This window comes from Mytilus trossulus, chromosome 8 (genome assembly GCF_036588685.1).
Source record: "Mytilus trossulus isolate FHL-02 chromosome 8, PNRI_Mtr1.1.1.hap1, whole genome shotgun sequence".
Classification (NCBI taxonomy): Eukaryota; Metazoa; Mollusca; class Bivalvia; order Mytilida; family Mytilidae; genus Mytilus; species Mytilus trossulus.
This window is the reverse complement of record NC_086380.1, coordinates 49,327,636-49,838,920: the sequence shown is the minus strand read 5'-3', so window position 1 is coordinate 49,838,920 and position 511,285 is coordinate 49,327,636. Positions and strand designations below refer to the sequence as shown.

At 32.3% G+C, this 511,285-nt stretch overlaps 14 protein-coding genes across 24 annotated transcripts; 6 read left to right on the top strand and 8 right to left on the bottom strand.

Moving 5' to 3' along the window:
* Positions 1–10,383: 10,383 nt before the first annotated feature.
* On the bottom strand, positions 10,384–21,189 carry LOC134681097 (uncharacterized). The gene is made up of 5 exons (XM_063540524.1): positions 21,061–21,189; positions 15,744–15,930; positions 13,451–13,593; positions 12,905–13,061; positions 10,384–11,789 (listed from the first exon to the last, which is right to left on the bottom strand). The coding sequence occupies exons 1-5, from the start codon at positions 21,065–21,067 to the stop codon at positions 10,457–10,459; spliced, it is 1,827 nt and encodes a 608-aa protein (XP_063396594.1). The 5' UTR covers positions 21,068–21,189; the 3' UTR covers positions 10,384–10,456.
* Positions 21,190–25,417: 4,228 nt separating this feature from the next.
* Positions 25,418–38,900, bottom strand: LOC134681095 (uncharacterized). 4 transcript variants are annotated; one of them, XM_063540522.1, is made up of 5 exons: positions 38,601–38,665; positions 33,225–33,321; positions 31,414–31,762; positions 26,010–28,383; positions 25,418–25,973 (listed from the first exon to the last, which is right to left on the bottom strand). In XM_063540522.1, the coding sequence occupies exons 2-5, from the start codon at positions 33,318–33,320 to the stop codon at positions 25,463–25,465; spliced, it is 3,330 nt and encodes a 1,109-aa protein (XP_063396592.1). In that variant the 5' UTR covers position 33,321; positions 38,601–38,665; the 3' UTR covers positions 25,418–25,462. The 4 variants fall into 4 exon arrangements, with proteins under 4 accessions (XP_063396592.1, XP_063396591.1, XP_063396590.1 ...); XM_063540521.1 differs by having other exon boundaries at positions 25,418–25,985; positions 26,022–28,383; XM_063540520.1 differs by lacking the exon at positions 38,601–38,665 and adding an exon at positions 38,797–38,900 and having other exon boundaries at positions 25,418–28,383.
* A 54-nt stretch (positions 38,901–38,954) lies between these two features.
* LOC134681096 (PRKR-interacting protein 1 homolog) lies at positions 38,955–50,394 on the top strand. Its single transcript, XM_063540523.1, has 6 exons — positions 38,955–39,133; positions 44,291–44,369; positions 46,473–46,573; positions 47,148–47,233; positions 48,493–48,560; positions 50,011–50,394. The coding sequence occupies exons 1-6, from the start codon at positions 39,038–39,040 to the stop codon at positions 50,253–50,255; spliced, it is 675 nt and encodes a 224-aa protein (XP_063396593.1). The 5' UTR covers positions 38,955–39,037; the 3' UTR covers positions 50,256–50,394.
* A 2,076-nt stretch (positions 50,395–52,470) lies between these two features.
* Positions 52,471–332,928, bottom strand: LOC134681093 (uncharacterized). Of its 3 annotated transcripts, none has more exons than XM_063540513.1 (10): positions 332,756–332,928; positions 320,292–320,476; positions 316,185–316,368; positions 313,717–313,808; positions 311,713–311,836; positions 78,568–78,752; positions 75,442–75,625; positions 70,006–70,097; positions 67,764–67,884; positions 52,471–54,531 (listed from the first exon to the last, which is right to left on the bottom strand). In XM_063540513.1, exons 1-10 carry the CDS (start codon positions 332,811–332,813, stop codon positions 54,326–54,328), a joined length of 1,431 nt encoding a protein of 476 aa, XP_063396583.1. In that variant the 5' UTR covers positions 332,814–332,928; the 3' UTR covers positions 52,471–54,325. The 3 variants fall into 3 exon arrangements, with proteins under 3 accessions (XP_063396583.1, XP_063396584.1, XP_063396586.1); XM_063540514.1 differs by lacking the exons at positions 311,713–311,836; positions 313,717–313,808; positions 316,185–316,368; positions 320,292–320,476; positions 332,756–332,928 and adding exons at positions 91,841–91,961; positions 94,174–94,265; positions 95,758–95,941; positions 98,037–98,221; positions 139,312–139,529; XM_063540516.1 differs by lacking the exons at positions 52,471–54,531; positions 67,764–67,884; positions 70,006–70,097; positions 75,442–75,625; positions 78,568–78,752 and adding exons at positions 261,307–264,078; positions 273,788–273,913; positions 289,261–289,329; positions 306,354–306,395.
* LOC134681094 (RNA polymerase-associated protein LEO1-like) lies at positions 83,131–99,941 on the top strand. 2 transcript variants are annotated; one of them, XM_063540517.1, is made up of 3 exons: positions 83,131–83,193; positions 85,615–85,708; positions 99,646–99,941. In XM_063540517.1, exons 2-3 carry the CDS (start codon positions 85,642–85,644, stop codon positions 99,876–99,878), a joined length of 300 nt encoding a protein of 99 aa, XP_063396587.1. In that variant the 5' UTR covers positions 83,131–83,193; positions 85,615–85,641; the 3' UTR covers positions 99,879–99,941. The 2 variants fall into 2 exon arrangements, with proteins under 2 accessions (XP_063396587.1, XP_063396588.1); XM_063540518.1 differs by having other exon boundaries at positions 83,166–83,193; positions 85,632–85,708.
* Positions 131,190–139,184, top strand: LOC134681092 (uncharacterized). Of its 2 annotated transcripts, none has more exons than XR_010100567.1 (2): positions 131,190–138,556; positions 139,107–139,184. XR_010100567.1 is itself a non-coding variant. In XM_063540512.1 (2 exons), exon 2 carries the CDS (start codon positions 131,998–132,000, stop codon positions 138,250–138,252), a length of 6,255 nt encoding a protein of 2,084 aa, XP_063396582.1. In that variant the 5' UTR covers positions 131,190–131,334; positions 131,885–131,997; the 3' UTR covers positions 138,253–139,171. The 2 variants fall into 2 exon arrangements, 1 of the variants encoding a protein (XP_063396582.1); XM_063540512.1 differs by having other exon boundaries at positions 131,190–131,334; positions 131,885–139,171.
* On the bottom strand, positions 147,301–150,164 carry LOC134681477 (uncharacterized). The gene is made up of 3 exons (XM_063541113.1): positions 149,969–150,164; positions 148,194–148,946; positions 147,301–147,902 (listed from the first exon to the last, which is right to left on the bottom strand). The coding sequence occupies exons 1-3, from the start codon at positions 150,120–150,122 to the stop codon at positions 147,301–147,303; spliced, it is 1,509 nt and encodes a 502-aa protein (XP_063397183.1). The 5' UTR covers positions 150,123–150,164.
* Positions 150,166–151,004, bottom strand: LOC134681476 (uncharacterized; the record flags this gene model as incomplete). The annotated part of the gene is made up of 1 exon (XM_063541112.1): positions 150,166–151,004. A coding segment is annotated over exon 1 (792 nt), but the record flags the coding sequence as incomplete, so codon positions are not given.
* LOC134681090 (uncharacterized) lies at positions 170,258–186,319 on the bottom strand. Its single transcript, XM_063540511.1, has 5 exons — positions 186,172–186,319; positions 179,878–180,065; positions 178,966–179,149; positions 175,774–175,902; positions 170,258–171,340 (listed from the first exon to the last, which is right to left on the bottom strand). Exons 1-5 carry the CDS (start codon positions 186,233–186,235, stop codon positions 171,306–171,308), a joined length of 600 nt encoding a protein of 199 aa, XP_063396581.1. The 5' UTR covers positions 186,236–186,319; the 3' UTR covers positions 170,258–171,305.
* On the top strand, positions 188,006–217,324 carry LOC134681962 (uncharacterized). 2 transcript variants are annotated; one of them, XM_063541591.1, is made up of 2 exons: positions 188,006–188,160; positions 216,958–217,324. In XM_063541591.1, exons 1-2 carry the CDS (start codon positions 188,137–188,139, stop codon positions 217,234–217,236), a joined length of 303 nt encoding a protein of 100 aa, XP_063397661.1. In that variant the 5' UTR covers positions 188,006–188,136; the 3' UTR covers positions 217,237–217,324. The 2 variants fall into 2 exon arrangements, 1 of the variants encoding a protein (XP_063397661.1); XR_010100730.1 differs by lacking the exon at positions 188,006–188,160 and adding an exon at positions 188,537–188,889.
* LOC134681089 (uncharacterized) lies at positions 225,282–243,074 on the bottom strand. 2 transcript variants are annotated; one of them, XM_063540510.1, is made up of 5 exons: positions 242,946–243,074; positions 235,631–235,815; positions 234,277–234,460; positions 225,953–226,081; positions 225,282–225,641 (listed from the first exon to the last, which is right to left on the bottom strand). In XM_063540510.1, the coding sequence occupies exons 1-4, from the start codon at positions 243,007–243,009 to the stop codon at positions 225,987–225,989; spliced, it is 528 nt and encodes a 175-aa protein (XP_063396580.1). In that variant the 5' UTR covers positions 243,010–243,074; the 3' UTR covers positions 225,282–225,641; positions 225,953–225,986. The 2 variants fall into 2 exon arrangements, with proteins under 2 accessions (XP_063396580.1, XP_063396579.1); XM_063540509.1 differs by having other exon boundaries at positions 225,282–226,081.
* A 33,719-nt stretch (positions 332,929–366,647) lies between the features above and the next one.
* On the top strand, positions 366,648–383,415 carry LOC134681961 (fibrinogen-like protein 1). The gene is made up of 4 exons (XM_063541590.1): positions 366,648–366,760; positions 375,710–375,806; positions 379,261–379,425; positions 382,935–383,415. Exons 1-4 carry the CDS (start codon positions 366,734–366,736, stop codon positions 383,198–383,200), a joined length of 555 nt encoding a protein of 184 aa, XP_063397660.1. The 5' UTR covers positions 366,648–366,733; the 3' UTR covers positions 383,201–383,415.
* Positions 383,416–393,708: 10,293 nt separating this feature from the next.
* LOC134727735 (uncharacterized) lies at positions 393,709–397,164 on the bottom strand. Its single transcript, XM_063592121.1, has one exon. The coding sequence runs from the start codon at positions 397,162–397,164 to the stop codon at positions 393,709–393,711; it is 3,456 nt and encodes a 1,151-aa protein (XP_063448191.1).
* Positions 397,165–413,256: 16,092 nt separating this feature from the next.
* LOC134681088 (glutamic acid-rich protein-like) lies at positions 413,257–443,831 on the top strand. Of its 2 annotated transcripts, XM_063540507.1 has the most exons (12): positions 413,257–413,376; positions 419,550–419,670; positions 421,356–423,038; positions 423,465–423,563; positions 423,967–424,029; positions 426,612–426,701; positions 428,379–428,462; positions 429,093–429,176; positions 429,767–429,850; positions 437,534–437,702; positions 439,778–439,867; positions 443,356–443,831. In XM_063540507.1, the coding sequence occupies exons 1-12, from the start codon at positions 413,321–413,323 to the stop codon at positions 443,484–443,486; spliced, it is 2,754 nt and encodes a 917-aa protein (XP_063396577.1). In that variant the 5' UTR covers positions 413,257–413,320; the 3' UTR covers positions 443,487–443,831. The 2 variants fall into 2 exon arrangements, with proteins under 2 accessions (XP_063396577.1, XP_063396578.1); XM_063540508.1 differs by lacking the exon at positions 426,612–426,701.
* The last annotated feature ends 67,454 nt before the right edge of the window (positions 443,832–511,285 follow it).

The window sequence follows — 511,285 nt, the reverse complement described above, 5'->3', positions numbered from 1 at the left end:
TAAATGTCAAATCGGATCTAACATGTTCTTTGTGTTTGTCTGTGCTACGACTAAATCTTGTGCCCTTTGAATTTGAACTTCTTTAACTCATTAAATAAGTGCAGATATTGATGTTATACATACTTTTCCAAAATGAATCACTTTTATCCCTCTCAGCTTAGAAACTTTGAGCATACAACAAATAGATCATTTTGGTGTAATCTTGTCGTGCATGCAACTTGAATATTTTATTTGATTTAAATAAAACATAATATGCTTTTTTTACATAAAGGTTTATTCAAATTATTTCTATTCTGAAATTTATAGAATTTTTGGCATAAAGCAAAGTCATAAAATGGCAATAGTAAGTGTCATTTTAGAGAAATATTTACAAAATAATTTTTTGAAGAAATTTAGTACACTGAAGTGTATGTTTGTGATAAACTGTTTGAATGGAATTAAATATTGATTTCGCACATAAGGCTTATGTGTGTTTTAACTAGTATACATTTTAAATACAGAAAATGATTTCAGAATCCAAATAAGATTTGATAGATCTCGACTTATGAAACATACCACGCATTCTTATTTTATCTAAATATATATAACACGGTGAATATAACAGACACGTCTTTCGTGATAAGAAAAGATAACACTACCCCAGTGAAACTTCTTCTTTAGATGGTTGGATCTAGTGTAGTGTTAGATTTTCTGTCTTTACATGTCAGGTAAAATTAAGAATGGAATGTGTCAAAGAAACAACAACCCGATCATAGAGCAGACAACAACAGAAGGTCACCAACAGGTTTTCAATGCAGCGAGAAATTCCCGCACCAGGAGGCATCCATCAGCTGGCCCCTAAACAAATAGATATACTAGTTCAGTTATATAGAACGCCAAACTAAACTTCGAATTGTACCCAAAAAATAAAAATGTAAATAAAACAAGACTAACAAAGGCTAGAGTCTCCTGACTTGGGACAGGCGCAAAAATGCGGCGGGGGTAAACATGTTTATGAGATTTAAACTATCCCCTATACCTCTAGCCAATGCAAAAAAGTGAACGCATAACAATACGCACATTAAAATTCAGCTCATGAGAAGTCCGAGTCTGATGTCAGAAGATGTAACCAAAGAAAATAAACAAAATGACAATAATAAATGAATAACATCAGATTACTAGCAGTTAACTGACATGTCAGCTCCAGACTTCAATTAAACTGATTGAAAGATTATGTCTTCATCATAAGAGTGGCGAGAGGTTTTGTATCATACCATCATAACATGTATGAGAAGAACATAACCCGTGTCATGCCAACAACTGGTTTTTAAATAGATATGTTTAGTTCCGATGCAAAGATCCTATAAGTGAATCAATGTTAACGCCAACATATGCAATCTTTAATGACCCGACAACAGTATCGTAACTATATACCTTCTTAATAAGTATATTTAAAGGTTTTGTTAGCTTTTGAGGTAAATACTGACATTTTTGTGCTTTATAAAGAATATTTCCATAAAACATTGCATGTGAAATACCTGAATGTATAAGATGTCTGCATGATGGGCTATATGTACGAATTAAATGTTTTGACTAGTTTGTGATATCGAAAACCCTGGTGTACTAATTTTTCAGTAATACATAAATTTCTCTCGTAAAAATCTAAATCATTGTCACATACACGAACGAATCGTACAAGTTGATATATATAAACACCGTCGTCGAAGGATGTATATGATATATTTTTGAATTTTGGTAATGGAGGCTCTTCAGCTTTATACTTGTTTGGCTTCCTAATTATTTTGTTCTGTACGTGATTGATGTGTTATACTGGCGTCACACATCAGGGTGTAGAACTGACGTACGCCGGGAGTGTCCAAAACAATGAACGCTGCCTATTTGCTAGTTTTTTGGACGCTTCAACTTGTCAATCATATCTGTATCTTGTGCACAACGAGCTTGAAGCATGTTTAGGGCCTTCAAGTAACGTATTTTGGCGTTTCTAACGTAGACGAAATGTTCGCTACGAAAAACACGTCCCTTGAACGTATCTGAAACGCGTTTCGGTCGTACTTGGGACGATTATCCGTGCTTTCGGCGTGCCTAGGACATGTATTTATGAGTTGTTTCACTGAACTAGTACATATCTTTACTAATGGGCCAGCTGAAGCCCAGATCCGGTTGCAGGATTTTTTTTGCTACATTGAAGACCGATAGGTCTTGGTCGGGTTGTTGCCTCTTTGACATTTCCCCATTTCCATTCTAAATTGCATTCTGTGTACTACTTCTGGATACAATGGTCTTTTAAATTCAATGACATATGTCACTATGTTAATGTCATTGTTAAAGCAAGTTTCGATGAATGTCAGAATACGATCTTGATGCGTATACAACGTGTCATAAACGTGTCTCAAACTTATATGTCGTGTTTTCTAACGGGCTTGTAACGTGCGTTAGGTATTACGTGCTTGCAGCGAACACGTAAAGGCTCAAAAACGCTAGAGCTAGATGAAAATGTGTATGCTGCATTCAAATTTCCTGAGTTACAGCTTTCGCCAAGCGTTAACATTTTCATTTTGACTTACTGCAAACTTTTACAAAACGCGGCATCTAACGATTGCAAAGCGTTTCTCTTACTCAATTTTCTCTGTGCGTCAAGTGCATGTCGGTCTGTACGCCAATGTGTGACGGTGGCAATATTTAAACGAACCGAGCGTCTGGCGTATCAAATCATAAACACGGTACATTTGATAACTATTAAGTTATTATCTCGAGAGATCATTTAAAAAATCAAATTTGTGTAAACAGTTGGTTTTTAGGGTTGGAATTACATTGTGTTCATAGTAGCATCCACTCGTAAAAGTCTGATTTATAATGAATATTGGTACACAACTTTGAAATGATGTATCAAAGTCATAATATTCCCATATGTTTCATATAAATGATCGTTTTGTTGTAACAATAGCTTTTTTAAACTTGGCAAAAAAATATTACTAGTAACCGAAACTGGTATCGTCCTTTAATTCACTTTGCAGACAAAGTTGAAACATATGGTTCTGCGGTATAACAATTTTTGAACGATACGCATGTTGAATCTTCACCGGTCTGATACTGATCCGGTTTGTTCCATACAATTCTATACTAAAAATACATTACAACTCCTAAATGAATGGACAAAAGTTGTTAGAATGAGCAAACTGCCAAAATTATTTATAATAGCTAATATTACTATATTTTTGTAGATGCCAAAAATGCATTCCGAAATTAGACACATCAATGTATGTGCCTTCTATAAAAAATATAATTAAAATTAAAAATGATAGAATTTAACTAAATGTACACAGCTTCTATCTATAGACTGTGTTGCTTGCTTTGAAATAAACGAAAAAACATACCAATTCTGAATTAAATCCTCTTTACATTTATACTAATGATTCAATTAACTTTCTTTGAATACGATGTCAATTAGAATTCTAAGGTAATAAATCTGACTTACAGCATGTACCTCGTGCTTTTGAGATGTGAACTGAATTTTAATGAAAAGGCTAATTATTTCATGACTGTGTTGATCTTAAAACACGAAATTTTAATTACTTTGTTTACTAAATAATGTTTTCTTGTAATCATTTATAGTCTCAAAAATATGCATATTATCATTTTTTAGTATAATATTCATTGAATTAATCATTCAACAGGGACAGCTATTACTTTCATACAAATATCTGTATATAAATTAAAGTAAAAGATGACATCTTTAACGACTGTTTAAAACATAAAACTGCCATTTTTAATATTTTACTTGTATTAAATAGTTATCAAAGGTACCAGGATTAAACTGTTCGTTTATTTTCGGTTGCGGACTTCGAAAATGAAAACTATTTCCAAAACACGTTACTTTTCGGTCGCGGCCGTAGAAGATGAAATTTAATTCAGAAATCTGTTTATGTCAGGCGCAGGCACACAAGATGAAAACACTTTGATCTTTGGTCACAGACGTAGGATATATAATTAATTTCTTGAAATACGTGGGTCTTTTTCATTTGCGTAACCTTCAATGACCTGGTTTTTCATCTACCTATCCCTGTTGACATAACATATTTGCCAGTTTTGTTGGAAGATATTAGCACTACGATCATAATGTATTAACAAGTTTTATTGATATTTTGAAATAATGTCATCTATATAATATATCACAAAAACTCATTAATGGTTGTAAATAATCACATATAGAAGGTCATGTGTAAAACAAGATAGATAATTTATAGGTGTTTCTAGAGAAAATTCAAATATGAATGACATTTCCAGTCAACACTATAACTTAGAGGTTAAAAACGACACTTTCAGCAGTTTTATCTTTTATTTTATTTTATTCTATTATGAAGCGTACAGAGAGTTTTGAAATGTGTGAGTGTTATGGTTGAAGAGAGAACATGACACATGAGAGTTACTTCCAGTGCCTTGAAACAAGTACTGCATATGACCATCTCTCGCTGCTTAGACTGCCCCGCATCTCCTCGACACGCATGCAATCAATGTTCTAATGTTGTCGAGTTGAATTGTAAGCCATCTCTGTTACAAAATTTGTCGGAGCTGACCAAGTATTCGAGGCAGCAATTGATGATAGTGCACACGTTTATTCATCTAGTCACTTGCATGTTCAATAGGATACAAGTCCGCTGATTTTGAAGGATAAAGTAGCACATTGATGAAAATCTGCAAAAAGTATTAAGGTGGCTCGTGGGTACAAAAATTTCAGCAAAAAAATAAACCTTTATTTTTTTATTACAAATCTTATTTAATACACTATTAGTTATTACTTTATGATATGGTACAAAAATCAACCAAAAAAATAACGATTCGGTTTGGCCACAGATGATTCATATCATTGAAAAAGCTAAAAATTATCTCCTTTTAGTGCAAAAATGCCATTTTTGGCATTAAATTTAAAATATTTTTTTTAACTCATCAGTATTTTTTACTATTGTTTTCAAATAAGCTGTACATAAACTGAATAATTGTAAAATTAAAGCGATGTCTGTAATTAGGTTATGTTTTTATTTCGATATTACCTCTATTTCTCCTATTAGCTCAACAGAAAAAAGGACATTAACAAAAATGTATGCTTCTTCCGGTGGCAGATTGTGAGCTTAAATGAACGGTGATCCCATTTTTTTATTTAAATTTTCTTTTAAGTATATGATAAAGTTCATTTATAAAAAAATATAGCGAAATCCTATATTAGAAAAAAAAATAATTCATACCCAGGATCCCCTTAAGCGCGATGTATGAGGCATAGAGTTATCCTGTGGGTTAATAACATGAATATGGTGAGGTTTGAGAGTTTCGTCTCTATGTCATTGAGTTTTTGAATTACCCAGAACATGTTCCAATTCCGTTTTACAGTCATTAGAGATAGCAGCCCGCACTATGACACTTCCTCCACAAAAGCTGTTCACTTCTTGGACATACATACGAGTAAGCAAAATGTTCATGCACACGCCAGTGGACTCATAAAACTGTAACAGTTGAGGTGACACCTACATTTTCGTGAAAAACGTTTGCTAAATATCGCAGCGAAAAATGTCATGTGCATTTGTAGTGAAAAATTACAAAATTCTATATTCTTTATTCATATGATTCGCACCACTTTGACCCTAATAGAAATAATAGGACTTTTTTTTACCTGTAAAACACTCTTGTACTGAGGTCATTTAACCTTGTTAAGATGTCTAATGTATGTCATTGGTTCAATTTTAATCAAATTTAAATACTCAACCTAAAGGTTTTGGCAATTTTAATTTTGGAACCCAATTCCTTACTTAAAAGGTTATCAAGGATGGCTTTGGAATTTCTCTAATATAAAATTCTTTGATTTACAAAAACAAGGTGATTTTTAAAATCAATTATTAAGGTTGCTTCATATAAAAATGTTCTCTGCGTTATCAACTAAACTGGGTAGTCACCATACTTGTATACCAGGTTTTAAAACTTTCGAAAATTTCCCAGAAATAATTAATGTATTCGAAACAATCCTAAAATTTGGAAAACCATTTATGATATTAACGGTCGAATGTTCTAGAATTTTTAATGAACATGGTAATGCACGTAATATTTCGATTATTAAACTAAAAAATCAATTTATTACATATGTTTTTAATCTGTGTAAATCGCTTTATTTGGTCAGGTAATCTACATTGTATGCATATGTGTATATATCTAAATTAGTGTTGATGAATATGGTATTGATTACTATATCATTGTAAATCGTGTATATTTAAAATTATTGGTTTCAATGCTATTTGTAAAAAAGTAAAATCATTAAAATACCGAAGCCGAGGAAAATTCAAAACGGAAAGACTATAATGGCCATTAATGGCAAAACCAAAAGCTCAAACACATCAAACGAATGGAATCGGGATTTCAAGTTTTTTGGGCAAATTTTAAGCAAAGGGAAACAACTGTTATTTAAATAAGTTCTTATTGATAAACTACAACGAATAGAAATAGATATACTAGTGTGTCGAGTATGATTCAGACCTGGTTGGTTATGGTTCAAACAAGGTCGAGCCTGCTTCAGATATTGGGAGAATGAATATGACTTTGTCGAGTATGATTCAAAACATCTTCGCTAGCCAAGGGTTACGATCCACTCCTGCTCTCTTCAACCTTGCCGGATTGAGACAACATTTGTTGCGCTATCTATCGGAAGACTAAACGGTCACGCCCTTTCCGTATACATTATTCTTGACCAATGGTACCACTTGAACTCTTCAATTTGGAGGTAAACACATGGTAGCGTCTAGATTGTACACACTTGGTAAATCCGGAAATGAAATATATGTCAACATTCATACATTTGTGAATGAAACATACACAGGAACTCCAATTAGTTGATTAAAAACATTCAAGTTGTCACTAATAAAATTGAGAATGGAAATGGGGAATGTGCCAAAGAGACAACAACCCGACCAAAGAAAAAACAACAACAGAAGGTCACCAACAGGTCTTCAATGTAGCGAGAAATTCCCGCACCCGGAGGCGTCCTTCAGATGGCCCCTAAACAAATATTTATTAGCTCAGTGATAATGAACGCCATACTAATTTCCAAATTGTACACAAGAAACCAAAATTAAAGTAACACAAGACTAACAAAGGCCAGAGGCTCCTGACTTGGGACATGCGCATAAATGCGGCGGGGTTAAACATGTTTGTGAGATCTCAACCCTCCCCTTACACCTCTAGCCAATGTAGAAAAATAAACGCATAACAATACGCATATTAAAATTCATTTCAAGAGAAGTCTGAGTCTGATGTCAGAAGATGTAACTAAAGAAAATAAACAAAATGACAGTTATACATAAATAACAACAGACTACTAGCAGTTAACTGACATGTAGCTCCAGATTTCAATAAAACTGACTGAAAGATTATGATTTCATCATATGAACATCAGGCACAATCCTTCCCGTTAGGGGTTTAGTAGCATACCATCATAACATATATGAGAAGAACATAACCCGTGTCATACCAATAACTGGTTTTTGAATAAATATGTTTAGTTCCAATGCAAAGACCCTATAAGTGAATCAATATTAACGCCAAAATATGCAATCTTTAATGACCTGACAACAGTATCGTAACTATATACCTTCTTAATAAGTCTATTCAAAGGTTTTGCTAGTTTCCGAGGTGAATACTGACACCTTTGTGCTTTATAAAGAATATTTCCATAAAAAATTGAATGTGAAATACCTGAACGGATAAGAAGTCTGCATGTTGAGCTATATCTACGAATGATGTCCTTATATCGATGATAAAATTTAGTAAATGTTTTGACTAGTTTGTGATATCGAAAACCCTGGTGTAATAATTTTTCATTAATTACACATAAATTTCTCTCGTTAAAATCTAAAACATTGTTACATACACGAGCGAATCGTTCAAGTTTAGATATATAAACACCGTAAGATGGTGACAAGGGAACGTCAACATCTAAAAATATAACGACTAAAATAAACATAGTCGTATGTTCAGGGATGTTAAGACTTGTTACACAATAAACACGTGGCAATTGTTTACAAACACTTTCTACATTTACACGTGATCATGTTATAGGCACTTTTTGATTGGATACAGCGAGTTTCAACTCCAACCAATAAAAATCCTTACCTTGTGTCTCCGAAATTGTCTCAATCCGCCAAGGGTGAAGAGAGCGGGAGTGGATTGTAACCCTTGGCTAGCGAAGATGGTTCAAAATATTATTAAATGGTTACGTAGTGGTCAAGTAAAGGTTCAGTACTAGTTCAGAATATTAAGTATTGTTCAGACTACAGTCGAGTAATATTGAGAAAATGTGCAACCAATTCATAACGGTCGAATACAAATCAGTACAGACGAGTTCGGATATAGGGCATTTCAGACTTTTACTTGTATGTAGTGGCTCTTCGAACTCTTTGAAACTATTTTTCGGCATAAATTCTGACAAAGTTGACCCAACAGACATCTTTACATATATACTGACATATTACTGTATTGAATTTGCTTTTAAACAAACAAAAGCTCAATCATTGATTGATTGATTAGTTTTTAACTCCACTTATATCACAGTAATGGTTTTTTCGTGGCTTGCAGTTTTTACTTGTACAGGAAACTGGAGAACCCGGAATCAACCACCGTATCAATGATCATGTCTATAAATAATGTACAGGAAACTGGAGAACCCGGAATCAACCACCGTATCAATGATCATGTCTATAAATTATGTCCAGGATAATTCAACAATAACATGACTTGCAACTAGAAAGATATCAATTGTTGAAATGCGCATCTGATGGGATATGAAAAGTACCGTGAATGTAATTCTACAACTGGGTATATATCTCTGATGTAATCTGCTAGTCCCAGAGTGTATCACCAACCCAGCAGCCAGTACTGCGGTACTGTCATTAAAGTCCATTGTTTAATTGATATCGGCTGATATAATTTTTTTCAAGATATTTAAGATTAAAAAATATATCACCCTCGTGCAAAAGCTCTGATTCTTTGTTGGGATTTTGCTATACTTTTGGTTCATTTTGATTTGATCTCTAAAACTTATATACTAAAAAAAAATTGTCATTTTGCCCTTTATAAGGACGAAATATATATATATTTCGTCCTTATAAAGGGCAAAATGACAATTTTTTTTTTAACTCAGTGAAATCCAGTGAATCAATGAAATATAATTAAGGGAAGCATTTTTGACATCATTCTCAAAGTGTTCAAACTCCCCTTTCGGCATTCCGATGACACCCAACTGCGCACCTCTCTTCCTCGATATATTCTTATTTTTAAATGAGTTTCTCCAATCGCTTGTGCATGTTGTTAAAAATAAGAACAAAGGATATGAGTCGTTTAATTCCTCATACAGGTAAATTTGTGATGTTCTTTCCATTAACAATCTTAATTTTTCTGATCAAGTCCCGTTGATAAATCCTATAAGGGAACTAGACATTAGGAAATCACGGATGCAGCACCCTTCGGCTCATTTCTTAAACATTCATTTCGATAACAGCAGTTATTTTAATATCACAAAAGAAATGATTTCAGTTTTGAGTATATATCATGAATGCTTTAGTTGTGTCACATGTAATATAATGCTTTGAATAACTGCCATTCAAATAGGAGGTTTATAGCTTGCTATGTAAACAGATTTATCTATCATTCTTTTCTCAATAATATGTCTGTACCAAGTCAGGATTATGACAGTTGTATTTTTCACTCGTTCTGTTGGATGATAACGTTTGAATTTGTTAGTTTTTATGGTTTTTTTAACTTTTTGTTTGGTTCACCTTGGAATTCTGTATTAATTTTTTGGAATACCTTTTTCGTTTATTCAAAGTAGTTTGGATAGGAAGTTGATAATATATGTTTAGGTAACCTGATTTTGATAACACAACCACTCAATTTATGACCCATAAATTCGACGCTAACAGGAGGCAGATACCAAGAGATTAATTGCAAAATATATTATGATACTTTATGATCCGGAACCATAGATCAAGAAATCAACTATTGTGGTACAATACATTTCTGAAAGTTTGCCGAAGGAATTATATAATTTAGTCGACATTATATTTAATCTTGAACCAACAGTTATCATCTTTGTATTTCCTTTTTTATTTCTAAAACTTACTTGTGAAAAAAAATACTCAGAAATGATTAACAGGAAAAATATGAATATCTCATTGAGATAGGAACCAATCCAACGACACAAATAAACAAAAGAGGTCTTAAGATCAACATACAGAGTTCAATAATATATACAAATGTCGGGCACTAAATTGTCCAGAGCAGAAATGTATAAAATTAGAAGTCCCCAGATAAATTACACAAAACATAAGATATAAAACATAAGACAACCACTGACGAGGCGGTAAACATGTAATTACAAAGAACAATTTGTTTAAAAAAAAATACAAAAAGAAAAACAATCAAGTTACAGTGTTTTGATTGAAACAGATATAATCGTCAGTGTAACTAAAACAATAAAACTATATCCAAGTGTTGGTCCTCCTGATCCGCCTTTCTGTGAACCCTTTTGAGATTTAAATGTCTCTGTAGTAGTTCTTATCTTTACTTGATTTGATGAATCCATCTTGAGAGTAGAAGAAACAATAGACTGAAATTTAGTCCTTCTTTCAGATTCACTGATCGCACTGTCATTTTCACTGATTACACTGTCATTTTCACTTATCTCACTGTCATCTTCACTATCACTTCTTTCAGGTTCATCGATCACACTATCATCTTCACTTGAACTGCTGCTTTCAGTAAAGTTATCAAAAGTTGTCAGAATACTCTGTACTTCTTTTGCTTCATCTGGACGATCTATTTCTTTCTCGGACAGTGGTTTCATTGCCGATAAAATTTTACTATCTTCTATGTAAATGTCTTCAGTCACTTTTTCTAATGTAACAGTGGTCGTTTCCAACTGCTTGCCAGGTTTCTGTTGAGAGGAACTGTCATCTCCTATGTCAGGTGTTAATGTTCGTTGTGTTGTATGAACAATTTCCTGGAACGTTTTATTATCTTCCAACTGATTATTAGAATTAGTAGAAGGCTCATCTTCGTCGACTTCTGACACATCAGTATTTTCGTCCGTAGAAGGATGTTTATTAACTATTTCCTTTGGAGGTTTTGTCGTCTGTCCATGCCCTTCAAATCTGTGCTTAGTTACAACAAAAGGTTCATGTACGTGAATTGCATGTTGAACTGGAACGACATTAAAACGATTTGAATTTTGATTTGGTTCAGTTTCGACATCTGAATGAATAACTCTTTCTATTATTCTCATTTTAACTACGTTTTCGAAAGGAGGTCTTATTTGTGGTACAGCCTTGTTTCTTGTCGACATAGACTTTATATGTTTTAGATTTATTGTTGAAGTTGATAGTATTTTATCAGATATTGAATCCGGAGTTTGTCTATGTATATGTTTGGATCGTAACTTGGTATTATCATTGTCGTCAGACTGAGCAGTTGCTGGCAATCTTGTGTTGTGTTGTTGTAAATTAACTGATGTTTCTGTTCTGTCTTTTCCTGAAGTCTTATGTGAAGTGTCTTCTGTATCTTCCTCCTCTTCCGATGGTTTCGCAGATGTGGCTTCACCTTTTTGGTTCGGTTTAGGGGTTGTAACATTTTGGTATTTTCTAGCAATGTGTAGACATTTACCACTCAGTATCATAAAATATTTTGAAAGAAGTTTTCGTATTCCTCTTCGACACGTTTTAAAAAACGGTTCAAAACATCTGGAAGCTGTTACTGGAATTCTGAAATTAAAGAATAGGTAACAATATTGAAAATAAGCCAAAATATGTTACACGACTTCTCAACCCATGTGAGTAAAACACGACGGTTGTTTATACTTTCAAAACAAATAAGTTCAACCCAACTTTATTCAGTACTCGGAATAGAAAAATCGTGCTGGAAATTGTAGGAGCGCAAGTTGTGGGTTTATTTTTAAAATAAGATTTGTTTCAGATTCTTTCAATTTACTTGTCTTTTTTATGTTGATTGGTCGCTGTCTGCTTTTTGTATTGGTTCTATTTTAATGTGTAAGTTTATCAGTCTCATATTACACATCAAAAACTTGCAGAAAAAAATAATTTAAATCTTATTAAATGAATCTCAATCAGTTTTCATTCTTTAAATCAATCTTAACCTCCAGATATTCTGATCATGAGTGTTGCGCATGTGAAACGGGATTTGCCTCCCTTGTTCAGTAGATACTTCACAAGCCGTATGCGGATTTACCTAAGGAATATATTCTTATGTAGTTAGAACATGTGTTGTGGGAGTCATAATGGTATGAGGACTCTGGTGGGTGCAAAGTTTGATGGCATTGCTTCCCTTGAGTAGTAGATACTTAGCGGCTATTGGTTAGTGGTTGAGTTGGGGGAAATGCTTATCATGCAAACTCTGTTGGTTAGAGCTTTGACTTGTAGCACAGTAGTCATATGAGAGACGATATGATTTCTGATAGGAATCGTGCTTTCTAGTTGCACATGAATATATCACAGTGAAAAAGATATGGTGTGGACTATAATTAAAAGAGTGAAATACTATCGTTCAAATTACAAGCCATGTTTTGTCAATATTCAAATCATATAAGAATTATTCAAGTTTCATTAAAAAGAACATCGCAGAGCTTGCACATTTCACTGAAAGCACAACATTCCTATTCATTTTGAAATTTCGCCGGTGAGGAGATTAAATAGTCTTGTAGAAAATAATATCAAAGCAGTAAGCCATTTAATGATAGGGAATTACTAATACCAAATTCGACTTGTAGAAAACAATTGACAATTTTTTGGAAATGAATCATTTCCTATCTTGTTCATTATCTTCATCTTAATTCAAAGTAAACCTTTAAAACTTAACATACAAGCAAGCTCGGAGTGAATTTTCATCTCCAACATTGGATGTAGAGTTAAGCTGGAACGTCTTGTGTATGTGCGATGCTATTGGTGATGTGAGCAAGCTGACACACATTTCTGCATGATTCATGTCTGTTGTCAGGCATCCCATTCTGTTTCCATATTCTGTCAAAATGAATGATAAATTGTTTTTATTTGGTCGTATATTCAGGCTTTCATGTCTTATTTCATTAAAAAATTCATTTAAATTGTTTCGTAAATTTATGCCGTCTTTTATTTTTTTTCCTGAATTTGTATGTATTACAGATTCATTCTTTATCTATTAACTGTTAATTTCCTAAGATTTAATTTTTCGATTTTGTTTGCAATTTACTAGCGACTGAGACAACAATACAGCTTTTGAATGTCTTCATTTTATATGATACTCTATGTTATCCCTCTAATTTCACAGTGGATATTTGACTTTTGGATTGTTCCTGTAGATCTCATACTCAGACTTTTTGGTTCTCAATGTGTCACAGCAAATGAAATTAAGTTGTGTAAAAAAAACTTACTTTTAAGTCTAGAACAAACACCATTACTGGTTTTGTTTGCGTATTCTTGGTCATATACTAGACTTAGGTACCAGTCGTTGGGATTGGAAGCACTAGCAGATGGTAAATACTTTGTTACACATGGCAGAGTGGTCTGGTAGATTCTGTTATAAAGATAAAATAATACAATTGTCTGTTCAAAGTAAGTACGACTCCAGAATACAATAAAAGATTAAAGGTGTTTCGGGGAATCAGATGTTTGATCGATTTTCATTTTAGTATTAGAATAAAATTACCAGGTTGAAATTTTCACTAATCATAAGCTTAAGGAGACTCGCGGGTACAAAATTTTCAGCAAAAAAATAAAATTTGTTTTTTCTTAACAAATTTTATCTATAACACTATTAGCTATTACTTTATGATAAAATACAAAAATTAACCTAAAAAAGTCGATTCGGTTTGACCCCAGATGACTTTTAAAATGTTTATATCATTGAAAAAGCTCCAAATTATCTCCCTTTGGTGCAAAAATGCTATATTTCGGCATCAAAATTAAACTATCTTTTTTTACTCATCGGTCCTATATTTTTTATTATTGTTTTCAAATAAGCTGTATTAACTAAATAATTGTAAAATTAAAGCGATTACTGTAAAAAATTTCAGAGCAGATATATCTTCACCTAATAAACAATGTAACCCAATGTCAGATTTGCTCTATATGCTTTAGTTTTTGAGTTTCAAGCCAAAAACTGCATTTTACCCCTATGTTCTATTTTTAGCCATGGCAGCCATCTTGGTTGGTTGGCAGGGTCGCCGGACACAATTTTTAAACTAGATACTCCAATGATGATTGTGACCAAGTTTAATTTAATTTGGCCCAGCGGTTTCAGAGGAGAAGATTTTAGTAAAAGTTAACAGCGACGGACGACGACGACGACAGACGCCGGACGCAAAGTGATGGGAAAAGCTCGCTTGGCCCTTCGGGCCAGGTGAGCTAAAAATTATAATCAATATGTTTTTTGAGTTAGTCGACCAACTAATTCTTCCGCTAGCAGTACTGTAAAAAGTAAAATACCGAACTCTAAGTAAAATTCAAATCGGAAAGTCCCTTTTCAAATAGTAAATCAAAAGCTCAAACTCATCAAACAAATGGAAAAAAACTGGTATATGGAAAATTGTTGATAAATCCTATTTTTAAAACTAGCAAAACGTCTCACTTGTATGACAGTCGTATATAATTCCTTTAAATTGACGACAATGTGTGAGCAAAACAAACAGATATAGTATGAAAAAAAATGCTGACAAGTGAATCTTAACTTAATATTGAATACAATGAAACCTTTTATGAATTCGTCCAATAATTGGTATTAGAATGCCGTGGACAATGTAGAAATCAAACGAATAAAATTAGAAACTGAAGGAAGGAAATAAACGAGTACAGAAACATAAATAACAAAATGTCAACACTGAAAGATCACTGTCTTTGAGGGTATTGAACTGTGGAGTATTTTATTGACAATTTGCTAATAAACTCTATATATGTATGCAATAAAAAAAAATCAGTATTGTACTGTACATAACTTGTCATTTTTTAATGAATTATTCATTGTGTTTCATTTCAAGAGTTCATAGTGCAGAATTTGTTGTTTAATACTATTAAGGTTTCCCTAACTTAATGCATGTTATGTGCATATTCAAAACATGACTCTGTCGTCTTTATTAATTATACTTATTATATATGTATAATAGTATTAATGTTCCCGCAAGTTGACGCATTTTTCTGTTTATAATCTCAACATTTTATAGTGTTTTTGTCTATTAGCGCTCATATTGTTTTAACAACATTTTATGTGATTGCATTCTTTTTTTTTTGAAAATCTCTATTTGCGTACAGCTGCTCTTTGGTAAAGTAAATACATTTTTCAAAATTTGACTTTTTCTCAATTAAGACAATCAGTCAGAATATTCAAAAGTTAGTCTGAGTTGGATTCACTGTAAATCCTGGAAGTGTTCAATAATTCAAATTGCATAAAAAATCATCTTTCTCCAAGTAAAATTATTTGCCTTTTAAACACAACAATTATCAAATGTTGGAGAAACGTGAATACACCTCCTCCCCGGCAGTAGATTTCGATCTGAACAGCAAGTGCGTTTTCCATAGAACACTTATTAACGAACTTATTATACATCTTTGCTCCTAAAATGCCTAACTTTTCAACTGTTTTACATTATTCATTTGAATTTTCATTGTCTTGCATTATATAGAATTTTATAATCTGTGTTTTAAATTATATTTGTGCAATTTGATACTCACTGGCACCACTGATTTATAGAGTTAGCTGGTTGATTGTTGTAAGCTGGTTCACTGCTAGCAACTGGTCCCGTTCTGGTCATACATGCCTGTAACATTCGGTTTGGTTTTGATGGTGACAGGCCGGGTATAACTTGACACAAGGCAACATTTGTGCTGATAATCAGATAGATACCGACTAGTATTATACCTGTAATTATATTATGGATATTAGTAATTTTTTTAACTTGGTTATTAATTTCTTATTTTTTTTTAAAGCGTTTATTTAACTTCAGCATGTTAATGTTAGATAGTTTCTTTATGAACAATATACCTAGATACTTTCCAAATTTATAACCTGATATCTCCAATACCAGGTATCCTTAGAAAATTAGGCTTTCAAGTGTTTGTCCATTTTCTATTTTGTGTGTTTGTTATTTTTAACGGAATCAGTGTAGTCACCATAACCATGCTGTCTGAGGAAAGCATGGACTATGTACTGTATCGACATGGAAGTAGACAATAAAACTTCATAACTTTATAGCATATTTAATAATGGTTTAATTTATCACAAATAAAGTATCTTTTAGTAATTCTCACATAGTTAAACACAACTTTGCAACGACGGCAAAAAGGCTTTCTACAGAATTGTTTTATGGGTCGATTTCCTCCACATATACTTTATTGTGGGAGTTGATGAAAGGAATCTCCCTTTTCAAATAAAAAATTGCCTGGTTTGTTGCTTCAGAGTAATGTTACTTTGACTGTCAGATCTGATTTTTCACATATAGTACCATAACTCGAATTTGCTTTGATTGCTATAGTAGAAACTTGTTTTAAAAAATTTGTGATTTTATGATTGAATGCCTTCAAAATATCCTATTTTAATCTTGCAACTATTCAAATATGCACAATAAAGGCGCAAGCATTGGTGCAGCTGTTTATCATAGTAGTATATGATACTGACTCCTAATAATTAAGTTCGTTCAAGAGTATGGTTCATTTTAAAAGGTTATGATTGAGGAAATAAATTAGGTCGATACCAATAGTTCTATAACTGGTTAAACGAAAGTTCTCGTAGGTATCAATGTCTTGGTACTCATATGAATTGATGTGTTTTGTTACAATCATCATGATGAGTTTTAGGTGAAGTATATGCGAAACCAAAGTTGCATCAGTCTTTAACATGTAAGAACCTTGCACAATGCATAGTAGTGATAATGTACTTTTTGGTTGTAATCTAATTATTTCTGTATATATATGAAATGTAACAAAACTACAGAAATACTATTTTTACTGCAAACGGCAATTCAAAAGATCAAACACATTAAACGAATGGAAGAACAACTCTCATATTGAACATGAACCTCCATCCTGTGTAATGGACAGAGGTAATTTGATACGGATTTGGGAAGCACAGAAAAAACTATGGATATAGGCTCCTGTCTAGACTTTACTCGGAGATTCAGGGCTTGAAATATTACAAACTATGTTATCTATTAACAAGGACCAAATTTTTTACCTCTAAATATATTTTCGTTTTTCCTTTGTCTATGTGTCACAGACACTGGTGGTAAGCGGATGGTCGTAACTAAAAATTACGACCATCCCGAGATTGGAGACAACTTTAGGGATAAGTTTTTCTTATCCGATTTTCACGCAGTAAAAGGTTTACTTGAGCCAAACCGCTTGTCCCATACATACTATTCGGCAGTTTGGTGATAGTGAAACCAAATTTGATGCATTAAAACATTCCAATATATAAATAAATAAAATAGTCATTCAAAAATTCGAGCATGATGGTCGTAACTAAAAAAACAAAAATGTTAAGGATGGTCGTAACGTAAATTTGTGATGGTCGTAACTCTGTTTTAAATAAGACCGAATAAGGCAGGTCAAGAGTTTTAAACGTGTCTTTTCTTACATGCACTATATTATACGATGCATTTCTGAATATTGTTTTTATTTTTACATACAACGTATAATAAAGCAAATTCAATCCAGGTCACAATTTTATTAAGTTTTCAAATATTAGTTTTGGGTGAATTTGATTTAAAATTCTAAATTTTTTAAATGTTTTGGACCGAACAAGGCAAGTCAAGAGTTTTAAACATTTCTTTTGTAATATGAATATATTATATTATATATTTTTGAAGTTGTTTTCACCAAATAATAAAAACTAAAAGGGGCGAAGAGAGGGGTATATGTAAAGTGCAAAACGGAAGAAAATTGGAACGAATGGAACGAAACAATACAAAATGAAATGAAATGAACAGTCATATATACTGAAAATATAAAGTATATTATTAAATTTAACCAAGAGGCAAATAGTTAAATTAATGTAAACGGTTGAATTCATTAACAATGTAAATTTCTCAAAAGTGGAGAATTCATTTTAAAACAAGAAACACAGCTCTGGTTGTGATAATTCTTAGTTTGAAATAAAAAGCACGAAATGTATCAAATCAGTTTTTAAATACAAAATAAATGATTTTAAGAAAAGGCATTTTTTTCAATTAAAATTGGACATCACATAAATAACGGTATCCTATTTTTCTGTTTTCTTCATTATAAAATTTATTGCATTTATTGAAAAGATAAACGTTTTTAAAACTTTTTGAGGATGTACCTACAAGGTGTTTGTTTTTAAATCTACAATTCTAAATTGATACATTGAGTCGAAAATTTATTAGTAAGGGGTCAAAATAAGCTAAAAATATTGATAGGTTATGACGGTCGTTATCGAGACTAGACCATACCCGCGAATTCGAATGTCTGTACCTGATTTAAAGAACATACACTTTATCTTTAGCCTAGAGTTTTAGAAGACTTATTGTTGTTTGGTGAAATCAAGCTGATAATAAGGTGCACATTTATGTCCAATGATTAATTACATGAGTAGCTTGTAGCCATTCATACAATATAAACATATAACATACATATAATTTTCAACCTGCATACCGAGGTATGTATGTGATAGTTGCCGCAGTACAATTAGTTCTACCTAAGTCCTTGTAATATTATCCTTGCTACAAGCTTAAGCCTTACTACAAACAAGTATTTTGTTTTACTCTAAAATTCTAAGCGTGTAACAGTGTAAAAAATATATACATCAACAATATTCCTACGTTCGAGGTTGATACAATGTTCATTGCGACACCATGGATTCAGTTTTTATTCCGAACCAATATCAATGATATACCGCTATATATAATCGTCATGTGATCAATGAAAAATAAAGACAACACTTTAAAAAATCCAGGACTCCGAAGTGCATTTGTGGATTCAATTTCCTCATGAATGACCAAAAACCGAATGTTTGAAGGCCAATAGTATATATAAGAACTGCAATAGCTGATTAAAAGCTGAAGATGATTGCTCAAAATTGTACGTTTCATTATTTCATCTGCCGACATGATTGCAGATAATGAAAAAAAATATATAAAAACAAATATGAAGGAATACATGTGCATTTAATCATTTTACGCCTTAACGTACAGAAAAAAAATATATTGAAACTCAACCCTAACATACTTTTTTGCTTTATTTGAGTTGATTAGTTTTCACTGTTGCTTCTAAATGATGAGCGTTTGGAATACACCAGAACTGTGTATGTTTGATAATTCTTTAGCTTAATTCTGCTTACCATTATCAGAGTAACAAATGATATTGTGTGTAGCAAATCACATATGACATCTGAGTTGATAACTTTTACTTTTAAAATGCATTAATAAAAATTTGTCTAAATACTAGAGTTACGGTCATATTTCAAAGTTACGACTATCTTGTGTCGGTTACGACCATCATCAAAAATACTATACGGTTGAATTTACGACCATCACACATTTTAAGTTACGACCATCATGCTCGAATTTCTGTTTACGAAAATCAGAATGATTTTATCTAACAAATTTGATTTCAATATAAACGCAATCACGATAAGTGTATAAGAGACAAGCAGTGTAGCGCAAATGTACCTTTTACTGCACGAAAATCGGAAAAGAAAAACTTATCCCTAGATTTGTCTCCCATCTCCGGTTACGACCATCCACTTACCACCAGTGACAGAGAGTTAATACCGAATACCTCCTAGTATACACGTACTTCGCTGAACTGGTATACATTATCGCACCGCGGGTAAATTATCACGTTGTGATTGGTTTAACGACGTCACGTGTTGACCCCTTATGAGACCGTAGAGGGGGGGGGGGGGGGTAGTAAATTTCATAGGGGGTTCATGACGCGTTAATGGTGGCGTCATTAATGTTGTTCTGTTTCATCGTTTACTTTCAACAAAATGCAGCAGAAAAAGTCCAGCTTGCGATAAATTCGTTATACAGTTAACTACTAACACCTACGGATCCATCGAGGGTGAATAAAATCCATAGGGGATTCGGCCTCTGGCTTCACCCCCTATGGATTTAACTCACCCTCTATGGATCCGTAGGGGTCGGTGCGAACCATTTAACTTATATTATTGTTATTTGGCACAAATTTTTGGAATTTTGGGTCCTTAATGCTCAACTTTTTACATTTTTCGGGCTTTATAACTACAAAAAATGTATTTTGATCTGAGCGTCACTAATAAGTCCTTTATGTGTAGACGAAACGCGCGTCTGGCGTATTAAATTATAATAACCCTGGTACCTTTAATTACTATTATGGACAAACTGAAGCCCGCCTCTAGGTCCGGGATTTTCTACCTGCATTAAAAACCACTTGGTGGCTTTGTTTTCTGCTCTTTGCAAAGATTGGGATGTTTTTTCTTTGACACATCCCCTGTTCCTATTCTCAAAATCGGTTACACGTAATATCCTTTATATTGGATACTTTAAATATTAATTGTTAGATATGATTATCTGTTACATGTCTAAGTTAAATGATTAGTTGATTGACAAAGCTTCAATCAAACTATTGTGATAGCTATTTATATATATAAATATATAAATTCAATAAGTAATAATAGTTATCAAAAGTACCAGGATTATAATTTTATACGCCAGACGCGCATTTCGTCTACATAAGACTCATCAGTGACGCTCAAATCAAAATGACAAAATTACCGAACACTCAGTTATCCAATCTCTGAGAGGAAATGCGTTTTTGATCATTTTTTGTTGTTGTTGGGGTTTTTTTTTTGGGAGGTCTCGGTTAGTATGTGTGATGTGCATGGATGTTATTTAGCAGTTTACCCTCGTATGGGTGTAATTTGTGATTAATAAAAAATTAATTATTGAATACTACAAATACTATTCAACTGAATAGTCAGCGAGAGAGTAATCAAGAATGTGATCTTAGTCGTATTATTTCACGATAATGATATCAAATAATTGTTTCTTACCTTTCATAATGATCTAATCATAATTTCTCGTTAATTAATTTAGTAAATCGTGTCGGTTTCGTACATTGTTGTCCGCACACATGTGTTGTGAATATTAAGTATAACCTTTGTTCAGAAAAGAACATGAATCAACGTCAAAATGTTGTTTGCGTCTATTAATTTCTTTAATTTTTTAATTACGTGTTTGTGATGATTTTTCTGGGAGAAATATTGGTGTATTGATGTCCAGGTGAAAACAGGGGTGTCGAATAATTGTTATCTATATTTTTTATACACATTATTTAAAATTAATTATTGAATTGTCAAACAATACAATTTTGACATTTATAATGATTTATAACTTGTTTTAATTGTTTTATGTTTATCAATTACATACTGTGTAACACATGGTACTTTTTTATATTCAAAATTACGTATGCATGGACTTATTTATTGTATCTTAACTTATTATATCTACAGAGAATTTTCAGTTATCCTGATATGTTTGCGTTTATAATAAATTATTTTTAATATACTGCTGAAATGTATCATATAGAATTGAAAATAAATGAATCAAATATAAACAGTAATAGCTGTTTTTCCTGGAATTACATATTTCTTTTTTACATGGAAAACTTTTTTTCTAAAATATATTAAGAAAGGGACAGTATTTCATTCCCTATTGTTAATTTTCCATTTTTTTGGACGGTGTCTGTTGTGACGTTTTGGATTTCAATGAACGTTATCTATGTAGAAATAGGGATTCCATTACAATAAATTAATTAAATTAAAATCCTATACATATTTTCTGAGGAAAACTAAATCACAATATCTTGTCTTTACATCTAGCAACCGAAAATGAGGGTCGGTTGAAAACAATCTCTACGATAATAGCGTTGAGTTCAGCATCCCAATTGTGAACTTTCCATTTCTATGTAGTAAACTCCCAGCAGCACCTGTATCTCTCAATTGATACGATAATCCCAGGCTTGTATTTCCTATCATGATTTCCTTGCTAGAGTATTGCTACTCACATTGAAGGACTCTATTTAACAAAAAGTTCCTAATGGTGAAATTGGAATCATCCTTTCATAAATATAACAGACGCCATCTGTTACAGATTTCAAATATGTTCCTGGTGTTGTAACTTCAATCCTGTACCCTTTGCACAATTGTGACCTACCAATTAGACTATGTACCTGGTTTGTAAAAGCATGAGCAACACGACAGGACCAACATGTGTATCAGGATCTGCTTATCCATCCTGACCACCTGAGATCTTCCCCGTTTTTGGTGGGGTTTGTATTGCCTAGTCTCTTGTTTTCTATGTTGTGTCTTGTGTACTATTGTTTTTTTAAGCAGTGGAATTGTAAGTTTATTTTTGATTTATAAGTTTGAATGTCCTTCTGGTATCTTTAGCCCCTCTTTCATCTTTTAAAAGTAGGGAGGGATAAGATTGTGCTGATCAGTGCTACATTGTATTCATTAATTGTTAGCCATTTTTATAGTCATAGCTATGTCTTGCTTATTGTGACTTTCTTAGCACTGTCAGACAATTGAACACTGTAAAAAACTTTGTCTAATTATTTGTCATTATTTCAATTTTCCCAATACAATACAACACAATCTCTAAAACAATATATTTGTCTATTATTTAATATCTAGCTAATAATACTGTATTCATTCTATGAATATTTACAATTTTTATGCATTTTTTATATTTACATAAACATTTTCTAAGACTTAGATGTATACATATTTCAAAGATCGATACAATTGTTTGTTGGGGACAATATATTTAAATTACTCGTGTTATTTTGCATTTTGTTGTATTTTGAATAAAACCACTGTATCAGATCATTACGACAAGGTAATAGTGCAGGATAAAATCAGGGGATATGTTTTTTATGGTACAAAAAAGTTATTTTGGTTCCCCAGAACCCATGGTCTTGCCTGCAATTGATGCAAACAAAAAAAACATCATCATTATACATCAAATATATTGTTCATGTTTTCAGTAGTATACATGAGTGTTCATACTGAAAGGTCTAGCCTGCTTTTCTTATCATTATTGATTTAATGATGCAAGTCTTTGAGAAAAAGGTTTAAAAAAAACCAAAAAAAACATAAAATTAATAATATCAATAATCCATTTCCCTGTGCAATCATTCTATTCAACTTATTTAGTCAACCTATTGATCATATTATTATGTATATAAAAAGTAGACTTTATGAACCATGAAAGAGGTCAAGGTCAGATGAACATGCCCGACAGAAAAGTACACCATAAAATCAATTCATACACTAAATATAGTTGAAGTTGTTTAAAGTATCATAAAATCAGACTTAAACACAAAATTAACAATTAACAGTGAAAATTCTGATGAAAACTGCCTGACTTATATCTGTAATAAAAAGGAGTAGGTCCGGTAAGACCCCTTTTTGGCCCCAAAATATGGCAGTTTAACAAAATTGTGAAATTGTAAACTTTTAGTTATTTATTGGACACTTGAATGCTTCTGCTACATAAACATGGGCTGTTTTTGACAATACAATGCACATATATCGGGTTGTAGCTCCATTAAGTGATGCTAAATTACTGAAATCTTCAAAATTCTATCATTTTAGTTAAATTTTAGGCGGTTTCCATGCAAAACGAAAGTGGCCGCATTCGTGTTCATCCTTAATATTGAAATGTAAGTTGTATTTTATAATAATACATAACATATATAAAGGTTGTGGATGAACACGGATGCGGCCACTTTCATTTTTGACAAAAACCATCTGAAAAGTGATGTTTTTTGGCATATTTGAGAGATGTTTCATATTTGAGCTTGAATCGGATCGTTTTTAATGACTAAATTTATTTAAAATCTTTCACAAAAACTAATTGAATTAAGTGAAATAGACACTTAAGTGTTTAAAAAGTAGTCAAAATCTTTCGTCAGATGAAACTGAAATTTGAGGCCAAAATGAGGCCTTACCGGACCTACTCCTTTGACTATGAAAAATAAGGTCAAGATCAGGTGAACTCCATCTCTTTGGTGTTTTAGAACATACGAGAGTGTGTTTAACGGACTGACATGTGGACCTTGCAAGTTTTCCATATATACTAATAATAGTCATCTTATTTTTCATTATTATACAGAAATTCACATGTCAAAAATCTACTGTTAAATGTTTTAAGCAGTCACTGATTAATGAATTGGGGTCAAGAATAATGAATATGTGAAGGTCTTTAAAGGATGGAAACTTTGTAACATAAAGCAGCTGTATGATAAGGTATGAATCATTCAGGTCTTCTACTCCTTGAAAACGTTCGATTTAAAATTTAACCATCTCATTGAAATATTCTTCTGGCATTTTGTCACTTTCGTTGCAGGAAAGAACTGTTTTAACTGCTTTGTATCAAAGCGGCATATTGACAGTTATATTTCTATTGTTCAAGACTATACTTTGACTTCTATGATTTATTTGGTTTCATTGGGTTGCTTTTTTACCAACATATCTTAATATTTATAGTAGTAAATCATGATGCTTATCTTTGTAAATCCTAAGTATATACTGAAAGCAAAAACAAACACCACATCAAATTCAAACTGTCCAAATTAAAGATATAATTTTCCTAAAGAAAGTCAAAATCAAAACTATCAAATGTCAGTTAACATGTAACCACATAAACCAAAACAAAGTAAAGTTGCTAATCTAATTAACTTTTTGGTAACCTTTACTGTGGCTGTAGCTAGGAATTTGAATGTAGAATATTTCTAACTTAAAAAAAAATAAAATAAAATAAGCTTTGAAAACTGCTGCAATAATCGGTCTGTAAACATGGTAAATTTCCTTATATGTTAACAAATTCTTCAAATGATTTGTCATGTGTGTGTCAAAAGAATATTTGCTTGCTTGAATTTTTATTAAATGGAAAATGCATGACATGCATATGTTATGAAATGAAAATGTGAAAAGCAAAAATAATACGCTTTACAATAACCTAGATGATTACAGGAATAAATACTACCATGATTACCTGCTATAAATATATCAAATATTGTTTGATATTTGACCTTTAATCAACATACAGGTCAAACGAAACACTAAATTGAAAAGTTGTATGTACATTTGTACATGTATGTAATTTGAAATTAGCTATGCATATATTTAATGTTAAAATTTTGTTGTAGTTTAAAATTATTACAAAAAATAAAATCTATGCTGAATTGTTTTCTGTTTTCTTAATTACACTAAGTATAAAAAATCCCCCTCCCTTAAAATAGAAGTAAAAATAAGATTACTAATTGCTTAACTATGTTAACACATATAAAGATAGGAACCTATAAATTAAGTTAAATGGAGAACTTTTTGACCTTTATATCTATTTGAACTTTCAAAGTTGCATTTCTTAAACATGTAAGTATTTAAATCAACTATTAAATATAGTATCTAATTCTGCCAGTTTTTCTATGACAAATTCATCTGGGAGCTGTTGTTTTTTCCTTCTCTTTGCATCCCAGCCATTATCTACAGCTTTTTTTGTTCGTTTCTTTATTTTTGTTGGCATTAAAGACTCAAAAGCAATTGACCTCTTAAATCTTTTCTTACTTAGGAGTTGGTCAGGGTTTTTCAGCTCGTCAGGACATTCAAATATAGTTTCCCAAACCCTATCATCTGGTCTTTTATAATTTTTGTTTCTATAAATATCTTCAACATTCTCCTCTTTCATCTTGCGTTTTCGCGCTGGTTTTGCTTTTACACCTGATGAACTTGTTCCTGGAGAGTTATTGTCGTCTTGTGAATGAGGACTGTCTGAGAAACTCTCTAATTCATTATTCTGGTAATGATCACCAGCTTGATATATTTCAATTGATCTTCTTTTAATTCTGGTTGTTCTCCTTAATGGAATGTCAGAACTTCCATCCTGCTGAGGATGTGAGGCACTGTCAGAACTTCCATCCTGCTGAGAATGTGAGACACTGTCAGACAATGTAAGAGTATCAGCAGATCTACGTCGAGATTTAGAACTTTTAACAATAGGTTTTTCCTCATCCATGGAAAGGAATTCTTGAATTTTGTCAAAGTCAGCACTATTTACATGGTTTAGCAAAATTTCCCTTTCTGTAATGTTTTTGTCAGGATCTTTAGTTTCACTGACTGCCAACTGCTTAGTTTCTATCCCCTTTTTGTCGACATCATTTATACCATGACTCGAAACATCGTCATTGATGATATTTTCAAAATCTTTAATAATATCAACACTACAATGACTGCTATAAGCACTGTCAGTTTTATCATCATTAGCTTCCTCAACAATCTGAGACAGTTTAACAGATGTATTTGATTTCCTTCCTGCAGCACGACTTTTCCTCTGGCTAACTTTTATCACCTCACTACTTATGTTTGCTTTGTTTATATCAGTGTTTTGAGAACCTATTTTATGAGTATCTTCAATGTTTTCTGACCTCTGTAAGCAAATGCCATCATCATTACAAACTATGTCTTTGCTTATGTGAGACAACATTATTGGATCAGCAGATTTCCTCCTAGCAGGTCGAACAATTTTCTTTTTGGGTACATCACCTTTTAATGCATTATCATTATTCTTATCATCTCCTATTTTACTTTTGTCACTTATTAAATTGATTTCACAAGTACTCTCTTTATTGTCTATAGATTCCTGGTCTTGTTTTCTAAGTTTAGAAAGTCCAATATCTGAATTTCTTTTAGTAGGTCTCCCCCTTTTCTTCATAGGTTTTTCCTCTTCAAGGGAAGGAACACTATTGTCTTTTATCTGTGCATTTACTTCTTCCACAACAGCACTCTGTTTAGCACATGTCCAGCTTGGCCCAGCTTTGTCCCCAAATTTTTCACTCATACGAGCTAACAGAACTGGATCAGCTGATCTTCTACGAGCTGTTGATGACTTTTTCTTCTTTAATTTTTCATCTTTTGCAGCATCATGTGACAACTTTTCTGAAGAAATATCAGGCATTATATGTGAATCAATGGATAGCCTTTTTGCTTTATTCTGCTTTTTCATGGCAGCTTTCTTTGGTGCCTTATTTCTTTCTTGATCTGTATCATTGGAACAGATTTTGTCAGTGATTTGTAGATGATCAGTTTCCACACCTCTCACAGATTTTGCATCATTTGATAATAAATGAGTATGTTTCTGCACATTAGACTTGTGTATTTTTTCTGACACTGCTCTACGTTCAGAATTTGAATTAAAATCTTTGATATGACATTCTCCCTCTTTTTCTTTACCAACAGACTTTAACAATGTAAATGATTTGGCATTATTATCAGACAATGATTCAGTATGACCATGACTAGATATTGTATCTGATGTATCTTTCAACTGAGCATCTTTATTTACAGTTGTTTCTTTACCCAAACTTTCTTGTGGATTTTTAAGTTTTACATTCTTATTGCATTTGTTAATGATTTCATTGTTTGATTTTTCAGGTTTATTGCTAACTGTCAATAACAACTCATGATTTGCAGAATCCTCAATCTTTTTCGTAATTGTTGTTTTATTCAAAGGCAGCATATTGGATACACATGTTTCCTTTTCACACTCAAAGACTAACTTTGTCTCACAATTTACATCAAAATGTGTTTTATCCTCTATGTTATCAATAACTTCAGTAGCTGGAAAGAAATCTTGAATTGTATTTTCTAAATTTTCTGTCTGTTTATCAGTATCATTTTCAGGAGATTTACGCACTACGTTTACAATTTTACTAGCAAGAGATTTACATATTGACAAAAATGTAGATGTTTCTTTTCTTTCTCGCTCAAGTTTTTCTCCAGAAGATTCTAAATTTTTTGTCTTGTTTACTTTCTTATTTGACAGTTTTCTTGAAGACAGTTCTTGTTTTGGTGCTGTCTGATTGGCTGTTTCTTTCTTTTCAGAAGTCTCTGAGCAAATGTCTAAACAAGATTCTGTCATCTCTGATTCTGACGGTGAACAAGGTGAAGATACACAACTATTATCAACTCGATCAAAAATAGAGTGTGATGAGAATGGTGTCTCTGAATTGGATTTAGGTAAATTGAGTGACGGTGTTGAGAAAACTGGCTGTGATGGGGAATATGGTAGAGAATCGTTTAATCTTAGAATTGCACATGGAGTTCTGAACTCATTGTCAACTGTCTTGTACTTAGGTGTGACTGGAATTCCCTTCTGTGAATATCTTTCTGACATTATGGGACTCTGATGCAGATCAATACCTTCATTTTGTCCAATCAAAATACCTTCAGGGTAATCAGGACTTTCAAACTCTGTTTCAAATGGCATTTCAACATTATCTGGAGTAATGCTAAAATCCTTTACAGGTTTACCTTAAAAACAAAAACAAATGAAAAATATTAAGAGGTAAATATAATAGTTTTCATATTCACGTTCCAATTCAAGTTTATTTCAATTATCAGAAGAGATAAGAAATACTTTTAAACTATTCAATAAAACAACAGCACTAGGAGATCCTGCTGAGCTATGCTTATGCATTTTGTAGTTCAAAGATAAACTAAAAATAAAAAAATTGTCCAAGCATATTCTTTTTAGTATGTGGCATGTTAAAAATTGCTTTATATCTGACAGTTGAAAGTCCCATAATTTATGTCTGACAAAGCAGACAATTTTCTGAATCAAAAGGGAACTTTCTAACAACATCAGAAAGATTGCTTTTAATTGTCCAGTTCAATATCTACCCCTTACTCATCATGCTCATGTAATACAAAAAACATAGAAGAAAATAAATATTTGAAGCATCATATTCATTGTATCCTCAACCAATATTTATACTATAATCCAAGGGTTTTATATTTTACAGTCTTATTGTATCGTAATTGTGTATGAACATGTAATTAATTCTATGTATCTATGCTAATCAATGTTCATTTTCCTTATATACTTGTATTCTCTAAATGTCCCTTGTGGGCCCTTTATTAGAAATAAAATATCTCTTATCTTATACAAGTTCCAGAAAGTTTGAGCATTTGTTTTCTGTTTTGTTTAAAAATATTATATGGTACCAAGCAGGGAAGCATCTAGTTCAATTTTTATTATGTAATCCTGATTTTCTTAAAACACTGTTAGATCTTGTTTAAATTATACCCATGAGAGCATGTTTAATGCAATTTTCTATATAAATAATATTTCCAAGGGACAAAACTCTTAAAATAATTAAATCGCATATATTTGAATTGTCCAAGACATTGCAGGTATCGTATGCTATAAATTTTATTCAAATCTGAATAAAAAAAAAAGTTCAAGTGAGGAAACTAACAAGACAAGATGGACAGACAACTCATAGTATTTCTATGTTCCTCAGCAACACATTGCATGGGGCACAAAAAGGTAAATGAACAACACTTTTTTTTACAAAATAATCTGATAATGTCAATTAAGTTATCTCCCCTTATTCATGTTATTTGGCAAACTTGAAAAATAAATTGTACTAAATGCATTTTTCACATATAAATATAACAGTTTCAAACAAAAGATATTCTTGTCAAAACTGTTTTAATAATAAGACATAACACATATAATTAAAGAGTACAAAAGTTTTATGATGAATTACAGAAGAACTAATACAAGAACTCAAATATAGAAAAATGTCCAACAAGTGACCAAACACATTAATCCATGAAACTGTATAGCACTTTAGTTTGTTATCTTTGATGATACCTCACGGGTTTAAATATTCAATATCTTAAATCTTGGATTAGTTATTCATTTTATTACATTGACCATAGAATTTTTAAATAATTAATGGAAATAAAGTAATAAATGAATTGAACGTCTATCATACCACATCTTCTTATTCTAAAATTAAATATCTTTATAAACTGCAGCTGTCATGGCTGTACATGTGCTATTTGTAGTCAAATGTTATTGGCCTTATAATAATTTGTGATAGTGTATAAACAGTCACTGACCGTATTTCACAAAGTATATGACATTGACAATGTTTTTCTGTAGTTTTAGGCCGGCATCATTAAAAGGTAAAGGTTGCAGAATTTCTGTGTTGTTTGCTCTAACTTAAAAATGATGTACTACATGTAATAATTGCATTTATCTCTCAAAATTTGAACATTTATTCAGCATCAACACATTAGACCGACAGTTATTGCTATTTTATATTCAAAGATTTTTACAGAAAAAATGGGGAATATCATATAAAGTTATAAAGGGGCATAACTGAAGAACGACAAGAGTGATGCTACCCAAATTTGTATTTGATGTGAGTTTTGTGGTATTTAGTATTGTATATAAGTTTCATTGCCTTTGGTAGAGGCAAACTAAAGTTAGAAAACAGAAACCAAAAACTCTGCAATTGTTATGCGTTTAAAGGGAAATAACTCAAGAACAGTCAAAGTGATGCCATCCAATTTCGAAACATGATCTGTGTTGTGTGGTAATAAGCATTGTGTAGAAGTTTCATATCATTTTGTTGAGGCAATACAAAAGATAGAGAACAGAATCTGACTTTGGGAAAAACAGATGGACAAGGTTAAAATTTATTGCCAACTTTGCTATGGCAGTTATTGTTGGAATTCTGGCAGAGTTATCTCCTCATTTTCAAGTGATTACTTATTTATTTTGTAATTTTTACCAAAAAATCTGAGAAAAAATCATTTTGTAAGATATTTAAAAAACATGAAGTGGTGTTTTTCACATACATATATACAGTAAGGGAAATTATCTAATTGGCTCTTCATGCAATCAATATAATTGGATCCCAAAAATCAAATGAAATGCTTAATATTTTCTGTCGTGTTGAAACCCTTAAATTATTTTTTGTGTCATTTTTGTTAATCATAATAACTTTGAGTCCCTATGTTTTATGAAATTCCTATTTTTAATTTTATCAATTAGTTTGTATAAGTCAATCTAAGGAACAAATAAACATTTATATCTTCCTTGAAAAGTTAGCCCTTTTATAATATCACACCTACAGTCATTGACAGTCAGAGGTACTACTTGTACAAGTGATTATTATTAACTTGAAGTATAAAAAGTATACATATATAAGTAAATTTGTAGGATACTTAAACAAGTGAATTTTATATTTACAAGTATGTAGGGGAAAAAAAATGATTTAGGCATGTCTCTTAGACGGAAAAATCATTAAAGGCATGATTTAACATCTCAAAACTTAAGAATTTTGGTGGGATTGTAAAAAAAATATACTTGTATCAGTAAATTTTTTAGAAAATTAAGGGGAGATTATTGAAACATTATAACTTACTTATAAACGTATATTTTTTTTTACTTCTTCAAGTAAATTAAAATTACTTGTACAGGTAGTACCCCTGACTGACCTATTCCTTCCTTAAAAATACAAAATACAAATCATATGTTTTCACCTGCATATGATTTTGGAGTTTTCATCTTCAGAATTTCTTCTGGTGTTTTAGAAGATGATTGGTCATTTTCAGGTACCATCAAATTAGGTGTTTCTGCACTTGTGTTCTCCTTTCCATTAAGGGAGTTGTCTGCTGATAAGTTGTCAGGAGCTCTCAACAATTCAGGGGAGTCAAATCTGTTATGTACTGATAATTCATCTGTTTCTAAATCATCATCATTTATTACAGGCATAGGAAGTGTCTTATGGATACCAGATCTCCTTCCTGTCATGGATTTTCTCCTAGATGAAACATAATCTGGGGAAAAATCCTTCCATACACTGCCATATTTTGCTTCAAAGTTATCTATCTGTAAAAGTATAAAAGTATGTGACATGTATGAATCATTATAAGTATATTTCAAATCTAAGTTTAAAAAATCCGTGAAATCAGTATAATGTACTAACATGACTAATACTACTATTCATTTAAAATAAAATGAGCTACTTTTTATTGATATTTTTTCACATGATTTTGCATTTAATTTTTGTTGTTGTAAACTTTTGTAGAGAGCTATATGCAATGACAAGTTACCACCTGATTTTTATCAATTATGGTCTTTTGACGAGGTCAGTACAATATATACATGTTAGGACCTATTCAGATTATATTGACAAGGACAAAGTCTGAGGTTCAATATAATTGAACGGTCAATATATAACGAATTGACTGAGTGAAAATCCCTAATGTTTACCAGGTATATATATGTTACATAGATATAGGAAGATGTGGTATGAGTGCCAATGAGACAACTCTCCATCCAAATATTAATTTATAAAAGTAAACCATTATAAGTCAAAGTATGGCCTTCAACACAAAGCCTTGGCTCACACTGAACAACAAGCTATAAAGGGCCCCAAAATTACCAGACATGTAAAACCATTCAAACGGGAAAACCAACGGTCTAATCTTTCTAAAAAAAACGGGAAATGAGAAACACTGTACATCAGATATCACATACATGTATGTACATGTAGATATTAGTGTAAATTTGAAAACGATATTGACTCAATGTTACTTCTTTTAGTAACATGGCATCAATCATTTCTAAATATAGTAAAGCTGAGTCAATATATCAAAATGGTAAAAAATACAAAATGTATATTGGAAAACATGTGACCAAATAAACCAATGAGAAATAAGAAGAAATCAAACCATATCTAATATTATGAATATCAGCTTATAATGACTCCCTGGAAAACTTGAGTGCATCTCTGAAGTGCAGTTTATTAGTTCACAATGAGCAATGATCATTGAAGTTTAAAAAGTGATAAACAAATACATAAGTGAAAGGTTAGTGTCAAATGGTTGCTGAAAATTCAAGATAATAGCTATAGCCAGCAAACCTTTCAAAACAATCTTATATTCCAATGACTCACAAGTCAAGGTTATAATGCATATCCTTATAAGTAATTGAACTCTCAAGACTTGTTGTAAAATGCAGGGTGTGGTTCCTTCTAAAATGAAATTATACAGAGCAAAAGTTTTTGCATATCTGTACACAAAGTACTAGGAAAGCACATATTTTAATTTGAACCAAATTAAAGTACAAAACCTGAACAAAGTTCTATGAAATCTAATTATTCAAAAAAAAGGGCCAGAAAAAAATGCTAAACAGGGAAAATTTCACATACAGTCTAATCAAAGAAAAGTTGTCACCTTTACACAAGTTAAACTGATTTGACCAATTTCGAATGATTTTTTAAAAAGGTCACATTACATGTATATGCATTACTTGGCTCTTGTCTGATAAAATTGTTTTAAAATTTTACCAAAGCTTTTTCTATCTCTTCTGTTTGAGATAAAAGTCTGACTGATCTTCTTCTTTTTTTGTCACGTTTATCCATTTCTAACTTCAATTCATTCATTCTACAAAAGAAAAGTGTGTAAATTAATACCAAAATACCAATGAAATATAACAGGCAGGGCTCACGCTTCCAGGCGACTTTAGCGAAGAAGTTGCTTTCCCGGCCGTCACTTCCCTTTCCCCAACCCCCAAAAGCGCCCTGTTGCTTACAATACTCGCTTTCAGTCGCTTCCGTCATCGGACATTTTCAATTTTTACTAACAGAGCTCCAGATAAGAATTCACAAATTGGGGTTTTTACCCACCATTTTCTTATGTAAGTGCAATTGGGTGATACAGATTTTTAATTGCATTATCAATTCCAATTCACCCCTCAAGTTAATATCAGATTGGGTCTTTCACCACCAAGCTCCTTAATGAATTGGGTTTTTTCATCAACACACTATTGAATATTTAGGCAATATCAACCCCGGATGTTTTTCCATTTTAAATATGTTTCTTTCTTTGAATAATATGTGCTATAGCTGTTTTATTTTCTTAATTCACTGACGAGCAATTGTAAGTTAATTTGTGTCCCGTTTCAAACCTTCTGCCAGTTTTGTATTTTCTAACAACTTGTGTAAACTGTAAATAACGGACATGTGTATTCCAAGGCACTCGTCTCGGATCTTTTTTTCTCTTATATACCTTTATATAAAAATTCTGAGAGGAATGTTTGTGTGTGTATTCACTCATTAACTGTAAAACGACAAAAAAATAGTATATAAACTCTAATTATACTTGAATGTTTTGTTTTATTCAATTTACATAAATCTGGGTTAAGTTATCCCTTATTTAAACTTTTGGTTTCCAATTACATATCATTTCATAGTTGATATCATTTGGCCTTTCACATTTTCTAACGGCAACTGATTCAGTTTTTGACGAAGTGTTTATTAGCAATGTTCTTGTTTAGGTACGCAAACACGCCCATGCGTTCGAAGGACGCTTCCTAAAAACACTTGCTGACTGTTGTTATCATCATATCTTTCCCTCACTGTTATTCAAAAGAAGCTGAAAACATGTTTCTAATCAATATTTTATCCGACATTCACTTTCGTTTTAATTCAATGTATGTTATGATAAATCTCGAACAATTCGAAAAAAAATATGACAACATGACAAACGCTTATTGGATAAACGCCGAGAAGATCGAAATGATTTCAAAAACACATGTACCTTTTGAGCAAGGGAAAATTCCAACAGGGACCCATTTCAGCTACTTGATGCAGGGAACTATTTTTAGAACGAAAGGACATTTCCAATTATAAATATAATAAAAATAGATTTACCAAACAAGTGAAAACAGATAAGGGTAAATAACGCAAACGGGAGCCAACAAAAGGGTTGAGAACTCATGGTTTTGACATATATTTGGGTTTTCCTGTGAATTAATTGGGTTATTGAACCCTGCAATGGACAATTGCATTGGGTTTTCTATTATTTGTATTGCATGATCCACAATTACGCAGCTTATCTGGAGCTCTGTACTAAGTTGATGAAACATCAATTTTTTTATTGATAATTAAAGAAATTCAGACATAAACAATTCATTTACTTAAGAAAAGAGGTTGAAGCATTGTCTTTGCAGTTTGTAGCGGGTTATTTTATATTTGGACGAAGTCCCCACTTACAGTGGAAAAATCAATAAAAAAAACCCCCAAAAAACGGGAAAATTCCCTAATTTTTCATTTAAATATACTACATGTAATGAACTCAAAATAGTTAATTCTTTTTCCAGATCTACTTCCTGTTCCGGTCTTGTTTGCATGAGACTTTGAATAAAATGTATATTTATCAACATATCAACAAATATAGGATGGAATTCAACACCCAATCATTTTTAATAATTGTTTGAAATTGTTCCGAGCATTCTTTATTTTGAATTGTTAATTTGTTACTTGGATAAAGAATGCTTTTATATTTTTGTGTCTAGGAATTTGCAGTACATTTGAAATTTATTATTTCCTTATATATACATGATATATGGTTATTGCTTTCTCTGGTATTCTTCCTCGACCTGTACTGTAGATTTGAGGAAACGGGTTTGAAGATTAAGGAAATGGTTGAATTTCATGTTTCTGCCATACTTCCTTTAGTTTTTTAGTCTATGGTTGATATTATTCTTCTTATTTTTCATTTGCTTATCTTGGGCCTAATAAGAAATAATCTGTGTTTCGGGTAGCATCGTTTTGAAAAATGGGTTCGGTAGGTCGGAATTCTTTTTTTAAATTTTTTTACATTTTTTTTTTTACATTGTAAACGTAATCCAGAAAATTATCATGGTTTTCCAAGTCCAGGTCTGTAATTAGTTTCAAAAACCAGAAGTGTGCCATTTGCAATGTTTTTGAACCACTTGCTGTGCAAATTTCTTGGATTTTAACCTATTTGGAATACCTTTTGACATTAATAAAACGTTTTACTGGCTTACTGTGCCAGTAGAAGCAAGTTAGATCATTTATTATGTCGATAAACAGAAGCCTGTGTCATAAACACATGAAACAGGCTGAGTTGACAATTTTTTTTGTTTGAAGATCCAATAAAAAAATTAGGGTCGGGGCTAAAAAGCAGGGTTGGTCGGGTTACCAGAAACTCAAAATTTTTTTTCAGGCCTTGTCCTTAATCATGTTAATATGTAGTGGTATTACTTTTTATTTTTTTGTATGATGTTGTGATCATGGTGATGATTTTATTTATTTTATGTACTAATACTTTTAATTTCATATTGCAGGTAAGGAACTTTTTTAAGTGAGTATTTTTCACACTGTAGGGTGCTGTTTCTTTTCATATGAGGCAGTGCTCTAGCTAGAAATCAAAAGGGGCAGGGTGCCAGTGGAGGGCAGGGCACTTTTTATGATAAGAAAAGGCACTGCTCATTTTTTTGTCTACGTTTCTGTGTGTATCACGAGTTAACAAATCTTTTTTTTTTACTGTATATGTTGGTTTTTTTTAAAATAAAGATGGATTACAACTATAGTCTTTATTTCATTGTTTGTGTAGTTATGTATGATATAGTACATCTTCATCAACATACAATTTATTATTATGTTTTTTATAGTTTAACTTCACTCTACTCATTATCAAAGGTTATGGTTTGATTACAACTCTTAATACAACAAATAGAAGTTTTTAACTACATTGACTGGCTATACAGCCATTGCAAGGTCAGAACTTTCAAAGCTGAGTGCAATACTAATTTAACAATGTTTAGAACATGGATTACTAATAAAAAGTATAATTATCAAGTAGAAATTGCAATATATTTTTTTCAATATGTTCAAAGACAGTTAATATCTTTCAGATAACATTATTATGTTATTATATATTCAATTGGTGATTTATTCCTTTTTTTGATACTAGATAATATTTTTAGAGCACAAATTTGTAACAAGCTAAAACAGGGGAAGTAACTCCAAAATGAATTTCCACCACGTTTGCGTTAATTAAAAACTGTGTTTGTCGTTAACAAGTTGAGATCAGTCATGTCAGTTGAGATGGAAGGCATTTCAGTAAAGGCATAGTTTTATTTTGATGACTTAAATTCAATTTTTAAGTCATGAAAGTCTTCATGTATACACTTCTCCATTGTGACTTGGAGATCGAAAATGCCGACATACACTCGCTGACACATTCATCAAAAGTATGACAAAAAGATACATTGTCCTAATTAATTTACCTAGTTATTAACACCTTTGAAGTCTTTACCATTGTAATTGATTGTAATGACATGATTAACCTGGGGGCAATCACACAGGTCATGCAGGTGTCATATATGTAATTAATTTGGAAATCAGAAATCGATAAAACAAAATTTCACCAAAACGGCACAAGAGAATTTCGGAAAAAGACGTCAGGGCAGAAGGGCTCTGATGAAGGCACCCAGGGCGCGGCGCCCTTCTATTTTGGGCTAGCGAGACCACTGTGAGGTATGGCTTAAGCTTCTTGTATGGAGAAAAAAATGTGTTAAGGTTCGATATTGTTTCTTCCTTGCTTGCTTTAATTTAGTTTTTGCTTGATATTATTTCTTCAATGCTAGATTAACAAGCTTAAATTGTGTATTGTTTAGATGTTATTTAAACTAATTTGTGTAAATCTTTGTTCAACACATGTACATTTGTTTGTTTTTTGGCGGCCGTTGGTTTGGCTTGTTTAAACGATCTGTTTGGCTTATTGTATTTAATTATTTCTAATGGATTGGCACTATGTTTGCTCATTAACATTAACACTAATTTGGGACTATCAGTGATATAGTCTTGGCGCTACATTTGCTCATTAACATTATCTCTATTTGTGACTATCAGTGATATTATAGTCAAGTGTTTATCCTGTGCTGTGAAATATATTTGTCTGTCTTGTTTATATATAACGTGACAGTACCCAAATTGCACCTATTTTGACAGTTTTTTCAACTACATGTACGTCTTTTTATGATCAAGACAATCATTTCCATTTTGTGTTTATTTTGTAGCCGTATCCTTCTTTATTATAGAGGTACACCAATTTGATTTTCAATTCATATGGACTCATTTGAACTAACCTCCAAACCATCAATGATTCTGTAATGAGGAGTACCCAAATTGCATCCATGCTTAAATTTGCATCGTCAAAAGTCGAATAACAAAGCTTCTGTTTATTTTTTTCAAATATTTTGAACAATTGGATATTTGTCCATGCTTACTCTTCTTTTTTAAAGAAATGGATACTTGAAACATATTGTATTTGCTAATTTTAAAAAGATGACAGTTTGATGACGTCGCATGGCGACGTTTCAGTACATTTTCCTTTTTCAGTAAACACTTCATCTATTGATAAATACTGTAAACGTTTTGTGTTTATTTAAATATATTTACCTATGTTGAAAGATGTGCATACTTCCTGATCATAAAAATACAACTTGTTTAGTCTCTAGGAAATCATGTAAGATTTCTACTGCAATTTTTGCTAAATAGGTGCAATTTGGGTACCGTTATGATATTGAGCCGTAATAAAATTGAGTAACTGTGATTTTTTTTGAGAGAAGACTGGTTATTATTTGCCAATATTTTGAGTTGCCCTATATCAAACAGTTTAGAAACATGAGGAAGGTTTATCAGCAGACATGATCATCGTTATGAGAAAAACATGCATGGTTTTAGCCTTTTAATATGGGACTCATCAAACTGGTCCACTCTAAACTACTTCGTGTATATTTTGTTTGCTATGTCAAATTTGAAAAGTACATATTTAAAAGTATGTTTAACTGGGTAATGGATTAAATGACTTAGTTGCAAGCAGCAAAGACATAAATTGTCAGCTTTGTTTACCATTTTCATGACCATTTGAATTTTGTATATGGCACAATTTATAACCAATGAAAATTGAAAGATTTTTTTTCGGAAGTCCTCGGGATTGAAAAAGATGTTGAAAATCCGGATTTTATGTTTTTGATTATTTTAGATTTTTATATCATACAGCATATAAGGGATACATTGACAGCACAGTAGAAATACGATAACTTACAAATTATCATACAATTTTCAATTCCAACTGCTCATGAGTAAAATAAATTCATAATCAGGTTCACCAAGGTTTTGTTTTGCAAGCATACCCGACATTTGTTTCCGAATTTAGTGAAAAAACTAGATATCCGGTGTGAAAATGTGAAAATAAACGCTTCGAAATAAACTGGAATCCGCTTGTATTCGCTTCACTCAAACTGAACAAAGTATAGTAGTCAGCTGAGATCCAGCTTAGTGTGAAAATGGACGGAAAAGATAAAAGTGAGAAAAATGTTGTTGTTGCAAAAACTCCTGCAGAATTACAGAAAATGAGACTTGACAAATTAATGAAAAATCCAGTAAGTAAACAAAGGTTCAATCACATTAAACATCTTATCATTGTGTTTAATAGGTTCTTCTTCGACAAAGTTCGTCCTTTGGCTTTGACAGGTTGGGAAATTTATATCCCTTCAAATGAGGGATAACACCTTTAAAGTAAATGTAATGACTATCCATTTTCTGAGGGCTTGAAATCAAGTGATAAACAAAAATTCTGATGTGATTTTCCATGGATGGTACCAGCGGGATCCGAACCCTCAATCTCGGGATCTAAAGGCAGCGCTCTAACCAATTGAGCTAAAGAAGATCTCCCCTAACTCAACTAGTTAGACTACCTTTATATCCCCAGGTCTACAACACTCTTCCCCTTTTTCTTTTTTCGGGCTGCGTACCATCCATCCGAGCAACTCACAGGTCCACTACCTGTACAACCCCGAGACATCTACTCGGAAATCCTCTGGCCAGTTCCACCTAGATATATGTCATGGTCATCCTATGACCACTGGTCAATCACCATATCAACCTGCCAGGCATCTATATACACTTGTTTGTACAAGTAGTAATTGCTCGCAGCGCCAATGATGTGATTTTCCATGGATGGTACCAGCGGGATTCGAGCCCTCAATCTCGGTATCTAAAGGCAGCGCTCTAACCAATTGAGCTAAAGAAGATCTCCCCTATCTCAACTAGTTAGACTACAATGTACCTTTATATCCCCAGGTCTACAACACTTCTATTAAATCTACATCTGCCAGTAGCGTAGCTGGGACATTTTTACGTGTACGCCCTAACATTGGCATGGGGTCTGAGGGGTTGCCAACTGCTCAATGTAAAAGCACCTGCTGGTTGTGGGTTTGAGGGGATGAAGTCCACGAAAGCTATCTAGTTGTCGAGAATGTGATACCATTCCTGTCACTAAAAAATTAATAGCAGCATTCTTATGAATCTAATTGTTTTTTTAACTGGATTTTTGGGACAAAAACGTCGGTTATTGATTTGGGGATGTACAGCGGTCGGTCGGGCGGGCGGCAATCAAATGTTGTCCGTGCATGAACTCATGAACCGTTCAACCTAAGCTTTTAAAATTTTAATATGTTGTTACTGACAACTAAATGAAGGTCAAGTTCAATAATGACGATTTTGACCTTTACCGTTCAGGAGTTATGGTTCATGAAAGATTGAAAAATGGAGTTTCCAGTCGTGTCCGTGCATTAACTCATAAACCGTTCAACTTCTACCGTTCAGGAGTTATGGTTCTTAAAAGATGGAAAATCAAGTTTCCAGTCGTGTCCGTGCATTTACTCATGAACCGTTCAAACATAGCTTTTTAAATTTTATTATGTTGTTACTAAATGAAGGTCAAGTTCAATAATGGCGATTTTGACTTCTACCGTTCAGGAGTTATGGTTCTTGAAAGATGGAAAAATGGTGTTTCCAGTCTTGTCCGTGCATTTTCTCATGAACCATTCAACCAAAGCTTTTGAAATTTTTATATGTTGTGACTGATGACAAAATAGAGTTCAAGTTCAATAATGACGATTTTGACTTTTACCGTTCAGGAGTTATGGTTCTTGAAAGGTCGTAAAATGGCATTTCCATTCAAGTTGTTGCATTTACTCATGAACCATTCAAACTAAGCTTTTCAAATTTTAATATGTTGACACTGATGACAAAGTTAAGGTCAAATTTGGTATTGACGATTTTTATGCCCCATCTACGATAGTCATGATAGTAGAGGGGCATTATGTTTTCTGGTCTGTGCCTCCGTTCGTTCGTTCGTCCGTTCATTCGTCCCACTTCAGGTTAAAGTTTTTGGTCGAGGTAGTTTTCGATAAAGTTGAAGTCCAATCCAATTGAAACTTAGTACACATGTTCCCCATGATATGATCTTTCTAATTTTAATGCCAAATTATAGTTTTGACCCCAATTTTATGGTCAACTGAACATAGAAAATGAAAGTGCGAAGTTCAGGTTAAAGTTTTTGGTCAAGGTAGTTTTTGAGGAAGTTAAAAGCACATCTACTTGAAACTTAGTACACATGTTCCCTATGATATGATTTTTCTAATTTTAATTCCAAATTAAAGACCCAAATTTCACGGTCCACTGAACATGGAAAATTATAGTGCGAGTGGGGCATCCGTGTACTATGGACACATTCTTGTTACTTTCACCGTTCATCAGTTATGGTTCTTTTGATTTTTGCAGGATACAAATAAATGTTAATAAATCCGGTTTGCTGTCGTTGTGACAGCCTCTTGTTTCATGTTTAACTTTGAAATATGTTTAACCTATTCATCATGTTCATAGTGTTATAATAATTCTAGCGGTCATTGGTTTTAGAGAAAACGTCCAATAGTTATCAAAATTACCAGGATTATAATTCTGTACGCCAAACACGCGTTTTGTCTACATAAGACTCATCAGTGACGCTCATATCGAAATATTTATTTTGCCAAATAAGTACAAAGCGGAAGAGAAATCCAATTTTACTTTCAATTATGTTTAAAAGGAGCCTGAGTGGGCATACAATCGACAAAAGCACCTTTTAATGAACATGAAACTTTATTTCTAACAGGTGCAATATACAAATTCCCTGAAACACCTATGATTTCTTTCCACAAAAAGTTAATCAATTTATCCATGTTATCAGTCCCTTAAAAGGTTTGAAAAAATTAAAAAAAATCTTTTTATATTTTTTCTTGATCTATAATATTAAAGTGTGCCACTATTTCATGACAATCTATGAAGGTTTATAAATTGATCTTTAAAAAAAACTGCGTACAAGTAATTAAAAGATCAGAAAAATGAACGAAAACAAATGCTTCAGAGTCAACATTTTGCTTCAGACATTAATCCTAAAAAAAACTACTCCAAATTTTCATAACATTTGATAAAGGTTTGACAAAGTAGTTAATATTGGCTAATTTAATTGAGAATTAACAAACTTTAAGCCCAAACTGTGACCCCTTATTAATTGCAGAAAGAATACCTTTTATCCGTTAAATGAGGGAAAATTAAAACATCATTGCATTATTATATTGCTCTGGATACTCTTTTGATCATAAAAAATTTAATATTTTCCAACTTTCGTAAAATTTCATGGACAGTCATTCACAACACTTTATCTATTTGGAACCTTAATTTGTCTCGCCTTTGAGACGTAAATCCCAGACTCGACAAAAACATTCAAACCGCATATCGAGTCTCAGTAGATAATAAATTGCTTTAAATATAAGAAAAGTACGCAGAACTAAAGTAGATTCAGACATTTACAGAAAATTGGAAAAAAATGTATAAGAGAATCTAATTGATTAAAGTAAATTCAGTCCCTTTTTATTCACAATTACAATCCACTGCAGACAGATTCACACGGCTGATGTGCTGTTAACCAGATTTTCTTATTCTATTTTTTTTTTTTTTTACTTTCGAAATTCAAGTGTAGGCCTGGGCATTTTGACGTAAACGTAGCTACGCGCATGTTTGCGTGGTCAGTCAGATCACAAATTGTCACTAAACCTTATTTGTTTTATATACATGTATCATGTATATATATATAGTTATACATGTATCATGTATATATATAGTTTGATCTCTACTGTTTATCATTTGTCATGTTGTAAATATGTTTTCGTTGTTATGTAACAAAAAATTTGTTCCTGCGTGACATTTGTTCTTATGTCACAGAAAATATGTTCCAGCACTATAGAATTTGTTCGGAAACTAATTTTTAAACCGCCATTTGTGAAAAATGGTTCCGGAACAAAAGTCACAGCACCATGAGTTTTAAAAAAAGTGAAATAAGTCCCTATGATATTAGTTTGAAGGAAGGTATTTTATGGTTCGTCAATGAAAATGTTCTGTTCGAACCTATTTCACAGAAAATAAGTTCTGTGCTTGCATGGGGTACATTTGCAATTGAAGGCATGACTAGGATGAAGATAAGAAATAAAAGCAATTATAATGTATCATAATTTGTATCTGTGTTTTATCATTTATGTGGTATTCGACCTCCTTGCTTCCTGTTAATCTGTCATGGGTGTTCTAATCACACATGTACTTAGCTATGGTCATTGCACAGTTTTAAAAGAGTGCGTCTCCTTTGTCTCTTTATGTCTTTTTAACATAATTAATCAGTCACTTTGTCCTTTTCCAAAAAGTACAAATGTTCATCTTTAACCGTTATAAAACTTTTTTTCGGAAAGACGTTTATTATTATTTCTTATTCTACTCTCTCCTGGATCATAAGTGTCATTTTTAGTATTATTAATTGAGTATTATATTAAACTTTTGCTTTACTCCTCATGATCCAAATTGGATGTTTACACTTTCTATTTTAATATTGCATTATCAATAAAATACATGTTTTTATAATGACTTTAAACTTGCTGATGACAAGTGCTCAGTATATAAGATTACTTGTTTAACAAGTGGAACATATTTCACAGACAAGGAACTAATTTCACCAGGTGAGGAACAAATTTCACAAATCCAGAACTTATTTCACCAGGTAAGGAACAAATCTCACAAACATGGACCTCCAACCTACAATTATTTCACTAGGTATGGAACAAATTTCACCAACCCAGAACTTATTTCACCAGGTAAAGTGTGGAACAAATTATATATAGAAATTGTCTGTGAAAAAAGTTCTCCCAGAACATATTTCCTGTGAAATTAGTTCCACTGGAACTTTTTTCACAGGAACAAATTTTTGCTCACAATTACACCTTATGAGAATCTTCCCCCATGTAATTTCCTCCAGGAACATACTTTAATTTTTTTTTTGCTGTTATGATTGAGGTTGCAGATATTCTGGTAATTCAAGAAAGACTGAAATTATTTCTAACTTCCGTTTGTATTCTTCTGTGTTTTCTTGTTCTAATCTAGCTACAATGTATGGTGTTATATCTAAAAGGTATCTTCCAGTGTTGCTTATCTCCCACTGTCTTTGTCACTTCAGCATGACACTCTTGCTGATTTTAACCACATAATCATGCTAATTGTCAGGTGCATTTTCTCCTCACAGCTCCTTAAAAATTTAGTTGATGAAATCATGAAAATTTGTATGACTCTTTTTAAAACATGTTTAAATTTTGTATAATATTTCATTAAGCCTTTTTAAGGAATATTTCTTTTACAATTTATAATAATGAATTTGAATTATTTTCTGTTTTCAGTCAAAAGAAGTTTTTATTCCTGAGTCATCACAAGAAAGAAAGCCTCGTGATCCACTGGAATTTATAAGAAATGTTTGGGGTAAAAGGAAAGATTTATCTAGAATATTTGAACAAATCAAGTTGACCTAAATTTATTTCTAGAAGGAATAAAAAAGACCATACACAAACACAGTGAAAATAACCCAACTATTTAACAGAAACACAATGAAGATAACACAAGTTTACATTCCAGAAGGGGTTACAAATATGCTCAAACACACAATGGAGACACCTAAAACATACTTTTCAGAAGGAATAAAAGAACATACCAAAATGCACAATGAAAAAAACAACCTAAAATCAATCTTCCAGAAGGGCTTGAAGGGTAAAAAAGAACATACACAAGAAAAATATCTTCCAGAAGAGCATGAAGGGTAAAAAAGAACATATACAAATAAAGGATATATATAGCACACAACAAAGACAATCCAACTTTACTTCCTAGTAGGGATAATGGAACATTCAAACACACAAAATGGTGAGGAAAAACATATTTAAATGAAATACAATGATTTATTTGTTACAGACCTGGCATAAAGTTTTGAATTTTATAAAATCTATCATTACTTTTTTTAAGAATGTCACATTTAAATTATTTTCACTACCTCTATGGAGCAGCACCAACTATAATAGTAGTGGTGATTTAACATGCATAATATTCTGAATTGACACTACATGTTATGTACAATGTATTAAGTTTTTTTATTACTAATATGTGACCAGCCACGACATATCCAGGCTTATGGAGGTAGAACGTCATTGTAATAAAAACGCCGTAAATTATATGTGACTAGCCACTTCCAGGCTTAGAAGGGAAAATTGTCTAAAAATTGCTTTTTTGTATATGTATGTAGAATATTCAGAAACAAAACAAACTCTCTGTCATGTTATTCCATGTATGACATATTTGTTGTAATAGCAATGAAACGAGTCATTTCGAATAACGGTATGAAAATGAGACTGTTCTATGACGACTTTTATTTGTTTAGTTTAGTTTAAACATATTAATTTATAGTGGATTGGGAATCAAGTTTTGCAACTTATATTAATCCCTTTCCACTTTGCGGGTGCGAGTGCTGCCTTGTAGCGGCATTAGCCTACTCTTTTTCGAAATCTATTTTATTTGTTGAAGGCACATATATATAAAATACACAATTATTGTATTTATTGGCTCTTAGTGGTGTTCAATAGCGTATTTGAATAAAATTTCAAAAAAATAAATTTACTACAATACAAACAATTCTTAGCTCTATTTTAGAACATGTAATTTTAACTTGTTGAAATGAAGTTAATTTGAAATTTGTCAAAGAAAGCTTTAAGAATTCCCCCTTTTAATTTAGATTTATCATGCATGTCTCTAAACATAGTATGCGACGCGTAACAGTTTATAAGTAGATGTTCTCATATATGTATTTGATACGGTGCATTTATTATGGATATTTTTCAGACTTCATTTATGAAAGAAAATCTTTAGAGCATTTTTGTTTTGTTTGTAGCTCAATTTAAAACATGTTATTTAAACTTGTTGAGATGAAGTTGGTTTAAAAGTTGTCCAACTAAGCTTTAAGAATTCCTTTTTTAATTTAGATTTATTATGCATGTCTCTAAACATAGTATGCGACGCGTAACAGTTTATAAGTAGGTGTTCTCTTATAAGCATTCGATGCGGTGCATTTATCATGGATATATTTCAGACTTCATTTATGAAAGGAAATCTATAGAGCAGAAATTTGATTTTTTGTATATTAATTTAAAATGTAGATTTAAATATTTTTCACTTAAAACGATAAAGTCAAACTTCAAAACGTATATATGATGTATAGTTCGGCGTCCGCAAAAAAGAAGCCAAGGAATGTGTTTATCTTTTCTTCACAAATACGTTTTCATTGAATCTCGATATTTATCATGTTTATAATTTTCTAACAATGACAAGCAATATTTGATGAATAAAATTATTATGTAGTTAAAAAAAATCAACAATGACGTTCTACCTCCATAAGCCTGCAAATGTCATGGCGGGTCACATATTACAACATACTTTTCATACAGGATAATATCTACCTGTATTTAAGATAATTGCACCTGTTTTTTCTAGCATTTTTGCTTTAAACAAATGACTTTTCAGACTATCATTTGTTGACAGGTTCTAGTGCAGGAGCAGGAAGTGGAGATTTCCATGTCTACAGAGGAGTAAGGCGGAGAGAATATGCTAGACAGAAATATGTGGATGAAAAATTTGAACGAGTAAGATTAATAAACACCTGTTATGCATAATACTTATTCATAATCATTATTAATGTAAGATGTATGTAAACAGTAAAACCAGTCAATAGAATTATAAATATATCTCAGATATCTTTTTTTCTGATATAAAAAAACCAGATCACTTTCAAGAAAAACTGTCTCAGTCTAAACATTCATGGAATTTAAGCATGTGTATATGTATTTGTCAATTAATAAATTATGCAATCATACACAAAAAAAAGTTGCAACTCCTACAGTCTATATGGGTCAGTTGAAAGGTATGTACAGGTGAAGTTGACATGTAGTAGGAATTGGTCATACTTAGTATTAGTTGACCTTGGTAATAACAAAAGTTTAATGCATTTAATTTTGAAATTTTGTAATCTAAGGAAAGTTATGAACATTATTCCAGAAATTTGTTATGCACACTGGAATATTTACCTCAATAAAAAAATCCGCACACATATACAGTCTATAAGCTTTAATTTATTTTGTGCAGCATTACCTACATTCTTGGAAAATAATAAGAAATTTCAATACAGTATATATGCTAAATATATATATTTTGATTTAGGATAATGCTGATGCAGAATATCAGAAGAAACTGGAGAAGAACCAAACAGAAGCAGAAATCAGGACAGCAAAGAAAAGAGCTAAAAGGTTGTAAGAATATACATTTTAATTGGAATCAAGGAAAAGATATGAATAATAGCAATAAGGGACGGTGAAGAGTGATATTTTGAATAGTCACTTTTGGCATGCAAATGAAGGCATTTTACTCTCTAAAACACGTTGTGGAGAAATATATTAGTGTTATTACTTATTTTTTAGGGCTTAAGGGAAATAGTTAATGCTAGTAAAATCTGTAAATGAATGAAATTTACAAAAGTTACCATTAGAAACCCTATTTTAAAGAGTCTTGTATTTATCTTATAGATAATTTTGATATTTAGTTGTTAAGTTATGCCCCTGACTGTCTGTTTGATCTAGGAATTCAAAAAAATTAAATTGTATATATATTTTTATTTAATAACTGTATCACAATTTTCCAAACGTTTCAGCTATTATGTATGGCCTTCTTCAATTGAATAAATTAAAATATTGGAAACAAAAGTTACATCGCTTGGATACATTACGTTATAATTACAACTATGATTTTCATTTGCTGTGATTTTTTCTCTTTTTATGAATATTTTCAGTATTGTTCTTATATGGTGTTGAGTCCAAATGCTGAAAAATGAACTTCATGGCCAAAATATTTTTGAAGGTTTAACTAAACACAGTTGGAATAAAAGTTTAACATAACATATATATGTTTGAACACAGATATGTCCTTACAAAACAACTCTCTTTAAACATTGATCCCAGGTTTACTAAAATAACTACAAACATATTTTATAAGAAATTTCTTCTGTTTAAAATTATGAATATAAAAATTGTAATTTAAAAGAAATTATAATGCAAACTTGAGGACCCACTGAAATTAACTCATTAAGCTATTTTTTCCACTGAAAATTTGCTTATCTTTCTTAAAATGTTTAGTACTTTACCTAGCAAATTTACAAAAGTGCTTTTGCAAGTTGTTCTAGTACACCATCACTGCATTGAAGAAGTAAAATATGGTTGAAATTATATACACAATTTCTATGATCTAAGACTTTATCTGTTTAGGTTTTTTGTTAGAAGACAGTCTGTATTGCTTTGCAGTAAAAAAACTAAGTTAGCATATATAATTTGAAGATGTGGTATTGCCAATAAGATAACAATCTTTTTATCTTGGAAAACATGTATTTACTATACTATGTCTAGTTTTAAATGTTTATTATAATAGGTATAGAATACTTTTTGGTTAATTGCAAAATCAGTATTTGTTTTTAAATCTTGACAAATAAGTAACAAATTATTAAATTTTTTACCAGATTGAAGAAAAAACAGAAGCAAAAAGGCAAGAAACCAAAAAAGGAACAAGAAGACAAAGAAGAATCAGGTATGGCATATACTGTTTTGTTTAATTGTAATCCTGTCACATTCTAACAAGCTATATTAAGCAAAAAAAAAAAGATGCAGAATAGGGGAAAATCAATCATACATTTGTAATTCGAAGAAAAATAGACAATACTAAGGGGAAAAAAATAAACACAGTGATGTGTCTAGCCTTTATAGGGTAGTGTGATAAAATTAAAATAGTCAATGAGCCATGACTGAAGAAGCTAGGCCGTAAAAACTCACTGGAAATGAGAAATGTAAATGCTACAATATAAAACAACTGCATATCAAATACCTTAGAATTGTCATAAGAAGTTCTCCTTTAGACTGTCCTAAAAACAAACATTAGCATGTAAATGATGCAATTTCAAAAGTCAATGAACAAAGATGAGGGCATGAGGCCACTTCATCTCCATACCAAATATCATTGAGCTTCCATTAATTAGTTCCCCTTGAAGTGGCCTAATCAAAAATTAAAACATAATTGAAGCTGCTGCCATTGAAAGAAATGCCTTCACTTCAATTAGGCAAGACAGAAATGACAAAAAGACAAACTACAGTTAATTCAAAACAGAAAAAATAAATCCTATCATTGCGATCCACCTTCAAACAGAATTCTGTGTAAGGGTAATCATGTTTCTCTAATATTAAAGTTAAAAGATCAATTAGGTAAAAAGGAGGGATGAAACATTTTTGTGGCCGTATGTTACACATATAATAAATAACAGTTAGTAGATTCATGATAGTGTCTATACAATTTAAAGGGACAACTGCAACTTTTACATTAAAAATCCTTTTATTGAAAGCAGTTAGAATTTATCAAATATATCATTCAAGGAAATGCAAGCCCCTGAGTATGATGTTCATTTTAAGATGTATACTGTAACTCCATATACAGACCCTTATAGAATAGTTATACACAGAAATTGAAAGTTCACAATTTTAAGCCTATTTTATATTATCTTTAATTTTAGTGCTTTCATCTGTTTTTAAAATATCAAATACATTTTACCTAGCATATTTACATGTTGATCTTGATACAATATTATACCCTCACTCTAAGGAGCTATAGTGCATTAACCTTGTCTTTCTGTGCATCTGACCATTTGCTCTTCTATGACCTACAAATATTTCTGTCACAATTTTCTTCTAGAACAGTATGGCTTCATACTTAGTCCGCAACTTATAAATGAGTTACAATATGTGAGTATTGTTCGTATATGCCAGACACCTTCTTCTTAATTGCAGATTCTATGTTAATGAACTAAAAATGTTTCGTTACTCTTTACTTTATAAGTACTATGCAACAAAATTATTTAATTTGTAGGCAACGCGAAAGACAACTCTTGAATTTCAGCTAAACACTATAGATGACTATTTAAAAAGATGAGACATTTAATTGAGTCTATTTGGATACAAAGAAATATTCATGTAAAAACATTTCATTTTAGATGAAGAATCAGAAGATGAAGAACCTAAAGAATCTCTGGAACAAGATTGTGACAAGGGAAATAACTCAAATCCAAATGGTGACATGGGACATAACTCTAATCAGAATGGTGACATGGGACATAACTCTGAGGAAAATTGTGATACTGAAGTCAAGTCAGAAAAAAGTGAAAATCATAATGATAATAAGAGAAAAGGTTATAGAAGTAATAAACAGTATGCTCTTGTTGATGAAAAACAGTTTTAAATATCAGCAAATACAAATGGAAGCTAGTCATTAATTTATATACATGTAGTTGGTGTTTTAACTTTTTTAATGTATTTTATCATTTTTCATTCAGACAAATAAATTTTAATGTGTCAGTAATAAATGATCATTTGTTTTACTCTGAACTATTGATTTGATGGCAGCTTTGAAATAGACTAATGTATTGTTAATGGTAGTTTATAATGAGTGTTTTTTTCAATGGGGATATTTAGATTGTGTTCTTGGATGGTTTTTGTCAAGCCTGCAACTTTTGTCAATAGGTCTAGTATATTCGGTGTATAGAAGCACTGTAAGATGTACATGTCCAACTGGCAGGTGTCATCTGACCTTGACCTCATTTTCATGGCTCAGTGGTTATAGTTAAGTTTTTGTGTTTTGGTCTATTTTTCGTATACTGTATTTAATAGGTCTACTATATTTGGTGTATGGAATGATTGTAAGGTGTACATGTCTAGCTGGCAGGTGTCATCTGTCCTTGACCTCCTTTTCATGGCTCAGTGATTATAGTTAAGTTTTTGTGTTTTGGTCTTTTTTTCTAATTATATATGCAATAGGTCAACTATATTTGGTGTGTGGAAATATTTTTTGACCTATATGTCAGTCACGCAGGTTTTATTTGACCTTGACCTCATTTTCACGGTTCATTGCTCATCCATGTTATGTTTTTGTGTTTTTGTGTTTTTCTTAAAACTAGAAGCATTAGGTCAACTATATTTGTTGTATGAAAGAATTGTTAGCTGTTCATGCCTGCCTGGCATGATTCATCTGACCTTGACCTCATTTTCATGGTTCATTGGTCAATGTTTAGTTTTCTTGGTTAATGTTAAGTTTATGTGACAGTTGTAAAGCTTTATATTTAGGACTATCAACATGATATCAATGATTAGTAAAGAAGGCGAGACATTTCAGTGTGTTCACTCTTGTATCTATGCATATGGTTTCCCATGTCATACATATTTCGCCATAAGTGTTAGAATATGGTCATGTTCAGGTATTTTTATGGGCAAATTACAGCATATATTACTGTTTATGGTTCCAAACCAATAGGGTTATGATGATCTTGCCAGACAGCCCTGTTATTATGAATTGTAACAATACCATATATCGTTACACCAACTATTCCCTAACCTGGCATAGTAGTGTAACAGTACTACATAAAAATAGAGTATGAAAATTAGTTGAAAAAGGCCTAACTCAACAGACCGACAAATAGCAGAAAAACAGGTAAACAGCTAACAAAAACACAGACAGGATGTTGCAGGAAATTAATATATACCTCATAACAAAAAAAACCCAAAGTACTGAGATTTGATACTTGAAGTATCTGACATCTAGTTCAAAGAAAATGACAACTAATAAAAAAAGCTTTTTAATATCAATCGGTTCACATCTAACATCCAATGGATTTAGGATAAAGATGTAATTAACAGTGGTAGAATTTCAGATATCCATACACTTAATATATTAAGTGTATGGATCTCTTGCTTTTTCATGTGAGCCTAGGCTATGTGTTGAAGACCATACCTTGACCTATATTGGTTTTATTTTTATAAATTTTGACTTGGATGGAGAGTTGTCTCATTGGCACTCATACCACATCTTCCTATAATTACTTAATATAGATTATAGTACTCCAGTTCATGTCTGGAAACCAAATGTCTTTGGGCGAAAACTCACCATTGCAAACTATGATATGGTTGCAAATTTTTGAAGTTGTATCTACACAACACATTTAAAGTTAGTTAAAACCCTAGCTATATATGTCAACAATATGTTTCAATTAACGAATCATTACTTAAAAACACAGATTATTAAGATGTTCCGATGTAAGTGATATTATTTACACCTATATTTCATTGTAAAAGGTCTACATAAATTAACTCCTCTTTTTATACCATATATTTTACTACAATGACAAATTACTCTGATATTGCAAAAATGTTGTTCTTAATATATTCCATAACTGTCAAACAACTCATGATGGTGTCTGCAACATTTTCAAAGGGTCAGCTTCATCAACTTCACTGCTTGGAAACCTTGGTAAGCAGGAAAACAAGATCTGGAATATCGTTTTAAATAGGAGATATATGCGCAATATGCAGGTGCTGTTTGAAAATTGCTTTTGTTGATAATGTCTTGATAAAGGTAAGTGTATACATCACATACTGTGCAACTCAATTGTTAACAACATAACTAGGTAGTATGTGATTTTATTCTTAAAGCAGATATAAAACAAGCATAAAGTGAAAATGAAATATAACTAATACAGCATCTAAAAAAACTGTACCTGTTCTCTTAGTTAAAAAGTGAATTTACACATTATACTCCACTGTTTCAAAGTTTATCCAATTAAATATTCTCCTTATCAATATAAATAAACATATGTTCATTTCTAGCAAAATGCAATTCGTAGTTTTATATTACTTTTCTTTGTTTAATATCAATTCAAATACATGTATTTTGAAATAATTTTATAATTGAGGAACATTTCTTAATAAAAAGAGTGCACCCACTAATATATCTTGCCTGCTTTACACATTATTCAATTTATGTTGATCGTCTGTAATATAAAGGTTTTACTACAAGTATTATATAGAATTATCATTATCAATTCTCTATGAAAATAAAGGCACTGTCAGATGAATCATGCCAGACAGACGTGTACACCTTACAATCATTTCATACACCAAATATATTGGTCCTATAGCTAATTGTTCCAGAGAAACAGATTAAACCACAAATTATTAAAATTGACCAATGAACAATGAACATGAGGTCAAGGAAATATGAACCATGACAGAAACAGATGTACTAACAATCATTTGACAAAAAAACTCATTTTTGCTCAAGTAGTCACTTAACAATGAAATTGGGGTAATGGACAATAGACATATGAGTGACAGAAGGAAATTTGTTACATAAAGGTATCTGCATACAAGGAATGAATTAAGCATTCCAGATCTTCTACTTTATGAAAAAAAAGCTTTGTGAGTCATTTAAATTTCACACACAAGCTAATAAACATATCTACATATTTGGTCATTCGGTGTTGATATGCTAATTACAATTTCTTTCTTATAAGCACAATAGATCATTTGCATTCCTTCAACATAACGTTGAAGGAATGCAAATGATCTATTGTGCTTATACTCAAATGCATAAATAGTGGGGAGATAATTGTGTAGTTACTTCCTTTTATTGAAGGTATATTATTTGATTTTTACTACAACTAACTAGGAAGCTGTAGTTTCTGTAATTGTTTATGTTACAACCTTTTTAAATGCTTTAAATTGAATTTTGATTTATTTGAATAATTTGAAATACAATCTGTGAATATTTCATCAAAAAATTACTTTGTAACAGTAATTCACCAAGGATTGTTACTAGGTGACACTGGTTATCCATGTACCAAATACTTGATGACCCCTTATCTAAGTCCAGCTAACAACTGCCAGGGAATTTCTAACAGAGCTGTTTGCAGAACACTGGTTCTAATTGAACAAACATTTGGTTTACTAAAAAGGAGGTTCAACTGTTTACATGATGGCTTCAGAACAACACCAGAACAGTCTATAAAATATGTTACATACTGTGTTATTTTACATGATATCGGCATTAACCATAATGACATAATAATAAATAACAATATTGAGGAAATTGCTATTGCAGATTGTAGGTGTTATATTAATATGAATTCAACCTTTGATGGTACCGCAAAAAGGAATGACATTGCGAGACAATTTTTTTAAGTAAACTTTGTATTTGTAAACATCTGACTAGATTTCCAAATTCACATTCTCTTCAATATTAATTTATAACTTTTGATCACACTTGATAATAATAACATAGAATTTTCCTAATTCATGTCCGACAGGTAAAAATACATTTTTGGAAAAAATAAGGGATGTGTCTAAGGTTTTGACTTAAATCTTGAAAATCAATATTTTGCCACGTATGATACATGTGTTATAGTGAAAAATAGTAATAATTTTAAGTTATTTAAATTGAACACAAAAATATTCAGATTTACCGTAATAAACATGTTGTAATTATGGTTCATGAACACAATCAGGAAACTCAGACTGAAGTTTACAGATTGAACTTTGTTTTTTCAAAATAAAAACTTCATTAGCTAATTTCCAATTTTCTTGTTCTAGTTTTATTCTCTTGGTTTCTTCACGTAACCTTTTGTTGTCCAAAATTAAGTTCTCCTCTTCCAACTCTGCCAAAGTTCTTCTTCCCCTTTTTATGTTTCCTAGTAACAAGAAATATAAATTTTACATATAAAGGTTGTTATCAAGTTATTTAAATGTACATTCTTTTTGTATTTCATGCTGAATCTGCTGTTGAGCTGTGTCATAGAATTAGTAAATATTAAACCTGCTAATAATAAATCGCTTAATCCATTTCTAGACATCAAGAAAAATAATTTGTATTTATTATTAAGTTATGCCATATATGCAAATTACAATTGTACAACGTGGTTGTTAAAATTTTTGAAAGAGTTAATAGTTCCCCTCTATTTGGTGACATACCAATTTTACTCAAATAATGCATGCAAGTAAATGCGCGTCTGGCGTAAATATAAAATTCAATCCTGGTATCTAATACTATCTATGATGAGTTTATTTTCATATGTAGAAAAATGGTGGATTAAACCTGGTTTTAAAGCTAGCTAAATCTCTAACTTGTATGACAGTCTCATAAAATTCCATTATATTGACAACAATATGTAAACAAAACAAACAGACATATTTGGTAAAAGCTTTCTTTACTATTTTTAGCTCACCTGGCCCAAAGGGCCAAGTGAGCTTTTCCCATCACTTGGCGTCCGGCGTCCGGCTTCGTCGTCCGTCGTCCGTCGTCGTTAGCTTCTACAAAAATCTTCTCCTCTGAAACTACTGGGCCGAATTAAATCAAACTTGGCCACAATCATCATTGGGGTATCTAGTTTAAAAAATGTGTGGCGTGACCCGGTCAACCAACCAAGATGGCCGCCACGGCTAAAAATAGAACATAGGGGTAAAATGCAGTTTTTGGCTTATAACTCAAAAACCAAAGCATTTAGAGCAAATCTGACATGGGGGTATAATTGTTTATCAGGTCAAGATCTATCTGCCCAGAAATTTTCAGATGAATCGGACAACCCGTTGTTGGGTTGCTGCCCCTGAATTGGTAATTTTAATGAAATTTTGCTGTTTTTGGTTATTATTTTGAATATTATTATAGATAGAGATAAACAGTAAACAGCAATAATGTTCAGCAAAGTTAGATTTACAAATAAGTCAACATGACCGAAATGGTCAGTTGACCCCTTTAGGAGTTATTGCCCTTTATAGTCAATTTTTAACAATTTTTCGTAAATCTTAGTTATCTTTTACAAAAATCTTCTCCTCTGAAACTACTGGGACAAATTCATCCAAACTTGGCAACAATCATCTTTGGGGTATCTAGTTTAAAAAATGTGTGGTGTGACCCGTTCAACCAACCAAGATGGGCCATGGGCTAAAAATAGAACATAGGGGTAAAATGCAGTTGTTGGCTTATAACTCAAAAACCAAAGCATTTAGAGCAAATCTGACATGGGGTTAAATTGTTTAGCAGATCAATATCTATCTTCCCTACAATTTTCAGATGAATCTGACAACCCGTTGTTGGGTTGCTGCCCGTGAATAGGTAATTTTAAGGAAATTTTGCTGTTTTTGGTTATTATCTTGAATATTATTATAGATAAAGATAACCTGTAAACAGCAATAATGTTCAGCAAAGTAAGATTTACAAATAAGTCAACATGACCGAAATGGTCAATTGACCCCCTAAGGAGTTATTTTCCTTTATAGTAAATTTTTAACAATTTTCATAAAATTTGTAAATTTTTATTAACATTTCCACTGATACTACTGGGCCAATTCATTATAGATAGAGATAATTGTACAAATGTAAGCAGCAAGACTGTTTAGTAAAGTAAGATTTACAAACACATCACCATCATCAAAACACAATTTTGTCATGAATCCATCTGCTTCCTTTGTTTAATATTCACATATACCAAGGTGAGCGACACAGGCTCTTTAGAGCCTCTAGTTTTATATTATTTGTAGTTTGTAATAGACAGTAATCAAAAAGTAATGTAATGACTTTTGATAAAGCAAACTAGAGGCTCTAAGGAGCCTGTGTCGCTCACCTTGGTGTATGTGAATTAAACAAAAGGGCAGACAGTTCATGACAAAATTGTCTTTAGGTGATTGTGATGTGTTTGTGCATCTTATGTTACTGAACATTATTGCTGCTTACAGTTATCTCTATCTATAATGAACATGTCCGTGTAGTTTCAGTGGAAAATGTTAGTAAAAATTTACAAATTTTATGAAAATTGTTAAAAATTGATTATAAAGGACAATAACTTCTTAAGGGGTCAACTGACCATTTTGGTCATGTGACTTATTTGTAAATCTTACTTTGCTGAACATTATTGTTGTTTACAGTTTATCTCCATCTATAATAATATTCAAGATAATAACCAAAAACAGTAAAATTTCCTTAAAATTACAAATTTAGGGGCAGCAACCCATCAATGGGTTGTCCGATTCATCTGAAAATTTCAGGGCAGACAGATATTGACCTGATTAACAAATTTACCCCATGTCAGATTTGCTCTTAATGCTTTGTTTTTTGAGTTATAAGCCAAAAACTGCATTTTACCCCTATGTTCTATTTTTAGCCATGGCGGCCATCTTGCTTGGTTGGCCGGGTAAAAAAACACAAATTTTAAACTAGATACATCAATGATGATTGTGGCCAAGTTTGGTTTAATTTGGCCCAGTAGTTTCAGAGGAGAAGATTTTTGTAAAAGTTAACGACGACGGACGACAGACGACGACGGACGACGGATGCCGGACGCCAAGTGATGAGAAAAGCTCACTTGGCCTTTTAGGCCAGGTGAGCTAAAAAATCATAATAATCAATTATAATCTTGTGGTACAATTTTATAGAATTCCATACACTTATTCTCAAATTATAGTCAGGAAACCAAATGTCATTGAACGACAACGACGACGACAACAATGATGATTACGTCATAAAAAAATATACCAGCAACATTTTACAGTCTTATAAAAAGTTGTCTGCCATTAACATAATTTCAGGATATATATGTTTAGACATGCTTGTAGGATTATTTTTATCTGTCAAGTTTGCTCTTACTGTTTTTGGTTTGAGATATCAGCCAATAAAATGCTCCAATAGATATAGGAAGATGTGGTGTGAGTGCCAATGAGACAACTCTCCATCCAAATAACAATTTAAAAATTAAACCATTATAGGTTAAAGTTCGGCCTTCAACACGGAGCCTTGGCTCACACCGAACAACAAGCTATAAAGGGCCCCAAAATTACTAGTGTAAAACCATTCAAACGGGAAAACCAACGGTCTAATCTATATAAACAAAACGAGAAACGAGAAACACGTATATATTACATAAACAAACGACAACTACTGTACATCAGATTCCTGACTTAGGACAGGTGCAAACATTTGCAGCGGGATTAAACGTTTTAATGGGCCCAAACCTTCTCCCTTTTTCTGAAACAATAGCATAACATCACAACATATAAAAACATACGATAAAATATCAATTAGCAGACTTAACTCAATCAAAAAACGTATGATTACACAAAGAACGAATAAATTTGATCTGCGATATCTGAATACAAATGCACAGTTAATTAAATATTAGAGACAAACAGTCATGACCAAAAGGCTATCAAACAAATTCAAACACACTGAGAAATATTTAACCAATCAATGTTCACTTTAGAAAAAAACCGGTTTTTTATAATCTTGAAGTTTATACAAATGTTGTAAGAATAAGTGAAAAATTGAAGATATTACAAATAATCAAAGCTGGTATACAGCCAAGGTCCATATAAATAAAAAATGACAAAAAAGCATTATAAACAGTATCAACAGGTCGAATTAACAAGAAAATACGATTTGAGAGTACTCGCAGTTACTGACAGCTAGTTAAAAGCCAAAACCAATTAATAGTAAAAAATCATGCATCAAAGACTAAAATCGACTAAAACACATCACAGGGATTTAGTATTTTAACGTCATTAATAGTCAAAGAAGACATGACTTGTGCAATGCCAAAAATAAATGTATCGACAGGTAGTAGTATAGTGAAGAGCGACTTCTATAGAAATAAAAGTTAACGTGGCTGTGTCCCCTATACATCTCGCCTCAAAAGATAATGAAATTTAGTTATGTTTTAATTTGCTAATGACAAAATCAATATTAGTGCCAATGTGAACTATATTCAGAGATCTAATTACAATATTGGTACGATAACCCTTACTTATAAGTTTGTTTAAAGGTTCGATGAGTTTACAAGGATCACATAGTGATTTCCTCGCTTTAAGTACAATATTACCATAAAATTTAGGATGAGAAATACCATTTTTAATAAGCTTTCTACAGGTATAGCCAAATTTACTAATCAAATCTTTGTATCTATGAAAGAATTTAGTAAAAGTTTTAAGTAATTTATGGTATCGAAATCCCTGACACAACAATTTACCAGTGATGCATTGATTACGTTCGTTAAAATCTATGACATCAGAACACACACGGGCAAACCGAACGAGTTGCGATATATAAACACCGTATGATGGAGCCAAAGGCACATCGCCGTCTAAAAAAGGAAAATTAACAATAGGAAATGAAAAATCGTCTCTTTTGTCGTAAATTTTAGTGTGAAGTTTCCCGTTTGAAATTGAAATGTCTAAATCTAGAAAAGGACAACTGCTGCTGTTTATGTTAGATTTAGTTAAAGTAAGTTCGTTTGGGTAAATTTCTGAAGTATATTTAGAGAACTCTGGATTATTCAACGAAAAAATATCATCCAGATAACGGTAGGTATTTTTGAATGTATCAACCAAATGTAACAATGATGGGTCTTTACTGAGTTTGGTTATAAACTGAGATTCATAGCAATATAGAAATAAATCTGCTATTAAAGGGGCACAGTTGGTGCCCATAGGAATACCTACTACCTGACGATACACTTTATCGCCGAAACGTACATAAATGTTATCAAGCAGAAAGTTTAAAGCTTCAATCATATCCTCACATTTCCAGTAAGTGTATCTAGCATACTTTCCTTTTTCGTTACAGAAAAAGGCCTTAAACGAGTTACAGCAAATAAAATTACAATGAGATTTTTCGAAAGACCATTTTATCAAATACAAAAACTTTTTCTTTATAAGATTGTGTGGAAGTGTAGTGTACAGAGTAGAAAAATCATAACTGTCAACAGAATTGTAAGGACCATTGAAAGCATGTATTTTATCTAAAACCTCTAAAGAATTTTTAACACTCCAAAAATAATTAATACCATTATTTTCATAAGCTTTATTACAAAAGTTAATAACCAGTTCTTTGATAGTAGTTAGGGAGGTGGTTAGAAGCACTGATAGATTAGTAGTAGAACACTTACTCGAAGCGGAGATGAAACGGAATTTAAATGGTTTTTTGTGTAATTTCGGTAACCAGTACATGGTAGGGACTTTCAAATGTTCGGAAGATGCTTTAAGCTGGGCAGTGGCAGTGGTATGCTTGTTAACGATTTGACTCTCTGTGGTGCGCACTGACCTGAATGTAGAGGAATTTATTATTTCGTTTTGAAGAACTTTCGTGTAGTATATGCGTCACACCACCACTACATTATTTGCTGCCTTGTCTGCCGGTACGAACACAAACCGCTCTGCGAGTACCTTGAGTTTGTTTTTTATTCTAGAAATGGGTATATCATGGTTCCTATTATTAATTTCAGAATTGTTTTCTAAATGAGATATTCGAATATCAACAGTATTCATAATTTTATTCAAATAACTGTCTAAAGATTTTTTATCGGATTTTTCACGTTTGCACCAATTTTTACAATAGGCAGACAGAGCGTCTTTAATGACCTGACGACACTGTTTCCAATCTATTGTAGTCCAAAGCTAGATACGACCGCATAGGCCGAACCCTGAACAGTTAGGGCAAATATGGACTAAATAGTTAAGCTTAAATGCAGCTCCGAATTTGGATTGTGATTGAATATTTGACACCACATAAGTTTCTGAATTGATGTGGTCTAGGAACTAAACCTTTGAAATTGGACATTGACCTATCATTTTCAACCAAGATCCCTAAACATCCCAAGCAGATTGCTCTTATGTTGAAGTTATGACTTGCTATATAATTGTTTATCACACATCTAAATACATGGTTAGATTAAGCATTTCAAAGAACCTCAAGACTTCAATTTTGATGAAATTAAACACAGTTAAATTTTGGACTTTTGGCCCTAATTGTTGACAATTTGATAAACAGAGGCGGATCCAGGATTTCAGATTAGGGGGGTGGGGGGGGGGCGCAAATTTTTTTTTAGGTTATTTTAAAAAATATATTCTTCTTAAGGGGTGCAATGTAGGTATTTTGAACTATTGTGAGGTACAGGAAGCAAGAAATTAAAGTTTCAAGTTGTAACCGCCTAAATCCAACCTTACAACAATCACTAATGACTGACTGAAAGATCATGGACGGACAGATGTAAAACAATATGATGACCAGGTCTCCTACTAACTTGAAAAATCTTCAAAAATCTCCCAACACCAATAACTACATGTAAAGATTCATATCGCATATCTATGTTCGATTTTATAAAGCTACAGCCAAAAACAGAAGCTGAAAAATTATGCGAACATTTTATTTTGATTCTGTGTTCCTATGCAAACCAATCTACAATCAAGCACCAGCACTTCTAAAATATTCTATATATCAATATCAGGTAATAAATATCTCAATCAACAAATCCTTGAAAGACATTGGTGCTGGTAGTTGTGATACACAGAAAAACAGAAACATTACTAAAATAAGAAGGCCTTGTTTGCAGATCGTCAATGTGTCTTAGCCATTCAACATGGTTTCAATTATGTAAAATGAAACCGGTTGACTTAAGAATTACATAACACCATCCTCGACAAACTTGGTTAGGACGATGGAAATGTAAAGAGTTGACAGATAGTCGGGCGGATCGACGGAAGCAAAGTGAGACAAGACGGATCACATCAGCTCACATGACCAATACTAGATACTAGTATTAGATTTTGCAAACGAATATTTCTACTTTTCGCCGTGATTTGCAATAAAATTAACGGTACTAATTTTCTTGCACCAGATGCGCATTTCGACAATACATGTCTCTTCAGTGATGCTCGTGGTCAAAATATTTGAAATCCAAAGCTTATATAAAAGATGAAGAGCTATAACCCAAAAGGTCCAAAAAATATAGCCAAATCCGTGAAAGGAATCAGAGCTTTGCATGAGGGAGATACATTCCTTAATTTATCATAACTATTTACATTTTGTATCAGCAAATTTTCATAACACAAAAAATCATTGTCCTTTCATAATACTTTTTGCATTTTCGGAGGTCGTGCCAGACCTATATATACTGTGTTCGCCACAAACCACTTAAATCAGAATGAGATGCATTTACGAAGTTATTTTTATTTTATGGGGATCCCGGCCATGCATGTAATACGGTATACATAAATCGGCACTTCGATGATCAAAGAAATTGATTATAAAAACGGCAAATACAATGTAACAATTTTTTGTACTTTAACTGCTAAAAACATTTTTTTTAATTTTTCAGTCTTCCTTTGAAGTATACAATATTTATAGAACTTAAATAAATCGTAGATAAGTTGATTAGTAAACACGTACGTTGATACTGTTACTAAGTTGCTTAGTATAGAAAGTCCCCGGTTAAATTGACTGTTTTATATATTTTGAATGTTAAGAAGTAATGGCCTCTTCTGATACTGAAACAAGTTGAAGACAACCAATGCTTTGCAAATTTTAGGGGGGCGCACGCCCGCCACGCCCCCACCTAAATCAGCCCCTGATAAAGGGGCCAAAATCTAAAATCTAAATACACAGTAAGATTTAGCATGTCAAAGCACTCCATAAATTAATGTTTTGTTGAAATAAAAACAATAATATTATCCTTTGTAGGATATTAACTGCACTGGCAATTATCCTATGTGATATCACAGTCAATATTATTATAGTGAATTTTGCTGGGCACTGTTTGTTGGACATTAAAGATTCAAACACGAAGTCTGAAGCATGACTCTTTTTTTCTAAGACAAGAAACAATTTGTTAAAAGTCAGACACAATTTCTTAAGAAACATAACTGAAGGATTTAGTAAAAGTTTCGTTTAATTTCAATAGAATTGTTTTAATACAACAAAAGCAGCACTTTATAAATGTGGTCTGTCAAAAGTTTTCTTCTGGATTTACCTTGTCTGGCTGCAATTCCAACAAATAATAATATAGTAATAAAATGTTTTAAAATGCCTAGTTTGTACTTACAAATGTTGGACAGAATCTGATTACGCTTATGTGATCACTCCCTGGTTTGTTTTTTATTTTTTTTTTTTGGGGGGGAAGGGAGGGGGTCGTGTTCCTAAGTCTTACGTTTTCTTAGTTGTATTTTGAATGTCTATTGGTGGTTTTTTGTATTTAGATATGAAGCTGTCCCTTTGTTATCAGCCTATGACTTTGAATACCACTTTGGTATCTCCTACCTCTCTTCATCAATACATCATTCCATTTAATAATAGGTAAAAATTGATCAGGGGATTTCAGAAAAAAAATGTAAATTGTCTGATGACTATGGCTCTTGCCAAAATCTCATAATTCATAGTGACAACATGGAGGCAAGACTACAAACAATTATTCCAAGAGTGTACAAGATGCCAATAAAAGCAATGCCTTCAACATGTTTAAAATCTAATTCTTTGCATAACAGCAAATTCAAAGATGTGTTCAATTACTTTCAATGTAATTGATTAAATTACAATTACTTTGTCAATTGTACGATTAAATTTATGATTACATTGGCACATGCAGTAATCATGATTACATCTGATTACCATGACTTTTAAATTAACCCATTTGAAATATGTAAATGAATAAAGGTTATTACTGTAGCATGTTTTGAGAAAGGATTTTATTTGATAACATTTTCTACACTAGGAAATATGACAGTTGTTATCCATTCATTTGATGTGTTTGAGCTTTTGACTTTCCATTTTGAATTTTCCATGGAGTACGGTATTTTGTTTTATCTTTTGAAATGTTATTAAATGATAACTTCTAAATTCAGCGATTTAGTATACCACAAAGATTCACAACACATATACATGAACTGGTTATGGCCCTTTACACTTTACCATTATATAGTTTTTAATCTTTGAACTATTTTTACTTCGATTGCATAAAGGTTTGGTTATTTTGATTCTGACATCTGACAGATTTTATATGTATTTCAGTTATCAGTCAAAAACATATCTAAAATTGTAAAAGTATTGTTTAATAATCATTGCATTTTACATGATATGATATATACCAACATTTAAATTGTCCAAAGAACACAACTCTGCACACAAATATCAGACTTGAACAAAATTGAACCACTAAATACCAAAGAAATGAAAAAAAAAATCCAAAATGTCATTTTGTCTTTAAAAAAATGAGTTATTTCCGTTTGAACAGAAATCTTCTAATGGATAAGTTTTTCATCAAAAATTTAATTCTAGAGAAAGACCGTTAACTGAACAAAAAGAAAAGCTTAAAACGTGAAAAATGAATTTTACCTGTAACTTGTCATGGTAAATCAATAAACCAAATATCAAATCAAAATCTACAAGCACAAAAAAAGTCTGATTTGCCGAACTGACAGATAGACAAACTGACAGACAGACAGACAGACACAGTGCAAACCTAAGTCCACTTCGACGTAAGCCGTTAGGGGACTAAAAATCAAAATCTCAAAGTATCAACAAACAGGAAAGAGATGCTTTTTAGAGAGGGGACATTCAAGATAATTTTGGAAAAGCTTTCGATTTTTTAAGAAGTAGGGTCACCTCAACTGTTTTTCTTTTATCTGGATTTAATCTGAGATATAAATCAAAAACTTTTATATGGCACATTATATATGCACATATAAACTTTTTTCGTAGATAAATAAAAATGGCCACATTTTTTTTACATACATGTACACTCTAATAGACACAACTTTCTAATCGAGACACCCAATGAGTGAATGCCCCTATTATTGGTTATCATTCCAATCAAAAGTTTCAAACAGGAAGACATTTTGAAGTACAAGTATGTTCACAACTCTGTTTCATATAACAAGCTTTTTAAAAGACTGTCATCAATTGAAAGTATGTGAAAACCAGGTGCTCCGCAGGGCGCAGCTTTATACAACCACAGTGGTTGGACCCTGAACAGTTGGGGCAAATTAAATTTGGTCACAATGTTAAAGCTTGATGCTGTCTGAATTTGGATTGTGATTATATTTTTGACAAAATAAAGGTTTTTGTTATAGAATAAATGTGGTCAAAGATCAAACAAATCTTTTCTTCTTGAAACTTTTCAAAAATTTAAATTAAAAAAAAAATTGAAGAAAAAAAGAAATCCCTTAAAAATATTGAAAACAAATCTCCCCCAACTTATTGAAACCCCCCTTTAAGCAATAACCCTTAAACTCAATCCCATTCTGTCCTTTGTAGTATAGACCCTTGTAGTACAATTACAGAGAGATCCATACACTTTAACCCAAGTTATTGTTTGGAAACTAGAAACATTCTTCTTTTTGCCCTTTTTGACCCCTTATTCCTACATATTTTGGGCAATTACTTCAAAACTAATTCCAAGCCTCCCCTTTGTTATATGGAGTTCTGTGGTACAATTTTAGAGATACCCATACAATTACACACAAGTTATTGTCTTGAAACTAGAAAATATGCTTGTTTTTGGCCCCTTTTTGGCCCTTTATTCCTAACTTTGAACCCATGACCTATTAGATGGATCCAAAACTTCTACTTGCGATTTAAAACATTGTGGTACAATATCAGAGCAATTGAAATACTTATACACAAGTTATTATCATTAAACTATAAAATGCTTGTTTTGGGACCTCAATTTCTAAACGGTTTTGACCACCATCATCTCCAAAATAGATTCCAACCTTCCTTTTGTGGTATTGAACCTTCTGAAAAAAGATCATAAAGATCTATACACTTTAACTAAAGTTATTGTCTGAAATATAAGTCTACTTTGATCAGTTTTAGTTAAAATATTAAGGGACAAAAACTATTGCAATAAGTACATTTTATAGATATTTTGGAAGCATTTTTACTAACTTCCCATTATTTGCCAGGCTAAATTTTTTTTTCTCGTCTTAGAACTGATATGCACCTTCAAAAAAAATCTAAAAGTTAAAAAAAAAATAATATGATCTTGAGAGAGGACACCTACTGAGTTCATGTACTACATGCAAGTTATCTAATACATCTGTTGCACGAACCTCTCTGGCAACCTACCAAAAGGTACAAAAAATTCAAAATACATTTTTTTTATTGTCTTTATGATTTTCTTTGCAAAATATAACAAGATAATGTTATATTTAAAAGATATTTCAATTGTCCAGACCTTTAAAAAGTACCTAAATATGGTTTGATTTTTTTGCATTTTTTTTAAAAATAATTCACAAATATGCAAATAAGGCTGTTAAATAGAAAATAGTGTGAATTAACAATTTTTTTTTTTATTTTAACTCCTAAATATCCAAAGATTTTGGAAATATATATAATGTTGCCAAGTTGTAACTACCAATTTGGACGAAATTTGAAATTTTGCATGGTTTTATGGCAGACTGGCTCTTAAACAACATATTTGTCACAATTTTTATTTGTGCTAATAAGATAAAATTTCTTTTATCTTTTATCATATTGCCCTAAGTACAAAATAGGTAATTGAAATAAAAACACACTTTAGAGTTAATCGGTCTCCTATCTGTTAATTCAAAGGTGACAATAATCACAATATTAACAAAAGGATCATAATTCAGTGTTAAAGAAAAGTTAAACATAAATAACGCAGTCATTATCAAATAAGCATGATTTAATCGGCGTTTTGCATTTGCGCCGATCTGCATTTCATTTGCGCCGAATTTTTCTTTCATTTGCGCCAATTATTTTTTTCATTTGCGCCGATTTTTTCACAGGTAATTGACAGGTAAATTACAGGTGAATAGATATAAGAAGGTGTGGTATGAGTGCCAATGAGACAACTCTTATTTTTATTATCATTAAAGACTTTTTTTAGTTAGCCAGTTGTACAAATCTTATGAATTATCAATATTTACATGGATATAACTGTTTTGAACTCTGAAAAGTATTGAAAAAAGTTCAATTCCATGTGATGAATGATGAATTTTTATAATGATAGAGCATTGATCTGAGTTATTCTCTGTTGATGTTATTTATCACACAAATCTCTAGAAATTGTTTCAATCACATTTAAGAAATTACTGTGTAGAACCCACTAGTTTTCTTTATTCAACAATTAATTGGTTAAATGTTTCCCTAGTTTGAAAATTAGTTTTCCGCTGAATTAATTGGGCATAGAAATGGACATTTAGTGAGAAAATGTTGTAGGTTTTCTTCAAGTTTGCATAGCGGGCAAATTGGGTCTGTACCTCCTATATTAAATATAGCTTTAGTTGCTTGTAAAAAGTAGGTTCACGTTAGTATTCTATCTTTTGTTGTGGCTTTCTTTGATTTCCTGGAATTTACATGTAAGAGTATCACCTGTTACTTACCTGTAAATCCAATTAGGAGAAATATAAATCGGCGCAAATGAACAAATGAAATCGGCGCAAATGAAAGAATGAAAATTTTCAAAATCGGCGCAAATGTCATACGCCCGTTTTAATTGTGAATATATGTATTATACTTTATAATTAGTCTAACAAAAACTTTCAGTACTGTAACAGTTTATTTCTAAAGAAGTAAATGAATCAATTAAGCCTAAACTAATACTACAGTGAATTATTAACAATAAAAACCTATGTTCAATAAAAAGGTTATTCCAAAAAAAAAAAGGTTTTTTACAACAACAAAAATCCAGAATGGTAAGCCTTTCACCAAGTTCACTTCAAATCTAAATCATATCAGAAATTAAACTTTGTTATAAATATTACATGTATTCATATTTCTTTTGATTTATTTAATAATCATTAAACTGAGGGTCTTAATTGTCCTCATTAACCTCTAATAAATCTAATAAATTAAACATATAATAATAATAATCCTTATCTTGAGATGTGTCAAAAAGTTTGAAGATGTCTTTGTATATCTTTGTATACACCTGTACAACTTAAATAGAAATGTTCACACAATTTTATATTTTTTTTCATTGTAATCAGAATGCATTCAAAAAGTCATTAGGATTACAAGGTAATTTGAATTGCAATTGATTAAATCAAGTTACATGTAATCGATTACAGCTGATTAATGATTACAATTAGAATTACCCAAGTCAGCAATAAATCAAGATACATTGTGACAGAAAGGAGTTACCTGCTTGTGCTGTGAATGATGAACATTTGGTCTTCATGGCATCAACACAACATGTATAGTTTGTTTCCTCCTTTGGACAAACTCTAAGGCTACTGACTGTCATTCCTTCAGCATCTTTACCCTAAAATATCTTTGGCATATAAATAAACATACAAAATTGTATTAGGACTGCTTGATTATTTCTGGTGTGTTCCCACGAAAAATGAAGAATATTTGTACTAGTGGGGATTCTTTGAATATACCATTTGTTTGATAAATATATGGCTGAGAACTTCAAGCCTCATGAAGCCAGAATCACCGACCTTTAAAATACCTGTAGCTATAAATACTTATATATAAAGGTTTTTCAGAGTCTGAATATGTTTAAAAGTAAGAAATCGAATCACATTCATGTTTATGTATATGTTGTGTACAAGTTATCATTTTGTACAAATTATAATTTGTATTTTGACAAAAAGTGCCTGTACAAATTACAATTTGTACACAATTCAACTTAAATTCACCTATAACTTGTACAATAATTTATAGTATGGATTGTGTTATAAAAAAAAAGATACACACTATATAGCCTACTTAACCTTATTTACAAAATGCAAAATACATGGATTCAACTGACAGACTGCCATTTCTAAAATTCATAAATATTAAATATTTAACTGCATAGTTAAGATACAATATCACCCAAAAAAAAATGTTTGGTGACGTTTAATCGAATTTTACTTTTTTCTGGAATAAAGGTCACCGATTGTTTTGAAGACTCAATCGAAACTAAAGGTCGACAGCTTTGACCATCAGGGATTTTTTTTTACTCTGACTGACCTAAGATATGTTCAGAAGTATTATATTCTCGTTTGAATTGTTTTACATTTGTCTATTCGGGCTTTTTATAGCTGACTATGCGGTATGGGCTTTAGTCATTGTTGAAGGCCGTCCGGTGATAGTAGCATGGAAATGTTCAAATTAAGATAGCAATAATTTATGTAGATATAAGAAGATGTGGTATGGGTGCTAATGAGACAACTCTCCATCCAAGTCAGAATTTGTAAAAGTAAACCAACATGTATGAAAATACGTTTAAAGCCAATGAACCATTACTGAATTTACAGAGCCGAACAATCTCCATGGTAATGAGATTTGCCAATACCACAGCTAATACATATGCATACCAAATATCAGTGACCTATCACTAGTGTTTACCCATAAACTAACATAATCACAAACTTATACATGTATATGTAAATACAGCAAAAGCTTCAAAGTCAAAAGACTATGAATGAGGGGTGGGCCTATTATTCTGCCAGTGCTAAATACCAAATATCATTGACCTACCACTAATTTTCCTAATAAACTGAGCCAATGCTGCCGCCACCCAAAACAGCTTATCTATGTCTCACTTTTTGACTCGGTCAAGGGGAGATTTTTTTTTAATCATTGTCCACCCCAGGATCTTTTGATAGCACATGGGTGAACAAGACTGACCCCGGTCCTTAGGTTTGTGCATATACAGTTGTCCTCCTTTATCTCAGCATGCATTGCATCTGTCACTATTTGCTCCTAGATTGGAATGCCCCTTTAAGATTTTTTTAGGCCTATAATAGCCATTAGCCCATAAAACTCCCATGGGGATTTTAAAATGTTCACAGGTATGATACTGGCACTTGGTAACACTTCCATTAGTCACTGGATGCATGGTTATCAGTAAAGACTTGTTATCTTTAAACATATATACGTTTTTACTGTTGATGTTTTCGTTGTCATTTCAATGATATTTAATCGGAATATATTTTTCATACTGCTACTGATTTATTGATTTTGAAACAGCAATCAACTATGCTTTAAGCTATTATTCTAGCATTTTTAATTGTTATTATTTATATTTTCACATATATTCATTTGCTTCAAGGTTTATTTTCTTTAATTCATGTAGATCATTGAAACAGAAAGTATTCATCCAATATTGCTGACATGGTTCAGAAAATAATTTTCAAGTATTTTAAAAATTTAGACAGGATAAATGCTAAGTGTTAGCAACCCTAATCCTATCATTTTTGACAATGTTTGTCAGGCAATTGAGATACAATTTGAAGATAATAAGACAAATGATTCTAGTTGAACAATGATGAAAATTCATAGAACTCTATGAACTCTATGAACTTATCCTGTTTATAAATGTAAGCTTTGTTTGTCTGCTGTCCTGTATATATGAAAATTGACAAGATAATACTGAAATAACAAAACTTACAGTCCATGAATACTCTGGGTTGTCCTCAATTGATAAACAATTCAACATCGTACAGCCACCCTCATCTACCACATTGGCAATTAAACATGGATCTATAAATAAAACTCTGATCTAAATGACTTGACCATTTGAGGAAAAAATCACGGAAAAAATTTATTTAAAGAATCACTATTCACTCAGGAATAAATAAAGGCCATGCTAAAAAACAAAAAAGTGTCCTGATTTGAGGTTAAGGTACCAAATATAACAACATCAATGACATCAGGAAGTAAGAATCCTCTTTAAATTTTTTCACAGCCTTTAATAGCTTACTATGGGTTTTGCGCATCATTGAATATAATTTTGATCTAAACAACTTCACGATTTGACGGAAAAATCATGGAACAAACCTGTGAATATGAAATAGCCTGATTGTTACTTTCAAGAATCAATATAGGCTCAGGAATAAGTAAAGGCCACGCTGACAAAAATATTACTGAAATAATAATTTATACAGATTGTCGTAAGTATCCCGATTTGGGGTAAAGGTACCAAATATTACAACATCAGGAACGAAGAAGTCTCTTCAAAATTGTTTCACAGCCTTTAATAGCTTACTACGGGTTTTACTCATCATTGAAGGCCATACTATTGTTGTTTTTAAATCCTTGATCTTTATTTTATAGAGGCCTCGGTGTCCAAGTGGTCGAAGTAGTTCTACTGTAATCACTAGCCAGTCAACACTGAGGTTGTGAGTTCGAACCCCGCTCGTGCGGGTGCACTCGACTCTAAACTTAATTGACTAGGATTGTCAGTTTTCCTAAAGCGGCACCTAAAAGTGGCGTTAAAACACCAACACTCATTCAATCAATCTTTGTTTTACGGTTATAATTGTCTCATTGGTAACCATTCTACATCTCCTTCTTATTACATTTTCTATAAAATTGAGAATGGAAACGGGTAGTGTGTCAAAGAGACAACAACTCGAACAAAAAGCATAAACAGCCGAAGATCACCAATGGGTCTTCAACACTGCGAAAACATCGCACGCCTATAGGCGAGCTTCAACTGGCCCCTAAACAGAATTGTGATCATTTCATATTTACTTATTTTCTGAACAGATATCGATGGTAATGATATTACATAATAACAAAAATTGTATACCTTGAATGCTCTTTTTCGCTTTATTTTGCTATATTTAGAGGGAAATAATAACGTATAGCATTTTTGGATAATTCTGCTTTTTCTTATTTTTTTACAATATTAGTAGCTATCTAAAGTTTTTCTGTGAACTCAATATCCTCCTTTCAGGGAAAATACCAAAGTCTGAAGACATTCTAGTTATTGTTTTAATAAACAGCTGCACTATGATATGCCCTTATTGTGCATACTGAAATTGTTGAAAGAATAACATCATGAACATATGATATTTATATTAGACGAAATTTTATCAGAAGCAAATAAAATGTCTCTGTAGAAAATAATGCATGTGGAAAAATAATGCGTCAAATATGACTGTTAAATGTCTCATTCTCAGAAAATTTTCAAAATTAAAAGCAGCTCTTGCCAATCCTGACATCAGTGTTCAGTTTTTAGTAGTTTGATCCATTCATGGTATTTAAAAAGGTTTATTTTTTAAATTGTTATTTGGATGGAGAGTTGTCTCATTGGCACTCACACCACATCTTCCTATATCTTTTATCAATATGATGGTCAGATTCCAATAACAATGCTTCACTCTTGAATGACATATCAGAACTTTTTTTTTAAAATGGTACAGTTTGTTGTGTTCAACAATTCCAATAACTATGTAAAGTTTCCAGGAAACAATCTAAGCAAACTCATGTTATGTTATGCACTAAGTGAAATCAAATTGCCTTTTTGAAATTTGATTGATTTCTATTAACTTATACTAAAGTTTTTATCCGGAAACCATCCGTCCGTGGACGACGCTGACGACGGCGTGATACCAATATACATCCTTAAAAAATTTTGCGGTCGTATAAAAATTGAATTTTTTCCCCTATGTTCTATCTTAAGACATGTCGGCTTATTTCCCCCTTTAGTGAATTAGTTAATTGGTTACTTTAATTTTCCCAATTGACTTCAAACAAACTATCAAAAATAAGGTGCCACAAATATGTATTTGTTTGGATCTAACCCATGACCAATGTAATCAAAACCATGACGAATTTCAATACACCTAACTGAATCATGTCAATCGCTTAACCAATCCAAACCAATTTCAATATTTTGGTTATCCTGCGTTGATTTCTTAAAAACAACAATTCCAATTTAGATTGTTTGACTTACAATATAAATTCAAACATGTAATTTGCTTTTTATTTGCTCATTTGAAAAGAACTGAGGCAATAGTTTTGACAAGTAACTAAACTTATCCATGAACCAACTTAACCAAAGTATGACAAAATCACTGTTCTAAACGCTCCGCGATATGACGACCTTGCTACCCGTGTAATATGATTTTTTTTATGACAATCTGCATTCACTGTGCAAACAAGTCAATGTTTTAGATCCAATAAATCATGGAGTGCATATATACATTATGTCAAAATTAAAATTGCAGGGTCATTTGTAATTTTAAAATGTGTTTCCCAAAGGGAAATAAAAGTTAAAGCGTGATAGTGCTGGAAAAGGATTTGCCCTTTACCATGTTTACATGCTATATCTTAAAAAAAATGTCAAAATCTAGGTACCAGTCTTGTATTACAACTCCAGTTTCTGGTGCATGTCAAAACATGGAGTGACATAAAATAGTCCATTTTTTTCTGAATATTTTTCAGGACTTATTTTTTTCTATTTGATAAAAACTTAATGCTTGACTTGAAACATCTATTAAGAAAATATCGCATCTTTTTGAATATCAAACCAGGAAAGTGGAAGGATATAATTTTTACTGGAAGTGGTGTGGCCTAGTAAAAACAGCCAAAAGAAAGAGGGAAAAAAAGTAGTTCGAAATTCAGTGTCTTAACTTTTTATTCTTCAAGGCATGAACAACTGTTATTTAATTAAATAAAATCAACCATGTTGGTTAGTTTCAAACTGGTAATAAGACGGATCAAGATTAGTCCATATAGGGCACTGTATTTCTTGAATCACTGCGTTCGAAAAAAGAAGCCTGTTATGTAACCTTTAGTGGATTATAATTTCTAAGTAAAAGTGTAATCTATTAAACTTCTACTGGAATATTCCGTTTGAGGAATGCTTTTAAAATTTTATCTTAATTTTCAGTACAAAAATAAAGCGAACACATACTTTTCATGCTTTTACACGATCTTGAAAGAACTGTAAAATGAAAAATGTGTGCACTCTATTGCACGCAAACTAAATGGCATTTACATAATGCCAATAAAAGTATATGCCTTGCAAAAAGCATGCAGACAAATTAAGACAAAACAAGCTGCAGTGCTCATTTAGCAAAACACATTTTCAAATATGAATATTTCAGACAAATATGGAACTCTTTGAGTGATAGAAATACAGTTCACAGCTTCTAACATAAATATGCACTTGACATACTCAAATATCGCAAGAATTGAGAAAAATGGTGATGACTGCTGCTTTTTAATGTATTGATGGCTCAAATCATTTATTGGAAAAGAGAAAAAAAAAACAGTTGTCATGATAACTATAAAAAGTCTCTAAGTTGTATTTTGTTTGCATGTAATGAATGAACAATATTGTTGGTCAAATAAATCAAAGGGCACAATTGTATTTACAACTTATCTAAGCACTTCAAAATCTAAAAGCTCTTATTTGTAGTTTCCTAGACAAAATCAAAGAAAATTTCATACATGGCCACTGTGTTTAGAATATATACATGATATATGCCATTTGATATTTCATGAAGCTCTGTTTTGCAGTTACTGAGAAATATGCAACAGAACATTCATTGGAAGGACTGAAAGAATGAATTTTTCAAACAGTATACCATTCTCCTAAGGAAAAGGAGTGGACATGGTTTTAAGATAAAAGAATAAATAATGCATTTAAGGGAAATCTCTAAAATTCCAATTCCCCTCATATATTACATGCAAGCAAAGTGTATTCATATTTACACAGCCTAATAGTTCCCTATAGTTCCAGTTAAGACAAGGCAACTGATTGATACCTATTCACCTACTTTTGTTATCCATATTTTGATTATTGACAAAAAATAAAAAAATAAATTAATGTCCCTTGTAAATGTATCATAACTTTAACTAGAGGCACCTTGTTTGTCGCTCAAATGATTGTTTATAATCGATGCATGAAATGAGGCAAGCATTATACTTTTGCTTTAGTTTCAGAGAATCATAAGTCAAAAATTGAATTCCCCACCTATATTCTATCTTAAGCCATGTTGGCCATGTTGGTTGACAGGTGGGGTCATTGTACACATTCTCTAATGATAATTTCAGCCAAGTTTTGTTTAATTTGTCGCAGTAATTTCATCAAAGAAGATTTTTGCAAAAGATTACAAAAATATCGATAAAGTGTTAAATATTTTCTTTAAAGGGCAATATGTTTTTATATGTTGTGATGTTATGCTATTGTTTCAGAAAAAGGGAGAAGGTTTGGGCCCATTAAAACGTTTAATCCCGCTGCAAATGTTTGCACCTGTCCTGAGTCAGGAATCTGATGTACAGTAGTTGTCGTTTGTTTATGTAATATATACGTGTTTCTCGTTTCTCGTTTTGTTTATATAGATTAGACCGTTGGTTTTCCCGTTTGAATGGTTTTACACTAGTAATTTTGGGGCCCTTTATAGCTTGTTGTTCGGTGTGAGCCAAGGCTCCGTGTTGAAGGCCGTACTTTAACCTATAATGGTTTAATTTTTAAATTGTTATTTGGATGGAGAGTTGTCTCATTGGCACTCACACCACATCTTCCTATATCTAATAACTCCTTAAAAGGTTAATTGACAATTTTGATCATGTCGACTTATGAGAAGATCTTACTTTGCTGAACATTATTGCTGTTTACAGTTTATCTCTTTCTATATTAATATTCAAGATAATAACCAAAATTTTATTGTTATTTGTTCTTTGACTGGTGGTGGAATACCGTCATTGTTTTCTTCTATTAGTCTTTTGTATAATTGGCTTCTTTTTTAATTGATCAAACTTGTTTTTTTTAAATAAGGAAATCTGTGGCATGAATAGAGTTTTATCCTGTCAAGTACTAGAGTGAAAATATAACTGAACATTTCATTGCTTATCAGATAGTTAACGTCACCAGAAGTTAACATATCAAATTCACTGTAATAATAAAATTTGATCTAAATAGTGATAATTTTTTCTTCAACATTTGAGTAAAAGTTTTAATAAACATTTGCACCAAGAGCTCATGTCAGATAATGTCCTGATTGTGCATAGAATAGAAAAGAGTTCTAGGATAGGATAGGATAGCATATAAGTAGATTTTAAAATATATCCATAATGATCAGGAACAAACCTTTGACAGTCAGCTGGAAAGTTGCATTTGTATCTTTAGTTTCTTCCTTCTCTGCTCCAAAAATAGTTATGGAAACATCATAAAAGCCTGTATCATCTGCTGTTAGATTACTAAACTTCAGGTTTATAGTATTGGGAACCCATGTTACTCTGTCTTTGAACCTGATTCCTTGACCATCACGGATCTAAAATAAGAAACATTAAATTGTTGCAATTATACAAATATGACACTGTTTTAATCTGAATAACCATGCAGTTTAACATTTGTGTAATCAGCTGTCAAGTCTGCAATGGAATATTGTCTGCACCCCTGGAAAGTTGCATTTGTATCTTTAGTTTCTTCCTTCTCTGCTCCAAAAATAGTTATAGCAACATCATAAAAGCCTGTTTCATTTGAGGTTAGATCACCAAACTTCAGATTTATTGTATTGGGAACCCATGTTACTTTGTTTATGAACCTGTCTCCTATTCCAGCACGGATCTAAAATAAAGCATCAAATAGTTGCGACTATACAAATATAGCAGACACTGTTTTTATCTGAAGGAGTGTGCCTGATATTCATATGATGAGGACATAATTTTTCATGCATGCAATCAGTTTGGTTAAGGTCTGGGGCTGGCATGTCAGTTAACTGCTAGTAGTCTGATGTTATTTATGTGTTATTGTCATTTTGTTTGTTTTCTTTGGTTGCATCTTCTGGCATCGGACTCGGACTTCTCTTGAGCTGATTTTTGATGTGCGTATTGTTATGCGTTTACTTTTCTGCATTGGCTACAGGTATAGGGGGAGGGTTAAGATCTCAGAAACATGTTTAACCCTGCCGCATTTTTGCGCCTGTCTCAAGTCAGGAACCTCTGGCCTTTGTTAGTCTTGTATTATTTTAACTTTTAGTTTCTTGTGTACAATTTGGAGTTTAGTATGGCGTTCATTATCACTGAACTAGTATATGTTTGTTTAGGGGCCAGCTGAAGGACGCCTCTGGGTGCGGGAATTTCTCGTTGCATTGAAGACCTGTTGGTGACCTTCTGCTGTTCTCTGCTCTATGGTCGGGTTGTTTTCTCTTTGGCACATTCCCATTTCCATTCTCAATTTTATTATGCACTGTAATCAGCCTTGTCAAATCTGCAACCCTTTAGACACAAGTAAGGAGTAGGGCCATAAAAATTTGAAAACAGCTGTCTCAGAAATTGATGAAATTACTGCAGCTAGAATTATCACTTACAAGTGTAGTTAACATAATGAAAACCCTCAAACTTGTGACTTGGTTTGTATTTGTATAATTTTCAAGCGTGTCAGAAAAAAGTAAAATAACAAAAATACTGCACTCTGAGGAAAATTCAAAATAGAAAGTCTGTAATCAAATGACAAAATCAAAAGATCAAACAAATTGATAACAACTGTCATATTCCTGATTTGGTACAAAGAAAAACTGTGTTTTAGCCATGTGCGTGTAACATCAAAATTGTTTTCCGTAATCATGATAATGTTCTTGTAAGTTAATAATCATTCATTTTACAAAATATTTCTTCAATCTGGTCCATATCTCTTGGTTTATTTTTTAAAACTCTATTAACAGAAACTTTCTAATATTCAGTTTAAGTTGCAAACAAACATTTCAATTACCATGATTATATTCATAAAAGTGCACCAGAAACTTATTTTCTGCATTGATCTTAACAAAATATAAATTGCAAAGACAATTACAAATCTTTAGCAAAAATTAAAATCAAAGTCATTAATGATTTTCAAACAAAGGCAATGAATGTCTTCTGCTGGAAAAAGAGGAGTTTTGATTGAAAGCTCTTAAATATTATTGCAAGCAAAGTAAATTCAATGAAAGTTATAACAAAAGGCTTCGCAGATCACAGCCTGATAGGACTGCAGAAGTCTAACCCTGAACAGTAGGGGCAAACTTGGACACAATATTCAAATTGATACAGATACTGTCTGGATTGTGGATTCATTTTTGACATTTATAGAGGTTTCTGAAACTAAATAAATGTGGTCAAAGATCTTAAAAATCTATTGCGAACTACTTTGCATTTGAAGATTTCTTCTTGAAACTTTTTTATTTTTAATTTTGAAAAAAATATTAATCTCTTGGAATATTTGGGAAAAGAATCCCCCTCCCAAAAAAATATTTGACCCCCCCTCGAGCAATTACCCACAAACTCCATCCCAGCCTTCCCTTTGTAGTATGAAACCTTGTAGTACAATTTTAGAAAGATCAATACACATAAACGCAAGTTAATGTCAGGAAACTACAAAAATGCTTGTTTTTGGCCCCTTTTTTGCCCCTGATTCCTCAATGTCTGGAGCAATTACCCCCAAACTCAATCCCAGCATCTTTCACTTTGTGATATGGAACCTTGTGGTACAATGTCAGAGAGCTCCATACACTTTTACACCACTTATTGCCCGGAAACCCAAAAATGCTTGCCTTTTGCCCCTTATTCATGGTATTCCTGAACTGTTGGTACCATAACCCCCAGAATCTATCTCAACCTTCATGACCTTCCTTTAGTGGGACTGAACCATCTAGTAAAATTTCATAGAAATACATTCACTTAAACTAAAGTTATTGTCTGGAATCTGAAACCAAATGTGTCTTTGGATGATGGAGACGATGACGCAAATGACGAAATCATAGCATTATCCGCAACCCTTCAAAAATTTTGCGTTGGTATGAAAAATATACGATAATTATAAGTTTCATTTAACACCTTTGCTCCAAATCCCTCCTGTAAAATATCATAAAACATTACAGAAACATCAAAAGTTAAATACCAAAACAGTTAAATTAATAATCCATAGTTGTATCTTAATACGTTTTAATCAATTCAAACTTAAAATAAACATTTATTTAATAAATAATTGATCTCTGTACAGATTTCGGGGAATCAACAAAGTAGTGACATCCATTCCACGATACTCACCCAGTCACATTTTTCACATTAATAAACACCTCTATAATTTCTGAATTGACAGTATTTTATCATTGTTTATAGTGATTTTGCCATCTCATTGATATACCTCATATCTTCTTTTATTCATAATAGTTTAAGTTGATATAACAAGAATTTCTCCTTTAGATATATCTTGGGAGATAAGTCTAATATAAATCACCTTGAATCCAAAATTATTATTATAGTAGCAGAAGATTTCTGCCCAATCTTGTTTGGTCTTTTTAACTGTCCAATTTATTACTGTCAAGTTGATAAATTTCACTGCAGAATCACCATATACAAAGTTGGTTGTAACCTCTTTACCTGCACAAAGACTCACTGGCGCTTGGTTATGATAAGATGCACCTGTTAGGTAAAGACAATAACAATTAAAGAACCTTAGTGAGCAGCTCACACACCCCAAATCCCCACATTGTCATTGGAGAAATTAAATAAGTGTAAGAAAAAGATTGTATAAAGAGAGGGAGGCCAGAGATGTGCCAATACTAATATATATGTATACCAAATATCATGGAGCTACCACTATTGGTTCCCCTTGAAGTGACCTAATCACAAATTAAGACATAATTGAAAAGCTGCTGCCATTGAAAGAAATGCCTTGCCCTGTTAACTTCATTTAGGCAAGACAGAAATGTCAAAAAGACCAACTACAGTTCACACACGAAACAGAAAAATAAATCATATCATTGCAATCCATCTTAAAACAGGAGTTAATCCTGACACTCTCTAAGGGGAATTAGTTTCTGCTTCACTACTTACACTCTTCATGTTTCTCTAATATTAAAGCTGAAAAGATTAATTAAGGAAAAAGGAGAGAATTGTGGTTACTACAAATGGAACATTTTTATGGTCATGTAACATAGTTAATAAAGTTATGATAGTGTCTATAAAATTTAAAGGGAAAATTGCAACTTTTACATTAAAAATCCTTTTATTGAAAGCAGTTAGGATTTATCAAGTATATCATTAAAGGAAATGCAAGCCCCTGAATAGGATGTCCATTTTAAGATTTATACTCCATATGTACACAGTAATTGAAAGTTCACAGTATTACAGAAATAACTAAATATCTGAAACAAATGCAAAGTTCCAGAAATTGACAGAATAAGAAACAAGTTTCATTTAAGTACCGGCAAATTTGTAAGTCACATGACTTTGACCTCATCTTTATGTTTCTATTATCCTCATTCAGTTTTTATGTACCCGACCAATAAACAGAGATCATCTTGATTTTAGCTCATTTCATGGATCAAGGATTATCTTTGAATTTTAATGCTTACATCTGTTTTTAAAATATCAAATACAATTTGTGCTAGAAAATTTACATGTTGATCTGACTTCAGAGGTTTGTCATGTATAAATATGGAGTCTTCTATATTTAAGACCTTGATACAATACCCTCACTCTAAGAGTGGAGCTATAGTGCATTAACCTCGTCTTTCTGTGCATCTGACCATCTGCTCTCCTTTGACCTATAAATATTACTATCACAATTTTCTCTTTTAACACTATGGCTGCATACTTGGTCACCTGCTTATAAATGAGTTGCAATATGTGAGTATTGTTCATATTTGCCAGACACCTACTTCTTAATTGCAGATAATATGTTAATCAACTTCAAATGTTTCGTTTCTCTTTACTCAAGTACTACGCAACAAAATAATTCAATTTGTAGATATCATGATAGACAACTCTTGCATTTCAGCTAAACACTCTAGATGACTATTTAAGAAGATGAGACATTTTATTGAGTCTATTTAAAGATTACATTTGGATACAAATAAATATTCATGTAAAAATGTTTTATTTTAGATGAAGAATCAGAAGATGAAGAAACTGAGGAATCTTGGGAACAAGATTGTGACAAGGGACATCAGAATGGGGATATGTTATATAACTCTGAGGAAAATTGTGATACTGAAGTAAAGTCAGAAAAAAGTGAAAATCATAATGATGATAAGAGAAAAGGTTATAGAAGTAATAAACAGCACGCTCTTGTTGATGAAAAACAGTTTCAGACATCACAAAATACAAATGGAAGCTTGTCGTTAATTTAAAAACATGTAGTTGGTGTTTTAACTTTTTCAATGTACTTTATCATTTTTCATTCATACAAATAATTTTTAATGTGTCAGTAATAATAAATTATTATTTTACTCAGTACCTTAAATTTGATGGCAGCTTTGAAATTGATAAGTGTAAAGTAATGCGTTTATAATGAGGTCTTTTTCAATGGGGATATTTAAATTGTGTTGTTGGCTGTTTTTTTCTATGCATATATATGCATAGTTTCCCATATCATACATATTTCGACACAAGCTTAGAAAATGTTCATGCTCAGGTAATTTTTTTGACAAATCACAGCATATATTACAGTTTATGGTTCCAAACCAACAGTATTATGATGACCTTGACAGACAGCCCTATTATTATGTAATGTTTCAGATATCACAAAATACAAATCGAAGCTAGTCGTTAATTTAAAAACATGTAGTTGGTGTTTTAACTTTTTCAATGTATTTTATCATTTTGCATTCATACAAATAAATTTTAATGTGTCAGTAATAATAAATTATTATTTTACTCAGTACCTTAAATTTGATGGCAGCTTTGAAATGGATAATTCTAATGCAACAACGTTTGTAACGTTCATTTTGATTGGATAACGTCACTTTCTTACATGGCATCAATTGACAATTGATGCCATGGGACGTACGCGCAAGCGCAGACGGCATATGACAGATTTTAAATACATGTTTTAACGTTGTTTTCCGTCAGTTTCATTAGAATGGAGATAACAATATGGTTTTTTAAGCTCCGACGGCATCAATTTTGGATTTGATGGTCGCAAATACCCATTTACTATCTCCGCTAACGCGTCGCCAGTAAACTTAATTTGCGACCATCAAATCCCCAATTGATGCCGTCGGAGCTTAAAATACAATATAGTTATCTCCTAAATGTAAAGTAATGCGTTTATAATGAGGTCTTTTTCAATGGGGATATTTAAATTGTGTTGTTGGCTGTATTTTTTCTATGCATATGCATGGTTTCCCATATCATAAATATTTCGACACAAACTTAGAAAATGTTCATGTTCAGGTATTTTTTTTGGACAAATCACAGCATATATTACAGTTTATGGTTCCAAACCAACAGTATGATGACCTTGACAGACAGCCCTATTATTATGTAATGTTACAAAACCTTGTGAAAGCAGCATAGCCCATACTATTTCTCAGCAAGTTCTCTTAGAAGGCAGTATAAAAATAAGGAGATGTGGTATGATTGCAAATGAGACAACTATCCACCAATGTTCAAATGAAGTGGATGTAAGCAATTATAGGCAACCGCATGGCCTACAAAAATGAGAAAAAAACTCGTACCACATACTCTTCTATATAGGCCTTTACTTGAAAAATATGAAAATAATTGAGAAAACTAATAGCCTAATTTATAAAACAACAATTTTACCAAAAACAAATAAATGTATGACAGACATGAACCAATAATAATCACTTAACTAGACCCTCCCAACATCGGACATGTACATCAAGAATGTGGCCGGTTGAACATGGTTGGAGGAGCCAACTATTCCCTACCCTGACACAGTCGTGAAACAGTACTACATAAAAATGGACTATGAAAATTAGTTGAAAAAAGTTTAACTCATCAGACCGGTCTGACAAATAGCAGAAAAACAGCTAAAAAGCTAACAAAAACACAGACAGGATGTTGCAGGAAATTAATATATCCCTCATAACAAAAAAATTACAAATAAAATTAAGAAAGGAAATGGGGAATGTGTCAAAGCGACAACAACCCGACCATAGAGCAGACAACAGCCGAAGGCCACCAATGGGTCTTCAATGTAGCGAGAAACTCCCGTACCCGTAGGCGTCCTTCAGCTGGCCCCTTAAAAATATGTATACTAGTACAGTGATAATGGACGTCATACTAAACTCCGAAATATACACAAGAAACTAAAATTAAAAATCATACAAGACAAACAAAGGCCAGAGGCTCCTGACTTGGGACAGGCGCAAAATTGCGGCGGGGTTAAACATGTTTATGAGATCTCAACCCTCCCCCTATACCTCTAGCCAATGTAGAAAAGTATAGATCTGAGATTACTTGAGGTATCTGATGTCTAGTTCAAAGCAAATGACAACTAATAAAAAAAGCATTTAAATGCATTTAAATATCAATCACTACACATCTAACATCCAATGAATTTAGGGTAAATATGTAATTAACAGTGCTAGAATTTCAGAGATCCATACACTTAATATATTAAGTGTATGGATCTTTTTCGTGTGAGCCTAGGCTCCGTGTTGAAGACCGTACCTTGGCCATTAATGGTTTATTTTTATAAATTTCGACTTGGATGGAGAGTTTTTTCATTGGCACTCATACCACATCTTCTTAATATAAGTTATACTCCAGTTCATGTCTGGAAACCAAATGTCTTTAGGCGACAACTCGCCATTAGCAAACTATGATATGGCTGCAAATTTTTGAAGTTCAATGTATCATCACAACACGTTTAAAGTTAGTAAGACCCTAGCTATATATGTCAACAATATGTTTCAATTAACCAATCATTACTTAAAAACTCAGATTATTAAGATGTTCCGATGTAAGTGATATTGAATGAATCTTTATTGCATTAGCAACAAATGTGACAAATGACTTTGGGACGACTTTGCATTAAAAAGGGCGAATTCAGTAGTTACTGTCCCCTTTCATATTTGAACCCTAAACATCGAAACATTGGAATTAAAAGGTACAGCTACAGTTTCTTTATCTGACTTAATACTTACCTTAAACTTCATCGTAATAATAAGTTACATTTATTAAAGTTACAGTGCAATATTTCAGACTATATTCTACTTTCCAATGCGAGTAGTTATGCTTATCTCTGACTATTTTATAAACTGGCAAATGAGTGAACTTGTATGAAGAATCCTCGGCGTGAGATGCAATTACAATATAATTGGTATTTTTATGGTCATCGGGTACCATAATATCTTCCTTGAAATAAGACGTTATCGTTTGATTACTTGCCATCCCTTGTAACTATGATTTGCTCTATATGGCACAGTCCTATTAAGGTGAACTCGTCCAGGGCTGAAACACACTCGTTACTAGGCAATAGAGGGTAATGGCATTGTCCTATAGTGGTCTATCCCAATCATCAGGGGTATATAAACAGCCGTCAGCAGTCAGTCAAGGTCGGGATTACGATCAGATCACACGTATAAGTGATAAGATAAATACCTGCTTATTGTTCCAAACATCGGATTCACTGCTCAAGTCTTTCCAATAACTGAAACTTAGTAGAAGAATTATCTTAAGCTATAAGTGAGATGCATCGAGAGAAACGGAAGAGCTAGAGAGCTAAGAGAGCTTCGTTGATTAAGATAGACATAGCGGAAAGAGCAACATTATTGCGAGCCGGTTGAGCTATCTATTTGAGATAGAAATATTGTGAGCCAGTGGAGATACAGCGCTAGTGAGTATGTTGAGCTAGGCGCTACAGAGCTAGCGAGCAAGTAGATCTAGCTATTTATTTGAGCTATAGAGTCAGTAAGCCAGTTGGGCTGAATAATAACTGAGCATGAAGAGCTTGAATGAGCCGCGAGAGTAAAGAGGAATTATAAACAAAAGAAAATATACACACAAGGTTCAGATCTCGAGAATTAACTCAGGTACGGACCAAAGACACGTTACATAAATTGGTGGCAGCCGTGGGATCTGAGAAAACTTAGTACATCTGAGTTAATCAATACGATTCGGAAAAGTTAGTAAGGAGCTAAAAGAGCTTTCTGAGTCAATTATACGCTCAATTGTATTTAAGATAATAAAATATTTAAAATACTGTTGTTGTTTTTTCTCGAAAAGTCATAATGGCAAAACTATTTCCAGATGAAATGGATGAATTCATGAGCAAAATGAACGGATTAGAAAATCCTAGTCAGTCTACACCTAGACTACCTTCGCATCGCTTATCTTATGATTTCATGGAAGAGTCCGGGTATGCTTCTGGTCGACCATCGACAGAATCTGAATTAATAGATTTTGATATAAGGAAATTGAAAGAGCAATTGGAGCAATTAGAATCCTTTAAGGAACCAACTGAGGACAGATTGTATCCAAATTTACTTGATGATAATAAAGATTATGTACCATCAGGGGTAACTGTAAGATCAAAATATCGCTCTACAGTTACTAAGAGAAATAATGAACCCATTATGAAGGGAGATGATAAAAACTTGAGACAAAACAACTCTTCATCAGTGCGAGTTAAACCTGCAACATATGAAGGTACTTCGTCATGGTTAGATTTTTAGTCCCATTTTGAGGCTTGCTCAAGTATTAATTTTGGTCTGAACAGAATAAAGGACTGTATTTAGCAGTCGTATTAAGAGGGCTCAAGGCATTTTGGGTGATTTATTGATTGATAAACAACAAAATTATAAAGCGTTGGTAAATGCTCTGGAGCAGAGGTTTGCTCCACCAAATCAAACAGAGCTTTATCGAGTACAGCTTACAGAGAGGAGACAAAAAGCATCAGAGAGCCTGCCAGAGTTAGGACAATCAATAAGACGATTAATTAATCAAGCTTATCCAATGGTACCAGAGGATGTACGAGATACCCTTGCAAATTAAAGGAAGACCAAACAAACTGCAGTGCTTATTTAGAAAGCAAAAGGCATTTTTAATGTGTATATTTCAGACATATTGGAACTCTTTGAGTGATTAAAATATAGTTTACACTTTCTAACATAAATATGCACTTGACATAGTCCAATATCACAAGAATGGAGGAATAGGGTGATGACTGCTGTTTTTAGTTTACACATCAATGATGGCTCAAACCATTTATTGGAAAAGAAAAAAATGGTTGTCTTGATAATTATAAAAAGTCTTTGAGTTGTATTTTGTTTGCATGTGTGTTATAAATGAACTATATTGTTGGTCAAATAAATTACAGGCCAACGTTGTCTTTACAACTTATTTTATCACTTCATATTCTAAAACAAATTTCTGAAAGCTCTTATTTGTAGTTCCCTAGAAAAATGCAAAGAAAATTTCACACATGACCACTATGTTTAGAATATATTAGCATTTATAAACCGGAAGTTGATGAGGAATAAATCTTACGGTTTAGCATGCTGATAATTGAAATCATTTAATATTTCAGTAAGCTCTGTATTGTAGTTTCTGAGAAATGTGCAACAGAAGGACTGAAAGAATGAATTGGTCAAACAGTATACCATCCTCCTCAGGAAAAGGGGGTACGTGGTTTTAAGATTAATTAGAATAAAATAATGCATTTAAGGGAAATCTTTAAAATTCCAATTCCCTTCAAATATTGCATGCAAGTTAAGTTTGATTATATTTACAAAGCCTTACAGTTCCTGATAAGACAAGCGATTGATTGGACTTATTCACCTACTTTTGTGATCCCTAGTTTGATTTTTGTTATCCATAGTTTGATTTTTGTTATCCATTTTTTGATTATTGACTTCAGTAGTTTGAAACTCTCCTGTATGAAAATAGTTATTGATTTTCACAGAGTTTGAAATCTTTTTCCCCTTGTGGTTCTTGAAGGAATATATGCTGGTATTCCCTATAATTTCTATTGCAAAATACTGAAATTGTGCCAGTCCTTTGCAAATTTTGGTTGTCAAAACCACTTTTCGAGTACTCTGTTTTTAGCAAGTTGATGGAGGATTGGTGATTTCAACATATGCTCACATGTGTCAGTAAGCCCTTATCACATTTTTCTTACCTAATCCATAATTGGAAGGAATTTATTTTATTTTTTATTTTTTGCTGTTCTCAAATGTAATGATATAGCTTACTAACTACCATGCTAACTGATCTTGATATGAAACGACTGAGTTTTTTACCAACTTGTTATCAGTCCTCAAAATATAAAAATCCATGGTGTAAATTTGGGAAGCAACTCTTGATATTTATCTCATTTGTATAGACATAGGACACAATATTGTTTTTAAAGAATACAAATGTTGCACAAAGAAAAGTTTAGGAAAATTATCTTGTTTTCCCATCATTTCCTTAATCATTTAAGTATTTTTTAGGGGGTTTCCATGTGTGTAAAAAAAATTTGTAAATGTATTCTAACTTGAACATGTTGAACTAGAGTCTCCTTGTGTGTTGCTTACATGGTATTTTTGTTTACAATTGATGCATGAAATAAGGCAAGCTTTATACTTTTGCTTTAAAAATAGTTTCAGAGATTTATAAGCCAACCAGAGCAGGGCCCAGCTTTATACGACCGCAGAGGTTGAACCCTGAACAGTTGGGGGCAAGTATGGAGCTTTTGAGCAATACACTACGCTGTTAAATATAAACCCCCTCAAAAAAAATATTTGAAGAAAAATTCATTTTAATTTCTGAAATCTAAAATGAGAAAAATTTTACCCCCCACTCCTCCCCGTTTTTTTTCACCTCCCCCAATCCCTTATTCCAAAAATAATCTCAATTCAAATTTCTAATTTAATTGGCAACAATAACTATTAATTTAAATTCATCATAAAGTATTAAAATATAAAATAACTTACAGTCATGGTAAAAATTAATCATGTTAACTTCTAAAAATAAATTTATAGCTGCATGTACATCTCAAGACAATTATCACTTCCTTTAACATAGTTTTCAAGCAGTGTAAGGGAGGTTATCAAGTAATTGAACATATGTATAACAGTTTTCTTTAAAATTTAATTGGAATTGGATTACCGCCCTTACAATGCTTTTAAATTGTCTAAATTGTCCGTTAACCAGAAAAACCCTTGTTTACCCTTTTCCCCCTAATTGCTTAATGATTTGATCCGTTACCACCTATTACCATCCCTTTGTAGTATGGAAACTTGTGGTATAATTTCAGAGAGATTTATATACTAAGTTATTGACTGAAAACTACAAAAATGCTTCTTTGCGCCCCTTTTTTGGCCCCTCACTTATTGAAACCCCCCTTCGAGAAAGAACCTCGCAACTCAATCTCAGCCTTTCATTTGTAGTAAGAAACCCTGTAGTATAATTTCAGAGAGATCCATACACTTTAACACAAGTCATTGTCTGTAAACAAGAACAATGCTTCTTTTTGGCCATTTTTTTTGCCCCTTATTCCGAAATGTTCATGAATATTAACCCCAAACCCCCAAAATCAATACCAACCTTTCTTTTGTGGTTATAAACATTGTGTTAAAATTTTATTGATTTCCATTAACTTATACTAAAGTTTTTATCCGGAAACCATCCGTCCGTGGACGACGCTGACGACGGCGTGATACCAATATACGACCTTAAAAAATTTTGCGGTCGTATAAAAATTGAATTTTTTCCCCTATGTTCTATCTTAAGACATGTCGGCTTATTTTCCCCTTTAGTGAATTAGTTTATTGGTTACTTTAATTTTTCGCAATTGACTTCAAACAAACTATCAATAATAAGGTGCCACAAATATGTATTTGTTTGGATCTAACCCATGACCAATGTAATCAAAACCATGACGAATTTCAATACACCTAACTGAATCATGTCAATCGCTTAACCAATCCAAACCAATTTCAATATTTTGGTTATCCTGCGTTGATTGCTTAAAAACAACAATTCCAATTTAGATTGTTTGACTTACAATATAAATTCAAACATGTAATTTGCTTTTTATTTGCTCATTTGAAAAGAACTGAGGCAATAGTTTTGACAAGTAACTAAACTTATCCATGAACCAACTTAACCAAACTATGACAAAATCACTGTTCTAAACGCTCCGCGATATGAAAACCTTGCTACCCGTGTAATATGATATTTTTATGACAATCTGCATTCACTGTGCAAACAAGTCAATGTTCTAGATCCAATAAAACATGGAGTGCATATATACATTATGTCAAAATTAAAATTGCAGGGTCATTTGTAATTTTAAAATGTGGTTCCCAAAGGGAAATAAAAGTTAAAGCGTGATAGTGCTGGAAAAGTATTTGCCCTTTACCATGTTTACATGCTATATCTTTCAAAAAAATGTCAAAATCTAGGTACCAGTCTTGTATTACAACTCCAGTTTCTGGTGCATGTCAAAACATGGAGTGACATAAAATAGTCCATTTTTTTCTGAAAATTTTTCAGGACTTAATTTTTTCTATTTGATAAAAACTTTATGCTTGACTTGAAACATCTATTAAGAAAATATCGCATCTTTTTGAATATCAAACCAGGAAAGTGGAAGGATACAATTTTTACTGGAAGTGGTGTGGCCTAGTAAAAACAGCCAAAAGAAAGAGGGAAAAAAAGTAGTTCGAAATTCAGTGTCTTAACTTTTTATTCTTCAAGGCATGAACAACTGTTATTTAATTAAATAAAATCAACCATGTTGTTTAGTTTCAAACTGGTAATAAGACGGATCAAGATTAGTCCATATAGCATGTATAGGGCACTGAATTTCTTGAATCACTGCGTTCGAAAAAAGAAGCCTGTTATGTAACCTTTAGTGGATTATAATTTCTAAGTAAAAGTGTAATCTATTAAACTTCTACTGGAATATTCCGTTTGAGGAATGCTTTTAAAATTTTATCTTAATTTTCAGTACAAAAATAAAGCGAACACATACTTTTCATGCTTTTACACGATCTTGAAAGAACTGTAAAATGAAAAATGTGTGCACTCTATTGCAAGCAAACTAAATGGCATTTACATAATGCCAATAAAAGTATATGCCTTGCAAAAAGCATGCAGACAAATTAAGACCAAACAAGCTGCAGTGCTCATTTAGCAAAACACATTTTCAAATATGTATATTTCAGACAAATATGGAACTCTTTGAGTGATAGAAATACAGTTCACAGCTTCTAACATAAATATGCACTTGACATATTCAAATATCGCAAAAATTGAGAAAAATGGTGATGACTGCTGCTTTTTAATGTATTGATGGCTCAAATCATTTATTGGAAAAGAGAAAAAAAAACAACAGTTGTCATGATAACTATAAAAAGTCTCTAAGTTGTATTTTGTTTGCATGTAATGAACGAACAATATTGTTGGTTAAATAAATCAAAGGGCAGAATTGTATTTACAACTTATCTAAGCACTTCAAAATCTAAAAGCTCTTATTTGTAGTTTCCTAGACAAAATCAAAGAAAATTTCATTCATGGCCACTGTGTTTAGAATATATACATGATATATGCCATTTGATATTTCATGAAGCTCTGTTTTGTAGTTCCTGAGAAATATGCAACAGAACATTCATTGGAAGGACTGAAAGAATGAATTTGTCAAACAGTATATCATCCTCCTAAGGAAAAGGAGTGGACATGGTTTTAAGATAAAAGAATAAATAATGCATTTAAGGGAAATCTCTAAAATTCCAATTCCCCTCATATATTACATGCAAGCAAAGTGTTTTCATATTTACACAGCCTAATAGTTCCCTATAGTTCCAGTTAAGACAAGGCAACTGATTGATACCTATTCACCTACTTTTGTTATCCATATTTTGATTATTGACAAAAAATTAAAAAAAATATTAATGTCCCTTGTAAATGTATCCTAACTTTAACTAGAGGCTCCTTGTTTGTCGCTCAAATGATATTTTTGTTTACAATTGATGCATGAAATGAGGCAAGCATTATACTTTTGCTTTAGTTTCAGAGAATCATAAGTCAAAAATTGAATTCCCCACCTATATTCTATCTTAAGCCATGTTGGCCATGTTGGTTGACAGGTGGGGTCATTGTACACATTCTCTAATGATAATTTCAGCCAAGTTTTGTTTAATTTGTCGCAGTAATTTCATCAAAGAAGATTTTTGCAAAAGATTTCAAAAATATCGATAAATTGTTAAATATTTTCTTTAAAGGGCAATAACTCCTTAAAAGGTTAATTGACAATTTTGATCATGTCGACTTATGAGAAGATCTTACTCTGCTGAACATTATTGCTGTTTACAGTTTATCTCTTTCTATATTAATATTCAAGATAATAACCAAAATTTTATTGTTATTTGTTATTTGACTGGTGGTGGAATACCGTCATTGTTTTCTTCTATTAGTCTTTTGTATAATTGGCTTCTTTTTTAATTGATCAAACTTGTTTTTTTTAAATAAGGAAATCTGTGGCATGATTAGAGTTTTATCCTGTCAAGTACTAGAGTGAAAATATAACTGAACATTTCATTGCTTATCAGATAGTTAACGTCACCAGAAGTTAACATATCAAATTCCCCAGCCCTCTACCAATTTTTCCTGTTTACATGCTTTTTCACGCTATTAAATAAAAACTAACCAAAAACAAAGTATTTTAGGCAGAAACATATTCATTAGTATAGGACATTGTTGCAGTTGTTTGGAGTTAAAACGAACAGTTTTTGCTTGCATTTCGCATGATTTAATATTCAATCTACACACATAATAGAAAAGGTCTCACAATTTTAAAAGGAAACAAGAATTTGTCCAAACAGTACACAGATGCCCCACTCACACTACTATTTTCCATGTTCCAGTGGACCGTGAAATTAAGGTAAAAACTCTAATTGGCATTAAAGAGTTCGCGAAAATAGTCGGTCCTGTCTGTCAAAATAAGGCTTGGACTAGTATTTTGAAAGCTAGTGCCGGTCCCGATGACCGATGTAAAAAGGGCCGTTGCAGTGGTTTTTTTTTTATCGGTAATTAGTTGAACCGCAACAAATTACAGTACGTGTTTACATCGGTCATCAGATGAACCTGCTCTTAATTTCCGGTACTGGTTTCCTGATATAAACAAACTGAAACCAAAGTGGCTATCTACACGTGGCTTGCTAAATTTGTTCATGTAGCCGTCCCAGGCAAACAATCGGCGATTGAACCCTTCAATGGAGATAACAAATTCTGAGAAAGTGATTCAGATGATGAAATGAATAGCGAATATGACTTTAAATAGGAACAATCAAAAGAACAGAACTGATCCTTTATTGTTAATTTGTCCGTGGCTGTGAAAAATAAAACCGTAATATTAATAAAGTTATTGTTCGATAAAATTTGTTATTATTTTTATTTCAGTATCATACTGACAGAATTTTTAGGACTGACAAATAATCTGGCTTATTCGGTCCATGACCGACGGGTAAAAAAAAAATGTTTTCGTAAACTCTGGCATTAAAATTAGAAAGATCATATCAAAGGGAACATCTGTACTAAGATTCAAGTTGATTGAACATAATCTAAATAAAAAACTACCTTGACCAAAAACTTGAACCTGAAGTGGGCACTATCATTGTTTATGTTCAGTGGACCGTAACATTTGACATCAAACAATTAACCCCAGAGTGTAAATGATGCCAATAAAAGCAATGCCTTCAACATGTATAAAATCTAATCCTTTGTCTAACAGCAATAAATCAAGATACATTGTGACAGAAAGGAGTTACCTGCTTGTGCTGTGAATGATGAACATTTGGTCTTCATGGCATCAACACAACATGTAAAGTTTGTTTTCTTTTTTGGACACACTTTAATTCTCTTGACTGTCTGTCCTTTAGCATCTTGACCCTAAAATATGTGTGATATAGAAATTAAAAACATGTTACAGTACTGCTTGATCATATCTTGCATATTTTCAAGAATAATGTAAATTTAGTGCAATAATGGGGATTCTTGGAATTCATCGTTACATAGTAGTGGTTAATATTTCCCCTTTAAAGATTTTGACAGGACTGTGAGAGCCACCATGCACTAAAAAACTCGTTGGGATTTTGAAATAATTGCAGATATGGCACTGGCCCTTGTTGACATTCCATATATGCACCGGTCACATAGTTATTTAAGGAATGACTGTAATATTTTTTTTCTGTCTATGAAGAAATAACATAAAAAGCTGCAAAATTTTCTTAAAATTACCAATTCAGGGGCATTTAGGCCATCTGGGTTCACAGGCGGGGTCACTGGACACATTTTGAAACTAGATACCATAATGATGATTGTGGACAAGTTTGGTTAAATTTCTCTTAGAAGGATAAGATTTTTTTGTAAAAGATAGAGGTTTAAGAAAAATTGTTAAAAATTGACTATAAAGGACAATAACTCCTTAAGGGGTCAACTGACCATTTTGTTCATGTTGTCTTTTTTGTAGATCTTACTTTGTTAACATTATTGCATTTTACAGTTTATCTCTATCTATAATAATATTCAAAATAATAACCCAAAACTGCAAAATTTCCTTAAAATTGATTCATTTGAAATTTCAGGATAGATAGATCTTGACCTAATAAACAATTTTACTTTGTCAGATTTGCTCCAAATGCTTTGGGTTCAGAGATATAAGCCAAAAATCTACATTTTACCCCTATGTTCTATTTTTAGCCATGGTGGCCATCTTGGTTGGTTGGCCTTGTTACCGGACACATTTGTTAAACAAGATACCTCAATGATGATTGTGGCCAAGTTTGGTTAAATTTGGCACAGTAATTTCAGAGGAGAAGATTTTTGTAAAAGTTAAGGACGAAGACGGACGACAAGCGATGAGAGAAGCTCACTTGGCCCGGCCCTTTGGGTAAGGTGGGCTAAAAATGTGGTACACACTTGTTGTAACCTTTAGAATTATACTTTTTTACTTTTGTTATTTTTGTTGTCATTTCACTGACATTCAGCATATTTCTCTCATACTGTAACTGATTGATTGATTTTTAAAACAGTAAGCATCTATGCTTTAAGCCATTATTCTGGAATATTTTTAATTGATATATAACCACATATATCATGTATATTTATTAGTTTCAAGGTTTATTTTATTTAATTCATGTAGATCAATTATACATGCAACTGAATATTCATCCAATATGGCTGACATGATTCAGAAGATAATTTTTAGATATTTTAACAATTTAGACAAGATAATACTAAGTATTATCAACCCCAATCCTGTCACCTTATGATACTTTTAGATTACTGTTGATCATCGCAACGAGATTGGTTTTCTTGCTTGAGCCAGTACGGTGCAAGCGAGAAAAGCAATCGAGTTAAGATGACCAATGATAATCTGTTTATCGCTATTTCACCTATGACATGTCAATTTCATTAGCAATGCCATGTGCCCCCTTAGTTTCTAGTAATAATTTTCATAGCACTCGACTCCAGTGAGAAAGAAAATTATCAGACAGCAAAATCAAAGGAAAATTTTGTAAAATAGCAATAATGTTTGAAATTATAATCCTGGTATTTTTGATAACTATTTACACCACTGGGTCGATGCCACTGCTGGTGGACGTTTCGTCCCCGAGGGTATCACCAGCCCAGTAGTCAGCACTTCGGTGTTGACATGAATATCAATTTTGTGGTCATTTTTATAAATTTTCTGTATACAAAACTTTGAATTTTTCGAAAAACTAAGGATTTTCTTACCCCAGGAGTAGATTACCTTAGCCGTATTTGGCACAACTTTTTGGAATTTTGGGTCCTCAATGCTCTTCAACTTTGTATTTGTTTGGCTTTTTTTTTAACTATTTTGATCTGAGCGTCACTGATGAGTCTTATGTAGACGAAACGCGCGTCGGCGTATAAAATTATAATCCTGGTATTTTTGATAACTATTTGACATCCAGTTGAGATGACAGTTGAAGATAATAAAATAGATGCTTCCTGGTTCAATATTCATAGAATTTACTACTGACATTTATCAGTTTATAATTGTAAGCTTTATTCGTCTGCTGTTCTGTATATAAATGATATATATGAAAAGATAGTACTGTTTAGTAACAAAACTTACAGTCCATGAATACACTAGGTTTTTCTCCATTGATGAACAATCCAACATTGTGCAGCTTTTTTCATTTTTCCCTTCGGCAATTAAGCATGGATCTATAAATATAATGCTTGACCATTTAAGGGAAAAATGATCAAAAATGTAAGAGCCAGATTAGTAAATCTCAAGAAATTTTAGGAATCACTATGGACTCAGAAATAAAAGCCATGCTGACAAAATGTTAATGAGACAATAGAAATCTTATGAACTCAGAAATTAGTAGTAATAAAGTGTTCTGATTTGGAGTACTGAGGTACTAAATGTAACAAACTCCATCATCAGGAAGTAAGAAGCCTCTTTTACCATAGATTACCATGAGTTTGTTCATCATTAAATATAGTTCTGATCTTAACGACTTGAGGATCTGAGGTTAAAGTCACAAAATAAAACTATGAAATATGCAATAGCATGATTTGCTACCCTCAAGACTCACTATCATCATGATCATGGCTATAGGCTCAGGAATAAAAAAAAATGCCATGCTGATATTTATACAGACTGACAGAGTGGAGTAAGTGTCCTGATTTGGGTACCAAATATGACAGCCTTAGGAAGGATGAAGTCTCTTTTTAACTGTTTCACAAACTTTAATAGCTTGTTCTGGGTTTTGCTCATTATTGAAGGCATTGTTGTTTACATCCTGGTTCTTTGTTTTATGGTTATAATTGTCTTATTGGCAATCTTTTTACATCTCCTTCTTTTTTCTATATTTTCTATGATCATTTCATTCACATATTTTCTGTAGAGATGGTAAGGATATTTCATGCAAAAAAGTATTTATCTTCCATAGCTCTTTAGCGTTTGCTACATATTGAAAGGGAAACTAAATTTAATAGATTTTTTTTTTCTTATTTTTAAATTCAATATTGCTTTCTATCAGATTTTCGGTGAATTCAATATCCTCCTTTCAGAGAATATACCGGTCAGAAGAGTTTCCTTTTTATGATCTTTTATATTACAGTGACTTGACTGTTAGCGTTGCTCTCCACCAATTGCTACTTATTCAAAATTCTGACCAAATTGCAATTTGTTTTATAAAATCAAATTGCTCAACTGGTCAGAATATTGATCTAACGGCTGCAGAAAACCACAGCCCAGTCATGAAAGTGCAAGGTGATAAAATAAAACATACTTCAGTCCTATAAGAAACTATTATTATTTTGAATTGCTATAAAAATTTCCAAACTAAGCTTTCATATAGTTTCTCTTTCTGAAAGTATTCTATATTCATAAGAATCAGATATCATTATAAATAAAACATCATATATTCAGTAAAATATGTGTGAAATGACAATATGCTGTTGATAAGTTTCCATGGGGAGATAACCTAAAATATTATTCTTTTGAATAAAGACTTTTTGAAAGAAAAAATGATTATCTCCCCATGGAAACTCCCTACAAACATATTGCAAATAAACAATTGCACCAGGAGCTCATGTCAGATAATGTCCTGATTGTGCATAGAATAGAACAGAGTTCTAGGATATGATAGGATACGGTAGCATATAAGTAGATTTTAAAATATATCCATAATGATCAGGAACAAACCTTTGACAGTCAGCTGGAAAGTTGCATTTGTATCTTTAGTTTCTTCCTTCTCTGCTCCAAAAATAGTTATAGCAACATCATAAAAGCCTGTTTCATTTGCGGTTAGATCACCAAACTTCAGATTTATTGTATTGGGAACCCATGTTACTTTGTTTTGGAACCTGTCTCCTATTCCAGCACGGATCTAATATAAAGCATCAAATAGTTGCAACTATACAAATATAAAAGACACTGTTTTTATCTGAATAAACATGCACTTTAATCTGCCACCCTTTAGACACAAGTAAGGAGTAGGGCCATAAAAATTTAAAAACAGCTGTCTCAGAAATTGATGAAATTACTGCAGCTAGAATTATCACTTACAAGTGTAGTTAACATAATGAAAACCCTCAAACTTGTGACTTGGTTTGTATTTGTATAATTTTCAAGAGTGTCAGAAAAAAGTAAAATAACAAAAATACCGCACTCTGAGGAAAATTTAAAATAGAAAGTCTGTAATCAAATGACTAAATCAAAAGATCAAACAAATTGATAACAACTGTCATATTTCTGATTTGGTACAAAGAAAAACTGTGTTTTAGCCATGTGCGTGTAACATCAAAATTGTTTTCCGTAATCATGGTAATGTTCTTGTAAATTAATAATCATTCATTTTACAAAATATTTCTTCAATCTGGACAATATCTCTTGGTTTATTTTTCAAAACTATATTAACAGAAACTTCCTTATATTCAGTTTAAGTTGCAAACAAGCATTTCAATTACCATGATTATATTCATAAAAATGCACCAGAAACTTATTTTCTGCATTGATCTTAACAAAATATAAATTGCAAAGACAATTACAAATCTTTAGCAAAAATTAAAATCAAAGTCATTAATGATTTTCAAACAAAGGCAATGAATGTCTTCTGCTGGAAAAAGAGGAGTTTTGATTGATAGCTCTAAAATATTATTGCAAGCAAAGTAAATTCAATGAAAGTTATAACAAAATGCTTCGCAGATCACAGCCTGATAGGACTGCAGAAGTCGAACCCTGAACAGTAGGGGCAAACTTGGACACAATATTCAAATTGATACAGACACTGTCTGAATTGTGGATTCATTTTTGACATTTATAGAGGTTTCTGAAACTAAATAAATGTGGTCAAAGATCTTAAAAATCTATTGCGAACTACTTTGCATTTGAAGATTTCTTCTTGAAACTTTTTTTTATTTAATTTTGAAAAAAATATATAAATCTCTTGAAATATTTGGGAAAAGAATCCCCCCCCCCCAAAAAAAAATATAAATCTCTTGGACCCCTCTCGAGCAATTATCCTCAAACTCCATCCCAGCCTTCGCTTTGTAGTATGGAACCTTGTAATACAATTTTAGAGAGATCAATACACATAAACGCAAGTTAATGTCAGGAAACTATAAAAATGCTTGTTTTTGGCCCCTTTTTTGCCCCTGATTACTCAATGTCTGGGGCTATTACCCCCAAACTCAATCCCAGCATCTTTCACTTTGTGATATGGAACCTTGTGGTACAATGTCAGAGAGCTCCATACACTTACACACCACTTATTGCCCGGAAACTAAAAAATGCTTGTTTTTTGCCCCTTATTCATGGTATTCCTGAACTGTTGGTACCATAACCCCCAGAAACTATCTCAACCTTCATGACCTTCCTTTAGTAGTAGTGAACCATCTAGTAAAATTTCAGAGAAATACATTCACTTAAACTAAAGTTATTGTCTGGAATCTGAAACCAAATGTGTCTTTGGATGATGGAGACGATGACGCAAATGACGAAATCATAGCATTATCCGCAACCCTTCAAAAATTTTGCGTTGGTATGAAAAATATACGATAATTATAAGTTTCATTTAACACCTTTGCTCCAAATCCCTCCTGTAAAATATCATAAAACATTACAGAAACATCAAAAGTTAAATACCAAAACAGTTAAATTAATAATCCATAGTTGTATCTTAATATGTTTAAATAAATTCAAACTTAAAATAAACATTTTTTAATAAATAATTGATCTCTGTACAGATTTAGGGGAATCAACAAAGTAGTCACATCTATTCCACGATACTCACCCAGTCACATTTTTCACATTAATAAACACCTCTATAATTTCTGAATTGACAGTATTTTATCATTGTTTATAGTGATTTTGCCATCTCATTGATATACCTCATATCTTATTTTATTCATAATAGTTTAAGTTGATATAACAAGAATTTCTCCTTTAGATATATCTTGGGAGATAAGTCTAATATAAATCACCTTGAATCCATTATTATTATTATAGTAGCAGAAGATTTCTGCCGTATCTTGTTTGGTCTTTCTAACTGTCCAAGCTATTACTGTCAAGTTGATAAATTTCACTGCAGAATCACCATATACAAAGTTGGTTGTAACCTCTTTACCTGCACATAGACTCACTGGCGCTTGGTTATGATAAGATGCACCTGTTAGGTAAAGACAATAATAATTTAAGAACCTTAGTGAGCAGCTCACACACCCCAAATCCCCACATTGTCATTGGAGAAATTAAATAAGTGTAAGAAAAAGATTGTATAAAGAGAGGGAGGCCAGAGATGTGCCAATACTAATATATATGTATACCAAATATCATGGAGCTACCACTATTGGTTCCCCTTGAAGTGACCTAATCACAAATTAAGACATATTTGAAAAGCTGCTGCCATTGAAAGGAATGCCTTGCCCTGTTAACTTCATTTAGGCAAGACAGAAATGTCAAAAAGACTCAAAACAGAAAAATAAATCATATCATTGCAATCCATCTAAAAACAGGAGTTAATCCCGACACTCTCTAAGGGGAATTAATTTCTGCTTCACTACTTACACTCGTCATGTTTCTCTAATATTAAAGCTGAAAAGAGTAATTAAGGAAAAGGGAGAGGATTGTGGTTACTACAAATGGAACATTTTTATGGTCATGTTACACAGTTAATAAAGTTATGATAGTGTCTATAAAATTTAAAGGGAAAATTGCAACTTTTACATTAAAAATACTTTTATTGAAAGCAGTTAGGATTTATCAAGTATATCATTAAAGGAAATGCAAGCCCCTGAATAGGATGTCCATTTTAAGATGTATACTCCATATGTTCACCCTTATTGAATAGTTATACACAGAAATTGAAAGTTCACAGTATTACAGAAATAACTAAATATCTAAAACAAATGCAAAGTTCCAGAAATTGACAGACATGACTTTGACCTCATCTTTATGTTTCTATTATCCTCATTCAGTTTTTATGTACCCGACCAATAAACAGAGATCATCTTGATTTTAGCTCATTTCATGGATCAAGGATTATCTTTGAATTTTAATGCTTACATCTGTTTTTAAAATATCAAATACAATTTGTGCTAGAAAATTTACATGTTGATCTGACTTCAGAGGTTTGTCATGTATAAATATGCAGTCTTCTATATTTAAGACCTTGATACAATACCCTCACTCTAAGAGTGGAGCTATAGTGCATTAACCTCGTCTTTCTGTGCATCTGACCATCTGCTCTCCTTTGACCTATACATATTACTATCACAATTTTCTCCTTTAACAATATGGCTTCATACTTGGTCACCTGCTTATAAATGAGTTGCAATATGTGAGTATTGTTCATAATTGCCAGACACCTACTTCTTAATTGCAGATAATATGTTAATCTACTTCAAATGTTTCGTTTCTCTTTACTCAAGTACTACGCAACAAAATAATTCAATTTGTAGATATCATGATAGACAACTCTTGCATTTCAGCTAAACACTCTTGATGACTATGAAGATGAGACATTTTATTGAGTCTATTTGAAGATTACATTTGGATACAAATAAATATTCATGTAAAAATGTGTTATTTTAGATGAAGAATCAGAAGATGAAGAAACTGAGGAATCTTGGGAACAAGATTGTGACAAGGGACATCAGAATGGGAATATGGGATATAACTCTGAGGAAAATTGTGATACTGAAGTAAAGTCAGAAAAAAGTGAAAATCATAATGACAATAAGAGAAAAGGTAATAGAAGTAATAAACAGCACGCTCTAGTTGATGAAAAACAGTTTCATACATCACAAAATACAAATGAAAGCTAGTCGTTAATTTAAAAACATGTAGTTGGTGTTTTGACTTTTTCAATGTATTTTATCATTTTTCATTCATACAAATAAATTTTAATGTGTCAGTAATAATAAATTATTATTTTACTCAGTACCTTTAATTTGATGGCAGCTTTGAAATTGATAAATGTAAAGTAATGCGTTTATAATGTGGTCTTTTTCAATGGGGATATTTAAATTGTGTTGTTGGCTGTTTTTTTCTTTGCATATGCATAGTTTCCCATATTATACATATTTCGACACAAGCTTAGACAATGTTCATGTTCAGGTAAATTTTTTTACAAATCACAGCATATATTACAGTTTATGGTTCCAAACCAACAGTATTATGATGACCTTGACAGACAGCCCTATTATTATGTAATGTTACAAAACCTTGTGAATGCAGCATAGCCCATACTATTTCTCAGCAAGTTCTCTTAGAAGGCAGTATAACAATAAGGAGATGTGGTATGATTGCAAATGAGACAACTGTCCACAAATGTTCAAATGAAGTGGATGTAAACAATTAACGGCAACCGCATGGCCTACAAAAATGAGAAAACACACGTACCACATAGTCTTCCATATATGCCTTTACTTGAAAAATATGAAACTAATTGAGAAAACTAATAGCCTAATTTATAAAACAACAATTTACATAAATGTATGACAGACATGAACCAATAACAATCTCTTAACTAGACCCTCCCAACATCGGACATGCACATAAAGAATGTGGCTGGTTGAACATGGTTGGAGGAGCCAACTATTCCCTACCCTGACACAGTGGTGTAACAGTACTACATAAAAATACACCATGAAAATTAGTTGAAAAAGGTTTAACTCATCAGACCGACAAATAGCAGAAAAACAGCTAAAAAGCTAACAAAAACACAGACAGGATGTTGCAGGAAATTAATATATCCCTCATAACAAAACAATTACAAATAAAATTGAGAAAGGGAATGGGTAATGTGTCAAAGCGACAACAACCCGACCATAGAGCAGACAACAGCTGAAGGCCACCAATAAGTCTTCAATGTAGCGAGAAACTCCCGTACCCGTAGGCGTCCTTCAGCTGGCCCCTTAAAAAATATGTATACTAGTACAGTGATAATGGACGTCATACTAAACTCCAAAATATACACAAGAAACTAAAATTAAAAATCATACAAGACTAACAAAGACCAGAGGCTCCTGACTTGGGACAGACGCAAAATTGCGGCGGGGTTAAACATGTTTATGAGATCTCAACCCTCCCCCTATACCTCTAGCCAATGTAGAAATGTATAGATCTGAGATTACTTGAGGTATCTGACGTCTAGTTCAAAGCAAATGACAACTAATAAAAAAAGCATTTAAATGCATTTAAATATCAATCAGTACACATCTAACATCCAATGGATTTAGGGTAAATATGTAATTAACAGTGGTAGAATTTTAGAGATCCATACACTTAATATATTAAGTGTATGGATCTTTTGCTTTTTCGTGTGAGCCTAGGCTCCGTGTTGAAGACCGTACCTTGGCCATTATAATGGTTTATTTTTATAAATTGCGACTTGGATTGAGAGTTTTCTCATTGGCACTCATACCACATCTTCTTAATATAAGTTATACTCCAGTTCATGTCTGGAAACCAAATGTCTTTAGGCGACAACTCGCCATTAGCAAACTATGATATGGCTGCAAATTTTTGGAGTTCAATGTATCATCACAACACGTTTAAAGTTAGTAAGACCCTAGCTATATATGTCAACAATATGTTTCAATTATCCAATCATTACTTAAAAACTCAGATTATTAAGATGTTCCGATGTAAGTGATATTGAATGAATCTTTATTGCATTAGCAACAAATGTGACAAATGACTTAGCGACGACTATGCATTAAAAAGGGCGAAGTCAGTAGTTACTGTCCTGTTATTTTGAACCCTAAACATCGAAACCTTGGAATTAAAAGGTTACAATTTCTTTATCTGACTTCATACTTACCTTAAACTTCATCGTAATAATAAGTTACATTTATTAAAGTTACAGTGAGGTTAATCATTTGATAACTTGCAATATTTCATACTATATTCTACTTTCCAATGCGAGAAGTTATGCTTATCTCTGACTATTTTATTAACTGGCAAATGAGTGAACTTGTATGAAGAATCCTCGGCGTGAGATGCAATTACAATATAATTGGTATTTTTATGGTCATCGGGTACCATAATATCTTCCTTGAGATAAGATATTATCGTTTAATTACTTGCCATCCCTTGTAACTATAATTTGCTCTATATGGCACAGTCATATTAAGGTGAACTCGTCCAGGGCTGAAACACCCTCGTTACTAGGCAATAGAGGATAATGGTATTATCCCAATCATCAGAGATATATAAACAGCCGTCAGCAGTCAGTCAAGGTCGGGATTACGATCAGATCACACGTATAAGTGATAAGAAAAATACCTGCTTATTGTTCCAAACATTGGATTCACTGCTCAAGTCTTTCCAATAACTGAAACTTAGTAGAAGAATTATCTTAAGTTATAAGTGAGGTGCATCGAGAGAAACGGAAGAGCTAGATAGCTAAGAGAGCTTCGTTGATTAATATAGACATAGCGGAAAGAGCAACAATATTACGAGCCGGTTGAGCTATCTATTTGAGATAGAAATATTGTGAGCCAGTGGAGATACAGCGCTAGTGAGTCTGTTGAGCTAGGCGCTACAGAGCTAGCGAGCAAGTAGATCTAGCTATTTATTTGAGCTAAAGAGTCAGTAAGCCAGTTGGGCTGAATAATAATTGAACATGAAGAGCTTCAATGAGCCGAGAGAGTAAAGAGGAATTATAAACAAAAGAAAATATATACACAAGTCTCAGATCTCGAGAATTAACTCGGGTACGGACCAAATACACGTTACATAAATTGGTGGCAGCCGTGGGATCTGAGAAAATTTAGTACATCTGAGTTAAAAGTTCGGAAAAGTTAGTAAGGAGCTAAAAGAGCTTTCTGAGTCAAATATACGCTCAATTATATTTAAGATAATAAAATATTTAAAATACTGTTGTTGTTATTTCTCGAAAAGTCATAACGGCAAAACTATTTCCAGATGAAATGGATGAATTCATGAGCAAAATGAAAATCCTAGTCAGTCTACACCTAGACTACCATCGCATCGCTTATCTTATGATTTCATGGAAGAGTCCGGGTATGCTTCTGGTCGACCATCGACAGAATCTGAACTAATAGATTGTGATATAAGGAAATTGAAAGAGCAATTGGAGCAATTAGAATCCTTTAAGGAACCAACTGAGGACAGATTGTATCCAAATTTACTTGATGATAATAAAGATTATGTACCATCAGGGGGTAACTGTAAGATCAAAATATCGATCTACAGTTACTAAGAGAAATAACGAACCCATTATGAAGACAGATGATAAAAAAGTGAGACAAAACAACTCTTCATCAGTGCGAGTTAAACCTGCAACATATGAAGGTACTTCGTAATGGTTAGATTTTAAGTCCCATTTTGAGGCTTGCTCAAGTATTAATAATTGGTCTGAACAGGATAAAGGACTGTATTTAGCAGTCGTATTAAGAGGACTCAAGGCATTTTGGGTGATTTACCGATTGATAAACAACAAAATTATAAAGCGTTGGTAAATGCTCTTGAGCAGAGGTTTGCCCCACAAAATCAAACAGAGCTTTATCGATTACAGCTTACAGAGAGGAAACAAAAAACATCAGAGAGCCTGCCAGAGTTAGGACAACCAATAAGACGATTAATTAATCAAGCTTATCCAATGGTACCAGAGGATGTACGAGATACCCTTGCAAAACAAACTCCCAACAATGTTAGATCTGTAAATTTGCTTTCGCAAATTGATGTTTAGACGAGTTGTATATAATGTATAAGTACGTCTGAGCTAGTGACAACTCTACAACAGATTTATCCATCGGATCACCAGCAATGATGGTGATACATGGCTGTGAACATTATGTGTATTCAACTTGTCTAAACATTAACCCAACAATGTTAGATCTGTAAATTTGCTTTCGCAAATTTTTTGTCCTTCCCTGGCCGGGATTCGAACCCATGCTACTGAGATATCGTGACACCAAATCGCCTGCATTGTAGCCGTCCCGCTAGACCACACGATAACCTGGGCTTCACTATAATAAAGCTTACGGTGGCCGTGTGTTACCTTTCCTCGTCAGTTTATATATCATGTACTGTAGTACGACGCTAGATTAAAACTGACGGGGAAAGGTAACACACGACCACCGAAAGCTTTATAATAGTGAAGCCCAGGTGGTCGTGTGATCTAGCGGGACGGCTACAGTGTAGGCGATTTGGTGTCACGATATCTCAGTAGCATGGGTTCATATCCCGGCGAGGGAAGAACAAAAAATTTGCGAAAGCAAATTTACAGATCTAACATTGTTGGGTTGATGTTTAGACGAGTTGCATATATATACAACTCGTCTAAACAAAAACCCAACAATGTTAGACCTGTAAATTTGCTTTCGCAAATTTGTTGTTCTTCCCTCGCCGGGATTCGAACCCATTGTACTGAGATATCGTGACACCAAATCGCCTGGACTGTAACCGGTGCGCTAGACCACACGACCACCTGCTTTTTTTTTGCTGAAAAAAGACTATGTTCTCAAGTCTGGAAAAATGAGAAAAATTTTCTTAATCAATTCATAGTAGCAGGTGCGCAACTTCAATAAATGTGAAAAATTCATGTGAAGGTTTAACAAACTTTACTAAAATTTGTCCGTTTATAAATTTATAAATTATTAAGAAACTAAGGTTTCAACTCCCTCAGGCAAAGTTGGCTTTAGATGAATTTGGCTATTTATTTTAGGTATTTTTGACATACAGCTCTTCAACGGTTTCGGTACTTATACATCTTTGGATTTCAAATGTTTGGCTTTGAGCGTTCCTGATGAAGGTAAATCCAGAAAAGCGCTTCGGACGCAAGAAATTAATAACGTGTTGTTTTCAATATTGAAAACTGTATGAGGAGTTAATTACAAAAATTAGGTACCGACATTGTAAAAATTGCCGAGAAAGCCTGTACAGAGCCAAATGACTATTTAATTTTGAAAGAATATTCAACAAAAAGGTTTCAAATCGACAATGGCGTTTTATTTTACCTATATTATTATTTATCACCAAGCAGAATATTGAGAACTATTTTCATGTGATTCTTACATCTATCAATCGACATCGTGAATACAAAAAAACATGTTTTTTTATCACTTTGAATACAACAAGTGGACAAGAATTTCAATGAAATAGACAAATAAAAAATCAAATTGCTTTGAAAATCGAAGGAATTTATAATCTTATGGTATATTTAAGGATCATTTGATAGTTATTTCAACCTTCATGATGAAACTAAAAAAAACACTGTTTCAAACTTCACTTTTATTTCTGTATGCATTTCATAATGTATTTATTATATTAAAGCCTACCTTTTTTTAGAGCTTTAAACATAGAAATTATGGCTATTTTTACATTACTTTTAAATTATCTAATGGAAGCAACATGCAATATACATATTTTGCTGGTGTATTTTTGTGACTAATTTATGTGCAGATTTTATAGAAATAATTACCTGGTAGGCATTGAAAATTAAATAGAAGTATAAGTTTTTTGGTTTTTTTTTCATCTTAGAAAAAAAGTCCAACTAACAGTGCCCAGCATTTCTCACTACATTGCTATTTACTGTGATATATACAAGCTCATTTTGATTGTAATCGTGGTCAAACAATGTTTGAATTTGTTTATTGCTTTAGTAAAAGCAATAATCAAAATTAGACGGACATGTGTATTATACACTAATTAATGCATCTGTTATCATTATCATTGTCTTTAACAACTAGGTAATCCAAATTATGTTTACCAAGAACCAGTGAGTCATTGTGCAGGTACAGAAGTTACAACAAATTTTGTATATGGTGATTTAGCAGTAAATTTGTTTAATTTGACAAATATAAATTGGACATTTAAAAACACCAAACAAGAAACCGAAATCTTCAGCTACTATCATACAAATACAGGATTCAGGGTAAGTTAACATTTAAATTAGACCGATCTCCTAAGATATATCAATATTATTTGTTTTTGTTATATCAAAGCAAAATTAATATGAATAAATGAAGATATGGGATATATGTCAATGAACTGGCAAATTAAAAAAAAAAGACATCCAGGGGCCAACATACCGTCTTCTGCAATGAAAAGGTGACAGATACGAAACAGAAAGTCAAGCTGTGAATCATACATAGTGAGGGGCAAACATACAGTCTTCTACAAAGGAAAGGTGACGTACATGTAACAGAATGTTAAGCTGTTAATTGTATATAGTGAGGGCCAACATATAGTCTCCTATTAATGGAAAGGTGACTTACATGTAACACAATGTTAAGCTGTAAATCATACATTGTGAGGGGCCAACATACAGTCTTCTTCTATGGAAAGGTGACTTACATTGAACAGAATGTCAAGCAGTAAATTGTGCATAAGGATGAGCCAACATACAGTCTTCTATAATGGAAAGGTGACTTACATGTAACAGAATGTCAAGCTGTAAATGGTATAACAGAATACTCAAATTAGCTCCTTAATCTATACACTCTAAAGTATAGTTCTCACTAATTCTCATTTATCTACACACATGTAATAGGATTAAAGACAAATCCCTTTATTGTTTATGCGCATATACAAGCGCAACAGTACAATGCCGTCAGCGTTTTATGACGTCGTATTTTCCGCGAACTCAAAACGTTAATGAGAGTTATTCCTCTTTGAGCCGATGGAGAGAGTGACAAACATTCGTGTTGATAAGTAGATTTTCCGAGAAGGAAATGAAAATTGTTTTATATAATAGACATGTTCCAGAATTGGAGATAAAAATTAATTATGTGACTTAAGTGTATATGAAACATTTAACCAATAAAACAGCAAATGATAAAATATATGAATAAAAAGAGAGTCAACTAAACAGCAAACTAACAACTGTCAAGAAACAAAACAAAAATCTGGATACTCGACAACAAGATGGAGGGAGAAAGATAGGACTTTTATCGGGACTCCAGGATCGGGTGTTTTTAAGCTCGGGATTTCGGGATCCGAGAATCTTTTTTAACTTTACTTTTTTTAAATTTGGGACCTCCGGGATTTCGAAATGGGTCAATCATATTATAATATAAAACTAAAATCCATAATTTGCTTCGTGTATGGACTTATCTGTTCTATAGAGACAATCTCTTTGGTAGCCTAGGTTGTAAATTGTATTTATATTTCCACAAATCATAAAGAAAGTACGAAAATCATCAATCAAAATTCAATGTATCTATAGAATTAGAACCTTACGTACCTACAGTGGCGGATCCAGAAATTTTCATAAGTGGGGGCCCACTGACTGACCTAAGAGGGGGCCCGCTCCAGTCACGCATCAGTGATTCCCTATATGAGCAACCAAATTTTTTCCCAAAAAAAGGGGGGGCGGGATCTCTGCCCCCCCCTAAATAATAAATGAAAAATTCTGAACTTATGTCATTTCATTTTTCAATTCTTTTACAAACGCTAAGCTGGTCATGAAAAGAATGGAATGCTTGTCTCGGAACGTTAAACATCAAACATTCAATTAAATCAAATGCAAACCAGACACGCCGATTGTTGTCAGCAACATTATAAACTGATAATATTCTTTTTGAATGGCTAAGGGAGATAAATCGAACGCATATATTCGACATATATGCAAAATAAAGGCAACAGTAGTATACCGCTGTTCAAAACTCATAAATCCATGGACAAAAAACAAAATCGGGGCAACAAACCAAAACCGAGGGAAACGCATTAAATATAAGAGGAGAACATCGACACAACACCGAAACGCAACAGCACACAGAAACGGACCAAACAACAGACAATACACCACGAGAATAACAAATATAACATCAAAACCAAATACATGAATATGGGATAGACAAGTACCGTGCCACGTCTTATCTAAAAATTAAGAGAAAACAGAAACGACTCAACGTTAAAATGCAACACACACACAGAAACGAACAATATTATAACAATGGCCATCTTCCTGACTTGGTACAGGACACTTTTAAAGGGGAATAAAAGTGGTGGGTTGAACCTGGTTTTAAGGCATGCCAAACCTCGCACTTTAATGGCACAGTTAAATATAACATTGAAATGAAAACAAAATATTACAGGACTACAATACAAATAAAAAGCAGAACATATTAAACAAAGAAAAGCATGATTAATAGATAACAAAAAGCATCAGGTTTAAAATTCAATACGCCAAAAACGCGTCTAGTCCACACGAGACTCACCAGTGACGAAAAAAATACAAAATTGTACAGCACTGAAGACGAAACTCAACGTAAGAATACGTATCATTCAACAACCGAAAATAAATTGGAACACCGATGTTTTACCACAAAAATCAAATGCAACATTGCAAAAAGACTATGTAATTGTTAACTGTTGCCTTTCAACACACTGCAATATCGGTGGACATGTGTCATGGATTTTATTATACAACATTACTGCTCCTTAATGATACGTTCGTCCAGTTTCGTCCTTTCGTTAGATGTTGAGAAACCTCTAATATTAAGCGAATACGGAATGAATAAGAACGGTATCAGTCGACCATTGAAACGGGTAAGGAGCTTGTGAATAAGTAGTTGTCGTTAAAGTGTTACATATTTGTCTTTTATTTATTTATTTTTTGTTCATAAATTAAGCCGTTATTTTCTCGTTTGAATTGTTTTTCATTTGTCATTTCTGGACCTTTTATAGCTTTATATGCATTATGAGATTTGCTCTTTGTTGAAGGCCGTACGATGACCTATTATAAATAGTTCCTGTGTCAATTGGTCTCTTGTGGAAATATGTATTATTTGCTATCATAAATTTATCTTTCAGAAAAATGATGCAAATAAACGTCGTATACATTTTTTTTTATCTTCATGTTCTGTCAAATCATTTGAGTATACGGATGAAACTCTGAAATCAGTTACTTATAAGAATACATTAAACTGACCATGCGCAGATTTATTTTCATATCTACATCAAACATTTTGAATTGTAGATCGATTTATCTAAGCGTTTAAACTTAAACAAAGATCAGGGTTGCGTTCAATATCGTAGTGGCTACATAGGGCTTCGTTGATTTATGACTATTGAACATGTAGCTAGCCTAATTACTCGTTCGTAAGATCAAAATCTATGTAGCATTACGTAACCCGGTTCATAAAACTACATTTGGAAGTGGTATTTTTAAGTCCGATCTTTCTCATATTTGCAATATCGGCTCGTCGATCTTTATTGTTAGGAGTCTATTGATTTTAAGTTATTATCATCAAAATAAAAAGGAACACCATTCTTAACCGCGAAATTAGAATTCATGATATTGAAAGCAAAGGTCTGTCTTGTCTTTCAGATATACTTTGACTGAACTATAAAATGATATAACAAATGTATTCACTAATCTAAGAAGAAGAATTTCTGTTCAACACATAAGCACTATAAATAACCTGAATAGAAATGTTGTTCATAGAAGCATAATCAATTCGCGTGTACATTTGTTCAACGCATTGTTTTCCAACCACCCACCACATTTATATTACGTGTAGACCTGTGAAACTGACTGAAAACTAAGTACGTCTATCACGTGCAAATTAATATGCATTAATAGTAGTTGAAAACAAACAAACAGCATAACAGCAAATAACGAGAACTGTGTTGTCCGGAATTGGTATAGGAAAAGTATAACGCCCAAAACTGGCGGAACGGCTTTCGACGTTATTTAAGAATTGGCGCAATGTATTCCCGCCATTTCAAATTGTTAACCCTTTTGTAGAAATATCTTTTTTTCCATGCCGGTGACCCCATCTTTTTATTTCATGATTTTATCTAGAAATAAACAACGCATATTCTGTTGAATACTCATCGAGAAATTATTGGTCAATTTTTTTTAAACATCATTTTTTCATAGTTATTTCACAATAAATAAAGGCGGGAAAATTATTATAGCAACTTATCGCTATTATTTTGCCCTCAGAAATTGGTAATATTATTAAAATAGTTTGTATTAACAACTTGGTTAACAGAACAAACAAGTTTTATGGGAAACCAACTTAAATTTTTTTTTACACTGCTATTGACTAGAGGTCCCGATTTCCAAATTCCATGAAAAAGACGGCGTTCTAAATCGAAAACGAGGTCGGTGACCCCATTATTTTATTTGCTTATTTTGAAGCTTTTACCTAACCTAAAGTAAATATAAAATATAAAGAAGATATTATTGGTAGATCTGAATAGAAGGATTCGTCTTTAAGGTTACAGTTTTGATTATAAAGTGCAAATTTTCTCTGCTTTCAAAATCTTTCGGTTTGAATCCGTCTACAACCGGAAACTATATATCATAAATACTATCGGTATCAGTATCGGATTTGACCCAGAACTTAATGGATTAGTCTCCTACCGACGAAGGTTTTCAATCCGTCCGTCCGTCCGTCCGTCTGTCTTGTCTGTCTTGTCTGTCTTGTCTGTCTGTCTATCGTGTCTGTCTGTCTATCATGTCTGTCGTGTCTGTCTGTCTGTCTGTCTGTCTGTCTGTCTGTCTGTATGAATGTATGTATGTATGTATGTATGTATGTATGTATGTATGTATGTATGTATGTATGTATGTATGTATGTATGTATGTATGTATGTATGTATGTATGTATGTATGTATGTATGTATGTATGTATGTATGTATGTATGTATGTATGTATGTATGTATGTATGTATGTATGTATGTATGTATGTATGTATGTATGTATGTATGTATGTATGTATGTATGTATGTATGTATGTATGTATGTATGTATGTATGTATGTATGTATGTATGTATGTATGTATGTATGTATGGACAAAGACTGATTCTTCAACTTTATTCTAATTTTTCATTTTAACGTCATGCCGCCTAACAAATTGAATCTGGTTATCTTTATAGTATAGATATATATAGTGTATAGAAATCAACCTATTAACATTGCTATATGTGGTGTTATTGCCAATGAGACAACTCTTCACAAGAGACCAAATGATACAGAAATTAACAACTATAGGTCGCCGTACAGCCTTCAACAATGAGCAAAGCCCATACCGCATAGTCAGCTATAAAAGGCCCCGAAATGATAAATGTAAAACAATTTAAACAAGAAGACCAACGACCTAATTTATGTACAGAATAATGAACGAAAAACAAATATGTAACACAGCAAGAAACGATAACCACTGAATTACAGGCTTCTGACTTGTGATCGATACATACATATAGAATATGGTGGGGTTAAACATGCATGTTAGCGGGACCCCAACCCTCCCCATAACCATAATAACCTAGGACAGTGGTGTAACAGAACAACATAAGAACGAACTATAAACATCGGTTGAAAAAGGCTTAACTCATCAGATGGATGCAAACAGAAATGCATCTAACAAAAACAGAGTGGACGTGATCGGATACCTGTACATCCCAACAACAAAAGACACTAAGTACAGATCTATGAGTACTCGCAGTTACCAAAAGCTAGTTCAAGACCACTAACAACTAAAAACCATGCATCTAAAACTGAATTATCAATCAGTACACATCCAACATGCAATAGATTTAGTGTAAAGACGTCATAAACAGTCAGAGAAAAACATAACCATGTGCAATGCCAAGATACAGGTATCGACAGATTGTAGATCCATGAACGTGCATTGGTATATAACAATAATATTAGGTTTGCTTTTAATTTACTGATAAAAAATCAATATTAATACATTTGTACAAATATAAACCATATTCAAAGATCTAACTACACTATTTAGTTGGTAACCTTTTAGAATAAGTTTATTCAAAGGACTATGCGATAAATTTACATGGATCGTTTATACATTTCCGGGCACGGTAAACAACATCTCCTTAAAAATGAGGATGTGCTATCCCGTTCGAAATAAGTTCTCTACAGGTACAACCAAACTACAAAACCAAATCTTTATATCTTTGGAAGAATTTAGTTAAAGTTTTATTAATAAGTTATTTGTGGAAACGAAATCCCTGACATAATAATTTACCAGTAATACATAGATTACGTTATCTCAGATGGTGCCATTAAAACAAAATACATATATGATTTGGCGATATCTGGCCACAGCTTTTATTCATAATATGATAGATTCATAAGATATACAATAAATATATATATATATATATAAACGAGTCTAAATTGAAAACTACGTTCAAACCTATGATTGCGTTGGATAAAAACCGCAATTTTTATACGTGTGCATGTCAAACAAATTTCGTTGTAGAAGGGTCTAAAAACAGCACAAACAACATTTTCCAAAAGACCAACAAAGTGAAAAAAAAGTATATTTAAACAAAACGCATTTGACTAACAGGTCGAAAAACTGATGTTCTTTAACCCTGCTGACTGCCATTCGCGACTGCCAAATAAAATTGATCACAAGATGTAACAAACTGGATCTTAATATAAATTTAATACGTCATAGAAAAAAAAATTGTTAACTTGTGGCCACGATGTTGCGCCACAAACATTCGGTGTCAATATTTATTTAGTACACCAGATCTAGATTTCGACAAAATATGTCTCTTCAGTGATGTTAGGGATCGAAACGGTATTTGGAAGGCCATAAAATTTACTCTCAATTTAAGATTGACTATTGAATTTAAGAGTCAATATAGGAAGAACGGATCATATAAACCGGAGGGAAAATATGATACATGCCCAAACAAAATATATACATAAACGAGTCTAAATTGAAAACTACGTTCAAACCTATGATTGCGTTGGATAAAAACCGTAATTTTTATACGTGTGAATGTCAAACAAATTTCGTTGTAGAAGGGTCTAAAAACAGCACAAACAACATTTTCCAAAAGACCAACAAAGTGAAAAAAGTATATATATTTAAACAAAACGCATTTGACTAACAGGTCGAACAACTGATGTTCTTTAACCCTGCTGACTGCCATTCGCGACTGCCAAATAAAATTGATCACAAGATGTAACAAACTGGATCTTAATATAAATTTAATACGTCATAGAAAAAAAAAATTGTTAACTTGTGGCCACGATGTTGCGCCACAAACATTCGGTGTCAATATTTATTTAGTACACCAGATCTAGATTTCGACAATATATGTCTCTTCAGTGATGTTAGGGATCGAAACGGTATTTGGAAGGCCATAAAATTTACTCTCAATTTAAGATTGACTATTGAATTTAAGAGTCAATATAGGATGAACGGATCATATAAACCGGAGTGAAAATTTGATACATGCCCAAACAAAAAATATATATAAACGAGTCAAAATTGAAAACTACGTTCAAACCTATGATTGCGTTGGATAAAAACCGCAATTTTTATACGTGTGCATGTCAAACAAATTTCGTTGTAGAAGGGTCTAAAAACAGCACAAACAACATTTTCCAAAAGACCAACAAAGTGAAAAAAGTATATATATTTAAACAAAACGCATTTGACTAACAGGTCGAATAACTGATGTTCTTTAACCCTGCTGACTGCCATTCGCGACTGCCAAATAAAATTGATCACAAGATGTAACAAACTGGATCTTAATATAAATTTAATACGTCATAGAAAAAAAATAATTGTTAACTTATTAATATATATATATATAGATAGATAGACCATAGATGTTACATGTACGTCACCTTTCCTTTGTAGAAGACTGTATGTTTGCCCCTCAATATGTATGATTTACAGCTTGACTTTCTGTTTCATATATGTCACCTTTTCATTGCAGAAGACGGTGTGTTGGCCCCTGGATGTCTTTTTTTTTTAATTTGCCAGCTCATTGACATATATCCCATATCTTCATTTATTCATATTAATTTTGCTTTGATATAACAAAAACAAATAATATTGATATATCTGAGGAGATCGGTCTGATTTAAATGTTAACTTACCCTGAATCCTGTATTTTTATGATCATGATGATAGTAGCTGAACATTTCGGTTTCTTGTTTGGTCTTTTTAAATGTCCAATTTATATATGTCAAATCATTTATACATGTCAAATTAAACAAATTTACTGCTGAATCGCCATATACAAAATTGGTTGTAACTTCTGTACCTGCACAAAGACTCACTGGTTCTTGGTAAACATAATTTGGATTACCTGGTTTTTAGGGACAATGATAAAGATAACAGATACATTAATGAGTGTATAATATACATGTCCGTCTAATTTTGATTTGTGCTTTTCCTAAAGCAATTAACAAATTCAAACATTGTTTGACCACGATTACAATCAAAATGAGCTTGTATATATATATCACAGTAAATAGCAATGTAGTGAGAAATGCTGGGCACTGTTAGTCGGACTTTAAAGAGTCAAACACAAAGTCTGAAGCATGACTCTTGTTTTTAAGATAAAATCAAAACAAAACTTATACAATTGTTATACTTAATTTTCAATGCCTACTGGGTAATTATTTCTACAAAATTTGCACATAAATTAGTCACAGAAATACACCAGCAAAATATGTATATATAGCGTGTTTCTTACATTAGATTATTTACAAGTAATGTAAACATAGCCATAGTTTCTATGTTCATAACTCCAACAAAAGTAGGCTTTGATATAATAAACGTAAAATTAAATCCATACAGAGATGAAAGTGAAGTTTGAAACAGTATTTTTTAGTTTCATCAAATACTATTCATTCTGAAATTATTACTTGCATTTTTGATTGCGATTTTTGAACTATGGAAAAAAATGCTTGATTAATTATTGCGATTTAATGAAGTAGGCATACAGTTATGTGTATCTAATATCAGAATGCTAGTTATTATTATTGCAATAACAACCCAGTCCCATTATTTGCATCAATAAAAACTTCGCAGCATTTTTTTTTTAACAGTACATCGATCGACTACAATTCAATAATTAAAGTTTTTGGTTGCTATAATTATTACTCCGTGTTATCCACTTTAATTTATAACAAAATAACTAACGAAGATCTTCATAAGAAAACAAAAAGCCAAGACATTGAAACCACTCTGCTACAGAGAAGATGGAGATGGTTGGTCATGTTCTAAGAAAACCACAAGGAGATATGACCAAAGTTTCATTAAGATGGACACCAGAGGGAAAAAGGAAGAGAGGACGACCAAAAACAACATGGCGTAGAACAATAGAAACAGAGCTGAAAGAGAGAGGTTACACCTGGGGAACTATTGAGAAAAAAGCAGAAAACAGAGAGGAGTGGCGGCAACTTGTCCTTGCCCTATGTGCCATAAGGCATAACAAGGACTAAGTAAGTAAGTAAGTAAGTAAGTTATCCACTTTAAATGAAGGTTGAAATTACTACCAAATGATCCAATGCTTCCTTAAATATACTGTACGATTATTTATTCCTACAATTTTGAAGGCAATTTGAGCTTGTGTATATGTTTGTTTGGGGGCCAGCTGAAGGACGCATCCGGTTCGGGAATTTCTCGCTCCATTGAAGACCTGTTGGTGACCTTCTGCTGTTGTCTGTTCTATGGTCGGGTTGTTGTCTCTTTGACACATTCCCAATTTCCATTCCCAATTTTATTTCTCGGATATTTTTACAGACCTTTTCACTTAATTGTCATTTTTGGTTAGGTGGGCCTGGTGATGTCAGGCGGATTGGCTGGTGAGTTGGGAAAAGTCGGTACCTATTTTTTTTAAATTAACTCCTCATACAGTTTTCAACCTTCACATGAATATTTCACATTTGTTGAAGTTCTGCACCTGCTGTTATGAATTGTTTAAGAACATTTTTATCATTTTTCCAGACTTGGGAACATAGTCTTTTTTCAGCAAAAACTTAGGAAAGAGGGTATAAGTTTTGTATGATAAACTCCTGCTAAAATTTTCAACCAAGATCACTGAAACTTCACAAGAAGATTACGCACATGTTGAAGTTGTGACTTGCCATATAATTGTTAAGGGAATATTTTTCTCATCCTCCCAAACTTAAAAAAATTGTCATTTTTTCTGAAAAATTTATGAAAAAGTGTACACTTATTCATATTATTGCAACCTTGCCATTTGAGACTTTGACCTATTTTCAATTATTATTGTCATTTATGATAACAATTTGGACAATTTTATACATGAAGTATGGAAGGAACTAATCCATTTATATCTTATTTTTTTCTTTTTAATCAAAAATCAAATTAATTGATTGCTGGTATTGCTTTCAACTCAAATTTAACCAAGGGGATCATTAATCTATTTTCTCGTCAGTTTTCATTTAGCGTCGTAACACAGTACATGATATATAACATGCATAAGGCATGAACATGGAATATTTACAGATCAGCTCAATTTTTTATCGTAGAGGATCTTACAAAGTGATGGAGGATGCAGTCACTGATATAATTATGTTATCTGGTTATAAGTACGTCTGAACCAGTGACAGAATTATGAAAGATTTCATCCATCGGATCACCATTGATGGTGATAAAAGGCTGAAAAAACACGTTCTGTAATGTGTTTTCAGCCTTGTAACATCCGGCCACCAAAAGCTTGATTTTATCAAGCCGAGTTGGTCGAGTGGTCTAGCGCAACAGGCATAGTGCAAGGCGATTTGGTGTCACGATATCTCAGTATCATGAGTTCGAATCCCGGCCAAGGAAGAACAAAAATTTGCTTCCGCTAATGTACAGATCTAACAATGTTGGGTTGTTATTTAGACGAATTATATATACAGAATATGTTTTCAGCCTTGTATAACCATCACTGGTCATCTTATAGATAGAAATTGTCGTAGAGTTATCATTGGTTCAGACGTACTTATAATATATTTATTTCTGTGACTGTATCCTACATTAACTTGTAAGATCTCTACGATAGTGAATTTAGCTGATCTGTAATATTCCATATACATGCCTTATATATCATGTACGACGCTAGATAAAAACTGACGAGTAACACCCAGCCACCGAAAGCTTAAGTTTAACCGAGACCGAGGTGGTCGAGTGGTCTAGCTAGACGGGCATAGTACAAGGCGATTTGGTGCCACGATATCTCAGTAGCACGAGTTCGAATCCCTGCCAGGGAATAACAAAACGTTTCCTTACGCAAATTTACAGATCTAACAATGTTGGGCTGTTGTTTAGACGAACTTTATATTCAGAATGTGTTTTCAGCCTTGTATCACCATCGCTGGTGATCCGATGGATAGAATCTTTCGTAGAGTTGTCATTGGTTCCGACGTACTTATAATATAATTATTTCTGTGACTATATCCTTCATAAATTTGTGAGATCCTCTATGATAGATAATTAGCTGATCTGTAATATTCCATCTACATGCCTTATATATCATGTACTGTGTTACGACGCTAGATAAAAACTGACGAAGAAAAGTAACACCCAGCCACAGAAAGCTTTTACTTTATCGAGGTGATCAAGTGGTCTAGCTAGACGGGCATAGTGCAAGGCAGTTTGGTGCCACGATATATCAGTAGCATGAGTTCAACTCATGTTTGCGATATACCATCTTTCCCGCAAGTTTTGTTGTTTTCTGTTTGGTAATAAATTAATAATGAGGTCCATTTTTTTACATCTGGTGATCCGTTTATTTAGCAATCGCTAATGGCAGTCAGCCGGTTTTAAGAGCATCAGTTGTTCGACCTGCTAGTCAAATGCGTTTTGTTAAAATATACTTTTTCACTTTTTTGGACTTTTGGAAAATGTTGTTTGTGCTGTATTTAAACCCCTCTAACAAGAAATTTGTTTTGCATGCACACGTATAAACGCAGTTTTTGTCCAACGCAATCATAGGTTTGAACGTTGTTCTTTTTCAAATTAGACTTGTTTATATATATCTTAAAAAGTGACAACTATACGACAAATCCATCCATTTGATCGCCAGTAGCTTATCAGCAAGTAGGCAGGTTACTGGTCAATGTAGATGAATTTCTTGCACCACTCTCCTCAGAGACCCTTTATGACAGTAGCCATGGCGTTGTCAGTTTGTTTTAGATTTACGAGTTTGACTGTCCCTTTGGTGTCTTTTGTCCCTCTTTTATCATGGTTTACAGTATTAAAACATGTTGAACATTCCAATCTGTTTATTTATTTCAAAAATCCATAAATGTGTTTATCTTTTTCTATCTTTTACATTGATTTATTGAAAAGAAATTTGATTTCATAAAAAAAATATACTAAATGTCATTTAGTAAAAACATGTTACAAATAGAACAAATTAGGATGTTAACTACAAAAACTTCCTCCCTCATTAACTTATATCTTTTCGTTTCAAGTGAATTTCACTTCACCTTTTTCAAGGGTCATATCCTTTAAACATGTGAAAAACTATGATCTTTGAAAATTGTATTTTTGTCAGTGTCAATGTACATGTACATTATATAGCCTTGCTTATCATGCTTACTATCCAATGATTCCTTTTGACAGGTCTTTACCAGTGTTATTTGGTACACAATTGTATCAATCTAGGAACTCTAGTATAAACATCATACATAAAGTAACAGTTACACCGAGTGCTCCAATACTATTTTTCTAAATTTTAAAAATATTTAACAAGCTGTATTTAGCTTTTAAGTTGTAATCTTATATATACCCTTCTTTCAGTACACTTCCTTATTCGTGATATTCAAATTTACTTGATGCTTTCTTTATAATATTTATAAAAATAAACGAAATTTCCTTGTACACTTAAATGTTCATAAAAACGTATACTGTATAATGTTTCTTATACAACATGTACAAAAGTAAAACTATTTTACCAAAAATGGACCATTGACTCCAACTGACTGGTTGCACAGAATATTTCTTAAACAATGTAGAATGTTTTACACTTAACATGAACATTCTATTATGCTAATAAATAACTTAACTGTCCTGAAAAGGATGATTTTTTTTCAGCCATGTTTGTGTTTTTGACAACAAGTAGTCATGATAGTAGAGAGAAACTGTAAACAACAAAAATAATCAGCAAACGGGAGAATTTCAGTCATGAATTATATTCTAGTCTATAATGTTGGAGAATGGCCATTGTTGAAGATGGATATAGATTCAAGTGAGAGAGCCTCCAAACATTGGAAGCTGAATTTTCAATGAGACAGTTGTAATTGTCTCTTAATGCAGTAATTAACCCACAAAACTATATTAGCATATTGCTGAGAAATAAGACGTTGTTAATCAGAAAAGTCATTACACTGCTGCATTTCATTTGTTTTTAAAGGATTTTTTTAAAATTGGAATGAAATTTCATGTTAAGTATAAACGATGAAACAATACTAGTTCGTATAATGCCAAGAAGTTATCTGTGGGTGATTTCAACAGTCTGAAATAAAATGCTTCACTGACCGTAGCTTGATAATACCGCAGCGGTCGAACCCTGAACAGTTGAAACAAGTATGGACACTTCATTAAAGTTTCATACAGATCTAGTGATTAGGATTGAGATTAACAATTGGTCTTTAATGTTGGAGAATGGCCATTGTTGAAGATGCATATAGATTCAAGTGAGAGAGCTTCCAAACATTGGAAGCTGAATTTTCAATGAGACAGTTGTAATTGTCTCTTAATGCAGTAATTAACCCACATCCTTTAGGCTTAAGAAACAGTTGTAATTGTCTCTTAATACAATTAATCTCAGCAGTAATTAACCCACATCCTTTAGGCTTCACAGAAAGATTGTTCACTATTTTGACTTGTGAGCTTGCAATGTAGGGGATTTTTTTTGTCCAATCAGTCCATACTTGGGTACTCGGTAACTAATTCAGCAAAATGTTTTGATAAGACCATCCATACCAAAATCTTTGTTTTATGTTGATTTCCCATGCCTTATAGGGTTGGGTAGGTAAGCAGGGATTTTATTAGTCCCTACCGACGGAGTCAAAGGGGAATACAGGTTTGCATTTCGTCTCTGCTCCGGGTGTCTGTCAATCCGTCAGTCAGGGAAATTTGTGCTTGAAGATATTGATTTGAATATGTGGTATTTATAGTTTTACCATGACAATTTACAGATCAAGTTCGAAGTTTGTTCCGGTCCGATGATTTTGTTCAGAGTTATTTTCCTTGGACTTAAACATTTCAGGCAAGTATTCAGTTTTCCACATATTTTTTTCATCATGCTTAACTTGAAGATATTAATTGGATGTTTGGTGAACTTTTTAATATTGGTGCAAATATTTAGTATCTCAATTGAAGACACTGTCAGATTGTTTTACTTTTTTTTTAGAAACATTTGAAATTCAATGATTTTGACAAGAATGTTAAGGTAAATATTCAAATTTGTAGCATATTTTGTTTATGCGATTAATAATAATTGGTTTGATATTTTCTAGAAAGAGGCTTTAAAAATGCACTTTCACAACAACAACAAAAAAATAACTCACTTTTATCTAAATTGGTGTTCATTTTTCTTAAAGGAAAAAAATGCCTTTCCTGTATTCAAATATACATATACAAATGCCTTATGCTGAGATATTCCAATTACTGTAAAATAGCAATATAATGGGGAATATACAAATGAATTCATTGCAGAAAATGATCAGGTTAGAGTAATGCAATTGTGTTAATTACTTTAACCATATTACTGATAATTGTAACTTAAATATACCTTAATTATTACCATATGGCATATGATTATGACACTGATTTTACAATTATTGAGGTCAGGATTTTGTGTATTCAGTTAGATGTATAATAAATTGAGTACACAAATTATTGACCTAAATGCTAGTATCAACTGTCATGGAATATATAATATAACTGTGGTCAATTAAAACTGCATTTGAGTGGAGTTTAATCCAATTAATACTTACACCTTTGAGTGTAATAGTATGAAAATCGTGGCAGCTGTCCATCATACTGGTATTGTATCAATAATATCATTCATTGAAAAAGGAACTATATGCAAGTGTATATATAAAATTAAGAAGTTGTTCTCTCAAGTTTTTCCTTATTTAAGGACAAATAACATATCAAAAGTTGGCAGTTGGTGATTAAAATAGTGTATAGAAACACATAATTATTTACATGACATGTCTTTAACTTGGAATTTTGCAAATCCGAAGTGATCACATAGATCCAGCATCGCTGAATCAAAAATATGATTATTTACTGTCATTTGATGAACACATCCCGTAAATGAATCCAGAATCACAAGTGTATAAGTATTTATTTGAGAAACTTCTGGTTTTTATTTCCTCGTCAAATTCAAAACTATATTAGCATATTGCTGAGAAATTAGACGTTGTTAATCAGAAAAGTCATTACACTGCCTCATTTCATTTGTTTTTAAAGGATCTTTTTTAAATTGGAATGAAATTTCATGTTAAGTATAAACGATGAAACAATACTAGTTCGTTTAATGCCAAGAAGTTATCTGTGGGTGATTTCAACAGTCTGAAATAAAATGCTTCACTGGCCGTAGCTTGATACTACCGCAGCGATCGAAACCTGAACAGTTGAAACAAGTATGGACACTTCATTAAAGTTTCATACATATCTAGTGATTAGGATTGAGATTAACAATTGGTAACTGCATAGATTGCTGACACAGAATGAATTTGGTTAAAGAACTGAAAAAAATGTGATCGGACTTTTACCTTAGTCTTATTATGGTTCATTATTCAAATTTTAAAAAGTGAGATTCAGCATATACAATTTAATCAAGTACACCAAGAATTCCATTCATTTATTTAGTAATGGACAATATTATTAACTAAGTTTTTAAAGGAGTTCGCTACATAAAAAAAAGTATATAACATGCTAAAAATAAATTTAAACAGAATAACAAACAACCCTACCATTAAGTTCTTCATATTACTTTTATCAAAAGTAAATTCTATACTTAGGCAGTATTTTAAGGTATTCTTTGATTTTTCAATGAAATATCGCCAAGATAACTCTAGGTCATGTACATGTAGGTGTTATCAATGAATATGAATATGTATGGCATAAAACAGATTTGTTACCCGTTATTTAGACTGGGTTGCCAATATTTGTCTACCATATAGCATGATTGCCAAATTAGTCTGACTGAACAACTCATTCCAGGAAGTGATTATCCTAATAAGAAAATCCTAACAGCTACTTCAAAGCTAATTACACTGGGGCTTGTTAAATATGAAAACAACACGTAATAAAATGCATGCGCTTTTCTGGAATTACCTTCATCAGGTATCGCTCAAAACCGAGTACTCGAAGGCCAAGAATGTATAATAACCTAAATAGTTTTAGAACTATATGTCATTGACAAAAATGACCTAAAATAGCAAAATTTATATAGGATCAACTTTGCCTGAGGTTATAATTCAGGGGTTGGCGTTTGTTGCTGAATATCATGTGAGTTTCGTTAATTGAATTATTTTGAATACATAAAGTAGGACGGTCCGTGTAACACTTATCAATTCAAAGTTTTAAAAAGTTTTGAAATTTTAGATTTTTGAAATTTTGATAAAAGTTTTAAAATATCAAATTTTCAAATCGTGTAAATGTTTTGAAATTTTGAAATTTTAAACAAATTATTAAAATATTAAAATTCTTAATATCGTTTTAAATTTGATATTTTAGGAATTTGATCAAACTTTTAAAATACTAAACCTTACGTGCAATTTTGATTATTTCACTTTTTGAAAGTTTGATTTTTTAAATTCTTGATTAAAATATCAAGAGTAGAAAAGGGGCGAAAAGAGGGGTACCTGCAAAAAGCGAAACCAAATAAAAGCGGAACGAAACGAAACAATATGAATTAAAAACATACTGATACTCATGTATGAAATAAAATCACAGACAGTCAGTTGAAAGCGGTGAAAAATTGGATGACAAAATTAATATTTCTCAAAAGAAGAGAATGCATTTCAAAACAAGACGTACGGCTCTGATATTGGCCATTTTACTTGCTGGGTTTTCTAGCACCCATATTTTAGGAGAAACAGGAGTAACAGTAAAAACTGAACAACTCGCAGTGAGTCAAATAGTATGGTTAGGTTGAGCATATAAAAAAAGAAGATGTGGCATGATTGCCAATGAGACAAATATCCACAAAATACCAAAATGACAAAAACATTATCAAATATAGGTCACCGTACGGCCTTCAACAATGAGCAAAGCCCTTACCGCATAGTCAGCTATAAAAGGTCTTGATAAGACAATGTAAAACAATTCAAACGAGAAAACTAACGGTGTACATTTGTATATATATATTTTCAACTAAACTCTATGCAATAAAAATGCTCAATACACGGTGATTTATCTCTTTTGATTTGTAAGTTGTTTGCCATAATTATTCAGCTTTCGGCGTTCCCTAAGAAGGTTGATCCAGAAAAGCGCGTTGGTCGAAACTTTTAACGTTAGATTCTCATTTTTATCGGTTGTATGAAGATCATAACTATACTGAACGACTTTAGAAACGCAACACTAGATTATGTTTGTGTTATTTTTGAATGAATGTGTAAACGTCAAAAGCGATGACTGCCTCTTACTAACGACAAAATGATTGTCAGAAAGGTCAACAAATTCTGTCTGACATTTTTGGGGTTCTGTTTTACACCTCCTGATTTTGCATTTGTTCAACCCATTAACTGGTTTTGGCAATTATTTAGTATGCGGTTGGAACTCGAGGGCTTTACAGGTTTATCTTCTGTCAATTATTTGGCAATGCAGTTCATGGGAAACATTTATAGCATGAATCTGTACTCAATGTCACTCGGCAATTTAGTTAGCAGTTGACGTTGCGGCCGTAAACACGATTGGCAAATGACGTTGCATAATCAAATTCTGTTGTTGTTTCATTGCCACTAAACGTTGATCTGTTCATTGATGGCCAGCAACAAATCTTGTCTTCTTGTATCGTTGTCGGAAGGAGAGTAGATCGAGTTTCTGAAGTCATACGGTATGGTTGCAGCACATTTATGTTTTAATGTTTGCAGTATTCTTAAGGGCTAATTCAGTTCTTTGTTTATTTTTATTTCTCAGACTTGTCAAAATGGAGATGCAACATTTAAAAAAAAGTAAGTAAGGCAAAGGATTGAAAGAAATGTTTCATAAAGCAAAAAAACTGAAACAATCTTTCATGGGACCAATATTTTTTGTAAGATGAAAGAAGCATGATAAGCATGAAAAGTAGTTGTAAGCGAATCAAAAAAGATTTTGTAAAAAAAATCAACAAAATGAATGTTGAGTTTCTAAAGTCGTTCAGTATATATTGACTTGTATCAATGATTTTAGTTAATATTTTCTTTTGGTACGGTAGGAATACTGAATGCATTGTGTCCCAATTATAAGGCTGTGCTATTCTACAATGTGGGAGGTTTTTGATATATATATATATCTTATTTACGCTGAAAATAAGAGTACTAAGATCAAATATTAGTAGACTGTAGACAAAATACTGTTACAAAAATATCTACATTAACTCATCATAGATGAATACAAGGATATAATTTTTGCCGGTTTTTGAGCCAGATGCGCGTTTCGTCTACAAAAGACTTATCTGTTACGCTCGAATCAAATTAAGTTAAAAAGGCAAATAAAGTCGGCATTTTAAAAAATTGAAAATTCATTTCATAAGTTTGTATAAGCGATAAATGGTAATCTTTTGGGAAATCCAATATATTATATAGTCACCTTTTCTTTACTTTGATACTTCCACGAGGGGCTTCGATTATGGTACATTAAAATATTCTGATCCCCAATTTGATGAAAAAATAATAGTCTGTGCAAGCAGAGGACAGAAGAAAAAATCTTAATCTAAATTTTCTCAATGCCTTATAGTGTTAAATTTTGATTCAGATAAACTGACTAATAGCGATGAAAAACTTAGCGCTTCCACAAAACAACCACACCCCACTTTTAAAGTTAAATGGTTGCTCCCTTATAGACAACGTTTTGGCTGGTTATCATATACGTAGCTCCATTATGGGTCCTAAATCAACCACTGTTTTTGAATAGTAAATAAAAGAAAAGAGATTTTTTTTTGTATTAAGGAATATTATTGTTCCGTATTTGCATTTTGTTATTTGAGCATTTTTAAGTTATCGTACGACAATTGACTTTGAGCAAACTAAAAGAACACATGTACATCCAGTCAGAAGAGAAGCCACACTCTCAGCTGCATGATGGATTTTTCCGTTTTTTGCAATACACCGATGTTGCTCTCGAAAAACCAATACATTGTAAAACGCTGAATTTTAAGTATATTCACCTTCGGAACGCTGAAACTAAAAGTTGAAAGTCAAGAAAAATAAGAACAGAAACAATTGAAGAGGTTTTGGCCAAAGTGAAGTTAAAACATATCAAAATCTATCTATAAGGGCTATTTTGCCCTAGGCAGTTGAATCCTACGTTTCTTCGTAATTTGTATGTAAACCACCTATTGTAAAGTATCGATTTTTTGTTGCCAGTGACAAATATTTCATGAATGTTCCGGAACAAATTACCAATAAATGCAACAGGGAGAAAGTGTGCATAATGAAGACATATAAAACCGTTCAATTAGTTTGATTGAGGTCTTCAGCTGGCGTATGGCAGTAACTGCTAGCCTTATATATAGTAGTCATTTTTTTTTATTTATTATGATCATTGTCATTTTGATTATATTCTTTTGTTTCCTATTCTGACATAGGAGATGTATTTCCTTTTCAAGTGTGTTTTACGGTTCGTATTACTATGTGTTTTTCATTATTTATTGGCTAGAGGTATAGGGGAGAGTTGTATTCTCACGAAACATGTTTAACCCCGCTGCATGTGTGCACCTGTCTGAATTCAGGAGCCTCTGTCCTTTTAAGTCTTGTATGATTTTAATTTAGTTCATTGTTATATTTCGGAGCCTAGTATGACGTCTATAATCACTGAACCAGTACACTTTTTTGTCTAGGGGTCAGCTGAAGCACGCTTAGCACAATGCTGTGCATTAATAAAATTGAGAATGGAAATGGGGAATGTGTTAAAGAGGCAACAACCCGACCAAAGAAAAAAAAACCAACAGCAGAAGATCACCAAAAGGTCTTAAATGTAGCGAGAAATTCCCGCACCCGGAGGCGTCATTCAGTTGGCCCCTTAACAAATATATACTAGTTCAGTGATAATGAACGCCATATTAATTTTCACATTGTACACAAGAAACAAAAATTTAAATAATACAAAACTAACAAAGGTCAGATGCCCTTGACTTGGGACAGGCGCAAAAATGCGTCGGGTTTAAACATGTTTGTGAGATCTCACCCCCCCCCCCCCCCCCCTAATACCTCTAGCCAATGTAGAAAAGTAAATATTCCTTCCGTATCATTTCTTGATACTGGAACTTGGAAATAAATCATCAAAGGCAATATATTATCGCCATGCAATCGATAAAAAAGAGAGAAAAGAAAACGTTTAAAGTTGCATGCGAGTGAAGCGCTTTTTCTGGATCTACCTTCATCAGACGAATAATACTATTTGGTTTACTGCGAGTTGGGCATTTTTCACTGATACTTTTAAATGTTGAGCACTGGGAACACCAAAAAGCTCTGAATTATTTATGTCAAACGCTAGCCTTATATAAGAGATTTAAATCAACTTTTTTGATTCCGGTTTAGATAGGTTTAATTATTTATTTTTTTGATAAATGCACAACCTTAAAATTTCAGGATACTGTTATCCCATGTGATGTCTAATATGTTTCATAAAAGAAACCCGGCTTCTTCTTTTCATTATTTTTTTTGTAATTAAAATTATTTGATATATTTCGTGCTATTTATTTATAACTAAGACTGATTGTTATCAGAGCCGTGTTTACATCAGTGTTTACAGGTACCCCTCTTTTCGCCCCTTTTCTATTTTTGATATTTTTATCAAATATCTAAAAAATCAAACTTTCAAAAAGTGAAATAATCAAAATTGCACGTTAAGTTTAGTATTTTAAAAGTTTGATCAAATTCCTAAACTTTCAAATTTATAAACGATATTTAGAATTTTAATATTTTAATGATTTGGTCAAAATTTCAAAACTTCAAAACTTTTACACAATTTGAAATTTTGATATTTTAAAACTTTGATCAAAATTTCAAAAATCTTAAATTTCAAAACTTTTTAAAACTTTGAATTGATAAGTGTTACACGGACCTAGGACCTTAGATTTCTCGTTTGAATTGTTTTACATAGTAATTTCAGGGCCTTTTATAGTTCACAGTGCGAATGGGTTTTGCTCATTGTTGAAGGCCCTAAGGTGTTCTAAATTTGTTAACTTTTTCTACATCATTTGGTCTATTGTGGAGATTTGTCTCGTTTGGAATCAGGCCACATCTTCCTAAGCAGTTTTAAAATTAAATGAAAGTTCGACAAAGTTATTCTTTGTTCATGTTATAATGTCTAAAATCCTTCAACCTTATTAGACTATCTGAATATGTAATTCAAAACAAAACTTTGTTTTTTAACATAAAATGTTTATCAATAAAACAGTTTAATACTAAAAATGAAAGAAAATAAATATTTTAAAAATTTTACTTTTTATGACCGTTAATACATAATGACACAAACTCTCAACAATGAAATGTCTCTTCCAATTTATTTTTTCTCTTCTACTTGACGAAACAAATAAATGTCTCCTTCTTTTGATAAACAAATGTAAAACCATGGCTACAACGACCATGGCCAAGCTTGAGATGTTGCAGAACTTGGGACATGTGCATTAGAAGGAATCGATCTAACAAGTTGGACTTTTGAAGAAGATCCTCAAAAAAGGTATTAACCCCGATTAATGAATAACAAACCCCAAAACGTGTAACAATTAACTGTGATAAAAAAATAGAACATAAAAATGCTGTCATGGCACAAATATTTTGCTCACAGACACCGCAACTGAACTGACATCTGGATAAAAGTAAATCGCTTTCAAAGGTCAAACTTTTAGATGCCATTAACTATTATTTGGTTTTAAATATATTAAAAGTCTAAAAGTAAAAAAAATGATGACATTTTAATACATGAATGTGTGTCATGACAGCATGTGACATCTTCCCTTTTCACATGTGTTCAAAGTGCACCAATAACTACGTGTACCTTACAAAATGTTTGTTGACCTATTTTCTACTAGCTTTTTGGCAAATCGAAAGAAAAACAAAAACAAAGTTATTTTTATTTACAAAAAGAAAACGAATTCCCATTCTAACTGTCTAATAATGGGCAATTAAACAAATACAAAATGTGGTTCCAAAGCCATTTTTTGACAGACATGTGGACAGATTTGATGACACTAATGGCTTACCACACATATGAATTTAAACAGATTTATGCGAAAAAATTCACAAAAGAAACAAATGGATTTTTGTATTTTGCTAATTTCATTGATGGACACTTTTCCTTCATTTGTCAGAGTTTGACAGATATTTTTTGCTTTTGTTATAATTTGACACCCAGTCATTTCTTTTAACATACAGATAGAAATAATATTCACTTTTAACAAATTTGTTGGGACTAAAACACCCTTAAAAGAATTGAATTTACATTGTCAATTTCTGACAAATGAATGAAAAATGTTCTTCAAATGTGCTTTCTAGTCGTTTTCCGAGTCTTCTGTTGTCGTTCATTTTTATAACATGATTCAGCAGGGATTAAAATTGATAAATAACCAACTTTTCAATGTTAAGTAAATAAGATATCTCTATTATTAACTATATAAAAGATACCTTTTTTGGTTAATAAGATATCTTATTTGGTTAATAAGATATCTTATATCTTAAATAAGATATCTTATATCTTAAATAAGATATCTTATACATTTAATAAGATATCTTATATATTTAATAAGATATCTTATATATTTAATAAGATATCTTATATATTTAATAAGATATCTTTATAAACATTTTAATAAGATATCTTTATACTGGTACTTTTGATAACTATTTACACCACTGGGTCGATGCCACTGCTGGTGGACGTTTCGTCCCCGAGGGTATCACCAGCCCAGTAGTCAGCACTTCGGTGTTGACATGAATATCAATTATATGGTCATTTTTATAAATTTTCTGTTTACAAAACTTACAAAACTTTGAATTTTTCGAAAAACTAAGGATTTTCTTACCCCAGCCGTATTTGGCACAACTTTTTTGGAATTTTGGGTCCCCAATGCTCTTTAACTTTGTATTTGTTTGGCTTTTAAACGATTTTGATCTGAGTGTCACTGATGAGTCTTATGTAGACGAAACGCGCGTCTGGCGTATAAAATTATAATCCTGGTACTTTTGATAACTATTTATAAACATTTTAATAAGATATCTTATTTAATATATAAGATATCTTATTTAATAAATCAGATATCTCAATTAATATATAAGATATCTCATTTTGTTATTAAGATATCTCAATTAGTTTATTAGATATCTTATTTAACTAAATAAGATATCGCGAAATTGAATAAATATAATAACGGCGTGCCATAGAATGCAGTCTTCCCGATAAACTTTTGAATCCGAAGCTCAATTTTACGAAAATTTTAGTTGGATTCTGTTGGCTTGTAGAGACGAATTTAACAAGTCCGGGCTGGTGGTCTTGTGGTTAAGGGTGAAGCTTGTGAATGCAGCTTAAGTTTTCAAATAGTAATATTACTAGTAATAATAACTGTTATCACTGGCCTAGTATATTTCTTTAGTTTTTATTGGCTTACGCATGTCGTTAACATACCCATATCCCGGGGTGGTGCAAACCCATATACCGGGAGTTGCTATCCATTACACCTGGCATTTTGCTGCAACGTTGTCAATGAACGGGACTACTGACCTTGCTATGCAAATGAACAACGTTGACGTCACGCCGTCTATGACAAAACACTCGAAATATTGACTGCCAAATTTGATTAATTACAGGTTCTCTGTCACCCGAATTAAAACCTCTTACAATTGACTACCTGTAGGGTTATATTAAACGTAGTAAGAACCTTACACCCCGTACAAAATATGTCAACAATTAATGAAAGAAAAAAAACGGGGCTTTCACATTACGCATTGTGCTAGAATTTTTAAAAAGTCGGCATATTCGGATTAAGACCGGGAATAAATTGTCATCTATGTTCATATCCGTAATTAGGGGTATTTTCTCACACTTCAGTAGTACCCTGTACACCTTTCGGCTTCGCCTAAGGGTGTCTACTTGGATACTTCAGTGTGTTAAAATATCCATATCTACGGATATAAACGTAAACAGTAATCATAGAAAACTTGTATTATTCCCCTGCATGTTGAATTTGATAGCGAAATTAACATTTGATTGGTTGAAACTATCCCACGTGACGTCAAACTAAATTTCATATTCCCATCTGAGTATCATATTCCACTCTGGCCGTCGGGATTGCCTTGTGCGACGTTACCCGCGGTTAATGTTTTTTAAAAGATAGTACTGTAATTTGGTTTTTTGCAAATTATCTCTGATCTAAATACAAACAGAAAAGAATAAATAATTTACTTTTTTTCGCTACTGATTATCATTGCTTATGTTGAGTTTAGTTATAAAAAACAAACGGATAAGAAAACAATTATGTGAGTAAATATCTTATGTTCATAAGTACAGGCAGTGAAATAAAACATTCCTTTCCCTTGGCTAAGGGAGATATGAAGATCTGTTCACTTTCGAAAAATCTACATATCTCCCTCAGGCACGGGAAATAAATGTATAATATACTTTTAAAAGGAGTAGGTTCAGTAAGACCCCTTTTTGGCCCCAAATATATAGCAGTTTTACAAAATTGTTAAAATGTAAAATTTTAGTAATTTATTGGAAAGAAGAATGCTTCTGCTACATAAATATGGGCAGTTTTTGACAGTACAATGCACATATATTGGATTCTCACATCATTAAGTCATGCTATAATGAAATGTAAGTTGTATTGAATGATAATACATAACATATATAAAGGTTGAGAATGAACACGGATGCGGCCTCTTTCATTTTTGACAAAAAACATCTGAAAAGTGCCGTTTTTTTGCATATTTGATAGATTTTTCATATTTAAGCTTGAATCGGAACGTTTTTAATGACTAAATCAGTTAAAATCTTTCACTTCAACTAATTGAATCAAATTAAATAGACAATTAAGTGTTTAAAAAGTATCAAAAAACTATCGTTCGATGAACCTGAAATTTGAGGCCAAAATTGACCCTTACCGGACCTACTCCTTTATTTTTTTATTGTTAACAGGTTAAATATTTCACAAACAGATCCCCAAACATGCAGGAGAGGTTTTAGAACATTATTTCTGTGCTGACTCCCGGATTGTTTTACGTATCGGCACTGTTTGGTTTTTTATTAGTCAATATGTATTGATTTTTTATTTCCGCCAAATGTGCTTTGAAAGTTTCACGACAGAAAATTCATTGTATTTCGTGTATAATGGTGCTGATACCACAGAGTAAGTTTTTATTACTTGTATTATGAACTTTGCTGATCACCGGATAAGTGATCTTTCTGTAATTTTTGTATTTTTTGTGTGAAGTGGTGAATTGTGTGCATTTTGACCGGTATTTGTTTACATCCTTGTAACGCCCGTTAACTGCTTATTTTGAGTTTTCATGTATAAGTTAAGATAATTAACCTATCTGGTCTGACTTTGCCCGATTAAATTTTTTATTTTAAATCTGCGTTACTCAGTTGGTTTGAAGAAAATATTTCTATGGAACGCCATTTGTGTCATTTAATGAACGTACAGTTTTTACATTTTTTACTTCACATTGATTAGAATTGCTTTATATCATAATTGTTTGTGTGTATGAAGATATATTTTGCTTGTAAGGTTGTATAAATGTTTATCTACATGTAGGTAACTGTTATATCATTCACATGCAGTTTTCTATGGTTTACAAGTTATGGCTATCAGTTAGTGACATAATTGTAATTTTTTAGGTAACACTTTGCCATTGTTTTGCAAACATGGTAATTTGTTTTATTTTGTATCTTTTCAGTTTTGTACCCTCCCCGGAGGTTCTGTGTATGAATAAAGAATTTACGATATTGGATTTGTCTTCCTTAAGACTGCACAGTACAAAATCTGCAACAATCAGCTAGACAACCAGTCATGAGTTCAGATCCAGGATCTTTAATGGCTTTTCAACGAGAAAGGAAATTGAACCCAAAAGGCCAAGAACAATACAAATTACAGACAGAAAAATATTTAGACAAACTACGGAAACTTAAACGGGTCATCGATTCATATATATTCAGTATAGATGTTAACAACTTGCCTGATCAACAACAAGTGAAGCAAATTCGTCAGGATGTTATAGACAGATTTAATGCCTTCACACAGGAGTCTACTCACTTCATACTGTTTCTTCAAGGTACACGCACTAAAGAGAGCAGTCAGGAAGAGTCTGGTCACCATGTTATAGTGCAATCATTGAAAAGTAAAGTTGACAATTTCATTGCTATTATTGACAAACATTTACATAATCCAAATGTCAGCAAAAAGGAAAAGAAAAATAGTGTTAAATCGAATCCTCAATTAGCATCAACTATGAAGTTAGTGAAGCAAGACAGTGTAAAATCTAGTCCAACAGTCAAAATAGAAAGAAAAAGTAGTGTCAAGTCTCATCGTGTTTCGAAGAAGTCTGATTTAGATTATCATAGTACTAAAACAAAGCGAAGTTCACTAGAATCGTTCACTTCACATGCATCAGAAATGCTCGTAAAGGAACAAGTAAAGTTGGAAGCTGCAAAGGTGCGGTTAAAATATACTGAACAAGAGCAAGAGCTAACACGTCAAAAAGCTGCTCTCGATGCAAACTTGGAAAAGCTTGTGAGGGAACGTGAGGTTGACGAGGCAGAGTCAAAGGTTCGAACTATTCAGGAGGCATTGCAAGGCAGTAGCGAGGACAGTTCAACAGAGAATTCTGATGTCAATGATGATTTTGTGTTTGATAGAACTGAACAATTTGTAATTCAAGATTCTTATGAACGTTTAAGTGGAAAAGATAAAATACTCCATACTGACAGCAAACTCAATGACGTGACAATTATTCAAACAGTTGCTGACGTGCATGCAACTCACGATGATTGTAACAACAACAAAGTCAACAAAATTATTCAAGATATCAAACCTGTTCAAACTACCAATGTTGTCAAGTCAGGTCAAATGATAAAAACCGGACCAGATCTAACTAAGAAGAACGTTCAAAATGTGCATTATGGTAAATTTATCGACACTGTACAAGAAACAAATCACGATAAGACTTTGAATGCAGAAGCGCCTGTCTTCATTCCATCTACAAAAGAAGTAAACATGTGTGATGAATTTTCACGATTCATGGTTAGAAAGGAACTCGTGTTTTCACGTCTGACAAAGTATGATGATCAACCTGATATGTACATTGCATGGAAATCAATGTTCGAAAACATAGCCCATGAGTTAAGGCTTACAGCAGCAGAGGAAGTGGACCTCTTAGTGAAATGGCTTGGACCGACATCGTCCAAACAAGCTCTTAGAATTCGCTCTGCTAATGCTGACAATCCAGAGAAATGTCGCGATCGTATATGGGAAAGACTCGAGGATCGATTTGGTCGACCAGAATTGGTGGAGGATACCATCAAACGTAAAATTGCATCGTTTACTAAAATAACAACTAAGGACTACCGACCACTTTTCGACCTGTCAGATATTGTAGAGGAGATAAGTTCTATCATGAATAGTGTACGTTATCATTCAGTATTTTCACACTTCAACTCATCATCAGGAGTCAATCAAATTGTGTTAAAACTTCCTTATAACTTACAAGAAAAATGGACTCAGGAAGCTAACAGATATAAAACAAGGAATAACGTCATGTATCCTCCATTCAGTGTTTTCGCCAATTTCATCTCCAACATGGCAAAACTTAGGAACGATCCTAGTTTTCAATATGAGCCTTTTATAGAACCAAACAGTCAACAGAGGCCCCGTAAAACTGGACCAGTTCATGTGTCTGCCAGGATAACGCAATCAGAGGACCTTCATAATGGTCCAAAAATTAACTCGTCATCTCGTCAAAATCTGGATAGTCACCCAGTTGAATCATTATCTTGTCCAATTCATGGAACAAACCATACCCTAAATATGTGTCGTGGATTCCGTTTGAAACCCATTTCTGAGAGAAAAGACTTTCTAAAGAAAAATGGACTTTGCTACCGGTGTTGTGGACCAAAAAAGCATTTGAGCAAAAATTGTACAGAAACCGTAAAATGTATCGTATGCAAAAGCAATCGACATCCATCAGCATTACACATTGACGTGTCAAAGTCTCATGATTCTTCAGATACCGGTAATTCCCACGGAGGGGAGGAAACTGTGGAAAATAAGTGTACTCAGGTATGCGGAACGAACATTGGAACAAGTAAATCTTGTGCTAAAATCATACTTGTTAATGTCTTCCCAAAAGACAACCCGACCAATGTACGACAGGTTTACTGTTTAATAGATGATCAGAGTAATAGGTCACTTGCCACTGCAAAATTCTTCGATGAGTTTGAAGAAAACGGTAAAGACTCAGAATATGTGTTAACGACTTGCTCTGGTCAATTTACTTCCTCAGGTCGTCGAGCTAAGAACTATATCGTTGAGAGTGTCAACCATGAAAATCAACTGTTACTCCCTGAAATCATAGAATGTCAAGAGATACCGAACAACAGGCACGAAATACCGTCACAAGAGTTAGCTAGAAAATTTGATCATTTGAAAGATATTGCTCAGTTTATACAGCCAATTCAGTCCGATGTTAGCATAGAACTTTTGATCGGCAGAGATTTAATATCTTCGCATTATGTGTTAGATCATCGCATTGGGAAAGATGGACTTCCGTATGCGCAAAAACTCCCACTAGGATGGGTGATACTTGGAGAAACATGCCTTGGTAAAGTGCATTACCCTGACATCGTCCATGTCAACAAGACACACGTATTAGAAGATGGAAGAGCTACATTTTTTAAGCCTTGTGAGTATGAATTGAAATTGAAATCAGACGGCATATTTACGAAGACGCCGTATGATGAAAACGTTGGCTTAGCAGTTGAGGACAAGGATTTTCTTGACATTATGGATGCTAATTTTGAACAAGATAAAAGCGGTCAATGGACAGTTCCGCTGCCCTTTAAGGTTAACAGACAACCTTTACAGAGCAATCATGGTCTCGCACTCAAACGAGCCAAATCATTTGACTATTCTCTCTCAAAAGATGAAAGAAAAGCAAAGCATGTGACCGATTTCATGCAAAGGATGATAGATAACAATCATGCTGAGGAAGTACCTACTCTTAAAAGTGGAGAAGAACACTGGTATTTACCAATTTTTGGGGTTTACCACCCACGTAAGCCTGATAGCATCCGCCTTGTATTTGACAGTAGTGCGAAATTTGAGAACCAGTCGCTCAATGATGTGTTATTGAAAGGTCCTGATCTTACCAATAAATTATTAGGAATCCTACTCAACTTCAGGAAGGAAAAGATTGCAATTACATGTGATGTCGAACAGATGTTTTACAATTTTAAAGTACGTGAAGACCATAGAGACTTTTTACGATTCTTGTGGCATAAACAGAATGATTTATCAAAACCACTTACTGATTTTAGAATGAATGTGCATGTATTTGGGAACCGCCCATCTCCTGCCATTGCAACCTACGGCTTCCGTAAGACTGTCGAAAATGAAAATCAGGATGTGAGAGATTTTGTAAACGATCATTTCTATGTAGATGATGGACTAATATCATGTCAAAATATTAGTGAAGCTGTTAGTCTTATCAAGCGAACACAGTCAGCTTTATGGGATCGTGGAAAGATGCGTCTCCACAAAATCACGTCAAATAGCACAGAACTTCTCGAACAATTTGACTCAGGCGACCTAGCGAAAGGTTTGAAGGATTTAGATTTAAGTTCAGATGAACTTCCCACTCAGCGCAGCTTAGGTGTGTCATGGGATATAGGAACTGACGAGATAACATTTCAAATATCCCCAGATGTGAAACCATTTACTCGACGTGGAGCACTCTCCACTATTAACAGCATTTACGACCCGGTTGGTTTTGCAGCCCCTGTGATAATTCGTGGAAAGTTGTTACTACGAGAGATGATAGGATCTAGTGTAGTTAACTGGGACGACATTCTGTCAGATTCGTATCTGGAACAGTGGGAAGCATGGGTAACTTCACTCAAAGGTCTTGAAACTTTGCGAATACCTCGTATGTATACCACAGTGTCATTTGCCATAGCAACTTTACGCGAGATACATATCTTTTCTGATGCCTCGAAAGAAGCAATTGGTGCAGTAGCATACCTAAAACTTAGTGATGGGAATTCTACAGAGATAAGTTTTGTAATGGGCAAGGCAAAGGTTGCGCCATCCACAGGGCACACTATACCCCGTTTAGAATTGTGCGGCGCTGTACTTGCGGTAGAAATGGCTGACATCATCAAAGAACACCTGAAAATAGAAACTAAAAACATGTATTTTTATACGGATAGTCAAGTTGTCCTTGGATATATCAACAACACAAGTCGTCGGTTTTACGTCTATGTCTGTAATAGGATAAGTAGAATCCGTGCTTCAAGCGACCCAGGACAGTGGTGTTATGTGTCTAGTGAAATGAATCCTGCCGATATCGCAACAAGAAGCGTACAGGCAGCAACCCTTCAAAATACTACATGGTTTCGCGGACCATCATTTCTTCTACATGAAATTGACTCTACTTCGAAAACAGATCATAATTTAGTTGATCCTGAATTGGATCGAGAGGTCAGACCTGAAATACAAACATTCAAAACTACGTCTGTAGATAGTAAGCCATTAGCATCAGTCTCCTCTCGATTTGGCAGATACTCTGAGTGGAGAAAACTCGTGTCAGCGATCAATTGTCTTAGAAGTAAAATTAAACACCACAAATTAGTAAAAACATTAAAGTCTAATACCATGAACGTTGTAGAACAACTACTGGAAACCGAACGTTTCATTGTCAAGGAAGTTCAAAAAGAAGAATTTCAAGAGGATATAGATTCTTTGATGGGATGCAACAAACGTCTCCCAAGAAATAGTTCACTTCTACCCTTAAACCCGTTTCTCGATTCAAATGGACTTCTAAGAGTAGGAGGACGTATCAAACATAGCGAGCTAAGTGACTCATGTAAACAACCTATTATTATTCCAAAAGGACATCATATTGCAATTCTACTCATATGCCACTATCATGTAAGGGTTGCACATCAAGGTAGATCGTTTACAGAAGCAGCGATAAGAAATGCAGGCTATTGGATTGTTGGTGTTAAACGTCTTATAAATTCAGTCATACGGAAGTGTGTGCAGTGTAAGAAATTACGAGGAAAACTTTGTACTCAGCAGATGGCTGATTTGCCGAAAGACAGGTTAACTCCAAGTCCGCCCTTTTCGTATGTAGGGGTTGATGCATTTGGCCCATGGCCAGTTACGTTTCGTCGTACACGAGGTGGTGTATCCCAATCAAAACGTTGGGCTCTGTTATTTGCTTGTCTGGTTACTAGAGCTATTCATCTGGAAGTTATTGAGGAACTGAGCAGCTCTTCGTTCATAAATGCTTGGCGTCGATTCATCGCACTTAGAGGACCAGTTCGACAAGTGAGATCCGATAGAGGTACAAACTTTGTGGGGGCAACCCAGGATCTTTCGATGATTGCTCAATTTGTTGAAGACCGTAATGTTCAGAACTTTTTAAACGACAATCGAATTACATGGCAGTTTAACCCGCCCCATGCCTCCCATTTCGGTGGGGCATGGGAACGACTTATCGGAGTGTCTAGGAGAATATTGGACTCATTGCTGTTAGAAAACCGTTTCAAAGACTTGACTCATGAGATGTTGACCACCTTTTTAGCAGAAGTAACTGCAATTGTCAACAACCGACCATTGACATGTGTATCGTATGACTCTGAGTCACCAAGTGTGCTTACTCCGTCTCTTCTGCTCACTCAAAAAACAGCAGACGACATTTGTCCATTTCCAGATTTTGAGAAAAAAGACTCTATAAGACATCATTGGAAGTATGTGCAATTTCTCGCTCAACAATTCTGGACAAAGTGGCGACAGGAATATTTACATTCATTGCAAGTACGACCTAAATGGCAAACGGAAGAACATAATGTTAAAGTTGGAACAGTAGTACTCATGAAAGACAATAATTGTGCAAGAAATTACTGGCCAACTGGTATCGTTCAAAGAGTTTTCCCCAGTGAGGATGGAAAAATTCGTAAAGTTGAACTTCGAATCATTCGCGATGGTCAACCAGTGACTTATGTGAGACCAATATCTCAAATCGTTTTGCTTGTTGAGCCTGAATAAACACTGTAATCTTGATAATAACATTATTGATAATGTATGTGGGTTTATCAAAAGATAATACTGTGTGGACTTTAGAATTTTTCATTTATTGTGTATTTATGAATTGAACTTGATTATGTATGTAGTGATTTCTTATGAAATCAGGAGGGGAGTGTGCTGACTCCCGGATTGTTTTACGTATCGGCACTGTTTGGTTTTTTATTAGTCAATATGTATTGATTTTTTATTTCCGCCAAATGTGCTTTGAAAGTTTCACGACAGAAAATTCATTGTATTTCGTGTATAATGGTGCTGATACCACAGAGTAAGTTTTTATTACTTGTATTATGAACTTTGCTGATCACCGGATAAGTGATCTTTCTGTAATTTTTGTATTTTTTGTGTGAAGTGGTGAATTGTGTGCATTTTGACCGGTATTTGTTTACATCCTTGTAACGCCCGTTAACTGCTTATTTTGAGTTTTCATGTATAAGTTAAGATAATTAACCTATCTGGTCTGACTTTGCCCGATTAAATTTTTTATTTTAAATCTGCGTTACTCAGTTGGTTTGAAGAAAATATTTCTATGGAACGCCATTTGTGTCATTTAATGAACGTACAGTTTTTACATTTTTTACTTCACATTGATTAGAATTGCTTTATATCATAATTGTTTGTGTGTATGAAGATATATTTTGCTTGTAAGGTTGTATAAATGTTTATCTACATGTAGGTAACTGTTATATCATTCACATGCAGTTTTCTATGGTTTACAAGTTATGGCTATCAGTTAGTGACATAATTGTAATTTTTTAGGTAACACTTTGCCATTGTTTTGCAAACATGGTAATTTGTTTTATTTTGTATCTTTTCAGTTTTGTACCCTCCCCGGAGGTTCTGTGTATGAATAAAGAATTTACGATATTGGATTTGTCTTCCTTAAGACTGCACAATTTCATTTTAGCACATTTTGATATTTGACGGATACTAGTGCACTATTCAATGCAAGAATTCATACTACTCATAATTTTATCGAGCGCTAAAAAATCAAAAAGTTAATTTAAATTGTATGTTTCATACCTGTGGTTGAACACGCTAAACATAAGGACTGCACAACAAAAACGATAGCTTTCCACATACTGTAAAATCCAGCACAACTGATTCACTGCTTTAGGTAGCTATGTCAGGAAAAAAATCCAAGTCCAATACCTATGTATTTTCTCTAAATAATGAATATCTGATGACCTTCACCTGTCTAAAAACATTCACCAATTTCATTGGTTGGCTATTGTAAATAAAGTATGAACCTTTTTAAATTGTGAAAAGATAAGCATTTTCCATTAGAAGTGTTTTATCAAAGAGAGATAACTCAGTTTATTTTTGTTGCTCACATGGAAGGAAATGGCACTTTCCTTGTATAGACTGTTTCCTGAAATGAGTTTCTGAAACATATGAATATATAAAATCAACTATGAATGGAAGGTTACAATAGTGAATTATTTTGTATATTATAAATAAAAAATTAGAAATGTTTTATTATTTCACAATTACAAGAACTGAATTTCTATTGTTTAATTTGGTTTGTTAGATCTAATCAACCCTTATTTTGTGCAATTGTGTTATTCATTGTAAATAAAATTTTAATATAGGAGTAAAGTTTGGTAAAACAAGTTTACTTAAAGTAAAATATGTCTATTTTCTAAGGAAAAGCATAAATGTAGAGAGTGAACACTATTTTTGAATTCATCTGTCTTATAACCAGATGCTCCCCCAGGGCGCAGCTTTATACGACCGCAGTGGTCGAACCCTGAACAGTTGGGGCAAGTATGTAAAGTTCAAACAACATTCAAGCTTGATACAGCGCTGAAGTTGGATTATGATCAAGTAGTTGACACATCATAGGTTTCTGACACAGAATGAATGTGGTCTAATGAACTTAAATTATTTTTTTTGCTATTGAGTAACACACTATGCTGTTCAATATTAATCCCCTAAAAAAAAATATTTGTAAAAAAAAAAATTTAAGGTGGTACCCAACACCTTAACTAAAATTTATTTGGCTCGTTTAATTTCCTTCAAATTTTGATACAGTATTTACTTTGACCCTTTGACAAAAATATAAAAATTTCTTAAAATCTGAACCAACCATTTAATCAGAAAAAATACACTGGTTATATAGCAGTTTGACAAACACTTATTTTGATCATTGAGAAGCTTAATACTCCTTTTACAACACAACGTAATTTAAACGTTTAGCTGACTTTACAGAGTTATCTCCCTGTAGTGTTAGGTACCACCTTAATTTCTGAAATCTGAAATGAGAAAAAATTTACACCCCTAAAAAATTCAAATTTCTAATGAAGTTGGCAACAAAAACTACTCATTTAGATACATCATAAAATATTAAAATATAAATTAATGTTAATTAACGGTAACTTCTAAAAATAAATATACAACTACACATCTCATGACAATCATTATTTCTTAATACATAGTTTTCAAGCAGTGTAAGGGAGGTAATCAAGTAATCAAACATATATATAACAGTGTTCTTTAGATTTTAATTGGATTACCCCCCCCTTCACTGCTTTTAAATTTTCTAATTGTCCTTTAAACAGAAAAACCCTTATTTCCCCCCTTTTTTGTCCCTAATTGCTTACTGATTTGAACCATACCCTCCCCCCTTCATAACCATCCCTTTGTAGTATCGAAACTTGTGGTATAATTTCAGAGAGATTTATTCACTTAAGGAGGTAGACCTTGGTTAAGGGACATAACTCTTAAAATCATCAGTACGTTTGTGTCAACCATTTTCATAAATATATTCTAAGCTTCAAGGTTACATAGATTATTTCCAATCTGTTTCAGGTAAATGCTTAAAATACATTGATGAAACTTGACTTTTACAAACGTATAACTGACTTAAAGAGTTGTCTCCCTGAACCAAGGTCTACCCCCTTAAACACCAGTTATTGACTGAAAACTAAAACAAGAGGCTGTCACAACGACAACAAACCGGATTCATTAACATTTATTTGTGTCCTGGCAATATCACAAGAACCATTACTGATGAATGGTGAAAGTGAAAATCGTCAATATCAAATTTGACCTCCATTTTGTCATCAGTATCAACATATTAAAATTTGAAAAGCTTAGATTGGGGAAGGTCTAAAACGCGGAAGTGGAAAACGCGGAAGTGAAAAATGGATGTATTATAAGTAATATCTCTGGAACCGCTCAAGCTGAATCGATAAATAAAAGTGATTCTGAAAGCTATTATAATAGGCTTTCAGATTAAATTAAAAAAATATTTGAATATGCTTTTTTACCGAAAAGTTGACCGAGGTCTTTCGTAGTGTGACTCTGGCAACTCATTTTTTAACACTAAAACTTAAATTCACGAAAAAGCATATAACCCGGTCAAAGTATGTAAATTGATTCTTAAAGATATTTGAACTACAAATAATATGATATAAAGAAAAAAAATATATATTACTATAAAAGGGCAAAAAGTTGACCGGAAGTCACCCTTGTATATAAATGATGAAGTCAAATTTTCAACTTTGAACTAAAATTCCCCAAAAAATAAAAAATCCCGGTGAAAGTCTGTAAATTGATTCTTAAAGACATTCAAATGACAAATAATATGACATAAAGAAAAATATATATATATTACTATAAAAGGGCAAAAAGTTGACCGGAAGTCACCCTGGTATACAAATATTGAAGTGAAATTTTCAACTTTGAACTAAAATTCACAAAAATATAAAAAGCCTGGTCAAAATCGAGAACAAGATTCTTAAAGACAATTTAATAACAAATGATTTGATATGAATAACAATAAAAATATATCAAACTAAAATTGCAAAAACTTGACCTGTGGCCTAGCTTGTGTTTTAATCTTGATCCCCTTTTATGAAAAAAAAATAATGACTAAAACTAGATATAAAATACTTGTCATTTTTATTTCATTTAATCAAATTTCAAAAGTATTAACATACTTATTGTTTCTGATATTTCATATGTTTCATTTAGATATAATAATTCTTTATTCCGTAAGCAAATATACAGCTCATAGGATTAAATACATACACAAATTATACAGTTTACATAAACATATACATAAACATATACATCTTATCTTATACATAAACATATACAGCATTACTATATAGCGGAGTTTGGCATATAATTTACATTGGTAATAAAGGTACAAAACAAAAATCAAGTGTTACGAATTTTCTCTGCCTCGTACAGATATTTACCCAGATTATTTAATTCTTTAATATTTCTTACAGATAGTAATTGAACTAATTTGAAGGTAGATGGGTTTCTGTAATAATATATCTTAATATATTTACTTCTGACATTTACATATTTATCACACTCTAATATAAAATGATATTCGTCTTCGATGACTTTCTTATTACACATATTACAAACACGCTCATTTCTGGAAATATTAAAGTATCTTCCAGTTTCTACATTAAGTGAATGTGAATTTATTCTATATTTAGTTACATATGACTGATATAAACTGTTCAATGGTCGATTCAAATAAAATTGCAAAGTATGTCCATCATGTATATATTGATACAAATAACATTTTGAAGTGTTTTCAAAAAATGACAAGGCTTCGGCTATATAATTATCAATAATTCTTTTTTTAAATTCATGCAAAAATAATTGACTATTTCCAACACTTTGTGCTAACCATATATCATTAAATCCATACCTGTTTAGTATGTCTCTTATTTTACAACTCCAATTGAGTTTATCATTCGGTTTGACAAAACTAGATTCGTACATATCTTCATAAATACTATTCAATATACAATTATTAGATTCTAATAGCTTCAACCAATAACGTACCATTCTTACATATCTATTAACATACAATGGTAAACGACCAAGTTCAAAATACACCATATGGCTCACAGTCGTTTTTCTCACTTTCAAAATTCTTTTTAAGTAATACAAATGAAGCGTTTCTATATCAGCTCCTTTATGGAAACCCCATATTTCACAACCGTAATTCACAATACTTGTTACATATGTATCAAAAAGGGACATCAAAGTCTCAGTGTTATAACAATCATCATAAATCTTACTCAATAAACAAAATGTAGCCTTTCTACCCTGTTCAGATAGTGTTTTTTGTGTTACAGTAAAAGTACCGTTATAGTTTAATAACAAACCAAGATATACAAACTGATCACACATTTCTATCATTTTACCATTCAAATACCATTTTTCGTTCTCTTTCAGTACACCTTTGTTACGAAAAACAACTATTTTGGTTTTTCTTAAATTAATAATTAATAATACAGTGACTACTATTTTTTGTAAATCAGAAATACTTTCGCTGAAGAGAACTGTATCATCAGCATACATAAAAAGATAAAGATTTAACAATTTTACTTCATATGGTTCTATTCCTTGTTTAATTAACTCAATTTCTATGTCATTTACATAAATTGCATATAAAAATGGTGATAATGATTCGCCTTGCATTAGGCCAACATTACAATGAAAGAAATCTGAAAATTCACCATCTAATTTAACACAAGTTTTTAACTTAGAATACATTGATTTAATAAGATTCAGTAAATTTCCACTAATACCGCATTTTAACATTTTTTGCCATAAAACATAATGTGACACACTGTCGAAAGCTTTGACAAAATCAATGAAACAACAATAGAGACGCTTTCCTTTACGTAAACAACACTCCTACTTTTTCACCCGGGCTTGGGACCGGCGTTGGCGGAGTTATTGTGTTATTGATACACTACACTGTTTGGCATTAATTTATCTATTTATTATCTATTTTATGAAGGAAAAATAATGTTCATATTAATTTCAAGAAATGGTATTGTGATTATTTTACATTTTTTAAAATTAACATTTTATAAATTTATTTCAAATTTATCAAAACTGTATCTCGTGGCCTGTAAATTTCTCTAAAAATTCAGTTAAACTAATTATGTACCAGCTGTTTCCTTTCATATTTTTTGCACAAGACCGATGTGTCCAGACATCACACATTTTACGCCCTGTTTTTCCTTCACAACCTACCATATCCTTTATTGTATCGGGTTTTCCACAGTCACAGTTTATTGAGATTATGTGGGTTTTAGTTTTCAGATTTTTAGGAGTTTTACCAAAATAATTTTTAGGAAAATGTGTGAATTTACCATTTTCAAGACAATGAATTAAATGTTCTCTCATATATATTTGCTCGTATGTGATATGAGTACCTCCTTTAAACCCAGTTTGACAAAATTCAAGAGCATTTGCAATTGCAAAAAGTCCACAATCTATGCTGTTTTGTTGTTTTTAGACATCGGGTATTCTTATTATTAATTTTTTCTTGTCTTTACCATAGATTTGCGTTAACTGATATTCTAATAGAGTTGTTAAATTTAGTAATAAGCTGCCTAGAAGATAGATGTTTCCATCCAAACCGGATTTATTAGCATTTATTTGTGTCCTGGCAATATCACAAGAACCATTACTGATGATTGGTGAAAGTGAAGATCGTCATTATCAAATTTGAGCTCTATTTTGTCATCAGTATCAAGATATTAAAATTTGAAAAGCTTAGATTGAATGGTTCATGAGTAAATGCAATAAAGTGAATGGAAACGCCATTTTACAATCTTTCAAGAACCATAACTCCTGAACGGTAAAAGTCAAAATTGTCATTATTGACCATGACCTCTATTTTGTCATCAGTAACAACATATGAAAATTTCAAAAGCTTTGGTTGAATGGTTCATTAGAAAATGCACGGACACGACTGGAAACACCATTTTCAATCTTTCAAGGATCATAACTCCTGAACGGTAAAAGTCAAAATCTTCATTATTGAACTTGACCTCCATTTCGTCATCAGTAACAACATATTAAAATTTGGAAAGCTTTGGTAGAACAGTTCATGTGTAAATACACGGACACGACTGGAAACTCCATTTTTCAATCTTTCAAGAACCATAACACCTGAACGGTAAAAGTCAAAATCGTCATTATTGAACTTGACCTCCATTTTGTCATCAGTAACAACATATTAAAATTTGGGAAGCTTTGGTAGAACAGTTCATGCGTAAATGCACGGACACGACTGGAAAAATCATTTTTCAATCTTTCAAGAACCATAACTCCTGAACGGTAAAAGTCAAAATCGCCATTATTGAACTTGACCTTTATTTAATCAAAGATCCGAACTGCTTCATATTATATACATGTCTCATGGGCGATCAACCAATGTTTTGTTTTCTTCTTAATTATGTCTCATGTGCAATCAAACCCTTTCTTTACCATAGTAGTATGTGTGAAATGTAAAACCGGCTCCTTTTGTTTTCAAAGATAAATATAATAATCAACAAAGAATGTGAAATGATATGGCTACAGTATTAAATTTTTTGCGCAGACAAAATAAGGCAAGATGAACGTACAAACCGCCGAACCATTATTTTTGGCAAGCCTGTGCTTCACTGGTAGGCAATGAAAGCTACAATCCTCTACGTTAAATGCTAAATAGAGAGATCGTATGAAAAATGAACCCCGATACGTAGCAAATATTCCCCCCAAGAACTCTTTGGTTTCCATTGCAGCTTATTAATTATTAAATTCAAAGAGAACACCTTAAGTTCCAAACTGGGACCAATTCAGGAACCGGTCTCTTTGGTACATTCAAAGAAGACCTAATCTAATCTCTGTGGGAACACAGAAGAAAATAACCCCAAATAAAAGCTAACGTACAATGTGGGGACATGTTCCATTTTCATCTTGCCATATCCCGCCAGCTATACTGTAACAACTATTTATTTTGAATTTACAATAAATTTTAAATGATAAAATACTGAATTAAAAGTTAATGTCTTGTAGAAATAGTTAAATATCAAATGTTTATAATCTTGAAAATAAGTCCATCAAACAAGTATTCTATGCGGATAAACTGGTTTCTCATCCACGGATAATAAGGCACTGTCTTTTCAAGCTGAGCTGATTATAGTCCAGTTGCAAGTATATCCTTAGCACAACTCCTCTGCATAGCTGCATCTTTCACAACAAAACCTGAAACAATAAAAAACACAGCAGCAGAATTTTCCTTATCTTTATTTTTTGTTGGTAGATGGGGAGGGAGGTAGGAATTTTCGTTAGCTATGTTAGCAGTTTTGCACTTGAATGATAACGCATGAATGACGTCACGAAATGACGTATTATTGATGTGATTAAATTAAGAATCAATTAGGATTGATTCCGGAAAATGGAGTTAAACTTTTATTAAAACAGTTTATCCTTATATGATCAACTTAATTAATCAAAGATCCGAACTGCTTCATATTATATACATGTCTCATGGGCGATCAACCAATGTTTTGTTTTCTTCTTAATTATGTCTCATGTGCAATCAAGCCCTTTCTTTACCATAGTAGTATGTGTGAAATGTAAAACCGGTTCCTTTTGTTTTCAAAGATAAATATAATAATCAACAAAGAATGTGGAATGATATGGCTACAGTATTAAATTTTTTGCGCAGACAAAATAAGGCAAGATGAACGTACAAACCGCCGAACCATTATTTTTGGCAAGCCTGTGCTTCACTGGTAGGCAATGAAAGCTACAATCCTCTACGTTAAATGCTAAATAGAGAGATCGTATGAAAAATGAACCCCGATACGTAGCAAATATTCCCTCCCCCAAGAACTCTTTGGTTTCCATTGCAGCTTATTAATTATTAAATTCAAAGAGAACACCTTAAGTTCCAAACTGGGACCAATTCAGGAACCGGTCTCTTTGGTACATTCAAAGAAGACCTAATCTAATCTCTGTGGGAACACAGAAGAAAATAACCCCAAATAAAAGCTAACGTACAATGTGGGGACATGTTCCATTTTCATCTTGCCATATCCCGCCAAATGAGTGGGCCATACCCACTCACTGCCAAAGAAATTACCCCTGAAACAACCCCAAATTAAACTGATTGGTGCCCCTTTAAAATCCCGACCGAGTTTCACTTGTTATTAAACTAATCTAAATTTAAGGCAATTCTCATTATAATATCTATTTCACTGAGGAAAAACAGCTGGTCCTCCGGGATCTCATGAACTGTTCAAGTGCTCCTTGTAAATTATTTAGATAAATATCATTACCAATCTTTGATAAATGTGTTCCGTCATATCTAAACAAATTACTTTCTTTAGCACGTATGTTACTGTGCCTAATTGCACATCCACCGATGCTCAAAACTAAGTTTTTGACCCGGAGGTTTACTCGTTTACGAGCCCTTTCAATAGCTTGACCACAATTGGCATTGTGCCAATACCGTCTCATTAGAATGTCTGACCATATTATTTTTAAAGCTGGATACAATGCATGTAACCGAAGCAGGTCACATTCTCTATCACTGAATAATTTCTCTGATGTCAATATACCCAAATCATTAGACCCAAGTTGAATAACAAGGAAACTCGGAAGGGGGCGGTTCAGCAACCTTTGTTCAAAGACTCTATTTAAATCACCCCACTTCATACCCCTTTGACCAATCCAAACCATATGAGCACCTGTATTCTGTAGGCCAAGGTGAAGTCCCCCAGGTCTAGATGAAGCTTCTTTATTGGCCCAATATACTATGGATGATCCTATTAACCAAATTGATTTGACATCTACAATGGATTAATGTATTATTTCTTTTCTTCTTGCGTTTTAAAAGTATAGCCTGTATGTTTAAATGTTCAAACGGATGTATTTTGTGTAAGCATCCGATGTCCAACGACCCCATTTCTTTAATGTTTCGTCATCTACTCCTAGCCTTTTAGCCTCAGTTGCTCCCCCGATTCTGAAAGAATGTGCTCTGAAATGTCCATTGATTTCGGAGAATGACAAATTCTTTTGTAAAATAGACGAAAATTGATAACGAGTGAGACTTGATCCGTCAAAATGTATGAATAAATTACTCCCAGACGAAGGATATCGAATTTGTAAAAATATCTTTAGTAAGTGAATGGGATACAAAGATTTGTCGATTTGCACACTAATAATCAAGGTTAAAGAAGAATGTATTTGATCTGTTTTGGAACTACGTATACACAGACGAAGCTCTTCTTTGTGGTCAAATTTGACAACTGAAACGTCAGATATTTGTATAACATGTGCCCCAAAATCAGTTTTACTTTCCGCAGCTATTTCACCCACGCGAAGTAAAGCGAAAAAACTTAGACTAAAAGCTGAAGCGAACATGGCGGATTCATACAACGAAAAACAGACATGTTGGAGTGACCTGATTAATTTCCGCAATAAATCAATTGAAATTGGTACCCGCAAATCAGGTTTTTTGGGATTTGACCTTTTTAAACCTTCTAATGTTTTTCCTACTAAAAAGGATTTTGTACTATCTGTTAAATCTTGAATCTTATGTTGATAACTTATTCCTGACATATGTGTTAAGACAGTAGAGGCTGACAGACCCTTGAATGAAAGGAAGGCAATGTAAAATATTAAATCGCTAAGCGGGGCTGGCCAAATATCATGTAAGTTGTATGCTGATCGAAAGTTTTTAAAGGATTCAATTGCCGTATTGTAGGTTTTCCAAGTTTTTTGTGCCATAGAACTGGTAAGAAGATGATTTAATCCAGTTTCTAAAACGTCCAAAGGTGGTCTGGAATTGCTGTTCTGTACTGATCTGCTTCTGGGCAAAGGTTTCTGAAACGCTGAAAATTACAACGGGATAATGAATCGGCTATGGTATTTATTTTACCAGGAATGTGTTCTGCTTTTAAAACAATATTATATTTTAATGTGGAAAAAACTAGATTCCTGATAAGGGACATAACTCTATTCGACTTAGAAGTTCTCTTGTTTATGATAGTAACAACGGCCTGATTATCCACATAGAAAATGATTCGCTTGTTTTTAAGATATACTCCCCATATATGAAGTGATATGACAACTGGGAAAAGTTCCAAGTAAGTAATGTCCTTCAAGAAATCAAGTTCTGCCCATTCTTTTGGTCAACAACTTTGTGCCCATTTTCCTTGAAATTAAATGCCAAGACCTTTGTTTTGACCCCCTGCACTGTCTGTAAATATTTCAAGCATATCGTTGGAAGTCCATAAACTATCAATCATGACCGTAACTCCATTATATTGCTCTAAAAAAGAGGTCCAAACTTTAATGTCCTCGCGCATATTACATGATACCCGTACCCTGTGGTGTGCTTTTCTTATGTTACAATTAGCATCAATCAATCTTCTGCAAAAAGCCTTTGAAAGTTTTCCGGCTATTCCTATGTTTTGTACCAAACGAACAGCGTCATCAATTCCCGAATACTGCACAAAGCAATATTTCTCATCTATAAAGTCATTCACAGAGTTATGTAGGGGATAGGAAAGATTATGAATTAAACGGTAATCTCCGTTCTTCTTTTCGGGCAAAAATATAGGAGAAATGCGTAGAGTTGGCAAAGGTGGGTGGTCAAAAGGACCGGCCATTCTACCTAAAGTTATCTCTTTATTTATTTTTTCTCTAACAAGATCTGCATGAATAGTCACACTTTTTGAATTGTCTGCATTAACAGGTAAACGTGAACCGGAATATTGTAATTTAAAACCAAATCGTAGACCATGTATAAGTTCGTTGGCTATTACTTTAGACGGATAAAATTTTAAAGATTCTTCTACTTCATTCACACAAATAGGGGAGTATCCCAAAGAGTACAACTCGTAATCCTTACCTCTTTTTGCAGGCCCCAATAGGGTGGTTTCCAGAGCACCTGAAACATTTATGTTCAAATTTACATGCTGCCCCATAAGTACATCTACCAAAGTTGTAACCCTTGCACGCTGCCATGGGTCTTTGAACTTGTTCTGGTTTAATATTTTGGACATACTGTGATCTCTTATGACCCCCAAAAGAATTAGTATCCGAATAAGCAAATCTTGGAGGAGTAGAGACGTACATAACCCACAACTCCATGTCTAGCTCTGCCCAAGACGATTGTGGACATCTTGCCTTACGAAGGCGGTATTGTTCATCATATATAGCCCAACCTGAGCCATACCCTCTAGATGAAGCTAGTCGAACGTTAAACATGTATTTCAGGAATTCTTGACCTTTATTGGGCCATTTTTCTAAGACTATATCCATAAAGATGATGAATGCAGATGTCCACACGTGCAAATTTGTAATGGTGCTCTGTTTTTGTGGAGTTATAGTTAATAACCCCCCTTTTACTGAAAGATCGCCATTTAACTGGGAGTCTGTGGCTAAATCTTTTGCAGATTTAAGTAAAATATTTAAATCAATATATTCTCCGGCCCAAATCTTTTCCTTAATTTTACCCGGTATATGGGCACCTACAGAGTCAAATACACTTGATGTGTACACTGGTGTTACACTTTCATGTACGATTTCTAAATTAATACCCTGTGAATAACCCCTATTATGATCACTTAAACCTGTTGTATTGTTAAACATACCGGATGAAGCTATATGTTGCCTAGGTACTGGGTTTTGACTTGGTGGTGGGGTCTGGTCTATTACAGGTTGGTCACTGCCACTGCCACTGGCCACAGAAATACTGCTTAGATCAGACTGGAATGGTGCCGTCTCCTTGTCCGTGCTTTCTGATTGTTCTGGTATGGTCTCTTGTGTTTTCTTCTTTTTATTTAGTGATTGTCCTGGCATCCCCCTAGGTTTTCTTTGTCGTTTTGGTGGTTTCATGTTGCTGCTGTTTAAATTTTCGTTAGCTATGTTGGCAGTTTTGCACTTGAATGATCAATGACGTATTATTGATGTGATTAAATTTAGAATCAATTAGGATTGATTCCGGAAAATGGAGTTAAACTTTTATTAAAACAGTTTATCCTTATATGATAAACTTAATTAGTTGTCAGTAACAACATATTAAAATTTTAAAAGCTTTGGTTGAACGGTTCATGAGTTAATGCACGGACAACATTTGATTGCCGCCCGCCGTACATCCCCAAATCAATAACCGACATTTTTGTCACAAAAATCCGGTTAAAATTGCTTATTTTGGTCCCTTTTTGACCCCGAATCCCTACACACTTAGGACAATAACCCCCATCAGCAATCAAAACCTTCTACATGTGGTATTAAACATTGTGGTACAATTTCAGAGTAATTTAAATGCTTATACACAAGTTGATATCCTGAAAGTAGAAAATTCTTATCTGGGGCCCCTTTTTCCAAAACAGTAGGGACCATCATCTCCAAAATCAATCCCAACCTTCCTTTTGAGGTATTGAACCTTTTTATATGTTCATAGAGATCCATTCACTTAAACTAAAGTTATTGTTCAGACACCAAATGTGTCTTCCGACGACGACATCATACCATTATACGAACGCAAAAAATTTTTGCGATCGTATTAAAACATATTCTTTTGACCTACATTATTTTTATATCACCTCTCTTAAAATCATATTCAAATTCTTGTAGTGTAAGATCATATTTTCTTAGTCTTTTATGGAATTTGTGCCCTTTTATACTGTTTCAATATGCAACCAATAATGAAGAAAAAGCTAAAAGACAAACAAGTTTTTCCATTCTTTCTCTCTCTCTTTATAACAAAAGAACCATCTATGCGAATTATTACTTTTGCGTAAAATATTTCAATATCTTAGAGAATTTTTTTTACCGGTTGATATATTACCTTGAATTTGAGCATTTTAGTATACATTGTACATTATTGTTTGGTGCCAGCTGAAGATTGCCTATGGGTGAATGATTTTCTTGCTGCATTGGAAACTTATTGGTGACCTTGTGATGTTATCTGCTCTTTCAAATTGTTGTCTCTATGAAACATTCATTATTTCCATTCTCAGTTCTTTTGAAATTATTGAATTATCGGTTTTTGCTTGAAACAGAATTTAAACTTCTTTTAAAATATTACTAGTAGTTCCAAGAGGAACCTATCTAAAAGCATTGTTTAAAGTAAAGAACATTCCATAATTAACTTCTGTTTGGTCTTTGGTGAAGAGTTGACTCATTGGTAATCATGCACAAATCTCATTACTATACATATGAGCTACTATTCAGGGTTTTTCATCAAACTCAATGTTTATCTTATAATAATATATAACTTACGCTTTGAAAATAATAATATTCTCTCGCTATTAGCATCAGTTCAAAATTATGTGTTTATCTAATATGAGTAAGAAAAATAACAAGTGAAACTGCGAGCTACTGCTCACTGATGATACCCCCGCCGCTAGTGGATAATATTAATAGTTTTAAAATATGCAAGTGTTCGGTAAACAGGAAGTTGTCGAGTGATGAATCTGAAAACGCATCACACGGTAAAGCTGACTTATATAAATCCTGAAACCAAATTTCAGAAATCATTGTATTGTAGTTCCTGAGAAAAATGTGACGAAAATTTTCAACTTGGCTATCATGTGTAAAATCATACAAGTGTTCGGTAAACAGGAAGTTGTCAAGTGATCAATCTGAAAACGCATCACACGGTAAAGATGACTTAGATAAACCCTGAAACCAAATTTCAGAAATCCTTGAATTGTAGTTCCTGAGAAAAATGCGACGAAAAATATTCATGGGACGGACAGACTGACTGACGGACTGACGGAAGGACAGACAGAGGTAAAACAGTATACCCCCCTTTTTTAAAGCGGGGGTATTATTAGTCATCATGGTAATAAAATGTGTTAAAAAAACTACTGCAGTATAAATCATAACAGTTTTCTGATATTGCAAAAATGTTGTTGTTTATATATTCCATAACTGTCAACCAACTCATGATGGTGTCTGCAACATTTACAGGGGGACAGCTTCATCAACTTCATTACTTGGAAACCTTGGAAAACAGGAGAACAAGATCTGGAATATCGTTTTAAATAGGAGATATATGCGCAATATGCAGGTGCTGTTACAAAATTGCTTTTGTTGAAGTCTGGATAAAAATAAGTGTATTCATCAAAATACTGTGCAACTAAATTGTTTAACAACATAACAAGGTATTATGTGATTTTTATTTTTAAAGCAGATATAAAACAAGCATAAAGTGAAAATGAAATATAACTAATACAGCATCTAAAAAATCTGTACCTGTTCTCTAAGTTAAACAGATTATTTACACATTATACTCCACTGTTCCAAAGTTTATCCAATCAAACATTCTCCTTGTCAATATAAATAAACATAGATTCATTTCTAGCAAAATGATATTTGTAGTTTTATATTATCTTTCTTTGTTTAATATCAATTCAAAAACATGTTATTTGAAATAATTTTATATTTGAAGAACATTTCTTAATAACAAGAGTTCACCCACTAATATATCTTGCCTGCTTTACATATGTGTTAATTTATGTTGATAGTCTGTAATACGAACGTTTTACTACAAGTATTATAAAGACTTATCATTATCAGTACTAAAATAAAGGCACTGTCAGATGAACCATGCCAGACAAATGTGTACACCTTACAATCATTTCATACACCAAATATATTGATCCTATAGCTAATATTTCCAGAGAAACAGATTAAACCACAAATTATTAAAATTGACCAATGAACAATGAACATGAGGTCAAGGAAATATGAACCATGACAAAGATGTACTAACAATCATTTGACAAAAAAACTGTCATTTTTGTTCAAGAAGTCACTTAACAATGAAATTGTGGAAATGGACAACAGACACTTAAAAGAAGGAATGAAGCATTCCAGGTTTCTACTTTTTGAAAAATGAACTTTGTACACATAGATTATGCCATCACCATGGCTGGATTGTAATCCCTATATGTTGCATTTTGTGGTAGACGAGAGAATTAAAAGTCCAATTTGAAAAAAAATATATCATTATTTGCACATACCACGTGTAGCAATTACAAATATTGTGATAATTAACCTTGCTTATTTTTTGTCAAGTTTTGAACAATCACATTTATTAAATTCACACAAAAATGTCTGACAATATTGGTTGCTCTTTCTTTGTCTTTCAGTCTTTTTATGCCATTGTGCAGTAAGTTTTTCTGTGACTTGTTAATGTCACTTTGGTTTCTTCAATTTGAAAAGTACTTTAATTAAACAATTTTTGAACATATATTCCAATATTACTAGACAGCTGCGCCATGAGCACATGATACGGCTGTTGCCTTGTGTGAATTTTTATGCAAAAAGCATAAATAGTTTCTGAGATATGGCACGACGTGTAAAAACAACATTGCCTGTATATACTAAGGATTGGTTAAAAATAACCCGTTTAAAGCAAGCTGGAGTATAAAAACATTATTTATGAACATAAACATGTATAACCTTGACTATAAATTCTCTAAAAATCTTTCAAACTTTCTTTTCTTAAACCTCTTCATCCTCCTTTCAAATGTTATCCAATAATACCAAGCCTGTCAACTTTTAATTAAAAAAATTCAGCAATTTAAATCACTGATAAAATCTTTTTGAAAAATATACTTACCTTTGAAATAATTTTAATAGCTAAATATATGGGTAATGATATTATACCAAAATATCTTACATATGACAGTACATTTACTTGTTGTAGATGACAAGGGTTATCTGAAGCATTAACATAGTGAGGTATAACAATATCTTTAATGCCAGAAGGTCAAGACTAGGGATGTTACTATAATTTGGATTAAATATTAAGGGGGAATATGGAAATAAAAATTAAAATCTAAATACATGTGCAGTTATCAATCAAAACTATTAATTTTCACAGAACTTTTGATTTTGACTTCTATACAAAGTACACTGATTGCTTTTGATATTTTGACTTTTCTAGAAAATTACCAAAAAAATAAGATATATGGTAGCATTTCAACACAGACATTTTTAACCAATTCTCAGGTTTTAAATTGATTTCAGTATAATGTATATGTACAAAACAATCCAATTGTTACATAGATTAAATATACTTGTCTAAAAAATGTACATCTAAATTATGATATATTATTTACTTAATTCTATTTAATTTCTTATTAACTATATTTAAGTATTTATCATGTTTATTGTAGTAAATCATTGAAAATTATCCAAAATGCAGTATTAATTACATTTGATTCAAAATGATGTTAAAAAAAAAAAAAAAATACAAATATTCAAAATAATTCAGGTTAATCAAATTAAACAAGTTTTTAATCCTTTATTTTTGCTGGATGAAAAACATTGAAATAGAAAATCACCTAACAGTATAGATATCCAATCACTGATACAGTTGTATCATTAAATTTTTTAAGAAAACTTCAAAAATCCAATGCATAAAAATATTATTTAACGCTATATAACAGTGAAATGAAATACATAAGCAATGTATACACATGGTATAAAATGAATGATAAATGGTAAAATTTATTTACAAATAAAAATTAAATGAATATAAGATGATCAACAGATATTTCACAACAATGAAATTACCAATTGTAGAACTAAAATCATGGATAAGGAACAAATTTAAATAATAGAACAAACATCTTTTATACTTCGCCAAAATTGAGATTATATCATGTTTTTTTCAACTATAATAAAAGCGATAAGTTTTATAACTTTTGTTAACTTACAGGTTGTGCAATAATGGTTAAATTGTGAATAGATTGTTCATGAAAATTTTATTTTTTTTTGTAAATAGAAGAAAAACTGGATGATAGAAATTAAAAATAAAATTAGATCAAGTTAGTTCTTGGAAATATGATGTAACATAAAAATTGGTGTAACAGAATTCTTTTTCTTGATTTAAAACAAAGTAGGTAAATAAAGGCAACAGTAGTATACCGCTGTTCAAAACTCATAAATCCATGGACAAAAAACAAATTCGGGGTAACAAACCAAAACCGAGCGAAACGCATTAAATATAAGAGGAGAACAACGACACAACTCCGAAACGCAACACACACAGAAACAGATCAATCATCAGACAAAACACCACGAGAATAACCAAATACATGAATTTGGGATAGACAAGTACCGTGCCACGTCTTATCTCAATATCTCAAAAATAAGAGAAAACACAAACGACTCAACGTTAAAATGCAACACAAAGAGAAACAAACAATATTATAACAATGACCATCTTCCTGACTTGGTACAGGACACTTTTAAAGGTGAATAAAAGTGGTGGGTTGAACCTGGTTTTAAGGCATGCCAAACCTCGCACTTTAATGGCAAAGTTAAATATAACATTGAAATGACAACATAATATTACAGGACTACAATACAAATAAATAGGAGAACATATTAGACACAGAAAAACATGATTAATAGATAACAAAAAGCATCAGGTTTAAAATTCAATACGCCAAAAAACGCGCCCTGCCCACACAAGACTCACCAGTGACGCCCAGATATAAAAGATCGAAAGTGAAAAAAGTACAAAGTTGTACAGCACTGAAGATCAAAAGTTGAAAAGGCTTCGCAAAATACGGCATTGTTTTTATGCCCGGGATAAGAACATTCCTATTATATAGAACAATGCATGCTATTGCAAACAGTAAATTTTATCAAATGAATATGAAAGAGATATACACAAAGAAACTTAAGTATTAACTAATTACAGAAAACTAAACCTGAATACATAACGCCTAGATATAAAAGATCGAACGTGAAAAAAGTACAAAGTTGTACAGCACTGAATATCAAAAGTTGAAAAGGTTTTGACAAATACGGCATTGTTTTTATGCACGGGATAAGAACATCCTTATTATATAGAATACTTAATGCTATTGCAAACAGTAAATTTTAACAAATGAATATGAAAGAGATATACATAATGAAACTGAAATATTAACTAATTACAGAAAACTAAACCCAAGTTTATCACAAAATAGACACACTAAAAATTCACTTTACATTCCTTTATATAAGTTCTTATATTCAGATAAACATTAGAACAATCTGAAATATAACTATAAAAATCATACTGATAAAAAATTACAGGTTTTGAAAAATATAAAAATATTAACAACATTTTATTATAAAAACATCATTTTAATGCTTAAATGCATAGCTTCATGGATGTTTTGGACAATGTTTATCAATTTTAACTTCAAATAAAAAGAAATTACAATCATTGTCTTTTTTTTTTTCTTTTATTGTGGAAGTAGGATAGATGGATTTCTGTTTAACATCCAGTAGCAAATTGAATGTATATTCAGGACAAAAACATATTATAATGTAATATGAATCTTGCTTAGTATATATTAAACAGACACAAGCACCGGATAATAAACTTGTTCTGTCATAGGATAACAATCTGAATCATGATGAATGAAATCTACATGATAATTTTGACTTCAAGAAAAGAAATTGGACATTGCCTTTATATCCTTATAATAATCAATTATTTATAGGTGAAGGATTTAATGTGGAGAACTACATGTTTCTTTTAAGACAGTGCTTTATGAAATATTGTATAATTCATGTATAATTTATGAAATAGGTTTATTCAACCCCAGACATCTAAATAATGAACTTATACACATCATGTTTATATATATAAAAAAAATAAGAATAAATTGGCACATCAAGCATTTGTCAAAACCGTAAAAAAACTACACTTTTCAAAATGGATTGATGGTGAAAAAAAAACAAAGTAAAGGCCAACTAATCATATTATTGTTTGGTTCTTTCTATGTACTTTTACTGGTATAACAACTATTACACACTTGACAGGGTACTTTAAACACGATTGGCCAGAGTTATAAAATGTTATCCAGAAAAATGAATAACAAGAATGGGTTCATAGTACAGGGATGTCCCAATCGTACTATCATTTGCTATGTTCATTGGACCATGAAATTAGGGTAAAACCCCTAATTTGCCATTAAAATTAGTAAGACCATATTATAGGGAACATGTGTACTAATTTTCAAGTCTATTGGACTTCAACTTCATCAAAAACTACCGTGACCAAAAACTTTAACCTAAACATGCTGAAGCGGGAGTCGGGACAGAGGAATGAACAGAGGCACAGACCAGAAAACATAATGTCCATAAATGGGACATAAACAATATATGGATAGAAGCATTTTCAAGTGAGCTTAAAATGGAATAAGAAAGATTTTCATTTTGTATTCCTGTATAAAAAAAATTTCAGTTTCTTTTTATAAAAAAAATATACAAAAGTATGTCAAAGATAAAACAAATTATGACCTAGACAATGTTGTAAGTGAATAAAAATAGGAAAATCAATTGATTGATGCATGGCACATAAGTACTGAAAAAGGTTATATTGCTGTGATATCCAAGGAAAAAGAATTATACTTATACAATAGATCTTCCAGTTAACAGGAGAGAAAATCTGATTTTTTGTAAAAATAAAACAGTAGACATGGCTTTTCAGAGAAAGTCAAAAACATTTTACGTAGATTGTCTGGGACATTTCAAACTTATTTCAGCATCAATCTACTGACAAACAACTGCTTTGTATGGATAAGTTTAACTAGAAACATTATATCATAATTGTTTTTTCTTTCCTTATCAAGCATGGAAGTTATACCAGTATGTGAAAAGCTGAACATAAATGCTGTATAATCATTCAATAAAATTGAGAATGGAAATGGGGAATGTGTAAAAGAGACAATAACCCAACCATAGATCAGACAACAGCAGAAGGTCACCAACAGGTTTTCAATGCAGCGAGGAATTCAGGTATAGTATTCTTAAATATCAAAATAAAAGTTTCTCTGTTTAATAGAACAGTCTTCACTTATCTACAATAACTTTTATATATATACAACCAATGTTTGTTATCTACAACAACTTTTTACAATCTACATCATTATGCTCTTTCAATTATAAACAGAATATCTTTAAATTGCACACGAACACATTTATGTAAACATTGTTAATATTACTATACTATATAAACAACATCAAACACTAATATAAACATTAGAAACCTAAATGGTTTCATGTTTAAGGCCACAAGAACAACTACAAGTGCACATCAAATAGGCCAAGCACTTTAAAATTGAATTGATAGCCTTGTTTTAATCATTTAAAAAATTGCTTTCCCTTCACAAGAATAAATGCAGCATAAATAAAACCAATCTTTCATTTCTATAAAACCATAATCATTTTTTTTGGAAGATTAAAATTGTTCCAAATACCGTGTAATGATGAAAATCTAACTTCGCAATATATCAAAATGTATAGTGTTTACAACTTGGCTGTGTATATTGCAATAGTTAATTTAGTTTAAATTGAAGGTTTTTTTCAAGATTTTATTCATAACCTCAGACACATACAGGTGAACAAGAGGACAATATTATTACAAACAAAATAAGACAATACATAGCGAAACACAAATACAAAGTATATAATAAAATTCCATTGGTATAATTAGTTCTGACAATTAGTTTAAGTATTTGAAAATTTTCTTTACAAAATTGATAATTTCTTTACGAAAATTGATAATTTCTTTACGAAAATTGATAATTTTTACGAAAATTGATAATTTCTTTACGAAAATTGATAATTTCTTTACGAAAATTGATAATTTCTTTACGAAAATTGATAATTTCTTTACGAAAATTGATAATTTCTTTTGAACATGTACGTTAGATATAGACAGCAAACCAGTAAAATTTGTTCTTGCTTGGATTCATTACATAATAATTTGGTATAAACTTTGATTTAACATGATCTTAGAGCAGAAACATCACCATTTTTACAGATAAACAATATACGAAACTCATCCCCTATTCCCTCAATAGCAATTGTTTAAATGTAAACTTTAAGTTTAATTTGGAGAGTATAATACCTCTGCTACATAAATATGGGCTGTTTTTGGCATTACAATGCACATATATCGGGCACTTGCATCATTAAGTCATGCTAAATTACGAAAATCTTCACAATTTCAGCATTTTAGTTAAATTTTAGACGGTTTCCGTCTTAATCGGAAGTGGCCGCATTCGTGTTCATTCTTGATATTGAAATGTAAGTTATTTTTAATGATAACACATAACTTATATAAACGTCGAGGATGAACACGGATGCGGACACTTTCATTTTTGACAAAAAACCATCTGAAAAGTGATTTTTTTTTTTGCATATTTGACAGATTTATCATATTTAAGCTAGAATTGGAGCGTTTTTAATGAGTGAATAAGTTAAAATCTTTCACAAAAAATAATTGAATCAATTAAAATAGTCATTTAAGTGTTTCAAAAGTGTCCAAAATCATTCATCAGATCAACTTGAAATTTGAGGCCAAAACCGGCCCTTACCGGACCTACTCCTTTAAAGGGACAACTGCAACTTTTACATTAAAAATCCTTTTACTGAAAGCAGTTAGAATTTATCAAATATATCATTAAAGGAAATGCAAGCGCCTGAGTATGATGTCCATTTTTTAAAAGATGTATACTCCATATACAGACCCTTATAGAATAGTTATACACAGAAATTGAAAGTTCACAATTTTACAGAAAGTACTAAATATCTAAAACAAATGCAAAATTCCAGAAATTGACAGAAAAATAAACAAGTTTCATTTAAGTACCAGCAAATGAATAAGTCACAGTGACATGACTATTACCTCATTTTTATGTTTCTATTATCTTCATTCAGTTTTTGTGTACCTGATCTATAAAGAGAGATCATCTTGATTTTTAGCCTATTTTATATTATCTTTAATTTTAGTGCTTACATCTGTTTTTAAAATATCAAATACATTTTACCTAGCATATTTACACGTTGATCTTGATACAATACCCTCACTCTAAGGAGCTATAGTGCATTAACCTCGTCTTTCTGTGCATCTGACAATCTGCTCTCCTTTGACCTACAAATATTTCTGTCACAATTTTCTCCTTGAACAGTATGGCTTCAAACTTAGTCCCCAGCTTATAAATGAGTTGCAATATGTGAGTATTGTTCGTATTTGCCAGACAACTTCTTCTTAATTGCAGATTCTATGTTAATGAACTAAAATGTTTCGTTACTCTTTTACTTTATAAGTACTATGCAACAAAATAATTTAATGCGATTTAAACGCGATGGACAACTCTTGAATTTCAGCTAAACACTACAGATGACTATTTAAGAAGATGAGACATTTTATTGAGTATATTTGGATACAAATAAATATTCATGTAAAAATCTTTTATTTTAGATGAAGAATCAGAAGATGAAGAAACTGAGGAATCTAATTGTGACAAGGGACACAACTCTAATCTAAATGGTGACATGGGACATAACTCTAATCAGAACGGTGACATGGGACATAACTCTGAGGAAAATTGTGATACTGAAGTCAAGTCAGAAAAAAGTGAAAATCATAATGATAATAAGAGAAAAGGTTATAGAAGTAATAAACAGTATGCTCTTGTTGATGAAAAACAGTTTCAGATATCACAAAATACAAATGGAAGCTAGTCGATAATTTCAATATACATGTAGTTGGTGTTTTAACTTTTTCAATGTATTTTATCATTTTTCATTTATATAAATAAATTTTATTGTGTCAGTAATAATCAATTATTATTTTTCTCAGTACCTTTAATTTGATGGCAGCTTTGAAATTGATAAATGTAAGGTTAATGGTAGATTATGATGAGGTCTTTTTCAATGGGGATATTTAAATTGTGTTGTTGGCTGTTTTTTTCTATGCACATGCATGGTTTACCATATCATACATATTTCGCCACAAGTTTAGAAAAAGGTCATGTTCAGGTATATTTTTTTGGCAAAGCACAGCATATATTAGTTTATGGTTCCAAACCAACAGTATTATGATGACTTTGACAGACAGCCCTATTATTATGTTTTGTTACAAAACCTTGTGAATGGAGCCTAGCCAATACTATTTCTCAGCAAGTTCTCATAGAAGGCAGTATCAAAATAAGGAGATGTGGTATGATTGCAAATAAGACAACTATCCACCAATGTTCAAATGAAGTGGATGTAAGCAATTATAGGCAACCGCGTGGCCTACAAAAATGAGAAAAAACAAGTACCACATAGTCATATATATAGGACTTTACCTGAAAATATGAAACTAATTGAGGAAAACTAGCCTAATCTATAAAACAACTATTTACAAAAAGCAAATAAATGTATGACAGATATGAAGCAATAATAATCAATTAACTAGAGCCTCCCGACATGGGACATGCACATAAAGAATGTGGCCGGTTAAACATGGTTGGAGGAGCTATTCCCTAACCTGGCACAGTCGTGTAACAATACTACATAAAAAAAAGACTATGAAAATATGTTGAAACCAGATGCTCCGCAGGGCGTAGCTTTATACGACCGCAGAGGTTGAACCCTGAACGGTTAGGGCAAGTATGGACACAACATTCAAGCTGGATTCAGCTCTAAATTTGGATTGTGATTAAATAGTTGACACAGCATAGGTTTCTGACACAGAATGAATGTGTTCTAATGAACTTAAAATTTTTGTTTTCTCTTAGAGCAATTCACTATGCTGTTGAATATTAATCCTCTCAAAAAAATGTTTGAAGAAATTTTCATTTTATTTATGAAATTTCATTTCAAGTGAGAAAATTGAACCCATTTTTTTTAATCACATCCCCCTTTCCCTTATTCCAAATTAATCTCAATTAAATTTCTAATGGAGTTTGCAACAATAACTACTCATTTAAATACATCATAAAATATTAAGATGTAAAAAAACTGCTTGTTATCACTGAATGGTAAAGATTATTTTAATTTATTAGTTGGTAGTAAAAAGTGAATATACATTGTATATAACAAAGATTTGAGTTGATTCTGGACATAGAAAGATAATTCCAATTAAAAATAAATATTGCTATTTCACAATATTGTGCAATTAGATATTTCTTGCTTTCTATTCTGGACAAAGAAAGATAACTCTAATTAAAAAAAAATATTGCTATTTCACAATATTGTGCAATTAGATATTTCTTGCCATTGTGCAATACTGTGCAATTGAAAAGACTTGCTATTGCACAATACTTAATATAATATTTCAGATCCTGATTTGGACCAACTTGAAAACTGGGCCCATAATCAAAAATCTAAGTACATGTTTGGATTCGGCATATCAAAGAACCCCAAGATTTCAATTTTTGTTAAAATCAAACTAAGTTTAATTTTGGACCCTTTGGACTTAAATGTAGACCAATTTGAAAACAGGACCAAAAATGAAGAATCTACATACACAGTTAGATTTGGCATATCAAAGAACCCCATTTATTCATTTTTTTATGAAATCAAACAAAGATTAATTTTGGACCCCGATTTGGACCAACTTGAAAACTGGGCCAATAATCAAGAATCTAAATACATTTTTAGATTCAGCATATCAAAGAACCCAACCGATTAATTTTTTGTCAAAATCAAACTAAGTTTAATTTTGGACCCTTTGGACCTTAATGTCGACCAATTTGAAAATGGACCAAAAATTAAGAATCTACATACACAGTTAGATTCTGCATATCGAAGAACCCCAATTATTCAATTCTTGATGAAATCAAACAAAGTTTAATTTTGGACCCTTTGGGCCCCTTTTTCCTAAACTGTTAAGACCAAAACTCCCAAAATCAATACCAACCTTCCTTTTATGGTCATAAACCTTGTGTTTAAATTTCATAGATTTCTATTTACTTGTACTAAAGTTATGGTGCGAAAACCAAGAAATATGCTTATTTGGGTCCCTTTTTGGCCCCTAATTCCTAAACTGTTGGGACCTAAACTCCCAAAATCAATACCAACCTTCCTTTTGTGGTCATAAACATTGTGTATAAATTTCATTGATTTCTATTCACTTAAACTAAAGTTATTGTGCGAAAACCAAGAATAATGCTTATTTGGGCCCTTTTTTGGCCCCTAATTCCTAAACTGTTGAAACCAAAACTCCCAAAATCAATCCCAACCTTTCTTTTGTGGTCATAAACCTTGTGTCAAAATTTCATAGATTTCTATTAGCTTAAACTAAAGTTATAGCGCGAAAACCAAGAAAATTCTTATTTGGGCCCTTTTTGGCCCCTCATTCCTAAAATGTTGGGACCAAAACTCCCAAAATCAATACCAACCTTCCTTTTGTGGTCATAAACCTTTTGTTAAAATTTCATAGATTTCTATTCACTTTTACTAAAGTTAGAGTGCGAAAACTAAAAGTATTCGGACGACGACGACGACGACGACGACGACGACGTGATAGCAATATACGACGAAAATTTTTTCAAAATTTGCGGTCGTATAAAAAGCTTAACTCATCAGACCGACAAAGAGCAGAAAAACAGCTAAAAAGCTAACAAAAACACAGACAGCTGATGTTGCAGGAAATTAGAATGTATCCCTTATAACCAAAAAAATACAGAGTATAGATCTGAGATTACTTGAGGTATCTGACATCTAGTTCAAAGCAAATGACAACTAATAAAAAGAGCATTTAAATATCAATCAGTACACATCTAACATCCAATGGATTTAGGGTAAATATGTAATAAACAGTGGTCGAATTTCAGAGATCCATACACTTAATATATTAGTGTTAAGTGTGGATCTTTTGCTTTTTCGTGTGAACCAAGACTCAGTGTTGAAGACCGCACCTTGGCCATTAATTTTTATAAATTGCTACTTGGTTGGAAGGTTTTCTCATTGGCACTCATACCACATCTTATTAATATAAGTTATACTCCAGTTCATGTCTGGAAACCTGCCACAATTTAATAGCCGTTAGCAAACTATGATATGGCTGCAAATTTTTGAAGTATCAACACAACACCTTTAAAGTAAGAAAGACCCTAGCTATGTATGTAAACAATATCTCTTTCAATTAACGAACCATTACTTAAAAACGTAGATTTTAAGATGTTCCGATGTAAGTGATATTATTTACTAAAATTGAGAATGGAAATGGGGAAGGTGTCAAAAAGACAACAACCTAACTATAGAAAAAACAACAGCAGGTCACCAACAGGTCTTCAATGTAGCGAGAAATTCACGCACCTGGAGGTGTCCTTCAGCTGGCCCCTAAACAAATATATACTAGTTCAGTGATAATGAACGCCATACTAATTTCCAAATTGTACACAAGAAACTAAAATTAAAATAATACAAGGCTAACAAAGGCCAGAGGCTCCTGACTTGGGACAGGTGCAAAAATGCGACGGGGTTAAACATGTTTGTGAGATCTCAACCCTCCCCCTATACATCTAGCCAAAGTAGAAAAGTGAACGCATAACAATACCCACATTAAAATTCAGTTGAAGAGAAGTCCGAGTCTGATGTCAGAAGATGTAACCAAAGAAAATAAACAAAATGACAATAATACATAAATAACAACAGACAACTAGCAGTTAAATGACATGCCAGCGCCAGACTTCAATTAAACTGACTGAAAGATTATGATTTCATCATATGAACATTAGGCACAATCCTTCCCGTTTACACCTACATTTCATTGTAAAAGATCTACATAAAATAACTCCTCTTTTTAGACCATATATTTTACTACAATGACTAATTTGTCAGCAACATTTACAGAGGGACAGCTTCATCAACTTCACTACTAGGAAACCTTAGTTAGCAGGAAAACGAGATCTGAAATATTGTTTTAAATAGGAGATATATGCGCAATATGCAGGTGCTGTAGGAAAATTGCTTTTGTTGAAGTCTTGATAAAGATAAGTGTATACATCAAAATACTGTGCAACTCAATTGTGAACAACATAACAAGGAATTATGTGATTTTTATTTTTAAAGCAGATATAAAACAAGCATAAAGTAAAACTGAAATATAACATCGCTGGGCTTCCAAAATGTTGTAAATAATAACATTTTAAGAAAAAAATATCTCATAAAAAAGGCTTTGGAAATTTAAACAAAATGCATGCTTCCAAATTGTTGTATGTGAAGTTGAAATTTTTTGTAAATAGCAGTGAAATAAAAACGTTGACATTTCTGGATTATCTGTGAACTAAAATTATTTTCACAGTAATAAAAAAATGTACAATTATTTCAAATGTTTTGATTGGCCTAACTGTATGCTATTTTTTAATACCAAAGATTTTTGACTGCCCAGACCATTTGTGTCAAAAAGTATTTTTAACCAAAAAGTCATATACAACATTTTGGAAGCGCAGTGGCGATAACTTATACAGCATCTAAAAAAACTGTACCTTGTTCTCTAAGTTGAACAGAGTATTTAAACATAATACTCCACTGTTTCAAAGTTTATCCAACTAAATATTTTCCTTATCATTATAAATAAGCATATACTCATTTCTAGAAAAATGCTATTCATAGTTTTATATTATTTTTCTATCAATTCAAATACATGTAGTCTTAATAACAAGAGTTCACACACTAATATATATCTCGCCTGCTTTACATATGTTAATTTATGTCGATAGTCTGTAATACGAAGGTTTTATATCATTATTTGCACATACCACATAGCATTTCTGAGTATTGTGATAATTAATCTTGTTTATTAAGTTTGGAACAATCACATTATTAAATTCACACTAAAATGTCTGACAATATTGGTTACTCTTGCTTGGTCTTTCAGTCATTTTTTGCCATTGTGCAGTAAGTTTTTCTGTGACTTGTGAATGTCAATTAGGTTACTTCCATCTTATTAGAAAAGTACTTTAATTAAACAATTTCTGAACATATATTCCAAAATTAATAAACAGCTGCGCCATGAGCACATGGCGTGCCTGTTGACCTGTGTGTGAAGTTTTATGCAAAAATCATAAATAGTTTCTAAGATATGGCACGACTTGTAAAAGGAACATTGCCTTTATATACTAAGCATTGGTTAAAAATTACCCGTTTTACACAAACTGGAGTATAAAAACATTATTTATGAACGTAAACATGTATAACCTTGACTATTAACTCTCTAAAAAAACTTTCAAATTTTCTTTTCTTAAAACCTCTTCATTCTCCTTTCAAATATTATCCAATAATACCAAGTCTTTCAACTTTTATTTTAAAAAATCAGCGATTTAAATCTATTGAAATAATTTTATAGCTAAATATTTGGTAATGATATTATCCAAAAATATCTTACCTATTTTGTACTTGTTGTAGATGACTAGGGTTATCTGAAGCTTTAACATAGTGAGGTATTACCGGTACAATAACTTTAATGTCAGAAGGTCGGGAGTAGGGATGTTACTATTATTTGGAGTGAATATAAACCGGAGGAATATGAAAATAAAAATCTTAATATATGTGCAGTTATCAATCAAAACTATTAATTTTCACAGAACTTTTATACAAAGTACACTGATTGCTTTTTGACATTTGACATTTTGACTTTTCTAGAAAATTACCCAAAAAATAAGATTTATGGTAGCTTTTCAACACAGACATTTTTCAACCAATTCTCCGGTTTTAAATTGATTTCAGTATAATATATATGTACAAAACTGTCCAATTGTTACATAGATTAAATATACTTGTCTAAAAAATTTACATCTAAATTATAATATTTTATTTTATACTTAATTCTATTAAATTTCTTATTAAAACTATATTTATTTATTTATCCTGTTTATTGTGGTAAATCATTGAAAATTATCCAAAATGCAGTATTAATTACATTTGAAAATGATTTAAATTAAAAATGTTAAAATACAAATATTCAAAATATTTCAGGTTAATCAAATCAAACAAGCTACTAACCCTTTATTTTTGTTGATGAAAAACATTTAAATACAAAATCCTTTTAAGTAACAGTATAGATATCGAATCCGTTTTACAGTTGTATCATTAAAAAAAATTTTATACTGAAAATCAAATCCATTATAATATTATTTTACGCTATATAACTGTGAAATGAAATGCAAAATAAATAAGCAATGTATACACATGGTATAAAATGAATGATTAATGGTTAGATTTATTTACAAATAAAAATATGGTGAATATAAGAAGTGATCCACAGAGACTTCAAGACAATGACATTTTCCAATTGTTAAACTAAAATCATGGATAAGAAACAATGACTAATTCTATTAAATAATAAAACATCTTTTATACTTTGCCAACATTTAGATTATATCATGTTTTTTTCCACACTAAAATAAAAGGGATAAGTTTCAAAATGTTTGTTAACTTACAGGTTGTGCATTCATGGTCAGATTGTAAATAGATTGTTCATGAAAATTTAAATTTTGTGTAAATAGAAGAAAAACTGGATGATAGAATTTAACATAAAATCTGATTCAGTTACTTTTGGAAATATGATGTAAAATAAACTTGGTGTAACAGAATTATTTTTCTTGATTTAAAACAAAGTAGGTAAATTCACTATACATTCCTTTATAAAGTTGAGTTAAAAACAACTTTAATCATACAATAACAAAATTGAGAATAAAGTTAAAACACAATTTAAAAAAAAAAAATTATTTGAAAGTTCTTATATTCAGATAAACATTAGAACAATCTGAAATGCATGTATAACTGTAAAATCATACTGATAAAAAATTTCAGGTTTGAAAAAAAATTTAAACTTTCATAACATTTTATAATAAAAACATAATGTTAATTGCTTAAATACATATCTTCATGGATGTTTTCTACAATGTTTGTCATTTTTTACTTCAAATAAATAGAAATTACAATCATTGTCAAATATTTTTTTCTTTGATGTGGTAGTAGGATAGATAATATCTGTTTAACATACAGTGGCAAATTAAATGTATATTCAGGACAAGAACATAATATAATGCAGTATGAATATTGCTTAGTATTACACACACACAAGGTGCCGGATTATTAAACTTGTTATGCCATTGGATAACAATCTGAATCATGATGAATGAAACCTACATGATAATTTTGGCTTCAAGAAAAGAAATTGGACATTGTCTTTATTTCCTTATAATAATCAATTATTTATAGGTGAAGGATTTAATGTGGAGAACTACATGTTTCTTTTAAGACAGTGCTTTATGAAATATTGTATAATTCATGTATAATTTATGAAATAGGTTTATTCAACCCTAGACATCTAAATAATGAACGTATACACATAATGTTTATATATATAAAAAAAAAATTAAAAAAATTGGCACATCAAGCATTTGTCAAAACCATAAAAAAACCAATATTTTCAAAATGGATTGATGAAGATAAAAACAAAAGTAAAGGCCAACTAATAATATCATTGTTTGGTTCTCTCCCTGTACTTTCATTGGTATAACAACTATTACACACTTGACAGGGTACTATAAACAGGATAGGCCAGTTATAAAATGTTATCCAGAAATATGAATAACAAGAATGTGTTTGTAAAAATAAAAACACTAGACATGGATTTTCAGAGAAAGTCAAAGACATTTTACGTAGATTGTCTGGGACATTTCAAACTTATTTCAGCATCAATCTACGGACAAACAACTGCTTTTGAATGAATAAAATTGAGAATGGAAATGGGGAATGTGTAAAAGAGACAATAACCCAACCATAGATCAGACAACAGCATAAGGTCACCAACAGGTTTTCAATGCAGTGAGGAATTCAGGTATAGTATTCTTAAATATCAAAATAAAAGTGTCCCTGTTTAATAGAACACCCTGTCAGTCTTCACTTAATCTACAATAACTTTTTTATAATATACAACCAATGTTTGTTATCTACAACAACTTTTTACAATCTACATTATTATGATCTTTCAATTATAAACAGGATATCTTTAAATTGCACACACACACTTTTATGTAAACATTGTTAATATTACTATACTATATAAACAACATCAAACACTAATAATTAATATAAACATTAGAAATCTAAATGGTTTCATGTTTAAGGCCACAAGAACAATTACAATTGCACATCAAATAAGCCAAGCACTTTAAAATGGAATTGATAGCCTGGTTAAAATCACTTAAAAAATTGCTTTCCCTTCACAAGAATAAATGCAGCATAAATAAATCCAATCTTTCATCTTTAAAACTGTAACCCTTTCTTTCAAGATTAAAATTGTTTCAATGATGTTGCCAAGATGAAAATTTGAATGGGCTTCATATTGTTTAAATTTTGGCTGTGTATATTGCATTAGTTTAAATTGAAGGTTTTTTTAAGATTTTATTCATACCCTCAGACACATACAGGTGTGCAAGAGGACAATATTATTACAAACAATTAGATAATGCATAGCGATACACAAATACATAGTAACTTATAAAATACGATTGGTATAATTAGTTTAATTTTTTCATAATTTTCTTTACAAAAATTAATAATTTCTTTACCAAAATTGATAATTTCTTTTGAACATGTACGTTACTTATAGACAGCAAACCAGTTAATTTGTTCTTGCTTGGATTCATTACAGAATAATTTGGTATAAACTTTGATCTACATGATCTAAGAGCAGAAACATCAACATTTTTACATATATACAATATAGGAAACTCATCCCATATTCCCTCATTACATAAATAATGTACATATTCTGTTTTCCTTCTTGATAAAGTTTTCATAACAATACTCAGACGAATACATTTAACAATGTTCTCCATAGAATTGCATAGTGGAAATAAAATAATAATCATTTTTGCAGTAAACATCAAGGTAACCCAAATTTTGAAATACATTTGAGACCAACATTTTTCTCAAAGAATCTTTGGTGAACAGTGATAATACACATATTCCACTTTTTTTCTTGATTATCATTAACATCTAGTTCGAATGTCTAACTTTAGATCTTACAGATAATACTATTGATTTGTTAATGCAATTTATAAATGCACATTGATTGTAAAGATTTGGATGTAGAATATTTTAAATAATGCCAACTATGCAGTAACATCTCCAATTTGTTAGCTTACAATTTACAGAATCTGTTTTCAATTCTTTAGAAGAATTTTTATAAAGGTACTAAAATGCTGATTGTCTATTTGTTGTGAGTGCAGTCAATGTCAAAATCATTTTTTCTGATCAGATAATTTTAATATTTTTTTTACAGTCAGATTTTTCAGTTTTCATGATGTCCCAGCTTCCTAATCTCAATGTTACCGTAAATCATCTTTTGTTTTTTATAGATAGGACTAGAAGTATGACTGCCTCTTGTAAAGGTATTTTCCAAAACCTTGTTCTCTCCTTCTAGGTTTTTATTTTGTTAATGCTGACATGTACCCTTTTTTATCTACAAATATAAAACAATATTTTATTTATGCAAGTAGACATTTATCAACATGTGTATTAAGCATTGTATATAAATCTAATAACATTTAGTTGAGGCGTTCATGGGTAAAGATACAGTGCGGAAAGGTCAAGATTCTATTTAAATATGAACACAACTCAAGAACAGTGAAAATAACCTTATCCCCATAGAAATTTGAACTTGATGTGTGTTTTGTTGTAGTATGAAAGGTGTGTCCTTTTCAGTGGAAGTAAATAAAATTTAGAGATTGGAAATAAATAGAAGTCCAATGATAAACCTGAATGCTCCCTACAGCTAGTGTAAAAAGGTCTTTTTTTTTCATGTGGTCACTTATATTTATTGACAACTAAACATATATATATATATATATATATATAAACATGATATATCTAAAGCAGTAAATATTGAAGGTTTTAATTAAAATTAAATCCTGTTTCTAATTAGAATAGACAACACTTTTAATGTGGTTGTAGATGGAAGATGTTTTTGTGTTCTGTTAAATTGTCCCATTTAGAATTGTTATACGATGAAGACTGATGTACCCATATTTTGACTATTTTATTAATTGTGACTGTATATTTAATGCATCATGTAAATATAAGGGAATTTGATGAGACTGTTATTAAAGTGAGAGGGTTAGCGCTAAAGAACCAGGTTTAATCCACCATTTTCTACATTTGAAAATGCCTGTACCAAGTCAGGAATATGACAGTTCTTGTCCATTCGTTTTAGATATGTTTTGTCATTTGATTTTGCCATGTGATTATGGACTTTCAGAATTGATTTTCCTCTGAGTTCAGTATTTTTGTGATTTTACTTTTTAATGGATTGGAATGAAATCAAAATTTTAGTTATATAAAAATTCCAAAACTTCTACCTCTTCCTTTTTATACAACTTTGATATAAATTCAGCTGTAAATTTAGATAAAGGTGAGGTAGAATTAAAGTCTATTAGAATTGTAAGAATACTTTGTATATCACTTGAACCATCTCTTACCATTAATAAAATGATTATGCCTCTCAAAAATGTTATAGAAATTTGCTGCCCTATTTTCAAACCTTAGAAATGAGGTCAAGGTTTGATGAAGCCTGCCAAACAGACATCAAATTGAGAATAGAAATTGGGAATGTGACAAACAGCTTATGGCCACCAAACAGTCATCAACACAGAGAGAAAATCCTGCAAAAGGAGATGGCTTCAGCTGACTCCGAAACAAAAGTGTGTACAGGTTCAGTGAAAATAGATACTGTAAATTCAGAAACTATTGCAATGTTTTTAACATTGAGATTAATGTGACTGGGTTATATTCGCATTTTGATTTTTTCTATATATGATTTAATAAATTGCTTCCTAATTGCAGACTGATATGACCACAGATGTTAAACCCCATATAGTTGGGGCTAATTTGGACACAAATTGACAATATTAAAGATTGAAAATGCCTGAATTTGGCTTGTGATCAAAATCTTGACATAGTATAGGTTTCTGACACAAAATAAATGTCCAGGTTTTACAAATCTATTGCACAATACTCTGCAACTATCATTTCTCCTTGAAAATTTGAAAAATTTTGATTAAAAAATTTGAACCCATATAATTTATCAAGGAGTAGGTTCAGTAAGACCCCTTTTTGGCCCCAAAATGTAGCAGTTTTAGAAATTTGTGAAAAAGTAATCTTTTATCTTTATTTTGGAAAGTAAAATGCTTCTGCTACATAAATATGAGCTGTTTTTGATAATACAGTGCATACATATTGCATTCTAGCATCATTAAGTCATGGTAAATTACTGAAATCTTCAAAATTTTAGCATTTTGGTTAATTTTTAGACAGTTTCCATCTAAAATGAAAGTGGCCGCATTCGTGTTCATTCATAATATTGAAATGTTAGTTGTATTTTATGATAACATAAAACATATATAAAGGTTGAGGATGAACATGGATGCGGCCACTTTCATTTTTGACAAAAACCATCTGAAAAGTGATGTTTTTTGGCATATTTGGTAGATTTTTTCATATTTATGCTTGAATCAGAGCGTTTTTAATGACTAAATCAGTTAAAATCTTTCACATCAACTAATGGAATCAATTGAATTAGACACTTAAGTGTTTAAAAAGTGTCACAAAACTTTCATTAGATGACCCTGAAATTTGAGGCCAAATTCAGCCCTTACTGGACCTACTCCTTTAAAAAAAACCTTGGATCAATTACCCCACACCATTGCACACTGAATCCTAGCCTTTCTTTTTGTAGTATTGAACCTTGTAGTACTATTTCAGAGAGATCCAAACTCTTAAACACAAGTTATTGTCTCAAAACTGGAAAAATGCTTGTTTTTGGATTTTTTTTATTCCTTCTTTCTGCATGAATAGGGCAATTATGCCCAGACTCAATCCCAGTCTTCCTTTTATGATATGGAACCTTGCAGGGTTTCCCCTGGGTCAATTATTTTTTTCGCCACCTTTTTCGCCAAAACAATATATTTTTCGCCACTTTATTATTTTTTTCGCCAAATAACATAACTATATTTTTCGTTTAAAATTTACATTTTTTTCTACCCCCCCCCCCCCCCCCCCCCCCAACTCCCCCTTTCCCTTAAATAAGATGATTTTGCCCATTGTGTCTATGATTGTGCTCTCAAACTTATTTTAGAGTTTACATGTTAATGAATAAACACTAAAAATTTACTTTAAAACAACAGATGGTTTAATTTAAAAGGGAAAACTATTCATTGTATTTTAAACAACTTTTCTTATTGATTTGGCCACTATACTTTTAATAATAAAGAAGATATATGTCCTGGAATATAACAAAATTAATGGACATATTTTGATTATATAATACCAGTATAGTTTGTAGGGAAAGTTTCTTTAAAAGAAAAATACTGATGTTCCCTTTTGTACTAAGAAGGTTTTTTTACAACAAAACAAAAGCTTTTATCACATGAAATTGATCCCTCGTTTCATGTGTAGTCATTACATTGAAGGGCTACTCTCATTCGAGCCAACCTTTTGGATAAATTTCTTCATAACGACAGGTTTTTTTTCTTGACCATCGCAGGGACGTATATTTCAAGTCCTTGACCATCGTAAATAAAAAAAGTTGAGACGTAAAACTAGGCTTAAAACACGTGTGTCACTCAAACGACTTTAAAAACGTCTTCCTTATCAGTTACCGATATTTAAGTCAAAGGATAATTAAAGTATTTAATCCGAGATTTTCCTTGCTTTTGGACATTTTTCGTCACAACAACAGCTTTCTTTTCTAAACTATCTTTAAAAGCGGAGGAGACGTCAAAAGTTTGCTTCAAACACGTGCGTCGCAAAGTGGTAAATAAATTCTGTATGTGACATTTAGCAGAAGCCATTTAACCATATCATTTTGTCAAACAATTCAATCAACACCTTTATTAATATAGTCCTTTGTTGTCGATAGCTATAAAATGCAATCAGCTGATTATTGATTTTCTGTCCAAACCTAATGAGGTCAAGGTGAATTCCGAGTATTGTCGGATCGGGTAAAGTCCGAGAAACTCGAAAAAAGTAAATAAACAAGATGGAGGAAAATAAATCGTTCTATATATTTCTTTCGCCAAATTCTTTCGCAAATGACGAATTTTTATCGCCACAATTATTATTTTTTCGCAAATTGCGAAAATGGCGACCGCCAGCGGAAACCCTGGAACCTTGTGATACAATGTCAAGAGAGATGAATGAACTGGCACACAAGTTATTTTCCAGAAACTACAAAAATTATTGTTTTTGGCACCTTTTTGGTCCTTAATTCCTTAACTGTTGGCACCATAACCCCCAAGATAAATCCAAACCTTCTACTTGTGGTATTTAATATGGTGGTAATTTCAGAGCAATTGAAATACTCAGACACAAGTTATTAACCTGAAAGAAGAAAAATACTTGCTTTAGCCCCTTTTGTGCCCTTAAATTCTAAACAGTTGGGACCATTATTCCCAAAATCAATCCAAACTTTCCTTTTGTTGTATTGAACCTTCTTCTTAAATGTCATAGAGATCCATTGACTTGAACTAAAGTTATTGCTCAGACACTAAATGTGTCTTAGAACGACACAGTGGATGGACAATCAATGCATTTAAATGTGGACATGTAATTGGACCCTGCCTTTTTTGTCCTGGGTTGGGGTCCGCCCCTGGGTCATATAAAAGGATTTTTCTCAATATTGCCAAAAAATCAAATTTCTTTTCAGTCTTAAATGACAAAATCACAATAACACACAATAATTTCTGAATTTACAGTATCTGCACAGAAACATTCAAATTACAATTAAATATTTTATACACAAAGTCAGAGTACATTTGAGACTTGAACTCTCTATTATTATGAGGATAAAAGTTCTTTGCAGATATTATTTTTTTTTATGAAAACAACTATAAAGTTTACCTTTTCTCTTCTTTATGAGAACAAGAACGATGACTAATGTTATTATCAAGAGAACTAATAGACCAACTACAACTCCAACAATAGTTCCAGTAGATATTCCTCCACCATTACTCTCACAATTGTCTTTAGCTGAAAATAAAGAAGACAACTGTTGGATTATCGTTATAATGTTTTCCTGTTAAAATTGGAATAAGATTTCAAGTACTTGAGAGTACTTTTTTTAGTCTCATGTAAATCATAGAATCTGGTACCTCAAAAGGTTAAATATGGTCATTGCTTCTCTTGGTATCAATATTCTTTTTCAAAATTGATTCAACTACATATGTATTTGCCATTTTAATAGAAGAAAATACTGCAATTTTTTTTGATGATTGAGTCCGAATAATGTTTTACTTCAAAATACTATTTTGCCCCTGCATCTGTCTTTTCAAATTATAATATTTGATATACTTTCTAAAATATGACCATCTTCGATCACTTTGTTGATCTAAACAATTAGCTAGCACCATGTTCTAAATCCTATAAAACCTTGGGTGCACATGTGCAATCATGCATGTCATATCAATATAATAAAAACTTGCAAGGTCAGAAGTTCTTTCAAAATGAACATTTCATTTTGTGTTTCTCTAAAGGCAAAATGACAGGAAATTAAATAAAATCGTTCTAAAAGTAAGTTGTACATTTTTACATAAAGCCTTTTGGAGAACCTGAGATCACCCCTAGTTTTTGGTGGGGTTTGTGTTGTTTATTCTTTAGTTTTCTCTGTTGTTTCATGTGTACTATTCTTTGTCTGTTTGTCTTTTTCATTTTTAGCCAAGGCATTGTCAGTTTATTTTCGATTTATGAGTTTGACTGTCCCTTTGGTATCTTTTATCCCTATTTCATGAGAACCAGAAAAATTGGTACCTCTGAAATAAAAGAACTTCCAAATGTATTTCTTCAGGAGTTATTGCCTTCCGTTCAGTTCTTTTGAAATGCAGAATAGAGGACCAAAACCTCTGATTGTGTGTAGCACTTACTGTAAGACTACTACTTTTGGTTTGTAGGTCCAGGTGAGCCAAAAATTGGGCTTGTTGGAAAATTGCATATTTTTGCATAGGTAATAGCCTTCGTTAGAGACTACTGTGCTTATATTAGGTTCATGTTGAACTCAGCATTTTTCTGTTCAATTTTTCACAGGGGTTCAATGTACACGCAGACTAAATTTACCCACATGAAGTCATCTATTAGCATGCCTCTGTCTTCCAGGTCAAGAAAAAGGGCAAAAACTTTGCAAACCCATACAATAAAATCAGGACTGGCTCTAATCACTAAATAAATAATTTTTTGGAGGGTCTTCAAGTTTTTTCAAAAAGATTTAAAATGATCCTGGCTATCAATTTACACAGTATTCTTTCATATATATACTCTCATATTGTTTATGGTATATTCTTTAAGATAAATTCAAACTAGTAAACATCAATAAAAAAACCCTGATAAGTCCTTTAAATAATACTGCTTATTGTTGGCTAAAAAACCCACTTAAACAATAAAATTTTATCTTTATATTGATAATTTATTATTCTTTTAAATTTAAATTAATTTCTGCATCAAGAGCACAACCACAGGATAAAGTCTTATTATATGCCTTCTATAAAGTCACATTTTAAGCTTGAGACAACTTCACTGTGCATTAATTTATCCCAAGCAAATACTAAAGAGCCTACAGGTGTCGCTCACCTTGGTCTATGTGAATTTTCAACAAAGGACACAGATGGATTCATGACAAAATTGTGTTTAAGTTAGTGATGGTGATGTGTTTGTAGATCTTACTTTGCTGTTCATTCTTGCTGCTTAAATTTATCTCTAACTATAATGATTGGCCCAGTAGTTTCAGTGGAAAATGTTAGCAAATTTTATGAAAACTGTTAAAAATTGACTATAAAAGGCAATAATTCAATAATGACGCTGGATGAAACCGGACGCCAAGTGATGAGAAGACCTCACTTGGCCCTTTCGGCCATGTGAGCTAAAATGGCTCTGTAAAAGTTATGGTATATCTATTGCATAAAGTAATACTACCATATTAAAAATCCCAATCCGAATGATGACAACCAAGAAAACTTTTAAATCAAAAGAAGCTCTACTTTCACTAAAACTTACAACATAATAACAATAGTTGTTAGTTGGTAGTAATTTGATCCAAGTATATATATAGAGAATAATACATGGCAAAATCCGTATCAGAATCGTATCATCCCGAGACATCAATATCAGCCCAAGGGCCTTTAGGCCCGAGGGATGATATTGGTCGAGGGTGATATGGATTTTGCCATGTATTATACGCTTTATCATATATTTCAACAGAACAGTATTTTATTATATGAACTGTTTTCTGATCCATAGCACTGGGTTACCTTCAGTTCTGCTTTTGTCTTGTTTCAAAGCCTTTATATAACTGCTCAATTATTTATACGAAGCACCTGGGTAACCTTACAGTCTGTTGTTTAAAACATATTTTGTTTACTATTGTATTCATTTGAGTGTTATGTATTTTTTATAGTTGCATTTAGTGTGCCAAAAAATATGTTGTGAAAACTTGATGTTCGTGACGTCACATACAATATGAAAACTTGACGTTACATACCAAACAATGACGTCATTAAAAAAATTGAAAATTTTCTTAAGCCAAAAAAACCTAAAAAACTGACTTTATGTATAAAAAAAAAAAAAAAAAAAGTATGCGATACGGGTTTTACCATGTGATATGGGGTATGCGATACGGGTTTAGCTATGCGATACAGGGTATGCAATACAGGGTAGGTGATACAGACAGGAAAACGAACCTTTATTAGATATACAAAATAGCTGTATTTTGTACTAAATGTATGATAAATATATATGTTTCTCGTTTCTCGTTTTGTTTATATAGATTAGACCGTTGGTTTTCCCGTTTGAATGGTTTTACACTAGTAATTTTGGGGCCCTTTATAGCTTGTTGTTCGGTGTGAGCCAAGGCTCCGTGTTGAAGGCCGTACTTTAACCTATAATGGTTTAATTTTAAAATTGTTATTTGGATGGAGAGTTGTCTCATTGGCACTCACACCACATCTTCCTATATCTAGGACATGCTTTTTATAAAAATGCCTTTTATTGAGCTAGGATAGGATATAAAAGATTTTTAATATATATCAATATTAAACAGGAGCAAACCTTTGACAGTCAGCTGGAAAGTTGCTTTTGTATCTTTAGTTTCTTCCTTCCCTGCTCCAAAAATAGTTATGGAAACATCATAAAAGCCTGTATCATTTGTGGTTAGATCACTAAACTTCAGGTTAATTGTATTGGGAACCCATGTTACTCTGTCTTTGAACCTGTCTCCTTGTCCAGGACGGATCTAAAATAAGAAACAGATTATAAATAGTTGCAATTAGAGAAACAAAACCACTGTTTTTTTGTTTGATAACATGTATACATATAAAACTTTTTTAAAGCAGCGGTAGAACAAAACTAGACTTGCATCAATTGACATGTCCTCTTTTAAACAAATATTCCACAAGACGAAGGAATAACAGCATGTGAAGATTTACTGTGAATTCATTTATTTTCTATGAGTATCAATTTTTGCAAACTGAGGAAAACTGGTGGATATTTGATTTTGGGTTTTACAAAATGCTACATACAACATGTACAAAGAATAGAGAAAAATTGTAATTCTTTGAACATATAAATTTGTGGTTAATTGTAACCCACAGCTATTGGTATCCAACAAATAATTCTGAATCTACTGTATACATGGAATATGATGTAAGTCATTATTATAAGTGAAAATCCTCCAACTCAGTGCATTGTTACTCTTCTGAAACTAGTGCTAGAGAACAACTTCTCCTTCAACATGTTCAATGACAATCATTAGCAGCAGATAGATAGTAACACACTTGTTATCATTCATTTGTTCACATTAATTTTATGTTGATATGACAAGAATTTCTCATTTAGATATATATCATGAGTCTAATATAAATAAAATTGAGAATGGAAATGGGGAATGTGTCAAAGAAACAACAACCCGACTTTAGATAAAATAACAGCAGAAGGTCACCAACAGGTCTTCAATAAACCTACCTTGAATCCATTTAATTTATTATAGTAGCAGAATATTTCTGCCGTATCTTGTTTGGTCTTTCTAACTGTCCAATTTATTACTGTCAAGTTGATAAATTTTACTGCAGGATCACTGTATACAAATTGGGTTGTAACTTCTTTACCTAAACAAGGACTCACTGGTGCTTGGTCAAGAAAGGTTGGATTACCTGTTAATTAAAGACAATAATAATAATATTCAGATGCATTTTGTATACTAATGTGTATATTGTACATGTACATGTCCCTGGCCTTTAAATTCATGAAATTTGATGGTTACTTTCATTAAAGCAATTCAATAAATTCAGACAATTCATTATCATGATTACAATCAAAATTAACATGTTTATGTTTTACAACATGTTCAAGTTTTTATAGAAGTGAACATTACAAAAAAGGTCTGAAACATTTGTTTTTAAAAACTATAAGACAGACTAAGTTTAGTATATATGCATGCATGTTCAATAATTTCACAAGCATTAAAGTTTTAAGAAGCTTGTTCATGTTGTTTTATATGACTTCAATCTATTTAAAAATAAATCCTTTCATTTTAATTCGATTGATATGACTTTTAAGATCATTGAAACAAATTGATATTGAATTGGCTTACAACTAAAATGCACTGGCAGCACTGTACAACTATTTTTTGGTGTGCTGTCAGACTACAATGTAACTCACTGACTGTCAGGAAATGGGATCCATATCAATATTTGATCAGGGAGTAACGCTAAAATCCATATCAAATTGACATGCATAATATGTTAACATCAAAGGATAAAATTGAGAAAGGAAAATGGGGAATGTGTCAAAGTGAAAACAACCCAACCATACAGCAGACAACAGCCGAAGGACATCAATGGGTCTTCAATGCAGCAAGTTACTCCTGCACTAGAGGGGTTCTTCTGGCCCCTTAAAAAAATATGTACATGTATACTAGTACAGTGATAATGGACGTCATACTAAACTCAAAATTATACACAAGAAACTAAAATTAACCAGATGCTTCTCAGGGCGCAGCTTTATACGACCGCAGAGGTCGAACCCTGAATGGTTGGGGCTAGTATGGACACAATATTCAAACTGGATAAAGCTCTGAATTTGGATTGTGATTAAATAGTTGACACAGCATAGGTTTCTGACACAGAATGAATGTGGTTTAACAAACTTAAAATGTTTTTTTTCTTCTTTTGAGCAATTCAGTATGCTGTTGAATATTAATCCTCTGATATTTGAAGAAATTTTCTTTTCCATTTCTGAAATCTGAAATAAGAAAAATTGAACCCCTCCAATTTTTTCCACCTCCCTCTTTCCCTTATTCCAAAAATGATCTCAATTCAAATTTCTTATGGAGTTTTCAACAATAACTACTCATTTAAATACATCATAAAATACAAAATGTCATACAATCATGATTTAAATTAATTTAACTACTATTCTGGACAAAGAAAGATAACTCCAATGCAACATTTTATATTGGCAAATTTCCAAACTAAAGATTTTGGCTAATTTCCAATGGAATTTATCAATAATAAAGTTTTTGGCAAATTTCCAATATACATATTTCAAGAGCAGTTTAGAAGAGATATTAAAATGAGTTTCAATTACCAACCTTACACTGCATTTACATTATGTTTTGTACATAAGTAATTGTTTATTAACCTGGAAACCCTTTTCCCCCCTTTTTTGCACCTTATTCCTTAACAGTTTGAGCCATAACTCCCAAAGACAATTGTTACCATCCCTTTGTGGTATATATTCCAATATCCAAAATCTAAATACATGGTTAGATTCATCATATCAAAGAACCCCAAGCATTCAATTTTTGATGAAATAAAAGTTCAATTTTGGACCCTTTAGACCTCAATGTGAACCAATTTGATAACCGGTCCTTCGTATAAAAAAATCTAAATGCATGGTTGGATTCAACATATTGAAGAACCCCATATACTGAATTTTTGTTGAAATCAAACAAAGTTTAATTTTGGACCCTGAATTTTGGACCAACTTGAAAACTGGACCCATAATAAAAAAACCTAAGTACATGTTTAGATTCAGCATATCAAAGAACCCCAAGAATTCAATTTTTGTTAAAATCAATGCAAGTTTAATTTTGGACCCTTTTGACCTTAATGTAGACCAATTTGAAAATGGGACCAAAAATTGAGAATCTTAATACACAATTAGATTCGACATATCAAAAAACCACAATTATTCAATTTTTGATAAAATCAAATAAAGTTTAATTTTGGCCCCTTTTGGCCTCTAATTTATTGGGACTAAAACTCCCGAAATCAATCCCAATCTTCCTTTTATGGTCATAAACCTGGTGTTTTAAAACTTTCATAGATTTCTATTTACTCATACTAATGTTATGGTGTGAAAACCAAATAAATGCTTATTTGGACCTTTTTTGGCCCCTAATTCCTAAACTGTTGGGACCTCAACTCCAAAAATCAATCCCAACCTTCCTTTTGTGGTCATAGACCTTATATTAAAATTTCATTGATTTCTATTTACTTATACTTAAGTTATTGTGAGAAAAACAAGAATAATGCTTATTTGGGCCCATTTTTGGCCCATAATTCTTAACTATTTGGATCAAAACTCCCAAAATCAATCCCAACCTTTCTTATGTGGTCATAAACCTTGTGTTTAAATTTCATAGATTTCTATTGACTTATACTCAAGTTACAGGGCGAAAAAGTATTTGGACGACAATGACGACGAAGCCAATGTGATACCAATATACGTCCAAATTTTTTTCGATTTTTGCGGATGTATAAAAATCATACCAGACTTACAGAGGACAGAGGCTCCTGACTTGGGACAGGGGCAAAATTGTGGCTGGGTTAAACATGTTTATAAGATCTCAACCCTCCCCCTATATATCTAGCCAATGAAGAAAAGTAAATGCATAACAATACGCACATTAAAATTCATTTCAAGTCCAATGTCAGAAGATGTAACAAAAGAAAATAACAGACCACTAGCAGTTAACTGACATGCCAGCTCCAGACCTCAATTAAAATGATTGAAAGATTATGTCTTAATCATATGAATATCGGGTACAATCCCTCCTGTTAGGAGTTTAGTATCATACTACCATAAAATATATGAGAAGAACATAGCCCGTGTCATGCCAACAACTGTTTTTTTTTAAATAAATGTGTTTAGTTCTAATGCAAAGACCCTATAAATCAATCAACATTAAAGCCAAAATATGCAATCTTTAGAGACCTGACAACAGTCATGACAGTATCGTAACTATATCCCTTCTTAATAAGTCTGTTGAAAGGTTTTGTAAGCTTTTGATGTGAATACTGACATGTTTTTGCTTTGAACAGAATATTACCATAAAAGATTTGATGTGAAATACCTGAACATATAAGATGTCAGCATGTTGAGCTATATTTAGGAATTATTATAGGATTAAACACATTTTTAAAATAAAAAATATGACCTGTATTTTACATGAGTTAACCTGTCAGAAAAATGTGCACAAATGTAATCAAAAACTGTGCGCAAACAGAGCTCCAGATCAGAATTCACAAATTGGGGTTTTTACCCACCATTTTCTTACAAGATTGGGTGATAAAGTTTTTTAATTGCATTATCAATTCCAATTCACCCCTCGTTAATCCTGGTACTTTTGATAACTAGTTAATATCAAAATTGGGTTTTTCACCACCAAGCTCCTTAATGTATTGGGTTTTTTCATCAACATGATATTGAACTTTTAGGCAATATCAACCTCTGATTTATTTCCATCTTAAATATGTTTCTTTCTTTGTCATGTTTATTTAGCTGTTTTATTTGGTTTAGGGTTAGGTTTTTTTTCTAGCTGTTTTATTTGGTTTATGCACTGAGGAGCAATTGTAGGTTTAATTTGTGTCTCGTTTCAAACCTTCTGTCAGTTTCGTATTTTCTCACAAAAACGGATATGTGTATTCACAGGCACTCTTCTTCTACCTTTATATAATAAATTCTGAGACCAGTGCATGTGTGTGTATTCGTTAATTAACCGTAAAATGAAAGAAAAAAAAAAATAGTATATAAACTCTAAATATACTTGGATGATTTTGTTTTATTCAATTTACATAAATCTGGGTTTAGTTGTCTTTTAAATAAGAAGGCCTTATTAGAACTTTTGGTTTCTGATGCTTTATCATTATTGATTTGGCCTTTCACTTTTTCTAACTGATTACCTTTTTGAAGAAACCATGTGTTTATTAGCAATGTTCTTGTTAAGGAACGCACACACGCCTGTGCATTGATGGACACTTCCTAAAAACACTGACTGAGTCTTGTTATCATCATAACTTTCCCTCAGCTTTTCAAAAGAAGCAGAAAACATGCTTCTATTCAATATTTTTACCGGACATTCACTTTCGTTTTAATTCAATGTATGTTATGATAAATCCTGAGCAATGCGAAAAAAATATGACTACATGACATACGCTAATTGGATAAACGCCAATAAGATCGAAATGTTTTCAAAAACATGTGTACCTATTGAGCAACGGAAAACTCAAACAGGGACCCATTTCAGCTACTTGATGCAGGGATCTATTTTTAGAACAAAAGGAAATTTCCAATTCTAAATATAATAAAAATAGTTTATGCGACTACTGTAACCAGATAAGGGTAAATAACGCAAACGGTAGCCAATAAAAGGGTTGAGAACTCATGGTGTTGGCATATAATTGAGTTTTCCTTTGAATTAATTGGGTTTTTGAACCCGGCAATGGGCAATTGCATTGGGTTTTTTATAATTTGTATTGCTGATCATGCAAATATGCAGCTTATTTGGAGCTCTGCGCAAACGTAATGATTTTTGTGTGCAAATGTAATGGTAATGCACGGAAACGTAATGCATACATTGTAACTTAGTTAATTTTCACACCTTGTGCATGAAGGCAAAATAATGCCCATCAAAATCTAAAAGAGATTTTATCTTTCTGAAACACAAAATGCATTTAACTTTATTATATCTAAGGCATTTAAACTTTTGTTACTTCACAGGCAAGTCTGTACTCCGAGTAATTTTTAGCATGTAAATACAGCCATATTTCAGTATTTGTCCGTTTGTTATGCATGTTTAGTCCAAATAATTATGACGTCTTGAAAGGCTATTATAATTTTTTTCTTTGACGCCTTAAATCGTCTGTAAGGCGTCAAAGAAAAAAATTTATAATAGCCTTTCAAGACGTCATAATTATTTGGACTAATGCATGTTATGATGAACCTTAAAAATTCAATTATACGTTTACCAAAACATGCATAATATTTTAACCAATGAGATGAAGAATTGTGTTCTGAGGGCTGAACCTTCACATTCGTAAACCCTTTGCAGAGATCAGATCCTGTGATCCGTTCATGGTGGAACTGGTTGACTCTCCAGCCTTGTCAGTCAGAGCTCAGACATAAATAAGTCTGAATCTGCTTTTGACTCATAGAGGTCTAAATTTGTAAGTTTTAGGATTTGTCTCCCTTTAATGGAGGACAAAATACGACTCGAATAAGTCCAATTTTGTAAAACAAGAAATAATTGACCAGAATCAAAAAGTTGCAAATATCGACTCCTACAAGTCGATGAGTGATCAAAATTGGTTAACTTCAAGACCCACGCATATTTATAAGGAGGTCATGCATCTAAATCAAATAATGACAACATTGAAAGCCAATGCTTTGTCTTCTAAAGAAAAATATGAATAAGATTCTAAAAAATCGGAGATAATGTTAATTAACCTTACAATGCAACCACCTGGAATCATACTTAATGAGGTAAAACATCTGTGTTTAGTAAGGATGTTCAATTAGATAATTAAATATAGATAGCTCAAGTTTTTGTGAACTCTCATACAGGTTTTTGCTGTCATAGGTGGTGTAGTTTGGCCACAAAGTATCATTAAGTTTTTTCACCAACATAAATAGACCTAAACAAGTCTGTCATTTTCTGACTTAGATAAGTCTAAAATTGAAACTACATTTTTAACATAAATACATGTTTCGACTTATTTAAGTCAAAAACAAAAATAGACTTGTTTATGTCTGAGCTCTGACTGCTTGTGGTGTCCACAGGCACTAGACGTTCTGTCAATAGCATGAAAATATTGGCAATGGGAAGAAAATAGTGTCTATATTATATATATGGACACTATTTTCTTCCCATTGCCAATATTCATATTTTCATGCTATTGACAGAACGTCTAGTGCCTGTGTGGTGTCCCAACTGTCCGAAGTGTGTTAGGTTGTTTATACTAGTGTGTTTCATACCTGTCGCTAACGCTGGAAACGCTAAACATACGAGCTTTACTGCAGTAAAAATTGCTTTTAACATTTTGAATTTAATCCTTGGCTTTTGGAAAAATGTTCCTTCTTTTGATCTATCTAAAAGGGGGATATAAATAAGGGAGATAACTATAATTCTTTCTTGAACTATAGTTATCTCGTACCCAATGTCTCGTACCATTGTAAACTCGTACCAATGTAAACTCGTACCACTAAAATAACTCGTACCAAGAGTTTGTAGAAGGGGCATTCAAAAATGAATTAAAAAATGTAAAAGAACGTTTCAAAATAAAATGCCTCATTAATGCTGGTTGAGGAAGAAGGAAAAGAACTAGTGAACTGAGCTGTCGCCGAAGGTTCAGTGTACGAGGCAAAACGAGTATTTTTAAAAAGTTACTGTAACAGCTACGTAAGATATATTAAAGCTGAAAGGTTTTTGGGAACCGTAAATAAAATATAAAATTTGTAAGGGTTCCGCGGAACCCAGTGTCTCGCCTATTTTTGCTGTAAATCGCAGGCTCAAAAACAATGAGGAAAAAAATCAATAAAAATATTCCTCTTGTTACTATTTTATCATGATTGTAAGAAAATCTAAATCCATTTAAAAGTAAATTACAGAAAAAACGGAGTAATCTTTTTACAAACTTTACTTCTGGATACAATCTTATGATCATAAATTTATAAGCTTCTGTCCAAGTTTGGGACAAACCCAGGATAGTTTAAGAAAGATATTAAAATTTTAAAAACTTTAACCACAGAGTGAATGTTATATGGTTCCCTGCAGAAAAACGAAGTCCATTTAAAAGTAAAATATGGAAAAAAATGATTTATTTATTTACAAAATTAACTTCTGGATACTATCTTATGATCACGAACAAGCTTCTGTCTAAGTTTGGTACAAACCCAGGATAGTTTAAGAAAGTTATCAAAATTCTAAAAACTTTAACCACAGAGTGAATGTAATGTTTCCTTGCAGAAAAAAACTAAGTCCATCTATAAGTAAAATACGTAAAAAAATGTTTTTTTTACAAAATTTACTTCTGGATATTATCTTATGATCATAAACAAGCCTCTGTCCAAGTTTGGTACAAACCCAGGATAGTTGGAGAAAGTTATTAAAATTCTAAAAACTTTAACCACAGAGTGAATGTTTTGTTTCCCCGCAGAAAAAAACTAAGTTCATTTATAGTAAAATACGGAATTTTATTTTTACAAAATTTACTTCTCAGGATACTATCTTATGATCATTAACAAGCTTCTGTCCAAGTTTGGTACAAACTCAGGATACTTGGAGAAAGTTTTTAAAATTCTTTAACCACAGAGTGAATGTTTTGTTTCCCTGCAGAAAAAATCTAAGTCCATTTATATAGTAAAATACGGAAAAAATGGAATTTTACTTTTACAAAATTTACTTCTGGATACTATCTTATGATCATAAACAAGCTTCAGTCAAAGTTTGGTAGAAATCCAGTATAGTTTAAGAAATTTATTAAAAATTTCAAAAACTTTAACCACAGGGTGAATATTTGTTGACGCCGCCGACGACGACGGAATGCAGGATCGCTTAGTCTCGCTTTTTTGACTTAAGTCGAAGGCTCGACAAAAAGAGATGAAACCAATTTACAGAGTGTATAAAGACTGCATACCAGGGTGTGGTAGAGACGATTTTCATTGATTTTATTATTTTAATCACTTCTCTGTATAGTTTATCATTATTACTTATTGATAAGTTTATCTATGCTCAGTATCTATGTATTATTTAATCATTAGAGTAGTTAGTATTAATCAGCTGTGCTTGACCGCACATTGGTAACTGTATATATATGGAAGTGTTTAACGACCTTGACTGGCTTTTCAGCCCTCGCACGGTCGGCTCGGTACCCGAAGGCGATTGGTGAGCGTTTGAATATTTTGTGCCGTGGGTCAGGAACGGGTAGCAAAGGACGCCAAATGGAGGCCGCCATCTTGGTTTTGGTGAGTTGTTTTTTTTCTTTTTGACTATTTTGTTGTTTTCTTATTTCACAACGGCTGCTTTCAGGGCCAGTTTGGTCAGCTTGGCAGCCCGCTAGCCTCGATGATGGAGTACCGGTAGATGAATCGTGGACGTAGTTCTAAAGATGACAGGAAGCGTTATCAGGACCAATACCCAGCCGTTAGGCAGTGAAATGAAGGTCGTATCACCCAACGCCTATAGCTAGTATACAGCCCTCGGACGTTAATCGGCACAACACTCCCCATGATACAATGGTTTTGGAGTGCATGTTAACGCGGGTACGCCACTACTACGTCTCTCTGTACGGCATGGATTGGTTTCTGTCATCTTAAGTAGTATGTCGTTGACCATCTAACAATAAACCCTCATCGAAGATAGCGGGTAAAGGAGAGCTGACCCAGCACGTCCGTTCAGCTGTAATGACCGAGACGTGACTGTGAGATGATTGGTAACTGTTTCTACCTGTACAATTTATATATCATTAGTTAGAAAGCTCAGGTGAATTTCTCTGTGGTCAGAATTATCTGTGTTCTCATTGGTTAATTGGGACATACCTCCATATTTGAAATGGGTATTGTTTGAGAAAAATGGAGAATTTATATTTACTCTAGTTTGTGCCATTTCTATATTGTTTGAAACGGAATGATATTTCATTGATAGTCAATTGCAGTATTTTGGACATATGGAATTTAGTATATTCACTTTATAAGGTAAGAATGCACTTTATTTACTTTGAGTAGAATGAGAGATGAATGAATTGTATCACTGGGGTAAAGCTGATGACCGTAACTGCATTCACGGTCATCCCAAGATGTCGGATGACAAATTAGGTCAGTATTTTTATTGTCTGTTAAGGTGTTTCTACATCATTTTTTTTACAAAGCATACTTTGATACGATGTAAATATATAAAAGATTCACACGGAAGTCACAAATCTCTACCGAGGGACGTGTATAAAACGGGAATTTGGATTTGAAAAATTCGCGAGGATGACCGTAAATCGTAATCGAGATGACCGTAACAGGATTAGCGATTCATAACAAGGCTGACCGTAATTGGTTAAAAGATGACCGTAAATCGTTGAGGATGACCGTAATTTATAAAGAATGACTAAATTTAAAAGGATGACCGTCAATTGAAAGAAATATCCATATTTGTATGCATTGTTTTTTGTTGAGTTTGTCGCAATATGGGCTCGGTTAGTTTATTTTTAACTATTTGGCTTGTAGTTGGATGCTACATATGACGAACCATGTATTTGAAGCACGTCTTATTTTTGTCTACCTTTAGGATAATGTTGTCTTCAAAAATTACACAATTGTTAAGCCAATTTAGTCTTACTCAAATGATAGATGAACCTACTCATTTTACTGAATCGTCGTCATCATTGTTAGACCTTTTTATAACAAATGATGCTCACATAATAAATTACTGTGGAGTCGGGCCCCCTTTATTAGACCAAATACGTTTTCACTGTCCTATAATTAGTCTTTTGAACTTTCCAAAATGTCGTCAAAAAACTTTTAAGCGGAAAATTTGGCTATATGATCGAGAAGACTATGACAGATATCGTAACATTTTATCTGGGATTCCGTAATTAACTTAAATAACGTTGAACAATTTACAACCGAAATAACAAAAACTATCATAGAAGCTGCTGAAAATTGTTTTCCAAATAAAATAATAACTGTTCGCAAAAATGAACCTCCATGGCTAACAAATGATGTTAAAAAAGATAAGGGAAAAAAATAGAATCCACAGAAAGGCTGAAAAATATAATAACCCATCGGAGTGGTCAAAATTTAAGAAAATACGAAATGAAGTTACTAGTTTAATAAGAAAATCGAAGGATGATTATAACAACAATTTAATTAAAAAAATCACGAACAGTAACCCGTCCACTACTAACTGGTGGAAAACGGTTAAACAAATATCCGGATTAAAAACAAACGACGCAAGTGTACCCCCATTAATGGTTAATAACAACTTTATATTTGATGAAATCGAAAAGGCAAATGAATTTAATCGATTTTTTTCTTCCCAGTCAAATATTGGTGATTCAAGTGCTGTGTTACCTGAAAACTTCATAATATTAGTGATGACATTAGTTATATAGAACTTACTGTTACTGAAGTTGAAGATATATTGAAAATTGTTAATCCCACAAAAGCTTCTGGCCCAGACCTCATAAGTCCCAAATTGTTAAAAGAAGCATCTTCTTTTTAAAGTATATCCACTATGTAAACTATTTAACTTATCGTTAAGTACGTCTACTTTTCCAGATCAATGGAAAAGAGCAAATGTAACCCCAGTTTATAAAAATAGTAAACCGAATGACGTTAAAAACTATAGACTTATTTCCTTGTTGAGTGTAATATCAAAGTGTATGGAACGATGTGTATATAAACATGTTTACAATCACTTTATGCGCAATAATATTTTAACGAAAAATCAGTCGGGCTTTACACGGGGGGATTCAGCAGTTAATCAATTAATTATCATTTCGAATGATTTTGGGAAGGCTTTATATAGCGGAAATAAGGGTAGTATTATGTGATATAAGTATTAAGCGTTTGATCGAATCTGGCATAAGGGACTGCTATTCAAACTTCAACAAGCGGGCATACCGGGTTCTTTACTAAGGTGGTTTGAAAATTATCTTACAAATTGAGTTCAGCGGGTGGTTATTAAAGGTTCTAGTTCCGAATGGTTACCTGTAAATGCAGGCGTCCCAAAAGGGTCCATTCTAGGCCCTCTCCTTTTTTTGATATTTATAAACGATATTGTAGAAGACATGTACATTCAAGCTCAAATTAAGCTATTCGCATTTGACACTTCATTATATATTATGGTTGACAATCCAACAGAAACAGCTAAAATTTTAAATGACGATCTAGATAAGATTTATAATTGGTCAAAAAAATGGCTTGTTAATTTCAATGCCCAAAAAACTGAAAGTATGATAATTTAAAAAAAATAAAAAATAGACCCTTTCATCCTCCATTTAATATGAACACCCAAGAGCTACAAACAGTAAGTAAACACAAACATCTAGGTGTCTTTTTTTCTAACAACAGATCCTGGGACGACCATATTGAATGGTTTCTAAATCTTACAAAAGAATAAATATAATGAGAAAAATGAAAAATGTTCTTGATAGATTTTGACTTGAAAAAATTTCGCCCAATTCTTGAATATGCCGATGTCGTTTAGGACACTCAAAATCAGAATTTGATTGCTAAACTTGAAAGTATTCAGCTTGACGCAGCGCGTATCGTCACGGGGGGTACTAAAATTACCAGTATAAACAATTTATATGTTGAAACTCGATGGGAAAAATTATCTGAAAGACGGCGTAATCACAGACTTACTCATTATCACAAAATTTTGAATAATAAAACTCCAGAGTATTTAAGAGACTTATTGCCTGATTCAGTAGGCAGTAGGCATGATCATAATACAAGACAGAGAAAAAACAAATTAGTACCCAAAATAGTAAGATCCCAGCGTATTATTATATAGGACATCGTTTTGGTCAAATTCTTCATGCTCGCTAGCTCACAGAATTCTCACCTTTTCCTTCGTAACTTAGTAGACTCTCCAAATTGTCATTGTGGTGATGTAGAAACAAATTCTCACTTCCTGTTATCTTGTACTATCTATACTATTAAACGAGAAGACCTCATTTTGGGTGTCGCTTCTCTTCTTTCCACAATAAATTAATCATCATGCCTCTGTGTCCTATGGATACAGTGCATAATCGCATTTGTCATCCATTCATATGATTATTCAGATTGAGTTATTTTGGGTGAAAAACGAGAAAAAAGACGTCCGGATATGTTTCAGTCATTGGGCGAAATTTTAAGTCAGATCAGACTTCCGGTTTGCGTTTTTCTGTATACTTTGAACAACATACATTAATACTTCGAATACAGTGTATTTTCTGTCTTATATCCGTCATTGGACGAATTTTAAGTCAGATTAGACCTCCGGTTTGCGTTTTTCTTTTTACTTTGAAACAAATACATATACTACGAATAAAGTGTATTTTCTGTCTGATATCCGTCATTGGACGAATTTTAAGTCAGATTAGACCTCCGGTTTGCGTTTTTCTTTTTACTTTGAAACAAATACATATACTACGAATAAAGTGTATTTTCTGTCTGATAGCATTTTCTATCCACGAAAGTCACAGGGTTTTTTAATAGAGAGGGTCTGAATAATATATCAATGACCGCTGTAGATCAATTATTAAACTGAGAATTGACTGTAAAAAGAAAATACACTTTCGGGATATCTGGAACGGGTGTTTTTAAGATCGAAATTTCAGGATTTACCATTTCGGGATTTCTTTTTTCGAAATTTCGGGATGTCGAGATATTTAATTTGTATAATAAATTCAGAACCTCGGGATTTCATGTTTTTAAGCCCGGGATATTGGGATCAGGGCCCCTCCGCAGTGGCGGAAATTTTCATATGCAGGGCCCGTTGACTGCCGAAGAGGGGCCCGCTCCGGTCATGCTTCAGTGATTCCCTATATAAGCAACCCATTATTTTCCTCTCTGCCCCGACCCCCTTTAATGAATGTTCATAATATACAGATAGGCGCTAAAATTATTCATGTGTCATTAAAAATAATAGAGAACAAAAAAAAAAGGATTTTTATATGGAAAAAGGAGGAGCCGGACAATTACCCTGTCCCAAATTACCTATGACTTTTGATACCTTTTCTGAAATTCTCAATTCACTAAAAGTTTTACAAAAAAAAGAAGATGTGGTATGAATGCCAATGAGACAGCTCTCCACAAGAGACCAAAATGACACCGAAATTAACATTTAAAGGTCACCTTACGGCCTTCAACAATAAACAAAAGCCGATACTGCATAGTCTGATATAAAAGGCCAGAAATTACAATGTTAAACAATTCAAATGAGAAAACTAACAGCCTTATTTATGTACAAAAAAAAGAACGAAAAACAAATATCCCTGAACCACTGAGTTACAGGCTCCTGACTGGAATGTTTCATAATACATGTACACTAAATGTATGTTCATAATGAAATTAATAGAAAACAAAAAATGGGAATTTTGGAAATAAAGGTTGGAGGGTTAAAAAACATTTTCCTGTCCCCAAGTACCTATGACTTTTGATACTTTTCCTGATATTCTCAAGTCATTAAATCTTTTACAAAATTCTTCCTACAACACTTTACATCCTTTCAACTACGCTCTAAATGCCCGCGATTTCGCGGGTGTGTTCTAGTATATACTAATTTAAGAAAAGAACTATTGAATTCTGTTTCAGTTCTCCCTGTTCAACTTAACATAAAAACTTTGCTTTTTGGATCAACGGTACTCTCAGATGAGCAAAATAGTATTTTATTTAGTTTGGTGCAGAAATATATTATTAAAAGTAAACGTTTTAACCCTTGATGTTAACGCTTCATCACTCAATAGGAACCAAAGCATTTCACACTGTATACATTACAACAATTCATGTTTATTTTTTTTTATTTTTTTTCTTCTTTTTCTTCTTTCACCTTTTTCATATTCATATATTTAATACAGAGCATGCCAGTATTTATATTTATGTATTGTTCAATAAGTGTATTATTTTTGTAAAGGAGACAGATTTGTAAAAGCAAATTGCTTGTTTCTGAATCCTGAATATTAGTTCCTTTGTATAATATCGTATCATGATGAATTATCTGAATAAATATTGTTTTAACTAATGTTGTCTTATAAATACGTCTTTCACCAACACGATTAATTATTTGATACAAAAAATACAAATACGGATATTTCTTAGAAATGACGGTTATACTATGAAAGGTACGGTCATCCTTTATAAATTACGGTCATCCTTTCGAAATTACGGTCATCATTTTACCAATCACGGTCATCCGTATTATATGTTACGGTCATCTTGAAAATATTTTAAAGATGATTTCCCATTCTATACACGTTCCTCTGTAGAGATTTGTGACTTCCGTATGAATCTTTTATAAATTTACATCGTACCAATGTATGCTTTGTAAAGAAAATGATGTAGAAACACCTTAACAGACAATAAAAATATTATAATCAAACATAACTCTGTGAAAAAATTGTGTATTTACCATGAACGGTTTTTGACTAATCCAGTTTTCAAATTTTACGACCATTCAAGTCAGTATTGTTAGTCAAAATTTTGAGAAAATGGGTGAGGGATACAAAAATGATTTTACAAGAATAATATACATCCCATCTCATTTTGGTCTTTTCAAATTTCTTAGATATGTATTTTTTCAATCATTTATAACAAAAAAGTTGAATTAATATGCATTATGTTCTTTAAAATGAGAAAAATCATAAAAATACAAAATTGGCAGTATGGTAAATTTTACACAAAAAAGCATCAAAATATGATAAAACTTTCTTATATTACCACCTACCTATAGTTTTTGTAAGTTAAATTTATTCAGATTGGTCCACTTCATCTTTATGGAAAGTATGAAAAAAAGTTTAATTGTGGAACTGTGATTTTTTTCACGATAATAGCCCAAAAATAGGTAAAAATCGATGAAAAGCGAGAAAATCATTAAAATTGAGCATTTTCAAAGGGCCGTAGCAAAAAAAGAAGCACACCACCATATGATTTTTTCTTCACCAATTGTTTTGTTACAGTATTATAAACCTAAAATTAGGTTAAGAAAAAAAGTTTAATTCTAGAAATTTTTGGCTCCTCAGAGGTGTACATCCTTAAGTCATTCAATCGACAAACATCGCTTTGAACGAACGTCAAATAGTCAGTTGTGGTGTTTGGCAATACTTTTTACTTTCTTAGGTTTCTTAGAGATACACTGCGGCAAAAATGGCTTTGTTGGTTTCAGTTTAAATAAAGATTATAATAAACGTTGGTTGCTAAATGCACATGAAAGAGCTTCAATATCATTAAACTGTCGAGACTTGGTAGGAATTGTTAACCCTGAAACATCCGCCCCCAAAAAACTCAGAAAAACTCCAATGAAGCGAGTCAGTTTCTGATGTTTTGAAATTGTTTCAGACACTGCAAAGCTGGCCAATTCCATTATAACATCGGAGCAGTTATATGGCTTGGTTCTCGGGTTCTGTTGCATCTTCGGAATTACTGGGTGACCTTCTTAACGCGTATGAAAAGGGAAAATTTGCTTCAGAAATTTTCATTACGGAACGGCTTATTCAAAAGTCAACCGATATCTTCAAAAAAGAAAATCATTGCTTACATTTTTAAAAAAGGAAATAAGAAGGCAAGCAGTTAATGGCTGGTAAGAACAACAAAACATTGAGAGCAGATGAAAAAAAAACGTCGCCTGCTTGTCAAAGCCCAAACAAGATAGTTGGTTATGCGATAGGTTCTCCAATTTAAATTAGGTCCTTTTCCAATGTCTCTTGCAAACTTTGATGGTACACATGTAATGAAAAATTAAAACCTGTCCTGAGTGGTCTTTTAGAAAAGGCTCATTCCTAAGGAAATCATGTGGATATTTGATGACAAGGCAGTTATTCAAAACATTACGAGGATACCAAGCACTTTTTTTGATTTGGCAAAAATTGTTATTTTAAAAACCATCCTTTTAGTTTCGAAAAGTTGTCACGCATTGATTTTGTCACTGAATAGTATCGCACAATATTCATAACGAAATTAGAACGGTAGGTCCTTGGGAGGGCAAATCATTACGATAAGTTCTAAACCATCACAATTGTGTTCTTGGGAATGAAAGAAATGTTTGTTAGTTGCTTTTGTTGAATTCTTTTGTTTTGAAAAGAGTAAACAATCCTATAGATTTACACTTGAATGTATGGAATTATTTGTATCACATGGAAGTATGTGCCACAAATTATATGTTGAAAATGAAATAGCGTAGAATGGTTTTAGTTTATAATCAAACAGGAAGAAGCCGATAAAAAAATGTTTCTTAATAAAATGCAAAAACATGCAGCTGACAAAGGTTACGACTCCATTGTTAAAAAACCTTCTGACACTGTTGTGAAAGTATTGGCTTACTATTTTCACAGTTGCATATCAATTATAACATTGTGAGTCTGACAAATACATCCCCCAAATGCAGATTATTAAATGTGCAATCAATGTGTGCAAATTTGGTGAGAATATTTGTCGAAAACTACCAGGATTTTGCGCCAATACAGGTTGTGATTCAGTAAGTGTTTTGTCTGGTAAAGAAAAAAAAAGCAAAGCATTCGGCTTTTTGACACGTTATGTGGAGTTTTCAGAAGGTCTATTCCATCTTGGTGAAACCTTGGAAGAGGTTGGCGAGGAGTTGTCAAAGCACTCGAGAGGTTTTCGTGTTCTATATATGGCTACGAAATTAATTAAAAATATCGATAAATAAAGATCAGAACGTTTTGAAAAGCAAAAGATGCAATGTTAAAGCACATTTAACAAGCCAACTTTCAGACGAAGATTTGGAAATCTGCTCTAAAACACAACACTGGTCTGTTGCCAAACAACTATGGTTGGATTGTTTAGAGCGCTTTGATCAGTATCAATTGTCTAGACCAACCACCAGCGTTAGATGCTTTGGTAATTCTGATGTGCTGTTCATGTAAAGCTGGTTGTGCCAAAAAATATGTTCATGTGTTCAACAAGGTTTATCCTGAACAGATAGCTGTATGTTAATGCTCGAAAGCTTGTAGATATAAGTGCTGAAATTGAATGAAGGTCTGGTAAATCTCAATGAGACCATAATCGGCATATCCAAATAAATTTCCCTAAGGTCACAAACAACATTTTTCACTTAAAGATATATTGCCACTACTTCTGCAATATAGTATTTATCAATAATAATGTAAAAGAAAGTGTATGCATGCCAATTAAAAAAGAATGGGGCAGCAAACTTAGCAGTCCTTTCAATACCAATCAAACACTGTAAAAATATTTTTGAATATTGTTCTCATTGGTATAAATAGTAATTTTGTTATCTGTAACTTAAAACCATATCAAATATTATTGCTTTACACATCAAAATACTACAATATGTTGTTACCTATGCTTTGGCATTGCATAAGGTCGTGTTTTTCTCTTATTGTTATACTTAAAGAATTGAATAACTTAGGTATATTTCTAAAATCTGCTGAAAAACTTAGAATTTAATTGCAGCAAATAATATTTTTGTTCTCACTTTATTTAAGTATCATATCATTTTCCGCTCGTATTTTGTATTTTGTATTTTGTATTATGTATTATATGTTCTTTCATGCACACCTTATATTTATATATATATTATATATCTCTTGTGAAATTCTTATATTGGTGTAAAATTGTGTATATGTATCCTATAAGCTGTATTGCTTTCGGAATAAAGTATTATTATACTAAATTAAACAAAACTTGTGCTTTAGATTTAGAGAGGGTCCGAAAGAAACTTTCCGAATGAAAGATTTTGCGCCATTTTTCCAATTCTTCTTGGGTCTTTTATCTCTACCGGGTAACCCTCGTCAAAAATGTAGGTATGCTTTAATAATAATAGAGGATAGTCACTGTTATTTCTAATCATCTTAGATCATCTCCAAACTTAAAACTGAAGATCACGCACCCTTATTGTTTAGATTGAAAAAGACTGTTGTATATGATCCGTCGACATAATCTCCGATTGATATTGATCAATTAAACAATCTCTGACCTGTGAATTTATACTTTAAGTTTAACGGGCTAGATATCTTGTCGGTTTGAAAAATGAAATTACCTCCCTTGTTAGTGTAATGTTGTATTAATCTATTTTTTTGTACCATCTTCATGTATTATTATATTGTACAATTTAAATTTGTGATCTGTTTAATATCTAAATGTAACAATTTAATCTTTATCAGAGATATAAACAATGTAATTTGAAAGTCTTTGATTACTTTATCACCGTAGTTCAAAACAAATGATGAATCTTAAAATTGATCGTTGAATAAGTAGAGTGATGTCAAAAATCCAATATTGAAATTTTTCATAATGAAAACAAATTATGAATGATGGAATGTTGAATATTGAAATGAAGTGCTGAAATCGAATGCTAAAAACAAATGTTAATAAAATTGAGAAAGGAAATGGTGAATATGTGTGTCAAAGCGACAACCACCCGACCATAGAGCAAACAAATACCGAAGGCAACCAATGGGTCTTCAATGTAGCGAGAATTCCCGCACCCGTAGGTGTCCTTCAGCTGGCCCCTAAAATATGCATAATAGTACAGTGATAATGGACGTCATACTAAACTCCGAATTATACACAAGAAACTAAAATTTAAAATCATAAAAGACAAACAAAGGCCAGAGGCTCCTGACTTGGGACAGGGTGAGGCGAAAAATTGCAGCGGGGTTAAACATGTTTATGAGATCTCAACCCTCCCCCTATACCTCTAGCCAATGTAGAAAAGTAAAAGAATAACAATACGCACATTAAAATTCAGTTCAAGAGAAGCCCGAGTCCGATGTCAAAAGATGTAACAAAAGAAAATAAATAAAATGACAATAATACATAAATAACAACAGACTACTAGCAGTTAACTGACATGCCAGCTCCAGACCTCAATTAAACTAATTGAAAGATTATGTCTTCATCATATGAATGTATGTTGAAAACGAATGTTGAAAGTTGAAAATTGAATGTTGAAATCGTATGTTGAATGTTGGATGTTGTACAATGTAAATCAATACGAGAAAAAAAAATTGAATGTTGAATGTTGAATGTTGAATATTGAAATCGAATGTTGAATGTTGAAATCGAATGTTGAATGTTAGAATCGAATGTTGAAAGTTGAAAATCGAATGTTGAAAACGAATGTTGAATGTTGAAATCGAATGTTGAAAGGTGAAAATCGAATGTTAAAAACGAATGTTGAATGTTGAAAACGAATGTTGAATGTTGAAAACGAATGTTGAATGTTGAAATCGAATGTTGAATGTTGAAATCGGATGTTAGAAGTTGAAAATCGAATGTTGAAAACGAATGTTGAAAAAGAATGTTGAATTTGAAAGTTGAAAACGAATGTTGAATGTTGAAAATCGAATATTGAAAGTTGAAAATCGAATGTTGAAAACGAATGTTGAATGTTGAAACCGAATGTGGAATGTTGAAATCGAATGTTGAATGTTGAAATCGAATGTTGAAAGTTGAAAATCGAATGTTGAAAACGAATGTTGAATGTTGAAAACGAATGTTAAATGTTGAAAACGAATGTTGAAAGTTGAAAATCGAATGTTGAAAACGAATGTTGAATGTTGAAAACGAATGTTGAATGTTGAAATCGAATGTTGAAAGTTGAAAATCGAATGTTGAAAACGAATGTTGAATGTTGAAATCGAATGTTGAAAGTTGAAAATCGAATGTTGAAAACGAATGTTGAATGTTGAAAACGAATGTTGAATGTTGAAAATAAGTGTTGAATGTTGAAAGTTGAAAATCGAAAGTTGAAAACGAATGTTGAATGTTGAAAACGAATGTTGAATGTTGAAAGTTGAAAATCGAATGAAACGAAATAAAAAAAAAAAAAAAATTTGAATGTTGATTGTTGAATATTGAAATTGAATGTTGAATGTTGAAATCGAATGTTGAATGTTGAAAATGGATACGAGAAAAAAAAAATAGAAAAAAAAAAAAATTTGAATGTTGAATGTTGAATATTAAAATCGAATGTTGAATGTTGAAATCGAATGTTGGATGTTGTAAATGGATACGAGAAAAAAAAATAAAAAAAATAAAAAATAAAAAAATTGAATGTTGAATGTTGAATATTGAAATCGAATGTTGAATGTTGAAAATGGAAATGAGAAAAAAAAATTAAAAAAAATTTGAATGTTGAATGTTGAATATTGAAATCGAATGTTGAATGTTGAAATCGAATGTTGGATGTTGTAAATGGATACGAGAAAAAAAAATTAAAAAAAAAAAAAAAAAAAATTGAATGTTGAATGTTGAATATTGAAATCGAATGTTGAATGTTGAAAATGGAAATGAGAAAAAAAAATTAAAAAAAATTTGAATGTTGAATGTTGAATATTGAAATCGAATGTTGAATGTTGAAATCGAATGTTGGATGTTGTAAATGGATACGAGAAAAAAAATTAAAAAAAAAAAAAAAAAAAATTGAATGTTGAATGTTGAATATTGAAATCGAATGTTGAATGTTGAAAATGGAAATGAGAAAAAAAAATTAAAAAAAATTTGAATGTAGAATGTTGAATATTGAAATCGAATGTTGAATGTTGAAATCGAATGTTGAATGTTGAAATCGAATGTTGAATGTTGAAAATGGAAAAAAGTAAAAACACAAAAATACCGAACTCCGAGGAAAATTCAAAAAGGAAAATCAAAAATCAAAAGGCAAAATCAAAAGTCCAAACACATCAAACGAATGGGTAACAACTGTCATAGTCCTGACTTGGTACAGGCATTTTCTAATGTAGAAAATGGTGGATTGAACCTGGTTTTATAGCTAGCTAAACCTCTCACTTATATGACAGTCGCATCAAATTCCATTAAATTGTCATGAGAATTGAAATGAGAAAAAAAAAAAAAAAAAAAAAAAAAAAAAAATGGAATGTTGAATGTTGAATATTGAAATCGAATGTTGAATGTTGAAAATGGAAATGAGAAAAAAAATTAAAAAAAATTTGAATGTTGAATGTTGAATATTGAAATCGAATGTTGAATGTTGAAATCGAATGTTGGATGTTGTAAATTACGGAGCCCCGCTAGGGACCTGCAAAGAAAAAAAATTATATTGTGCGCACAACATAATATATTGTGCGCACAACTTAAAAATATTGTGCGCACAACATAATATATTGTGCGCACAACTTAAATATATTGTGCGCACAACATAATATATTGTACGCACAACTTAAATATAGTGTGCGCACAACTTAAATATAGTGTGCGCACAACTTAAATATAGTGTGCGCACAACTTAAACATATTGTGCGCACAACTTAAATACAAAGTGCGCACAAAATGTTATTCAAATTCATTCAGCGCTCTCATGGTACGGCGACTAATATCTCTTCTTAAAAAGGTGAAAGAATGGAGAAATACATAAGGGTTTATTTCGAAATGGGACTCGATTATATGGAAATACTGGCACTTTTAGCAAAACATCATCACTACATTATTTCTCATCGACACCTGAAACGAATATTGAAGAAGCTACGTTTATTTCGCCGAAAACACTACACGCCACTTGAAGATGTCGTTGCTTTCATCAAAGACAACATTAAAGGATCTGGAAGGCTTCATGGTTATCGCTGGATGTTTATGAAATGTAAACAAGCAGGGTTAACTGTACAAAAAGAGTATGTGCGAATTTTGATGCAAATTATAAACCCTGAAGGAGTTGAAATGCGACGAAAAGGTCGATTACATAGGAGAGAATATTGTTCAAAAGGGCCGAACTTTATATGGCATTTGGATTCTTACGATAAACTTAAACCTTTTGGAATATGCATAAATGGGTGCATAGATGGCTTTTCTAGACTGATAATATGGTTGGAGGCAGGACAGACTAGTAGTGACCCTCGGGTTATTTCTGGGTATTTTGTCAAAGCTATTCTTCGGAAGGGAGGACCTATGGTGATAAGAGGAGATCTTGGTACCGAAAATAGTAAGGTCGCTGAAATGCAGTCTTTTTTACGACGCAATGATAATGACACGTATGCTCGAAATAACAGTGCGTTTCTTTACGGCACAAGCCAACATAATCAAAGAATTGAATCATGGTGGGGAATTTATAGAAAAGAAAACTCACAGTTTTGGATGACAATTTTTAAAGATATAAAATGGATGGATTATTTTCAGGAGATCATCTTCATAAAAACTTGATAAGGTTTTGTTTCCTGAGACTGATACAGGTACTTATTTAAGAACAAAATTATGATATCCTTCCTATTTCCTTATTTTAACGCTAATATAATTATATAGACCAAGCAGAACAAGGAAAATTGTTTAAGTCCACAGTTAATTGTGGATAAATAAAAAGAAGTAATGATAGTGACTTATGTACCCATCAATGGACATAGACAAAAAAACGCCCTTTAAACTTCTATCCGCCCGTATGTCCAATTTTAATGCTGAAGTCCGTTTATCTGTTCATTTATACCTTTTTAAGGCTAGCCATTTGTTTTAAACTTCAATATTTGTTTGTTTAACTGTTATTATACATAAGAATAAAAACCTCTCTGAATAACAAATCAAATGTCATTACAAGGCAGATGAGTACTCCCGACATGAAATTCATTTATAGTGCGGAAATTTATTGTTTTTATTTTTTTTTTAAAGTGTAAAGAAATGTATATACTATAGCATTAATATAAATAATTCTGTTTATTAACGTTAAGCAGACAGCAACTTAACTGCTTTATAAAGCCACCATAATAGTTATCAAAGGTACCAGGATTATAATTTAGTACGCCAGACGCGCGTTTCGTCTACATAAGACTCATCAGTGACGCTCATGTCAAAATATTTACAGACAAACAAGTACAAAGTAGAAGAGAATTGAGGATCCAAAATTCCAAAAAGTTGTTCCAAATACGACTAAAAGTCTTTTCACTTAGATAATAATTGTGAACTAAAGACTATAGTACGAACATTGTTTGTGCAATAAAAATGTTATCCAATTTTTCCAATACATCAGCCTTAAAATATATGTTTATGTCTTTGCATATAAAGTGTTTTATACACGAAAATTCATCGACTGAAACCTGAAACTAATTATTTTATATTTTCAATTCCAGAAAGAACTTTTAGAGGTTGTAAGTATTTGGAACGCCCATAAAATCAGAAAAAATAATAAACAAAATGGTGTGTATGGACGACCGTATGTGCTCTACTCGGTTCCTGAAGTGTACGGAACAAGTGATTATGTTACTAGTCCTGACATCGACGAAGTTGAAATTTGTTTAGAGCAATCTACGTATTGTAGTCTACCATGCGATGAAGACATTTACGATCTCGCAAACATATACATGGAAGAATTAGGACATAGCTTACCAACAGATGCTTTTGAAGCTGCCACTTTGTATCGGTGTTTGTGTTTATGCATTTTACCTTTATTAGTCTGGTTTCGTTATAGTCCCAGATTACTGTGACGTCTAACGGCTTTTTTGGCCAGACAAGCTGTGACCGTCCCACGGCCCGATCTTGTCTGGCAAAACAGCCGTTGGACGTCAGAGTAATCTCGAACTAGTTTCGTTATGAGTGCCAATGAGACAACTCTCCATCCATGTCACAATTTATCAAAAGTTAAAAATTATAGGTCTAGGTACGGTCTTCATCGCGGAGCGTTGGCTCACATCGAACTTTAGAGGTTCTCAAAATGACTAGTGTAAGACAACTTAAACAGGAAAACCAAATGTGTAATATATAAGCAAAACTACATGTAGGATAACTTTTGATCACATCAACAAACGACTATCAACAGGCTCCAGAACAGCATGCTTATTATGATGAAAACTTTGTAAGAGTTGTGTAAAATGTTTTAGGTCATGTTTTAGTTTCATTCTGATTACTAATATGAGAGATATTACAATAGGTCACAATTATCTTTGATCTACGATTAAATTGTACAAAAGTTGTCAGTATACATTTTGAAACTGAAATGTAACAAAGCAATTTTGGAACAGTCAGTGAAAATGTATACCTCAGTAGTATATTTTGAAAAAAAGATACAAATATGATTCGTTTTCCGCAAAATATGGTTCCTATTGGTTCATAATTTATTCAAATACTTTTTGCGCGATTGATCGCGATCAATGAGACAAATTAACTGCACATCCACCATAGCCTATGAAAAGAAAAAAACAACGAAACCAATTTTGACAGACGTTTATCGATGCAAGCCTTTAATTACTGACTCCGGACTGAAAGCAGGCAAACATAAAATGTCAAAGTTTAAACATGTTTGGGAACGAGCAATCAGCCACACAACTGTGACAAAGCTGAATCAGCACAAAACAATAATAACTTGTGGAAAATGGATTTATTAATGAAATGAAAAAAAGGCACAGAACTTGTAATAAAGAAACACAACAAAGTAATGAAAACTAGTTTAAATTCAATTGCAAAAAATGGTAATCATTTTCCCTAGTCTAGGATAGTACCAATAAGCATATACAGGTATAACGAAAAAACAAGAGTGGCTATATGTATATAACTTATGATGTCTGCTCTATGGTCGGGTTGTTGTCGCTTTGACTCATTTCCTTCCTCAATTTTATTTATAAGATATTTTATATACAAATCACAAAAAGTTAACTTTGCAGTACCACTGAACCAGTATCCCTCAGCCTTCTAAACTGTTGGTGCCGCAAACACTGTGGTATGGTTGCAACAAATAGTTTGTGGTAACTTCACTACGAATTTTTACCATGCAAACGAAGGTTGCAGCAGACTTCCCGAAAAGTTTTATAGCCTTACATAGTTTGTGGTGAATTTCTGGCGACTATTTGTGGTGAACCTCCGGCAAACTTAAATTATAGCCTGATATAGTTTGTGGCAAACTTCTGGCAATTTTTGTGGTGAATCTCCGGCAAAATTTTAAAGCCTTATAAAGTTTGCTGTTAACTTCTGGCAAAACAAATGATAATGATGCCTTATGACCACCTTTCTGTTAATTCTTTTTCAAAACTGCACTTCCTTTTCAAAATGATGCACATGAGAATAAACCTTTAAATTGCATTAATTATTATGAACAAAATTATTATTATGCAAAAACTGTCTAAATTAACTTACAATGAGATGATCAATGATGAATGGCCTGTTCCAGGAACTAATTGAATCATATATAGTTCAGACATCTATCATATATAACATCCGTTTTCTCAATTTTTACATGAAAACACCAACATTAAAACACACCTTGGGTAAAATCATTCCATACAACCAAATAGAGATGGCCTATTATAACGAAAACATGACAGTCTACTAGTAACACAAGGATCTTGCTAGATATGCACACACCAAATATAGTCATTCTTATAACAAGAGACAATTAATATAAATAGTTTCCAAGTAGTCACTTTAATTCGAACATAGGTGTATGTCCAGACTACTCAGTGAACAATCTTTTCTACGTAGTCAAGTTCGTCGGTTGTTGTTAGCAAATGCGTGTATAAGAAGTCAAATTTTACTTTTATTTTATCATACTATTGCTTGTATTTGTCTGGAGTGTCATTATGATACAATAGTGTTCGTCTTCACCGTTTGACCAAACCATGTACTTTTCTACATTGGCTAGATGTAAAGGGGGAGGGTTGAGATCTAATAAACATGTTTAACCCGCCGCAATTTTGCGCCTGTCCCAAGTCAGGAGCCTCTGGCCTTTGTTAGTCTTGTTTGACTTTTAGTTTTAGTTTCTTGTGTATAATTCGGAGTTTAGTATGACGTCCATTATCACTGTACTAGTATACATATTTTTTAGGGGCCATCTGAATGACACCTACGGGTGCGTGAATTCTCGCTACATTGAAGACTCATTGGTGGGCTTCGGCTGTTGTCTGCTCTATGGTCGGGTTGTTGTCGCTTTGACACATTCACCATTTCCTTTCTCAATTTTACTTTTGTTTACCCTTACGACCCATGTTCCCGCTTTATAATATTTCTGTTGTATTTGAGTAAGGCCTGACTATTGTAACCGAAGTCCTTTCATGTTTAGGATAAGGTAAGTTAAGCTCCCGTTGCCTATTTTCAGTGAACTTGTAACCTTAGATCCCAAACAGCGTCAAGCAAAAGGCAACATTTACCGGAGACACAAGCTTGTGTAACAGAAGTATAAATACAAGTGCAATCAAGGGTTCTGCAACCAGGGTATTCACATTTAGAATATGGCCAGAGAAAATCAAAAGTGTCACCATATAAATAGTACACATTGAATATGTCTATTTCACAAGACAAGACAAGACAAGACAAGACAAGACAAGACAACAAGATATATATATACATGAATCTAAAACACACTTTCATGTTTGTTGTCTAGTTATTAAAAAAAACCATACATATATCTTACTGAAATTATTTATTTCAAATTTAATAAAGTATTCAAATATGTTGAAATTAACTATCACAAAAGTTGCATTTCAGCAACAATTCATTAAAAATTAACAATGCAAAACTCTTTAATCAGTAAAATCTTTTCTTTCTCTTAAGCTGTATTTCACCAAAAAATACTCTTCTTTGTCATACCTTGCTTGTAAGCTCTAGTTTGTTTATTTTACATTCATGAAATAACAACAAAGTGTATGTTTGAGTATGAAACAAACTGAAAATACTGAACATGACCACTCAATGATTTTTCCACTTGTGATTATGTTAATTAATGCAATAATCATACAATGTTTATCAAAACATACACAAGTACTTGACATGCTGTTAAATTCACCACATGAAGAAATGGTTGCTGGTCAACGTCCAAATCATTTTAGGAGAACAAGGTCGACACAAATCAAAAATTGTGTAAAATCTCTCAAATAAAATATAAAAAAAGTAAACAAAAGTCAAGTTAATCCAACTTCCTTATTTAAGGGTACTATGTATAGCTAATAATGAAGTTGCACTTCAGCAACAAACAGTTTTATTACAAAATTAAAACTGTATGAACTAAAAAATCAGTTGCATTTCAGCTACTTTAATACATGACTAATAAAAAACAATTGAAATCTCAACAAAAATGTTAAATCTTAATATCTAATAAGTTGTGTATTTCACAAAAAAAGACTTAAATGTCAGAACAAAACCAATATCTTATTTCCATTCATTATAAGCTTTATCAAGCCTAATTTGTAGGTTCTTATGCTAGTTTCTTTTATTGTCACGTGAAAAAAAACAGGAAATACTGAACATGATATTGATACAAAGGCAATCAATGATAAAATCCTGCTGCTGATTTTACCTGGTTTGATGTAAATCAATGCAATTATACAATGTCCATTACCCATACAGAAGTATTTAAAATATTGTTGAATTCGCTACGGAAAATAGCAAAATTTTCATAATTTCTTGGTATTCTGAGAACACGACCACATGTATGGGCTATTGGTCGACGCCCAAAACCATCAAGAACTACAAATTCAACAGTGATTGTATCCTTCCCATCCAAAATTAAATCTGATCCAGTGCAAAATCTAAGAAATTTTTTCAACAATACTTTATCAAGTTCTCTAACATACCGCTGAAGGTGGTTCATAACTTCACGTTCCAAATTAGACAAATTATCTGAAAAATGCAGCATTTTGGTAACTTTGCGATTGCTGGGTTCAATTTTACTGTATATTTCTGTCAAATTCTCATCAGAAAGAGACTGTCCGAGTTAATTGAGTTAATATCTTGGCCCAAACATCAGTTATAAAGTTGCACTCCTGAACCATTTCCTTATGTGCGATTTCTAGCAAAATACGCTTAATGCTTTCTTTTGTGACTGCAGACCTGCAGCTATGGTTCTCTAACGCTTCTATAAGTTCAACATTGTCAACTGACTCGTAATCTTTTAAAGCAGTTGAAAATAATGTTTTGTCTTCCTCAGTGATAAAACAAAGAAAATTTTCCATTAAATCTGACTTAAACTTTCCATACATTGCATTTTCCATAACAATTATGGAAAGTCCAATGGGCAAGTAATTGGCTATCTGCCATCCTTTAAATATAATTCTGCCAATGGACAGCCACTGCTCCTCTTGGAAATCGTGTCTTATTGTAGGGACTTTCTGTGAATTTCCAATGCAACAATTGTCCATAAACTCATTCCAAAATTCAGTAAGGCAATCTCTAAAAATTCCTTCCCCTACCCCTTCTTCCGCTTTTCCAGTTGGCAATATCATACTGACATAAAAAAATGTAGCATACATTATTGTTGGATCTGAAAATATTTTCATCATTTCTTTCATTAAATTTCCTCTATGAACCCTAATTTCCACAGAATGGGATGGATCAAGAAATAATTGTTCATTATTTATTAATCCAGGACCATCGGCGATTATTCCAAGACTATTAGTGATTATTCCAGGATCATTGGCGATATAACTATTCTCTGGCTGACTGTCAGATTGAGTGTGGATATCATTCAAAGGAATTGTTGAGTCATAGATATCATCAATATCAGCCAATACAGGTCCAAACTGAATTTCATCATCACTGCATATGTTCAAACTGGTATGCTCATTATAAGAATTATGAGAACTGTTATTTTCATGATTTTCTAACCTCAACAGCTGTGAAACACTTTCTTGGTCTTCATTTTCTTTGGTCATTGTTGTTGAATTCTTTTCTTGTTCAATGTAATCCCTTTCTTTAGGTACAGTTACTAAATTAAACCTTAACAGCCTCATTTTGCTTCGGTCATAAATATTCTCTACAGACAAATCTAAATTAGCTGACTGGCGTTTAAAGTCCATGATATCAACCACAAAATTTTCAATCTTACCCCTGGGTGATATTCCTTTTGGAAAGTAAAGTGTTAAAGCTGTTTCTTTTATGGTACTCACTAGAGTATCTTTATCAACAATAAGATGTCTCGTCCCCCCTCCAGTTGGCCCGCGAACTTGTTTCATCCTATCTCCTTCTTTCATCAGCCAACCAAGTTCTATACGCCTTTCACTTTTTGCTGCATGATCATTTCCAATATTCTTGGAAGTAGAAGGATTGTCATCACTATCACTTGAGCTTTCATTTATATCTTTTTTTGTTTTAAACAAGTTTCTTTTTGATGATGGATGGAGTCTTTTTCTTATCTTATGTAATAGTGTCTTCTTTTTTTTGGACTTTGAACCTGTACCACCCTGGTTCTTACAAAAATTTTTCACAGCTATCCTGTTCCCATAGATAGGGATGTACTTTGCCTGTTCATCATCAGACAATAATAATATCACTTGGCAATCAAGCTGAAAATATCAAAGAGACAAATGTTGATATAAGAGCTTGTATCATTTTGTTTGTACAACAGATGTATGTCAATATACAACAGAGCCTGAAATTGCTCACCTTGCAATTTACACTTTCTATTTACAACAATATTAACTAGAGGCTCGGCCGTGTCACCTGACATATTTTTTAACTAGATACCCTAATGATGATTGTGGCCAAGTTTGATTTAAATTGGCCCAGTAGTTTCAGAGGAGAAGATTTTTGTAAAAGTTGAAGACGACGGACGACGACAGACAACGACGGACTCAAAGTGATGGGAAAAGCTCACTTGGCCCTTTGGCTCAGGTGAGCTAAAAATATGGTTAAACATAGATTTGAGGAGAACAGCTTGACATAAGTATAATTTTTTTATGTGTGCAGATTTTAATAATATATGTAGCCTTTTTAAAAAAAAAAAGCTGTTTGAAAACATTTTATTTCTAATTTCAGTCTATCCTTTGTTAGTACGACTTTGACCATGACATTTGATTGATGGATGGAGGTTTTAAAAGCATGGCATTCAGATGCATATTCATAGTCTTTTTCTTATAAATTGTAATATATTCAAATTCATGCTTACCTTATCTTCCTCTATCTTGTCTACAGGAATGTTTCTTTCTTTTAAAAATTCTATCAGGGAGACCATTTTTCTTTGAAATTTCTATCAAAGATACAATCAATAATTAATTCTTATCAAAATACATTCATTTTGCAATAAAAATGTTTTTTTTTAAACTGTGAGGGCTACAATACTGTTTTGCTACTAATTTTTGATACACAATAGTTTCTGTCTATTGCATCAACTCCTGAACATGCTGGATAGCTTTAAATTTGACAATATGTATACATAGATGTTTATTTACTGAATAATGTTAATTTTAGTTTATGACATGTGTAAAATAAAATTGAGAATGAAAAAAGGAAATCTGTCAAAGAGACAGCAACCTGATGCAAACAGAGAGCAGAAAACAGGTGAAGGCCACCAACAGCAGGCCCGTAGCCAGGAATTTCCAATACCGGGTCCGTACGCCCTAATTCACGTTCGCCCTGATACCTGTTCCCCCAGGGTCCATTCGCCCTGATTTTTATTTTTTACTAATTGTTGTCTAGTGGCATAATTTTAAGTATTTGAATAAAATATGTTAAAGTTTGTTGAAAAAATCACCGAATATTGATATTGCCGCAATCAATTTCATCATTTTCCCTTTGATTGCAGTAGAATACTGGAATACAATGTATTTATCTTTGTTGATATTTGTTAACAAAATAATTATATTCAGTCATTCACTAATGTATGCAGTATAACTTAGACTAGTCTCAGAGTATTTCAATGAATGAACTAAGTCTTGTAAATCCGTTTTACAGTTTGTACATTTTTTAAAAATTAATTTCAAGCTAAATATATTATCAAAACAAATTTGTTTTTTATATTATAAATTCATCAAAAGACAGGTATCACAATAAGCAGTGATCCGAATTATTTTGTCATAAAACAATAAATTAATGATCCTTAACAAGCCATAAACTTTTAGATATTTCCATGTTTCCATAAATTTCAAGAATATAAATCATAGAAATATATCTGATTAAGTTTATTCAACTTCAATGCCCTGAATATTAATATTTTTTAGTAGGGCGAACGGACTCTACGGGCAAACGAACTCAGGGCAAACGGACCCAGGGCGAACATGTTACTAGGGCGAACGGCCCAGATACCGGAATTTCCAAAGGGGGGTTCGTTGGGCTCACAAACTCGACTTTAACAGTCACAATTCGAACAGAACATTGACTTTAACAGTGCTTATTTGTTTTCAAGGGGGGGTTCGTCCGAACCCCCCGACCCACCCACCCTGGCTACGGGTATGAACAGATCATCATCACAGCAAGGCAATGCTTTGGCTGGCCCCTAAACAAAAACATGTACACATTTAGGGACGAAATCAAAAGATCAATGTAAGATTAAAAACTTAATTTAAATAGTTTGGGGATGGGGGTTGATCTGCTGCAAGATTTGGTTATCCGACATCGATTTTTAGTTTTTTTACATATATCCATATGGATCAATCAATTTTTTTTATGATCATTAGAACACAGCTTTGTTTACAAAGCGTAATAAGGACGTCAATATATATATCAATTTTATATTGTTTTACTTTTTTAACCAGATACAGTAAGTGGTGTCATATATGCTACTTATTTATATACAATGGTTTGCTAAGTAAGCATACCCATACTTGGATGATGGTCAAATTGAAGCGTTTAAGTAATGAGGGTGAAGCCGGACCATGCATACATTTTCTGCTCAGTTTAGATCAAATTTTGTTGGACAAGGTGTTTTTGAGATTATACCAATTTGTACAAAAATATGGAGAATAATTCAAATATTGGTCAAATTCAGTCTGCCTCCTAGTGTATGGACATACACATGATGTGACATAAATCACCTTCTTCGTTCGGTTGTACGATCTTTGCCTTTGGGATCAGATCAAATTGCGTTCCAAAGATGGGTGGGGAAAGGAACGATTATCGTCACGGTGGTAACTTTTCATTTTTGTTTGTAAGATGATCTAAGATGTCCCCGGGTGAATGTGCCATTTCTCCATTTAAAATATACCCATCTTTCTATATATATATATATAATACCTTAAAATTGTGTATCAATATTATTCACATAATAATAAACAGAGATTGATCTGTACTTATGTAATTTTATTAACCAACTAAGAGTATGTTGGATGTGTACGGATTGAGTGTTTAGTCTTAGAGGCATGATTTTTTATTAGTTGTTAGTGGCTTTGAACTAGCTGTCAGATAACTGCGAATACTCTCAGATCTGTTCATAATGTCTTTTTGTGTATGGATGTATAAACACCCGGCCACGTCCACTTGTATTTTGTGTCTATCTGATGAGTAAAGCCTTTTTCAACAGATTTTTATAGTTCGTTCTTATGTTGTACTGTTATGCCACTGTCCCAGGTTAGGGGGAGGGTTAGGATCCCGCTAACATGTTTAACCCCGCCACATTATTTATGTATGTGCCTGTCCCAAGTCAGGAGCCTGTACAGGCGTGGATCCAGAGGGGGGTTTCAGGGGTTGGAACCCCCCTTTTTGTCGACGATCAATGCATTTGAATGGGGACATGTAATTGGATACCCCCCCCCCCCCCTTGTCCTGGGTTAGGAATCCCCCCTTCTTAAAATTGCTGGATCCGCCCCTGCTGTAATTCAGTGGTTGTCGTTTGTTTGTGTGTTACATATTTGTTTTTCGTTCATTTTTTTCTTAAATGAGGCCGTTAGTTTTCTCGTTTGAATTGTTTTACATTGTCTTATCGGGGCCTTTTATACGCGGCTGACTATGCAGTATGGGCTTTGCTCATTGTTGAAGGCCGTACGGTGACATATAGTTGTTAATGTTTGTGTCATTTTGGTCTTTTGTGGATAGTTGTCTCATTGGCAATCATACCACATCTTCTTTTTTATAAGTACATTATTGCCAAAAATAACTGCCAGTTTATTAAAAACCCTAACTGGGCTGCTTAATACAGACATACTGGGCATGAATACAGGGCCATAACAGAAAAAACAGGGCAATTACAGAAAAACACATACACTTTTGTTCAGTTGGTTAAGAAATAGGGGTTTTATCACGGGGGGGGGGGGGGGGGGGGGGGGGGGTCAACTTCCTATTATTGGGTATGCGGAGATGTGCCAAAAATATGAGTAATTTTGCGAGATTTTATATAAAATGCAAAGCCCATACCGCATATAGTCAGCTATAAAAAGCCCCGATAAGATAGCCATTTCAAAAAAGAAAGTACCCCCACCCTTTCCCATTTCCGAAAACCACTATATAGAATACCTTTTATTGTTTGAATAAAAAAAGAAGCTTACCTTACATACATAAACCATTTTATAAACCTCTTTCAAATTAGTCTTCTTGAACACATGGTAATGTCAGCTTGAGCTTTATTCTTCAAACGTGTGGAGCAACATGCAGTTATCTGTTCCTACTTATTTTGTGCGCACATTATATTATGTCGTGCGCACAGTATATTATATTGTGCGCACAGTATATTATGTTGTGCGCACAATATATTTAAATTGTGCGCACAATATATTATTTTGTGCGCACAATATATTTAAGTTGTGCGCACAATATATTATTTTGTGCGCACAATATATTTAAGTTGCGCGCACAATATATTATGTTGTGCGCACAATATTTATAAGTTGTGCGCACAATATATTATGTTGTGCGCACAATATATTTAAGTTGTGCGCACAATATATTTAAGTTGTGCGCACAATATATTATGTTGTGCGCACAATATATTTAAGTTGTGCGCACAATATATTATGTTGTGCGCACAATATATATTTTTTTCTTTGCAGGTCCCTAGCGGGGCTCCGTATTACGGAGCACGGAGCCCCGCTAAGGACATGCAAAGAACAAAAAATATATTGTGCGTACAAAATTATATATTGTGCGCACAACTTAAATATATTGTGCGCACAAAATAATATAATGAGCGCACAAAATAATATATTGTGCGCACAACTTAACTATATTGTGCGCACAACTTAATTATATTGTGCGCACAACTTAAATATATTGTGCGCACAAATTAAATATATTGTGCGCACAAAATAATATAGTGTGCGTTAAATTATTTGACCTTACACATGATAGTCTTTTATATCTCCTTTTTAAAGTGGCAGAATGGAGAAATGCATAAAGTTTTCTTTTGAAATGGGGCTAGAATACATGGATATATTCATCATTGCATTTGTATCAACTCCTGACAGGAATACTGAAGAAGTAACGTTTATTTCGTCTGACACTTGGTTTACCAACAAATGCGTTGGAAGCCTCCACTTTATATCAGAGTTTATTGGAACGGTTTGAAACAGACTTGGCAAAGAGCGAGGAAACTATCGAACTTATGTACACTTTGATACTATGGCTTTACCTGTTTTCTGGTAACAAATATGAATAAAAGTACTTTTTGCACTTATACTCAATTCATGACTTTGATTTTGTTACCCTGTTCGACAACAGAGATGTTCATTACATTGTGTATATTAAAAAGTCTTTACGTCCGTTCATCCGTCCGTCTCTGTTTATTGTAAATGTTTTGGTTATAGTTTATGATGAATTTTAAGTGTCACCAACTTAAATGAACTATGTGGTTTCTAAGAAGGTATCATTGTAAAAGTGTAGAGTAAGTCAAATCCACTGAAAACTGAATACACGTACAAGTTGTTTTGTTGTTGTTGTTGTAGTTTTTGTTTTTGTTTTTATTTTTGTTTTTTGACGGAACCAAATAAAAAAACAACAGCAGAAGGTCACCAACAGGTCTTCAATGTAGCGAGAAATTCCCGCACCCGGAGGCGTCCTTCAGCTGGCCCCTAAACAAATATATACTAATTCAGTGATAATGAACGCCATACTAATTTCCAAATTGTACACAAGAAACTAAAATTAAAATAATACAAGACTAACAAAGGCCAGAGGCTCCTGACTTGGGACAGGCGCAAAAATGCGGCGGGGTTAAACATGTTTGTGAGATCTTAACCCTCCCCCTATACCTCTAACCAATGTAGAAAAGTAAACTCATAACAATACGCACATTAAAATTCAGTTCAATGACTATGTTTGATCATGGACATTGGTTAAGTAAGGTTCTCACCCAAAATGTACTGTTCGTTATTGAAATGTGACGGTGTGTTCAGTCTACGAAATTCACCATGAAATTGTGATCAAATAAAGATAAAACTGGGTACATATATAAAGAAGAAGATGCAATATGAGTGCCAATTAGACAGCTCTCCATCCAAGTCATAATTTATTAAAAGTTAACAGTTATTGGTTATAATACGGTCTTCATCACGGAGCGTTGGCTCACACCAAACCGCAAACTATACGGCCCAAAATGACTATAACAAAACGATAAACAGATATGAACCACACCAATAAACGACAATCACTGAATAGCAAGCTCCCGACATTGAACAGTATGCTTATTATTAATTTTTAAGCGTTGAATACAAATGTTTCAGGTCAAGATATAGTTTCATTCTGTTTAATAGAAGAGAGGATAAGAGGTCACTTAAAGTAGACTATTTTTGATCGATTTCATTATAAAATTTTACAGTATGTTGTTCGTATTAATTATGAAACTAAAATGTTACGAAACAATTTAGGAATAGCCAATGAAGTTCCTCAGTGGAATATTTTGAAAAAAAACGAAACAATTATGATTCATTTTTTCCAAATATAGTCCGTTTTGGGGTATCATTTATTCAAAACTTTGTGACCCTCGATGCGATTGCCAAAGAGACAACTATATACATATACAACATAGCTCATACAAATACGGGTTATATTCTTCTCATATATTTTTATGATGGCATGATACTCAACCCCTAACGGTAAGGATTTTGCTTGATATTCATATGATTAAAACATAATCTTTCAATCAGTTTAGTTGAGGTGTCCATATTTTTGTTTATAGGCCAGCGGAAGCACGCATTTGGATGCGGGATTTTTCCTTGTTGTATTGAAGAACCAAATATATCTGAAAAACAACCCTTATATGATTTGCGCGCCTTATAATTATTTTGTACATTAAATACAGTTTTAGATACCATGTATACCTTTATCATTGTATCTAAAAAAATAAATAGACCAATTCTGAGATATGACGATACCGACCAGCCAAATATATATTATACATTACAATCACTCTATAAAACAATATTGTTAATTTATTCCTTATAGTATCTGAAAAACATACCAAACAAGAATCAAATAACATGGACCAATGAACCATGAATATAAAATCAAGGTCAGATTAATATAATTGCAAGATAGACAAATTTCACCATACAAACATTCCATACCCCAAATATATATTTAACTAAATGCTTAAAGTATCCGAGAAATACACCAAAACACAAACATTTTACTTTGCCAGACCACTTAACCATGAAAATGATGTCAATGTCAGATGACACCTGTGAAGTGGACATTTAGACATTATACCAAATATAGAAAAACTATTTCATTTGGTATCTTAGATTTTGTCCACGAACACATAACACGAACACGTAAAATGAGGTCATGTCAAGTGAAAACTGTTTTCCTAATTTTGGGAGCACACCATATTATTTTAGTGCGCACAGTATATTATAATGTGCGTACAATATGTTTTAGTTGTGCGCACAATATATTTAAGTTGTGCGCACAACATATTTAAGTTGTGCGCACAATACATATAAGTTGTGCGCACAATATATTATTTTGTGCGCTCAATATATTATTTTGTGCGCTCAATATATTATTTTGTGCGCACAATATATTTAAGTTGTGCGCACAATATATTATTTTGTGCGCTCAATATATTATTTTGTGCGCACAATATATTTAAGTTGTGCGCACAATATATTATTTTGTGCGCACAATATATTTTTTTTTCTTTGCATGTCCCTAGCGGGGCTCCGTAGTAAATGGAAATGAGAAAAAAAAAAAAAAAAATTGAATGTAGAATGTTGAATATTGAAATCGAATGTTGAATGTTGAAATCGAATGTTGAATGTTGAAAATGGAAATGAGAAAAAAAATTAAAAAAAAATGGAATGTTGAATGTTGAATATTGAAATCGAATGTTGAATGTTGTAATCGAATGTTGAATGTTGAAAATGGATACGAGAAAAAAAAAAAAAAAAAAAAAAAAAAAAATTTGAATGTTGAATGTTGAATATTGGACCAACTTGACATCCGTGACATTTATTGAGTTTTTTTGAAGATTACATTTTGATACAAATAAATATTCATGTATAAAATAAAAATGTTTTATTTTAGATGAAGAATCAGAAGATGAAGAAACTGAGGAATCTAATGAACAAGATTGTGACAAGGGAAATAACTCAAATCAGAATGGAGATATGGGACATAACTCAAATCAGAATGGGGATATGGGACATAACTCTGAGGAAAATTGTGATACTGAAGTCAAGTCAGAAAAAAGTGAAAAACATAATGATAATAAGAGAAAAGGTTATAGAAGTAATAAACAGCACGCTTTTGTTGATGAAAAACAGTTTCAGATATCAGAAAATACAAATGGAAGCTAGTCATTAATTTATATACGTGTAGTTTGTGTTTAACTTTTTTAATGTATTTTATAATTTTTCATTCATACAAATAAATTTTATTGTGTCAGTAATTATCAATTATTATTTTTCTCAGTACCTTTAATTTGATGGCAGCTTTGAAACTGATAAATGTAAGGCTAATGGTAGTTTATGATGAGGTCTTTTTCAATGGGGATATTTAAATTGTGTCGTTGGCTGTTTTTTTCTATGCACATGCTTGGTTTACCATATCATACATATTTCGCCACATTAGTTTAGAAAAAGGTCATTTTTCGGGTATTTTTTTTGGCAAAGCACAGCATATATTACAGTTTATGGTTCCAAACCAACAGTATTATGATGACTTTGACAGACAGCCCTATTATTATGTATTGTTACAAAACCTTGTGAATGAAGCCTAGCCCATACTATTTCTCAGAAAGTACTCATAGAAGGCAGTATGAAAATAAGGAGATGTGGTATGATTGCAGATAAGACAACTATCCACCAATGTTCAAATGAAGTGGATGTAAGCAATTATAAGCAACCGCGTGGCCTACAAAAAATGAGAAAAAACAAGTACCACATAGTCATATATATAGGACTTTATATATAACCAAAAAGTTACAAATTATAGATCTGAGATTACTTGAGGTATCTGACATCTAGTTCAAAGCAAATCATCGCCAAATGACAACTAATAGAAAGAGCATTTAAATATCAGTCAGTACACATCTGACATCCAATGGATTTAGGATAATTATGTAATAAACAGTGGTAGAATTTCAGAGATCCATACACTTAATATATTAAGTGTTAAGTGTGGAACTTTTGCTTTATCGTGTGAGCCAAGACTCAGTGTTGAAGACGGTACCTTGGCCATTAATGGTTATTTTTATAAATTGCTACTTGGTTGGAAGGTTTTCTCATTGGCACTCATACCACATCTTATTTTAAAATAAGTTATACTCCAGCTCATGTCTGGAAACCAAATGTCTTGAGGCTACTATTAGCCATTAGCAAACTATGATATGGCTGCAAATTTTTGAAGTATCAACACAACACCTTTAAAGTTAGTAAGACGCTAGCTATATATGTAAACATTATTGTTATTTGGATGGAGAGTTGTCTCATTGGCACTCACACCACATCTTCCTATATCTATAAACATTATCTCTTTCAATTAACAAACCATTACTTAAAAACGTAGATTTTAAGATGTTCTGATGTAAGTGATATTATTTACTAAAATTGAGAATGGAAATGGGGAATGTGTCAAAGAGACAACAACCTGACCATAAGAAAACAACAGCAGAAGGTCACCAACAGGTCTTCAATGTAGCAAGAAATTCACGCAACTGGAGGCGTCCTTCAGCTGGCCCCTAAACAAATATATACTAGTTCAGTGATAGTGAACGCCATACTAATTTCTAAATTGTACACAAGAAACTAAAATTAAAATAATACAAGACTAACAAAGGCCAGAGGCTCCTGACTTGGGACAGGCCCAAAAATGCGGCAGGGTTAAACATGTTTGTGAGATCTCAACCCTCCCCCTATACCTCTAGCCAATGTAGAAAAGTAAACGCATAACAATACGCACATTAAAATTCAGTTCAAGAGAAGTCCGAGTCTGATGTCAGAAGATGTAACCAAAGAAAATAAACAAAATGACAATAATACATAAATAACAACAGACTACTAGCAGTTAACTGACATGCCAGCTCCAGACTTCAATTAAACTGACTGAAAGATTATGATTTCATCATATGAACATCAGGCACAACCCTTCCCCATTAGGTTTACACCTACATTTCATTGTAAAAGATCTACATAAAATAACTCCTCTTTTTAGACAATATTTTTTACTACAATGACTAATTGCTCTGATATTGCAAAAATGTTGTTCTTAATATATTCCATAACTGTCAACCAACTCATGATGGTGTCTGCAACATTTACAAAGGGACAGCTTCATCAACTTCATTACTTGGAAACCTTAGTAAGCAGGAAAACGAGATCTGGAATATTGTTTTAAATAGGAGATATATGCGCAATATGCAGGTGCTGTTGGAAAATTGCTTTTGTTGATAATGTCTTGATAAAAATAAGTGTATTCATCAAAATACTGTGCAACTCAATTGTGAACAACATAACAAGGTATTATGTGATTTTTATTTTTAAAGCAGATATAAAACAAGCATAAAGTAAAAATGAAATATAACGTCGCTGGGCTTCCAAAATGTTGTAAATAATAATTTTTTTAAGAAAAAAATATCTCATAAAAAAGGCTTTGGAATTTTGAACAAAATGCATGCTTCCAAATTGTTATAATGTGAAGTTGAAATTTTTTGTAAATAGCAATGAAATATAAACTTTGACATTTCTGGATTATCTGTGAACTAAATTTATTTCACAGTAATAAAGAAATGTACAATTATTTTATTCCTGAAACCATTTTACAGTTTTTATACATCATTTTGGAAGCAAACTTTACAAACAATTGACATTGTCAATTTTGTAATATGTCTTATCTCAAATGTTTTGATTGGCCTAACTGTATGCTATTTTGTAATACCAAAATTTCCGCCTGCCCAGACCATTTGAGTCAAAAAGTATTTTTAACCAAAAAGTCATATACAACATTTTGGAAGCCCAGTGACGATAACTAATACAGCATCTAAAAAACTGTACCTGTTCTCTAAGTTGAACAGAGTATTTACACATTATACTCCACTGTTTCAAAGTTTATCCAATTAAATATGCTCCTTATCGTTATAAATAAGCATATATTCATTTCTAGAAAAATGCTATTCCTAGTTTTATATTATTTTTCTATCAATTCAAATACATGTAGTCTTAATAACAAGAGTTTACACACTAATATATCTCGCCTGATTTACATGTGTGTTAATTTATGTCGATAGTGTGTAATACAAAGGTTTTATATCATTATTTGCACATACCACATAGCATTTCCGAATATTGTGATAATTAATCTTGTTTATTAAGTTTTGAACAATCACATTAATATTAAATTCACACTAAAATGTCTGACAATATTGGTTACTCTTGCTTGGTCTTTCAGTAATTTTTTGCCATTGTGCAGTAAGTTTTTCTGTGACTTGTGAATGTCACTTAGGTTTCTTCCATCTTATTAGAAATGTACTTTAATTAAACAATTCTGAACATATATTCCAAAATTTATAAACAACTGCGCCATGAGCACATGACACGCCTGTTGTCTTGGGGGTGAAGTTTTATGCAAAAATCATAGTTTCTGAGATATGGCATGACATGTAAAAGCAACATTGCCTTTATATACTAAGCATTGGTTAAAAATTACCTGTTTTACACAAACTGGAGTATAAAAACATCATTTATGAATGTAAACATGTATAACCTTGACTATTTACTCTAAAAAAACTTTCAAATTTTCTTTTCTTAAAACCTCTTCATTCTCCTTTCAAATATTATCCAATAATACCAAGTCTTTCAACCTTTATTTAAACAAATCAGCGATTTAAATCTATCTTTTTGATAAAGGTACTGTCCTTTGAAATAATTTTTATAGCTAAATATTTGGTAATGATATTATCCTAAAATATCTTACATATGTTAGTACATTTACTTGTTGAGATGACTAGGGTTATCTGAAGCATTAACATAGTGAGGTATAACAATAACTTTAATGCCAGAAGGTTGGGACTAGGGATGTTACTATCATTTGGAGTGAATATTAAGGAGGAATATATGGAAATAAAAAATCTAAACATATGTGCAGTTATCAATCAAAACTATTAATTTTCACAGAACTTTTATACAAAGTACACTGATTGCTTTTGACATTTTGACTTTTCTAGAAAATAACCAAAAAAATAAGATTTATGGTAGCATTTCAACACAGACATTTTTTAACCAATTCTCAGGTTTTAAATTGATTTCAGTATAATATATATGTACACATCTGTCCAATTTTTACATAGATTAAATATACTTGTCTAAAAAATTTACATCTAAATTATAATATTTTATTTTATACTTAATTCTATTTTATTTCTTATTAACTATAGATATTTATGTATTTATCCTGTTTATTGTGGTAAATCATTGAAAATTATCCAAAATGCAGTATTAATTACATTTGAAAATGATTTAAAATAATGTTAAAATACAAACATTCCAAATATTTCAGTTTAATCAAATCAAACAAGCTACCAATCCTTTATTTTTGTTGATGAAAAACATTTAAATACAAAATCCTGTTAGTAACAGTATAGATATCCAATCACTTTTACAGTTGTATCATTAAATTTTTGTTAAGAAAAAACTTTTAAAATCAAATCCATTAAAATATTATTTTACGCTATATAACTGTGAAATGAAATGCAAAATAAATAATCAATGTATACACATGGTATAAAATGAATGATTAATTGATTAATGGTAAAATTTATTTACAAATAAAAATATGGTGAATATAAGAAGTGATCGACAGAGACTTCAAGACAATGTCATTTGCCAATTGTGAAACTAAAATCATGGATAAGGAACAATGACAAATTCTAATAAATAATAAAACATCTTTTATACTTTGCCAACATTTAGATTATATCATGTTTTTTTTCCACACTATAATAAAAGAGATAAGTTTCAAAACATTTGTTAACTTACAGGTTGTGCATTCATGGTCAGATTGTGAATAGATTGTTCATGAAAAATTAAATTTTGTGTAAATAGAAGAAAAACTGGATGATAGAATTTAACATAAATTTCATAAAATCTGATTCAGTTACTTTTGGAAATATGATATAAAATAAACTTGGTGTAACAGAATTATTTTTCTTGATTTAAAACAAAGTAGGTAAATTCACTATACATTCCTTTATAAAGTTGAGTTGAAAACAACTTTAATCATACAATAACAAAATTAAGAATAAAGTTAAAACACAATTTAAAAAAAAAATTCTTATTCAGATAAACATTTGAACAATCTGAAATGCATGTATAACTGTTAAAATCATACTGATAAAAAATTTCAGGTTTTGAAAAAAAAAAAAAACTTTCATAACATTTTATAATAAAAACATCATTTAATTGCTTACATACATATCTTCATGGATGTTTTCTACAATGTTTGTCATTTTTTACTTCAAATAAATAGAAATTACAAGCATTGTCAAATATTTTTTCTTTAGATGTGGTAGTAGGATAGAGAAACATCTGTTTAACATACAGTGGCAAATCAAATGTTTACTATGGACAAGAACATAATATAATGTAGTATGAATATTGCTTAGTATTACACATACACAATGTGCCGGATTATTAAACTTGTTATGCCATAGGATAACAATCTGAATCATGATGAATGAAATCTACATGATAATTTTGACTTCAAGAAAAGAAATTGGACATTGTCTTTATTTCCTTATAATAATCAATTATTCATAGGTGAAGGATTTAATGTGGAGAACTACATGTTTCTTTTAAGACAGTGCTTTATGAAATATTGTATAATTCATGTATAATTTATGAAATAGGTTTATTCAATCCTAGACATCTAAATAATGAACTTATACCCATAATGTTTATATATATAAAAAAAAAAAAAAAAATTGGCACATCAAGCATTTGTCAAAACCATAAAAAAAACAATACTTTTCAAAATGGATTGATGGTGAAAATAAAAACAAAGTAAAGGCCTACTAATCATATTATTGTTTGGTTCTTTCTCTGTACTTTCACTGGTATAACAACTATTATACACTTGACAGGGTACTATAAACACGATTGGCCAGAGTTATAAAATGTTATCCAGAAAAATGAATAACAAGAATGTGTTCATAGTACAGGGATGTCCCAATCTTACTATCATTTGCTATGTTCATTGGACCATGAAATTAGGGTAAAAACCCTAATTTGCCATTAAAATTAGTAAGACCATATTATAGGGAACATGTGTACTAAGTTTCAAGTTTATTGGACTTCAACTTCATCAAAAACTACCGTGACCAAAAACTTAACCTGAACATGATGAAGCGGGTGTAGGGACAGAGGACTGAACAGAGGCACAGACCAGAAAACATAATGTCCATAAATGGGACATAAACAATATCTGGATAGAAGCATTTTCAAGTGAGTTAAAAAGGAATTAGAAAGATTTTCATTTTGTATTCCTGTATAAAAAAAAAATCAGTTTCTTTTTATAAAAAAAATATACAAAAGTATGTCAAAGATAAAACAAATTATGACCTAGACAATGTTGTAAGTGAACAAAAATAGGAAAATCAATTGATTGATGCATGGCACATCAGTGCTGAAAAAGGCTAAATTGCTGTGATACCCAGGGGAAAAGAATTATACTTATACAATAGATCTTCCAGTTAACAGGAGAGAAAATCTGATTTTTTTGTAAAAATAAAAACAATAGACATGGTTTCAGGGAAAGTCAAAGACATTTTATGTAGATTGTCTGGGACATTTTAAACTTATTTCAGCATAAATCTACTGACAAACAACTGCTTTTGAATGGATAAGGTTAACTAGAAACATTATATCATAATTGTTTTTTCTTTCCTTATCAAGCATGGAAGTAAGACCAGTATGTGAAAAGTTGAACATAAATGCTGTCTATTCATTCAATAAAATAGAGAATGGAAATGGGGAATGCGTAAAAGAGACAATAACCCCACCATAGAACACACAACAGCAGAAGGTCACCAACAGGTTTTCAACGCAGGGAGGAATTCACATATAGTATTCTTAAATATCAAAATAAAAGTGTTGCGGTTTAATAGAACACCCTGTCAGTCTTTACTTAATCTACAATAACTTTTTTATAATATACAATCAATGTTTGTTATCTACAACAATTTTTTACAATCTACACTAACTTTTAACATTATTATGCTCTTTCAATTATAAAAAGAATATCTTTAAATTGCACACACACACACATTTATGTTAACATAGTTAGTTTAAACATATTTATTTATAGTGGATTGGGAAACAAGTTTTGCAACTTATATTAATCCCTCTCCACTTTGCGGGTGCAAGTGCTGCCTTGTAGCGGCATATTAGCCTACTCTTTTTCGAAATCTACAAGGGTGTCTTTAACGTGCAAGAGATGTGGCACTCTCTTAACACAGGTCAGCCATTTATCGTCCCCGTCGGACGGACTATCATCGTTTCCTCAAGACCATAATCGCAAATGGTGTCAAGGGAAAATATATATTAAACATAGTTAATATTACTATACTATATAAACAACAACAAACACTTATATGAGCATTTGAAATCTAAATAGTTTCATGTTTAAGGCCACAAGAACAACTACAATTGCACATCAAATAGGCCTAGCACTTTAAAATTGAATTGATAGCCTGGTTTAAATCATTTAAAAAATTGCTTTCCCTTGAAAGAATAAATGCAGCATATAAATAAATCCAATCTTTCATTTATATAAAACCATAATCCTTTTTTGGGATTAAAATTGTTCCAAAGACGTTGTTACGATGAAAATCTAAATTCGCCATAAAGCAAAAATGTATAGTGTTTACAACTTGGCTGTGTATATTGCAATAGTTAATCTAGTTTAAATTGAAGGTTTTTTCCAAGATTTTATTCATAACCTCAGACACATACAGGTGAACAAGAGGACAATATTATTACAAACAATTAGATAATACATAGCAGACAATATTATTACAATCAATAAGATAATACATAGCGAAACACAAATACAAAGTATATCATAAAATACAATTGGTATAATTAGTTCAATTAGTTTAAGTATTTCATTATTTTCTTTACGAAAATTAATAATTTCTTTACGAAAATGGATAATTTCTTTTGAACATGTACGTTAGATATAGACAGCAAACCAGTAAAATTTGTTCTTGCTTGGAATAAAATATTTTTTTTATAAATATTGAAGGTTTTGATTAAAATGAAATCATGTCTCTTATAAATATAGACTACATTTTTAAAAGAATTGGAATGAAAATTTTAGATATATAAAAATTTCAAATTGACTACTTTTTCCTTTGATATAAATTCAGCTGTACAATTAGATAAAGGTGAGGTGGAATTCAAGTCTATTATAATTGTAAGAATACTTTGTATATCACTTGAACCTAGTCACATTTATTAATGAAATGATTATGCCTCTCCTGGAAAGTTATAAAAATTTGCCCTATTTTCAAACCTTAGAAACGATGTCAAGGTTTGATGAAGCCTGCCAAACAGACATAAAATTGAGAATATAAATTGTGATTTCCTGACTTAAGGCAGAAAACAGCTGATGGCCACCAAAGGGTTTTCAACACAGAGAAGAAAATCCTGCAAAAGGAGACGGGCTTTGGCTGGCTCCTAAACAAAAGTGTGTACCAGTTCTGTGAAAATAAACATCTGCAAAGACACATTCAAATTACAGTTACTGTGGATTCACCAATTTTCGTGGATGATTAATATTGTGGTTTTTCCGAAGTCTTAATACAAGCCTATAGAAAATTTGTCATTTGTTGAACATCTAATTTCGTGGTTCACCTGTACCAACGAAATCCACAAAAATTTGTATCCAACAAATAATAATGAATCCACAGTAAATATTTTATAAACAAAGACACAGTACCTTTGAGACTAGAACCCTCTATTATAATGAGGATAAAAGTTCTTTGCAGATATTATTTTTTTTTTATGAACACAACTATGAAGTTTACCTTTTCTCTTCTTTATGAGAACCAGAACAATGACTTATGTTATTATCAAAAGAACTAATAGACCAACTACAACTCCAACACTAGTTCCAGTAGATATTCCTCCACCATTACTCTCACAATTGTCTTTAGCTGAAAATAGACAAATGTTGGGAGTATAATATTTTCCTGTTAAAATTAGAATAAGATGTCAACTACTTTTTTCTTATGTAAATCACAGAATCTGGTACCTCAAAAGGTTAAATATCATTATTTTTTTTCAAAAATGATTTAACTACTTATGTATGTATTTGCCATTTAATAGAAGATATTGCAATTTTTTTGGATGATTTAATCTGAATAATGTTTTACTTTAACATGCTATTTTGCCCCTGCATCTGCCTTTTTAAATCTCTTATATTTGATATACTTATAATATGACCATCTTCTATCACTTTGCAGATCTAGATTATTAGCAATAGTCATGTTCTAAATCCTATAAAAACTTTAGTGCATATGTGCATCATGCATATTGTCGATATAATCGAAATTTGCAAGGTTAGTTGTGTTATCAAAATGAACATTTCCCTTTGTGTTGAGCACTCTAAAGGCTAATGATAAGAAACTAAATAAAATCATTCTAAAATAAAGGACAAGGTACGATAAGCATTAGAGAACGGCCCCCTAATTTTGTTCAAATTAAAAGTGACTTGCCATTAATTAAAATACATTATTCTTAAAGTTTAAAACCTATATTTTTGTTAACATCAATAGATTTTTCAACTTCCGTTGATATTATTCATGCTCTGTTGCTGTAAAGACCTCAATATTCGCGAAACGGGCAGAAAAATGGCAGTTTCCAAAACTTTTTCTGCATTTTAAACAATGAGCGTACCTACGACCCACGATCATATTTATACCAGATATTCCTTGAACATTAATGTTGATGTAGTTCAAATATTTTAGTGGGTCGTAAGTACGCTCATAGTTAAAAATTCAAAAAAGTGACAAAAAAATCGTCGTTTTTTTCATTGAATCATCGAAATTTTTAACCAAACTGCGGACCGGAGATGATTTCCAGTATTTACTAGATCTGACGACGGAAAAGTATTCCTGCTACGCTATAATAATAGCTAGTTTCTTTAGGACGAAAAATAAACATATATTTGAGACAGGAAAACAGGATAATCCTTTACTCATTATTCTTGAATTTAAAGTGACATTTTAGCAGGGGGAGGACAGGGGTAAGGGAGACAGGGAGAAAGGGGTAGGAGAAAGGAGAAAGGGGGTACGAGAAAGGAGAGGAAGGCTAGGAGAAAGGAGAAAAGTTGGAAAAAAAAAAAAAATATGAAAAAATAAAATATCTCTCTTTTTTCCGGTAAATTAAAAAAAAAATAAGGAGAAGAGGGGTAGGAGAAAGGAGAAGAGGCCTGGTAGGAGAAAGAAGATGAGGGGTGGGAGAAGGGAGAAGGGTACCCCCTGTCCTCACCCTCACATAAGAAGACACCATGTGACCATTTTAATTAGTTAATTGTGTAAGTGTAACAATAATCAAAATTAAACAAAACTATCCAACACTTTTATGATCTAAATTATGTATCTTGAGTTATTTTTTTTGGTCATGGCGTTGAATTTATTGGACTTATTATTTGTAATTGTCACCCGCCTTCCCGTTGTTCTGTCTTGACGACAACTTGGTGCTACTTCGTATTTCTTGTTTGCAAATCATTCTCTTCATATCTGTCCGTTAAAATTTGCATGCATAAAGTATTTGTCACTGGACGGTCAGGAAACAACATTCAATCAATTATATATCTTCTAAAATAACAGAACTTCATGTATTATGAATTTAAACATATTCAAAAGAATAAAAGCTTCTTTTATTTTTTAATCAGATATTTACACGTCGAAGAAAATAAAACAAGTATTGAATATGAAAGGAATAAAAACGCATCATAATTAAAGATATCTTGCTTGTAAGATGTGTGTTTCGCGTACAAAAGACTCATCAGTGACGGTCGAATAAAAAAATGTCAAAGGACCATAAAAGGCTCAAAATTCCGATTTTATTTTGTAAATAAAGGTTATTTATTCCTGAATATATTATCCGTAGTTTTTGCAAACAATATACAGTTTTGTTAACAGTTAATTCATAAAAGTTACTATTTCAATAATAATTCATATTTACACAAAGTGCTCACTTTTGGACATCATGTTGCTGAATGGGTTGTTTGTTTCATTAATTTTTAATGTGCTATAGCTTTAAAGGTTACAGTCCGTTGGAAGACATATTACCCTAACTTGACACTCCAATCCACCTAGTTTTTGTTCTTACCCCTTTGTGCCAATTGAATGACGGAAATCAGCAAATACCAATTTTTAAGTCTTAAGTTTGACCAGGCCGGTGTCAGAACCCACGATATCAGGCGTTTTAATTCATTTATTATATTTATAAAATTGTACAATGAATGAATAAAAGGGTGCATACTGTAAGAATCCATCTTATATGAATCCGCGCTTAAACATACACATCCACCCGAAAGAAATAACTTTTGCAACATTTATAGAAATAAGAAGATGTGGTATGAGTGCCAATGATACTACTCTCCTTTCAGGACACAACATGTAAAAAGTAAACAATTATAGGTCAAAGTACGACCTTTAACACAGAGCTTTGGCTTACACCAACCTGCAAGCTATCAAGGGCACACAAGTGGCTAATGTAGCAATTCAAACAGGAAAATCAACGGTTTAATCTTTATATAAAAAAAAACTAGAAACGAGGAACACGTATGAACCACAACAACCACTGAACAGGTTCCTAACTAGTTGCAAACAAACGCAGCATGTGTAAACGTTTATACAGGCAACAACCTTCACCCTAACCCGAACTTATACTAGTATACTCTCATTAGTAACTTTCATGTCCTATTAAAACTGTAGTTCATTTTGATAAACAAATTACAAAAACAAAACGAAAAAATACAAAATGCAAATTAATCACATACATGCATTTTACATGATATTTCACAAATCATTTGACACTGACAGGAAAGTGAAACCATTTTCCGTCATTGCCAGTATTCACATCATAATTACAGATAACAAAAATGTTCCATAGTTATAGGAAGATGTGATGTGAGTGCCAATGATACAACTCTCCATCCAAATAACAATTTATACAAGTAAACCATTATAGATCAATGTACGGCACGGGGCCTTAGCTCACACCAAACAACAAGCTACATGTATAAAGGGCCTCAAAATTACTACTGTAAAACCATTCAAACCATAGTCCATTTCATCTTGAAAGGAAACAGTTTATTCTGTACTCAGTTTTCACTTGTCTTTGTCAATTTTCCCTGGCTTCAAATGAAATGAATGGATTAATTATGTTAAACATATTACTTTTTTCTTCTTTTTTGGAATTTTATTCTCATACACACTTGTCCCGGTCTACACTTATTTAGTTTTTATACATTGACTTGTGATATTTGGCATACAGTGTATAGCCATGACTCAGACATGTCAGATATCATAACAGTCTTATTTTGTTTATTTTCTTTGGTTACATCTTTTGACATCAGACTCGAACTTCTCTTAAATTGAATTTTAAATGTACGTATTGTGATGCGTTTACTTTTCAACATTGGCTCGAGGTATAGGGGGAGGGTTGAGAGCTCGTAAACATGTTAAACCCCGCCGCATTTTAGCGCCTGTCCCAAATCAGGAACCTCTGGTCTTTGTTAGTCTTGTATTTTTTTAATTTTAGTTTCTTGTGTACAATTTGGAAATTAGTATGGCGTTCATCATCACTGAACTAGTACATATTTGTTTAGGGGCCAGCTGAAGGACGCCTCCAGGTGCGGGAATTTCTCGTTTCATTGAAGACCTGTTGGTGACCTTCTGCTGTTGTTTTTTCTTTGGTCGGGTTGATGTCTCTTTGATACATTCTCCATTTCTATTCTCAATTTCAATATCATTATGACCTTTACCGTTGATCTCAAGGTCCAATTAATTGACCTTTAACTTTCATGGTTAAATGCCTCGTTAATAACTCCAAAAATGATTTATACACCCCCCTTTTGCCTTGTTAAGTCGTTTCTAATCCACCATAGGTTTGTACCCATGCAGAGGACACATTTATTCCAACCCCTACATGTGTACATCATATTAATTCGTAATTGCCTGGATTAGACATTTTATTCCGCAAAATGTCTGTATGTGGTACAAGTCACGTCTCTTTTATTCCATTAACTGTTAAGTATCTTTAAAAACTGTTTAAACTCATCTCAAATTATTAAATCTTATATATTCTTGTTTTCATGAAAAGACTTTCACATTGAAACAAAGATTTTGTACTGGTCTACAAATTAAACAAAATGTTTGATGTTGCTTAGTAAGATGTGGGATTCTATTCTCAATATAGAATTCGTCCAAAAAATAATGATAATCTAGATGTGTATATTATAGTGTAACATCGTATAAGAAGTATATTCTTAAAAAATAACTTAGCTCATACTTCAAAAATATAAAGAACCTATTATTGCATTGTTGATATGCACTTGTTATGTAATTTAGTTGTTGATCAGCGTGTAGTGACCTACAATTGAACTAAGTTTTCATTTCTAACTAAACATGTTTAGAAAAAGACAATGTTCATTGCATTCAATTTAATTTGTTCAAAAAAATGACTTATTGATTTGTAGTTGGCTTTAATTCAAACATGGCTTGCTGTTGCTAAGCAACACTTGTGTTGCTATGCTCAATATGGAATTTGTAAAGAATAAAAAAAAAAAGATGTATATGAAAAAATATTGGATGAAACACCAAATGGAAAAAAAAATCTTCAAACAACAGCTTAATTCATACTTAAGAGGGGCAAGCACCAATTTTTTAACTGTTGCTAGGCAACATTTCTGTTGCCAAGGTTGTTTTTAAGCATATAATAAACAAATTCAAAGGGTATTTTCATTTGTGACTTCAAGTTCTTCTTGGACAAACAATATCATTTGCAAATATTAAAATTTTTACTGATAAAGCAATTAATATGTGATAATTTTCATTCTTCATAAAAACCGTTATTAGGCAACCTTCCTTTCACCGGAACACAATAAAATCATTATTTTTTCTAGTGTCTACACTAAGACCATCATTGATATCAATTTAAACTTATTTGGAGAGGGGGCCAAAAATAGCCCTTATCATACCTTGTCCTTTGTACATTTTTAAATTCATTTTATGACAACCAGGAAAACTTGGTACCCCTAGAATAAAGGAGGATTAAATCATCTGATTGTGTGAAGCATTGAAATACACTTAAGGAACTACTTCTTCCTGTTGCAGGTCCTAGTGGGCCAAAATTGGGAATGTTGGAAAATTCCAGATTTTTTCATGGAAATAACATTCTTTAGAGACTACTATGCTACTATAGATTAGGTTCATGTTGAACTCAGCATTTTTCTGTTCTGTTTTGTTGAAAAAAAACCCAATGAAACGCAACTACAATAATAGATGACGTCACCATTAACACCTCATGAACCCCCTACGATCTCATAGGGGGTCACCACATGACAGCTTAAACATAATTTACCTGTGGTGCGATAAATGCCCTTATCATGCACACTAAATTTGTCTTAAGCATAAAATGGAATATTTATATTATAGAAAGCATTGATCAGAAAAAAATAAAATGGCTTTGTAAAAAATCTTGTGTAAGGAAACCTATTGCATTAACAAGAAGACTAACGGCCTAGCCAAGATCAGATGTGCATTTTGTGTTTCACATGAAGTCAAAAATGAGTATCACCTCAGGACAAAACTCTTTTGGTATTTTGGTTCAAAAATGGTTTAAATTATGAAAAATTGCCATCGTTAGGCTAACACTGGAAGCATTTATATAATACATGCAGTTTTTGTTAGAAATATTTTATATTTTTATGAAATAAATGGTGTTTAAAAACTGTATAATTCTCTTTAATGGTTGCCTTCAAGACATGGTCACCAGTGTCAGATTTTTGGTCAATGACAAAGACAACAAAATATGTTTAGAATTATTGAATATCAAACATTTTAATTGAAAAAAAAGAACATGTTTAACTCACAGATATTTCAAGCAACAGTAGCTTTCTTTGATTATTTATCTTATCTGATAAAACTGTATCTAAACTTATCTTTTAATAACAAAACTTAAAAAAAAACCTTTCTTTTGGTGTATTGAACCTTAAAATAACTTGATGCATATTCTTACAATAAACAATTAAACATAGCAATACAATTTATATATTTTGTCTACGGACAAGACATTGTATTTATATTTAATGAAATGCATTATTAAAACCTAATTCTGATATAGCTGAAAGTGTTCTCTTGAAAAAAAAACATACATTTTATCAGGTTTATCTATCAAACTTAGCTTGACTGGGAGGAAAATGGAAACAAATACATTTTGATAATGTCTACGGACAAGACATTTTATTGATATTCAATTAATGCTTTCAAAGATGATTGTTAAAGTTAAGATTAAAAGTTACCAATTAAATTTTAAATTGTGTTTTTTGAATTTTGAAAAATATAAAAATGTACCCATAATTCTTTACACATCTCAAAAATTTATTGATTGAGCCAAAATGAAGACACATTTTTTTAACTGAAATCCATATATCTGACTGTTTAGAACAATCAAACTTTCATTATAACTCAATTTTGACATAGTTGAATGTGTTCTCTTGAAAAAATAACATAAATGTTACCTATCAAATTAGGCTGAACTTGAGGAAATTGGCTAAAATATATTGTGGTAATGTCTACGGACAAGACAATTTCAGTTAAAAAAAAAAATCTGTTATAATGAATTGTGACTATATTAATGTTGAAAATACTGAGTCTTAATTTGAATAGATAACTTTCTTCACCTAAAAATAAGATTTAAGTTCCATAGCAGACAAATAATTGAATTTAATACTTGTTATGTACAAGTGTCTTGTCCATAGACACTTCCTCATCTGCTGTTATTACGGAAATACAAAAGATAAAGTAAGAGAGAGAGAAATACTTTTCCTTAATTTGATTTAGTTAACCTTTTAAGGTATGCAGCAACTGGAATAAACAATATTGAAGTAAAATAAGGTATGCTTTTTATGACTGATGATCTGCCACTTTTTAAAATCCACTCCTGTAAAGTAATTTTACAAAAATTGAGAACACTTAAATTACCATTTATTTATTAAAAGTAAGATATGTTTAAGTTTAAACAACACATAGGACTAATTTAGACCCATACAGCCTAGCAATATTGATAAAAAGACATGTCTACGGACAAGACATGTGTCTACGGACAAGACATTCTGACATATTTTTGAAATTTTTCCTCTATTAATAGATGGTAGAAAAAAATGTTAGTAGTGTTTTCATATCTACAAAAGAACAGGAACTTAGCAATGCAACATTAATGTTATTATACTTCCAGTTTACTAGGGAATGCATGTCTACGGACAAGACAATTTTTCACTTTATTTGTATATCCAACTTTGATGGCATATATCTGCAGCTAGGGTACTGCAATTTTGATAAACGAGGTAGTTTTTGATAAAGTATATACTAAAAGAGAAAACAAAACACATAACAGCATAAATTTGATTCATTTTTCTCTTATATCACTACACTGAGCAAGCTAAAAACAAAAGTACAAAATTACATAACGAACGCATAGTATTCAACTTTTGATCATAACTTTGTAACCACTGGAGATTTTTTGTTGCAACAACCAGTAAAAGAAAGATGAATAAATTGTCTATAACAGTGAACCAATAATGTAGTTCAAATTAATTTCACTTATTAACTATCAATTGTTGAAAACAGCGAAATTTTAAATGAAACAACATAACGTGAAATTTTGCCCATTTTCAGCGTGTATTTTAGTGTTTTATTTAAAAACGGTAACACCTATACATGATATTTGATATTCATTGTGAAGCCCTCCATTGTCTCCTTCAGTTCAAACATGTATTACTTATGTAAACATTATCTTCTTGTCTTTACAAGCCTATAACATAGACCCACTATGAAATGCACATCTGATCTTGGCTAGGCCGTTATTAAAAATCCTTTACTCCAGAAATGACAACCAATAAGTTTTTCATTTTCAAAAGCAGCTCTACTTCCATTAAACCAAACAACATACATGACATAATCCTAAAAACAGTGTTTAGTTTATAGAAATTTGATACAAGCATATACTAGTGCTGGTACATGTATCTACTGGTATATCCCTTTTATTGAGCTAGGATAGGTCATTAGGATATATTAAGTAGACTTTTAATATAGATCAATATTAAACAGGAACAAACCTTTGACAGCCAGTTGGAAAGTTGCTTTTGTATCTTTAGTTTCTTCCTTCCCTGCATCAAAAATAGTTATGGAAACATCATAAAGTCCTGTATCATTTGTTATTAGATCACTAAACTTCAGATTTATAGTATTAGGAACCCATGTTACTCTGTCTTTGAACCTGTCTCCTTGAGGAGCACGGATCTAAAATAAGAAACATTAAATTGTTTCAATTATAGCAACAATAACCACTGTTTTAACAAAAGTCTGCATTATGGTCCAAGAACACCATTGTCATCCCTTGATTTTCGTTGTTCACAAATATAGTCCCTAGTGTTGACAGTGGGTTACTTGCCATTAATTTTTATACCCCTTCCAAATTTATTTCTCCATGTTTAATGCCTCAAATTGCAAATAAGGGGATAAAATTACACTGTAAAAAAATTTGGGTCCAGAATTTTAAAGGAAAGTAGTGATTTGGTCCAGCTGAAAAAGGTTGAAAATGAGTACTTCGGAAGCTGTCAAAAGATTTCAAGACGCCCTAAACATAAAATTGTCCATATTTTGAGTTAGAGGCGATGAAGTTTTCTATAATTTTGATACAATTTGTCCCAAAAGTAGTACAACACACTGTAAAAGTTTCTTTGAGAAAGCCAGGTGGTATTTTTTTTATTTTCATTTATGTTCTAAAAGAAATGCACTACGAATTAATTGTGTTCTCGGACCTAAGAAGCCTGTATACTAAGATTTCTGTGTTGTATTCTAAAAATAATACAAGTTTTTCGGGAAACAGGAAGTTGTTGAGTGATAAATCTAAAAAGGCATCCAAAAGTAATGCTGACTTACATATAAACCCTGAAACCTAATTTCACAAATCCATGTATTGTACATGTAGTTCTGTTAACTCGTGTAAAAATGTGTTTGGTTGATGAATAAATACACAGGTCATATATCATTTATATTTTCACTTGAAAATGACATTTCTGCAAAATCTCCAACTCAGTTGTCATATAGCTAAGGGGGAGATCTCTCATTTTGAAGGTTTTAGAGTTTTGCAGGTATGAACATGTAAATTTGTGGTTAATTTGTAACCCACAACTATTGGAATCCAACAAACATAAATTATGAATCCACAGTATATGCATGATATAATGTCTTATTAATATCAATCCTCCAACTCAGTACATTGTAATACTCCTGAGACTAGTACTGGAGAACAACTTCTCCTTCAACATGTTCAATGACAATCATTACCTGCAGACAGACTGTTACACACTTGTGTCGATATTATTTATTTACTCATATCAATTTTACTTTGATATAACAAAAATTTCTATATAGATATGTATCAATCTAATTTAAATGCAAACCTACCTTGAATCCTGCTTCTTTATTATAGTAGCTGAAGATTTCTGCTGTATCTTGTTTGGTCTTTCTAACTGTCCAATTTATTACTGTCAAGTTGATAAATTTCACTGCAGAATCACCATATACAAAGTTGGTTGCAACTTCTTTACCTGCACAAAGACTCACTGGTTCTTGGTTATGATAAGATGCACCTGTTAGGTAAAGACAATAATAATAATAATAAACAGATGCATTAAAAATGTTAATGAGTGTATAATATACATGTACATGTACATGTGACTTATTGTCCCTGGCCTATAACTTTGATTGTTACTTTCATTTAAACACTTGGTGGTTTGCCCTTTGTCTGAACAATAAGAATAAGACTGAAATGCTGACAATTTACTTTATACAAAACATTAAAGTTGAATGGCACATGCTATAAAATGGAAATAAAAATAAAGATTTTTCAGCTTTTCTTTGAAGGATTTCTTGAAACAAAAACATAAATTTTAGAAAATTTCTTTTTGGGCGGGAATTTGCTCCAAAGTAGATCATCAGGTGAAAAAAGCGTCAATTTTGACGATTTTTCATCCCTTCTCTTGACCCAGAAGACCCAGGGTAGCTGGTTAAGGTATCCAGCTGTAGCCTGCGTGTAGAGTGGACCCTAGTGAACAAATTGATTCCAACAGTTGTTAGGTCGGAGTTTAACTGATCTTAGTTCAGCAGTCTACAGAAGCTCATTTGGACCCAAAATACCGAATTTCACGACTTTTGACGATATTTGACCTCGAATGGACCCAAAACCGGAAGTAGTTGTTTCCTATGCGTATTTCAATAATAATAATGATCATTAGTTATATGGCCGTGGGTTTGCACTATCTTTGCCAGTTTTATGCCTCTGAACTTCTTGTGTAAGATACAGATGTGAAGCCTACCCCTCCAGAAAACCGAGTTTTACCCAATTTCAATTTTCCAAGTCCGTATTTGTGCTCAAAATGCTACTTATACATGAGAAACGTGAATATGGATAGCCTCAAGTTGACGGAACATGCATAACTTTTAAAATAAGTATCATAAAGTGGACTTCTAAAAGTATGGAACGCCTTTGGAGCAAAATAATGGTTATAAGGGACTGCCCGTCAAATGACGGTCACCGCATGGTAAGGGTTAATGTAGACCAATTTGAAAACGGGACCAAAAACTAAGAATCTACATACATGTACACAGTTAGATTTGGCATATCAAAGAATCCCAATTATTCAATTTTTGATGAATTCAAACGAAGTTTAGTTTTGGACCCTTTGGACCCCTCATTCTCAAACTGTTCGGACCAAACTCCCAAAATCAATCCCAACCTCCCTTTGATGGTCATAAACCTTGTGTTTAAATTTCAGTGATTTCTATTAACTTATACTAAAGTTATGGTGCGAAAACCAAGAAAAATGCTTATGTGGGCCCCTTTTTGGCCCCTCATTCCTAAACTGTTGGGATCTCAACTCCCAAAAGCAATCGCAACCTTCCTTTTGTGTTCATAAACCTTGTGTTTAAATTTCATTGATTTCTATTCACTTATACTAAAGTTATTGTGCAAAAACCAAGAATAATGCTTATTTGGGCCCTTTTTTGGCCCCTAATTCCTAAACAGATAGAACCAAAACTACCAATATCAATCCCAACCTGCCTTTTGTGGTCATAAACCTTGTGTCAAAATTTCATAGATTTCTATTTACTTAAACTAAAGTTATAGTGCGAAGACCAAGAAAATGCTTATTTGGGCCCTTTTTGGCCCCTAATTCCTAAACGTTGGGACCAAAACTTACAAAATCAATCCCAACCTTCCTTTTATGGTCATTAACCTTGTGTTAAAATTTCATAGACTTCTATTTACTTAAACTAAAGTTATAGTGCGAAAACCAAAAGTATTTGGACAACGACGATGCAGACGACGACGCCAACGTGATACCAATATACGACAAAAAAATTAAAATTTTTGCGGTCGTATAAAAACTAACTAAGAGTACACAAAGACTTTAGTTTCTAGAAGTACTTGCAATACTAGTCAAAGCAAACACAGAAAACAATTCATATTTGTTAAACATGGTATTTTACACCATTCTTTTAAAAACAGTCAATGCGCAACTTTATATACCAAATATACATTGGCCGCAGTATGAGCTGTAGTATAAATTTTGCTATATCTTTACAGAGGGTGGTAAAGGGTTATTTTCGTGCAAAGTGATCGCTGTTTTTTATTTCACGTTCAACATGTTTTTTGTTTTTTATTTGACATTCAGTCGTGCAAGACAGGTGCCTCGTTCAACATGTTTTGCTTATTTAATTTAACGTGCATCTAATTGTCAAATGCTTATTTTGCGTACTCAGTACTTTTCAAATAAAATTCAAACACTTTGCAGGGATAGTCAAGAAGTACTTTTTTAAAAGCCGTAAACCATTTATATAACAAATGTGTATACTTAATCGGGAATATCAAGTAAAACAGAGCCTTTATACAAGGAGACAGTGACTTAGTCACAAAAGGTTCACATCAAAGTCTTTATTTTTCGTGCACCGTTCATGACAGAAACTTTTTCACGTTCAACATGAAATTATGTCTTATTTAACGTTTTTTCCATGCAAGCACCCCCTCTTTACAAATTCAGCATTTATGAAGGTCGTATTGAAACTGGAACTTGAAAATTGGATACATTACATGTTTATTACAAAAAAAATTGGAAAAGAAGTAAAAAAAGTCCCTTATAGGCGTAAATTCAGTAAATAAATATGTCATCAGGGACCGTCCATTTAGGGGAGAGCTTTCTGTATAACACTGAGGTTATATGCTCTTCTGATTGGCAGATAATGTTTGTAATAAATATTTTTTAGTAGATGGATCAAAACTAGAGTTTGAAAAAAAAAAATATATGCTGAATGTACTAATTTTTTTCCCTTCAGGGTTGAAAAGTAATGGGGGGGGGGGGGGCAGTATAGGAATTCAGTGTGAATCTACATTGTTTGTAAACAAGGCCATGTGAATGCCCAAAAATGCCGCATAACCCTTAGTCCAGATAATAATGCTGTCTTCTGAGGGTATTTTCATATTTGGATTTTTTTAGTTCCCCCATTGACGCAGGAGGGCGTCGAATTTTTTTTATAAAATAGCCGTCCAAGGCGTCATAATTATTTGGACTACATGACCCTATGTTTTTATTGTTGCAAAAGATAAGGCTATATTTGTACTTTCATGAATGATATATATATGAAAGATTTTAATTTCTAGAGGTAAATCAGGTATAAATTTTTTCCTACACATAGATTAGCATTAAAGTCAATGGGATATTTTTTACTGAATTTACCCGAATCCGGGTCCGTCTGCCCTGATTCTGGTTCGCCCTAGTTTCTGTTTGCCCTAATACCTGTTTGCCCCGAGTCCGTTCGCCCTGAATTTATTTTTTAGGATAGAGTTGCGTTGTGTGTATAAAATTGAATGTGTTGAAGTCGGTCTACAATTTCGCCGAATATTTACGATGTATCATGTTTTATTTAACTTGTCAAAAGCTAGCTGCTATACTAGGTTATAAGTTGCAGTACATTTCAGGACTACAAGATATTGTGACTTTAAGGTATTGAGGACTAAGTATGTATCTGTATATGTAATTACATTACTAGGAAATATAAGCTTCTGTGAATTTCAGCACTACATTGTATTTTTTTATTTAAATGTAAAACAACTGAAGACTAAATTATTTGTATGTAATTGAATATGTAACTGTTGAAGTTTACATTCACCGAATATTTATTTATGATGTATTCTGTGGTACTGCTACATGTATTAGGAAATAAGTTTCTCAGAATTTCAGCACTACATACATGACATAGTACATTGTATTTTTAAATGTAAAACAACTGAAGACTAAGTTGTTGTCTTGCTGCTAGGAGGATAAGTTTCTGTGAATTCAAAGACTACAAAGTATTTGACATAAAACAATTAAAGACTAACATGACAAAGTTATTTATATATTTAACTTTATTGATACATTTTAACAATTTAAAAATATTCAGTAACAGTTATAACAAGATCAATTCCGAACTGTACTTCGCACACATTTATTTCCTAAACGAATATTTAAAAGCACTTAATAGAATTACTATTAGTGAAACAAGTACCAAAAACGGCACAGTCACACTGCTGTACCATGTGTACATTGATCACTAGTCATCAGTGTTTTTATCCATCCTTTTTTTTTATTGGCACTGGCTACGGTTACATGGAAATGTAACAATAATAAAAATATTATTGTTACATAGGAGACTAAATGCCGGAATGCAAAGTCGGGTAAGGAACCGATTAATTACGAATGTAACAATAATTACTGAGGCTACGGTTACATGGCGTTATTGTTACATGAAAAACAGCAATATACGATGGGTCTATTAAAATGTACTAGATAATAAAAATGAATATAGGGCGAACGAACCCAGGGCGAACAGACTATCAGGGCGAACAAACTCAGTGTGAACGTACCTAGGGCGAACAGGCCCGTAGCCAGGAATTTCCAAAGGGGGGTTCGTTTGACTCACAAACTCGACTTTAACAGTCACAATTCGAAACAGAACATTGACTTTAACAGTGCTTATTTGTTTTCAACCCCCCCTGGCTACGGGTATGGCGAACATGTAATCAGGGAGAACGATCCCGATACCAATTTACCCCTACATGTAGACTCTACTGACCAGTGCTCGATAATTTAACATTGTTTTTTACTGTTTACCGACATAATTGTGCAAACTGATTCATAACCTTTTGTTTGATCATAGTTGACCTTATTTGAAATAAAAGGACCTGATTGGTTGTTTAATTCCTATTATGATGTCACCTTGGGGCATGCTTGATTCACATACTAAAAATATGCTAAATTTGAAAACAAATTGACCAATTCTCGATAATGCAATAAAAACCTCAGAATAAAAATAAAATAAAAACTATGATATCTATTTGATAAAATGAACATTTTTCTGATAATTGACATTCAAATTTTACTGAAATGGTGATATATTCATAGAAATTCAGAGATTCTAAAATTTATCAACATGTTTAAAATTGTTTGGAAAACAAAAACTCTGAAAAAAATGTTCATAGGTCATTATTCCTTAGATTGTACACAAACATTGCAGTACCATGACTCATCAGTGACAAATGAAACACCTAAACCGGAATACACATGAAAAGACAAGCAAGTTTACCCAAAATATATTGTTTACATAAAAATGGCGGCAGTCAGGTGAAAATATGTAGGGGCTCTAGGGGGACAAAAAATGATGTTACAAATGCCTTGAATTGAATATAACTGTACAAATCATCTATACTATTAAACGAGAAGACCTCATTTTTGGTGTCGCTTCTCTTCTTTCCACAATAAATTAATCAACACGCCTCTGTGTCCTATAGGTACAGTGCATAGTGGCATTTGTCATCAATTCATATGATTATTCAGATTGAGTTATTTTTGGAGAAAAACGAGAAAAAAGGCATCCGGATATTGTTCCGTCATTGGACGAAATTTTAAGTAAGATTAGACTTCCGGTTTGCGTTTTTCTGTATACTTTGAACATACATATATACAAAGAATAAAGTGTATTTTCAAAATTCTATATACTATCATTTTCTTTAAAGTTAACTATCCACTGCAGTCACAGAGTTTATTAAATAGAGAGGGTCTGTATACTTTTCTGTATACTTTGAACATACATATACACAGAATAAAGTGTATTTTCAAAATTCTATCTGCTATCATTTTCAAGTTAACTATCCACGGCAGTCACAGAGTTTATTAAATAGAGAGGGTCTGTATACTTTTCTGTATACTTTGAACATACATATACAAAGAATAAAGTGTATTTTCAAAATTCTATCTGCTATAATTTTCAAGTTAACTATCCACGGCATTCACAGAGTTTATTAAATAGAGAGGGTCTGTATACTTTATCAATGACCACTATGGATCGATTTGTAACTTCGAATATACAAAGAATAAAGTGTATTTTCAAAATTCTATCTGCCATCATTTTCAAGTTATCTATCCACGGCAGTCACATAGTTTATTAAATAGAGAGTGTCTGTATACTTTTCTGTATACTTTGAACATACATATACAAAGAATAAAGTGTATTTTCAAAATTCTATCTGCTATCATTTTCAAGTTAACTATCAACGGCATTCACAGAGTTTATTAAATAGAGAGGGTCTGTATACTTTATCAATGACCACTATGGATCGATTAGTAAACTTCGAATTGAAAGTAAATACACTATATTTTTATAGTATTTATATAGTAATGAATGTTCATAATATACAGATAAGCGCTACAATTATTCATGTGAACTTTTGATACCTTTTCTGAAAATTTTACAAAATTCATTGATTACAAAAAAAGAAGATGTGGTATGATTGCCATGTTGAGACAACTCTCCACAAGAGACCAATATGACACAGATATTAACAACTATAGGCTACCGTATGACCTTCAACAACGAGCAAAGCCCATACCACATACTCAGTTTTAAAAGGCCCCAAACTGACAATGTAAAACAATTCAAACCAGAAAACAAGCGGCCTTATTTATGTACAAAAAAATGAATGAAAAACAAATATGTAACACATTTATAAACAAACAACAACCACTGAATTACAGTCTCCTTACTTGAATGTTCATAACATACTAAATGTATGTTCATATTGAAATTGATAGAGAACCAAAATATGGGAATATTGGAAATAAAGGAGGAGGGATTTTCCTGTCCCCAATAACCTATGACTTATGATACTTTTGCTGAAATTTTCCAGTCATTCAATATTTTACAAAATTCTTCCAACAACACTTTACATACTTTAAACTACGCTCTGAATGCCCGCGATTTCGCGGGTGTCTTCTCGTATCATTTGAATTGTTAATGAATTTGAAATCGATCCATGTTATTTTTAACTACTAAATATATATTTAATTAAAGTTTTTAAACTTGATTCCAAGAGTGATCCTTTCAACTTCGATTCACCACTGTCGTCTGCTATTAATTTCCCGATAAGTTAAGATCATGTGAAATGTGCATTTCCTGTAAAGCCCCTTTTAAGGTATAAATACCAAAAAAAATATAAATAAAAAATGTTGTATTTTCATAAAAAAAATCATTTCTGTAGCGCATTATCGAGCACTGGTCGTTATCGAGCACTGGTCAGGGGAGTCTATATGGATAGTCGACCTTCCTACATGTCCTATGGATAGAAACAAGTGCATGTGTCCCAACTGTCCCAAGTGTGTCAGATTGTTTATAGTGTGCATCATACCCGTCGCTAACACTTGAAACGCTAAACATAAGAGTTTTACTGCAGTAAAGATTGCTTTTAACATTTTGAACTGATTCACTCCTTCACTTCTGGAAAAAATGTTCCTTTTCACTTTAAACAATTCGAATCTCTTTGGGTTTTACCACTTGTTATAAATACGGAAACTACGGGACAATGACACGACAACTCGTACTTTCAACAACTCGTACTCAACAAACTCGTACCCTATTTTTACCAACTCGCATCCATAATATTTGATATAATTTATATTACAAGTGAGGACACAGATCCCCACAGATCATCGAAGAAATAATTTAGTTTCAAACATTTTACGTCATATATCAGGAACATATATATGTTAGATATATATACTGTTCCCAGCATATTATTAATGAGGAAAATCCTCATAAAGAGAAATCAAATTCATCATCAGTATGGAGTAAAAATAGAGGCTCCAAGGAGTCAGGTGTGTGTCGCTCACTTGGTATTTTTATTTACAATTGATGTATGAAATAATGCAACCGTATGTTATACTTTTGTTTTAGTTTCAGATATAAGTCAAAAACTGCATTTTCCCAATATGTTCTATTTTTAGCCATGGCTGCCATGTTGACTGCCAATCGTAACTATATACTCGGCCATTCTCGCTATGCAGTACAATAACCGTTATTTCTTCGTGCAACCAGAAAGGCCGAGTATAGTTTCGAATGGTGACACATTTTTAAATTGGATACTTTTATCTGATTGTGGCCAAGTTTGGTTTTAGGAGAAGACTTCTGTAAAAGATAACAATAAATTACATTTTGGTCATGTTGACTTCCTTACTTGTAGATCTTACTTTGCTGAACATTGTTGCTGTTTACATTTTATCTTTATCTATAATACTATCCAAGATGATAACTAAAAACTGCAACATTTCCTGTAATTAAATTACCAATTCAGGGGCACGGGTTGTCTGATGCGTCTGAACTTGAAATTTCTGCACAGATAGATCTTCACCTGATGAACATTTTTACTCCCATTTCAGATTTGATCTAAATTTAATGCTTTAGTTTCAGAGATATAAACCAAAAGCTGCATTTACCCCCATATGTTCTATTTTTAGCCATGGCGGCCACTTCGGTTGATGGACAAGGTCATCGGATACAATTTTTAACTAGGTACCCAAAGGAGGATTTAGGCCAAGTTTGGATTTATTTGACCCAGAAGTTTCAGAGAAGAGGATTTTTGTAAAATTTAAAGGACAACGAAGGACGACGTACGCCAAGTGATGAGAAAAGCTTACTTGGCCCTTTTAGGACAGGTGAGGTAAATTGCAATTGGCGCATGAAGAATCAGCAAAAGAATCGTTTTCAAAATTATACTTCCCACAAAATGAAGATCGAAAATAATTACAGCAGATTTGAAGAAATTTTCACAAAATGCATGACAAAATGCATTCCTGTAGTCAAACAAAAGAAAACTAAACACCCCCCCCCCAAAAAAAAAAAAACCCCAATCAAATTAAAAAGTACACCAGAAAAAATTGAAAATGTACGTTTTAAAAGCATAAAATGATTTTGACATGAACGGTCTGCATGAAGACTTACAAGTGTGAAAAAAATGGAGAAGCAAAATCTTTAAGGGAAAGATGGTCAAATTTAAAAAAAAACAACATAAAAACAAATCTGAAAAATTAAAGGAAATAACGGATATAATCTTTTCTATCGATCAGAAAAATCAAATCTACTTAAAAAGTTCTTTGAAGGTCACCATTTAAAGGCAAATGATTTTGATCAACAATTCTACATGATAATGATCGACATCACAGTGGGCACAGCAATACATCAACATTAGTACTTCTAATCAAGAAGACATGCACGAAATATTTACCACTGGACGTTAGGCAACCAATAATCAACCAATCAATCAATCTAAATAAAGACAACAGTATAGTATACCGCTGTTCGCAATTCATAAATCGATTGAGAAAAAAACAAATCCGGGTTACAAACTAAAACTGAGGGAAACGCATCAAACAGCATGTCAATCTATTGTAATAAAAATTCATAATATATAATAAAATTTGTAGATTTAGCTAACAAAGTCCTTATATTTGTATAAGGTAACATTCCTTTATAGTGGAAAATTGTTTAAGCGTTAAAAATATAAACAAGCTACAATTAAAGATGCATGTGATTAATATAATGTTAGATAACTCTGGTAAATATCTCAATCAATTTATCATGAAGGGGAGATAAATAATTCGTCTTTCATTTATGCTCTTTTTTTAGAAATGATGAACGATTCTTTATTTAAGGAATCTGTAAAATTGTTTCTGTTTATGAAAAAATAATTTAATTTTGGATGTAACGCGTCTTCTGATTCCATGGCTGACGTTATTTTGTTATCAGCCCATGGACATAATTTAGTCATGTGACCGTGACGTCATCAACGTTTTTTAATGGTTTTCTACGGTCTCGATGTCGTCAGGTAAATACGCTACATCAATTATAAGAAGAACTACGACACAACAGAAACACAACATTAAAATGTAACACACACAGAAACGAACTATAATACAACAATATAATATAATCTAATCAAGAAGAAAAAACAAATAACATCAGGTACAGTGATTATGTTACCACGGAAGAGTTAACTCAGAAGGATCAATCTTCAAATTAAAACTAGATGTGTCAAAGCGACACGAATGACTCGTCTCAAAAAGTTGAAAAATCTGCAATTTAAATAACACATGTGGACTAAAACATGATGGTAGTCTCGCATATCAAATATCAGCCCTTATGAAACTGAATTGTTTGCCGCAAACAAAAAGTTTGCAGGAACACAGAAAATAGTGTTTGCAGATGTTTGCCGCTAGCTGCAAACTTCTGGCAAACATTGCTGCAAGCTTGTGGCAAGTTTGCAGAAACATCAATGTTTGCCATAAGATTGCCAGAAAGTTTAAAATAATAAAGAATGTTTGCCGCAAGATTGCAGAACACTTTGAATATTCTATATGTTTGCCAGAACATTGCAGGATTTATTACACAAAAATGACTGTGCATGCCTAGTTGGCACTTCCTGGATGCTAACAATTTGAAATTGTGGCTAGGTCATATTGGTTGTGTTTGGAAATGCATTTCATATATAACAGATCAAGGAGGCATTTTGGTTCAATAATATAGGATAATCAGTATGTAATTTTGTAAGTACAAATGATTCATAGAACTTCATGTTTCAATGAAAGAATAATGTTATCATCATACATAATTATGTCAATTGCCGCAAGCTTGCCGCAAATCTAATTTGCATAATTATGTTTGCAGCAAGCTTGCCGCAAACTTCATTTGCATGGTAGAATGGTTGCGGCAAGTTTGCAGCAAACGTTTGATTGCAAGCTTGCGGCAATGTTTGCTGCAAACTTGCGGCAAATGTTTGCCGTAGGGCTTATTTTTCGGTAAGGGAGCTCAAAATCTGGAGGCGTATAGAAAAAATTTAGCGAAGAGGAACGAAACTTAAACTTGATCTGTAACTCATTATGAGAAACTCACATACCAAAAATCATCCCCACATCTGAAAGAATTAAGAAAAAAGGTCCGTATAAATGTGATTTTCAACAATTTATCAAAGTCCATAGCCTGTTATTTCGGCAAAAATTAGCAGAGTCGAACAAAACTTAAACTTGATCTGTAACTCATTATGAGTAACTCACATACCAAAAATCATCCCAATATCTGAAAGAGTTTAGAAAAAAGGTCCGTATAAATGTGATTTTCAACAATTTATCAAAGTCCATTGCCTGTTATTTCGGCAAAAAATAGCCGAGTGGAACAAAACTTAAACTTGATCTGTAACTCATCTTGGTTAACTCACATGCCAAAAATCATTCCAACATCTGAAAGAGTTTAGAAAAAAGGTCCGTTTGATAACTGTGATTTTTAACAATTTATCAAAGTCCAAAGCCTGTAATTTCGGCAAAAATTAGCGCAGCAGAACAAAACTTAAACTTTATCTATAACTCATCATGGTTAACTGACATACCAAAAATCAGCCCAATATCTGAAGACTTTAGAAAAAAAAGTCAGTAGAACTGTGATTTTCAATAATTCATCAAAGTCCTATGTCCGTAACTTCGCCAAAAATTAGCAGAGCGGAACGAAACTTAATCTTGATCTGTAACTCATCATGGTTAACTCACATACATAAAATCAGCCCAATGTCTGAAGGCGTTTAGAAAAAACTCCATATAATGGTTTGTTTTGAGCGGAATGACGGAATTACAAAATTACGGAATTTCGGAATTATGGAATTTCGGAATTACGGAATTTCGGACAAGGGTAAAACTATATGGCACCGACAACTTCGTTGCGGGGCCATAAAAAGAATCAGCTCCAGGTCCAGACTACTTTTTATCAATGGTGGAATCCAATCAAAAACCAAACTTTTAAAAATCATTACCCATTCACGGGGAAAAGGAATTAACCTTTAAATTGGAGAAGAGCAAATAAATTATATAAACCAAATAACAATTAACCGTCGTCTTACAGACCTATCAGCTTAACTAGCGTATATAGTGTTGTGGCAAAATGGATGGACAAAAATATAACGTACGTGAGATAAGAAGGATTTGTAGAAAGGAACAACATCCTGGACCAATTAAAGAAGGTTTCCGATATTTAAGAGTTACCACACATGCCTTATAATCTTTAACACAAGCTATTTTTAACGGATTAATCAACCCACTATTGTAACTTGTATTGATTTTGTAAAAGTTTATGACAGTGTTTGGAGAGAGGGTCTAGTGGTAAAGTTGTACAACAAAGGGATCAAAGGAAAATGTGGATGTGGATAAACGTCCTCCTCAGTCACTGAGAAGCAAGGTACATGGTAAACAACTACAAAAGTCCTTGGTTTCAAACCAATATTGTTTTACCACAAGGATCTAGCTGTTATCTCCATAATCCTGTTCAACATCTTCATACAAGATATTTGCAGATTGCTGTAGGTTTGCAGATGATGCAACTATTTGGCACTCACATTTCAGATTCAAAAGTTATACAAAAAAATAGCAAAAAGATCTCAATCAAGTACTAAAAAGGAGTAATAATTGGAGAATGAAACTAAGAATTCAATAAAACAGAGGGCCCCCTTTCGTAGGAAAAATTTGGTTGATTTTATAGGGAATTACTGAAGTATGACTGGAGCGGTTTCCCCTCTCTATAAAAAGTTCTGGATCCGCCTCTGATATTAAAATACTTGGATTAAAATAATAAAGATTAACAATTAAATTTCAATAGTCATATTAAATATACAGTAAGGAGAGCCAAAAAATCTTTAGGGATTATATAAGAGAAATCAATGGAAAAGCAAGAATACCAACCAAAACACTTATTCAAATATATGACAGCTTAGTATGTTCAAATTTAAATTATGTTTGTAGTATTTGGCTATCCAGCACTGCAGGTCATCTTGACAAATTGAATGAAAAACAGAGAAAAGTGTTAGCAACGTGTTTAGATTTCCCATCTCATTCATCTCTTAAGGCATTATTAAATTTAGTACTTAGTGGAACATTACCAATAGATAAAATTTCATGGTCATATCATCTGTTATTTTAAATTTTCTATACTCTAATTCAACCCCAATATAAATATATCTGACACTCTGAAAGTAAATCGAAACATTACCCGTTATTAATTTTAGTTGAATTGAATTTTCCTTGACACATAATTTATCAAAGCACACTCCTTCAAGTACTTGAACATCTAAAGTTGCTTGCTTAAGTGTTCTTACATCAAATGAGGTCGAGGTCAAGTGAAAACTGTCTGACGTGCTTAAGGACCTTGCAAGGTATGCACATACCAAATATAGTTATCCCATTAATCATAGTAAGAGAGAAATTAACATTACAAACAATCTGATTTTTCCCCCAAGTAGTCACTGGACCATGAAAATGAGGCCAAGGAAAATGGACATGTGACAGACAGAAACTTCGTAACATAAGGCCTTTATATACACAAAGTATGAAGCATCAAGGTCTTTCACCTTCTAAAAAAAACTTTTAAGAAGTTAGCTAACGCCACCGCAGCTGGATCACTATCCCTATGTCGAGCTTTCTTCGACAAAAACTGCCAACCTCCTTTAATATTAATACTTATTCAGGGGCAGCAAACAAATAACATGTTGCCCGATTCTTCTGAAAATATGGAGGCAGATATAAATGATGAACATGTTTACATCCTGTCAAATTTACTCTAAATGCTTTAGTTTCAGAGATACAAGCCAAAAACTGCATTCACTCCTATGTTCTATGTTTTGCCCTAACGGCCATATTGGTTGGCAGGCGGAGTGGTCGGGAGAATTTTTAAACGAGATACCCAAATGATGATTGTGCCCAAGTATGGTTAATTTGATCCAGTAGTTTCAGTGGAGAAGGTTTTTGTAAAAGTTAACGACGGATGACAGATGACGGACGACAAGTGAAGAAAAAAGCTCACATGACCCTTTTGAGCCCTGTGAGCTAAAAAGGTTTACATGAAAAAATAACTTCTCTTACTTTACCTGTTGATAAGATTGCTTGCCATTACGTGTATGTATGATTCACCACATAATACCGTCTCTTTAATTTGACCATTTATAACAGTGTGGTCTATGCAAGTTATTGAAATGTTACCGTATTTAGAATATTTACCACAGTGACACATTGTGACACACAATTTAATTCCCGTACACAACCAATAGTCCACAATCACTATGACGCAGCAATCTCTTTTTGAGTAGTAGTAGTTTGTATTTTCAGTTGATTGGTTGTCATATCTTGTTACTTTGTCATTCTGTGATGTGTCTTACAAATGAAAGCTTTTATAGAAGGGAAAAATCAAAAGGACAGTTGTGTAGGGTAGAACATGAATTTACACATTTTGTGCAATTATTATCACTCAAAACATAAAGCTGGTGAATTAACAATGAATGGGTGATCTTTTATTATGATATATACAAAATATTCAAGATGTAGGTAATTAACAATATTCAATTGGGGCTCTTTTAAAAGTCCCAATACAACTCCAACACATTTAAAATTTGAACTTGCTATGGATATGCAGGCATTTCCTGAACAAAATTAAAAAAATTACATTGGATGCAGATGAAATAGTTTAAAAATAGTTCTTGACATTGAATAGTGCAGATTTATTCTCTGGAGACTTGCATTGACTGTTGGATTTAGGAACATATCTTTTGGTAAGTATACTGAAAATTTCAGGTCAGGTGAGCTAAAAAATCATGGAAAATATTTTCATGGCATTCCATGGAAATTGTTTCAGATGGAAATATCATTATTTCCTTTTTTTCAATTTTTATTTTCCATGGAAATCAAATTCCAATATTTCATTGAATTCCAATTTTCAATGTTAGATGATGGAGAATCTAGGGGTGGGCATTTATACATATAGATGATGTTAAAAAATCAAACCATGTATATTCAAATTGATGTATTTTATTTTCATCTAAATATTTTTTTCTTAATACATGTACTGAATACACTGACTTATTTTTGCAACATGATTTTTATTTAAAAGGAGTTTAACAAAATAAGCAAATACAAAATAATTTAAAATACTTGCAGACTATGTTCTCTTATTTAAACAGTGAATCTACACATTATACTTCACCTTTCTAAATTTATCCAAACAAGTAGAATCCTTATTAACATAAAGAAAAATGATTAATATTCTTTCCTTGTATAATTCAAAGTTTTGTATTGCTTTTCTTTGTTTACATGCATTCAAATATTTTGCATGAATATATAATCGAGAAACATTTCTATTGCAATAACAAGAGTGCACACACTAAAATGTCTGAGCTGCTTTACATATGATTAATTATATTGTCTTTTATATGAAACGTTATCAAAGGTACCAGGAGTATAATTTAGTACGCCAGACGCGCGTTTCGTCTACATAAGACTCATCAGTGACGCTCATATCAAAATATTTAACTATAAGTATCATATATACTTATCATTATTGTTTCTGTATAAAAATGTGGCCATGGTCAGATAAATCATGCCGACATGACATTTACACCTTAAAATCATTTCTTACACCAAATATAGTGGTCCTATTACTAATAGTACTGAGAAACGGATTAAACCACAAAATCTTAACATTTGAAAATGTGCCAAGGTAATATGTACTTTGACTGGCAGACATTCATTCTAATCACCATACAGTGTACCTACTGTTGATAAGTTTCTGATAAACTGACAAATAAACTCATCAGAGATATCTGGATTCAATTTTGTATATACGCCAGACGTGCGTTTCTTTTACGAAAGACTCATCACAATAACTTAAAATTGACCAATGAACCCTAAAAATGAAAACAATGTTATATGACATCTGCAATATAGACATGTGCACCTTACAATCATATCATACACCAAATATAGATGACCTACTGATAATAGTTCTGAGATATGGACTTGAACATGTAACTTAAACAGTGATCGCTTATCCATGAAATGAGGTCGAGGTCAAGTGAACCATACCTGACTGGTATGAAGCCATTGCAAGGAACCCATATATCAAATATAGTTTACCTATCACTCACAATCCGTGAGTATTTCACTTGACAACATATTAGCAGTCATTGAACCATTAAAAGGAGATCATATGACAGACAGAAACTTTCTTACTAAAAAGTATCTGCATACAGGGTTTGAAGCATTTAGGTTTTTTACTTTCTAAAAATTTAAGCTTAATACAAATAGGTTATGGCATGCCATAGCTGGATTGTAATCCCTGTGCTTGCTTCCTGTGACTTTTGTTGTTAACATACTATATAGTAAAAAATCATTTCTGTAGATCACCGAAAGGGGAAGTGGTCTAGAACACAGTATTATTTTATTTAGGGGGTTCACTATACACGCAAATTTTTATTAGTCTTCACTTCAAGGTTAATCGAGCAAATTTTATTAAATAAGGCTTTTTACAGTTTTTTTACTTTACTACGGGCTCATAAGGATCTTAAATCTGATTTTATTGCTGTGTCCACCATAGACACAGCAATATTATTCTACGTATTTCACCTGTATCGGTTTGGACAATTCCATGGACTATTCCATACACACACCATTATGCTTAAGGGGTTTTCATATGTCATGTCAAGATGATATAGGCTATTTACCGTTGTTTGCCACAAAAAAAAATCTGGTAAAGTCACTTTTCTGAAAAACCACTATAAATATAGTTAACATATTTATATATTTAATCTAACTGTGTTCATTGACCCGAATGTTTTAATGACAACTCACACCGAAAATTCGTTTTGGTCTATTCCATGACATTTGCGCGGGAAATATTCATCAGAGACTTAATTTTAATGGACGTTCATTTGGAAAATTTTACTATCTATTTTATGTGAACAATTGTCATATGTGATTGTGTTTCGTACATTTAAAGGATCAACGTTATTTAAATTCCGTATATCTTCATTTGACATCACAGGTTTGTACGCATTTAGTCTCTTCTCTAGTCTATAATCTAAACTGAAGGCCGCGAAGGGACACATGTCATGATGACACGTGCTGCACAATCCCACACATTTCAACGAACAAAAAAGTTACTATTGAATAGACTGTATCAGCTGTTTATAGTCATCTATATGCATTTCATCCCCTTATGTCAGTCATGATAACCCCCCCGGGGGGGGGGGGGGCACTTAAAACTTTTTTGGGTAGGGATGAGCAGCTGAAACATCAAGTACCCCACCCTTTTCATATATTTTGTTTATCATTGTCATATATTAATGAACAAAAAAACAGACCTATAGATATATTTGGATATTTTTCATCTTCTGATACATTAGAGTTTACTAAAATTTTGAAGTCCTGCTCATTTTACGTTTTTGTTTAGAAGCAACACAGTCGCAATAATCACACATTGCTTTTCCAATAAATTCTTCACTCCTCTTTTTGCTATGGAATTTCTTCTAATGTTTCATGTATGCAAACCTTTCAATGTTAATGAGGTGGAATGTCCAAATGATTGGATTTATTGCTCCTATATCTAACCTCAGTGGAATTAATTGAATAAATAGAGGTTTAATTGGTTTGACAAATAGTTGATGCATTTACGACTGTGGTTTAACCGCATCAAAAATAAACAGGAACATTTGATTAGTTTCAGATACTTATAATATATATCCAGCAAGTGATAATATCAACCTATATTTAATCTGAATTTCTCACCCTTTTCATATATCATGAAGCATGAAATAATGACCTATTCCAGCGGCTCATCCCTACCAGTCATTACATAGGAAGTGGCAATTTTGGTGTGTATAAATGACCTACAGCCCTGAAATTCTTGGTGCATTTAATGAGGGGGATAGGAGGGGTTTACTCTGTAACGGATTTACTGTACGCATGTAAATACTGGTGGAGGATATTCAGTGTATTTTTATACACCGTACTCAGCTGGGTTTGCCTTGTTGGTAAAATATATTTACAGACAGCTATAGTATAGATGAAGTAGCTGTATTTAGACTTGGCATTTACCTGGGAATTCCCAAAATACAATGCTGACATGGAATTTACCATCAATTTGGAATAAGCATGATAGTCATACTGTCATTTACATCAATATTTCTTTTTTTAAACCAATATTTATTTATAAATGCAGTGGCGGATCCAGGAATTTCCATAAGTGGGGGCCCACTGACTGACATAAGAGGGGGCACGCTTCAGTGATTCCCTATATAAGCAACCAAATTTTTTCCCCAAAAGGAGGGGCCCCTTAATCCGCCTCTGAAATGCACAGAGTATGAAATGTATAGTTAAGCAATGATTGTGTATATCCCTCCTGTAAATGTGCTTTAAATTTAGGTGTATCTATTTGGTATTATTCATTTATTTAAAAACATGATTTTATCATATTTTATAGAAACGTATCCTGCAATTGTCATTTTTTTGTTTATCCGTCTGTTTTGGTGTGATAAAATGGCAGCTCATAAATTGCCATGTTCAGTCATGCAGGGGACTTACTGAATTAAGTGATTTTTAAATCACTTTTTTTAGTAGAAAATTCAATTTGCAAGGTTTAGTCACAAATTGGGATTTAAATGATATCTTTTATTTAGTACATGTACATTTAAAAATAAAACAACACTTTTTGCTACTTTTAAGTGGCAAGGTGTATGCCTTTGATGCTATCATTTAGCTGAAAATTCTATTTTAGTTGAAAAATGCTACAATAATGGCTTTACATACTGAACTGATACTTTTTTAAATGATTTTTCCCAGCAATGGGAGTATTTTTCCTGTGAAGTTCAAGGTTTCATCTTTCAGATTATGTAATAAAATTCTACTGTTTGCGATAAAAATATTCACTGTTTAGGGGTGTTGAAATTAGGTCTTGCATAGTTGATGCGTATGTTTGTTTACGGGTACCTGACCGATCCTATTTTGAGAACCCACCCTAAGCCATTTTATTGCCGTCGTAAGAAATAATCCAATCATTATAAATAGGGGAACTCTCGCCCCATGGACAACCCGGACCATGCAAGACGGACCACACAATTCAAAATCATGGCGCAAAAAATAATAAAAATACCAACCTACCTACCTACCCTACATATTTTGATGATGTAACCTTAAACAGACATGTTAGTTTTCTCGTTTGAATTGTTTTACATTGTCTTATCAGGGCCTTTTATAGCTGACTGCGGTATGGGCTTTGCTCATTGTAACATGTACAACAATCAAACATCAACCCACACTAAACTAAATGTAATTGAAAGACATCTAGAGGTTGATATCAGAGACGGATTTAGGGGGGGCGGGCCCCTGCTATTTGAGAAAAAATTTGGTTGCTTATATAGGGAATCACTTAATCGTGACTGGAGTGTAAATCCTCTTAGGTCAGTCAGTGGGCCCCCACTTTAGAAAATTTCTGGATCCGCCACTGGACATACAGTATCGAACAGAAGATAAAAAAGGGAACAATATGGTGAATTTTAGAGATTAATATTATTTCATGTACATGCATTTGAAATATTTAAGATATATTGTTTCGATTTTTTTAGTTCTAGGTTCCACAGTGAGCTTCCATTTTCGAAAACTGTGATTTAAATGCTAGTCTATTAGAGGGATATTTCCTTTCATTGGTTGTAGATATGGAATCTTATTTTACCATGAAGTCAGATTTGAAAATGACTTTGGGAATGAAGATATCGTAAAGACTGAATGTCAGTTTTAGTCTTATATATGTACTTTATAATTTTAGTCTTGCATGTACATAATTATGTGTACATATATCACTGATTCAGTGGCAATGGTAAATAGACACTGACAAGTCTTAGATAATATTTTATAGTTTTGAATGTTTTGTCCGTTGACTAAAATTAGGTGGAGGTTTGTGTGTTCTTATTTCCAACAAAGGTAAACTCAACACATATCAATATGTGCATGAAGCAAATTGATAGTTGCTAGATACGGAATGATTGTACCACAAGAAAGTTTTAACCTGTGTATATATACTTAAAATATGATAAAAAAAATCGTCTTTTTCAGGACATCTGAATCCAACCATGTAGTTAAAATATGATAAAAAAAAATCATGTCTTTTTCAGGACTTCTGAATCCAACCATGTAGTATGGAATGTTTTTGAGATGTGGTTTTGGTCGATGGATGTTAATGAAGGACCTGTAGTACAAAGTATATCACTGAATTTAGCTCTTTGTCTAAGTGTATTATTGAATACTTTGCTTTGAGCTCAGTTCATTGTTATGCAAATCATTCTTTGTGAAATAAAGATTTGACAGAAAACTCTCATGTACAAGGATTTGTCAAAGTAGTATCACCTCTATTTACAATGTAAGTATTAGGGAGATAAAAGCATTCTATTTTGATTTGAACCAAACATATTATAAAAAAAAGAACAAATTTACCCGAGAATGCTACTACCACTACTAGCAATATGATGCTAGGTTGTATTAATACATCTGTACTAGCTGCCTACTGATGACTCGGTTCTGAGTGTAAATGGTCCTTCAACTATGCGGGGAAAAATTATAAGGCATATCTAGGCTTATCAATTTCTAAAACAATATTTCATTGTGCATGTTTGAAATTTTTAAACAACCACAGAAATTTTTGCAGTTGAAATACATGTAGGTATCCTGTCGTCGTCTTCCCAAGACGAATGGTTTCCAGATAATAACTTCAGTATAAGTAAAAAGGAAGCCTTAAAATTATAACATACTTTTGATTCATTTATTTTCGTGGGTACCAATTTTCGTGGATTAAAGAAAATTTGCATTTTAGTGGATATTTAATTTTGTGGTTTTGCCGAAGTCTGCATACAAGCCTATAGAAAATTTGTTAATCGTTGAACATTTAATTTCGTGGTTAGACTCTACTCACGAAAGCCACGAACATTGGTATCCAAAGAATAATTATGAATCCACAGTAATATTTATAATCATAAAAGGAAGCTTGGGATTGTTTTGGGGGGGTTGTATATATAGTCCCTAAGGTTTAGGAATAAGGGTTCCAAAGGTGACCAAAACAAGCATTAATCTAGTGTCCGTACAAAAAGTCGTGTATAAGTATTTCAATTGTTCTGAAATTGTACCATAATATTGAATACCATAAGTAGAAGGTTGAGGTCTATTTTGTGGGTTATGGGGCAAACAGTCTAGGAATTAAGGGCCAAAATCAAACATTTTTGTAAATTCCAGACAATAAATTGGAGTTATTTCTTTGTCCAGAATGGTTGTTGAATTACCTAAAACCAATTCTTTATGAAATCTTCTTTAAAAATTGGAGTTTAGATTTCTCTGTCCAGAATAGTAGTTGAATCAACTTAAAATAATGCTATACATGTATATACAATATACAATGCAAAATTCACTTTACTACCAACTGATAAATTTAAGCAGTCTTTAATAGCCATTCAGTGATTACAAGCACTTTGATTATCATTCTAGGGTTATGCCCTTTCACAAATGGAAAAATTTCTCAAGTTTGTCTCAACTAAATTTAGTGAAATATGTATATAATGCTTATTACCTCTAAACTCAGTTTAAGTTCAATTTTTGGCAGCTTCACTTTATGTACCCTTTTAACGTTATATGCTAGCGGGGGCATCGTCACCATGACATTTATATTTTAATACTTTATGTTTTATTAAAATGAGTAGTTGAATAATTATTGTTGCAAACTCCATTAGAAATTTGATTTGAGATAATTGTTATACGACCGCAAAAATTGAAAACTTTTTGGTTGTACATTGGTATCACGTTGGCGTCATCGTCTTCATCCAAAGACATTTGGTTTTCGCACTCTAATTTAAGTAAAAGTCAATAGAAATATATGAAATTTAGACACAAGGTTTATGACCATGAAAGGAAGGCTGGGATTGATTTTGGGTAGTTTGGTCTCAACAGTTTAGGAATAAGGGCCCAAATTAGCATTGTTCATGGTTTTCGCTCTATAACTCAAGTAATAGTAAACAGAAATCTATGATATTTTAACATAAGGTCTATGGCCACACAAGGAGGGTTGGAATAGATTTTGGTAGTTTTAGTCTCAACAGTATAGGATTTAGGAACCAAAAACAGGTCCCAAATAAGCATTTTTCTTGGGTTTTTTAACAATACCTTTAGCATAAGTTAATAGAAATCTTTAAAGGTTTATGACCACAAAAGGAAGGTTTGGATTATTTTTGGGAGTTTTGGTCCCAAGGAATAAGGGGCCAAAATTAAACTTTGTTTGCTTTCATCAAAAAAATGAATTATTGTGCATCTTTGATATGCCAAATCTAACCGTGTTAAGATTCTTAATTTTTGGTCCTGTTTTTAAATAGATCTACATTAAGGTCCAAAGGGTCCAAAATAAAACTTAGTTTGATTTTAACAAAAATTGAATTTTTGGGGTTCTTTGATATGGTGAGTCTTAACATGTACTTAGATTTTTGATTATGGGCCCAGTTTTCAAGTTGGTCCCAATCGGGATCAAAAATTATTATACCAAGTATTGTGCAATAGCAAGAAATTTTCAATTGCACAGTATTCTGCAATAGCAAGAAATCTTTAATTGCACAGTATTGTTCAATAGCAAGAAATGTTCAATTGCACAGTATTGCACAATAGCATGAAATCTCCAATTGCACAGTATTGTGCAATAGCAAGAAATTTTTAATTGCATTGTATTGCACAATAGCAAGAAATATCTAATTGCAAAATGTTGCGCAATAGCAAGAAATTTTCAATTGCACAGTATTGCCAATAGCCAGGAATATTCAATTGCACAGTATTGTCCCGTTTTCAAATTGGTCTACATGTACATTAAGATCCAAAGGGACAAAAATTGAACTTTGTTTCATTTCAACAAAAATTGAATATATGGGGTTCTTCAATATGCCAAATCTAACCGTGTATTTAGATTTTTAATATTTGGGCCCAGTTATCAAATTGGTCCACATGGAGGTCTTAAGGGTCTAAAATTAAACATTATTTGATTTCATCAAAAATTGAATTCTTTGGGTTCTATGATATTCTGAATTCAACCATGTATTTAGATTTTGGATATTGGACCAAAATAGGTAAATGTCCAATTTAAATTTTTTAAGTTGAAGTTCTTAGACCACATTCAATCTGTGTCAGAAACCTATGTTGTGTCAACTATTTAACCACAATCCAAATTCAGAGCTGTATCCAGCTTGAATGTTGTGTCCATACTAGCCCCAATCATTCAGGTTTCCACTTCTGCAGTCGTATAAAGCTGTGGAGTATCTGTCCCATTCATTTGTTATTTCTTAATTTGTGTGAATTAACATTGTTACAGTAAATGTTAATTACTACACTTGCATACCACAACAAATACTGTATTGGTACATGTATCACTCATATTTGTATCCATATAACAAAACAAAAAATGAAAAGGAATAATTTTGCAATACCTTTTGAGTACTAAATAGCTTTTTAGGTATTTAGACATATTAAGACTTATTAAGTAGATGTTGATGATATCTGCTTGACATGCTTCTAATTCGATCAGATTACTTTTGGAGCAGTTATGAGTCTTTGAAGCATGCTCACAAAGGTTCTTTTGGTGAAATCATTTTTATATTGGTCAAAATTTGTCTTTGCTTCGACCAGCTTTGGAGGAGATATAAAGAATTGATATAAATCAGCACAGAGGTTTACTTCCTATCTTATTTAGCCCCAATAATCATGTCAGACATAAGCCATTGTCATTACTTAAAACCAATAAATCATATAAATGTATTCTAATCTGAGGAAGAAATTCGACATTTTAACAAAAAAAATTACTAATGATACTGACGATCCACCACAAAGTAATGTAAATAGAACCATACCAATAGTAAGCAAATACATATAAAAAAAGATGAGGTATGATTGCCAATGAGACAATTCTCCACAAGAGACCAAATCGACACAGAAATTAACAATTGCTCTCCCAGCTACAAAATGTATCCAAAACCAAAGATGTAGAACATGTTCTATCATAATCATTTGGTAACTAATGTAATTACTGTCTCCCGATGTCTGTATTGAAAATAAAAAAATATCAAATAAATAACACTCCTAATGCTCAGATCTGTTGTCACCGTGCAACACAGTTATTAACACCATATAGGAAAAACATAGAACTTTATTGTCATAAGACACTGTCAAACATCCAAACATACTATCCACACTCATCTGTGTCCACACTTGTAGATGAGATAATAAAAAATCTAATTTTTGAATTTTGAGATCATAATTTGAAAATATCTTGTAACTCTTTCCCAGTGTTGTGATAATTAATCTTGTTATTTTCAGTCCAGTATCAACAGTATTCAAAATACACAATGTTTGCCAATACTAAAAGGTATCTGCATACAACAGGGGTGGATCCTGTCATTTTCAAAGGGTGTTTCCCCAACCCATGATAAACCCATGATAACAAGGGCCCATATGTCCCCATTCCAATGCATTGATCTTCCAAAAAAAGGGAAGTACCCCCACCCTGGATCCACCACTGCACAGGGTATGCAGCATAAAATAGTTTAAAGAAAACTTCAAAAATACAATCCAATAAAATATTAAACGCTTAAAAACTATGAAATGAAATACATTGTTAATGAATAAAAAACTATGAAATGAAATACATTGTTTATGAATAAAATGAATGATAAATGGTAAAATGTATTTACATTTTTTAAGGTTGCTTTACAAAAATAAGGTGAAGACTAGGAGTGATCAAAACAGTGACTTAAAAACAATGAATTTGCCAATTTTATTGGTATGGAACTAAACTCTACAGAACCTGTGTTGCTCACTTTGATATATGTGCATATTCAATAAAGGACACTCTCCAACCATTATAGAATTTATCAATAATCTTGCTGAAAATTTGCCTTCAATTCAAAATCCTTTAAACTAAAAAAAATATTTACAAACATGAACATAAGTTCACCTCTTTATCATATTTCGAAAAATCTAAGTTAAATTGCAATTTGTTTCCAAAAAAGATTTATTTTCCACGAAATACTTTTCTTTCAGAAAGCTTTTAGAAAGATTTTTATTTTAAGTTACCACTATCCTAAATTATTCTTTCTTGTGAAGCAGTCCTTAATGAATTTATGTATTATTCATGTATAATTGGTGATATAATTTTATTGAGCCTTAAATATCTAACAAATGAAGTTACAAACATAATGTTTATATATGAAAACAAAAGTAAATTGGCACACCAAGCATGTCAAAGCATTACAAAAATAATACTTTCATAAAACAGTAAACACCTACTAAACATAAACATATTATTTAGTTCTTTTTCTTTACTTTCATTGGTATAAAAACTATTACACACTTGACAGGGTTATACTCATAAACACAATAGAATATTAGTTTTTGAATTCGTTGGTTTTAAGAACCACTGACCTTATTTTTCTGATTTTCAGAAAAAAATATAAAAATTAATATTTCATCTTTTATTCCTGCTATTACAAATACATTATCCTGAAATATTGATAACAATATCTTGGTAGAAGCATTTTCCTGGATTTAAAAGGCCCTTTAAGCCAAGCTAGCTAAAAAAACAAATTAGAAAGAATTTCATTTTGTTTTGCTAATTTTTCGAAATATTGATAAAACCTGTAAAGCACAAGTTGAACATGAGCAACACAACAGGTGTCACTAAGGAGCTGCAGGGGAAAGGGGTTGCTTACCTTTCCAGAGCACCTGAGATCACCCCCAGTTTTTGATGGGGATTGTATAACTCAGTCTTTAGTTTCCATGTTGTGTTTTGTGTACTATATTTGTTTATTGGTCTTTTTCATCTTTAGCCATGGTGTTGTCTGTTGATTTTCAACATGTGAGTTTGAATGTTCCTTTGGTATATTTCATCCCTCTTTTGAATAAATATTGTTTTAGTTTCTTATAAGTACAAATGTTGGTCAAAACATGAAATAAATTATGATCTAGACAATTTTGTAAGTGAACAAAAATAACCAGAGGAAGATAAATTGATTGTTTGCTTTATTGCACATCAGTACAGGAAAGGCTATTTGGCTGTGATACAAGAGGAAGAAAAATCATACTTATACAATATGTCTTCTTCTTTAACAGGGGAGAAAAAATGCAATTTTTTGCCCCTTGTAAAAAAACCCAATAGACATGGATTTTGAGATAAAGACCAATACATTTTGTGTATGTTATTTGGGACATTTCAAACTTATTTCTGTGAATGCAGCACCAATGTATTGTTAAACAGTTGCATTTGTGTGCATGTGGCTAGTAATATAGTATCAACAATGTTTGTTCATGATGCACATAAATAATATCTACCCATTAAAACATTGTATTCTTGAATATCAAAATAATAGTGTCACAGTTAAAAAGAAAACCCTGTCAGTAAGTATAAAGTCACATTACCCGGTCGGTAGTCATAATCTACACTAACTTTTCACAATCTACACTAATTTATTTTACAACATTGTACAATATATTATGCTCTTTCAAAAATAAATAACAGAAATCTTTAAATCCCACACAAAAACACACACACACACACATTTATAAAAACATTATTTATATAACTATTCTATATAAAAAAAAAATAAAAAAATATGAACATTTGAAATTTAAACAGTTTTATGTTTTAGAAAGAAATTTGCTGTTTAATTAAATTGATAACTTGGTTAAAATAATTTACAAAATAACTCTCCCTATGCAAGACAAACTAAAGCAAGTATAATCAACTTCAAACTTTGAAGTCTTTCCAGGGAAAAATAATACCCTATTTACATTTTTAAAACCAAATAGATTTTGAAGAACAATTACCTTACATAATAATAGTCTGACCAAAAAAAATAATTGTAAATAGTCTCAGTGTCCAAAGAAATTGCAAATAGAATCCAGGCATACAGATAACTATTGGAATTTTAGAAGAACAGTGCATCATAAGCCTATGAAGGCTAGCTGACATAAAATATGTTTCACTTGTATTATTGTGTCACTTGCATCATTGTGTTATATCAGGCTGCACTTAATTATAAAACAATATATACATAGTGCCAAATAACATAATAAAGGAGTAGGTCCGGTAAGGAATGATTTTGGCCTCAAATTTCAGGTTCATCTGATGAAAGATTTTGTACACTTTTTAAACATTTAAGTGTCTATTTCAGTTAAATCAACTAGTTTCTGTAAAAGATTTTAACTGATTTAGTCACCAAAAACACACCGATTCAAGTTTAAACATGAAAAAACTATGAAGTTTGTCAAAATATGTCACTTTTCAGATGGTTTTTGTCAAAAAAGTGGCCACATCCATGTTCATTCTCAACCTTTATATATTTTATGTATTATCATCAAATACAACTTACATTTCAATGTTAGGAATGAACACAAATGGGGCCACTTTCATTTAAGACAGAAACCGTCTAAAATTTAACTAAAATGCTAAAAGTGTGAAGATTTCAGTAATTTTAGCATGACTTTATGATGCTTGTACCCGATATATGTGCATTGTATTTATAGCCCATATTTGTGTAGCATAAGCATTCTGCTTTCCAATAAATAACTCACAGTTTACATTTAAACAATTTTGTAAAACTGCTTTATTTTGGGGCTGAAAAGGGGTCTTAATGGACCTACTCCTTTTTTCCAAAAATTGATTTAAAAATGCTCATAAGAGGACACTGATATGAAACATATTCCAAATTTTTTCTTGATTATCCCTTATAGAATAACTAATCAAAGAATTCAAATAGAGAAAAAAATTAAAGGGTGACCGTCATTAATTCATGAGTTAATTATCAGTGATGTTGAGTCACAAGTTTAATATTATCTTTATTACATTGGCAAATGGTCTTTTTTGTGAAAGAAATGTAGAAAATGTAAGGAATTTTATCATTTTCTACGCATTCACAATTTGTTTTGATCGGATGTCATCAATGTCTTGACAATGTCTATTGTTGTATGACATCAGAGGAGTGAAATAACCATGTTTATTTCACATGTGAAATTATCAGTTTTTATTTCACTGGCAAATCAATGTATTTCATTGCAACCATTGTAATGATAACAATTATCTAGTTCAAATGACTAACAATAGCTCATATAGATAATATAACTGATATTTTATGCAATTTATAAATGTGCATTTATTGTAAAGTTGAGACAAACAAAAATCAATGTTCAGATGAGAATGTAGAATATTCAAAATATGCTGTTACACCTGTAATGTGTTAGAAACAAATTAAACAATCTGTTCAATTCTTTCAAATGTTGATAGTAATATTAAAAAAGCTTGCTTATAATAACAATGAATAAATATAAAATTGTCTTTGTTTTGAGTGCAGTCAATGTCCATTCATTTTTTCTGATCAGATATTTTTTTTAAATTGTGTCTTTCAATATATCTATCATATACATGTATTAAACACATAGGTCATTTTGATTTTACATTATATCTCAGCTTCTTTGTTTCATTGTGAACTTATATCATTTTTATTTCTAAATACACCATAGATGGAACTAGAAGTATGACTGCCTCTTGTAAAGGTATCTTCAAAAAACTTGTTCTCTTCTTTTTACATTTTTAAATTGATCGTGGTGCAGAGTACCCATCACCTAAAAGTAAAATACAATTTTTTTATTCATTTAAGCATACATATATTCACATGTGTTGAAAATAAAAATATTTCATGCTCATAGAATGTCAGGCTTATAATCAGTGTTGATCGAAAGATTATATAAGACAGAAATCAGTTGGTTGGGCATGGCACTGTCAATAATCAATTGGGAATGTGTACAATAAATTTTCGCTATAGACCTGGACTTTGAGCATATCAACTTTAAGTCTGTTTCCTGTTTGCACTCAACATGTGTAGACAAAAAATTGGTAAGGAAAAAAATCATTTGATGACTATATATAACAAAGGTAAACATCCTATAATCAAATACATAAGCAATTTCTTCCTTTATAAAGTGGTAAAGCATACACCTTATCGCTATTCCCGCTTGACCCGAGAATCTGTTCCGCTTGAACTATTGGCGTCATACAACAATCACTTTTCCATTGTGGCGTCAGATATTTTGAATTATGACGTCAAAATTTTACGGGACCCTGTGTGATGTCCAGTAATGGCGGACAAATAACGATAAGGTGTATTGACTTTACAGGTTAATAATGTTCAATGCTTTACCACTTTATAAAGGAAGAAATTGCTGATGTATTTGATTATGGGATGTTTACCTTTGTTATAGTTAAAGTTGATATGCTCAAAATAAATAACTTTTTGTCAAATACTTTCTTTCAATTCTGGTACTTATAGTACTTGAGAGCGTATATAAATCAAATCATTATGATTTTTGTAAAATGAAAATTGTTTCTTCATCAATTTTTATCAATGTTACATAAATTTTTTGCAATAAAAACATCATAATCTTTTCCAAATTGCTTGTCAAACGTAGTTTATTTTTGTAAATTTGACTGGTTTGTCAGCTATTGAAATATATACAAATCACAGATTTGAAACAGAATAAGGATAAACATGATAAAAGAATTCTGTATTTTTATGATTATATGAACAAATGGGGACAGAAGAATGATGATCACAAAAGTGCAATATTTGAATTCCACACAAATTTACAGACATTGGTTGTATCCACTTATAGTTAAATGTATATATTTCAATGAAATTATAATGTGAGTGATAAAGTAGAAAGTAGAAATTTTAGTGTCAATATTGGTAAAACATGTTGTAATTATAAGACAAAGCATGTTCAATTTGAATCTGGATTTTGATTGATTCACTGTTTTATTTAATTACTTAATAAAATATGAAAAAGAAACAAAAGATCAAACATGAACAGAAAACTCTGCAATGGTATGAAATATAAGACATGTTCAATGTAGCTGAATGCATGAATTCATTTGAAAATAAAGGGCAAGGTATAATGGTGCAATTATAACTGATATTTAGTTGGTTGCTGTCAACTGATTGTACTAGATAACTGATAGGTGATTTCAAATATTATCCAACACAACTTATAATTTGTTACTGCAAAACACATTTTGTCTTTATTAGACATGTTAGATAAATGGTTACTGTTGACAAACAACATAAGAGAATTGAGAAATGCTAATCATTTTAAAGGGGTTGTCTCAAAAGGCGTTTTGAATTTCTATCTTTGAATTATATCCTCTTTCTACCAAACCAGTGCACAGTTTAACAATCTGATTTATTTAACAATTAAGTCTGCAAATATAATGTTTAACATTAACTGGAATCGAGTTGAATTGTTGTGTCCCATTTTGATGATCCAGGAAAACACTTAGTACAAGTTGTATGTGGTTTTGGTTGTCATTCCAAGCCTGTTTTGTATCAATCTGATGAGTTAAGCCATTTTCAACTCTTTTTTTTACAGTGTGCTCGTACATTGTGTTGTTAAACCACTGCCCTAGCAAACACATATGCCACCAACACATTGGAACGTGTCTGTTATGTTTTTTTTTGTTTTGTTATAAATTAGGCCGTTAGTTTTTTGCAGTTGAATTGCTTCATATTCTTCATATCTAGGCCCTTTATAGACAACAATACAGTATGGAATTTTTGTCATTGATAAAGGTTGCATGGTTGTCTATAATTGTTTACATTCACTTTTTATCTTGTTGACTGGTGGATAGTTGTCTCAACATATTATTTTCTCTCGACTCTCAATCATCAACGGAAATTATTTATCTAACATGTCTAATAGACTATGTTGTAATGAACAGCATTAAATTCCTACACCTTATAATCATTTTTGAAATCAAATACAGTCGTTATATTGTTTATACAGTATCTTAGAAACAGACCAAATCACCAAAGCTTTACACTGATCAATGAACTATGAAAATGGGGGAAAGATGAAACCCGACAGACTCACTTGTACCTACATGACTTAGCAACCATTCCACACACCAAATATAGTTGACCTCTTGTTTATAGTTTTTAAGATAATGTACTGACCACAAAGGGAACCCTTTCTGGCACTCATGTAGACCTTACAAGGATACTATGTACAAAATATAGGAATTGTATTGCTCAAAACAAGCGAGTATTTTACATTGCAAGCAGTTTCTTAATCATAAAAATACATAGCTTACTAATAGGTACTTCTGATATATTAAGCCTTATAAAATAAATGGGGAATGTGTCCATGGGACACAAATTAAATGATGCCCCCTCTTGCATACAATGTTACAATGGGACATAACTCAAGTCAAGAACAGTATAAGAGACTTTACCAAAATTCAAACTTGATCTGTGTTTTGTTGTACATGTAATAAATGAGCATTATGTTTAAGTTTCATATCATTTGGTCGAGTCAAAATAAATAAGAGAACGAAAAGAAAAATTCTGCAATTTTTCTATTTCTAAAGGGGCATAACTCTAGAATTGTAAAAGTGACATCACCAAATTTCAAACTTCACTTATTTTCTGCACTTACAATGCAGGTGGACATAAAATTAAATTGTCTGTCTCTCTCTCTTTATTATTTCAATAAATATAAGTCATGATATGATATACTTCATTTCTCAAACTGTTCTTTTGATCAGAATTTAAGCTTAAGCTAAAATAATGTGTTATCTTATAATTTTAACAATATAGGCAATATGCGTCAGTGACAATGAACAATTAATCAATCAACCTATATATTTTTCTAATGGAAATGAAGTTTGCTTGCGAAGTAATGGAGTGAAATATGTGCACAGACACATTCAAATTACAGTTACCTCTTTTTATTTATAAACAAAGTCACAGTACATTTGAGACCAGATACCCATATAACGCATTGTAAATTCAAAGATAACTTTAACAAGAGTGCACAGGCTGAAATGTCTCGCCTTCTTTACTAATCATAGATATTATGCTGATGGACCAAATATAAAGCTTTATTACAACTGCCACATAAACTCAACATTAACCAAGAAAATGAAACCTTGATCAATGAACCATGAAAATGAGGTCAAGGTCAGATGAACCATGCCAGGCTGACATGTACAGCTAACAATTCTTCAATACAACAAATATAGTTGACTTATTGCTTATAAATTCAGAAAAACAGACAAAACACAAAAACTTAACACTGAGCAATAAGCCGTGAAAATGAGGTTAAATAAAACCTGCGTAACAGATATAAAGATCATATAATATTTCCATACACCAAATATAGTTGACCTAATGCATAAAGTATTAGAACCAGATGCTCCGCAGGGTGCAGCTTTATACGACCACAGAGGTTGAACCCTGAACGGTTGGGGCAAGTATGGACACAACATTCAAGCTGGATTCAGCTCTAAATTTGTATTGTGATTAAAAAGTTGACACAGCATAAATTTCTGACACAGAATGAATGTGGTCTAATGAACTTAAAATTTTGTTTTGCCTTTGAGCAATTCACTATGCTGTTGAATACTAATCCTCTCAAAAAAATGTTTGAAGAAATTTTCCTTTTATTTATGAAATTTCAAATAAGAAAAATTAAACCCTTCCCCGCCTCCCCCCCACCAATTTTATTTCACATCCCCCTTCCCTTTATTCCAAAACCGATCTCAATTCAAATTTCTAATGGAGTTTGCAACAATAATTACTCATTTAAAATGTAAAAAAAGTGCTTCTTATCACTGAATGGTAAAGATTGTTTTAATTTATCATTTGGTAGTAAAAGTGAATTTACATTGTTTATTGTATAAAACAATGATTTTTAGTTGATTCAACTTCTATTCTAGACAAAGAAAGATAACTCAAATTGAAATTTCTTGCTATTGCACAATATTGTGCAATTAGATATTTCTTGCTATTGCTCAATACTGTGCAATTGAAAATACTTGCTATTGCACAATACTGTCCAATTGAAGATTTCTTGCTATTGCCCAATACTGTGCAATTGAAAATTTCTTGCTATTTCGCAATACTGTGCAATTGAAGATTTAGTGTTATTGCTGAGTACTGTGAAATTGAAAATTTCTTGCTATTGCACAATACTTAATATAATAATTTTGGATCCTGATTTTGACCATTTTGAAAACTGGGCCAATAATCAAATATCTAAGTACAGGTTTAGATTCAGCATATCAAAGAACCTCAAGATTTCAATTTTTGTTAAAATCAAACAAAGTTTAATTTTGGACCCTTTGGACTATAATGTAGACCAATTTGAAATGGGACCAAAAATTAAGAATCTACATACACAGTTAGATTCAGCATATCAAAGAACCCCAATTAATCATGCAAGGGCTGTAAAGCCAATCAAGGTTGTTAAAAACTTCCATTTGTTATATAATTTTAATGATTCAATATATCTAAATATGGTTTTGCAACTACAATAAAAATGCTTCACTAAGCACAGCCAGATACGACTGCAGAGGTCAAACAGTTGGTGCAATGTTGGACACAACATTCGAGCTTGATACTGTCTGAATTAAGAGCGTGATCAAACTTTTAGCATAATATAGGTTTCTGACACAATCTAAATGTGGTGAAATATCTTTAAAATTTGAAATGAGTTGAAATATTTGTATTTATTTATTATTGAAGATTTCTCGATACTAGTATTGGGCAATACTGTGCAATGGAAGATTTCTTGCTTTGGTACAGTATTGTGCTTTTGCCGATAGTGTGAAATTGAAGATTTCTTGCTATTGTGCAATACTGTATAACTGAAGATTTCCTGTTATTGCACAATACTTTATTTAATAATTTACACATCATATAAGGTGCGGATCTCCTGCCATATCAGTATATTTTGCTTGTTTTTCAAGAATGTTTGAGGCAATTACTTACCCTTGGCCCCTTTTTAAGCCCTTATTCCTGAACCTTTGAGGCAATTACCCCCAAACTCAATCCCAGCCTTGCCTTTGTGATATGGAACCTTAAGGTATAATTTCACAAGCTTTTTCTTGATCCTCTTAAACTAAAGTTATTCTCCGGAAACCAAGTGTCTTCGGATGACGATGACAATGACAACGGCATGTGATACCAATGTATGATTAGAATATTATGAAATAATACAATAAAAAATAGGCAGGTAAAGGGGGGGGGGGGGAGAACAGCATTTTATACAACCACAAAAAAAAATTTGTGGTCATATAAAATGCTGTTCTGCCCCTTTACTGCTTATTTTTTATTGTGTTATTCATAATATTCTAATCATATATATATACATTATGTTCAAATTAAAATTGCAGGGTCATTTGCAATTCTTAAATGTGTTTTCCAAATATTTTTTCTAAATATATCATAAAATATAAAGTGCTTGTTATCACTGAATGGTAAAGATTGTTTAATTCATCAGTTGGTAGCAAAAGTGAAAATACATTGTATATTGTATAAAACAATGATTTAAGTTGATTCAACTATTATTCTGGACAAAGAAAGATAACTCCAATTGAATGAAAATTTCTTGCTATTGCACAATATTGTGCAATTAGATATTTCTCGCTATTGCGCAATACTGTGCAATTGAAAATACTTGCTATTGCACAATACTGTGCAATTGAAGATTTCTTGCTATTGAACAATACTGTGCAATTGAAAATTTCTTGCTATTGCACAATACTGTACAAGTGAAAATTTCTTGCTATTGCTGAATACTGTGCAATTGAAAATTTCTTGCTATTGCACAATACTTAATATAATAATTTTGAATCCTGATTTGAACCAACTTGAAAACTGGGTCCATAATAAAAAATCTAGTACATGTTTAGATTCAGCATATCAAAGAAGCCCAATAATTTAATTTTTGTTAAAATCAAACTAAGTTTAATTTTGGACCCAATGGACCTTAATGTAAACCAATTTGAAAACGGGACCAAAAAAAAAGAATCTACATACACAGTTAGATTTGGCATATCAAAGAACCCTAATTATTCAATTTTTGATGAAATCAAACAAAGTTTAATTTTGGACCCTTTGGGCCCCTTATTCCTAAACTGTTGGGACCTAAACTCCCAAAATCAATACCAACCTTTCTGTTATGGTCATTAAACTTGTGTTTAAATTTCATAGATTTCTATTTACTTATACTAAAGTTATGGTGCGAAAAAACAAGAAAAATGCTTATTTGGGCCCCTTTTTGGCCCCTAATTCCTAAACTGTTGAGACCTTAACTCCCAAAATCAATACAAACCTTCCTTTTGTGGTAATACACCTTGTGTTTGAATTTCATTGATTTCTTTATACATTAACTAAAGTTATTGTGCAAAAACCAAGAATAATGCTTATTTGAGCCCTTTTTTGGACCCTTATTCCTAAAATGTTGGGATCAACACTCCCAAAATTAATCCCAACCTTCCTTTTGTGGTCATAAACCTTGTGTTAAAATTTCATAGATTTCTATTCACTTTTACTAAAGTTAGAGTGCGAAAATTTTGCGGTCGTATAAAAATAGACCAAAACTAAAAAACTGACCAAAACTAAAAAACTGACCAAAACACAACCAGATGCTTCGCAGGGCGTAGCTTTATACGACCGCAGAGGTTGAACCCTGAACGGTTGGGGCAAGTATGGACACAACATTCAAGCTGGATTCAGCTCTAAATTTGGATTGTGATTAAATAGTTGACACAGCATAGGTTTCTGACACATAATGAATGTGTTCTAATGAACTTAAAATTTTTGTTTTCTCTTAGAGCAATTCACTATGCTGTTCAATATTAATCCTCTCAAAAAATTTCTTTTTATTTATGAAATTTCAAATGAGAAATATTGAACCCAATTTTTTAATCACATCCCCCTTTCCCTTATTCCAAAACTAATCTCAATTAAAATATTCTAATGGAGTTTGCAACAATAACTACTCATTTAAATACATCATAAAATATTAAGATGTAAAAAACTGCTCGTTATCACTGAATGGTAAAAGATTATTTAAATTTATCAGTTGGTAGTAAAAAGTGAATATATACATTGTATATTGTATATAACAAAGATTTAAGTTGATTCTGGACAAAGAAAGATAACTCCAATTAAAAAAATTCTTGCAATAAGATATTTCTTGCTTACTATTTTGGACAAAGAAAGATAACTCTAATTAAAAAAAAATTTGCTATTTCACAATATTGTGAAATTGGATATTTCTTGCCATTGCACAATACTGTGCAATTGAAAAGACTTGCTATTCCACAATACTTAATATAATAATTTTAGATCCTGATTTGGACCAACTTGAAAACTGGGCCCATAATCAAAAATCTAAGTACATGTTTAGATTCAGCATATCAAAGAGGCCCAAGAATTTAATTTTTGTTAAAATCAAACTTAGTTTAATTTTGGACTCTTTGGACCTAAATGTAGGCCAATTTGAAAACGGGACCAAAAATGAAGAATCTACATACACAGTTAGATTTGGCATATCAAAGAACCCCATTTATTCAATTTTTGATGAAATCAAAAAAGTTTAATTTTGGACCCCGATTTGGGCCAACTTGAAAACTGGGCCAATAATAAAAAATCTAAGTTCATTTTTAGATTCAGCATATCAAAGAACCCCAAGGATTCAATTTTTGTTAAAATCAAACTAAGTTTAATTTTGGACCCTTTGGACCTTAATGTAGACCAATTTGAAAACGGGACCAAAAGTTAAGAATCTACATACACAGTTAGATTCGGCATATCAAAGAACCCCATTTATTCAATTTTGATGAAATCAAACAAAGTTTAATTTTGGACCCTTTGGGCCCCTTTTTCCTAAACCGTTGGGACCAAAACTCCAAAAATCAATACCAACTTTTCTTTTATGGTCATTAACCTTGTGTTTAAATTTCATAGATTTCTATTTACTTATACTAACGTTGTGGTGCGAAAACCCCAAAAAATGCTTATTTGGGTCCTTTTTTGGACCCTAATTCCTAAACTGTTGAGACCTAAACTCCCAAAATCAATACCAATCTTCCTTTTGTGGTCATAAACATTATGTTTAAATTTCATTGATTTCTATTTACCTAAACTAAAGTTATTGTGCGAAAACCCAGAATAATGCTTATTTGGGCCCTTTTTTGGCCCCTAATTCCTAAACTGTTGAAACCAAAACTCCCAAAATCAATCCCAACCTTTCTTTTGTGGTCATCAACCTTGTGTCAAAATTTCATAGATTTCTATTAACTTAAACTAAAGTTAAAGTGCGAAAACCAAGAAAATGCTTATTTGGGCCCTTTTTGGCCCCTAATTCCTAAAATGTTGGGACCAAAACTCCCAAAATCAATACCAACCTTCCTTTTATGGTCATAAACCTTGTGTTAAAATTTCATAGATTTCTATTCACTTTTACTAAAGTTAGAGTGCGAAAACTAAAAGTATTCGGACGACGACGACGACGACGACAACGACGCAGACGACGACGCCAACGTGATAGCAATATACGACGAAAATTTGTTCAAAATTTGCGGTCGTATAAAAACTGACCTATAACCACTGAACCATGAAAATGAGGTCAAGGTCAGATGACACCTGTCAGCTAGACATGTTCACCTTACAATCATTCCATACACCAAATATAGTACACCTATTGCATATAGTATAAGAAAACAGACCAAAACACAAAAACTCAACTATAACCACTGATCCATGAAAATGAGGTCAAGGTCAGATGTCACCTGCCAGTTGGACATGTACACCTTACAGTCCTTCCATACACCGAATATACTAGACCTATTGCTTATAGTATCTGAGATATGGACTTGACCACCAAAACTTAACCTTGTTCACTGATCCATGAATTGAGGTCGAGGTCAAGTGAAAACTGTCTGACGGGCATGAGGACCTTGCAAGGTACGCACATACCAAATATAATTATCAAATAACTTATAATAAGAGAGAATTTAACATTACTAAAAATCTGAACTTTTTTTTCAAAGAGTCACTGAACCATGAAAATGAGGTCAAGGACATTGGACATATGACTGACGGAAAGTTCATAACATAAGGCATCTATATGCAAAGTATGAAGCATCCAGGTGACTTCTACCTTCTAATATATAAAGCTTTTAAGAAGTTAGCTAACACCGCCGTAGCCGCTGTAGCCCCCACCGCTGCCAGATCACTATCCCTATGTCGAGCTTTCTGCAACAAAAGTTTCAGGCTCGACAAAAACTATGCTTTATTTTCATTTTAGCAGTACAACATATATATCATTTTGATTTTGCTACAAATATCACCTTACATGCCCAGCAATCACCATGTTGAACAGTCATTTGTCTCTCATCATTGTTAGTGAAATTTTAAGTGTGTGCACACAAGTCTTTGCAATACATGTATAATTCATTTTATGAACATAACAAAACTATAAAATTTACCATTTCTTGTCCTTATGTAGATAACTGCTATTATTATCCCAATAACACCAAGAATACCAATTACAATTCCAATAATAGCTCCAGTAGATAGACCTCCATCATTCTCACCATTGTCTTTAGCTTTAGCTGAAAATAAAAATAAACCAAGGTTTTCATGCTGAAATAAGAATAAGACATGAAGTCCAGTAGCGATGTCAATCAAAGAGTCTGCTACCTGAAAAGGTTAGAGATGGTCACTATTTCGATTGAGACTCTTTCCCCAAAAAAATAGATTAATGCTTGTACACTACCATTAAATAGAAGTAATTGCATATAATTTTATTTACCGACCATGCAAGGGCTGTAAAGCCAATCAAGGTTGTTAAAAACTTCCATTTGTTATATAATTTTAATGATTCAATATATCTAAATATGGTTTTGCAACTACAATAAAAATGCTTCACTAAGCACAGCCAGATACGACTGCAGTGGTCAAACAGTTGGTGCAATGTTGGACACAACATTCGAGCTTGATACTGTCTGAATTAAGAGGGTGATCAAACTTTTAGCATAATATAGGTTTCTGACACAATCTAAATGTGGTGAAATATCTTTAAAATTTGAAATGAGTTGAAATATTTGTATTTATTTATTATTGAAGATTTCTCGATACTAGTATTGGGCAATACTGTGCAATGGAAGATTTCTTGCTTTGGTACAGTATTGTGCTTTTGCCGATAGTGTGAAATTGAAGATTTCTTGCTATTGTGCAATACTGTATAACTGAAGATTTCCTGTTATTGCACAATACTTTATTTAATAATTTACACATCATATAAGGTGCGGATCTCCTGCCATATCAGTATATTTTGCTTGTTTTTCAAGAATGTTTGAGGCAATTACTTACCCTTGGCCCCTTTTTAAGCCCTTATTCCTGAACCTTTGAGGCAATTACCCCCAAACTCAATCCCAGCCTTGCCTTTGTGATATGGAACCTTAAGGTATAATTTCACAAGCTTTTTCTTGATCCTCTTAAACTAAAGTTATTCTCCGGAAACCAAGTGTCTTCGGATGACGATGACAATGACAACGGCATGTGATACCAATGTATGATTAGAATATTATGAAATAATACAATAAAAAATAGGCAGGTAAAGGGAGGGGGGGGGAGAACAGCATTTTATACAACCACAAAAAAAAATTTGTGGTCATATAAAATGCTGTTCTGCCCCCTTTACCGCTTATTTTTTATTGTGTTATTCATAATATTCTAATCATATATATATACATTATGTTCAAATTAAAATTGCAGGGTCATTTGCAATTCTTAAATGTGTTTTCCAAAGGAAAATCAAAATAAAAGCGTGATAGTGCAGGAAAAGCTTTTGCCCTTTACATGCTATATCTTACAACCAGATGCTCCGCAGGGCGCAGCTTTATACGACCGCAGAGGTTGAACCCTGAACGATTGGGGCAAGTATGGACACAACATTCAAGCTGGATTCAGCTCTAAATTTGGATTGTGATTAAATAGTTGACACAGCATAGGTTTCTGACACAGAATGAATGTGGTCTAATGAACTTAAAATTTTTTTTTGCCTTTGAGCAATTCACTATGCTGTTGAATATTAATCCTCTCAAAAAAATGTTTGAAGAAATTTTCTTTTTATTTATGAAATCTGAAATGAGAAAAATTGACCCCCCCCCCCCTAATTTTTTTTTCACATCCCCCTTTCCCTTATTTCAAAACTTTCTAATGGAGTTTGCAACAATAGCTGCTCATTTAAATATATCATAAAATATAAAGTGCTTGTTATCACTGAATGGTAAAGATTGTTTTAATTTATCAGTTGGTAGCAAAAGTGAAAATACATCATGTACATTGTATATTGTATAAAACAATGATTTAAGTTGATTCAACTATTATTCTGGACAAAGAAAGATAACTCCAATTGAATGAAAGTTTCTTGCTATTGCACAATATTGTGCAATTAGATATTTCTCGCTATTGCGCAATACTGTGCAATTGAAAATACTTGCTATTGCACAATACTGTGCAATTGAAGATTTCTTGCTATTGAACAATACTGTGCAATTGAAAATTTCTTGCTATTGCACAATACTGTACAAGTGAAAATTTCTTGCTATTGCTGAATACTGTGCAATTGAAAATTTCTTGCTATTGCACAATACTTAATATAATAATTTTGAATCCTGATTTGAACCAACTTGAAAACTGGGCCCGTAATAAAAAATCTAGTACATGTTTAGATTCAGCATATCAAAGAAGCCCAATAATTTAATTTTTGTTAAAATCAAACTAAGTTTAATTTTGGACCCAATGGACCTTAATGTAAACCAATTTGAAAACGGGACCCAAAAAAAAAGAATCTACATACACAGTTAGATTTGGCATATCAATAAACTCATCATAGATACCAGGACTAAATTTAGTATATACGCCAGACGCGTTTCGTCTACAAAAGACTCATCAGTGACGCTCGAATCCAAAAAAGTTAAAAAGGCCAAAAAAAGTACGAAGTTGAAGAGCATTAGACCAAAGAACCCTAATTATTCAATTTTTGATGAAATCAAACAAAGTTTAATTTTGGACCCCGATTTAGACCAACTTGAAAACTTGGTCCATAATAAAAAAATCTAAGTAAATTTTTAGATTCAGCATATCAAAGAACCCCAAGGATTCAATTTTTGTTAAAATCAAACTAAGTTTAATTTTGGACCCTTTGGACCTTAATGTAGACCAATTTGAAAACGTACCAAAAATTAAGAATCTACATACACAGTTAGATTCAGCATATCAAAGAACCCCAATTATTCAATTTTTGATGAAATCAAACAAAGTGTGGTTTTGAACCCTTTGGGCCCCTTATCCCCAAACTGTTGGGACCAAAACACCCAAAATCAATCCCAACCTTCCTTTTATGGTCATAAACCTTGTGTGTAAATTTCATAGATTTCTTTTTACTTATACTAAAGTTATGGTGCAAAAACCAAGAAAAATGCTTATTTGAGCCCCTTTTTGGCCCCTAATTCCTTAACTATTGGGATCTCAACTCCCAAAATCAATCCCAACCTTCCTTTTGTGTTCATTAACCTTGTGTATAAATTTCATTTATTTCTATTTACTTAAACTAAAGTTATTGTGCAAAAACCAAGAATAATGCTTACTTGTGCCATTTTTGGGCCCCTAATTCCTAAACTGTTGGAACCAAAACTCCCAAAATCAATTCCAACCTTCTGTTCGTGGTCATAAACCTTGTGTCAAAATTTCATAGATTTCTATCTACTTAAACTAAAGTTACTGTGCGAAAACACGAAAATGCTTATTTGGGCCCTTTTTGGCCCCTAATTCCTAAAATGATGGAACCAAAACTCCCAAAATCAATCCCAACCTTCCTTTTGTGGTCATAAACCTTGTGTTAAAATTTCATTGATTTCTATTCACTTTTACTAAAGTAAGAGTGCAAAAACTAAAAGTATTCGGACGACGACGACGCAGACGACGACGCCAACATGATAGCAATATACGACGAAATTTTTTCAAATTTTGCGGTCGTATAAAATGTCAAAATCTAGGTACCAATTTTGTATTACAATTCCAGTTTCTGGTGCATGTCAAAACATGGAGTGACATGTATTATTTCATAATATTCTTATCTTGTACACATTATGTCAAAATCAAAAATGAAGGTTCATTAGTAATTTTACAATTGACTTAATTTTTCATATTTGATAAAAAGTTTATGCTGACTTGAAACATCTATTTAGAAAATATCGCATTTTTTTTTAATATCAAACCAGGAAAGTAGAAGGATATAATGTTTACTGGAATGGTGTGGCCTAATAAAAACAGCAGACAGAAAAAGGAAAAAAGTAGTTCAGAATTCAGTTTCATAACTTTTCATTCTTCATGGCATGACCCACTCTTATTTCTTTAAATAAAATCAACTGTATTGGCTCAAGATAAGCTGATACAGGCACTGAATTTCTTGAAACACTGCATTTGAGAAATAAAGTCTGTTAATATGTAACCTTTATTGGATCAAAATTTCTAATAGAAAGGGTTATCTATCAAACTTCCACTTAAATATTGAGTTTGAGGAATACTTTTAATTTGTTATCTTAATTTTCTATACAAAAATAAAGCTAACACATACTTTTACACGATCTTGGAAGAACTGTAAAATGAAATATTTATGTACTCTATAGCACTCAAACAAAAAGGTATTTACATAATGCCAATAAAAGCATATGCCTTTCAAAAATCATGCAGACAAAGGAAGACCAAACAAACTGCAGTGCTCATTTAGATAGCAAAACACATTTTATAATGTGTATATTTCAGACATATTGGAACTCTTTGAGTGATAAAAATGTAGTTACAGTTTCTAACATAAAAATGCACTTGACCTAGTCCAATATCACAAGAATGGAGGAATAGGCGATGACTGCTGTTTTTAGTTTACACATCAATGATGGTTCAAACCATTTATTGGAAAAGAAAAAAAATGGTTGTTTTGTTAAATATAAAAAGTCTCTGAGTTGTACTTTGTTTGCATGTGTGTTATAAAAATTTAAAAAAAATTACAGGCCAGCATTGTCTTTACAACTTATTTTATCACTTCATATTCTAAAACAAATTTCTGAAAGCTCTCATTTGTAGTTCCCTCGAAAAATGTAAAGAAAATTTAATACATGGCCACTATGTTTAGAATATATTAGCATTTATAAACCGGAAGTTCATGAGGAATAAATCTTACGGTTTAGCATGCTGATAATTGAAATCATTAAATATTTCATTAAGCTCTGTATTGTAGTTTCTGAGAAATGTGCAACAGAAGGACTGAAGGAATGAATTGGTCAAGAAGAATACCATCCTCCTCAGGAAAAGGTCGGTACATGGTTTTAAGATTAAATAGAATAAAATAATGCATTTAAGGGAAATCCTTAAAATTCTTATTCCCCTCAAATATTGCATGCAAGTAAAGTTTGATTATATTAACAAAGCCTTACATTTCCTGATAAGACAAGCGATTGATTGGACTTATTCACCTACTTTTGTGATCCATAGATTGATTTTTGTTATCCATAGTTGGATTATTGACTTCAGTAGTTTGAAACTCTCCTGTAAGAAAAATACTTATTGATTTTTACAGAGTTTTTGAAACCTTTTTCCCCTTGTGGTCCTTGAAGGAATTTATGCTGGTATTCCCTATAATTTTTATTGAAAATTCTGAAATTGTGCCAGTCCTTTGCAAATTTTGGTTGTCAAAACCACTTTTCAAGTACTCTGTTTTATCAAGTTGATGGTCAGGATGGGTGATTTCAACATTATTAAACAAGTGAAACTGTGAGCTACTGCTCACTGATGATACCCCCGTCGCAAGTGGATAATATAAATAGTGTAAAAATATGCAAGTGTTCTGTAAACAGGAAGTTGTCGAGTGATGAATCTGAAAACGCATCACACGGTATAAATGACTTAGATAAATCCTGAAACCAAATTTCAAAATCCTTGTATTGTAGTTCCTGAGAAAAATTTGACGAAAATTTTCAACTTGGCTATCATGTGTAAAATCATACAAGTGTTCGGTTAACAGGAAGTTGTCAAGTGATCAATCTGAAAACGGATCACACGATATAGCTGACTTAGATAAACCCTGAAACCAAATTTCAGAAATCCTTGTATTGTAGTTCCTTGGAAAAATGCCACAAGAAATATTCATGGGAGGGACTCACTGACGGATGGAGGGACTGAGGTAAAACAGTATACCCCCCTTTTTTGAAAGTGGGGGGTATAATTGAAAGCGGGGGTATAATAATGCCCAGATGTGTAAGCCTTATCATATTTTTCTTACCTAATTCATAATTGGAAGGAAATTATTTGATTTTTAATTTTTTGCTGTTCTCTAATGAAATGATATAGCTTACTGACTACCATGCTAACTGATCTTGATATGAAACGACTGAGTTTTTTACCAACTAGTTTTCAGTCCTCAAAATATAATGAACCAGATGCTCCGCAGGGCGTAGCTTTATACGACCGCATAGGTTGAACCCTGAACGGTTGGGGCAAGTATGGACACAACATTCAAGCTGGATTCAGCTCTAAATTTGGATTGTGATTAAATAGTTGACACAGCATAGGTTTCTGACACAGAATGAATGTGTTCTAATTAACTTAAAACTTTTGTTTTGTCTTAGAGCAATTCACTATGCTGTTCAATATTATTCCTCTCAAAAAAAATCTTTGAAGAAATTTTCTTTTTATTTATGAAATTTCAAATGAGAACCAGATGCTCCGCAGGGCGTAGCTTTATACGACCGCAGAGGTTGAACCCTGAACGGTTGGGGCAAGTATGGACACAACATTCAAGCTGGATTCCGCTCTAAATTTGGATTGTGATTATATAGTTGACACAGCATAGGTTTCTGACACAGAATGAATGTATTCAAATGAACTTAAAATTTTTGTTTTCTCTTAGAGCAATTCACTATGCTGTTGAATATTAATCCTCTCAAAAAAATGTTTCAAGAAATTGTCTTTTTATTTATGAAATTTCAAATGAGAAAAATTGAACCCAATTTGTTAATCACATCCCCCTTTCCCTTATTCCAAAACTAATTTCAATTAAAATATTCTAATGGAGTTTGCAACAATTACTACTCATTTAAATACATCATAAAATATTAAGATGTAAAAAAACTGCTTGTTATCACTGAATGGTAAAGATTATTTAAATTTATCAGTTGGTAGTAAAAAGTGAATATACATTGTATATTGTATATAACAAAGATTTAAGTTGATTCTGGACAAAGAAAGATAACTCCAATTAAAAAAAATTCTTGCAGATATTTCTTGCTTACTATACTGGACAAAGAAAGATAACTCTTAATTAAAAAAAAAATTTGCAATTTCACAATATTGTGAAATTAGATATTTCTTGCCATTGCACAATACTGTGCAATTGAAAAGACTTGCTATTGCACAATACTTAATATAATAATTTTAGATCCTGATTTGGACCAACTTGTAAACTGGGCCCATAATCAAAAATCTAAGTACATGTTTAGATTCAGCATATCAAAGAGGCCCAAGAATTTAATTTTTGTTAAAATCAAACTTAGTTTAATTTTGGACCCTTTGCACTTTAATTTAGACCAATTTTAAAACTGGACCAAAAATTAAGAATCTACATACACAGTTAGATTTGGCATATCAAAGAACCCCCATTATTCAATTTTTGATGAAATCAAACAATGCTTAATTTTGGACCTCGATTTGGGCCAACTTGAAAACTGGGCCAATAATCAAAAATCTAAGTACATTTTTAGATTCAGCATATCAAAGAACCCCAAGGTTTCAATTTTTGTTAAAATCAAACTAAGTTTAATTTTGGACCCTTTGGACCTTAATGTAGACCAATTTGAAAACGGGACCAAAAATTAAGAACCTACATACACAGTTAGATTCGGCATATTAAAGAACCCCAATTATTCAATTTTGATGAAATCAAACAAAGTTTAATTTTGGACCCTTTGGGCCCCTTTTTCCTTAACTGTTGGGACCAAAACTCCCAAAATCAATACCAACCTTCCTTTTGTGGTCATAAACATTGTGTTTAAATTTCATTGATTTCTATTTACTTTAACTAAAGTTATTGTGCGAAAACCAAGAATAATGCTTATTTGGGCCCTTTTTTGGCCCCTAATTCCTAAACTGTTGAAACCAAAACTCCCAAAATCAATCCCAACCTTTCTTTTGTGGTCATAAACCTTGTGTCAAAATTTCATAGATTTCTATTAACTTAAACTAAAGTTATAGTGCGAAAACCAAGAAAATGCTTATTTGGGCCCTTTTTGGCCCCTAATTCCTAAAATGTTGGGACCAAAACTCCCCAAATCAATACCAGCCTTCCTTTTATGGTCATAAACCTTGTGTTAAAATTTCATAGATTTATATTCACTTTTACTAAAGTTAGAGTGCGAAAACTAAAAGTATTCGGACGACGACGACGACGACGACGACGACGACGACGCCAACGTGATAGCAATATACGACGAAATTTTTTTCAAAATTTGCGGTCGTATAAAAATTGAACCCAATTTTTTAATCACATCCCCCTTTCCCTTATTCCAAAACGAATCTCAATTAAAATATTCTAATGGAGTTTGCAACAATAACTACTCATTTAAATACATCATAAAATATTAAGATGTAAAAAAACTGCTTGTTATCACTGAATGGTAAAGATTATTTAAATTTATCAGTTGGTAGTAAAAAGTGAATATACATTGTATATTGTATATAACAAAGATTTAAGTTGATTCTGGACAAAGAAAGATAACTCCAGTTAAAAAAAATTCTTGCAATAAGATATTTCTTGCTGACTATTCTGGACAAAGAAAGATAACTCTAATTAAAAAAAAAATTGCTATTTCACAATATTGTGCAATTAGATATTTCTTGCCATTGCACAATACTGTGCAATTGAAAAGACTTGCTATTGCACAATACTTAATATAATAATTTTAGATCCTGATTTGGTCCAACTTGAAAACTGGGCCAATAATCAAGAATCTAAGTACATTTTTAGATTCAACATATCAAAGAACCCAACCGATTCATTTTTTGTCAAAATCAAACAAAGTTTAATTTTGGACCCTTTGGACCTTAATGTAGACCAATTTGAAAATGGGACCAAAAGTTAAGAATCTACATACACAGTTAGATTCGGCATATCAAAGAACCCTAATTATTCAATTTTGATGAAATCAAACAAAGTTTAATTTTGGACCCTTTGGGCCCCTTTTCCCTAAACTGTTGGGACCTAAACTCCCAAAATCAATCCCAACCTTTCTTTTGTGGTCATGAACCTTGTGTCAAAATTTCATAGATTTCTATAAACTTAAACTAAAGTTATAGTGCGAAAACCAAGAAAATGCTTATTTGGGCCCTTTTTGGCCCCTAATTCCTAAAATGTTAGGGCCAAAACTCCCAAAATCAATACCAACCTTCCTTTTATGGTCATAAACCTTGTGTTAAAATTCCATAGATTTCTAAACACTTTTATTAAAGTTAGAGTGCGAAAACTAAAAGTATTCGGACGACGACGACTACAACACGAAACTTGATAGCAATATACGACGAAATTTTTTTCAAAATTTGCGGTCGTATAAAAATCCATGGTGTAAATTTGGGAAGCAACTCTTGATATTAATCTCATTTGTATAGACATAGGACAAGTTTTGTTTTTAAAGAATACAAATGTTGCACAAAGAAAAGATTAGGAAAATTACCTTGTTTTCCCATCATTTCCTCAATCATTTAAGTATTTTTTAGGATATTTCCATGTGTACAAAAAAAAAAAAAATTGTAAATGTATTCTCAGCTTGAACATGTTGAACTAGAGGCTCCTTGTGTGTTGCTCAAACTGACTTGGGGTCATTACATTGGAATGTAATTAATTAAATTACACATTACACTGCAAAACTGGTCAATTACACTAATTACACATTACACAGCTTTTGAAATGTAATTAATCAAATTACAATTACTTTACTAAAGTAATTAATTAAATTACACATTACATTTCTTCACAACTTTTTAAAACAATATTTATCATGTATATAAAGCATGTGCAAAATATTCATCAAAGCTTACAACATAGTTTTAGCATTGCATTTGATCATCATTAATTTAGTATTTTTTAAAGTTCTGTCATTTAGTCTGCATCTCTCTGGTCCGAAAACATTTTGTTTCGGCAGGATCTGATGTGGCAGGTATTGCTCAATCATAAGATGTGTTGATGGAAGAGGGAATGTCTTCCTATTCACTTGCAAATACACTAAGTGGTTTTGACATCAGAAATGAAGCCATTTAATAAAACATAATATATATATATAATGAAATGAAATATAGATAAATTAAACAAGAGGCTCTCAAGAGCTTGAATCGCTTACCTTAATTTTTTTGGTTAAATCTCTCATCAATGATTATTTTGGCTTTTCAATATATTCAAATGTTCTTTGAATAGTCTTATTTTCTTCAAAAGCAAAAAAAAAATGTTCTATTTTAGTCATAGGAGCTTGACATACAAGGAAATAAAATATAAAAATTATACTAGATACTCTAAAACTCATTTAGCCTAAGTTTGACTGAAACTGATACAGCAGTTTCAAAGGAGAAGATTATTTAAAGTAAGTCAACATGATGAACAAATTGTGAAAAATGTCATTAAAGGACAATAACTCCTTAAGGGCTCAATTGACAATTTTGGTCAAATTGACTCATTTGTAGATCTTACTTTGCTTAACATTTTTGCTATTAACAGTTTATCTTCATCTATAATAATATTCAAGATAATAACCAAAAACTGCAAAATTGCTTTAAAATCATCAATTCAGGGGCATTATACCTGAAAAACCAGTTACCCAATTTGGCTGAAAATTTCAGGACAGGTAGACCTTGACCTAATAAATACTTTAACTTCTTATTTGCTCTTAATGCTGGAGTTTTTGAGATATAAGCCAAAAACTGCATTTTACCCTGTGTTTTAATTTTAGCCATGATGGCCATGTATTTTGACGAAATAGAAAATAAAACACAAACCTTATTTTATACACTCTACTGATCATTCAGTTGAAGTTTGGTTGAATTTGGTTGAGTAGTTTTAGAGGAGAATATTTTTTTAAGTTAGCAAATATGATGAACAAATTGTGAAAAATTGTCATCAAAGGACAATAACCCCTTAAGGGTCAATTGACAATTTTGGTCATATTAACTTATTTGTAGATCTTACTTTGCTGATCATTTTTGCTGTTAACAGTTTATCTTTATCTATAATAATATTCAAGATAATGACCAAAAACTACAAAATTTCCTTAAAATTACCAATTAAGTGGCAGCAACCCAACAATGGGTTGTTTGATTTATCTGAAAATTTCAGGGCTGATAGATCTTGACCTAATGAACATTTTTACCCCCCATGTCAGATTTGCTCTAAATGCTTTCGTTTTTGAGATATAAGCCAAAAACTGCATTTGACCCCTTTGTTCTATTTTTAGCAATGGCAACCATGTTTGTTGATAGATCAAAACTTCGGATACAATTTATAAACTAGATACCCTATGGAACATTTATTTAAATTTGGCAGTATTTGGCCCAGTAGTTTCAGAGAGGATTCCTGAAATAGTTTACGACGACAGACGATGACAGACGAAGGACGACTGATGCCAAGTGATGGCATAAGCTCACATGGCGCTTACACTGCTTTTAAATTGTCTAAATTGTCTTATAACCAGAAAAAACCCTGGTTTACAATTTTTTTCCCCTAATTGCTTAATGATTTGATCCATTATACCTTTTACCATTCCTTTGTAGTATGGAAATGTATGGTATAATTTCAGAGAGATTTATATACTTAAACACAAGTTATTGACTGAAAACTACAAAAATGCTTATTTGGGCCCCTTTTTGGACACTCACTTATCATGCTTATTGAAACCCCTCTTTAAACGAGAACCTCGCAACTCAATTCAAGCCTTTTCTTTGTAGTAAGAAACCTTACAGTATAATTTCAGAGAGATCCATACACTTAAACACAAGTTATTGTCTGTAAACAAGAAAAAGGCTTCTTTTTGGCCATTTTTTTCTCCCCTTATTCCAAAATGTTCATGAATATTAACCTCAAACTGACACCAAGCCTTCCTTTCATTATATGGAACATTGTGGTACAATGTCAGAGAGATCCATACAGTTAAACATAATTAAGTAGTTGTCCAGAAGCTTAAAAAATGCTTGTTTTTGGCCCTTTATTCCTAGACTGTTTGCTCCATAACCCTCAAAATAAATCCCAACCTTCTACTGATATGAACATTGTGGTACAATTTTAGAGTAATTGAAAAACTTATACACAATTTTTTGTTCTGAAAGTAGATAAATGTATGTTTTGGGTCCCTAATTCCTAAACCGATGGGACCATAACCCCCAAAATCACTACCAACCTTCCTTTGGGCGTTATAAACATTGTGTAAAATTTTATTGATTTCTATTACAGTGCTTATCCAGTGACCTTTGGGGTGTCACATTAGCAAAGACCAAAACAGTTTACCAAATTGCAGTTAGATTTCTACTCCAACTAACTGATCAACTGGTAAAATATTTTAGCAGATTGCTGAAGCGAAATGTTGTTAGTAAGAAGTGAGTGCTGTAAAATAAAAAGTAAATACTTACCATCCAGAACCAGTTAGTTGATACCTTTGTCAATCATTTCTAACAAGAATAATAACTTACTATAGTATGAGTCACTGAATAAAAAGGTCTAATTTTGACATGGAAACTTCTATCATAAATAAATATTATAAATGAATAGTTCAAAACATTGTTTTGTAGGTGTATATTTTATAGCTTTGTCTTCTAAGATGAAGTTATTGTGCAATTGTGATTCGTATAACATTTTGTATACAAATTACTGATCTGCTGGCATTAAAGGGAAATAATTTATATTGAGTTCAAATGTACACTAAAAATTTAATCAATGATACATACCAGGCTTATGATTTTGTCTACAAAAGATTCATCAATACGACTAGAATAAAAAAAAAATGAAATGCCAAATTAGTATGAAGTTGAAATCATAGAAATAATGGTACAAACAAATTAAATGGGGAAATTTGATATTTGTCAGACAGAACAAAATTTTGCTGATTATCGGTCATGTAAATTATTTCCCTTTATTGCCTACAGATCAGTAATTTGTATAGAAAATATTATTGGAATCACAATTGCACAATAACTTTGTCTTAGAAGACAAAGCTATAAAATATACACCTACAAAACAATGTTTTGAACTAATCATTTATAATATTTATTTATGATAGAAGTTTCCATGTCAAAACTAGACCTTTTTATTCAGTGACTCATACTATAGTAAACTATTATTTTTGTTAGAAATGATTGACAAAGGTATCAACTAACTGATTTTGGATGGTAACACTAAGTATCTACTTTTTATTTTACAGCACTCACTTCTTTCTAACAACATTTCACTTGAGCAATCTGCTAAAATATTTTACCAGTTGATTAGTTAGTTGGAGTAAATACATAACTGCAATTTGGTAAACTGTTTTGGTCTTTGCTAATGTGATACCCCAAAGGTCACTGGATAAGCACAGTAACTTATACTTAAGTTTTTATCCAGAAACCATCCGTCCTTGGACGATGCTGAAGACAGCTTGATACCAATATAAGATATTAAAATTTTTTGGGGTCGTATAAAAATTGATTTTTTTCCCCCTATGTCCTATCTTAAAAGCCATATTGGATTAGAATTAGATAACTGGTTACTTTAATTTTTCGCAATTGACTTCAAACAAACTATCAATAATAAGGTGCCACAAATATGTATTTGTTTGGATCTAACACATGACCAATGTAATCAAAACATGACGAATTTCAATAATACTAACTGAATCATGTCAATCGCTTAACCAATCCAAACTAATTTCAATATTTTGGTTATCCTGGGTTGATTTCTTAAAAACAACAATTCCAATTTAGATTGTTTGACTTACAATATAAATTCAAACATGTAATTTGCTTTTTATTTGTTCATTTGAAAAGAAATGAGGCAATAGTTTTGGAAAATAACTAAACTTATCCATGACCAACTTAACCAAACTATGACAAAATCACTGTACTAAACACTCCCCCATATGAAGACTTTGCTGCACCTGTACTATGATGTTTGTTATGACAATCTGCATCACTTTGCAAACAAAGCAATAAAACATGGAGTGCATACAAACATTATGTCAAAATTAAAATTGCAGTGTCATTTGTAATTTTAAAATGTGTTTCCCAAAGGGAAATAAAAGTTAAAGTGTGATAGTACTGGAAAAGCATTTGCCCTTTACATGCTATATCTTACAAAAAAATGTCAAAATCTAGGTACAAGTCTTGTATTGTATTACAACTCCAGTTTCTGGTGCATGTCAAAACATGGAGTGACGTGTGTTATTTCATAATATTCTAAACATATATACATTATGTCAAAATCAAAATTACAGGGTCATTTGTAATTCTAAAATGTGTTTCCCAAAGTCTGATTTTTTCTGAATATTTTTCGGGACTTAATTTTTTATAATTGATAAAAAGTTTATGCTGACTTGAAAACATCTATTTTAAAAATATCGCATATTTTTGGATATCAAACCAGGAAAGTGGAAGGATATAATGTTTACTGGAAGTGGTGTGGCCTAGAAAAGACAGCAAACAGTAAGAGGAAAAAAGAAGTTCAGAATTCAGAGTTTCACAACTTTTCATTCTTCATGGCATGACCCACTCTTATTTCATTAAATAAAATCAACTGATAGAGGGCACTGAATTTCTTGAAACACTGCATTTGAAAAATGAAGTCTGTTAAATATGTAAACTTTATGTGATCAAAATTTCTAAGTGAAAGGGTTATCTATTAAACTTCCACTTAAATATTGAGTTTGAGGAATGCTTTTAATTTTTCATCTTAATTTTCAATACAAAAATATAGCTAACACATACTTTTACACGATCTTGGAAGAACTGTAAAATGAAATATTTGTGTACTCTATTGCACTCAAACAAAAAGGTATTTACATAATGCCAATAAAAGCATATGCCTTTCAAAAATCATGCAGACAAAGGAAGACCAAACAAACTGCAGTGCTCATTTAGATAGCTAAAGGCATTTTATAATGTGTATATTTCAGACATATTGGAATTCTTTGAGTGATAAAAATGTAGTTTACAGTTTCTAACATAAAAATGCACTTGACCTGGTCCAATAACACAGGAATGGAAGAATAGGCGATGACTGCTGTTTTTAGTTTACACATCAATGATGGCTCAAACCATTTATTGGAAAAGAAAAAAAATGGTTGTTTTGTTAAATATAAAAAGTCTCTGAGTTGTACTTTGTTTGCATGCAATAAATGAACTATGTTGTTCGTCAAATAAATTACAGGCCAGCATTGTCTTTACAACTTATTTTTATCACTTCATATTTTAAAACATATTTTTGGAAGGTCTTATTTGTAGTTCCCTGGAAAAATGCAAAGAAAATTTCATACATGGCCACTATGATTAGAATATATTAGCATTTATAAACCGGAAGTTGATGGGGAATAAATCTTACAGGTTAGCATGCTGATAATTGAAATCATTTAATATTTCAGTAAGCTCTGTATTGTAGTTTCTGAGAAATGTGCAACAGAAGGACTGAAGGAATGAATTGGTCAAACAGTATACCATCCTCCTTAGGAAAAAGGGGAGGAGTACATGGTTTTAAGATTAATTAGAATAAAATAATGCATTTGAGGGAAATCTTTAAAATTCAAATTCCCCTCAAATATTGCATGCAAGTAAAGTTTGATTATATTTACAAAGCCTTACAGTTCCTGATAAGACAAGCGATTGATTGGACTTATTCACCTACTTTTGTTTTCCATAGATTGATTTTTGTTATCCATTGTTGGATTATTGACTTCAGTAGTTTGAAACTCTCCTGTAAGAAAAATAGTTATTGATTTTCACAGAGTTGTTTAAACCTTTTTCCCCTTGTGGTTCTTGAAGGCATATATGCTGGTATTTCCTATAATTTCTATTGCAAAGTACTGAAATTGTGCCAGTCCTTTGCAAATTTTGGTTGTCAAAACCACTTTTCAAGTACTCTGTTTTGTCAAGTTGATGGAGGATTGGTGATTTCAACATATGCTCACATGTGTTAGCCTTATCACATTTTTCTTACTTAATCCATAATTGGAAGGAGTTTATTTGACTTTTGTTTTTTGCTGTTCTCTAATGAAATGATATAGCTAACTAACTACCATGCTAACTGATCTTGATATGAAACGACTGAGTTTTTCACCAACTTGTTATCAGTCCTCAAAATATAAAAATCCATGGTGTAAATTTGGGAAGCAACTCTTGATATTAATGTCATTTGTATAGACATAGGACACAATATTGTTTTTAAAGAATACAAATGTTGCACAAAAAAAAAGATAAGGAATATTACCTTGTTTTCCCATCATTTCCTTAATCATTTTAGTATTTTTTAGGTTTCCATGTGTGTACAAAAAATAAAAATAACTTTTGTAAATGTGTTCTTACTTGACCATGTTGAACTAGAGGCTCCTCGTGTGTTGCTCAAATGGTACTCTTGTTTACAATTGATACATGAAATAAGGCAAGCTTTATACGTTTGCTTTAAAAATAGTTTAAGAGATTTAAAAGCCAACCAGATGCTCCGTATGGCCCAGCTTTATACGACCGCAGAGGTTGAACCCTGAACAGTTGGGGCAAGTATGGAGCTTTTGAGCAATACACTATGTTGTTGAATATAAATCCCCTCAAAAAAAATATTTGAAGAAAAATTTATTTTAATTTCTGAAATCTGAACTGAGAAAAATATAACCCCCCACTCCTCCCCATTTTTTTCACCTCCCCAAATCACTTATTCCAAAAATATTCTCAATTCGAATTTCTAATCAAATTGGCAACAATAACTACTCATTTATATTTATTATAAAGTATTAAAATATAAAATAACTTACAGTCATGGTAAAAATGAATTATGTTAACTTCTAAAAAATAAATGTATAGCTGCATGTACATCTCAAGACAATTATCACTTCCTTTAACATAATTTTCAAGCAGTGTAAGGGAGGTAAACAAGTATTTGAACATGATGATGTATAACAGTTTTCTTTAAAATTTAATTGGGACCATAACCCCCAAAATCACTACCAACCTTCCTTTTGTGGTTATAAACATTGTGTTAAATTTTTATTGATTTCTATTAACTTATACTAAAGTTTTTATCCAGAAACCATCTGTCCTTGGACGACGCTGACGATGGTGTGATACTAATAAACAACCTTAAAAAAAATTTGCTGTCGTATAAAAATTTAATTTTTCCCCCTATGTTCTAACTTAAAAGCCATGTCAGCTTTTTTCCCCCTTAAGTGAATTAGTTAATTGGTTACTTTGATTTTTCGCAATTGGCTTCAACAATGTTCAAACAAACTATCAATAATAAGATGCCACAAATATGTATTTGTTTGGATCTAACCCATGACCAATGTAATCAAAACCATGACGAATTTCAATACACCTAACTGAATCATGTCAATCGCTTAACCAATCCAAACCAGTTTCAACATTTTGGTTATCCTGCGATGATTTCTTAAAAACAACAATTCCAATTAACATGATTAAGATTGTTTGACTTACAATATATATAAATTCAAACATGTAATTTGCTTTTTATTTGCTCATTTGAAAAGAAATGAGGCAATGGTTTTGGAAAGTAACTAAACCTATCCATGACCAACTGAACCAAACTATGACAAAATCACTGTACTAAACGCTCCACGATATGACGACCTTGCTACCCGTGTAATATGATGTTTGTTATGACAATCTGCATTCACTTTGCAAACAAAGCAAAGTTCCAGGTCCAATAAAACATGGAGTGCATACAAACATTGTGTCAAAATTAAAATTGCAGTGTCATTTGTAATTTTAAAATGTGTTTCCCAAAGGGAAATAAAAGTTAAAGCGTGATAGTGCTGGAAAAGCATTTGCCCTTTACATGCTATATCTTACAAAAAAAATGTTAAAATCTATGTACCAGTCTTGAATTACAACTCCAGTTTCTGGTGCATGTCAAAACATGGAGCGACATAAAATAGTCAATTTTTTTCTGAATATTTTTCAGGACTTACCCAAGAAAAACGAAAACAGGATCCATCGGGATCCCAATGCAATCCTGGTAAAAATGTCGGGATTAGCCGGGATAAGCATCTGGAGTCGGGATCCCGTTCAGGATAAATATCTGAAAAGTTCTGGGATCCCATTCGGGATAACTGTCTGAAGCCGGGATTCCAGTCTAGATGAAACGGGATAAATATCAGACACTTGGAATCCCAATCGGGGTAACTGTCTGAAGCTGGGATCCCAATCAGATCTGTTTAAAGCCGGGATCCCAATCGGGATAACTGTCTGAAGCTGGGATCCCAGTCTAGTTAAAACATGAAATTGTTTGAACCATGATTATATTGTTGAAAATATGTAAGTGTTTTGTTTGTGTATATGTCTCTAATGACATCAAGTACAGGTTATTGGTGTTAATTAACAATGTGTTTGACACCAAAGCTGTCAGGTGAAGCCAATCACTGGGTGTTTTGCCAGACAAGCTTGGGCTTTCTGATGTTCCCCAAGTTCGTTTCTACTAGTTGTCGTCCGGCATCAATGATAAGATAATGATCGACATAATAAAACGTTGGTTTCTCAACTTATGTAAAATGTAAAAAAAATCCTAAATAATGCGGCCAGTAACTTATCCGCATGCACCCAGTAAATAATACTTTTATGCGATACCTTTAATTTTTCATAATACTGTTACAGAGACAGATCAACTTCTGGTTGATATAATTTAGGGTGAGATTGTCACCTCGACGTTAGTGTACTGGTAAAAACGTCATCAAAATATGATTACGCTGATGGAGGAGCAAGAATAAAACGATGCAGATGTTTTCAGATAAGTGCATTAATAATTTAATTTAACATGTGTATATAATGATTATAAAATAATTTATTGAGGAACTACGATTTTTATGGTTTTTATTTATGGAAATCAACATCAGAAAGTCTGAAAGCATAAACTGAAAATATATTTATTTTTAACATATAATAATTAAAATTGACAACAACACTTCAAAAGATCTGCAATTTATTATCTATGTCTACATGTTTCGCCTGCAAGGCAGGCTTCATCAGGACAATTTTTATACAGAAATTGAGCCCCTGAAGTACTCAAAGTGGTGCATTGAATTTGACGTCGTCATGGTGAGAGAAACAATGAAAAGTGAAAGTAGCAATACAGAGTTATAAATAGATAAGATAAATATAGAAAATTAAAGTTTGTATACAATGTAACTTGAGTTCGTTTTACTATTATATGATACATGAAATTGTTCTAAAGGCTTGGCATCTAATAGGACGAACTTCCCATGGTTCCTACCAGTTCGCAAGGCTTCTCTTCCAACCTGGCCATGGTTGGAGGTTACTACTTCCCGGCGCGTCGGCAACAATAGGAAGATTATGATCGCCGCTGTGGATAATAAAATTGTCAAAAACTGTTCCTTTGTTAATTATTTGGTGACTATATAATTTTTGGATCGTCTGCAGTAATTTATCTGTATAATGGCATAGTTGTGAATTCCTAGTTCATTTAAGATCGGCGCCCGTGGTACGTTTCTTCTACAATCATTTATATCTGCTATCATTTATAGATGTATAGGTGGTATCGGACATCTTGGTCATCTTGATTCAGTTGTTATTTCGTTGTAAGTATGGAATATTCCTTGGTCCATGTATATGCTGGTGGCCTGTAGATCGGCGCTGTTAGCTTGGCGGTTCCTTTCGGATGCAGGGGTTCACGATTAAATAATAAATTAAATTCCGCGAGGTGAACCAACGCCTGTGAAATCGTTTTGGTAGAGTCCCTGAAGTGGATACCTTGGTATGCCGGGTTGTCAAATCATGCAAATGAATGCAATCCTTAAATAATAATTAAAATTGACAACAACACTTCAAAAGATCTGCAATTTATTATCTATGTCTACATGTTTCGCCTGCAAGGCAGGCTTCATCAGGACAATTTTTATACAGAAATTGAGCCCCTGAAGTACTCAAAGTGGTGCATTGAATTTGACGTCGTCATGGTGAGAGAAACAATGAAAAGTGAAAGTAGCAATACAGAGTTATAAATAATTAAGATAAATATAGAAAATTAAAGTTTGTATACAATGTAACTTGAGTTCGTTTTACTATTATATGATACATGAAATTGTTCTAAAGGCTTGGCATCTAATAGGACGAACTTCCCATGGTTCCTACCACTTCGCAAGGCTTCTCTTCCAACCTGGCCATGGTTGGAGGTTACTACTTCCCGGCGCGTTTGCAACAATAGGAAGATTATGATCGCCGCTGTGGATAATAAAATTGTCAAAAACTGTTCCTTTGTTAATTATTTGGTGACTATATAATTTTTGGATCGTCTGCAGTAGTTTATCTGTATAATGGCATAGTTGTGAATTCCTAGTTCATTTAAGATCGGCGCCCGTGGTACGTTTCTTCTACAATCATTTATATCTGCTATCATTTATAGATGTATAGGTGGTATCGGACATCTTGGTCATCTTGATACAGTTGTTATTTCGTTGTAAGTATGGAATATTCCTTGGTCCATGTATATGCTGGTGGCCTGTAGATCGGCGCTGTTAGCTTGGCGGTTCCTTTCGGATGCAGGGGTTCACGATTAAATAATAAATTAAATTCCGCGAGGTGAACCAACGCCTGTGAAATCGTTTTGGTAGAGTCCCTGAAGTGGATACCTTGGTATGCCGGGTTGTCAAATCATGCAAATGAATGCAATCCTTAAATAATAATTAAAATTGACAACAACACTTCAAAAGATCTGCAATTTATTATCTATGTCTACATGTTTCGCCTGCAAGGCAGGCTTCATCAGGACAATTTTTATACAGAAATTGAGCCCCTGAAGTACTCAAAGTGGTGCATTGAATTTGACGTCGTCATGGTGAGAGAAACAATGAAAAGTGAAAGTAGCAATACAGAGTTATAAATAGATAAGATAAATATAGAAAATTAAAGTTTGTATACAATGTAACTTGAGTTCGTTTTACTATTATATGATACATGAAATTGTTCTAAAGGCTTGGCATCTAATAGGACGAACTTCCCATGGTTCCTACCACTTCGCAAGGCTTCTCTTCCAACCTGGCCATGGTTGGAGGTTACTACTTCCCGGCGCGTTTGCAACAATAGGAAGATTATGATCGCCGCTGTGGATAATAAAATTGTCAAAAACTGTTCCTTTGTTAATTATTTGGTGACTATATAATTTTTGGATCGTCTGCAGTAGTTTATCTGTATAATGGCATAGTTGTGAATTCCTAGTTCATTTAAGATCGGCGCCCGTGGTACGTTTCTTCTACAATCATTTATATCTGCTATCATTTATAGATGTATAGGTGGTATCGGACATCTTGGTCATCTTGATTCAGTTGTTATTTCGTTGTAAGTATGGAATATTCCTTGGTCCATGTATATGCTGGTGGCCTGTAGATCGGCGCTGTTAGCTTGGCGGTTCCTTTCGGATGCAGGGGTTCACGATTAAATAATAAATTAAATTCCGCGAGGTGAACCAACGCCTGTGAAATCGTTTTGGTAGAGTCCCTGAAGTGGATACCTTGGTATGCCGGGTTGTCAAATCATGCAAATGAATGCAATCCTTAAATAATAATTAAAATTGACAACAACACTTCAAAAGATCTGCAATTTATTATCTATGTCTACATGTTTCGCCTGCTAGGCAGGCTTCATCAGGACAATTTTTATACAGAAATTGAGCCCCTGAAGTACTCAAAGTGGTGCATTGAATTTGACGTCGTCATGGTGAGAGAAACAATGAAAAGTGAAAGTAGCAATACAGAGTTATAAATAGATAAGATAAATATAGAAAATTAAAGTTTGTATACAATGTAACTTGAGTTCGTTTTACTATTATAACTCTGTATTTGACAATGAAAAGTGAAAGTAGCAATACAGAGTTATAATAGTAAAACGAACTCAAGTTACATTGTATACAAACTTTAATTTTCTATATTTATCTTATCTATTTATAACTCTGTATTGCTACTTTCACTTTTCATTGTTTCTCTCACCATGACGACGTCAAATTCAATGCACCACTTTGAGTACTTCAGGGGCTCAATTTCTGTATAAAAATTGTCCTGATGAAGCCTGCCTTGCAGGCGAAACATGTAGACATAGATAATAAATTGCAGATCTTTTGAAGTGTTGTTGTCAATTTTAATTATTATTTAAGGATTGCATTCATTTGCATGATTTGACAACCCGGCATACCAAGGTATCCACTTCAGGGACTCTACCAAAACGATTTCACAGGCGTTGGTTCACCTCGCGGAATTTATTTTTAACATATACAATGAATAAACTTTTCGTCACATAACAGGCATAACTAGTAGGTATGTAAAAATTTAATTCAGATGGTGTATGTTTATTTGGTGAAAACAATAAGTCGCTAGTTATTTATCTTCAGGGGATAAAAAAGGGGGAGGGTAATCAATTTGCCAAAAAAATTAAAATAGCCTTCCAAGACTTCATAAATATTTGGACTAGCTTCCAATCTACTGTATATAAACATGCAATAATATTTCTATTGAATTTGTTGCTTCAAAATGTATTGAACAAATGATTTTTTGTGGATTTTTTTGATACTTTTAGGGGATTTAATGATATTTTTAAATGAAGCTGCCAACGGAACAGATTGCAAATTAATTGACAGAAAGGAGAACATGACATGTATCCATTTGCATAAATAACCCAGGAATCCCAGTGGCAATGCAATTTGAATTGGTGCATGTATAACCTGCTGGGATTTATAAATTATTTTTGGGATCCCGCTTTTTTTTCCGGGAATCCCAGTATATTCCAATCAAAATCCCAGTATATTTCCACTGGGATTTACCTCAGGATCACACTTCATTTATGGGAATCCCGAAGTTTATCCAAGTACATTGACATCAGGATCCCGCTTCTTTTGCGGGAATCCCGAAATTTTTCCCAGTGGGATCCCAATTGAAATCGCACAATATCCCAGTATATTTCAACCGGAATTTGCATCAGAATTCCTGGATTTTTGGCGGGATTCTGGAAATTTTATCCCGGGGAATTAGGTGGGATCCCAATTGGAATCCCATCAAAATTCCACCTGGGATTCCAGTGGAATTCCAGATTTATATTCTCTTGGATAATTTTTTCCATTTGATAAAAAGTTTATGCTTGACTTAGAAAATATCACATCTTTTAGGATATCACTCCAGGAAAGTGAAAGGATATAATGTTTACTGGAAGTGGTGTGGCCTAGTAAAAACAGCCAACAAAAAGAAGGAAAACTAGAGGCTCCAAAGAGCCTGTGTCGCTCACCTTGGTCTATGTGAATATTAAACAAAGGACGCATTTGAATTCATGACAAAATTGTGTTTTGGTGATGGTGATGTGTTTGTACATCTTACTTTACTGAACATTCTTGCTGCTTACAAACATTCTATCTATATTGAACTTGGCCTAAGAGTTTCAGTCGAAAATGTTAATAAAAATTTACAAATTTTATGAAAATTGTTAAAATTGACTTTAAAGGGCAATAACTCCTTATGGGGTCAATTGACCATTTAGGTCATGTTGACTTATTTTTAAGTCTTACTTTGCTGTACATTGTTGCTCTTTACAGTTTATCTCTATCTATAATAATATTCAAGACAGCGGTTTGTCCGATCCATCTGAAAATTTCATGGCAGATAGATCTTGACCTGATAAACAATTTTACTCCCTGTTAGATTTGCTCTAAATGCTTTGGTTTTTGAGTTATAAGCCAAAAACTGCATTTTACCCGTATGTTCTATTTTTAGCCGTGGCAGCCATCTTGGTTGGTTGGCCGGGTCACGCCACACATTTTTTAAACTATATACCCCAATGATGATTGCGGCCAAGTTTGTTTAAATTTGGCCTGGTAGTTTCAGAGAAGAAGATTGTTGTAAAAGATTACTAAGATTTACGAAAAATGGTTAAAAATTGACTATAAAGGGCAATAACTCCTAAAGGGGTCAACTGACCACTTTGATTATGTTGACTTATTTGTAGATCTTACTTTGCTGAACATTATTGTTGTAACAGTTTATCTCTATCTATAATAATATTCAAGATAATAACCAAAAACAGCAAAATTTCCCTAAAATTACCAATTCAGGGGCAGCAACCCAACAACAGGTTGTCTGATTTATCTTAAAATTTCAGGACAGATAGATCTTGACCTGATGAACATTTTTACATCATCAGATTTGCTCTAAATGCTTTGGTTTTTGAGTTATAAGCCAAAAACTGCATTTTACCCCTATGTTGTATTTTTAGCCTTGGTGGCCATCTTGGTTGGTTGGCGGGGTCACACCACACAATTTTTAAACAATATACCCCAATGATGATTATGGCCAAGTTTGGATTAATTTGGCCCAGCAGTTTCAGAGGAGAAGATTTTTGTAAAAGTTAACGACGACGAACGCAGGACGACGGAAATGACGGACGACGCCAGACGCCGGACGCCAAGTGATGAGAAAAGCTCACTTGGCCATTCGGGCCAGGTGAGCTAAAAAGTAGTTCTGAATTCAGTGTCTTAACTTTTTATTCTTCGAAGCATGAACAACTTTTATTTCATTAAATAAAATCAACCGTGTTTGTTAGCTTCAAACTGGTAATAAGACAGATCATGATTATCCAATATAGGGCACTGAATTTCTAGAATAACTGTGTTCGAAAAAAAAGAAGCCTGTTATGTAACCTTTAGTAGATTATTAAAATTTCTAAGTAAAAGTGTAATCTATTAAACTTCCACTTGAATATTCAGTTAGAGGAATGCTTTTAAAATTTCATCTTAAAATTCAGTACAAAAATAAAGCGAACACATACTTTTACACGATCTTGAAAGAACTGTTAAATGAAAAATTTGTAAGGGTTCAGCAGAACCCAGTGTCTAAACTACTTTTGCTTTAAATCGCAGGCTCAACAATAATGAGGAAAAAAATCAATAAATATATTCCTCTTCATACTGTCTTATGATTGTAAGAAGCTTCTGTCCAAGTTTGGTAAAAATCTAGAATAGTTAAAGAATCTAATAAATGTTTGACTGTATGTAATGTTAACTGGAAGAAAATTTAAGTCCATTTAAAAGTAAAATACAGAGTTATCTTTTAACAAAATTTACTTCTGGATACTATCTTATGATCATAAATAAGCTTCTGTCCAAGTTTGGTACAAACCCAGGATAGTTGAAGAAAGTTATTAAAATTTTCAAAACTTTAACCACTGAGTGAATGTAATGTTCCCTTGCAGAAAAACTAAGTCCATTTAAAAGTAAAATACGGAAAAAAAACGATTTTTTTTTTTTTTAAATTTTCTTCTAGATACTATCTTATGATCATAAACAAGCTTCTGTCCAAGTTTGGTACAAACCAAGAATAGTTGAAGAAAGTTATTAAAATTCTAAAAACTTTAACCACAGAGTGAATGTAATATATTTCCCCGCAGAAAACAACTAAGTCCATTTATAAGTAAAAAATGGAATTTTATTTTTCAAATTTACTTCTGGATACTATCTTATGATCATAAACAAGCTTCTGTCCAAGTTTGGTACAAACCAAGAATAGTTGAAGAAAGTTATTAAAATTCTATAAACTTTAACCACAGAGTGAATGTAATATTTCCCCGCAGAAAAAACTAAGTTCATTTATAAGTAAAATACGGAAAAAATGGAATTTTATTTTTCAAAATTTACTTCTGGATACTATCTTATGATCATAATCAAGCTTCTGTTCAAGTTTGGTAGAAATCCAGTATAGTTTAAGAAAGTTATTAAAATTTCAAAAACTTTAACCACAGAGTAAAATTGAGAATGGAAATGGGGAATGTGTCAAAGAGACAACAACCCGACCATAGAAAAAAACAACAGCAGAAGGTCACCAACAGGTCTTCAATGTAGCGAGAAATTCCCGCATCCAGAGGCGACCTTCAGCTGGCCCCTGAACAAATATATACTAGATCAGTGATAATAAATAGTTTATATTTGTGGACACCGCCACCGCTGACACCAACGAAGAAGCAATGTAGGATCACTAAGTCTCGCTTTTTCGACTAAAGTCAAAGGCTCGACAAAAATGTGTGCACTCTATGGCATGAAAACTAAATGACATTTACATAATCACGGGTAGTAAGGTCGTCATATCGAGAAACGTCTAGTACAGTGATTTTGTCATAGTTTGGATAAGTTTGACATGACGGTGTTAAGTCTTTTTGATGACAATCAATGCAAAAATGTAAACATTGGGATATTTTGTAAACGGAACTTCTGATCATAAATTCAAGCTGGTAGGTACCTTTGTATAAAGGAAATAGGTTAGTACATCACAAGTTGTATCATATAGTTAATGATTTAACACAGAACAAAGCTTGCGTATGTCAAAATTTAAAAGTTGCTAATTGGTTTAACGTACATAACAAAAGTTATTTTCTTACAGTCTGTTACATCACATATATCTTCGTGATATAACACTGCGGTCAATTATTCTGAAAAATACCTACTTTTGCAATCAATTCAAAATTACTGAAATATCTGTGTCATGGTTTGGTTCATTCTTGTCATGGTTAAGTTCATGTTCGACATGGTTCAGTTATGTAATTCTTGTCGTGTATAATGAAGAGTTACTATCAAATTTAACAAAAATAGTTCCATTTGAAACACAAAAGGACATAAGAACAAACATACAATGTAGTAATATGTTATAAGTAGATACAATATGATTGCCAATGATATAACTATCCACCTGAGATCAAATGACGTAGATATTGGCAGCTTTTTGTCATCAACATTCAACAATGAGCAAAACCATATTTCTTAGCAAGATATAAAAGGCTGCGACAAAATTCAATGTATAGGAATTCCAATTAGAAAACCATCAGCCTAATTTCTGTCCAAAATAAATAGCAAAATATGATACACAGTAAATACGATATTATCGGCATTACAGACACTTAACTTGAGACAGTATAAACAAAATATTGCGGAGTAAAAGATGTTTGCGGGCTCCCCAACTTCTTCGCCTTAACCATGCCACACATTTTAAACTCACCAGATCGGGTTTAAACAATAAAATCAAGTAACAGAAACACTAAAAACACAAATAAAGTACTGATATTAAGTGGGACCTAGTTTCAAACAAATAAAAAATTATTAAAAGTCATGATTCTTAGATAGTTTCGTTTAAAAATCAGGATGGAATTCTGCTGCCAATATTGTGAGCATCTTTGGATTATGTCTAGCAATAAATACCGATATATATTAAACACTGTAGTTTCATTAAATAGCATTATATGAAACAATATTGAGAGGATCCTATTTTTCAATATTTGTTTCTTGATTTTTTAATCTTTTATTGCCGCAGTCATATCATAAACTTGAATCCTAAAGAACTAATTAAACAATACTACGTTTATTTATTTCAGCAGCCATGCAATGTTTGACCAACCCCGAAGATCAACTGCTAAACGTAAAAGCGCAATCGTGAACCCATATGATGGCTTTGCACATGGTGCTCAAAGAATTTGTCAGTACCATAAAAGATAATGACATAATATATCAAATGAGACAATATATCATTTAAGGTAGCACTACAGTCTAACGATGATTTTTGAAGATATTTTTTTTATCACATAATTTTGAAGCAAGTACTATTCTGCACAGTTTGTAAAAATCCCAAAGTCATTATCATATTGCAACAGGGAGTAAATTGATAATTGTATTATGTAAATAAAAGCACATGGTAATTAATCTAAATATATAGGCATTTGGGAGGGGCTAATATGTCAATCATCTGTTGACGCCTGAGTGTCCAGCTGTTAATCCCTGACCACAAGAGAAATATTTTAGTCTTATCTCATTGTTTCGCAACAAAAATAATTTATATAACAGGAAAGTGTACAGAGAAAAAGAAAAATCAAAAGGGAAAAAATCTACCAAAAATAAAAATAAAATACTATGGAAAAGAGTGGGAAAGTATTAAAAGCCTCTGACTGCCTGTGTAAATTTGTTTTATGCAGTTTTATGCATTTTAACTAATTTTCAGTTTAAGTGTAATTTTTCAGTTCCATTAAATAAATAAAAAATCTGAGGAAAAGTGTATTTTCAAGAAGAGGATGGTCGAACTCCTAATCTTTTTATGAACATGTTTTTTAAGCACACATGTTCTAGCTTATTTCAGACATAGTTTATTTCTTTTTTAAAATTCAAATGAAAATTATTCTTTATATATAGAGAATAATGATGTTAAACATTGATCATATGCAGCTGGTCAATCATGTTATTCTCTTATCTTAGACTGTCTGGAAAGAGGCGGAGCTTTGTCTATATTTAATTACTACATTATAGATGTTGGTCAAATCTGTGACGTCAAACTCCCGCCAAATACCAAGTTAGTGTTGGACAGTTCACATATAATGCAAAATTTACAGTATTAGAGCATCAAAGACACAAAGTGTGTGGTTCTATTGATATAGTAATGGTATCAGAACACTCCTGGGGTGTTCCCAGTGGAATTTGTGTATTTATATTGACTTTATAGAGGTGTTAAGGGGGAAATTCAGTTTTTAGGTCATTTCTCAGAGCAATTTTTCATGAGATTTGTAATGAAAAAATGTAAATAGAATCTTGATGGGTATCCCCTTTGGCTTGACTTTGATATATATGATTAAAGGGTGTATTTTCTACAATACTGTGTCCCAGTTTTTGGATAATATGCTTCTAAATGAATTTATAGGTCTCCAAAGATGAAAGGTGAAATGAGGTTTAGAACCCAGCAGTTAAATCAATTTATCTTCTTACTGGAGGCATATATCAAAAATCTAAGACACGGTTTTGTTGATTTTATATGGTTGATTAAAGGGATGAAAACAAATTTTTACTACCATTTGACATGAATGTGCCATTTTGATCCAAGTTGGAAGACCACTTTTTTGGCAATTAATGAACTATATTTTGAGATGAATCAAACCCAAAATAAATTTTTAAATGGATTAAGAAAGAGTTATATTTCAGCTTTAAAATGAGTTAAAGATTTTAAAAATCCATCGAGTAGTTTTAGAGAAATTAATCTTTAAAGACTGTTGATTGGAGTCAGAAAATTCTGACTGTAGTGCTACCTTAAACTTTATGAATGTTAGAAATGAACCAGTATCACCAACAGCTTCAAATGACCCGTTTAAAGGAGCAAAATAGATGCAATTGCCTCTGAAAAATTGTATGAGTCCAATTCAATGCATTTGTGTATTTGGAGCCTTATCGTGTAAATAAAAAAAAAAAAAAAAAAAAAAAAAATCAATTTGACTGCGTTGTTTTTATGCTAAACATATTTAGATACACAAATTGAAAAGAAGTTATAAACAACGAAATCATGAAAATATAAGTTTTCAGCACAGACACCAGACAGGCATTCATAAGTGTTAACTATTGTGAAAGGAAGGGTTTTACACATTTAATTTCAAAAACATATTTACTGAATTCCGAAGTTGCGACTCACCAAAAATTTCCATTACCTAGTGGCGCGACAAGTTGTCCTATGTCATACCTTACTGTTTTACGCTATACTGAGAATAGTTTGATGGTTTCAGATCTCTGGTTGTCTCTGTCCAATTTATTTACCCATTTTATAGAAACAGGCAGATACAGAGTTTGGCCTATTTAATTTATTCTATTGTTGAAGAATTTATGTTTTTGTTGTTGGTTTGCTGTCTCATTTATGTATTTCCTGCGACATATTACATTTGATATTACCTAGTGAATTAAAAATCAAATAAGCAAAAATGATAAACGGCAAATATAGATAGCATAAAAATATCATTGAATGTTCTAAGAAGTTCAAATGAAGTGTACTGGTGATATATATCAACAAACTTACAATCTTTTTCATCTTCGTCCATCTTATAATGCGTTCTGTCAACAACAAACGATGATTTCTTTTCTAGCCAGGTCAAAATTAACAGTTTAAATGTACATGTAGCAGACAATATAACACGTGTTTCTTTGATTTTCAATCCTTTTTTCAATCACATTTAATAATATACCACCTCATACTTAAAACTAGATAGCAGAAGTTTTTTCAGATAGTATAGAAACTATATTACATAAAAAGTAAAATATTTGAAATAATATACACGATGCATTTATACAATATTACACAGATTTTTATTTATTCGTAATACTAATTGATAAACTTGAACATTATATCGGCTTAAATCCAAAATTGGAGTTGTGATCTTTCATATTTTAAATTCGAACTTTGAAAGTACTTTTTATTGTAATTTCACCTATATATAGTTTTAAAACCAATAAGTTTTAAAACTGTTGTCCATGCCACGCGTAACTATTCAGTTTCGTTAATGGTTGAAGACTTATGCTGTCCTCTTAATATCTTTTGGTTAGTTTTGTAGTTGGGTTACTGTATCATAGACCTATAACCCCACATCTCCTTTTATTCATCATAAACTGGTTCAAATTTTAAAATAAAGAAAAATCAACAAATGTATAGTTTTCTAGTAAAGAAAATGAAAAACAAGAATAAATTTTTGACTGGCTGCCACTTTTGAGTAGAAGTCTTTAACTATTTCACTAGTGATGCCGCTCATGATATCCCCGGCAGAGTCAAGCATGGATATATGGAGAAAAGATTATATGTGAAACAGAAGCAACGCTTTGTCTGTTTCGTTTGTAAAATTATATCGAAAGCTAGTTTAAATGAGCAAAGTGACTTTTAAATTTATATTGTAGAAAACTTACGAACAGTAACATGACATGTTTAATTTATGCTTTGCCGATTACACCAACTAAATTTGGTTAAACAGGCTTCTTTTCTTCTCAGGCAGTTAATATATAGTGTAACTTCGTTCAATAACAAGCGCTTTCAATCAAATTTTCAGTATTAAAGTGAAACACATATATATTTATTTCGATCTAAACCATGACAATCTTGACCAAAACCATGACGAATTTCTAGATTCTTAGCCGAACCATGTCAATCGCTTAACCAAACCATAGCAATTCCGATATCTTGCTTATTCTGCGTTAATTTCGTGAGACAACAATTCCAATATAGATCGTTTGACCTCCAATACAGATTCAAGCATCTTATTTGCTTTTTATCTGCTCGTGTGAATAGAACTGAGGTAATAGTTTGGGGAAGCAACATAAATTAACCATGTCAAACTTATTCAAACTATGACAAAATCACTGTACTAAACGCTCCTCGATATGACGACCTTACTACCTGTGATAATGCCAATAAAAGTATATGCCTTTCAGAAATCATGCAGACAAATGAAGACCATTGACAAGCTGCAGTGCTCATTTACCAAAACACATTTTCAAATGTGTATATTTCAGACAAATATGGAACTCTTTGAGTGATAGAAATACAGTTTACAGCTTCTAACATAAATATGCACTTGAAATATTCAAATATCGCAAGAATTACAGAAAATGGTGATGACTGCTGCTTTTTAATGTATTGATGGCTCAAATCATTTATTGGAAAAGAGAAAAAAAACAGTTGTCATGATAACTATAACTAGAGGCTCTAAAGAGCCTGTGTCGCTCACCTTGGTCTATGTTAATATTAAACATTGTACACAGATGGATTCATGACAAAATTGTGTTTTGGTGATGGTGATGTGTTTGTAGATCTTACTTTACTAAACATTTTTGCTGCTTACAATTATCTCTATCTATAACAGTAGTTTCTGTGGAAAATGTTAGTGAAAATCTAAAAATTTTGTGAAAATTATTAAAAATTTACTATGAAGGGCAATAACTCCTTAGGGGGTCAATTGACTATTTTGGTCATGTTGACTTATTTTTAGTTCTTACTTTGCTGTACATTATTGCTGTTTACAGTTTATCACGTGGTGGTCATCTTGGTTGGTTGGCCGGGTCATCGGACACAATTTTCAATCTAGATACCCCAATGATGATTGTGGCCAAGTTTCAATTAATTTGGCCCAGTAGTTTCAGAGGAGAAGATTTTTCTAAAAGATTACTAAGATTTACGAAAAATGGTTAAAAATAGGCTATAAAGGGCAATAACTCCTAAAGTGGTCAACTGACCATTTTGGTCATGTTGACTTATTTGTAGATCTTACTTTGCTGAACATTATTGCTGTTTACAGTTTATCTCTATCTAAAATAATATTCAAGATAATAACCAAAAACAACAAAATTTCCTAAAAATTACCAATTCAGGGGCAGCAACCTAACAACAGAATGTCAGAACGACGACGGACGCAGGACGCCAAGTGATGAGAAAAGCTCACTTGGCCCTTTGGGCCAGGTGAGCTAAAAAGTCTATAAGTTGTATTTTGTTTGCATGTAATGAATGAACAATATTGTTGGTCAAATAAATAAAAGGCCAGAATTGTATTTACAACTTATCTAAGCACTTCATAGTCTAAAAGCTCTTATTTGTAGTTTCCACAAAAATGCAAAGAAAGTTTCATACCAGGCCACTGTATTTAAAAAAAATATATACATGATACAAGCCATTTGATATTTCAGCAAGCTCTGTTTTGTGGTTCCTGAGAAATATGCAACAGAACATTCATTGGAAGGACTGAAAGAATGAATTTGTCAAACAGTATACCATCCTCATAAGGAAAAGGAGTGGACATGGTTTTAAGATTAATTAGAATAAAATAATGCATCTCAGGGAAATCTTTTAAAAAATCCAATTTCCCTCAACTATTACATGCAAGCAAAGTGTGTTTATATTCACAACATCTTATAGTTCCAGTTAAGACAAAGCAACTGATTGAGACCTATTCACCTACTTTTGTTATCCATATTAGTGACCTCAGTAGTTTGAATCTCTCCTGTAAGAAAAATAATTATTGATTTTCACTTTTGAAATCTTTTTCCCCTGGTGGTCCTTGGGGGAAATATGCTGGTATTCCCTATAATTTCTACTGCAAAATACTGAAATTGTGCCAGTCCTTTGCTAATTTTTGTGGTCAAGACAAAAACTTTTTCATGAACTCAGCAAGTTGATGAGGATGGGTGATTTCATCCGATGCTCACATGTTTTAGCCTTATTTCCTTTTTCTTTCGTAATCCATAATTGGAAGGAATTTATTTGATTTTAAATTGTTTTGCTGTTATTAAATGACATCATAGCTTACTAACCATGCTAACTACCATGCTAACTGATCTTGATGTGAAACGACTGAGATTCTCCCCGACTAATTTTCAGTCCTCAAAATATAAAAATCCATGATGTAAATAGGAGGCAACTCTTGATTTTCATCTCACTTGTAAAATAGACAGGACAAACTATTGTTTTAAAAGAATACAGATGTTGCACACAGAAAAATTTAGGAAAATCACCTTGTTTTTCCATTATTTCCTTGATCATTTAAGTATTTTTTAGGAGGTTTCCATGCGTGTACAAAAAATAATAATGATATTTTTGTTTACAACTGATGCATGAAATGAGCATTATACTTTTGCTTTAGTTTCAGATTCATAAGTCAAAAATTGAATTTTCCCCCTATATTCTATCTTAAGCATTGTTGGCCATGTTGGTCAACAGGTGGGGGTCATTGGACACATTCTCTAATGATAATTTCAGCCAAGTTTGGTTTAATTTGTCGCAGTAATTCCATCAAAGAAGATTTTTACAAAAGATTACAACAATATTGATAAATTGTTAAATATTTTCTTTAAAGGGCAATAACTCCTTAAAAGGTTAATTGACAATTTTGATAATGTTGACTTATGAGAAGATCTTACTTTGCTGAACAGTATTGCTGTTTACAGTTTATCTCTTTCCATATTAATATTCAAAATAATAACCAAAATTTTATTGTAATTCGTTATTTGACTGCTGGTGGAATACCACCGTTGTTTTCTTCAATTAGCCTTTTGTTTAATTGGCTTCTTTTTTAATTGTGCAAACTTTTTTTTTTAAATAAGGAAATCTGTAGCATGAATAGAGTTTTATCCTGCCAAGAACTAGAGTGAAAATATAACTGAACATTTCATTGCTTATCAGATAGTTAACGTCACCAGAAGTTAACATATCAAATTCCCCAGCCGGCTGCCCTCTACCAATTTATCCTGTTTTCATGCTTTTTCATGCTCTTAAATAAAAACTAACCAAAACAAAGTTTTTTAGGCAAAAACATATTCATTACCATAGGACAGTGTTGCAGTTGTTTGGAGTTAAAACAAAGTTTTTGCTTGCATTTTGCATGGTTTAATATTCAATCTACACACATAATAGGAAAATGATCTCACAATTTTAAAAGGAAACAAGAATGTGTCCAAACAGTACACAGATGCCCAACTCACACTACCATTTTCCATGTTCAGTGGACCATGAAATTAAGGTCAAACTCTAATTTGGCATTACAGAGTTCGCGAAATTGGTCGGTTCTGTCGGTCAAAATTAGGCTTAGACTAGTATTTTGAAAGCTAGAGCCAGTCCCGATGACCAATGTAAATAATAATAATAATAATAATAATTCTTTATTTAAAGAGGGTTACACAGTTAGCTATAGAGCTAATCTTCCCTGAGGCCCTCATGAAATACAATGAAATAATACAAACAATTTCAAAATATCAAACAGACACACATACATGAATAATGAAATAAAAAATTGTCATGAAGTATACAATTTTCACAACAGGTAAACATTACAAATTCACATATGACATATATTTATAGTAATAACATCAACAATAACAAGTTTGAGTAAGTGTGTGAAAATAATTATGCATATAAAAAACACAGCTTCTTAATGTTCCAACCAGTAATTTTTTAAATCTTTTTTGAATGAGCTTGTACTTGATGTTGATTTTTTCAGGGATATTGGTAAATTATTCCATAAAATAGATCCTGAATATATAAAAGATTTTTTATAAAGCTCTGTTTTGGCTTTTGGAATTTGTAAATTTTTGCAAGAGGCATTTCTCAAACAATATTGCTTTATTTCTGGCATTTCTTTAAATTTTTCGGTGAGATATACAGGGGCTTCATTTTTAAGGCATTTCTGCATCAAAACTGATTTGTGGTATGAGATTCTGTTCTCTACTGTCATCCATTCAAGCTGTTTAAACAGTGGAGCTGATGATGAAAGTGGATCAGCATCTAAAATAATTCTTGCAGCCCTTTTCTGCAATTTTATTATTCTGACTAGCTCATTTTTAGCACAACCACTCCAAATAATACAACAATAATCTATCAGTGGGAGAATATACCCATTATAAAATAATTTTCTTAGATCAATATTTAGAAATTTCTTGATTTTAGAGAGTAAAAAAAGTCTAGATGAAATTGATGAACATAAGTAATTAATATGGCCTGTCCAGGACAGATTAGAGTCAATTCTAACACCTAAAAGTTTTTCAATTGACGATTTTTTAAGAATATTATTTTCAATAGTTAGTACTGGTTCTGCTTGATTTAAACGCAGCCTTTGTCTTGTACCTATAACCATACATTTCGTCTTTTCCGAATTTATGAACATGCTATTTTCATGACACCATTTTTCAACACATTGGAGATCATCCTGTACTTTTAATTGCATATCAGCAATAGTCTTTCCTGATGTATGCATAGTTGTGTCATCAGCATACAGGTCTGTATGGCAGTTTTTGATGTGTAATGGAAGGTCATTTATAAACAAAACAAACAAAATTGGACCAAGTATTGAGCCCTGTGGAACACCAAAATTTATAAACTTTTTTTCAGAAAACTGATTATTTATATGTACTTGCTATCGACAAAAAAGGGCTGTTGCAGTGGGTTTTTTTTATTGGTAATTAGTTGAACTGCAACTAATTACAGTACATGTTAACATTGGTCATCAGATGAACCTGCTGCTTATTTCCGGTACTGGTTTTCTAATATAAACAAACTGAAACAAAAGTGGCTATCTATAAGTGGCTTGCTAAATTTGTTCATGTAGCCATCCCAGGCAAACAATCGACAATTGAACCATTCAATGGAGATAACAAATTCTGAGAAAGTGATTCAGATGATGAAATGAATAGCAAATATGACTTTTAATAAGAACAATCAAAAGAACAGAACTGGTCCTTTATTGTTGATTTGTCCATGGCTGTGAAAAATAAAACGGTAATATTAATAACAGTGTTCTCCCCAGGCCGATATGACGCTGCGGTGCCGCAGCGCCTTCATAATATTTTCGTAGATCCCGCAGCGTCTTAATTGGCCGTTGTCCCTTAATTCTTGATCCCGCAGCGTGTTAATTTTCATATTTTCATTATAAATATTGGTTAAAATTGACAAGTTGCTGATCACCGCTGAGAGGTCAGTCAGTGTTGCGCAATAACTGATACTGAAGTCTGAACAAGTTTTACCTGAGCCACGCTTATCTCAGCCTTATCGGATTATGTAATTATCATGTAATAGCGTAAATGATTATTAAAACGATAGATATGTGTAGAATAGTATTAAAACAAATAAAAACTGCAGTGCAGAAATTAAAGAAATAGATCGCAAATACATTGTATTTTCGGATCGTGTGTGTGTGATCACTTGACCATTTACATAACGGATTTTTTCATTGGTCGAGAAGAAGAATCTATTTTAACACGACCAATGAACGCGCTGATTACACGTGATTAATTTGAATACACATGGTTAAAGATATTTACGATGAAAATTATGAATGAGAGTATTTGTAGATGAACAAAATTAAATAAACTTTGATTAAAGATAACTAGGAGTTATTTATTTAAATAGAAAGTGATTAAAAGTTGCTTGCAACGTAAATTCGTCTCAAACTCGTGTTTTTAGAAAGAAAATGATCATTGAACATCAATCGTAAATCAGTGCGTCGGGAAATATGTGACAATCAACACGACCGGTTACGGATTCGCTGCAGCTTCTGTATAATGTCACTAGTAAATAATTTCAATGCTTATAGCTTTAACGAATTTGTAAAGTTTCGTTTATATCTACCTGCCAATGATAGGTTTTAAGAATAATACACACGGAAGGGAGTAATGTCAAACTACGGAAACTAGTCAGCTGTTCATTAAAACATTTTTGTTTTAAAAAGTTGACTGTTGTATACCAAGTATCTTAACCGAAATTGATTTTATTAATTCTGAATGAACATGTTCTCTGCTAAGCTAAAGGCAGATGATGGAAGTAGATTTTTTTTCAACCAAATGACTTCTAATAAAAGGGGGAATATAACTTCCTCTACACTGACAGTATAAGCAGATGTCATTGCTTCTCCTACCAACAGAGCTAAAGATTTAGCAAGTGATAACAGCAAGCACCTCTCTCTGGTTTCAATGACATGGCTGCCTGAGTTTTTCATAGCTTATAAATGTTAAAGGGGGTATAGGCAAAAGTTATTGTACATTAGTTGTAAGAGGGGGTTTTCAACCCTATTAAAAGAGGATAAAGACAAAATTGAGGAACAGACTGTCCAACAAAATAACACTATCTTGAAACAATATAATCCCTAAAAGGAGCAGAGAGTAAAGAGATGAATATTTATATTTTGACTTCTTTTATAATTGACTGAATATGAAAAACTTTTGTGTTTAAAATCATTTTATTTCATATACATTCTTGTACTTTATACTCTGCATTATTAAACACATAACACAAAACATTATTATTCATATAGCATGTCATGATTTATAACTGATTGCTTCAGATCACACAAGTTCATCCTAAAAAAAAGAGTTACACGCCCTTGAATTTTGCGCCTTAAAAAAATCCTGGGGAGAACACTGAATAAAGTTATTGTTGGTTAAAATTTGTTATTATTTTTATTTCAGTATCATACTGACAGAATATTTAGGACTGACAAATAATCTGGCTTTCTCTGTCCCATGACCGACAGGTCAAAAATCGTTTTCGTAAACTCTGGCATTAGATTTAGAAAGATCATACAAAAGGGAACATGTGTACTAAGATTCAAGTTGATTGGACATCATCTTAATCAAAAACTTCCTTGACCAAAAACTTGAACCTGAACCGGGCACTATCATTGTTAATGTTCAGTGGACCGTGACATTTGAAATCAAACAATTAACCCCAGAGTGTAAATGATACCAATAAAATCAATGCCTTCAACATGTATAAAATCTAATCCTTTGTCTAATAGCAATAAATCAAGATACATTGTGACAGAAAGGAGTTACCTGCTGCTTGTGCTGTGAATGATGAACATTTGGTCTTCATGGCATCAACACAACATGTATAGTTTGTTTCCTCCTTTGGACAAACTGTAACTTCTCTGTCTGTCTTTCCTTCAGCATCTTGACCCTAAAATATGTGTGATATAAAAATTAAAAATATGTTACAGTACTGCTTGATCATATCTTGCATAATTTCAAAAATAATGTAAATTTAGTGCAATAAAGGGGATTCTTGGAATTCACTGTTACATAATAAAGGTTAATATTTCCCCTTTAAAGATTTTGTCAGGACTATGAGAGCCACCATGCATTAAAAAACTTGTTGGGATTTTGAAATGATTGCAGATATGGCACTGGACCTTGTTAAAATTCCATATATGCACTGGTGATATAGCTGTTATTTAAGGAATGACTGCAATATTTTTTTCTGTCTATGAAGAAATAACATAAACTAGAGTCTCTAATAATATTCAAGATCAAAACTAAAAGCTGCAATTCAGGGGCATGTAGGCCATCTGGGTTCACAGACAGGGTCACTAGACACATTTTTAAACTAGATACCATAATGATGATTGTGGACAAGTTTGGGTAAATTTGTCTAGAAGTTTCAGAGGATAAGATTTTTTTGTAAAAGATTTAAGTTTAAGAAAAAAATATAAAAATTGACTATAAAGGGCAATAACTCCTTAAGGGGTCAACTGACCATTTTGATCATGCTGCCTTTTTTGTAGATCTTACTTTGTTGAACATTATTACAGTTTACAGTTTATCTCTATCTATAATAATATTCAAGATAATAACCCAAAACTGCAAAATTTCCTTAAAATTAACAATTCAGGGGCAGCAAACCAACAACCAGTTTTCTGATTCATTTGAAAATTTCAGGATAGATAGATCTTGACCTAATAAACAATTTGAATTTGTCAGATTTGCTCTAAATGCTTTGGTTTAAGAGATATAAGCCAAAAATCTACATTTTAACCCCTACGTTCTATTTTTAGCCATAGTGGTTGGTCACGGGACACATTTTTTTAAACTAGATACCTCAATGATGATTGTGGCCAAGTTTGGTTAAATTTGGCACAGAAGTTTCAAAGGAGAAGATTTTTGTAAAAGTTGAGGACAAAGGAGGACAACAAGTTATGAGAGAAGCTCACTTGGCCTGACCCTTTGGGTAAGGTGAGCTAAAAATGTGGTACACACTTGTTGTAACCTTTAGAATTATACTTTTTTACTTTTGTTATTTTTGTTGTCATTTCACTCACATTCAGCATATTTCTCTCATACTGTAACTGATTGATTGATTTTTAAAACAGTAAGCATCTATGCTTTAAGCCATTTTTCTAGTGTTTTTAATTGATATATAACTACATGAATCATGTATATTTATTAGTTTCAAGGTTTATTTTATTTAATTAATGTAGATCAATTATACATGCAACAGAGTATTCAACCAATTTGGCTGACATGATTCAGAAGATAATTTTTAGATATTTTAACAATTTAGACAAGATAATACCAAGTGTTATCAACCTTAATCCTGTCCCCTTATGATACTTATAGATTATTGTTGATCATCGCAACAAGATTGGTTGTCTTGCTTGAGCCAGTACGGTGCAAGCGAGAAAAGTAATCAAGTTAAGATGACCAATAATAATCTGTTTTTCACTATTACGCCTATGACATGTCAATTTCATTAGCAATGCCATGTGTCCCCTTAGTTTCTAGCAATAATTTTCATAGAAATCGACTCCACTGAGAAGAAAATTATCAGACAGCAAAATCAAAGTAAGATTTTGTAAAAAAGCGATAATGTTTGACATCCAGTTGAGATGACAGTTGAAGATAATAAAATAGATGCTTTCTGGTTCAATATTCATAAAATTTACCACTGACATTTATCAGTTTATAATTAATATTGTAAGCTTTATTCGTCTGCTGTTCTGTATATAAATGCTATACACGTATATATATGAAAAGATAGTACTGTTTAGTAACAAAACTTACAGTCCATGAATACACTTGGTTGTCCTCCATTGATGAACAAACCAACATTGAGCAGCCTTTTTCATTTTTCTCTTCGTCAATTAAGCATGGATCTATAAATATACTTATACTTGACCATTTAAGGGAAAAATGATCAAAAATGTAAGAGTCAGATTAGTTAATCTAAAGAAATTTTAAGAATCACTATGGACCCAGAAATAAAAGTCATGCTGACAAAAATGTTACTGAAACAAAAGAAATCTTAAAAACTCAGAAATTAGTAGTAATAAAGTGTTCTTATTTGGAGTACTGAGGTACTAAATGTAACAACATCCAACATCAGGATGCAAGAAGCCTCTTTTAACATAGATTACCATGGGTTTGTTCATCATTAAATATAATTCTGATCTTAATGACTTGAGGATCTGAGGTTAAAGTCACAAAATAAAACTATGAAATACATTTGAAATATGTAATAGCATGATTTGTTACCCTCAAGACTCACTATCATGACTATAGGCTTAGGAATAAAAAACTAGAGGCTCTCAAGAGCCTGTGTCGCTCACCTGTTACTGTATTTACTGATGTCGGTCATCTTGGTTGGTAGGTGGGGTCATTAGACACTTTTTTTAAATAGATACCATAGTAATGATTGTGGCCACGTTTAGTTTAATATGGCTCATAGTTTTAGAAAAAAAAGATTGTTGTACAAGTTACAAAAATGACGAAAAGTTGTTCAAAATTGACTATAATGGGCAATAACTCCTTAAGGGGTACTCTTACAATTTTTATCATGTTGACTTATTTGTAGATCCTACTTTTCTGAACAAAGTTGCTGTTTACAGTTTATCTCTATCTATAATAGTATTCAAGATAATAACCAAAAAACTGCAAAATTTCCTTAAAATTACCAATTTTAGGGCAGCAACCCAACAACGAGTTGTCAGATTCATCTGAAAATTTGTGAGGGGATAAACCTTATTCTGATGGACATTTAAATCTTGAAAGATTAGCTCTAAATGTCTTAGTTTTCAAGATATAAATCAAAACCTGCATTTTACCACTATGTTCTAATTTTAGCCATGTCGGCCATTTTGTTTGGTAGGCGGTGTCATCAGACACATTTTTTAAACTATATACCACAATGATAATTATGGCCAAGTTTGGTTTAATTTGGCCGTGTAGTTTCAGAGGAGAAGATTTTTGTACACGTTACAAAAACTGACGAAAATTTGTTAAAAATTGAATATAAAGGGCAATAACTCCTTAAGGGGTTGACTGACAATTTTGGTCATGTTGACTTATTTGAAGGTTATACTTTGCTGAACATAATTGCTGTTTACAGTTTATCTCTATCTATAATAGTATTCAAGATAATAACCAAAAACTGCAAAATTTCCTTAAAATAACCATTTCAGGGGCAGCACCATAACAACGGGTTGTCTGATTCATCTAAAAATTTAAAGGCAGATAGATCATGACCTGATCAACAATTTTACTTCATGTCAGATTTGCTCTAAATGTTTTGGTTTATAAGATATAAACCAAAATATACATTTTACCCCTGAGTTCTATTTTTAGCCATGGCAGCCATCTTGGTTGGATGGCCAGGTCACCGGACACATTTTTTAAACTAGATACCCCAAGGATGATTATGGCCAAGTTTGGTTAAATTTGGCCCAGTGGTTTCAGAGGAGAAGATTTTTGTAAAAGTTTACGGACGAAGGACGACAGACGACAGACGACGGACGACGGACGCCAAGTGATGAGAAAAGCTCACTTGACCTTTCAGGTCAGGTGAGCTAAAAATGCCATGCTGATATTTATACAAACTGACAGAGTGGAGTAAGTGTACTGATTTGGATACCAAATTAAACAACCGCATGAAGGATGAAGTCTCTTTTTAATTGTTTCACAGCCTTTAATAGCGTATTATGGGTTTTGTTTGTTATTGAAGGAATTGTTGTTTACATCCTGGTTCTTTGTTTTAGGGTTATAATATTAATTGACTCATTGGCAATCTTTCTACATCTCCTTTTTTTTCAATATTTTCTATGGTCATTTCCTCTTCACATATTTTCTGTAGAGATGGTAAGGATATTTGATGCAAAAAATAATATTTATCTTCCATTGCTCTTTAGCCTTTGCTATATATTTAAAGGAAAACAAAATTGGATTATTTTTAAATTCAATATTGCTATCTATCAGTTTTTCTGTGAAGTCAATATCCTCCTTTCAGAGAATATAACGGTCGGAGGAGGATATAACGGTCGGAAGAGTGTCTTTTTGTATGAATACTATAATTTGATCTGAGTATTGATAATTCTTTGTTCAACATTTGAGTAAAAGTTTTAATATAAATAATAGCACCAAGAGCTCATGTCAGATAATGTCCTGATAGTGCATTTATTAGAAAAGGGTTCTAGGATAGGATAGGATATATATAGCATGTAGATTTTCAAATATATCCATAATGATCAGGAACAAACCATTAACAGTCAGCTGGAAAGTTGCATTTGTATCTTTAGTTTCTTCCTTCCCTGCTCCAAAAATAGTTATGGAAACATCATAAAAGCCTGTATCACCTGCTGTTAGATTACTAAACTTCAGATTTAGTGTATTGTTAACCCATGTTAGTCTGTCTTTGAACCTGTCTCCTTGAGGAGCACGGATCTAAAATAAGAAACATTAAATTGTTGCAATTATACAAATATGACACTGTTTTAATCTGAATAACCATGCAGTTTAACATTTGTGTAATCAGCTGTCAAGTCTGCAATGGAATATTGTCTGCACCCCTTTAGACACAAGAATGGAGTAGGTCACAAATATTTAAAAACAGTTGTCTCAGAAATTGACTAAATTACTGCAACTAGAATGATCACTTACTAGTGTAGTTAATAAAATGATAACCATCACACTTGTGACTTGGTTTGTACATAAAATTGAGAATAGAAATGGGGAATGTGTCAAAGAGACAACAACCCAACCATAGAGCAGACAACAGCAGAAGGGCAACAACAGGTCTTCAATGCAGCAAGAAATTACTGCACCCAGAGGCTTCCTTTAGCTGGCCCCTAAACCAACATATAAAATAGTTCAGTGATAATGAACGCCATCCTAAACTCCAAATTGTACACAAGAAACTAGCATTAAAAATAATACAAGACTAACCAAGGTCAAAGGCTCCTGATGAATGAGACAGGTGAAAATTGCAGCAGGGTTAAACATGTTTATGAGATCTCAACCCTCTAGCCAATGCAGAAAAGTAAACACAACAATACACACATTAAAATTCAGTTCAAAAGAAGTCCAAATCCGATGTCAAAAGATGTAACAAAAGAAAATAATTAAATTTTGGATGTAACACGTCTTCTGATTGGCTGACATTATTTTGTTATGAGCCCATAGACATAATTTAGTCGTGTGACTGTGATGTCATCAACGTTTTCCCATAGTTTTCTACAGTTTAAAATGGAATTTAGAATTGAATTATAAGAAATGACTGTAATTTTTTTCTGTCTATTTGAAATAACATAAAAAAATTGGTGCACACTGTTAAATAACCCACTTCGCGCGTTATTCAGTGTGCACCAAATTTTTTATGTTATTTCTTCATAGACAGAAAAAATATTACAGTCATTCCTTAAATAAATAAAATGACAATAATACATAAATAACATCAAACTACTAACAGTTTTCTGACATGCCAGCTCCAGAGACCTCAATTAAACTGATTATGTCTTCATCATATGAATATCAGGCACAATCCCTCCTGTTAGGGGTTAAGTATCATACTATCATAAAATATTTGAGAAAAACATAACCAGTGTCATGCCAACAACTGTTTTTTAAATAAATGTGTTTAGTTCTGATGCAAAGACCCTTTTATAAGTGAATCAATATGAAAGCCAAAATGTGCAATCTTTAATGACCTGACATCAGTATTGTACCTATTTCAGTCAGGGGTACTATTTTTACAAGTTATTTTTAATTTCTTGAAGAAGTAATATTAATATACATGATATACTTGCATAAGTAAATTTGTAGGATACTTATACAAGTGAATTTTATTTACTTAGATATAGGAAGATGTGGTGTGAGTGCAAATGAGACAACTCTCCATCCAAATAACAATTTAAACAGATGCTCTGCAGGGCATAGCTTTATACGACTGCAGAGGTTGAACCCTGAACGGTTGGGCCAAGTATGGACACAACATTTAAGCTGGATTCAGCTCTAAATTTGGATTGTGATTAAATAGTTGACACAACATAGGTTTCTGACACAGAATGAATGTGTTCTAATGAACTTAAAATTTTTGTTTTCTCTTAGAGCAATTCACTATGCTGTTGAATATTAATCCTCTCAAAAAAATGTTTGAAGAAATTTTCTTTTTATTTATGAAATTTCAAATGAGAAAAATTGAACCCAATTTTTTTAATCACATTCCCCTTTTCCTTATTCCAAAACTAATCTCAATTAAAATTTCTAATGGAGTTTGCAACAATAACTACTCATTTAAATACATCATAAAATATTAAGATGTAAAAAAAACTGCTTGTTATCACTGAATGGTGAAGATTATTTTAATTTATCAGTTGGTAGTAAAAAGTGAATATACATTGTGTATTGTATATAACAAAGATTTAAGTTGATTCTGGACAAAGAAAGATAACTCCAATTAAAAAAAATCTTGCTATTGCACAATATTGTGCAATTAGATATTTCTTGCTTACTATTCTGGACAAAGAAAGATAACTCTAATTAAAAAAAATTTGCTATTTCACAATATTGTGCAATTAGATATTTCTTGCCATTGTGCAATACTGTGCAATTGAAAAGACTTGCTATTGCACAATACTTAATATAATAATTTAAGATCCTGATTTGGATCAACTTGAAAACTGGTCCCATAATCAAAAATCTGAGTACATGTTTGGATTCAGCGTATCAAAGAACCCCAAGATTTCAATTTTTGTTAAAATCAAACTAAGTTTAATTTTGGACCCTTTGGACTTTAATATAGACCAATTTGAAAACAGGACCAAAAATGAAGAATCTACAAACACAGTTAGATTTGGCATATCAAAGAACCCCATTTATTAAAATTTTTATGAAATCAAACAAAGTTTAATTTTGGACCCCAATTTGGACCAACTTTAAAACTGGGCCAATAATCAAGAATCTAAGTACATTTTTAGATTCAGCATATCAAAGAACTCAACCGATTCATTTTTCGTCAAAATCAAACTAAGTTTAATTTTGGACCCTTTTGGACCTTAATGTAGACTAATTTGAAAACAGGACCAAAAGTTAAGAATCTACATACACAGTTAGATTCGGCATATCAAAGGACCCCAATTATTCAATTTTGATGAAATCAAACAAAGTTTAATTTTGGACCCTTTGGGCCCCTTATTCCTAAACTGTTGGGACCTTAATTCCCAAAATCAATATCAACCTTCCTTTTGTGGTCATAAACCTTGTGTCAAAATTTCATAGATTTCTTTTAACTTAAACTAAAGTTAAAGTGCGAAAACCAAGAAAACGCTTATTTGGGCCCTTTTTGGCCCCTAATTCGTAAAATGTTGGGACCAAAACTCCCAAAATCATTACAAACTTTCCTTTTGTGGTCATAAACCTTGTGTTAAAATTTCGTAGATTTCTATTAATTTTTACTAAAGTTAGAGTGCGAAAACTAAAAGTATGCGGACAACGACGACGCAGACGACGACGCCAAAGTGATAGCAATATACGACGATTTTTTTTTTCAAATTTTGCGGTCGTATAAAAAGTAAAGCATTATAAGTTAAAGTACGGCCTTTTTTACTTCCATAGGTAAAAAAAAATATTGGCTGAGTTATGTCCCTTCGACCTTCATATTTTTTTACTTGTAGAAGTAAAAAAGTCATCCTATCTTCTTTTTTTGAATTCTTATGATTTCTTTGCTCTAATGGAATTTTAAATTATGTGCCCTTTGCGGAGGTCTTTACTAATCATTTAAGTGTAATATCATGGACAATGAAAATCCCTTTTTCTGTTATCATCAGAACACTGCTCATTTACAAGCCCCCAAGGAGTAATTTTTGAAGGCCTTGTGCAAATACTTAAGATCTTTGCCAATCAGTTTCTTTGTTGAATTAATGAGATAAAACATTGAACTCTAATATAAAAATTTGAAAAAACCTGGTAAAATCATTAAAGGCATGAATTTACATCTCAAAACTTGAGGACTTTTGTGGAATTGTAAGAAAAATTTACTTATACAAGTAAATTTTTGAGAAAATTAAGGGGAGATTATTTATTTACTTATATATGTGTATATTTTTTTTCACTTCTCCAAAGTAAATAAAAATAACTTGTATAAGTAGTACCCCTGACTGTATATCCCTTCTTAACAAGTCTGTTTAAATGTTTTGTAAGATTTTGAGGTGAATACTGACATTTTTTTTGCTTTGTTAAGGATATTACCATAAAAGATTGGATGTGAAATACCTAAAAGTATAAGATGTCTGCATGTTGCAGAGTCATATTTACGAATTGTTTAGATATTTAGATATATATCTCAGGAGATAAGAACAATATAAACCTACCTTGAATCCATTATTTTTATTATAGTAGCAGAATATTTCTGCCGTATCTTGTTTGGTCTTTCTAACTGTCCAATTTATTACTGTCAAGTTGATAAATTTCACTGCAGGATCACCATATACAAATTTGGTTGTAACCTCTTTACCTGCACAAAGACTCACTGGTTCTTGGTTATGATAAGATGCACCTGTTAAGTAAAGACAAGAATAATAATAAACAGATGCATTTATGAGTGTTTATGTATAATTTTGATTTCATTGAAACAATTCAACAAATTCAAGCAACTTATCATCATGCATATGCATGATTTTGATAGTTTGTTATTACCATGATTACCTTGTACTGTTACACCACTGTACCAGGTTAGGGCTGGAGGGTTGGGCGCATGTTTAACCCTGCCATATTCTGTATTTGCCTGCCCCAAGTCATCTGTAATTCAGTAGTTGACATTTGTTGCTGTGAAACATATATTTGTTTTTTCGTTCTTTATTTTGAACAAAAATTAGGCTGTTTTTTTGTTAAATATTTGTAATTTCCAGGTGTTATATAGTTGACCATGTAGTATTAGCTTTACTCATTATAAGCCATAAACTGCATTTTACCCCTTTGTTCTAGTGATGTCACCCATGTTGGTTGGAAGGCAGGGTCATTGGACATTTTTTAAACCATGTAAAATTGATAACCCAATAATGAAAAAGTTTGGTTAAATTTGGCCAAGTTAAGTTTCAGATGAGCTAAATTTAGGTTTTTGTCAAATTTAACATGTTTAACAACAATAGACATGACAGACACAAGGTGATCTAAAAGGTCAAGATGATTTAGATTTAGATTATCAGAAATATATAAACATGGTTTGGTGATAATTTTTAAAACATTGTAATAAACATATTTATAATATGAATAAGAAGCAGAATAAGAAAAAAATCTTCAGAACCATGTTGTTCATGTTGTTTCAACTACATCATTTTATACTGATATAAATACATGATATATGCAGTTTTGTGAGTTAAATCATTTTTTAGAATTTTAGAAGTTTTCACTTGGGTAAATTAATCAATGAGCAATAATGAGTTTCTTTCATACACAATCCCAGTGATTAAACATACAGAGAACAATTATGAAAAGCTATTGTATCTATTCAACGGAACAATAGAACTGCCAACAGTTTAACTAGATTGACCATTTAGGAGATGACGATGTGGAAAAGTTTCATTTGATTTGCAATAATTACAGCATTATCCATTGTAAATGATTATGTCAGGTATCCAGATCTGAAATCCATCTACAAAGGGATTCTTATACTGAGGAGCAATTAATGACAAGTTTGTAATGGTGTCGGATAAAAGCTCTACAGAGCTTATGTTGTATTGTTATATGTATAACCGACTTTAAATAAATCTTTTATGCTTAATGGTGGGTAGATGTGTTGCCCATGGAGAATATTCCTTTATCACAGGGAATCTGCTCCAGGTTTAACTTACCCGGCCACCATTAAAAAAAATATCATTACAGTAATTGCTCTTAATGCAGCTATAGGGATATAGACGTGATAGATCCCTCCCAAGTTTCTAATGGGGATATTACTGTCCACATGTGTGTCTAAATAAATGCTGACTTTATTTTAGTTTCATATAGAAGACTAGCCTTATCAAGGATGTTGGGTGATGAAAAAGCATTGTTTTCAACTCACAACCTCAAAGTTGATAGGTAACTGATCAATGTAGATGAGCTTGTTAACCCAATCTCCAAGAGGCTCTTTGTAAATCCAAAAGGCTCCTTATTACACTATCAATATTACAATATCAAAACTTATCAATAATTCAAATCTATTTAGTTACTTTATAAATGCAGTTTATTTATCTTTAATTTTCTATCTTTTGATTTATTTATTGATAAGAAGACTGATTTCATCAAAGATATATATATTAAATGTCGTTTAGTAAAAGCATGTTACATAAACAGAACAAATTAGGGTGTTTATAACATGAACTTCCTTCCTCGTTAACTTATATCTTTATATTTCAAGTGAAGTTCACTTCACCTATTTCAGGGTTCATTTCCTTTAAACATGTCAAATGCTATGATCATGATGATCTCTAAAAATTGTGTTTAATGTCTTTTACAGATTTACATAATACATGTTATGGCATGATACAGATTATGATGTTCTCATGTATTTTATGATGGTATAATACTAAACCCCTAACAGGAGGAATTGTACTAAAATATTTACATGATGAAGACATAATCTTTTAAGCAGTTTAATTGAGTTATCAGGTTATGGAGCTGACATGTCAGTAACTGCTAGTCATGCTAGTCAAGCTAGTTGTCCTTTCTTAATTAATGTATCATTGTCATTTTGTTTAGTTTCTTTTCTTACCTAATAATTCTGACATCAGTCTCGGATGCTTTTGAACAGCATACATGTATTGTTGCGTGTTTGTTTTTTCTACATTGGCTAGAGGCATAGGGGAAGGATTGAGATATCAAGAAAATGTTTAATTCCAACACATTTTTGCACCTTTCCTATTAGTCAGGAGCCTCTGATCATTGTCAGTCTTGTATGATTTTCAATTTTAATTTCTTGTGTACATTTCAGAGTTTCATATGACATTCATTATCACTGAACTTGTATTAATTTTTGTTTTGGACTAGCTGAAGCACACCTCTAAGTGCAGGAGTTTTTCGCTGCATTGAAGACCCATCGGTGAACTTCAGCTGTAGTCTGTTCTTTGACACATTCCCCATTTCCATTTTATTATATAGCTAGAGGTCAAAAAAAGGGACTGACCAGCAAATGTAATATGTACCGCAAAGATAAGGGAAAAATTATAAAAGTCTAAAAGTTTTGTACAACAGTACTAATATAAGTAATATTATGTACATGTATATTATAGAAGATGATGTTTTAGAATCGTGTTCAAGAGAGGGAAGAAAGATACCAAAGGGACAGTCAAACTCATAAACCTAAAATAAACTGACAATGCCATGGCTAAAAATGAAAAAGAACAGACAAACAATAGTACACATGACACAACATAGAAACTAAAGAATAAACAACATGAACCACACCAAAAACTAGGGGTGATCTCAGTTCACAATTATTTTGGCTAAACATGTACAAATAGCCTTTGTCAGTGTCAATGTACATGTACATGTACAGCATGTAGAGTATATATATCTCCTTGCTTATGATGCTTACTGACAAAGGTTACCTTTAGCCAGGTCTTTACCAGTGCTACATGTACTTGGTATATATTTATATCAATCTAAGAACCTTACTTTGAACATTAAAATAAAGTGAATGTTACAATAAGCTGCACCCATACTACTCTTTTATATTCATAAATAATCATCAAGCTACATTAAGCTTTTAAGCTGTATTTATATATATGCCTTCCTTCAATACACTTCCTCTTTCAAATATACTTGATCATGTTGATCATATCTTTTTATTATTTTTAAAAATAAAATATGTTTCCTCATGTTCCTTGTATGTGTAATCTTAAATGTTCATCAAAACTTACACAATATAATTACTGTAAATTCAGAAATTATTGCAATGTTTTAATTATTGCGATAAATATGTAAGGGTCATAATAGCAAAATTTTAAAGTCGCAATTTGAATTTTTGTATATATATATATATATATACATGTACAATATATATGAATCAAACATTTTTTTCTCAATATTGCAAAAAATTAAATTGCATTTTAGTCTAAAATGACAAGATCTCAATAATAAATGCTTGCAATAAAAGCTAAATTTACAGTGTATAGATATACTGTTACCATAGTTACCAGGTTAAAAGGACAGTAATTTATACAATGTATCAGGATTGGACTCACAATTCAGCTGTCATGGCTATTTAACTAATTCTGAATTCTTGTTTTTCTGGTCACTTTTACCCTATAGTATAAGGATTTGACTGACAATTTCTGCCATGTTGACTTAAAATAGAATTTATATTTCTAGTGATATTTTTTGCTACATGTGCTATTTACCATTACTTATAGTATAATTACATGTAGTTTGCTGACATAACTACTTTGTTTGACCTACCAGCATGACTAGTATTAAGAACAATGAAGAGGATCTTGACTTGACAATCAGTTTTCAGTTATCTTAAGTTTGACATCTATATTTGTAATATAATTCTTTAGACGATATCTAGAATAAAATGTTAAAACACTTGTAAATTTGGTAAAAATCTTTTAGGAGTTGTATAAACAATGATAAATAGACAGACGGTAGTTCTCATCATTTTGAACATTTCTGCAACTGTCTCTATCTATAACAGTTTACAAGATAATAAACATGATAAAAAAAATATTTGTATTTTACAAACAATGTTCTTTAAGCCTTGGCTTGTTGAGTGCCAGAGTGATGCACCAGACAAATTTTAAATATACATACCTGAGATAGCCCTGTAGTTTAGAGAAGATTTTGTAAAAGTTTACAGATGAAGCACAACAATTGTCATAGATAACACAAACCCTTAGGACCAGGTGATCTATTAATATCAGAAAATTCCTCAAATAATTCAGAATAGTAGCCTAGTTGTACACAATGTACTACACATTGCTACAGCAATAGGTGTATACATTGTAGTATAATGTGAGTTACTGGCTCCTGACTTGGGACTGGCACAAACAAAAGTGTTATGCAAGTTAAAACATATTTGTGAACACACAATTATCCTCCGTACCTCGCACAGTGGTGTAACAGAATAACCAGAGTTCATATGCTACAAGTTTGTGAAACACAGTTTTCATTTATAAATTTAAGAAATTAAAAGAAATAGCAGACATTGTCAGGAATGAGTTAAACATGTAAAAAGAATTGTAATTGTAGATTGATTGTACATGTTGTACATAGATATAGGAAGATGTGGTGTGAGTGCCATGTATTAATGTAATTTAAAAGCAGTGTAAGGTTGTGTTTGGATTACTTCTCTTACACTGCTTTTAAATTGTCCATTAACATTGATTAACCAGGATTCAGGAAACCCTTGTTTTCCCCCTTTTTTGCTTCTACTTCCTAAAAGGTTTGAGCCATAACCCCCCAAAGCCAATCCTAACCATCCATTTGTGTTATGGAAACTTGTGGTATAATTTCAGAGAGATCCATAAGCCATTCAACAAGTTATTGTCAGAGTCAGTGGTACTACTTATACTTATACATGTAATTTTTATTTACCCCAAGAAGTAAAAAAAAAAATATACACATATATACCATTGTATACAGATATTTAAAAGTATCATGAGTATATGGCCCTATTTCGTAGTGCATTTCTTTTAGACAATAAATTCAAATTAAAAAAATCGCACCTGCTCTTTCTCAGAAATATTTTTACAGTGTAGTTTGCTACCAGTGAGACAAATAATATCAAAATTATAGAAACTTCTACCAGCTCTAACTCAAAATATTGACAATTCTGTGTTAAGGGGGTGTAAAATTCAGTTTGACAGCTTAAGACGTGATAAAACTTGACCTTTTAGAACTGGACCAATTCACTACTTAACATAAAGTTTCAGCACCCAAATTTTTTTGACATGTAATTACATCCCCCTTCTTAATATTTCATGCATTTAATATCAAGAAATAAATTGGGAAAGTGTATTAAATAAAACATGCAAGTTATACACTGTTTACACTAGGGACTATATTCGTAGACAACGAAAACCAAAGGACGATAACTGTGTCCTTGGACCATATAAGTTAATTTGTAGAATACTTATACAAGTGAATTTAATTTACTTGTATAGGTAAAATAATAGAATTCTAATTGTCTGTCCATTGCAGATGTCTTTACTAATCATTTAAGTGTAATTTCATGGACAATGAAAATCCCATTTGTCTGTTATCTTCAGAACAGTGCTCATTTACAAGCCCCCAAGTAGCAATTTTTGATAGCCTTGCCCAAATACTTAAGATCTTTGCACAATCAGTTTCTTTGTTGAATTAAGGAGATGAAACATTGAACTCTAATAAAAAAATTATGAGCTAACCTGAGAAAAATTATTTAAGGCATGATTTTATATCTCAAAACTTAAGAATTTTTGTGGGATTGATAAGACCCCTTTCACACTAGCACATTTTCATTGATTTAAACTAGACTGATTCACTGTAGATTGATTTAAGGGCCAATGTGAACGCTGTACATGTGAACTGATCTTTAATTGATCTAAACTTTAATACCAAAAGAGGTATAGTTTAGTTTGAATTGACCTAAAGTAAACCGATCATTTGATTGAGTTAAGTCTGCCAATTGATATTTTATCGTATGTTTTTCTATGTTGTGATGTTATGCTATTGTTTCAGAAAAAGGGAGAAGGTTTTGATCCATTAAAACGTTTAATCCCGCTGCAAATGTTTGCACCTGTCCTAAGTCAGGAATCTGATGTACAGTAGTTGTCGTTTGTTTATGTAATATATACGTGTTTCTCGTTTCTCGTTTTGTTTATATAGATTAGCCCGTTTGTATGGTTTTACACTAGTAATTTTGGGGCCCTTTATAGCTTGTTGTTCGGTGTGAGCCAAGGCTCAGTGTTGAAGGCCGTACTTTAACCTATAATGGTTTACTTTTTAAATTGTTATTTGGATGGAGAGTTGTCTCATTGGCACTCACACCACATCTTCCTATATAGATCTTACTTTAAATGGGAACGCAAAGATTGGTTTAAACTAGTACGATTGAATCGAAAATAATATATGCGTATGAATAGCAGTAAAACTATCTCAGAGGTTTGTTTAAACCATATTTCTCTTTTAACAGGCCTTTAGAACGAACTGAAAACATGTTGTCTTCACTGTAGCATAGATTTGCGAAATCTGTGTCTTCTTTCTTATGTTGATTTTTTCTGTTTTCAGGAACTGCAGTATTTTGTAGTGTTGTAACTTTATTGCTACAGTTTGTTTTTTTTCAAATGTAAAAAAAAATGCAAGAAAAGTTAAAATTACTTGTACAAATAGTACTCCTGACTGATTGTCTGGAAACTAGAAAAATGCTTATTTGGGCCTTTAAAATGTTGTGTTTGGATTACCACTCTTACACTGCTTTTAAACTGTCTTAAGTAATTGTCCATTAACCAGGAAATCTTTGCATTCCCCCTTTTTTTACCCCTAATTCTTTAACTGTTAGGACCATATATTAACCCCTTAAATCAATCCCAACCTTCCTTTTGTGGTTATAAACCTTGTGATTAAAGGAGTAGGTAAGGGCCCCCCCTTTTTGGGAAAAATGTTGGTTGCTTATAGGGAATCACTTAAGTGTGACTGGAGCGGGTCCCTCTTAGGTCAGTCAGTGGAACCCCACTTATGAAAATTTCTGGATCCGCCACTGTTTAACAGGCTATTATTTGAACTTGACTTGGATTTATCTTTAATTATGGAATTTGCATAATTTTTTGTGGTTGAAAATTTTATTAAATTACATGTTTATTCTGTACTACAATGTTCTGTGCTGCACACAACACTTTCCATTACAAAGCAAATAGCACATTTTCAATAGAATGTACTGTGCCGCACACAACACTATCTATACAAAATACATTGTACGGAAAGAGTTATGAACCACTCAAAACATTATGATACCAAATAAACATGAAATTTATTAAAAATTTCAAGCACAAGAAATTAAAATTAGGCAAATTCCATAATTTAAAATAATTCCAAGTTCAAATAATAGACTTATTTTCACAATTTGTAAAACTGCTATAATATGGGGCCAAAAAGGGGTCTTACTGAACCTACTCCTTTCATAGATTTCTATTTACTTATACTTATTACATTGTATTATACTTAAGTCATTGTCCGGAAACCAAATGTCTTCGGATGACAATGATGACGACATGATACCAAGGCCACACCAATTTAAATTCTTGTTCTACTGATTTCCAAAAAAAATTAATTGGGGCGAGTGAATGATTTAAAAATTTTAATGAAAATTAAATAACTTTACAAATTTTTGAGGTGAGGCTTGAAAAGTAAGCGATTATAATTTTGTAAGCATAAAATCATAGGTTCTGACAATATTAATCAAAACAAGATGGTAAAAAACTTGATTTACCACTTGTGTTTTGACATTTCTTTACTTTATCAACTGCCAACTGCTTTTTTCCCCTTTTCACCAGGACATGTAAAGTATAGGCAACCATTTAACTACAATGTGTGTGTGTGAGGGAAGGGGGGTACTTTTTTTTTCTACAACTAATTTTTTTCATGCAAAGCACGGTCAATTTTATTAAGTTTTTCCATTAAACATGTTAAATGAAATTATATTTTTTAAGATTTAACAATAAAGGTAAGGGGAAAATCTGGATACAGAATTTTTCTCAATCAACATGATCAAATTGGGGATCATAATAATTTTGTAGAAAATTTTTAAACATACCCCCTTCCTCTTTTGAAGTCAACATGGTCAAATGGTTGTTCCCTTAATATTAGTTTCTGAGGCATCATATCTTGAACTAAATAATTGAATAATTATTTCAACTGCATTATTTGATCTCCATTGAATTGCCATGTGATAGATATCTTTGCTTATTCCTAGGCCACGATATGACCAATACCTAGCAACACGGCCATGACTCAGAATATGTACATAACCAGGTGCTCCTGATCAGGGAGCAGCTTTATACGACCGCAGATGTGGAATTCTGAACAGTTGGGACAATACATGTATGGACACAACATTCAAGCTTGATACAGCCCTGAATTTGGATTGTGATCAAATTCTTGACATAATATGAGTTATTGACACACATGACACAAAACAAATGTCAAGATTAAACAAATCTATTATGCAATATTGTGCAATTACAGATTTCTTCTTCAAACTTTCCAAAAATTTGGAAATTGAGAAATTTGAAAAAAAAATTGTAAACTTCTACCATCCCCCTTTTTTTGCAAAAGTCCAAAACCTGACATTTCTTCATACATTATCTACCAGTAGTGTATGGGAGGTTAACCCGAAAACATACCAAACATTGTATGTTTACTTTTTTTAAATTACCTCCCTTACACTGCTTGAAATTGTCTCAATTGTCCATTGACCAGAAAATAAAATTGAGAATGGAAATGGGGAATGTATCAAAGAGACAACAACCCGACCATAGAAAAAACAACAGCAGAAAGTCACCAACAGGTCTTCAATGTAACGAGAAATTCCCGCACCTGGAGGCGTCCTTCAGCTGGCCCCTAAACAAAAATATACTAGTTCAGTGATAATGAACCCCATACTAATTTCCAAATTGTACACAAGAAACTAAAATTAAAATAATACAAGACTAACAAAGACAAGAGGCTCCTGACTTTGGACAGGCGAAAACATGTTTCCACCCTTTTTTTGCCCCTAATTCCAAAATATTTTGAGCCATAACCCCCAAAGTCATTACCAGGGATGGGGTAATCGTAATCTGTAATCGTAATCGATTGTAATTGATTACATTTTTTCAAGTAATCGACAGTAATCTGTAATCGAAGACATTTTCGATTACTTGTAATCGTAATTTAATCGATTACAGCAAAAATTTGGATGTAATCATCCATTACTTTTCGATTACATTTCGATTACTATAGTAAAATAGTTTGATGAAAAATAACCTATTTCAGAGGAGAACATGTATGTGTTATCACTTTGTAGTACAGATAAAATATTATGCATCAACAATACTTGAGAGTTAAGCAACTGCCTTATTTCTATCTATTGTCTCAAGCTGCATTATGAGTAAACAGATCCCCTACCTATATTTACTTTATATCTAGTTTTTAAACCAAATGGATGTACATGAATGTGTTTATCAATAATTCAAGAGCTTTAATATAATAAAGAAAATAGATTTGAAATATTACAATAGATCTTAAATAAGAAATGTGTCTATCTTTCGTTAAGTTCTGTTCTACATTTTTAAAAGAAATTAGCTTTAATATTTGTATTAAATTTCCAGAAAACGTCATTTTCAATCATAGTTGAAATTAAAGCTTAGAATAGATAAACAGTTGATTTCTCAAATGTTATGATATACAAAATAGTATAAGTTATTGTTGCAATGCGATGACATCTTTCATTTCTTTTAAAAGTCAAAATTTCAATTTTTTTTTTTAATATTTCTAATTTTCATTAAGAGATTTGATCTAAAAACAGCTATCAACTTAAGATTTAGAAACAATGCTTAAATGATGCATTTGGTAAAGTTCTAAATTTCCACTGTACAAATGTTGAGCAATATAATTGTGTTTTACTCATGTTATTTTTTTGTTAAAATGTTGAAGCATGTAATTGACAGTAATCGAAAAGTAATGTTATTACTTTTGATAAAGTAATCGATTGTAATCGATTACATACTAAAATAATCGATTGATTGCACAAAAATCCTTCATGTAATCGATTATTAATCGATTACATTTGTCAGTAATCGTGCCCATCCCTGGTCATTACTAACCATCCCTTAATGGTATGGAAACTTGTGGTATAATTTCAGAGAGATTCATACACTTAAACAGAAGTTATTGTTTAAAAACTACAAACACGCTTATTTTAGGCCCCTTTTTGACCCCTAATTCCTAAACTATTGGGACCATAACCCCCAAAATCAATCCCAAACTTTCTTTAGTGGTATTGAACCTTCTGGTAAAGATCCATTCACTATATATCTAAAGTAATTGTCTGGAAAACCTAGTTTATCTCCTTTTTTTGCCCCTAATTCCCCTTTTTAACCCTAATTCCAAAACGTTTTGAGCCATAACCCTGTAAAGTCATTACTTACCACCCCTATACACGTCTTAACGAGAACCCTGTATACAATGTTTACAAAAAATCATTATCTGAAGTTCATAACTTCTGACAATCTAGACACACCTCCAGAAAGGCAGACCTAAAGAGTCATGTCTATTTATAATTGTTTTAATTTCTACAAGAAATTTAGATTTTTTAAAAGCATGGGTGCAAGACGCATTCATTATTTTTTCATCAATCCATATATATATCAGGGATCTCCATGGATGAAAATTGAACCATGGAGGAATTTTCACCATCATAAACCGCATCTACGCTGTACAGTGTAGCGCAATCGAAAGTATTTCATTCCTCCACATAAGGATACTAGGTGAACTTGCAAATTCATTGCTTATTTAAATTATATGTATTTAAATTTTCATTATAAATACTATGTAGAAGTATATATATATTTTCAATAACTGCCGTGTGTAACTCTTCAAAGGACAAGCCCTCATGCCCCCTCCCTTTCCCTTAGTCGAGAATGACCAATAGCTATCACGAAGGTCAACATGTAGTTTTCTTGCTATTTTTGGTAATTGTTATGGGGGGTTAAAAATCATGTGGAGCTTATTTTTCACGGACACTGTCAAATTCAGAAGTAATGAAACCATTACCGGTATGGCTGATTTGCAGCAACGACAAAACCAATCGTACGGGTTATGTAAAAGGTTAAAAAAGATTTGTAAAGTAAACGCTGTCAAATGAAAAGGTTTTTAATTACTTTATTTAGCAAATCTATGCTATGCAACATGCATCTTTCGAGTCTGAATAGAAACCGGAAACGCGGATGTAACAATTTCATTGTAAACTACGAAATGAATTCGGAATTACGATACGATATTTCTTTACAGCAAATATTAAAAGTTTATACTTTTAACTTTTAAAGTAATTCTATAATATTGTTAGACTACAGCAGTACTCGAGTTATTTGGGATGAAATAAAAATTACTATTTTACGTGTTATTTTGTACTTCTTAAAAAGGGGGATGCTGATTGCGTAAGTCAAAATAAACGCACGTGTTCGACTTGTTAAAACTTTGTAACTGGATTATTAATTTATTTATTTAATCTGAATTATCATAAGCATTTGCAGGAACTTAGTTGAATAATTAGACAAATGAATCGTCTATCTTCGGATAATATTCTCCTGTCTGGTTTGTTGATCTACCTGTACAAGCTCAGGAACAAGTGATTAGCGATCTTAATCCAGATATTCCTCAGGCGTTAGAACTGTATTGGATTATACTATAAAAAAGCCTGAGGGTTATGCAATTACATGCATTATAATTGCTACAAAAATAACCACAGTTTTGAACGATGGCGGAAGACAATTGAACGATGGCACAAGTCATTTGACGATGGCGCAAGTCATTTGACAATGGAGCAAGACATTTGAACGATGGCGGGGCGCCATCGTTAAACAGGACATGGAGATCCCTGATATATCTAAAAATACCACATTCCCAATACTGATCAATACTTATAAACAAGCACATGCACACATATGTATACCTTAAATTAGGGTAAAGGCCGTTAAAAACTTCTATTTGTAGGTAGACCGAAGCAGTTCACAGCTTTTTAGAAAGCTAAAACTTGTGATTCATGACTCATTGTATTATTAATTTTATCGAGCGCTAAAATGATACCATAGATGTATTTGTATAAAGTTTTTATGTCTCGTACCTTTTGCTGAAAGCGCTAAACATAAGACCTGCACAACGAAACGGATTACTTTCCACATACTGCAAAATCCAGCACAAACGTCTGATCACTGTTATTTGAGGCTCGTTATTTGGGATTGGAATATTCTACTTTCATTTCTGGTATTGATGGGAGACAACTCGTCCCACTATCGGGAGGGTCTAAAACCCGGAAGTGGAAAACGTGGAATGGGTATATTATAACTAATATATCTAGAACCGCTTAGGCTAAATTAATAAATAAAACTGATTTTGAAAGCTTATATAATAGTCTATAAGAATAAATTAAAAAATATATATTTAAATTTGCTTTTATACCGAAAAATTTACCGGAAGTCTTTCTTAGATCTTCTTAGCGTGACTCTGACAACACATTTTTTTAACATTTAAACTTTAATTCTCGAAAAAGCATATAACCCGGTTGATTCCGAACACCAATTTAATGACAAATAATATGATATAAAGAAAAATATAAATACATTACTAAAAAAGGATAAAACTTCCAGGTTGACCCTTGTATATAAATGATAAAGTGAATTTTTCCACTTTGAACTAAAATTCACAAAAATATAAAAAGCCAGGTAAAAATCGAGAACGTGATTCTGAAAGACAATTTTATGACAAATAATATGATATAAAGAAACATATAATAACATTACGTAAAAAGGGTAAAAATGGACTGGAAGTCCCTCTTGTATATAGAGTAATGATGAAGTCACATTTTCAAATTTGAACTAAAATTCACAAAAAATAAAATAAAAAAAAATACCCCCTTCAAAGGAGAACCACAATAGTTATGTGTGTTGAACAGATGCTTCGTGTGGTGGTACTCAGAATTTGAAATGGTGATGTGACTCTGGATCCCATCACCCAATTTATCCATGAATTTGAGTTATGAATTTTGAATTTTGAATTTTGAATCATCCTTCCACCATATAATATGTACATTATTTACATATATGTATATCGTATGCCCGCGTCACACTGTCCCGATTTTAACCCAGAAGGCAACACGATTATTGAAATTTTCAAAATGGGACTGATCGTATCCAGATCGGGCTATTCGTAGTGACATCTTTAACCATCGGCCACTTTTTCTAGCCTTCGGGGACAACTTCGGGAAGGGTTCTAAATTTTTTAACATGTTAAAAATCGCCGAAGGTGCGTCCGATGTTGAAGGTTCGTATTGAGTTCGTATCACCATCCTCACTTTCGTAATTTCACCGGAATTCATCTTTGAACATCGTATTCCTTTCGTGTTTCCATCGTTTCAAAAGACATAGATGCATGTAACCTCACATTGGATCTTCGTCTGTCCAAAGTGGAACTGACCATGGAATCTCTTCACGAGCATCGCCTTGCCCTCACTAAGGTCAAATCAACTAAAACAAGGACCTCAGGTTCAAAGGGTAAGAAAAGCTCGCACAGCGGTAGCTCTAACGTGTCAGACATGTCAAGTCTGGCACGGAGGAAGCGCGCCAGAGGCCGCTAAATCAAAAATAGTCTTTGTTAAACAAAATTTTATCTTACAACAAGAGGCAATGTTAGATGTGTTCTTTGTGTAATATGCACATAGACCAAGGTGAGCGACACAGACTCTTAAGAGCCTCTAGTTGCTTATGAGATTTATCTATATGGCTGGGGGGGGGGGGGGGGGAATGTGTGGTAAAGCTATATTTTTATGTTGTATTTTAATTAAGATTTTATGTTATTAGAATATACTGGATACTGGATATATTCTAATAACATAAAATCTGAATTAACATAAAACATAAAAATATAGCTCTACCACACATTCCCCCCAGCTATAAAATGACGTCCCGTCATTCCTCACACTAATTGTGGTTCACTATATCTAGAATGGCTAAGGCTGCTTCTCGCTGTAATCCTGAGAATAATGGTGTTCTAGCTAAAGATGTTATATACTTAGCCTTCTCTTGCCACTCAGCTGTTGGCTTCCTTAAATCCTAAAATCTGGTTAATTAGATATTTACTTGTATTAACTTTAAACTATATACAATCTACATAAAAATGGTAAAAGTATTATTTATACTTCAATTTCTAGTGACAGTAATATATATATTTGATTAACCAGATTTAAGGATAGATAACTCTGATTATTCTAATCTAGCAGTATAAATAAGGTTTCTATGATTTTAATATTTTGTCTTAAAAGAGGGACGAAAGATACCAAAGGGACAGTCAAACTCATAAATCTAAAACAAACTGACAACGCCATGGCTAAAAATGAAAAAAGACAAACAGAAAAACAATAGTACACATGACACAATATAGAAAACTAAAGAATAAACAACACGAACCCCACCAAAAACTAGGGGTGATCTCAGGTGCTCCGGAAGGGTAAGCAGATCCTGCTCCACATGCGGCACCCGTCGTGTTGCTTATGTGATTACAAATCCGGTAAATAGTCTAATTCGGTAGGTCAAATTCATGAAAGGGAAGGGGATTGTAGTTACGACGTAAGGAACATATCCGATATCATTTGTGAAATGGTTATTCCATAACGGTCAACCAACTCGTAATGGCGTCCGTAAAATTTACGAAGGGATGATTTCAACTTCACCATTTGGAACTCTTGATTTAATAGCTTCCTTGTGAGCAGTAACCCTCTATCAAGAAAATCATGATAGGAAATGCAAGCACGGGAATATCGTATCAATTGAGAGATATATACCCCGTATGCAGGTGCTGCTGGAATGTTGCTACTTAGAAATGGAAAGTTCACAATTGGAAAGCTGAAATCATCTCTTTTGTCGTAAAGTTTTGTCTTCAACCGACCCTCATTGTCAATTTCTAGATGTAAGTCAAGATATGAAGCTGACTTAACTGTATCTGTAGTATCCTTTATCTCCAATTCGATGGGATAGATGCGTTCCACATAGTCACCAAATTTTGAATTGTTTAGTGAAAGAACGTCATCTATATAGCGGAAAGTAGAGTTAAAGGATATTGCTAACTTCTTATCTTTCTTCCTAAGAAGTTCCTGCATGAAGTCAGCCTCATAATAATAAAGAAACAAGTCAGCAAGTAGAGGGGCACAGTTTGTTCCCATTGGGATGCCGACAGTCTGTTGAAAAACACGTCCTCCGAACGTAACAAATATGTTGTCAATCAAGAAATCAAGCATCTTGATAATATCGGTTTCAGAGAATTTTTTGTTTGAATCAGAGTGATTCTTTACAAAGTAGGATTTATCCCTCCCTAAGACAAGATACTTGTATCTACGTTGGCCATTCTTTTTTATGAAGCAAAGTAATACCAACTCTTTTAATTTGTCTTTAAGTTTGGAATGTGGAATACTTGTGTAAAGAGTAGAGAAGTCAAATGTGTTAATACTGTTACAAGATGAAAGAGAGTTAGATTGTATGTACTCTAAAAGATCTTTGGATTTTTTAAGTATCCACATCTGATTCACGCCACCTCTAGAATAGGCAGTTTCACAATAACTTTGAAGCCCGTCTTTGATTGCTGATAAAATGGATGTTAATAATTTAGAAAGAGGTTTTGTGGAGCACTTGGGAGACCCAGCAATATACCGCTGTTTGTAAGGACACTTATGTAGTTTAGGTATCTAATACAGTGATGGAAGATCCAGTTCTTCATCTTTGGTTGAAATACCAAAGGAACAAAGAACAGACCTATGATTATCCAGGATTTCCTCTTTGGTAAGTGTCGTGAGGGTATATGTTGAGTTTCCAAGTGAATTGTCTATACCTAATTCGTTTATCAAGCAATTAATGTAATGACTTTTACAGACAAAAACGATGTTATTTGGGGCTTTGTCTGCGGGGACAACAACATATTTATCATGGAGGTTGGATATGTGTTTAGCAACATTTGGGTCTTTAAAGATTGACGTAGCATGGGCATTGATGGACCCATTCAGTTTGTTAATTCTGATTTGTATTAAGGACCTCACTGCCTTTATCCATTCGGATAGAGTGTCTACGTCTTCCTTCTCGCGCTTAGCCCATTGCCTGGCATAATCCTCGAATGAATCCATCAAAATTTTAAAGTTGTATTTCCAATTGATGGATCTTAAGGTTATATTATTGAAACAGAATGTAAACTGATTCAAATCAATCAGTTGGTGAAAGACCTTTGCACCACATGTGAGGTATGTTTATATGCATACAGTTTGTATTGTTCATGTTACTTATAGTTGCTTTGCTTATTAAATGTATTGTATGCTTTGTGTAACTGTTGCAAAACGGAATGTCTTGTTTGCACTTACAATTGCGTGTTATTATTATGTTAAACTAACTATTTTTGTTATGATACTACAAGCGTAGCTATGTATTAGCTGTAAACTTAGTCTGTCGTTGCATATTTCACAATGCACGACAGAGAAATATAGAATATACTTATTTAATACAGAATTCGGAATGGTGTAATATCGTTTTGTGTAGCTTGTAAAAATGTTATTTTAAGGAGCAAAGGAAATCTACAGTTTTCTTCTATGCATATACATTTCCTCGATCTTGATATCTATATCATAAACGAGAAGCTTAATACAAAAATTTATGATAAAAGAGATGATTTTTCATTCCCTATTGTTAATTATCCATTTTTAGATGGTGACGTTCCCTTGTCTTTTACTTTTCTACATTGGCTAGAGGTATAGGGGGAGGGTTGAGATCTCATAAACATGTTTAACCCCGCCGCAATTTTGCGCCTGTCCCAAGTCAGGAGCCTCTGGCCTTTGTTAGTCTTGTGTGATTTCAAATTTTAGTTTCTTGTGTATGATTCGGAGTTTAGTATGACGTCTATTATCACTGTACTATTATGCATATTTTTAGGGGCCAGCCGAAGGACACCTACGGGTGCGGGAATTCTCGCTACATTGAAGACCCATTGGTTGCCTTCGGCTGTTATCTACTCTATGGTCGGGTGGTTGTCGCTTTGACATATTTCAGGGTCATTTTGTTAGAATATTAACATCAATTCTGACGAAATAAAGAACCTAAGACCTATCAACGTGTTTGTGTTTATTTAAATACATGGGAAGCACGACTACAGTTTCAAAAGACATAGACGCATGTAACCTCACATTGGATCATCGTCTGTCCAAAGTGGAACTGACCATGGAATCTCTTCACGAGCATCGCCTTGCCCTCACTTAGGCCAAATCAACTAAAACAAGGACATCAGGTTCAAAAGGTAAGAAAAGCTCGCACAGTCTGGCATGGAGGAAGCGCGCTAAAGCAGAGGCCGCTGAATCAAAAATAGCCTTTGTTGAACAACATTCCCTTATCTTACAACAAGAGGCAATGCTAGAGGAACAAGCCATGTGTCCTTTGTGTAATATGCACATAGACCAAGGTTAGCGACACAGACTCTTAAAAGACTCTAGTTGCTTATGTGATTTATCTATATGGCTCTGTACTTAACCGTCATTTCGTTGTTGTGCTATGGTGGTTTTTTTTGTATTTTGTCCTTCATTTTTGCTAACGTGCTTTGTCTATATGCCTTTTGGACTTCCTTGTTAAATATAGTTTGTTTTATAAAGACTAAGATAATAACACAATGTTGGCTGCTGTATCCCTATTTTTGTCATTTTTTACCCATTGTGTAAGTCTGTTTGTTTTGTTCACACATTGTTGTCAATATAATAGACTTTTATGCGAATGTCATACAAGTGAGAGGTTTAGCTAGCTATAAAACAAGGTTTTATCAACTATTTCCTACACAAGAAAATCCCTGTACCAAGTCAGGACTATGACCGTTGAACATTATCCGTTCGTTTGATGTGAATGAGCTAGCTTGTAATATTGCAATTTGATTAGGGACCTTCTGTTTTGAATTTTCCTCGGAGTTCAGTATTTTTATAATTTTACTTTATTTTGCACCAGCAAGCACACAAAAGATAAGAATTTTTATTTTCCATACATTTATAGCCGTCAGTGGAGATTGATTTCTTGTCAAAATTGGAACTTAAAATTTGGAGAAAAATTCTCTATCAAAGTCATTAAAAAACATTTTTGGCGTTAAGTCGTCTTCATTATTTGGACTAACCAGAGAGTCTCTTTATATATATATAAACTATCTGATGTCAATATTTAAGTTAATTTAACGGTCCCAGATTCAGGAATTAAAGGATAATAGTAAGTTACAAGAGAGGAATTATTCGTAATTTGTTTTCCAAACGATACTGGGAGGGACATATAATGTGTTACGTATTTTATTTCTAAAAGGCTACACAAACAAGAAAAAAAGGGAGCAGTTCCTGTTACTTAAAATGCTATTGTCGTAAAACAAACCAAAAAATATAAACAAAGTCATGCGACAAAAATTTACCTAACACGAAGTTGAAAAACACTTTCTTTTTGTTTTGCTTAATGAAAAGGTGTATTTTTAATTGCTCAAACGTGCAGAAATGGAAGGTATTTCTGGTACATTTGATAACTCTTAACACCACTGGGTCGATGCCACTGCTGTTGGACGTTTAGTCCCCGAGGGTATCACCAGCCCAGTAGTCATGCAGCACTTCGGTGTTGACATGAATATCAACAAATATGGTAATTTTTATAAATGTTCTGTTTACCAAACTTTAAATTTTTCGTAAAACTAAGGATTTTCTTATCCCAGGAAAAGATTACCTTAGCTGCATTTGGCACAACTTTTTTTGGAATTTTGGGTCCTCAATGCTCTTCAACTTTGTACTTGTTTTGCTTTATAACTATTTTGATCTGAGCGTCACTGATGAGTCTTATGTAGACGATACGCGCGTCTGGCGTATTAAAATTATAATCCTGGTATCTTTGATAACTATTTTCTATACTTGGTAAGATGGGAATTTAATTTTCGGTATTATTTAAACCTAAGTTAATAAGTAATTCCAATCGATAGTCCGTACAACATTCTATTCTGAATGCCATCTAACACATAATGGCGCTTATTTTAACACATTATTGCGTTCTTGTAACCTGTAACCATAAACGTCATTGTTCCCCTTTTATGATTGTTTTTGCATTTTTTGTTGTTGCTTATATAATTAGTAGCAGTAGTTTTCTGTCGTCAACCTGCAATACTTCATGTTCACCTTTATTCACTCTGTCTGTGTTTACGAACATTCCAACGGCAGTTTTCATTTTACGTAGACAACAAGCCTTTAGTGAATTCGGATTTTTTTGTCGTCTTTATCAATAAATTTTGTCTTATAAAACTAGTCCTATAAAATAGGATTTCACATTTTTTTCAATTATTAATGGTTATATGCAGTTATTTTTATTTCTCACTGCATATTTTGTTTTTTAATGATACAATTCCAACATGTTCAATAGCAAAACAGTATGACGTTACGCACGTTATTGTGTCAATACCGTGTGATCAACCAGTCCACACTAATAAACAGCTTTTCTATAAAATCATAACAGTTAATTTATATAAAACTTATATCCATAGACTAGACAGGTAAATACTATTCCGAAAAAAATTACAAATTGTTTTATCATATTTAGTCTTAAATAAGGACAACATATTGACAAAACGTCAAAAATATGCGTGCCCGACGTAACAGACTATACTCATAATCACTTTAGCAGGGATGTTTGTGTTCTTCAAAATAGTGTTTTATCCACGAAAATTCGAATGAATGATATGCTTTATACATAAAGTATAACAATATTACTGGATATGTGTTTCTGATACGACCAACTCTATTTTTTTTGGCAAAAACAAATAGTGTTTATATTGGTCAGATTTTGGAAGATGTTAAGTTATCAAAATTTATAGGTTTTAAGATATAAGATTATATGATATTTCGTTTGTGTTAATTCGGCTCACATATGTGCATACATAGACCATATCAAAATCGAATTTTTGGAGCACTCACACTACATATAAAAATGCAACGGCTTATGGCAAATGTCTTGCAAGATGTCCAATGTCGGATTTCGCCGTTTTTTACAAATAAATTGTCATTTGCGACGTTATAATATTTATTCAAAATTTAGATTAGTTGCATGCTAAATAGTGCTTTTCCGTAATTGTGCTTTAACTTCACAAAACAGCTACATATTTTTTGATAACTTGCGTAGTCAAAACGACTTCGTTTTTCAAAGAAATGAAATGTCTTGCAAGTTTGTCCACTGGATGATTTTCGTACGTTTTCAACGTTGTCGATTCGGGGTACGCTATTTATGGTGGATCATCTGTATATAGTTCCTCAGATAGAATTTTCTTGATAGACATATACTATATCAACAAGACCACAAAGCATCATAAAAAAAAATCTGATGACTGGATTTGTTCGTTTAGATGAGGTTCTTAAGTTGTGAAAAAGTTTTGTATCACAAGAGGATAACAAATCATCTTTATCAAATTTTCAAATTTGGGAAGCGTAAATTTTAAACTGACTGCTTTTTTTTTTTATTTCTCTGCAATAAGATTCATGTGTATAGAATTGGAAGTGAAAATAAAGTTGGGCCTAAAGCGTGGCTATATAACTCTCCACATCATACAAAGCTTGTAAACATATGAGATGAATTATAATTAACCTTTTTTTTCTGACAATCGTTTCATTTCATAATCTAATTGTACCGTTATTAAAGAAAGTTTAGTGAATTTTATTAGCAAGACCCGTTTATCTTGTAATTCTACTTTTTATATAAAAGCAAAATATTATCCTCCTCCTTTTAGGATGTAAATGGGAAAACATTGCATTTTAATACGTTTTATGTCAATTGATCTCTGGTAGAGAGTTGACTCATTGGCACTCTTCATACCGTACATGTATATATCATCTCATTTCATAAAGATATGCATTACCCAAATACGATATATTTTGTTGTTTGTTGCTTACGTTACCTTCATTGGAAAATATTCAATGCATATTCAGTACAACAAAACATTTTAAGAAGTATCCATATTGATGTGCCAAACAAAAATTGCAAGCGAAATACGAAACTCATCCCAAATAATCGATAATCGCCGTAAAACGTAAAAATTTGACGTTACGTTTTGAGACGCAATATCGTGCTTAACGTCTATATAAACACATAAAATAAAAAAATATATAAATTTTGTTGTCATGGTTTACAAGATAGACTTTTAAAGCCTTTTATCCCATATGCCCTTACGATGGCAATGTTTGTTTAATGACTGGAATTAAAAACCAAAAAACACACTTAATGCAAGATACACTTAGAATCATTCCCCGCACGTTTGATATTTCAGAGACGAATAGCTTTTAAAAGTTTACAATGGACGATAAGTGATGTAAATAGTTCAATGGCACGGTGGATCAACAGTACAGTTACAGTTGGGAAAAAACCTGTATTATTCTATAAAACAAACAAAATTTTGAATCAAATTTACTTTTATACATATGGTAAGTTAACAGAAAAACAAGTTTCTGCACAAGGTGTACGCCAGTACTGATTTCGGAAATGTAATTTTTTGCTCCAATTTTTCTTCTTCAAAAGTCGTTTTTCCTTGATATAATTAACTTATATCATCTCTAAAAGGATAACGTTGTTAACTCCACATTGTAAGGACAGGACAAAACAGACTTCCAATCTGCACAGAATTCCTTCTTCACAGATGTTGAAAATCCGATCGCTAATGTAAACAAAAAGCAAAATGGCAGCTTTTTCAGAATAGAACTCTTCTCAAATAGAAGTTTAGCATGTTTAGTTAGGTGTTAAAGTGAGTTAATGGAATTATAACTGCTTATATTCTACTGATTTTCCTCTTCATTACATTTCTATTGATGATGTCAATTGAAAACAATATTCGCATCTTGTAAAAACTGATTCAAAACACAATAAAGAATTTTTGAATATTATGCACTGGACATGCAGGTAAAACAATACAACACTCATGCCAAATTACTCTCATGTTTAGACTTTTTTGTTATGAATCATCAGTGGGTCAACCTCAAACACCACCGTATACCCATATGGGACATGTGACAACCTGTTAATTGAAATGACATGTAGAGATAGTCTGTCACACATGTAATTATATAACCAGTGGTATCATGCCTATTGTCAGTCGTTAGAAAACAAATGCAACATAAAGAACATGTCAAACCTGCGGCTATTGACTGAGACTGCTTTATGTGCAGGTGTCGAAATTATTCTTCTTTTTTATACTGGTATTCACTTCGCCAAAACTTCCATATTATCACATCTTTAGATGCGACCGAACTTTGAATGGACGAGGCTTCCTTATTGCATTGCGGGATAACTTCATTTATTCCTCCTTACAAAATAACCAAAATAACAAGCTAGCTTACAATCATGTTACAATCCAAAAACATCTAACACAGGAGGATACACGCAATTTGAACGCAGTATAGACAGAGCTACTTGTCTTAAATAATATTCATAGTAACACCAGGAGATTTATACTTACCTGGCTGTGACTGAAAACACCATTAATTCATTGATATACTAGATGGTGATTGCCTAGCAAAACCTGTTGAAGAACCAACAATGTTACAATGTAACACAAATCTTAAGCCTTACAAACTACATAAAAAGTTGAAGGAGAACTGAGGTGTATACCAGGAATATCTGATGATGACATTGCATCTATAAAAAACAATAATAAACTGGAAAAATCACAAAAAATCTAAAGGGATCCTACTCAACAAACAGGCAAAATGGAAAATGTAGAAGAACATCAGATTAAACGCTAAGATCGCATCATCATCAATGTGGTACATTGAAACAGGGACGAAAGATACAAAAGGAACAGTCAAACTCATAAATCTAAAATAAACTGACAACGCCATGGCTAAAAATGAAAAAAAAAACAGACAAACAATAGTACACATGACACAACATCGAAAACTATGAACATAGAAACTACAGGGAAATAACTCTGTAAAATTCAGATCAAAATTAGTGTTCGTTTAACTGCTATATTTTCCGATCAAGTGTGTGGTTAAAGTTATTGAAATTTTATATTGGTCAAACAGTCAAAGCAAATATTTTGTCTAAACGTAATGAATATCAAACGTACCAAACCAATTTTAGTCACGGTGTTTGGTTACACCTTTAGTTAAGGAAAAGGCAAGCAATGAAGTCATATGGGAACTCTCCTGGTACATTTAAAATACTAGGTCAATGTCTGGAAATGTAAACTTTTTTGTATGAGGCTGAGAAACTGGGCCATTCCCCAGTTTTGCGCGAGTACAAACAAGTTATTATTTTTATGACATAATCCTAATACTGTTTTTATACTGCAACTTAAAGGAATACCTTGATAGCTTTATATATCGTAACAAAAATGTCAAACTTATTTTCCTCCCTTAATGGACCCATGATTGTGGGGAAAGTGTTCCATGATGAAATTGACACTATATGTTACTATATTTAGGAAATAAACACAACTAGTTGCAGTATAAAGTAAAATAACTGAAGAAAAATTAAGAAGACATTTTTTCACAGAATACAGTTCGCACTAAAATGTTTGCGCATGGATTACCACAAATATACGTCGACCCATTATGGAGCAAGACAGACCATGAAATAAATTAATTATGAAGCACAAAAACCGATACACAAGGCATGATGGAGATACATAGAAGACATGATCACAACAAGCAGCGAAAATGATGAAAAACCAACGGTTTAAACCATATATTAGTTAAATTCCCATGTTTATCTCATACAACCTCCTTGGTTCCCCTTACCGGATGGCGTTACCTATAGAAGGAGGGGAATATAACTGAGGGGACCTAATATTGTAGATATATCGTAACAGTTCACCCCCTACCCACACACATACACACACACACAAAGGGACATAAAATTACGACCAGTTTTAAAAATTTGATATCTTAAAGGGTAACAAGTATTGACTATTATCAAATAGACTAGACCAACACCTCAGTTAAGACTTTGAAGCATCCTGCAATTAAGACACTCTTTACACAATATGTGAGTCAATTTTTTGGGAGGATGACTAAAATGAGTTACATAAGCAAAGGAACGCATACAACATGTAAATAAGTTTAAAAAAAAAAGACTGAAGACTATTACTAATATCAACACATCTGCTATTTTAAAATGAAAACTAGAATAATTAAACGATTGGTTTTAGCAAATGAAACAGAACCCCGTTTGAATTCTGAAACAGTAAGCATCACACACATAATTAAGTGATATCCGCTCAAATGGAATTTGTAGTTTGAAATGTGATTCTATTAAGTGATCATAGTTAGTTCATCTATGGAACCACAGGTGATATAACGTAGAGTAGATCGCTTATGCTTGTAAACATGAAGTAATGACTAATGTAGAAGTCACAGTCCGGACGGCATGTATCTGTTTAACACATGTCGTCCATTTGTTTGATGTGTTTTATTTTTGATTAGGGACTTTCCGTTTTGAATTTTCCTCGGAGTTCATTATTTTTTTATTTTTTTTATTTTGGACTATACCAAAGAGTTGAGTCAACAAACTTTCAAAGACATCATACAAGAATGTATTTCAGTTCATTTTCTGAGATCTGTATGTAACCTGATACAAAAACTTCGGAATAAGAAGTTATCTGGTTTGTAAAGTAGACAGATGGTATGATTGTCAATGAGACAGCTATCCACAAAAGACCAAAATGACACAGACATTAACAACTATATGTCACAGTACGGCCTTCAACAATGAGCAAAGCCCATACTGTGTAGTCAACTATAAAAGGCTCCGATAAGACAATGTAAAACAATTCAAACGAAAAAACTAACGGCCTTATTTAAGTAAAAAAATTAACGAAAAACAAATATGTAACACATAAACAAACGACAACCACTGAATTTACAGGCTCCTGACTTGGGACAGGCACATACATAAATAATGTGACAGGGTTTAACATGTTAGCGGGATCTCAACCCTCCCCTAACCTGGAACAGTTTCTCTCACAAGCAAAAAACCCTAACTGTAAAAATATAAGGGCATACACTGCAGACACGTCTATATCGGCTGAATCGATAAGTCGTGTGGTTCTTAAGATACTATTCAATATATTCCAATACCAATCTTTACGATACAATGTACTTCAATAGGCCATCAAAACGTTCTGTCACCGCTCAAATCAATAGTGCAGGGCAGATGATTGACAACTGAAATTTAACACAGAAATTTGACCGACGGTTATAACATTGCATTAGGGTGACCATGGCAGCAATTTGCCGGTGAACATTATATTAACCTCTTATAATGAATGTCGGTGGTTAGGAAAGCCTTAATTTCTTATAAAGGAAATGTTGAGGTGTTTTTACGTGTACCTTATTTAGCTAAGTGTCGTAAGGTGTCTAATGTAACAGTCTGCACTTTTTCTGATCATTAGCTACGTACGTGTCAGCTGCATGTTTTTGCTTAAATTGATTATATTTACATCTCTGTTGCGAAAAGGACTAACGAAAATAACCCTGCATTGCTTACCTGCAAATGATGATTATGTTTTAGTAGGGAAACTATTCGATAGTTCGGTCTATATGTAAACTGCAAAATCGATGACTAGCACAATTCTTATAAAATATCATGACGTTAAAAATGTGAAAAATAATCATGTTTAATGCATCAATTGAATTACTGGATTTTATTATAAATGTATTGCCTGAAAAAAGAAAATTAATCTGATGAACAATTAACAATGATTTACCTCATACATGACACTTGCCCAACCAACACTCACTTTCCCCGTGTCGTTTTCAAAATATACGCGCTGATTGGGAACTTAATAGATCAACGACGAACGTTTGTATCATTCATTTTTTCTTCTAAGTCATGTAAAATTTAGATACCAGCAAATTGATTTTTACATCCTCATACTGATTGGCTAATGCGATCGCATATATATTTTGAAAATTAAAAATGCAATTTAACGATGTTCAAAACCGTCATGGCACTAAAGCTGCTTCATTTTATAATGCTCAGATACTTACATGTTTGTGCGTTTTCCAATTTTGATAAACAGTCTTTTAGCGTTATTGGAAACTCTAGTTTTGTAATAAGCATAACAACATTTCGGTTCGAATACGTGTCTTCAGTTGTAGGCTGTGCAAGTTTGTGTGCGACTGAAGGATCTTGCTGCACTGCAAGCTACGATCGAACGTCAGGGATATGTTATTTAGATTCGTGTTGTTATCCAACCCAGGAATTATCGGTGGTGAGGACATTCATTAGAAAAAGAACAATGAATGGTAAGATGGAATATAAAAGTTGTTAAGTAAATAAGTAATTCTAACATGACGTCCTTCAAACGCTTTGAGTACACACCCGTGGTTAAATTTGAATATATTGCATGGGCTGTTCCGATCGTACTCCCACGTCATATGCTTTTTTATGAATGAGTTTCGCGACGTCATAATACGATGACGTTAGAATATTAGCATTTTACGGGAAAATACACGCTTGAAAAACCGAAAATCATCACAACATGGCAACGTAAACAAACGATGCTAAAATGTGTTATAAGCCATATGTGTTTACATTTAAGACATATAAGTAAATTATCATTTAAAATAATTCAAACTATCGTTATGCGTTATTTTAAATAGTTTAAGCATGTTACTAATTCAGTTTGCTTTTACGCCAATTTAATAGTGCGTTTATTTATGGGAATGGTAAATATTTGCCTCCACCTAGAGCGCTTCGATCCAAAAGAATTGCCGTATTTGACCTATTAGAATCGAAATAATTCATGGGGGCTTGAATATATCTAGATTTTACCACGGGTTGTCCCTTTATGCCGATATTTTACCCCTCGCTATCGCTCAGGGTAAAATATTTGTCATAAAGGGCCAACCCGTGGTAAAATCACGATATATTCAAGCCCCCATGAATTATTTTTTAAATAATTTAAAAACTAAGTCAATAAGCAAGTAAGCTAGTAAGTAAGTAAATTTATTAAAAGCTATCAAATATATACATGTAACAAAAATTAACATGATCTACAATGAGCTATTAAAAGCCAATCACTTAATTGTAAATTATGTAATGTTCTGAAGCACATTTTGTATTGTTTATCTATTTTAATTTTCCAAAATATTGGCTGTACTTTATTATTTTTAAAGTAAGATATGAATCTCACATTCGCATTCACTGTTAATTTGATTCCAAACCGTGTTTGATTTAGAAAAAAATATTACAAGATTGGACATAACTTATTTAATAAAATAATCCAAGTGTTATACAACCAATTTTCAAATTTCCTGAACCTCATTTCCTCACAACCTCATAAGTTATTCATCATGACGATCCTGAGGGAATATTTGTCAATCAACCAAGTACTTAGTATATATAAATTATTTTATTGACATGTCATCAAATACAATATTTAATATTAATTTGTTTTGTATCGATTATGAATAGGAGTATCGCTTGATATCAACTCAAGTTGATCTAATTTCAACATAACAATAAACGAGTTTGTAATTACTTTTTGCATTAGATAACGATAATTGTTTTCGAACGATTAAATTATTAAATCTACATGTCTTATGGTAAAAGTTCTCATTGTGTTAAATAAAAAAATCCTAGAATCGCTGATAGAGTCTTCAGCAATGGCATACTATTATATGTTTAACCCAGCCAAATTATGTATATATGTGCCACATTAGGTATGTATGTCCGAAGTCAGGAGCCTGTAGTTCATTGGCTGTCGTTTTTTTTTGTGTAACATATTTGTTTTTCGTTCATTATTTAGCTCACCTGGCCCGAAGTACCAAGTGAGCTTTTCTCATCATTTTGCGTCCGTCGTCGTCGTCGTAGTCGTCGTCCGTCCTCGTTAAATTTTACAAATAGAACATAGAAAATTTTAAAAATAGAACATAATGGTAAAATGTAGATTTTGGATTATAAATCTAAAACCAAAGCATTTAGAGCTAATCTGTAAAATTGAGTAACATTGTTTATCAGGTCAAATTATATTTGCTCTGAATTTTGTTGTTGAGTTGCTGCCCCCAAATTGGTAATTTTAAGGAAATTTTGCCATTTTTGGTTATTATATTGAATATTATTATAGATAGAGGTAAACTGTGAACCGCAATAATGTACAGAATAGTAAGATCTACAAAAAAGTCAAACGATCAAAATGATCAATTGACCCCTAAAGGAGTTATTGCCCTTTAAAGTAAATTTTCAACAGTTTTTCGTAAATTTTTGTAATATTTTACAACAATCTTCTCCTCTGAAACTACTTAAGGGCATACGATACAGTTACAGGGAAAGTAATGACGTTGCTAACGTAATTTGTTATTTTCGCGACGTCAAACTGTGACATATCGGGAAAACATGCATTTTTCGACTGATTTTAATCATTCAAACTGATTTAATTTGAAAACGAGTTCATGGACTCCAATTTTTCAAAACGGCATTTGGTTTCATGTTGCAGGGAGATTATGTGACCCAAATTTTATAAAACTGTAAATAGAGGATTTTTTTTAATTGTGATAAACATGCAGTAAAAAATTACGTTTTTTCCTCAATTCATGAACATTTGATTAATATGAGTTATTTCTCAATAAAAAATTGCATATTTTTAATGATATTTATAAAATACATAAATTACCGATTATTTAACAAAAAACAATTTGTTTTTATCTTTTATAACAAAAAAGTTATGTCCTTCTTTCGAAAAAGAAACTACGGCCACAAATCTGAATTTTGAGCAAATATACAAAATTTCGACCTCATTTTACTCAAAAAGTAGCACATGAAGGTATATTTTTTATTACATATTTGATTTAATCAGGTGAAAAATAGCCTATATGCAAATTTTCATGAACTTGTAAATACAGGATCAAAACTGTATCGTATGCCCTTAAGCGAATTTAACCAAACTTGTCCACAATCATCATTAGGGGTGCAATCAACAGTTTTTTTTCTATGACGTCATATTTTGAGGAACCATGCATAAGTGAACCTTAATTAGTGGTGGACTGATTAATAAAGATACTTGTATAAAACTAGATATCACTGGAATCAGAATGTTCTCTAGTTTATAATGAAATAAAAATAAAGTGTACTTTTAATAGTATAAAAAAGTTTTATCCAGAGAAACTGGGAAAAAAACATTGCCTAATTTAAGCTTAAAAACCCCGAAATCAGGTCATGTGCACACCCCTGATGACATGATACCTGCACATTTTTCATAATCAAAATTGTATGAATTTCATAGATTTTTACCTGGTCTTTCAAAAAATTCATGCTTCAGGGTACGTTCGCCTGCTCCGAAAAGAGCGACAGTGGCTGCAAATAAGTTTTCACTTTTCAGTGCTAAAAAAACAGACTGTTTACAGTGTTGTCTCCCCCCAAAACATGTATATTTAATCTAATTTTTTAAATTATTTTAATCATTCAACCAGCTTTAATTGAAGTTAATTAACATATTTTTACAACCAAATACAAAAAAATAGATCAATTTTCACCAATTATGTTGATAAATAGAGACTTCCCTCCATGTCTATTTTTAGTCGGGGAATAACCCCTAGTTTTTTTTTATACGAAACTTTTTATAGCACCCTAGGGTATGTTGTTTAAAAAATGTGTCCGTTTACCCGGCCAGACAACCAAGATGGCCACCATGGCCAAAAATAGAACATAGGGGTAAATTATAGATTTTGGCTTATAAACTCTGAAACCAAAGCATTTTGAGCAAATCTGACATGGGGTTAAAATTGTTTATCAAGTCACGATCTTTCTGCCCTGAAATTTTCAGATGAAACATTGAAACATTTTTGAAACATTTTATTTCACTAAAGGCCTCACATGAGGCATGATAGTACAACAATATAACAAACATATTTACAAATGCATGAATAAATGGGAAGGTAAATATCATATATAAATTGACATTACAATTTTACAGAATTTGGCTAAGCCAACAAGAACAAATTTATCTTTGCTGTTCATTAAATTAGAGAAGCTCATAGTATTTTTATTTTTACAAATATCTGCAGGCAAAAATTTCAGCCTTACAGCATTAAAGAAAGTACAATCATATATATAATGAAATTCATCTCCTAGCACATTGCTGTTACATAAATCACATATTCTTTCTGATCTATCAATGCTATCAAATCTACCACATTCAATAGGTAACCTGTGACTACTGCATCTATATTTACACAAATTAATTCTAAGATCAAAAGGCAATGTAGTTAAATAATCTTCAAAACCAAACTCAGACTTATACATTCTATAATTTAAACATTTTGAGGTATTAAATATCTGAGCCTTCCATTCATTTATAAACAAACTGTGGTAATAGTGTTTCACATTTTTAGACAACTGACAATTTGTATCTTTATATTGATTATTCCAGGCATTAATAATACCACATTCAGATATAATATCTTTTACACAATGCAACCACTTAGAGTGGTAAACATTACCAGAATCAAGTTTATATAGCATTTCATACAATGTACGAGAAATTTTCTCTTTTTTGCCAGTAACAATACGTTTCCAAAAACCAACCATTCTTGCTTTAATATTAACAGACATGGGTACTCTACCTAGTTCACCATATACAATGCAATTAGGTGTACATTTTTTAACTTTCATTATATATTTACAAAATTCTAAGTGTAGTGATTCAATAACATCATTTTTCTCATAACCCCAAACGTCTGCACCGTACATAAATATAGGGGCAACCATAGCATCAAAAAGTTGTAACAATACATCTATAGGTAAATACAATTTTCTTGCCTTACGTAATACATAAAACATTGCTTTTCTAGCTTGTTGAAGCAGTCTAGATTTATTAACATGAAAAGTACCTTTTCTAGAAAATACAATACCTAAATATTGAAATTCATCAATAACAGATAAAGGGTCATTATTATATGTAAAATTAACATTATCAGCCTGTCGGATTTTAGAAAATATAACAACATTGGTTTTTTCAGTATTAACTTTGAGATTCCATGTTTCACAATATAAATATATTGCATTCAATGCTGATTGTAACTCAACTGCAGATTCTGCAAAAATGACTGTGTCATCCGCATATAACAACAGATACAATTTAAAATACACTTCAATATCATAATTGTCAAACAATAAATGAGACATATTACAAACATCATTTAGACCACTATAAGCATGTGACATAAAGTCAGTCAAATCATTAAGAAAAATAGAAAATAATAGGGGCGAAAGGTTTTCACCCTTTCCACACCAATATTAGATGCAAAAAAATCTGAACAATTAGATCCATCTCTTACACAAGATTTTGCATTTTTATACAAGTTTTGTAATACAATCAGCAATTTACCATCTATACCATTGCGTAACAATTTTTGCCATAATAATATTCTGTTAACAAAGTCAAAAGCCTTACGAAAATCAACAAAAGCACAATACAATTTTTTTCTTCTAAATAAATACAAATCAATGAGACATTTCAAATTAAAGATATGATCAACAGTGCAATACCCCTTTCTGAAGCCTGCCTGTTCTTCGCATAATAGTCCTAAACTTTCCAAATAATTGAACAATCTATTATTCAAAATACATGTAAACAATTTTCCATAACAGCTCAATATTGTAATACCTCTATAGTTGTCAGCATTTGCAGGATCACCTTTCTTTTCAAATATAGGGCAGATTAAACCCTTTGACCATTTATTTTTTAACCATTTTAAAAATTTGAATAATGTAGAAAATGATATTGATGTTGTATTACCAGAGAATATTAGTGAGTATAATACTGTAATTAATCAGTTGATTTGTGAACAAGAAGTTGTAAATGCAATTAAGTCCTTGAAAAAATAACAAAGCATGTAGCGATGACATGATGACATGATACTTAATGAATTTTTGAAACATGCAGTTTGTAAACTTATGCCTGTATTTTTGAAAATATTTAATATTGTATTTGAAAGTGGTATTATACCGGACTCATGGTCAAAGGGTTAACTCACTAATATTCTCTGGTAATACAACATCAATATCATTTTCTACATTATTCAAATTTTTAAAATGGTTAAAAAATAAATCAAGAGCAACCTTCTGAGATACATTTTTACCTTTCTCACAGCCCTTGTTTAACAATGACCAATAAGACTTTGGATCAGTGGTACGCAAACCACGCAATTTTTCTATAAATGCCTTTTGAAACTCGTTATATTAAGTTTTCAAAGTTTTCTTGTACTCTCTACTTTTACATACCAAATCATCATAATTAATTGTTGAACGTACTCTATAGTAATACTTCATAGACCTGCGATATTTTTTACGTTTTACATAGCATTCACTATTAAAATACTTTAAAATACTTCTAACGATGTACAAATTGAGAGTTACAATTTTTTTTTAACATTTTTATCATTGATTTTAACAAACATATTGGCTTGTTCTGCCGCATTCCTTATAATATTAACACAATAATTTACAACATTATTGACAGTTACATTATCAGTATTTTGAGGATGAATATCCTCTAATTTATTCAAAAGTTCATCTATACTGGTATCGTCTAGGTTCTCCGTGAAAACTGGTGCTCTGTCTCTGGCCCATATTGGTTTTACAATAGACTCTGATACACCATGCAAGGTAATTACAATGTTAGAGTCATTTGTATTGTCCATATCATTGTCATTTACATAAGAGTTATTCAAATCTACATCAACAAAACAAGATAAATTTGTACACAAATGTAAACAAATAGGTTAATGAATATCACTAAGAATTGGATCAAATATCAATACATTGAAATCAACAATCGATCGGAATAGATTTGGTGATACAATGGCATAATCAATAACAGAATTATTACAAGTCGTAAGCCCAATATCCTTGTCATTACCCACTCTACCATTAACAAAGAACAGTTCTAAACTTCTACATAGTTCTAATAATTTTTTGCCATATTTATCAACTTTATGCTTATCTTGAGATTGTCTTACAACAGGGATACCACATTCCTCTAATATATGTAAATTATTAACAAGACTTTGCTCACTATTTGGCACATTACAAAAGTCAAGAATATTATTGTCAATGTCAACATATTCATTACAGTTACTACAATGTGCATTGAAATCACCAAGTAAACAAACTTGTAAATCTGATTCATTTATAACATTTTCAATTTCATTAAACATATCAACACTACTATATAAACTACCATCAGGTGGAATATAAACAACCCCAAATAAATTAAAGTTTTTTGAAACAATAGCTTATCATCAATGGTGAACCATAATACACAATGACTAGAGCAAGTAAATGGGTCCCTTACATGGACATAGTTGCATATATATTCTTTTACATAAACACAAATACCACCTGATTTAGATGAACAATTTTGCCTTATAACAGAGGGCAGTAGCTTAAATACTAAACCTCAACGTCATCATATTGATCAATTTTAGTTTCAGTAAGACATATTACATCATATAAAGACATGAATTCAATAAAATCTGAATTTTTCAATTTAGAGACAAGACCACACACATTAAGGGTTAAACAATTTATATTTTTAAATTGCAAGATATTTTCATTTTCAAGCACTTCCTTTTGAATCATAGATTTATCATCACTGACATCAAGCACTGACTCGGTTTCTAGACATTTCCCTTCCGCGCGCTCCTACAGCTCAATAAGTCCCAACTTTTTATAATCAACGTCCACGATCCCTAGTTTGAATAGGTCGTCGGGGGATGCGATCACCACTATATCACCACCATTCTTCATAAAACAATGCATTTTGATGAATCGGACAATCCTTTGTTGGGTTGCTGCCCCTTTATTGGTAGTTTTAAGGAAATGTTGCCGTTTTGGTTATTATCTTGAATATTATTATAGATAGAGATAAACAGCAATAATGTTCAGCAAAGAAAGATCTACAAATAAGTCAAATACCCAAAATGGTCAGTTGATCCCTTCAGGAGTTATTGCCCTTTATAGTCAATTTTACCAATTTTTCTTAATTTTTTGTAATCTTCTCCTCTAAAACTACTAAGACAAAATGTAACCAAAACTTGCCCACAATCATCATAAAAGTATCTAGTTTGGAAAAGTTGCAATATGGACTAATGATGCTGGATAAGCATATCAATTAACGCATTTTTCATATCACTTTTCCACTTTTCAAATCACACTCCCATCAACGTAATACGAGAAATATCGCTTCGTGCGAGAAATAGATAACAGGTCACAGCCATAAGAGAACTAGTACACATGCATTGGCGGATCCAAGGGAAAAGGGGGGGTTCCGCGGGTTGGAACACCCTTTTTTGGTGCTGATCAATGCATTTGAATAGGAGCATATAGTTGGAACCCCCCTTTTTTTAAATGGCTGGATCCGCCCTGATTAATGAATGAACTAAAGTATTATTGAGCTTTTTTTTTTTAAACATGAACAAAAGTATCATTCAGCTTTTCACATGAACAAGATTAAAAAATGTAAAGAAACACTTTTATGACACTTCGTCATTCTCATTTTGCAAAGTGTTCCATATTTAAGATCCAGTTTTCATAAATAACTTCTAAATTATTTTTTTTGGCTTTGAAAGATATTCAAAATTTATAAGTTGATTGTCAGCGAACTGAAAATCGACTTGTAAATAGTAATGAACAAGTTCATGTAGAAACATGTGTAGTTGCTCTTCTTTTGATGTATTTTATATACATATAACCGATGATTCCAAGTGTTAAGAACTGAGGCGAAAGTTACCAAAGCGACATTCAAACTCATCAGTCGAAAATAAAGTTAAATTAAGGTAAAAGACCAAAAGAAAAACAACATCACACAACCCACAACATAGAAAACTAAAGACTGAGCAACTTCAACAGTGAAGTAGAATTATGCTATTAAGTGTTCTTCTTGTATATTTCTTTATATTTGATCGAGTTTATCGGCATATTTTCTAAAAGCAACTATGCTCATGTTCTTGGCGTTGTTCATACAAGACAACTGTCGTAGATGAGCTTCACAGGAAAAACAAAAAGAAGCTATCATTATCCTCTATCTAAACGTTGACAAATAAGTCAAAGTTGGTGACTATGTTGAACGAATCTATTCTAGTGAAATTGGATGTAACGCCAGCTCGGATACATTTAAGTCTGCATATAAAGCTTTCCAATGATTGTCGGCTGACAATTAAACTTTAGGCCAAAGTTTTGAATTAAGATTCCTAATTGTGAGTGTCCATTAATATGTAGCAACATTTAAGTAGCGCCTCCTTATGAACTTGACATCTTTAATTTGATACAATATTCTAGAGGTTGAGTTTCTAATCATCATGTCCTTGATAGGGGTAACTTTTACAAAGAAGCTAAAGGGGCAAATTAAAGTTCACATGACGACGGATTCAATGAGGTCGAATTTTTCACTTGCAATTCACTTGCAAGCTAATAATTCATCATCGATGTTTCTTGGCGTATTTTCACACAATTGATCTATATTGACTGCTAAAGGCGAATTATTATTTCACTATTTCATTATGCCTGTATCAAGTCAGGAATAATACAGTTGTTATCCATTCTGTTGCATTTTTCGAACATTTGTGGATTTTAGAAAGTCAATATGGCAGCCAACTCCTTAGATACGAAATGTCAATTGTACATTTGATAGTTATTAGAGTAGCGTTATACTAAACTTTGAATTTTTCAAAAATCTAAGGATTTTCTTATCCCAGGCATAGATTACCATAGCCGTATTTGGCACAACTTTTTTGGAGTTTTGGTTCCTCAATGCTCTTCAACTTTGTACATGTACTTGTTTGGCTTTATAAATATTTTGATACGAGCGTCACTGATGCGTCTTGTGTAGATGAAACGCGCGTCTGGCGTACTAATTTATAATCTTGGTACCTTTGATAACTTCTTACACCAAACAAATGTCAATAAAAAATCAGGATTATTTGGCTTAAGAATTTTAAGGATTAAACACATTTTTTTCTAGAGGTTATTGATGTGTAAACCGGGGCTCTTACTTACAAACTTTACATAAAAGTCCGTCGACTTTTATTCAGTTTGTGAGGTAATCGTCCCGGTTAACATATCAATAACCTGTAGAAAAAAATGTGTTTAATCCGACAATGTTAAACAAAAATTAAAGCCATATAGGTTTGAATACAATCTTTTGAAAAACTGATTATCCACAAATATATTTACTTCACATAATATTCAAATCCCCTTAAAATATTAAAGAAACTAATTATTCTCATAATTAACTAGCTGGAAAATAAAAAAAAAATCTATTCATACAGAATCTGTGTTCGGGATGTTATTTCGATCCATTTAAAATCAACACGACATATTTCAATACTATTTATTTTTCTTCCGTGACAAACACCGAAAAATGATAACATTATGTAAATTGGACGATGTTTAGATTCATTTTACAAATCCAAGATTACAAATTGAAAGATCTATAACTTTTCTAAAAGATGACCTCTCTATGAACATAACCATTTGCATATTTTAATGAGATCTTCATATTACCCCTTAACACAGTGAGATCCATTCTAAATAAAAAGGAGAGACTATGACATCAAATAACATTATGTTCTTATTCAATACTTCGAACGAGCATAAAGCATTTATAAAGTAAAACTCAACACCGTTATTTGGTTATCAGCTCGCCCGACATCACAGAAAACTTATTTTATTAGATTAACAAGTGTGGACACAGATGAGTGTGGATAGTATATATGGATGTTTGACAGTGTCTTATTACAAAATGAGTTCTATGTTTTTTCTATATGGTGTTATTAACTATGTTGCACGATGACAACCAATCTGAGCATTATGAGTGTTATTTATTAAATTTTTTATGCCCCCACCTACAATAGTAGATAGGCATTATGTTTTCTGGTCTGTGGGTCCATTCGTTCGTTTGTCCCGCTTTAGGTTAAAGTTTTTGGTCAAGGTAGTTTTTGATGAAGCTGAAGTCCAATCAACTCGAAACTTAGTACACATGTTCATTATGATATGATCTTTCTAATTTTAAAGCCAAATTAGACTTTTGACCCCAATTTCACGGTTCATTGAACATAGAAAATGAAAGTGGGAGTTTCAGGTTAAAGTTTTTGGTCAAAGTAGTTTTTGATGAAGCTGAAGTCCAATCAACTTGAAACTTAGTACACTTGTTGCATATGATATGATCTTTCTAATTTCAAAACTCATAACTGCTCCAAAAGTAATCTGATAGAATTTCAAGCATTTTAAGCCAATATTATCAACATCTACTAATGAGTCTTAATATGTCTATATATCTAAAAAGTCATAGTATTCAAAAGGTAATGCAAAATTATTCCTTTTCATTTTTTTTGTTATATGGATACACATTTGAGTTATACATGTACCAATACAATATTTGTTGTGGTATGAAAGTGCAGTAATTAGCATTTACTGTAACTATGTTAATTCACACAAATTGAAAAATAAACAAATGAATGGACCAGATGCTCCGCAGAGCCCAGCTTTATACGACTGCAGAGGTCGAAGCCTGAACAGTTGGGGCTAGTATTGACACAACATTCAAGCTGGAAACAGCTCTGAGTTTGGATTGTGATTAAATAGATGACACAGCTTAGGTTTCTGACACAGAATGAATGTGGTCTAATGAACTTAAAATATTTGTTTTGCTTTTCGGTTAGGAGCAATTCACTATGCTGTTGAATATTAACCCTTTCGAACAAAAATATCTGAAGAAATTTTCTTTTTAATTTCTGAAATGAGAAACATTTAGAGGAGACAAACTTCAGTTAAGAGATCAGAAACTAAAAAAATGTATAATTTTTCCATTTGTAAAAGGGCATACCCTAGAAAGTGCTTGCAATCACTGAATGGTTATTAATGACTGCTTTAATTTATCAGTTGGTAATAAAGTGAATATTGCATTGTATATTGTATAATTGATTTAAGTTGACTGAACAAAGAAAGATAACTCCAATTTTCAAAGAAGATTTCATAAAGCATTGGTATTAGGTAATTCAAGAACCATTCTGGACAAACTCCAATTAAGGGTCTTGAATTTACAAAAATGTTTGTTTTTGGTCCGTAATTATTAGACTGTTCGTCCCATAACCCACACAATATATCCGAACCTTCTACTTATGGTATTAAACATTGTGGTACAATTTCAGAACAATTGAAATACTTATACACAACTTTTTAAACTGACACTAGATTAAGGCTTGTTTTGGGCACCTTTGTACCCCTTATTCCTAAACCTAAGGGACCATAACCCCCAAAATCAATCCCAAGCTTCCTTTTGTGGTTATAAACGTTGTGTTATAATTTTGTTGATTTCTGTTTACTTATAATAAAGTTATTATCCAGAAACCATCCATCTTTCGGACAGGATACCAATTTACGACCCCAAATTTGTTGTGGTTGTATAAAAATGTTGAACATGTGCAATGAAGTATAGTTTTAGAAATCGATTAGGGAGCTACCATTTGATTTTTAAGGGGGGGCTAGGATGAAAAATTTTGTCCTGCCTTTTTTTTTAGTTGTAATCTCTGTCCTGCCTTTTTATTTTTCAGTCTATTCGGTCCTGCCTCTTTTTTTCTTAGCTTATCCTGACTTTTTTACAACAATTGTCATCCTGCCTTTTTTTTTTTGCCAAGTTACTAATCCTGCCTTTTTTTTTTACTCAAAATCCTGTCCTGCCTTTTTTTCAAATTTCATCCTAGACCCCCCATAAAAATCAAATGGTAGCTCCCTTAGACTGGATAGGCCTTATAATTTTTTTCCCTCCTAATTGAAGGACCATTTACACTCAGGGCCGAGTCATCAGCAGGCAATACAGATGTATTAAACAACCAAGCATCATATTGCTAGTAGTGGGAGTAGCATTGTCCGGTAAATTTGTTCCCACTTTTTTTCATAAAATGTATGGTTCAAATCAAAATAGAATGCTTTTATCTCCTGAATACTTACATTGTACATAGAGATGATACTACTTTGACAAAGCCTTGTCCATTAGAGTTGTCTGTCAAATCTTAATTTCACAAAGAATGAATTGCATAACAATGAACTGAGCTCAAAGCAAAGTACTTTAATAATACACTTAGACAAAGAGCTAAATCCAGTGATATACTTTGTACTACAGGTCCTTCATGACCATCCATCCACCCAAACCATATCTCAATAACATTCCATACTACATGATTGGATTCAGAAGTCCTGAAAAAGACATGACTTTTTTTTTCTTGTTTTAAGTATATATGCACAGGTTAAACCTTTATTGTGGATATAATCATTAAGTATTTAGCAACTATCAATTTGCTTCATGCACATATTGATATAGGTTGATTGCTCCTCTGTTGGAAATTAGAACACACCTCCATCTAATTTTAGTCAACTGACGAAGAAAAATTCAAAACTATATAAAATGTTATCTAAGACTTGTCAGTGTCTATTTCCTTTGCCACTGAATAAGATTCCATATTTACAACCAATGAAAATCAAATATCCCTCTAATAGACTTAGCATTGAAATCGTTTTCTAAAATGGTAGTTATGTGGAACCTAGAACTAAAAAAATTGAAACAATATATCTTAAATATTTCAAATGCATGTACATTTAATAATTCTCCAAAATTCACTTTATTTTTCCTTTTTTGGTTTTCTGTTGGAGACTGTATATTGACCTCTATGTAGCCTTTTCAACTTATAAAATGGGGGATACATTTCCATAGAATTAAACTTTTCTGAAAGAATTGATTCCATTTATTTTCAATAAACAATAAATATTGAAGTCTATAGCAGGCATCTAGGAACAGGCTCAACATTATTAATATATACCAAAATGTGGACAAACCTACATTAAATATTCTACTTCAACGACTTTAATTAGTGGAGTAGATCAAATTAAAAAGTCACAATGGTTAAAAACTCCAATGGCAGTCTTTCCTGCTAAAATCTTGATGTGTAGAATGTGATATACCATTTTTGGGTCTATATACTGTCCTTTAAATTTAGGTCATTTTGACACGGCAAAATATGAAAAAAAATGTAAACTATGGTCTGGAAAGCACATAGTTTGTGATATTTTAAGGTATCTTTACTAAGAAAACCTGCAAATCTCAGTGGCAGATCCAGAACTTTTCAAAAAGGTGTGGGGGCTCTGATGGACCAGAGGGTTGCCCACTCCCATCAAGCTTCAATGATTTCTTACATATATATGTCATCAGCTAAATTTCCCCCACCCCCTTGGTCTGTCTATGCATCTGTTTATCGTTCTGCGAAATAGTACTAATACTAATTTTCCCCCTCCCTTACCTGGCCCTAGACAGTTGCTTACCTTTGTAAACATTTTATAATTATAGTCAGGTATATATTGATTGAGAGTAACTTACATAGTAGTTAATGGGACTCTATTTCACATGGTTCTGTGAAATATAATACGGCAAATATATACCCGTACATACTATCCGCATAACACAGAAATCTGATAGATTTTCACTCCTCTGGGAAAAATCAACCTGTGAAACGAAATACCATGCCTGGAAAAAAATTACCGGGACAAATTATCCTCAGGATAAAATATCAAAGAGGACGAAATAAACCGTTACATTACATGAGAAGCCGGTTTGGTTACAAATAATTATGTCACGTGAAGGCGCACTGACGTCACAATTTGCATAAATTTTGCAATACACTACAGTTCACTCATACAGAACCCATTATCATGCAAACATGCAACGTGAATGTGATTGGTCATATGTGAGTTCGTGATCTTGTGGTTAAGACCGATGGCTACAGTGCTGAAAGTCCTGAGTTAGATTCTCACTTGGGGTGCTAAAAATATCAGTACATCAGAAGGGTAATTTTCACCCTCTCACACACATCTTTGTTAATGTTCCGTGATTGTTGAAAACTTGCATATTCATCAATATTTGATTTTGTGGTTTTAACAATCCAGACAGACAAATAGCAATAAGGTGTTTAGGAAAACATGACATAAAACCTCCTTCATATATGACAAAAATACATGGGAACTCATATTGAATGGTCAAATGTGTTCAATATGAAAATTGAAATTATATAAAGATGGTAAAATCAAATATTAGCCGTTACTGTAAATGGACTTAAAGTATGTCTTTTCAGCAAATTTAAAGGGAAATGACACGGAAGGGGCCAAATAGTGTTCAAGGGGAGCAAATGCTGTTTAAATTTATAGTATGCAGGTTTTAAATATAGAGGGAAGTTGAGTCATCTTTTTGGGTGAAGTTAAATACTGACTAGTGTGTGGGTCTCATTGGGTCTAAGCGTGACCAATATTGACAATTTTTCGTAAGCGTGAAACGTGAAAGTCAAATTATTGTGTCATAAAAACGGGAAATGAGGTCTGTCGTGAAAACGGGAAATGGGGTTCTGCAGGACCCCGGAAATGACAAAAAAATGAAAATTGCTCATGTACATAGTGTAAGCGGGATATGGGAATCTGACAAAACAGATCTGGGATCAGAACCCCCCCCCCCCAATGAGACCCCCTTATGTAGATTTACCTTCTAATTCTATATAATAAAAAAAACACAACTAAGAACTACGTTTAATTCACTTTGACTACTGATATGCAAACCTAGAAATATTTCATAAAATAGTGATTGAAAGATTCATAACACTTTGAAAGGATAATTCAGACACGTGTTACGCGGGGAGCATGTTTTAAATTTGTTTACAAATAATAATGTCACGTGATCGCGCACTGACCTCAAGTTGCATCGCCCTTACAATTCACTAATACATGACCATTTTCATGCAAACATGCAACGTGAATGTGATTGGTTATCATATAATACAGAAATAATGCATGCACAGTTCAAGAAGAAATTAGTTCAATAAATCGATGCGATTTTCACTTTTGACACGAATAGGTACTGTCATCGGAGATAATATTGAGATAAATGGGATAAAACGGACCGTCAAAAAGGTCTAGAGAAGCACATCAGTAGAACCTTAACATTAATAAGTAATACTTACCAAAATTTCTCTAATTAAAGAACTATATAACTGAAATTTCACAAAGATAACGGTAAACATTTTGTTGATGGTGATGATGCTATTATCGATCCGTTGATTCAGGGTCAACGGAATTTTTTGCGTTGCGTCTAAATCATTGAGGCCATCTATTTTTATTGCGGGTTCCACATATATAAATCGGAATTAAAGAAAAAATGGAACGTTGTTAGCAAAATCAAAACAGAAATGATGAACATTGCAACATTTTCAGCAAAATATAAATAGGATGGAGGATCTGTGTATTCACATTATTTGTAAAACTCTCCTTATTCATGTGAAGCGTGTGCTTTACATCGAGGCTTGCTATATGCTTATCATTGACACCACAGTACTTCAACCAATCAGACAATGTTTATTTTGGGCATTTGACTTTTTTTAACTCAGATTTTGGAATATTTTAATCGAAATTATAGAAAAATGGAATGTTGTTAGTACATATAAAATAGAAAATGATGAATACTTTTAGCTAAAGATAATTTGGATGGGGGTTCTGTGTATTCACATTATTTGCACAACTCTCCTTACTGATGCCATATTTTGGAATTTCCGTGACCTAAATGGTTCGCGAAAATTAATATTTTTATATATAGTATAGTAATCATATCAAATCAAATCAAATATTTTATTGTCATATAAACTTTACAGTTTGTGACCAACATATATTAATACAATAAACACAATAAACATATATACATACATATCAAACATACAAAATATGAACAGCATTAAAATTTATAACAACAAACAAGTTGTTAAGAGTCTCCTGCCCTCAGTTCTAATGACTTTTTCAAGAAGGATCCTAACTTATTTGTTTGTAAAGGCGATGATGGATTTAGTAAGTAATGAATTTTTTCTTCTTCATTTAAATTATTAAAGTTATTATTTTCTGCACATATGTGATGAAAAAAGTCATTTCTTAGAGTTTTATTATACTCACAATATAGTAAAAAATGTTTCTCATCCTCTAGTATTTTACATTAAAAATAATAAACAAATGTCTAATTTGCTGACATCGACCGCTGCCGTCACATATAAACACAATCTAAAATAGATTGTTTTTCTATAAGTTAAACAAAAAAGTCTTTACAGTAACACATATATGTATCATATAAACTGTTTACTACATAACAAACTATTTACATTCATATGAAATCTTAAGACGGGTGGGTGTGTGGGAAACAAAACTGTACTGTCGGATAGGCGAACCTCGAATGACAATTCTAGACTACAATACTTTAATTTTAGCGCTAAAATTTTAGCATGAAGTTATCATGATTGATAAAACTTAAAACGGTAATAACTTACTGATTGTCCGATCAAATTATACATACAAATTTTTCGATTTGTAGATACGTGCTTAAAGTAAAAAAATACACGAATTCCCGAGTAACCTTTATAAATACATTACACAACATAAGATAATTCGTAAATGCGATTTTTCATCAATAATAACCTGATTTAATTATCACAACTATTCAGCTTGACAAACAGTTGGAAAGACCGACGTACTGGATAGAAGAAGGAACGTCATTTAGATTTGATTTTTTGTGGGTGTTTTAACGCCACGCTTAAGCACCGCATTTAGGCATATTTGAACTTTTCTTGTGAACTCATAAAATATGTTTACAGAATTAAATATGATTTTTTTTCAAAGGGTAATTTTTCATTCTAATGCAATTTGGATGTAACAATTTTTTTCATTGGCTAACAGATGCCGTCAAATCCACAGTTGACCAGGCGTTACTAAGGAGAGACCCGCCATTTTGAATTGATGAATCAACAAATGTTCGATTACTACTATATAATCAAAAATAAAACAACACCTAGCTCGATTTTGCCGTTTTAATGTAATTTTATCCAAATTTGAAGCGTACAGGTAACGAAATAACCTCCAGTTTGTAAGTTTTCGTTTGTATGACGTCACGTTTAGCCATGACGTCTTTGTGCCAAAATTATTCATGAAGTTTCGCGGTTATTTTTTTATTTGACAAATTTAGACAGGTTTTCAAGTTTTATCGTATTTTTTCTTTTTGTAATGCATTAGAATCGGAATAACAGTACTGTAGTTGAAGAGTTGCCATCGTCAATTTTGATTTGACGGTCGCAAATCTCCGTTTTACTGTCTCCGCTCCGCGTCGCCAGTAAAACTGCATTTGCGACCGTCAAATCTACAATTGACGGCGGCAACTATTCAACTACAGTACTGTTATTCCTTAAATATTATTGTAATCACTAATATATATTTCCAATCAATTCGTAGGTATGATCTTATGAGAGTATCAAATAGTTTTAGTTTATGATCTTATCTATTGTATTGAATCCAAATGTCTTAATTAACTGCAGAGAAAAAAGTGTAATAAGCTTTGTTAGTGTTCTGCAGATTGTTTAAAATTTTTCTATTAAAATAAATGATAAAACCCAGAAATTCATATTTCTAAACAATTTCAATTTTTTTTGTTATTATAAAAAAACTAATTTTTATAAAAACTTTCTTTTACCTTTACTGATGATCATATTTTTTGTTTTATTCAATTTGACATCCGCTTACAACTATCATAGCTGTCTTCAGAGAATTTAAACAGGATTGAAGACCTTCTATGCCTTCAGATAATGGTAGTAAAAAGGGACAAAAGATACCAGAGGGACAGTCACACACATACATCGAAAATAAACTGACAAAGTCTGGCTAATAATGAAAAGACAAACAGACAAACAATAGAACACATGACACAACATAGAAAACTAAATAATAAGTTACACGAAACCAACCAAAAACTAGGGGTGATCTCAGGTGCTCCGGGAGGGTAAGCAGATCCTGCTCCACATGTGGCACCCGTCGTGTTGCTTATGTTATAACAAATTCGGTAAATAGTATTATTCTGTAGTTACCTTCATAAAAGGGAAGGGGATTGTAGTTACGACGTAAGGAACATAGCCGATATATTTATGAAACGGTTATTCCATAACGGTCAACCAATTCGTGATGGCGTCCGTAAAATGTACGAAGGGATGAATTTGACTTCACCATTTGGAACTCTTGGTTTAATAGCTTTCTTGTGAGCAGCAACCCTATATCAAGAAAATCATGAAATGAAATGCAAGCACGGGAATATCGTACCAAATGGGAGTGATATACCCCGAATGCAGGTGCTGCTGGAATGTTGCTACTTAGAAATGGAAAGTTCACAATTGGAAAGCTGAAATCATCTCTTTTGTCGTAAAGTTTTGTTTTCAACCGACCCTCATTGTCAATATCTAAATGTAAGTCAAGCAAGATATAAGGCCGACTAAACTCTATATGTTGTATCCTTTATCTCTAGTTCGAAGGGATAGATGCGGTCAACATAGTCATTAAATTTTGAATTATTATGTGAAAGAACATCATCTATATAGCGGAAAGTAGAGTTAAAGAATATTGCTAACTTCTTATCTTTTTTCCTAAGAAGTTCCTGTATGAAGTCAGCCTCAGAATAATAAAGAAACGAGTCGGCAAGAAGAGGGGCACAATTTGTTCCCATTGGAATGCCGACAGTCTGTTGAAAAACACGCCCTCCGAATGGAACAAATATGTTGTCAATAAAAAAATCAAGCATCTTGATAATGTCAGTTTCAGAGAATTTTTTGTTTAAATCAGAGCGATCCTTCACAAAGTAGGATTTATCCCTCACTAAGACAAGATACTTGTATCTACGTTGGCCATTCTTTTTTATGAAACAAAGCAATACCCACTCTTTCAATTTGTCTTTTTGTTTGGAATGTGGAATTCTTGTGTAAAGTGTAGAAAATGCAAATACTATTGCAAGATGAAAGAGAGTTAGATCATCAGTATATAATAATCAATTGGATAAATAATTTGGCTTTGATTTATCTTATTTTTTTACTTTGCAAGTATCACTTCCGATTTTACCAAAAGACTGCAGTGAATTACCAGTTGGAAGTACCAATGGAGTATATATAATCTATCCTGTCAGTGGATTAGAAGTGAACGTATATTGTGAGATGGAATCTGACTGTCATGGATGGACGGTAAGTTTGGAGCTTGATTTTTTTAATGTTTGATCCAGACTTTAAAAACGACTTTTATTATTCAACAGCGTACCTAATATGGTTCTTCCTATTCCATTGCCTGCTGCTTTCTCGATTTAATTTTCAATTTTGCTCCGTTATATTTTCTCTAACAATTTCCAAATTCAACCATTATTTGAAAGAAAAAAATTCCTTCGTAATATATATTTATCATTTGAAGGCTCTTTCACATTCTTTACTCATATACTAGAACATGTAGCTAAGTCGCATATAGGACGATAATGCAATTATCCAGAGAGAAAAAAAATCTTACTGACAACAGTCATCATATTAATTTGTTTGGAGGAATTAATAAATGATGTAATGTCACAAAATAGACAACACAAGTGCACTTCAACGGACTTATTTTGAAATTCCCTTTAATAATGTAATGTGTATCAAAAGTTATTGCAAACCTCAAAACAAACTGAAATTCTTAGCTTATATTCTATATTGTGGCACTACCAATGATATCAAAATGACTGAATAAAATTGCTTTATTTAATACAATAATTGATTACGTATATGTTCTGCATGAAACATATATTTCAAGGCATTATAACAAGGAACGTCTGAATATTACTGTAGAAATCAATACAAACATGCGTCAAAAGAATAACATAAAGGCATAAAACTTAATTACTTTCTTATTACGTCAAACAAAATATGTTGATGAATAAAAACTGTAAGTTTTAAGCTGCGTGAAACATTTAAAGTTACTGTTTACTTTTTAATTATTCAATAACAGAAGATATGTGTTTGATAAGAATGCCAAATACATCTACAAAAATTAATTAAAGCATTTCGTCGGACATTTTGCAAAGCAATATTTCAGTTTTATTTATGATATATTCAGATTTATTATTCTCACATACAATGGTAGACGGAATGAAAAGTCAGTCGATGAACGTTAGTGGGATATTTTTTTCGAAACAAAAAAGTCTCTTTCGTTTACATTTGCTACATGACTGTTCTTTCAATTTATTGTTGATTAAATAATTTTGTGAAGTTTAACCTTGGCTTGCTACAATCGTCATTCGCCTGCTCCAAGCCAACATCCTAACATCAAGTGGCTGTCGTAGGTGCTGTTTGTAATATTTGGTTTTCGTTTATTGGTCGTCTAAAATCCGCCTGTTTGTTTTTTCGTTTTTCTGTTACTCATTTTGTCATGTCCGGCCTTTGAAAACTTTCTGTACTTGTTTATCCCAAATTCATGTATTTAGTTTACATGTTTAATGTTATATTTGTAATTCTCATCGGATTTTGTCAAATGTGTTGACGTCTTTTTATTATATTTAGGTGTTACGGATAGAAAAATTAATCACCGCCTCTTTATTAATTATATTAAATTTTGAACGATTATTTACGATTGAAGTTGGATTCATAACAAACTGGACATATATATATACTACAGTTAATTGCTATTAATAAATATTGCAATATGCATTTTGTTTAAATGAATTATCAGTATTTAGTTCTAATACAATCTTAAATCAATCCTAATTCTATCTCAATTTTGAATGATAGTTTTTCATATGTGACGTCATGCTGTTTCTAAATTTCATAAATTCAAATGTGGCATAACGTTTGTCTCTTTTCGCCACCGTATGTGACGTCACATTTTTTTAATTACGTTGACTGATTCAGGTGTGTCTATTTTGTGATAAACTCGGGTTTAGTTTTCTGTAATTAGTTAATACTTCAGTTTCATTATGTATATCTCTTTCATATTCATTTGTTAAAATTTACTGTTTGCAATAGCATTAAGTGTTCTATATAATAAGGATGTTCTTATCCCGTGCATAAAATCAATGCTGTATTTGTAAAAACCTTTTCAACTTTTGATCTTCAGTGCTGTACAACTTTGTACCTTTTTCACGTTCGATCTTTTATATCTTGGCGTTATGTATTCGGGTTTAGTTTTCTGTAATTAGTTAATACTTCAGTTTCTTTGTGTATATCTCTTTTATATTAATTTGATAAAATTTACTGTTTGCATTAGCATGAATTGTTCTATATAATAAGAATGTTCTTATCCCGGGCATAAAAACAATGCCGTATTTTGCGAAACCTTTTCAACTTTTGATCTTCAGTGCTGTACAACTTTGTACTTTTTTCACTTTCGATCTTTTATATCTGGGCGTCACTGGTGAGTCTTGTGTGGACAAGGCGCGTTTTTGGCGTATTGAATTTTAAACCTGATGCTTTTTGTTATCTATTAATCATGTTTTTCTTTGTCTAATATGTTCTCCTATTTATTTGTATTATAGTCCTGTAATATTATGTTGTCATTTTAATGTTATATTTAACTTTGCCATTAAAGTGCTGGGTTTGGCATGACATAAAACCAGGTTCAACCCACCACTTTTATTCCCCTTTAAAAGTGTCCTGTACCAAGTCAGGAAGATGGCCATTGTTATATTATTGTTCGTTTCTGTGTGTGTTGCATTTGAGTCGTTTGTGTTTTCTCTTATTTTTGAGATATTGAGATAAGACGTGGCACGGTACTTGTCTATCCCTAATTCATGTAATTGGTTTTCATGTTATATTTGTTATTCTCGTGGTGTTTGGTCTGATGCTTGGTCCGTTTCTGTGTGTGTTGCGTTTCGGTGTTGTGTCGTTGTTCTCCTCTTATATTTAATGCGTTTCCCTCGGTTTTGGTTTGTTACCCCGATTTTGTTTTTTGTCCATTGATTTATAAGTTTTGAACAGCGGTATACTACTGTTGCCTTTATTTATCATACAATATTGGTTTTGCTCATTTTTGAACCCGTACGGTGACCAATTGTTGCTTACATCCTTATTTGGAGGTTCCTTGACAATGATATCATATCTCTCCTTTCTTAATATCAATTCCGTTAAGAGAATCGTTTAAAATCCAGGTAGTAGCTAGGCCATGCATTACACAGAAAGTCAAGCGTAGAGTAAATAGTCGATTTACATACAATAAATGCAAATAACCGTGATAGTTGTGGATCATAAAAAGTAAAATCACAAAAGTACTGAACTCCGAGGAAAATTCAAAACGGAAAGTCCCTAATTAAATGTAAAAAAAAACAATAGCACAAACACAGCAAACGAATGGATACATGTAACAACTCGCATATTTCTGACTTGTTACAGGCATTTTCTTATGTAGAAAATGATGCATTGAACATGGTTCTATAGTGCTAAACATCCCACTTGTGCGACAGTCGAATCAAATTCTATTATATTGAAAACGATGCGTGAACAATACAAACAGACATGGGTAAATAAGTCAAACTTAGGGGAACAGCAGTCAACAATCTTAATAAAAGATAACAAAGAAGCACAAAAGGGCTATATATATGTTCCGGACCATATGAGTATTTGGACTATACGCGTATGGTCATGACCATATGGGTATATACTCATATGGTCCGACCGTACGCGTGTGGTCGGGGTAATTAACACTCTGCTGCAGTTTACTTTAAATACGTCTCAACTCTTCATATGGTATGACTGTTCATTAAAAAGACGCTATCATACAGGTAATTTTATATTAATTTATATAATCATAACAACAAGATTAGCTAAAAAAAATTAGAAGTTCAAATAGTTAATTTTACTTACCTGTCAAAGTTATAATAAACACGTTTTATACCAATGGTCATTGCCGACGGTCATTACCGATGGTTATTACCGATTTGTGATAACGAGTGAATGGTAATATGTCGACTTAAAGAAATATTCCAAAAATGTCTTAATGAACTGTTACACAAGAAGTCAATTGAAAGTAACACATTTCATTTAAGTTGTCTTCTGAAAAAGATGTATTGCAGTCGAGTTACGATATTTGAGATCTAGAGCTTAATAAAACATCGTCGATATATCGGAATGGACGAAGACCTCGGTATAACCTTACGCAGCTTCAAAAAGGCTAATTTTCATTCGCAAACAAAAGATATAAATGAAAAGGAACGTGCACAACAATGACTAGTAAATTAAAAAAAGCTATTATACCGTGTGGAAGTAACTGTCACCTCAAGCCTACATACAAGAATGTAATTAGCGATGAAAACTAACTACGTACAGGGCATCAATATTTAATTTTTACGTAGTCTTTGAATTATAAAATTAATACATGGTCATGTAACCATCATTGCTTTTTTAGATAGTTTTTGTATTGATACTTTTATAATGTAATTTGAAAAAAAAATACCTATATGGTCTAAATACTCATTTGGTCCGGCCCGTTAATAAACAAACGAGTATTATACTCATATGGTCCGACCATACGCGTACGGTCGGACCATACGCGTATGATCGGACCATATGAGTATACGCATATGGTCATGACCATACGCGTATGGTCCAAATACTCGTATGGTCCGGAACATATACATGATACTATAATAGCAGATTTGATTTTGTATTCTCGTATATATATATATATATATATATATTATATCTTGTATATTGAAGTCTCGGAGTTTTTTTGTTTTTGTTTTTGTTTTGTATTAAACGTTTGTTTAACCACTCGTTAACGTTAAAAAAACTAGAAGCTCTCAAGAGCCTGTGTCGCTCACCTTGGTATATGTGCATATTAAACAATGGACACAGATAAATTCATAACAAAATTGTGTTTTGATGATGGTGATGTGTTTGTAGATCTTACTTTACTGAACATTCTTGTTGCTACAATTATCTCCATCTACAATGAACTTGGACCTGTAATTACAGTGGAAAATATTTTCTAAAAATCTTTAACAATTTATGAAAAATGTAGAAAATGACTATAAAGGGCAATAACTCCTAAAGGGGTCAACTGACCATATCGGTCGTGAAGACTTATTTGTAAATCTTACTTTGCTGAACATTATAACTGTTTACTGTTCATCTCTATCTATAATATTGATCAAGATAATAACCAAAAACAGAAAAATGTCCTTAAAATTACCAATTAAGAGGCAGCAGCCCAATAACAGGTTGTTCGATTCATCTGAAATTTTCAGGGCAGATAGATCTTGACCTGATAAACAAATTAACCCCATGTCAGATTTTCTCTTATTGCTTTAATTTTTCAGTTATAAGCAAAAAACTGCATTTTACCCCTATGTTCTATTTTTGACCATGGCGGCCATCTTGGTTGGTTGACCGGATCACCGGACACAATTTTAAACAAGATACCCCCTATGATGATTGTGGCCAAGGTTGGTTTAATTTGGCGAAGTAGTTTCAGAGGAGAAGATTTTTGTAAAAGATTACTAAGATTTACGAAAAATGGTTAAAAATTGACTAGAAAGGGCAATAATTCTAAAGGGGTCAACTGACCAATTCAGTCGTGTTAACTTATTTGTAAATCTTACTTTGCTGAACATTATTGCTGTTCACTGTTTATCTCTTTCTATAATATTATTCAAGATAACAACCAAAAACAGCAAAATTTCCTTTAAATTACCAATTTAAGGGGCAGCAACCCAACAACAGGTTGTTCGATTTGTCCGAAATTTTCAAGGCAGATAGATCTTGACCCGAAAAACAATTTAACTTTCATGTCAGATTTGATCTGAATGCTTTGATTTTTGAGTTATAAGCCAAAAACTGCATTTTACCCCTAGGTTATAATTTTAGCCAAGGCGGCCATCTTGGTTGTTTGACCGGGTCACCGGACACCATTTTTAAACAAGATACCCCAATAATGATTGTGGCCAATTTTGGTTTAATTTGGCCTAGTTGTTTCAGAGGAGAAGATTTTTGTAAAAGTTAACGACGCCGGACGACGGAATACAGACGACGGACGACGGACGCAAAGTGATGGGAAAAGCTCACTTGGCCCTGTGGGCCAGGTGAGCTAAAAAGGAAATAAATCTATTTCTCTATCACATTACTATTGATATTACATGTTTTTTATACGACATTTCACGTAGAACTAATTTAAAAATTACTACAATCATTCCGAATCCTACATGATCAGCACTCTCTTCATTTTGTGATTCTGTCGCATGCCAATAACGATAAATGTGTATCTGTAAAATTCTGAAAAATTCTGAGAATTTATGAAGCAAAATTACTGGATTGTCTGTCCGTCTGTTACACACTTGTGAACACTGTCCAGTTTATGTTTTACAAACAATCTTATCCTTCCCCGGTGTACATATTCAATTTCTGGAGGGTTGAAAACATATTGAATTAAAGAGTCGAAGGAAAAGGTGTATCGCCATTTTTATCAACGAAAGACTACGCCGCTTCAATATACCTAGTTAAAGTTGATGTCTTTCCTTCATGAATAGGGGGATGTAATTGACTTCTCGTTCCAATGTATCAACATTTTTAAAAGCAGTACACACGCATACCTGCCCAATGAATTTATTATTCAACATACTATAGAGCTTTGTCATTGCAAATTTCTTTTTGGGCAGTAATCAGCAAGGGTTGCCCCGAATTCCAAAGACTAAGGTTATGCTTCATTTAATTAAATGGTCGTCCTTACGAACTGATTGTCCATATAATTGTCCGTGTTCCTTTTATCGTAGAGCAATTCCCCAGTTTTCGAACATGATCTCAGGGTTTCTTACAAGAAGCGGATATCGCATAGCAATGCATTATGAAGTTTAATGGGTCCGTATTGGTCAAGACTCGTTGGTTTTATATGTTACACTGTTATTTTGTTGTCAACGGGTCAGAAATTGTTTCTCTGTTTCTCTTTTCCTTTTTCTTTTCCGGTTTTATAATCTTTTCTATACTAGTAACTCCGTTGCATGTTTTAGTTCGCCTGAACCTTCGCACAGTAGAAATTTTAGCTAATGATGTAATATTTTTACATTATGCTTCGTCTTCATATTTGATTCCCTTTTAGTCAATCAGAGATCGCTGTTTTTGTTGTTTTTCTCTCTTCTTTTTTCTCCGTAAAGTTAATACACTTATTTATTCTAAATTTGGACTTTGTTAGAAAGTTGTAACATTGCAAATCAAATAAATTTCAAGCAATAAATCCAAAAGTGATCAATAGTATTATTTTCAATTTTTATTTTTGAGACGACCCCTCACATCTTACCTGTCGTAATCGTGCTCAACTGTAGGTGTAGACAATTGTTGAAAAAGTCTAATGCCAAAGACTGTAGGGTGACATATGAATATATTTTAGTTGAATGTGCAATGCTGCTTATTCCTTGAAAAGCTGTAATTATTGTCAATGAAAAGTCTACTCCAGCTGATTCATGATCAATTTTTTTTTATAATTTACTGCTTTCTACCTCATAATCAATCAGATATCCGCTGACAAAGTAGACTTGTTTTGCATCTTTAATATTTATGATTTGGATTCTGATTTCACTTCCGGTTTTTAGTGGAGTTCATGTTGTTTCTTATCTATTATTTGTAACTGTTGATGTAAATGACCTTTTTTTTTAGACTTTATTAACTCCCTGGTTTTGATTGTTATTGTTTTTGATGAATTTATTAAACGTTGAAAATACAATTTTCTGCTATCTCAATATCCAAGACGGTCAAAAACATGTCGATAGTTAATTGAGACACAGACATGTCATACCATATAGTATCGGTCAACTGTTTCGACCGTTATCTTATGCATTGTCGATTTTAGTCGTTCTTCCTCACAAGAAGATGTGGTATGATTGTTAAGGAGACAACATTCCACAAGAGATAAAATGAAACTGAAATTACAAAATGTAACAGCTAAAGGTCACCGTACGACCTTCAACTATGCATAAGGTCCATACCACATATTTAGTTATATTAGGCCCTTAAATCATGTGTAAAACTATTTAAACGATAAAACGAACGGCCTAATTAATGTACCAACGAAAAACAAATATGTAACACAGCAATTAACGAACAACAAATATGTAACACAGCAATTAACGACAATCAATGAATAACATGCTTCTGAATTATCTATTATTAAGTTCCTTTGTGTAAATTCACAAATCACTTTTAATATATCAAGCAACATAATGCAAAGAATGCACCACGAGTCGGAACATCGATTATAACGTGGGCGATTTCAATGCTCTAAATAAAACAGAAACCGGCCTCAAAAATTACAAAAAATCGACTCTATAGCGCGTGATAATGTTATGTGAGTGAATTATATGTATTGTGTAGTACGGTTCATTTCAACGCAATTTATGGCAATACCATTCTACCAATCAGAATGATTGTTTGCAGTGTTTTAAGAAATGATTTTACCTTGTATCCATGTACTATTTGTGATACATTGAAAGTTTTAAAAGGCCGTATTTTCTGTATAAAGTCAACATTTATGTCGACTTTTGACGGAAAAACATTCATTGCCTTAAATACGCAAATAAGTTTCGATAAACTATTCTAATACAGACCGATATGATTTTAGAATTATGGCAAATAGTTATCAAAAGTACCAGGATTATAATTTTATACGCCAGACGCGCGTTTCGTCTACATAAGACTCATCAGTGACGCTCATATCAAAATAGTTAAAAAAGCTCATATCAAAATAGTTAAAAAAGCTCATATCAAAATAGTTAAAAAAGCAACCTTAGGTTGACAAATTTTTATTCGTTATTGTAAAATAAAATATGTGAAATATGTAATTTTCTCTCTATCCAGTTTACCTCTGTTACTTATTATATAGTTGATGTCATTTTAATGGAATCTTTTGAAATTTTATTGAATAACGTTACGATTAGTTTACCTTCAAACTCTTTATTTTTTTTCATACAAATTCGTTAATTAAATAAGAACATGGATACACTTGTACATGTAAACAGTAACTGAAGTGACCATCAAACTGGACACAGGACGAATCAAAATATGTCCGATCTGCCTATTTGTGGACATCAAAATTCAATAAAATTGTTGTACGATCAGTTTCGTCTACCTCACAAAATCTTGTTAGGCACAATAATGGACAACTTTTATTAATGCCAATATTGTTATGTGTGCTAGGTGGTTCAACGACGACTTGATGGAAGCACAGACTTTAATGTTGGATGGGCAAATTACAAGGCAGGATTTGGTGATCTCAGCAGGGAATACTGGATAGGTGAGTTTGAACAAGGTAAAAGTAACATCACACAAGAATACCTAACTCCGATGAAAATTAAAAACGGAGAGTCCTTAATCAAATGGCAAAATTTAACTCTCAAACATTTCTCATATTCCTGACTTAGTAGAAGCATTTTCTTAAGAAGAAAATGGTGGAGTAAATCTGTAAATGTATTTATAAAAGGAATGGACACACGGATGGATAATCTACGTCTGTTTCAGACAATAATATTGTATATCATATGAAAAAGTATAGCGAAGGTCTGTTCCCTGTTATGTTGATCAGTCATCAAAATTCACTCGGTCAGCTTACTTAAAAAGATATAAAGTAGGAAGAACCCAAGTATGTATTAGGTATTCTTGCATGTAAAAGGTAAAGACTTTGATATCATTTTAATGCTTTTTCCACCAAAGATTGCAATTGATTTAATCAAAATAGACTTCAGTCCCCAAGTTTGCGGGAATCTTATCCGGATTGCAAAAACAAAAAACAGCAATATAGTGATATTGTAAACGTTTAACCGTTGGAAGGACCATATATCGAGTAACAAAAACGCTAACCGGTTAACCGTTTTTTTTTCCAATTGCAATAGATTTGATATCAATAAGTATTGAAATCATCAAATAATTTTGTCCTTTTCTAAAAATTTCGTCGTGGTAATTTATTGTTCAGTATTTTGATAGCTATTTAATATTATTCCCCCAAAAAAAATTAATTAGAATTTAGACAGCTTGTCTATCAGCTCGGTGTAAGATCAAGTAATCATAATTGGTATATATGTTTTTGTTTAAAATAATAACTTTAAATTAGTAATCCGATAACATTTTACAATTTATTCTAATTATTTTATTTTTTATCAAATATATGCTTTACTTTAAGCGAAATGCTTATTCAATTGTGAAATGCAAATCAACGTGGATGTAATTGATGTATACTGAATGGTACGAGTAACAGGCTTAAGGTAGATAGGGTGTCTTCTTCCATCTTGGATTTGGAAATACCAGAAAACAAGATCTAAATCTTTAATAGAATGTGCAAACTTTTAGAGAAGTAGGTAATTCATGTGTAAGAAATTCCACTCTACATAGAAAATGACATGTTTTATCATATTTATGATTGTATTTTACAAAAAAAGAAAAAAATGTTTGCCACATAAGGGGAGGAAACTCAAATGCAAGGGCAGATTATTCAGATTAAGGTATTTTTACAATAGAATGTGTTAGGAATTTCATTATTTTATTCTGTAACAAGAAAACAGGTTTGGTGACCCCATTTTTCTTTTTCTTAACTGAAAGCATACTATTAAAGCTATCTTCTCATATGTTATCTCAAAAATCTATGGTGTAGTTTACGCTTTATTGCAAAAAATTGGGGTTTCTATGCATAATCTATACAAACTTTGACAATTTTGACCTCCGTGTAGCCTGCAAAAAAGCCTGGTGATCCATTCTTTTTATTATTTTTTTTAAAAGCATAATATAAACTTCATTTTGGCAAATTATTATAAAATTATATGGATTATAATTTAGACACCCAATCTACCTTAATCATTTCAAATTGAAGCACTCCACATTTTTTATTGAGATATCCAGACAAAATGAAAGTATCATATGTTTCAGACATTTTTAATTTGACAATATCAAGAGGTTTTTTTTCCAATCTGAAGTTATATATATAGTCGCATATACGAATCGACGATATGTCCAAATAAAGGCAACAGTAGTATACCGCTGTTCAAAACTCATTAATCCATGGACAAAAAACAAAATCGGGGTAACAAACTAAAACCGAGGGAAACGCATTAAATATAAGAGGAGAACAACGACACAACACCGAAACGCAACACACACAGAAACGGACCAAGCAACAGACAAAACACCACGAGAATAACAAATATAACATCAAAACCAAATACATGAATTTGGGATAGACAAGTACCGTGCCACGTCTTATCTCAAAAACCTGCTGCTCCATATTAGTACATGGATTTTAAGAGTATATACATAACGGCAGCATTGACAATTAATAAAAAAAATACCCACTTGTCAAAGTTTAAATGAAGATCGTTAAAGTAAGACTACAAATCGAGTTACATTTATATAAACATTTTTTTTTTATTAATCATGGGTTGATATTGTGAATAAAAATGCTATTCTTTCTTTTTCATTTAATACGTAATGTTATTAAATATAGGGGTAGGCTTCGGGTGTAAGTGAGTTATTCTCCGGCCTCCGATGTTTCTTATCCAGACACCTATTCCTATATATAAAAATATATTTATGCATCAGTGTATAACTATTACAGAAATCTCATGACAACTGATCCATTTGTAGTTAAAAGAATGCATCATATTATCATTTCTATTATCATTCATGTAAGATGCAATTTTGATTTGGAATCGATTTCATGAAATGTTCTTCTGAATGCACATAGAAAAATGGCTGAACGGAGAATGTTCGTAACAAGGAAACAAAAGACAAAATCGAATTTGTGTCAATGATCCTTAGAATCTCATATAGAAAGAGTATGCACTTTTAATTATTGTAATTCTTTTGTATAAAAACAACCACACTTCACTCCAAAATCAGTAGATTTCCTCATTGAACATTTCATGAATTCATGCAGGATATATTTCCTGCATTTCTTAATACAGTATTATCATTTTAAGGTAGCTCGAAATAACCAATATATTTATACAACAGAAAACTGAGGACGTAACACTACAGGGAAAATCAGTAGGATATTTCGAAATTTGTAGGCAGTGACGTCGTACATTTTCTCGCTAATGGTGGGGTTACCAAAAGGGGGACACAATTTGGGGAATTTATTGCTATCTATCTTCGAATACAGCACGGTGACATACATTTCTTTCATTTGCGTCTTTATGCAAGCATGAGAAAAGGCAACTACTTTAGAAAAAATTAGAAAAAATACATTTTAAAAAAGCTCCATTTTTCGCATTTCAACGTTTAAAAAAATCCTTATTTGAGCTTCTCATTCGTGATTCAACTTTGGCTAATGTACTAATTATTCTTCTGTGTATTTAATTTTCCCCTTATCCTAATTAATTACGGCTTCCAAATGAATCCAGTCATACTAATTTATGACGAAGAATACTTTCTCAAAACTCGTACAACATTTCTTAACTTTTATAAGACAAATGTTAGCCCTCAATTCATTGAATACGAGCATGGTGACTTGTGGGTTTTTTGAAACTCTATGACAATACACATTGAACTGCATCAAAAGCCCTTAAATATCCAATTTCTTAGGTTGAAATTTAAACACTGGGAACATGAAAAATGTGAAAATGAGAACTTTTCCTAAATGTTGACTCTTTGTTTTAAAATTTCTGTCTCGTAATGAAGACAGTCACATGTATTTCATATAATATAGAGATTTGGATTGGAAAAATATGTTTTATATTGTTATTGTTGTTTTATTCATCAAGGAAACGACAACCTCCACGTTATATCGTCTTCAAAGGATTACCTGCTGAGATTTGATCTGGAGGATTTTGATGGCCATACATCATATGCTGAGTACTCGACATTTAGAATAAGAAATGAGGCATCTAGATATATACTATCCATTGGTGGATACAGTGGCACTGCTGGTAATTGTTTTTCAATCTCGACCCTAAAATATATCAATACTTTATTTGAAGGTATAATTTGTCCCTCGCCATTAAAAACTGAAAGTTATTTCCGTAGTGTTTTGTAGACTGGTGTTTGTCTCGCCGTAGTTTTATTCCTTTTTTGGGGGGAGGGAAACTTTAGTCAAAAACTCGTCGGATTCAGTGTTTTAATAATTTCTTGATCTTCTTACTTTTTTTTTATATTCCTAATATCAAAGAAATCAGTTAAAAAAATTGTGAATGCTTTATTATTTGTTCATGGAAAATACGTGCACAATAATAAAGAGTTAATGTGTGACACGATTAAGACTTTTATTATTGTACTGTTTCTTTTGAAGATTTCATTTGAATTTCATACCGTTTTAGAGAGTACATCTAAGAATCTTTCCTCATTCAATTGCATTAAAACATTTTACTCATATATCCTTAACATATTTATTTATAGTGGATTGGGAAACATGATATAACAACTTTTTCGAAATCTACAAGGGAGTTTTTTTTACATGCAAAATATATTGCTCTCTCTTAACCATAGTCAGCCATTTATCGTTCCCTATCGACGGACTAGCATCGTTCCTCAAAAACATGGTCGCAAATGGTGTCCAAGTGAGAGCCCTGAAATTTTCTTCCGGGAACGGGGATCAAATAAAAAACCTTTGTGTTTGTAATCTGCTTACCCACTACACCACTGTTTTCCATAAATAGTATATATCCTTTACATGAGTATTTCCACTCCACAATAAGAGACACATCAAAATACTTGGTCCCTATCTTTCTAAGGAGGGAAATCTCGATAAGATGTCAATAATCCTTTTCTGAAACTAACGTTATAAAGATGCTTGATTTCATGATTGACAACTTATTGGTTATGTTTGGAGGACGCATTTTGAAAAAAAATCACAATTGGCACTCACTTGGGAACCAACTGAACTCCTCATCTTGTAACCATATGAGGCTGACTTCATACACGAGCTTCTTGTAAAATGTAAATAAGCTAACATTATCTTTTAACTTTTAGTTCTCCTTCACTATATGATACAAATAATGGTGACTGTGTTAGACCCATCGAACTTCAAATAAATGATACAACAGAGACATTTTTAAATCTGCCTCAAATCCCGTTTCCAAATACTAGTAGTAAACTTTCATTTTCAACTGATCAAAATTCAAAAGCGCATGCATATTGAGTACATATCGTCCAGTTGGAACGATATTCCAGAGATTTCATTGGCAGAGGGATTACTGTTTACAAGTTGGATATTCAACCAAGAGTTCATTTCCTCGTTTTTCGTGATTTGTCAAGGCATTTTCAGTTTCTTTTCGACTTTCAGTCTAAATGTGCTTTTGGTATCGTTTCTTTTATAGAGAGTAAGTGTCTTTGATTCCTGACAATACATGAACTTGTCTGCTATTGAAAAGACACAATTGGTATCAAAATTAAACTAACAACCAGTCGAAAATCTTTGTAGAAACGTACATCTTAACTTTTCATAAACACAAATCGTAACTATTCAATATAAGGGCATGTTGAATGACCAACGACACTGTTTCCTATTCATTGAAGATAGAGGACTATATTTTGACCCTTTGCTGATAATTTGCAACCTCTTAGACTTGAACTTTAATAGTAAATCTAAATACTAGTATACTAGTTAAGTTGATAAAATAAATACTTCTCTATATAGATGCTCGAGAACAGCCTTTAATGATAAGTAGCTATGTCTTGTTTTAAAACCGAGACTATTCAAGGTTTGCAGCTGTGAAAATAAGGAACCTTGCGGATTTCAAAACGCATTTAGTATTAATATTATCATGTAGCATATTAATATATTGCAATGAAAATCATAAAATTTGATAAATTTTTTAGATTTAGCTTACAAAGTCCTTATATTTATATAAAGTAACATTCGTTTATGGTGGATACTTATTTTAACGTTAAATAAGCTTCAATTAAAAAAAGCTTGCTGGTCCCTCTCTGTGATTACCATTAGATAACGCTGGTTCATTTCCCAATCAATCTATCATCAAGGGAAGGTAAATATTACTACTTTCGTTCATAGTCTTTTTCAAAAATGATGAACGGTTCTTTATATTGGTATGTAATCAGCCGTGGTGTAGTGGTTAGTGCATCGGACTACTAACACAAAGGTCCCTGGTTCGATTCCCGTTTGGGATGAAAATTTCAGGAACTCAATTTTCGGCCCTCCCTTGACACCATTTGCGAGTATGGTCTTGAGGAAACGATGATAGTCCATCGGAGGGGACGATAAATGGCTGACCCGTGTTAAGAGAGATCCATATCTCTTGCACGTTAAAGACACCCTTGTAGATTTCGAAAAAGAGTAGGCTAATGCCGCTACAAGGCAGCACTCGCACCCGCAAAGTGGAAAGGGATTAATATAAGTTGCAAAACTTGTTTCCCAATCCACTATAAATAAATATGTTTAAACTAAACGTTTCAAATTTATGAAATTATATTCGTACATCAATGTTTTTTGATACACCAATAACAAAAACTGAAATATATTGAATTGATACATTTTGTAATTACTCAAAATTGTATCAGAAACCTAAACTTAATTATAAAATAATGAACTTGTTAAGGGGAGAGAATACTCGCATAACTTTTTCGAATTTGCACATAATACAACGGAATGTCACTCTTGCATACAAATGGCACATCAATATAATTAATTGGCTGTGCAATCGTCCGCCGCCTTCAATGATGATTCTAAATTATAAATATAACCAAAAGTTGTTAATCTATAGATAGTGAAGACTAATGAAAGCTAACCCACTGTAAACATATCTCTTTGCAATTGTTTTTAATTTCCTCAGAAAAAATGCTCGATTCACTTGACTTTCATAGCTCAAAATTAACGTTTTTACACAATATTTGAATAAAGTAGTTAAATATTATCCGCTCCTCAAAGTGCAAGACGCAATACAAATCGTATGCTTGCACCATCCTACCGAAATAAGGATTTTATGAAATTCTGAACATTTCGACATTTCTTAGTATATTTTTATCAAACCCGGTTTTAACCAAATCACAAGTACGTGTTAAGATCCGACTAAATACCTATTTTCCGTAATGGTCAGGTAAAGTTGCTATACCATGACCAAACCTACGTATATTTATATATTATATTTTTAGCCTGATGAATGTTTGCAGGACTTTAAAAACTGTACAATACCACTTTAAGTTAGATTGCCATAACTGCAATTTAAATCTATCACTCACAGTTAATCTTCTCACTTGTAACATGTGTAATAGTATCTAGAATAATAAATGATACATGCATCCCCCCAAAAAAAGGAAAGGACGTTTTTTTTGTCAATTAAAGATACGATGAGGTTTATTGCAAACTCACGCACGCATGTGAAACCAAATTTCAAATAAACAGTCCGTTATGTTGTATCCCCTGTTTGGTTAGTTAGGAAACGTTTGTATATAAATAAGTTTAATACTGGGTCATCAATTGCAGGTGATTCCATGGTTGGTTTCTATAGCCTGGATGGTTTTCCTTTTACAACTAAGGATAAAGACAATGATGGTAGTTCATCAAACTGCGCCGACAGCACCAGAAAGGGAGCATGGTGGTTCCGAGACTGCGCACGCGTCAATCCGAACGGACTTTATAAGCCACCCGGAAGTAACGGAGCTGATTGCATCTACTGGAGAGAATGGCAGGACTTTGCTGCATTGAAGGCAGTGACAATAAAGATACGACCACTTTCTACGAATTTGTAAATGATGACCAATGTTACATTAAACATTCCTGATAACTCTTGTGTCACAACTATATGCATCTGCGTACTGTTTTGACCATGCTCGTTCTTAAGAATAAAAGAGGGAGCAAGATATACTCAGATATGATTGTGTGTTTATTTTGAAAAAAAACGAAGTGTGTTTTTTTTTATTATTAAATATGATATTGCTGACATACAATACAAGTACAATATATAATCCGCAAATGATATCCTCATAACTGTATTTAAATCATAATTGTCCAGACGCAGATCATTTTCTATTCATAGTTTTGTAGCAGGAAATTTGTTTCACGTTCACAGACACTGAAACTTTTTAATCTAATGGAAATCTAAGGAAAATATGAAGATTCACTAGCTTGATTTTTCTTTCTACATTAAATGTTTTGTATGTCGTTATCCCAAATTAGATGTCATTGTGCATCTACCATATGGATAATAGTTACAACCACTGGGTCGATGACACTGCTGCCGATTTTTTTTTCTCTCAGAGTGTATCACCACCCAAGTAGTAAAGACATCTGTGTTGGCATGATTTATCGTTGATATAGTCATAATCATAAGTTTGCTGTTTACAAAACATTGAAATATTCGAAATACGGAGGAATATATACCCTAGAAAAAGATAACCTTAGCTGTATATGGCATTTTTATAAAATAATTTGGGGTCCTTTTACATAGCTATTCAATTTCGTATTTTATATTGCCTTTTAAATTTTTCGACTAGAGCGTCACTGAGGAGTCTTTTGTAATCGAGCATACAAAAATTCAAACCTCTAGTATCTATAAAAAAAATTTTTTTACATAATACTTCATAGTTAAGAAACCTCTTAAATATTACGATGATTAATATTCATATTCAGGACGAGAACATTTTACGTAATATGAATATTTACCCTGCTTTGTACAAGACCAACACGCTGTGCCGGATAACGTGCTAGTTTACAAGGTAATTGTCCGCTGGAAAATATGTCACCTAACCAGGACTCATTATTCTATCTAAGAACCAACCAGTCTTTTCTGTTACTCCTTAATTCCGTGTTCTTAGGGGAGAAGTCGCAAATTCCAATTTTAAAATATTTTTTTGACCCGGCCAGGGTTCGAACCCACGACCTCTCGCACTCGACCCAAAACTCGATACTATGAAACAATCGATGCGATTTTAAGACAATGTATCATTTTGTTGTTTCAATTATTGATGTATTAACATATGGAAATTATGCTATAGACAGCTGTAACTCGTCGTCATCTGTGAAACAAATATATTAGATAAGGTTGAAATAACTGGAGCCGATTTTCATAAAATTTTCGAAGGATACCCCATAACGCCGGGTTAAATAACTCGTGACGACTTACGTAAAATTTTCGAAGGATAGCCCATAACGGTTAAATAACTCGTGACGACTTTCATAAAATTTTCGAAGAAAAGCCTATAACGGTTAAATAACTCGTGATGGCTTTCGTAAAATTTTCTAAGGCTAGCCCATAATGGTCAAATAACTCGTGATGGCTTTCGTAAAATTTTCGGAGGCTAGCCCATAAATACCAAATAACTCGTGGCTTTCTTTAAATTTTCGAAGGATAGCCCATAAAGGTCAATAACTCGTGATGCCTTCCGTAAATTTTTTCGAAGGGATGAGTTCTGTTTACCAAAAAGGAAGCTATTGGACCAAAGTGTGCATGTGCTAAACCTGAATTCATCTTTTCGAAAGTTGATCGGACACAATCATTGTGATATCATCAGAGAGAGAGAGGGAGACTTGTTACTTTCTTTATTCTATAACTATTGTACAAACGTCGCAAAATCATCTAATGTTGTTGTTGTTGCATTACTTTATATTTATATAAATATATCATGACTTATTTTATTTAGGAGAGGGCTATCTAAATGCTGTCTAGTCCTTCTTGTTATATGTAGTGACAAATAACATATGTTTAAATAACATGTACTTTTAATGGGCAACATGAATAGTGTCAAATGTTGATCAGAATTTACATACCCATCTAGGGTCTGAGACAACCTCAAGCTTTGTTCAAAAAGGATGTGATTTGATCATGTTGAAAAGTTAGTAAATGTATTTTTTTTATTCTTCCGTGTCATTTTCTTTCAATGTTATCGGTAAAGTTTCAGAAAATATTATTAGTTGCCTGTCTGACTGTTAACGAAGTTAGTCTATTATTTGCGTTTGATAAAAGTCAAGTTCAAATCCGATATTGTCTGATACTTATATGACTCCTTTAATCAGTCACTGTATCTTGTCATAAATTAAAGCAGTAACATTATGGCTGTCACATGTGGAAAACAACTAAAATCACAAAAATACTGAACACCGAGGAAAATTCAAAACGGAAAGTTCCTAATCAAATGGCAAAACAATAAGCCCTAACACATCAAACGAATTGACAACAACTGTCATATTCCTGACTTGGAACAGGCATTATCTAACATAGAAAATGGTGTATTAAACCTGGTTTTATAACTAGCCAAAGCTTTCACTTGTATGACAGTCGGGTACAATTCCATTTAATTGACACCGATGTGTGATTACAGCAAACAGACAAAAAAGGTGAAATGTCAGAAATGGGAGAAAGGCAGTCATCATTTTGTTATTATCTTAATCTCTATGAAACAAACAAAAATTTATATGTAAAAAGACCATTGACCATGGCACAATAAGACAATGTCAGGATGTATAAGAACAGGTTCAAGTCGTATGTTACAAAAACAAACACAAAAGGTATGATAGACAAAGCATATTAGAAAAACTGAGAGATAATAAAACATAAATTAACATAGAACAATGACACGGTGTCTTCCTCGAATGCCAACATTTTATGGCAGCAGTCCTTTTGTGCCAATTACTGTTTTTTAGGGGTATCATTTGCGCTAAATTGTGTTTTCCTAATGTATCAATTGCGCCAATATTTGGAACTCATTTGCGCCAATTTAATTACCGGTACACTATCTGGGTAAATATCTTTAATTGTTTTTACATAGGCGGTGATTGTAACGTTTGCGGTGGAGGACATTTGAGCGCATTGATAGGACATTTGAGCGATAAAAATAAGACGTTTGAGCGCCAAAGTAGAACCCATTTGATCGCAAGAATTTTAACACATTTTAGCGAAAATTAAAATTGTCAAAGCCTATTTTAGCGAAATATTTTTAACTCTTTTTTATAAATAGATAATATATTATAATACATTAAAAAAATGTTTAAAAGACTCAAGACAGCACAATATAAAACAATATAAAACATGTCCATTAACATACAGAATTGATAGACATGCAGCCCAACAAAACACAATATAAACTTTTCAATCAAAATACAGCACTAAAAGTCTAAAAGGTTAAATCAAATGTTAAAAGTCTGTTCTAGCCTGGAATTTATAACTTAGAGAAAGAACATCTCCATACTATTTCTCGGTATTTCAATACTTTGTCTATCCTATATCGGAATCCATCACAAATTAAATTGTTTTTCCTTTGTTCGTTTCAACAATTTGTATTTCCATGATGATAATATAAACAACTTTAACATTAAACCAATATAAATTACTGTTCCTGGTATATATAGTCATGTGAGCATTATACAACCAGGTAAATTTTCGCCAAAATGGGCTTTCGAAAATACAGGTGAGCGGATTAATGCGGCTCTTAAATGGACTATTATGTTAGAGCTCAAATGTCCCATAGTAGTTTTAATTTTTTCTCTCAAATGTCCTGCGCCCAACGTTTTCCCCTGTAGCTCAGTCCATATCGTAAACATGGATATGTATGCTAGCTCGTTTCGAAGCTGAATATTAAATACAAGATATGTCAAAAGAGAAGAAAATAGAAGCTTATGGTGATTATGCTTTAGCCACATATGTTGATGACACAGTGCTTTTTATTCCCACCAATCCATGGATGAAACTATATCTACCACAAGACGTACCACAGTAATGGAGCAGAAACATTCCACAGGAATTATTATGAACTCTTTTATGCATTTCATCCTTCAATGACTGTGTTTTTGAACAATAAAGTGAAGTTTCAAGCTACTACATATATTAAATTGGGAAGAACCTATGCATCAGTAGTAAGAAGAAAGTATGTTTCAGAAAAGGAAACATTTGCCGTGTAAACGGTCGTTTCCAAGTCCGAATAAAGGAGTAGGGAAGTCCTATTGCCTCTGTATATGGTACCTATTCCTTGAATGCCAACAAAAATATTTCAATAGATGTTTATATAATAACAATAGGTGTTTTGATAAGTATTTAACTGTTAAAAATAATAAATGAACTTTATAGAAATGCAACATTTTATCGCTTTCTCATAAGGAAAAATAGAAGATTTTAGGGGTAAATTTATAATAAAATTTAAAGAAATAAAGAAAATTAAAACGTTCTATTACTTTTTAAAAAGAAAAATATGTTTGGAATGAATATATGTTAATAACATAAGAAATATTAAAAAAAATAATGACTATTTCAAAATAAATAAAGGCAATGAAAGGATATAAGATATTTGCTTAGTTCCACATCAATTTAAATATTTTATTAGTTAATATAAACTATATGAAAATTTCAGTTGTACAATTAATATAATTAAAACAATAATTAAGTTAATTTGATAACTTCTTAGCGGGAAACTCTACAAAAAGTTTCAAGAAATATCATGAAATATGGTAAAAAGAATTCAGATGAGTTGCGAACATGACAATTTTGTAGAAATCACTAACAATAATAAAAAAAAAAGTGTAATTGTATAACCAAGAAAAATATTCCGAACAAACTGTAATTAACAAAATAGTAATCAAACACATATACAAAGTTTCAAGAAATTTAATCAGTAATATGGTAGGACAGCAAACTGGAATTCTTACAGTCCTGACTTTGAGATGCAACACTTTTCAAAGTTTCATTTTAAGAGAATCCATATTTGTTCAAGCAGATGTGATCCTATAAGTAATAATGATAATAATAATAATTTATTTTATTAAAGTGTCACATACTTGTCTACAGATTTTTATACAGATTATATAAATTGCACAATAATAAAATAAGACATATTTGACTTACAGACAAAGTTATACCATAATGGGTCCTAGAAATAAAATAACATTCATGATATTAATATTAATATCAATGTAAATACATGATGGTACATGTATATGTATTTGTCGTAGGCGGATTTGGGGGGGGGGGGGGGGGGGGGGGGGGTCCTGGGGGTTGGAACGCCCCTTTTTTGGACGAACAATGTATTTGAATGGGTACATATGGTTGACCCCCTCTTTATCCTGTGTTGGGAACCCCCCCTTTTTAAAATGGCTGGACCCACCCCTGCTCCCTGGGATGATTATATAGAGAATCACTGAAGCATGACTGGAGCTATCCCTCTTAGGTCAGTCAGTGGGACCCCCTAATGAAAAGTATTGGATCCGCCACTGGCATGCACTTTCTATACCCAAAAAGTAAAGACTGTACCGGGTGATTTTTACCCCGGGAATCCCCCCCCCCCCCCCCGGGAGAGATTTCCTTAATTAGGTTTGTCAGAGACTCTGGACATAGAATCCGGAACTGTAAAAGGATTATATAATTACAGCTGCGGTTAAATTTCATCAATACTATAAATATTTCATCACAGGCCCCTGTCCATAGCCAGGAATTTCCAAGGGGAGGTTACATGGACTTGTGATAGTCATCAAGGAGAAGGGAGGTAGGGTGACTTTCGTTCAAATCTCTTGAACCCCCTGGCTATGATTGGTATGTATTGGCAGACCCGTCTTTAGTTCTTTATATTAGATATGCAGTGATTCATTTTTTATATTCTATATATCATTATTTACCTGCTGTACATGCTGTTTGTATCTGATTAGTTGTCTCAGTGTCTGTACGGAAGTTCAAGACCTGCTTTAAACTTGACGTTCGTTGTGGTCATAATAGCAACAGCAAACTAAATTCCTTCTCCACTTAGCCTCATAATTTCTCCGTGTCAGCTCTAGCCTCTACGTTTCTGTAATATCTCATTATCGGACACTCAGTCTGTCAGTGTCAGTGACATGACATTGTCGGACTGAAGCACTGCACTGACAAAATGTGAGAAAATTCTAGACTTGTCTCTACATATTGCAACATTGACATCAATATAAAGATAGATGTATCTTTATGCCACTCAAAGAGCTTATTTAAGGTCGTACTTACACAAAAAGCTTAGTTGATAGTTTCAGGGAAGTCTGCATCTGTCCTGAACAGTTGCCTTCTTTATAGTAGTGTGGAGAACAATTTAATGGGAGATAACTCATGATAACACTTATTCATTGAAAGTTACAATATCTTATTTATTCAGATGTTTTACATTTGCAAAGTATTTTATATTAATAAAATCTTTAAAATAATCAAAATTTAACATTTAAAATGATAATAACATCATATTTTGTTCAATATATACTCAAAATTGGTTTAGTAAAAAATGTGGGAAAAGGCCTGAGGTGTGCTTTTAAAGAAGAAAATAGGGATTTTTTTACTAATTTGCCATGGGTGGATTTTTTATATTTTTTTAATCTAATAAAAATTTGTGTAAAGAAATTAATTTCATGTATTTCTGTCTTCCCCCTTTCGAAAACCAGCGACTTGAACTTGGCTAGTAAATGACTTATACAAAATAAGGCATTAAATAGAGCACCCTTTAAGTGTGCAAACAAATAGAAAATGCTTTATAAATGCATAATTTATGATCTTTTACATATATTTCCACAATATAATGGCTAGAAACCACATAGAACTAATTTGGTGACTTTTAAAGTACTTTCAAATAAACATATATTTTAGGGAATTTTTGGCTAATTTTGTCTAATTATGCAAATTAGCTTGTTACTAAAAATAGACACAATTCAGAGAAGTCTCAAATATATTTTCTGGTTTCCATTGAACCTAAGATATGAAAAAACTTCATTAGCTGGAAAAGTTTTAACCAACCTCCTGGACGATTTTTCAAATTTTGCATGGTTTTCGGTGAGACAAGCTCTTAAGGCACATAAATCCCAAATCATAGCTTTTATGTGTGACCCAAGACAACAAATAGTGCAGCTTTTAATAAAAGCTACTACTGCAGCTTTTTGTGAAAGCTACTACTGTGTGTATGAAATGACAAGCAAGGCAAAATCAGAAAGGACAGAACTGGGACAGATACCAAATGACACTTTACATCAATAAAATGCTTATATTCAGGTCAATTCTCAATAATGAATATTTGCTTATTTTTCACGGCGGCCATTTTGAAAATAGCCGCCATTTTGTATTTCACATATAGATCAATACAAAATCTTGCTAAGTTCACCAAGTCATTCAAATATGTTGATTTTTGTGCACCCAGCATCAAATCCACTGTGGTTTGTGCAATACTGGAAACTATTTTAGAACGTACGGCAGCCATCTTGAAATAAGCCGCCATATTGAATTTTGAGGATGGGTCCATAGCTAATATTGCTCAGTACACAAAAATGTACCATCATGCAAAAATTGGTGCTTTCCTCATTATTTGAGCAATTTTTTCACCGATCGGCCGGACTATTGTAATGAGAGCATCAGTGAGGTTGTTTCAGTACTGCAGTTGACGATCTTAGTATGAAAGCTCTAAGGCCTAATAATAAAAGTAATTTTCGTAAGTTTCATTGTACAATATATTACACCTTTGCTTTAAACACTTGTTTGCTCCTGTGTTAAACCATTTGCGGGATCCGTACATTCTTAACCTGGACAAAAGATAAACACAAAGTTTAAATGATGATTTAGAAAAGACTTTTTGTTTAAATTTTACACAGGAAAAGGTTTACATCCGATATTGTAAATTTGTTCTTGGTGCCACTAAATATGATTCCAATATTACCAGTATGACAAAACTTGGCGCTACCCAATTTCTATATTTTGTTATTTTACAGCCTCTAAAATACTGGCTATATTTGTTTAAAGACTCTTTGGACTTTTGAATTTTTCATTTAATAAGCATATAAGTTCCAAATGGTGAAGTTGAAATCATCCCTTCGTAAATTTTACGGACGCCATCACGAGTTGGTTGACCGTTATGGAATAACCGTGTCACAAATGATATCGGATATGTTACTTACGTTGTAACTTCAATTCCCTTTCCTTTTGGAAGATGTTAACTGTACTGTGACCTTTAACAAACACATTTTTCAGTTTCTAAAATTCGTTGGACCATATTAGGTATAACAAAGTAACAATGTCAGAAGGAAGACTAATTTCTACAGCTAAAAAGGATTGCCAGAGAAGGATATGAAACATACATTTTCTCATGTTTATCGGGTGAAAACCAAAACTAATTTCGTCCATATTACTAAAAAAGGTAGTATAAATCTGAGACTTTTACACAGTTGAATATCTCGAGGGATTCGATCGGTGGATTGACATATATATATTCAGAGACATATACGATCATATATACTCGGCATTGTCGTGAAACTTGTTTATATGTCTCTGATACACGCCAAGAAATTGCCTCCGTTGAAATTCTGCAAACACCCCATAGAGCAAATTACATGGATGATTAATATTGACCATTTGGTATATGGCTGTGTTCTAAGCGACACGTACATGAAGGTCATAAATTAATTTGTTGAATGAAATCAAATCTTTAAATACTAATGGGTGCCGTAGGAGGTCGATCGGAAATTTTAGCGACGATTTCTTGGCATGTAACAGATAGAAAACTCAGGGTTAGAATTCATAGAACAAAAAAAGGGCAGTGGCAAATATTGCATGTATATTTTGAACACAAGAGAGAATTACCCCGGCACGCTTTGCCACAAAAAACTTCTTTTTCTTATTTGTGCCTTCAGACTTCATGTTTTGAATTGTAGTTTCGTTTTCCATATTCGGTATTTATTCTAATGTAAGCTCCACGGTGGTAAAAATCACGTGACGAAGGAATATAGTATCTTGGAGTAAGGATATTTCTTTCTTTTCGGGCGTATACTCAAAGCAAACAACATGCATGTGTATAACGACATAAATAAAACGTATAACGATATAAATTTTCGTATTAATTAGATATAGGAAGATGTAGTATGAGTGCCAATGAGACAACTCTCCATCCAAATAACAATTTTAAAAAAGGTAAACCATTATAGGTCAATGTACGGCCTTCGACACGGAGCATTGGCTCACACCGAACAACAAGCTATAAAGGACCCCAAAATTACTAGTGTAAAACCATTCAAACGGGAAAACCAACGGTATAATCTATATAAAAAAAAAAGAGAAACGAGAAACACGTATAAATTACATTAACAAACGACAACTACTGTACATCAGATTCCTGACTTTGGACAGGTGCAAACATTTGCAGCTGGATTAAACGTTTTAATGGATCCAAACCTTCTCCCTTAAAATAATAGCTGAACATCACAACATAGAAAAACACACGATAAAATATCAATTGGAAGACTTAACTCAATCAAAAAACGTAAATTAATACACAATGAACGAATAAATTTGATTTGCGATATCTGAATGCAAATGCACAGTTAATAAAATATTAGAGACAAACATTCAAGACCAAAAAGCAAACAAACAAGTCCAAACAAAGCCATGGCAAGACACCACTGAGAAATATTTAACCCTTCGAAAATATTGATCAATATTCACTTTAGAAAAAAAAGGTTTTGAATAAAATAAAGGTAAATCTTGAAGTTTATACAGATGTAGTAAGAATAAGTGAAAATTTAAAGATGTTCCAAATAATCAAAGCTGGTATATAGACAAGCTCCATATAAATATAAAATAACAAAAAAGCATTATAAAGAAAGTTGCTGTTCCGGTAAATGAACAGATTGGTTAGAAAGCAAGGTTTTAATTTTAACTAGATATGAAAGCTTAGTTGGAGGGTTAAAAAAAGAAAGCAAAAAAAAAGGGGGGGGGGATGTTCCACAGGGAATATTTTTATCTTATGAACTCTACATTTGAAAGGTTTATTATTATTTTTATTTCATTAAAAGAGAAAAACGATTGTAAAACAAATTGTGAATGGTCTTTCTACCTACCTTTCTCCCGTAACAGACAGAAAACACAGGGTTAGAATTCATAGAACAAAAAAAGGGCAGTGGCAAGTTTTTCATGTATATTTTGAACTCAAAAGAGAACTTACCCTGACACCCTTTGCCGCAAAAACCTTCTTTTTCTTATTTGTGCCTTCGGATTTCATGTTTTGAATTGTAGTTTCGCTTTCCATATTCGGTATTACCTTGTAAACATCAAAAGAATGCTGATCCAATTCCATCATCAGGTGGAGTCCTCCTTCCTTGGCTGTTTCGGCGCTATTCCACAACAACCTCCAGAGGTGCGCCGGCTCAGGTGATCAATCTGAACCTGGAACTGGATGGCCTACACGGCTCCGATGTCTCAGCTGATGTCATTGCTGTTCTTCTGTAACTGAATGCTGTTCTGTATATCTATATCTGTCCATTATCTACACAATAAATGTTCATTGTTCTAACACTTTGTACTTTTCCACACTTCGTCTCTTTTCCTCCAAATCCACTGTGATGCCACTTCTGCTTCTCTACACACTTCTGTAATCAGTTTCTTCCTCTCTTCTCCTACCACTCCCAAGGTCCTAAGTGCCCGCCACATTGACTGTCCTGCAAAGCCCCTGCATCCGACTTCTATTGCCAAACACCACGTCCTCCATCCCCGCTGTTTGCAATCCTCTACTAGCTGCTGGTATTTTGCCATCTTTCTTTCATAAGCTTCCTCTATTCTGTCTTCCCATGGGACTGTCAGTTCCAGCAAGACCGCCTGCCTAGTTCCCTGTGACCAAATGACTATATCTGGTCTTAGCGATGTTGCTGCTACTTCTGCTGGGAAACTCATGCGTTGATGTATGTCTGCTGTCATCTGCCAGTCTGATGCTGTTCCAAGTATCCCTAAACCTTCTGCCTGGTTGTCTTTCTTTTCTCCAGCCCTCACAAAATTTACAAATATGATGTTCTTCTGCATCTTTCTCTTCTTTCTCCTGGTGGTATCCAACTTTGCTGCTATTGTATTCAATACACTATCATGCCTCCATGTATATCTTCCATCTTTCAATGCAACTGGACATGCTGACAACACATGCTGTAGAGATGCTGGTTTGTCTTTGCATAAGGTGCATGTTGGGTCTTCTATCAACCCCCAGGTATAGAGGTTTGTTGGGCTTGGTAAAACATCATACACTGATCTTAGGAGAAAACTCAATCTGTATCCCTCCATACTCCAAATCTCGCTCCAGGTCAAAGCCCTGCTTCTAGCTCCTTGCCAATTCAACCAACTACCCTGCTGTTTCATTCCTACTGCCTTAACATTCCTACTCTCTTCTTCCATCTGTCGTATTTCCTGTTGCACCAGTTCCCTCCGTCCCTTCTCATTTGCTGTATCCCACCTTGGTTTTGTTGTCATACCAAATCCCTGTCTACCAACTGCGGTTACACCAACGATGACACTGTGCTTTAGTCTAGTCTCAGCTTCCTTAACTGCTTCCTCTGCTTTCCATTTCCTTCCTGTCCTGATCTTTACTTTGGCTCCTCTCACTTTAGCATCTTTGCTGTCTCTCAACGTCATAACCTGTCTTGTCTTTGTAACTTTATACTCTTCTGTCAATGCCTTCATTGGTAATTGTAGCTTTGTTCCTGTGCTGTACAATCCAATGCTGCTGAAACTTCTTGGCACACCCAACCATCTTCTTAGGCATGCACTGATCTTTCTCTCTAAGGCCTCCACTTTGGACAATGGGAACTCGTAAACTAGTAATGGCCACAATATCCTTGGTAAGACCCCATGTTGATATATCCAGGCCTTATATCTTCCTGGGAGCCCACTTTTGTCTATCTTCGTCAGCCATTCTACCAATTGCTCTTGAACTTCCCCCATGTTTACAATATCTGCTAGTGTTGCATCAAACTTTTTACCTAGGCATTTCACTGGTTTCTCTCCAACTGTTGGTATCTTTTCACCTGCTAACAAAAATGTCTCATCTTGCACTTTGCCTTTCCTCACTATCAAACTTCTAGATTTACTTGGTTTGAACTTCATTCTGACCCACTTAATCATCCTTTCCAATTCCTCTAAAGTCCATCTTCCCTCTATGACTGTTTTTGCTGTCACTGTCATATCATCCATAAAAGCTCTTACTGGTGGTTGCCTGACCCCTGATGACAATAATGGTCCTCTACTTGGTTTTTCTACTGATTTTACAATTAAGTTCATTGCTGCTGCAAACAGGACTACTGATACTGTACACCCCGTTAGTATTCCAACTTCAAGTCTCTGCCAAGCTGTGGTGAAGTCTCCAGCTGTGAACCTCATTTCAATCTTGTCAAAATACTCTCGCAGCATAGTTCTGATAGTTGATGGAACATGATACCTCTCCAATGTCAGGTCTACTAGTTTGTGAGGTATGGACCCATAAGCATTAGCCAGATCTAGCCAAAACACTGCTAAGTCACTTTTCTTCTCCTTTGCTTCTCTTAAAATCTGTGTAATAACGCTGGTGTGTTCGATGCAACCAGAAACTTCAGGCATGCCTCCTTTCTGGACTGCGATGTCTATATATTCGTTGCCAAGCAGGTACCTCGTCGTTCTCCTTGCTAAAACTGCCAGGAATATCTTCCCCTCAATGTTCAATAGGGAGATGGTTCTAAACTGTTCAACTTTCCTGGAGTTCTCTTCTTTTGGTATAAAACATCCTTCTGCCTTGTACCATGACTCTGTCATCTTTCTCCTTCTCCAAATTACTTTTAATAGCTTCCACAACCTTCTGATCAGTCTGGGACAATTCTTATATACCCTATATGAAATACCATTTGGTCCTGGTGCTGACCCTGCTCTTGCCTTTCTCACTACGTCCTGTACTTCTTGGAACTTGAGGTCTGACTCATCAAACTGTTCTTTTGGCTCCTCTGGTCTTAACAATTTCTCGCATTCTTCCAGGTCTTCTCCTCGTCTCTCATCACTGTGGGTCTTACTGAGATGTTCTTCCACTTCTTCCCTCGAGTTTTCCAGTTTACCAGATCCTCTCGCTCCAAATAATCGCTTCATATACTGAAATGGGTTTGATGTAAATGTTGTTCTCTCCTTTGCCTTTTTCTTTCTATCTCTTGTAAGTGTTTTAAGTTTCTCCCTAGTTTCCTTTCTTAACTGCTGTAATGGTAACCTTTCATTCTCGTTGGCGACTTTGTACCTCTTCTTTAACCTTCTCAAGTCTCCTCTCAATTCCTTGATCTTCTTCTGTCTTCGGTTACTATGGCCTTGTTTTGTTGGTTGTTTCCCCTGTGGTACCACTCCAAATCTGTCCTTTCCTACGCTGTAAATAATGGACGTCATTGCTGTTATCTTTCTGTCTACACTGCCTGCTAATGTTACCTCTAAGATGTTTTCCAAATCTTCATCAAGCGCTTTCCAAGCTGCTTTGTCTGCATTCGTTGACCATTTGATCTTCTCTTTGCGTGGCTCATTCTCTTCTCTACAGGTTGTTGGTTCTATCCTGTCTTCTCTACGAACTGTTGTTTCTATCCCGTTTTCTCTATGGACTGTTGGTTCTATCCTCTCTACCTCTTCTGCCTCGTCAAGTTGTTCTACCTCTGTAGGCTGTTCCTCGTGCTCATCCTCACCCTGGGTCACAGGGAGGCTATCATCACTGTGGTTTGCTTCCTGGATGGTCTCCTCCTCCGTCTGACCAGATCTCTCTGTGCGTTGATTGCCAGAATAGGGTTGCACACATTTCATTCTACTTTGATGGATCTTCAAACCTCTAGAATTCTTACAGACTTTACCACAAAAACATTTACATCCGTTGTTCTGGTTCGTTGTCCTTGTCGGTTCCATAGTCGTTTCCTGGTCCTGTCCTATGGGCTGTTCATCCTCCCTCGCTCTCGCACAGCCCCGAGGGTGTCTTAGTATATATCGTTCCATAGCGTGTAAAATGGGTTCCCCTTCACAGGAGATGCACTTTGACTTGCCAAGCCTAATGCCCCGGTTACCAGTCTCTCCTGGCTGCCTCCTGTCTCTCCAGGTTGCTACTGTTCTCTTCACAGTCATCAACCAGACTTTCCTGTTGGTCACTGGGTTTCCAGAAGTTGATTACCTTGTAAACATCAAAAGAATGCTGATCCAATTCCATCATCAGTTGGAGTCCTCCTTCCTTGGCTGTTTCGGCGCTATTCCACAACAACCTCCAGAGGTGCGCCGGCTCAGGTGATCAATCTGAACCTGGAACTGGATGGCCTACACGGCTCCGATGTCTCAGCTGATGTCATTGCTGTTCTTCTGTAACTGAATGCTGTTCTGTATATCTATATCTGTCCATTATCTACACAATAAATGTTCATTGTTCTAACACTTTGTACTTTTCCACACTTCGTCTCTTTTCCTCCAAATCCACTGTGATGCCACTTCTGCTTCTCTACAGACTTCTGTAATCAGTTTCTTCCTCTCTGCTCCTACCACTCCCAAGGTCCTAAGTGCCCGCCACATTGACTGTCCTGCAAAGCCCCTGTATCCGACTTCTATTGCCAAACACCACGTCCTCCATCCCCGCTGTTTGCAATCCTCTACTAGCTGCTGGTATTTTGCCATCTTTCTTTCATAAGCTTCCTCTATTATGTCTTCCCATGGGACTGTCAGTTCCAGCAAGACCGCCTGCCTAGTTCCCTGTGACCAAATGACTATATCTGGTCTTAGCGATGTTGCTGCTATTTCTGCTGGGAAACTCATGCGTTGATGTATGTCTGCTGTCCTCTGCCAGTCTGATGCTGTTCCAAGTATCCCTAAACCTTCTGCCTGGTTGTCTTTCTTTTCTCCAGCCCTCACAAAATTTACAAATATGATGTTCTTCTGCATCTTTCTCTTCTTTCTCCTGGTGGTATCCAACTTTGCTGCTATTGTTTTCAATACACTATCATGCCTTCATGTATATCTTCCATCTTTCAATGCGACTGGACATGCTGACAACACATGCTGTAGAGATGCTGGTTTGTCTTTGCATGTTGGGTCTTCTATCAACCCCCAGGTATAGAGGTTTGTTGGGCTTGGTAAAACATCATACACTGATCTTAGGAGAAAACTCAATCTGTATCCCTCCATACTCCAAATCTCGCTCCAGGTCAAAGCCCTGCTTCTAGCTCCTTGCCAATTCAACCAACTACCCTGCTGTTTCATTCCTACTGCCTTAACATTCCTACTCTCTTCTTCCATCTGTCGTATTTCCTGTTGCACCAGTTCCCTCCGTCCCTTCTCATTTGCTGTATCCCACCTTGGTTTTGTTGTCATACCAAATCCCTGTCTACCAACTGCGGTTACACCAACGATGACACTGTGCTTTAGTCTAGTCTCAGCTTCCTTAACTGCTTCCTCTGCTTTCCATTTCCTTCCTGTCCTGATCTTTACTTTGGCTCCTCTCACTTTAGCATCTTTGCTGTCTCTCAACGTCATAACCTGTCTTGTCTTTGTAACTTTATACTCTTCTGTCATGTATTCTATTGTAAGCTACACGGTGGTAAAAATCACGTGCCGTGCAGGAATATAGGATCTTGGAGTAAGACTATTTCTTTCTTTTCGGGCGTATACTCAAAGCAAGGTCCGGTACATGAACAGGTTGGTTAGAAAGAAAGGTTTTAATTTTAATTAGATTGAAAAGCTTAATTGGAGCCCGGTGTCATATGGTATTTTGAACCCCCTAAAAATTTAACCCGGGGTCAAAATACCATGCGGTAAAATGACCCCGGGGTCATTATACCGCACTGTATTTTGACCCCGGGGTCATTTTTCACATATGGTATTTTGAACCCCCCTGCGGTATATTGAACCCCCTGTTTTTGAGAAATAGTATTGCAGATAATCTTATTTACAATTTATTGGCTATTATTTTTTTTAAATTAGAGGTTATGAGTAGGGGGTTCAATATACCGCAGGGGGGTCAAAATACCATGGCTATATAAAATTTTGCAAAATATCTTTTCCAGTATGCTAAATACATATAAACTACTTATTGGAGTATTATAACTGTGTTAAGAAGTTAGAATAGCTTGGATTTTTGAAATTCAAGGTCTATAGTAGGGGGTTCAATATACCGCAGGGGGGTCAAATTACCATGGCGAAGTAAAATTTTCAAAGTATCTTTTCCAGCATGTTGAATACATACAAATAACAATTTGGAGTATTATTACTATGTTAAGGAGTTAGAATAGCTTGAGTTTTTGAAATTGAAGGTCTATGGTGGGGGTTCAATATACCGCAGGGGGTCAAAATACCATGGCTAAGTAAAATTTTCAAAATATCTTTGCCAGTTTGTTAAATACATACAAACTACTTGTAGGAGTATTATAACTATGTTAAGGAGTTTGAATAGCTAGAATTTTTTGAAATTCAAGGTCTATAATAGAGGGTTCAATATACCGCAGGGGGGTCAAAATACCATGGAAATTATTTTTTTCAAAACATTTTTTCCAGGATGTTTAATGCATACAAACTACTTATTGAAGTATTATTACTATGTTAAGGAGTAAGAATAGCTTGAATTTTTGAAATTCAAGGTCTATAGTAGGGGGTTCAATATACCATGGCAAAGTAAAATTTTCAAAATATTTGTTCCAGTATGTTAAATACATACAAACTACTTGTAGGAGTATTATAACTATGTTAAGGAGTTTGAATAGCTAGAATTTTTGAAACTTAAGGTCTATGGTAGGGGGTTCAATATACCGCAGGGGGGTCAAAATACCATGGAAATTATTATTTTTCCTTATATCTTTTCCAGAATTTTAAATACATACAAACAACTTATTGAAGTATTATTACAATGTTAAGGAGTTAGAATAGCTTGAATTTTTGAAATTTAAGGTCAATAGTAGGGGGTTCAATATACCATGGAAATTATTTTTTTTCAAAACATTTTTTCCAGGATGTTAAATGCATACAAAATACTTATTGAAGTATTATTACTAAGTTAAGGAGTTAGAATAGCTAGAATTTTTGAATATCAAGGTCTATGGTAGGGGGGTTCAATATACCGCAGGGGGGTCAAAATACCATGGAAATTATTTTTTTCTTACATCTTTTCAAGCATTTTAAATACATACAAACTACTAATTGGAGTATAATTACTATGTTAAGGAGAAAGAATTGCAAGATTTTTGAAATTGAAGGTCTATGGTAGGGGGTTCAATATACCGCAGGGGGTCAAAATACCATGGAAATTATTTTTTTTCCTAATATCTTTACCAGAATTTTAAATACATACAAACTACTTATTGGAGTATTATAACTATATTTAGGAGTTAGAATTGCAAGAATTTTTGAAATTTAAGGTCTATGGTAGGGGTTCAATATACCGCAGGGGGGTCAAAATACCATGGCTATATAAAATTTTCAAAATATCTTTTCCAGTATGTTAAATACATACAAACTACTTGTAGGAATATTATAACTATGTTAAGGAGTTAGAATAGCTTGAATTTTTGAAATTTAAGGTCTATAGTAGGGGGTTCAATATACCGCAGGGGGTCAATATACCATGGAAATTATTTTTTTTCAAAACATTTTTTCCAGTATGTTTAATACATACAAACTACTTGTAGGAGTATTATAACTATGTTAAGGAGTTTGAATAGCTAGAATTTTTGAAATTCAAAGTGTATGGTAGGGGGTTCAATATACATACATTTAACATGCTGGAAAAGATATTTTCATGGTATTTTGACCCCCTACCATGGTATATTGAACCCCCTACTAAAGACCTTGAATTTCAAACACCCAAGCTATTCTAAAACCTTAACATAATTATAATACTCCAATCAGTAGTTTGTATGTATTTAACAAACTGCCAAAGATATTTTGAAAATTTTACGTAGCCATGGTATTTTGACCTCTGCGGTATATTGAACCCCCTTCTACAGACCTTGATTTTCAAATATTCAAGCTATTCTTACTCCTTAAAATAGTAATAATACTTCAATAAGTTGTTTGTATGTATATAACATGCTGGAAAAGATATTTTGAAAATTTTACTTAGCCATGGTATTTTGACCCCCCTGCGGTATATTGAATCCCCTACCATAGACATTCAATTTCAATAATTCAAGCTATTCTTAATCCTTAACATTGTACATTTAATAATACTCAAATAAGTAGTTCGTATGCATTTAACATGCTGGAAAAGATAATTTAAGAAAAAATATTTTCATGGTATTTTGAACCCCTACCGTGGTATATTGAACCCCCTATTATAGACCTTGAATTTCAAAAATCCAAGCTATTCTAACTCCTTAACATAATTATAATACTTAAATTTGGAGTTTGTATGTATTCAACATGCTGGAAAAGATATTTTGAAAATTTTACTTAGCCATGGTATTTTGACCCCCTGCGGTATATTGAACTCCTTTCTATAGACCTTGATTTTCAAAATTTTCAAGCTATTCTAACTCCTTAAAATAGTAATAATACTTCAATAAGTTGTTTGTATGTATATAACATTCTGGAAAAGATATTTTGAAAATTTTACTTAGCCATGGTATTTTGACCCCCCATGCGGTATATTGAACTAACTACCATAGACATTCAATTTAAGAAATTCCAGCTATTCTTAATCCTTAACATAGTAATAATACTCCAATAAGTAGTTTGTATGCATTTAACATGCTGGAAAAGATATTTTGAAGAAAAAATATTTTCATGGTATTTTGACCCCCTACCATGGTATATTGAATCCCCTACTATAGACCTTGAATTTCAAAAACCCAAGCTATTCTAAAACCTTAACATAATTATAATACTCCAATCAGTAGTTTGTATGTATTTAACAAACTGGCAAAGATATTTTGAAAATGTTACGTAGCCATGGTATTTTGACCTCTGCGGTATATTGAACCCCCTTCTACAGACCTTGATTTTCAAATATTCAAGCTATTCTAACTCCTTAAAATAGTAATAATACTTCAATAAGTTGTTTGTATGTATATAACATGCTGGAAAAGATATTTTGAAAATTTTACTTAGCCATGGTATTTTGACCCCCTGCGGTATATTGAATCCCCTACCATAGACATTCAATTTCAAAAATTCAAGCTATTCTTAATCCTTAACATAGTACATTTAATAATACTCCAATAAGTAGTTCGTATGCATTTAACATGCTGGAAAAGGTAATTTAAGAAAAAATATTTTCATGGTATTTTGACCCCCCTACCATGGTATATTGATCCCCCTACTATAGACTTTGAATTTCAAAAACCCAAGCTATTTTAAATCCTTAACATAATTATAATACTCCAATCAGTTTGTATGTATTTAACAAACTGGCAAAGATATTTTGAAAATTTTACGTAGCCATGGTATTTTGACCCCCTGCGGTATATTGAACCCCCTTCTATAGACCTTAATTTTCAAAAATTCAAGCTATTCTAACTCCTTAACATAGTAACAATACTCCAATTTGTAGGATGCATGTATTCAACATGCTGGAAAAGATATTTTAAAAAATTTACTTAGCCATGATATTTTGACCCTCTGTTGTATATTGAACCCCCTTCTATAGACCTTGATTTTCAAAAATTCAAGCTATTCTGACTCCTTAACATAGTAATAATACTTCAATAAGTTGTTTGTATGTATATAACATGCTGGCAAAGATATTTTGAAAATTTTACTTAGCCATGGTATTTTGACCCCCCCCCCCTGCGGTATATTGAACCCCCTACCATAGACATTCAATTAAAAAAATTCCAGCTATTCTTAATCCTTAACATAGTAATAATACTCCAATTTGTAGTTTGAATGCATTTTTAAAACATGCTTGAAAAGATATTTTGAAGAAAAAATAAATTCCATTGTATTTTGACCCCCCTTCCATGGTATATTGAACCCCATCCTATAAAGCTTGAATTTTAAAAATCCAAGTTTTTCTAACTCTTTGACATAGTTTTAATACTCCAATAAGTAGTTTGTTTGTATTTAACATGCTGGAAAAGATATTTTGAAAATTTTACTTAGCCATGTTATTGTACCATGGTATATTGACCCCCCTACTATACATCTAAAGACCTTTCGTGTTAAAATATCTTGCTACTGTAACTCCTTAACATATTTATTATACTCCAATCAGTAGTTTGTATTTATTTTATTAGTTTATAAAGATGTTTTGAAAATTTTACTTTTTAAAATCAAGTGAGCCATGGTAATTTGACCCCCTCCCCCTTTTTTACCATGGAGAATTAAAACTTAAAAGTCTACCATTCTATATAAAATTTTAAATTTCAAAGAATTATAGTGTCCAAGCTACATGGTCTAGTTTTAATGCTTTAAGAAATTTTTGAATGAAATTTTGTTGGTTAAGACTTCAGAGCACTTATACCAAGCAAATATTTTTCTTTTAACCAATCATTGAAAATTGACCTCCCCTTCTTGTTTAAATGATTTTTAATATTTGATTAGCTTTTATATAATGTTAAATTTTAAATTTTGACCCCCTACCATGGTATATTGAATCCCCTACTATAGACCTTGAATTTCAAAAACCCAAGCTATTCTAAAACCTTAACATAATTATAATACTCCAATCACCAATTTAATTTACCATGGGGGTTCAATTTTCCACACAGGGGGGGGGGGGTTCAATTTACCATAGCGGTATTTTGACTCCGGGGTCATTTTACCAGCAGGTGGAAGTTAGGTCCGCTGCTGTATGCCCTGAGGTAATCGGTGCCCTGAGGTAATCGTGGTAATGCGTCATTGATTTAATACGCACGAAAATATAGTTCTTATTTAGATAGATCTTAATACCAAATTTAAATGTGACCAAATACCAAAGATGTCAACAAACTTCCCAAATGATTTTATTATTTGTATTCATCGTTCATTCATTTCGTATGTACGTGTAGGTTGGGAATGGCTGGTAAAATTATCATTTTTTTTTTTTTATAAAAGTTCAATTAATGATCTGAAGTATTCATTCATGACAGGGTTACCTGAGGTAGCCCAAACAATAACAGCAAATAAAACCTATTTAACTCAAGTAAATTCAGATCACCTTTACATATACATCACATAAACAATATAACTTCAATGAATTCCTACATTATAAATGACGAAGTTTGTTTTATTACACCATAAATGCATATACTAGCAAAGTATCTACTAAATATTCTGTCATGAGGGGGTTACCTCAGGTAACCCATGAAATAGCAACAAGTATTATCCATTCATATCAAGTTAACTTAAGTCGCCTTTTACATATATCACACAAACAATACACATCTATGAAGTCCTACATTTGAAATAAAGAAATTGTTCGATTACAACATAAATGTTTACACTAGCAAACTATCTAAAAAGCATTCTTCATAACATGGGTACCTGAGGTTACCCCGACATAATTACAAATATAACCCACTTAACTGAAGTTAACTGAGGTCACCTTTACATGTGCATCACATAAACAATACAACTTTCATGGAGTCCTACATTTGAAATAAAGACGTTTGTTTATTACAATTTATGTAAACACTAGCAAAGTATATATGAAGAATTCATCCATTACAGGGTTACCTCAGGTAACCCAATAATAACAACAAATACAACCCATTTAACTCAAGTGAACTCAGGTAACATTTACATATAATCGCATAAACAATACAAATGTATGAAGTCCTACATTTTAAATTAAGAAATTGTGTATAATTACAACATCAATGCTCATACCAGCAAAGTATCTACGAAGTATTCTTTCATAACAGAGTTACCTAATGTAACCCAAAAAATAACAGTAAATATAATCAATTAAAATCAAGTTAACTTGGGTCGCCTTTCCTAAATATCATATAAACAATATACATCTATAAAGTTCAAATTTATAAAAAAATAAATGGTTGATTACAACTTAAATGTATATTCTGGAAAACTATCTACGAAGTATTCTTACATCACAGGATAACCTCGGGTAACCATAACAATAACAACAAAGATAACCTTTTTATTTCAAGTTAACTCAGGCACCTTTAAATATATATGCATCAAATAAACAATACCAATCTATGAAGTCCTACATTTTTAAATTAAGAAATTGTGTAATTAAAAAACAAATGTATACACTGGCAAAGTATCTACTATTTTTTTTTTTCATAACAGGGTTACCTGAGGTAACCCAAACAATAACAGCAATTGCAACCTATTTAACTCAAGTAAATTCAGATCACCTTTACATATACATCACATAAACAATATAACTTCAATGAATTCCTACATTGAAAATGAAGAAGTTGGTTTATTTCAGCATAAATACATATACTAGCAAAGCATCTACTAAGTATTATGTCATGACAGGGATACCTCAGGTAACCCATAAAATAGCTACAAGTATAATCCATTTAAATCAAGTTAAGACAGATAGCATTTTCTAAATATCACATAAACAATTTACATCTGTGAAGTCCTACATGTAAAATTAAGAAATTGTTTGATTACAACATAAATGTTTACACTAGCAAACTATCTAATAAGCATTCTTTCATAACAGGGGTACCTGAGGTAACCACAAATATAATTACAAATATAACCCACTTAACTGAAGTTAACTGAGATCACCTTTACATGTATATCCAATAAACAATATAACTTCAATGAAGTCCTACATTCAAAATGAATAAATTGGTTTATTACAATTAATGTAAAGACTAGCAAAGTATCTACGAAGTATTCATTCATGACAGGGTTACCTCAGGTAACCCCAATTATAACATCAAATACAACCCATTTAACTCAAGTGAACTCAGGTAACATTTACATATAATCGCATAAACAATACAAATCTATCAAGTCCTTCATTTTAAATTAAGAAATTGTGTAATTATAGCATAAATGCATATACCAGCAAAGTATCTACGAAGTATTCTTTCATAACAGGATTACCTCAGGTAACCCCAAAAATAACAACAAATATAATCGATTCAAATCAAATTAACATAAGGTTGCAGTCTTGTTATTGACTGCTCCATAGGCTTACATGCAAAACAGCTGATCTTCATGTTCATATCATGTATGTACCAAAGTGAAATTGTGATTTAATTGAAAAAAGGGGGTCTTGCCACGAAGAATAAAAAGTTACGCAATCCTGAAGTCAACTCATTTTTTTCTACTTTCCGTTGCTATTTTTACTATACCTCACCACTTCAAGTAAACATGATATCCTTCCACTTTCCTGGAATGATATCCCCAAAAGATGCAAGATTTTTTAAAAAGTCTATATTTATGTTTCCATTCACCATAAACCTATAAACAAACAGAAAAAAATGAGTTCAGAAAAAAATTCAGTCTACCAAATTATCTGTAAATCTCATTCTAGTCTATCTTTATGAATAACCTGACAATGCCCAGTTGTACAGTGGTTCCCTGAGGAAACCTACCATGCACAGTAGTACAATGATTCCCTTAAGTTACCTACCATGCACAGTAGTACAATTGTTCCCTGAAGAAACCTGACCATGCACAGTAGTGCAATGGTTCCCTGAGGTAACCTGACCATGCACAGTAGTACAATGGTTCCCTGAGGTTACCTGACCATGCACAGTAGTACAATGGTTCCCTGAAGTAACCCAACAATGCACAGTAGTACCATGGTTCCCTGAGGTAGCCTTATCATGCACAGTAGTACAATGGTTCCCTGAGGTAACCTGACAATGCACAGTAGTACAATGGTTTACTGAGGAAACCTGACCATGCACAAAGTACAATGGTTCCCTGAGGTAACCTGACCATGCACAGTAGAACAATGATTCCCTGAGGTAACCTGACCATGCACAGTAGTACAATGGTTTACTGAGGAAACCTGACCATGCACAAAGTACAATGGTTCCCTGAGGTAACCTACCATGCACAGTAGTACAATGATTCCCTGAAGTAATCTGACCATGCACAGTAGTACAATGGTTCCCTGAAGAAACCTGACCATGCACAGTAGTGTAATGGTTCCCTGAGGTAACCTGACCATGCACAGTAGTACAATGGTTCCATGAGGTAACCTGACCATGCACAGTAGTACAGTGGTTCCCTGAGGTAACCTGACCATGCACAGTAGTACAATGGTTTACTGATGAAACCTGACCATGCACAAAGTACAATGGTTCCCTGAGGTAACCTGACCATGCACAGTAGTACAGTGGTTCCCTGAGGTAACCTGACCATGCACAGTAGTACAATGGTTCCCTGAAGTAACCTGACCATGCACAGTAGTATAATGGTTTCCTGAGGAAACATACCATGCACAGTAGTACAATGGTTCCCTGAAGTAACCCAACCATGCACAGTAGTGCAATGGTTCCCTGAGGTAACCTTACCATGCACAGTAGTACAATGGTTCCCTGAGGTAACCTGGTCATGTATAGTAATTTATATATGACCTGAGGTAACCTTGTCATGTACAGTAATTTACATATAACCTGAGGTAACCTGGTCATGTACAGTGATTTACAGATGACCTGAGGTAGCCTGTCCGTGAAAAAATGAACATAGATATAATCTGGACTAAGCTGACGAAGGGAGTTATGAACATTCATTTGTGGTAACCTGTGGTTTCCAGAAAATAAGCGTTTTGCAAAGTTTATCTGTGGTAACATGCAGCTGGTACAATGACCATGAAGTTGTGACCTTAGGTAACCTCACCATATTCTAACATACAGAGGTATTCTGAGGTTACATATTCATATACAGTAGTTAAGATATGACATTAGTTAGCATGTGTACTTGGCCATGTATAGAAATGCAGAAGTGCCATGAGGAAAACTAAAAAAATAGTGTTTTGTAAAGTTTATACAAACTGTGGTAATACGAGTATGTGCAGTAATACAGAGTAACCTCACCAAGTACAGCAATACAGAGGTGATATTAGGTAACCTCACAATGTTCAATCATACAGAGGTGACCTGAGGTAACCTCACCATGTGAGCAATCATAGATATGATCGGAGATACAGCCAAGACACAGTTATTTAGAGATGAACTAAGGTTATCTGACCATGTACAAAAGTACACTGGAGATGTGAGGTTTTTTCTTGAAAATATCCAACATCTGTACAAATAAGATTAATTAAGACAATTAACATTTTAAAAAAGCAGTTATATACTATATAACCTGTGCTTGTTACTACGTTACTTTCAAAGTAATGTCAAATGAAAAAAAAATGTTTCTCTTTTTTAATACTGGTGAATAAAATCCGTACAGTGTGTACTGGCTGGTCATCATCGCGTATGATGCGATTTTGATACGCATACACAGCTAATGAATAGTATGCATGAATATAGATAAGATCAGCACGTGAAGTCATAGACTGAAAGTTGTAGATTTGTAGATGCCGTTTATAGAATACAAAATTAGATCACAAACATAGTTATTAAAATTGAGAAAGGAAATGGAGAAAATATCAAAGCGACAACCATCCGACCATAGAGCAGACAACAGCCGAAGGCAACAAATGGGTCTCCAATGTAGCGAGAATTCCCGCACCCGTAGGTGTCCTTCAGCTGGCCCCTAAAAATATGCATAATAGTACAGTGATAATGGACGTCAAACTATACTCCGAATTATACACAAGAAACTAAAATTTAAAATCATACAAGTCTAACAAAGGCCAGAGGCTTCTGACTTGGGACAGGCGCAAAATTGCGGCGGGGTTACATATGTTTATGAGATCTCAACCCTCCCCCTATACCTCTAGCCAATGCAGAAAAGTAAAAGCATAACAATATGCTCATTAAAATTCAGTTCAAGAGAAGTCCGAGTCCGATGTCAAAAGATGTAACAAAAGAAAATAAATAAAATGACAATAATACATAAATAACAACAGACTACTAGCAGTTAACTGACATGCCAGCTCCAGACCTCAATTAAACTGATTGAAAGATTATGTGTTCATCATATGAATATCAGGCACAATCCCTCCCGTTAGTGGTTCAGTATCATACTATCATAAAATATATGAGAAGAACATAACCCGTGTCATGCCAACAACTGTTTTTTTAGAAATAAATGTGTTTAGTTCCGGTGCAAAGACCCTATCAGAGAATCAATATTAAAGCCAAAATATGCAATCTTTGATGACCTGACAACAGTATCGTAACTATATCCCTTTTTAATAAGTCTATTTAAAGGTTTTGTTAGTTTCTGAGGAGAATACTGACATTTTTGTGCTTTATAAAGAATATTTCCATAAAAAATTGGGTGTGAAATACCTGAACGTATAAGATGTCTGCATGTTGAGTTATATTTACGAATTATTTCCTTATACCGGTGATACAATTTAGTATATGTTTTGACCAGTTTGTGATATCGAAAACCCTGGTGTAATAATTTTTCAGTAATACATAAATTTCTCTCGCTAAAATCTAATACGTTGTTACATACACGAGTGAATCGTACAAGTTGAGATATATAAACACCATAAGATGGTGACAAGGGAACGTCACCATCTAAAAACGGTTAATTAACAATAGGAAATGAAAAATCATCTCTTTTCTCATAAATGTTTGTATTCAGCTTCCCGTTTATGATATAGATATCAAGATCGAGGAATGGGCAGTGGTCATTGTTAGCATTACATGTGTAGCTTTATTTAAAGTAAGTTCTACAGGATAAATTCTTTAGTATACATACGGAAGTCGTCATTATTGAGAGCCAATATATCATCCAAATATCTAAAAGTATTGTTAAATATTTGTATCAAATGTTGTTTTGATGGGTCTTTGCTAATTTTAGTCATAAATTGTAACTCATAACAATACAAAAACAGGTCCGCAATAAGTGGTGCACAGTTAGTCCCCATTGGAATTCCAATAACATTAATAGTATCAAAGCATGTTCAATTGACATAGTTCTTTTGTTTATTGCTACTAAAAAATGATCTAAAAGAGTTTGAACATATATACTCGCATTCCGACTTTTTAAATGCCCAGTTAATTAGGGATGTGAATTTTTCTTAATCAGAATATGAGGCAAAGTGGTATATAGTGTAGAAAAATCAAAACTTTGAAAAGATTCAAAATCACCAATATATGCATGCAATTTATCAAGTACTTCCAACGAGTTTTTAACACTCCAAAAGTAATTAATTCCACTATTTTCAAAGGCCTTATTTCAACAATTTATTATCTGGTTTTTTATTGTACCAAGTGTACTAGTAAGTAAAACAGACAATTTAGTAGTTGAACAATGGACAGTGACGGGTCCAGGGGTGTTCTGTGGATAGGAACCCTTTTTTGGAACCCTCTCCTTGTGTCCTGGATTGGAAACCCCCCTTTTTTTCAAATGGATGGATCCGCCACTGCCCCTCATGCAGTCGGACAAGATGGACTGATTTTCAATAACCTATCTATTAAATGTTATCATTTTACTACTTATGTTACTTTAAAAGAAGTAACCAAAATCAATATATGCGTTATCTGTCCATATGTAAGTGTCATATATTACCAAACACAATGATTGTCAAAGTTTCAACAGGACATTCACGAAACTTAGGCAGCAATCATTTCATTTTCAGGGGGGGGGGGGCTGTGGATTTTTTTAAAAGTTTGTTTCTAATTGTTTGAGAAACAAATAATTTGTTTTTGACCCTGAGGAAAAAAAAATGTTTGTTTCACCCTCAGCTGCCACTATATGTAATGCTAAAATTGAAATGAAAGAAAAAAATGTTTTCGACTGGTCTCCAAAAAAAATATTGTCTTTCGCCGAAGGAAAAAAAAACTATTATTATAAAAGTTTAAATCGCCATTCAAAAAGGGTTTTCTTTTTGATTATTTTAGGTCATTTACGTTTCACTAAATAAATATCTGTTCACGTTGCAATGATCACAAATTAACCAAATATCTGGGTTTTTTTCGTGAATTATTTGTCGTAACTTATTGTAAAAAGTTGTATGTGTTCCTGTTTTCTCCTATTTTTCGCACATATACTGTCAGTCGAAATAGAAAGTACAATGATGTAGTTTTAGTTTATTCTATTTTTAGATCATGTTATTACTACGCATAATGGGCACTATTGCCACGATTACCTGAGGGCACCGATTACCTCAGGGCATACAGCAGCGGACCTAACTGCCACCTGCATTTTACCATGGGGTTCAAAATACCATATGACACCGAGTTGAAAATAGAGAGCACACTTGAAAAAAAGGGGGGGGGTATTTTTATCTTATGAACGCTATGATTTGAAAGGTTTATTATTATTTTTATTTAATTAAAAGAGAAAAACGAATGTAAAACAAATTGTGAATGGTCTTTCTACCTTTCTCCCAGGCCAAAAAATTGCCTCCGTTGAAATTCTGACGTCACGGAAAACACCAAGCTATATATAGCTGAACAAATTACATTGATGATTAATATGAGGTTTACTCCTGGTTTGCCCACTTTTAATTCTACCAATTATCTATTAGTAAAGAAAACAAAAAAGACAAAAGGTTTAATGAGCATACAATTGTATAGTCTGTTCCAACATAGGTATATAGTTTGTAAGTGTTTTCTATATATTCAGTTTTTTTTTTATTAGAGCAAAGTTATTAAAAAAATCAAATATTTTTTCTCAATAATTTAATATAAGTTCATTCAATTCATTCAACATACATACATGTAAAAATAAATATTATTCAGTTACAAAGGTGTCTTTATAGTTTATTAGTTTCTGAATATTTTTTCATGATATAAATACATTAATACAAGATCTCTTTTATTGAAACCACAATTTGATAAATTAAACAATTTTATAAATGCATTGCATAAGTAAATATGTAAAATGAGGAGGAATACAATTTTTATGTATAAAAACCGGTAGCTTTTACTTCATAATTCTGTCATGTATTCTGTAAATGAAGTTGTAGCGGGTATATTTTCAACTTCTCCCATGTCTTCTTAACATCATCAACAAGGTGGGGTGGAACAAGAGGTAGTACTGTGGCTCCACGTCTCTGTTGAGTAATGTCTTCATTTTCTTTATAATAGGACTGTAGTCCATATTTCTTCGCTATTGCCAAATACACTGGGTGAAGATGAAGAAAATGCTAGCTTTGATGCATTGCAGGTTATACTGTTCAAATTGTGTCATATTTATTGTTTGGCTACCCAACAGTTGCATTTATATTCTAGTTGTTAAACTATTGAATCTGACTGAATCTGAATCTGTTAGAATTAGTTGATATTTTTATATTAAATATCAGAACAGTGTATTTTATTAAAATTAAAAAAAAAAAGTTGAATAAAGTCAAAGATATTCAAATGAAATTTATTCTAATAAATCTTTAGTTTCATTCTTTTACTTTTTCTTTTCTTTTTCAGAATGTACCAATAATTAAAACTATTTGTTGATAAATTGGAATGATAATTCATTTTAAGTACACGTTTTTCTAAAAAAAAAAATATAAATAAAAATACATTTTCCTGCCAAAGATATATAAAATATTGAAAAGTTTTGCACATTTTCTTTCATTTAATAGCAGAATATAGAATTCTTTTAACAATTAACAGGTAAAATAAAAGGTAAAAAATATGACTATAATTCAGAAATAAACTATAATTGTTAAAACAACAATTGCCTCTATGTTTACATATTCATGCAATTAAAAGTGGGCAAACCAGGATGACACCATTTATGGTTATTTATTGACCATTTGGTATATAACTGTGTTCTAAGCGACACGTACATGAAGGTCATAAAATTATTTCTTGAATGAAATCAAATCTTTAAATACTAATGAGTGCCGTAGAAGATCGACCAGAATTTTTAGCGAGGATTTCTTGGCATGATATATTCCGTTAATTTTCCGAAGTTCAGTGTTTTACAAATAAAATTGACTAACTTTTGGCAGTCAACACATTTTACACTGATACCAATAACATCGGCTGAAAACACCCTGTGTGCACTTCCACAACATAGTCATTAAGCTGAGAGTACTACGAATGTGTTATATAGTAGTCTCAGGATTTAGTAATACGTACATTTGAGAGTGTTGTTTCATATCAAATTATTTATGGTTATTAGACCTGTCATATGAACCGGAAGTAAAATTAAAAAAACGCGCCATAAAACCAAAACAGTTATAATGCAAACTAATCTAAAGAAATTTGTAAAAAGTATCATTAGTTCATCTGACTTGAGGTATTATAACATAGTTTAGAGTATATCCACAATCTTAATTTTCCTTTGATCAAATATCCGACCATGGCACATCATATATTCAAGGATTCTTATGTTAAAAAAAGGGATGAAGATGCATAATTTATTTTGGCACATCTATAATTATGCTCTGTCACCTCAGTAATGGTCTATTCACTTTGAATGTTTGCAAAGATTGCATGTGTTTCAGGGGCAGATCCATGCAGCCATTTAAAAAAGGGGGTTGGGTTTCCAACAGGGCTTCCAAAAATATATTTAAGCCAGGTGGACATTTTATATCATTAGATAAAAAACACTATTTTTTTAATTTGATGTTCTGACTTCGGACTTCATGTTTTGAACACAGGCACTTGTCTCAGAAAAAAAATTCCTATATACCTTATTATAACACAAGGTACTTAACTTGCATTTTAGAAAAATGTTAGGTGGTGACGAAGTTCTGTTATATGCCGCTTTATAGGCTGACAATCCCACTAAAGCTTGTTTTATCGTAAATCTAAATTGATTTATCTTTACAATGGTGTATAACATGCCTACATTTATTGTTATAATTTCTTCAGCAGTTAGCAAAATTATTACAATTGACATACTTTGGTAGGATTGCTACGGATGATTCCGACAACAAATGTAGGCGTGTTATACACCATTGTATAGAAAAATCAATTTAGATTTACGATATAACAAGCTTTAGTGGGGTTGACAGCTTATAAAGCGGCATATAACGGAACTTCGTCACCACCTAACATTTTTCTAAAATGCAAGTTAAGTACCTTGTGTTATAATAAGGTACATAGGATTTTTTTTCTGAGACAAGTGCCTGTGGTTTTGAATCTTAGTTTCACTTTCCATATTCGTTATTTATTCTAATGTAAGCTCCATGTGGTAAAAAATCACGTGGTGCAGGAATATAGTATCTTGGAGTAAGACTATTTCTTTCTTTTCAGGTGTATACTAAAAGCAAACATCATGCTGATGTGTATAACAGCACTGTAGATTTTCGTATTAAATAAAGAATGGTTAATTGGAGGGTTGAAAATGGAGAGCACAAAGAGGGGGGTGGTTTAGTGAAATATAGAATTTGAATAACAGCATGAACATGATGAACAGTGAAAGTTTAATTTATTTTTATCTCAATTTCGTCGAAAAAAACAGGCCATCCTTTCACAAAGAATCGTAGGACAATCTTTTATTTTCCTTTAACTCAACACTGCATCTTGCTTCCAATAGTCCAAATATTTGACCATAAAAACATAGAAGTGAGTAAGCTAGCACAGCACTATATATTTATATATAGCCCGGATAGGGAGGGGGATCGGTACGTAGTGTCACGGTGCTTGTACTAACTGTGTACTTAATACTCGGGAATAAAAAAAAAAATATAAAAGCTTATTTACTAGTTCTACAGCATTTATCATTTATGTTTTACACGGACGTATGAAAATAACAATAAATGCCAAGCTTTTAAAATTACAATCCTAGTTAAGTGGGACTCATTGGGGATTTTTTTGTAAGCATGACACGTGAAAGTCAAATTATTGTGTCATGAAAACGGGAAATGAGGTCTTGCGGGACCCAGGAAATGACAAAAAAATGAGAATTGCTTACGTATATAGTGTAAGCGGGATACGGGAATCTGACAAAACAGTAAGTGGGATCCAGGATGGGAACCCCCCAATGAGACCCCCAGTAAAGACCCCTCTGCCCCTTTCCCCATCTATCTATTTATCAAGCAAAAAATGTTTTATAACTAGATTGGACACTTACCATAATTACCTCACTAAACCTCATTACTATACTAATAAAAAAACTGAAAACTATTTCAAAATACGATGGTATGAACTTTCTTCCTGGTTTTGAAAGAACGAATCTTTTTATAGACATGAACACGGCTGTCAAATAGAGCACCCCTTTTCCATTATAATCGTAAGTCTACATTACATTTACGTTACGTTTGTGATCACCTTGGTGAAACACTGGTAGGTTAATTCTTACGCTTAACGTAAGTTTAATCGTAAACATTAATCATACAATTCTTTGTGAAATCATAGCCAGCTCTCTACTAAAACGGTTTTAAACCATCATTATTAACAAATTCAAATTCCAATTCAAATATTTATTGTCATACAATGTCATATAAACTCTGAACAATAATTTTGTGACAAATAAAATAAACTTACACAGAATACATTTAACAAACAAAACCATTAAAAAACAAAAAAGTTAAAAAAGCAGTTTTATTAGTTTTCCATTTCTAAATTTTGCTTTAGACTTGTACATTTATACAATTTACTCTTTTTATCTATTTTTTCAAATTTTTGTTCAAATACATTCGTCCGTCATTAGCTTTTACAAAAATCTTCTCCTCTGAAACTACTTGGCCATATTAAACCAAACTTGGCCACAATCATCATTGGGGTATTTAGTTTAAAAAATGTGTGGCGTGACCCTGCCAACCAACCAAGATGGCCGCCATGGCTAATAATAGAACATAGGGGTAAAATGCAGTTTTTGGCTAATAACTCTAAAACCAAAGCATTTAGAGGAAATCTGTCATGGGGGTAAAAAAGTTTATCAGGTCAAGATCTATCTGCCCTGAAATTTTCAGATGAATCGGTCAACCTGTTGTTGGGTTGCTGCCTCTGAATTGGTAATTTAGAGGAAATTTTGCTGTTGTTAACCGTTTTTTTGTGACAAAAATGTCTGTTATTAATTTGGGGATGTTACTTTTTGTATGGCGGGCAGGCGGTCGGGCAGGAGGTCAGGTGGGCGGGCGGCAATCAAATGTTGTCCGTGCATTAACTCATGGACTGTTCAATCATAGCTTCCCAAATTTTAATATGTTGTTACTAGGTTAATAATGACGATTTTGACTTTTACCGTTCAGGTCAGTTACAGTTCTTGAAAGATTGAAAAATGGTGTTTCCAGTTGTGTCAGTGCATTTTCTCATGAACCATTCAACCAAAGCTTTTGAAATTTTTACATGTTGTTACTGATGACAAAGTAGAGGTCAAATTTAATAATGACGATTTTGAATTTTACCGTTCAGGAGTTATGGTTCTTCAAAGATTGTAAAATGTCGTTTCCATTCACATTGTTGCATTTACTCATGAACCATTCAATCTATACTTTTAAAATTTTAATATGTTGATACTGAGGACAAAATGGAGGTCAAATTTGATATTGACTATTTTCACTTTCACCATTCATCAGTAATGGTTCTTGTGATATTGCCAGGACACAAATAAATTTTAATAAATCCGGTTTGCTGTCGTTGTGACAGCCTCTTGTTGGTTATTATCTTGAATATTGTTATAGATAGAGATAAACTGTAAACAACAATAATGTTCGGCAAAGTTAGATTTACAAATAAGTCAACATGAATGAAATAGTCAGTTGATCCCTTTAGGAGTTATTGCCCTTTATAGTCAATTTTTAACCATTTTTCGTAAATCTATGAAATCTTTTACAAAAATCTTCTCCTCTGAAACTACTGGGCCAAATTATTCCAAACTTGGCCACAATCATCTTTGGGGTATCTAGTTTAAAAAATGTGTCCGATGACCTGGCCATCAAAGCAAGATGGCCTCCACTGCTAAAAATAGAACACCGGTAAAATGTAGATTTTGGCTTATACATGTAACTCTGAAACCAAAGCATTTAGAGCAAATCTGACAAGTACTTAAATTGTTAATCAAGTCAATATCTATCTGCCCTGAAGTTTTTAGATGAATTGGACAACCGGTTGTTGGGTTGCTGCCCCCCAATTGGTATTTTTTAAAGAAATTTTGCTGGTTTTGGTTATTACCTTGAATACTATTATAGATAGAGATAAACTGTAAACAGCAATAATGTTCAGCAAAGTAAGATCTACAAATAAGTCAACATGACCTAAATGGTCAATTGACTCCTTTTAAAGGAGTAATGGCCCTTTATAGTCAATTTTTAACAATTAAGTCACCAAAACGGAGTTTTTGGCGACTTATTGTTTTTGTATCGTTTCTTATTATTATTATTCTTATTCTTCTCTTTCTGACCCCTTAAACTGTCGTACCATTTTCTTTAAAGCATTAGGGGATGGAAACTTGATATTTATTCTGGGTATAGGTCTGCATCATGGGGGTTGCAGAACCCAATGTCCATGATACCAGGGTGTCATCTTGGCATAATTAGGGGGGCTCAAAGATGGGTGGGGTCAATTTTTTTTTTGCATTTCATCAATTTTCTGCTGTAAATAGAGTAGATGGTATTATATTTTCTTTTATGAATATTTAGAGACACATGTCAGCTTCAACTTGGAACTAATTTTATTTCAGTAGGGGGTCTCCTTGGCATAGTTTTAGGGGGGTGAATTTTTATGGAACATTCCAGAACAACAATGTCAAATTAGTTCTAGAGACATTAAATGGTACATGATTGTATATAATTATGGAGGGAACACATTACAGTGGGGGTTGGACTTTGTAATATTCAAAATGGCCACCGTTACCATGGAAACAGCAAAAATATGAAAAACTTCAAAATGCTTCAAAATTATTGAAACTTATAGCAAATGTTGCCTAATGTATGTAGACTAAACTTTTGAGTTTGGAATTTTCAAAATGGCCGCCGTTGCCATGGAAACAGCAAAAATGTCCAAAAATATCAAAATGCTTCAAAATTGATGAAACTTAAAACAAATGTTGCCTACCATATGTGGACATTACTTTTGACTTCAAAATTTCCAAAATGGCCGCCGTAACCATGGAAACGGCAAAAATGTTAGAATATCAAAATCCATTCGATTTAATGAAACTTTACACATAGGTAATTTGGAATCATTGATACCGCAGAACAAACGATTTGGGGTCCGTTTTGGTGACTTTTGTGTTAGCATCCTAACACAGGATTACTAGTTTTCATTAATTTGGTAAAGTTATGTAAATTTTTACCAAATAATTTTTTCTGTTACTAATGGGCAAAGTTCATTATAGATATGATTGTAAGAAGCAAGAATGTTCAGTTACATGTAAGTAAGAACTTCAAACATATCACCATCACCAAAATACAATTTTGTCATGAATCCATTTGTGTCCTTTGTTTAATATGCACATAGACCAAGGTGAGCATCACAGGTTCTTTAGACATGTTAGAGTCTCTAGTTACTAAATTTCACTGTTTCATTTATAACAGTATCTGGCCCAGGCACTTTTTCTTTTTTTAGCTTACTAATAACATTTATTATTTTAGAGTATTTTATTGCAGCATCTATTTCTCTATTAGACAGTCAGGGATGTAACTCTATATATAATTAGGGTTATTACAGAAAAATAACATACATTTGTTACTGTGGCCTAAAAAATCAAAGAACTGTGATAACATATGTATGTTAAATGTTTCAAAGGGACAATATATATATATACATCATTAGTTTAGTAAAAATGTATACAAGTTCAATTGATATTACTATTATCTCTTTTCTAATTAACGCCTTCAGATTTTGGGCTGATTTTTGGTATGTGAGTTAACCATGATGAGTTATATGTGAAGCTTAAGTTTCGTTCTGCTCCGCTAATTTTCTCTGAAATTATACAGGCTTTGGACTTTGATAAATTATTGAAAATCACAGTTATATGTGAGACTACCATCATGTTTGTGTCCACATGTGTTTATAATGAAATTGCAGATTTTTCAACTTTTTGGGATGGGGCCATGTGTGTCGCTTTGACACATCTAGTTGTACATTGTATTAGGCTAAAAAAATAATACATACATGTATGTTTCTCTTAACATGCTGGAAAAAATAGGGTAGGTAGGTAGGCAATATCATTTTAATCATATTTTACAAACATTTTTAAGCGGGTTACTACTAGCTACAATGTATTTATATACATGATATAGGGAATAAGTCTGACTTTAACAGTGTTTTGCATAAAAAAATGTTAGGGTTGGCACCTAAAATTAGGGTAGGTAGGGTTAGCAGAAACACATGTATTATTTTTTTGGGAGGTCTTTCTCTATCATGTTTATTGATTGGAAACTCAACACGTTTTTCCCCCATTAGGACTTCCTTTGTGCTGGTTACGCATGTTGCATATTGCCTGATTGTTTCAAGTGTGAAAAAAAATTAATTACAATTTTAACTTCCTAATGAAAGCATTATTATTTGTATTAACAGTGTGTTAACAAAGCGCCAGGTGAGAGATGCCTATAGTCAGCATGTTGGGAGGAAACTGGAAAGTTCAGAAAAACTGACCATCAACAAACTTGTATACCAATACTTGGATGAACTTAACCAGGTAAACAATGAAATTTTTAAATACGAAAATTAATAAAGTATTTGTTATGTTAATTCCTTGCACCTTCATTCAAAAGTAGTATGTTTTTTTTTATTATACTGAATGTCTTATGATTCAAATGTACAATTTGCTGTAAAATGTAGGACAATTTAAAAAAAACTTCTCTGATTGGCCAAAATTATTAAAATGCCTTTGTCAGCAAAAATAATATTTAAAGTGAAAAGATCTGAAGTTGATAGGACTTCAACTGCATGTTCAACTTCTTTGAATGTATGTTGACCAAAAGCTTTAACCTAATTTGAAGGTAAATCCAGAAAAGCGCTTCGGACGCAAGAAATTAATAACGTGTTGTTTCAATATTTTGCTAATACTGGAAAGAAAAATTGCTTAACTGACAGAATTTTAAATAGATAGGCAAGTACAAATGTAAGCCGCAACATACCAGAAAACATTCAAGTCAAACTATGTATTTCCATGATTACTCTAGCATTGAAACTGAATATGATAGAGGTTTGTATAAATAAATTGATAAATCGCAAAAAGCATGACATAGGGATAGTGATCTTGTAGCAGTGGTGTTTAACTAAGCTAACTTCTTAAAAGCTTTATATTTTAGAAAGTGGAAAACCTGGAATGCTGGATGCTTCATACTTTGAATGTAGATGCCTCATATTATAAAGTTTCCGTCAGTTCAATGTCCTTGACCTCATTTTCATGGTTCAGTGACTACTTAAAAAAAAAAAGAATTTTTTGAAATGTTAAGTTCTCTCTTACAAATGTATTATAAGTAATAGGATAACTATATTTAGTATGTGCATACCTTGCAAGGTTTTCATACCCTTCAGGTAGTTTTCGTTTGACCTCAACCTCATTTCATGGATCAGTGAACAAGGTTAAGTTCTGGTGGTCAAGTCCATATCTCAGATACTATAAGCAATAGGTCTAGTATATTTGGTGTATGAAAGGACTGTAAGGTGTACATATGCAGCTGTCAGGGGTCATCTGACCATGACCTCATTTTCATGGTTCAGTGGTTATAGTTTAGTTTTTGAGTTTTGGTCTGTTTTTTATGCCCCACCTACGATAGTAGAGGGGCATTATGTTTTCTGGTTTTATACTGTATGCAATAGGTCTACTAAATTTGTTGTATGGAATGAATGTAAGGTGTACTTGTCTAGCTGTCAGGTGTCATCTGACCTTGACCTCATTTTCATGGTTTAGTGGTCAAAGTTAAATTTCAAGTTTTGGTCTCTTTTTCTTATACTATATGAAATAGGTCAACATTATTTTGTGCTTAGAAACATTTTATGATCTCTATGTCAGCCACACAAGTTTTGTTTGACCTTGACCTCATTTTCACGGTTCATTGCTCAGTGTTAAGTTTTTCTGTGTTTTGGTCTGTTTTTCTTAAACTACCATGACTACAGTCATACAGTGTATAAGCATTATCTCAACTATATTTGTTGTATGGAAGAATTGTTAGCTGTACATGTCGGCCTGGCATGGTTCATCTGACCTTGACCTAATTTTCATGGTTCATTGGTAAATTTTTAGTTTTCTTGGTTAATGTTTAGTTTATGTGACAGTTGTAATAAAGCTTTATATTTAGTACTATCAAGTATATTTTAATGAGTAAAGAAGGCTAGACATTTCAGCGTGTGAACTCTTATTCATATATTTTTCAGAGTAGTTCTTTCTCAGATGGAACCTCTTTGAATTCATCTGTTAACTTGGATAACAAAGAAAATGAAAAGAAACAGGAAAAAGAGGAACAAAATACATCTTCATGTGGTAAAGTCATTACACCAAAGAAAACAAAAAATGAAGGAACTCCATCTAAAATACTTAAATCAGAAAAGAAATCTTCCCAAAAAATAGGTTCTCCACCTAAAGTAATTAAGAAGGATAATCATGATAGTCTGCTGAAGAAAACCCCTCAAATGAAAACAGGTTTAAGCATAGAAAAATCTGTATCTGGTAACAAGTCTAGCCAAAAAAGGATTGATGATATACCATTTAAAAACAAAAATTCCGCTGATAGTAAAAGCTGTGAAAAAGGAAATGTGACTGTTAGTCCAGGAGGAACTAAACGTTTAAGTGCTAATCAGGTGCTTGATGCTGTTCTAAACTTGGATGTTAATGAATGTAGCGAGGAAGAAGAAGAAGAAATCAGTGATGCAGAAAGTGAAGAGGAATGTAGTATATCTGAAACAGAACTACACTCCTCCCCAGGAAAAAAGTTCAGCCATATGGTAACCAATTCAGACGATGAAATGGACTGGATACCATTTGCTGATGAGTCCCTGTCAAAAAGGAGAAGAAATGTCATTGAAAGTGATTCTGATGATGAAGATGATGAGAATGTAATAAATGATAGGGCATATGACAGTGATGATGACAAGGAAGAAGAGAAGATGGAAAAACATAAAAGAAAGAATAATGATACAAGAGAGAAAAGGAGAAAAATTAATAAAAAACAAATGTCTGATGACGAAGAAAGTCCTATTAAAATAAAAAATACAGGAAAAAGTAAAGGTACTTCGAGAAAAAGAAAGAGTTTTAATATGGATAGTGGATCTGAGTCAGAACAACATGAGAAGGAGGTCAACACAGTCTTAAAAGAAAAGAAAAAAAGAAAAACAATAAAAAAATATGAAAGTGAGTCAGAAAGTGATTTGAATGACATAGGAAATGTAGAGGAATCTAAATCTAAACATAAACAGGAGAATGAAAAAAAGAACAAGACAAAAGGAAATAAAAGAAAAATGATTTCAGATAGCGAAAGTTCTGAAGATATCAACAGTGACAATGATTTTCAGGAGAAAAGGAAAGAAAAAACAAATTTGATCAACAGTAAAAAAGAAAATAAAAAGAAGTCTGTTTCTAAAAACAAAGAATCATCAAAGGTCAAAATTAGACAAGAAAAGAAAAGACAGAAGATTGTAGAGGATTCAAGTTCAGAGGATGAAATGTTGATTAATATTTCTAACAAGAAAACTAACAGCGTGTCACAGGATGAAGAAAAAATAAAGAATAAAGAACTTTCAAGTTCAGAGGATGAAATTTTGATTAATATCTCTAATCATTCTAATAGGAAAACTAACAGCGTGTCACAGGATGAAGAAAAAATAAAGAATAAAAAACTTTCAAGTTCAGACGATGAAATGTTGATCAATATTTGTAATAAGAAAACTAATAGCATATCAAGTGATACAGAAAAAAGGAACAATGTAAAAGGAGACTCTATTAAAGATTTAAAGAAAAGAAAATCAAGCACTGACATTCCAAAGTCTAAGAATCGGTCTAAGAGTTCAGTTCTTGATGAGGAAACATCTGATGAGGAACTACCTTTAGTCAGCATTAAAAAGGTATTTATATAAACAATGTTAAAGTAATAATGTATATCAGAAATGGTTGTTGTGGGTATTATTCCTGCAAGATACATGTAACTGATATACATGATGTTCTCCCTGTTTTGAGATTAATTATACATAGTTATATATAATGTAATACATGTAATACAGTCTAACTTTAAGTGGTTGTCCAAATCCAGTGTCTTGTATATAAATCTCATTGGACTATTAATGCAGAAGCCCTTATAATTTGTTTCCATCATTTTACATCCTACAGCACTGGTGTTTGTACCAGTAACCAATTTCATAATCTGCTCATCAATATTAATTTTTCATACATGTACACTATTTATGGTATTAATCAATTGAAATTTTGCTAAATACAAAATATCTATGTTTTTGTTTAAAATGACATCTCAATAAAAAAAATTTACATTACAGGTGACTTCTGATGAGGATGGGGACAGTAGTTCAGAAGAGGAAAGTAAACCAGTCAAAAGTACAGCAAAGCACAAATCATCAAAGCCTAAACATGTTAAGGTTGGCTGTGTTTTTATTACTTACGTAAAATCTAATGACAGGATGGCGAAACCGTAATCTATATATCAGAACAAGTTTATACAAACTTGTTACAGACCTTATTTTCATCCTTTACTGATATCTCTAGTTTATTATTTATGGGTTCCATTACTTCTATTAAATCAAAGGGAACCAGTTAATAATGCAATATACCAAATTACCAACAAAATTGAGAATGAGGCTCAACCTGCTTGCAACAAACACAATCTTTAAAAACCACTCAATGTCAACAAACAATCAAGGCATTGATAACAGTCAATTCTGGAATGGTGTCAGGGTTCTATCTGTTTCTAGATATATATGTTTTTGCCTTATATGACATTGTTAAACACTTTTATACATGATTTGATTTCTCATCATACAGGTGACTTCTGATGAAGATAGTTGTTCAGACAAAGAAATTGAACCAGAAAAGAAGACAGCAAAGGTACACTGTGTTTTTATGCCCCCCTACGATAGAAGAGGGGAATTATGCTTTCTGGTCTGTACGTCCGTTCATCTGTACGTTCTTCTGTCTGTTCGTCCGTTTGTCCCACTTAAGGTTAAAGTTTTTGGTAGAGGTAGTTTTTGATTAAGTTGAAGTCCACCCCCCCCCCCCCCCCCCCTACGATAGTAGAGGGGCATCATGTTTTTTCTGGTCTGTGCGTCCGTTCGTCTGTACATTCATCTGTACATTTGTCTGTCTGTTTGTCCTTTCGTCCCACTTCAGGTTCAAGTTTTTGGTCGAGATAGTTTTTGATGAAGTTGAAGTCCAATCAACTTGAAACTTAGTACACATGTGCCCTGCCCTATGATATGATCTTTCTAATTTTAATGCCAAATTAGAGTTTTGACCCCAATTTCACTGTCCACTGAACATAGAAAATGATAGTGCAAGTTTCAGGTTAAAGATTCTGGTCAAGGTAGTTTTTAATGAAGTTGAAGTCCAATCAACTTGAAATTTAATACACATGTGCCCTATGATATGATCTTTCTAATTTTAATGCCAAATTAGAGTTTTGACCCCAATTTCACGATCCACTGAACATAGAAAATTATAGTGCGAGTAGGGCATCTGTGTACTATTGACACATTCTTGTTATAACTTAAATGTATACATACATGGCTTTCGTATAATAACTTGATACTTAAAAAGCAAAATATAGAATTCATGATGCATATTGAATTTCTGAAGGGTTTTAGAAAGTCCTTAGTTTTCTGCTTTCATGGTCTAAGGGCCCTTCTGAGTGAAACTAGACTGACTGAACTAATTATAAACTGTAGTCAGAAGTTGTGTAATAAACTTATGTTACTACCTCTCATCCAATGGGTTAACATCCGAAAATTGATCGAATTAAGTTAATCAGATCTAGAATTGAATATGTTAAAGGACATTTGTGAGATGAGATAATTTTTTATAACCAATCATGCCCAAAATTTGAGCTATGTAATCAAATGGATTATAAAACAAATGTAAAAGCACAGTAAATGATTAGAATGATTAAAGTACATTTAAACTAAAAACATGAATACACATTCAAATAAAGTAACATACATGACATGATCGTTGACAAAACATAAAGTTATTTTGGAAGGCAATGTGATCTGGAGAAATTACACAATTTTATGTACGTAGTTCTAAGTCTATGGGAGACAACTCTTAATCCATTTTATTACATATTTTTATGCCCCACCTACGTTCTTCCCTCCGTTCATTCGTCCCGCTTCAGGTTAAAGTTTTTGGTCAAGGTAGTTTTTGATAAAGCTGAAGTCTAATCAACTTGAAACTTAGTACACTTGTTACTTATGATATGATCTTTCTAATTTTAATGCCAAATTAGACTTTTGACCCCAATTTCATGGTCCACTTAATATAGAAAATGAAATTGGGAGTTTCAACTACATTGATAGTTTCTTTTCTTCTTCAAAAAGGGAGTGCAATAATTTAGATAAGTTTGAAGTAACTAACAAATCTTAAGATGAAAGAATCCAAACAAATTTCATTCCATCAGGTGGCTTTGAAAAAATTTTAAATTTAGAATTTAATTAAATTAGAGATGTTAAAAGTATCAAAATTATCTTCTTTTAAAGTGCAGGTCTGACTATCTCAACATCTCATGTCCAGAACATCTTCAGATGGAGAAGGAGGTCAACGGGAAAAAATTTAAAGCTCTGAAAAGCGGTTGAAAAATAACACTGAAGCACCTGAATAAGGACTAAGTACTTCCATTGCAGAAGTACATAGAATTAATACGTTCTTTAGCTATGTTTAACATCTTTATAAAAAGGGAAGTAAAGTCAAGTGTTTTAAAAAAAAATATGAAAAGGAATCAAAAGATCAAATATGAATATATAAACTCTGCAATGATATGGAATATACACATTAGACATGTACAATGAGACTAAATGCATGATTTCATTTAAAAAAGGGCAAGGTATTATGATGCGATCATAACAGATAGTCTGTTGGTTGCTGTCAACCAATTGTAATAGATAATTGGTTGGTAATTTCAACCAATCCAACACTACAGTCAAACAGTCAAAATGAAATAAAATTGAGAATGGAAGTGGGGAATGTGTCAATGAAGTGCCAGAGACAACAACCAAACCAAAGAGCCGAAAAAAGTTTAAAAAAAATGATGTAATAAATTGTATGAAATTATTATTTTCTATAACAGCACTTGAAACAGCTGAGGCAAGGAAGGAAATGGCTTAAAATTTAAAAAAAAAAATAATTGGAGGGGGGCATGCAATCAAACCACCTTGTAATCTCAACTTGCTTCATGACACTGCTGACACAAACCCCAAAATACTTACAGACTGGATGTAGACTTATGATGGTGTACAATACATATTGGTAAACAGCACTGAGAATGGATTTTGTACCAATAACCACTTTAATAATCTGCTCAGCAACCATATTTTATCATAAAGTATAAATCAAAGGAAATTTTGCTGAATACAGAACATCTATGGTTTTCCCTAAAGTGACATTGTGTCACACTTTAATAATGATTTTCTACATTACAGGTCACTTCTGATGAAGATCGAGGCAGTAGTTCAGAAGAGGAAAGTAAACCAGTCAAAAGTACAGAAAAGCCCAAATCATCAAAGCTGAAGGTTGGCTGTGTTTTAAGCTCACCTGGCCCAAAGGGCCAAGTGAGGGCCAAGTGAGCTTTTCCCATCACTTTGCGTCAGTAGTCCGTTGTCGTTGTTAACTTTTACAAAAATCTTCTCCTCTGAAACTACTGGGCCAAATTAAACCAAACTTGGCCACAATCATCATTGGGGTATCTAGTTTCAAAAATGTGTCCGGTGACCGGGCCAAACAACCAAGATTGCTGCCATGGCTAGAAATAGAACATAGGGGTAAAATGCAGTTCTTGGCTTATAACTCAAAAACCAAAGCATTTAGAGCAAATCTGTCAGGAGGTAAAACTGTTAATCAGTTCAAGATCTATCTGCCCTGAAATTTTCAGATGAATCGGACATTCCTTTGTTGGGTTGCTGCCCCTGAATTGGTAATTTTAAGGAAATTTTGCTGTTTTTGGTTATTATCTTGAATATTATTATAGATAGAGATAAACTGTAAACAGCAATAATGTTCAGCAAAGTAAGATCTACAAATAAGTCAATGTGACCAAAATGGTCAGTTGACCCCTTTAGGAGTTATTGCCCTTTATTGTCAATTTTTAACCATTTTTCGTAAATCTTGGTTTTCATTTACAAAAATCTTCTCCTCTGAAACTACTGGGCCAAATTAATCCAAACTTGGCCACAATCATCTTTGGGGTATCTAGCTTAAAAAATGTGTCCGGTGACCCGGCCATCAAATCAAGATGGCTGCCACAGCTAAAAATAGAACATAGGGGTAAAATGCTGTTTTTGGTTATTATCTTGAATATTATTATAGATAGAGATAAACTGTAAACAGCAATAATGTTCAGCAAAGTAAGATTTACAAATAAATCATGACCGGAATGGTCAATTGACCCCCTAATGAGTTATTGTCCTTTATAGTCAGTTTTTAACAATTTTCATAAATTTTGTAAATTTTTATTAACATTCTCCACTGAAACTACTGGTCCAAGTTCATTATAGATAGAGATAATTGTAAGCAGCAAGACTGTTTAATAAAGTAAGATGTACATGAATCCATCTGCTTCCTTTGTTTAATATTCACATAGACCAAGGTGAGTGACACAGGATCTTTAGAGCCTCTAGTTATGAGTAACTTAATACCTAAAATCTAATGACACAAATTATATTATATTCTGAAAAGTTGAAGGATTTATCAAGTCATTAGAATCATGTACAATTTTAAGCTCCCCCTGCTTGAATGGGTAGTTCTGATTAAAACAGACACTAACTGGATTGAACTATGAGCATTGCCATACAGAGGAAGCTGTTAAACATCTAGTAAGAAATTAAATGTAAATTTATGCTCATAAATTGTTAGTAAAAATATGAATATGTACCTTGCTTTTTAGCTGACTGACATGTTGAGTGCATTTTAAATGTGTAAGTTCACACTAAAATAGTTGAGACATACCAGGAATCATTAGTTTAACCCTGAGCTGAGGTGGTCTTTAAGTAAGATATGAAGTAATAAATAAACATGCCAAATGAAAAAGAACTGAGAACGTAATTCATACCACATTAATAAACAGCACAACAATTATTTTTCTACAATAAAGAAAGTGTCTTTCAAATAAAATTTTCCTGATTATAGAATATCAATGCTTTTGCTCCAAATAATATTGTTAAAGACTCAATAAAGGTTTTTCTACATTACAGGTGACTTCTGATGAGGATGGGAACAGTAGTTCAGAAGAGGAAAGTAAACCAGTCAAAAGTACAGCAAAGCACAAATCATCAAAGGTTGAGAATATATAAATGTTATATATGTGTATTAATATGAACACTGCTTTGTATCATACCTGCATGATGAGTGCATTTTGAATATGATAGTTTACATTGTAGGCCTATTTGTCATCCTACCTAGAATATTTTTTTCAGACACAGAGAAGGATCATTAATTTTATGTGATTTTTAAAGGTTTGCCAAATTAGGATGTTGACCTTGTTTTCTAAGTTCACTGAACATTGAAAGGTATTAGTGTGGACATGCAGGACAGCATGTATTTATTGAATTTTGTTTTTAATTTAATTTTGGAAAAGCACAATTCATGAACAATTCTAATGCAATTATTTTGTATCAATGATTCTGATTGGATGACAGTTATAGTAAAATTATCTATCTCCTTGTTTGTAACTAAGGAAGACGACATTTTAAATTGCTGAATGTATTGACATGTAATTTCTACAATGATAAGCAAAAAAACTCACATGTTGCACCTAAAAAATCTTCTTTTTATCAAACTTTAATACATTCTGAAGCGGAAAATGTATATTAGTTTTCATGCAGAGAAAAATTGAAACTTCAGAATAAAAAAAGATCTGAATAATTCTTAATATACTGAAGAATTTCATGGGAATTGTTACATTACAGGTGACCTCTGATGAGGAAAGTGACAGCAGTTCAGAAGAGGAAAAGAAACCAGTTAAAAGTACAGGAAAAAAGAAAGTATCAAAGGTTAAATGTCTAAATATGGTTGAGATTATATGATATGGAGAGTCTATCATGTTTGATAGTGGTGTTCCTTTAAGAAACCCTTTTGTTTGCTGTTCAAAATGTTTCAGGATATGTCAAGCCTTAAAATATGAAGAAAAAATATGCTGAGAAATTGTGTGAAAATTTTCACTTGAAATATTTGTCAGTTTGTACTATCAATGTCAATCTCTCATTGTTTTGTCAGTTTTGTGGCAATAATGAAGGTGAGCAACATAATTATTGAATTTGTTTGATTGTTACTAGTCAAGTTAAAGAACTTGGATAATTATGTGGCAAAATTTGCCATTTAGAGAGGCTTTCTACTGTTATGTTATAATTGATCAGTGTATTTGAAACACTTGATAGAAATTTGAAGTTACTGCCCTTGTTTTGTAAATTGGTAAAAGATATAAAGGATTTACAAATAAAAGGGAGAGTTATATAAGAATGCTAATTAAATGATTTAGAATTATTAAGAAAAATAAGAAAATATTATATTGAAAATTATATGAGTAAACTTTTATAAATTGTTATTTTCAATTTCAATATAAATAATACATTTTACATAACAGGTGACCTCTGATGGGGATAGTGACAGTAGTTCAGAAGAGGAAAGTAAACCAATCAAAAGTACAGGAAAGAAGAAAACATCTAAGGTTCACATTATTAATAGTCTGAGATTATCAGATATAGAAAGCCTTGTTTTGTCGTTTTACATTTGTCATTGTAGGGCTTTTTATAGCTCATATGTTGGTATGGGCTTTTCTCATTGTTGAAGGCTGTACAATGACCTATAGTTATTAATTTCTGTGTCATTTGGTCTCTTGTTGAGAGTTGTCTCATTGGCAAGAATACCACATCTTCTTTTTAATATTGACCTGTTATAAAACCATACGTTAGACCCAATGAGATCACTATAAAATATTAGTTATGGATGGAAGTTCAAGACTATTTTGTTAGATAGAAATGTAAAAGAAATTCTAAATGTTCTCCTATGAAGGTTACCACATTTTTTAAGTGCCTTACCTGGGAATCATATAAATAGAAAGTTGTGGTATGAGTACCAAGGAGACCCTCTCCATGTAAGTCACAATATATTAAAAGTTAACAATTACAGGTCAAAGATACGGCCTTCAACAAGGAGCCTTGGCTCACACCTAACAGCAAGCTTTAAAGAGCAAAAAAATGACAAGTGAAAAAACCAAGGGTAAAATCTATTAAAAACAAGAAACCATGTATGGTGCAATGGAACAGCCCATAAATCATATAAATACATGAAATATAATGCCAGTTTAAAAAAAAAACCACACATTTTGTTACAGCAACATATTTGATAAAAGACTAAAGTAAAGGATTTTAAAACTCCATTTACAGTAAAAGTAAAGAACTTTTTAAGGATTTTTCATCATTTAAATATACTCGAAGATTTAGCAAATTTCTTATTCTTATAAAATTACCTCTCTGGAATTAGGTGTCTTAAGTTCCTTAAAGAGTCAATGTTAACCATATTTCGGTTCAAAGGGAGATAACTCATTTTTTTAAACACATTCTATGGTAAATTGTTTGTAAAAACACATTCTATGGTAAATTGTTTGTTAAAACACATTCTATGGTATGTCTTGGGACAAATGATATCACTCGTAATAGAAGTGACCCAGATGAAGTGAATGTAAACGCTACGAGTGCTGTTAACTGTGTAAAATCAAGATTTCCAACTGCAAAAATAGGTCTCTGCACTATCATTCCTCGTAAAGGCAAAGGACAGAGCATACTAAAATTGAATGAAATAACACACTCTGTAAACAATTTTCTTGCTAAATTATGTAAAAAGGATAGTTCTGTATCTTTGATTGACACCTTCAATATATTTTGTCAAAATGGTAATGCTGTGAGGCCACTCTATGACATCAATGACCCAAGCGGGGTACATATCAGTGATAAAGGGGTAGATAAATATATTGTTGAATTGTCCTCATTTTTTGGTAATACTCATGTCGTTGAGGCAACCGTTCACACACCAGCTCTGCGAAAACGCAATCTGAGTTCAAATACTACCCCTTCATCTACTGAAAAGCAAGGTAAACATCATAAAAGTACCTAGGATGGACTCCGTAGCAGGAGTGATCTGTTCAGTACAGAGAATAAATGTTTTTCAAATAATACTCTGAAATGTATTTGCCTAAATGTATGTGGGTTGAGATCGAAGCTTAAGTCTCCTGAATTTCAGGAACTGATGCTGATGTATGATATACTTATATTTTTGGAATCAAAGACTGATGAATTTGACATTCTAGGGATGCCTGATGGGTAAAAGTATTTTGCTAAGCATAGAACAAAATTTAAAAAGAAGTCGGGTGGTATAATTATTTGTTTTAAGAGTAATTTCGAAAAAATTTTGAAATTTCCAAAATCTAATTCTGAATTTGTACAGTGGGTAGTGTTAGAAAAGGGGTTAGTTGATTTTGATAAAAACTTGTTAATGGGATGTATGTATCTTCCACCTGAAAATACTAAGTATACAAGCAATGAGGCTTTCACAGAGGTTGAAATTGAAATGATAGAACTTGCTAATAAGTATAATGGTCAACCTCTAATTATTGGTGATTTGAATGCCAAAACCAAATTGTTAGATGATGTTGTCGTCCCTGATGACAGTCTTTTTGATATACTGGATGATTTTGAAGATGACAGTTTTGTGTCATATTTGTACGATTATCAAAATTTATGTGACAGCAATGTATCATTAAAGCGATGTTCAGAAGATAGCAGTGTGCCCAATAACTATGGGTACAAACTTATAGATTTTTGTAAACGTAACAATTTGTATATTGGTAACAGTAGGTTACCAGGTAATGACCATATGATAGGTTTGACTACATGTAATAGTGTATCTCTTATTGATTATTTATTACTGTCATCCAGTGTATTTCCATTGATAAAAGAATTCAATGTTCTCGAATTCAACCCACTTTTTTCTGACGTTCATTGTGGTCTTTGTTTTTGTTTTCATGCTTCAGTGAACATTTTTACTACACATTCTGATGATAATTGTAGTAGTCAGCGTGGTCATGCACGATGGGTCCCAGACAAGGAAAACCGGTTTATTGAGACACTCGTTAGTGACGTTACTAAATTTGACGAGATATCACTGCTTTTGTCGGAGGACAGTAGTACTGATCCAAAAGAACGAATCAACACCGCCGTTGATAAAATATGTGATCTTTTTAAAAGCACCGCTAATCGTGTATTTAAACCAAAGGGAAGATTCTATCCACCTGGTACTTCTAACCAACTTTGGTTTAATAAACAATGCAGAGATAAGCGAAAGGGTTTCCATAAAGCGAAAAACCGTTACAGTTTAAATAAGAATAAAGAGAACCGAGATGAGATGAAAAAGTCCGGGAAAGTTTATAGAACCGAAATGAATAAAAGTTTTGAGAGTTTTCAACATGCACTAGAATCTGACATGCGCAAACTTTCGAAAAAAGATTCTGGTAAATTTTGGAAAATCTTGAAAAGATTTGATAGAGGGGGGTCTGATAAAGATATTAAAATTACTATTGATCAATTATATGAGTATTTTAAGTCATTAAATAAGAGCGATGTTCCAGATGATGATATTGATTTTGAGGATTTAGCTAAAAGTATAAAAGATCAGGGTTTTATTGAAATTATAGATCAGGAAATCACACAGGACGAAATACTGTCAGCTGTTAAAAAGTTATGTAATGGGAAAGCCCCAGGGGAAGATGAGATTGTCAACGAATTTATAAAAAGCACGGTGAATCAATTTTTGCCTATTTACACTAAGTTATTTAATTTAGTGTTTGATTCTGGAATCGTTCCAAATTCATGGCTTATTGGTATCATTAAGCCGTTATTTAAAAATAAGGGGGATCCAAACAATTTGGATAATTACAGAGCTATTTGTCTTACATCGAATTTAGGAAAAGTGTTCACCTCTATACTTAATTCAAGACTTAATGCTCTGTCAGACGAGATCGGGATTATAACTGATGCCCAGGGTGGTTTTCGTAAGGGATATTCTGTCCAAGATAGTATGTTTATCATGCATGCTTTAATTTCATTATATTTGAGTTCGGGAAAGAAATTATTTTGCGCTTTTGTAGATTTTAGAAAAGCGTTTGACACAGTGTGGAGGGTGGGACTATGGCAAAAACTATTAAAATATAATATTGGTGGGAAAATGTTTAAAGTTATATTGAGCATGTATACAGATATTAAGTCTTGTGTTAAAAATGGAGAACTGAAAACAGATTTTTTCCCGTGTGAGGTAGGTGTAAGACAGGGAGAAAAAATGTCACCTTTTCTCTTTGCCTTATACCTTAATGACTTGGAGGAATATCTGGATGAAAATTCTGTGGATGGTCTAAAATTTATTAATGGAAAATTTACAGAGAATCTTGATTTGTATATCAAGTTATTTATTCTTCTGTACGCCGATGACACAATCATTTTTGCGGAATCGGCAGAAGGGTTACAAAAGGCTCTGGATGTTTTTGAGCAATATTGTTTTGAGTGGAAACTCACTGTTAATGTTACAAAAACAAAGATTGTAATTTTTTCAAAGAGAAAGTATAATAAGAATGTTACTTTTAAACTATGTAATGAAATTATTGAAATTAAAGATTCATATGTTTATCTTGGTCTGCTGTTTAATTACAACGGAAATTTCTTTCAAGCTCGTAAAAAATTGGTAGACCAAGCTCAAAAAGCACTTTATGCTCTTTACAAGAAGATACAAAATATCTCACTTCCGATTGATCTACAGCTAAAATTATTTGATGCTTTGGTGGTTCCTATTTTGACCTATTCCTCGGAAATATGGGGGTTTGAAAATAAAAATAATACTGAAAAGTTACATCTACAGTTTTGTAAGCGCACTTTGGGTGTGCGATCATCTACGCCAAATTTTATGGTATATGGGGAACTTGGAAGATTTCCGCTTGAACTGCAGATCAAGTTAAAAATGGTATGTTTTTGGCACAAGCTAGCAACAAATGATAAAAAACTATCGGGTAAACTTTATAAGTTACTTTGGTACATGCATGAGCATGACGGTTGTAATTTTAAGTGGTTTAACTATGTAAAATCTGTGTTTAATGATTGTGGCTTTTGTGAACTATATAATTCTCCGGAGCAAGTTGATTATAATTATATTAAAATTAATGTAAGGCAGCGTCTCCAGGACCAGTTTATTCAAAAATGGTTCTCAGATATGAACAATTCATCAAGGGGGGAATTTTATCTACACTTTAAAGAAGAGTTTTGCTTGGAACCATATCTGTTAAAATTAAGGCGGGGTCATAGGGTAAACATATGTAAATTAAGGGTATGTAATACAAAGTTTCCCATCGAAACAGGAAGATGGAGAAATGTACCACGAAATGAGAGGATTTGTCCACTTTGTAAAGCTGGTCTTGGAGATGTATACCACTATATTTGTAAATGTACCAACTATGAAGTTAAGGATTTAAGGGGGAAGTTCATACCTCCATATTATTTAAAATATCCAAATGAAAAAAAAGTACTTGGCATGCTTAAATATAGTAATAGTAATGTGCTGTCTAAGCTGTCAATTTTTATTCAAAAGGTAGAAAAGATGCTTGTCTAATTTAAAACTGTAATAAACACAAACTTATTTTTGAAGATGTATAATTTAAAAATGTATTATGTTTGTATGATGAACTATGTTGTAATTAATATTGTGTATATAAATATGCTCCTGTTACGCAGTCTTCTGCGGCTGAGTTTTCTCTAATAAACTATCAACAAACTATTGTTTGAAGAAGTTAATGTAGGTTTGTTTGTTATTTTGTTTAAATTAGTTTTCTGAATGCTATACATATAATTTTTGTATGACGTGAAATCCATTAATTAGGAAATTAGCTAATTATAGAGAACTATTAATCATATCTTATGTAAGAGTGTTTTCCACAGTTTTTTTCCATCATGCTTGAAGAAATAGTTTGATAATTGATATATAGTTTTATCATGACAAGTTACAGATCAAGTTCAAATTTTTGTTTAGGTCTGATACCTTTGTTCAGAATTATGGTCCAAGGAAAAATCAGTCATCAGTTTTCCACACCGTTTATAGTCATGCTTGAAGATATTGTCTTGATTTTTGTCGAGCCTTTGACCTTAGTCGAAAAAGCAAAATCCTACATTCTGTCGTCGACGGCGGCGTCAACAAATATTCACTCTATGGTTAAAATTTTTGAAAATTTAATAACTTTCTTAAACCATACTGGATTTCTACCAAACTTGGACAGAAGCTTGTTTATGATCATATGATAGTATCCAGAAGTAAATTTTGTAAAAATGAAATTGTATTTTTTCTGTATTTTATTTATAAATGGACTTAGTTTTTCTGCGGGGAAACATTACATTCACTCTGTGGTTAAATTGTTTAAAATTTTAATAACTTTCTTTAACTATCCTGGGTTTGTACCAAACTTGGACAGAAGCTTGTTTATGATCATTAGATAGTATCCAGAAGTAAATTTTGTAAAAAAATAAATCCATTTTTTTTCCAATTATACTTTTAAATGGACTTAGGTTTTCTGCCAGGAAACAACACATTCACTCTGTGGTTAAAATTTTTAAAAATTAAAAAACTTTCTTATACTATTTTAAATTTGTACCAAACTTGGACAGAAGCTTGTTTAAGATCAAAAGCTAGTATCTAGAAAGGAAATTTTGTTAATATTTGGTACCTGTGTATCTGTATTTTACTATAAATGGACTTAGTTTTTCTTCCAGTTAACATTACATACAGTCTGCAGTTAAAGTTTTTAAAACATTTATTCGATTCATAAACTATCCTGAAATTTTTACCAATCTTGGACAGAAGCTTCTTACAATCAAAAGATAGTATCAAGAGGAATATTTTTTATTGTTTTCCTCATTTTTGTTGAGCCTGGGAGTTACAGCAAAAGTAGGCGAGACACTGGGTTCGGCGGAACCCTTACAAATTTTTTCATTTTGTTTATACCATGTCATCTTATAGAACAAGTTTGCATTTTGTTCCAGTATGAGGATTTTTTTATCCAGTAGGGGACTATGTATTGCCATTCAATACTCTCAGAATTCTTGTTCCTTTAAAGTTTTAATTAACTATTTTAAAGTGTTAAACTCAGGTTTTTGTTTTTATTCTGTTGAAGTTACACATTTTCTGTTTGCATGCCACAGAAGGGGTCAGCTATTTAATTTCTTGTTTCTCAAAGAATTTTATCAGACCCCTTACAAAGCACCTTGAAAACTTCTTTGTGTAGCATGTTTCTGGATGTTATGGGTAAAATACCAGCCTGGTGAAATCAAAGGCTTGAAAATTGGCATTTGCTGCTCTTTTGCATTATTAAAGAGAAAGAGCAAATTAAAGACAGATTGGCTTGGAGTTGGAATACTGTGTCTGGGATGGGTGAGGCATCTTCCTTCAGACTTGTTACCTTGTAAACATTCATGTTAAAAATGTAATGTCTTTAGGTAAAGTACAAAGCAGGATTTTAGTCACACTAAGAGAGGAACGATAGATACCAGAGGGACAGTCAAACTCATAGATCTGAAATAAACCATCAACACCATGGCTAAAAATGAAAAGACAAACAGACGAATAATAGTACACAAGACACAATATAGAAAACTAAAGAATATAAGTAATAACATCTTCTTGTCCTGAAATGCATTTAATTTGCTTCTGTAGTTTAAATAAAGATCTGTTCATTCATCTGTATATGCTACTGTAAATTCAGAAATTATTGCGATGTTTTTATTATTGCGAAAAATGCGACAAGGTTATAATCGCAATAATTTAAACTCACATTTTGAAATATTTCATGTGAATAAAAAAGGATTTTTCTCAATATCCCAAAGATTTAAATCGCATTTGATTCTAAAAAGACAAAATCCCAATAATAAGTGCACGCAATAATTTCTGAATTTACAGTAGTTAAAGAATGTCATAAGAATGTAGATAAATGATTGACAGGAATACTGCTCATTTATTCTTTCAGCATTTATACTGTATGTAAGGGTTTAATACATGTAGGTTCAGATTAAATAGATCAAGTATGTAGAATAATCAAAAGCCATATTTTAATGGAGGCTGCAGAAAATATTTAAAATTTGTTATCAGATGGCATTGAACAAACATTTGTAGGAATATGTGATCTTAATTCAATGAGATAACTTTTCACCGTAGAGCAAAGAATGATGGGTATAAAAACATCTGTTTACACTATAGATGATTTAACTTATATAAGATCTTATTTTTATAAGATAGAGTTTATTCTAATTTTGTTATTTGTTCATTATAGAAATCAACTGATAAAACAAGTCCAGAACAAGAAAATAAATATGTGAAAACACTGAAAAGTCTATGTTCCCAATGTGGTAAAAATGCAGCATTTCATCTGAGGGGATTAAATACAAATGGAGAGAAAATTGTAAAGCTGAAATCAATCCTCCGAGATCTTGGAATGAAAGGTATAGGCAAAGATCCCTGATAAGATCAAATAAATATATTTAGAATGAATAAAATGCAAATAAGTACAGCTTTTTATAAGAACTAGGCAGAGTTCCATAAACATGTGATATATGATGGTTTCCTGATTTATATATTTTTATCTATAATTGGCCTAGTAGAAGGAGTGAATGAAAGAGCTGTACTTAAGTCTACTATGTTGAAAACTGCAATACAAGGTTATTTTTAGATGCATGATTTTTTTATTAGTTGTTACTGGCTTTGAACTAGCTGTCAGATAACTGTGAGTACTCTCAGATCTGTTCAATGTGTCTCTTTGTTGTTGGGATGTACAAGTACCCGGCCATGTCTACTTGTATTTTTGTCCATCTGATGAGTTAAGCCTTTTTCAAATGATTTTTATAGTTCGTTCTGATATTGTACTCTTATACCACTGTCCAAGGTTAGGGGGAGGGTTGGGATCCCACTAACATGTTTTACCCTGCCACATTATTTATATATGTGCCTGTCTCAAGTCAGAAGCCTGTAATTCAGAGGTTGTTGTTTGTTAATGTTATACATATTTGTTTTTCGTTCATTTTTGATATAAATAAGGTCTAGTTTTCTTGTTTGAATTGTTTTACATTGTCATATCAGGGCCTTTTATAGCTGATATGCAGTATGGGCATTGCTCATTGTTGAAAGCCGTACAGTGACCTATAGTTGTTAATGTCTGTGTCATTTTTGTCTGTTTTGGACAGTTTTCTCATTGGCAATCATACTACATCTTTTTATGGCCCTGCAACAAAGTTGTTGGTGCCATATAGTTTTACCCTTGTCTGTAATTCCAAAATTCCATCACAAACCATTATACAGAGTTTTTTTCTAAACACCTTCAGATATTGGGCTGACTTTTTGGCATGTGAGTTAACCATGATAAGTAACAGATCAAGTTTAAGTTTCGTTCTGCTCTGCTAATTTTTGCTGAAATTTGGCCTTGGGACTTTGATAAATTGTTGAAAATCACAGATATAGACTTTTTTTCTAAACTCTTTCAGATATTGGGATGATTTTTGACATGTGAGTAACAGATCAAGATTAAGTTTCGTTCCGCTCTGCTAATTTTTGCCAAAATTTAGGCTTTACAATTTTGAAAATTGTTGAAAATCACTGTTATATTGACTTATTTTCTATACGCATCCAGATTTTGAGCTGATTTTTTATATGTGAGACAACCGTCATGTTTGTGTCCACATGTGTTATTGAAATTGCAGATTTTTCAACTTTTTGAGACAGGGCCATTCGTGTTGCTTTTACACATCTAGTTTATACTAAATATTTATCTACCCATTGTCTGTTTACATCAAAACTGTATGACGACTTCTTGAAGGATATTGTTGTCCTAAAAGAGGAATATCTGTCTGAAACTATTGGGCAATTTTTTTCCAAACTTGACCACAATCATCGTAAGGATATCTAGTTCGAAAAAATGTGTCCAATTACCTATCTGTCAAACAAGACTGCCGACATGGCCTAAAATAAATGCCAGATTTGCCTATTATTTTGAAAACCACTATACTGTAGATTCATTTATTTTTGTGGGTACTGATTTTCATGGATTGAGCAAAATTTGCATGTTCATGGATATTTGAATTTGTGGTTTTGCCAAATTCTACATACAAGCCCAAGGAAAATTTAATATATGTTGGACATTTGAACTCTTGGTTCACCTGTACCCACAATTATCCACAAAAATTGGTATCCAACGAATAATAATGAATCCACAGTATATAAAGAAATACTGACAGAGCAGAAGTCTTTAGAATGTTGAGCTCTACCTATTGTCTAGTTAAGTCAAACTATCAGACGACTTATTACTGAAGTTATTGCCCTTTAATAATTAGTTTGAACATTTAAAAAAATATTTGCTTTTTATTTTACAAACTGTAATAAATAGCATAAACTTAAAAAAGAAAAATGTTCAGCAAAACAAGATCTACATAAAAGTTAAAAGTTAAATATGACCAAAATAGATAGGTCTTGAGGCATTCATTAAAGTGAATGATAGATATATGAGTAGGTTAAATTTACATTGTAGGTAAACCAAGTAAGGAACAGGTTCCAATGGTTTTATTGAGAAAGGAAGCAGCTGAACTCGATTGTGACAATATTATTGGTAAAGAAAAAGGTGATTATCATTTGTTTTTGAAAAATGCACACTTGTCATTTCACACATGTATTTTATCTGTGAATACGTCTAGAACCTAAGAAAAATGATAAAAGGCATCTTGCAATCAACTGGCAGTAATAGACAAAAGTTAATATGTCTAAAACTATATTAATTTGTATATAAATAAACTCATTATAGATACCAGGATTGAAATTTAATAGTTACACCAGATGCATGTTTGTCGACAAAAGACTTGTCAGTGACACTCAAATAAAAAAAAGGTTAAAAAGGCCAAATAAAGTACGAAGTTGGTGAGCATTGCAGACCATAAATTCCTGAAAGTTTTGCCAAGTACAGCTAAGGTAATCTATTCCTGAGGTAGATAAGCCTTAGTATTTAAAAAATTCAAAGTTTTGATAACAGTTTTTATACGCCCGTCAAAATTTTGACGGGACGTATTATGGTATACACATGTCCGGTGTCCGTCTGTCTGGCGTAAACATGTCGCACCGTAACTTGAGAACGACTTATCCAATTTTCATGAAACTTAATATAGTTGTTTCTTATGATGGTCAATAGATCTGTATACTTTTTGGTGAAAATTAGATTTAAACATTTTGATTTACGGCACTTTGTAACTAAAACAGGGATGTGTTTTTTTCACATGTCGCATTGTATCTCAAAAAAGATTCTTGATTATGGCTTTAAACTTTAAAGGGGCACTAGCTGTCAAATTCATGGTCACCAATTTGACTCAAATTCTCATATTTGATTAATAACAATGTAAAACATTTATCCAATCTATCAAACGTTTAAAATAAACAGTTTACAGAGCATGGGGTAGATGATATTTAGGTTCGTTTCGTGTGTATTTAAATCCAGATGCCATCTAATTAACTATCGATTTGACCTCAGATGACCATATAAGCGATGTAAACACAAATAAAGATATGAATAGGTTAAACCAGCACGTGCAATTGGATCTTTATAGGTCTGTTTGATTTGAATTTTTAGATTTAAAATATAAGTTTCTCATTGTTTTCAACCGTATAAGAATGATTTATGTGGATCGAATTAGTAATCAAATGATTTACCGTAGTTTCACTTTCATTGTTGACATTTTTTTCTTTAAATAACCAGTTCACGTACAATGCATGCGTTGTCAGTCTCTAGCTAGGGGGGTTAAATTGAAGTTCACATGAATACCGGTTAGAATGATGATGACGTATTTACTTGTAAGTGAATCAGTCAAAAATTATGTATAATCGCTTATTTCAACAAAATTAAAGCAAATTGATTGCTAAAAGCAAATTATTATTTCATTATTCCGATTTAGTTAATGATTAATCTAAAAAAAATCATACTTTATTTTTTTATATATATCGTAGCTAGTGCTCCTTTAAACACTTCTTAGTTATATTAATCTTAATATCTGTATACTTTTTGGTGATGATTCAAAATTTCATTTTTGAGTTATTGAGTATCTTGTAAAAAAAGGGGGAGGTTTTTTTTACATGTCGCGCCATATCTCAAAATCGATTTTATTTTAGTGATATTTATTTTTTTGTAAAAACCCGCCGTGTCTCAAAAACTATATGTTTATTGCTTAAAACTTTCTCAGAAACTATTTATGATTATTGCATATAACTTCCACATAAGACATTGGGCGTATCATGCGCTCATGGCGCAGCTGTTTATTATAATTATGAACATATCAATGATAATTTTCAAGTGTGTCCAAAAAATGTGTTTATACAATATGTCAGTATTTCTTTATAATTTTTAGACATTATATTATGATGAAGACCTATTTTTGTTGACAGTAGACTTCTAGATGTGTTAAGGTTGTGTTTGGTTTCTGTCACATTGATGTTATATAAACACTGTTGACTTCTAGATGTGTTTAGGTTGTGTTTGGTTTCTGTCACATTGATGTATACCCTATAAATTCTTTACATCATACCAAGTCAATATGTGTTCTTATTTGAAAAAAAGTTATACTAATCTAAGACTTGTTTTATAAACTATAACAAAGAGTGTGAAAAATATTAAACTAAAAAAGAAGATGTGGTATTATTGCCAATGAGACAACTATCCACAAAAGACCAACATGACACAAACATTAACAACTATAGGTAACCGTACGGTTTCAACAATGAGCAAAGCCCATATTTGTTACAAATAAGTCGGGTTTTGCATATGTAATTACCTCAAAATTGCCCAGGGCAAAAAAGAGGTTATTGGTTATTGTGCCCTGGTTCCAAATGATGTGACATCATTACATCCTTAATGGCACTTTTGTGATAAAATGTTTAAGATCTTTATCTGTTATGTTTCATTAAATTATTATAATTGAAATTTGTTTTCTCTTTTCTGCAGAACTTAAATATGTAATAGATAGATTATAAAATGTCTTTTCCATATTGGCCCTGGTATCATCCCTTGGCCATATCGACCCTTGCCTAAAGCTTTGAGGCTGATATGGGAGTCTCAGGATGATACCAGGGCCAATATGGAAAAGGGCATGCTATAATCTATACTTATTATTCATTGATTTATACTGTACTCTATTGAGTGTTATCTCATGTACAGCGGGGCTGATAAATGTGTTCAAATTCTGAAGAAAATTCATAACAGGCACTTTACAAACTTTAGCAGGACAACAATTATGTATGCTGCCTTTTACTTAAAGCACATTTTTACATCAGTCAGGGGCATTACTTAAACATCTTTGAAAGAATTAGTAATAACACTTATTCAAGGAACATATGTTATCATTTTGGGTTACAAATTATAAATAACTTCAAGTCTTTTAAGTAATTCACAAGTTTCTATCTACTTTTATCTGTCTACCTTCAAGATTGTGAAGGAAAAGGATATTTTAATAATCCCCAGAGGCCAATCTTTGACCCAAAAGCGTGAATATGAAAGATAAGTGCGTCAGAAAGGCAATTAGTGTTTCAAAAAGATTAGATTTCATATTTCATGGGAAAAATAACCAGATGACTGCCAAAATTTGTTAAAGTTTGTAAAATCTGTATAGTTGGACACCTATAAAAATAATATTTAGAAAAGAAACTTATATAAGTTATATTTAGACTAGCCTCGTTTTCAACATTACTTGTATAGGTAATTTTAAATGTTACTTGTTTAAGTAATGCACCTGACTGCACATAATCATGATAATGGGAATCCAAAACTGCATTTGATAAAACTTGTCAATATTAGGAAAATGTTTTTAAGACCAATTACCCTACTCGGAGCAAATCTGTTAAATTGAATAAAGCTAAATGATGACTCACTCAGGGTATATGTAGCTGGAGTAAAATCGTATGAATCGCAAAATTACTTCCTGCATATCAATTGTAAAAAACTCTCAAGCTTGCACAGATTGTCCTAAAATTAAAAGTGTTTTGGGACCCATTCATTTTTTCCCCCTGATTTTAGCTTTTGCATTGTATGTTTTGTTTTTACCTTGAATTTACATTGCATTTTATTCTTTTTAGTGATTGGTCAACGTAATGCAAGAAGTAAATACAACAGACATGATAGAAAACCACAACCTGTTGCTCCACATGTGTCTCCTGTCAAATTCAGTCGTATAAAAGACCTGATAGAAAGTGAAGAGTCAGATTAAATATTTGTTTTAAGACAAACTTGAAGAAGATAGTGCTATTCAATGGAAAAGATGTAGCATTTTTTTTTATCATGGAGAATGGACATTTAATGAAATACAAAATGATATTGTCACCATTAATTATATTGAAGGAGTGTTCACTAAAAAATGTAGAAGTAGTAGTTTGTGCTGTTTGATGTGAAAAATTGTGTTTGAATGGAAAGTGTCCTCACAATTAGATTGTTTTAGATTAAGAGAGCAGTTTTTCCAAACAAAGTCATGGGCATATGGATTTGTTTATTAAACCATCCTCTCTGTCTGTCTGTCCAGAACACATTTGTAAAGCATTTTTTCTTTAACAGCAGATAAAAAAAGCAGATCTTCAATGTTGATGATGTGTAGCTATTTTCACATGTGTAAGCTACACATTATTAGATCCTACACTTATCTACTGTTTGCCAAGAAATTCTTATTGCATTAATTCTTATTAGCAAATGCAAATTAAAGCCTCCTTATGTTGAGTACACATTTTGATATTTCTAAGCTTAACCCTATGTGCTTATCTGCTGTCTTTCTTCTGCTTCCATAATCTAGTAGATGTAAGGTATATCCTTTCAATCAAGAGCAAGATTGGGAGTATACACATTAGTGAGCAGTAGATCATGCACTACATATTGTTATTTTTATTTTCTATTTGGACCATATGATGTTGTGGTGTGCTGTTTGACATTTTTGGTTTTGTTTGACTCATTTAAGTATGTCACATGATTTACATTGGAATATTTGTCGCCATGAAAAGAAAACTTCACTTTTCTTTCTAAAATTACAGGACAATAATGAGATTTGAATCAAGTTTGCACACTAGAATAAAGTCAGATTGGTTGACTTGAAACTTGAAAATTATGCTGCAAGTTATAAGATAAGCAAGCTTTGAAAAAAATCAGAAAGTTTTTAACAATTTTCACCTCAATGTTATGGTTTTTTAACATCAGATTGGAGATAATTTTCACATACTGTATGTTCTCATTAAATATATATATGCTGGAATCAATTTGCTTCAAACTACATTGTTATTAGTATCAATAGGTAAATAATAACATTATCGGTACTAATTTTTCTGCCCTAGATGCAAATTTCCACAATACATGTCTCCTCAGTGATGCTTGTAGCCAACATATTTGAAATCCAAAGCTTATATAAAAGATGAAGAGCTATAATCAAGTTTAAATAGCCTCCTTTAAATTTTGAACATTTTTTAATATGAAATTCTACAGATTTAGAACTTTTAACTGTTAAATTTCAGTATTTAAGTTTATACTTAAAACAAATTCAATATGCATGTGTCTTTTTTATAACTGGCTTTAGTATTGTAAAATTTAAAGAAATATGGGAAAATGCTTTGTAATGATATGCTGGCAACTTTATATTTAAACTCTCATCTTCTTTTCTATAGAACCAGGTTTAATCCACCATTTTCTACATTTGAAAATGCCTGTACCAAGTCAGGAATATGACAGTTCTTGTCCATTCGTTATTGATGCATTTTGTTATTTGATTTTACCATGTGATTATGGACTTTCCGAATTGATTTCCTCGAAGTTCAGTATTTTTGTGATTTTACTTTTCAGTATCAAGTGTTGTGGTAAGGCCAGTTTCTAAATAACCTTATATTTTGTATCCTTTCATGTGTTATTTAAGTACATTGGTTGTAGTTTCACTTTTCAACTTATATCATGTATCATTCAGAAGTGGCCAACATCTATGAATACGGAAAATTTTTAAAGTTTAGATATGGACAGATGATGGATTTAAAACATGAGTTATAGTTCTTTTGATACAATTGTTTTATATTTAATGACATTCAAAATTACTGGATAAATTGTTGTCCATGTTTATTGTTATGCATTTACTTTTCTACATTGGTTAGAGGTATAGGGGAAGGGTTGAGATCTCACAAACATGTTTAACCCCGCCGCATGTTTGCGCCTGTCCCAAGTCAGGAGCCTCTGGCCTTTGTTAGTCTTGTATTATTTTAATTTTAGATTCTTGTGTACAATTTGGAAATTTGTATGGTGTTCATTATCACTGAACTAGTATATATTTGTTTAGGAGCCAGCTGAAGGACGCCTCCGGGTGCGGGAATTTCTCGCTACATTGAAGACCTGTTGGTGACCTTCTACTGTTGTTCTTTTATTATGGAAGGTTGTTGTCTCTTTGACACATACCCCATTTCCATTCTCAATTTTATTATGTAAAGTATATTGAAGAACTGGAATAAGTTGTCCCTGGTCTGGACGTACCAAATATGGCTAAGGCTAAGGCCATATATGGCCTGTAGAAATACTTAAGTGCTTCCAGTAATTCTAGCTTATTATAATGCATGTTAACACAAGGTGCTGCTGACTACTGGGATATTGATTTCACATTTCCTTAAGATGATAAACTTCATGAGAAAAATGATTTGTTTGACTCTGATCAAACATTTACATCATATTACCTGAAACTATGGTTCATATTAAGTGCTAAAATAACTTTGTGGATATTTTTATTCCCCACCTACGAAGGAAGAGGGGCATTGTGTTTTCTGCTCTGTGGTTCAGTTTAACCTGTTTCACTTCAGGTTAAAGTTTTTGGTCAAGGTAGTTTTTGATGAAGTCCTATCAACTTGAAACACATGTACATGTTCCATATGAAAATGTTTTTAATTTTAATTCTAAATTCAAGATTTTACCCCAATTTCACAGTCCACTGATCATAGAAAATATTAATCGAGTGGTTCATCCGTGAACTTTGGACACATTTTTGTTTTGTATCCTAGACTAAAATATCAATACACATCTAACATCCTACAAAGTTATTGAAAAGACGCCATAAACAGTCGAGAAAAAACATGGACATGTGCAACGCCAAATTTTAGGTATTGGCAGATTGTCTGTGAACGCTCAAACATCCCTCATACGAATCAGTGGTGTGTCAGTAAAACAGAAAAATGAATTTTCAACGTCAATAAGAACAGGCATCAATAATCAGATCTACATCAAGCACACACATTCCGGAACAAACAAAAACCAAATAAAATCTAGAGATCTGAGAGTACTCACCAAAATCTAGATCAAAGCCAATTCAAACTATTGATAAATCATGTTTTCCTAGACTGAAATATCAAACAAAATGTCATAAAAAGTATGAGAAAAACATGACCTTGTTAATACTTCTATCTAGTTATTTTTTTATTAGCTCACCTGGCCTGAAGGGCATGAATGTTCCTTATGAGGTGCTGACCAAGTGTTGTTACTTTGTAACCGATCCATTATCCAAGATGGCCGCCAGCGGGGGACTTAGTTTAACATAGGAACCTATGGGAAATGCATACAAATGACTTCTTTTAGAGAACCACTGAATGGAATAAAACCAAACATGGCATGAATGTTCCTTATGAGGTGCTGACCAAGTGTTGTTACTTTGTAGCCGATCCGTCATCCAAGATGGCCGCCAGTGGGGGACTTTTGAATGAAATTAAGCATAGCCTGAATGTTTCTTTCCTTATGAGGTTGTGTTGTCACTTTTAGCCAAATTTTATATTTTTTTATATGATTTCAAAAACCCAAGTAGAATCAGGTGAGCGATACAGGCTCTTGAGAGCCTCTAGTTAATAAAAAAAATAAAAAAAGGTTATTTCCGAAAGAGGCAATATTAAAAAAAACAGTGGTAAAACAACTTTTAGAATGAGTTTATCTAACATTGTCTAAAAGGCTATAATAATGAACAGTTTATGAAAGATTAATAGACTCATACACACCATCAATGTAATTAATATGGTGTAGTATAAAGTTTGTAATAAGGTTTCTTTAGATTCATAATTTACGAAAAGTTTATCTCCTAAAGGTTTCTTATAAACTTTACTGTACATGAAATAACCTATCACTTCAAATGATTATATATGTATATTTGAAGGAACAAACATAAATAATATGCTTGCTTGATTAATTAGTCTTCGGTATTCGGTCGTTTGAAAAGAGGGACGATAGATACCAAAAGGACAGTCAAACTCATAAATCTAAAACAAACTGACAACGCCATGGCTAAAAATGAAAAAGACAATATTACACATGACACAAAATATAAAACTAAAGAATAAACAACACGAACCCCACCAAAAACTAGGGGTGATCTCAGTTGCTCCGGAAGGGTAAATAGATCCTGTTCACATGTGGCACCCGTCGTGTTGCTTATGTGATAACAAATCGGGTAAATAGTCTAATTCGGTAGGTCACATTCATGAAAGGAAGGGGATTGTAGGTACGACGTAAGGAACATGTCCGATATCATTATTGAAACGGTTATTTGTTTTTTGTCCATGGATTTATGAGTTTTGAACAGCGGTATACTACTGTTGCCTTTATTTATTCTATAACGGTCAACCAACTCGTGATGACGTCCGTAAAATTTACGAAAGGGATGATTTCAACTTCACCTTTTGGAACTCTTGGTTTAATAGCTTCCTTGTGAGTAGCAATCCTCTATCAAGAAAATCATGATAGGAAATACAAACACGGGAATATCGTATCAATTGGGAGATATATAACCCGTATGCAGGTGCTGCTGGAATGTTGCTACTAAGAAATGGAAAGTTCACAATTGGAAAGCTGAAATCATCGAACGGTTAACCGTTGACAACACTCATACAAACAGACAAAAAGGAATTTTGCGATCCACGTATCATGTTTTACCCCATGTTTAATATTCTGGACGATGTGCCTGTCGAGACAATATCATTCAGTTGTTTTCGTTTTTCCTGTGTTATTTATAATCGTTTTTCATTCATTTTTTTCTACATAAATCAGGACGTTAGTTTCTCGCTTGAATTGTTTATTGGGGCCTTGTATAGTTGACTATGGGTATGGGTTGTATGGCGATCTATAGTTGTTAATTTCTATATCGTTTGGTGTCTCTTGAAGAGTTGTCTCATTTGCAATCACCAACATTTTTTATGTATATATACACATGGAAAAAAGTATTGCAACACCAAATTGACATTCAAATTAAATAAACACCTTTAATTTTTTTGTTAAATAATTTGTTGAAATAGAATAGCACCTGAGTTTAATCAATGAATATTGACTATCAGTTCTTATCTGCACATGCAGCTACTGTACTCGTAAACACTAAAACAGCTGTTTTTATCCTCATTGTTTTCAACACTTAAAATAACCATGTTTACAAATTTATGTTATTGACACCTTGTAATTGGTCATCTACAAACCCATAACTGCAGCAAGGTGATAGATATCCAGCATGAGGGAAGCAGGTATGTCGCTGTGATAATTGCACGTATTGTTGGTCATCACCATTCCACTATGAGTCGTTTTAAGAATAAAAATCAGACAAGAAATGATGTTGAAGAAGACCCCTTATAACATCTGCTAGGGAAAATAAAGCACAATGAAGGTTGGTCAGAAGGAAACCCATCGCAAACATACAATCCTTAAAAGAGAGTGATGACCATACATGAGCCTTTAAACAAGAACTGTTCGAGATCGGCTCATCGCTACTGGTTATCGTGTGAAATTACCATTTCGGGGACCTTTGCTTACGAACAGACAGACACACAGATGCCCGTATCCAATATAATGCAGAGCTCGCCACAGTCGGAAATAAGCGTCGTGGAGGAAGATCCATTTATCCAATGGAATTCGGTTTATGTTCCTTGGCCCAATCGTAGCCCGGATTTGAATCATATCGAGCATATATGGGACACTATTTGGCGTAAAGTGCATGAAAGGACACCCCATTTCCAACAAGTCATGAAATAAACAATATCCTTCGTCAAGAATGGTATTGCTAGCTTAGTAACAAATTAATCGACTTAGGCAGATATCAGAAGACGTTAAGATGCGGTTATCCGTTTGAATAGAGGCTGCGCACAAAGTACTAATTCTTTGGCGTATTACATCAAACATGATGTGAACAATCATCTAAGGATTAATTTTGAAATGTCTGACATTGTAAAGTTCAACTACGGTAAAAGTTGTAAAATGCATTTTTTGTACAAAAAACACTTCATTTTGTTATAAAAATTTGGGTTAGATAAAACTTTTTTTTTCATTTATTTTTTGTTCGTTTTAAAGTCAATGTTATCATTAGCTACTTTTCAATATTATTTTACAAATATTTTATCATATTTCATCCAAAATAAGAGACTGATTTTTCAAGTTTTAAAAAATCAAGGTGTTGCAATACTTTTTTCCATGTGTATATATTCATTAGATCGATACAAAACATAAAAATTAGGTTACAAAAGCCCTAAAGACACAAAGTACAAACCACACATTACACCCAGTTTCAAAGCGGATAACTAACAAATCACGAATCAAGGACTTATTAAAGTATCAATTAGTACACTTGCAGTTGATTTTTTGCAAAGACGTCAGAAACAATCTGAAAAAAAACCATGATCTTGTATAGGTATCAACTTGAGTACAGGGCCGTAAAGGTTCACAGCTGTATAGCGATAATATTTAAAAGTAAAGTAACAATAAACCTTAACTTCAAGGAAAATTCACATTTGAAAGTACGTACTTTATCAAATGGCAAAATCAAAAGCTCAAACACATCGAACTAATGCAAGACAACTGTCATATTCCTGACTTGGTGCAGCCGTTTCCTTTAATTTTGTTTTGATTTATTAATGATAAAATCAGTATTAACACCGATGAAAGCAATATTCAAAGATTCTTCTACAGTGTTAAAGTGGTAACCTTAATTAATAAGTTCATGAAGTTTACACGAAATTAATCTAAATTTACATGAACGATACACGAATTGGTGATGTTGTTTTTAACGTTTATTAATAACAATTTATTTCACAGACTAAATATTGGTCATAATTTTGTCTGAACTTTTGTTAAAAATTACCTACTAGGTCAATAATTGCAAGCACATTTCTCATTTAATTCACTATTAAACATGTTTTAAATTCGACATATTAAGATTTCAACATGTATGCAATTTAGGTAACGTATGATTTCAACGTGTTTAACGTTTGTGCAGATAGAAACGAAATAAAAGAATAAATGCAATTACAAATCAGTAATGTTTGGAAGAGGAAAACACACTGTTTAAAACAATTAACGTGATGGTAGAACTGTCTTAATATTTGCAGACGACACCAATATATCAGAGTAACAACAATTTAAGAGGAAACAATTTATATAATTGCGTTAAGATGTGATAGAAACGAATATTGTTAATAAAATACACTTTCGGTTGACGTCAAGGCATGACAAATGCGTTTATGGTGTCAAATAATCCAGTTTTCACGTCCCTGAGTAAACAATATAACTGTCATGCGTCCAATCCCTTACAATAGATGGACATTTTTACATTGGAAATGTATATATTTAGATCTTTAGAATTGCACAACAATTACTGGGGCATATTTACTTGTTTGACCAAAACCTATTTAACTACAATTAATAAGCATATGTCAATTTATCATATTTCGAAACAGCCACGAGTGAGGGAAATTATTACAATATATTGTAGAAAAAAAACAGTTACTCTGAAGAAAAGCTATATTAAGTGAATGTTAGATAAGTCATAATATTTTTTAGTTAAAAAAGAAACGTTAATTATCATTATATTTAATTTTCAAAATAGTTTCAAAGCTCCGATCTTTTCCCTATATGGAAATTTCACAAAGAAATCAATCCATATGTATATATTAAAGACAACAACTTACAATACATATCAATATTGACATCATTGTAAGATAATTTTGTAGAAATTTAACTGTTTCAGACATCCTGGTGCTTTTTTACAACTCGCCTCAGCTAATCAGATTTACCTATTTCAATCTAAATATCTCATTGACAATATGCGGTGTACAGAAGTACACAATGGCACCTATTAACATATACAGTTTTATAACATCAGGAAGCAGAGAAAATAATAGACTAAGTTCACTTCATAACCTAGAGTTATGACATACGACATCAAATTAATGATATCAGTATCACATTAAAATATTTTAACTCTGAATAGGAAAGGTTATTACACGTTATATATTCATCTATCCTAATTTTTCATTTTGACATCTTTCGAAGTGTCCTTTAATGAAACGAAAATAAAGATAGATTTATAATTGGTAATCAATACAATAAGGATAAAGATGTATGTTTGAGAGCAGAGAGGCATAGCGACATAGCACTATCAACAACTGACCTAACATAATATTATTTTTTATAGTTCCATCGATATAATTATCTTTCATGTTCTTTAATTTGCACAAAGATGATGACATCGTTAGGATTTTTTTCGATATATTGACCAGATAATTAATCATTGCGGATTACCGATTTACTATACCACGAAAATGTCCTCAAACTCATAAAGTGAAAATTAAACTGTCTACATGAGATCTATAAAAGATTAAGTCAGTGACAAACACATAATAACAGATGACACCGTCCGTTTTAAGAGGTTTTTGGCTATAAATTTCGGCATCATTGCGAAACCGAATCGCTTATCGGTTCAGCATTGATAACAGCCTAAACCAATTATAGCTACTATGACCAAAGATCGATCATAGGCTTCTTGATGTCAAATTAAACATCAAAATAACAAATTTTACAGCTCGCATTATAGTGGCATAATTTCAACATTATAGTATTTGATGGAAATTGGATATAGTATTGTATACAATGATTGGAAGCGACTTTAATGTAAAATAGATTATCATTCTGCCGGGGTTAAAGTAATAACAATCGAAAAGTGAAACATTCAACAGAATACTTACACAGAGAGTCGACCGAAAAAAATATTGAGAGTAAAATGAAATGAATAAACATCAAACACATTCCATACGAAACCCTAAAAGAATAATTCTGAACTGTTATGATTCAGCAAGAAGTGGTTATTCTTAAGTTCCCTAATCTTTTTGAACAGAAGAACTGTTTAATCAATCCTGAAAATTTACGAAGGAGTTCGGAGCAAAACACATACGATATGTGGAATAACCTTTATGGCGGTACTTAAAAGATAATTTTTTAATATTTATTTATTTCTATAAATTAACTGTTTAGAAAACTTAAATTGTGTATTACTAAGGCTTTTCTACCTGAGGAATAGATAACCTTAGCTATATTTGCAACATTTTTTTTGAATTTTGGTCCGAAATGTTCTACAACTTTCTTACTTTATTTTGCCTTTTGCACTCTTTTGGATTCGAGCGTCACTGATGAGTCTTGTGTAGACGGAATGCGCGTTTGGTGAAAATAAAAAATTTAATCCTGGTATCTATGATGAGTTTACTTATTTGTCTTGAGAAAAGCCTGCAAAATTGTCTTTCTGTACTATAATTCGCTGAAAGCTCTTCTGTATGCAGTGATCTTAACAACGAGATTTCTGGTTAGAACTTGAATTACCAAAGCACAATTGCAAGGAAGACATAAAAGAAAAGTACACAAACGTGGCAGTTAATAAGTGGTAATTGATACACCTAATAATTAAACAACAAAAAGCAGTGCATGAAGTTGTTAATTTGGTAAATGCCTTTTTGTGTCTCTTTGTTACATATTGGTTTGTGTTTATATAATCATATAGTGATTGTGATTATAACACAATGTTGACTGTACCTGTATTTTGTACATTTTTACCTATTCCGTCTGTTTTTTTGTTCACGCATCGTGTATAAAGGAAAGATGAAGGAATTTGACGCAACTGTCATAAAAGTGAGAGGTTTACCTAGCTATTAAACCAGGTTCAACTTACATTTTCTACATAGGAAAAATGTCTGTACAAAATCAGGAATATGACAGTTGTTATCTATATGTTTGATGTGTTTGAGAATTCGATTTTGCTATTTGATTAAGACCTTTACGTTTATCATGAACTTTCCTCGGAGTTCATTTTTTTCTATTTTACTTTTTATGTCAAAGTAGAAACGAAAGTAGACATATTAATAATTAAGAAAAAACATGATAATATAATGTTTAACAACTCCTAAAAACACGCCTAGACAGGTAGAACAAGGTAGAAACCGGAACTTTGTGACATAAATATCGATGCACTTCATAATATATTCATTAGTTCGATACTTAGAAACATCACATGGATCCAAAACTACAGAACAATTACAATGTTTTATCTATGATAATGAGACTATTGGTGTTTTAATGTGTTTATACATTGAATTTTACATTTTGAATATGCTACAAAAATGCCATAAATATAAATTAGTGCTTCCATCTTCAAAAGGCATATTTTATCAGATATGTCTAGTTTCAGAATAAATTGGTTAACATGTTGCTTGCTTTACCCACTATACATTGATCAAACGCAAATATGCATGATTAAACTACAGACAATAATAAATACATATAACTGTAGAAGTTTAGAAACTAAATATGATCCAGTAAGGTTAAAAAAAAACATCGTCGTGTTACATTGTGATTGAAATAATTTACCCTTTCATCGCTCTAGTAACTGGTAGTACGGACTTTGTGTACTGATAAACGCCAAATATCATTATTTTCTAACACCGTTAAAGCTACCGGATAAGCGCAAAATCAAATTAAAACCCTTTCAATTGTACATTCCTTTCCAAAAAACAATGTTTCTTTTTTGTAGCCCAGCAGGCGGTCTATTGTCAAAATCATGCAAGTATACCAGGCGATTTTTTGACGTAACACATACCATACGTACTTCGACCGATGCATTTTTATTTGTATCTACCCAAGTCTGAACAAAGTCAAAGGTTAGTAACTCATCCAATTTCTGTCAACGCCGAAATACATCCTCTGAGAAACAAAATAATTTGAACAGCTCTGAAATGAATAATTAAAAATCACCACAGGATTAGTCTACGAACGACAGAAATACATAATTATTCTTTTATGCCACTGCTGGTGGATTTTAATTAACCGAGGGTATCACCAGCCCAGTAGTCAGCACTTCTGTGTTGACTTGAGTTATTATTGTTATGTTTATAATTATAAATTGACTGTTAACAAAACTTTGAATTTTTGAAAAACTAAGGCTTTTTTTTTTACCTCAGGAATAGATTACCTTAGCTGTATTTGGTAAACCTTTTAGGATTTTTTGGTCCTCAATGCTCTTCAACTTCGTACTTCATTTGGCCTTTATAACATTTTTGATTCGAGCATCACTGATGAGTCTTTTGAAGACGAAACGCGCGTCTGGCGTAAATGTTAAATTTTATTCCTGGTATCTATGATGAGTAAATTTATAACTCTATTGGGATACAACCATCACTATAATAAAACTTTTGTGTAATTTATATGAAATATAAAGAAGATGTGTAACGATTTGATTGTAGAAACGTTGCATAAATGTCACGTAAATCATTAAACCGGAAACTGTTAAATGTAGGTCTTGTCACAAAAAGAATTTGAACGAGTATCTAGAACGAAAATACAAGAGGTTTGTAGCTTTTGATTTATAAAAACTGATCATTAAAGATGAGACATAATACGAGCTGGCGATAATTATCACAAAAAGTCTGACGATCAAAATTAATTGTAAGTTATAAAGAAATGTCATGCATTTAACGTTTTTGTGAAAAGAACCGCAGTATACCTTTGCACTTTTTAAAATACAAAAAAATGGTTTTAATTGTGGTAACATTATTGTATACAAAAGTATAAAGAAGGTATCAAGAGGACACTAAAATACTAAAACCGTAAGTCAAGGACACGGACTAGCCTGGTGGTTAACAATTCTGAAATATATTGCAGATATGTTCTGAACTTGTTGAAAGCGAATTGTTATTTTTCAAACATATTATTCACAAAGATGTATTTTACTCGTTATTGATAGAAGTGCGCAATAATTTGCATCCGTTATTGATATTATTGAAATACATACATATTCCAGCAAAGTGTTAACGAGTTAAGGTGTCCTTAAAATATTTCTTAAAAAGAAAAAAAATGATAATTTACTATTAATGAATGGTATCTATTACGTTTTGTTAGGTTAACAAATACATGGCGTCTTTACAGTATTCTTTCCCGAACCAACTGTTTCAAACACCTAGATCAAACCAACATGCATTTTAGTAATACCCGTTACAGTATAAGTGAAGCTAAAATTTGTGACCAAAACAATAAGAAGTAAACAAACCGTTTTTGTTTATGCCATGATCAATGTTGGGTATTATTGTTATCATTATTAACCGAATTTGACATGCTTTTCCAATATTTTCATTTTTAAAAAATCATTTCAAACATTATTTTCAGAATAGAACGTAAAATCTATGATTGGTAAAAAAAACCTCTGTTGAATCACGAATAGAGACAAAACAATGATTATATTAATTCCCATATCTTAATACCCATACCGTTCATATTCTGCAATATTAATTTTAAACAAATAACCTGAAAGTCCAGATTTTGTGTTTACCTCAAAACAGTGTACATGTCAAATCTTAGCAAAACATAGATCGAATGTTACTCTACAGTTATCATCGAGTAAATCTAATTAAACTTATTAAACTAGAGTGTAAGTAAAGTAGTCTAGAAAGAAAGATTATGATTTTGTCAGCTTGATTTGTAAGTCTTTTATGATGTATAATGGAACCATTCTCTGGAAATACAATTTACGGATTTGATGTTCTTTCCAAGGATAAACATGACGTATAGCAATTAATAGTTCATATTTTAATTAGAAACATACATCCCTTGAGATAAACCTTCTAGTCAGATACGATATTACTGCTTCTTGTGAATATCTTTGTCTCATGTTGTTGGTGTTTCATAGTGTGTCATTACTTTCAGAACCATACATAAACTTAAGTGTTGAATTGTTATCCATTGTATACAATATATTATAGTTATAAGGGGAACAAAGTGTATCGTTGTGAGTGGAAACATTGTTTCGTTCTGAAGAAAACAAATTGTATAGTTATGATGGTAACACATTAATACCGTTATGAGGGGAAATGAATGTTTCATTATTAGGCGAAATGTATCTGCATTAGAAGCAAAGAATGTTTCGTTATAATGACACAACGAAGCTTAAGAGTAAACATGTATATCGTTATGAGAACAAAGTGTTTGATTCCTACTATATAATCGAAAATAAAACAACACCTACCTCGAATTCGCCGTTTTAATGTAATTTTATCCGAATTTGAAGCGCACAAGTAATATCATAACCTCCAGTTTGTAAGTTTTCATTTGTATGACGTCATGTTTAGCCATGACGTCTTTGTGCCAAAATCGTTCATGAAGATTCGCGGATTTTTTTTTATTTGACAAATTTAGACATTTTATCAAGTTTTATCGTATTTTTTCTTTTTGAAATGCATTAGAATCGGAATAACAGTACTGTAGTTGAAGAGTTGCCACCGTCAATTTTGATTTGACGGTCGCAAATCTCCGTTTTACTGTCTCCGCTACGCGTCGCCAGTAAAACTGCATTTGCGACCGTCAAATCTAAAATTGACGGTGGCAACTCTTCAACTACAGTACTGTTATTCCTTAAGTGTCGTTATTAAATAACTAAGTTGTATCGTCTTAAGGGGAACAAAGTGTATCGAACTTTAGTAGGGTAGCATATCGTCAAGAGTGGAATACCGTAAATTGTATCGTTATAATTTGGTGAAAACAGAAGATGTGGTATGATTTCAAATGAGACAAATCTCCACCAGAGACCAAATGATGCAGAAATTCAAACAGGTCACCTGATTCCATTACACATCAACAATGAACAAAGCCCATACCACAAAGGCTGCTATAAAAGTGTGTAGTTAGTAGGGTAATAACATGTCATTATTATTGGACCAAATGTATCGTTATGGGGGAACGTTATATTTTGTTTTGAAGGAACAAAATGTATAATTGAGAGGAACTAGTTGTATATTTATGATGAGAACGAAATATTTTGTTCTGAGGAGAACATATTAAGCGTTTCAATTGAATAAAAATCAGAGGAACACATCAAAATCATCGCCCCATTAAGCCAACTGAATGTGTCAATCGTGGGGAGCCAGTTATGGGTGACACGCACTCAGTTTAGCAACTAAAAACTAATAAATCTACAACATACCATCACTACGATTCTAACATGGCAGTTGTAATCAAATGAGAACTATATCTACCAATTAATAAGAATCATATTATGTACTATTATAAATTTAGTAGCTTGTCTAATCGGTAATCAGGGGTAAAGAGGGGTGTGTGGAATCTTTTGCAAATATTAGAATAAATATCTTATTCAATACTTCGTGGAAGAACAGAATAAAAAAATCAGAGGTTGAAGACCCTTTAAAACAAACACATAAATATTTTTAAGTTGTGCATAACAAGGTTCTAAAAGTAAAGTCTGTCATCAATGTCTTTCAGTATAAATCAATGAAGGGGGAGATGATCATGAACTGTGAGTCCTTCTTTTCTTTCTTTTAAAAGTAAATTTCATGAATTATGTAATTCATTTTCATGACAAAAAAGTCAACACAAACAGGATTGAACATAAAAAGGTAAACCCGACTTTCTCTTTTCGAATAGATAATATTTTTTTTTAGAATATTTTGTTTTTAAAAACAAATATTACCGGAGGCATCAACAAAATCAATGTTAGTCTTTATGTTGATTTTTTTTCGGGTGGATTCACGTTTAAACATTTGTCTTCACTGTAACAGTTAACAGATACCTCAAAGATCCATAATATAATTCAAGTATAAAAACGTATATAAGATGCACATAATCTTAAATTTTGTATCAGCATTGAACTTTTAACGCCCATAGAAACAGATGTAAGCAATTCAAATATACCAATTTGGCTATTTTACCTTTTCTATAAAAAAGACTTCAATTTCTTGTTTTGTAATTTCAACAAGAAATAAGCCTGTGTAACTCTAGTTTAAATAACATTGCTGCCTTTCTTTTCTCATGAATGCCAAAAAGTGGTATCTACAGTCAACATTAGTATACCGCTGTTCAATAGTAATAAATCGATTAACTGAAGACAAATCCAGGTCACAAACTAGAACCGAAAAAAATACCACAACAACAATAACAAACGGAACATCAAAAACATTGTACTGCAACAACAAAAAAAACACACCAAAAAACAAAAAAACAACCAACATTTTTAAACGGACTATTTCATAACAATGCAATATTTCTGACTTGGTACAGAACATTTTAATTACAAATGACGGACAGAAACAGGTTTTATGTCTAGCCAAACCTCTCGCGTATATGATACTGTTGCAATTACTGCTAAAATTGTAACGGTCTAATAGTAACTTAAAAGTTATATTGAAAAGTATAAAGACTGATAATAAATATTATAAGTTAAAAAGGCAATTCCGATACATAGTGTATTTATCTAAACGAAATGTGTTTCAAAATTGAAATTAAAACAACGATACCCTATTGTTACAAGTCAAACGTTACGTATTGTGTCTCTTAAATTTTAACTACAAATATATCGTATTAATTATCCCAAGAAAGACTATTACGTTGCTAAGGTTGCTATTACTGGTGTTTATTTAAACGTTCATCAACAGATCTTGTGTTTTTATTTTGTTGTTGTGTTGTTGGTGTCTCATTGTTGTATACTAAGTAACAAAATCTGATTTTAATTCAAATATTTTTAAAAAATTAGCCATAAAACATTTTTAAAGCATTAAATATCTAATTTTGGCTATCTGTACTATAAAAGAGGGACGAAAGATATCAGAGGGACTGTAAAATAATGTGAGTTTCGTCCTAGAGGTGATTTCCGCTTGAACATTCTTTAATACTAGTATTGATTTGTTACTATAAATATTATTTGCACCGACTTCAGTTTTATCTGCATATTAATACAAATCTTTTCAAATTCGAGTATCACAATTTGATAATTTATCACAAAAAATGCTCTGCACAGAAAAAAATCTTCGCACATGCTTTAAAAGCATGATTTCCAAACATTGTGAAAAAAATTTATAATCAAATGTTTTTTTTTATTGTCAGATTGAATAGCAGGTTTAAAATGCTGTTGAACGACTTCTGAAAAGTGTGAAAACTAATCGTTATACTTGACATTTTAATTTATTTAAAGCTGAAGAAAAGTGAAATTAACAAATAGAAACGGACAAGACGTGTACATTTCATCAGGTCCTGGAGTGATGAAATGGAAACAGACAATGAAACAACACACAAGGTGACATTGCTTAAAATTAACTTGATCAATGAACTTTACGATAGTACAATAGAATAAAACTTAAGTTTTGTCAAGAATCAGTCACTGCAGCAATGATGTTTATTCTGATTGAAATTGTTAAGGTTGCCTCATTACTCCCCCTTCTGTTGAAGGTCGTCGACAGTATTCTTGATCATGACAGTTCTATGTCTAAATCACTTCGACTTTAATATTAGGAAGATGCACAGGCCGACAGAAGATAAAATTGAGTTTAAGCGTTTGCGTCTGACTGTATTTTTTTTGTATTTTTTATTCTTTCATGATAAAGCACAAAGAAAAAAAGAAAAGAAAGAAAGAAATTAAGATGAACAAACTATACATTCTTTTTGTTTATACTCTGTTGTAGTAGTTCTTATACTAGTATTAGAAAAGTGTATCATTAGTTTGACTTTAATTTAAGGCCTAATATGAGCATTGTATTGACAGGGTACATGACGTATTTTTGAAAATTGCATACAGTAACATGGAGTGTATATTATGATAGATTTAAATTAAAGTATATCATATTTTAACTTTTATTTTAGAAATATTATAATCATTATATTGACAGGGTGCATGAGGTATTATTGAAAACTATATAAATTCATATCATAAAAATTCATAGAAAAAACAAGCACATTCTGCTTGATATTATGGCTAAGATATAACTTTGAAATTGAATGAAATAAACAGTTTAAAGGGAACGGCGCCTTATGACTAGTGAAACCCGTTCAGTGGTTGTCGTTTGATTTTTCTCTTTGAATTGTTTAGTGTTACACTAGTCATTTATGGACCCTTGATAGCTTGATAGCTTGCTTTTCAGTGTGAGCCGAGACTCCGTGTTGAAGGAAGTACTTTAGTCTTTAATTGTTTATGTTTTAAACATTGTGATTTGGATGGAGTTGTCTCATTGGCACTCATACCACATCTTCTTACTTTCATTACAAAAAAAATACACATATCGATTCTTAACTTTGGTATGATGAACCAGTTCAAGATTTGATTTGATTTTTGGTGTTTTAACGCCACTATTTAGCCCCGCATTTTGGCTATTTCGTGGCGGTCAGTTTTTATTGGTGGAGGAAGCCGGAGTGCCCGGAAATAACCACCGACCTTCGATAGGAAAACTGACAATCCTAGTCAATTATGATTAAAGTCGAGTGCACCCACACGAGCGGGGTTCGAACTCACAACCGCAGTGTTGACTGGCTAGTGATTACAGTAGTAACTACTTAGGACACTCGGCCACCGAGGCCCCTACCAGTTGAAGATGACCCCGAAGTCTTGAATTGTCTTACATTAACGCACTCTGGCTACATGTGTTTATAATCACAAATTCATTAACTCTTTTCATACCACCACTTACAAAAGAGCGAATTGAATTTGTTTTGAATATATAATCACTTTATCACAATTTAACAGGATCTAATAATTTCTTCACTTGCACTTAGAAAATAACTTATTGATTTCAAGTGCGAGTTAGTCGCCTGAATCTTAAAGAATATAAGTAATCTCTTTGTTAGTAGACTAAAATGAATATTACGTTACGCAATTGGTTGAAATATCATTTTTCAGAACGTTTGAACTAATCACAAGTTAATTGAGATGTACGCTTTTAAGGACATGACAAATGAGCGATCAGATCTTCTGCACGCACCAAGAGTTATAAGAATTACAAGTTTCTTAATTCGCATTAAGTAGGAACTAAATTTTTATTTCTGATTACACAGGGAACAGTCATATATTGTACATGTACGATCTTTTGAATAAGTATTGGAAGAAGAAATTCAGATTTTCGTTACTTTATTACAAAACCTGCTGCTTTAGTTTAATCATTATTTTCCTTCAGGGTAATTTTTGCACAGCTAAAGAGAATTATAGGAATGCAAATTAGGTTTATGCTATCAAGTATTTGTACAATAGCTCAACATGACAAAAATTCTATCAACTATTTTTATTTTCACATGATATTTTACAATAAGTCAAGTCATATGCGAATCAAATGTTTTACCTCACATTTATTGACAAAAAAATAACAGTAGTATACCGCTGTTCAAAAGTCATGAATCGATTGAAAGAAAACAAATCCGGGTTACATATTAAAACCGATGGAAACCCAACAACGGAACAACAGAAACTCTGAAGTTCAACAAAACAAACGATTATGCAACATACATAGAAACGAACTATGTGTAAACAATAAACGTTGGATTGCAATATAGGCGATTATTCGATGAAATTTCATCAAAACAATGATATGCTCTTACAAAAAACAGCTTGTCTAGGTAGATGTTCAGGAGTCCCTTATCCTACCTTGGTTGTTGTAACTTAACGTGACAAATTATAAAATTGGACCAAATTTTCTGTTTTAAAAATCGTCTGGAAAACATCATGGGAGTTCATTTGTACAGCATAGGTTTTTTTTAATATTGTACATTTATCATTTAAATTATATTTATACATTTCAAATACATGTAGACATTTTTAGTATAATTTCTAATTCTAATAAAAAGTTTTGCATATCGTTGCTCAGATTTTTTTCATAACGTCTATAATATTGGTTTTATTGATTAATTTTCCTCAGGAATGACCGATCAATATATTGATTTCAGTAATTTCTTAACCGTATTTTTAAATTTTCATACAAAAATGTGTCAGTTTAAAAATAATCATTGAGATCGGAATATAAACCATATACTATGTAATTATTAGACCTTTTATCTTTTCATCTACCATTCATAATTGCATACTTCTTCTATCATACCGGTAATTTTTGTCGCTTTTGTGTGTGTCAATTTATATATCACCTACATATAAAATTTTAATTATACAATTCAAAGTAAAGTTGAGTGGGAGTCATTAGTCAGTTCATTCTGCAAACTAGAACATGGAGGAATGTAGGTATCATGAACTTTTATTTTCTCTGGATATTAGAATCATGAAACAACGAAGGTTTTGAGTGTGAGTTTTCAAATTTTTTTCAAACTGTTTGTTAAAAGTTTTGGTATTGTCATAACCTTTTGGATCAATTGCAAATATGTGTTGTCCCGTAATTTCAAGGTTTAACATAACAGGCGAAGAAAACTGAACAAGTTAAATGCTAAAAAGAACTATCTGTTTGTTTGATATCGAGCTGACACTCCGCCGACATTTTCCAACAAACATCTGTGTAAATATACCAATCGCTTATGAACTGTTTCGTTGTGTGTGAGTTTTCCTGAAGGTAACTACAAAACATTTTTTGAAAAAGCTTCGGACACAGACATTTAGTGGCTGTTATTTTCATTAACATATCGTCTCTGCCTACACTATCCCTATATATGAATTGATATACCCGTATATAGAAAAATACTCGATTTAAAACAACATGAAATGGATACTCCAAAAAAGGTCAAAAGGATAAATTGAATAATTAGAAACGGAGAATACAAGTCAAAATACAGTTGTTTTGATTAAAAAAGACAGAAAATTTACTAATGAATAAAGTTGAAAAAACATAGTTTTTCTATCTACACCCTATCATTGTTAATTTCAACCCTAATATATCTACCAGACATCGATATAATGCCACATCAGCGATGCAGAATATATCAAACAAAAGGAAAGCAATTTTTAATCAGTGTTATATTCCATAATTCAGAAAAAAAAAAGAGATCTCACATTTTACCTTATCAAATTTATATAAGACAAAATTAAAACAAACGAAAGTCAACAATCATACTCATAAAACTACTATTTATGATTCCTAAAGTGGAAACAATTACAATGCATTATGAAGTACTTTAGCACATTTATTATATCAACATCAGACAAGATGTCTTCCGCAGTTTTTAAATTGGCACTTTAGCATCAAATCGACAGGGTAATGAAATATTGTTTATACTGTTCTTGATGTGTGCGTTTAAAACTTTTTCTCTCCACAAATTGTAGCTGTTCGATCTACATATTCAGGGATTTATTTGCATTATAAAGAATAAGGGAATTAACTTCAAGATGTATTTTAAGAATTATTTCCGAATATAAAACAGCTTTTGGAAAAACAAAAATTCTAATTAAAACGGAAGAGGCGACACAAAGCAGCAATAATTAACCAGACTTACATTTTTGGTTGATTGTTTATCTTAAAGACCACACTCAACACTCTTGACGAAATCGTGGCAGTCATAGTTTGACATATTATATATATTTAGGAGTTCAACCCGACCCTTTGCAGGAAATGCAACTGCAGCCAATTGTAATCGGATTCAAACATACACAACTAGCGGGGTTTAAGCCCACAATTCGGGTGTTGACATACGAGCCATACTGTATATGAAACACGTAGAGAGTAAAATCACAAAAATACTGAACTTAGAGGAAAATCAATTCGGTAAGTCCATAATAATATGGCAAAATCAAATAACAAAACGCATCAAAAACAAATGGTCAAGAACTGTCATATTCCTGACTTGACATCTCAACCATTTTGATGTTTTGAGCATACTTTACCAAATAAATCATGCACTGTCCCATATTATAATTCGAAAATCTGTTCTAGAAAGGCTTTATTTTATTTCTAAAATGAAAGAAAATGCTATGTATCGACAATCAAATATTTTGCTTTCTACATAAAAAAAAAAAACACATTATAGGTGTTGACATAATAGTAATACTGTATATGAACTACTTACGCGGTCAAATAAACTTTTTATATAATACAGTATATCAAACGTCCAATGGTTTAACAATTTATTGAATAAGACGGAATGCATTATTATTTTTAACAAGATGTAGAACAAATAATCTTATTTAAACTATAGAATTTTACCCTAACACACTGTATGATTACCATATTTGTAAATTTGAAACTTTTTAGAGAATTTTATTCCAGAAATCATTTAAAGCCTGAGATTGAGCTATGTCATATCGAACTTGTTGTCAACTTGAGTGTTTTACTTTATTTATGATGCATACATTTATTTTATCACTAAAACTCAGGAGAACTAGTGGAAGATCAAAGTATTCCACTCTATGCGATGTGCATAAAACAAATTATACGACAAAATGTGATACCACAATTCCTTTGTTATATGATAAAACGGTTGATTGCAATCTAATATCTAAATTTTATTTTTAATATGAAACACATATGGTTTTCAATAATTTCTTTTCCAAATCTAAAGGTTAGCAATTAAGAGTTCCTTTAGGAGTAACATTGATAATGTCAAATGAACAATCGATTCCAGCTTAAATGCAAGTTCAGAGATATATCATATAACAGCATTACGACACAATTTTCAATTAATTTGCGCAGCTAGGAAAAGTGTGTACATTTGTTAGAATACTGATGACAAAGAACTTTCTTAATACGTGTTTACATCAAATATCTTAAATAAATCATCAATAAATACTTGTTAACTTAAAGTATCGTATTTTAAAGTATTTGAAACTATTTGATGGTGTATAATTTTCTCGTAATAAAATAGTAATACGATCCGTGCAACATCAGTGTTAGTTACATTAAATTAAATATCACATTTTTACATGTATTACATGAGGACATTCTTTTTCGGACTCCCTTTGAAGTGTTCATACTAAATACATTGGAGGTGTCCTAATGGACATTTACGTCTGTGAAAACATGACGTAATTATAAGTTAAAACAAACTGGACTTAGATTTCAATAACTGGGAGAGTATTAGGACCTTTGATAATTTTCTGCGCTTCATACATATCTTTTTGGTATTTTCCTAATCCTACTATTTTCCAAGTTTATTCCAACGGTTTTCTAATCGAGTTTAGCTTTAATACTAATGTTAACCCTGGCACGTGCTTTGTGTCTGTCTTGACCTAGGTAACTGGCGTAGAGTGATAAAGCTGCTGCCTGTCCTAATTATGCTCTGTAAAATGGCATTAGATTAATTAAGGACGTTAGTCTTCTGTGTAAGTGTTATTTCAGCTGAATGTTTTAATCACGGTATATTGTTAAGAAAATATTTAGCTTTCAATTATCAAAATTAGCGTCTGTTAAACTGCTATATATCCAATGAATTATTTCCGATGAAGTGTGCGGTTCAAATGATTTGAAATTTTCATACTTTTGTTTATTGAAAATTAAACGAACCAAATTAATTTCAGTCAATATGTATTACACCTTTTTATTAGATGTACACTATACATATATAAGAAATATTTGTTAAATTACAGATGCAAATAAAACTTAACAATAAAATTACACCCTGCGACTAAATTTATTTGAAATCTAGCATACTTGCAATAAATGAAGACAACAGTAGTATAATGCTGGCCAATTGGCATAAATCGATTAGGCGAACTATTTCGAGTTCCAAACCAAAACCGAGGAAACACAGCAACCATTAGAGGAAAACAACAGAATAACAGAAAAAACTGAACTGCTACAAAAACAAACGCCAACATATATAGAAACATTGACGAACACATAGGTAAAATGTCGCTTATGAAAGTTTGTGGCTGCAAAGTTTTCAGATCTTAAATTGTTTCATGAAATTTCAGCCGTAGTGTATGCTAGTTATTGTTTAAATACTCTCCATATTTGGCTACTACATTAAAATTAAACATTGTAAAGTTGTCATCTAGTAGATGTATATAAAACATTATGTTGATATGACTGCATAGTGTGTATTTTCACCCTTTTCATCGATGATTGAGAACATTTTACTGCAAATACAAAAGAGCTGAATTCCACTGTTCAAGGTCATACTGTCCTTTTCTTTGAAGCACCATGTCAGAAGCCAATGCATATGGAGTATATATTTCTAATTTGATGAGATAATCGTAATCTGGCATTATCAATTATGTGGTTTCCTTGATACAGGTGTACTTCTAAGGCCGCTACTCAACCATGGGTTTCTAGTTCTCTTCGATTACTAAATTGTGAATCTTGGTCCGCCTTGAAGTCAGACATTCCAATTGATCAGCAATGTATACTACCTTCATGCCTTAATAATCATGTACTGTTTTACAACATGAGATGAAAGATATTACTAGACCCACGAAAGCAATTGAGAGGTTTAGCTAGCCATAAAACCAGGTTCAATCCACCAATTTCTAAATAAGGAAATGCCTTAACCAAGTCAAGAATTTGACGTTTGTATTCCATCTGTTAGATGAGATTGAGCTTTTAATTTTACCATTTTATAAACTTTACGCTTTGAAATTCACTTGGAGTTCGGTATTTTTGTTGTTTAACTTTTTATTTAGCCTAACGGTATGTGGACAAGAAACCAAGATTAAACATCAAATCAAGATGAAAGCAGAATAAAACACCTGTGTTCTTAATGCCAGCTGTTAGTCCTGTATAATGTTATTTCATGCCAAACTTTCACGTATTTGAGAGATCAAAGTCATGCAGCGAAGAAATTTTTGCACAATGTCCGTCTTTCTAAAGTATTATATGAAACCTTTAACCTTAGTTGCAAAACGCCTACGACATACGGAAATCTTGATAAGATAAATCATTCAGAAAAAAAATAATTGTATGTCTGTGATAAAACTATTTTTGTTAATGAAGCGAAGAAAAAGTAATTACAAGGATTATGATTATTTTCATATTAAAAAAAACCACGTCATTCTGATTTTTACTTAACATATACAACATAGGGAACTACGTGTATTGCATTTGTTATAAGGGTATATCTTGTTGTAAGGATGTTAGGCATAACCTGTCCTGTTGCAATGAGTGACATTTGAAGCAACAAAAGAGAAAAGGTATGGAGGTTATCATAGTTTACTAGATACGGTAATTTTAGTACATAGAACAAAGTCGAATCATGTGCACACGTTGAATACCTTAGGTAAATGTGCATCATCATTTTTTAGATGCACACGCTGGGCATCATATATCTGACTACAATGTGAAACTCTCTTAGGAATGAAAATATGGAGTCATCCCTATATGAATAATTTTGATCTTCAATTCATGGCAACAAGGAAAGCTTAAGCGGTCAGTGGAAAACCATTAAAACATATAATAGCAGTAAAGAACGCTGAATACGACTAAAACAGCAAACACGTCAAGTGAGAATATGGAATGAAATTTGTAAAACTTAGTTCAGTTGCACAAATCCCTAGTTATTAATTTTAGATATAAATAATGTTTGTGTTTGTAACTAATTATAACTTTATCACACCATTAATGTTTGAAGCATCAAAAGAAATTAAGAATACAAATCTATTGTGCAACTTTTGTAGGGAACTAGACCTGACAGCATTTCAACAACGAAATGATAATTTACAAATATTACACCCAAACAATAAGACAAATTCTAATGGACTAATTTTGTCAAGAAACAATGTTAACTTTGCTTATTGTGTTAAATTTCACAATAACTTGAACCATAGTGCAGACATTTATTGACTGCAGTACGACGAAAGCCCTAGAGGAAGGTACTGACATAATTAGAACAGAAACACGCTCGTCATATGCCTTCTATTATTAATAAAGAGCTAATGATAAGTTTTCCCTTAGGACTCAAGTTATGAGAAAGCTAGAAAATGTTCTATTCATGCTTATTGCTAGCTTAATTAACAAATTATGAATATATCTGTTTTATAAAAGGTCCATTTAAACGTGCAATAGCGTGATATATCAAATGCAGACAATTATTGGAAATATTAAAAGGTTGCAAAGTTGAATGCCTCTACATTTTGACTGGTTAATTATACTTGAACACGTCTTAAAATACAATTACGAAGAGGCATGTTCTTATAAACAATATGATGATTATCAATCTCAGAATTGTCCGAATTTGACAACATTGAAATACATATCAAAGTAACTACGGAGGACCTTGTCATTTATATCAGAGGGTTATTCTTCACACTACTAATAGATTTTACTAGAATAAATCATATTTAATTTGTCTATATAAGTACATGTATAGTATGTCCTGTTTAGTTTGTTGAAGTAGTTTCAATCTCCTTCCATGTTTCAATCGGCTAATGCAACTTATTCATATTCATTTATTTAGTTTATGTGTCATCGTGTTTATCTTTAAATGATGTATTTCCCATTTTTCTAACTGTTGGAAAATTGCATATAAAGTTTAAGAGCTATATTCATAAAATTTCGACTCAGTCATACACAGCAACAGTAGGAATCGAATTAACTTACATAAAGAGTACCTCTTTGTTAATTGTTTGTTGTTATAGACATACAACTTAGATGAATAAAGAATCCCCTTTTTCTGGAGTTACAATACTTCACCACGACCAATAGTTTTGTTGAGAAATCTGTCTGCAAATTTCTATTGAAGATGGACCGTGGATTTTTCAACTATGTAATATCCCCAATTAATTCTGGACAGCTTGATTTTTCTAATAATTGCTTAAAAGTTAAGTTCAAAATATGAAAACAAATTAAGCACAGTACTTTTATGATAAATTTGATAGTTATTTTATTATGAAATCAAACAAATACTATAACGTATCTCCATTTTTATCAAAAGTGAATATATACCACAATTTAATTTACACGACGATGTGTATATGTATTTGGAATTTTGATTTCATATATGCAGAACATAATATAAATAAAAGATAACTTAAATATACATTTTTTTCAAATATAGATTGTTGTTTTGATTTTGATATAATTTCTTTTGTCAGCTCATTTTACACAAAAGTTGTTTTGTGTATATTTTTTTTTATTTTTGTCGACACCAAGAATTCGTGCATGATTATAAGTTATGTGGCACAATACGAACATTGTATAAAAGGAAAAATCTATGTTTTAATTTGTCTTAAAATTTACAAGGCTTCATTAATGAAATCAACTGTCTAAATTGTACTCCTCTAAGAATGTTTCTATTGTGGAAATGTGAAATATGATTGTATTTTGAAATTCTAAGACTAATTTGCAGATCTATAACATTTGAAGAAGCACAATTACTGTTTGATGATAGTAGCACTAATACCGTTTCATATGAATCATACATCTCAAACATCAACAAATGTGAACAAAAAAAATCATTTATTGTGAGATAATATAAAGTCTGCATTTGTCTGCCTAGGTTAACAGATATGCAAGTTTGAAATCCAACACTGCATGTAATTATTATATTGCTTTTTTTTTTTTAAGTTAACTGTACGATTGAGGAAATGGTAGGTTTTTAAAAATTAATCGTGATAATAATCTGCCGCCTACTTTTTTCATGCAACTACATAGCTGTTTTTTTATCTGTTGAAAGAAAGTTCTCAAAAGATAGAAAAATAATTGCTTGCCTAAGTATATAGAAATGAATTTGAAGACTGGGGTTGAGTTCAATATCGTAGCAGCTACGTAGTGCGACGTAGATTTTGACTATTGAACGTGTAGCTATAGACTAGTAGTTGTTACATAGATATTGAACTCAACCCATGTAGACTTATATTTATGAGTTTGAATGTCCCTCTGGAATATTTCGCCCCTCTTTTACACGCCAACTGTGATATTCTAAAACTAGTTTTAACATAAAATAGGTTACCGCATTAATCAAGATTTAAACCTAACTACATGCAATACATATTGGACAAAACACAGTGATCACTTAATTACCAAATTATCGTATTTCCGGTCTGCTCACCGACAGAAGAATCACAAAATGCTAATTTTATCAGTTCTACCTCGCAGCTGAGAAATCTGATATTGAATTAACAAATATTGTTAAATTCATGCTGTTTTTTTATTGTCTCTTTTGTTAAGAATCGTCATGCTTTGTTGACACTCATTATAGCATGTTGTGATATTTGATTTTACCTTTTAATACATGCATGCACTAACTATCTTTAGCTTACGGAAGAACGCACAGTTATAGTGATTGATAGATTGCGCCTCGCATGGCTTAGATGACGTCACAAAATATTATATGGATCTATAGTCAATCAAATTTTCATCAGATTTCGTGTACATTCACATATCTAGTTATAACTAGGCTCTGTGAAAGTATCTATAATAGTCTAAAAAAAAATTACAAGACGCTACATGACTAATCCTTCAAAGCCATATCCTATATATCTTTTTTGTTCACCAAAAGAATGTGCTAGAAGACTCCAAGGCTCTATCATATACGACTTTTCTGTTCACCAAAGGGTGTAAAAGATTTAGAAAATATATATAAAATTATAGAAAAGTATATTTGGTTGTGAAGAACTGTCAGATTTTTAAAATGAAATAGAAGAAGATAGCTCTTGAAATATGCTTTCAGTATCATTTGTTTTTCATAAATGCATAAACGTATAGTCAAACATAATTTAAAAAAAAACACACTTCATTATCATGATTATAACTCTTTTGAAAGAAAGTGAAAAGTCTAACAATTAAGAAAGGCGTTGTTATTTTACTACGATCGCTTGTTCGTGTTATTATGAATGACACCGCATAAGTTGAAGAGATACTAAAAACACCATGGCTGAAAAACTAAGAAGGTGCCTTACATAGACAAACAAATCTTTCAAATATGAATGATAATAGTATATTGATTATAATTGATCGCGATATTTACTCAAACGATAGAAACGAACTAATATCATATCAAGGTTAACCAAAATATGTCATCAACAACAGTGGACATACAGCATGTCTATTGTCGAGTATTATGACCAAGTTTACAAAACATCCATCATTCTGAACATCAACATGATGAAATATCTGATATTAAGATAACACTTTTTTCCATTGATATTTTAGGACTCCTTTTTCGGTGCAGTTAAATGAACATGGTTCCGCGTTTGAATACCAGAAATTAGATATCAATAAAACCACCTTCTCCGCCCAACCAATAGAATGAACAAGTACACAAAAGAACTAACTAAATGTAAATTGACAATAGCAAAACCGATTAAAATCGCTTAAGCATATAAAAGTTGTACTGAAATTCTGCAACAAACAACATGTTTTATATCAAATTACTTAATGCCAAAAAGAAAAATTCTACACATGTTTAGACATTAAATAAAATTATAGTCACAGGTCCAATATAAAGCAAAGTTAATATAGTATGTTACATCAAAACCCGTCTTTAAAAAGTTCTTGTAATTTTAAACAGCAAGTATAACAATCATGAATAATGAGTATCGACTTATTAAAGGATTCGTCACAAAAAGGAAATACACTTTGAAATAGTTTTTCAGAGAAACCAACCACTATTTTTTAGTGTAATAGAACTAAAGTACACTCTCCCTTTAATAGTGTGTGATGCAGAAGATTATATAGAATGTAATTTGTTGAATGGCTCAAGGCACTAGTCATGAAAATTACTCCTTAACTAATTAATAACTTTGATTTAATAAATTCAATTTACTGCGTGATAACAAAAAGCTAGCGGGTATTTCGTTCTGAAATAGAAAATATTTTTAAACGTTATCGAATAAGACAAGAAAATTATGTTTTATACATCGATCTGTAGTATATCCAAATTAATAGGAGGAGAAAAAAATTCGCCCACTAGTTGAGACAGATTACTTTTACTGTGCTAGTAAACTCTGCAGCAAAACCGGTCTTCAAATTTTTCTAAAGCCCAGTCGATCAGTATAACTTCTAAATTTTTAATGCTAAGAGAATATACATAATGCAGTTTTATTTTAACTTGGTTGTGTATTTTGATATTGTGTGATACGTTATAACTGAAAAACATTTTCTGGTAGGATTCTCATATTTACTTTTGTGATTTGTTATGTTTTATGTCTTTCAATGATCTCGATTATTGAAGAGACAGTTTATCCCTAAAACGAGCATATTGTTGCGTTTAGTGGATTGATTCTTTCAATAGACATGATAGACAGTAGCTATTCAAAGACGTACCAATTGTACCCATTCCCCCCTCCCCACTTGTCGAAAGGTTATTGTACTTACATGAAGCAGCATTAATACAGAACCTTTCTCAGATACCAAAAAGAAAAGAAAAACATTTTGTAATGTTCTTGTATTTCCCGATAAGAAAAAGTCACTTTATAACTGATATTTCAGATAACACCGAAAACTTGAGTTAAGGAGCGATACGAAACCTGAAGGTCTTCTTAATATTTCCTCGATATTTACATAGATGGACGACTTTCTATTGAAATCTATGACAAACTTTGCTATTGCCAACTTTCCAATTCTCGTAAGTAAAAGAGAGATTTAATGTTCCAAAAGGTTGTTAAACCTGTTAAGTCGAAGTCAAAAATTGACCATGCCATTGGAAAAAGAGGGAAAAAAGACAAAAAGACAAACACAAGTATCAAAACATAAAAAAATGAAAACCGAGCAACACGAACTCAACATAAAACAGGGGTTATCTTAGGTGATCTGAAAGGGTAAGACTATTTTGATCTACAGGTTTCAACCGCCGTGTTGGTACAAACATGGTTATAGGTTTAATTTGGTAAGTCATGTTTGAAGAAAAAAGACGGAAATTTGTATACGACAAATTAAACATATGAGTCGTCACTTGGGATACTTATGATTCATAATGGTCAACCAACTCGCGTCGTAAAATTTTCGAAGAAATGATTTGTACCTAATCACTAGAAACTCTTGGTGCAATAGCTTCATTGTAAGCTTATCAAAGGAATACGGACAGGAGAATGCTAGCTCTGTTGTGAGATATACAATCCATAGGTAGGAGGTGCTGTGATATTTACTTTAATATAAATTGACCAAATAGTGTTGATTGCAGTCGTTTTTTTATCATACTTCTAGTGGAGCAGTTGTTGTTGGAGGAGCACATACCTGTTCATGAAGTTAGATGGGGAAATATTTGAGCATGACACATTAACTGCGATATTTTCACGATAGGACAAATAGAAGGATAAATTGTCCTCTGAAATAAAATCCCTCTGATTCAAACTACTTCCAATATAAAACTGACAGGCATGTTTTCTTGATAGACAATGCTTAGTGTTGAAGACCGTAATTTGGCATATAGGTTTTTATTTACAAATTGTGACTTGGATAGAGAGGTGTCTCTTGACAATCATGTTAAATCTTCTTATATCTAACGCAGGTATAACGTTTGAAAGACTTGTTTTCCACACACGTTCAGCATGCCTATGGGAACCTGTTCTCCACTTCTTGTCGACCGGTTCCCAAATTTAAACAAGAATGTGTCCATCCGGACACACATTTTCTATGTTCACGGGACCATGAAATTGGGTAAAAGCTCTTATTTTGCCTTAAATTTAGAAAGATTATATTATAGGGAACATGTGTTCTAAGTTTCAAGTTGATTGGACTTCAACTTCATCAAAAACTACCAACACCAAAAACTTTAATCTGGAGCGGGACAGACGGACGAACGGATGAACGGACGCACAGACCAGAAAACATAATGTCCATAAATCGGGACGGCAACGTGTTTAATAATGCAGTAGGTTCTTAGTAAAAAATGAAAAGTAGCCAGTATTATCCTTTAACGTTACGTTTCACTATTTAAATTATGTCCCCTATTTTAAGACTACAAAATTTTTGGACTATGTTGAACGCATCTGTCCCATCGAACTTAGAATAAAGGAAACGACTGATATCTTGAACAACATCTAAAAATTGACAATGTAGGCCGGCTTAGAACCAAAGTGTACGACAGAAGAGACTGCATCAGCTAAATTATACGTAACAAAGCATGGGTCAAGATAAGCGGGGAAAAACACTCATTGAGGAGCACCCGTAAACACTCCTATTTTGTTTTATCTAGTTCATCTTATATAATGTTTGAATCCTTGTTCGTGTTTGTTTTCTAGGATATAGTGCATATCTTTAATTTCAAGCTTTTCTATTGTTTATATATTTAGCAACAAAAGGGGAAGATGGCAAATTATACAATTTTTATGTTACTAAATAGTAAAATCACAAAAATACTGAACTCAATCGTAAAGTCCCCAATCAAATAAATCAAAATCAAATAACAAAGCACATCAAACGCATGGACAACAACTGTTAAATTCCTGACTTGGTACAGGCATTTTCAATTGCAGAAAATGGTGGATTGAATCTGGTTTTAAAGCGCTAAACCTCTCAATTGTACTGCAGTCTTTTCAAATTTCATCATATTGACAAGGATGCGTGAACTAAAAGATTGTATTTCAGTAAGAACGGTTACAATAAACTATTTGTATGATATAGTATTTAACATTTGCCTTCAAATGTCCGGCACTGCGCGTTCATAATGTAGCTAAATCAAGAAAGCTCTTCGGGTGCTTGAAACTTAGAATGTGGTTTTACATAATTTCTAACACAAATTTCTACATTGACGGTCGATTGAATCCAATAGAACTAATACGTATTGAAGAATGTATTGAAAATTTGCTTGTAAAGTACATTTGAAGAGTTCGTGTTCATTATGTATAGTAGAATGTTAATTAATCAAGTGAAATATGTCTTCTGGTATGATTTCATTGACTGTTACCATAAGAAGCTTACATTCATGTCTTTTATCATAAGTTGATCTGAAGAAACTAAATCATTTCTGACATATTTTACAAGTCTGCTTTTAAGAGAATCCCACTAAAAACGAATAGAAAACCTAAAACGTGAACTTTTCCCTACAATTTTATTTATCATAAGAAGCATTGAGAAAGTGAAATAAAATAATTGATATAAATACAAAAAATTTAGATTATATGTCAACTGGCGTCTAGACAGGAAACAAACAGACCATTCAGCATGTTCAGCATTAGACAGTATATACCATATATTAAACTGTAAACCTTCCAGTCCACAAATGTATGTATATATATATATATAAACGAGTCTAAATTGAAAACTACGTTCAAACCTATGATTGCGTTGGATAAAAACCGCAATTTTTATACGTGTGCATGTCAAACAAATTTCGTTGTAGAAGGGTCTAAAAACAGCACAAACAACATTTTCCAAAAGACCAAAAAGGTGAAAAAGTATATTTAAACAAAACGCATTTGACTAACAGGTCGAACAACTGATGTTCTTTAACCCTGCTGACTGCCATTGACGATTGCCAAATAAAATTGATCACAAGATGTAACAAAATGGATCTGAATATAAATTTTATACGTCACAGAAAAATAATTTTGTTAACTTGTGGCTACGATGTTGTGCCACAAACATTCGGTGTCAATATTTCTTTAGTACACCAGATCTAGATTTCGACAATATATGTCTCTTCAGTGATGTTAGGGATCGAAACGGTATTTGGAAGGCCATATAATTTACTCTCAATTTAAGATTGACTCTTGAATTTTAAGAGACAATATAGGATGAACGGATCATATAAACCGGAGGGAAAATATGATACATGCCCAAACAAAAAATATATAAACGAGTCTAAATTGAAAACTACGTTCAAACCTATGATTGCGTTGGATAAAAACCGCAATTTTTATACGTGTGCATGTCAAACAAATTTCGTTGTAGAAGGGTCTAAAAACAGCACAAACAACATTTTCCAAAAGACCAAAAAGGTGAAAAAGTATATTTAAACAAAACGCATTTGACTAACAGGTCGAACAACTGATGTTCTTTAACCCTGCTGACTGCCATTGACGATTGCCAAATAAAATTGATCACAAGATGTAACAAAATGGATCTGAATATAGATTTTATACGTCACAGAAAAATAATTTTGTTAACTTGTGGCTACGATGTTGTGCCACAAACATTCGGTGTCAATATTTCTTTAGTACACCAGATCTAGATTTCGACAATATATGTCTCTTCAGTGATGTTAGGGATCGAAACGGTATTTGGAAGGCCATATAATTTACTCTCAATTTAAGATTGACTCTTGAATTTTAAGAGACAATATAGGATGAACGGATCATATAAACCGGAGGGAAAATATGATACATGCCCAAACAAAAAATATATAAACGAGTCTAAATTGAAAACTACGTTCAAACCTATGATTGCGTTGGATAAAAACCGCAATTTTTATACGTGTGCATGTCAAACAAATTTCGTTGTAGAAGGGTCTAAAAACAGCACAAACAACATTTTCCAAAAGACCAAAAAGGTGAAAAAGTATATTTAAACAAAACGCATTTGACTAACAGGTCGAACAACTGATGTTCTTTAACCCTGCTGACTGCCATTGACGATTGCCAAATAAAATTGATCACAAGATGTAACAAAATGGATCTGAATATAGATTTTATACGTCACAGAAAAATAATTTTGTTAACTTGTGGCTACGATGTTGTGCCACAAACATTCGGTGTCAATATTTCTTTAGTACACCAGATCTAGATTTCGACAATATATGTCTCTTCAGTGATGTTAGGGATCGAAACGGTATTTGGAAGGCCATATAATTTACTCTCAATTTAAGATTGACTCTTGAATTTTAAGAGACAATATAGGATGAACGGATCATATAAACCGGAGGGAAAATATGATACATGCCCAAACAAAAAATATATAAACGAGTCTAAATTGAAAACTACGTTCAAACCTATGATTGCGTTGGATAAAAACCGCAATTTTTATACGTGTGCATGTCAAACAAATTTCGTTGTAGAAGAGTCTAATAACAGCACAAACAACATTTTCCAAAAGACCAAAAAGGTGAAAAAGTATATTTAAACAAAACGCATTTGACTAACAGGTCGAACAACTGATGTTCTTTAACCCTGCTGACTGCCATTGACGATTGCCAAATAAAATTGATCACAAGATGTAACAAAATGGATCTGAATATAAATTTTATACGTCACAGAAAAATAATTTTGTTAACTTGTGGCTACGATGTTGTGCCACAAACATTCGGTGTCAATATTTCTTTAGTACACCAGATCTAGATTTCGACAATATATGTCTCTTCAGTGATGTTAGGGATCGAAACGGTATTTGGAAGGCCATATAATTTACTCTCAATTTAAGATTGACTCTTGAATTTTAAGAGACAATATAGGATGAACGGATCATATAAACCGGAGGGAAAATATGATACATGCCCAAACAAAAAATATATAAACGAGTCTAAATTGAAAACTACGTTCAAACCTATGATTGCGTTGGATAAATATATATATATATATACGTTTGAAATTTTACTGTAAAAGACGCATTTGTTACAGACGAAGGCACTTATGACACTTAAAACATTAGTCGATAAAATGCAGGCATTACCCAGGTCAAAAATAACAAATATAGATATTATGAACAAAACACAACATATATAACTAAAGTTTATACTACACGAACTCATTGAAAACCCGGATGTGAAGTCATTTGCATTTAGATTCATTTAATTATTAACATGCATGAAAAAAAATGCTACTAGCAGCAAATCATAGTCTTAAAACAAACCTTTGGAAATAAATTATAAAAAAAATAGTTTCAGTTGTGTGATTCTTTTGTTCACATGATAAATTGACATTTACCAAAATATAATGTTTTAAAATAAGTGTTTATTATTTGATACTTTATTTGTATCATCTCAGGTGTGATTAATTTCCTGAAAGCTGTTAATATATTTAGTCTTTATAAAATATCATAAAAAGTAAAATCCCAACTGCGTCTTTTATCTTGTGATGATACTATCGTCACTGAAAAGGTAATGTCGTGTAGTAGTAATGACGCCACTGAAAAGGCGATATTTTAATTTGACAAAGGAATTACGTATTATCAAAAAATATTTTAAAATGTCATCTTAATCCATAAAAATAAGTATATGTTCATGATGCGAGAGCCTGTACTTTTGTCTATTTTTGTAGTTACAGTAATTTACTCTCAATTTAAGATTGACTCTTGAATTTTAAGAGACAATATAGGATGAACGGATCATATAAACCGGAGGGAAAATATGATACATGCCCAAACAAAAAATATATAAACGAGTCTAAATTGAAAACTACGTTCAAACCTATGATTGCGTTGGATAAAAACCGCAATTTTTATACGTGTGCATGTCAAACAAATTTCGTTGTAGAAGGGTCTAAAAACAGCACAAACAACATTTTCCAAAAGACCAAAAAGGTGAAAAAGTATATTTAAACAAAACGCATTTGACTAACAGGTCGAACAACTGATGTTCTTTAACCCTGCTGACTGCCATTGACGATTGCCAAATAAAATTGATCACAAGATGTAACAAAATGGATCTGAATATAGATTTTATACGTCACAGAAAAATAATTTTGTTAACTTGTGGCTACGATGTTGTGCCACAAACATTCGGTGTCAATATTTCTTTAGTACACCAGATCTAGATTTCGACAATATATGTCTCTTCAGTGATGTTAGGGATCGAAACGGTATTTGGAAGGCCATATAATTTACTCTCAATTTAAGATTGACTCTTGAATTTTAAGAGACAATATAGGATGAACGGATCATATAAACCGGAGGGAAAATATGATACATGCCCAAACAAAAAATATATAAACGAGTCTAAATTGAAAACTACGTTCAAACCTATGATTGCGTTGGATAAAAACCGCAATTTTTATACGTGTGCATGTCAAACAAATTTCGTTGTAGAAGGGTCTAAAAACAGCACAAACAACATTTTCCAAAAGACCAAAAAGGTGAAAAAGTATATTTAAACAAAACGCATTTGACTAACAGGTCGAACAACTGATGTTCTTTAACCCTGCTGACTGCCATTGACGATTGCCAAATAAAATTGATCACAAGATGTAACAAAATGGATCTGAATATAGATTTTATACGTCACAGAAAAATAATTTTGTTAACTTGTGGCTACGATGTTGTGCCACAAACATTCGGTGTCAATATTTCTTTAGTACACCAGATCTAGATTTCGACAATATATGTCTCTTCAGTGATGTTAGGGATCGAAACGGTATTTGGAAGGCCATATAATTTACTCTCAATTTAAGATTGACTCTTGAATTTTAAGAGACAATATAGGATGAACGGATCATATAAACCGGAGGGAAAATATGATACATGCCCAAACAAAAAATATATAAACGAGTCTAAATTGAAAACTACGTTCAAACCTATGATTGCGTTGGATAAATATATATATATATATACGTTTGAAATTTTACTGTAAAAGACGCATTTGTTACAGACGAAGGCACTTATGACACTTAAAACATTAGTCGATAAAATGCAGGCATTACCCAGGTCAAAAATAACAAATATAGATATTATGAACAAAACACAACATATATAACTAAAGTTTATACTACACGAACTCATTGAAAACCCGGATGTGAAGTCATTTGCATTTAGATTCATTTAATTATTAACATGCATGAAAAAAAATGCTACTAGCAGCAAATCATAGTCTTAAAACAAACCTTTGGAAATAAATTATAAAAAAAATAGTTTCAGTTGTGTGATTCTTTTGTTCACATGATAAATTGACATTTACCAAAATATAATGTTTTAAAATAAGTGTTTATTATTTGATACTTTATTTGTATCATCTCAGGTGTGATTAATTTCCTGAAAGCTGTTAATATATTTAGTCTTTATAAAATATCATAAAAAGTAAAATCCCAACTGCGTCTTTTATCTTGTGATGATACTATCGTCACTGAAAAGGTAATGTCGTGTAGTAGTAATGACGCCACTGAAAAGGCGATATTTTAATTTGACAAAGGAATTACGTATTATCAAAAAATATTTTAAAATGTCATCTTAATCCATAAAAATAAGTATATGTTCATGATGCGAGAGCCTGTACTTTTGTCTATTTTTGTAGTTACAGTAATTTACTCTCAATTTAAGATTGACTCTTGAATTTTAAGAGACAATATAGGATGAACGGATCATATAAACCGGAGGGAAAATATGATACATGCCCAAACAAAAAATATATAAACGAGTCTAAATTGAAAACTACGTTCAAACCTATGATTGCGTTGGATAAAAACCGCAATTTTTATACGTGTGCATGTCAAACAAATTTCGTTGTAGAAGGGTCTAAAAACAGCACAAACAACATTTTCCAAAAGACCAAAAAGGTGAAAAAGTATATTTAAACAAAACGCATTTGACTAACAGGTCGAACAACTGATGTTCTTTAACCCTGCTGACTGCCATTGACGATTGCCAAATAAAATTGATCACAAGATGTAACAAAATGGATCTGAATATAGATTTTATACGTCACAGAAAAATAATTTTGTTAACTTGTGGCTACGATGTTGTGCCACAAACATTCGGTGTCAATATTTCTTTAGTACACCAGATCTAGATTTCGACAATATATGTCTCTTCAGTGATGTTAGGGATCGAAACGGTATTTGGAAGGCCATATAATTTACTCTCAATTTAAGATTGACTCTTGAATTTTAAGAGACAATATAGGATGAACGGATCATATAAACCGGAGGGAAAATATGATACATGCCCAAACAAAAAATATATAAACGAGTCTAAATTGAAAACTACGTTCAAACCTATGATTGCGTTGGATAAAAACCGCAATTTTTATACGTGTGCATGTCAAACAAATTTCGTTGTAGAAGGGTCTAAAAACAGCACAAACAACATTTTCCAAAAGACCAAAAAGGTGAAAAAGTATATTTAAACAAAACGCATTTGACTAACAGGTCGAACAACTGATGTTCTTTAACCCTGCTGACTGCCATTGACGATTGCCAAATAAAATTGATCACAAGATGTAACAAAATGGATCTGAATATAGATTTTATACGTCACAGAAAAATAATTTTGTTAACTTGTGGCTACGATGTTGTGCCACAAACATTCGGTGTCAATATTTCTTTAGTACACCAGATCTAGATTTCGACAATATATGTCTCTTCAGTGATGTTAGGGATCGAAACGGTATTTGGAAGGCCATATAATTTACTCTCAATTTAAGATTGACTCTTGAATTTTAAGAGACAATATAGGATGAACGGATCATATAAACCGGAGGGAAAATATGATACATGCCCAAACAAAAAATATATAAACGAGTCTAAATTGAAAACTACGTTCAAACCTATGATTGCGTTGGATAAAAAACGCAATTTTTATACGTGTGCATGTCAAACAAATTTCGTTGTAGAAGGGTCTAAAAACAGCACAAACAACATTTTCCAAAAGACCAAAAAGGTGAAAAAGTATATTTAAACAAAACGCATTTGACTAACAGGTCGAACAAATGATGTTCTTTAACCCTGCTGACTGCCATTGACGATTGCCAAATAAAATTGATCACAAGATGTAACAAAATGGATCTGAATATAAATTTTATACGTCACAGAAAAATAATTTTGTTAACTTGTGGCTACGATGTTGTGCCACAAACATTCGGTGTCAATATTTCTTTAGTACACCAGATCTAGATTTCGACAATATATGTCTCTTCAGTGATGTTAGGGATCGAAACGGTATTTGGAAGGCCATATAATTTACTCTCAATTTAAGATTGACTCTTGAATTTTAAGAGACAATATAGGATGAACGGATCATATAAACCGGAGGGAAAATATGATACATGCCCAAACAAAAAATATATAAACGAGTCTAAATTGAAAACTACGTTCAAACCTATGATTGCGTTGGATAAAAACCGCAATTTTTATACGTGTGCATGTCAAACAAATTTCGTGGTAGAAGGGTCTAAAAACAGCACAAACAACATTTTCCAAAAGACCAAAAAGGTGAAAAAGTATATTTAAACAAAACGCATTTGACTAACAGGTCGAACAACTGAACGGATCATATAAACCGGAGGGAAAATATGATACATGCCCAAACAAAAAATATATAAACGAGTCTAAATTGAAAACTACGTTCAAACCTATGATTGCGTTGGATAAAAACCGCCATTTTTATACGTGTGCATGTCAAACAAATTTCGTTGTAGAAGGGTCTAAAAACAGCACAAACAACATTTTCCGAAAGACCAAAAAGGTGAAAAAGTATATTTAAACAAAACGCATTTGACTAACAGGTCGAACAACTGATGTTCTTTAACCCTGCTGACTGCCATTGACGATTGCCAAATAAAATTGATCACAAGATGTAACAAAATGGATCTGAATATAAATTTTATACGTCACAGAAAAATAATTTTGTTAACTTGTGGCTACGATGTTGTGCCACAAACATTCGGTGTCAATATTTCTTTAGTACACCAGATCTAGATTTCGACAATATATGTCTCTTCAGTGATGTTAGGGATCGAAACGGTATTTGGAAGGCCATATAATTTACTCTCAATTTAAGATTGACTCTTGAATTTTAAGAGACAATATAGGATGAACGGATCATATAAACCGGAGGGAAAATATGATACATGCCCAAACAAAAAATATATAAACGAGTCTAAATTGAAAACTACGTTCAAACCTATGATTGCGTTGGATAAATATATATATATATATATACGTTTGAAATTTTACTATAAAAGACGCATTTGTTACAGACGAAGGCAAGTAAAATCCCAACTGCGTCTTTTATCTTGTGATGATACTATCGTCACTGAAAAGGTAATGTCGTGTAGTAGTAATGACGCCACTGAAAAGGTGATATTTTAATTTGACAAAGGAATTACGTATTATCAAAAAATATTTTAAAATGTCATCTTAATCCATAAAAATAAGTATATGTTCATGATGCGAGAGCCTGTACTTTTGTCTATTTTTGTAGTTACAGTAATTGATGTTATTATGTTTGAATACAATGACAATGAAAGCTTATATACATTTTATACTTTACTGGTACTAAATGATATTTCTACAAATCAATATTCGAAAATAAAAATACAGAACACTACCAAATATATGTATGATATCATATCTTTTTCAATGGCAATCATGAAGGGACACGTGATAGTTTGTAATTGTGGTTTTTATGGTTTGTTTTTTAGATTAAGGGTTATATTGTGGGGATTATATATAGCAATTAAAAAGTCAGAATTTTTTTCATATATATTAATACCAATGACTGCAAATATAATAAAAGACGAATAGGACAAAATCGAAATATATAGAGAATAATACATGATAAAATCCGTATCATATGCCGTATCATCTCGAGATACCAATATCAGCCCAAGGGATGATATTGGTCGAGGGTGATACGGCATGTGATATGGATTTTGTCATGTATTATTCTGTTTATCATATATTTGTTAAAACCAAATTAAAATCGTAAAAAAATCCATTTGTGCAGAAAAAAACTTCACGAAAGTTATGACAAAATAAACAATAAAACTTCAGATAATTCTACATCTTATTGTACTATTTTATATTAAAATCGCTCGTTAAGTTACTGGGTAATAATTATTTGGAAAAAAATCGATTTTAGTTGAAATGATAGGACGTTTTTTTTTAAATAGAAATCATTTTTTCCCCTAAACCTGAAAATGCAGCAACTGGACATCATATTTCAAACGATGACGTCATTTTAATTATGACGTCACGCCAGGTATGCGATGCGGATTTTTCTATGCGATACGGGGTCTGCGATACAGGGTAGGTGATACAGACTGAAAAAAAGAACCTTTATCAGATATACAAAATTGCTGTATTTTGTACTAAACATATGATAAATGGTATTATACAAAAAAGATAATAAATATAAACTGTCAACACACATACCTCAACACGTGCACTACTTCATTAAATGACATATTAGCAGGTACACTAGACTTCACTTTTTATTGACGAAGATCACAAGTTTTCCTGCAGGTGTGTATTTATTTTGGGTCACTTCATCCACCAATAAAACTTGATCGCCACGTAATACCCAATAGTGCTTATATGGCATTAAACTCATGTATGATAATACACGGTAATGGTTGTACATTCATGTTACGTTACCTCTACTACGAAACGATAAAGAAGGAAAACTTGCCCCTTACACTTAAACGACGTAATCAGTTCCAAACATAAGAAGGTCGTTATATCAAAAGGTAACGAGATTTTACGGTGAATTCATCTTGAAAAATAATTACATTATGCACACGAATGAAACGAAAACCGATTAGGTACAGCGTTTTTGAATGTTATCCATCCTCTTATATTGCACAAGCAAATCAAAACTCTCATATTCACTATAAGTTCAAGACGACCCCTAACACAAGTTGTAAGCAAAATAGTTTGATAGATGTCAATATGGCTACATCTGGGCATTCACTAACGCAGTGATAACATCATCAAACATCAAGTTATATCTGGTTTTCATAGGAACAAAACAATTTGTTTCATTTATTATGCCTTTGAAATTATACTTTTTCAAATTGTTCAAAGGTAGTATGGAATATTTCAGTGGTGTTTTAATTCCCCGAGGGTATCACCAGCCCAGTAGTCTGCACTTCTGTGCTGACATTATTTATCATTGGAATTTATAAATTTACTGTTTACAAAATTGTTGAATTACTAAAACTTTTCTACCTCAGGAATAGATTACCTTAGCTGAATTTGGCAAAACTTTTACGAAGTTTGGTCCGCAATGCTCTTCAATTTCGTACTTTATTTGGCCTTTTTAACTTTTTTGGAGACGAAACGTACGCCTACCGTAATACTAAATTTAATCCTGGTAACTATGATGAATTTATTTATAATCATAAATCTGGAAAGAGCATTATTTGTAGCAAATAGTATTGTTCATTAAAGTTAAAAATTGCAATATGAGAAAATTGAATCAAAAGATTAGACAAGAGGTCTACGGTTTAAATTAATGATCGTAATCACATTTATCTTAACGAATATATCATTTTAGTTTTTTGACTAAGAGAATTGTAAAAGATCATCAAAGAAACGAGTCTTAAATATAAAATTATAACACAAAGCGATCGAATAAACAGTAGGAAGACTAAACAGAACAAGACAAACACAGAGAGGGTCCTAAACGTTGTGTAAGGGAAACAGATGTTCCATATCGATCTACGAGCTCGTCTTTGCATCAGTAAAATATTTGATGGGACGAGTATAACTCCATCTCTTTTATTCCTTCGTTTACTACCTTTTATGTAATCAGCAGCCAACTATCATGGAAATAATTCTAGTAATTTCAAGCCATCGAACAACGTGTAAATTGGGTTATACATAGTCCGTAGGCATGGGCTGTTAAAATGATGTGACATAGAAATGGAAAATTCAACATCAGAAAGCTGAAATCATCTTTGTCGTAAAGTTTGGTTTTCAACTGACGTCTTTTGGCAAATTATAGATGCAAATCTAGATAAAAAAACAGGATTAACTGTTTAAAGGGGATTTTTCACTTATCATTTTATTTTGTTCATAATACCATAAAAAAGCATATTCACCAAGTTTTATTTTGATATAAAACTAATAAAGAAGAAAATAGGGAATAATTAACTTTATTTCTTTAAACTTCATGACTTATGTGACGTAGTTTAAGTCTTTTTGCATGCCGCGAGTGAAATAAATCTCATTTAAGTATTTTCGTTAACCATATAATAACGCGAATTAAAGCCCATCGACGACTTTTAGTGTAGCTATCAACCAACTAAAACAAGTGATAACCATACAGCTTTCAAAATTAGAATGCAGGATTTATGTGTAGATTTTTATTACGAGTTTTAGTAAATCATACAATAGAACATTTTAGGATTTTTTTTCGACAAATACTTTAAACAAACATATGAAACTTACATGATTGATAGTGTATTAAAGATACATGTTTGTATTCTGACCCTTTTGCTTCAGTCCACCAAACATTTTCTGCTTGTAATGTGGAAAACAATGTGTATTGTTATGTGACACTTAGTGAATGTTGAATGCGTGGTTAAACTCGAGGTACATAAAAGATTAGCATTATGTCATTCTGCTCTTTTGATCTTCAATCAGTAAACTCCAGTCGTCATGGTTCACCATTTCAGGTGTGAACAACATTTCATATGAATGATAAACGGGAGTGCATAAGCTCACTTTCAAATGAATTATGACTTCTGATTACATTTCTTACGATGAAATACTCAATTAATTGAATTGATTAAATTTATAAAAAAAAAGCCTTCTAAACACGAGTATATGAGCTAAACACTGTACTATTTTATATTCAAATTAGAATCGGTAACCTTTAATATTTGAAGCAGATCATTTCCAATTGCAATTATATAATTTAGTCCATCCAAAGCGATCTTTATTTACATATTCAGAAATTGATGTTCTCATCAACAAAAATTTTAAATTTCACTATTGAAAACGAGTATATACTTACATTTTTCCAAGTTTACTCTTGGAAAAAATATGTAAATAGATTTTTATTTACTCAAATCTTTGTTTTTTATTTGGTACTTTTTAGATTTGTATAAATAATATTCTTTACACCAGAAATGTTATTTGTAAACAAGCGTATGAGTTTAGTAGTGACTAGTAAATCACTTTTGGACACGCAAGACAGAGATGTATATTATACACCAGATAGTTAAAAAATGAAAAGTTACAAGTTATCGGCCGTGTACACTCCTTAATACCCTCAGAAGTTAAACGATGCATGAACTAGCAAGTCCGACAGGAAATCGTTTGGATACCTGGACGTGTCACCTCACAATACCTTTGGGGTAATACCTTTAGCCATGCTAGTGATCAGATGAGGGACGGTCCGAATTTATTTAAATAACATAAAAGAATGTCATAATGAACAAATTAGATTTTCATAAACAATTTTCACGACACACTTACTTATGATGAACTTTGACTTATAATTCCAATATAAACAGTTTAAACATGACAGATCATGGTTATTTAGAAAATAATGACATTTTCCGTATCAAGTTAGTTGGATAAAACAACCGTACGATTAACAAGATATCGACACGCAATTACGACTACATTAGGTTACTACGGGTTTGGTTCTTAGTCATATCGTGGTCTCTAAACGGAGATGACAAAATGGCGGCACGCAGGGAATTGACACTCTGAATTTAAAATCGATAGTGATTTCTTATCTAAAGTCATCTAAGTTTCCCTTAAAAGCAAATAAGAATGATTGCCTCTTTGTGTAGGATTATTTTTTTCCCTGCGTTTTGACCAATTGTTGGCCTTTAGCTGTTTTCTTTGGTTAGGTGGTCATCTATTTGACCAAATTCCACGTTTCCATGCTGTATTCTAAATAATAAACCCGATTAGTTCAATTGGGATGTTACTTGTTTGTTGAATTAAATGTCCTCCAAACTTAATATATATGTTGTCATTTATGTATGTTAGTTTTAGAGACTTGTTTATTTACACTAACGAAATATTTTTATTACTGAGACGATTCTTCGAGGAGGGGCTTTTGTTTTTTGTCCTTATGCTACCTTATAAACAGTTTTATTCAAAACATATATTTTTAATTTGACATTGTAACCCTGACGTTGGTTAAAAGTAATAATGACGTCCATAAAAAGGTGATATCTACATTTTATTTTAAGTCACATAGGATAGTAAATAGACACTTTAATGTCACAAAATACCGAATTAAATGTTCATGACAATGAACAAAAAGTAAATCAAGAGAACAAAACATGTTTTCCAATTTTAACTATCGCCTGAAAGAAATTTATTATGAAATGAATTTATATTTGATTCCTTTTACAACAACAAGTTTGTCGTCGACTTGATAAAACAAACATATATCGAATTCAGTAGTAATACTGTCACCTACTTTTTATTTTTTGAACTCAAACGATCGAAAGACTTGTATGTCCACATGCTAGATATTTTTATACTTAGTTCGTTTGTTACATGTGCATATTATAAGAAGTAAGATATAAAGATATCATAATTTTCTTTAGCATATGTCAAATCAGTACTCTGCGTCAGCATAAATGAAAAAAACATAAAAAAGCATGCTCTGCAACCGTAAGTAATAGATGAAAAAGGGACATTTTCATATTTTACAGAGGTTTTATATAATTGCATTGATATATGCTTGTCAAATATCATTGAGAAAAATGCTTTTGAGTATTTTATATTAATTTCACATCTTGTCTTTAATCGGGTCGGATAAAAATATGTTTAATGAACTATTTTATGTTTGTTCAGCCTAAATAATATAAGTTGTGTTCTGTTCTTGCATTGTGGTGCATTGTGCTAAACGTAAACTCTACATTTAATTTTCGTATCTACATATGAGACTCAGATTTATACTTATATGTTATAGATAATGCATATTTTAAGGTTTTTCTTGTCGTAGAACACACCGAGGGGTGTCAGGATTGATCAAATGATATTTGAACTATCCTGACACCCCGAGGTGTGTTCTACGACAAGAAAAACCTTAAAATATGCATTATCTGACTTATATACCGTAAAAAATATTAATTTTATAAAGATTTGTAAAATTTAGTATCCTTTTTTACCGACAACACTAAAGTGGGATATTCCTTTCTAATGCGTTCAGGTTTTAATACGCCCTGCGGCTCATTTAAAATGTGAAATAAAACTTACTAAATAATTTAGATATAAACTTTTTAAAAATTGTTATCCATACACAATAAAAATATTACTGTAACTGCATGAAGTAAGACACAAATGAATTGTTACCATCCGATAACGGTGTGACAAATACAAGACACATTGTAAGTTATTTATTGTATCACTTAGCTTATGGAAAAGGGGGAGGGGGTATGTTTTTTGTTTTCGATTGTTATGTTATTTCTATAGCGGAAAAGTTGTTATTTATTTAACCATTTTGCTTGAATCGAATGAAAAATTCAGAAAGATTGTCTTTCGAATAGCAAAACATTTTATTAAAAGATAATCAGGATAAAATTATATACCCTCCGCACCCAAACCTTTCGTGAGTTACGCTTATGTTATTCAATAGAATATAAATTATTTTATTAGTTGATCATTTGATAGAGTAAAAGGTGTACATAAATATAAAAAATTACGAACTGACACGAAGACGAATATAAATACATGTAGGTCAGAGTATGATTTCCTATTCAGTGTGTATCGTTCTGAACATGCATGAAATATTTGCCACTGGACGTTAAGCAATCAACCTATTCAGTTTGACTCAATAAGATTTTCAAAATCTTACACACGAATATGTTAAATCTGGATTTATTTTATGAAAGTCTGCATTTAAATTTATCTGACCTATATGATAATGTTTCTTTATTATAGCGATAAATCAACAAAACTTCACGTTATTTGTTTCTAAAATTAAATTGCGGGTCTGCAATGACGGCGTCTTTTACATCTATCATCAGTTGAACTTTAGAAAATAAATTTCCAAAACGGAATCGATAAAGTAAATCATAGATTGCATGTTTATCAAGGAAAATAATGACCTTACACAGGTCATTATTTTATGCCTTGGAGCATATACCATTGAAAAATGGTATCGTCCGGGTTGATTCTGAAAAAGAATGACCTGACGTTCTGAAAGAAAATAACTCCATATAGGTATATAATATAGAAGATGACAAATCACAATATATCTTAGGTTTACATATTTTCAACTGCTGATACATGTAATATTATTATCTTCTTTTTAACATAAACAAACAACAAAACAGGACGATTAAGATAAAAAAAAAAGTTATTCTAAAATGTAACCATTGGCTTCTTTATTTAAAGATATAATAAATTTTCAATATTCCGTTTTTTCACAGATTTAAGTATTTTTTTTGTGTAAAGTTTACATGGATCTTACCAACATTTATAGGATTCATAACAAAACAACCATAAGAATAAGAATGTGATATCCTGTGATTAAGAATAGTACAGAAACAGCCAAACTTCAAAGGTGTTTCTATTAGCTTATAGCTTATGTTGTTTTTTATCCAAAGTTTGTCGTGCTGTCTTGTGTTTTATCTTAAACAAGAGATTATTCATAGCAATTATTGGGCATTTTGAGGTCTAGTGTGTGAATCTGTATATTTGTACACGCTTACATAAAGAAATATATCTAAATAACGCATTCAACTTGTACCTCGTTTTTCGAACTGCTAATATATGTAGGAGGTTGTTTTGATACATTTCATTGGTAAACAAAGAAATGCATGTGGTTCATCTTCTAACAATAAACCCTTTGGGTATACGTTTAGGCAGATGTTACCTGTTTTGCATGTGTGAGTTTGCGTCATAAAACAGCTGGGTAAGTTTTTATAAAACATCATTTGTATCTTTGCAAATTGTTGTTTTGTATAAGGAACCTTTCGTGTGACCAACGATCGACATCTTGATCTTGTTTAACATATTCAATGTCCTATATTCATTATTTGTTATGCACGGTACAATTAAATAAATTGACAAAAGCAAAATATACAAACAAAAATACATTAAAATTTTGCTTTAAGATATATTACCGTATCACATATTTGTCGAGCAAAAAATAAATAATACTATTCCAAGTGGTGTTTGTCGCAGCAGTAATTATTTATAAAAAGAGAATTTCATCACTGCAGCGAATATATAGAAACAATCAAAAAAAAATTTGAGATGGCAGAAACAAAAATAACGATGAATAAAAGATAACAATAAAATGCGCGTCTGGAGTATAAAATCATAATCCTGGTATTTTTGATAACTATTTACACCACTGGGTCGATGCCACTGCTGGTGAACGTTTCCTCCCCAGGGTTTCACCAGCCCAGTAGTCAGCACTTCGGTGTTGACATGAATATCAATTATATGGTCATTTTTATAAATTTTCTGTTTCCAAAACTTTGAATTATTCGAAAAACTAAGGATGTTCTTACCCCAGGAGTAGATTACCTTAGCCGTATTTGGCACAACTTTTTGGAATTTTGGGTCCTCAATTCTCTTCAACTTTACATGTTAGTATTTTGGTCACCGACCAATCGCTTCCGTCCGGTGCCTTTTACATCTTATTCTTAAACCAGATCATCAGATGTATAAATGTATTTTTGTCGGGTGAAGTGATCAATCAGAATCGAATTTAGTAAAAAAAATAACACTTTACAAATCAAAGAGAAGATGTGGTATGAGTGCCAATCAGACAACTATCCACAAGAGATCAGATAGCACAGAAATTACCAACTATAGGCCACCATGTGACTGTTTCAATTCTAAAAGTGATGTCAAAATTTCTCGAACTTTTCTTTAAAATTAGACCATTATAATTTAACGAATTATAAAAAAAATATAACTGAAAAATACAAACATGAATTTATATATTTCTATTCTTCTCGACCAAAATTTTACAGTATTTTCATTTCTGTTTCTCCTTATTGAAATCAAGATGTCTTTTAATCTTGTAATCTTAATGACTGCTTGTCTGCTATATAACCATGTGCACTCCCTTTCTTAATCACCATGTCATACATTTAAAAAGATATCTATTGGTTTTTATGCTTCTAATCAGTAATGAGATTGAAAATTATACCACCTTTGCTTTTCCATCTCTATACATATTTTTTGTTAATTTCTGTAAGAATGGAGTCTAATATATCTAGCGAATTGCATCTATTATAAAAGGCCAAAGAACGGCTAGAATTTGTGTGACAATGCATTGCAAGATTAATTAGAAATAAAATATATTTTTGAAATAGGTGAACATACAATACATATAAGGAAACTTTCAGGAAATTGTATCTAAGGTTATCGATTTTGACTGTGATATAAAATAGTATTCAAAAATGTTCACAAAAGAAAGTACGACTTAATCGCAATGAAACCATATATAGGTATCGGAGGAATCGGTTCTGCAAAATTTACATTCAAAAAGTCGTATTACATTGTATAAACCTATCACCATTGCAAACCAATGATATTTTTTTTCAATATCCTTTTTCCAATTAAAAAAAACAAAAACAAAAACAGTTAAGAATCAGGTCAGACGTGAGTGAAAACGATTCTCTTGTGGTGATAATTTAATTTAGAGCTATATACATAAATTAACAATTCAGAACCAATATAATTTCCTATTTCATTATTGGTGTTAAGTTTAATAAATTTGAAATAAAAAATACATATTTTAGAAGTTCATTATTGATACTTGGCATTTAATAATATATGAATTATGGGAATACGATACAGTTACAGGGGAGGTAATGACGTTGCTAACGTAAAATGTTATTTTCGCGACGTTAAGTGGCGACGTATCGGGAAAAGATTCAGTTTTCGACTGATTTTATCATTCAAACTTATTTGACTTGAAAACGAGTTAATGGACCCCTCTTTTTTAAAATGCCGTTTGGTTTGATTACGCGAGAAGATTATGTGTGTCAATTTTTATGAAACCATAAAAATAGTGAATTGTTTTTAATTTGATTAATACACAGCGAAAAATTATGTTTGTTTTTTACATTCATGAACATTTGACAAATAAGAATTATTTCTGAATAAAAAATGTATTAATTTTAAGGATACTCATAAAATACAGTAACTGCAAATTATTCAACAAAAAACCAATTGGTGTTTATTTTTTTAAACACAAAAAAAAATATTTCGTTCTTTGGAAAGGAAAAATACGGTCACAAATACGAATTTTGAGCAAATATACACAATTTCGACCTCATTTAACTCAAAAAGTAGAACATTAAGGTATATTTTTTATTACATATTAAATTTAATCAGGTTAACCATAGTCCATCTGGAAATTTTTATCAAAATGTAAATACAGGATCAAAACTGTATCGTGTGCCCTTAAACATATATGTATCTAAAAATGAAATAGTAATGATGGCCAGTCAGAAGACATGACAGATTCGTTCCATTGAAAAATAAAAATGACCTATGGTTAATATTGCATTTCACTTTTCAAAAAGATTTTTAAACTAAAATTTTAAATACTTTCTTGAAGCTTAAACTAAGGAATCATGCAGAAACTAAAATAGAATTTAACCGAACAATTTATTTAGCATATCAAACTAATAATGTACAGAAAAAAGAAGTGGTATTCATGAATAAATATTAGACAAACAATACACTATATAACTTACTTATTTTTTCCCCTCAAAAGCAAAGGAAAAGGATTTATCAAAAATTCTTATTTTTTGTCCCTATTACTTATTGTATGTTATAAATATGAAGCGCCAGAGATGTCACAAATGAAACAGGAACTAACCACCATTATCGAATAACTATCTACAGAAAATTGTTTTCACGACTATAATGTTTTCGTCTTTTTTCTTTCAGCTTCAGCTTGTTGTTTCTGATCGTGCTATTTACTTTTTTATTTTTCATTTTTCAACATCTTTGCTCTGCATCTACCAGTATTTTGTTCTTTTTCTGGTAAATCTATATTAATCATATATATGAGTTAGCTTTGGCAAGCAGTTTTTCCCCAGCGGCATGTCAGTGGTTGCGTTTGAATACGTTTACGGTGTAATACTACCAAATCATGGGACGTCACATCCGGTTGTATACATACGAAAATAGGTAGAGAAAAATCTTGCCTTGAATTTGACAGTTGTAGGTAATTTATCCAACATTTGAATGCAGTAAAACATTTCTGTGTCATAAACATATGTCATTTGTATTTCAAAGCACCATTTTTTTTATTTTGGGATTTCTGAAGAATCAGAAGTTTTAGTGCAAATTTAGCAGACAAAAAGGGGAAGGTGAATGGTGGTATTACACCTACACAAAAGAGAGTGTTTCCATGAGAGAATTGTTGGACCTAGAGAATATGCAAGTGACAAACTTGTAGTTATTTAGAAAACATAGCAGCGGAAATTTTATAATTTCATAGAGCTTAAACAGTGCTCTTTTTTTTTGTTGCATTACGCACCTCTTTTTGCATAGCTGAATAAATCTAAATATACTAAAAAAAACGTTTTCATTATATATACATGGATATACATCAACAGACGAAGTATTTACTTGAAAAAAAGAAAAATTTAAGGAAACGTCGATATGCAACGTCTACAAAACATCAAATGTGTCAGATCATACATAGACAAATATGAAAAAAAAATTCAGAAATTAGTGTTATCTAGTATAAGACTATGAAATGTTTTGAATTTACATAACTTTGATGGTACCCAAGTTATAATATACAAGTGATGAAATTCTTCATAGATACCATGATTGAAATGTTATGTACACCGGAGTTTCATCTACAAAACAAACAGAAAAGAGACGTTTGAGAGGCAAGTCATATATGTGAATAACACATGATAAGAAATTTGAGTACCGTTTATATTGAGGCCTTGATCATCACTAAAGAGACATTTATTGTCGAAAATCAGCATCTAGTGCAGTAAAATTATAACTGTTGTTGATGTACTTACTATCTAGAGAACCCGTTAGTGAGCATGCTTTCTATCCATGATACATGTAATGACGTATTACAGTTCAACAGGTATAGTTTAAGTTCATTAAAACATTCTCCCCCAATAATTTTCGTCCCACTCAGGTTGGAGTTAAAACTTTTAAACGCAGTTCCCATCAAAGAGATGAAAAGCAATATAATATAACTTAATGGTCACGGAAACTCTTATCTCACAATCAGGATACTTGTTGTTGTCTGAGGAAAGCATGTCTTCATGTTTACCATGATATTATGTCATTAATTCTCTTCACTTGTGAACCTTGAACAATTCTGAACTCATCAACTTTCATCAACTATAAAGAAAGATGCATTAGGATTAAGTAATTACTTTGTCATAAAATTGACTTTTCTGGGCATAAAATTACGGGTTAATTGATGCTTTTATAAATGACTATCTCCTTAATTAAACAAAATCAAACCGGATATTGATCCCATCTTGATTCGTTCAGTGATGTAAAATTAAAACGCAACAATAAACTAGCGTTTCTAAATTAAGCTTCAGATTTAATCCGAAATATGATAGTGAAACGTTTATACCTTTCAATAGAAATTCAGATATATATTGTTATGAACTAAATAAGATGAGGAGTAGATGTCAATCAGACAACAGCTTATCAAAGAAAATAATAAAGCATTAAGTTGGCTACTTACAGTCCTTAACTGCTAGTAGTCTGTTGTTATTTATGTATTATTGTCATTTTGTTTAATTTTTTTTGTTACTTCTTCTGACATCGGACTCGGGCTTCTTTTGAACTGAATTTTACTGTGCGTATAATACAATTTGTTTATGCGTTTACTTTTCTTCTACATTGGCTAGAGGTATAGGGGGAGGGTTGAGATCTTAAAAAGACATGTTTAACCCCGCCGCATTTTTGCGCCTGTCCCAAGTAAGGAGCCTCTGGCCTTTGTTAGTCTTGTATGATTTTTAATTTTAGTTTCTTGTGTATGATTTGGAGTTTAGTATGACATCCATTATCACTGAACTAGTGCATAGATTTGTTTAGGGGCAGCTTAAGGACGCCTCCTGGGTGCCGGAGTTTATCGCTGCATTGAAAACCTATTGGTGACCTTCTGCTGTTGTCTGTTCTATGGTCGGGTTGTTGTCTCTTTGACACATTCCCCATTTACATTCTCAATTTTATTTAACTAAAGTCATGATATTTATATATCTGTTGCAATTTATTTCATTTTGTAAAAGCACAATATTTATCAGATTCCTGTAAAGTTATAAATTATTCTTCAGTTATAAATATTATATGAATGCAGTTACCTACATTCTTTATTTACTACCGGTATTAATCATCAAATACGTCAAGCGTTTTAACGTTTTTTATTCGAGCGTCACTGATGAGTCTGTTTAAGACGAAACGCGCGGTTGGTGCAAATACAAGATTTCAAAACAGGTATCTATGATGAGTTCAAATATTTTCTTGACTCTCTTTCTTGAATTGTGTACATCGTTGTGTTTTAGTTTTCTTGGTAGTGTTGCTTTAACTGCTCGAATCGTATATTTCATCTAAGGTTTCTCAAGCAGTGATTGTAAAAAGTAAATTAACCAAAATATCGATCTCTTATGAAAGTTCAAAACGGAAAGTCCCGATTCAAATGGCAGGTTAATCAAATATCAAACACATCAAACGAATGGATAACAACTGTCATATTCCTGATTTGTTACTGGTATTTAAACCCTTTAAGAGGATTTAAAAACTATAATACCGTTGTTTTGAACCAATGATATTCAGCAAGTATTTTATTAAGAAATCCACAGAAACAAAATTAATGTATTTTCAAGATGACAGAAAATGAGTGGGGCGATTTTCTTAACATGTTCAATATGATTACTCTACACTCTTATTATATACTGATGTATTTCAGAGGTTAATGAAAGTTCATGCAGTCTATTTTTTTAGTAGACATTATTTGCTTATTATTGCCAAGAAGTGAATACATTTGAATAGTTAATCATTCAAAAGAAGAATTTGAATGGTTCCAGTAATTAGTTAAACACACTTAGCGAAAACTCTTTTGAAAACATGAATGAATTCAGGTTTTATAGCTAACAAAACCCGTTGATTAACACATGAACACAGTAAAAGTCAAAGAACTGTTATTTTATAGTTGGTCTATACAAAGACGACAGTAAAAAATAGCTTAAGTCACGGAACTACACTGTTCAGTGAACACAGCTATTTACCATAATCTTATTATTCCTTGTTACAGCTCGGCTTGTATCAAAATATATCAACGCAGCAATTCTTACTTCCGGGAATTGAACGTTGGTGTTATAATTTTTTTTTTAAATTAACTCATATCTGGATTCAGTCGGATATGGAGGTAATCATACATTGTGGGGAAGTGTATCGACATCGTTGAAAATGTTATTCTGTGGTGAGACAAAGACCTCTGTTAATGGTGTCAATGAGCTTGCACATGTAAAGATATAATATTTACAACAATTAAAGACCACTGATTCATAGTTGCATTTGTATAACAATATTCACAAAAAAACTAACAAAAATCTATTTTTCTGTTGGTGTTTACAATGCATACAATTTACCACAGAGTGGTTGCTAGAGTGTGTCCCGCATTTGTATTGTATCTTTAATTGTTATCAAACAGTAAAAAAAGAATTTTATAGCCATATAATTGCCTGCAAGTTATTTCTTTTCCACGTTTCTCACCTATTGCAGCAAAATTTTTTGTCGAAACATCAAGTTTGTCTTATCTCAGAAATGTACATTTCTTATTATAATCAAAGCTATACATAATAAACGTTTACTTTGCAACTAATGTCTTTTGAGCGTCACTTATGAGTCTTTTGTAGTCGAAACGCGCGTCTGGCGAAAATACAAAATTTCAATTCTGTTATCTATGATGAGTTTAATTACAACCACTGGGTCGATGCCAATGCAGGTGGAGTTTAAGTTCCCCGAGGGTCTCACCAGCCCACTAGTCGGCGCTTTTGTGCTGACATGAATTATCATTGATATGGTCATTCATACTTAAAAACAACTTTTTACATAACATTGAATTTTTGAAATACTAAGGCTTTTCTACCTCAGGAATAGACACCATAGCTATATGTGGCAAAACTTTATGGAATAGTTGGTCCTCTCTGCTCTTCAACGTCGTACTTTATTAAAATATTTTTTCTACTGTTTTAATATCAATAAGCAATAATGCGTAGAAATAATCTTCACATTTCTTTTGTAATTTCTTCATATTTTTGTTTGTTAACTTATTGATCAATCAGATAATTTCCATTATTGTTCAAACATTGAATTGTTAAATCCACTATGTTCTACCCCCAAAAATTGCCTATACCAATTCAGTAATATGAACGTTGTTATCCATTCGCTTGATATGTTTGAGCTTTTGATTTTGCCATTTGATAAGGGACTTTTCGTTTTGGTTTTTCCTCTGAGTTCGGTATTTTTGTGATTTAACTTTTTTCTGATATTGTTAAGTATTACCAAGATTTCGCTAATTTATAGCTTCAAAGAAGATTTTTTTTCTGTATTCTATATAAAACGAGATAGAGTGCTCCTTTTACTGTTTATAGAAATATATTCATAATGTTGCTGTAAAGTGGAGGACGGCATAAATTAATTTCAACAAATTATTTTAACTTGTTAATTCATTTGAAACATAACAAAACAATTGAATATGTTTTATATATTTTTCAATGGGCCACTGGCTAAGTATGATGTTAAAACATTTGTACATTTTTTCAAAAGTATATTTTTATAAAAACAATTCAGAAATATACTGCTACTGAATAATTGTGTTCATGTACTCTTAACGATGACTTAATTTTTTTTTTTAATCGGCAACCACGAACACGTGGGATCGAAAATCCGTAACGAAAGAAAAAAATAAACACACGTAGAAGTACGATCATATTATTAAGCAATTCTACCAGAAAATAATCAATACACCAATTCATTAAACATTTTTGAAGACAAAGTTTAATTAAAAAATTGTAAACTTCGGTAACAAAACCCGAAAGTTATTTAACAGCTACAGTTTACAATCAAAAATCTCAGAATTAAATATTTTTTGCCGATTTTATAAAAAATATGGATTTGTAATAAATGTAAACACAACGTGCACAGATGACTTAAATATTCATGCATGCATTAGTTCAATAGTTTCCCTAACATTGTAATTACTAGAAACTGGCTCGTTTCATTTATCATAAAAGTAACTTAACAAAAATACCAATCTCCAAGGAAAATTCTAAACGAAAAGTCGCTTATCAAATGACAAAAATCAAAATCAAAAGCTCAAATACATCAAATGAATGAAACACAGTCAACTGTCATATTCCTGACTCTTTACATTCATTTCGTTATGTAGAATAGGGTGGATTAAACCCGGTTAAACCGTTATAACAGTTAGCATTCTTTTACTGAAAAGATTTTTTTAACGGAAGAAATGGGTGGGGTTTGAATGGGTTAAATGTGTATGATAAACTTTTTGTCATGATTGATGTATGTATGAACAGAATGGTTTCAGAACAATTGTCGGACTTTATTCTAATTGTCGTATTTATAAAATCCACCAAAGAAAATTACATTAGATACATATATACATTATTTATTTATTGCATTTTTTATGATATACATTATAGGAATTTGGTCCTCAATGCTCTTCAACTTCGTACTTTATTTGGCCCTTTTTTTTATTCGAGCTTCACTGATGATTCTTTTGTAGACTGAACGCGCGTCTGGCGTATATACAAAATTTAGTCCAGGTATCTATTAGGAGTTTATTTTATACCTTTGTGATGTTACTTTTCTAAGAACCTTTGCTAATACCAGCATTTACAGAACAAAATAAAGTCTTGTTTTCATTATTAACAATTTATTATTCATGTTCGTTTGTGATATACCTTTTTGTAGCAGACACTTTGTTTATAGAAATTATTGACATTCATAAAAATTGGACTGAAGCTTGGTTGAGAATGCCAGAGGCGGCTTTGTAATTTGTTTTTCACTATATAGATCGAGTGCTTCCCTTGAGATAATTCATATAACAACGTTTTTCAAAAGCCTTTACAAGAAGTAATATCATAAATGTTCTGTTAATTCATTGTTGTAAATTTTACAGTTTAGAATAGTTCAAATAGCTTTTGGTAATTGCTCTGTTACCGATATACATGTTGCAGTAAATGATTTGTATGTTGAAATGATTCTTGTCTTAATCGAAACTATTACTCAGCATTATGATGATATTGACGTATCATTTGAAACATTAACGTAAAATCGACAACAGCTATATAAGATCTGACTTGTTTTGTTTTTTTAGATATATAGTCAATTCATCTTATATATTGAATTTGTGCCTTTTTTCTGTAGAACTTGATATGGGATTCCTTTGTCCGGGACGAGGGTAACTTACGTGAGTCCTTTGTCCCTGGTCTTTTGTTGAGGACCTTGATAGGGAATTCATTATCTGGGGGGCTAATGTCTGGAGCTTGACAAACCAGCCTTTCGTCTTCGTGGCTTTGTAAGAAAGTTATTTCCGTATGTTTTGTACTTAAATATACATCTTTGGACAGGCATGTTCTGATTTTTTGTGTTATTAAAATTTGCTGTTACAAAATATTAGAAATTATTATAAATTAAGGAATGTATCTCCCTCATGCAAAGCTCTGATTCCTTTCACGAATTTGGCTATACTTTTTGGACCTTTTGGATTATAGCTCTTCATCTTTTATATATGCTTTGGATTTCAAATATTTTGGCCACGAGCATCACTGAAGAGACATGTATTGTCGAAATGCGCATCTGGTGCAACAAAATTGGTACCGTTGATTTTATTCTGACAGAAGAGATTGAAATATGTGTTTGCGCCAGACGCGCGTTCAGTCTACAAAAGACTATTCAGTGACGCTCGAATATTTTTTTGTTTTTAAAAGCCTAATAATAACATTAACGGTACCAATTTTCCTGCACCAGATACGCATTTCGATAATACATGTCTCTTCAGTGATGCTCGTGGCCAAAACGTTTTTGTGGATATTGGATTTAACAATTCAATGTTTGAACAATAATGAAAATTATCTGATTGATCAATAAGTTAACAAACAAAAATATGAAGTAATTACAAAAGAAATGTGAAGATTATTTCTATACCTTATTGCTTTATTGATATTAAAACAGTAAAGGGTGAGTTTAAAATACCATATTTTATTAAATATCTACAGGTGAAAAAGTGTTTATCTACATTTTTCATCATTATACAGAGTTCGTCAGAACTTATTTGAATCAGTCATCTTAGATTTGAAGTCTCTGTTTAGTACTTACGTCCTATAGCTGCTGGTTTTACGATAGTTTGATTTGAGTTTCGGGTTTGATATCAAAATAGTTGATGTACTTGATATCAGAAAAAGAAAACTAAACAAAGAATTCAATAGCTTTAACGATTACCCATAGTGATAAGCAAAATAAAGTCATCAGTAACATGGTCACACAAATCATGTATAACCTTAGAACTTGCACTGGTGTAATATATGCATTTTCATTTTGTTGGATACGAAAACAAATCCTTTTTGTTTTGCATAGAAAGAACATACAATATATTGTTAAACGAAAAATAACACTTCATAAAAACATTGCGTTCTAGTCGCAAAATTTGAAAAAAACAATGATTTATAATTACTGAATAATGAAAGGCACACTTAAACAGTTAAAATCACAGAAGTTAAACTATCCAAGGTGAAGGGAGGGGTGGGATTGGAACATTATTTTCTAAATTTGTCAACAAAAAAATGAGGAAGAGTATGTTGATAATCGTGTAGGTACAGAAGCGATTGCTGCTGGCTTTCCGACGAAACAAAAAATAGAGCTGTCCGTCATACACTACATAGAAGTTTAAAGATTAAGTCAACACGCGGCCACTTAATTAAGTCATCAGTTAATGGCACCTGTCGTGTTTCCTACGTTAAAGTCCGTTATTAGAAATTCAAGGTGATTACGTATCATTTAGTTAGAGAAGGTTTATGATTTCTTTCCGTAACCCATGAAGTGTTTGTCACTTATGAGTTTTAGGTGTTTAACGCAACTATCGGCGGAATTTTGATTGACTGTTTAGTGGTGTCTAGTTTTTATTAAAGTAACGATCTTCGGCAGGAAAACTGACAATGCTTGTCAATAAAAAGTAGAGTCGCTATCACGTGTGGGGTTTGAACTCACCATCGCAGTGAACAGCAGCTATAAAGACTTATAATGCTTCAACTACTTCAACCGCTTGAACACCGAGGCCTTTTTATCACTTATGATTATGACTACTGTAGTGAACAATATCTCAATTTGTATTGAAGGGAAAGTGTTCATTTTTTTATTTAAATATTTTTGTACAATTGGTCAATCAATTCATATAGAAGAATTTTCTTCTTTTTATTTGTATCTGTCCTTGCTTTAGTCCGTTTACCTGACTCTTCTTAAACACAGTCATCAAAATATCAACACACTTATGTTGCTTTTAGTCAGTAGGCTTTTTGTGCATTGTCTGAAATCCGTAAAATCGCATAGATTAAAAATACAAAGCAAATATGATTATTATATAAATATTGGTACTTAGAAGATATAAATCTCTTGTACAAGTGTTTTTTCGTAGTTATAGCTAAAAATAAAGCAAATATAGAACGATATTATTATTTTTCAATCAATCAAATACACGTTAAGGCAGAAATCATACAAACTAGCGCAAAAACGCATCTTAGGAAACAAGTTTTTTTTCGCTCGCACTAATCATTCTCAACTATATGTTGCAGACGACAGACATACGCGGAAAATGACAAGTAACTTTAATCCTATACAAAGCGACCGCCGCGTGTAAAATTTATACCGCGACTAAATCATTTAAAAAAGACGGAAATCGGATGTTTTCGAATCTGAGATAAATTCAACTTCAGAATAAGTCTAAATGTACAAGAATTGATTTAAAGGAAACATTTATTTAGCATATATCTGTTTATTTTCCAAAAACCATTTGTCTTTCAATTCAGCATTGATAAATTATCTTGTAGACTATTTGAACAGACCGATGTATGACATGTTTGTTCAGTAGTAATTGAAATATTGCAAAATGTATCAAAAGAAGAAGTTTTATTTTTGAAACTAATCAACAAAATTGTCTTTTAGCCCGTGGGTGGTTTCGTTTCAATGTAAACTTTCCGGTTGTTTGTATACCATTATTGTCTAGAAGTCCTATAGAAAGGCGTCAAATATAGCAACTTCTGTGCTCAGTCCAATATTTGATGTCCAATTAACTGGCTGAGATATTAGCCTTTGACAAAAGGTGCAATAAACAATTCCAATTTATTGAATATTGGCAATTTAGAATAAATATTTGTATCCGTACTAATATAAAGCAATTATTAACAAATCTAATCCGCCTGTAACTTATTATTTACAGTATGTAGTATCAATTTAATCAGATTTGTAAGAATATAAATATTGGACGATGTAATCCAGTGTCAATATATATATATATATTGTTTATGTCAATAGTATTATTATTGTCAGTTTACTCGCGACATAATATAACCAATTGTCTATTCGGGAAAATGTCATAAAGAATATAGCTTTCTTTCTCTGAAAAGTGAGCTTTTTTCAATGTTCTCTATATTTTTCACACAAGATATTTAATAAGACTCATTTTCCTGATAGATAAAAAGTTGTATTATGTATATATTTCATACACCGAATTAAAAGTACACTAAACGGAACTAAAACTGTTGTAGATGTAGTTTATACGTCAATAAGACAGCAATCAAACGGCAAAATCAAACTAAGGACATCTAGAGGGCAACATATAGTATAGTACAACAATAGGCGTCTACACAATATGCCAATTTCTAAATCGTCACTTCTTTATACAAATATTGTAAATTAATTAAACCGAAACGATAAAATGATTTAATCATTAAATCGCAATTCTCCAAATAATAAATTTTCCCCCTTTTTTTCTCTACAAGAAACTTTCCTAATTAATTAATTGCGGAATACTTTCCAAAATGTTCATGCAAATCGATGGTGTCATGTGTTAGCTAATCCAATAGCTACACGTTTGCATGATTCATTTAATTTGCACGGTCGGGATGATCCTTTAACCCGTCTCCTATGTCGGTCGGGTTAATTAGGGTCTCCCGTGCCGTGCAGATTAAATGATTCATACTGACTCGCTTGGTCAATAACTATATCGTAACTTTTAATTATCAGTTGTAAACTTAATAAACTGGAAGGGGACGGAAATTCAGAATTTCAAGCTAAACATTTGGATTACAAAAATATAGATTTTAAACTTTAGAAATATAGTATTTGAATTTATGGCATGTCACTTTGAATTTAAACGGAAATTATGGGGCATTCTCTGATGCTTATCGTACCCTGTCCATTTAGATATGATTTTGATTATGGAAAAACACATGTTTCCAATAGATCTTGAGTATACCAAAAGTCGGATTCGATTTATATTTTTATAGATGTACATTGCACACGGTGGAATTTCCGATCATAAAATATATAGTATAATAATTATTGCCATTTGCGTCAAGTAGACTCTCTGATACCATTTCAGGTAATTATTCAGTTTGAAAAAGAATGTCAAAAACCCCATACATCCAGAATAGAAAAGCTGAAAATTTTCCGTACATATTTGAAAAATCATTTAAGTCGAAGACACAAAACTCTTTTTTGATAGAGCTAAATGTAACTTTGATATAATGTTCAAGACAAGCAACATGTAAATCCTTCAAATTGCCAATGACTATAAAGCATGTATCTAAAACAAATTAAATTATTTATTCCGTGTGAAAATTCTTTAAAATATAACAGTTAGATCAATGTTTATCCTTCGTTGCTCAGAAATAAGCATTACTCTATAATCAAAGTGTAACAAAATGGCAATTGTAATGTTATTACCTAAGATCACAAGAAAATGAGCAGAAGAAAGCATGCTTTAACAGCATGTTATCCGATTTTTCAATGTATTTCTTGAATTAAGTAGAACATATTCACGATTGATTTGATTTTAACAATATATTTAGAACGATCCCAGTGCTAATATTCTAACTAAGATGCATGTTATTTCAATGTACTTTCGTCGTGCTAATTTCATGGTTTAAAACATTTCATCGTATATATTGTTTAGAGGATCAAGTAAAAAAATAGAGCGTGTAAAATCTCAAGTTTGTTTCTTAAGTACGAAAAACAAGTACGACAAAAGCAATGCGCATATGTAAAAACGACGATCAGGAGTAACGCGACAACAACACAACGACTGAAATGTCAGACTGTATCTAGAAATTTATATACTAGTCCTTCAAGAACCTGTCCATTATGTAAAGCTTTGTTTAACTCCGTTCGAGTCTTGAACAGTTATTTTTATTAAGACCTTTTCCGAATGTGAACTACCGATGTAGACTTATTATCGGGTTTGTTCTAACATGACCATACGACGAGTGCCACATGTGGAACAGGGCTGCTTACCCTCCTTCAGCAAATGAGATCACCCCCTGCTTTTGTAGGGTTCCTGTTGCACCCGATTTACAAAGTTTGAAATGAAAACAGAGTTATATTACCAAAAAAAAAACAACTACTAGTATTAATTTCAACCTTTGTAAATCGGTTCCCTCAAGACATTTACTGACATAAAAAGGTAAGAATTTCCACCGTTAGTTAAAGTCATGACTTTGGTTACATTTTACAGAACACGTATCTATGGCTGGTTAAATTTTGATCTTTATTTTTAAGAAGTAACTAAATGTTGGTTTTTTTTCATGCAGTATCACGTTCATTAATTTTAAATTGCTTTAAATGATTAAAAAAAAAAACCCAAGCAAACAAACAAACACTCCTTCAAAACTTCAAATATGATATAGTATACATGGACACTATGTCATTTGTGAAAGTTCTGTTGCTTTGAATATCAACATCAAATTCCTTTAATTGCTACCAAAGGGACAATATCACATTTGCTTTCACCGACTGAGCGTTTCTTTTAATTATAAAACCAGATGTTTTCTTGCTATACAAGGCATTCGGAATATTTGATTTTGATTTACTACTGTGAGGTATATACTTCCGATGGATGAATATAAGTTCCGAACGACATAATCCGTCAAATACAGATTCGGTTATTGCGGGATTTATTATAAGTTTTTAAATTCTGTTATTATTTTTTGTCGATGAATTTGAATATTATTTATGAAAACTTAAGTTTTAACCACCTCATGCAAAGGTGCCATTATATATCATTGGTATGTGGCTTTCCTTGTTTACTTTAAAATTCAAAAAAATTAGATCTTACGTAACCAGGTATTTAAAAGTACTCCAAACGTAGAAAAATTATGCATGCTTGAAAAAAACCTTAAAACGATGACATGAATGTTAATGAGCTGATGGTCTCTGATGGTATCATTCACCAAGAAGTCTCTACATTGGTACTGGCATGGTGCGTAATTGCGTTTACAAATTGATAGATTGTTACTTTAAATAGATATCAATTAATTCACCAAAGCTTAACTTTTATTTATTTAAGTTGGTTTTGATGTTGCTCCATTTGTACTTTACTTTGGCTCTCCGGTTAAGAGTTGACCCAGAAAATGAATCCGCAAACAACTGACATTAGGTGTCATGATTCCTTTAGGTCAACTAAACTACTAATGAGCATGACTGCCTTCCATATATAAAAATTAAAAAAAAAGATTTCCACGATAATGAAAAGCATAACGAGGCGACTAGTCGCACAACGATGTAAAGCAAGAACTTGGTAGAAATGTAAAGTTATAAAAGGTGTTTCTATTAGTATGCTCTCCTGGTTTATAAATTCGTAAATTCTAGTCTGTAGATAATATACCCGATTTCAAATCATTAAGTATGAAAATCCAAGACGAAATCAATAATGAATTCTTACTGATAAAAACTTGACACTTCCTTTCCAAGTTAAACATTATTGTCTTCAAGCAAAGCTTTCACGTCAAGGCTAAAAAAGAATCAAAAGCGACTATGTGATAAAGTAAATTAAGATCTGCAATTCCAACAGACAGCAGACAGCAGATATAACACAGCATAGACAATGAGACATACAAACAATTAAGACATTAACACCAACGCTTTTAAACTCGAACATTCGATCAGTTGCATAGATATACATGTTTTATCTCATGTTTGAAAATATGTAAAAAAGTCATTAACTTTAATTAGTGCTCTGATAGACATTAGATGTATTTCGAAGTTAATGAAAGACTTTTATCATTCACTTGCATGTTTAACCCCGCCACATTATTTATGTATGTGCCTGTCCCAAGTCACAGGAGCCTGTAAATTCAGTGGTTGTCGTTTGTGTATGTGTTACATATTAGTATTTCGTTCATTTTTTTACATAAATAAGGCCGGTAATTTTTTTGTTTGAATTGTTTACATTGTCTTATCAGGCCTTTTATAGCTGACTATGCGGAATGGGCTTTGCTCATTGTTGAAGGCCGTACGGTGACCTATAGTTGTTAATGGTTGTGTCATTTTGGTCTTTGGTGGATAATTTTCTCATTGGCAACATACCACATCTTCTTTTTTATATGATGGTATTAATTTTCTAAACGTTCATCTACTTTAAAACTTAAGGATTTACTTTGATTAAATTGCGAAAGATAGTGAGTCTATTATAGTATGTATCAATATCTTTCACAGATAAACATTTCAAACATTTCTTGCAATTATTATATAAAACCAAATTACAGAATATGACTTTTTTTTTATATATACAGCCCGTAACAGAGAAGTGATCGAATTCGCGTTTCTTTACCGTCAGAATAAGTTACGTTATCGACAAACTTATTTCAGAAGTGACATAATTTAATTTTCTTCATCGACAAAATATTTCATGTCCAACGTGTAAGTGTTCATTGTTAAAGTTGAAGTTTTTTTAACACAGTAAAACATTTTTTTTAATCATCCTCTGTCATTGTCATTTTCATTTTAACGATAAAGGATCAAATACGGGATCTCCGAAATTGCTATCATCTGTTACGAGGAAATCATTATTCAATCGAACATATGTCTTTGTTCATGACACATATTATGAAATACAAAGGAGTTGAAATGATCTTTCGAACTGACGGAAACAAAAATTCACAATCTAGAATGTGTGTTCTGTGATAAACAATGGCTTCGTCGTGCGAATGGACGAGATCATGTTACATGTAACTGATCTTAGCTGTAGAAACAGTTGGTGCAACCTCGATAAAATCTTTATCAATTTAATATCGGGGTCGCATCCATCGTTTCTACAATAAACATGACCTCATCGATTTGCTCAATGTAGATATTATATACTGCTTGCACTGTGAATATTTATGGGATTCAACACTGTAATAGTTTTTCTTTCGTCTGATACAGAATATCCTATATCTTTTCCTTTTCATACCTATCTGTTTATTATGTCCCCGGGATTATGTCAATCATACATTGTTGCAATACCGACATGCTTGTACTTTGTCACAGAAAAAACTGAAATAAATTTCCTTCAAATCGAAGTAAAAAATACAAATGTACCCTAGCTTTTACATTTGGAATGTTGAAGACAAAATTGCTCTATATCTTAAGTTATTGACGAATATTTGAAATTTAAACCTCTATAAGATGTGATGTACGGCATTTCATTTTATCATTGGTAATGATCCATATCTAACAGAGAAGAAATATTCATAATTCTCAGAAAGTTTTCGTAAATATTGTAAGATACCACTAATCGTTCAAACAATCAAGACAACAGAGACAAACAGGGAATAAAATATGAAAATGAAAAGACATGACTTAAGTGTTAGCATGTTCAGGGAGACGGCACTCAATTTACAAAAAAAAATGATGTTTTAAGGAACTGTAGAGGTCTTCACCGGTTTTCAACAAGGGTAGAATTCAAAACCTTGAATAGAAAGCCTCGAAATCCATGATACTTTGCGGTAGTTATATCTACAAAATCCAATCATGTACACGACATATAATACATGTATATACATACATGTATATTTATATATTGGGAATTTATTTTAATTTGTTTCCAAACAGAATTATAATATATAAAAAAGAAGATGTGGTATGATTGACAATGAGACAACTATCCACAAAAGACCAAAATTACACAAACATTAACATCTATAGGTCACCGTACGGCCTTCAACAATGATCATATATGTTATGTATAAGTGCCTCCGTTCACTGCACAATTGTAAATTGTCTTCCTAAAGACCAGCAAAAATAAATGGCACAAGTTCACGTAGTCATAAAAAAAAGTCGTATAATTTACGTTATCGAACATAAGTCAGAAATACGGAATATTATATGTGAATGGTTATGAAATCCGTTTCCCCTACATGTTTTAAAAGTAAAAGAAAAACGTTTTCCCTGATACAAACGTTTTAAGAACCAGCTTTGTGTAACCATTAGACAAATTCGACTGTATATAAGGAAGTTTATATGTTTACTCTGATTTGAAATTATCTTTTAGAACTTTTTTTAGTAATTGATAACCTATGTTGTTTATGGGTAATAGATGAAATGTTGCATGATCCCTCAAAATGACAGCAAGCGCAGTTTTCCGGACGATTTTCATTTGTACTCTGCTAAAAACTGTCAGGTCCTGGCCATGGTATATTTTGGAGAATTTTTTTTTACCGATTTTTACTAAAAAAAATATTCTCTGTGTGTGCCATTGCAAGAAATAGTTTTGCTCGTTATTTTGTCATATTAAAAAAAATTCTCAACAAAAATTTCCCGTTTAAACTATAATAGAAAAAAGTTTGGCATGTGAAACGGACGAAGACATATTCTAACAGAAGAACAAATACCAGTCCTCCTTTTTGTGTATACATATGAGAAAACATTTCAAAATTATTGATTGAATTTTAATCCATCACACGTACAGTACACATTGTAGTCCGAAAAAATAAAGGACTTCATTCCTATCAAACACCTTTTTAATTGTTTACCAGTATATTTCTTTTAGTTTTTGGTAAAATTGTAAAGGAAATAATACTATCAAGATGTCCTTCCATAAATCTTTTTTTTCTGTTCTGACTTTGAAGAAATGACTACTTTTCGCCCAATCGAAATTGTGCATGGACATATTTTGTTTCATATTATTAGAATTATTTTCAATATTATCGGTATTAAACTTGATTATCGACACATGAAAGTTTGTCAGCATTCTCAATCGTTTAACGTTAAAGTATCAATAGTTCGGTCACTACTCAATTAAGTTTGTCGATAACGTAGCTAATTTTGACGGTAAAGAAACATCAATTCGATCACTTCTCTGTTACGGGCTGTACATATTTTTTTTTATTTGAATTTTAATTAAAAAACATCAATGTATGTGAAGTTAGCAGCCGGTTCGTTATTCGTTATTCGATATTCAATATCCAATCGGCTGCTAGCAGCCGGTTTGATATTCAAAATTTAGTGAAAAAAATTATAAGAAAATTAAATACTTGATAACATAAAAAGCATGATTTTCATATTTAAAAAGACTGATAAAATAAAAATACGTAGGAAATCGTTAAATGACCTTTTAGAGCTGTCGTAATTTATCGTCGTAATTTCTCGTTGTCCTCGAATATAAACCCTTTTTCATGTTACATATTTGTCTATATGTAATATATAGTTTTGTCAATAAAACGACTTAAAAGATGTACTTTTGTGTATAATATTTCTTATGACAAAAAGAAAAATCCTTAAGTCTAGAAATATTTATAACTATAAATAGAAATATATATGGAAAGCCAAAAAAACAAAAACAAATCATTCGAAAAATGTCAAAATTTTAGGACAAAGGGCACAGGGTAATGGTGAGAGCCCCCTGATCTCTCAATCTTTCTAATATTTGATAGACATTTAGTCAATAGGTAGATACAAACGTGACTAAAAGGAATTTGGGTACACTTCCTGTCTTCTATGTTTACGGAGCGCCCAAAGTGCCAGTTGGATATTCAAAATATATAGCGAAAACCTACCCGAGACCGCTTAAATGAGGTTGAGACCTCCCGGGTCTTTCAATGTCCATAAAATTGAACCAAATCATTGACTCTGTATATATAAAGGTTGTATTAGATGGATTTACCAGAATAACGTCATCTTCCATATCTACGGAGGGCTAAGATTGTCACTTTTCAGTCGAAAAATGTCAAAATTTTAGGACAAAGGGCACAGGGTAATGGTGAGAGCCCCCTGATCTCTTAATCTTTCTAATATTTGATAGACATTTAGTCAATAGGTAGATACAAACGTGACTAAAAGGAATTTGGGTACACTTCCTGTCTTCTATGTTTACGGAGCGCCCAAAGTGCCAGTTGGATATTCAAAATATATAGCGAAAACCTACCCGAGACCGCTTAAATGAGGTTGAGACCTCCCGGGTCTTTCAATGTCCATAAAATTGAACCAAATCATTGACTCTGTATATATAAAGGTTGTATTAGATGGATTTACCAGAATAACGTCATCTTCCATATCTACGGAGGGCTAAGATTGTCACT

What these genes read in the sequence shown, in the direction of transcription:
- LOC134681097 (XM_063540524.1), bottom strand. An exon ending in TCTATAAATCAGTGGTGCCA is followed by an intron (nt 13,594 to 15,743) that starts GTGAGTATCAAA and finishes TCTTTATAACAG; the next exon opens with AATCTACCAGACCACTCTGC. An exon ending in AATTCACTCCGAGCTTGCTT is followed by an intron (nt 11,790 to 12,904) that starts GTATGTTAAGTT and finishes CTTTAATTTCAG; the next exon opens with AATTCCAGTAACAGCTTCCA.
- LOC134681095 (XM_063540520.1), bottom strand. Translation starts at nt 33,320, where the DNA reads ATGAATGAATTGAAGTTAGAAATGGATAAACGTGACAAAAAAAGAAGA. An exon ending in AAGAGATAGAAAAAGCTTTG is followed by an intron (nt 31,763 to 33,224) that starts GTAAAATTTTAA and finishes ATACTTTTACAG; the next exon opens with ATAGATAACTTTGAAGCAAA. An exon ending in AACTCCAAAATCATATGCAG is followed by an intron (nt 28,384 to 31,413) that starts GTGAAAACATAT and finishes TTTGTTTTTAAG; the next exon opens with GTAAACCTGTAAAGGATTTT.
- LOC134681096 (XM_063540523.1), top strand. Translation starts at nt 39,038, where the DNA reads ATGGACGGAAAAGATAAAAGTGAGAAAAATGTTGTTGTTGCAAAAACT. An exon ending in TGGATGAAAAATTTGAACGA is followed by an intron (nt 46,574 to 47,147) that starts GTAAGATTAATA and finishes ATTTTGATTTAG; the next exon opens with GATAATGCTGATGCAGAATA. An exon ending in GCAAAGAAAAGAGCTAAAAG is followed by an intron (nt 47,234 to 48,492) that starts GTTGTAAGAATA and finishes ATTTTTTACCAG; the next exon opens with ATTGAAGAAAAAACAGAAGC.
- LOC134681094 (XM_063540517.1), top strand. Translation starts at nt 85,642, where the DNA reads ATGTGCAACAGAAGGACTGAAAGAATGAATTGGTCAAACAGTATACCA. An exon ending in ATCCTCCTCAGGAAAAGGGG is followed by an intron (nt 85,709 to 99,645) that starts GTACGTGGTTTT and finishes GTGTTATTTTAG; the next exon opens with ATGAAGAATCAGAAGATGAA.
- LOC134681092 (XM_063540512.1), top strand. Translation starts at nt 131,998, where the DNA reads ATGAGTTCAGATCCAGGATCTTTAATGGCTTTTCAACGAGAAAGGAAA.
- LOC134681477 (XM_063541113.1), bottom strand. Translation starts at nt 150,122, where the DNA reads ATGTCCAAAATATTAAACCAGAACAAGTTCAAAGACCCATGGCAGCGT. An exon ending in ATTGGGGCCTGCAAAAAGAG is followed by an intron (nt 148,947 to 149,968) that starts GTAAGGATTACG and finishes TGTAATTTTCAG; the next exon opens with CGTTTCAGAAACCTTTGCCC. An exon ending in TCGATATCCTTCGTCTGGGA is followed by an intron (nt 147,903 to 148,193) that starts GTAATTTATTCA and finishes AATCCATTGTAG; the next exon opens with ATGTCAAATCAATTTGGTTA.
- LOC134681090 (XM_063540511.1), bottom strand. Translation starts at nt 186,235, where the DNA reads ATGTTAAAAGCAATTTTTACTGCAGTAAAGCTCGTATGTTTAGCGTTT. An exon ending in ATAAATTAAATGGATTCAAG is followed by an intron (nt 179,150 to 179,877) that starts GTAGGTTTATTG and finishes TTCTTATTTTAG; the next exon opens with ATCCGTCCTGGACAAGGAGA. An exon ending in TCTCATAAAGAAGAGAAAAG is followed by an intron (nt 171,341 to 175,773) that starts GTAAACTTTATA and finishes TTATATTTGTAG; the next exon opens with ATAAAAAAGGGTACATGTCA.
- LOC134681962 (XM_063541591.1), top strand. Translation starts at nt 188,137, where the DNA reads ATGGAGGCCGCCATCTTGGTTTTG. An exon ending in AGGCCGCCATCTTGGTTTTG is followed by an intron (nt 188,161 to 216,957) that starts GTGAGTTGTTTT and finishes GTTTTATTTTAG; the next exon opens with ATGAAGAATCAGAAGATGAA.
- LOC134681089 (XM_063540509.1), bottom strand. Translation starts at nt 243,009, where the DNA reads ATGTTAAAAGCAATCTTTACTGCAGTAAAACTCTTATGTTTAGCGTTT. An exon ending in ATAAAGAAGCAGGATTCAAG is followed by an intron (nt 234,461 to 235,630) that starts GTAGGTTTGCAT and finishes TTCTTATTTTAG; the next exon opens with ATCCGTGCTCCTCAAGGAGA. An exon ending in TTTCCAACTGGCTGTCAAAG is followed by an intron (nt 226,082 to 234,276) that starts GTTTGTTCCTGT and finishes GTCTATTTTCAG; the next exon opens with CTAAAGACAATTGTGAGAGT.
- LOC134681093 (XM_063540513.1), bottom strand. Translation starts at nt 332,813, where the DNA reads ATGTGGAAAGTAATCCGTTTCGTTGTGCAGGTCTTATGTTTAGCGCTT. An exon ending in TTTCCAGCTGACTGTTAATG is followed by an intron (nt 313,809 to 316,184) that starts GTTTGTTCCTGA and finishes GTATATTTATAG; the next exon opens with ATCCATGCTTAATTGACGAA. An exon ending in ATCATTCACAGCACAAGCAG is followed by an intron (nt 54,532 to 67,763) that starts GTAACTCCTTTC and finishes TCTTGTTACTAG; the next exon opens with GAAACATAAAAAGGGGAAGA.
- LOC134681961 (XM_063541590.1), top strand. Translation starts at nt 366,734, where the DNA reads ATGGAATCTGACTGTCATGGATGGACG. An exon ending in CTGACTGTCATGGATGGACG is followed by an intron (nt 366,761 to 375,709) that starts GTAAGTTTGGAG and finishes TATGTGTGCTAG; the next exon opens with GTGGTTCAACGACGACTTGA. An exon ending in CAGCAGGGAATACTGGATAG is followed by an intron (nt 375,807 to 379,260) that starts GTGAGTTTGAAC and finishes TTATTCATCAAG; the next exon opens with GAAACGACAACCTCCACGTT.
- LOC134727735 (XM_063592121.1), bottom strand. Translation starts at nt 397,164, where the DNA reads ATGGAACGATATATACTAAGACACCCTCGGGGCTGTGCGAGAGCGAGG.
- LOC134681088 (XM_063540507.1), top strand. Translation starts at nt 413,321, where the DNA reads ATGCAAACTAATCTAAAGAAATTTGTAAAAAGTATCATTAGTTCATCT. An exon ending in ACTTGGATGAACTTAACCAG is followed by an intron (nt 419,671 to 421,355) that starts GTAAACAATGAA and finishes TATATTTTTCAG; the next exon opens with AGTAGTTCTTTCTCAGATGG. An exon ending in CAAAGCCTAAACATGTTAAG is followed by an intron (nt 423,564 to 423,966) that starts GTTGGCTGTGTT and finishes CTCATCATACAG; the next exon opens with GTGACTTCTGATGAAGATAG.